At 36.5% G+C, this 576,716-nt stretch overlaps 1 protein-coding gene across 1 annotated transcript; it reads right to left on the bottom strand.

Annotated features, from left to right (window-relative positions):
• Nucleotides 1–128,886: 128,886 nt before the first annotated feature.
• Kcnh8 (potassium voltage-gated channel subfamily H member 8) lies at nt 128,887–475,089 on the bottom strand. Its single transcript, XM_027923181.2, has 16 exons — nt 475,014–475,089; nt 355,904–356,137; nt 321,764–321,895; nt 281,638–281,765; nt 274,758–274,998; nt 247,747–247,904; nt 240,871–241,078; nt 204,343–204,540; nt 190,508–190,707; nt 189,394–189,643; nt 186,509–186,723; nt 157,315–157,353; nt 149,769–150,127; nt 147,650–147,756; nt 145,915–145,991; nt 128,887–129,597 (listed from the first exon to the last, which is right to left on the bottom strand). Exons 1-16 carry the CDS (start codon nt 475,087–475,089, stop codon nt 128,887–128,889), a joined length of 3,333 nt encoding a protein of 1,110 aa, XP_027778982.1.
• Between the last annotated feature and the right edge of the window lie 101,627 nt (nt 475,090–576,716).

The raw sequence follows: 576,716 nt of genomic DNA, 5'->3' as shown, positions 1-576,716 counted from the left end.
ACACACAGTTTAGCCCATATTTATTTTTTCCATATGATTATCATTTTACTATACACTGTATCCTTTCATAATTATTGATGTGTATATCTCATTTTATCAGTTAGATTGTAAAATTTCCAAAGGCAAGCACCTTTGTTTTTATTTCTTTGCATTCCCCACAGCAATTATCCTACCCTGAAAATAGAGCAGTTATATAGCGAATCTTTGTTGAATCTTTCCATTGATAGAGTGAGTGTAGTCATCAAATGCTCCATATTCCTGTCTCCCCCTCAAATACCCCTGAAACAGAACAAAAGCAAATCAAGTCTAAGTGAAGAGTGTGATTGGAATCCATATCTGTGATATTCCACAGCAATTAAAAGAGGGCTTATCCATGCACATCTGAAAATGGTTACAGCTTGCTGCTGGCAATTAGTCATCCTCACTGAGAAAAAGGACCAAATATGTTGTAGACAACCAATAACTTGAGAGAAGTCAGCTTTTGAGTGAATGAGGTTTCTACTGTTTGAGGTCAGAACTTTGCAAAATGAAACAATGGCTTTTTGATTTCATAAGATCAAAATTTACTTATCTTTTTTTTTAAAGAGAGAGTGAGAGAGAGAGAGAGAGGGAGAGAGAGAGAGAGAATTTTAAATATTTATTTTTTAGTTTTCGGCGGACACAACATCTTTGTTTGTATGTGGTGCTAAGGATCCAACCCGGGCCACACGCATGCCAGGCAAGCACGCTACCGCTTGAGCCACATCCCCAGCCCAAAATTCACTTATCTTAGAGAAGATACTTAACATTCAAAATTTGACAGACACTGTTATCAGTTATGCTGACTTTATCCAAAATTATATATATATATATATATATATATATATATATATAGATAGATATAGATATATATAGATAGATAGATATAGATAAATCCTACAGTGTACCCCTGTTCCACTGAAGTATATGAGCATTTTTGGGGACATCACTTTGAAAGTTTTGAGTGAGCCCAAGATCTAATCACAGCTTGTCCGTTTTGTTTATGTGTAACCTTAGTTTCTTATCTCTTTATGCTTTGGTTTTCTTCTCCATCCAGGGAATAATAATGTTACCTACTATTAGAGTCTGAAGATGTTGACTAAATTCATTCCCCTCGTGGTGATGTCAGAGGGGGACCCTTTAGAGAAGTGTTTAGGTCATGAGGACAGTGGAGCCCTCATGAATGAACTAATGCTACTAGAAGGAGCTGTAGCAATGGGTTCACCCTCCTGGGCCTTCTACCTTGTGAGGACACAATGTTCTCTTGCTCTTCTACTTTCCACCATGTCATGATGCAATGAAAAAGCCCTCATCAGATGCCAGCACCTTGAACTTGGACTTCCCGGCCTCCAGAACTGTGACAGAATGAATTTCTGTCCTTTATAAGTCACCCAGTTTGCATTCTTCTGTTTTAGCAGCACAAAGTAGACTAAGACACCTGCTTACAAGATGGTTAAAAAGGAAGACTGGGGCTGAGGCTAGGGCTCAGCGGTAGTTCATTTGCCTGGCATGAGTGAGGCACTAGGTTCAATTCTCAGCACTGCATATAAATAAATTAACAAACAAATAAATAAATAAAGTCTATCAACAACTAAAATAAAAAATTAAACGAAGACTAAGGTAACTCATGTAAAAGACACAGTAAAATGCTAATCTGTCACCATCGTTCAATAAATATTATCTTTTATTATTTACATTACTTTTATTTCCCCAACTCTTAAAAAATAAAAAAAATTTGGCATTCATTAATATTCAGTTCAGTGTTTTTTCTTAATAGACTCAGGATGCATTTCTTTTTCTTTTCACTGTTTCTCTGTTTATGCCTTTGCAGTAGCACAGTAGCTATAGCCACTTTCTCAGGGGTTCGCAGAGTTGAAGAGGCGGCTGCCCCTCTTTGAAGACACTCTCTTTAAGTACGGAAGAAACTAATAATTGCCATTAGAAATAAAAGGTCTGTGAAGTAAATAAAAGTGCATATTCGGGAAGTCAGCAAGACTGAGTTCTTTCTTTTGAGAAAATTGAGCAAGTGACAGTCATCGCTGAATCATGAATCATTTGAATATGGACAGGCTCACAGGTCCTGTGCCTGTGGCTATTTGTCTTAAAAGGGGCAAAGCAGCTTGATTCAATAGTGCCGTGTACATATATTTGAAAGGTAAGTTTCATTAATAGTAAGTATGAATGATAAGAACAACTCAACCTCAAATTCATTTTCTATGAGAAAAGAGAACAAACTGTATAAAAATAAACTAATTTTTAGGTCTGCATGAACTTCCATTAAGTTAATAACAGTAAGGAGACAAGCTAATAAGTGAAGTATTATAAAGACAAGAGAATGCATACTGACTTTGATAAGAGAAAATGCTCAATTTAATACTAATGAATGCCAACTTTTCTTTTTCTGACAGTCTGAGAAACCCTTGTCTCTGTGCTGCAATGAAGCGCATTGATTCTCTCTTCAAAGGCTTTGGAAAAAATGTAAAAGTCTTTTCCCTTGTAAAGAAGACAATGCAGATGACTATCGGGGCTTTATTTATTTATTTATTTAACACCCCCTTGATTCAAGTTCTTTTTAAAAGAAGTACATGATAGCTCCTGCTTCCCACTCCCTTAACAAATAATTGGCTGACCCTATTTTTCTTCTCTTTAATCTGCTTACTTCTGCAGAACATTCCAGAATTTGTTCTGATGGGGACAATTCTTTCACCCAGGGGATTTAATTAGAGAAAGAACAATACTCACAGGCAGCAGTGGAGGAATAGGGGATATGTAGTGTAGCTTCAGTGTGAATAATACATCTCAGGAGCCCTCATCGTAGGACTTCTCACTGCTGTCTGCTGTGTGCAGATGTAGATAAGTAAAGTTGATGATCAAGTATTAGGCCTACACAGGGAGCCCAATAGGCTACTCTATCTCCTAATGTGTTTCCCAGGAAACAAGTCATGTGCCCAGGTAGATACACTTCACTCAGTTCTTCAAATGAAGAGCCACTTTTTATCATTCGTTTTGTAGAACTTTCTATCTTCATTCTTGCATGTTCTCTGGCCATGGCAGTTCCATGGCTCATAAAGGAGAGAGAGAGAGAGAGAGAGAGAGAGAGAGAGAGAGAGAGAGAGAGAGAGAGAACCTTTCCCATCTTGACTTTAGGTGACCTTGAGTATTTGCCAAAACTCGCTACTGTTTTTCTAAAGGCATGGTGCTCAAACCTCCAGCAGATTCTCATGGTGAGCTTTCTCAAAAGACACATGGTGGGGATCCTTTCCACTCCTACTGAGTCACAAGTTGCAATCAATCATATGGTTTATGGATAAAAACTTTCCAGGTGACTCCTAGGAGTACCAACAATGAAAATCTCCCATTGTAAGTCTTGAGTAATATTGATGCACAAAGTTAGGATTTTTCAGTTGTAGCTACACACAGGAACCACCTGGAGAATTAAAAAAAAAAAAAAAAGCTCATGGTGACTCTCACCCTTAGAAATTCTGATTTAATTGGGAATGGGGTTTTGAGAGTTTTAAAAGCTTCCCAAGTGATGCTGGTATTCAGTCAAAGTAGTGGACTTCTATTCTATCTAAATATCCAGCCCAGGGGAAAAGTATTCCAAGCATTCAAATTTCCATGTTTATCTAAATATGTACAAGCACCAACTGCTTCCAACTTTTCCCTTGAAAGAACTGCCGTACTGGGAATGCTACATATAAGCACTATATAAAAAGTACAAACTATAGTCATTTGTTCATTCATTCACTGAAACCATTCATTTAATATTGAGCCCACCATGTGCTATGCCTTGTTCTAGTGTATGGAGCAATGGGTAAGATATATATGGTCCTTGCCTCGGTGGTGAGTGATAAAGCCCAGTGTTTAAAGTTCTCTTTATCAACTGGTTTCAGATCTGTTTATATACTCCACTTTTTAAAAATTGATTTTTAAAAATTTTTTTATTGTTTTTTAGTTGTAGTTGGACCCAATACCTTTATTTCATTCATTTATTTTTATGTGGTGCTGAGGATCGAACCCAGGGCCCTGAGCATGCTAGGGGAGCGCTCTACCGCTGAGCCACAATCCCAGCCCCATAATTGATATTTTAATACAATAAATGACAGAAGAATGCATTACAATTCTTATTACACATATACAGCACAATTTTTCATGTCTCTGGTTGTATATAAAGTATGTTGACACCAATTTGTGTCTTCATACATGTACTTTGGATAATGATGTCCATCACATTCCACCATCCTTGCTGTTCCCCTGCCCCCTCCCTTTCCCTCCCACCCCTCTTCCCTATCTAGTATTACTCCACTTTTGATGTTCTCTCACATGTCCCAGATGCTCCATTTTTACAGAACACAGACTTCCCTGAAGGAACCATATTTTGTCACCCTCTGTGTCTTGTTCTATTGCTGTCTCTCCATGTGGATGTTCCTTCCTCTTCCTCTCTAGCTAGTATCTTCCTTTCTACATTCATCTTGGTTATCTTCTCTTTGGGGAATCTTCCTGAACCAGGGTGGATGCTTCTCCTTTATTCCCCACAATCCCTCACTTTGATTAGAATAGATACAAAAAGAAATCCATCATGCAAGAAGAGGAAAATGTATTTTATGTCAAATAGAATATGTTATGCCTTGGTGGTCATTTGAGGAAACCAAGATAATCAGGGTAAGTATGGCGTACTTACAGTTTTGTGAACAGGTGCATCAGATGAACCAAGGGCAGCACTGAGTTCAACCTAAGGAAGCAGAGATTCTAAAGGAGTCTGAAACATGTATGTTTCTTTCCTACTTGTTCTGGCCCTTTCTCGTTGTTTAAGAAAAGCCAAATGCAAACAACTCTAATAAGAGGCTGAGAAAGCACTGCTCTAACTCTATGCAATTAGGGGAAGTAGTTTTGGAGGGTTTTGCGCAGCGTACCAAGGATGAGTCAGAGAGGGATGTTCTTAGGTGTTAAGTAAATGGCTAAAGGAAGCATGTGAACTGAGAAATTTTAGGAATATTGAAGATCTCTGGTCCTTTCTGCCAATATTATTATAACCAGAGTAAATAAATTAAATGCTTGTGAATTTGTGTTGCTTTTGATGTTCTAGCTGGTGCCATTACTGGGGATGGAGAAAGCCCAAGAATAGGGAATGAATGGAGTCCATTGTCTGATCACATTCAGTACCCACTGCTGCTGCTAAGAGGGATTGGACCTCTCTCAAAGGAATAGGATAGAAAAAAGGGGTCACGACTACTTTTTGTTTTTCAAAAGTATTTTCATCCTCTATTACAATTGTTGGTTTATTTTTTTCTCTCTTCTACCCTAGATATACATTCTTTGAGAGCCATGAACTTAACCTTGCTCACCTGCTATGAGAACTGACATACAGGAGGCACTCAGAAATGTACATTGGCTGGTATGTGCCTACTTTTACTGTGCTCATTAAAAGTTTTGCCATTTTGAAATATCTTGAGCAAAGTAAGGAGAACATGAGAATTTAAAAACCTTAGCTTAGTTCCTTTATCACTACTTCTTAAAATCTTTATTTTTTAACCTCTGGAGACTAACCTCTAGAGGTCTTTATGATTTATACCTGACTATTACTCAGGGACTTTCTGGTTTTTTTAGGAAGACTATTCTTAGGTTGCTGTTCAGTGCCTGAGGGAGGTCCCTCAGGTTTTTCAAAAGACAAGTATAGGTGAATTTCTACCCTGGAGAGGAAGTAGATGGTGGTGTGATTGGAAAGCTGACATTTCCTTCTTTGAACATATTTATTCATTGGTAAGGGGGAGACAGAATCATAGCAGTAAGGTACCTCTCAAATGACTTAGGAATAAGGGAATAATATGTAGAACTGGGAGTGAAATAATGACTTGAGATTGTAGTATAGTTGATCCTTTCTGTAATCTGTGGAATCAATTTACTAGAATTGAATGGTCCCTGGGCTAGGGAGCCTTGACTGAAAGTATGCGCATATTTTGGAAGAGAAGATAACAAAGAGAAGTGGTTGAACACCTTGGTTAATGTGGGAAGAGAAGATCGGAGAAATAGTGCTCTACCCATAAAAACAATCTCCAGGGTAAACAATAACTACTACAACAACAAAACTCCTCATCTTGGCAAAAAACATAAGCACTTGACAACAAAAGCATGTACATTCCAATTGTGTGAAATGGGTATTTGGGGCTATCATGAGTTACCATGGTAATAGTCAACTCAAAAATCACACAGTTAATTTTTCTACTATGGTTCTATGGTTACTAAACAATTGTCCTTATTTATTTATTTACACACTGGAGATTGAACGTAGGGGTGCTTTAACACTGAGCTACATCCTCCAGTCTTTTAAATATTTTATTTTGAGACAGGGTCTCTGTAACTTTCTGAGGCTGGCCTCAAACTTTTGATCCTCCTGCCTCAGCTTCCCAAGTTGCTGGGATTCCGGGGATGCCACTATACTTGGCTTACATTTGTCCGTCTTTAACTTACCCTCCCACAGAACTCTGCATATTGGAAAAGAATGTGCTATCACAATAAGATGCATGAGTGAAAATAACATACCTTGATGTAAATCTACACTTGGTTTCCTGGTTGACTATCGCTTTCCTTGGCTAATGCAAGTGAGACTCTCAGTGGTCTCTCTACTTAGGTATTTACTTTACATTCTAGTTTCTATACCAGGTACCAATCATTTAACATGCTTATTCATAAAAAAATAAAATAAAAACTAATATTAAGCCATATAGGGGCACAAATCTTTAGAGTTGATCATCCCGTTCCTTTCAAGATCCCTTTCATGGATCTCCACATCTCAAAAAGTTTTTTAAAGGGCTGAAAAATCTGTCTTCCGGTGTTACAATTTGGATCTGGAATATCCCCCACAGTCTCTTGTTGAAAATATGGTCTCCAATGCAGCAAGTTTGAGAGGTGGGTCTTCTAGACACTTATTGGATCATGAAGGTCTGACTGCACTGATGGATTAATCCACTGATACCTGGATGGACCACTTGGAGGTAAAAAATAATTGGAAGATATAGGTCACTGGGAGGTGTGCCCTGGGATGGTTTATCTTCTTCTGGCCTCTTTTTCTCTCTCGTTCTGCTTCTTGGCTGCCAAGAACTGAGCAGCTTCCCTCTGCTACACCTTTCTGCCTTGATTATCTGCCTCACTTCCGGCACAAAGGAATGGAGTTGGTCAGTCACGACTGAAACTTCCCAAATCACCAGCCAAAATAAATCTTTCCTCCTGTACTTTGTTCTTGCCAAGTATTTTTGTCACAAGCAACAAAAAGCTGACAAATACACCTAGTTTATAAAACTCTTACACGTTTATTTTTTCATCTGTTCTTCCTAAGAGCCTATTAATGTAGCTGAAACTGATTTCTATTTTAACAGGAGATTCTGAGATTTTTGAGGGGCAGGGGATGGTACCAGGGATTGAAGTCAGGGGCACTTGATCACTGAGCCACATCCCTATCCCTATTTTTGTATTTTATTTAGAGACAGGGTCTCACTGAGTTGCCTTGTGCCCTGCTTTTGCTGAGGCTGGCTTTGAACTCCTGATCTTCCTGCCTCAGCCTCCTGAGCCACTGGGATTACAGGTGTTTGCTACTGGGTCCGGCTCTGAGATGTTTTCCGTTCAAGGTTGTATGACTATGTACTGATATATGTGGAAATTGAAGGCAAATTTATCAAAGACAGAAAAAATGGTCATGTATCGATTGACTTATCAAATTAGGGAAAAGGATAAATATTTCTCCATATTGGTCTCAATGAAGGATCTCACTTTACTTTTAACATTTGAAGAATCCTTCCTTCATTACAATATACTCTATTCTTGAATTTATTTGGTTTACTTACCATGTTCTTTTTCATATACTTGCCTAACAAGAAGACATCACTAGTTAAAATCAGAAATTTTTTGGGAAAGAAGATCCTGGTAAGAGAGACCTGAAGTTTCTAGTGTGTGTGTGTGTGTCTGTGTGTGTGTGTATTGTTAAGTGGATATGCTGGTCATTTGTTATGTTTAACACAGGATCAATTTGGGGTTTATCCAGCATAGACCAGGCACTAAATAAATTACAGCCAGATGGAATTGAAATGCACTAAATAAATAGTGAGAAAAGTTGTTGAATTTTAGGGATATTTCAAGAGGGCATGGGGGAAGAGAGGGGTTAAATTGGTTAGTCTGGCTAATGAACAGGAGGACTGCAGAGGGTGGACAAATTGTACTGGCAGTCAGCAAAATACATGAGGAAGATTTCTCAGAATCATGCTTCCCTCCACCCCCTCTGATTAATGCTTAAATACCTCCTTTCCTGCTCCTCTCTGCAGCCTTCAGTAAAGTCAGTTCTGTCAAAAATGCTACTGGTGAGGACTTTGTAGAAATCAAGAGGCCAAATTTCTAGATTGATTCAATACAATGTTAGAAGACAGTGACAAAAATGGGTGGCATTATTTATAAATTGAGTCACTCTTGAGAAGGCAACAACTGGAGACCTCAGTGACCATGAGGACCTAGGCTTCCAGATCATATGCAGAAATCTTGAAGAGAGAGTTTTGGAGTTACCACTGCCATGACATGACGTTTTACCAAATCTTACCTTGATTTAAGGGGCAGGTTAACCCTAGTTGGCTTCTGGATTATTTTCAAAAACTTCTCATGATTAACTTATTTCCCCCATAACCTTATGTGATTCACATTATATTACCTTCAGGCTGAAGGTTTGGAAAAGATGTTTATAACAAAATCATATATCATGTATACAGACTGTACCTTAACCTTTTATTTTTAGAATATATAAGATTAATTTGCATAGGGTAATAGCCCATTATGTAGCAAATCCAATGGGGGGGGGGCAGTGATTGATTGACTAAACGAAGCTGAGGGACTTTATAACAAGCATTTCATTCTAGCTTAAAAAGTCATCATCAATATAGTAAGTAGTTTTGGATTTCTTTAAGAAAAGAAAACATCAGTTAAATTATGTCCTTGAAAACTGCACCTAGTACCTTTTAATATTGACTATCACTCTTCCTACTTAAAAGGGAAAAATAGAAATGTATGAAAACAAAGAAGAAAAACAGTTGGTACTACATGTAACTATTACAATGGAGCATTTTCTCTGTGATAGCGACGGGTCAAAAATTTTAACATGTATCTCATTTGAGTCTCAAAACTCTATAGAGAAGAGCATTACCGCTGATGGTGAAATGAGAAAGCAAAGGGTTAGAGAGGTTAATAACTTGCCTAACTTCACACAGGTAGTAAGTGTTAGAGTTTAGACTTGAATTTAGGACTATCTCATTCTAAAATCTGTATATACTCTCTGGTGAATCCTGGTAAGAACATGGTCAAAATGGTTTCAACAGAACCATATCTGTGTTGGCATCTATCAAGAGATTATTGCAGGCTGCCAACTTCCAACATTTAAAGTATAAATCTATTCAGGAAATAGAATCACCACCATCAACTTCCCCTTAGGGAAACTGTTTATCTTATAAAAAAAGTGGATTTCCTCCTTTTATCTCTCATATTCCATACCGCTTAAGTTATATACCATTCTTCCTAAGGGATATCCCTTCACCTTTGATCAGAGTAGATAATCCTCTGCCCTCCTTACCTCCTAAACCAACTCTAGTCTTTCTCGTACTATGTTTGACTTCTTATTCTTATTAAACTTTTATCAGTCAACCAATAGATATTGAAAATTGACTACCGGCAAGGCACTGTTTTTTGAAGGGAATTCAGAAGTTTGAATGGAGTAAGAAAAAAAAAAGAAGATAGGAAAGGAGAGGATAGGATGGGAAATGTAGAGAATATTTCAACAGTGGTTTCAAACTAAATGGATAAATGAATAAGTGAATAATCACATAATGGATGGATGGATTGAAAAAAATGGATTTGACAAAGATGGGTTTGGAAAAGATGTTTATAACAGAATCATGTGTTATTTATACAGACTGGGTCCTTTCTTGGAGAATCTGCAAGAGCTTTTCCATGCTTCCAGTCATCTTAAAAGGACACAAAATGACAGACACTGATTCATGGTTCTCTCACTTGACCGGATTTAAACAAGTCAAAAGACACCTGGGGCCTAGATGTTAGAATAAACGCATGGTTCAGTGTTGCTCCCTGGCAGGAAGGATCACAGATGTAAGCGAATGAGACGAGTTTCCAATTTGATATAGAAAAACTGGGTTTTTAACTAAATCCTATCACCACGTATACTCAGATATGAAGAAAAATAGTGCTGGTTAGAAAGAAGAAAGACGTTTACACAAAAGCACTGTGACACCATATGAGAGAATGGAGAGAGAGAGAGAGATAAACAGCTTAGCAAGACACGAGCTTAGGGCTTTGGAACCAAAAAGCAGAACAAGCTGTGTCTTGCTTCTGCAGCACCAGCATTTCCCATCTCCATCAGGAGGAGGACATCATCCCTGAGGGCATTCTGCCCATCTCCAGGCCCAGATCAGAATTTTGCTTCTTTTTTTCTTTCAAAAATGTTACCATTCTGTTTCAGAAAGAACATTGCTTATAGCAAGACCTATGCAGATTTTTGGAGTGTGGTTGTTTTTTATGTCACTGTCCTACCTCTGACAACCATTGCTAATTTGAATATTGATTAAATACCCTGTGGTTCAGTGGGAAGAGATTTTCTTGACCTTGGGTAGGTTTATTAAGCCTCAGTTTCCTCATCTGTTATATCAAGATGATGATACATAACTCATAATGCTGGTTTATTTATTTTTTTCTTTTTTTGTACCAGGGATTGAGCTCAGGGGCACTCAACCACTGAGCCACATCACCAGCCTTATTTTGTGTTTTATTTAGAGACAAGGTCTCACTGAGTTGCTTAGCACCTCCCTGTTGCTGAGGCTGGCTTTGAACTTGTGATCCTCCTGCTTCAGCCTCCTGAGCTGCTGGGATTACAGGCATGAACAACCAAGTCCAGCTCATAATGCTGTTTTAAGGATTAAATCAAATAACCTTTGTGAAACAACTAATATTCTGGATTTACCCCTTATATGGTGTTCTGTAATCCTATAAGATTGTGTCCATGCTAAACCTGTGTCTTGAGGCTGAGATTATCAAATAGAATTGCCATAGGTGGAGATAGTAAGTCACTGAACACAATTTTTTTTAGAATTTTTAATTTATTTTACATTTTATTATGTAAGGATACTAACCTGAGATCAACAGATTTTTAAGTGTCATACAGCAAATCTTAAGAGCTTATTCATCTTGCTTGACTAAAACGTCATGCCCATTGATTAGTGACTCCAAATTGGACCCTCTCCCTGGCTCTGCAATCACCATTCCAGTCTTTGAGTCTGTGAACTTCACTTTTTTACATATCTCATATAAGATAAATTATACAATACTTTTCTTTCTGTGAATGACTTATTTCATTTAGTGTAATGTCTTGAAGATTAATTCATGCTGTCAAATACTGCATAGTTTTCATATTTTTCAAAACTGAATAGTATTCCATAAGTGTATTTACCATATTTTCTGTATCCATTCATATGCCAATAGACACTTAGCTTGTTCCCACAGCTTTATTATTATGAATAGTGTTGCTAATTCTTCTTTGAGATCCTGATTTCACATCTTTTGGAGAAATACCAAGAGGTAGAATTGGAGGATCAAATAATAGTTCTATTTTTACCTTTAGGGGGAAACTCCATACTGTTTTTTAAAACAGCTATACCATTTTTGCATTTTCCACTACCCAACACCAACACTTGCTGTCTTTTTTTTGCCTTGAATTTATGATCGTCTTGCCTCCGTTTCCTGAGTTGCTGGGATTACAGGCATGTGTCACCACACCTGGCTTGTTTTTTGATAGTAGTCATCATGACACATGTGAAATAACATCTCATTGTGGCTTTGATTGGCATATCTCTGACTACTTAGTGATGTTGAACATTTTTTATTTACCTGTTAATATGCATATGTTCTTTGGAGAATTGTTTACTTAAGTCCTTAGTTCAGTTTAAAAGTTGGGCTATTGGTTGTTTCACCCTGAAGATATGAGCTTCTTATGTGGAGATAAATCCAGCTGAGAACTGGATTGCCTCCCACTCCCCTTATGTCTGCTTGCTTTGTGTTAAGCAAAGGGAAGGATCAGTGGCAAGGCTGTTCCAGATCCATCAGAGCTCAAAGAATGGCAAGATAGAAGCCAGTCAGTCCTTCAGAAGCTTCCCAGGAAAAGCTGAGGTACTGGATGCACCCACTGCTCCTCCCCAGTGAGGCTGTGGGCCAGGGCACCTCTTCCTGATCATATGGCAGTTCCCTGACAGTAGCATCTCTGGCAAGAGGATATTCCAAATTCCCCTACTGACTTCGAGCAGTTTGATTTCAATTCTCCTAGGGTACAAGATCCTTTCAATTAGTTTCTGATTTATCACAAAGAAAATTTGTGCATGAATTGGAGTGTCTGTGGGGAGTGGAAGTGTCCCTGGTTTTCTACTCCAGCATCTTGCTCACATCAGTCCCCCAGAAAAATCTTTGTTGTGAATAGGTAGTGTTTACTCTTAGATGTGTAACTGAAGGAGCTTCAGCTCTACCTGGTAACAGATCAAAGGCCAGAGGAGGGTACAAGTGCTAGGGTCATGGAAACTCTGTGAGCAAAGTTCAAGGCGAAGAACATTTCTTTCAGGAGAACTTATCTAATCGATTGAGAAGATATTTACTGAACCCCTTTGCAGGAGCAAAATATACAGTAAGACAAGGGAGTCTGTAACCATGACCCAGTTTTAGTGCTGAGTTTGAGAGCTTGGGATTGGCATATGGTCAGCTGTCACACTGAAGTTAGAGTTTGGCTCAGAGCTTAGGACAGATGATCCTTTCTCATGGCAGGAGACATGAGCATGACAGCCAGAATGCGCCTGTCCTTCCCATGGTCTGCTGAAGTTTTAGGGTGGGACACACATTAAAAATAAGCAAAATGATTTCTGATAGTATGGCATGTGAATCCCAAATACTTCTCTGGATATTAAAAAAATTTAATTTTCCTAAAAAAAATCAAGTGAATCTGATCAAGACTCTAGATCTGTATTAGGAATATGTAGCTAATATATCTAAACATAATATATTATGTAATATACTATAGATATTTATTTCTACAATAATATTATAGATATCATATCTACATATTATATATAATATCTGTATATCTATATATTATATCTATCTATAGGTATACAGATATAGATATACCTATAGATTGATATAATATTATGAATATCCATATCTATATCTTGATATATAGATATCTATATGTTATGTATATCTATATATTATGTATGCCTGTATATCTATATCTATATCTATACATAATATATTGATACCTATTTCTATATTAATATATCTGTATTATACTAATTTCTATATTAATAATATATCATATTATATTAATATCTATATTAATATTAGAGTGGGTGGAGATGAGGAGGGAGAAAGAAAGAGGAAGCTGAATGATGGTGAGATATTTAATAAAATTAAGAAATTAAGATTAATTTTTATCAATTTCACCTTAGAATTGTGCTTATTAAAAGGAGTCCTTGTCATTCCATCCATAAATGTTTTAACTTAATTCTGAAATATGTATGAGTGGAATGAGATAGAGTTTAAGTGAGAGAGCGCATGCCTTGTTTGAACATGAGGCTGGGTGGCAGGTAAACTGTGTGACCCAGGGAAAGCACTAGAGACAAGTGTAGTGCCTTCCTCCAGGTGGACCAAGGGACATGCTCATGGATTCATTTCCTCAATACCTTGCTCTTCAGCAGAGTATTTATTCCCAATTTGTAGTTTTCTGTATTTCAGATATTGGAATTTTTTTCACTTGTACCTAAAAACGAGATGATCTAGAGTTGGTCAGGGTGAGAGAAACACATATTATTATGCAGGAGGCAGAAAATGTTAAATGCTAATGGTGTGCTTATGCTTATCAACACGAGTGTTTATTTGTGCTATACGAGCTTAGCAGTGGTTCCTTGATAAACAATTTCTCTAATAGCACGTGCAGGGCTGGTGGAATGCAGCTGAAATAACTGGATGTGACAAAGGCTCTGTCAAGGACTTTCATTCCTATCCAGTGTGGTTCAAGAGTTCTCATCTTCTGAACAGACCACCCTGGTAGTCTCCCCATTTTAGCTCTGAAACACAGAGGCAATGATAAGCTTTCAATCTCTCTCCAGATACTGCTCTCCTTATTAGCTTTATGTTGGTGTAATGAATTATTGGAAATAATCAAGTTACAAAGGGGAAAAGTTAATTTGGTCTCACAGCTTTAGACGTTTCAGTCCTGAGCATCGGCCCTATTGCCCTGGGCCTGTGGTGGTGCAGTACACCCACTTGTGGGGGTGTGAGGCTGAGGTCTCCAGTTCACTTCATAGCCAGGTGCAGGGGAGGGTCAGTGCAGAAAGAGGAAGGAGCGGGACTCCACTCTTCAAGACCTCCAATCAGGCCCCACCTTTTAAAGTTTAATTGCCTCCAAATAGTGTGGAGCTGAGGACTAAGCCTTCTACACAGTGTCTTTGTGGGATATTTCATTTACAGATTCTAATATTCTCTAATACAGACTTTGGCTATGTGCTCTAATCGAGGGAAAAAAAAAAACCCAGTGTGGCTCATTGAATCCATTCATTGATCCATCCATCAATTCATATCTATTACATATCTTTATCATTTGGTATGACAAATTGATTTCATGTGCTATTTGTCACAAATTTTGATTACCAACATCATTATGTTGGGGGACATCTACTTCATATTTAAGTGGAAAAAGTTAGGTGAGGAAGAGATAATCTTAAATATTAATTTTTATGACTTCAAAACATGAATTTTTCTGTGTTTAAGCTTCTATATCTAAAAATCCTTGATAAAATGCCTTTCTCTGAAAAATAAAAACAATGATGTCCCCCAGGAAAAGATCTTTAATGACTTTCTATCATGTTCCAAAGACTATTTAAGGGATTGATATATCACTATAATATGTTAATTGGAAAGAATGTAATATTCTTTTAGCATAATCATAAATTTGTCACATTTTGTGTAAAAATACTGACTGCAAATACATCAAAATTCGTGAGTTTATTTAATATTTTAACTTTCTGTAATTAAAATACATTTACTTGTAATCAGGAAAGAAAATAATACTAGGAATGGAATGCTGAAGATATAATAATGTTACAAGCATGAAAACTTAAAGAGCCAATATACCATGTAATTGTCTGTAAGTGCTGTTTTACTTAGCAAATTGTTGAAGATTACAGAAGGTTAATCCAGGGGGAGATAAAATAGGTAATATTGCTCTGTTGTAGTCTTTCTAACTATATTAAATCCTGCAACTACCTATTGAACATTTTTTTTATGCCTAAGACATGAGGCTAGGACCAATAAATGCAATTCAAATGAGGGAAAGTAAATTGAAAGAATGAATCTGACTTTCAGGTAGGTTATTTGATGTGAATTAAAAAGAGATTTATTGGAAGGTATACTTTGATAAGAAAACCCCACGTGTGGAATATTAGCCCCAGAAGGAGATTTGGAGAGTGTCTAGCACCCACAATTAACATAAAGGAATGTAAAGACAGTAGTATATTACCACTGCTTGCCTAAACACATACAGATTATATCAGAGTTAGGACTAAAATAAGGTTTAAAAGGCAAGATTGGATTCAGCGACATTTTTACAGAAACCAACAAGCACTTAAGAGTAAGGGATATAATTAAACCAAGTTTATTTGTTTCTGAAAATTATTTTAAAAATCCCAAGACAGAAGGTTTAGAACAGGAAGTGGGGCTCCCTGATGCCACCAAGCACCTTCCCCTTCAGTTCCATGCTTAATTTAGAGAAGGAGGAGGAGCAGCAGAGGCAGCAACTTCTGCTTACATCTACTGGGCCAAGGTGGAGTCAATATGGCCCCCTCACCATAAGAGACCACCATGATGAACTTTTAACCTCCCATCACGTGCAGTTGAGAATGGAATCTAAAATAGGGGTGGGATAGATGTTGAGTGAGCTGCCTAAAATACCAGCTTTCTTGGTTCTGAATCCAGGAAATCATTTAAATTTGGAATAAATCTATGAGCTATACACTATTATTCTCTCCCGTTGACAGATGAGGAAATTGAAGCACAAGAAGATTAAGTGACTTGCTGTAGTTATACAGCTAAATGATGAATAGAATCCAGGAATTTTGATGCCCCAACTTGCTCTTCTGACCTCTGTACTGTTTATGAGTGAGTGAATTTCACTTCCTGTTGCCTTCCCTGCTACCAACTTAGTCCAAGTCACTAATATCTCTTGCCTGTGCATTGTAGTCACCTCCTAATAAATCTTTCTCACTCCAAATCAATCCTCTTCATTCTATTCTCAAGTCAGCAGTCAGAGGGAGGCTGATAAAGTTTAAATCAGATCATGTTGTTCCTGGGCTTGAAAACTACCCAATCGCTTGTTATTTCTCACAAGAAAAGTCAAAGTCTTTACAGTGGTCAATAAGGACACCCCCCCCCCCCCCGCCCCGCCAATCACCTCTCCTTCACACTGACCATAGCTACAATTCCTCTCTCCCTTCTTTACCCTGTCCTGGTCACAGTGGCCTCCTGGCTGTCCCTTAAACAGACCAGGTATGCTCCTCACTCAGGGCCTTAGAGCATTCCACTCTATACTTGGAATGCTCCTCCATTCCCTTCATGTCTTTGTTCAGTATAATTCTTTTAATAAGATTTTTCTTGACCATTCTATTAAGTTGAAATTCATCTCCTGAGAGGGGCCTCCCATGAGCTATATTAAGCATCCTCTCTCAGCCTTGAGCCTAGTGGGTTTTGGTCTGGCATTGCACACTGTCTGGGCTGTCTGGGCTGCCTGAAGTGGGATGCCTCCAGGGGCTAGGGCAGCTCACCCCCCCTTCCTTATTTGGTGAAGAACATTCTATTGAAACTCCTTTGTTAATTTCCCTACAAATAAAAGATTCAGGTGCATGCTCTCTCTTTCCAGCGTGGAAGCTGACCCTTAAGGCCAAATAGCCAAACTGCCCTCGATTGTGTTGCGTGATTTTTTACCATTTTCTTAGTTTAATGTTACAATCAACTGTTTTATTTAGAGAGAGAGAGAGAGAGAGAGAGAGAGAGAGAGAGAGAGAGAGAGAGAATTTTTTAATATTTATTTTTTAGTTTTCGGTGGACACAACATCTTTATTTTATTTTTATATGGTGCTGAGGATCGAACCCAGCTCCGCGCACATGCCAGGCGAGCATGCTACCATTTGAGCCACATCCCCAGCCCAACAACCAACTCTTTTAAACCCAATTCGTCTTGTCTGCGTGGGTCGTGGGCGAGAATCTCCACCTCCTGGCTCTCTGTGACTGCACATAGCTTAATTTTTCTCCAGAGCAGTAATCAGTTGGGTTTACTGTGTTTCCTTTGACCAGAATGCCATGGTTGGTAGCAACAATTTCTGTCTCACCATTGTATTCTCAGTTCCTCAGCAAAAGAGCACTGGGAGAAAGGAATAGAATGAATAGAACGAAGAGGATTGATTTGGAGTGAGAAAGACTTATTAGGAGGTGACTGCAATGCACAGGCAAGAGATATTAGTGACTTGGACTAAGTTGGTAGCAGGGAAGGCATCAGGAAGTGAAATTCACTCACTCATAAACAGTACTTGGCTGCTGGCTCCCATCCCATGGGAGTGGCTTCAAGGTTTCTGTGCTTCTTAGAGTTACTTCTTCTACTGAGGTAGATGTTTATTACCATCTGTCCTATGACTACCTGTCCTTTTACTAAGGATCAATTGTCTCCCTCCAAAATTTGTATGTTAAGGAATTAACCCCCAATGTGATGATGGTATGGGCCTTTGGGAGGTAATCAGGTTTAGATGAGGTCATGAGGGTGAGGTTTGGAGGATGGGTATAGTGCTCTTATAAAAAGAGACACCACAGAGCATGCACATGGTCTCTTTCTTTCTATCAGATGAAGACACAGTAAGGTGGCAGCCATCTACAAGCCACAAAGAAAACCCTCTCCAGAACCCAACCATGATGGCACCATGATCTCAGACTTTCAGCCTTCAGAATTGTGAGATGGCCATATTTTGTTATGGCAACTTGAGCTGACTAATACAAATTTTGGTACTATAAGGTGGGAGTTGTGCTGTAGTAAATATCTAAACATGTGGAAGCAGGTTCTAACTGGGTAATGGGTAGAGGCTGGAATAATTTTGAGGTCCACACTAGATATATGAGCATTAAGAGTGATTATGGTGAAGTCTAAGATAGAAATGAAGAAAGTGATGCTTCTTGTTTTAAAGTGTCAAAGAACATTGGTGTTATGATTTGGATATGAGGTGTCCCCCAAAAGCTCATGTGTGAGACAATGCAAGAAGGTTTAGAAGAGAAATGATTGTGTTATGAGAGTCTTGTCCTAATCAGCAAATTAATTCCCATGGTGGGATTAACTGAGTTGTAACTGAAGGTGGGTAGGGTATGGCTGGAGGAAGTAGATCACTGTGGGTGTGACTCCAGGATATATATTTTGTATCTGGTGAGTGGAGTCTGTCTCTCTGCTTTCTGATTATCACGTGAGCCACTTGACTCCACTACATTCTTCCGCCATGACTTTCAGCCTCACCTCGAGCCCCGAGGAATGGAGCTGCCACGGATTGAAACCTCTGAAACTATGAATCCCCTCCCAAGAAGCTTTTCCTCCTAAAATTGTTCTTGGCAGATCTTTTAGTCACAGCAGTGAAAAAGCTGACTAACGCAAAGAGTGAACTGTGCCCTAGTGTTTTATGGAAGGTTGAAATTGTGAGTGATGAAATTAGAAATATAGCTGAGGAGATTTCAAAGCTAAGTGTTGAAGGAAAGGCTTAGATCCCCCTAGCAGCTTATAGTAAAACATAGAAAGAGTGAATTGGAACTGGTAAGTTAAAAAAAAAAAATCAGGATGTGAAGATTTGAAAGTGTCTTAGCCCATCTTTATTGCAAATACAAGAAAGCTTGATCTGAAGAGAAAACTGAAGGCATGGATGAATAACCATTTGATAAAAAGATCATGGGGTTTACTCATGGCCTTTATTAGCCCAGAATAAAGTTAGAATTACCTCTGCAAAGACATCATAAATTTGAATAAAAGGGTACAGAAGAGGTGGGACAATAAAAGAGCATTGTTAGTCCAAGCTGTCAAATACACTTCTATGAGGATATAAGGTGACTACAGATCTGCTGTTTTGGGTCCAGCATTACCATGTTACTCTTTGTATTTTCCCTTTACCTGTCCGTTATTTTGTAATGATTTCCTTCTTTGGTTATGCCATCTGTTTCCTGCAAAAGCCTGATTGAGGTATAGTTCAATAAATATTTTTGAAAGCATAAAACAATTAATGTTGAAAAGGCAGATTTTTAAGGGCAAAGGTGGTCTTTCACAAATTTATTATAAATTTTACACATTTTTTCAAGTTCAGTGAATGAAGCTAAGTTCAACTCTTAAAGAAGGATTTATTAAATGCTCACATTCATACAATTTAGAATGTTTTGGACAATTATTAAATGAAAGGTCCTTGTTATCAGATAAAAAGATTAATAATTTGATTTAATTTACATTAAAATATTTTATATTACTTGTTAGCATGACACCTATAGAATGATTTTATTACAGTCTAGACAAAGAAAAGGAAAGAACTAAAAATTAGCACTAATAAAGCTCTCTACTCATGAGATTGTAGGAAACTGGGATGTTCTTGCCTATTAACCCTAATGACTGGCTTATGGAAATGGTTTGAAGATGTGGAAGATAGATGTTGCCTCATTTTCTTCTGAATCTTTATTTGGTTACTGACTACATTAAGGTGATACCTCAGTAAGTTGCTAAAAGTTATTGTTCAGTTGCTGTCCCTATATCTGTGTTTTCTAAAACTTTTACTTTACACAATGTAGAGATGGGTGGTTCTATTCTGACTTGGTGTGCTGGGAAATTGTTGTCGAGGTGGGACAAAACTCTTCCTTTGAAAATTTATTGATGTGATCAGAGCCCTGGAAAGTTGGAAATCCATCAATTTGACTAGGGTGTAATTGCCCAGAGTTCCACCATAGAATAAAAAGACTGTCGTTATATCTTTTTATTTTTTTAAACTCTACATAATTTGGCCCAATATTCTTCTTTTAATTATTCTTTAAATTTTTTTTATATTAGTTATACATGACAGTAGAATGCATTTATGCACTTTGGTATACGTAGATGGGATATAGTTTCTCATTTTTTTGAGTGTACATGTTGTAGAATCACATTGGTCATGCAGTCATATACATAAAGTAATAATGTCTCTTTCATTTTACTATCCTTCCTATTCCCACATCCTCTCCTCTTCCCTCTCTTCACTTCTGTCTACTAATCTAAGGTAATTCTATTCTTCTCTAGTGCCCCCCACCTTATTGTGGATTAATATCCACATATTAAAGAAAACATATGGCCTTTGGTTTTTGGGGATTGACTTATTTTGCTTAGCATGATATCCTCCAACTCTATCCATTTACTCACAAATGCCATAATTTCATTCTTCCTTAAAGCTGAGTAATATTCCATTGAATATATCTACACCACATTGCTTTATCCATTCATCTATTGAGGGACACCTAGGTTGATTCCATAGTTCAGCTATTGTGAATTGAGCTGCTATAAACTTTGACATGCTGCATCACTGTAGAATGCTGTTTTTAAGTCCTTTGGATATAAACTGAGGTGTAGTATGCTGTTTTTAAGTCCTTTGGATATAAACTGAGGAGTGAGATGGTTGGGTCAAATGATGTTCCATTCTAAGCTATCTGAGGAATTTCCATACTGCTTTACATAGTGGTTGTGCCAATTTTCAGTTCCACCAGCAATGTAAGAGTGTACCTTTTCCCCCACATCCTCACCAACATGTATTGTTGCCTGTATTCTTGATGATTGCCTTTCTGACTGGAGTGAGAAGAAATCTTAGTGTAGTTTTAATTTGCATTTCTCTAATTGCTAGAGATGTTGAACACTTTTTCATATATTTGTTGATTTATTACCTTCCTTCTTCTGTGAAGTGTCTGTTCAGTTCCTTAGCCCATTTGTTGATAGGATTATTTACTTTTTTGGTGTTAAGTTTTTTCAGTTCTTTTATATCCCTGAGATTAATGCTTAATCAGAGGTGCATGTGGTAAAAATTTCTCCCAATCTGTAGTCTCTCTCCTTACATGATTGTTTCCTTTGCTGAGAAGAAGCTTTTAAATTTGAATCCATCCCATTTATTGGTTCTTGATTTTTACTTCTTGTGCTTTAGGGGTCTTGCTAAGGAAGTCAGATCCTAGGCTAAAATGGTGAAGATTTGGGCCTACTTTTTCTTCTATTAGGCATAGGGTCTCTGTTCTAGTGCCTAAGTCTTTGATCCACTTTGAGCTGATTTTTGTGCAGGGTGAGAGAGAGAAGTTTAATTTCATTTTACTACATATGGATTTCCAGCTTTGCCAGCACTACTTGTTGAATGGGCTATCTTTTCTCCAGTAAATATTTTTTTCTCCAGTGAATGTCTTTGTCTAGTATGAAATAACTATATTGTGAGGGTTTGTCTCTGTGTCTTCTATTCTGTGCCATTGGTCTCTGTGTCCAGTTTGGTGCCAACAGCATGCTGTTTATGTTACTATAGCTCTGTAGTATAGTTTAAGATCTGGTATTGTGATGCCTCCTGCTTTACTTTTTTTTGCTAAGAATTGCTTTAAATCCCTATACATTAACAATGAATCCACTGAAAGAGAAATTAGGAAAACTACCCTATTCACAATAGCCTGCAAAAAAAAAAAACAAAAAAACTTGGGAATCAATCTAACAAAATATATGAAAGACCTCTACCATGAAAACTACAGAACACTAAAGAAAGAAATTGGAGAAAACCTCAGAAGATGGAAAGATCTCCTATGCTACTGGACAGGCAGAATTAATATTGTCAAAATGGCCATACATTATACAGATTTAATGAAATTCCTATTAAAATCCCAATGACATTCTTCATAGAAATAGGAAAAGCAATCATGAAATTTATTTGGAAAAATAACAGATGCAGAATAGCCAAAGCAATCCTTCTAATTATTCTTAGTACAAATGTTATTGGTACATTATTACTATACATAATATCTTGATTTATTTCTCCTCATTTATGTCTAGCCCCTTAGATTTTTTAATGCTTCCTTACATCTCATCTGCCTTTCAAATATATAATAAAAAGTGTTATAATTACTTCATCACACATTGGTTTTAAAGTCTAATGTTTTGTTTCTATCTACAATTTTAATTTTAAGAGGAGTTAGAAGTTCGCTTTTCCAAAGAAGCAAAGTTCCCCAAGTATTACACTTACTTAGATTTAGAAATTCGATTGATCAGAACATAGAATGTATCAGTTAACTATTGTTGAACAAATGACCACAAGCTCTCACTGGCCTGGAATATTAAGCAACATTTTTTTTGTCATGTATCTGTAGACCAGCTGGGAGTCAGTTCATTTGGACTGGAATGGGCTGGTAGCTTTATTCATCTTGGCTTGACTCGCTGGTGAGTTTGTAGGTTGGCTGGGGTTGGGTGATATGCTGGCTGCTTGCAGCAGCTTGACTGGGTGGCTCTGTTCCACATGCTGTTCCATAGCTCTTGGGTTCAGTGGACAAGCTCAAGGTATGCGCTTCTCACAGAGATGGCAGAAACAATCTAGTGCAAACAGAAACACATAAGACCCTTTAGGGTTTAAGATGGCACTTGCACTATTTGATTCCCACCTCATTTGTCTGTTGGCCAAATCATGTCACATTTTTAGTGAGTAACTGAGAAATCACATGCCAGAAGGTGTGGATACAAGGAGTAAGTATAAAGAATTGGTGCTAATAAGGCAGTTTACCACAAAGACTAGCTGATCCAAGGCCATTTAATGTCATTAATATTCTCAGTTTTCTAGTTAAATCCAATGATGATATTTCCTTGCAAAGTATTTATCAGGGATAGTGTTCCGAACACAATGTCTATTTAGAACTTAATTTTCCCACTCTGTTTCAAAATTCTATCTCCATTATCCTGAGCAAATTATGGAAAAAGTCTCTTTAATTCTAGGATATTTTATTCCTTTACAAAGAATGCTAATCAAAATGCTTGCTGTATTTCATCTCACTTTTGTAAGTGCAATTAAGACCTTATAATTTCAGAAATATAAAAGTACAGAAATTATAGACAGAAGACAATATGCAAATATTGCAGTCCATGGGCAACATACCTAGTTCTTCACTCAGCTTCCCTAATTACATCATTAAAGCAAAAAACAAATAAAATTTTAAAAGTAACAGTCTAAAATTTAAGATTAGACTCCTGTAAGGCATCTTGCTAGCTGCCAGTTATGTGAACTCTGAGAATGACCCCAGATATATATAGATAGATAGATAGAAACAGAGAGAGGGAGGGAGAGGGGGAGGGAATGCCTATGGCAATATAAACAGTTTGGTAAGTTGAACAAAAAAGAAATATAGGCAAATAAAAAGTTTAGCACAATCTAGTTTATGATAGATCTAGATTTTAGAGCAGAGCCAATGTTGTGCTCACACTAAATGAAGATGATGATTGGGTTCTCTGGAGACTGGAATGGGGGATCACCTGGACTATCCGTATGGATGGTAAAAGCTCTCTTGGGAAAGAATCTTACATTGATGTGGTTGTGTCACTGTAGTATGCTGATTTTAAGTCCTTTAGGTATAAACCAAGGAGTAGGATAACTGGGTCAAATGGCAGTTCCATTCCAAGTTTTCTGAGGAATCTCCATATTGCTTCCCACAATGGTAGCACCAATTTGCAGTTCCACCAGCAATGTATGAGTGTACCTTTCCCCCACATCCTTGCTTCCTGGACACTTTAGATCTCCACGTATTTAGCTTGGGAAAGACCTACAGCCTACCTTCAGAAGGAAATTTTGTGAGCTAGACCAGAAACAAAAAGTAGGTCTAGATTAGGATTAGCAGGGATAATTACTTTGGTTGGTTCCCTGTTAGGATTACTTCGTTTTACTATGTCTCAGCAAGGAATGTAAAGAAATCACATGAGATTCTGGATACCTGGTAGTCCATATAGTGGAACCTCCCTAATACCTCCTTGATCCTCATGGACCTCCAGGACCTCAACATTGGAGATTTGTCTCAGCAGCCATGTGGAGTGAAGAATCCTTCACGTCAGAGCAGCACAAAGTAGGAGGGAGATGGCCAAATCAAACAACCTAAAATGAATGTCTCTATGTGCTGAACTTGCACACTTTCAGTTTATTTCTTGCTATATCTTTAGGTGAGGCCTCATGCAGCAGTTCTGGTGATGACAGCCCTAACCTCATCACTCTCCAAGCTCTCTCTCTTCTTCATGGAACTGGGGTGGAAGGCAGGTCTGCTTGTGTGACAGTGGTGTCAGGTTTGCAGACTGTGTTATGTCTCTGTGTGTCTGTCTGAGGCCTGAGTTTAGAATGCAAGGCAGAAGGCTCAGTTCTGGCCTCCTAATTATGCTGTCCAATATAATTATCAAAAGGCCCAGCATATTGGAGATTTATGTGCAAATAACTTTATTTTTATTTTTGCATGAGCTGCAGCTTTCTGAACTACTAATGTGGTATATTTTTGTAGAGAATAACATAGGTGAGGCTGTCTGTTTTATTCAGTGCAGCAGAGAACATAGAATGCCACTACTCTAGGGAGGGCACTGGGCTATCAGCAGGGGAAGGTACCAGCCATATTGGAGATTTGGCAGCTTCAGCAAAGCACAACATGAGCACAGCATGACTTCAGCAGACATTGACAAAAGATGTCATCAGAGGCAGCATCAGTGAAATTGCACATTCACCTGGCCTCACAGAGATGGGGGCTTGCAGACACTGCCTCTCAGAGCCCCGGTTGAGGACAGAGCACAAGAGAAGGAAATGGTTGTTGAGGGTGCCTAACTCATAAATATATACATATTAGTGGGAAATCAGAGGGCTTGCAGGAATATTTGAGAGAAGCTCTTAAGAGGATCTGGAAGGTGTGAGAAGAATTAGAAAATGGCTGTATTTCTATAAATGTGACTCCCTGTTGTTTCCAATCGGTTGGGCCTGGGGAAGCCCAGGTGCTAAGGAGTCTGAACAGGTGTTTTGCATACTTTTTTCTTAATTCTAGTCATACCTAATCTGAAAGCCAATTTGGGGATTTAAAATAAACTCTTTTGTTTGATAATTGCAAATCTTTGATTTTGTATTTGTAGTATTCTGTGAATGGGAGACTTAACATCTAATTTTAGTGTTTTGATAGTTTTTGCACTACTGATTCCCGAATCCATGGATTAAAATTATACTGGTTGTTATATCCCCGTCCTGTGTGTACATGTGACAGAAAAGGATGATGGGTGATAAATATGTATGCAGAGTAAAGTGATGAGGGACAGATGGAGGGAAGATTTAGCAATGACATAGGAATTTCAATTTTTGCCACATTAGGATATAAATTCCAAAAGACTATTTTTTAAAAACATTATATTTCCGATTCCTAGCACAGTGCATGGCATATGACAGAAACTCAGTTTTTTGTTTTGGGGTTTTTTATTGTTGTTTTTGGTGAATAAATGTTTACCACGTCTGTGTTATTATATATGTAGCATCTAAGAGAAGAGTTAGGTGCTAGAAGAATTTGTGCTTGGAAGGGATTGAAAGAGGAGGTAGAACGAGAAAAGATTGAAGCCCAAGGGGTTTGAAAAGGAAGAGTGACATGAATCTGTCACTTGAAACCCCAAACCTACCATTAATCAATTTAGCTACTTTTTTTTTCTTCAGGTGTTTCTCTTTGTACATCACTGTCTCTTCAACCAGGAAAGAACTGTGCATGTGTTTTATGGGAATATTTATTCAAAGAAGTAATTCAGAACATAAGACAGAACAGATTCTTGGCTGCGTCTGAACAATTTGTTTCAAAAAAGTCAGTTCTAAACATTACTGTCTGTGATAAAAGGAAGACATTGAGAAGATCTGCCTTATCAAGACCCAGACCTCTCACATCCATGTCCTTTGATGAGATCACCTGCACTATGGGGTGGGGAGGGATAAGAGATGCTGAAATGGCACCCACCCTTGGTCTTTCCTATGTAGTCACCTCAGAACAGCAGAGAACTGCCCACGGGTGCCTGGGTGTCATTGTGAGGATTTTAAATATCAAAAAGACATTTTTTTCTTTTTGAATGGAGAGCAGCTGTGCTAGGCCTCCAAAGGAACAGAGCAAGAGACAACCTGATATCCGTTTCTAATCTAGAAACTTAGGAGTGCTTTTACTTCCTTAAAAAATAAACCTTTGTCGTAATATAAAATACCACAATTGTGAGGTTTCACTATTATAATTTTGCTCAGTTCCTTGAAATTATAGTTCAAACCTGAAGCATAAAATTGACCATGACAAGAAAGAATCTCCTTGTCTTTCACACTCAACCATCTTGGAATGACAGTACATTTCTGAGAAATGTTGGGGTGTGTTTTGTTACCTTAATATGCTCAAAAGACATCTTCTCACATCTTGTTTTCTGTGATGTGCTTATTTCTCAGAAATTCTTGCTAGTGGATAGTTTTTTTGCTTCGAGAATATATTTTGAAACCATCACAATGAAAACATGCTTCATCTTCTACTAGAATTATTTCATTGATGTTTTCTTGTCTTCACTTTCTCTAATCTCTTTTCTTTTCCTGGGCCTGTTAAATGAATTTACCCTTTAATTTCTTCTTTTCTCTATTTTCTATTTCCAGTTCTTTTTTCTTTTTACATATGTACATTGCAGCTATTCTCTTGACTTTTAAAAATTTTCTGCTAACTTTTATAATCCCTAAGGCTTCTTTCTTATTACCTGAATGTTCTTTTTTTAATAGCATTCTGTTCTTATTTCATTCATTTGGAGATACTCGCTTTTAATGATTTATTTATTTTTTATTATTATTGAATTTTGAGAGTTCTTTATATATACCAGTTAAAAGATCTTCATCAATTGTTATTTGCAAATACTTATTTGCATGGCTTTCCTTTTCATTCTCTTACCATTATCTTTGATTGAGCAAAAGTTTTTCATTTTGATGAAGTCCAATTTATCAGTATTCCCTTCCTCCCTTCCTTTCTTTCTTGTCAGGGTCTTGCTATGTTGCCCAGGCTGGCCTTGAACTCACTATCCTCCAGCCTTAGCTTACTAAGTGGATAGGATTACATGCATGTACCACCATGGTGGTCAATTTATTGATATTTTCATTTACAAACTGTGCTTTTGGTGTCTTTTCAATGAATAATTATTTAATCTAAAATCACAAAGATTTCATCCTATTCTAAGAGTTTTAGAACTTTAAGTTTTATATCTAGGTCTTTGATCCATTTTGTGTTAACGATATATAGTACAAAGTGTGGATTATGATTCCATTTTTATATATGGATATTGAATTACTTTAGCACAAGATGTTAAAAAAAACATTCTTTCTCCATGAAATTGCCTCTCATATCTTTGTCAAAAACTAATTTTCTATGTTTTGAGAGTTTTTTTAGTCAGCTTTTCATCTCTGACCAAAAGAACCAGACAAGAATATTCTAGAGGAGGAAAAGTTTATTTGGGGGCTCATGGTTTCAGAGGTCTCAGTTCATAGATGGCTGACTCCCTTGTGTTTTGGGCACAAGGGAAGGCAGAGCATCATGGATGCAAGGTGTGGAGGAGGAAAGCAGCTCAGGAAAACTATTCAGTTCACGAGAGCAAGGAAACAAAGAGAGCTCTGCTAATCAGGGACAAAACATGAACCCCCCAAGCACACCCCCAGCGATTTACCTCCTATAGCCACACACTATCTGCCTACATTTACTGCCCAATTAATCCATAGGAGTGGATTAATCCACTGATTAAGTTACACCTTTCATAATCATTTCACCTCTGAAAATTCTTGCATCGTCTCACACGTGAACTTTTGGGGGACATGTCATATCTAAACCATAACAAGGGTCATTCAAGACTCTCTGCTCTGTTTCATTGCTCCATGCATTCTTGCCAATGCCTTAGCTTTATCGTGATTCAACAGACAGTGTGAATCTTCTCACTTCATATTTCCTTTCAAAAATTGTGGCTATTTTGGTTTCTTTATCTTTCCATAAACATTTTAGAATCAGCTTGTCAATATACAAAAAGGCCTGCTAAGATTTTGTTTAGAATTGCAATGAATCTGTAGGCCAATTGGGGTTTATATAGTTCTATTTATTTGTCTTCTATGATTTCCTTCAATAGTGTTTTATAGTTTTCAAGCATCCAGTTCTTGCACATTTTTGATAGGTTTGTATCTGTGTATTTTATATTTTTGATGCTATTATAAGTGTTTGTGCCAGTTATTAGTTTTTCCCCATATTCTAGGTGATATTTTTTAGCTCTTAATTCTCAAGGGCTAGGATATTGTTGAGCATAGACTAAACACTAGTAAATATTTGTTGATCATTGGCCTTCGGGAAATTTTGAGTTCTTTCTCCAATTCTATTTATTGTATTATCTTGAACAAGACACACAACCTTCCCAAGCCCCATTTTATCTATTTGAAAACAATATAATGGGTCTAAATACCAAGTTTATTTGATATCATTTAACTTACCTGATTTGGTGAGTCTAAGACTGGCCAACCTGAAATGAATTGCCAAAGCATATCTACATCCTCTTAGTCTAAATTAGGTGGAAGGATTAGCAGGTGTTTGTGGTAGGGCAGGGAGGAAACTTACCAAATTTTTATCAATTCACTCCATAGTCCAGCAAAATTATATATTCCTAGCATTAAATGTTTGAAACTTTAAACATGTATATTTATTGAAATTAGTGAACTGAGTTAGAGAGTCATGGTGACATCTGCTCATTTCCTCCTTCAACTCATATCTCTGAGAGATTAATCATGGGGGGAATATTCTCATGGTGTGGGCATTCTCTATGATATGACTGTTGCTAAGTGCTCTCATAATCACTCCTAGCTGGTAAGCTTGGTATGCATGGTAACCTTTACATTAAAGGGGATGTAGTGACTACCATTCCAAATGGTAACAATTCCAATTATCTTCTTACTTCCCCATTCCACCTGAGATTCTACCTGTTTCATTACTCCCTGGTCACTCTTTGTCTTAGAGTGCTACAAGAGAAGAAAAGAATTTTCATTGGCTGTTTATTCCTAAGATTAGTTCAGAGAAGTGGTAGTCTAATTATTATGGTCTTACATATTTAATCATACTTAAGGAGATTAAATATGTAATGACTCTTGTGGTCAGGTCTCTCTGACCAGTATGAAGTGTTCGTTATTGCCTTTCATTTACTCAAATTATTGCATTCTAAGTTAAAACTTTGAGTATTAATCTTACCCGTTTCCAAAGTCAAGATAATTACAGCTATATTCCTTTACAAAAGAATTCTGTCTTTAAAAACTTGTTACATTCACTATTATTCCTCTTTACCTCTTCAAATAAGATTGTGTATCTACTACTCAATGGAAACTGTTCTGGCAAAAGTCCACTGTAGCTCCATTTTATTCTTCCTTTACTCCAATATGTCTTCCAGTCACTTATAGCCATTTGCCACCATTTTCTTCTTCCTCAGATTCCATAACATGCCTGTGTGTGTGTGTGTGTGTGTGTGTGTTTCTGGGGATTGAATCAAGGACCCCAGGCATGCTAGGCAAGCAGTCTACTACTGAGCTAAATCTTCAACCCCCTGGCACTTCTTAATGTCAGTTTTAGTTTCCTCTTTCACTGCATTTGTTTTTTCCTTTGCAAGTTTACCAGAAATAGAGAGGCCTTGCAACTATAAAGGGGAAAATGTAGGATAGACCTGGAGAGGTTGACAACCAGGGACCAATTGGGAAGGATAGTCATGGTGGACAGATGACCTCTCCACTGCTCACACTATAGCTGTTCTGGATTATGGGCACGAATGCAATTGAAGAGGGGAAGAACTTGAATTAACTAAGATTAACTTTGCACATTTAGTGAAATGAAAGCTCAAAATAGAAATTACATTTAGTTGTAGAAACAAAGTTATATCTTGGCAAGTCTGTTACCTTAGGTTTATGTTTGCCACATATAGCACTTTTTAATAACTCTCCTTACATATCATTGAATTTGATAATATGAACAAGAGAAGTTTATTCCAGTTGCTCTCCAGTCAGAGTTAAAAGACTTTCCTAAGGTTCATGAAATTCAGTCACAATAAGGAAGGCAATGGATTTCAGGGTCTTTGCTCCACAATGGCTTCTTTTTTTCCATTAGACTACACAACCCTAGTGGCTGAATGGTTATTTATTTAATAATTGCACATAAATAAAGATCTATCATCACTGAGACAGAAACTTTGCCTATTTTAAATACTTTCAAGCCAAACCAGTTGATAAAGTTATCAACAGAACCTGTTGCACTTCAAAACATACTGAGTCATATACCTTTGTCCCTTTAATGTCTAAGAATGATGGATGTTGACTTCAAAATAGAGGAATAGCATTTCAGAGTTAGGTTCAACATCTTCTGCAGCCACTCTCATTTTACAGGTAGGAGAACAGAGGTCCATAAAGGTCATGACTTTGGCACGTTGCTATGGTTGGTTAGTGACAGAAGCAAAGCCCGGACCAGGGCTGACATTATATTGCATTTACTGAAACTGAGAGTGGTTTCTATTTTGGTTAAGTTGTAGAAGCTGAAGTACAAGCAAAGCAAGTCGGATTTACTGTGTCCCAAGCTTCCTGGGCTAGATGTTCCTCTAGGCCTTTTGTTGCCCATTATCAGAGTATTTTGGTAAGCCTATTATAGGTATTTGTGTTATTAAAGTAATAACTTTTCCTTGGGAAATAGGAATATTTTTAGCTTCTGAATGTAGAGATTGCCTCAAAGAGTATTTGCTTAGGGTGTGGTGGGTGGTAAATATGTCTTTGGTCCATTAGTAGCCAGCCTTCAGCATCATTTTCAATGGTTTTCTTTCTTTCTTGGAGGGGCTGGTACCGGGGATTGAACTCAGGGGCACTCAACCACTGAGCCACATCTGCAACCCTATTTTGTATTTTCTTTAGAGACAGGGTCTCACTGAATTGCTTAGTGCCCACTTTTGCTGAGGCTGGCTTTGAACTCGTGATCCTCCTGTCTCAGCCTCCTGAACCACTGGAATTACTGGTGTGCACCACCACACCAGGCTTAATGGTTTTCTTGAAAATATTTGAAGATTATACAATTTTCAGCAGTCTTACGAAGCATCCAGGTCTTAGATTCTTATTTTATTCCATTGTGGGATGATCATATAAGTTGCTGCACTTCCCAATTGCATATTATTATTCTTATTTTTTCCCCCCTTTTCTAGCACTTGGTTACTTTTAATCTCAAATTCAATTATGTCTCCGCAGTTTTCCTTCATCACAACCCCCCTCAACTTGGACAGCCAAGGTACATCCAAACAAGGATACTGTTTTAATTCATCAACCATGTGGTCAATTAATTAACCTAAATTCTTGAACACCTGTCAAGTCTTGCTGAGTTGGCAGGTTCTTCTTTCCCTACTTTCATTTTATGCTTTGTCTTTTTGACTAGTCATTTGGTAAAGTTCCAGTGATGAATAATGTGGGTTTGCTGCAGGTGAAGGATGTTTTAAAAGTGGAAATCTGAGCTCCAAGTCTCTTTCTGTGCCATACCAAAGCACATTGAAATCACATCTATTCTATCTTGACCCAGCTGTGTACACAATTTCCCAAGACTCAGTGTCAATGACTAAAGTGTTAGGAGACTGATAAAATTATGAGGCTCAAATTAGACTACCATGTTAATCTCTCCAGTCCTTCTGGTGTCTAAGGCTTAGCTCTTTTTCTAACCCTCCGAGTGTCTCATACTCTAGTAAATGAAGGCACCTGCTGGCCCTTGAGCTGCTTCAGGGCTTCCCTTGACCCATTCTCTCTACATGAAAGACTCCTGCCCCTTCTACCCATTCAATGTTAAACACTCACTGCTATGACAAGGACCAGCTGAAAGGTTACCGCCTCCATGGGGTCTTGCTAACCTCTGCTGTTTTATGCTGGGTGTCCTAGAGGTAGAGCCAGAGGCAGGAATTCAATTGGTTGCAATTTGTGTGGGTGCTCTAAGAAGAACCTGTAGGTGAGAGAGGGAAATAGGGTGGTAAAGGGGAAAAGTCACACCTTGATCGGATCCACTGGTGATGAGCTAGGTGCTTCTAGAATACAAGCCACATCAGAAAGCTTTCCCTTCGTAAGACAAGGGGCCCAGTCTTTCATACTCCCATGAGCTGTCTTGAGAGTTCGTGCATAGCTTTCCCTGTCAAGTGGCTCCTATAAATACAGGGTGTGGTTTTCTTGATGAAGAGACATCTTTTTTTTTTTTTTTTTTTTAACTTTTTTAAAGGTTTATTTATTTCTGCTATCAAAGAACAGAATTATGACGGTGTAATTTAACAATCCTAATTGGCTTCATTTTAAATTTTAAAATCAGGTAACACTTCATTCCATAAAGCAGAATCAGTTTTCCTATGAGCCAAGCACTCCTCAAAAATAATTTGATGAGTTAACACCAGATTATTTATTTTGCTTACACAAAATAAGGACAAGGGAACTTCACTATTTCGCCAGTTGAGAATGGCTGTTCTCTCCCCAATCTAGATTTCTCTGGGAGGACCAGATGTGTCAGCTTGGTTTGATTGACTCCATGTTGTTGTTTTTTTTTTTTCCCACACTGGAATATTGTCTCTGTTGAAAAACTGGCTTCACAAAGAAGGTGGCAGCAGGAAAATTTCAGAGTCAAAAACTTAAAAATAAGTCTTGGGCAGTGGGGTGTCTCTGGGAGGGATCATCCGGTGTCTGAGGCCTGGGGACAGAGGCAAAGTCCCCAGCTGCCCATCCAGGAGATGTCACTCTCAGTAGCGTCTGGTGTCCTGACCTTTGCTCGCCCAGGATGATGGTGGGTAAGGAGCAGCAGGTCACAGGGGCCCCATGACCCTCTGGGAGACAGAGCTCTCCCTGGGCAGAACCCGGGGCTGAGGGTCAATGGCCAGGGGAGAATCATGTCAACGACTCCCCGCCTGTGGTCCCTGAGGTCCTGAGGCAGGGATGCAGGAGGCAGCTAGTATCATAAGACGTCCCTATCCCCAGCCAGGCTGGGCGCTTGGCTAAGCGAGGAGAAAGACAGTGTCCCTCCTCAGGGCCTGGCCCCTGTGCCTGGTCTCATTTCCTCCCTGGCACTGCCTGGAAGGGGAGGAAGTGACACCCAGGGGAAGGCCAGGAAGTGAGGCCATCGTCACATTCAAGTTCAGGGTGCGACAGCTCAGTCTGCCCCCCAACAGGCCCCATACTCAGCTCCCCTTTATGGGCCATTTCCCTTCTGAGAGTCACGCCCTGCCCTTTATAGGCACAAGGACCCAGAAGTTCCAGGGACACGTCCATGTTTAGGCCCTCAGATCTGGAAGCTCCTCAGGCACACATCCATGTTTAGGCCCCCAGATATGGAAGTTCCTCAGACGTCCATGTTTATCCAAATCCATAAGTTTCAAAGGTGTATGTCCATGTTTAGGTGCCCGGATCTGGAAGTTCCTCAGGCATACATATTTAGGCCCATGGATCCGGAGGTTCCTCAGGTGCACGTCCATGTTTAAGCCCCCAGGTCTGGAAGTTCCTCAGCATCCATGTTTATGCTCTAGGATCCGGAAGTGCCTCAGGCGTCCATGTTTAGGCCGCAGCATCCGGAAGTTCCTCAGGCGCACGTCCATGTTTAAGCCCCTGGATCCAGAAGTTTGTTGGGTGCACGTCCATGTTTAAGCCCCTGGGTCCAGAAGTTCCTCTGCATCCATGTTTAGGCTCTAGGATCTGGAAGTGCCTCAGGCATCCATGTTTAGGCCCTTGGATCTGGAAGTTCCTCAGGCGCATGTCCATGTTTAAGCCCCTGGATCCAGAAGTTCATCAGTCCTCCATGTTTAGGCGGTAGCAACCGGAAGTTCCTCAGGCACACATCCATGTTTAGGCCCCCAGATACGGAAGTTCCTCAGACATCCACATTTAGGCCCCCAGATCCGGATCCAGAAGTTTCAAAGGTGCACGTCCATGTTTAGGTGCCTGTCTCCGGAAGTTCCTCGGGCGCACATCCATGTTTAGGCAGTAGCATCCCAAAGTGCCTCAGGTGCATGTCCATGTTTAGGCTCTAGGATCAGGAAGTTCCTCAGGTGTCTATGTTTAGGCCCCCGGATCCAAAAGTTCCTCAGGCATCCATATTTAAGCCTATGGATCCGGAGGTTCCTCAGGTGTACGTCCATGTTTAAGCCCCAGGATCCAGAAGTTTGTTGGGTGCACGTCCATGTTTAAGTCCCCGGGTCTGGAAGTGCCTCAGGCATCCATGTTTAGGCCCCAGGATCTGTGAAGAAACATCTTGATGAAGATGTTTGTAGCTAACACAGCAGCTGGACCCCCACCAAATAGGGAGATGCCCCTTAATACCAGAGCATCTACCAAATTAGAGCCTTTTCCATCACTTCCTCTGTGCTCACACATCAGGTGATTGTCGTTTGTGTATCTTAGGTCTCATCTACCCCATACCTCCTATATATCTGGAAAATTATAAGCATTCAAAAGCAACCAGAGAATTCTATTCTTATGCTAATAGAGCTTCCAAAAGTTTTAACACTAAAATTATAGCTCAGATTTTTTTTAAATGGGCTTCAATTGAGTGCTTGCAATGCAAATATAAATAAAAGTCTCAGTTTAATGTTTGTGATTCTTAAACTAAGGATAGGTGAACAAGTAATTTATAAAAAGTAACAGATATAATATATAAGCATATGAAAAAATTATTAGCTTCTTGGGCAATCAAAGTAATACAATTAAAATATGATATTATGTAACATCCATAAAATTGGTAAGTACTACAAATAATCTTAATACTTTATGTTTTATGAATGTGAAAAAAAAATATATATATATATATACTCATATGGCTTAGGAGAATTTAAATTGGTACAGTCCTTTTTTGGGGGGTTATCAATATAACAATGGGCACTCAAGTACATACCCTTTGTATAGTGATTTTATGTTTTGAATTCAAACTAAAGAAATGATTGAAAGATACCCAAGGAAAATTTTTATTCATTTGTTATAATGATAGTGAAAAGTTAAAGACAATAGATCTAAAAATCAGTGATAACTAATTTGATGTAATTATAGAATAATCTATTAAGCCTTTGAAATGATGTCAATGTGTTTATTGACAGATACTCCTAACGCATAAAGTTTTAAAGGCAAGTTATTAAATAATTATGGTTTAGATAGGACAGATGTGTCCCCAAAGCTCATGTGTGAGATAATGCAAGTGGGTTTAGAGATGAAATGATTGGGTTCTGGGAGCCTTAACCTAATCAGTGAATTAATACCTTCACAGGGATTAACTGGGAGGTAACTGTAGGCAGGTAGGGTGTGACTGGAAGAGTTGGGTCCCTGGGGGAGTGCCTTTGGAGTGTACATTTTGTCCTTGTTGAATGGAGCTCCTTCTGCTTCCTGGTGCCATGTCTTGAGCCACATTCCTCCACCACACCCTTCCTCCATGATGTTGTAGCTCACCTGGGCCCAGAGCAATGGAGTTGGCCGTCTATGGACTGAGACCTCTGAAACCACGAGCCCCCAACTTTTCCTCCTCTAAAATTGTGCCTGACAGGTCTTTTGGTCACTGCTGCAAAAAGATTTTCTAACATTTAATTGTGACTCCTGGACTGAATAAAGTAAAAAGATAATTTATAGCAACTCTGTCATGTTGGGCAATTACTCAGCTTCTCTGAGAGTCAATTTTCTCAATTGCAAAATTGAAATAATACCATTTACTCTGCAGAGATATAAGAATTGGAGAAAATATATTTAAAATTCATAGTGCAGAAAAGCCACGGGCGCTTTGCTCCCATCTGCTTCCTCTTTCGCTTCGCTCCCGGCAGAAAAGGTGAATGTGTAATCAGCAGTTGATTAGAACTGACGTCACGGGCGGAGGAGATAACTGCATTGAAACCAGCGCAACAGGGCTCCCAGGAGCAGCAGACATGGTGTGTAGCCAGTATTGTGGTGAGCGTCACAGGTGAGAGCGGCCTGGCTTGAGGAAACACAAGAGAAGGCCCTAGGCACTCAGGATTGGAGACCCGCCCAGTCTGTGAGGAAGAGCTGCTACACAGTGATTGGTTCCCACTTAGTGAGAGGAGAAGCTTGACCCAGTGGGCACAGCTCCACCTACTGGAAGAGAAATTAATCGAACTCTATGACTGTATTTATTATTATTATTATTATTATTATTATTATTATTATTATTGTTATCATTTTTTTTCTTTCATTTTCAATTTTTTATTGTTGTTGTTCTTTAACTTTTTTTAATGTTTCTAATTTTTTTTTTAAATTTTTTTTATTATTATTATAATTTTTTTAATTTTAATTTTCATTATTTTTATTATCATTATTATTTTTGTAAAAAAATTTTTTTTTCTTTTCTTTCTTTCTTTATTTTCTAACTTTTTTTGTGTGTTTTGTTTTTGTTTCTTTTGTCTTTTCATTTCTTTTCAATTTTCTTATTCCCCCTTCCTTGAATTCTACCTGCCTACTCTCATTCTCTTTAGTGACTTCTTCCCTTCCCTTCTAATATCTTTCCTCCCAAGCATCAAATAAATTTATAAGAGTAAACAGTAACTCAGCAGTCAAGCAGAACAAGAAGTAACATGAGCAGCATAAAAAAGCAAGGAAGAAAAGGGGTACAAACAATGAAGGACAGCCTAAATATTCAGGAGGACCTAGAGTCAGCAGAAAAATGGTCATATAAAGAACTCAAGGAACACCTTAGACAGATGGAATGGAACCTTAAAGAGGATACGAGACAGCAAATCCAAACAGTGAAAGAACACTTTGAAAATCAATTACATAAACTGATAAAAGAAGAAGTTAAGCATCTTTATCAGGAGATAGAGATTATAAAAAAAATCAAACAATAATTCTAGAAATGAAGGAAACGATAAACCAAATTAAAAACTCAATTGAGAGTATCACTAACAGAGTGGAGCAAGTAGAAGCCAGAACGTCAGATAATGAAGACAAAATATATCATCTTGAAAAGAGCCTAGCCAACTCAGAAAGGCTGGTTAAAAAATCACGAGAGAAACATCCAAGAGATATGGGATAACATAAAAAAACCAAACCTACGAGTCATCAGGACAGAAGAAGGTACAGAGATTCAAACCAAGGGAATGAGTAACCTGCTGAATGAAATAATTACAGAAAACTTTCCAGAAATAAAAAAGGGAACGGATATACAAATTTTAGATGCATACAGGACACCGAGCACACAAAATCACAGTACACCAATGCCAAGACACATTGTTATGAAGATATCCAATATACAGAACAAAGAGAAAATATTAAAAGCTACAAGAGAAAGGAGGCAGATTACATTCAGGGGTAAACCAATAAGGTTAACAACGGATTTTTCATCACAGACGCTGAAAGTGAGAAGATCCTGGAACAATGTATTTCAAACACTGAAAGACAATGGATGCCAACCAAGAATTCTGTATCCAGCAAAATTAAGCTTCAGGTACGACAACGAAATAAAAATCTTTCATGATAAACAAAAGCTAAAAGAATTTGCAGCCAGAAAACCAGCATTGCAAAGCATCTTGAGCAAAACACTACACGAGGAAGAAATGAAAAACAATAACCAAAACCATCAGTGGGAAGTGCCTCTATAAAAACAGAGGGCGGGGGGAAAGCTAACCATGGAGAAACAAACTAAATTAAATAAAAAAAAAGAAGATAAATAATCAAACATGGCTGGAAGTACAAACCATATATCAATAGTAACTCTAAACGTTAATGGCTTAAACTCTCCAATAAAGCGACATAGGCTGGTAACATGGATTAAAAAAACAAATCCAACAATATGCTGCCTCCAGGAGACACATCTGATTGCAAAAGACATACACAGGCTGAAGGTGAAAGGTTGGGAAAAAATATACCATGCACACGGGTCCTCGTAAGCAAGCAGGGGTGGCCATCCTCATATCGAATAAAATCAACTTCAAGACTAAGTTAATCAAAAGGGATAAGGAAGGACATTATATACTGTTAAAAGAAACCATTCACCAACAAGACATAACAATTATCAATATTTATGCACCAAATAATGGTGCTGCGACGTTCATAAAACAAATTCTCCTCAAGTTCAAGAATCAAATAGACCACAACACAATAATTATGGGTGACTTCAACACACCTCTCTCACCATTTGACAGATCCTCCAAACAAAAGTTGAATAAAGAAACTATAGAACTCAATATCACAATCAACAACCTAGACTTAACTGACATATATAGAATATATCAACCATCATCAAGTGGATATACTTTTTTCTCAGCAGCACATGGATCCTTCTCAAAAATAGACCATATATTATGCCATAGGGCAACCCTCAGTAAATATACAGGGGTGGAGATAATCCCATGCATTTTATCTGATCATAATGGAATGAAACTGGAAATCAATGATAAAAGAAGGAAGGAAAAATCCTACATCACATGGAAAATGAACAATATGTTACTGAATGATCAATGGGTTACAGAAGACATAAAGGAGGAAATCAAAAAATTCTTAGAGATAAATGAAAATACAGACACAACATATTGGAATCTATGGGACACAATGAAAGCAGTTTTAAGAGGGAAATTCATCGCCTGGAGGTCATTCCTCAAAAAAAGGAAAAACCAACAAATAAATGAGCTCACACTTCATCTCAAAGCCCTAGAAAAGGAAGAGCAAAACAACAGCAAATGTAGCAGAAGGCAAGAAATAATTAAAATCAGAGCGGAAATCAAAGAAATTGAAACAAAAGAAACTATTGAAAAAATTAACAAAACTAAAAGTTGGTTCTTCAAAAAAATAAATAAGATCGACAGACCCTTAGCCATGCTAACGAAGAGAAGAAGAGAGAGAACTCAAATTACTAACATACGGGATGAAAAAGGCAATATCACAACAGATGCTACAGAAATACAGAAGACAATTAGAAATTATTTTGAAAACCTATATTCCAATAAAATAGAAGATAGTGAAGACATCGATAAATTCCTTAAGTCATATGATTTGCCCAGACTGAGTCAGGAGGATATTCACAACTTAAACAGACCAATAACAATAGATGAAATAGAAGAAGCAATCAAAAGACTTCCAACCAAGAAAAGCCCAGGACCGGATGGGTATACAGCGGAGTTTTACAAAACCTTTAAGGAAGAATTAATACCAATACTTTTCAAGTTATTTCAGGAAATAGAAAAAGAAGGAGCTCTGCCAAATTCATTCTATGAGGCCAACATCACCCTGATTCCGAAACCAGACAAAGACACCTCAAAGAAAGAAAACTACAGACCAATATCTCTGATGAACCTAGATGCAAAAATCCTCAATAAAATTCTGGCGAATCGGATACAAAGGCACATCAAAAAAATTGTGCACCATGATCAAGTAGGATTCATCCCTGGGATGCAAGGATGGTTCAATATACGGAAATCAATAAATGTTATTCACCACATCAATAGACTTAAAAATAAGAACCATATGATCATCTCAATAGACGCAGAAAAAGCATTCGACAAAGTACAGCATCCCTTTATGTTCAAAACATTAGAAAACTAGGGATAACAGGAACTTACCTCGACATTGTAAAAGCTATCTATGCTAAGCCTCAGGCTAGCATCATTCTCAATGGAGAAAAATTGAAGGCATTCCCCCTAAAATCTGGAACAAAACAGGGATGCCCTCTATCACCACTTCTATTCAATATAGTTCTCGAAACACTGGTCAGAGCAATTAGACAGATGAAAGAAATTAAAGGCATAAAAATAGGAAAAGAAGAACTTAAATTATCACTATTTGCAGGTGACATGATTCTATACCTAGAAGACCAAAAAGGGTCTACAAAAAAACTACTAGAACTAATAAATGAATTCAGCAAAGTGGCAGGATATAAAATCAACACGCATAAATCAAAGGCATTTCTGTATATCAGCAACAAAACTTCTGAAACAGAAATGAGGAAAAACACTCCATTCACAATATCCTCAAAAAAAAAAATACTTGGGAATCAACCTAACAAAAGAGGTGAATGATTTATACAATGAAAACTACAAAACCCTAAAAAGAGAAGTAGAAGAAGATCTTAGAAGATGGAAAAATATACCCTGTTCATGGATAGGCAGAACTAACATCATCAAAATGGCGATATTACCAAAAGTTCTCTATAGGTTTAATGCAATGCCAATCAAAATCCCAATGGCATTTCTTGTAGAAATAGAGAAAGCAATCATGAAATTCATATGGAGAAATAAACGACCCAGAATAGCAAAAGCAATTCTAAGCAGGAAGTGTGAATCAGGTGGTATAGCGATACCGGATTTAAAACTATATTACAGAGCAATAGTAACAAAAACAGCATGGTACTGGTACCAAAACAGGCGGGTGGACCAATGGTACAGAATAGAGGACACAGAGACTAATCCACAAAGCTACAGCTATCTTATATTTGATAAAGGAGCTAAAAGCATGCAATGGAGGAAGGATAGCATCTTCAACAAATGGTGCTGGGAAAACTGGAAATCCATATGCAACAAAATGAAACTGAATCCCCTCCTCTCGCCATGCACAAAAGTTAACTCAAAGTGGATCAAGGAGCTAGATATCAAATCAGAGACACGCCGTCTGATAGAAGAAAAAGTTGGCTCCGATCTGCATATTGTGGGGTCGGGCTCCAAATTCCTTAATAGGACACCCATAGCACAAAAGTTAATAACAAGAATCAACAAATGGGACCTACTTAAACTGAAAAGTTTTTTCTCAGCAAGAGAAACAATAAGACAGGTAAATAGGGAGCCTACATCATGGGAACAAATTTTTACTCCTCACACTTCAGATAGAGCCCTAATATCCAGAGTATACAAAGAACTCAAAAATTTAAACAATAAGAAAACAAATAACCCAATCAACAAATGGGCCAAGGACCTGAACAGACACTTCTCAGAGGAGGACATACAATCAATCAACAAGTACATGAAAAAATGCTCATCATCACTAGCAGTCAGAGAAATGCAAATCAAAACCACCCTAAGATACCATCTCACTCCAGTAAGATTGGCAGCCATTATGAAGTCAAACAACAACAAGTGCTAGAGAAGATGTGGGGAAAAGGGTACTCTTGTACATTGCTGGTGGGACTGCAAACTGGTGCAGCCAATCTGGAAAGCAGTATGGAGATTCCTGGGAAAGCTGGGAATGGAACCACCATTTGACCCAGCTATTCCCCTTCTCGGACTATTCCCTGAAGACCTTAAAAGAGCGTACTACAGGGATACTGCTACATCGATGTTCATAGCAGCACAATTCACAATCGCTAGACTGTGGAACCAACCCAGATGCCCTTCAATAGATGAATGGATAAAAAAAATGTGGCATTTATACACAATGGAGTATTATACAGCACTAAAAAATGACAAAATCATGGAATTTGCAGGGAAATGGATGGCACTAGAGCAGATTATGCTTAGTGAAGGTAGCCAATCCCTAAAAAACAAATACCAAATGTCTTCTTTGATATAATGAGAGCAACTAAGAACAAAGCAGGGAGGAAGAGCAGGAAGAAAAGATTAACATTAAACAGATACATGAGGTGGGAGGGAAAGGGAGAGAAAAGGGAAATTGCATGGTAATGGAGGGAGATCCTCATTGTTATACAAAATTACATATAAGAGGTTGTGAGGGGAATGGGAAAATAAACAAGGAGAGAAATGAATTACAGTAGATGGGGTAGAGAGAGAAGATGGGAGGGGAGGGGAGGGGAGATAGTAGAGGATAGGAAAGGTAGCAGAATACAACAGTTACTAATAGGGTATTATGTAAAAATGTAGATGTGTAACCGACGTGATTCTGCAATCTGTATTTGGGGTAAAATTGGGAGTTCAAAACCCACCTGAATCAAATGTATGAAATATGATATGTCAAGAGCTTTGTAATGTTTTGAACAACTAATAAAAAAAATAAAATAAAATAAAATTCATAGTGCAAATGCCTGGTGCTTAGTAAACCTTTAGTAAATGCCACTGGGCATCACTACCACCACCACCTGCTTTATGCCCGTTTCCATCAGGAGGGAGCTACACCTATGGCCAGAGCTAGGTCAAGGAGACTGTAGGATGGGGATGCTCAGCACATGCATTTTTTAAATGCTGCAGATCAGGATAAATCATAGACTCATAGCATATTCCTGTTGGAAAAGATCTTAAGCATCATTTTTTTCTAACCCTCTCAAATTGTGAATGAGATCTGTCAGTGTCAGAGCCAGGGGTGAGCTCAGACATCATCCAGTACTCTCTCTACTTTTCAGGTGTCTCAGAAGGGAAAAGAATCCCCCCAAGATACATCTTGAGGGTTCTCAGGCCACTGGAACTCTTTCTCTGTCCAATCCCTGAACTCCTCTGTCCTATGAGCAATTGAACATCTACCGTTTGCCCTCGTCTAGAATCCCCTTCCTACCTATTCTCTTTGTTTTTTGATACACTGCTCCTTTCCCTCTTAGCATCCTGAGCCTCCTGACCACAAGGAGTCGGGGCTGTTCTAAGCCTGGCCCTGTGTAGCACCACTTTTCTCCTGTCACAGTTCTAAGGCTTAGGTACACAAACCAAACAGGAGCATTAAGAATCCTTGAGTTTTTAATCTTGGGGGAAGAGAGAAAAGTTCTGTCTTTCCTTTGAGGAAGTGAAGTTGGGATGTCATATGCCTGTATTCGTCTATAACCAGGTTCTCCTCTCACTCTACCAATAGGGGAGGGCCCAGATGTGGTAGAACAGAATGAATGAGGCACACAGACAAGCAGATCTAAGAAGTGGTGAGAGGAAATCTCAACCACAACCTGACCAAGTTCACTGAATGAATGGACTTCCTAGTTCTATAAACAAAGTTTCTCTCTGCTCTTATTTTGAGTTGAAGTGTTACAATTTTAAACCAATAATTCTGATCAATATAGCACATTGCTTTGGCTTTCATTAGCTGTTACTAATACTTCTAGTAGCGCACAGGATTCCTCTTCTGTGCTCTGGAGACAGTAGGCATCCGGAATACCAGGACTCCTTCCTACCCTTGGCTTTTGGCTGCTCATGCTGTGGGGAGGTGAGCTATTTTGTGGGGAAACTAGACACATTTTTGAGAGGCTATCTGATTTTCATGTTTTCCCCACCCACACTTCCTCTATTCACAGTGGTAGAGATTTTAGAAGTTAACTAACATATTAGCCCTGCCATTTTACAGATGAAAAATTGGTGTTTTTTTTTTTAATATTTAAAAAACCCAGCTGGGAAATTGGTGTTTTTGAAAGGTATTTTCTAAGATTAGAGAGAGACCTTGACTCAAGGGTCGCCTCCCAATTCCTTGACCTGTGGGATCTTTCCAATACAGCAGCCCTTCTTCTCCAGCCTCCCTGGAATCTTGTGAGAGATCACAACTGCCATGATTCTGGAGAGTGAGGAGGATTCAGACCATGTTTAGAAAACAGACCCATCCCACTTTCCTATGTTCATATATGAATACACCACCAGTGTAACTCCACGTCATGTACAACCACAAGAATGGGATTGTAATTAGAATAAGTTATATTCCATGTATGTATAATATGTCAAAATGCACTCTACTGTCATGTGTGTCTAAAAAGAACAAATGAAAATTAAAAAAAGAAAGAAAACAGACCCATCCCTCTACACTCACATTTTTTAAATTTTAAATATTGTCTTAGTTGTAGATGGACATAATACCTTTATCTGTTAATTTTTATGTGGTGCCGGGAATTGAACCCAGTGCCTCACACATGCTAGGCAAAAACGCTCTACCACGGAGCCGGAGCCACAACCCCAGCCCCTACATTCATATTTTTAACCTATTTACACAAACTCTATAAAATTAATGTAGAATGAGTATGGAATACAAAGTCTACATCACTTTCATTTGTCAGTTTATCTAAAAATACTCAAACAGTAGAATATTTTGTCTATATTTATGATACCAAGAGTAACAATTCATTGAGAACAATCTCTTTCAATTTCTGACTGGCTATTGTTTCCTGAATATTTCTCCCGTAAGTTTCAATGTGAACGTTAGTATTACAATGAATCCTTTTACCCACTGCAAAGGACCTGCTTGTCAACAAGAACCAATAGGACAGAAGGCAGAAATGAAAAATGTGTTGTGTTGTTCAAAGAACAAAGTTAATTTGTTCACAACATTGAAGTCTTTCAAATCCACCATGAAATCTTGGTTTAGGAGACAGATGGAGCTGGGCCTCATTCTTACGGTGCACTCTGTACAGATATTTGTTGACGTGGTAGAGAAACATCAAGAGCAGATGAATTTCCCATTCGCAGCTGAGAAGCAGTGTACAAGATCATTTATCCTTCCTGCTCAGCCTTGGATATAAACGGTCCCCTTGCTCACATTTTTTATGTACAGACTTTCCTAATCATCAACTCTGTTTAATCTCATTCTTTTTTATACTACCCTTTTGGTTCCTAGCTTCATGGAGGATGAATCCAATAAGAAGAATTTGGTGGGGAATTCAGGGAAGGTCAACTTAATGGCTTGTTTTGTTAGGGAGTTCATGTAAGCAAGGAAGCCAAATCTGAAGTGTCCGTGTGAGTTCCTGAGACAGACAGCTAATACCACATTGTGTTCTTTTCCTATAAGACACTTAATTGTTAATCCCTAGAAAGGAGAAGTATGATATCTTAGGTGTTTTGTTACAAAGAACTTAGATGACTGGACTTTCTACATTTTTTGGAAGATGTATATTCTTAGATGAGGAGAATATTTACTTAGGAATATGGAAACCTAGTTTTCTCTTGATGTAGGCTAGCTACATGACATAGGACAAACTAATACCCCAAGCCTCTATATTAGATTCCCACAAATTTCCCTTATCATTATAATATCCCATGAATATTCTAAGGAGTTGGGATTGTGGGTCCTTGGCAGACTTTTTTTTTTGTACCAAGGGATTGAACCCAGGGGGCTTAACCATTAAATCACATCTCCAGCCTCTTTTTGTATTTTACTTAGAGGCAGGGTTTCATTGAGTTGAATAGGGCCTCGCTAAGTTGCTGAGGCTGGCTGTGAACTCACAATATTCCTGCCTCAGCCTCCTGAGCAGCTGGGATCACAGGTGTGCACCACTGTACCTGGCCCAAGCAGACTCTTGTCCCTGTATATACACAATACAGACCAACTCAGCTCCATAGACTTTCCATGTGACTATCTCATTTCCACCTCCTCCATGTTTCCCATTAAAAGTAGGAAAGATAATAGAATGAAACAGACATTATTACTGTATGTCTATATGTGACTACATGAACAATATGATTCTGCAATATGTAGACTCAGAAAAATGATAAATTATATTCCATCTCTGTATGATATATCAAAGTGCATAAATGCATTCTACTGTCATGTATAACTAGTTAAAACAAATAAATAAATTTAAAAAAGGTAACAAGGGCCCAGCACAACCCTATCAGTGCCTGCCAAACAATTACTACATGTAACTAGAGACCATTCTGCATTATCTTGGTTTTTAATTGGAAAGATGACTCCTTTCTGAGTAATTCTTCCTGACTTCCAACAGTGGCATTTTTTTTTCAGTTTCTCTTCCTTGAAACCCTGTTAATAAATCTTACTCATAAAAATATTTCCATCATGAAATGGATTTGACAAGCTTTGTGTCCTGTCATTCCCTCAGAAATTCACATTTTTCTGTGAATTTTAAGAGTTCATTAAGTTTTTGTTAGAGATCTCTGATTTTATTGAACCCAGTATGGTAGGAAGAAACACGGTCTCCAGCTGGGTATTCTAATCCCCAGAACATGTGAATATATCACGTTGTGTGGCCAGAGGGAATTAAATTGGCAGATACAATTTAGGTTTGTTTGTCAACTGACCTTGAGATGGCGATCTGAGTGGGGCTGATGTCATCACGACTCTTTCAAAAGGGAAGGTGGAAGCAGAAGAGGCAATTTCAGAGTCAGACATGGAAAGATGAGTCCCTGGTGACTATGAAGGTAAAAGGAGGAGGTCTCTGGAAACTAGAACAGGCAAGAAAGTTTCCTCCCCAGGTCCTTCACAAAGAGATCTACATCGTGCCAACACCTTGCTTTTAACCCACTTTGTACTTCTGACTTCCAGAATTGTAAAAGAAAAGCTCACGTTGTTTTGAGTCACCAACTTTGTAATAATTTGTTATAGCAGCCGTAAGACATACTATACAATGTGTTTTTTAAGTTATGTGACCATAGTGCCACCTACTAATATCTCCTGAATCTAGTGTCCTAGAGGGCAAAATGGGAATGCTGACCTTGGCCCTTTGTCCTTCTCTAGATCACCACCGTAATTGTGGCACAAGATCCCACCTGGGGAGGAAAGAGACCAGTCTATAATGCTCAATGCTCCATGAATACTGAATTGGTAGTAAAATAGGTTTCCTTCAAAGATGGAAGAAACTTAACTATTTCAAAGGTTCCATCTCCCAAATCCCTGAAAATGAGTAGGACTTTTAAAGGAGAAGAGGCAGGAAAGTGACAAAAGACACACATTGATTTAGTTAGCCTGCCTTAGGCCTGCATGGGCAGTCTCTGTTCCCATCCTGTTTGGCACCTGTTGGAGTCAAGTTCACAGCCTCTACTTTTGGCATGGGGAATGTGTTCCCAATTCAGAGCGGAAGTTGGCCCCCCAATTCATCCTGCCTCACTATCCACTAGAACTTTCTCCAATAATCAAAGTGTTCTATATTTGTGCCATCCAATATGGTACCCACCAACCACAAGTGGCATTAAACACTTAAATGTGGCTAGTGCAACTGAGGACTGGAAATTTAAATTTCATTTTATTTAGATTAACGTAAATAGCCACATGAGGCTACTGTATTGGGTAGCACAACTTGAGATCAAAGTTTCCAAAATCATGTGCTTTCCAAATCCATGGGGCTGGTGGATCATGGCAATATAAGCAGTAGATCAAATAAGAACAAGGAAGATTCAGACAAAAATACAGCTCTGGGGCACATTGGCCCTTAGACTTCTAGTTCAGAGGCAACAAGAACAATGAACAAACTTTTCCTTTATTTTAATTCTGAAGCTCTGGCCTAAGGGAGAACATTCAGAGTAGGAATCTGAGTCCAGTAGTATAGACTGGGTACGGTACAAGAGCACACATATCACATGTCACCGCTGACATTATACACAAGGGATGCACATATATTCAGAGTTTTTTTTTTTCTTGCAAAGAGCAGTAAAAGTATTTTGTTCTAAGAAAAGCCAGATCATCATGACAATATTCCAGTGGATGGAAGTAAATTGTCTTGAAGAAAGGTCGGTATTCTTTTTGTTTGATCTTTAATTTGCACAGTTGCTGTATGGGTTAGTGGCAACTCTGCTAAGTAGTGATGAGTTCAAAGAAGAGTATCTAAGAAGGCTGAAAACCAGATAAAATTCAGATAAATGTGGGGCTTTCAGAGGAACCTTTGGTTTTAAAAATTGTTGAGCTGACTTCTTTTTCCTCCTTCCCTCCCTCCCTTCCTTCCTCTTTGTTTTTTTACATACTTTAAGGGGGAAAAAAAAGATCTGAATCCTTCCCTAAGGGCACCAGCTCACTTGTGTCATGTACTCTCGTTCTTTCCTCTTCTCGGAGGACTCCATCTAGCCTGACACTGTTCTTTCTTGCAGTGGTTAATTTCATTGATCTATTATTCTAGCCCCATGTCTGCAGCACAGAGACCTCCATGGAAATCTGATGGCTGGCTGGATTTTTTTTTTTCTTTTTTGGTACCAGGGATTGAATTTAAGCGTACTTAACCACTGAGCCACATCCCCAGCCCTTTTTATTGAGACAGGGTCTCAAAATAAGTTGTTAAGGGCCTTACTAAGTTGTTGAGGCTGGCCTTGTACTGGTGATCCTCCTGCCTCAGCCTCCAAGCTACAGGTATATTTTTCCTTTCCATTTTTTCTTTGTCTCCAAAACTCTTTATTTTTGTCTCTATCCCTGATCGCCTCTGACTTTTCCTCTTCTTTCTACCTTCATCTGCCATCTCTGGCCTCTTCTCCCACATTATCTCTTCATCATCCTATGAATTGCCTCCGCTTCTCCTCTTTCACTTTTCTTTTGCTTTTCTCTCTCACTTTCTACTCTTCTTACTAATTATAGTCCTCCCATCTGTCTTTGATTGTCTGTCCCCCTGTAGCCCCCAGACAGGATTTTTGAATTGACAAATCTGAGAGAGTAGGTTGAACATATCAACTTAATTTTCCAGTTGTTTTTTTATCGGTCAATTTCAGTTCTTTCCAAGGGGTGTATCCAGGTTGGAGAATGAGTAACAGGTGCTTTCCAAATATGAAAGTCTTTCTCAGAAGCATCTGGGTGAGGCTGTTGATAAAGCCATTGACCCTTGGCTATAGCAGCTTCCTGTTAGCAGCTGTCTTCTTTGCCTATTCTCTTCTTCTTCTTTTTTTTTTAATCTTAGAAAGTAAGCTGGTAGCATCAAAGTGGAATTCATTGCTACAAATGAGAGTAAAATGGTGCTTATTGTAGTTTATTTTAGGTCAGAAGAGGTGAGGAGCCAAGCACTAGGGGAAGGGAGTCTGGTTCTGCCACCACCCTCAGCATGACCTCGGGAGACAACTGGTCAACAAGGTGAAAATGAAGATGGAAAACTGACAAGGCTTTTTCAGATGCTCAGCTGTGAAGGAGCAGAGCCATTGTCCTACCTGATACCTCCTACTTTGCCTTAAATCATTCTGTGCCTGGTCAAGTGGGACCAATTGCATGGGCCAATGTGTGTCTTAGTGAATAGCTTGTTCAGTTTATCTAAGGGTTGTTGCAGAAACTCAGGATGTTTGCAAAGCAAATTTTCTTCAGTTTCAAGTTTGTTTGCAGAGGGTGGATTCACCGAAGTCTTTTGCTTTTCCATAAATACAAAAGGAGCCGTGAACCAACAATGGGAATCTCTCATTTAAATTGTGACTGAACTCAATGATACTCTTTCAGTTGGCTACTTCCTTAAATAAGTTCCAAAGACTTTCTTATAAACCAGCCAAAAGGACTTCTTTCTTTAGGTGGTGCACTTCTATTATGCTAGCCACTAGTTAGTTAATTAGTACTAAGTAGTTAATTAGTACTGTAACTAGTTAATTAGTACTGTTTTACATCTGATTGAGCAAACTGGTGATTAAGGAGGTAAAACACATGTGCTTTCCTTTGTCCTTACTGACCTATTTAATCCTTTCGATTTACTGCATTTCTTCTTGCCACTGGACCTTTGCACACGTTATTATTTCAACAATGGCCCTTCTTATTTAGTACTATTACTTCATCCATGTTTATCTCTCCATTCTATCAGATGTCACAGGTCCTCTAAGATTGGGGTTAAGGGTAACCTAGCCATGTCCAAATTCTCCTGCATTTAGTATGTAACTATAAACTTAGTGATTACAGTGGGGGATAAGACAAATCACAATGAAACTGAAAATATTTACAATTATTGCCTTGGGGGTGAAGGATCCAGAGGAAGCAAAAATGTTCAGAAATTGTGGCCCCAACAGTTGCATCCTACTCAGACTCTTCCATATGAGCCTGAAAGGGAATCTCCCTCTGTTGGTAATTGTTTTGTGAGTTTGATTTTTCATTCTTCCCACAGACTATGTGTTCTTCCTAAGCACCTGTCTGATAGCTTCCCGATAAATCATTCTTTTATTTACCTAGAATCAATTCCTATTGTTGGCAAGGAAGAAATCTTGGATTTCTATACGAAATACATATGTATGAAAAATGACAGGAGAAGCAGATAAAGGCTCTTTCTGGCATCCTCCTTGAATAAACACCAGTCAAACCAAGTGCAGAGTCCTGTGATGGCCAGAGGTGAGCAAGAATGGATGCTTGCTGGGTACGGTGGTGCACTCCTATTATCCTAGCCACTTGGGAGGCTAAAGCAGGAAGACTGCAAGTTCAAAGCCAGCCTCAGCAACTTAGCAAGGCCTTAAGCAACTTAGTGAGACTCTGTCTCTAAGTAAAATTTTTTAAAAAGGCTGGATGTGGCTCAGTGGTTAAGCACCCCTGGGTTCAATCCCTAGTATCAATAAACAACAACAACAACAACAAAAACGAAGTGGATGCTCTTGGCAGATCAGGAGGCCTCAGCAAACAGAAATTCTAGAACAAGCCCTCAGTGGTGCAGGATTTCCTCAGTGGCATAATAGTCCCCTCTCCCAGACCGCTGGAGTCCAAAGGCTCAGAGCTAGAAGAGATAATCAAATTCACTGGTTTTCCACTGGAACAATTATGTCCTCTTGGGAGGTTAGATGGCAATGTCTGGGGCCACTTGATGTCACAACTGGGGAAGGTGGTTGCCAGCTAGTGAGCAGAGGCCAAGGATGATGCTGAAAATCATACAATGCAGAATAGTCCCACAACAAGGAACTGTCCATCAAAATGTCAATAGTGTTGCAACTGAGAAACTCTTATCTAAATAATTGTATCTGAAACTCTTTTTTTTCTGGTAAGATCTTGGATTAGTAAAATGTACTTAGTGTCTTTTTTTTTCTTTTAGAAAAATGTAAACTTTTTTAACTTTACCTTTTGAGGTAATATCTAGAACTGTGTTGCCTGATAGAGTAGCATCTGGTTATTTAGCACTTGAACTGTGACTAGTCTGAATCAAGGTGTGATGCCTATGTAAAACACTGTTTTTCCTAGCATGAAAAAATGATGTGAAATATGCAGTAATTTTAAAGTGTTGATTGCATGTTGACATGATCATTTTGAAATATTAAAATAAATGAAACAGATTATCAAAATTAATTCCATCTGTTCATTTATTCTCTTTTCAGTGGGAGATTTAAAAATTACATATGTGGTTCAAATGATATTAGTGTTGGACAGCTCTGGCCTAGGAAAGGGTGAATCAGTGAGTTAGAGATTTTGGCCGTAAGACATTCTGCTCATATTGAAAGGAATAAAAGATAAAAGAAAGAGTCTCAGTTATCCTTTAATTACTTCACCAGAAGACGTTTGTGAACTCAGGCTATGTGCTAAGCATCGAGCATATTAAAGATAAGTACCTCTTCTTTTGTGAATAAGTCACAGTTTATTGAAGAAGTCAGACTTAATAAAAGGGATTGCAGAAAATGTGTGTATCAGTGTGTAGGGAGGAGAGGATGATTAGTTGTCTGGATGTATCAGTGGATCTGACTGCAGATGGAGGGGATGGATTGGAGTGGGGTCTCTTTCTCCACTATGAATCATGACCTGTCCATTCCCTACTCTGGGGCTTACTGTCTGTAATGTGGTCTTCTCTTCTCTCTGTAAACTAATGTCCTGCCTATCCTAGACTAAACGACTGATCCCTACCTGGACTACTGACTGATCCCTACCTGGACTACTGTAGCCCAGAGTGCTCCTTTGTAATTTTGAATTTCCAGGTTGTTGTTTCTCGATCTCAAGAGGTATTTGTGATGTAGTTCTTGTTATGCCACATCTGTTTACATGAAACACCAAAGAGAAGTACACAAATATATTTATTGCACACAAGAATGATCATTCTAGAAGGTGTCATTCAGTCAAGTCTGCTCACAATTTGTTCTTGGATTTTTAGGTGAATGAGGAATCCACAGGCTTTGTATAGATTTCTGCATTAAATGATCCAGCTGTGCACTTGCTCCCCTCTGCACATGATATATGTTGTCTTTGTACTTTTTTTTTGCACTGCCCTTTGCCTGTGTAATTCCTTCAGATCTCAGCTTCGATGCCCCTCTCTTTGGTAAGTTGCTCCTGACCACTGGCACCCTAAAAGATACCATGCTCCTTCTCCCAAGGCATTCTGTCTCCTGAGTGGTTGATGATTCAGTGCTTCATCTTCTTTTAGACTGTGTGCTCCCAACAACAGTGTTTTGTGTCTCATTTGTTCTTCATTATATTATTAGCATCCAGTTCCACGTCTGACTTGTGGTATATCTTAAGCTATGTTCCCCAGCAGTAGACACTGGGTGAAAGAGCTGTTTGCATATGATTTCATAAGAACATGACCTCAGGGGAAAGAGAGTTGGGGAGATAGGTGAAGTAAGGGGAAGAAGCCAAGCAAAGGTTCAATTTCAGATGATGTTCCAGCCTCAGCCTGGTTTCATGGAGAGCTTTGGAGTCAAGGCTCAAGGCAAGGGAGCTAGTGTAAGCATCTGGCTGATGTAAACGCCATGGCCCTTCCAATTCTTCATGCTTGCAGGAAAACCAGGCAAAGTAACTCTGGCAACCACGGAAGTTGTCTGAAGAGGGTAGCAACAGAAGGCTTTGAAAAGCAAAGCACAGATGTTGAGGAAGGAGCACACAGAAACTGTAAAGGGGATCTGAAGGATCTAAATGGAGCAGAGAAAGCATCCATCCAGAGTAAAGGGTAAATAAATATTTGTTGTATGAATAAAAAAAATCTCTTTTAGAGTGACTGGCAACAGATTAATTCAAATTGTTATGTGGGCATTCAGGTGTAACACAATGACAAAATTGGCAAATATGGTGTTGTGCCTTGGAAATTTTGTAATTGAAAGAAATTTCTATTATGTTTTAGAGAATGAGTGATCAGAAGTTGATTGATTCTACCAGAAGACAGGATTGAGAAAATTTTGGATTAACTAACTAATTAGGAATCCAAAGTACATTTTTCAGAGAGAAGTCAGGATCTTTCAAAAACATTTGTCTAATATTTTCAATTAATTTTAAAGAACAGTGTTATAATATCCACTTATAAAATGTCACTCATTACTATAATTATAGAAGTATTTTGTTAGGCTACTAGTTCTAGTAGCCTAACCTGTTATGACCTTGCTTGTAGAAACACCTGTTGTAGAAAATCCTATGTTATAATAATATTAATAATTATGATAATTGGAACACTAAGTGATGTGGAATCTTATTCTGACCTCGGGGCTGAGTAGAAAAATCTGCTGGATGAAATTTTTGATCACTATTTTCTAATCCTTTTGGCCATCAAGATGCTTCCCTTGAAACTATGTGTTTCCACTGCACCTGGTTGAAGAATCATTTTGCATTATGAAAACAGTGCAGTCTCACCAGGATGACTTCTGACAGAGGTTTACACTCTTCGAGTGCTCAGCAAAATAAAAATCATGTGGTGTTACTACAGAAAAGAGAAACGGTCATAAGGAAATGATCAATGTAATGGAGATTACAGAATGAATGGTTTAAGATCAAGTGCATAATCTTTCCTATAGCAGGGATCTTATTTTTTACTAGTTTCCACAGATGTCAGCACTGTACAAGATTCTTTACAGCTGCACTGACTTGCTTATCATTTCATTTGCTTTAGCAATGTAAACTCATTTAGGAAAAGAATTTAAAACAGGGATAAATTAAGGGAACTAGTCTTCTGTCTGGGAGGAGCTACTAATGTCACCTCAAGTTTTGCCTTTTTCCTACTGAATAAGAGCAGAACTGACTTCTCTGTTAATGAGTGAATGCTCTATTTTATCAGAAAAGTGATGGGAAAGACAGAGTAATAAGTAAATATCTATTTTCTTTTTCTTTCTCTTTGGTACCAGGAATTGAACTTGACCACTGAGCCACATTCTCAGCCCTATTTTGTATTTTATTTAGAGACAGGGTCTCACTGAATTGTTTTACGCTGTGTCTCGCCATTGCTGAGACTGGCTTTGAACTTGAGATTCTCCTGGCTCAGCTTCCTGAGCCACTAGGATTAAAGGCGTGCACCATCGTGCAGGCAGTAAATATCTATTTTCTAGAATTTACCACTAATTTTGCTATGGAGAGAAATTGCCAATACTAATAAAAAGGAACAATTCCTCACTGGAGGTAAAATTAATGTTTCAGAGATATGTAACAAAGACAATAAAATTTGTACATTTACAATGATGAAATTCTTCAATTACAAAGAGGGCATTATAAAATGTACAATATTAAAGAGAAATGCATACATGGTAAAATGAAATCAATAAATTTTAAAAATAATATCGATCAATGAAACAAACTTTATTCTGGACATGGGAAATAAGCCAGAGAAATGAAAAGGAGCTCTGAGTAATCACTCTGAATGCAGCAGAGAGAGATAGATATCAAATAAGAAAGAACAACTGATAGATATAAAAGATAAATTGGGAACTTTCAACATAGGCATACTGCATTCTTTGGAAGTTGTGAGAATGGAGAGAGTTTTAGAGAAATAAGATTTGAAGTACCAATGACAGACATTGGTACTCAGAAAGAAAAAAAAAACATTCTAAATGCTGGCCAGGATTTTAAAAAAATAACTCATACTCATACTTAGTACTGGAACTGAAGGTCATAAACAATTTTAAAGAAATTCTTAAAGACTACCACAGAGAAAGGACAAATTACCTAGGACACCATGAGACTACAAACTTTATATCATGAACAGAGATGCCAAAAATAAAGATGAGTATGTATTCCTCACTACTCTTCAAAGTAACTGAAAAATACTGATGGCTTACACTTTTATATCCAGCTAGACTATCATGAAAGAGAGAAAAGGGGCAAACAGAAAAACAAAAGACATTTCAGACATGCAACTACTAAGAGAGTTTATTAGCCATCATTGCTTACTGAAAGAGGTATTAAACAGTTTTCTCCATCAAGAAGAAAAATAAACACTGAGAGAAGTGAACTATAAGAAATAAAAAATATGATTTAAAAAAAGTAAATATAAAATTTTTATAGTTGTAACTAACTACTGGATGCAAAAATAATGTAGAACAAATACTGCATGTGAATAAAACTAAAAAGACTAATTTTAATTCACAACAGCAACATGGAAACATAGGGCTTTGGAGAATTACTTGGTGTCAAGATCATTGTCATTTTTCAGGAGGAAGAAAGGAATCTCAAATATCTCCAAACTTAAGAGAATGACTCAAATAGGCATGTCAGAAAATTTAAGAGTAAATTCTACTTTTCCCTAGGAAAAGGGTGGAAGAAAATAAGTATTTAAATATTTATTAATCTAAGAAAAGAGAGCAAAAGAGGAAATAAGTGAAAAATAAAATGGTCAGAAAAAAGCATAGCTCATAACATGATACCTCCTGATTTTTCTGGTGGCAGCTTCAGGCAGCTTCCGTAATTTCAGTTTTGTCTGCCAAAGCATAGAAATAAGATCATGTGACCTCACACAGCATCATGTTCCTAACTATCCTGCCAACTCTTCCTGATTCCAGTTCCTGGGCCAGAGAATGATCTGGTATCTCTCTACAGTCTTATTAAGAAATGAACTGTCTTTCTTCAGCTCTCTGTGGAATCTGAAATTAAGACCACTTAGGGGAAAATCTTATATTCCTCTTTGGCTTCTTTTCTTTTCCATCCTTCACCTTTCCACCTAGGGTATACAATCAGGTTTCCAAGAAAACGAATTCAATTAAGTCCCCGAAGGGCTATATTACTTGAACCCAGATTAAATCACATTATCTGGTAAGTGCTGGTTCTTATATAGGACTATGGGCTCATGTATTCCTAGGAGAGGGGAGCACAGGACAGACTTGGACATGTCATTGTTAGAGTCTGTAAACAAGTAAAAATAACACCTGGCATTTTGCCAGGGGAATGTTAGAGTTCGTAAACAAGTCTGGATGGTGCCTGGCAAAATGCCAGAGGGAGTGGTTTGAGAAGTAACAAAAGCGAGCCATTAAGTGTGGAGATTCCTTATTGGTTGACTGATGTATCTAGTTTATGCTAATTAGATAAGCTGTGTGGAATGTATAAATACTGCTCCTGTCCAATAATAAACGGCTCCTACTCCTGCTGTATCAACGTATACAAGTTGTTCTTCACCCCCTGGTTATTCTGCTGCAGCCGGACTGCGGCATGTCATCATGTACATTACAGGAAGAAAATAAAAGTATATTATGGGAACAAAAAAGACATTAAAAGAAGTAGCAGCAATAGTCAAAGGGAAAAAGAAAGACAAAATATTTGCAAGATGACCAATAAACTCATTGAACCAGTGTGCAGCCATCTATCTCTAGTCCCCTGTGCTGGGTGCTACAGAAATACATTTGCCCATGATTTTTGTCTCATCCTTCTATCTAATGTCATCTAACTTGATTGAAGAAATTAATCTCTTCCTTTTAAGCTAGCAAACTTTAATTCACTACATTTTTTTCTGGTTATAAAATTAAGCATGTTTTGGCAGAAAATATAGCTAGAACAGAAAAGTTGAACAAAAACACTACTCAAGAGCACCTCTATTAACATTCTAATGTATTTCTCTTTCAGTCTTTTATTTAAATATTTTTTAAAACATTTGCTCTCCCTTTTTTTGAAAACAAATATAATGCTTAGTGGGTTTCTGTGTTATTCTGGTGTCCCTGGTGACAAGCATATGGCAAGCACTCAGTGAATGAATGGTTAGATGCATAAGTGAATGGAGTCATGAATAAATGAATAGAGAGGAGAATGAAATTCATCAGAGGGAAAACCATGCCTTCAGATTCAGTTATGGGAGACCCTCCTGCACACCAGGATGAAAGAGACTAAATTATGAAGGTAGATTGTGGGTGGAGTCATCTAAACTACGAGAAAAAACTGAGCCTATTTTACTCTGAAAAGCCATCAATTCTAAATACAGAATTCATGCTCTGAGGAAAAAAAAATTGAATGATTTTCAAGTAAGTACTGGTGACATCTATGTCTTCATGAACCTCATCGGGTTAAGACAATAGACTCCAATAAGTGTAGCTATAATTAGGGAGTTTTCCCATCCTGGGCTATTACAGTTCATTTTATTTTAATAATGGCGTCAGGAATGGGAGTTAGGTTGGGATTTTCAGATCGTTTACCTACAGTATGAATGTGAGTATTCTAAGAGAGGTCTCCTATTATCTTACAAATCAGACATATCAAAGCTTGGCTTCTTGTGCTTGGGACCTTTTTTTTTTTTAGTGGTGCATTATGACTATACATAATAGTGGGATCCATATTTGTACACGCACATAACAATTGATCAATCTCATTCTCCTATACCTTTTCTCTCCTCTTCTCCCTCCTTCCCTCTCTTGCGGGAAGCCACCTGTGAAATGCATGAGGACCTTTTCAGCACTGAAGCCATTGAGGGGGTAGATCTGGTATTTGGGAACTAATAGCATCAATCCCGCTATTAAGATCGCCCTTTACAAGTGAGCTGCCCCTCAGCTCTGCCAAGAGTTCCCATGTAGCACCGGAGATGGGCATGACCCATTGGGAATGGAGCAGCCTACCTGCTCCCACTTCTATTCTGTTTTGGTGAAGAACTTTCTATTGAATTCCTTTGATCTATTTCAATATAAATAAAGTAAGCGGAATGGAGTGGGGGTAGGGGTCCCTTCTTTGTTAAAAGCTACACCCTCTGGTCAGCTTGGGCCGCTGCTGCCCCCACTCTAAAACTATATTTCTGAGTCCTGTGGTTATTTCCTAGCACTACTTTTTTTAGCTTTTATTTCTCAGCCAGCCCATCCCTCTGGAGGGGAACCCTTTCCCTCACCCAAGCGGGATTTGGGGGAAGACTCCATGATCCTCTTGTTCTATGTCACTGATCCCACTTCTATTTTTCTTATTATTTTAATCAGTGCATATAATTATACATAAAGCAGCATCCATTGTGGCATATTTGTACATAGATAAAGCATAATTTGGTAGATTTCATTCCCCAGTACTTCTCTAGTGATTAATTTTTTGTTACTCTTTTGCTTACTGATGAAGAATTAGTTTTGAAGAGGACACATGAGAAAAAAACATCACAAATGCTTTAGGTTTCAAACTTTAATTCTCTCTCTTTTTAAGTATTAAACTCTTTTGCTGGATAACATAGTTATTTAAATCTTCGTGTTAATTTCTTTCCTAGTTTTCAAATCCCTCTGTATAATAGAATGATAAATGGAGACATTTAGTAATAAGTATCATCATTTATTGTGTACCTACTAAGTGTTGGGCACTGTATCAGGCATTTTCAATACTCGATATTCAATTCTCATCGCAGTCTTGAATATCATGCAGGTTATGTGACTTGAAAGTTACCAGGGGTGCTAGGATTCAGGCACAATTCTGTCTGTATCTAAATCCTTGCTACAAGAAAGATGAAACAAACACACATCTTGATATTTGGCCTTAATTGATATCAATTCAGCATTCATAGAATATGAAAGAATTCTGAGAGAACTGATTAGCTTTTCTTCTCAAGTCATCATGTTATTATGAGAAAGGCATTGAAATAAGAGAGAAAAAAATTCCAGCACCAACTCTGCAGAACAAATATATAACAGTGAGCATAATAAAAAAAAACTGTAAGAACAACATTGCTAATCTTGCACTTAGTAAGAATAAATTAGTTGGAATTGTTGTTGCATGAGTACTTGAAGCCCAATGCACACAGATTAGTGTATTCATACTAGCTGAGGGTGTAGAGCCTCTGAAATCCTAACCTATGATGTTGAACAAATGAGCATCTCAATTATCATGACATGGCCCTCTGGCCATCTCCCTGTCGCTATGCCATGAGAAAAAAAATTAGATGAAGACATGTTGGATATCTAAACTAGAATTGCTGATGCTGTAAATTGGTAGGTAATATCAGTATTGAATACATCATTGACATTGGTCATAATAGATTAGACTGTTTTAGTCAGTTTTTTCACAGTTTTGACTAAAAGACCCAACCAGAACAATTGTAGAGGAGCAAAATTTATTTAGGGACTCACAGTTTCAGAGGTCTCAGTCCATAGAAGGCTGGCTCTATTCCTCAGGGATCAAGGTGAGGCAGGACATCATGGTGAAAGAGTGTGGTAGAAAGAAGCAGCTTACATGACCAACAGAAAGCAGAGGGAGAGACTCCACTCACCAGATACAAAATATGTACCCAAAACCATATCCCCAGGGACCCACCTTTTCCAGCCACACCCTACCAGCCTTCAGTTAACCACTCAGTTAATTCCTATTAGGGGATTAAAGCACTGATTGGGTTAAGACTCTCATAATCTAATCATTTCTCCTCTGAACCTTCTTTTTTAAATTTTATTATTTTTAGTTGTAGATGGACCTTTGTTTAATGAATTAATTTATTTTTATGTGGTGCTGAGGATTAAACCCAGGGCCTCACACATGCTAGGCAAGTGCTCCACCACTGAGCCACAACCCCAGTCCTTCCTGTGAACCTTCTTGCATTGTCTCACAGGTGATTTTTTGGGAGACAGCTTATATCCAAACCATAACATAGACAATGGACCAACTTTGTTGGACATACTTGGTATTACGTTTTGACTGTGGAAAAGCTAACCTGGTCTTAGAAAATGGAAATATTGTGTTACATCAGGAAGTGTATGTCAGACTTGCATTGTCTCAGTCAAAAGAGAAATGTCTGAATTGCTGATGGTGTCCAGTCTGGAACGTTCCAAAACTTCCTGAGGTGGAGAGCAATCTGGTTCTGGCAGAGTTCAAAGTAAGGCTGGAAGATCAGTAAGGACTGAACTTAGAAGAACAGACAAGTTCATCGAAGGTCAAATTAGGTGAAAGAAAAAACTTTTAATTGTAAAACTTGAAAATTCCTTGAGTTCAGTTTATGTTATCTGTGAAATGAGATGTTTTCAGAGCAATTATGGTATATCTACATTTTATTTTTTGCAAAAATACTGAACGTGCTTAGACATATTCAAAATGATAGAGCAAAACCCATGGCTTATCACATCTAAAAATTTTCTAAATAATACCATTTTAACTTTCTGGTTCTCATTTGATTATTTTACTGCATATAGGATTTTATACATAGTGACAAGGAATTTGTCAGAACACTAATGAGGCTGAAAAGGCTTAAATAAAGTAAGGGCTGACTGGGTTAGTTTGTTTTTAAAAATGAGGAAACTAATTTGTATTTTTTTCTCTTCATTTTGAAAATATTTGGATTTCTTCAAATTACCAGTCAACTTGCAAACCCTAGTTTCCAGTTCTCATCTAGATTCTGAAATTAAAGCTGAAGTCAAAGAGATCAAAATCCTTCTGAAAAGACTATATTCTCCACCTCCCTTCAGAATTGTTTCACTGAATAGGACTAAAATTCTCAGGAAGAGCAGTTCTCAAAATGTGGCTCATGGGCTCTGGGGATCCTTGAGACTCTTTCAGGAAGTCTGCAAGTCAGAACTATTTTTGTAAAAATTCTAAGATGATACTTACCAGTTGCATCGTGTTGACATTTCTATTGATGGTTCAAGAAGTTCATGTGTAAAGCCACTGGTTCGTGCAGCAAGGTAATTTCGCCAAATCTTATTAGTGGCCATACACTCTCAAGGATGTCAACTTCACTTAAGAAAGCTTTTTTATAGAAGCAGCAAAATTGTTAGTTCTATGAAATAACTCTGCAATGCACATTCTTAAATATTCAGAAGAACACAAGGGAAGTATGTCTAACGCACTTGTGTGTGCTTGAAAGCTAACAGTTGTTTTTACATGGAATTCAGTTTTATTGCAAAAGATCAACTGAGAAACTGTGGTTATTCATTCCTGGGTATTTGGCAGATATTTTCTCAAAAACAAATGAAGTGAGTTATCAAAATTTAGTCAAAATTAGAAGGGGTTTAGGAAATTTTTACCAGATACTGAATCTTGATCTTGACATTTCTCTAATACTCATAGTCTATTCTGATGACAACAGTGGTGGTGTTGACTAATATTATTTTTTATATCAATACAAATGTGCCAACATTTTGAAGATCCACATAACTCAGTGAACCAGTATTTTTCCAAATGACCATCACATGATGTTACAAAGTCATTCATGTATAAAAATCCATTCATAATGCAAGAAAGACCCAATGGATTTTAACATGACAGAGTATACAAAATTCATGGATGTGGTCTTAGATTCCTTATTGACACTTACCTTTATGAAACTACCCCTTGTTAAAGTTTTTTTTTTTTTTTTGGTATGATGATATTTAATTTGAAATCAACAATAGTAAGATATCAAGAAAAAAAATCCAAACATTTGGAAATGAAGCAATATATTCACTTGTTTTTTTTTCTTTAAAAAACAATTTTTTAAACTTGTTATGTTTTGATGTAGTGTCAAAGAAGAAAATCTACCAATATTGAAAAGATTACTAAAACACTCCTATATTTCCAACCATGTATTTATCTGAGGCCTTATTTTATTCATATATTTAAATACAAAAACATAGTTTTGATTAAAGCTAATATGAGAATACAGTTTTTTATTAAGTTAGACATTAGAAAGATTTGTGAAGATATGATATTGCTTTCTATTTTTTTGCAAAGTAGTTTTTTCATACAATAAGTTGTTTATGCTAACATGTAATAAATGCATCTTAAAATAAATTAATAAATATTATAACTATTTCTTAGTTATTTTGATTAATTTTTATGAACACATAATTGTACATATTTATGTGGCACAATATGATTATTCAATAATACATGCATACACTGTATAAGAACAAGTCAGAGCTGGGAGAGATGGAATATGCTTGTAATCCCAGTAGCTCCAGAGGCTGAATCAGGAAGATTTCAAGTTCAAAGCCAGCCTCAGCAACTTAGTGAGACCTTGTCTCTAAATAAAACATTTTAAAAAGGGGCTGAAGATATGGCTCAGTGGTAAAGTTACCCTGGGTTCAATTCCCAGTACAAAAAAAGAACAAATCAGGGTAATTAGCATCTTCATACCTGTTGCACATTTGTCATTTCTTTGTTGTGAACACATTTGTAAACCTTTCTTCTAGAGATTTTGTAACATATAATTCATTACTATTAACTATTATCACCCTACTGTGCAATTAGAATACAGGCATTTACTGTACCCATCTACTTGTAACTTTATACCCATTGATCAATCTCTCTGCCTTCTCCCCTCCCCTCTCCTTTTCCAGTCTCCGGTTACCTCTTTTTTACTCTCCACCTCTATGTGATCAACTGTTTTAGATTCAATACATCAGTGTGATCAGATAATGTTCATCTTTCTGAGTCTAGCTAATTTTGTTCAACATAATGTCCTCCAGAATCAACCATGTCATTGCAAATGACAAGAGTTCGTCTTTTTTAAGGCAAAGTAGTAGTAGTATATGTGTATGTGTGTGTGTGTGTGTGTGTATTCATCTGTTGAATATTTAGGTTTATTACACATCTGGAGTGTTGTGGATGGTACTGCAATAAACAGGAGAGATCAGACATCTCTTTGGCAGACTGATTTCATTTCTTTGGGGTGTATGCTCAGTAGTGGGTTACCTGGGTTGTATAGTAGTATATTTTTAATTTTTTGAAGAACTTCTATGCTGTTTTCCATAACTGTTCTAATTTATATTCCCACCAACAGTATGTGAGTTCCTTTTCTCCACAGTCTTGCCAGCATTTGTTATTTCTTATCTTTCTGGTAATATCCATTTTAACTGTGAGGACTGTGGTTTTTATTTGCATTTCCCTGATGATCGGGGATGTTGGACATCTTTTCATGTACATGCTGGCCATTCAAATTTTCTTTGGAGAAATATCTGTTCAAATCATCTGCCCAGTTTAAAAAATTATTGGTCTTCTTCATTTATTTTTAATTGGTGCATTAGAGTTATATATAAAAATGGAATGCAGTGTGATATATTTATGCATACACATTGCTCATTTAAAAAAATTGGATTATTTGTGGGGTTCTTTTTTATTTATATTTTTGTTATTGAGATTATTATGGTTTAGACCTGGAACATCCCCCCCCACCCCTGAAAAGCATGTGTGTTAAAAACAATGATCCCTAATTCAGCAAGGTTCAGAGGTGGGGCTTTAGGAAAGTGATTGAATCAGGAGGGCTCTTACTTCATCAGTGGGTTGATCCATTGATGGCTGGATGAACTAATGGGAGGTGGAGAAAGTATGTCACTGGGGGCATGGCCTCTAAGGATTTATATTTTCTCAGCCCCTTTCTCTTTCTCTTTCTGCTTTTCAGGTGCTGTAAGCCACAGTGCCCTTCCACCATGATGCTCTACCTCACCATGGATCTGAAGGAATGTAGTTGGCAAACCATGGACTAAATCCTCTAAAACTGTGATTCAAAATGCCGCAGTCTGGCTGGGCACAAATCACTAGCCACTCAAGCAGGAACAAACTTTATTTCCGAACTCCACCAGCACACTCCACACACACTCCCCAGGAACACTCTCACCCTCCATCTGGCTCCGCACGCACTCTCTCGGAACCCCGCGAGAACTCAAAGGGAACTCCAAAGTAGCGGGTGCCCGAGGCAGCAAGAGCCGCCCTATAGCGGGACAGTAAAGGTCTATATACAATTGAATACACAGCTTAACATAACCACCATCATCTCAATGGCTCGCTGGCATCACCTCTCAACCACTCCCTTCTGGCAAAATGCCATGGTCATCCTGACTTGGCTGTGGCCCTCAACATCAAAATAAATCTTGTTTTCTCTAAGTTTTTTTTTCTCCAGATATTTTGGTTACAGTGATGAAAAGTTGACGAACACAGAGATATTTGAGTTCTTTTTTCACTCCTGTTGTAAGGGTAAAAGAAATTGAAGTTAAAGTGTAAAAGACCGGGCATTGTAAAGTTCCTAAGCTGCAAGGCCTGAGTTAAAAAGTGAAGGACTAGGTATTGTTAAGTTCCTATGCTACATGCAAAACCTGAAATTCCTGAGGCAGTTAAGACAACATCCTACTGGCCATTTAGTTGATTAATAGCCTAGGGTCCTGTGCGATCTTGCACGTAGGCATCGCAGGGCCTGGACCAATCAGTTTGAATGTAACCCCCTCCTTAGGAATGACCTATCACTCCAGCCTGACCTGTTCCCGCCAGTGAATGTACTAATTATGTCTCAGAGTTGTTGTTTGATTTTCCCGAATGACCTATCACTCCAGCCTGACCTGTTCCGGCCAGTGAATGTACTAATTATGTCTCAGAGTTGTTGTTTGATTTTCCCCCGGTGTATGATGATTTGTTAAAGGAGACTATGATGTATGTAAAGTCCCGCCCTCCCCAAAAAGTGTACTTAAGTATTGCACAACCCCTGCTCTGGGCTCTGGGCTGCTCTCCTTTCTCGAGTGGGCACGGAGCCCCAGCATGCTGGAATCTCAATAAACCCCTTTTGCTGTTGCATGAGCTGTGGTCCCTTGGTGGTCTCTTCCTCTGACGTTCGCCGGACCCTTACACTGTTAGATGCACAGTTTGCAGATATTTTTTTTCCCATTCCATAGGTGGTACCTTCACTTTCTTGTCTGTTTGCTGGGCAGAACATTTTAATTTGACATAATACCATTTGTCTATTTTTGTGCTTCTAATGTCTTAACCCAAAACTCCTTGCTCAGACCAATGTCATAAAGCATTTCCCATAGGTCTTCCAGGAGCTTCATAATTTCTGATCTTACATTTGATCTTTAATGCTTAGTTTTAATTTCTAATACTGTAAATATTGACAGCTATAAACTATATAAACTTTTTTTTGTATTTTCTTAATAGTTTAGGTGTAAAGAGGCCTGAGACCAAAAAAGTTTGAGAACTGCTGTTCAAGAATATGGCTGGGGCTGCAAAATGACAATTCTATCAAGTTCTCCTTTTTCAAGTTGACTCTATCTGTCCTGACACAACCTTTTCTCAACTTTGTCCCAGCTTTGAAAGAGGATGCTAAAGTCCAGGGTCTTGATCAGTGTTAAAGCTTCATTGAGTTTTTCTTCAAATCCATGAACTTCACTGCCCTGACTAAATCCCTCTTGGGAAATTACAGCTAGTGCTGTTGAAAGTCCTTTTCTGCCTTCCTTGGACTTGAAATAGTTCACTTCAGTGGCTGTTTCTGAATGGTGTGAAATGATCCCTAGGGTGGATCCCTGCTGGGGAAGCCATTACCAACCTAGAAGGGAAAACAAAGTCAAACATAGGGTACCACCAAGAAATACTATTCTACTAAGAAAAAATTAACATGAAAACTCAAATTTGAATCATTAAAAGATGGCTGTGTTTAGAAATACCCCAGTTTAAAATGAACACACTCAGATTTCCCTTCATAGATTTCTTGGGTCAGGTAAATGTTTGGTTCCTGATCAATCACTGTAAGAGATATAAAAACTCTTTTAAGTATAATGAGTAGAAGTCAGATTCGATGAATGAGCCACTAGCAATGGTTTTGTTCCTAAACTTATCATATAAGTTGTTACTATCTTGTTATTTGAAAAATTATCATATATTCATTATTACTTGACGGGTAGTAATTAGGTTGACAGGCAACTTTCTTTGGAAATCTATTTAATAAGTCAAGCACTGGGTGTGTGGTAGTGCATGCTTGTAATCAAGGCAGCTTGGGAGGCTGAGGCAGGAGGATTAAATGTTCAAAGCCAGCCTCAGCAAAAGGAGGCACTAAGTAACTCAGTGAGACCCCGTCTCTAAATAAAATACAAAATAGGGCTGGGGATGGGGTTTAGTGGTCGAGTGCCCTGAGTTCAATCCCTGATACCCCTCTCCCCGCCTCAAAAAAAGTAAACCAAGCATTCTACATGTAAGAGGAAAGTGCAAACTATATTTAGTATCTTTAGCCATTTACCATGATTTTTAAATAAGATTACTCAGAATGACTAATCTGGCAATAGAATTTTTTTACATAAAAGTACAAAATATGGAGAAAATTTAATGTCTTTTTCTTGAGAAATTATTTGAATACTCACATATAGTATTGGAGCTATGAGTGACTGAAAGTCAAAGTAATGAACCAAGTTGTAGCAAAGTTCTATGCTTATGTTTAATTTTTTTCTAATTTATTTTGAATTAATTCAGGTACTTCACACTGTGATTTACTTACAAATTATAAGCCCCAACTTTCAGTTAAAGAGTTGTTTATAGAGTTACAAAATTAATAATGGTAGATGACATTGAAGTTGTCAGTATATAAGTTGCTTTATATGCATGCTATGGGTTGACTGGATGTCTTAGAATTCTCTTCTCTAATGTCTTTTTTACTACAAGTTGAAACTCACCCAACTTTTGGTACAATATGCCACAATCTCAGTGTGTGTGTGTGTGTGTGTGTGTGTGTGTTGCTGAGGATTGAACCCAGGGCCTTGTGCATGATAGGAAAGCTCTTTACCATTGAGCTGTACCACCAGCCAGATATGTTCAGGTTTTTTTTATTTTTAATTTAAATTTAAATTTCTTATTTGTTCTTTTTAGTAATACGTGAATGTAGAATGTATTTGACATATTATATGTACATAGAGTATGACTTCCCATTCTTGTGGTTGTACATGATGTGGAGTGACACTGGTCAGGTAATTGGATAACATAGGAAAGTTATGTCCAAATCATTCTACCGTCTTTCTTATTCCCATCCTCCTCGCCTTTCCTTCATTCCCTTTTCTCTCTAATCCAGTGAATTTCTATTCCCCCTTATTGTATATGTTCAGGTTTTAATGTTTTTTTTTCATTGTCTTTCTGTAATTACTTGTTATATTATTCAGCTTTCCATTACTATAAAAAATGCCAGAGATAACTAACTTTAAAAGATAAAAGGTTTATTTGGCTTACAGTTTTGAAAATGTTAGTCCATGGTCAGTTGGCTCTGTTGCTTTTGGGCCTGTGCACATAATCAGAGGTGCACACAGTGAAACAACTGTTCATCTTGGTAGGCCAGGATGCAAGAAAAGACCACTGACTCCAATTAAAATCAAATTAAAGTAAGCTTATTATTTCGACCAGCTGGGCTGCCTCTCCCACCAAAAACTGCAGGAACAAGACAGCCCTGCAGCTTTCCTGCAGGCCAGCTTTATAGCTCAGAAAGTTACACAAAGGGGGGTTACAGATAACAAAACTCTGACGAGCATAACACGAAGGCTAGTTTACATTTTTGCTGGCCCCGACATCAGAATTTATGAAGGTCATTAGAGCCTCAGAGAGGGTCATTAGCTAGCCAGGGAAGGCCAAGATTTATGAGGTGTCACTAAAGTTTCAGAGAGGGCTGCTATCTGGTCAGAGAGCCAGGCATGGGTGAGTTCAAGGCACGGGCAGGCATTCCAAGCAAGTTCAGAATTTGCAGTAATTTATAGTTAAGCCGAAATTATCTTTTCATGGCTTTGTGGCGAGATGGCTCCCAATTTTAAGAGAAAATCAGGCTGGGTTTATCAATCTCATGATGGCTAGGAAGAGAAAAAAAGAGGAAGAGACCAGTGTCTCACAATCATCTTCGAAGGAGTACTCTAGTGACCTAAAACCTTCCACTGGGACCCACATAATAAAGGTTTCCATGTCATTCTAATAGTGCTATATTGAAGACCAAACGTTTAACATACAGGCCTTTAGGGGGACATTCTAGCTGCAAAGGATAGCACTTGTTTTTATCTTTGTTATGCAAAATAAAATCTAGATGTGAATTTAATTTGTGTGCCACTCTGTTTTCCCTCTAGTCTAATTTTAAGTAAGTCTGAGGATATGTCTTTCCCAATGAACTCTCCATTTGACCTACCACTTCAAAATAGGAATCATGAACTATCACAACCTACAATTCATTCTGATATCTGTCACCCCTTTTTTAAAAAAATTTTTTATTGTTGGTTGTTCAAAACATTACATAGTTCTTGATATATCATATTTCACACTTTGATTCAAGTGGGTTATGAGCTCCCATTTTTACCCCATATACAGATTGCAGAATCACATCAGTTACACATCCATTGATTTACATATTGCCATACTAGTGTCTGTTGTGTTCTGCTGCCTTTCCTATCCTCTACTATCCCCCCTCCCCTCCCCTCCCCTCCCCTCTTCTCTCTCTGCCCCCTCTACTGACATTCATTTTTCCCCCTTGTATTATTTTTCCCTTTCCCGTCACTTCCTCTTGCATGTACTTTTGTATAACTCTGAGGGTCTCCTTCCATTTCCATGCAATTTCCCTTCTCTCTCCCTTTCCCTCCCACCTCTCATCCCTGTTAAATGTTAATCTTCTTCTCATGCTCTTCGTCCCTACTCTGTTCTTAGTTACTCTCCTTATATCAAAGAAGACATTTGGCATTTGTTTTTTAGGGATTGGCTAGCTTCACTTAGTATAATCTGCTCTAATGCCATCCATTTCCCTGTAAATTCTATGATTTTGTCATTTTTTAATGCAGAGTAATACTCCATTGTGTATAAATGCCACATTTTTTTTATCCATTCATCTATTGAAGGGCATCTAGGTTGGTTCCACAGTCTTGCTATTGTGAATTGTGCTGCTATGAACATCAATGTAGCAGTGTGCCTGTAGCATGCTATTTTTAGGTCTTTAGGGAATAGACCGAGAAGGGGAATAGCTGGGTCAAACGGTGGCTCCATTCCTAGCTTTCCAAGAAATCTCCATACTGCTTTCCAAATTGGCTGCACCAATTTGCAGTCCCACCAGCAATGTACAAGTGTACCCTTTTCCCCACATCCTCGCCAGCACTTGTTGTTGTTTGACTTCATAATGGCTGCCAATCTAACTGGAGTGAGATGGTATCTTAGGGTGGTTTTGATTTGCATTTCTCTGACTGCTAGAGATGGTGAGCATTTTTTCATGTACTTGTTGATTGATTGTATGTCCTCCTCTGAGAAGTGTCTGTTCAGGTCCTTGGCCCATTTGTTGATTGGGTTGTTTGTTCTCTTGTTGTCTAATTTTTGGAGTTCTTTGTATACTCTGGATATTAGGGCTCTATCTGAAGTGTGAGGAGTAAAGATTTGTTCCCAGGATGTAGGCTCTCTATTTACCTCTCTTATTGTTTCTTTTGCTGAGAAAAAACTTTTTAGTTTGAGTAAGTCCCATTTGTTGATTCTAGTTATTAACTTTTGTGCTATGGGTGTCCTATTGAGGAATTTGGAGCCCGACCCCACAGTATGTAGATCGTAGCCAACTTTTTCTTCTATCAGACGGCGTGTCTCTGATTTGATATCAAGCTCCTTGATCCATTTTGAATTCACTTTTGTGCATGGCGAGAGAAAGGGATTCAGTTTCATTTTGTTGCATATGGATTTCCAGTTTTCCCAGCACCATTTGTTGAAGATGCTATCCTTCCTCCATTGCATGCTTTTAGACCCTTTATCAAATATAAGATAGTTGTAGTTTTGTGGATTGGTTTCTGTGTCCTCTATTCTGTACCATTGGCCCACCCGCCTGTTTTGGTACCAGTACCATGCTGTTTTTGTTACTATTGCTCTGTAGTATAGTTTGAAGTCTGGTATCGCTATACTGCCTGATTCACACTTCCTGCTTAGCATTGTTTTTGCTATTCTGGGTCGTTTATTTTTCCATATGAATTTCATGTTTGCTTTCTCTATTTCTACAAGAAATGCCGTTGGGATTTTGATTGCCATTGCATTAAACCTATAGAGAACTTTTGGTAATATCGCCATTTTGATGATGTTAGTTCTGCCTATCCATGAACAGGGTATATTTTTCCATCTTCTAAGATCTTCTTCTATTTCTCTCTTTAGGGTTCTGTAGTTTTCATTGTATAAGTCTTTCACCTCTTTTGTTAGGTTGATTCCCAAGTATTTTATTTTTTTTGAAGATATTGTGAATGGAGTGGTTGTCCTCATTTCCATTTCAGAGGATTTGTCGCTGATATACAGGAATGCCTTTGATTTATGCGTGTTGATTTTATATCCTGCCACTTTGCTGAATTCATTTATTAGCTCTAATAGTTTCTTTGTAGAGCCTTTTGGGTCTGCTAGGTATAGAATCATGTCATCTGCAAATAGTGATAATTTAAGTTCTTCTTTTCCTATTTTGATGCCTTTAATTTCTTTCGTTTGTCTAATTGATCTGGCCAGCGTTTCGAGAACTATGTTGAACAGAAGTGGTGAGAGAGGGCATCCCTGTCTTGTTCCAGATTTTAGAGGGAATGCCTTCAATTTTTCTCCATTCAGAATGATGCTAGCCTGAGGCTTAGCATAGATTGCTTTTACAATATTGAGGTATGTTCCTGTTATCCCTAGTTTTTCTAGAGTTTTGAACATAAAGGGATGCTATACTTTGTCGAATGCTTTTTCCGCATCTATCGAGATGATCATATGGTTCTTATTTTTAAGTCTATTGATGTGGTGAATAACATTTATTGATTTCCGTGTATTGAACCAGCCTTGCATCCCAGGGATGAATCCTACTTGATCATGGTGCACAATTTTTTTGATATGTTTTTGTATCCGATTCGCCAGAATTTTATTGAGGATTTTTGCATCTAGGTTCATTAGAGATATTGGTCTGTAGTTTTCTTTCTTTGAAGTGTCTTTGTCTGGTTTAGGTATCAGGGTGATGTTGGCCTCGTAGAATGAATTTGGAAGTTCTCCCTCTTTTTCTATTTCCTGAAGTAGCTTGAAAAGTATTGGTATTAGTTCCTCTTTAAAGGTTTTGTAAAACTCTGCTGTATACCCATCCGGTCCTGGGCTTTTCTTAGTTGGTAGTCTTTTGATGGTTTCTTCAATTTCCTCAATCGATATTGGTCTGTTTAGGTTGTCTATATCCTCCTGACTCAATCTGGGCAGATCATATGACTTAAGAAATTTATCGATGCCTTCACTATCTTCTAATTTATTGGAGTATAAGGATTCAAAATAATTTTTGATTATCTTCTGTATATCTGAAGTGTCTGTTGTGATATTGCCTTTTTCATCCCGTATGCTAGTAATTTGAGTTCTCTCTCTTCTTCTCTTCGCTAGCATGGCTAAGGGTCTGTCGATTTTGTTTATTTTTTCAAAGAACCAACTTTTAGTTTTGTCAATTTTTTCAATTGTTTCTTTTGTTTCGATTTCATTAATTTCAGCTCTGATTTTAATTATTTCTTGCCTTCTACTTCTTTTGCTGTTGTTTTGCTCTTCTTTTTCTAGGATTTTGAGATGAAGTATGAGATCATTTATTTGTTGGTTTTTTCTTTTTTTAAGGAATGAACTCCACGCAATGAATTTTCCTCTTAGAACTGCATTCAATGTGTCCCATAGATTCCGATATGTTGTGTCTGTGTTTTCATTAATCTCTAACTAATTTTTAATTTCCTCCTTGATGTCTTCTATAACCCATTGATCATTCAGTAACCTATTGTTCATTCTCCAAGTGATGTATGCTTTTTCCTTCCTTCTTTTATCGTTGATTTTCAGTTCCATTCCATTATGATCAGATAGTATGCATGGTATTATCTCTACTCCTTTATATTGTCTAAGAGTTGCCCTGTGACATAATATATGATCTATTTTTGAGAAGGATCCATGTGCTGCTGAGAAATAAGTGTAACTGCTTGATGTTGGGTGGTATATTCTATATATGTCAATTAAGTCTAGGTTATTAATTGGGTTATTGAGTTCTATAGTTTCCTTATTCAACTTTTGTTTGGAAGATCTGTCCAGTGGCGAGAGAGGTGTGTTGAAGTGTCCCATGATTATTGTATGGTAGTCTATTAGACTCTTGAACTTGAGAAGAGTTTGTTTGATGAACATAGCTGCACCATTGTTTGGGGCATATATATTTATGATTGTTATGTCTTGTTGGTGTATGGTTCCCTTAAGCAGTATGTAGTGTCCCTCTTTATCCCTTTTGATTAACTTGGGCTTGAAATCTATTTTATTTGATATGAGTATGGACACCCCTGCTTGTTTCCGAAGTCCATATGAGTGATATGATTTTTCCCAACCTTTCACCTTCAGCCTATGTATGTCTTTTCCTATCAAATGCGTCTCCTATAGGCAGCATATTGTTGGGTCTTGTTTTGTGATCCATTCTACTAGCCTGTGTCTATTAATTGGTGAGTTTAAGCCATTAACATTTAGGGTTATTATTGAGATATGGGTTGTTCTTACAGCCATATTTGTTTATTTATGTTACTAAACATGGTTTGTTTTCCTCTTTGATTATTTTCCCCCCTTTACTGTCCTACTTCCCACTGTTGGTTTTCATTGTTATTTTCCATTTCCTCTTCCTGTAATGTTTTGCCAAGGATGTTTTGAAGAGATGGTTTTCTAGCTACAAATTCTTTTAACTTTTGTTTATCGTGGAAGGTTTTAATTTCATCTTCCATCCTGAAGCTTAATTTCGCTGGATACACAATTCTTGGTTGGAACCCATTTTCTTTCAGTGTTTCAAATATGTTATTCCAGGATCTTCTAGCTTTCAGAGTCTGTGTTGAAAGATCAGCTGTTATCCTGATTGGCTTACCCCTAAATGTGATCTGCTTCCTTTCTCTTGTAGCTTTTAAAATTCTCTCCTTATTCTGTATGTTGGGCATCTTCATTATAATGTGTCTAGGTGTGGATCTCTTATGATCTTGCACATTCGGCGTCCTGTAGGCTTCTAGGATTTGGGATTCTGTCTCATTCTTCAAGTCTGGGAAGTTTTCTCGTATTATTTCATTGAATAGATTGCTCATTCCTTTGGTTTGAAACTCTGTCCCTTCCTGTATCCCAGTGACTCTTAAATTTGGTCTCTTGATGTTATCCCATATTTCTTGGATGTTCTGCTCATGGTTTCTTAACAGTCTTGCTGAGCTGTCTATGTTCTTTTCAAGTTGAAATACTTTATCTTCATTGTCTGATGTTCTATCTTCTAAGTGTTCTACTCTGCTGGTAGTATTCTCAATTGAGTTTTTAAGTTGGTTTATTGCTTCCTGCATTTCCAGGATTTCTGTTTGTTTGTTTTTTATAACCTCTATCTCCCTGTATAGTTGATCTTTTGCTTCTTGGATTTGTTTATGTAATTCATTGTTGAAGTGATCTTTCATTGTCTGATTTTGCTGTCTGATGTCTTCCTTGAGACTCCAGATCATCTGAAGCATGTATATTCTGAATTCGTTATCTGACATTCCATCTGCTGCAGCTATTACCTCTTCTAACGTTGAGTTGACCTGCATTGCTTGTGGTCCTTTCTTTCCTTGTCTCTTCATACTGTTCGCATTCCTTTCTACTTGGTGAAACTGTTGCGCTATTGAATATTGAATTTTCCCCCTATGTATTTATATTGGTCTTGTATAGTTGCAAAGTCTCCCTCGCAGGCGCGGGCGGCGGCTCAGCCCCTCCTCCAATTGGGGCAATGTGCCTACCACGCCGGCAGGCCACTGGGCCTGCTCTGCCGGTCGGTAGCAGGTCCGCCTACCTTGCAGGCGCGGGCGGCGGCTCTGTCCCTCTGCAGGCCGCTAGGCTTGTTCTGTCGGTGGTCGCAGTTCTGCCTACTTTGCAGGCGCCGGCAGCGGCACTGCCCCTCTGCAGGCCTCTGGGGCTGTTCTGTCAGTGGGTCGCAGGTCCGCCTACCTTGCAGGCGTGGGGGGGGGGCGGCTCTACCCTTCCTCAGGCACTGGTCCTGTTCTGTCTGTCGGTTGCAGGTCTGGCCTGTTCTGTTGGTGGTCACAGTTCCGTTTACCTTGCAGGTGCGGGGGGAGGGGGCGGCTCTGCCTCTCAGCAGGCCACTGCTCCTGTTCTGCCGGTGGGTCGCAGGCCCGCCTACCTTGCAGGAGTGGTTGGCAGCTCTTCCCCTCCGCGGGCCACTGGGCCCTTTCTGTCGGTGGTCACAGTTCAGCCTACCTGGCAGGCACGGGGGGTGGGGGGTGGCTCTGCCCCTCAGCAGGCCGCTGGGCCTGCTCTGTGGGTGGTCACAGTTCCGTCTACCTTGCCGGCGCAGGGGGAGGGGGTGGCTCTGCCTCTCAGCAGGCCGCTGCTCCTCTTCTCATCTGTCACCCTTTAATGAATGTCAAATTATGGGGAATTGTTCTAAAATTTCATCATTAAGATGTTTGATGTAGATTTTTGACTGGATATACTCTTGGTTATTTGCTAAATATTGTAAATATTATATTTTATTAAATATAATTTCTATATACATTGAGATGATTAACATTTTTGGTTTACTTGTTAATGCTGTGAATTATATTTCCTAATTTTATCACTTCTCCACATGATTGCATGAAATCTTGTCAGAACTTGTCATAGTGAATTGTTATTATATTCTTACATATATCTTTCCTTCTCCTTATTTTGTTTTGTTGAATGTATATTTTATATATCTAGTAATACTAGAATTTTTTTTACTATGATGGTATTTTTAAAATTTAAAAATTTCTTACTGTGTTTTTATAATTTTTTGCTTTATGAGTTTTCAAGCTGAATTATTATGTACATAGAGGGTTCTGTATATTTTTCTGATATTAGTATTAACATAACTTCTTCCTTTTTATTGTTATTTCTTCATATATATTTCCCCATGTTTAAGTTTAATTTTTCTCTTTTTTTCTCTCTCTCAGGACTTGAGAATTGTTTTTTGTTAGTGTATTATAGCTATATACTACCTCTCTCTACTAATCAGTCTGTCTTTTGCAAAAATGCATATATTAATTAATTGAATACTTAATCCAATGTTGTTTTTATTTTAAATTCTAATTTTTTTCTTTCCTAACTTTTCTATCATTTTCTGGAATAATTGAAGCTTTTTTTTTTTGGTTACATTTCTCTCCCTCTAACTTGTTCAACATGATAAACCTATTTCAGTTCTTTGAGTGGGAACCCTTAAAACTTCTTATAAATAATACTGGCTCTTCCTTATGAAATATGTCTGCATCCTACTGTGAAAAATGGAATGCTCTCTGAATATACTATATTTAGCCAAGCTATTATCCACCTGTCAGGCTAAAAAATGATATTTTCAGATAATCAGGAATTCAGAGTATCCTCCCAAAAAATCTTTTGAAGAAAATAAGAAAAAAAGAAGGTTATAACTAAACATAAGAATCACAAAAAAAGACTGAATGTTGGGAGATGAGAAAGGGGGAAAACAGTAAAGAGCTGTACACTTTGCAATGTCCATCATTCTATTGCTCTAGCTAGTTATGAATTGCTTGAATTTATATCTCTAACAATATTATATGTCCATAAAATTGTCATGCACTTAGATGTAAAAAATCTTTACAATTTATTTATGAATAGAAATTTTAGTAGCCATATTTTCTGACCAGAATTTAGTAGAATTAGGAATGAATAACTTAAAAGTAACCAAATAATTTAACTATTTGGAAATGAAGAAGTATTTTCCTATGTAAGCTTTAGATCAAATGAAATAAAAATGGAATTACAAGCTATTTAGAATGGGGAAAAAGGAAAATTATTCATACCCCAATCTCAGGACGATACAAAAGGTATACTAGTGAAAAATTTCAGTCTTAAATTCCTGTATTTTTAAAAAAGCAAAATATTAGGAAATTAGCATTTACTTTAATAAATTAGTAAAAAAAAAAAACAAAGAAAAGACCCAAATGAATTTAGAGAAAAGGAAATAATAGACTTCAATGTCAAAATAAGATGAAAAAATTAAAAAAGAATCTTGTTAGCCTGATTAAGGAAAATATGTAAGAAATTATAGGCAATAGGAGTTCAGACATGAGTAGGAGAGTAATTTAAAAAAATGTTTTAACTGACCCTAAGGCATCAAATTAGAAACACTAGAAGAAAATGCATAGTATTTGGTTTAGATTAACAATAGCTTTAAATCTTGATCATATCACTTATCAACATAGAGATGGAAAAGGTGATTAAAGATTCACCACAAAAAATTCCTTAGAACTTGATGAGTTTTCAAATGGTTTTGCCTAATTTTAAAATCTCATTTTAATTCAAACATTCCAGGCCATTAGTGCAAAGTGATTTGATATAAAAGGGGAAAACTGAAATCTAATGGAACTATACAAAGTCTATATGATGATAAATGTAATTAAAGGGGATGGAGATCTGTTCAAGGCAGTTTGAAAGCCAGACATACACAAAAAAAGTTAAATCTTTAAAAATTGTATAAACAGTTAAAAATTATATGGCAAAATACCATCAATGGCAATAGACAAAAGAAAGTTAGAGGAAAAATCATAAAACAGAGAAGGTGGGGGTTATATCCATGATTTTTACCAACTGGGAAGGCATGTCTTAGTGCACTTGGGCCATTATAGAACAAAAATATCACAAAGCAGGTGGCTTATGGATAGCATAAATTTATTTCTCAGGCTGGGAAGTCTGAGATCAAGGCAGATTCAGGATCTGGTGAAAGCCTGCTCTCTTGTCATACAAGGTGCCTTCTTGCTGAGTCACGGTGGTGGAAGGAAAAACCAATCTCTTCGACTTCTTCAAGTCTCCATCCTCATGATCTGATCATTTGTCAAAGACCTCACCTCTCTTTTTAAAATTTCTTCTCTTTAGAGATACATCACAGTAGGGTGTATTTTGACATAATACACACACACACACACACACACACACACGGAGCATAACTAATTCTAATTAGGATCCCATTCTTGTGGTTGTACACGATGTGGAGTTTCGTTGGTCATGTGTTCATATATGAACATAGGAAAGTTATATCCAATTCATTCTACTGTTCTTTCGTATACCCATCCCTCCATCCCTCCTCCCTTCCCTTCATTTCCCTTTGTCTGATCCAATGAACTTCTATTCTTTCCACCTGCCCCCCCTTATTGTGTGTTAGCCTCCATACATCAGAGAGAACATTTAGCTTTTGGTTTTGGGGGGATTGGCTTATTTCACTTAGCATGATAGTCTCCAGTTCTATCCATTTACTGGCTATTGTTATAATTTTATTCTTCTTTATGGTTGAGTAATATTCTGTTATGGATATGTACCACATTTTCTTTATCCATTCATCTGTTGAAGGGCACTAGGTTGGTTCTATAGCTTAGCTATTGTGGACTGAGCTGCTATGAACATTAATGTGACTGCATCACTGTAGTATGCTGCTTTTAAGTGTGGGTATACACCAAGCAGTGGGATAACTGGGTCAAATGGTGCTTCCATTCCAAGCTTTCTAAGGAATCTCGATACTGCTTTCCAGAGTGGTTACACCAATTTGCTGTCATAGTAGCAATGTATGAGTGTACATTTTCCCCCACATCCTCACCAACATTTATTGTTACTTGTATTCTTGATAATTCCCATTCTGTCTAGAGTGAGGTGGATGGAATCTCAGTGAAGTTTTAATTTGCATTTATCTAATTTCTAGAGATGTTGACATTTTTTCATGTATTTGTTGGCCATTTGTATTTCTTCTGTGAAGTGCCAATTCAGTTCCTTTGCCCATTTATTGATTGGATTATTTGGGGTTTTTTTGGTGTTAATTGTTTTGAGTTCTTTCTATATCCTGGAGATTAATACTCTGTATGAGGTGCAGGTGGCAAAGATGCTCTCCCATTTGTAGGCTCTCTCTTCACGTTCTTGATTGTTTCTTATGAGGTGAAGAAGCTTTTTAGTTTGATAGTATCCCATTTATTGATTATTGATTTTACTTCTTGTATACTTGGGAATCAACCTAACAAAAGAGGTGAAAGACCTCAATAATGAAAACTACAGAACACTAAAGAAAGAAATTGAAAAATACCTAAGAAGACGGAAAGATCTCCCATCTTCTTGGATAGGCAGAATTAATATTGTCAAAATGGTCAGGCAACCAAAAACACTATACAGATTTAATGCAACTCCTCTTAAAATTCCAATGACATTCTTCATAGAAATAGAAAAAACAGTCATTAAATTGATTTGGAAAAATAAGAGTCTCAGAATACACAAAGCAATCCTTAGAGAGAAAAGTACATGGTATTGACACGAAAATGGAAATGAAAACCAATGGAACAGAATAGAAGACACAGAGACAAGCTCACATAAATACAGTTATCTCATCCTAGACAAAGGTACTACAAACATATATTGGAGAGAAGATAGCCACTTCAAAAAATGGTGCTGGAAAAACTTGAAATTCATGTGTAGCAGAATAAAATTGAACCCCATCTCTCACCCTTCACAAACTCAACTCAAAGTGGATCAAGGACCTAGGCATTAGACCAGAGACCCTGCACCTACTAAAAGAAAAAGTAAGCCCAACTCTCCACCATATTGACTTAGGAACCAACTTCCTCAACGAAGCCTCACCTGTTACTATCATAGCACTGGGGATTAGGTTTCAACGTAGGAATTCTGGGAAGACAAACATTCAGAGTACAGGAAAGGACTTTTTTTTTTTAGACATTGCAAGCCAGATGTATTTTCAATTAAAATCAACTGATTTTAATTGAAAATGAAAAAACAGGAAAAAAAATCTGCTGGGTAGAGAATGTTTCATTAAGGTATTACTGCATAATTTTGAAGCTCAATAAAGTAACTCATTCTTATGGTTTAGGAATTGATAGACTAGGGCTGGCTAATCTTGATTAGGCTTGATGGATCCTCTTTGAGACTGCCTGTGTTCTTCTACATTTTCCACCTTGTTTAGCTATCTTTGGGGAGGCTAGAGCCTCTGATTTTTATTTCTCCTTATTTTTTATTGGTGTGTATAGTTGTACATAATGGTGGGATTTGTTGTTGCATATTTGTACATGCACACAACATAACAATATAATTTGACAGATATCATTCCCCAGTATTTCCCTTTTCCCTCCCCTGATTCTTCCTCTGGTCCCTTTCCTCTATTTGACTGATCTCCCCTCAATTTTCAAAAGACTGCCCTCCTCCCCCTACCTTTCTTTTTCTTTTTCCACTCTTGCTTCCATACATGAAGGAAAACATGTGACCCTTGACCTTCTGAGTTTGGTTTACTTCACTTAACACAATGGTCTCTAGTTCTATCCATTTTCCTGCAAATGACATAATTTCATTTTTCTTGGTGGCTGAATCAATGGAGTCTCTGCTTTAGATTTAGTTTGACTAAACAGCTTAGATGGGTAGCCCTTGCCCTGTCTTTTTCTCAAGGAATAACTAGCCTGAGGCTGTTCTTATAGCAACGTGGGCATAAAATTAAAACATAAACCCCAAGTTTTCCGAGATGAAGCTAAACTTTTGTTATTTAAGAAATATTTATTATTTGGCACCTTTTATAGTAGCGGTAATTCTCAAACTTTTATGACCACAGGAGAATGGAATAAAATAAAGTTTCCTGGGCCTGTCTCCAAGGACACTAATGCCTTAGATCCACAGCCTTACTGAGACATGTTTATTTTAACAGAGGTTAGGCAATCCAATGCAAACCACACTTGAGAATAGTATCCCGATGTCAGCTGTAGTAAAACAATGCATTTTTATGGTGTTTTTCATGTAGTCACCTTTCTTCAGCAAGTTTTTCAGAAGAAGGACTTGTGTCCTTTGATTGTAGTGCACATAATAAAGGTAGCAGAGAGAAAGCACACAGGTGGGACAAATGACCCAGATTTTTTTCCCCCCTGAAAACAGTGGTTAAGTAGAGTGAGAGTCAGATTACTCCCTTGAAAAGTTCTTCCTTAATAGCAATTTTGGGTTCAGCTCTTGCACAGATTAACATATAATGCCAAAGGTGTGTTCTGTGTTCTTTGTTGCTCTCAGTAAACAAAGCTGAAGATCCTTATTTACCTGCTGAAACAGGTAGTATTTAAATGTGATGTGCAGATTTAAAGCACAGTCAATTCTCATTATGCATGGCTGTTATGCTCTATGAAGTTGCTGTCAACATTGAATTGGGAAACAGTAAATCATTGCTCCTAGGAGAAATACAGGGTTAGGTTTCCGTGAATCTTTGATCACAGCATTTTTGTCAACTAATCAATACACAAGCTTTTTTTTAAAAAATATGTTGCTGTTTTAAGAAACTTTATTTGATATGTATCTTTAATTCATTATTGAGCTCACGGCCAGCAGTACTGTAACTCATGCCTGCACTGAGCTTATCTGATGAGTTTATCTTCTCCATAAAGCACATCACAGCCTCCCTGTGTTGAGGAACAGTAGACAGCACTTCAGAATTGCACTTGGGGGCCATTCTGAATACCAAATTCACCAAAAATTGCAAATGATTAAAAACATGGCATTAAATAGAGAGCATGAAGAACACTGGTTTATAGGTATAGGAGCTGAAAGGAGAAGACAGAGCATCACCTTGCTTGACCTCAGCCTGGGACATAAGTGTCAGCAGCTCCATTTATTGATTGATTGATTGATTGTCATTCTTTGCATGTCCACAAATAACTGTGAAATCTCTGCATATAGGTTTGGGGATTACAAGCACATTTTATTGTGTAGGCAAGTTAACAAATACAGAATCCGTGAAGGATGAGAATTGACTACATTTGAGGACCAGAGCTGTACAAAGATGAGCTGCTAACACTAAGACTGCAAGAAAACAGAACAGGTGTCCTCAAACTTGGGTAAACGGACTTCAAGAACTTGTTCCGAGACTTGTGGAAATGTAAAAGCAATTGGCATTAATAATCCTGTCGTCAGGTCTTTAATGGTGACATGTTCTGGTGTAGTCATTCCAAAATACATTCACTAAAGCATCCTTTAAAATAGAAGCCTGAGTACATATGCTGATCTATATATACCCTCTTGTCTGCTGTGCTTCCTTTTACTTCCAGAATCATGTTTAATGACAAAGGTGACTGTTAACCTGGGTCTTCATGATTTCCCAGTCTCATCTCCAACTGGATCTTCCATTTACAGTAAGTTACAGTCAGTGATTCTGCCCTCAAGGAGTTTCCAGTCTGGTTAAAGAGAGAATTTGTTTAACCAACTAACTTAGTAGCAAAAGTTCTCCATTGTAAGACAGGTTCAGGTAAAAGGCTGGAAGTGGTCAGAGGAAGGGGTGATGACCACTAGCCAGAAGATGAACTAAGTAACTGCACTTTGGGCCAAAATAGAATTCCTAGGTGTGGAGTTGGTTGGAGGTTATGTGGAAGTGACTGATTGTTCTCAGTGAAGTGACATCGCCTGGAACGTATTCATTTGATTACTGTTGAGGAATGCCACCTTTGACGCTTTTACCAGAAGAATACATGGACAGTCAGATTCTGTTTTCTTTAAACATTATGGATCAGATTCTAAAGCAAAAATTCCTTGTATTAAAAGTGTCTTGTGGGAATGGGGTTGTGGCTCAGCGGTAGAGTGCTCCTGATACATGTGAGGCACCGGATTTGATCCTCAGCACCACATAAAAATAAATAATATAAAGGTATTGTTTCCACCTACAACCAAAAACATTAAAACAAAGTGTCTTGTGTTTTATAAATGACTAATTTCAACAAACACATATCGATAGCTTAGTATTTTCCAGGTACTTTCCATTCATCCTCTTTTTAAATTCACACAAACATACCTAAAAGGGAAACATCCCTTATTATTTTTAGCCAGGTGCAGTGGCACATGCCTATAATCCCAGCAGCTTGAGAGGCTGAGATAGGAGGATCACAAGTTCAAAGCCAGTCTCAGCAAAAGTGAGGCACTAGGCAACTCAGTGAGATCCTATCTCTAAATAAAAATACAAAATAGGGCTGGGATGTGGTTCAGTGATTGAGTGCCCCTGATTTAATCCCTAGTACCTCCCCCTAGCCCCGCAAATCAAGTTTTACAGAAGAGGCTTAGGAGTAGTAACTGATTGTGGAGGAATTGGATCCATTAGGCTTCCTTTCCCATAGTTCCTTCTTCCAAAACTTGTCCCTGTGACCTATAAACTGGGCAGAGATCATAGGATCAGGAGAGTACTTCACCAAATTTAATCTAATCTATAGAAACTTGGTGGGGCATTCTGTCCAACAAGTGTAATTATTAATAACTGAATCAATCAAATTGTTTCTTTAGAGGTGGTTTGAATATTGGATCTTGAGAAAGTGCAGGAGTTGAATGGAGAAGATTAAGAAAATATTCATGAGGAGGTAGGAAGTGGAAGACATGAGCAGGCCACACACAGGGAGATGTAGAGGGGAGCAACAGAGGCAAAGTCAGAGAAGGTTGACTCACACAATGACAAGGATTGTCCACTGCAGTCCAGGCATCAAGACAGACCTGACTGCAAGTCTTTCAGCTTGGGTTATGAGATAGTTTGAGTGAGATTTGGAAGACGGAAGTGGAACAGCAGGCATGTTTTTTTCCTGAGACTCAGACAGTTTGGTGCAGGATCATGAAGAGCTGCTGTGTAGCTCATGCACATTTCCACTAACCACCTGGCTTATCTGGCTGTAATGAGGCAGCAGCCAGGCCTTCTTCTATTCCAGCTCTGCTGGGTCCTCCCTAAGCTTCTCCACTTTGTGGGCCAGGTGTTGGTTTAGCTGCATGTGGAAGGTGCTGGCTTCTTCCCATGGCTTTGGTAGGGTGGGAGACTTGGTGTGGGTGTGAGAACTATGCAGCCTTCAGACCAACCAGTGGGTTCCAGTTCATCCCTCCGGACCCTCATGTGCCTTTGTTTCCCTCATTTTTAGTCTTTGTTGTGATAAAAACATACATAAGTAAAATCTATGATTCTATCAATTTTAAGTGTATAGTCGGTGGCAGCAGGGACATTCACATTGTTGTGCAGCCAGGACCACCATCTGTATGCATTTACCTTAACATCTTCCCAGAATGAAACTTCAAACTCATTGAACGATGATAGATCTCTACTCTTCCTTCCCTGAGCCCCTGGCAATTACCATTCTGTCCTCTGTTTCTATGACTACTCTAGGTATCTCATGTAAGTGGAATTGGACAACATTTGTTCTTTCGTGTCTGGCTTATTCGCTTAGCAGAATGTCTTCAGGGTTCTTCTCTCTGGTAGTGTTTGTCAGAGTTTCCTTTGCAAGGCTGCATAATTGTTTTATTATATTGATTAATTTTGTTTACCCCTTTATCAATTGATAGATATTTGGGGTTTTCCCACCGTTTGGCTGTTGTGAATAGAGCGGCTTTGAACGTGGGTGTACAAATATCTCTTCTAGACCCTGCTTTTAATTATTTTGAGTGTATATCCAGAAGTTGAATTTCAGATCAAAAAAAAAAAGGTCATTTTATGTTTAACTTTTTGGGGAACTACCATTCTGTTCTCCACAACAGCTAAATCATTTACATGCCTACTAGCATTCACAAAGCTTCCAATTTTTCTACATTTTTGCCAACACTTGTTTTTAATTTTTTTAAAATTGTTGGTGGTAGCTGTCATCCTAATAAGGGCGAGTGGTATCTCTTGTGGTTTTGGCTTACATTTTTAAAGATCCGTGGTGCTGAGCATCTTTTCACATGCTTATTGGCCACTTGTGTAAATTCTTTGGAGAAATGTCTTTCCAAGACTTATTCCCATCTTTTGTTGTTGTTATTGAGTTGTGGGAGTTCTTATACATTCTGGATTGCATCCCCTACTGTTAAGGCTTGGATATAAGGTGTTCCCCAAAAGCTCCCGTGTTAATGCTGGATGTAAGATGGTTAGATTATGAGAGCTGAAACATATTAATCCACTTGATGGATTATTAACTTGCATGGACTACTGGGTGGTGACTTTAGGCAGATAGGGTATAGCTGGAGAAGGTAGGTCTCTGGGGTGTGCCCTTGGGGATTATATCTTGTTCCTCTAGCTCCTCCTCATTTCTCTCTGTCTGCTTCCCTGCTGCCCTGAGCTGAGCATCTTTTCTCCACCAATCCTTTCTGCCATGATGTTCTGCCTCATCTCAGGGCAGAACAATGGAGCTGGCTGACCATGGGCTGAAACCTCTGAAATCCTGAGCCCAAATAAACTTTTCTTCCTCAAAGTTGTTTATGTTAGGTATTTTTGTCACAGTGATGAAAAACAGACCAATGTACCTACTTTTTTAAAAAAAATTTTATTAGTTGCTCAAAACATTACAATGATCTTGACATATCATACATTTGATTCAAATGGGGTATGTAATCTTAATCTTATTTTTTCACATGTACAGATTGCAGGATCACATTGGTTATACAGCCACGTTTATACACAGGGCCATACTAGTATCTATTGTATTGTGCTGCCCTTCCTATCCCCCCTCCCCTCCCCTCCCCTCTTTCTACCCAATATACTGTGACACGTTTCTCTCTCTTTTTCCTTCCCTCTCACACCATCTTATATGTAATTTTGCATAACAATGAGGGTCTCCTACCATCTTCCGTGCAATTCCCCTTCTCTCTCCCATCCCCACGCACCTCTAGTCCCTATTTAATGGTAATCTTCTTCTCATGCTCTTCCTCCCTGCTCTGTTTTGAGTCGCCCTCCTTATATCAAAGAAGACATTCTGCATTTGTTTTTTAGGGATTGGCTAGCTTCACTTTGCATAATCTGCTCTAATACCATCCATTTCCCTGCAAATGCCATGATTTTGTTGTTTTTTAGTGCTGAGTAATATTCCATTGTGTATAAATGCCACTTTTTTTAATCCATTCATCTATTGAAGGGCATCTGGGTTGGTTCCACAGTCTAGCTATTGTGAATTGTGCTGCTATGAACATTGATGTAGCTGTGTCCCTGTTGTATGCTCTTTTTAGGTCTTTTGGGTATAGTCCGAGAAGGGGAATAGCTGGGTCAAATGGTGGTTCCATTCCCAGCTTTCCAAGGAATCTCCATACTGCTTGCCAAATTGGCCGAACCAATTTGCAGTCCCACCAGCAGTGTACAAGTGTACCCTTTTCCCCACATCCTCACCAGCACTTGTTATTGTTTGACTTCATAATGGCTGCCATTCTTACTGGAGTGAGATGGTATCTTAGGGTGGTTTTGATTTGCATTTCTCTGACTGCTAGAGATGGTGAGCATTTTTTCGTGTATTTGTTGATTGATTGTATATCCTCCTCTGAGAAGTGTCTGTTCAGGTCCTTGGCCCATTTGTTGATTGGGTTATTTGTTTTCATGTTGTTTAATTTTTTGAGTTCTTTGTATACTCTGGAGATTAGAGCTCTATCTGAAGTGTGAGGAGTAAATATTTGTTCCCAGGATGTAGGCTCCATATTTACCTCTCTTATTGTTTCTCTTGCTGAGAAAAAACTTTTTAGTTTGAGTAAGTCCCATTTGTTGATTCTTGATTTTAACTCTTGTGCTATTGGTGTCCTATTGAGGAATTTGGAGCCTGACCCCACGAGGTGGAGATTAGGGCCAACTTTTTCGTCTATTAGACACAAAGTTTCTGGTTTGATTCCTAGCTCCTTGATCCATTTTGAGTTAACTTTTGTGCAAGGTGAGAGAAAGGGATTCAATTTCATTTTGTTGCATATGAATTTCCAGTTCTCCCAGCACCATTTGTTGAAGATGCTATCCTTTCTCCATTGCATGCTTTTGGCACCTTTGTCTAATATAAGGTCGTTGTAATTTTGTGGATTGGTCTCTGTGTCCTCTATTCTGTACCATTGGTCTACCTGCCTGTTTTAGTACCAGTAGCATGCTGTTTTTGTTACTATTGCTCTGTAGTATAGTTTAAAATCTGGTATCGCTATACCGCCAGTTTCACTCTTCCTGTTTAGAATTGCTTTTGCTATTCTGGGTCTTTTATTTTTCCAGATGAATTTCATGATTGCTTTTTCTATTTCTGCGAGGAATGCCATTGAGTTTTTGATTGGCATTGCATTAAACCTATGGAGTACTTTTGGTAATATGGCCATTTTAATGATATTCGTTCTGCCTATCCATGAACAAGGTATATCTTTCCACCTTCTAAGGTCTTCTTCTATTTCTCTCTTTAGGGTTCTGTAGTTTTCGTTGTATAGTTCTTTCACCTCTTTTGTTAGGTTGATTCCCAAGTATTTTATTTTTTTTGAGGATATTGTGAATGGGGTGGTTGTTCTCATTACCATTTCAGAGGATTTGTCACTGATGCACAGGAATGCCTTTGATTTCTGTGTGTTAATTTTATATCCTGCCACTTTGCTGAATTCATTTACTAGGTCTAGAAGTTTCTTGGTAGAACCTTTTGGGTCTTCTAGGTATAGGATCATGTCATCCGCAAATAGTGATAATTTAAGTTCTTCTTTTCCTATCTTTGTGCCTTTAATTTCTTTCGTCTGTCTAATTGCTCTTGCCAGTGTTTCGAGAACTATGTTGAATAGAAGTGGTGAGAGAGGGCATCCCTGTCATGTTCCAGATTTTAGAGGGAATGCCTTCAATTTTTCTCCATTGAGAATGATGCTAGCCTGAGGCTTCGCATAGATAGCTTTTAGAATGTTGAGGTATGTTCCTGTTATCCCTAGTTTTTCTAGTATTTTGAACATAAAGGGATGCTGTACTTTGTCGAATGCTTTTTCTGCATCTATCAAGATGATCATATGGTTCTTATCTTTAAGTCTACTGATGTGGTGAATAACATTTATTGATTTTCGTATATTGACCCACCCTTGCATCCCAGGGATGAATCCTACTTGATCATGATGCACGATCTTTTTGATATGTTTCTGTATCCGATTTGCCAGAATTTTATTGAGGACTTTTGCATCTAGGTTCATTAGAGATATTGGTCTGTAGTTTTCATTCTTTGAAGTGTCTTTGTCTGGTTTCAGGATCAGGGTGATGTTGGCCTCATAGAATGAATTTGGATGTTCTCCCTCTTTTTCTATTTCCTGAAATAGCTTGAAAAGTATTGGTATTAGTTCTTCTTTAAAGGTTTTGTTAAACTCTGCTGTATACCCATCTGGTCCTGGGCTTTTCTTAGTTGGTAGTCTTTTTATAGTTTCTTCTATTTCCTCAATTGATATTGGTCTGTTTAGGTTGTCTATATCCTCCTGACTCAATCTGGGCAGATCATATGACTTAAGAAATTGATCGATGCCTTCACTATCTTTTATTTTATTGGAGTATAAGGATTCAAAATAATTTCTAATTATCTTCTGTATTTCTGTAGTGTCTGTTGTGATATTGCCTTTTTCATCCTGTATGCTAGTAATTTGAGTTCTCTCTCTTCTTCTCTTCATTAGCATGGCTAAGGGTCTGTCAATCTTATTTATTTTTTCAAAGCACCAACTTTTAGTTTTGTTAATTTTTTCAATTGTTTTTTTTGTTTCAATTTCATTGATTTCAGCTCTGATTTTAATTATTTCTTGCCTTCTACTACTTTTGCTGTTGTTTTGCTCTTCTTTTTCTAGGGTTTTGAGATGAAGTGTGAGATTATTTATTTGTTGTTTTTTTTTCTTTTTTTAAGGAATGAACTCCAAGCAATGAATTTTCCTCTTAGAACTGCTTTCATTGTGTCTCATAGATTCTGATACGTGTCTGTGTTTTCATTTATCTCTAAGAATTTTTTAATTTCCTCCTTGATGTCTTCTGTAACCCATTGATCATTCAGTAACATATTGTTCATTCTTCAAGTGATATAGGATTTTTCCTTCCTTCTTTTATTGTTGATTTTCAGTTTCATTCCATTATGATCAGATAGGATGCATGGTATTATCTTTACTCCTTTATAATTTCTAAGAGTTGCCCTGTGACATAATATATGGTCTATATTTGAGAAGGATCCATGTGTTGCTGAGTAAAAAGTGTAACCGCTTGATGTTGGGTGGTATATTCTATATATGTCAATTAGTCTAGATTATTAATTGTATTATTGAGTTCTATAGTTTCTTTATTCAACTCTTGTTTGAAAGATCTGTCCAGTGGTGAGAGAGGTGTGTTGAAGTCTCCCATAATTATTGTATTGTGGTCTATTTATCTCTTGAACTTGAGAAGAGTTTGTTTGATGAACATAGCTGCACCATTGTTTGGGGCATATGTATTTATGATTGTTATGTCTTGTTGGTATATGGTTCCCTTGAGCAGTATGTATTGTCCTTCTTTATCCCTTTTGATTAACTTTGGCTTGAAGTCTATTTTATTTGATATGAATATGGACACTCCTGCTTGCTTCCGAGGTCCAATGAGTGATATGATTTTTCCCAACCTTTCACCTTCAGTCTATGTATGTCTTTTCCTATCAGATGCGTCTCCTGTAGGCAGCATATTGTTGGATCTTTTTTTTTTTTTTTTTTGATCCATTCTACTAGCCTGTGTCTCTTGATTGGTGAATTTAAGCCATTAACATTTAGGGTTACTATTGAGATATGGTTTGTACTTTCAGCCATATTTTTTATTTATATTACCTAACATGATTTGTTTTTCCTCTTTGATTATTTTTTCCTTTACTGTATTACCTCCCGCTGTTGGTTTTCATTGTTATTTTTCATTTCCTCTTCCTATAATGTTTTGCCAAGGATGTTTTGAAGAGCTGGTTTTCTACCTGCAAATTCTTTTAACTTTTGTTTATTGTGGAAGGTTTTAATTTCACCTTCCATCCTGAAGCTTAATTTCTCTGGATACACGATTCTTGGTTGGAAACCATTTTCTTTCAGCATTTGAAATATGTTGTTCCAGGATCTTCTAGCTTTCAGAGTCTGTGTTGAAAGATTAGCCGTTAACCTGATTGGTTTACCCCTAAATGTAATCTGCTTCCTTTCTCTTGTAGCTTTTAAAATTCTCTCCTTATTCTCTAAGTTGGGCATCTTCATTATAATGTGCCTTGGTGTGGATCTCTTGTGATTTTGCACATTCGGCATCCTGTAGGCTTCTAGGATTTGGAATTCTGTTTCATTCTTCAAGTCTGGGAAGTTTTCTTGTATTATTTCATTGAACAGATTGCTCATTCCTTTGGTTTGGACCTCTATACCTTCCTGTATCCCAATGACTCTTAAGTTTGGTCTCTTTATGTTATCCCATATTTCTTGGATGTTCTGCTCTTGGTTTCTTGCTGAGCTGTCTATGTTCTTTTCAAGTTGAAATACTTTGTCTTCATTGTCTGATGTTCTATCTTCTAAGTGTTCTACTTTGCTGGTAATACTCTCATTTGAGTTTTTAATTTGGTTTATTGCTTCCTGCATTTCCAGGATTTCTGTTTGTTTTTTTTATAACCTCTATCTCCCTGTATATTTGATCTTTTGCTTCTTGGATTTATTTATGTAATTCATTGTCAAAGTGATCTTTCATTGTCTGATTTTGCTGTCTAATGTCTTCCTTGAGACTCCAGATCATCTGAAGCATGTATATCCTGAACTCTTTATCTGACATTCCATCTGGTGCAGCTATACCTCTTCTAAAGTTGAGTGGACCTGGATTGCTTGTGGTCCTTTCTTTCCTTGTCTTTTCATACTGCTCACGTTTCTTTCCAGCTTTGTGAAACTGTTGTTATGGATTTCCCCCTATATATTCATATTGCTCTTGTACAGTTCCAAAGTCTCTCTTTCGTGGAGAAAGACAATGTTAACAGTTTCCAATATCAATAGTACATCATCTAAGCACACGTTTTCCTTTTCACTACATTTGTAGCTAGAGTCTATGTCTACAAATGTTGGTTTCAATTATCATTTACAAATATAGTCATTAGTTTCATGAAAGGCAAAGCATTTCTCGTAGCATGAAGAAACCTGAATTTTAGGTGTAGGATGTTATGTTTAGGGGGAAAGGAGTGAGGGTATGGGGTTAATCTAACTTAGTAACTTTGGCGAGCTCTAACGAATAGATGGGTAATTTATGGAAGAATGTATAGATTCAAACTCCTATGTGTATTTATAAGATTACCCTACTTATAAATAGTAAAATTTAGGGGGTTGCAAGTGGGATAGAGGGAGTAAGAAGGAGAAAAACAAATAACAAGGAAAGAAAGAGAAAAAAGAGAGCGGAAAAAGAAAATAAGAGAAAAAAGAAAAGAAATAAAAAGGGGGAGGAGGTGGGGCATATGCAATTCCTCTATATTATATTATTCTGGTGATTCATTTGTTAAAGACCTTTTTCATGCACAATTCTTGGTTTCACATATGTTGAGGTTGTGAGGACCAGAGGAGGAAGGGTAGAGGAGACTGGATGAATGGATGAAACAAGAGAGAGGAGAGAAAGAAAGAAAAAAAAGAAAAAAAATGTCTCTCAGAACTCTGTTTTCTTTTCTTCCAGTAGGTGGCGTTGTCTATTCCTAGCTTGAGTCTCTGGGTTCAGGGTGGTGGTGGTAGTCAGTGTGAGAGGACTTGAGCTTCCACCTGTGGCCTCTCTACTCTTATTCTCTGAGATGTAAACCAGGCACCAGATCAGCTGCAGAACCGAGCTGGTAGCCACGCCCACCGGTTGATGGGTTTTAAGGGTTGGTGGGATTTTCCAATATGAATTCCATCAGTTTTTCTCATAAGGTGTTTAATGAGGTGGGGGGTGTTGGGGAGACCTTATGTTTGTCCAGAGCTTGGTCTGATGACCGCGTGGGTGGGCGGCTGGGCCCCTCTTCCAGTTGGGGTGGTCTGCCTACCTCACGGGCGGGCGGCTGGGCCCCTTCTCCGGGTCGTGTGGTTGCCTACCATGCAGGCGGGCGGCTGGGCCCCTCCGCCAGTTGGGGTGGTCTGTCTACCGCGCAGGCGGGCAGCTGGACCCCTTCCTAATGTACCTACTTTATATCCATCTTTCTTTTCTGATTATTCTCCCTGTAGGCTTCAGTTCCTACCTCTGTACAGAAACAAGAACTTTAAATAGATTGCTTAACCAGCTCCAGGTTGTATAAGCTCAAATCCCTACAGTAAATCTCTTATTGTATATGTCTCCTAGGAGGTCTGCTTTTCTGATTGTACTCTGACTAATACAATTATTTTCCAGGTGTCTTTACACAGAAGCCCCATTAACAAAAGTAATGCAATGACTGAGTTCCATATCACCCATACTCCAGTGACTATGTCAGGGTCAAACTCCTGCTAATTTATGGAGCCAGGACTTAAGTCCACTGTCTCTGAGTCCATGTTTTCAGGAGGAATATGATGTATTCTTTAAACTGAGGGAAAACAGGCGTCCCAGCTCATTAAAATTCCTTCCCTATAAGGTTTCCTTCCATGAAGTGTTAACAGTAATAACCACTTTATCAATGACATGATTTCTGAGTCAGCCAAAAGGTATTTTCATTATCCTTCAGGTTACCCAGATGACCTAACTGTTGTCTAGTGTCATCAGAGCTGTGTCGATCATGGGCAGTGTGGAAGCAAAATGAACACTTTGTCCTGCCACCATTATGAATAAATATGCATAAGATGTCCCAGAATGAGATAAACCAAAAATAACAGGGTCACCCTGTCTAGTTCTGGTCCCTAAAATAAATGAAACTTTGAATATCTCCTCTGAATTACTCACTCCCCAGCAAAATAAGCAGAGCCCTGATATTTACAAAGCTGATTTTAAAGATATGTAACATCCTTTGTAGATATAACAATCATACGTGGAGATTATTGTTTTTCTACAGTGAATAGATTAATGTAAACTATGTGACCTTGGTAATTTTGCAATTTTTTGTCCTTACAATTATTTTGTGTTTTTATTTGGCAAGATACTTTTTCCTGAAGTCTGACTCCCTCTATTTTTTTGGTGGGGTGGGGTGGGGGGTGGGTAGCGGGTACCTGGGATTGAACTCAGGGGCACTCGACCACTGAACCACATCCCTAGTCCTATTTTGTATTTTATTTAGAGACAGGGTCTCACTGAGTTGCTTAGTGCCTCACTTTTACTGAGGCTGGCTTTGAACTTGCAATCCTCCCATCTCAGCCTCCCAAGCTGCTGGGATTGCAGGTGTGTGCCACCATGTCCAGCTCCTGCCAATATTTTTGTTAAAAAAACTCTTTTTTAAAAGGCTTTGATTTCTGAGTCTTTATCTCCTATCAACATGCTTTTATGTTTCCTAGTATGGAAATATGCTCAAAAGTTGGTGGAGGTATAAAAATAATAGAAATGTTTTCTTTTTAGGTTGAGTTTATATCTCACAAACCTACCTATCAATGATTTCATTCATATGAAGATCTAGCCTAAGGAATTCATATTCTAAAATAGATTTGGTGGGGGTCTGAGGAAGGAAGATGGGACCATCTTCCTTCTGATGTCTAAAGTATCTGATTCATTTTGTATCTTTTCACAGTAGTCAGAATGTAATCTGTCATGTTGTACTTTCTCAATTTAAATTTGAGCTCTATATCTTACTAGCTATAAGATCTTAAATTTTTTAGGTAGTAAAGTAATTTATATAATGTTCTATGGCTCAATTTCTTTGTCCAATATCCAGGGAAAATAAAAGTATCTACCTTAGAGTGTCGAAGTGAGTATTAAATGAAATAATGTGAATATATAGGTTAGTGAAGAAACTAGTATATAATAAGTGCTCAATAAATTCTAGTTAGAATTATTTTCTTGTAGTTTGGAGATGGTTTGAGGCTATGTGGAAAGCAGTCTGGTTATTAGAATAGAAGTGTTGACCACACATCTTTTACCAGGGGTTAAAATTCAAGGAGCCATATCAAGTAAATACTTAACCTCAGAGAAGGAGAGTTTGAGAGTGTGTCAAGTAAAACAAACATTCAGCAAGATTAAAAAATAAAATGCTGTGGGAAACAAGAGCAAAATCCTGGTGTAAGAGGTCAGAGGTGGGGTCAACATTGGCATGGAGAATAATATGATAAATCGGATGAGCTGGCTTTGAAATCAGAATTGGCTGGGGAAAAGAAAAGAGGTTTGTGGGAAATATCTGAGATCAGTCTGCTCTGCTTTTCTTGAATGATGGGGGTGTGGTTTATGGATTATACAACTTCTTTGTAAAGTCAGAGGAAAAGCACATTGATACTAGTTTGGAGAACTCTTTAAATGTATGATGGAAATCCCTACATTGATAAGCCTTGGTAATTAACCCTGAACACTTGTACCTTATATAAGAAATTTTATCTTTATCTCAAACTTCCAGATGAGAAAACCAAAGTATAGTGAGGGAAATGTATTTAGTTATGGTTCTTTTAATTACCAGTCATTAAAACCCAGTTCAACATAGCTTAAGCCAAATGGGGATTAGTTTCCATAAACACCCAAACCATAAAAAGGGTAGATAGGATTTTCTGGAAAAGGGAGAATGAAGGTGGTGGGCCCCTCCTCTTATTGATTTTTTCCTGCATTTTTCTGCACATCAGTTTAATTCCTTCCCGTTGGCTTTTGCATGTGACTGGGAACATGGCCCCTGGAAGCTCTTTCTCTCAGTTTCACTAGCCAAGAGACATGGGCAGTGACTCTGATTAGTCTGGGATTGGGTCTCATGGCCATTCCTGGACCAATAAAAGTGGCAGTGAATGAGGTATTAAAACTGGTTGCCTCAGCTATGGTAGCAAGTTTGGAATTCCAATTTGAAATGAGAGAAAGTCTAGAAGAACAAAACAAATAGTTGATTATCATGGGGAGCATGTTTAGTCTCATATCCTGTAAATGATGAAACTGGGATTAGAATTAGTTTTGTTTCAGTCTGCAAAGCTTTTCTCTTTTCTATCTGCCTCCTATGACTTATCTAGTTAATCTAGTTAATAATTCTCAATATATGCAGGGTGTTTCAGGACACTGGCCAGGGCATGGCCCGTGGGTGGGTATGAGGAGTAATGGAATATTCATTTTATAGTTTTTATCAACAAAACCAATCTTTCTCTTCTTGCAACTTCTGATGCTGTATCTGCATTGCTTCTATAATACATGTCATGTATGATTCCAATGCTGTTTACTTACATTGCAATGTGCATGAATTGGCGGATTCATGCACACTGCAATGTAAATAATGGTGGATCATTTCTATCTCTTTTATTGAATGAGAATCTCTTTAGGAGCAGGAAATGTCACATAGCATTTGGTGCAGTTCTCTGCTTTTATATGGTGATTCATAAATGCCTTTTGATAGATTAGTTTTCTTGAACAGATAGGGTAGAGCTTTGGCATAGCTATCATTGTTTTTTTTTGTTTGTTTGTTTGGGTTTAGTGGCACATTTATTGAAATGTAAATGCATGGAAGTGCACAAATCTTAAGTCTACAGGTCATTGTAATCTTACAAAATGAAAAACATCCATGCAACCAACCTAGATAAAAAAAGGAGAGTATCTCCAGGATCCCTGGAAAAAGTCAGTACTTTCTCCAAGAGTAAGCATTGTTAAGATACCGATTGTTATTAATGGTGTCTAACAAAAGTACCACATAATTTAAAATATGCTCCATAATAATATAAAATCCTTATGTCAATGTTCTCAGAAGATCCACCCCATCATGAAACCTTCTGATACTTTGCCTCATAAGAATCTAAGACTCAGTCACAGGGTAGAATCTAGCAAAGGATAAAAACCTAATGAGAAATTCAGATAAGGCTGCTCTTGTGGAAGCATCTTCAAGTCATACAGATCATTCAGCTCCTGGAATGGGCTTGCACATAGACCAAGTAGATTTCTGGCTTGTTACTGAAGACAGCAGGAGCTCAAAGGAAAGCATTGGCTTGTATTTTATCTCATTGGATGAAGGTTTCTTCATTTTTTTTTTTTTTATGTTTTCTTATGCCATCTGACTTTCATGGATTGAGCAAATACTCTTTACTTATTTTACAGCCTCTCTTTTAAAAGATATTGTAACACAGAAAAACACCGTTTATGGGATCTCTAGTATTTTCTGTGGGAATATAGCATCTGTATCCTCTTATCTTTAGCTTTTATCTCTGCAGCAAGTCACCCACACAACTCATTTTCTCACATAGCTGTCTCTACAAATCTTGATTCATGTTAATATATTATACTTGTTATTTCTGTCATTAGGTTGGGATTAGAAACTTCTGCTTCATCCATATTTCTAACACAACCTGAAAGGCAAATTATTATCTCATTTCTTTTTGCATTAATTTTGCCTTCAGGTTGGTATGACTTTAAGGTCTTCCTTAATGTTTGCCTGGTATATGGCTTAGAAATTCTTTTTATGGATAGTTTGAATATTTAAAAGTTAGTTTTACATTTATTTTGCTTGGGCATTTCGCCTCCTGCAAATTAAGTAGCAAGAATTCTAAAATGATGGGAACCATGAACCTTAGCGAATATGGCCCAGATTCTGATGACTTCAGAGATGGTGTCACACACTATGCCACATCCTTATTGTAGAAATAGAAACTTAGATATTGGATGTATTGAATTGGGATATGGTGCAAAATTTCCTTCCTGGAAAGTGGGTTTTATGCCACAGTCTTATAAAACATCTTGGATGGGATTCTTTAATTTTGGTGTCATATTTTTTAATATATCCCAAATTTTCTAGGTATATCTTTCACACTAACCATTTTAAAGCTTTTTCATTGATTCCACAGGTTTTTTTCCCCCTGAAATTAAAAACATGAAAGGATCAGAAGACAATGCAGAGTGGGGGGCAGTAGAACATATAATTAATGTGCTATTGTGCATATTTATCTTACTTAGGCTCTGGCCTTATAGAATATGTGTTCTCTCATCCTTAGCTCTTACTTAGGACCTGATCTTACTGATTCTGTGGTCCTGAAACAATATTTAATACTTACTTCTTATATCTACTGATAAAAAAATAATAGTAGCAAGTAGGATTTTACTCATTTGAATCTAAAGTCAAGAGGCTGAGGCATACCTACATCAATTTGGACTCCCTCTTTCTGCAATGAGGCATCCAATTTCGATGCAACTATCTATTTTGTCATTCTCCTGAGGGTAGCATGGTCAACTTCTCTTCATTAGCCCTCATTTACTCCACTAGAAATAGAATTCAGGTAGATCCTTGGGACTTCGATGAAGTCTAGGATATTTAGCTGCTCTTGGTTATAAACAGTGGTGTTCTGGAAAAAGCAATAACCCTGATTGGTGGCTTTTGCTAATTTTCTTGATATAATGCTCCCACCATAGCCAATTTCAAACTACCAACTTCACTACACTGAGAGCAAAGGTGAGGAGCAGTGCTCACAGTAAACTCTCCCAAGCCAGTTATAGCCAGCTACTGTCTGGACATCAAGCATGCTTCTCTGATTCTATAACCCAGGGTCCTGATGGAGAGCTCAGTACTGAAATTTATACATAGGAACCAAAGATGAAATATTTCTATTTTGTCTGCTTTGCCTGAATTCTCATTACCTGCAATTTTTTTTGAGGGGTACCATGGATTGAACTTGGGGGCACTCAACCAGCCCTAATTTGTATTTACAGATGGAATCTCACTGAATTGCTTAGCACCCCGCTGTTGCTGAGGCAATCTTTGAACCCGCAATCCTCCTGCCTTAGTCTCCCAAGCCACTGGTATTACAAGCATGTGGCATTGTGCCCGGTTTACCTGCGATTTTGTGGAATATTCTCTTTGGGGTAAAGAGACAACTTGCCAATGAAATGGAAGTTTTAGTGGGTAAACTTGAGTCTATGTAAGTTGGGGATCTGTATAGCCTTATCTTCTCTATAGCATTTCTTGGCCTCTGAGACTTTGAATTCATAACAACCATATTACTTATCTATTGCTGCATGACCACCTCCCTCAAAATATAGAAGTTTAAAGCAATATTTACTGGATCAGTTTCCATGGGCCAGAGATGGATATAGCTTAGCTGGGTACCCCCCACTCGGTATGCATCTTTGAGATGCAACCAAGTGTTAACCAAATTGCAGTCATGACAAAGTTCAATTGGGGAAGAATATGCTTCCAAACTTTCTCACGACTATGAGCAGGCCTCAGATCTCCCTTGGATTGGCTGGAGATCCTGACTCTTTAACAAATAGGCCTCACCCTAGAGCTGTTTACAGCATGACAGCTATCTTTCTACTGCATAATTGAGCAAAGAAATAAGAGAGACTTTCTAAGTTGAAAGCCATAGTCTTTTTGTATCTCAACTTCAAAAATAACATCACAATGCTTTTGCCATATTCTATTCACTAGAAAAGGAGTCATTAAATTCATCCCACTCTCAAGGGAAGAAAATTACACAAGGGCATGAAGAAATCAGAGATAACAGGGCTATTATTGTTATCTTCTAGCCATGCCCCGAGGTATTTTTCTCTAATTTCTGGTAGACACTAGGCTGGATTCACAGTTCGAAAGTCTTCTTAACTGCAAGTAGAAGCCAAATTCAAAATTTCAGCCCTTAGCATGCTCAGAGAGGTTAAAAGATTGATCCAAACTCAAGATATCTGCAGCTATTCCCTTAGTTCTTCCAGGAAGAAAAAAAAAAAACTTAAAATCATAATAAACCAAGAGATGATTAAGTCTAGGTTAAGTACCAGTTTCCTGAGGCAGTTTCATGAGCAAGATTCTAGACTTCTATAATTTAGAGAATTAATATGTTACTGTGTACATTCAGTTTTTTGCCTACAGCACAGCTTAAAATGGTGTTCTTCCCCAAGTTGTACCTGTAGATTTGCAATGATATTCCAAGAACTATCACAGTATGTGCTTGGAGCCTTGAGACTCTGACACCATTCAGTCTGCATTGAGTGGGCTGCGGGGTGGGACACTGCTGAGCTTAAACCTTCCTTAGTGCCTTCTTCATAGCAGAGCCCAGCCCAGTGCTGAGCCCAATGAATAGAACCTTCATGGAGGCCCCCAAATGACCAATAGAATCCAGTCATCTGGTGAGTCATGTGGCATTCACAAAATACCTGTCCACTACTATAAACTTCAGAGAAGAGTGTCCACACTACTGTATACTCTGTATTCTCTCTTTAGATCTGTCTTTGTCTTTGGTGGTGTTGTTTGTTTGTTTGTTTTTACTGTTTATGACAACTGTTAAAAACCTTTCCTCTTCTCTCTTACTTATGTTGTCCTGTTAATGTTCTCCTTCCCAATGACAGCACAGCCTTCTGCAATAGTTGTATGAAACTTTTGAGAAGATGGTCTGTCCTCTGTCCTGATGGCCTTTCTCGTGATAATCCGACATTGTCACCACCATGGAGCAGTAATGAACAAAATGCTCTATCACTCTACAAAGGTTGTCATCAAGAAACCAAAGTTTGGATTTTTGTTTCTTTCTCGTTTGGTTCCTTTCTCCAAATTCAGATAAGGAAGTAAAGAGGGTATCTTTTTATAGACACTTTTAGGAATTACAAAAGGGCTCTGGAAATGTGATATTTATTCTAAGAACCAACTTAAATTCTGTAGAAGCTCTGAGTTGTTCTTCCAACTCCCACCTTCCCTCCATTGAGTCATCAGATTTTTAAAAAATCAACAATACTATATGTAATGTCAACATTTCCTTCTTACTACCTCCTATTTTGAACGACTGTAGTTTTTGAGTAAAGGAATCAATAAATGTGGGCAAAATTTTTGATGTTAAATTAACTGGAAGTTCAGTTTGCTGAAAAAAAAAGAACAAAGATAAGAACACACCCATTGAGATAAAAAAATTCCATTCTGTATAAAGCAAGCAGTGAAAATAATAGAAAGCGACATGGAAACTATATGGATTGTTTTTCTTCTTGTCTGGGTTTGGGCACTTGTGGTAGCTTAAAGCTCAGTAACCAGGATTTATGAAGGTTATGATTTGGGGGCTGGGGATGCAGCTCAGTGGTGAAGCACTTGCCTGGCATGTGTGAGACCCTGGGTTCAATCCCCAGCACCACACACACACCCACACCCACACCCACACACACACACATATACACACACAGTATGAAGATTATAATTTGTGTTCCATATTTGGGGATATTGCACACTGACTTTTCATTTGATATGTTTTGTATTCTCACTTGTTCTTGCTTGTTTTCCTGCCTACATAGCAGCAGGTGTTGGGTGATGACAGAGTCTAAAATAATTCTAAGAAAGTATGCAAATTGACTGGAGAACAGCAGGAACTTTCCCAATATTCCCCCCTGTAATATAGTTTACAAGCTAATCAGGTTGCAATATTAATGGTGCTCTGTGCTTGGGACATAGCATTTTTGTGCATAATTGTCTGTTATAATTTAACCACAGTGGTACCTCTATTTCTATTGAACTTCAGGAAGGGTATTTCCATAGTCTAGAAATGCCCATTATCAAGAATGACCCTGATATGACAAAGATTAAGAAAGAAGAGTTTTCAATTCACAAAATGTGAACCATAACCTAAGTAGTTACTAGTGTTAGATTCCTAACTATCAGTTAGGAATGTACACAGCTGCAAACAGAAGAAAATCCATAAAACAAAGGCTCAAACAACTAAGGGTTCATTTCTTTGTTCCACACAAAGTCCGGTGAGACAGTGAAACTGTGGTGTCATTAGAGACTCAGGTTTCTTCCATCTTCCCACTCCACAAAATAAGATCAGGGAAGAGGAAGGAGCAGCGCTTATTTCAGGAGAGAAAAAAATGTTAAATGTTTGAGATGATGGATAATCTCTTAAGTATTCTAAGTGGATCAATACATAATATATAGACATGCTAAAATATCACAATGCAACCCATAAAGATGTACAATTACTGACTTTCAATGAAAAGAGAAAAACCAAATTTAGAAAAGAAATTCCCACCAGATTCCCAATTATGTTTCCTTGGTTAGAACTGGGTCACAGGAGTAACTGTAATTGCAAGAATGGCAGAGAAGCTAAGATTTTTAGTTGGATAAATTGACTCCCCATCAAAATCAGTGTTTGGTTAATAGGGAGAAGGGGAATTGATATTTAGTAGATAATTAAGGAGTCTTGCAAAACCTTTCTTCAGAGAATAATCTTTCATTTGTTTATGGGTGTATGTGTTGCATACATTATATATACACACATATGTATATATAGTACATGAATATATGCAAAAACGTATATACAGTATATATGTTTGTGTATTTCCTGTGCATGTTTAAGAGTGTGGGCTTTGGTATCTGACTAAAATGAATTTCAGTTTCTTTCTACTGCTTCCCACTACTTATCAGCTATGACACTTCAGGGAAGTTATTTCATCTTTCTAAATTTTATAGTCCTGAGATTTACTTCATGGAGTTTTAAAAAAATAATTAAGTCAGGGGGCTGGGGGTGTGGCTCAGTGGTAGAGGGCTCACCTAGCACTTGTGAGGTGCTGTGTTCTATCCTCAGCACTACATAAAAATAAATACATAAAATAAAGGTATTGTGTCTGACTACAACTAAAAAATTAATAAAAAATAACTAAGTCAGAATATATATATATCACTTAGCCCAGCACTTGGCACGTGGTAGCTTTCATTCTGGAGGCCAGGTACTGACCAAGATTCTGCACACCATTCTCTGCTCTGCATTCCTCATTTATAGGATGCACTTCCACCCTATTTTCACAGGACATTTATCTGTTTTGAATAACATGAGTTCCCATAAAGCACACAGGGAAAGTTTTGTCTCAAATTGGGCTGCAGCAGGGTACGCGTCCGTTCACCTCCGCAGCCTCCTTAGTACTGATTTCACATTGTCAGAATTCTCTTCAGTCCTGAAATTGCTTTCTTCTTTCATTCTTTGTCTCTGAATCTTTTCTTTCCTTTATTCTTTGTACTATTCCTGCCTAAGGAAAGTATCTCAAAGTTATATGATGCATATGAAATATTGAGTTCACATAACAGCTTGAGAAAAAAATAATAAAACAAATGAAACCTTTATTCAATGGCAGGACAATTTGGCATATGTAGAAAAAATTCTGGAAGAAAACTGCATTATGACTTTTCAGACATTACATCCAGTCATGCTCTGATTGCTCAGCCCTCAATCTTGCTACTGCATTGTCCTTCTTTATCCCTAGACTTTGTTTTCCTAGTTCTTTGAGCAATGACCATCATAAGGAAGGTAAAGAATGAAAAAAAAATTATGCTAAAGAGGTGACTATCTGTTTGAATGTCAATGACCATTTCCAATCACGGGGAAACACAGCTGCTTTAACTGAATTTGAAATTCTAGATTTGCTTTGCCTGTGGCTGATGGAATTGGGGACTGCCAAACCCTCTGCACCGTAGAGGAGGATCTTTGAAACCTAGACTGATCGTTCTTGCATTATCTGCTCAGTCCTATAACCTGTGGAAACAAGGTAAATGGCATGATACATTTTACTTAGTCGTGGTGAAGCACAGAGTACCTATGATTTCAGGCGTGGAGAAGTATTTTACTATTGAATTAAATTTAACGGCAGGATACAAATTTGATCACAGAATGTTCTATGTAATATAGTGTGTGTAAACCTAGTAAGATATTTATAAATTTGACTTACACCATAACGAGTATTTTGTAAGTATCAACTCAATTTATTTAAGCAGGAGTGTTTTAGTGATAAAAGGCTTAGAGAAGAATGAGATCAAAGGAAATAATGATAGCTAGTGAGTTTGTCTGAAAGCTTGCTCTTCAGAGAAGTTGATTGTGCGTCCATCCACTTATTCAGTTATTACTCTATAACCATTTCTTTGCATAACCACTAAAATTTCAGTGATTTTATATGTGCAGTCTAATGAAAACTGAAAATGCAGGCAGAAAAGAAAGTATTTAGGGGCAGGGAGTACAGCTCTATGGCACAGAGCATGCTCAGCCCGAACATGGTCCTGGGTTCCCTCCCTGGCACCTGGGGAAGAAAAGTATCTACTTAAAGAACCCATTCCAAAATAAAATTCCACAAAAGCAAACAGAGATGATGAATATCTTTGAGGGTTTCAAGGTTTCCATCATTATTCCTGTTTTTTGGTGGTACCAGGAATTGAACTCAGGGACACTCAACCACTGAGCCACTTCCCCAGTCCTATTTTGTATTTTAGAGACAGGGTCTCACAGAGTTGCTTAGTGCCTCACTTTTGCTGAGGCTGGCTTTGAACTTGTGATTCTCCCATCTCGGCTTCCCGAGCTGCTGAGATTACAGCTGTATGCCACCACACCTGGCTCCATTATTATTCCTTTTAATTGACACCATAAGTACAGCTGCATACAGACTTTTCCACTTAATTTTATTTGACTAATGTCAATTTGTGTGTGTGTGTGTGTGTGTGTATGTGTGTGTGCATGAATGAAGGTAGAGCATTACAAAATGTTGGCTCCATCATTGAAAATTATTATACTCTCATTACTGATGGCTGTCTTAAACTTTCCTATTGAATGTTTGAAAGTAGACATGGTATCTTTATGTTTGCTATTGCTTCCTTTTAATTTGCTTGAGGTTAATAAAATTGTTCTTGACAATAATCTCTAATGGTTGGTGTCTAAGAAGATACCAAATCAGGAAAGACACCAATCAGCCTTTTGTTTTAAGATCTCCAGAAAACACATAGATCATTTGATCTAGAAAGAAAATAAATTTTCACTGGTCTAATAAAAACATCAAATAATACTTAAAATTATAGTAGGAATTTCTATATAATCCATGTTGAAGGATAAGGATTAAAAAAAAAACATTAACAATAGTTAATTTGACCTCCAACCCTACTATAGTTTGGATCTGAAATGTCCCCCAGAGGCTCACAGGTTAAAGTCTTGTTCTCCAACTTGGTGGTATTGAGAGGTGGTGGAATCTTTAAGAGGTGGAGCCCAGTGGGAGGAAGTTAGGTCATTGGAGTGTGTCCTTGAAGGAGATAAAGGGACCCCAGCCCCTCCTCCTCCTCTCTGCTTTCCAACTGCCATCAGGTAAGCTGTTTCTTCGACCATACACTCCCTACCATGATGTACTGCCTCACAATGGACCAAAAAGTAGTGGGACTAACAGGCCCTGGACTGAAACCTCCAAAACATTGAGTAAAATAAACCTTTTATCCTTTTAAGTTGATTTATCTCAGGGATTGTTTAACATAATTGAAAGCTGGGAAGGTTGCTTCTTCTTCTTCTTCTTTTTTGTGGGGAGAGGTACAGGGATTGAAATCAGGGGCACTCGACCACTGAGCCACATCCCTAACCCTATTTTGTATTTTCTTTAGAGATAGGGTCTCACTGAGTTGCTTACTGCCTCACTTTTGCTGAGGCTGGCTTTGAACTTGTGATCCTCCTGCCTCAGCCTCCCCAGCCGCTGGGATTAGGAGCATGCACCACTGCACCCAGCAAAAGGTTGCTTCTGACCCATGCTGAAGTCCCTTATTTGCTCTTTGCTAATCTGATGTCCCTTTTTGTTGTGGGTTGAAGTGTATTCCTGAAAAGGACATTGAAATCTTAGCCTCTTGTATCTGTGAATCCGATGTTACTTAGAAAAGGTCTCTGCAGATGATCAAGGTAAAATTAGGTCATTAAAGTAGACTCTGATCTAATATGAGTTGTGTGTTAAATAAAAGGAAGTTTGGAAAGAATGTTAGACATGCACACAAGGAGAACACCATGAATACGAATATGAAAGCAGAAATCAAGGTGATGCATCTATAAGATAAGAAAGCCAAAGATTTCTAGCTGACCGTTAGCAGTGAGGGAAAGGACATGGAATAGGTCCCCCTCACAATCCTCAGAGGGAATCAGCATGCTCACAACTAATCTCAGGCTTTGAGTCTTCGGGACTGTGAGAGAACAGATTTCTGTTGTTTGAGCCACATAATTCCTGGTACTTTGTTATGTAAGCCCTAGAAAAACCAATGTAACCTCAAACCCAACAGTGTTAGTCAGGTTTGTTCCACAGTGAAAGTGTACCTATCTCTCACCAATTTACCCACTGAATTAAATTTAATTGAATTAAGGTAAGAATACAAACCCCACATTGGTGGATAAAAGGGGTAAAAAGAAAAAAATTGACTCTTTCATTTCCTCATATTTTTCTGAGATTATTTTTCTAATACTCGGATAATGAGACTTGAAATGGATTTTGTGCAGGAGATACATAATGGCTTCTAGAAAATAGTAGTTATCTATTTCCAGTGATAAAAGGATATGAGAGTTATGGAAGAAAAAGGTAGAATTCTGGGTCAACCAATTCACATGTCCTCTGCCAACAGTATTCAGCGGAAATAACGGTATAGGAAGTCCTACTAGTGGAGGATAACACGGTGGGACAGAAGAGATTCCCTGACAGATGGAGAGGAATAGGAAAGATGTCAGACCAGATGTGGGAAATCAAAAACCCTGGAGGAAAAGACAGAATTTTAAAAAATGTCCGTCCTAAATGGCATATATGAAAAAAGATGGTAAAAATAACTGATGTAGGAGACAGTAGTGTCTCTCTTTATCTCAGGCAAATAGAATAGGTAAACACACTCGATAGACGTAACTATGGTTATTTCATATTTTTCATAGTCTAAAATTTTTTCTTATGCTCTTCCCATCTCAAAATTAAAGATAATTACCAAAGACATTAAAATCTCGATAGCTCTAAATTCTGTATCCTATTAATAAAGTCAAAAGGCAGTAAAGTCATATATTGAATATTGAAAATTAAAATAGAAAAAGATGTGATGCAGGGATGTCATGCCCAGCTGAGATGAGATTACAGCATGAAGTACGTTCTAGTATAGTTCAGATAATTTGTCTTCCAAAAAAATTCATCTTTAATGTTCTCAGAATTAAATTATGATTAAAAAAGAATTAAATTATGATTATCAGATTTTCAAGGATTGAATACACTTTTCTTTTAAAGTATTTAGTGTTTAGTTGTAGTTGGACACAATATCTTTGTTTTATTTATTTATTTTTATGTGGTGCTGAGGATTGAACCTAGGGTCTCACATGTGCTCACTCTACCACTGAACCACAACCCCAGACCCTGCCCCATGCCCCGGGAATAAAGTATTTTAAAAAGATTAAATTTAGGAGTAACTGTGGAAAATACATGTAAATAATATTGAAACCAGTTACCCAATTTAGAGTTGAGTAAATAATCGCATGAATTAAAAGCAGAGTGGCATAAACTGGGTGTGGTGGCGCATGCCTGTAATCACAGTGGCTCAGGAGGCTGAGGCAAGAGACTTGCAAGTTCAAAGTCAGCCTCCGCAACTTAGCAAGGCCCTAAGCAATTTAGCAAGACCCTGTCTCTAAATAAAATATTAAAAGGGCTGGGGATGTGGCTCAGCAGTTAAGTACCCCTGGGTTCATTCCCTGATACCAAAAAAAAAAAAAGTTGATAACTTCTAATTAGCTGGAAGTGAGTGTATAAAAGAAAACATTTGCTTTTTCCAGCTATTATACTAAAAACAAAAAAAAAGAATATAATTACATACAAAATATTTCATAAAATAGGACAAAAAATGAACTTCTCTACAAAGACATAAAATAGGTATAACAAATAATAGACATATGTCATATTCATATTTAAAAAACACAAAATTTTACATTATTTTTACTTCAAGGCTCAGTGATTTGTTACTGTTAGAAATGCCCCCAAACAGACCAAAGAAATGTAACAGCTCAGAGTGTCCGAGTAAAGTGGAAGACCATGAGTGAAGAGGATTATGACAATATAATAAATGATTGTAAGATTTAATACTTATTAATACTACTCCTAGTAATTATTATTAATACTAATAATCCTATTTGCACAAAATATTTCTAAATTTTTCATTTATTTTTATATATAGTAGTATTTTTCTGTATGGTGTAATAATTTTCCCTATGATAGTTAATTTGTTTAAGTATTTTCAAATTAAATTTATTCTCACAAATTTTGTTACCTTAACTGTTGTTCATTTTCTGGTTTAGTGTTGGCTCAATATTTAAGTACTGTTATTATATTTTGTCCAGATATTCTGAATGTTTGATGCACAAAGATCAGTTTTATATAGTAATTCAATGTACCATATTCATTGTCAGTTCTTATTTATTTCTAAATGAATAAATATTTATTTAAATAAAATGTACATTTGATAACATTTCTATTTAGAATATTCACATTTTAATTTATTTCTAAAGTGATAAATAAAAACTATGTATTTGCATATGACAGGTTTTGAAATAGGTATACACTGTAGTTTAAAAATGAACTTATTTTTTAATTTACCAAAATTATAGCTGGGGGCAGTGGTGCATGCCTGTAATCTCAGCAGTTTGGAAGGCTGAGACAGAAGGATCTAGAATTCAAAGCCAGCCTCAGCAAAAGTGAGGCACTAAACAACTGAAAGAGACCATGTCTCTAAATAAAATACAAAATAGGGCTGGAGATGTGGCTCAGTGTTCGAGTGCCTCTGAGTTCAATCCCTGGTACCCCCCAAGTTATATATACAGTATTTACCATGTACAATGTGTTGCTTTGAAATATATTTATGATGTGGTATCCAAATGTACATTTGGTAACACTTCTATCAAAAATTTCAAAAGGAATTTTAAGGATTCTACAAAAATTTCTAAATAACTTGTAAAATAAATAGGGGAAATAAAAATCAAGACATACGCATTAAAGAATGCCAACAGGGAGATAAACACCTATCTGCTACTAAGACCTATAATAAACCAATAATATTCAGATCATTTGATATTTATGAAAAAATACTATGAAATAATAAAGTATATACATAATATATAATATATAGTATATAATAATAATGAAATATATATATATATATAAATATAAATAATCAAGTATATGAAAACAAACCTCACAAACATTAGTAAATTTGTTAAAAAATGGGTATGGAATGGAAACATTACTAAATATGTTAGCATTTTGAAATATAAAAATAATTACTTTATGCCTATCACCAGGTATACTTTGTTGAATAAGGACAGTGTCCTTTGGGAGTATGGGAGGGGGTGGTTGGAAGGTGTGAGGTAATAATTGTTGTTTATAGAAACACTCTGACTTCTTCACTGGGTGAATGAAAATTGAAAGTGGGAATGGTAATTTGTTTCTTCTTGTGTCTAAAGGGGAACGAAATGTCTAGAAACACCAGAATTAGTGTTTTAAATATAAAATATCAAATTATAGAACTGGCAGAAAATAGAAGAGTTTAATCTATGGATGAATAATAACTTTTTCAACTTCTAAGTAAGTTTAGGAAGAATAAAAGTCATGTTAAAACATATAAGCTTAAAATACCCTTATGATGAAAAATGGAAAAAAATAAGACAGATCCCAACCTATTTACATCAGATATGACACAATTTAATATCTGTAAAATATTAAGGATGCACTCAGTTATGAGAAAAATATCAAGACTACAAAAGATAAGCAGGCAAGTGACATGAGCTGACAATTCAAAAAGGGAAATACAATTGGAAAACAATAATATGTGAGATCGATCACACTATCTAACGATAATAATGCAAGCAGAGCAACATTAAACAGCAAATTTTTTAGAAAAAATTGATACTATCCTGTGTTGATAAAGTTGGGGTTTTTAAGCAGCTTAAGTTAAGAGAAGCTGGATTGACAATAGTTATTTCCTGCATCTCAAAAATATGATGACTTTTCTGAAAGTTGAATTAATGAAAAATAAATTTGTGAGTGGATGATAAATATGTGATAAATATATCAATAGTTTTTTTTTGGGGGGGGGAGTACCAGGGATTGAACCCAGGGGTGTTTAACCACTGAGCCACATCCATGGCTCTTTTTAAAGTATTTTATTTAGAGACAAGATCTTGCTGAGTTGCTTAGGGTCTTACGAAGTTGCTGAGGCTGGCTTTGAACTGGAGATCCTTCTGTTTTAGCCTCCCAAATCACTGGGATTACAGGTGTGCACCCACTGGGCTTGACAAAAATGGTGGTTTACATTTGCAATTTTTGCATCTTTATTGCTGTGTATTATCACTCAAATTTTAATTTCTTTGAAGATAGGGATTAAACTTTGCTGTTTTGTTACAGGAACCAGGATAATGATCAGAGTGAGATCTCACCAAATCCCAGAATCTGATGTCTCTTATTCATGGTTGGAAGTGTCCCTGCAGTCACCCGAGATTAAATCTTAAGGTTGTGCCGCCACCTATAAGGATATGTGCTTGAGTCTTTTTTTGTGCTTGATTCTTCACACACTTGATTGCTCTTCTATCAGCCTAAATTAGAATTCCTAGGCGATAAAGCCTTCCATCTCTGACAAGAGGTTCACGAGTGTGCCAAACTTTCAAGCCCTTGGTGGGAATTTTAACAAGATTTCCAGCTAGAGGGGGAGTAGAAGAGAGGCTTTATTCCCTGAATTACCAAAGGTTTAGATTACAGGTGAAAACCAATCAAGGATTTTTCCTTTTTCTCATGTAGTTCTCTGAAGCTACTCTGTAGGCTTAGAAAAAAATTGAGCTAGGCAGTCAAGCTTTTGAAGCTGCAGAAGCAGCCTCTTGTCTAGAAAGTATGTATTAATTAATTTTGAAAAATTCATAAAACTATTTCTTGAAGCAGCAAATTTTTGAGTCAGTTCTGAGAGGGTCTTTGTCTTAAGTAAGATTACTCTGATGAACCTCACCTTTAGCATCATTTGAGAAATACCCCTCACCTAAACAACTTCTGCCCATGACTTTTTCTCACTTTTTTGCTAGTGGAGTGAGAGACATTTCTAAAGTGATTAAATGGAGACCTTAGGAAACAAGGATTAGTGATTTCAATGAGGTTCAATATAGCTGTAAACCCTGGGAGATACCTGTACCCCACACTTCATATGTTTTGAAATTCTATCACTTTTCCCTTTGAAATAAAATGGCCCAAACTCTCTTTTGGACTCTAGGTTGCTTCTGCCTCTTAATATATTCTTGGTAACTTTTCTTCAATAAAAATCTTTTCAAGATACAGTAATAATAAAAGTTTTCAACAAACATACTGCTTGCTCTCCATCAAATGATGGTAATCCCTATCCATCATAGACAATTCAGACTTTCATTTAAAGGACAAATTTGATGAAGCAATTTTATATGCAATAGGATATATCATAGCATTGCCACCTATAAAATAAATTCTTACAATACTTGTAGGTACTTGGCTTAGAATACTTGTAGAATATTTTTTTTTAGAAGTAGAACTCTCTATCGAATAATACGTATATGCATATTAAAAGTTGACAGATGTTGCCAAATTGCCCTTTAAGAAGGTGATGTCAATTTTACATACCAACAGATGTTTATTAGCCTGGTGAACCACTTATCCTTGTTCTTTGGCAGTTGAACCACTCATCCTTGTTCTTTGGCAGTGTTTGCATAGGATAATCGATCTTTTATTGGAATGAATATCTATATTTTTTTCCTGGGTTAAGGTAATTAGCACTTTGTCCTTGACTGCACATATTCTTCAAGCTGTCAACTTTGTTGATAGCTGTATTTGTCACCTTTTTTTGCTGCTGTGACTAAAAGTCCTGATTGGAACAATTGTAGAGAAAGGTTTGTTTGGGAGCACATGGTTTCAGAGGTCTCTGTCCATAGGCAGCAGGCTCTGTTTCTCGGGGTTCAAGGTGAGTGAGGCAGGACATCGTGGTGGAGAGTGTGGTGGAGGGAAGCAGCTCACCTGATGATCAGTAATCAGAGAGAGACAGAGAGCTCTCCACTTGCTAAATACAAATATATACCCCACAGCCACAACCCCAATGATTCACCTCTTCCAGCCCCACCCCACCTCCCTTTAATTACCTCTCAATTAATCCCGAGTAATTCACTGATTGGGTTAAGACTCTCACAACCCAGTCATTTCTCCTCTAAACTTTCTTGCATTTTCTTACACATGTGCTTTTGGGGGACACCTCACATCCACACCATAACAATAGCACTTCTTTTTTTCTATTTTGAACGCTTTCATTTTTATGTAATCAGATGTACTAGTCTTTTTTCTTTATGATTTAATCACTTTTGTCTCTAATGTTCTTGGTCCTGGTTAGAAAGGAAAGCTTTTATGAGTATTTGTTTGCTATTTCTGACATGTATGTTTTAGTGCATTGAACCCAGTTTATGTTTTAAATAATGGTTGCCTTAGTATTTCTTCTTGCTCTTTGATATTAAATATAAGCTCTATAACATACCAAATTTCCATCCCTATTTGTGTGTAATTCTGGTTTCTTATTCTGAATCATGAAACTTCATATTCCATCTCCAGTACCTAGCTGCTTTAATCACTGTGATGTGCTTTCCTTCACACCTGTCAGGGCTCATTCCTGTTCATTATTTGCGATATGTACACATATGGGGGAGAAGTGGGGCCTTGGTGAAGAAGAATGGAAGTTTTATAGGAAGCTGACCTATAAATACCAGAACCCAGGTTTAATTTTAATTTCAATTTTTATTTTTTGGTACCAGGGATTGAACTCAGGGGCACTCATCCACTAAGCCATATTCCCAGTCCTTCTTTGTATTTTATTTAGAGACAGGGTCTCACTGAGTTGTTTAGTGCCTCGCCATTGCCTCGAAGTTGGCTTTGATCTTAAGATCCTCTTGCCTCATCCTCCTGAACCGCTGGGATTATAGGCATGTGCCACCACACCTGTCACCCAGGTTTTATTTTAAATAGAGCTGCTATTAGTCTCCAGTCCCTAAACATCTTTTATGATAGTACAATTCAGATGTTGTATTTCTTTATTTTTCCCCCCTTAAAACACAGTGTGCATGTTATTCCTTTTGGGAAAATGGATCTCTGAAATAATGGGATTGCTGTTGACCAAAAAAAAAAAGGAAAACCAAAATTCTCAGACCTCTGTTCAGGGCACAAATACAGAGGAGGGAACACTGAGGACTGACTGTATTCTGACTGTTGGGATATAGGAACAATAGCATATTGTGGGTTACCTATACTGAATTAGAGAGGCACTATGGTTTCATGAAGCAGTATATGAATCAAGCCTGCTGTATCCATGGTATTGAGTCCCCCCCCCAAAAAAAAACTAAAAATGAACTAACTTGCATAAGGGACCCTCAAAAACATCCAGATGCCTTGTCACTTTTTTGCCTAAGGAAGTCTTATCAGTTCTTTGAAGCCCAGTTTGAAAGCATCTGTTCTATCCAGCTACTCCTCTGTTCCCACCCTGGAATAGCCTCTCTATTACATTTTCACCTCTTCAGCCTTGTCTTTTAGCAGCTATTTCTTTCCTTTGTAAATGACTAAGGTAGGTTCTCCCTGAGGCCTTGTCCATAATATGCCTTAAATCCTTTTTTGATGGAATAGAATTGAATTAAAGTTTTTATCAGAACTATTGTGTTGGTTTCCTGTGGCTACTATAATAAATGAGCACATAAAACAAGACAGTTTTTATTTTCCCCCTTAAAATCAGTATCATTGGGCCCAAGTCATGCTGGGCTGCATTCTTTGCAGGTTTTAGGAGATATTTTTCCCTTGCCTCTTCCAGCCTCTGACGGCTGCCAACATTACTTGGCTTGTGGCTACATCACTTCAGTCTCTGCCTCTGTCTTCATGTGGCCTTCATTATGTGGATAATCTTCCTTTGCCTTTCTCTTATAAGGACTTGTATTGCATTTTTAGAACTCAGCTGAATAGTTTAGAATAAGACCCTTGACTTAATCAAAATCTTCAAAGACCCTTTTTCCATTGGAAGGTTCTGGGGATTAGCATGCATTATCTATGAGGATATTATCCAGTCTTACAGGTAAAACCCTCCTAATTCAAGAAATCATATACCAAGGAATCTAACATTTTGCGGGGGTGGGGGTTACTGGGGATTAAGCTCAGGTGCACTCAACCACTGAGCCACATCCTTAGCCCTATTTTTGTATTAGAGACAGGGTCTCACTGAGTTGCTTAGCTCCTTGCTAAATTGCTGAGGCTAGCTTTGAACTTGCAATTCTCCTGCCTTCATCTCCTGAGCTGCTGGAATTATAGGTATGCACCACCCTGTCCAGCCTAACATTGTCTTTTTTTTTTTTTTTAATTCTGAGTTTGTTTCTTCATTTGAAGTTAAGTCCAAGGTAAAAGGTAGTTTCCATAGATAAAAGTTTGATAGTAAGAAATGAATATATGTATACACACACACACATACACACACAATCATGTTTGTTGAGATATAATTTACATACAACAAATAGAATCATTTTAAGCATCTTGATGAATTTTGGTAAATTTGTGCACCCACATAACAATTACAATCAATATACAGGATATTTTTGGCACTCCACAAAGGGGCCTTGTCTCTCTTTTCAATAGTATCCTTTCCCTCTTTTGATTGCAAATAACTGACCTGATATTTGTCATCACAGATTAAATTTTCTTCCTGTAGAGTTGCATATACATGTAATCATACAGTGCCTTCCTTCCAGTCAGTAGAATCTTTCTGAGAGTTATCCACGTTGTTGCCTGTGTTCATAGATTATTCCTTTTTATTGCTGAGTAGACTTTTGTTCATCTGTTTCTCTGTTGATGGACTTTGGGGTGTTTCCTGTTTGAGACATTTATATGTATTTGTGTGTGTGTGTGTCTGGACATGTTTGTGTGGTTGTTTTTGCTTCCTTAGATCTATCTTCCCATTTGATTTCCCATGGTTTCCAGGAGCTATGCCTTAAATGAACAGACATGTGCAATTTTAGCAATAAATGTGGCAACAGTATCTGTAGAACTTCTTGCCTTTTTTGTTATAGAGGCAGAGAATCAGTTCGTTCAAAGAAGAATCCTACTTCTCTTTCAGTTAGGATTTAATCCTTCCAGCTACCAAGCACACGATAGTTCCACAGAGAAAACAAATGAAACAAAATTGGAAGGATGTAAGTACTTGGAAGTATAAGCAAGTAATTATCTGACTCAATCAGAAGAAGGGTCTATTTTAATGGGATATTGCTTGCTAAATTAAACAGTAAAGAGTCAAATATGTGAATCTAACTTGAGATGTAACCATTTTTCTAATCAGCACAGAATTCAGACTCAACTAGTGTACATTGTTCTCCCTTACCATAGAACTTTTAAAAGAAACCCTAGACAGACAATGTTAATATGGAATCATCAGTCAATCATATGATTGATGATTTTTTTATGCTATAAGATGATTTAAAATAACAACCATCAATGAATTTGCACATACTATGGAGACAATATCTGAGGCTAACCCTAGCCTAGATCCAAACTTACGTTTTAACCCTAAGAAAGGTATTGGATGCATGAGAGAAGGAAGAAAGGACTGAATATTTTAGCTGCTATGGCAACAAGTGCCACTTACATCTGACGGTTTTATTATTAAAGAAAATATTCCCAGTATCAAAAGTGTGTAGAGGATAGGAGGGGGAAGTGAAACATGAGGCTCCAAGACCTTTTGGCCCAAACTCTGTGAAGGGGATTTAAATAGCAATAAAGCCAGAATTCCCCATGTGGGGAATTTGTATTCCCATCACTAATTATATCTGCATACCAAGTAACAGCTAAGAAATTTTGAGATAGTCTAAACCACAGTGTCATTCAATTTTCCCTTAGTAGATAAAAGATACAAACTTATATTAAATATAAACACCAGGTATTTTACTATGCTCCCAATAGCAACATCATCAACTCAAAAGAGAGAATACCACTGTCTCAACAGTCTATTAATTAATTAAAAAAAACGTGGAGTTTGAGAAATGTACTATAATTTTTTGGTCACTCTGTAACTATGTAAGTAGTTAAAAAGGAAACATAATTATTATTTTTTCTTATGCCCAATGACTGTGTTTTAAAAAAATCAATATTCTCTTTGGTTGCCTTTCTCTTTATTCCTCCTTCTCTTTCTTCCTCTGTATTCAGATATGACTGAAGGCTGGGTCCAAATCTATTTTCAGGTTTGGGAAAACTCTGATTGTATGCATATCACTTCAAGCTCTTTAGAGGAAAAGACTAGAGGTTCTGGATTTTGATAATGGTCCTTTAGTCCAACCTGCTGAGTCAGAATCTGGAGAGTGTGAGGAAGCCAGTGTGCTTACCTAGCAGAACAGTCACATCTGCAGATTTCATGTAGACTTGCAGAATTCAAAGTTATCCCTGGGTTACAGGAATATCCATCATTCTCTGAAGTGGCAAACAATGAAGACACAATATGGAGATTGGTTTGGTACCAATAAGATTTCTTAAGAACATAGCTTCTATGATATAAAAAGTTGAATTTTAGCTTTTTATTCATTTATGCATTCATTCCCTCCTTCATTTGCTCAGCTAAGCACACAATTATTTGGTATCTTCTGTGTTCTCTGTGAATATAATGGTAAGCAAAGTAGTCATAGTGACTCTATTCAGTTTACAGTCTGTTGAGGTTAGAAACATTAATCAAATGTGTAGCATGCATTTTTAACTTAAATCCTATGCAAGAAAATCTCATAGTATTATAAGAATGTAAGCCTTAAAAAAGTGATATTTGATCTGAGACCTAAAGGTTGAATTGCCATATGTATCTTATTGAACTTTCCAGTTTCTTATTGAAATTTCCAGTTTCATATTAAAGTTGTGGTAGAATCTAGTCTCCACACAGGTGGAGGATAATAATTGTGGATTGAATAAAGAGAATAAAGGAGGAACATGGTGGCTTTTCACATATAAATTTATTAAGAGGGAATCCCAGCAGTTTGGGGCATCCCTTAAGAAAGGGCTAAACACTTGAGACTATGCATTGCATATAAGAAGGTGATCATTGAGACAGAAATAATTGGGTTGTGAAAGTCTTAACCCAATCAGCGAATTAATCCCCTGATAGGATCAACTTATGTGGTAGGGTGTGGGTGTGGCTGGAGGAGGTAAGAATTGGGTGTGGCTTTGGAGTGTATATTTGTACCTGGCAAGTGCAGACCTCTCTCTCTGCTTCCTGATCATCCTGTGAGCTGCTTCCTTCTGCCACATTCTTCCACCATGATGTTCTGCCTCGCCTCAAGCCCTGAGGAATGGAGCCTGCTGTCTGTGGATTGAGACCTCTGAAACTGTAAGCCTCCAAATAAACTTTTTCTTCCCTAAAATTGTTCTGGTCAAGTCTTTTAGTCACAGCAGAAAAAAAAACTGACTAAAACACTGTGTAAAGACAGGTGAGCTCATGGGATTACTTGTAGATTCACCTGGGAGCCACTGTCCATGCTAACTTGCATTTAATATCACCATCACCAATGTCCCACTGAACCTCCACTCCTCACAAAGACTAGGGAGAGATCATAGAGGTAAGGCAGCAGGTTAAAGAGAAGTAAGATGTTTTGACACATAGTGTGGCAGTCCTAGGCTGGTTCAGCATCTAATTTTACTTATCAAAGCACACATTATTGTTCTTTTTAATTTTTATAACTATCAGGAAACTGAAAAGTAGAGTTATTGGATAGTCTTCTCAAAAGTCACATAGTTAATAAATGATAGATTCAGAACTAGAACCTGGGAACATTAGGTTTTAAAATCTATGTTTTTCTCAGCCTTTCAAGTTGGCAAGAGGGGACATCTGAGAAAAATTCTAGGAAGATTTTGGTTTCTAAGATTCTCAGATGAGAGATGAGAGAACAAAATGAAGTTTTAGTAAGGCACAGAGCTGGCTCAGGAAACATAACCTGAGAAGATAAGAGGTTGGTCTCAAGTACAGGATGTGAGTGCAGAAACAGCTAAAAATGGGAGCTATGAACACTATTCAATGTACAAGTCTTGAAATTCATTTTATATTTACATCAAGCATCAAGAATGAATGACGTTGAGAAGCTGGAGACAAGCTTATGAGATGGAATTCTATTCCTGGCTCTTCTAACATGTCATGTGACCTCCCTCCGATTTCCTTATGCATAAAATGGAGCTAATAATACTAAAGTTATTGGGATAAGATTGAGATGGAAACTAGTAATAATCAGCATGAGATGGACAGTAGAACCATCTGCAGGAGGCTTGAAAACCTCGCATGCCAATCAGTGCGGTCACGGGGTTATGAATACTGAACAATAACTAGAGGAAACAGAAACCTAATCAACTGTATTGTAAATGGACAGTCTAAATGAAAGGGGAAAAATTATGAACGATTTCCAGTTCTGTCCAAAGGAGAGTTTTTTTTTTTTTTTTTTGGTCAGACTAGAGCTATTCAAGTCTAGATGACATAGCTTTTAGTGTCAATGAATTCCTTTTTACCTGATGTCCTGCTCACCAAGCAACCCTATGACCATGAAGCTTTTATTTAATTTATTTATTGAACTACTTTTATGCTGGGAAGGGGTATTTTGGCTTTTGCTCAATTTAAGAGCACACTCTCCCATTCTTACTATGTAAGTTATCTATTGCTGTGTAGCAACTTATCACAGAACTCTGTGGCATAAAACATTATTTCTCAGTTTGTGGGGGTCTGGAATTGGATCATCACGTGGCTGGGTCCTCTGTCAGGGTCTCACACAGGCTGCAATGAAGCCCTGAGCAGAAGTCTATTGTACAACACATTGACATAAGGGTCAACTCAAGTTGAGCAGGCTTGGCTTCTGAGCTCCCTCTGTGGTTGCAGGTAAGTTTTGGTTCACTGTTGTCTATTGGGCTGAAGACTTCATTTCCTTGCCAGTTACCGGCCAGAGGCTGCCCTCTGTTCTCTGTCTGTGGTGCTTTTTATTACAGTAAGAAGTGGGAAGAACCTGAAGGAACATACCAGGCAGAGATGATCCCACTCCTTTGTTACCTAAAATGGAGATGATGTCATATCAATTTGCTGTTTTCCATTTTTTGGAAGAAAGTCACTAGGTCCAGCCCATACTCAAGAGAAGGGGATTACTTTAAGGTTACAAGCATCATAACCTAGGGACCGCTGAGGCCATGTCAAGCCCATTACATGTATCTAGCTACAGATGGTTGTAGCAAAAAATGGGAGTCCATCATAATTACTGAAAAATGATACATTTGATTACTCAGAAAAAACTGAAACCCCCTTTACTCTGTCAAATATCTCTATCAACAAAAAAAATTTAGCTGTTTGGTTTTCAGGAGATGAATTATAGCCAGTGAACCAGTTTCTGATTTTATTTAGGGCAGTGCTAAAGCAGCCACAGGATGGCCTTGCTCTGTGGTGGGCTCTGACGTGGCCCTCTCTTAGAGCAGCCTACTGCTGAGCAGGCCCAAGTGAATAATGTAAGCCAAGGTCCCTTGACATATGGTTTTCAAAGTATATTTACACTCCATGTGGGTCAACAACCTTGATATTTGGCAGAGGTCTCTGAGCAGATGATGGAAATATTTTATCTCACATTTAAGCCAATTCTCTTGTGTTGACATTTCAACTTAGAGGGTAGGGATGTATTGAAGAGAGGGTGGAAGAGGGCAACCGGAAGGATGGGAATGAGAAAGGAAAGCAGGACATAGAAACTTTTATTAAGTCTCAGGCTTTATAAGGGCTTGGTTCTTTAAAAAAAAAAATTCCAGCAGCAAACCTAAGAATTTGGAACCTCAATAAAAAAATCATGTTTAACCCAGAATAGTTCAAGTGGGATAAGAAAAGTCACATTTAACTCATGCCTGCTTTAATGAGAGGCTGAAGAGAAGGGTGTCTGCTGATCTTAAATGTTTGTGTAAGAATGCTGTGCCATTTTGTTTGGGAAAGAGGAAGAGAACCCTTTGTGTGTCTTTGTGTCTTATTTACCTCCAGCAGCGTCAGAGCTACTGACTTCAAGCAATCCAGACCTTAAGCTTTAAGAAAAGATGTCATTTCCTTTGACCTCCATTTTTTTGAGACATAAGGATGGTAATGCTAGGAACTTGGGTTATTTATTTTGTGGATTATCAATATGCTAAGGCATACAAATCCTCGTGAGATCCCTCAATGAGGGGTGCATAAAGGAAAGGGATTAATAATGGTTAAATTAAATAATGGCATAAAGAGAATATAGGCCATGTGCCAAGTGGAGATCCTGCCTATCTCTGAGCACCAATTTGGAAGAAAGATATTGCACTATATCAAAATCCTGTTCTCATTCAGCTTTTGCTTGAGTTTGATGGGCGATCTAAAGGCACAAAAGTAGATAGTAGATCTTTTTTTTTTTTTTGGTACCAGGGATTGAACCAAGGGGCACTTAACCACTGAGCCACATCCCCAGCCCTTTTTATTTTTTTATTTTGAGACAGGGTCTTGCTAAGTTTCTCAGGGCCTCACTGAGTTGCTGAGGCTGGCTTTGAACTTGTGATCTCCCTGCCTCAGCCTCCTAAGCTATGAGGATTACAGGTGTGTACTACCGCATCTGTCAGAAAAAGTACAACTTTGTGACTGATTTGAATGCCACTTTATTGCTTTGGATGTTAATTGTGTTGTGAGAAGTTCCATACTCACCAGTCTTTTTATCAATCCCCATGGAAATAATGATCATTGACTGGAGCATGTGGCCTATTGGTGACATTTACAGCAGCCACTTTGTGCCAGGCTTTGTCCTGGTTGTTGTGTAGGGGATAGAATTTCAAGTGACAGATTTTGGCTATTTTGGACAGCCTTATTTCCTACAGAAGAATATGAGTGTAAACCAGCACAAAAACAGGATATAATGCAGAACTCAGAGTAAGGATTTGGGAACCAATACAGTTGGGTTTAAATTCTAGCTCAGCTACTTTAAGAGTATGGCTTTGGCTATATGATTTCACTTATTTTGCTCTTTGTTTCCTTAGCTATGCAATGAATCTAATAGCAGGAACTGTCTGATAGGATTATTGAGAGGACAGAATGAACTTGTATATAAAGCTTTGAGTGTAGTATCCTTACCCTGTAAGTGCTTATTAAATATTAACTATTTTCATTTCTTTCCAGTTTAGATTCCTTGTTCAATTTTGCCTCATATTATATGCTCTGACAATATTACAGGCATTGTAATGTTGCCTTTGATGGCCTTAAAATCTTCTTGAAGCAAGAAGAAGCAGGAAATAAGAATGTTCTGACTTATAAGCAGACCCTAAGACAAATTATTCTTCTATCTTTTAAGAGTTTTGAGGGACTATGAACATCAACGGAAGGAAACAATAAATTAATAGCCAAAAGCACACTGACGGGTCAAGAGATTAATTCATTTAGGGGAAAGGTTAATTAATTGGATGAATATATGACAAAGACATCTCAAGGAGATATTTTAATTGACAGACACATTGCTGGAGATGGAGATAAGAGAGCAAGTGTGTTAAATCACATTTCAGTTTGGAGCTTTGGTTGCACTGAACCTGGGCTCTGTGCTAACTAAGGTGAGAAAAAGTGACGTGGTTTCCTGAAGGACTCTGAGGGAGAAGCAATGACATTTCGTTGCTTAGCAACAGCTTCTCTACCATGTGCCCAGGCCATCTATACCTTCTTCCCCCCACTGCTGTTCAAAATTAGCTGTAAAAGAAATAAAGGTATGTTAGAGCCCCTCTCCTTTATGGATTAAGATGGACATATTGCTCACTTTACTAATTGTAGAAAAAAAAAAGAAACTTGGTCTCTATTAAGGTATTTTAGAAAAGATGTGTGTGGACAGGAAAGTCAATTCATAGTGTTTTTACACAGAAGACAAACACTGTTAGGAAGACCATGTGCTAAAGATAGTTCTCAAATACTAATAAATCAATAATGTCAGTGAAAAATATGGTTTTATCATAAGTGGTAATTCTAGTGTTTTTAAAAAATGAAAACACTTAAAACTGTGAAGGAAAAAAATTATAGTTTAGTTTTAATAAATTTAATAAATTTATAGTAGTTTTAATACATGATTCCAATTTATTTCACATAGAACCCTCTTAGATAAATAGTGCTACCATGGGTCAGTTGGCAGATTATTGCTTCTCACCTCTTTTGTCCTGCTTCATACTAGACTGGAGCCTGTAATATTTCCACATTGCCAGTAGAGGGTGCTGCAGAGACACTGTAAAAGAAAGGAATTTCTTTTCTAGGTTTCCTGTGTTGCTGCTTGGGTGGCTCTTGCTGTACACTGTGACCAGTAGGCACTGGACAGGTTTGCTCACTTTCTGCTTGCAATTTCTTGAACAGCCTTGGTTCACCTGCACCCCAGCAGCAGATTTGTGTTTGTTCCAGAATGCATTTCCCTTCCTTCCAGCTTTAGTTCAGTGACTATGAATCAATTCTGGCCCAGGCAACCCCGTGATCCTCTTAGTGGGCAGGGCAGCATCTATACCTTCTTCAACAAAGTACGGATCTTCACCATGGAGACCCTTCTTCCATTTGCTCCCTACCCTTACCACAGGATATTTCTTTTGGCCTTTTATTTTATTTTTTTCTTAGGAACAAATCTTCTACTAATAATTCTTTATAGTAAGTAAGTAATTTGAATTACTGTGATTTCTGTCTTTTGGCTGGACTTGATACATACCTCAGGGAGCAGGTGATTTTGGTTACCTACCCATATCCACTATGCATGCACCATTCGACTCCATGCCAAAGGCATACTATTGCAGGCACTTGGGACTCTGCTTAGTGTTTGCATTTGCACGGGGGCAGGGTAGGCATACTGAGGAGTTCACATCTCTAGGAGAAGCCTTCAGCCGTTGACTGGTGGGAGTTAGAGATGAATAATCCAGCTTCCACCTCATTAAGTGAGGAAACTCATCATTCTACAATGTTCTCCAGGAAATCCCTAGGATGATTGAGCCTTAGTGGCTCACAGTGACTAACTGCTCAACAATTTATTGCGCATTGGCTTTCTTGTCCTCCCTGTCTATTTCTCCATTCACCCACCAGGGTTTCCAAAAGTCATCCCGCAGATAAATTATTTCACTAAAATTCTTATTTTAGGAGATACTTCCAGGGCTATTGGAAGATAACCCAGTCTCAGAAATGAAGTGGGCCAGGCATTGAGAATTTATCCAAAGAGAAGCAGTGGAGTTAAAAACCTCAGTTGATCTCAGCCCAAGTCTCATTCTTTACATTTACTTCAGTAAATATATTTGGAAAGATATTTTAACTGTATAGTACATAAATGCAGACAAGTCTAAATATACAGACTCTAGAATATAGGTGCTCCATATACAAAAATAAAATTGCCTTGATTAAAAGTGAATGTCTGTAGGGCTGGGATGTAGCTCAGTGGTAGAGGGCTTGCCTAGCATGTGCAAAGCTATACATATGCACACACACACACACACACACACACACACACACACATATATATATATATAGTTTATATAGAGAGTGTATATATAAATTGTTTTAGTCAGCTGTTTTGCTGCTATGACTAAAGGACTTGACCAGAACAACTTTAGAGGAGGAAAAGTTTATTTGGAGGCTCATGGTTTTAAAGGTCTCAATCCATAGACAGCAGATTCCATTCTTCTGGGCTCAGGGTTAGGCTAAACATCATGGCAGAAGAGGGTGGCAGAGCAGCTCACTTGGTGATCAGAAAGGAGCCTCCAGTCTCCAGATACAAAATATTTACCTCCTAGCCACACCCCCAATGAACCACTTCCTTTAGCCACACCTCACCTGCTTCCAGTTACCACTCTGTTAATCCCATTAGGGATCAATTCACTGATTGGGTTAAGGCTGTAACCCAATAATTTCTCCTCCAAACCTTCTTGCCTTGTCTTACAAGGGAGGTTTTGGAGAACACCATAGCTCAACCATAACATATGCAAATCTTTGAAAAATGTTGCTACAATGGAGATTTAGGCAGCATTAAAATAAGAAATGTTTCCTGGTGACAGAAAAATTCACTTCTCATTATTTTGAGTACAATATTTTATTATTCGTAGGTTCTCCCTCTACACAGTCAGATTCTAGATTATTAGTTATTTTCTGTGAATGTGATTAAAATAGCACAGCTCTCTTCTTATGGCATATAAATGGAGATGGTTCTGTGTTGGAATCTAAAGCCCTGATTTTGGAACACAACTATCAACAAGACAAGCATTTGTTAGGCTTTCCTCAGGACTCACCATCTATAGGCCTGGAGACATGGTTCACAAGATCTACGATAGTGACCCCCTGTTACGTTCAATGGCCACCCATGAGTATGGTTTTAAAACAGAGGAGTATTTGAAAAAGAGAGTGATGAGTCTCCAGGAAGAAGCTGATACTGATACGTATCTTATGGTGCACCTTATTAGTATGTACGTGCTACTTCTGCTTAAGACCCAGGTCAACCCACACTGTTTCTTTTGTCATCTAGACTAGAGCAGTGGTCCTCAAACTGTAACTGGCATTGGAGTCAGCACAGTTGAGTGGACCTTCCTTGGAGTTTCTGATTCTAGGTTGGGAATAGAACCTGAGAATCTGTATGTCAAATGTGCACCAGATTCCTGGTACTGCTGCTGGCCAAGGGGACCACATTTGATAACTGTTCTATAGCAGTGTTTTTACAACCTTGGGTGGACACTGGAGTCACCTGGGGAGTTTTAAAATATTACCAATACTTGGGTCCCACCCAGACAAAATAAATTTGAATTTTGAGGTTGGGGCCATAAGTCTGTCTTTTAGAAACTGCACAGGTGATTCTAATGGGCACCTAGAATCAAGAGCCAATATCTCTGCCAGTGTATCGAAGACTGTATCATGTACACAAATTACCTAGGAATCTGGCTCAATTCAGATTCTGATTCCATAGCTCAGGGACAGGGTCCAAGATTTTGCATTTTTAGTGAGTATTCAGGTACAGCAGTTGCTGCTGCTTGGTGAATCACACTTTGAGAACCAAGAGTCAGAAACACAGTCTTCCTGATCCCTTTTCTGGAGATTTGGTTTTCACATAAATTAACCAGAGATATACTAAATGATTATCTGGGCTCAGGGGTCAAATATCTTTTGTATATTAAAATCCAGACACAACTATTTGATCTGATTCCACAGGCTGTCTGATTAGAGCAAGAAGAGCTCTCTTTGTCTCACTTTGGGCCACAGGTTACCATGGCAACTTTTAGAAAACCATGTTTCAACCTGGCGGCACCTAGACATCACTGCCAATCCTAGTGAGGATACCCAAAGACATTCAGAGCATGGGCCACGTGGCCGCAGCTCCTCAGAGGGCTCTGTGTTCCCTGAGATGTGCATCTGTGCCTCTTCCTTCACCACATTGATTGCTAACTCTCATGCTGATGTCGGAAATAATTCTCCCTCGGGACAAATAAACCACAGTGAAGAATAAAGATACAAGCTATGGTTCAGGAATCTTAGCATTGGTGATTTGTGTGTGTGTGTGTGTGTGTGTGTGTGTGTAAAACAAAAGCACCAAAGCACCAAAGAGATAAGGGACAATTTACTCTAGAGGAAATTCTTAAATAAAAATAGTTCCTTCAAATTAAAATACTGTTTTTTTAAATCTGTTTTACATAAATAAAAGGCACAGACACACTTTTAAGTCTCACTTCCTCCCATTTTATTCTTTGTTGAAGTCAAATATATCACATGTGTATGTTCTATTTTTATCAAGCCAACCATGAAAAAAAAGAAAAAAAGACCCAGAGACTTAGCTTCAGCATCTGATTCTATCCAGTTCCCAGATTCCTATCTCCTTAGGGGAAAACCCTAAACCAGAAGAAAAAAGTGTGAAAAGGCATAGTTTTGCCCTCAAGATACAGTTTGCCCACCCCGGCTGGTATGTTTGTTTATTTGCCTAATTCTAGAATGTGAAGCTTATTTAATTCCTTACAATGACAGGTGTGGATGGGATGGTCTCTAGCTTGCTGGGCTGTCCCCACATCTTTTATGAGTTTTGTTCAGGGATCTGATGAAGGACACCACCCAAGGAACAGATTTTTTCAGGACAAGAGCCGCAGGGAGTGACATTTAGCTTATTTCCTCTGGTGGGAGCTGCTTCCTCAACAGGGAACCAGAGGATGCTTTGAAGGTGTCCATGTGAAGTGGCAGATATTTCATCAGCTCTGCTTCTAACAGGAGGGGCTCTGGGCAAGGAGGCCCACATTATAGAGAAGGGTCTGAGGGTTTTGGTTGATAGTGTGGGCCTTCTGGGGCCTGGAGTGGTGGCTATGACATCAATGGTGTGTGTGTGTGTGTGTGTGTGTGTGTGTGTGTGTGTGTGTGTGTGTGTAGTTTCTGAAGCAGCCACAAATTTCCATAGAGAAACTATAGGTAATATAAGTAAATAAATAAAAAATAAAAAAAACAACAGTGTGTGTTTATGGAATATATTCATGTTAGCAAATAAATTCCTTGGATCTTTCTGTAATTGTAAAGCACTTCAAAAAAAGACATTAACTATAAAAACTAAGAGGCCAAGGGGCTGGGATCAAAGAAAGTATTTTTTTTTTTAACCTTGCTGCTGTCTCGACTCTTTTATTTTTAAAGGTAATCGTTGACTAGATTATTAACACTCTGATGAGTGGATGATAGGAGCTGTAGGATGGTAGCTGGGCTGGGACCTTTGTGGAGAAGAGTCAAGGGCTCTCATTTTTTTCAGTTTTCTTGGGACACTAAGGGAGGGGTAGAGGAGTAGGGAGAGGATAGGAGGAAGGCACAAGGGGGAGGGGAAGGACAAGGACAGCAGAGATGGAAGGCCAAGAGGAGAATGGAGGAAAAGGAAGAGCCAGTGAGAGGTTGCACAGGGGGAGGCTGGGGACAGGGAAAGGTGGAGGGATCAGGAGACTGGGAGACTGGGGAGGAGGGAGAAGCAGGAGAGGAGCCGGGGGGCTGGAGGGCCAGGGGAGATGAACTGACATTTGCTTAGCATTCATTTTATGTGAGACAGTGTGCTCTCACAGAAATCACTTCATTAAATCTCACAAAGAGTCCGCAAATTAGATGTATTTTAATCCTCAAATTTTAGATGAAGAAATCTAGGCTCCAAAGAGCTCTCTCACTGCTTGAGGTCACAGAGCAAGGAAAACATGGTTGGAAGCAAACACTCCTTTGAGTTCCTTCCTTGTTCCTTTCTCCATATCTTATTTATTTGGAACATTTGCCTATATATAAAGTGAAACAAGAAAGCCAAGGGAAGCTTTCTGGGACAGACTTTAATAGAGCCTATGCATGTACTGAGGCTCCAATTTCAGTGATGGAGGTGATCTGAGAGGTACATTATAGACTTTGGGAAAAGCAATGACCTTAGGAAACAAGCTGTACAATTCATGAGAAGAAACAGCCTTGGAAAGAACTGTCTGACGCAGGATGTTTCCACTGTCACGTTTAGAATCACCATCTTGACATTAGCAACTCCACACAGGGGCCACCGATAGCAGTTATCATCCTCTAATTAAATAGCTATCTTGCTTCAGATCCAAATATGATTCCTCCCTTTTTGGGAGGAACCGATCAGTTTACCAAACTTCAAAAGGCAATTTCACTTTTTTTTTCCCATTCTAAAAAACAAATCCATGTGTAACAAGAGATCAAAGAGCTACAATAAGCCACGAGGGATGGGTGACATGTGGCACATAGTAGGCATTCAACCTACTATTAGTTGAAGTAATGAATGCGTGTTTCAAGCTCTCTTGAAAAAAAGTGATTGATCACTTCATGAAAAAAAATCACTGATGTGTTAAGAACTGTGCAGAAATAGTATTGCAAAAATTTGCCCTCTAAATGGCTTTTATTCTAGTCTGTCTACCTTCCAATCCAGCAAGCTCATGATCTAGGGGATGAGTAAACTGCTTTAGTACAAGGTTTCTAGTTTTGTTCTCTGAATCATCCATATTAGGATGACTTGTGACTCAGCCCACATTTTAGGGGTCCTTTTAAATGAATCTCTTTTAATAAGATTCCCCAGAAATACATCATTTGAACTGAAGCTTGAGAACTACTGATTTAGATAGAGGTTAACTAAGCTTCTCTAATACACTTTTATAGACTCAGGGCTCTTTAACTGAGTTTCAGTTAGCTAGAATTTAAGTTTGTACTTTTGTGGATTCTAAGCCAGCATTTCTCAGTCTTCAGTGAAAGTTGACTAAATGGTAGATTCCCAGACCCCATTCAAAGAGACCAGGTTGAAGCCATATTTTCTGTATCTTCAATACACCCCATGTGATCTTGATGAACGCATTCTTCAGACCTCAAATCTAAAGAGGATCCTTTCAGAAAACTCTGTTCCTGTCAAACAGTCATATAATCTCTGAGAGGACACTTTGTCTATTGGGGATAAATAATAAACTCTATTTGTAAGTAGCTTTAACTATCAGAAATTTCCTCTTATATCAAATTAATATAAAACCCCATATATTGTGTCTGCCTGATTCTTTGAATTAGAGCTACATAGAAGACTTGAGTTTCTATTATTATTATTATTATTATTATTATTATTGTTATTATTATTATTATTTTAGTACTGGGGATTGAACCCAAGGGGGCTTAACCACAAGCCACATCCCCAGTCTCTTTCACTTTTTATGTATATTTTATTTAGAGACCTGATTGTGCTAAATTGCCTCTCTAAGTTGCTGAGGCTGGCCTCAAGCTTGAAATCTCCTGCCTCAGCCTCTGGAGCCCCAGGATTACAGGCATGCATTCAGCCTAATGTTATTTTAAGAAAATGTGCTTAATCAAGAAAATAATCGCTGGGGCTGAGGATGTGGCTCAAGTGGTAGCGCGCTTGCCTAGCATGCGTGAGGCACTGGGTTCGATTCTCAACATCCAATAAAAATAAAATAAAGATGTTGTGTCCACCTAAAACTAAAAAATAAATATTAAAAAAAAAGAAAAAAGAAAATAATTGCTTCTGTTCCCTTCGGATCCCAGTTTTGCTCTTTCTGCAAAGGGTAGGTGAGGAAATCTGAAAATGCATCCCTGATGAGAAGATGAGTGCTTCTGCTATATAAACAGCAACAATGCTTAGAAAATCTAACATCTAGGGACACCTCAGATCCTCTTGTCCTACAATAATGTCACAACATGCATAACCAAGATAAAACAAAATCTGAGTTCTTGGATGTGAGAGTCCCGTTTGTCAGATTGTTGAGGAGGAAAGGGATCAGAAAAGAATAAGGTGAGGTGGACTCAGGTGAGGAGGGCCCTCCTGTGAGTGGTCAGTGGGAACCTTGCCTTCTCCTGCCCACCCTTCCTTCTTGTCCCCCTGCAATGCCCTGAAGGTCAGGCAGCTGGTTCACAAGCTTAGGAGTAGAGGCAGAGAAGGTGACTGGATGGAAGCACACTGACATGTTTCCAGCTATTCACGGAGCCTTCCCCAGATCTTCAGAGCTGAACTAATCCATCCCATTCATTTGCCTACTTAAAAACAGGATTGTGAATTCAAAGCCAGCCTCAGTCACTTAGCAAGGCTGTAAGCAATACAGCGAGAACCTTTCTCTTTAAATTAAAAAAAAAAAAGGTTGGTAACTCAGCAAAAAGGGGCTGGGGATGTAGCTCAGTGGTTAAATGCCCCTGGGTGCAATCCCTGGTACCAACCAACCAAATAACCAAACAAACAAAAAACCCAACAAAAACAAATAAATATTTTACTCATTGATTCTGGGAAGAAATCAATTGCTAGCAAAGTTTTGAGGTGCAGTGCATATGATTTTGAACACAAAGGAAGGGATACCCACCTAGTGTGGCCATTATGGTATTGAATCATCATTTAGAACAATGTGACTGGGCAAATTAAAAAAAAAAATCGTGTCCCAATTTTTTATTTGTAAAATAAAAATAATAATAAGTAACTTAAGTAACTGTTAGCACTTTTTGATGACTAGATGAGAGAGCACAACTTGTATTAATTCCTAGATATCTGTTGATTCAGAGAACAGAATGCCAGTCATCATTGTCAGTATCAGTAATAGTGGTGCTAGTTTGCAGGTGGATATTCATGAACCAACATCAGTGAGCTCTTTTTTGTTGGTGCTTAAAATGATTACATAGGTAGGATGAGGAAAAAGGGGAATATGAATGAGTACTTGAAATCTAGAATTTGCCTCAATTTTCGCTTTAACCTAAGGAGAGACTGAATTTGGGGGGTTGAGAGTGCGAGGCATTAGGTCTTGAGTGAGCTGACTTAAAAAAAAAAATTGCGCTCTCCTATTCTGCAGACCAAATTTGGGTTCCTGAACTACAAAGTCATTTTTCTTAGAGAAGATTTCTTTCTGCCAGGTTTAGGGTGCATGACTCACACAGAATCAGAAAATCTTGGTTTGTTTAGATGTTTTTAATGATGCAATTCTCAGACTGTTTATTCTTTGTGGCAGGAAATAAAAACAGGAGGACTCCAGAACTCAATGTGTCTTTTATAAATGTGTGGGATGATCAAGGCTTAAATGTTCTTAAACATAAAATACAACTTAAGTGAATGTTTAAATCATTGCCAACTCCAGCATTTGAGCCTGCAGTAGGTGGGTCTGAGAGGTAGGGAGCATTCTGGGTTCTAGACCTACACAGGATGCTGGCTGTGTAATCTCTGGGACTTTTCTCTTCCCCAGCCAATTAGGACTGTCAACAAATGCTCTGCAGAGATAGGGCTTTGTTGGGAGCATTAAAGAAAAGAGGTCCGGCATTGACCCAAGGCAAGCTGGGATCACTCTTAGCAGTCATAGCTAGGAAGTCTTGGCTCCATTTGGAAATGTTTGCTAGATCACAGCCTCCCAGGAAAGAAAGCCACTAGGAAAGGACAAACGCAAGGCTTTTATCTCACTTTGAGCCCAAACTGGCTCAATGTAGATGGTGATCTCCTATTCTGCAAACCAAATTCGGGTTCCTGGATTACAAAGTCTGACACCTGGAGGAGAGGTGTTTCTGCTGGCGCTTGGGGGCTGCCTTAACTCAGGGCATTATCATGAGTCAGCAGACTAGATGGACCCCTCTCTACCACCAAGCCAAAGCTCATGGAGTGGACACTCGGTCTACATTTTTATTTCGTAAATAAAATATGGTCTCACTTTTCTTTTGTAACCCAGAGGTATGAGGATACATTTGTTGTAAATTGCATGCAGATAAAAGGGAGATTCCTCTTGAAGCTACATCCTCTTAATAATAAATAATTTTTGATCTACTATACATAACAGTAGTGCATTTCTTGTTAAAACAGCAAGCTTGTTTTTTTTTACCAAAATGAAAAGAAAACATCCATTTCTTTATAAATATTTTAAATAGTTTAAATACATATTTCATACCAAGGTTATAAAAATAGCTTCTTTTTTTTGATAAATAAAGACGTTTTCATTTACATGGCAAATAACGTGCGAATAGCTAACCACTGGCCACCAGCTCTATTTGACTGATTGTCTAGGAGATGACATGCAGTGATAATTGTCCCTTTGCCTTCACCAAAAGAAAAATAGATCAGCGGGAGCTGTGCGCTCCCGAGGCCAACAGCGCTATGGATATTGTTCAGGAATGACAAACAGGCACTCAGGAAAAACCTTTGCTGCACTTCACAAAAGCCACCTAGGACAAAACTAATCCACAAATTCTTTGTCTGGGACTTCTAGCTGCTCAGACCCTCGGGGTCTTTGGACTTTTACCAAAGTCTGTCAAACAGACCAGGAAGTTAATACCTGTACAGAAAAAATGTTTGTATTATGCTTCTAGGATCTAGAAATCATTTGCTACAGTATGGAGGTGGCTCTGCCTTTCACTGGCTCCTCACACACTCCTCTGCAGGATTCCCAACTTTGCCTGCAGAGGCAGAAAAGGCAAACTAAAGCTGTCATGCAGTGGTGGGTTTCAAAATGGCAGCTGCATCTCGTGTGCTGATATCATACGTTTATGGCTTTGTTATCTTTCACTTCCGCTGTGCTTGTGACAACTTCCAGTGGAAAGTTCTCCAAGGGTTTGGTAGAGGCTGATGCTGTTCCTTCTTGGTCCCAAGAGCCTGGTAAGTTTTCCAGACTGAAGGAACTAACAGGTCCCTGACTGAAATTGCCCTCCTCCGATCTGGATCTGCTTGGGAGAACCAAGTGCAAAGATGTTTCCGAGGAGGAGCAGACAGAGGAAGAGAGGGTAGCCGAAATAGACTGCAAAGGGGTTAGCGTGGTATCTGAATGTGGAGAGATGCACCTTAAAAATTGCAAATGACCTTCTTGGACGACCTGGTAGTGGGCAGGTGAATAATCGAGGTTTGGAGAATGATAACGGTCACTGTCTGCTGGATTTTGCTCATGAACTCCAGTTCGCTGGGGGCTGCTCCCCACAGAGGAGGGATCCACACTCCAAATATCAGAGGTTACATTCCCATGACAAAGTTGTGCTTGGGTATAAGCCGCTCCACCTGTTTGCAAGTGTAGGCAAGGTTGGTGCATGCTCCAGTTCATCCTGGTCTGCAAGCTCTCTCTGGATGGACACACAGAGGCGGTATGCAGAGAGCAAAGCCCTGACGGCTGCTGAGGTAACAGGATGTTTTCCAGAAGTTGCATCACATTCTTCATGTCTTTACCTAACTGGGAGACCTCCTGAGTCAGCGTTGTTACCTGTGCGAAGAAAGCAAACGAAACGGCAATAGTTAGAGCTAGATTTTAGAGCAGATTTCAGAGCAGAGGCAGAGAAGTGAGATTTTTTTAATAAGATGTGAAAGTATTTTTCAACTCCATGTCCAACCAAGTCCGAGTGAGGAATGAGAAGGTTGAGCATCTGGATGAACATACATCATGACCTAAGGCCATTCTTGTTCAGAAGGAAGCTAGAGAAACATACATTATCTAGGTATCTTAATCAACAATTCTGGAATTCTTGAAAAAATTAGAGAAGTAGAACTTGCATCTCTTAAACACTGATGGTGACTTTTCTTTTCTTTTTTTTTTTTTGAGAGAGTGGGATGCACAGTGGGGCACAGAAGTCATCAGATGCTTCAAAACAATGTGGAGGGGCAGATATAGTATGTAAAGCACTCAGCACACTGAGCACCACTTAGTGGTGGTGGTGTGGACACCAAGTGAATGGCAGCTTGCTATTTTCCTCTTGCAGTCCATGCTAAAAGAGGTTCCGGAGGCAAAGGGTCTTCAGTGGTGGTCAGCAAGAATTCACACCAGGTTTGTTAGGGAGAGAGTTCCTATAGAAAAAAAGGAAAGCTACAAAATGACAATTGGAAGGAAATAAAAAAAAATGCAAAGTGGGTTCTGCTGTGCTTGTGACAACTTCCAATGGAAAGATAAGCACTGTGGGCACCTTGGAGACCTGGAATCTATCAATGAACAGGGAACCCCATGAAGTTATAACCCAAATTGTGTGCTATATGCTTCTGTAGGCAAAACATTTAGCATTTATCAGAGACTTAAAAGGAGACATGGTCACTAAACACTTAAGAATCACTGAAGAATATTCTTTTTTTTTTCATTTTATACTTAAAACCAATAATTCAATTCATGACAGAAATCATTTTCCTACAACCACATTAGGTACATTAGGTGTTGGGTTTTGTTTTTAAATCAAGGAAAACCACCGACAGATTGAACTGGACTCAAATCTAGCTTTTTCAAAGTGTTTGTAGGAAGACCGACATTTCAGGAAGCAGGACAACACACACATATTTTCTAATCTTCGGTCAGATTCATAACACTAACACAATGTAATATTTTGTGTTTGCTGCAATTACAATTTGTAAAGGACTTTCTAATGACTTGATTTTACTGTCGTGAACCACAAAGCTCCAAGAGAAGCAGCTGGGCCCCCTGGCTGAGGACCATCAGGACAAAGAAAGGGCAGCTCCATCTCCCATGATGCTAAAACCCAGACTGCTGCTTCCAGCAGATTTTCTTCCACATTTAAGCACACGTTCCTGATCCACCCAGCAGCTTCACTCAGTCCACTTCCTCAGAGTGCATTCTGAAACTAACTCTCCCTGGCAGGCCCACCAGGAGGTAGCACTGCTTCGGGCAGGCATTAAAAAAAAAAAAAAAATGCCAGAAGGAGGTTTTTCACAGTTCAAGCAACCAACCGGTAACACCTGCCCTGAAATCGACAGGCCAAAACATTTCTGCCCTGCTGCTGGCCATGGAACTTGAGGAACCTGACCAAATACCTGCCCAATTTTTCCGCAGATCTAAAAAAAACTTCTGCAGACAACAAGCTACCTCTCAGCCTCACAGTTAAGAAGTGGAACAGTGAGTCTCAGGAAGGTTCAGCGAGCTTTGGAATTTGTGTTTCATTAATTCTGGAGTCCCAACCCCTTGGGAGGGTGAGGAAGGAGGAGGGCTTGGGCCCAGGAGTTTGAGGCCAGCCTGGGCAACACAGTGAGACCCCGTCTCTAAGTAAAAATACATAAATAAATAAGCAGATGGATCACACTTGAATCAGCATCACAGGATCTTTGCTCTGCAGACATTCACAGGTTCCATGTCAAGTAGTTAGCTCTCCTGCCACTAAATGAGATGGTTGAAGGATTGTATGACCATCCTTCCTTCTAGGTGGCCCAAACTTCATTTCTATGAAGCTCACCATTAGCTCAGCTCCCAATAAAAATGTTTCCAAATGGTGTAAAACAAAACAAAACAAAACAAAAAACCCTGAGGATTAAAGAAAGACAGTCTTTGAAGAACAGGTTTGAATTTTAGACAGATCAACAATCATGTGATTCAGTAAATGTCTGAGTAAATTTATAATGCAATGTGTTTCAGGTGTGTTTTCCTGAGTGGATTGACCATTAGCACTGAGGCAGGCATTCTTATTTCCCAATCTGTAGAATGGGAACACTAAGACCAAGAGATAAATGACATTTTTTTAGGCCATTTCTTTCATGAATGATGGTCTTTGGTCCAGAATTCACACTCTTTAAATTTGGTTCTCTCTCATTTTTTTTTTTAAATATATATTTTTTTTAGTTGTTGATGGACCTTTATTTATTTACTTAGATGCAGTGTTGAGAATTGAACCCAGTGCCTCACACATGCTAGGCAAGTGCTCTACCACTGAGCAATAACCCCAGTCCTTGGTTTTCTTTTGTTATAGTACATCATTATCACATGGGAAAGGGAATATTGCTTAAGAGAGACTTGAGAGATTTTTACTGATGTGGTCAGAATCTATGAGGGGCACAATGTCACAAAGAGGTAGTCTCATGGAAAAAAAGTGGTTTAACTGTTAATTCAACATCAAGTAAGTAAATTGTTATCATCTCTAAAAATAACGGGAGAGTGATCAAACACATTAAATTCTTTTCATAACAAATTATATGAATGCAAAAACAAGACTCACCACAGAATGAAAAACATTTCTGATGAACTTCTATCCTAGCTTCCAAAATAAACAGATATTTTCCCATGTGATCAAGAGCACATTCTTGACATGTAATGCCTTACTTTTACCACAACTTTGAGGCCATGAACTTTGAGTGGGTATCCAGGGTCTTGACTGGCTCCAGGAATGGTAAACAAGCATTAACATTTTTCAGAAAACAAATTACTATCCTAGCTGGAACTAAAAGGAGCAAAGAACTCAAGGAAATAGAGCTTTCTTTAGCTCCAGAGCATAATGATCAATTTATATTAGGGAAGATTTCTGTCATTGTGTCTCTGGGGACATACTCCTGTACCTTATTAAAGTGACATGAGGGAATTAATCCCTTTTAGGAAAGGGATCTCTCTTTATAAAGACAAAGCCAGCTGTCACCAAGAGAGACAGCATCTCCTGAAGGTGGAGACCAGGGTGACACTGAAGGTGACAACATACTACCATGGAAAATGCAGTAAGGTTTTTACTGAACCTTTGTTTACAGCTTCCTGCTGAGCTTGCTAACAGAATTCCTTCTAAAACAGGAAAGGCATTATTCTTAATCAAATGTAGAAACAAAGAATCCTGCTTTCTGAGCATCATAAGAAGTCTTCCAATTGCTAAAAAAGGTTGTTGGGGATACTCTGCAAACAAGACTCTGTCCAGTTAAGGCAATTTTGTCTTATAAAGATAATTTAAAACCAGAAGACCAGAAAGAGAGAGAGAGAGAGAGAGAGAGAGAGAGAGAGAGAGAAGCAAAAATAAATCATTCTGATCAAATGAACCAGTTTTTCTACTCATCTCAATAATAATCTAAATGGGATCCTAATTAGAATAAATTGTACTCCATGTATGTATAATATGTCAAAATACACCCTAAAAAAGAACAACAAAACAAAACAAAACCAAAAACAACCTAAATCTTTAACTGTTTCCGCCACTCATAATAGAAAATACATCTCTTTTTGAGCAGTTAACTACAAACTCTTTCACAAGCCCCCCCCCTCCCATTTTTTAGTGGCCCCATGACCTGATCCCCTCCCACCCCCCACCCCCTACACCCACTCCCTGTGCATACGCACACCATCAGACTGAACACAGTGAAGTTACCCCTCACTGCCTGATGCATGCTTTTCCCTCAGACTGGGGGGCTTTTTTTCCTTCTGCCTTTTCTCACTTTTTGGTTTCTTCACTCCCTTCAGACTTCTTCTGATACTTGATTTTTCTCATCAGAGCGTTTTTGCTTTCCCTTCTCGCTGATACTCATAGTACTTCTGACCCTTCCATCTCCCATCACACAAGACTGTTCCCAAGGAGGCTAAGCTTTCCTTCAGAGTACAAACTGTTACTTATCTCAGTATTTCCTGGACTCAGAGCAATGCCTAGAATACAACACACACTTGGTACATCTTGGGTGTAAAAATAAAGCAAATGCCTTCAACTATTTATTTACTTATTTATTTGGTTCTGAGGATTGGACTCAGGGGCACTCGACCACTGAGCCACATTCTCAGCCTAGTCTATATTTTATTTAGTAACAGGGTCTTTCTGAGTTGCTTAGCATCTCACTTTTGCTGAGGCTGGCTTTGAACTCGCCATCTTCCTGCCCCAGCCTCCCAAACCACTGGGATTACAGGCATACACCACTGCACCCAGCAATTTTTTTTTAATCTTATTTTATGATTTTTTACCCTAACTATCCTGAGGGAAAGCTGCCTGGTACAAAATTGTAATGAAAAAATGTGTATTTATCCCTCTTCATCCCTGTTTTATATTTTTATATTAAAATAGGTTTTTATATGACTGTTAATGTTTCTATATACAATTTTTCTAATATAAAGTCTTGAATATCCCCAAGTTTCTAAAAGTAGGTGACATGTCCACTGTAAGAATGTCTCTTCTCTTACTGTGTTCCCTTTATAATTATAGCAATAGGTCTCTATTGGTCAAGACGTCTATGAGACTTCAATAATCTTACTGTTTTGTCAATGTCCTAGCATAAACTTGATTTCCATGGGTAGTTGAATTCTCTGGGAAATTTCCTTCATTTAATTATCCCTAAATATCATAACTACATCGTGAATTCCAAGAAGTAAATTCAATTAAGTTATTCAGACTTATTTATCAATTGAAAGTTGGCAAACTTTTTGCATCCCTGGTTGCCTCTCTGGATGACTATTTTTGATGTGGCCTTTGAATTATTTCTACTTAGTGGATAAAGAAAACATAATACACATTTTGTCTCTTACTTGAGTATTGTTATATTTTCTTAATTCATTTTCTCTTCTTTTCTTCTTCCTCTCTTCTTCCTCATTCTTCTGTGGGTAAGAATCCATTGATATGGAATTTAAACTGTTGGCCAAACCAGTCCACCATCACCATCTGCATAGCCAATTGTTCACATGCAAGATTTTTCTACCCTTTCCAAAGTCCCAACTGTTAGGAAGAAGAAGTGATGAAAACACCATCTGTGCTTCCAAGTGGCTCCGTTTTCTATCCAAAACTTTGAGGCATCTAAAGATTCTTCCCTTCACTGCTCTCCCAGGATGATGTGTCAGCCATATAATCATCAGGTATTCATTAGGTTTGAGGGCAATGCAAAAATGAAAGCAATGCCTGCCATTTTGAAATTTTCTTTGGGTGTTCATATCACCTTCAATTTTTAAAACTTATTTCATGATTTTTACCCTAAATATCCTTAGGGAAAGCTGCCTTTTGATGAGCACCACCACCTGTCATGAGTAGAAACACCCATGTAACAATGGACTTGTCTAGTAGCCATAAAAATACACCCACTGGCACCTTTTCATTCACTTAAGAAGGAAATCACTAAATACCCCAAATTTTCTATTTCTGTCACATCCAGGATTCATCAGAACTTCTGTTGGTTTGAGAAACAGTCATTGATTATTCCCTACATTTCCAGAATATCCGGTTCACTCCTCTCATGTTGGATTAGTTCCACTGGTGTAATATTACTTCTCACTCTCGTCTGCATCCTATTTCCAGAAGAGCTTTGTTATGAGGATTAAATCTTATAATGGATGTTAAAAACTTTAGTTCCCATATAACTGGTATCATGTCGGAATTCCAGGAGGTAATATTTGATAATGCAATATAGTCACTGAACTTTGGTGAGAATTTCTGCATGGGAGGGAATACCAATATGGAAAATATTTAGTCCAAAGAAAATGAAAACTACAGCCATCTATATAACTCTTTCTCTGCCTCAGCATGGGAGATAATCCATTTCTATGAGCACTTCTACATAATAATACTGGAAGAATCTTTAATTTTCAGTATTGTCATGCATGGACCTTTGTAATGTCAAGTAGTGACAGCACTAACTGGAGCCATTGAAAAATGTTGCAAAAGATTTTCTATTTTCAATGCAAGTTTAGTAATTGCAGTCAGATAGACTGAGGATTCTCTAAAAAGGCTATGTGAGGATGTGCTTTCTGGTGTTGATCAAAACTAAATAAATATCATTGTGGGGGTTGGAGTGGGGAGGACAGGTAATGTTCTATATAGTAGCTCAAGCCCCTGCACAAACACTGCCACCTATTAAGTATTCAATACATTTTAGTTGATATACAAATATTATGATAAATAGTAAAAACTGCAAGGTGAATTTCTTATAAGAGTTTTTTTGTTATTTCAACCAAATTTCACCAATCTCTCCTAATAACACCGTATGCAGAAGTAAGTATCACTAAACCTCTAGCAGGTAAAAATGTCTCATATGATGCCAGTGTCTCATGGAAGTCCCAATCACTTAAACAGGACATTTAAAAACATTATGTTTTTACATGACTTAAGGAATTCATCTGTGGTACTGGTAACCTGTTTTCCCCAAAAAGAGCCATTTTTTCAGTTGTATTGTGTTTCTTGGTTCCAACACAGATTTATTGTTCTGTATCTTTAGATTGAACCTTTTGGGAACAGAGTTCCTAATTATGGGTTTCTGATGAGAACCAGAAAAACAAATCTTTTACAATACCTTTTGTTTCACATAAAAATAATTATTCTTATGTATGTTTTCTCTTTGCCGGTCTTGGCTATTAGTATGGTATGATCCATGGAATCTGAGTATATCTGGAACTTCAGTTGGTAGGCTGAGAAAAAAATGTGATTTCCATTTTTATGCATCCAGTGAGCAGATGGGAATGCATCTGTTGACATAATCTTCTTAGCTTGGAGAGTTCTTGACCTGTCACTCAATTTTTGCCAAACGTGTACACATTTTCCTGCTAGACACAATTTCCCTAAATTCAGGGGTGCTAATTACACCAATCCTGCTACAAACCCATATACATTTTTACAAGCTTTGATTCAGGTAATTAAATGGTCTTTCATTTAATCCTTTGTTATGCTGCATATTTATCATGAGATTCAGACAAGTTCAATCAAACTCCAGAAGCAGGCAAAACAAAAAAGATGATCGGCATAATTTCATCCTTGTGTCTTTTGCTTCACAAAGCATTCAAACACAAGTGACAGTCTTTATCTGTCAGCTAAAATAATAATCAAACTTGGCACTTGCATACATTTCCTCCAAATGAGGATCTCAATCTCGTTACTAACAAAAGTTGTAAATTTTTGCTACAGCTGAAGAGACTAGAATGTTGGGAGGTTGGAATAGCTAGTCCTAGGTCACTTAGGAATAGTCCCCAGGGTTTTACTATTGCAGGTGCAGCTGAAAGCTTTTAAATTATGATGATAGAAGAATGATAAGTCTGGCATTATCAATATAAAGTGACCAATTGTAGTCTTCAAAGTGATTGCTTCAATCATTTCCTGGAATTTCTGCAAGCTCAGGCCTTTGGACCGAACTTTATTATTTCAGCTGTACTATAGTAATCTATTATTTATCACTCTGACTGCTTTCCACATCTGTTTTTCTGGTTTCTATGGCAAAGTTTGACTAGTATCTGAATTGTTATCTGGCTAAGAGATCCTCACGGCTACCAAGAAACACCAAACAAATCTGTCTCCTTTCAGAATGTTTGATAGTATTTGTCAAACTTTAATTTACATAGAAATCACCTGGGGAATACTGACAATATATATATTCAGATTCAGTAAATTTGAGGTGAGGTCTGGGATTCTGCATTTCTTCCAATTAATGCCAACACTTCTGGACCATGTTCTGCAGGGTGAGATCATTAGTCCCTATTCCTTTTTCTGAATTTTTGAATTTTTATTTTTTTTAATTGACAAAAGCCATATATACTTATGATGCATTTAAAATGATGTTTTAATATATGTGTACATCATGGAATTATTACTTTAAGCCAATTAACGTATCAATTATTTCCCATTTTTTGTGGTGAATAAATTTAACATCTTCTCTTGGGAATTTTCAATATACAATGCACTTGTTATTAACTATAATCATCCTATTGTACAATGCATCTCCTAAGTTTGTCCTGTTTAACTGAAACTTTGTATCCTTTGATAACACCTCCTCAATCTTCACCCTTCTCCAGGCCTTGGAAACCACTGCTCTATCCTCTGCCTCTATGAGTTCAACAAATACTGTGCAAACGACTTCCCGATTCTCCTGGTACTAGGTCCTTTGGTTAACTCCCCATGTACTGTCTTTGAAGTTTCAAGTTTAGTCTGACCGGCTTCTTTTTCAATTCCTTTGGCAAGTCCATAGGTGGAGTTGAGTTCTTTTAGGAAGCACATAGATTCCGTTGCTTTTCTTACTGTTATGTTAGCAGGCAGTGATAGGCATTCCCTTGATCCATTAATTCATTAGGAACTGCTAAGTGGGATATTCTAATTCTATCTAATTTGATAATTTCATTTAGCTAAACTAATAGTATAAAGAGATGTTTTTCTCATAGATTTTCTGGCTTCCCCAGTTAATATAAGGAAAAGAAGGAGACAAAAATGCTTGACTTCCCCCCTTTCATAAAAAACAGTTGTAAATAAAATAGTTCCCTGTCCAATTCTCAAAAGTTGACCAATTAGTTGGTTTTTTAAAAAAAAATTATGACAAATTCATAAAACTCAGCATATTTTATGTGCTTTAGTCTATTGTATTCTCATTCTTACTTAAGCCTAAATTATTCAAGTGAGAGACTCTTTGTAGTAGCTCCTGAATTCTTACAACATCACGGTCATAGGGTTTGTGACAGCTTTCTTGCCGTCTGGAATACTGAGGTGTCCCAGACTCATCATGTATATTTCATGCCCCAGAAAAGGAGATGGCCATTTACCCAAGGAGTGCAGGCTTCTTTTAAAACCATAGGCTAGGCATTAGAAATATTTAGTTATTTGACTGCTCATTAATTTTATCCCTTTATGTTGAAGGAACATGGAGATACAGGCATGTATATGATACTGCCTTGGCTCATAGTGCTTCTATATTACATTTGTGTCTTCTTTCTTCCACAATGTGAATTCTGGTTATTGAGGTATAGAAGATGATGGAATTAGAATATCCCCTAGTGATTCATTTGATTTAGTCCCTATTATACATACAAAAAAATCTCAGTATATCAATAGTAGGAAATCATAACAAATTATGATTACAAAACATAGTTAAAATATTTTGATATATTCTCTCTGACTTTTTTAAAAAGGGTTCTGCTATATATTATCAGAATATTTGGCCCTTGACAAATTATGCTCTCTTCCCTTGAACTCCCATTTAGACTTGGTCCTATAAATGAGGACATATTCAAGGCAAATGATCTTATCCTTATGACAATGTCTTTCAAGTCATTTTGGTTTATGAAATCTTGTTCTTACTCTTTTGGAAATGCTTGTGGGAACAATATTCCCTGAATTCTTGCACGTTGGTAAAAGTTTGCTTCTTGATAGTCAATTTGTGCTGGCTATTAAGTCTTTAACATTTTCTTAAACATCTTATATATTTTACATGCTATTTCATCTACTTAGAAAGAATGGCTGCTTCAGTCTAATGATAGTATGATTTTCTCTTTGTAAGTCCTCCATAAAGACATTTCTTGACTTGATGACTAGATGATTTTTTTCTTTTACTAAGTCTAGTAATTGCACTAGAACATGTAATTCATTATATAGTTTTATATGGAATCATATGGAATTATATGGTATCATAATTTAAATATGTTCATTTGCTTCCCTTAATTTGAATTTCTTCTTCAGAGAAACTTCTATTGTTTTGTTTGTTAGAACTTCTTTTTTTTACCTTCAATATTTGTCACTGTTCCTCAAATTCTTAGAGGAAAAAAAAAACAACTCATTTAGACTAAATGCTTTAAATTTTCTTCCTTTCACTCTCTATTTTCCACCAGGCACTGTTATTTGTTCTTATGTTGCTTCTAATTTAGTCTGAATTTCTAGAAACCTTTTTATTTTTATTTTTTTGAAAATAATTATCTTCTTTCTTGAGTTCTGTCACTTCATGAAATAAGAAAGAAGAGCCTTTAAATATATTAAAATTTTAATTTTTAAAAAATGTAACATCTGAAGCAGGTGATATGTTATTATTTGCTAAATATGGATGATAGTTATTTGGGCTTTTGTTATTATATCAATTTCATATTTAAAATCACTCATGTCTAAAGAAAGAAAATGGAGGCTCTAGTATCTAGAATGTTCTATTTTAAGAGCAAATAGAGAATTGTTTGACTTTAAAGATATATGCATCATTTATTTTCATATTTAATTAACTGGAATTAAATTTGATGCCAAAATATGTGGACATTAATAACCACATTATTAAATAATCAGTAATTTAATGATGACATCACAGGGAAAATGAGAAAATAATTTGAGAGGAATAAAACTGAAGCACAACACAACAGAGTACTTAGAAGGAGATTTGTAGCTCTAAATGCCTTTATTGAATAAAAAGAAAGAAAGGCATAAAATTGACAACCTAGTTGTCAATTTAAAGCACCGGGAAAAGAAGAGCAAACTAAATTCAAAGGAAACAAAAGAAAGGAAATCATAGGACTAGAACAGAAAATCAAGATTAAAATTTGTTTTAGAAAATATCAATAAAATTGGCAAAGCTTTATCTAGAATGACCAAGACCAAAATAAAACTCAAATTATTGAAATGATTAAAAGTGTAGCTGTAACTACCAGCCTTTCAGAACTGACAAGGATAAGAAATGCTAGAAACACTGTATACTAAGAAGTTTGGTAATAAGATGAATAAGACATGAATTGGTGTGAATATACTTTGTATACAACCAGAGATATGAAAAATTGTGCTCTATATGTGTAAAGAATTGTAATGCATTCCTCTGTCACATTAAAAAAAAAGATGAATTAAGATAAATTCCAACAAAAGTACAAACTACCAAAACTCACATAAGAAGAAACTGAAAATCTAAATAGACCTATAAAAAGTAGCCAAATTAGTAATTAAAAAAAACTTTCCAAAAAGAAAGAGTCTAGGAACAGATGGTTTTGTAGGTGAATTATACCAAACATTTAAGAAGAATTAACAATGCTTCCAAAACTCTTTTAAAATATAGAAGAGGAGAAAATAATTTGTAATTCATTCTATGTGATTGGTTTTACTCTGATACCAAAACCAAACAGAAATCACAATAAAACTATACACAGATGTCTTTCATAAGCATACATGAAAAAATATTCAACAGAATACTAGTAGAATGCAGTCATATACAAAAGGATTATATGTAATATATAAAAAGATTATATATAATGACCAGTGGGATCTATCTCAGGCTGATCTATCCTTCAAAAGGCAATTAATGTGAATAAACCATATCTCTAAGGTACAAAAGCCACATTATCATCTCAACAGATACAGAAAGAGCACTTGACAAAGTTTCATGATAAGTCAATGAACTAGGAGTACAAGTGAAGTTTTTCAACTTGATGTCATTTATGAAAATCTAACAGCTAATATCATATTCAATGGTGAAAGATTGAAAGATTGCTATCTAAGATAAGGAACAAGAAAGAATGTCTCTTCATTTCTGTGCAGCATTGTACTGATAGTTTAGCCAAAGCAATTAGATAGGAAAAGGCAATAAAATTGGGAAGAAACTATTCTCTGTTTTCAGGTGACATCTTTTTATAAAGAAAAGTCCTAATGAAACCACTGGATAGAAGCTAATCATACCCTAATCAATTATATCTCTGTATGCCACCAATGAGCATTATCCAAAAATGAAATTAAGAATACATTTCCATTTACAATAACATCAACAATTCTAGAATATTAAGGAATAAATTTAAACAAAGAGCTGTAAAGTTGTGCACTAAAAATTACAAAATACTGCTGGAAGAAATTAAAAAAGATCTGAACAAATGAAAAAAAAAATCCCATGTTCATGAATCAGAAGACATTATTATTAAGATGATAATATTCCCCCAAATGTTCTAAGTTGCTAAGATTACAGGTGTGTGCCACCCCATCCACCCTACTGCAGGTTTTATTACCAGTTACCAGAAGAAAAATATAAACTTAGGAAAGGCAAACACCTGTCAAAGTCACAGAATAAAGATCTGCATATCTGTCTCCCTCCAAAACGATGTCTCTCTCCCCTCCCCACCCCCCCCACAAACTATGTTTTGAACCTTATGCCTGCTGTGCCAGAGCAGTTTCCCTTGGTAGATGTTGCCACAATGTCTTTCTGGGTCGGCCAGATTTCAGAAATGAGAGCACATTCTAACCCTTACCTACAAATCTTTTCAGAAATGGAGCATTTGATTTATACAACCCATCACTCCCACAGTGACTTTTTGTTGTTATTTTCAAAGAATTTCCTCCGAGTCACACTCTTACTCCACTGTAAAGCAAGAACAATGCTGTCCAAAGCATGCTAATGTTAGTTGCTGCCCTACATCTTTTAAACGCTCTTTACTGTTCTGTGAATGTAGGTTTTTGACCAATATTTTTCCTGCTCTACGTTTGCTATGCAATTATGATTATGAATTCTATACATCAATGAGAAACTTCTTTTTTATCTTAAATTGGAGAACAAACATCGGAATAGGAATTCTGCAGTGCTCTCAGACCTCACCCAATGCCCCACATACATTATATTGGGGTTGCCCAGTTGATGGTAGAGTTATTTTCATGCAGTACATCCCGTACATTTTCTTGCTTGATGCTAACCAATGAATAGAATAAACAATCAAATAGAGCAATCTACTTATCACACATATGAGTATTAGGAAATAGGCAAAATGGAAAATGAGGCTTGGACTTAAAAATTTTTTTCTACATAAACAAAATTGTAAGGAAAACACAAACAGCAGGTTAGAAGAGGGGTACTTTCATAGTTTGAAGCCAAGTTGTATTTTCATTTTGCCTGTCTTAGTGGGTTTTAAGGTACTACCCAAAGGATCAAGATTGTATACATTATGTGTAACGGATAAGATTTTTCTGCTTATGTTTCAATCATGAGGAAATTAGATATTTCACTTGAAAGAGAAATTAATTCTTTATGGAAGGATAACTGGACCATTGGTATTTTATCTTGACCTTTTTATTTCTGTGTATGACAGGATAAAAATATTCATGTCATCTCACTAGAAAAGCAATCATGATTACATAATCACATTGTGGAAATATTTTCAGTAGGTTATCTGTTTTATCAGATCTACCAATGATCTATGTTGTCAAAGGAAAATAATACAATGTGTAGATCTGTAGATCTAACTTAGAAAAATTATCTACATTAAGAGGTGAAGATATAAGCATTCCCCCCCTGAAGAATCACTAACTCTAATATCTGAGCTCAGAAATAGGTTAATTAACTGATAAAATCATAAAATGCTCTTATATGTGAGAGGAAAGAATTCAGATATTAATGGATGGTTTCAGCCGGGAACAATATCTGCGAGAAACTGTTCAATAGAAAGTTAATGTACAGTTCTTCAGCACGTTGGTCAGTTTGCTTTCTTTTGTTTTTGACGTGTTTCTAATGAGAAGTTGTTTGGGTGATACAGTGTCTGGCCAAGTCCTTATGCTTTAAGAACTTTCAATCCAGTTAGCGGATCTCCAAGTTTGCCTTTCTGTCTTGTTAGTCTGCCCTTTGGCTTTCTTATTTCTTGTTAGCAACAATCTCACTTCCAGAGACATTAAGTGTGGGAGCAGAGATGGCAGCTAAACATAAATCTTCATTATGCTGAAGAAATACAGGTTTTAAAAGAAAACTTAGGATTTTATGACAAGCTACCCAGTCTTCCATTAATACAGATAATTGGAAGTTAATTGTCATAATACGAATTTCATGTTTTTAAAAATCTCATCTAGACCATCACATGGTTCCATTTTCCCCCAAGATGTCTTCATACAGCTTTAGCCTTTGAAGGGGAATTCTATTACACTGTATGTACCCACATGTCCTTTCCAAGGTCTCCTTGAAGGTGCATCTTCCTCCTGAGGAATTTTTCTAGTCTCCTCTGCAGTGAGGACTACATAACTCTGCTTCTTTGTGGAACAATTTTGAGTTGTCCTACAGTCTCTCAGAGGTCCCCAGAAGGACTGGGTCCCCATCGTCCACAGTTTAACTATCTCATTAACACAATCTCATACTTTGCCTTCAAAATATTTTCTGTCTTCTGTTTTTCTACCACACTTCCTAGATCACCTCTCAAATAGTTGCTTGCATCCAAAGTGTCTCAGAATTTGTTTTAGTTTATCGGTTGGGGGAAGAAATTCAAATGAAGGCAATAATCAAGGAACATCCTTGTTTCTTTCTGTATATAAGATGGGCAGAAAAGGAAAAAAAATTAATCAAAATAGAAAGTATCTAAATGGCCATCTAGGGCTGGACATGGGAATAGGGATTAAATATAAATTTGTTTGAGAGAGATTATTGGAGAGAGATGACATATTCTACAACTGACTTAGAGTGATGGTTAAATCACTCAATGTAAGTTGCTAAAAATAATTGAATTATAACTGAAAATGGGTGAATCTTCTGATATATACATATACTTTAATAAAGGTGTTTAAACAATTACTTGATTTAACATGGATAGATAGTGATCCAGAGCATTAAAGTGCTCAAGGTTACACAGCAAATACCTGTCAGAGATAAGAACAGAATTTAGATCATGTGATTGATCTGCGAAGTAATGAAGCCAAAATTAAAGACAGAGGATTAATGTAGATAGGTGATTGGGTGGGATGGAGAAAATGAAGGCTGATTTGGGTCCAGGAAGTTGGAGACCGCCCTGGGAGACTGGAATGTTAATGTCTGCTAAGCACCTTGATTATTGAGGTTACCTGCCTATACTATCCCTCCCAAAAGATTGCAGACAGGGAGTTGTTAATTAATGCCTCCTGGGCTGCTTCCTGCCTGGATCACTCCATTTGGCTCTTCCCCCTGCCAATCTGCTTCTCACCTTTTGGCCATACCACTGGCATCTCTTGGGCCTAGTCAGGAAGGCAGGAAGGTTAAAGATAAGGGGGAAGAGGGCAGGAGAACAAAGAAAGTCTAAAATGTATAAAAGGGGCAGGATGCTGTCACTATTTGGGATATCAGAATACCAGCTATGGCTCCCTTCTCCCTCTGGGGAGAAGTCTGTGTTACTACCTGTGTTAAATAAAACCTGCTTTCTATGCTTGCCTTGGCACTTCTTTATGTTCGAACTTCAACATTTGAGGAAGCAGAACTCATCACCAATAATTGGTGGTATAAGCATTCTCCTGTGAGATAATGTGATATGAGTACCAGAAATATTATAAGATTATTGACTGTTGATTATATTAATTAGTGTGTGTGTGTATGTGTGTGTGTATATGTGTGTGTATGTGTGTATGTGTTGGATAAAAGACTATAAGCAATGCACCCATGATGTAATGTGAACTGCAAAACTTCAACTGCAGAACTTAGACTTAAGTTAGAGATGTAAGAGTTGTAAGAGTCTACACCTGGAGCATACATCCCAGACCTCAACCATTTATCAGCTGCAAGCACAACTGAACTAGGACTTAAAAGCCCAGACTTCTGGGGGGTGACAGGACTAACCAGACCCGAATAGAGAGACTGAGATCTCTATCGCTGTTGTCCCCCCTGCACCCGACTCCTCTGGACCCAATGAAGTTACAGTGACTGAGACTTAAGACATAGGTGAGCGTCTGGGACCCTTGGTTGTAGACTCAGGACTTAGAATTAAGATGTGTGTCTGAAGTATGATGAGCATTAATAAAACAGATTTGAATCTAACTGTACCTGAGACTGAGTCGATAATAACTGCTCATGACATAATGATCTTGCTTTAACTCATTAAAAATAAACACAAAAATTGCAAATGCAATTAAATGCTATATCTATAGCAATTATAATAGTTTTCATATATGCTTATTTTATGCTAAATGATTTATTTAGATTGTTTCATTTAATTTCACAATGGACCAAAAGGTAGCACTATTATTTTCCCCTTCTTATATATGAGAAAATGGAGCACGATAGAGGGTAAGGGACTTGTCAAAGGTCACAGAGCTCATATGGAACTAAGTAGAGATTCACCATGATGGGTTAACACAGGAGCACATATTTATAACTGCTATCTTATACTGCTTCTGCTGTTAACTAGGATTTATAGTTCCTCTTACTGCTCCAGCATGACCAACAAAGAGTTCCATACCTCACTGTTGAGTTTGTTTATCTGCTGTTTGGTCTCTTCTGCTTTGATGAAGAGAACAGCAGCTCCAATCTCTGGGTCTGAAAAGAGACACATACAGAATGAGTTCTTGAGATATCACTCAAAACAGTCTGAAGCAAAATAATAAAGAGTTTGTTTTGCAGAGATAATAAATGATTACAGGTCATATACAACAAGCCTACATGCCTTTATAGGAGATATCTATGAATAAAGAAAATATAATTGACTCTCATGGAGCTTAGAATCTAGCAGGGAAAAGAAACACTTAAAAATATGTATAGTAGGTTTGGATTTCATACTAAAGACAATAGGAAATCATTGCAGGGTGTTAAGCATCAGAGTAGAGTAATTATAAATAAATTTGTATTTTTAAGAACTTTAATCTGTATGAGAAACAGTGTGAGATGAGAAGAAGAGATTTGGTAGCAATATAGGCAAGAGGTGGATGTGACCAAGAAAAGATGGTGATGGTAGGGTAGAAAGTCCATACAGAATTAAAAGATATTTAGGGGTATAATAAAGAAAATGTGTTGCTTGAATGGATGCGTGTAGGCAAGGCTTATGGGGTAGATAGAAGGAATGTGGGAAATGAAGAGGTAGTGAAACCAGAAATAGGTGGATAAACATGATGAGGTTCTGGGCATTGTCTCCAGGTAAGCCAAAAAACAAAAAGAAGAAGGGGAAAAAAACAAAACAAAACAAAACAAAAACCTTGTAGTTGAGACCCATCATTGGCTTTCATAATAAGTACATCAGTTTCACATAAATAGTATTTCTTTGACCATTACCCCAAGAAGAGTAATAATCAACATATGAAATTAAATTGAATTAATGAATCAAGATTGTATTCCTTCTCCTGCACCTTTCCCCCCACTCCAAGAAGTCTTACGAAGACCTTTCTGTTTTCCCAGAAGGTGATGAGTGCTGAGGATTGTGGATAGAGATGAAATAACTGGTATTCTAGCAGAGGTATCTCCACTCCAAAAGGTATATTTAAATGTCTTTCTTGGGCTTGGCTTTGTCCATTAAAAGATTTGCTAATTAGTAGGAGATCCTAATATAAGCATCTAAAATTTGGTGGAAAGAGGAGAAGAGGATAGGCAGGGGATTGCTGTTTTTGCATCTGGTAGTTTGCTGGTCATTGTTTTGAGTTACCTATGTGAATTTACCATTGTTCATTGGTCTCTCTGTGTCAAATACAAGTGAATCTCTTTTAGATTTATTTGTCATTTCTGTCCTTCATTCATTCTGCCCATTCTTTTCTATGGGCAATGAACTCAAGATAGAGGGGGAGGTGGAGGGAGAGAGGGAGGGAGAAGAAGGAAGAAAGGAAGGAAGGAGGGGAAAGAAAGAAAAACAAAGAAAGAAAGGGGTTGGGTTGGGGTATGTTTACATTCAATCATCATCATTAGAGGTGTTTTCAAAATTTCTCTATCATTTCCAACTTGCTTACATCATTATGACAAATTGCAAGTACCTAACCTCTCGCCAGATAAATTGGCTAATATGCCAATGTACCTACAGTGTGCAACCAATATAGCATTTCTTCTAAATAATGTTTTTGCGAAATAGTTTGAATTAATAATAGGACATTATGGGTACCATCTGTTGAGCAGCAGAAATTTGAGACTAGTGATTTTACCCCAAAGCCAATGCCAAACATTGAAAGTTAAAAAGAACTATCACTCCTTCAGAGAAGAGTAAATAAAGAACTTACCCCCAAGAGGAGGAGAAATTCTGGACTCTGGCCTGATTCGTTCAGAACCAAAGTCAAAAGTCTGACTTTCTTCACTACTATTTCCATCTTCAATTCCATCAACAATTCTATTTAAAATAAAGAGAAATGTTATGCATTGATGTACATGAGTTCCAGTATTTTTAAAAGACTTAAAGGATTTTTATATTAAATTTCTAAATTCTAAATACTGTGAGTCTGTTCTAATATGGTAGCCATTTGCCTTATACAACTAGAATAACTGAAGTGCTTCTAGTACACACTTTATATTAAGTATAAAATGCACACTGGGTGTGAAGAATTAGTTTAAAAAAGGAATGCAAATTATTTTGTTAATAGTTTTTATATAGCACACATTTGAAATGATAATATTTGGGATATACTGTATCAATAGAATATTTAAAAATATAATCTCACTTGTGTGGTTTTTTTTCACTTTTAAAAATTCGGCCACAAAAAATTTAATATTACATATGTGGTTCAAGATTTTATCTCACATTTACTTACATTGGACATCAATATTGTGGAGTTTATCATTTTATTTACTCTCAGATTCAAAAGTCAGATTCAGAATTGAAACTCAGATTAAAAAATATGCACAAAAATTCTTTCATCTCAATTTATCTTAAATCAATACGCTATCCTGCAGAAAATATTCTAACCTAATAATTATAGCATCACAGAAAATAAGTTTGATGATGTATTCACTCTAACTTGAGCAAAACTCCTACTGAGAGTTAAAGAATTATATTAAATTACTATCAGAACTTGAGCTAGTCTTCTTTCCTTGATAAGTATCTAACTCACTCATTACTGTATCAATAAGTATAATATAGAAAATTTAGACATAAAGGTTACAAAAAATCAGAAAATAAAAATCACTTGTAATTTACCATGACTCTAAAAGTTTTGGCATAATGTCTCAAAACCTGTTCTTTATAGTAGAGCATACATTATTTTTATAAATATAGCCTCATATAATACATAAGTCTTTCTTTTCCAGGTCTGATACATTCTCCGTTTAAAATTTACTATTTTTCATTTCAGTAAAAATTTAGAAAGGAGAAGAATTGAGTAATGTTTTTAAATCACTACCTCCAATTGAATTCCAAAAACTTAATGTCCACTTACTTTTTACTAACCCTGCTTTGCTTATATTTTTCTTAATAGTCTCTCTTAATGGTTAAAATGTATTCCTTAAGTGAATCAATAAATGTATAGTATGTCAGAAAGGTCACTTGGTTTATAAGTAGTAAAACAGAATTTGAACCCAGTTTGTAAAACTGTGTATCTCTGAGATCTTGGGGAAAATATTTAAATTTTGAGTTGTAGTTCGTGCAATTTTACAGTAGAGATAATACATACTACTTTATAAGAGTTCAAAAAGACTAAGTGCAACAGTGAACGTGAAATTATCTAGCACAATACATCGAAAGCTCTCAATATTTTTTCCTTGCATCTCTGAATTATACAGCTCTTAGGAAGTTTTGATGATTGCTGTTCCTTTTATACATCATAGCCTGCCCCCTTTGACATTTTCCAAGTCAGGAATTTTCACCTTCTCAATCACCTTTGGATAATTCCAAAGTGATTTTATTTTTAACTAACAATGAAGCTATGTTACCCACTGAAGAGACTAGAAATAAAACTAAGCTCCAGCTATCCACAGTAATTTATTTGTAAATAGTATGAAAAATAAAAATTCATTTTCTTCATAATTTCAACTTGTTGTCCCATGAAACTTTTGGTAAAATCAGGCACTAAGGAGATAACATTGATGGACTTTTATTTTCATTATAAATTTATAATCATGAAATCACAACGTAGAAATATACGTTTAACCTCATAGAGTTCAATGAATCTAAAGGGAGTAGAGAGGAAGGCTGACATTCAATGGGTCCTTTTGAGAATATTCCTAAAACTAGTTCTTCTCACACCATACACCTGTCTGTGCTTACACTTCAAAAAGTCACACACAAAGCTCAGGGGTGCTTAAGAATTTCTATGTAGTAGAAAGGCCCCGAAGGCTGAGTAATTTACCAATCTTTACTAAAGGCAGCCATTTCTGCAGGGAAAAGAGTTATATGATATGAACTCTTACCTTGGACTGAGGTCTGGGGGTCCAGCACTATTCAAAGTGGAAAGCTGCAATTTCAAGTTCTTCTCTTTCCTTTTACCATGGTTAAGGGGGTCAGTCTCTTGCTTGGATTTGGGGGAATTTGAACTGGAGACTCTTATAGGGGAATGAAATGGCACAGTTCCTGAGGCCAGCTGCTTTAAGCTTAGGCCTAGATAGCTTTTATTGCTTCCCATCTTCTTGCTGCGTGAAGAGGAGGATCCCCTTGTGTAGATGGGAGAGAGGGAGGCTGTCTCCTCTTCCTCCCCCTCCTCTTCCTCTTCCTCATCTTCCACAATGGATGGGAGTCTCTTGTTGATGCTGCCATTTCCCTTGGGCTCTGACTGAATTAGAGGATAAACTAGATCAGTACAGATGGCAAAGACTTCTTAAGAGGCATATCATTCATGCTGTAGGCCTCATTGAACAAAGTCAAATCTCTTTGGGAGTGGGGTACTACTCATTAAAACTGAAGTCTTTGCAAAGTTTCCTAGAATTTATTTCAGGTGTTAAAAAGTCTCCCCATTTGTGAGCTCCAGGTTTGCCCCCTCTGCTTTCCTGGTTTTAGCTCCCCCCAAACTTTGCTTGGTCTCTTAAACTGAGAGATGTGTGAAAAGTGAATTTTATTTGCACCTAGTTTGCACCTAGATTTTAATCCTCTAGTCACTTGTAATAGTATGTGAGGACATGCTGTTAGGAATAAAGATTTTTTAATTTTATTTTAATGGAGGTTTTTGGCTTTGTTATTTCAAATTACAAGGTCTTTAGTGGAACTTTACATGGTGATCAACCATCAAATTTATATTTTCCTTGAGAATAAAAACCTTGGCTATTTGGGGTCACATGAGAGAAAAGAAATCAGAAGTGTCCTCAGCTATTCTATTTCCTGCTCTCTTTATTGTCGTAAGTTGTGAACAAGAAATGGAACAAACTGCCAGATCTGCTCCCTTGAAAGTCCTTGAGGAAAGAAGGAAGATTAGTCTTGCCAAAATCCATCCTAGGATCACTAGACTCTTGACTAGGGTCATTCAAACTTGTAGGCTAAGAAAATAATGAGAGAAGATGGGAAAAGACAACTGAGGTGCTGGTGGAGATGTAGGGCAGAGATGGCAGCGAAAACTAACCTAGTGGCTCTGAACAGAGTCATTATTATTACAGTGACGAGTTTTACATATATATATAATATGTATACATATATATATAATATGTATATAACAATATACATATTATATATATATATATATATATATATATATAAATGTATATTTATATTAGTCAATTAGGTTAGTAACTCTGAACAGAGCCACTAATTTATGTTTTTATACTAGTTTTTAGTATTAGTTTTTAGGTTTTTATATTAGTTTCTTGCTCTGACCCCAACATAGCTTAGTTTCTCTGGGCATGTTCAGAAGTCAGTTTATTCTAAAAGGTCAATTCATTTTTAGGTGTCTCAGTTTCTTTTGAAGATATCATCACTTACACATGCTTACAAATATTTCTAATGAAAATAAGATTAAAAGCTGAAAATCCCTAAGATTATTATTTAAATCTCATGAGCTGTTATAGTTATGACTTCAGTGGATAGTTTGTTCATTGGGGTGTTCGAATTTTTCTATATCTACAATAGTTGTTAATGACAGACACAGCAAACAATTGTGACTCACAGGTAGGTCATTCAGTTTAGGATATAGCGACAAATGATTGGTTTACTCGTGAATTTTTTTTTGTTATTTTAATCTAAATGGCTCAAAATTTCTCAATGAAATAGTATTCCTAGAGTCCCATTTCCAACTAGATATAATTATTTTAATTGATGGTAAAGGCGTATGTTCTTTCTTGGATAGTCTTGGTGTTGCTTTCATTTGTTTGTTTTTTCACAGTTTTTAAAACTCTGTTCTAACAAAAATTGGAACCACACAGAATTATAGGAGAACATTTGTGTACTAATATGGTAGAATCGAAAATTTAGCTTACACAGCTAAAGACACAACAGGGCAAACTTAACAAAGAAATGAAACACACTGAATACATTCTCTAATTAGACAACTATTTGTGTTTATACTGACAATTTCATCATTCCTTTGTTTCAAGTCTTCATGGCTCTAATACAATCATCTGACTAATGACCTGGCAAATGTCTGTACTTCTACAAATTTCCTTAAATTTCATACTTCCATGTTGTCAAAGAGAGTTGGTGCCTTGGAGAAGTTGCTCAGAAACTGAGTCTTGCAATCAAGGCACCAGACATTACTTATACCAAGAATGAATTATCCTACCTACATCCTTGTAGACAGGATTGAAGTTTATTAGATTAATAATAACTCGATTAGACACCCAGCTCTATATTTTTAGCCTCTATGCAGGAGAACCAGTTACTTTTTTTCAGGTAATCTATATAAAAATACTTGCTTCCCTTATGTAGCTGGATTCACCTGTTACATACTGCTTTAAAACTCAGCCATGGATCTCTTCCTCATTTGATTTATCCCTTATTCTCTTTCTAGCAAATGTTTTCATGCAGGCAATGAGATTTTTATACTCATTGTTAAAGGACTCTCAAATTTGGCTCATAACATTTCACTGGAATAGCCACTTTAAACTTAGAAATGACTAGACAAACCTTTCTTCCTTTTTAAATACTTTCATTTGTAGATGGTATAATACCTTTATTTTATTTATGTATATTGATATGGTGCTGAGGATTGAACCCAGTGCTTCACACATGCTAAGCAAGTGCTCTACCGCAGAGATACAATCCCAGCCCAGACAAACCTTTCTTGATTACAGAGGAAGCAGAACAAAGTCATGAGGTTGAATGCAGGGAGTTTTAGTCAAAGAGTTCTAGAAGTCCTTTCTAGTTATAAGTGAGTTCTTATTCTTGGGAAATATGATTACTAAAAATCTGTTTCTTCACTTGTAAATTAGGAATAGTGTAAGGAAAATATTAGATATCAAATAATAGAAATTAAGCACAGAGCAATGACAAAGAAAAAGCTGAATAAACACTAGCCCATGAAGAAGATGAAAAAAGTATATCAGGGCAGGTGCTGGTTATTTATTTCCATGAAAATTTCCCTCCTATCTATTAACATAACTGTTAGCAATGCACCCTACCCATAGATAACCTTTTCCCAGCTTCCCCAGCTAGTTGGTTTGGCCATAAGGTCACATTCAGGGATGATGGCATATAAGCAAATAGGTTCTGAGGAACTTTTAGAAAGACACTAGAATAGGGAGCTTCTATTCCATTCTTTCATATTTCTTTGATTTCCAGTCTCAAATATTGATAAAATAGATGGATATTCAGCAGCCATCTTGGAGAATAAGGATATCTTGAAAAAGACAGCCATATGTTGAGGCAGATGAAGCAGAAGGAAGAAATCTAGGGACCCTGTGGACACACTGGAATAGGTATATTTCTTTTCTGCACTTTCCAATAGACAGAAATAAACATCTATTGTCTTTAAACCTCTTCTGGTGATTTTTTTTTTTTTTTTTGGTACAGGAGATTGTACTCAAGGGTACTTGACCACTGAGCCACATCCCCAGCCCTATTTTGTATTTTATTTGGACACAGGGTCTCACTGAGTTGCTTAATGCCTCACTTTTGCTGAGGTCAGCTTTGAACTCCTGATCCTTCTGTCCTGGCTTTCCGAGCCGCTGGGATTACAGGCATGTACCACTGCGTCCGGCTCTTCTGGTGATTTTTAACATTGCAAATGAACATCAGCCTAAATTATCCAGAATTTACTTTTGAAAATTAAGTGTGTAGTATTACTGGAAGGGTTCCTGATCTTTACAGTTCTACAAAAGGGTGAGAAATCCACTTGATAAAAAAACCAAACAAAATGCCAAATTTCTCAACGTGCAGGAGAGAATTTAAAAGGTCTGGGTGAAAGTTTGTGCTATTGTGAGGAAAAGCTGTCTGGTGAGAAGAGTTGAAACTGAAAGACCATTTTGTTTTTTGATGAGGGATTTTGTAGAGATGAAAGAGAAAATTTAACTAGTTTCAAAGAGAAGTGTGGTTGAAAGCATTGAGAGGCTTCAAGAGCTTTTAAGAAGTTTTCTGATGTAATATTAAAAGTAAACTGTTTGTCCCCCACCCCACCATCATTAAATTATCAATGTCTTTGTCATATTGCTATAGTTTAGATACGAGTCCCTTGAAAACTCATGTGTGAGACAATGCAGAAATGTTAGGAGGTGAAAGGATCAGATTATGAAAGGTGTAACCTAATCAGTGGATTAATAATTTGAACGGATTAACAGATGATGACTGTAGGTACGTAGGGTATAGTAGGAAAAAGTAGGCCACTGGGGATGTTCCTTTGGGGTTTATATTTTGTCTCTGGTGAGCAAAACACTTTCTCCACTCTCTCTAATTTCTGGTTGTCATGAGTTGAGGATCTTTCCTCTGCCAAACCTTCTGCCATGATATTCTTCATCTTGGGTCCAGAGCTATGAAGTCAGCCAACCATGGCCTAACTTTTAAAACCTTGAGTCAAAATAAACTTTTCCTCCTCTAAGTTGGTTTTATTGGGCACGATGGTCATAGTGACACAAAGATGAGTAAAACAGAAATTGGTACCTGGAAGTGGGTTGTTTTTGAGACTAACCTAAGGGGTTTGGAAGCATTTAGAACTGGTTTGTGTAGGAATTTTTGAAAAGTTTGGAGATGCAGGCTGGGCAAGGCTAGAATGTTGTAATCAGAGCTTAATGGGTGATTCTGGTGGGACTCAAGAAGACCAATAGGACTGTAGACAGTAAAGACTGGGCTCATGAGGTTTCAGAGGAGAAGGAGGATTTATTTGAAATGGACTAGAGGCCATCTGTGTTATATTCTGAAAAAAAAAAAGTTGTCTACATTTTTCCAAGATCCTGAGATTTTCTGTGAGGCTGAATTTAAAGGTGATGGGCAAATTAATTTGGTGGGGGACATTTTTGAGGCAGCACAGCATTTACATAGTGGCATATTGCTGGTTTTAGCTGAGTTTATGTTGATAATCAGAAACAGAAAACAGAAAGGAAAGATTTTTAAAACTTTCAATTTGGCCAGAAAAGTGTGTGTGTCAAACTGGAGCCAAAAGAGGTGTTAAAGAGATTGTAGTCACAAAAGTACTTTACAAAGATGCAATAGAAAAGATGGGTTGAAGGTATCTCAGGAATTGGTAAAACCATATCCATAACAGGTTCAAGACTGTAAGAGTGAAAATTCCTTTGAGAAGAGATCATGGGAGCACCCTGCTTATACAGGGGGGCCTACAATGTTATTTCACTGTGCTCAGCTGCCCAGGTACTCAGGTTGCTGCAGCTGGAGGAGGCTTGGTTACTGCTTGATATGGCAGTAGATACTTTGTGTCATTTCTATGGTGCTGGTTCTACAGGAATGCAGGATTCTGGAGTTGGGGCTTCATGGAAGCTTTTACCAAGATTTCAAAGGAGGACTTGGTAGGCCAAAGTGCATCAGGGTCAGAATCCCTGTAGGCAGCCCCTGAGAGGGCAATACATGAAGATGTGAGAAGGAAATCAAAGCTGTGGTGGAGACACCCATAATTAAGAGATGCCAGAGATTTAGAACATCTGCAGAGGAAATCTGCAGAAAACAATCCAAGAGAGACGCCATATGGGTTACAACCAGCAAGGTCACAGGGCAGAGCTACACAAGCCTTTTAGAGGGAACAATCATGATGTAATGTGCCTCAGATGCTGGATGTGGAGCTATAGGACTTATTTGCCCAGCTGAATTCTGGTTTTCCTTTGGTTTCATCCCTTCTTTCCATGCCCCCATTTATCCCTTTTGGAATGGAAATGTTTACTCTGTGCCATTATTATTGTATATATGTAACTTGCTTTTGATCTTTATAGAGGCTCCCAGTCAGGAGTCTGCCTTGAGTCCCAGATGATATTTTGTACTCGAATTTTTGGGCAATGATGGAACTCTTGAAGACTATGGTAAAAATCTTGAAAATGGACTGAATATATTTTGCATTGTGAGATGGGCATGAGCTTTTGGGCTATTCAAAGGCCAAGGGCAGAATGTTATTGTTTGTAGATAAAGTGTCCCCTGAAAGATCATGTGTGAGACAATGGAGAATGTTCACAGGTAAAATAAATAGAATATGAGATCTGTAACCTCATCAGTAGATTACTAATGTTAGTGAATTAATGGGTGGCAACTCCAGGCAGGTAGGGTGTAACTGAGGGAAATAGAACACAGGGGGTGTGTCTTTGAGGTTTATATTTTGTCCATGGTGAGCAGAGCTCTCTGTGCTTCTTGGCGGTCATGAACTAAGCAGTTTTCTTCCACCAAGCCCTTCTGCTACAATACTCTTCCTTACCTTGGTCCCAGAGCAATGGGGTCAGCCAACCATAAGTTGAACTTCTGGGAAGCAAAATAAACTTTTCCTCCTTCTAAGTTGTTCTTATTGGGTATATTGGTCACAGTGACCAAAACTGACTAAAATACATGTGTAATTAGATATATTTGTGTGTTGTGTGTATGTGTGTGTGTGTTTGTATGTGTGTGTATTAAAGTTATTGATTTCTGCTTCAAGGAAGACACAAAGCAAGAAAAGTTGCTGTCTGTAGGCTTCCAATCTGTTATGGTTTAGATATGAGATGTCCCCCAAAAGCTCATGTGTGAGACAATGCAAGAAGGTTTAGAGGTGACATGGTTGGCTATGAGAACCTTTACCCAATCAGTGAATTAATCCCCTAGTAGGGATTAACTGAGTGATAACTGAAGGCAGGTAGGGTGTGGTTTGAGAAGGTAGGTCACTGGGGGCATGGCTTAGGGGTATATATTTTGTTCCTGAAGAGTCAATCCCTCTTTGTTTTTTTTTAAGGATGTGTCCTGACCTGCTTTCCTCTACCATACCCTTCTGCCATGATGCTCTGCCTCACCTTGGGTCCCAAGGAATGGAGCCAATTATTTATGGACTAAGACCTCTGAAACTGTGAGTCTCAAAATAAACTTTTCCTCCTTAAAATTATTCTTGTCAGGTCTTTTGGTCACAGTGGTTAAAAATCTGACAAAAACACTATCCTAAGGTTATTGGTAATGAACATCTAGCTAATAAATCAGACAAATTGCTGTTTCAAAAGTTTTCCATGCAAGTGGAGGGTATTTAAAATTGGGACTGTCTTAAGAGTTCACATATATTAAAAAAACCCTATTTCCAGACCATTTCTGAACCAGATTTTTAATATTATAAATACTTACAAGAAAAACTTGACTGCCAGTTTTAAATGAAAGGAAAGTACTTATAAAAATCAATACCTCAATATTCGTTATTCCTGTTAGATGTTGATAATAAACAACTTCATAACAGTATAAATCATTTCCACAGAGAGATGAGTTTAAATACTTCTTTACACTCTCTTCTCAAAAAAGTCAGTTACCACATCTCTTATTGGGAAGTAGATTAGGGAAAGTAAAAAGTAAATGTATAAAATCCTGAAGGGAAAGGAAGATATGTCTGACATCCTCCCAATTTTAGATAAATATTGCGCTCTTTAGCAAAAGCCATACCTGTGAGACTGTGGATTTGTTCGATAATCTTGATATCACCTGAAAGAACAAACACAAGTTTTAACAATCACTTCAGCCTCTCCTGGTGGTTTTGGATGGATAAAAGGTAGGAGATAGAGGAGAGAGGGAATCTTCAGGGAGTGTATGCGTGTGGTTGGCTGTACAGCTATTTGGGTAGGCTAAGGAGGAGAAAATGCCTTCCCCAAAGTGCTGAAAACATGTCTCCCACCTCACTCTCTAGGACCTGAACTGACCAGTGTTGCATAATGAAAAAAAGAATGTCAAGCTGAATGTCTACCACAGGATACACTGACCATCTCATCCTGCTTTTCCACTCCTTTAGTTTTCATTTCCCATTTCCCTTTCCTATTCTTATGTTAAGTTCTTTTCATATTGTGGATTCTTTTCTTATTTAATCTCATTACTTCCTATTTACCTACCTCCCCCTCTTGCTTGAATTCTGGTGGGAGGATGATATCTCCTCCTGCCCCACCTGTTTCCCTGCTATAATGTACCTTGTGGACGAGGATTAAGTTTACTAGGCATCCTAATCCCCTATTTAATTGAATCCAAGATCCCCTTGGTTGCAAGAATGAAAAAAATAAATGTTGCCCAGCAATTGTGACGTGTCATCGATTGGAAGATGAACACTTTTCAATTTCAGAGATGCTAAAATGTGTGAGGAGAAATTAAATATTAATAAGCATTTTAGAATACTTAAAACTTTGATCTTGGGACACATATTTTATAAAATTAAACTATGGTACTGGGGAAGGCTGTATGAAAAACCTGTACCTTCCATTATGTATACAGAAGCTCTGGAAATTTAACATGTCCTGGAAATATGCTTCTGGTATCATCCACATGATATTTTTTTGCCTAATTATACTACTTTCATTTTAACGTGGTTGTAGATGCTATAAATTATCATAATTTTATTCACATGCAAAAAATGCACTTGAAAATGATCCGCTTAGTAAGCCAGACATATTTGGTAATTCTGTCACTGTCTCATCATTTTTTTCTCCTAGATGATTAGGGTAATAGATCTGTTATTATTTATACAAATGCCGTCGTCATTATTGCTGTGCAAATATATGTTTCATCAATGTTTAATTTTATCAAAGCAGTCAACCCATTCTACATCTGTTTAGCTGCCTAAGTGTGCATTAATCAGAAGCATTTTAGACATAAGTTTTGTAATAATTCCCTTAATGGTGACAAATAAAACAGCTGAATAATTAAAAATGTGAAAAATTAAACAAAATTATGATGCTCTTGTTACTGTGGTAGACATGAAAATGTGTTTCACAAAGCATTTCAGTTACAGCTTAGACTAGAGAAAGAACATCACAGTGGATTTAGGAAGTCTGAATACTGCCAGGCCATAGAAGCCCAAAGACAGAGATGGTGACCTTAGGATTTTCTGATTTGGGTGTGCCCTCAGTACCCTGGCTTAGTAGTGGTATACATTCTGTCAAGTCACTGGGTCTCAAGTTGTTTTACTGTTTCAGTGCTACTCAAATATATATGTGCATATGAATCTCACAGGGATCTTGTAAAATGCAGCTTCTGATGTAGGTGTCTGGGGTAGGGTCCAAAATGATCAATTTCTCGTGAGCTGCCAGGTAGTACTGATGCTGCTGGCCACAGAGCAAACATTGAGTAGTAAGATCTCACAGCCAACATCACAGTTATTTATCATTCTATTACCTATTAATTATTTAAGTATTCATCATGTGATAAGCACCCTGATAAGTGTTTCCCAGGCATTGTGTCCATTAATTCTCACTGCAATTCCATGAGATAGGTATTTTTAATTTCCATTTTGCTGAAGAGGAAACAAAAGGCCTAGACAGAATTAAATGACTTGCTCATGGTTATAAGACTAGGAGAAAGAAAATGAACACAGGTTGTCTGCTACAAGGATTGAATGCAATCATGTATTTTAAAGTGGCATGCAATATACTTTTATTCCTCTTGCTTTTTGTTGCTTCAATGACCTGAAGTCACTCTCTCTCATCTTTTACCAAACTCACTGATGGTCAAGAATCAAGCAGAATCAAGTATAGTTCATACATGCATACACACATACACACAATATATGTGCTATACATATGTTATATATGTGATAGTAATTTCCTTGTGCTATGATAAATTCTCTAAATAAATATTTTTCATGTGGTTATCAATCACTTATGTTTTTAAAAGGGTACCATGATATATTCATTCTAATAACCATTCATGATGATCCAGATTTTCGAAATATTAGTTTTGAAATATTAGTATTAGTAGCTAATATTAATAGCAAATATTAATGGAAAGTTTACTGGAAATTCAAAAATTTAAAGCTAGATGTAACCCTAGAGTGTCTGCCATGATAGTTTTCACACCTAGGAGATAACAGAATGTCTAGAGAAGCTTTCTTGAAGAAGTCAGATTCTAAGCCAGGCATGGTGGATCATGCCTGTAGTCCTAGCTGCTTAGGAGAGTTGAGAGTTTGAGGCTAGCTGGGCAATTTAGCATGAGTCTGCCTCAAAATAAAAAGCAAAAAGGCTAAGGATATAGCTTAGTAGTAAAGTATCCCTGGACTTGATCTCCAGTACAAAAATAAGTAAATAAATGGATAAATAAATAAATAGTAGTCAAATTCCAGTGTTCTCACTCCAAGTGAGTCAATTGTTGGTGGCTGGGGCCCAGTGATCCCGAGTTTTACAAGGGATCACTGGTCAGGTGTGAAACCACAGATTTAGTGCAACTCCTTAACTTTTTTTGAGATGTGTAATCTGCAGCCCAGAGAGAGGAGGTGATTTGCAAACTTCAGCCATCAAGTTAGTAGTAGAACTTTTACTGGAATTCTTTCACTCTGACTCCCACGCCCTACACAGAACCCCAAGTTTTCTCAGGCATATCCTCCAGTAGTTAAGGCTGTTACTTGAGCTAAATGCCTACTGTACTGTGACATTTAATCTGCCACAGAGTTTGACGATGGCCATAAAGCAGATCCCCCAAATCCATGATAGTAGCAATGCTTTAACCTTTTGTGGGGGCACAGATATATGAAAATCTGAAGCGTTATAGACATTCTTTCTATAGGAAAAAAATATATAAGCAAATCTTTGGATGTAAAATGTTTACTGACCCCATTTTCTTTTTCTAAATTTTTATTGGTGCATTATAACTGTACATAATAGTGGGATTCATTGTTATACATTCATTCACGCATACAATACAACAATCTAAATATGGCCAATATCATTCTTAGGTATTTCTCCTTTCTCTCCTTTCTTCCCTCCCCCTGATTCCTTTACTCTGCTCTACTCTACTGATCTCCCTCACCTTTCATTTCCTTTTTCCTCTCTAGCTTCTTCATATGAGAGAAAACATAAAATCTTTGACTTTCTAGTGCTTAGCCTATTTTGTTTCACATGATGGTCTTAAGTTCCATCCATTTTCCTGCAAATGGCATAATTTCATTTTTCTTTGTGTATATGCCATATTTTCTTTATCCATTCATCCATTGACAGACACCTAGCCTAGTTCCATAGTTTGGCTATTGTGGATTGTGCTGTTATAAACTTGGGTATGCATGTATCACTATTGTGTGATGACTTTTATTCTTTATGCTAAACACCTAGGAGTGGGATAGCTGTGACCCCATTTTCTTGTTCCAGAGGGCTAGAAGGTTTTGAAAGTTTTGGGAGGACAATCTGTTAAATTTTGAATCAATTCAATTTAAATCCTTCTTACATGAAAGTTTTATGCCTTTTAGACAATAGGAAAGACTTTTTGTTATGTCTAATAAGGATTTTTTTTTAAAGCCTAGAATTATACAGACTGGGGAAATAAAAAGTAGCTAAGGGATAGAGGTCATTACAACAGTTTTGAGAAACCCAGAGAAAGTTTAGGAACCCTAGAATTGAGCCCTTGTCAAGATGGTGCAAGGTTAGCATGAACAGACAGTAAGGCTTTCTAACCTTGTAAACTGGGAAATAAATACATTCTCAGCCATGGTAAGTTGGTTTAGGCAGTTTCCACAATATGTTTTCTTCTTCTCTCCTTTTCCCCATCCTGATCACTTAAATTGCTTTATTACTCTATGAGTCCAATGGGAATTGAAAAGGACTATTAAATTAACATGCAAAATCAGAGGAAAAATATTATCTTGTATTCATACTATCTGCAACAAAAAAGCAAAACAAATTCACAAAACCTTCTTATTTTTCCAACTGTGAAGAGTTTGAAAAACCATGGAACTTTAATTGCAATTGGAAATAAAACACACTAAACTCATTAATGTAATTTCAGATATAAAGTGCCATAAAATCCTCGAATGCTGTCCTTATTTTACCGAATGAAGATATTTCTATAAGAGTTTTTAAAAATATGTTTTTAGTTGTAGATGGACACAATAACTTTATTTTGTTTTATTTGTCTTTATGTGGTGCTGAGGATTGAACCCAGTGCCTTACATGTGGGAGGCAAGTGCTCTACCACCGAGCCACAACCCCAGCCCTCCATAAGACTTTTTAAAAAATTTACTTCAGGTACTTTTTAAAATTAACTGTCCCTCTGTCTACCTGTGCTAATATGTTGTATTCCTCTCTGGCCACAAAGAAAATGAGAAGATTGGTTGCTATTGTTTTACTATCTCTAGAATAGAAAGATAATGCCTTTTTTTTTTTTAATGGTGGAAATGCTCCAAAAACTTGCTATATGAACTTCAGCGATAGTTTTTATGAAAATGAGAAGTCTTTGACTTTTGTGAGAGAATAATAGAGATTTTTTAAAAACTGTGCATATTGAACTATTTTCCTCTCCACAATTCATCTCTTTTGTGTGAGGTGTGAGATTAATGGTTCTTGTGCAGTTTCTTGACCCACCTGGCAGGCACCTGAGTTTCACCAGGCCAGCTCAGAGTTTGTGCTCATGGCACGCAGGTTGGTTAGTTTATTTTCACTCTTGTTATTTTGGATCAGAGAACAATCCCAGTTCCATGCCTGGTTATTTTTGGAATCTGGGAGGTTTTGAAAATGTTTGTACCAAGTGATCCATCGTTGTTCACTGAATACATACTATATGGCTACAGTTATGTGTAAAGCTGGTGTGTGTGTGTGTTGTGTGTTGTGTGTGTGTGCATGTGTACATACAGAACCTGCATGTTGGGTGGTGGGAATCTTTTGGGAGTCCAAAATATTTAAGAGTTTCCATAGGCTTATACCTAACCTTGGCCATTTAATTCATTTTTCCTGAAGTTCTTACATTCCTCAATAGTCAATTTCCCTGCAATTAGCCCAATTCTTTTAGTGAGGAAGACAGCTCTTTGGTTTCTCTATTTCCTTTATCGATGAAATGTCCCTGAATTCTGACAGATGGTACACCAATATGGGGCTCAGTCTTTCATGGAATGCTAATGCTTCACCTTTAGAAGCTACTTGAGTGGCTTTTCAGGAGTGGTGAGGCATTATCAGTAATCTCTCCTTACTTTCAAGTTCCTTTCAAGAGGCTGAGCCACAAATTTAACTATTATGAAGAAGGAAGGAAGCAAATCTTAAAGGAGGCCCCAGCATGGACCTATGAATTCTAAACTGTATGTTAATGGGCCAGTAGCCCAAGGAAGGTAAGAATCCATCTCCAGCTTACTTGGTAAATTTATAAGTTATTGTATGAATGTATAAATGTCTTTCAATTCTGGAATCTCATAAAACACTAAAGTGGTCTGGCAGGATTGTTATCTACAGCTGAATGATCAACTGGGAAACAACGTGTATTACATGGTTCTTCTTTCTAATTGATTCATTAATTTTTCTGCTTCATTAATAATGACACATGGATTAAGTCACAAAGCAGACTAAAGGAACATGCATCCTCATTCAGAAAAAGAGATCATTCCATATTTTATCGTATCCTTTGGATGTCAGCATAACTGGTACTGGTAGTTGTTTGGGATAAAGATAATATGAATGAAGCATACTCACAAATAATCCTATAACTCACATGGTTAAAATGTCCTGTTACAAAACCATAAATAATTGTCATATAATAGAGGCGAGTAGCAAATAGGACTCATTTTCATCTCTGATCCAGGTGGCAGGTGGCAGATGGGAAGAGAAATGGAAACTTCTGGAGAAAGAATAGGTCTGAATAGGAGAGTATTAATTTTCAATTAAACAAGTGTGGTATTTCACCACCAGCTACTTGGGAGAAGAGACTTTTGAGGCTGATCTGAAACCTAAATGCGTAACAGAGTTTCTTAGCCTGTTGTATAACTTAGAAAGAGAAATGAGATTTTAATGAAACAACTGATGATTTTGACATCTCCCAACTTCATCCTGAGCCTTCAGGTCAAGACAAACTATTAAAACTTAGAAAAGAATTCTCTTTCTCTAGGTAAATACTATCACTTTTGATGCAGAAAGTGTGAGCCAAGTAATTAAGCCCAGAATTTAGGGCTTTATTGATTACTCCAGCTTGAGAATCAGCTACTGAGCCCACACTGTATGAAGTGCCATAAACTCATCATCACTGTGTATCATGGTGAAACGTGTGCTGGGGGATGGGGACCATTTTGGAGGTAGGATGGCTTAGTAGTTAAGAGTTAGAATTTTCCCTGTCCTGTCAGTTATTAGCTGTGTAGACTTGGAGAACATGTAGGTAATGCTGAGGTAACAATGATGCTTTAAGTCTCAGTGGTTTAATGCAAAAAAAACTTTATTTCTCAGTCATTTGAAGTTAGATATATATGCTAAAAAATTCTCCTCCAAGAGGTGATTGGGACCTAGACTGTTTCTATTTTGTGGTTCTGCCACAGGGAGACCTTAGAATTGTCCTGGTGGAGCCAGAATTAAGACAGGAAGATAGGCAAGGGTCAGATCCAGAGAATAACGGGGGGATTGAAATGTTAATTCCTTCAGAGTCCTTCCTCTATCCTTATCAAGAACCTGCCCCTGCTCCAACCTATTGCTAAGATAACCTGTCCCAGGAATTGCCCCTCCCTACAGTGGGTTATAAAATTGTTAATTAATGTGTCCTGGGCTGCTCCATCTGACCCTGCCCCAGTCCATCTGCTTTTCACCTTTTGGCCATCCCACTGAGCATTTCCTGGGCTTAGTCACATACCCTTGTAGGAAGGGTATGCAGGAAGGAGAAAGATAAGGGGAAGAGAGCAAGAGAACAAAGGAAGCCTAGGACATATAAAAAGGCAAAACACCCTTGCTTCTTGTGATAACAGGACACCAGCTATGGCCCCCTTCTCCCTCCTGGGAGAAGTCTGTGTTACCCCATTTAAAATAAACCCTGCTTTATATGCTTGCCTCAGCTGCTTCTCTAATATTATACTTCAGCATGTGAGGGAGCATACAACTGGCAGCTCAGAACAGAGAGAATGGGCCAGGCATACTGGGTGCAAGCCCAGCCCAGAGTGACGCATCACTTCTTATTTTGCCATGGTAGCACCCCATAACAGTCATTGCCAACTGAAATTCTGTGAGTCTTCATTTCCACCTCTTAAAAATGATAAGAACCAGAGCTGGTTTCATGATTAAATGAGATGTAAACTGAACAAATCTTGGAGACCTAGTTGGCTGTATCTGGCACTGAGTCACATTAATAGAAATGCAGAACAGAAAACACAAACAACTTTTTCCTAAGTTTTCTTGTGTGTTTTTCAGGATCCTCAAGGAGATCAACTTCTGATATCAGTTATCAGCATCTGATAACTCACAAGTGAGACTCACCCCTCCCCTCACTGTTTACTCCCATTAGGAATAACAATGGTGTGTCTCATTTTTCTCCTAGAAACTCTCTAGGTTCTTCTGTTTGCTGCTTCTCTCTGGTCATAATGTCAACATTCCTTCCAGAAGTGACTGATGGATGCTGATCTGCCTTTCAGGTCTCTTGTTTCTCCATATAGAAAGCTTTTGGAATCTGATGTGAGCATAAGCCTCTTATCACTTCAACTTCATTATCCACATAGAATTTATGGTGGAAAAAAAAATTCCTCATATTGTTACATTTGTGAAGTAGTTGGCCCAGAGTCTGGCATGGAAAATAATTCATGTTAATAAATGTTAATTACATTTTATGGATATATTGATAATAAATAAAATAAGTTTTCTCTGAAAGGGATTAGTGTGGGGAATGGGACTTTAACATTTATACAGATGGATTTGTCCAAAAACTTGAAACTAATATATATGTAGAATTCCTTAACAAATGGGCCATATTCTTCTTCATCACCATTTTTATCCAAATTACTTTTCTGGTAAAAGATTGTCATCTCATGCCACAAAAATATACTTGTGTTTGCATAACACTTGGTGTAATACATGATATAAAGAATGGCTTGGTATTCTATTTTTCTCCTCAACGCTTCTTCATCTTAAATAAAGTAAGATATTTTCAAACCATCCATAGGTACAGATAAAGTCAATAAGACATTGACAATAGGCACACATTAACTCAAGCACAATTATCTCTGAATTCAAGTGCATAAAATACAAGGTTTTAGGATTGAAAGAAAAACCCAAACCCTTCCTTGCTATTTATTTAAAAGCTTGGAAAATGCAGGATGATTTTTTGGGGGGGAGGTATTTGTTAACATTTGTTTCATATCATTCTAGAAAGGAAGAGGAGAAAAATATACATTATAATGTGTAGAAAACTAACTAGAACTCTCTTAGAATTTTAAAAATTTCAACTTCAGAAGCTATTTCCCAGATCAATAATTTGGGAGTTCAGAGGGTAATCTGTGCTGAAAGTGTCAATGTTTATACTCATTATATTGAGCTGAATCCCATGCCCCCAAGTGACCTGCTTCTGATTAAGGTACAATGGCCCCTGGTTGGTCTGTAAAGCCAGCTATTGTGTGTTTGTAAGGAAACACAATAGCTGGTTTCATAAGATTTTCAGGATACCCACAGAGCATTTTGGTTCCAAATCAGGTCGGTTAAGAAATATGCTCAATTTGGTGTGAGAAGTTTGTGCATCCCAACTCCCAATGGCACTTTCAAAGTTAATTCGAAATGCCTAATCTGCTGCCTAGGAAGCCCATTGTTAATTATCCACTCCAACAGAAAAAATTAAACAGCCCTCTATGTCGAAGACAATGTTTGAACCGGCAAACTGAAATGAGCTACTTTTCTTATTTGTATGATAGTGCTCTGTACACGATCTACTCTGTACACTAGCTACTCAGCCACAGAAAATAAGAGGCCTGATAAAAGACCACAATGGAATGGGCAGGGGTCAGTGGGGAAAGTCTCGGGCATCCTCTATATGACTAAATATATACAGTTTCCATTTGAGGAAGTCTTTGAAACTTGAGGAATATTGCTTATCACAACATTATCACTTTTACCAAATATTCAAAAACTTCCAGGTAAGGAAGGAATTCTGCCAAGGCAAAGCTTCTTATATTAGAGTTCTGTTGTACTCAAAGTTGATATGTGGTACGTCACAAGGAAGATGTTAATGACTATACATTGATTAAAGGTAAGTCTTTGTGGGAATTCACAATGGTACTGCAAAACAATGAAATTTAGGTAGGAGAATGTCTGTTTTGGTATTTTTGCTCCCGTAGTGGGGTTCCCTGAGAACAAAAATTATGACATAAATAACATACATCTGATACTTTTTCAGTTTTCCCCTCTAGGTCTCCTTCCCCAAACATTTCCACTCCAAGCATTTTTTTCCCTATGGGAAGTGGAGAAATCATTCTCCACTTTACATAGCAGTGTATATTTTCTGTGTTTGTTATGTAAATTAATATTTTGTTTTTGAATTTTCATTCTAGGATAGACATTTCCTTAGTCTTTTAAAACAGTGAAGAATTCAGGGGAGAATGTATGGGAATGAAGGGTGAAGAAATGACCCTTTTTCTGCAACTGTACCATGTGGACAAACTTTTAGAGTTATATCACATGGCCGTCAGATTACAAAATCCCCATTTCCAAGTTTGGGCAAAATCACAATTACACCTACCAAGGAGTACCTATTCATGAAACTGTGAAAAATAAATAGGATGCATCCATTTTGAATGGGCAAAACTTTTTACAATGGTGTCATTCTTGAATTATACAGAAGTACCTAATTCAGACCCTTATAGGTTCATACAATGGACCTATTCTTTTAGCTGTACACAAGTGGATGTATACTTCTCTTCAGAAGAAGCTTTTCTCTCCAAAGTTTAAGGCTATTTCCATGTTAACAAAATATGAACCACTGGCTCTGTTGGAAGGAGGATTCTTCCCTGTTTATACAAATTTGTACAAACCAATTTCTGCTCTTAGACTTCCAATTTGTTGGTCCAAACTGTGCTTGTTCAGTTATTTCCTTGAGGATTGCAGGAAACCTGCAACATTAGACTCTTTGGGCAAATAATTCTGGCCTTAGTTGTGTGTATATGGAGTCTAAGACTTTTGGTTTATGGGTTCTCATTCGTTGCTCTTTTTAACAGAATCCTGTTTGGGTTTCCTCCATAAAAGGGGCTGACATTTTGTATTATCAACATGGAAGTGTGACTAATGGCTTTAAAGAAAAAATGTCAACTGTAATATCTGGAATACAAATATGCTTCATTAGCACTCATCAGATTTGGGACTCTGTGAATACTGGCAAAATGCAGTGACATAGATCAGTCCCCATATGCTCTTCTTTTAGAGACCCTAATCTCAACAGTAGAATCCCAATAAGTGGGATTACCACATTGCCAAAAGCTCAGCATCTTGCAGACGTTCATCTCAGAATTTTCCTTAATCATTTTCCTCAATGACATGGAACCCAAATCTTTTAAATCCTAATGCATTTGACAGAAATGCATCTTCCTAGTCCCTCCACCCTTATAGAGTTGTCACCACCACATGTGGCCTTCTGATTCACAATTTCGAGGTACTTCAGCTTTCCTCCCTAACTTGGCATCTAGTTTGCTTCATACTTCTGACTATTTGGCTGCTGTTTCTTCCACTCAAAGCTGCCGCTCTTTTGGTGTCCCAGAATGCTGGATTTCTATGGTAAGTAAATAGATCTGATCAAACTGGAGGCCTCAAGATCTGCCTGCTGAGCACAGTCTGTGCTACACTGTAAGCAGACTGTCTCCGCCATATGTCATCCTCTCGGCTGTCTACACCCTTTTAGGGGAATTTCATGGGAAATGCACTATTAAAGATGGTTATCCTGGGATTTTGTAACTTGCTTTTTAATTTTAATTTAGTTCCCACCAACTTAGCTGCTGTCATTTACAACAGCTTTAATCATTGAGTCTGGGTTTGGGATTAGAGGGTTAACTGAAGAAGCATCCCACACAACCTAGGATGACCTGTGACACATTATTAGCTGTGCATAGTCCCAAACAGTGAAATAATTACTGCAATAAAGCATTCCGGATTATTCTAACAAGTCCAAGGAGAACAAATTCTTAAACAAAAAGTAGAATGGAATCATACTTTTAAAAATGTCCTAATATTTGGAGAGGTGATATATATGCAAGTTGACTGAGAAATATGAACAAAATTCTAAATTAAAAACATTGTTTTGTTCCTTTATGGTCTCCACCCCTCTGCATAAATTGTGTGTGTGTGTGTGTGTGTGTGTGTGAGTTTGTGTATGTGGGTGTATACGAGAAGTACTGAGAATGTGTTATTTATTTTTTTTTGGCAAATATAATATGCTTATAGTCCAAAAACATTTTATTTATTTCTATTAATAAAAAACTTAAACTTTCATAATGATGAAGCTGAGGCTAAAAAGAAATTGAAATACTATTTTGTACATTTGAAATGAAATGACGGTTGAGTGAGGATTTCACTAATTTTTAAAAATGGAGCAAGGGAAGGATGAAGAACAATGATGTATATAGCAGACTTAAAAGCACATACTTGAATGGGAAGAAATTCTCCCAGAGCTGGTTCATGGTCACAGAGTTATTTAATAGATGAATCGATTTATGAGCAAATAACATAAATATTAGGGGAGAGAATAAGTCAAATTGTCAAAGTGTAGCAATTTTAGTGACTTGCTTGTTCTTTTTTAAAATGAGAGATGTTTCCTGAAATATTTAATTCTATTGGCTTTTTGATGAGATATCACAAATAATAGAATTAAGGTTAAAAAAATTAGAATGAATGTCATTCTGGAAAATCGGTATAAACTCTGTTTTCTTTAAGCATGCCTGAAGGGGACCAGTCCCTTGCTCTCTGGTTTGTGGCAGATTGGTTGGTGGACAAATGCATGAGGCTTGCATTCAGAAGATCACAGTTCAACTTGGTTATAGACTGCTTGATCCTTGTGCTGTTTCCATGATTTCAGCTGTGCCTCACTTAGACACCCAATTCCCTTATCTGTCAAATGAAAACATAATCCAAACTCCCAGGGATGATGCAAGGATTAAAAATTAAATTAAATGAGGTAATGTAAATAAAGTACCTTGCTCATAATACATACTTAATGAATATTGCCATCCTTTCCCCTCTATTGTCAGCAGATATGCTAATAAATGTTCAGTTGACAAGAGAAAATAAAACCTCATGAAATTCACTTTGATCTTTTGATGAGTCTTATTGGAAACACAGGCTTAGTGTGGTCCATGGGAGAGATAGTCCAAACAAGAAGGTCCTAGTTGACTGTACATAACCCACATAGGTGATACACCTAACCAATGACTGGATTTTCCAATTTTGTGAGTGAATACATTTTATTTTCCCCTTTCTTTAAGTCAGTTTGAGTTGGGCTTATGCCACCTATGATCAAAAGAAAACCCATTTTGTTGTATAGTTTCTAAGACCACTTCCAGTTCTAACACTCTATAATTCTGCAGACATGGAAACTTAATTTCCAGTAAGTTGTTCATAGAGTACATAGTATTTTGTATCAGTAACTCCACTAGGAACAGAATTGCAAAGATGAATAAAATATAGTCATTGCTCTCAAAGAACCTATATGTCTACAACTGAGTTCTTGTAACTAGGTTAAATTTTTATAATTCATTTAAAAAATCTTTCTTATTGAAGTATAGCATACAGAAAAAAAAGCACACAAATCAAAAGCATACAGCTTGATGAATTATCAGAGTGCTGTGGTTCGTTTATGTATGTATTTGGCTTGTGATACTTCTTTTTCTGTGAAAATGCTTCCTAAGACCACTCCATTAGCCTACTATAGAGCTGGCATACTGTGCTCATACGATTAAGAAATTGAACAAGAACTTGTAACTTTGTATTAATGGATTAAATCTACCCTAAGTTTCAATTGGGTTTTGGAGTCAGGTAGCTTGGAACTGAAATTCCAGTTCCTAACTTTCCCTGTTTATTGGCTGAAGGACTCTGGACCAGTTTTTAACTTCTCCCATCCTTGACTAATCTTTGTATCTGGAACATAAATGTATGCAAATTATTTCCAAAGTTATTGTAAGAATAAAGTAAGCTAAAGCTTATAAACTGCGCAGCATGTGGCCTGGCTCAGAGGAGCTACTTTATCTCAGCAGGATCAATGTGAAAGGACAAAGAAATTGAAATGTAAAGGATAAGGTTTGTCCTGAAAAGTTTTTAAGTTGCATTCAGAACCTGAAATTCATGTGGCAGTAAAACAGTTCCTGGAACTGCCCATTAGATGTGTGTCGAAATCTTCCCTGACTATCTGGTTGTTCAGTAAAAAGAACCCACCCTTCCAGAAAGAAACCGTGCAGTCCAGCACGTATACACCTTAGGGCTTACACCAATCAGTTTAAATATATACCCATCTTAGTACTGACCAATCACCCCCACCCGACCTGTTCCCGCCAGTGAATGTGCTAATCATGTTTTAGAGTTGTTATTTGATTTTCCCACGGTATGTGATGATTTGCTAAGGGATGCTATGATGTATGTAAAGTCCCTGCCCTCTCCAAAGAATGTATATAAACTCTGCTTAAGTTGTTCTCGGGGCTCTTTGTTCTTTTCTCCTCTGAAGTGAGCTCTGAGCCCCAGCATGCTGGACCCCCAATAAACCCTTTACTGTTGCATGAGACAGTCTCTTGGTGGTCTTTTCCTCCGACGTTCGCCCGACCTTTTCAAATGTCATCTTTTCACAGAGCCTTTGCCATGAGGTGAAGCTCTATTACCCCAGCCTACAGAAATCCAGAGAGGGCACACACTGCATTTCTAGAGCTAGACCACTATCCAGAATGTAATGTGGAATGAAGAACCCTCTCTCTCACACTCTGAGTCACACAGGGCAGGTCTGAGGATTCCTGGCAGATGAAGCAGTAGGTAGTTTTTCATGCTCAGGAGTACAGATAAGTGGAGCCAGGCCTGTTTGTGGGCATGTGTCTGCATATGCAAATTTGACACTTCTTATTTCAGGCTGAACATCTGCTGTTCCCTGCTGGATGGAAACAACCAGGGAAGGAAAGAAAGACTTTTTTTTTTTTTTTAAATCTTGTTTATGGGATGGCAGGTGGCCCTTTTTAACTCTGTCTTTCCCAGCCTGACTCGCCTCCTCATTCCCTCAAGAGTTTAAAAACCTAAGGACTCACTCTTTAAATTGCAAACATAAATTGGAATACTCAGGTGCCACCCAAATGTGGCTGGTCTCTTTGCAGGTATAGTGTCATTTTCTTCAACAGATAAGAGGCTGCACTGGAGACAATCCTGAGGTGATGAAATATGAGTCATTACAGGATGTTTTAAAGCTTTTTCTGTGTTCTCTATTTTATATGCTTTTATTTTTAATACATGTTTAAATGGGATTGGGGTTTTATGAAAATGTTGCTGAGAAAAGATTGTATGAGAACCTACTGTGATGGGATTACACTGAGGAGATCCACAATTCATGCAATCATTAGCTTTGCTTCCGTTGTCCGGCAACCACCTCTGCCCACTCATCCCTTTTCTGGATCCTGACTCTCAACTCTTCAGCCCACAGGTTGCTATGGAAACCACCAAGCTAGGACAGTGTGATCTCCCTCCATCTTAGACGCCCTCTACACATGCACACACACACACACAATAATTAATGAAACCTGGGTGGAAACTTAGGCTCAACTTCTTGAAGTTTTTCTACATTAATTTAAAATCAATGAAGAGTCCAGTTTAATCTGCTATCCATCTAAATTGAAGAGTTGCTGCCTGTGGACATTTTGTGCCATTTGGATAAAGAAAGAAAGATGATGAGTCTACTAGTGGAGAGAAGAATGGAGAAGATATGCAGAGAAAAAGAAAGTTTGAGAACCTGATTTAGTTCCTGAGGTCCATGGTAGTTGTATGTGGGTGTGTGTTATTTGATACCATTAGATACTTGGAATTCTTAAAATCCACCTTCCCACCCACATCTCAATGCTGTATTGAGTTGGATTTCTATTGCCTACCATCAATATCCTCATTCTTTTTTTTTTTTTTTAAAGAGAGAGTGAGAGAAGAGAGGGAGAGAGAGAGAGAGAATTTTAATATTTATTTTTTAGTTTTCTGTGGACACAACATCTTTGTTTGTATATGGTGCTGAGGAGCGAACCCGGGCCGCACGCATGCCAGGCGAGCGCGCTACCGCATGAGCCACATCCCCAGCCCAATATCCTCATTCTGAATAGCCCCCAAAACTTACCAGGATAGCCTTTTGGCTAATGCCCCCCACCACTAGCTTTACCCTAAAACAGAATTTTAAAAAGAATCAGTCTGTAGTGAGAAGGGGTAAGAGTAATGTTCCTTTGTTCTACAACTTTTAGCAATATAAAGCCTTTATCTCTCTGAAGTTGAGGTCTAGGCTGGAGAAACAGGACCTCAGAATAATAAGGGAACATGAATTTCAATGCCAGTGGAGCCGGCTGAGTCAGTCTTCACTGAGATCTTTGTTAAGAAGGAAAAGAAGATGAGGCCTATAGTGATGGAAGGAATGAAGCAATAAATTCAGGTCATCCCCAGGAAGAGAAGGTACACTGAGGATCATTGTGCTGCACTCAGAGGTAGGAGGATGTCAATGAGTGCAGGGTGTCTAATGGTGTCTGCGTTTACTGACCATTAGGAACGTAAACATAGCAGTAGGAGGTGCTAAGTGAAACATGATCTCTTCCATCCAGGTACTATGTTTGCCACAATCACTTTGGAATCCGCTAGTGGGAGAAAAGGTTCAGAACATAAAAATACACAGATCCAAGAAAAATTTCCAGGCCATTGCCCACTGAGCTTTCCTATCCAACACTGTCTTTAGCACCATAAAAGTATGAAGTAGGTAAAATTGTTTATATATATTTGCTTCCTAAAGGAGAGTATTTTAGAAGGGACCACTGACAGACAAAACACTTGTTGGGCCCAAGATGACAAGGAAATCTGACACAATGAAATGACACGTGAGCCCTTTGATATGCAATTTTTCCAAGAACAATTATTCAGAAAGGTGCAGTATTAATTATGTTCTCTTATTACACAAGACTGTGCTAGCAGAAGCACACCTACACAAAGACTACTCTTGTAGAGCTAAGAACCCAGGCTGTCAGATATGATTTTTAAAATTATTACTATTTGGCAAATCATCTTTGAGAAAATTGCTTCCCAGCAGACCGATTTCATTTCAGATTGAAATAGGGACTAAATTTAAACCCAGTCTTTTCTTTGCGAAAGCTCCCCTTCAGTATGTTCTTGAATCAAACTGTAATATGGTCAGAAAGGCTGCAAGAGGTATTGGCAAATCAAAGATTTTACTTGGAAGATCTCGTCAGTCTTGTCTGTAGCTGAGGGAGTGAGCACAGAGCTTAATCTCATAGATGCAGTCCAGCTTACTTACAGAAATTGCCCAGGGCCGAGCAGAGCAGTCCAAGTAGGCTCAGTAATTCATGGGATCTAGATGCTTTTTCCAATGAAATTTGCATTTGAGATAGGAATTCCTTTTATTAAACTTAAACATTAAACTTAAGATTTACCTTTTTGTATTAAAGACATGGGGTCCAGATGTAGGCAGAAACATACATTCAGATACCACTCAGGCTAATGCTGATTATGGAACATGAGAAATACTTCATTAGATTCCATTATATGTACATTACAGACATGTAATGTCAGTTTACCATTAAGGGCAACAGATCTATACCCCATACTCTGATGGGGTATCTTATAACCATACATATACTGATTTACTAGACCCTGGAATTTTCCACATTTAAATTCACCTCCACTCCCCCTTCCCACCCAAATTTGTAGCCTTGTGCTCTAGGTAATAAAAGTGAGGTGATTAAGTTGAAAATAATTCAATGGTTAATAGTACTGCTTCTTTACTTTCTGGGGGTATTTTTGTTGTAAAAGTTCATCTATTTGTACAGAAAATGGGTATGTTGGGTTTGAAGGCAGATCTTCATCTTAACCATCTAACCACTGACTATACCAAACCACCTGGGGGAATTCTATTACCTATATTGCAAGCTATTTTTTTTCTACTATTCAGCTTAAATTGCTCATATGGCTTTTGAAAACCTCTTGTCCTAAACCTAACGGAAGAGAAAAATAGCTGTTATTCAATTTAGCTGTTTTTTCAATTTTTGTTCTTTCAAATGCTACTTATTGATTGACACTCTCTTTGACTTCGTTACATCTGAGGGATATAATTCTAAATTCTCTTAGCTTTTCACTTTAGATTCTATTTACTGGTCATACAGGCTGCGGTCTTCAGGACTTTCCTCATTTCTTAAAATTTCACATAGTTTCCAGGTTCCAAAGTAAACTTTTTGACTTTCATTCAATTAAACATATGTTAATTATTGATTCTACACTAGACTCTGATCTAGGTACTGGGATAATCGGGTAGAATAAAACAAAGATTTCATAAAATAGAATGTTCTGTTAGGAGAAGCTGACTGGGAGCAAGAAAATATGCAAATTAAAATAATTTCAGATCCTGCTAAATGCCATGAAGAAGGCAAAAAAGGTGATGTGGTGGAGGATAACTGGAAGGGTCCAACTCCAGAGCAAGTGGCCAGGTAAGGCCTGAGAAGCAGCATGACTGGAGGAAATGCAAATGCAGAAGTCCTGAGGCCTCAGAGGCAGGCGGCAACCTGCCACACATGAGCAGGGAAAGCAGCCAGTTTGTTGGAGAGTACACAGATACAAGAGGGCATCAGACGGTTTTGTTTTGTTTTCTCATCAGATGGTTTTGAAAAGCAGGCAAGGTAAGAAGGCATAGAACTTTAAAAGTATGGTAAAACCTCTAATCCCAGCGGTTCGGGAGGCTGAGACAAGAGGATCACAAGTTTAAAGCCAGCCTCAGCAAAAAGCGAGGGCACTAAGCAACGCAGTGACACCCTGTCTCCAAATTATAAAATGCAAAGAATTAGAGCTGGGTATGTGGCTCAGTGGTCGAGTGTCCCTGAATTCAATCCCTGATAACCCCTGCCCCCCAGCAAAAAAAAAAAAAAGTTATGGTAAGAAGTCTGGATTTATTATCAGCTCATGGAAAGTCATTAAAAAACACATTTATCTATCTATCTATCTATCTATCTATCTATCTATCTATCTACCTACCTACCTACCAACCTACTGATATAGATATACCCAGGGTGTTTAACCACTAAGTCACATCCCCAGCCCTTTTTTTATATTTTATTTTGAGACAGGGTCTCCCTAAGTGGCTTAGGGCTTTACTAAATTGCTGAAGCTGGCTTTGATCTTGCAATCCTCCTGCCTCAGCCTCTAGAGCTACTGGGATTATAGGTATGGGCCACCATGCCTGGCTCATTGAAGTATTTTAAGCAACAGAATGACATGATCCAATTTATATTTTTCAAAGATCATTCCAATAGTCTTGAGGAGAGAGGATGTTAAATGTTTAAAACAGAGGTAGAGGGAATCATTAAATTTATTCTCATTTATTGTGGTCATCTAAATATGTTTCAGCACCTACCATCTCTCTCTCTCTCTCTCTCTCTCTCTCTCTCTCACACACACACACACACACACACACACACACACACACACTATACATGTCCATATCCCTTGCCATGGGCTACAGAGGGCAAGCTGATGCTTCCATTAGATGCTGAATTACTCCTGACAGAGGGTAAGCGCATACAGTACAGTTGGTATCCAAGTCTCAGGACTCTTGTAAAGATTTCACAAGATAATGTCTAAAAAGCATCTATTATAGAGTGAGTAATCAGAAATGGTCAGTGTTAATGATGCTTATCCTCTGTATCCTTTGCAGGTCTCTGGATAACGTATTTATCTGTGTGTGCCTGTGTGTATGTGCCTGTGTGTGTATGTGAGCACACACATATATCTACTTGTACATGAATCTGTAAAAAGAAAGAGGAAAGTAATTACAGTTCTATTAGAATTGTTTTAATGTGTATGTTCTTCATCTAAGTTTCCTGTCATCTGTATATGATAAGGTCAGTGAGCCCCCTGAAGGTGTGCTGCGATCTATGGTATATGGTATGTCATCAGGAGAGAAGTCCACAGATTTTACCAGGCGCACAAAGAGGCTCATGATATATATGGTGCTCCGGCAAAGTAACACCAGACACGCCAGTCACTAAAGAAAGCAGAGTGAGAGAGAAAGGGAGCGCCTAGGCACATTATGTGAAATTGAGGAACACCAAAGAAAAGATTTTATGAGCAGACAAAAAAGATGACTGGTCACTTGTAAAGGAATAACAATTAGACTAATAAAAAGATTTCTCAACATCACCAATGGATTCAGAATAATAGCTTCAAAGAACTATCAAACAAGTATCAAGTGCCCTTTTAGGTGGAGCTCATTATGTTCCTAGAAAGTAAGACCTGTTCTAAATCTAAACTAATAGATGAAGTGTGCTTGTGCAAAACTGGACACAAACCACAGGAGACAAAACAGAGATCCAAGAAACATGTACACTTGTGAGCTTTCAGTATATAACAGAGGTGGCACTGGAGAGTAGTGGGGAAAATGGTGCATCATTTAGTCAATGGTGCTGGGAAAATTAGTTAACTACATGAGGAAGAAACAAAGATTCTTTACCTCATACCGTTGACCCAAAATAATTGCAGATGGATAAAGATTCAAAGGTGAAAGGCAAAACTCTAACACATTTTGAAGGAAATAAGTACAAACATTTTTAAGGCTTTAAGCTATGGAATTTCTTGCTCTCCCTCCCTTCCTCCCTCCCTCCTTCCCTCCCTCCCTCGCTCCCTCCCTTCCTCCATTTCTTCTTTCCTCTTTTTGGTACCAGGAATTGAACCCAGGTGCTTAACCAATGAGCCATTATCCCCAGCCCTTTTAAATATTTTATTTAGAAACAGATCTCACTGAATTGCTTAGGGCCTTGCTAAATTGGTGGGGTTGGCTTTGAACTCGCAATCCTCCTGAGTCAGCCTCCTGAGCCTCTGAGACTACACACCTGGCTGGAATCACTTCTTAAATAAGACAGAAAGAAAGCTTTAAAGGAAAATATTTACAAAATTAACTCATTAAAATTAAATCATCTGTTTATCACGACACAGTAAACAAGAAGAACAGGCAAACTGCAGCTCAGAGAAGATATGGTCAATATGTAAAACTGATGAATGATTATCAAGAATATAGACAAATCACTTATATCAGTACATGAAATCTAAGCCCATTAAATGTGGGCAAAGACAAAAATATATACAATTTAAATTTTGACCAGGTAAACGAGTAACTAAGTTGTTGTATATTTACACAAACAACAGAATATTAGGTAGCAATGAAAGTGAGCAGTGACAACCATACACCACAACATGCATTAACCTTAGAAGCATATGGTGATTTCCATAGAGGGAGCATCATCAAACTACATGTGATATCTGAAATCATAGGAAACACATAAACCCAAACAGCATGTTTGGGATACATACACATGCTATGTAACTATTTATTTTGAAGATTAAAGGAGTAACACACGACTCCTGAATTCACATTTTTTGTTGACATCTCCCTCTTGGGGCTTCTGATGTGCATAGTCAGATGCAGAGAGCAGAACTTCCTCTCAAACAGCTCATGGACTTAAAACTTAATAAGTTCAAAATGGAATTCACCCTCTCCCCCTACAAACTTGCTTTATTCCTTCCCTTTTCTCTTTATGATCACTACTGCGTCACACACTCAATCTCATTTCACTTTGTGTAGGCGTGTACTCTCCCTCGTTTTCAGATTAAATTCATTATCAAGTCCGTTAATTTTACTTTCTTAATATATTACAATTCCTTATGTTTTTTTTATCACTATTGCTGTAAATTCTGTGAAAAAACTCATTACTTCTTACCTTTACTTGGTCTGTTTACTGTTGGCGTTATTCTTCCTAAACATAGACTGAGTGAAAAAAAAGTCCATATATGTGTATTTATATAGATTTTGTGTGTGTATTGTTTTGTTTTGTTTTCTCAAAGTGATAGGAAGTTGCTAAAGGGTTTTGAGAAAGGAGAAAGAATCCTTTAGTAACTTCCCATTGCTTTCAGAATAAATCCCATTAAGTTCGAACTGCATATGTGACACACAGCTCTTTCAAGACTTATCTCTAGTTTGTCACTTCAGCCTCATGCTTCAAAACACCTTGTCACTGACTGCTTCAAGCATGCTTCTTCTGTCGCTCCCGGTTGCCCACGATTTCTCCCTAACAGGATCTTATATCTCTTTTCTGCTATTACTTCTCCGTCAACCCATTCCTGATCTTACCGGTTCCTAGTCTTAGCAGGAGAGTCCTCCAGGAACAATTTGTATTATCAGAGACCCAGCGCCTGCTCTGAAACATCTCTTTACCTAGCCATCTTCTGCACTTGCCTGGACCTTGGAGAACAGAGTCAGCATTTCATTTATCTTCCCATTGTACAAGCCCAGATCAGTGGCTGGTATGTCAATTTTGAATAAAGTAAATTAACAAATATAATTTATTTTCTTTAGCCTTACTGGAATATAAAAAAAGCAAGAGCAAAAATACAAGAAAATCTGGGTAAAGCCTTCATACTTCTCTGAACTATCTATTTACATTTCCTTTTCATCACTCCAGCATCCTGGCTACTATTTTTTGCCAGTTCCTAGCACTTAGCCAATATGATCAATCTTGATATAATGATTCTTTTTCATTCTTATCACAAGGAAACCAGAAATGGGGTGGATGATGGTGCCATTTACTAACTTAGATAAAAGACTGGGGAAGAAGGAGATTCATAAGAAAGAAAGGATCAAAATTTATTGGCCATCTGGAAATATTTTGGTGTGAACTGCTTGTTCAAGTGTTTTGTCCAATTAAAAAATTGGGTTATCTTATCTTTTTCTTACTTATTTTTAGGAGTCCTGAATACATTCTGGATACCCTGTCTTTTTTAGACATATGTAAATTCAAATATTTTTCCAACTCTGTTGCTTGACTTTTGATTCTGTGAATGGTATCTTTTAAGTTCTTAATTTAACACATTTATCAATCATTTATTGTTATTGCTGTCATATGTTCTTCAAGAACCCTTAGCTTACTACAAGGTCATAATGATATTCTTCAATGTTTTCTTTGAGAAATGTTGTTTCTTCTCTTATATTTAGGTCTATGATTCATCTAGAATTGAGTTGCAATGTGGTTGAGGTAAAAGTCAAGATTTATTTTCTTCCATATGGATTTTAAATTGATCCAACACCACTTATGGATAGTCTAGATTATACTTTTCCTTGTAGTTATAACTTGTGATAAATAAAGGGCCATAAAGAGTAAACCTGTTTGTAGAGCCTGTTCCACTGATTGTATACCCTTGTATGAATACCCCATTGGCTTAGTTACTGTAAGGTTAAGATATCTTGATATCTGGTAGCATAATCCTCCAACTTTGTTCTTCTTCAAGATTGTTTAAATTATTCTCTTCCCTTGGCAGTTCAATTTATAGTTAACTTCTAAAATGCACCCTGACTTATTTGAGTTCATTTAAATTTATATAAATGTTATTGCTTCCTATCTCATTCTGTTTCTTGTCTTGTCAATAAATACTACAGTTTGCATACTGACTTATAATGCTATGTGTCTATCCACCCCACTTGTACTCACCACTGCATAGAAATCTATGGTGTGGAGGCACTACATTTTATGAACCTACTTTTTGAGTGATAGACTCCCAGGATGCTTCCAATTCCTGTCCACAACAAATACAGGTATATTGAATGGACCTCTACAGCTCCATTTATGGGCTTATATGAAAAAATTTTGGATGCATATCTACAATAGAACTAACAAGCTATAGGCTTATCTATATACTTAAAGGAACTAAGAAGTGCTGAATTTCTCTGCAAAGTGGGTGCACTGCACTATACATGTATATACCAATATTAGTTTAAGGGCTCCTATCCAGTTTTATTAACTTCCTTCCTAATATTTGTTACTAAACATTTAAAAATTATTTTGTGGTTGTTATAATTTTAATTTTCATATTTCTTCTGCTTTGAGCATGTTTTCATGGACTTTCGACCTTTTGGGCTTCCTCACTTATAATTGCTTGCTCATATCTTTTGCATATTTTTTTAACAGTGATGCTACTTTTTATTTGTTGATCAATCCCTGTAGATTTAGATATTATAGACATATTCTTCCCTTCTTTCATTAACTTTATGCATAACTTTGCCATTCGATTATGTTTATTTACATTTGTGTTAACTTGATGCATGTGACTACTCTGAAACTTTTATCATTATATATTATGGTTATATTATCATTATATATGTATTTATTGCATTTGAGGTCAGGACTATGAAGTATTCAGTTTTGTAACCATACTCCATAAACATGGTTCTTGAGATGGGGAGAGAGGGGAAGATTCAAATTCTACAATAAATGTTCAGGTTTCCAGCAGCTGTGAGACAGTACTGTGGGCCATCCACCAAATATATCACAAGAGAGAACCTGCTGAAAGTGGGTAACCCTCCCTTGTCTCTGCTTCAGAGACTCTGAACGTTGTTGTAACCTCTCGTATTTACTGGACACAGGAGTAAAGAGACCTTCACTGGAGGCCACTGAATCTCAGGACAATGGGTAAAATATCCCTTCCCTTTTTAAAGAAGAGGGGAACAAAATAAGGAGATTTTATTTTTTTATGCTTATAAGATTAAATGTCAATAGTACAAATTTGTAGAAAAGTGATCAACACATTACAAATTCTAATAAGTTTTGTTATTTAGAAACCTTTCAGTAAGGTAAAACTAGAGAATTTTTCATCTTTTTTCCCCAACAAAATTGACATTTATTGTTCCACAACCCCAACACTATCAATAACAAATCAGCACCTACAATAGCACCTAAGATATTTATATATAATCATATCAATTTCTAATATTCAATGCAAAAACATTACCCATTTTTTTAAAAAAAGCAGATATTTTGAACACTTTCCAATCACTTAAATTTGTTCATCAAAAAATTAAAGTTACTTATGTTAAAAAACTAGATTTCACAACAGATGAGTTTATGCCAAAATCAATTTTACAGAGTTCACCATAAGAAGCAGTGAAGCAAATTTCTCATAATCTGCGTAAAGAGAAATAGCTAAATTAATTGATGTCATTATTGGGGCCATCCAGGAGTTATAAATAAGGGCGAATATAGAAAACACACTGATTGCATAAAATGAATAATTAGCATGAGGTCAAAACAGTCCTAACTATCCTTTTCAACATACTTACAAAATATTTTATACATTTTCATTTGTTTTCCTATGAGAATGGAATACACTGTCAATCTAAAATCATACAATTTATCACAGTTCTAGGAGTAATAATCTTATTGCTACATACACAACCCTTCTAAATTTTGCCTACTTCTTAAACTGCTTTTTGGCCTTTATTTTATTCCAGAATGGGTTGACTGTTAGTCTTCTCTTTATCTAGATATTCTGGGAAGTATCTATGTCATCTGATAGTCTATAAGCTATTTGGGATAACAGGTGATATCTAGAGGGAAAAATTAGGCATAGAATATCCAAAGGGAGAGTTATTTTAATACATGTCAGAAGTAATAAGGATAAGAGGGGAGAATAGATTATACAAGAGGAGAGAATTGAAAGCAACAGTAAATTGGCTGAAGACCTGATTTGGTTACATGATCTTTAAGAATAAGGATATATAGATAAGTTACATTTATGTCGCTTGCATCTCCAATATGCAAATGCTCCTTCTTCTAACACCCATGATCAACTTTCCATCAATGCTTCAGTCTACCAGAAAATCTAGCATGACCGCAATTTTTGTTTGTGTACATGGAAGGGAGGGGGCTCGGTTTCACATTTGATCTGCTATATAAATGTTATTGCTTCCTATCTCATTCAAGAGATAGGAAGCAATAACATTTATATAGAGCCAAGGGCAGGAATCCATAATCACAGGTATACATCAGAACATATATGATACATAACTTCCCCTCAAACGATAAGTATGCTTAAGGAGAGCACAAGACTTTTCCTCAAATGTATTGAGTTATGAGGAAGAGTGGTTCAAACTTACTATGCCATCAGAAGGTAGTGTATCTCCAAGGATTTTGGAGAATAAAATACATAAATTTTGAGAAATAACAGATCAGAAATATAAAAGAATACTTTCCAAAAGTAAGCTTCAGTTCCCTTAAAAATGCAGCTTGTAAGGAGCCCCCTCTGTAAAAAGACACAATACTTTTGGTTCCAGCCATAATGAGTAGATTTTATTGAACTAACCCTTCAGTTAAAAGTAATTATAAAGCTGGACAAAATATGTGAAATAATTCCTTGAAGGCATTGAGAGCAATCAACTGAGGTAAGACTTGAATGGCTGTGATGCCTGAGGAAACAACACTAGTGTATTTCATAATTAGCTAGGCATTTTTCTGAGGGCATTTGCTATGTCATTGGTTGGGGAGAGTAGAGGAAACCGGGAAGGGACAGTCTTCCTGGCTAAGGAGCAAGAGGATGAAGTTCGGGTGAAATAAACCATATGGGATTTGAGGAGTACAATCCCAGAGAAGAGGTAACTGCATTTGTGTTCCCCTTGAGGCATTAGCCAATTCTGACCTGAGCACTCAGGGGGTGGTACTCCTTGAGGCATAGATGAAATAGCAGTTGGGAGGCTGAATGAATTGCAGAACAGCCAAGTGGTGCTAAGTAGACTGGAGTCTAAGCCCTGCCAAACAGGAGGGGCTTTGGTAAGCATACTAGAGTTTTAGGAGAAACCCCAGAAAAACTGCTCTAGGAATACAGGCCACACTTCAGGACTAAGGAAAACAAAAGAAAACAAGCTAACAACGCCTAAGATGAACAATGGACAAGATAAAAGTGATCTGCCTGCCCAGAGAAAATCGTATTCTATTTAGAGGAAAATTACATGAACCATTTTCCATAAGCAACATCTCTATTTAAACAAAATTATGATACTTGCTTTAAAAAAAGGATCAAATGGCAGGGAGAGCAAGGGGAAAGGGGAGGAGGAGGATGGGGAAGGAGAAAAAGAATGGTAGGGAGTGAGAGAGAACAGAATAAAAGAGTTACACAGGTGATTCATATATTGGAGTTACACTCACAAGCATTTAAAACTACTATGATGAATATTCTGGCAAATAGAAAACAGGACAAAATACTTATCAATGATAAAGCTCCCTTAACACATGTGAAGAATGAAATCAGGGTGGTGGGGATGTGGCTCAAGCAGTAGCGCGCTCGCCTGGCATGGTGCGGCCTGGGTTCGATCCTCAGCACCACATACAAACAAAGATGTTGTGCCCGCCGAAAACTAAAAAATAAATACTAAAAATTCTCTCTTTCTCTCTTAAAAAAAAAGAATGAAATTAGATCCTTATGTCACATCATATAAAACAAATCAACGCAAAATGGGTAAAAGACATGAAAGTGTAAAACTCTAAAAGAAAAATAAGAGAATAACTCCATGACTTTGATCTGGGAAATGATTGTTTTTTTAGGTGACTCCAAAAGTATAAGAAACAAAATCAAGAAAAGAAAAATTAGATTCCATCAAATTAATAAGTTCTTCAGAGCAAAACTATCATCAAAGTGAAGAGACAACATATAGAATATTTGTAAACCATACATCTGGTAAGGGTTAATATTAAAAGGACATAAGAGACTCAAAAAACTCAACAGGAAGAAAACATATAGCCTGATTTAAAAATGGGCAAAGGACCTGAGCATATATCCCGAGACATACTAAAGGAATTCAACATTTCTAATCATCAGGGAAATGCAAAATAAAACCACAATGAGATATCATCTCTCACCTATTTAGAATGGTCATTTTCAAAAAGAGAAAAGATAAGTATTAGCAAGGGTGTGAAACGAGGGAACCTACGCACATTGTTGGTGGGAATGTACTTTAGTAGAGCCACCATGGAAAAGAGATGGTGGTTCCTCAAAAAATTAAACACAGATCTATTATATGATACATCAATTCCACTACTGGTTATTGTATCCAAAGGAAATGAAATCATTATCTATAAGAGATATATGCACTTTCATGATCATAGTAGCATTATTCACAATAACCCAGATATGGAATCAACCTAAATGTTCATCAATGGATGAATTGAAAAAGAAAACAATCATGTATTCACACTGGAATATCATTTGCCCTTTAAAAAGAAGGAAATTCTATTATTTGTGACAACATAGATGAACTGGGAGGACAACTTAGTTAATAATGATGTACTGTACACTTGGAAATTGCTAAGACAGTATATTTTAAATGTTCTCACCATAAAACATTAAATATGTCAGGAAATGCCTATGTAAATTAGCTTGATTTATCCTTTCCATAGTGTATACATATTTTAAAACATCATGTTGTATACCATAAACAATAATAATAAAAGATAAGGATTATTAAAATATAACAGTCAAATGGAAAGAAAATAGAGGTTGGGACCCAATATTTTCCATTTTTCAATGCAGGAAATATTGGCTTTTTTCATTTCTTCCTCCTTAACTGATTGCTTCAACCCCCTAACTTACCTTCGATCTTCAAAAATTGTTGTCATTTTATGCTTTCATGAAGAGCACAAAAAACACATGTAGTTTTGAAATTCCCTCTATTGAATGAAATACATGAAAGTAGCTTCAAGAAGAGACACCATATTTAATAGGTTATGAATCTGATACCCATGCTCAAACTCTCCCACCCACCCAGTTTGTGTGATTATAGGCCAGTCTGAATCTCAGTTTTTTCCCTGCCATAGAAAAAGATTGAGACTTACCTTAAAGATTTGTTTTAAGCAACTAATAAGATTCTTTCTATAGGTAGAGAGCTAAAGTATCCTGGATGGCCAATGATACCTCCTCTGCTGTTTGCTATCACCAGCAGTAAGAAGCACATGCAAAACTGGTAATTATGGACTTCAGAATGAAATATCATCTTTCATCTATCTAATGTTATATCACCAACGCAGATGAAAAAATACACAACTTGGGATTTTCTTTATACCTTTCATAATGCAGAATGGTAATGATTAGTAAAAATGTCCATTCAATATAGGTTAGTGAAAACCACAGCTTTCTAACCCCCTAACTTGGGTATTGCAAATATCTGGGACAAGGCTCTGGTTGTTACATGATGCTCTGCATGCTCTGGCTTGCCTTTCAACAATCATTCCTATTAAATCCTTTGTGTCTGACACATCTAATGAAGTCATGTTCACGATCAGCTTAATCACAGGATGGAGTATAGTACATATTTTGACAGGAAAGCTGTTAGTATAAACTGAAACATGTAGCAAATATATAATTGCATAAAATGTTCATTATTCTTTCAATCTAACAATCTTCGGCTTGAATCCTTTTATGCATATTTAGTCTTTTTAAGATAGATTGTTTTGGGTACTGTTCTAACAAAAAAGATTAGTTTTAAGCAAAATCCATGCCAAACAATTGGTGTAGTGAGCAATTGTAAACACAGCAGACTCTGAGCCATATATTTTATCTGGAAATCTTTAAATTCTGGAGAAATTACACATCTCTAGATAAATGATATACATCATTGAAAATGATTCTAGTTTTATGCCATGAAAATATACAAGAACCAAACTAAGTTTAGAGAAGTCACCTATAAATAATATTTTCCTAGAGTGCTGGTAATGAACTCCAGTTTGGGCTTCTAGCTAATTGTTTAATTATTCAATGACTGACTGAGTACATTTTTATATCAAAGTCTTTTTAAAGTGAGGTTATAACCATTTGCCTTTGCAGTTATAAATGATTTCCAAGACCTGTGTTGTTAGAGCTCAGCACTAATTAAAAATGAGACTTACATCACTCTCATGCCCTTCTCGAAGGTTGTATGTGAGGTCATGCTGAATGTCTTCCACGAATTTGTGAGCGTATTCTGGGTAAAGGTCTAGCACTTCAAAGAGGCCTTTGAGGATGATACACTGAAGATCACAGTAGGTTAAAGCCTTCACATCTGCATTAGTTTTTATCACTTGGTCCTTAATTGATAGATTTGCTCCAATTAAGTCTCCTTTCCCTACAAATGGGAGGGGGGGGGGAGGAGGGGGAGGGAGGGAGGGAGGGAGGGAAAGAAATATCATTGTCAAGAAAAGCAAGCAAACTTGAGCTTAGGAATGAGAACTTCATTTGATTTACAGGCTTCATATATCTCAGATCACACTGAAGAAAGGAGAAGACTACTTCAGGCAGGGGTGAGATTGAGGCTCACCCTGAACTCTCATTTTGACAACCCAAAGTATTTTCAAATGTTGTACAATGGACTCTGGTGGGCAAAACTGTTTCTGGTATTGGACACTGGTCTAGGGATAATGGCTGAAGGATGGAGAGTTCAGAATTGCAGGTCATCGATGGTACCTGCAATTTAGTTTCTTGTAGAAGAGGTCTCTTGCAGGATTTGTCAAATGGCTTTAGACAAATCAGTTCACACACACACACACACACACACACACGCACCTATATCTTTTTCTTTTTCTTTCCTTCTTTTTTGTCACAGTCCACAGCCCCTCTAATGTTTCCAGGAAAATAATAATGGCTCAGATTTTTCTAAGTGGGAAAATGGCTCTGTGCTTCTAAGGTAAGACTATCAAGAGGTATGTGAATTATTTTGATTCTAGTACTTTGGACAATAATGGAAGCATGATCTTCAGCTTTTGAACATATTCAAGTTCTTTTAATCACTTCTGGTTATTTCTACAACACCAGAGGGTGATGTGGGAGAAAGAACTCTGCACCGGTTTTCTCACAATTGGGAAGAAGAAATAACTATTGAACATTATGAATGATAGATCTGTTACATAAAATATACAAAATAAAGCATACAATTCTAATATTTTTGACAGTATAAAAGCCTCATTTTCTTTATCAAAATATAAAGTGAATAAATAAAAACAAGTGACCTGTGCCCCACCCCACACCCAGCAGTACCTCTCTGCCTACCAGTGTCTAATAAGATCCCACTTTCTGATTCTTAGATGATGCCTTCTCATGTATCTTCACATGGCAGAAGGGCAAGGCAGCTCTTTGGGGCCTTTTTAATTAGGACACTAATTGCATTCATGAAGTCTCTGTCCTTGTGATCTAAACAACACTCAAAGGCCCTGCCTCCTAGAACCATAATATTAATGATGGCATCTTGACATGAATTTTAGGAGGACTCCTAACATTCAGACTATAACACCAACCCAATAAGCTTGCAAAATTTAAATTGGGTAATGGACATGAAAAATCCAGCTTATATTAGAGATTCAATAAATATTAGTTATCTTCTCTCTCCCAAATTGCAATTGTCTTGAAGTTTACTAGCTAGAATCCAGTGATAGCAGGTCTACAATTACATAGACTAGTAAGTATTGTTTACACAAAGAGGAAGCAGTGGTCATAGAGTCAAGATGCAGGTTAGCTTTGGTCTTAGAAAGATAGAGAAAAGGCCTCTGTGATCTTCCTCTCAGTGCTGTGGAGGCTTATGTGAGATCCCATGTGTGAAAATATTTTGCAAGTGATTGTTTGTAAATATTAGGCTGTTGGAAAACTAGAATAAACAGAAAGTACTGCATTAGTCCCTTTTTAGTAATGCAAATTCTAAGCCTTGGTTTATTATATTGGTGTTTAAAATATATTCTGAATTCACCTGCCACTCACCATCCCTGCTACCACCTCGGTCTATTCTATCATGTCCTTTGCTTGAGTTTAGTTTCTACAAGGGCAAGGATTTTGGCCATTTTCTTTTCTGCTATATTATCAGGGTTCAGAACAGTGTCTGATTCACTTATAGGCCCACGATAAGTAGAATAACTGAACAAACAAAGGAGAGTAGATTTTAAAGGAAGTTTGCATAAAATTGTGAAAGAAAATTTTCTACATTAACCCTACGTGCCACCCCCTTTTCAGCAGCCCTTTATATTTCAACAAAGACTAATTATGTCTTAATATTTGCAGTCAACTTCATGGGCACAAAATTTTCACAATTATCTTCTGAGTTTTAGTTTTATCTCTTTAGTTCTTTTTTAGTTCTGTGAGGAACTAAAAAGAGCCTATAGTCACCTTGACAGTATTAGGTTAATGACTGCAATGAGAGTTTATTCTTGAAGTGTAATCCCTTTTTGCTTTATTTCTAGCACAGATAAAACTTAATTTTTGTGCTCTCTGAATTGCTTCTCCACAAAAATATGGAAATGCCCTTTTAAAACTGAGCAGCTATTTTAGCTGGAGAGCATGTAACTCATGATCAATAATTTCTTTAGGAAGGGCTGTGGCTGTGGCTCAGTGACAGCACACTTGCCTGGCATGTGTGAGGCACTGGGTTCAATTCTCAGCACCGCATATAAATAAAAAAAGGTCTATTAAATATATATATATATATATATATATATATATATATATATATATATATATAATTTCTTTAGGAATCAGAAAGCACTGAATTTATTTTATTACTATATGATTTGGACAAGTTAACTAAGTTGTATTTATTTATCCATAAAATGAGGTTAATATTTTTACTACTGGAGTGTTTTATAAGAATTAACCAGTGTATATAATACTTAGCTAAATTAAACCCATATGAAGAATAATTCTGAGTCCATATATTCACCTGTGTTTTTTCTACTCTCACTAGCAGACTTTCCCCAGTTTCATCTTCTTAATTCATGCTGCAGAGTAAAACTGCAGATTTTCAGCTCAGACCTACCAAGAATAGCCAGCACCATGCTGTCTTTAAGAACCTCCATGGAGCCCGAGCACACAAAGTAGATGGCCTGCAATGCATCCCCTTGGCGCAGCAGATACTCCCCCGGAGCACAGAAGGAGGTCTTGATGTGTAGAGACAGAGACCTGAGGCAGCCCCGGCTGGCACATTCAAACAGGGACAGCTGCAAGATTTCCTTGTTCAAGTGCATAGTGATGTCAGAACGCAGCTCATCTGGAAAGTCTTTCAGAAGCTGTCAGAGAAGATGGAGGAGGAAATCAATTTGGCTAAGTGAAGTCTGACTGATGTACCTTAAGATACAAGAGAGATGTTCTTCTTACTGATTGGCTAGCCAGAGTACAGAAGAGGAAATCTATGCATGTATGATCCTGGAGAGATTTTTCAGTGGCCATGACCCTTCACGGTTGGCTACTGAATAATGAGTGCATAATAAGTCTGGAGAAATAGCACAAATTAATAAAAGACCCCGTTTAGGGAAACATATAACTAACATGTAAATCATTGTGACTTGTTTCTCCCAGAGATTCCTATTCATGGCAGAAAAAATGGAATTTGGATCTGTGGGTGTTTTCTCTGGTGTCATAATCACATCAAGAAAGGAGAAACCAAAGTATTACTCCTTAATGTGTTGGTTTGGTTGGTGGGTTGGTGAAATGGTTGCCTGTTTTATAATACCTTTTTCCCCAGTGGTAGTCTATGTTATTTCTGGAAGTCTACAGATAACAGCTATGTTGGATTTTGTTATTTTTTTTAATTCTAACAGTTGCTTTAGCTTGACTAATCTAATAGCCCAACATTACACCATTATGCTCTCATAAGAATTGGTTCCTTTAAAAAAGGAAAAATAAATCATTTGATCAACCAAAATGGCTTATTAATATAAAATACAGATCAGTCCAGAGTGGCACTGCGAATTTGTAAACCAAAGCAGATAGAAGAAGTGGATTGAGTTTCACGAGTGATGAACAAAATAAAGAGATAAAGAAGTTGCTAGGTGTGTTTGTCACTTCTGCTACGTACATTACAGCATCTTGCTTTTTTACCTTAGAATATGTGTTTTCTGCCTCAAAATGTCAACATGAGAGGTGAACATTACCTCATTTGAATCTATTCCGTTGTTGACTGACCAGGTGGTTTGAAAATACTCGAGCATTCTCTGCTTGAGCTGTTGGGGCAGGTGGTGAACGCGGATGAAGTCCTTCAGGTCCTTAGTTCTGGTGTGATAGAGAGACCATCGGGAATACATCCTCTGTATGATTGCTGTCACATTCCCAAACACCAAGGCGTGCATCAAGGCTGGAGAACAACATGGCATGTGAGGAGTGAGAAATGAGATAGAGGGCCCATCCTTGAAGCATAAATTTACAGTCTATGTATCTGGGATCAAAGTGAAGCATGCTTATGTGGCCATGTTGACACAACTATTTTGGTTCAGGCATTTTGGTGCAACCACTTTATCACAGAGTGCATCCTGAAGTGGCCATGATTTGATTAGAGTAAAAAAGTAAGAATATACAGCAATATACAAAATAGGCTCCTTTGACATACTCAATCTGTTAGCTGCCATTTTGGCTATGACAAATTTTTATTTTGAACTCTATTCACAGCAATATTATTTTAATAGTTATATATAGAGTTTTATGTAGTTTAGTACTTATAACAAATTAGCTTTAATAGTTTGATGCAATGTTATAAACTTATAGTTTAACAATTATTTTTAATACATAACATACATTTAAAAATCAATCTTTTTTTTAACCAACAAGACTTTGTGGAAATTTTAGTCTCACCTCCCAGAGGTCCATCATTTAAAAAATTAGTTTTAGAATATGATACATTTATATTTCTGCAAAGACTGAGGAAGCTATTAGAAACGTGAATGGGGATTTCTCGAATAGTCTGAAGCTTAGTGTGGCTCCAGTCCTCAACCACACCTCAGTTTTGCATTGACTTTGATTTTAAGTGAAATAGCAGAAAAATTTCAGACAATTCAAGACACAAATTTTATGGGTGGTGATGCAGAAGAAACAGCACAATACATAGTTGCAGGAGTCCTGTTCCCGCAAGGTTTGCCAGTCAGATACTATTTAACTCTACTTTCTCAAAACTACCACCAGAGTGAAATGAGAGGGAGGTCTTTGTTGTCCAGAGTTCAAGGGAGGATGGGGGCAGAATAGGAATTTCTTTTGGAGAAAGGTGGAATGAGAGGATGGACATCATTTTCCAGGAATTGCCTATTTGGGGAATAATGGGGAACGTGAAGCCCAGAAGAGAAGACAGGACTTTGCACTCGACAGTCATTAGCAGAATGGAACATGAATGACCTGTGCAATGCCAACAGATAACCCAAGCAGGCTTGGATTTACCTAGGCCTCTGAAACTAAAGGAATGTGGAGAGCCAGGTGTAGCTATATTTATGGGCACATCATTCTAAGTGATACTCAGATTTTAGCCTTGGAAAAGAATTAATAGCTAATCATCTATTTCAGCAGTTTTTGGTTAAAAAAAGAAAGGACTGAAATTCTAAAGTTTTATCCATTAGGATCTATCAAAATATCCCAGTGTATAAATATCAATGTCCAAGGAGCTATGTTAAAATTTTCTCAGTACCAAAGTAAATATATTAGTGCAAATGTGTCAATATGTTATTACATTGATCCTCCTGAATATTTCAATGCATCCCGGTTCAAGTTCTTTTTTCCTCTCTATATACCAGAAATTAACAATCACTAACATACTAATTTCATTTTAATCTAACACTGGAATTAAAGTCCTTCACCAAGTTAAAATTCTCTACCAGGTATATTATAGTTTCTCTGTGGAATATTTGTCACCATGTCTAGAAAATTAATCTTTAATAACAAGAACTCAGTATTTGGGAAAAGTTACTAAAATATTGTTAAGTTTTGGGTCTATACACAGGAGACAACATATTCTGGCAAAGTGAATATGGACTTCGGAATCAGACGGGCCTAGATTTGAATTCTGACTTTCCCTCTTCCTGTGTAAAATCGTTAAGTTTCATAATTTCTTTACATGGACTTATTTCCTTTATATGTTAAATGGGTACATGTTTCTCATATGGCTCTTTTAAGATATAAAGAGTACACAAACATGTGTGTATGTGTGTATACTCTTTAAATATGTGTGTATATACATATAGACACACAGTACGTGTGTGGAAAACAATGGTTGTTCAATTTATATTGATTTTTCCTCCTGAAAGTCTGAAAAGGTATCATGAATTTTCAGCATGCTCAATGGAATAAGATTCGGGGAAATGTACTTGGGTTTAAGATTTTCCTTAAATGTCTTACATAGTTAAGAGTGGCTCTTGGTGGAAATCTCTTCTTGATGAAAGGAATTCAAGAAATATTTGGCAGCTGTCTGCTACATGCAAATTCATGTAAGAATGTATTTTCCCTAAATGTTTAAAATTGAAATGTCTCCCAATGGGTCAAAAACATTCCAAGGAAAATGTGTATCTCTTAACAACTTAAGTCTGCATGGTTCTTTGTGGATTCTAAATAGAGTTTCATTCTTCTGTATGGTTTTACAGGCACAACAGTTCCGATGCTTAAATATTTTATTTGGAAGAGAAGATCTCTATTTATGATAAACCCTCACTAAAGAAAAGAACTGACTCTGCTCAAGACAAAGAAATTAAATACCGATTGCAGGCTCTGTTAAAATGCTTATGGGCTAAGTGTTTGGAAACCCTACCATTTTTAAGAGTATGTAATAGTCTTTTCATGGAGATTAAACTGAGTTCAGAGAACAATTTTATTTCATTTATTTTAACACTGGTTTCCTTAATTATGTGTATGATTTTAACTTTGCTTTGCTTAATTATAATGTATAAAGCACTAAAAGTAAGAGAAGTAATATGTTCAGATCATTTAGCATCCTAATTGTACATTATCAATAAAATGAATTACTGGATTAATTGTAGCATTCATAAGCATGGTTGGAAAGTACTCGTCTATGTCTGACTCACCATAATTTCAAAGTCTCATTTCAGCATAGGAAACTACTGCTGATTTAAGGAGTTTTTTAAAAAAAAGGAAGAAAGGAACCTTGGCTCTCATAATTTTTCATTTTCTGAAGCTATTATGGCCTTTCTGTCACTGATTTTCATGGCACCCTAGCAAAGAGTATGTGTAGCTGTCGAGACAAATTATTCCATCTGCTATGAAAGTTTGACTCAAGAACTTCTATATCCAGGTCAGTTTGGAAATGATCCCTCTTCTCCATTCCTAGCAAATTTGATGTATATAATTCTTGAGTGCTAGACCTGCTGAGAGTGTGTGGGAGGCTCTTTGTGGTGTGTGTGTGTGTGTGTGTGTGCGCGCGCGCGCGCGCGCGCTCATGTGTGTAGGAGTTTTGCATAAAATGCATTCTGTAAAATCTCATCTCAGAATCAGATCTTTGAAAGGAACTTAATTGAGATCTAGGAAGAAACTAAGCAGATTTCAAATACAAAGAAGCACCTCCACAGGACAGCTTGGCTTTCACTTTCTCGTTCCTCTTTCATTTCCCTTCCCCATTTCCTTCCCTGGAGTTTGGGCAATGCTGCTCTCTGAGGTATAACATCCTTGCTGATTCCTTTAGCCAACTGTTTGTCAGTGGCTTTGAAGTCTACATATGGGCTGTTTTCTCCGGAGACCGGAACTCAGAATTTGGTAAAACTTAACAGTCTTCCTCCTTTGTCCCATTTCCTCCTTGCCTTGGAATTTTCCATTCTTTGTTACAAGTATATGGGTTGTGGATAGCAGATGGCAGAGGAAACAAAGTGAGAAAGATTTCCTCGATGATGAATTTAAATGGCAGTGTAAGACATTTTAAGAATGGCCTGAATTTATGAACATAATAGCTCATATGGGCCCCAATAAAATTATGTCAAGATAGTATGAATAAGGTGGGTAGGTTCAAAAGAAGCCTTGACTGCTTCATGACAATAATGTTCATTTATTTGTATTTATATTTACTTACATATTTGTATTTTTTTCAGTACAGGGGATCAAACTCAAAGCCTCAGGCATGCTAGGCAAGCATTCCACCATTGAGCTACATACCCGGACAATAATGTCCATCTAAATTTAACATGTAGTACGGAGAACTGAATTAAGGCCAATTATATGCCATGCTTATACATTTAGGTCAAAATGAACCCAATATTATGTATAACTAAAATGAATAATAGAAAAAAGAAAAATGAACAAAAAGTACATATTATCAGTTGTGAGCCATCTGGACTAGAAAGCTTTATCAAAACTCCAAGGAAGAGTTGACGGTTCCATCAATTGGGACCAACTCATGAGATGACTATAGGCTGTCACTATTAAGTATGACAAAAAAACTTTTAGAGACATGGAAAAATATTCTCAATAGATTTTTGTTTGGCTTCAAAAAGGATATGTGTAGATATACAAAAATATTTTAGAAAAATAGGACTATATATGTATAAGAAGACTAGGAAGGTATCTTTTGGTGATGGGATTATGAAAGATTAATAATCTTCTGTCTTCAGTAGTCTTCTCAAAGTGCATTGTATAGGAAAAATTGAAAAGAAGAAAAAGAATGTTATCTGCTTAAATTCCTATTTCCACTTCTGATTGGGAACTCCCTGAAGGAAAGTATACTGTGTTAGTCATTTTGTGTCCCAAGCATCTAATACAGTCAGCGTAATTTAAGTGGACCATAAATATTTACGAAACTACAATAAACCTTTTGTAGCTTGATGCTATCTTTAAAAATTTTTGTCATCGTAAGCAAGTGGCTTAGAAAATTTATGTTGAACAGTTTAGCTTCGCATCCATCTCTCACCCTCTTCCTACTTCTTAAAGGAAATTTCTTTTTAAATGATTTCTCCTAGGTCCACTTGTGGTTATAGCTACATTTTAGGTAATATAATTTTACTTCTGTTGCTTGACTCATCCTTGTTAAGTTGATTCTAAAAACAACCTGATACGGAAGAAAAGAACTAAGCTCACGATTACTTAGCATCTCATCCCTCACTTAATGGTTGTATTATTTTTAGCTCATCTATTATAATTTTATAAGGTAAAACTAGTATCAAAGATACATGTAGAGAATGCTACACAAATACTTAATGTATACCACACTGAGATTTCTCAAAGTGAACATAGGTACAGAATCACCCCCTGGATGAGTAACCAGGTTATTAACAGCATCCTGAGGCCTTCCTTATGTCCCTTCATAGCCACTAACCACTCTCCTCACCAAAGGTAACTAGAGTTATGAATCATATTACAATCAATAATTTGAATTTTCCATCAATAGTTTGAACTTTCTGTAAACAGAATCATAGAGGATGTGCTTCTTTGTATGTCTGGTTTCTCTGTTGAGCATCGAGCTTGTAAGACTCATCTATGCAGTTGCATGATATCATAGTTCATTCATTCTCATTGCTACATAGTCCTCTACTGAATAATTATCTCACAATTTGCTCACTTATTCTCCTATCAATGGCATTCTTTTATTAACCAGGCATTTCCTGTTTGAGATTCTTAATGCTTTAAGGCATCTAATACTTTAATGCTTCCATAGGCATCTATGTATATGTCTTTTGATGTATATATTATGCATTTCCATTGACTATACCATCAAAAGTGGAATTGTTGAGTTTCAGAATAGAGGTATGTTTGGATTTGGTAGATGTTGATGAAATAATTGCACCAATTGAGAGTCCAATCAACAATATAGGACAGGTCAAAGTGTTCAGTATCTTCCCAAGCAGGTAGGCTTCCCAGTGTTTTAAAATACAAAATTCTGGGAAAGGTAAAATGGTGTCTAATTTTGGTTTCAATTTGCACGTCTATGAATGATGTTGAGCATCCTTTCTTGTTTATTTTCTCTTCATGTATTTGAAATATAATTAGTCAACAGATACATGAAAAAATGTTCAACATTTCTTGTAATTAGAGAAATGCAAATCAAAACCACTCTAAGATTTCAACTCACTCCTGTCAGAATGGCAATATTAGGAAATATGAAAATGCAGGCATCATTTCTCTTAGCCTAAATACAAATTTAGAGAGCTTTAACCAGTAAAGTCAAATCTCTTAAATGCTATGTAACATTCAAAAGCAAATATCAAGAATACAAGCAACAATAAGTATTGGTGAGGATGTCAGGAAAAAGTACACTCATACATTGCTGGTAGGACTGCAAATTGGTGCAACCAATCTGGAAAGCAGTATGGAGATTCCTTAGAAAACTTGGAATGGAGCCACCATTTGACCCAGATATCCCAATCCTTAGTCTATACCCTAAAGACTTAAAAACAGCATACTACAGTAACACAGCCACTTCAATGTTTATAGCAGCACAATTCACAATTGCTAAGCTGTGGAAGCAAACTAGATGCCCTTCAATAGAGGAATGGATAAAGAAACTGTGGTACATATACATGATGGAATATTACTCAGCATTAAAAGAGAATAAAATTATGGCATTTGCAGGTAAATGGAGGGAGTTGGAGAATATCATGCTAAGTGAAGTAAGCCAATGCCAAAAACCCAAAGGCCAAATGTTCTCTCTGTTAAGTGAATGTGGACCTATAATAGGGACGGGCATGAGGAGAATGGAGGGACTCTGATTGGGTAAAGGGGAAGGAGGAGTGGAAGGGGCATGGGAGTAGGAAAGATGGTGTAATGGGATGGATATCATTACCCTAGGCACATGTATGACGGCACATGTGGTGCAATGCTACATCATGTACAACCAGAGAAATGAAAATGTGTGCTCTGTTTGTGTACAATGAATCGAAATGCATTCTGCTATCATGGATAACTAATTAGAGCAAATAAAAAATATTCTAAAAAGTCTGAAAAAAAAACCCTTACTTTTGAAGTGATTTTTCAAGTTTCTGTGAACTTTTAAAGTTGTGTGTGTGAATTTATATAAGTTCTTTAAACATAATATATGAGTTCTTTGTCAGATAAATGTTTGTGACTATTTTCTCCTACCTTGTAGCTCAGCTCTTCTTGCTCTGTCTTTTGATAAAGAGAAGTTCTGCAGTTTGATTTATCATTCTTTTAGGGAACTCATTTCATGTTTAGAAAATTTTTGCTAAATCTAAGGTCATGACAACATGCTCTTGAATTCCCCTTTGGGCAGCTTTATTATTCTATTTTTCATGTTTATATCAGAATTCATTCAGAACTAATTTGTACAGTTGTAAGAGGCATCAAGATTGTTTTTCAACTCATGGATACATGTTTGACCCAGCAACATTTATTGAAACTGCTTCCAGTTTCAATAATTTAAAACTGCTACCAGTTCTCCCTTTGCACTGCAGTACCACCCATGTCATAAATAAAGTGGCTGTAAATGTGTGGGCGTTCCTGAACTCTAGTCCATTTTTTTGACCTATCCATCTATTCTGCAGCCAACACCACATTTCTGTAACTGCCATTACTTTCTAATACATCTTGATATTTGTAGTGCAAATCTTTTTTTCTTTGTTTTTCATGGTTATTTCTATTAGTTTTAGCTCTTTTCATTTGCACTAGCTTTTGCAAACAGCTCGTCAGTTTTCAAACACACATAACTCACGTGCACCCAAACACAAATCTATTGGGATTACATTGAATTTTTCATTAGTTTGGGCAAAACTTATATCATTACAATACCAAGTCCATCATCACCAACCATTACCATTGTATATCTTTCCATTATTTAAAAAACATTGTAAATTTTCTCCCTGTTTGTTTTTTTTTTTTTGCAGTTTTCTGTGTAGAAGTGTTGTACTGTACTAATTAAATTTATTTGTCCATATTGGATGCTTTTGCAATTGCTTTTTTACATTTCATTTTTTCTAATTAGTTGTCACCAGTCTACATGCATAAAATTGATTTTTACATATGGATCTTATATATATTAACTTACTGAATTTACTTATTAATTCTAATTGTTGTCTGAAGCTTTTAGAATTCTTTTTTGTTCTCAAAGTCCATATACAGTTTTCTAGGTAAGAATTTTAAAATTATTTTTGCTTAATCTCTTTTACAGTTTGAAATATTCATTCCACATATCAGTGGTTTCACAGTCCATAATTACAGATGCTTATATGGAAGCTTAAATAGTATCTTCAAGTGGAAGTTTAATATATATGAAGGATAAATAAAACTGTGGAACTCCTGAGGAAATTCTTCAGGCTCTCAGAGTCTTCCCAGATTGGTCCATTTTTTTTCCCTGCTCATTTTTCTTCACCCAGCTTCTATGTACCTTTGCCCTAATTAACTATCTGGGATTTTGACAGATAATATTGCTACTGCCTATTTGTAGTAGCTATTGCATTTTTACCATAAGCAACTTCATCAGCCTTGTGTGGGGATTCTTAATGCGATATCCTAGACTTAAGTCCATAGTAACATATGTTTAAATTTGTTTTCTTTTAAAAAATAAATTATTTGTGTATATTTATAAATATTAAATAAATAAAATTAATTTCTAGTATATAATGAAATGGATATTTTACAATAACTTTGCCAGGGAGTCCTGACATTTAAACTCACTAAACCTCTGGGGTCTTATGTCTAGGTTAGGGTATTAATAATTTCCATCTTATAATATTATGAGAATTAAATGAACAAAGTGGTTTTGATTTGCATTTCTCTGACTGCTAGAGATGGTGAGCATTTTTTCATGTACTTGTTGATTGATTGTATGTCCTCCTCTGAGAAGTGTCTGTTCAGGTCCTTGGCCCATTGTTGATTGGGTTGTTTATTCTCTTATTGTCTAATTTTTTGAGTTCTTTGTATACTCTGGATATTAGGGCTCTATCTGAAGTGTGAGGAGTAAAGATTTGTTCCCAGGATGTAGGCTCTCTATTTACCTCTCTTATTGTATCTTTTGCTGAGAAAAAACTTTTTAGTTTGAGTAAGTCCCATTTGTTGATTCTAGTTATTAACTTTTGTGCTATGGGTGTCCTATTGAGGAATTTGGAGCCCGACCCCACAGTATGTAGATCGTAGCCAACTTTTTCTTCTATCAGACGGCGTGTCTCTGATTTGATATCAAGCTCCTTGATCCATTTTGAATTCACTTTTGTGCATGGCGAGAGAAAGGGATTCAGTTTCATTTTGTTGCATATGGATTTCCAGTTTTCCCAGCACCATTTGTTGAAGATGCTATCCTTCCTCCATTGCATGCTTTTAGCCCCTTTATCAAATATAAGATAGTTGTAGTTTTGTGGATTGGTTTCTGTGTCCTCTATTCTGTACCATTGGTCCACCCGCCTGTTTTGGTACCAGTACCATGCTGTTTTTGTTACTATTGCTCTGTAATATAGTTTGAAGTCTGGTATCGCTATACCGCCTGATTCACACTTCCTGCTTAGCATTGTTTTTGCTATTCTGGGTCTTTTATTTTTCCATATGAATTTCATGATTGCTTTCTCTATTTCTACAAGAAATGCCGTTGGGATTTTGATTGGCATTGCATTAAACCTATAGAGAACTTTTGGTAATATCGCCATTTTGATGATGTTAGTTCTGCCTATCCATGAACAGGGTATATTTTTCCATCTTCTAAGATCTTCTTCTATTTCTCTCTTTAGGGTTCTGTAGTTTTCATTGTATAAGTCTTTCACCTCTTTTGTTAGGTTGATTCCCAAGTATTTTATTTTTTTTGAAGATATTGTGAATGGAGTGGTTGTCCTCATTTCCATTTCAGAGGATTTGTCGCTGATATACAGGAATGCCTTTGATTTATGCGTGTTGATTTTATATCCTGCCACTTTGCTGAATTCATTTATTAGCTCTAATAGTTTCTTTGTAGACCCTTTTGGGTCTGCTAGGTATAGAATCATGTCATCTGCAAATAGTGATAATTTAAGTTCTTCTTTTCCTATTTTGATGCCTTTAATTTCTTTCGTCTGTCTAATTGCTCTGGCCAGTGTTTCGAGAACTATGTTGAACAGAAGTGGTGAGAGAGGGCATCCCTGTCTTGTTCCAGATTTTAGAGGGAATGCCTTCAATTTTTCTCCATTCAGAATGATGCTAGCCTGAGGCTTAGCATAGATTGCTTTTACAATATTGAGGTATGTTCCTGTTCTAGCAGTCAGAGAAATGCAAATCAAAACCACCCTAAGATACCATCTCACTCCAGTTAGATTGGCAGCCATTATGAAGTCAAACAACAACAAGTGCTGGCGAGGATGTGGGGAAAAGGGTACACTTGTACATTGCTGGTGGGACTGCAAATTGGTGCAGCCAATTTGGAAAGCAGTATGGAGATTTCTTGGAAAGCTGGGAATGGAGCCACCATTTGACCCAGCTATTCCCCTTCTCGGTCTATTCCCTAAAGACCTAAAAAGAGCATGCTACAGGGACACTGCTACATCGATGTTCATAGCAGCACAATTCACAATAGCTAGACTGTGGAACCAACCTAGATGCCCTTCAATGGATGAATGGATAAAAAAATGTGGCATTTATACACAATGGAGTATTACTCTGCATTAAAAAATGACAAAATCATAGAATTTACAGGGAAATGGATGGCATTAGAGCAGATTATGCTAAGTGAAGCTAGCCAATCCCTAAAAAACAAATGCCAAATGTCTTCTTTGATATAAGGAGAGTAACTAAGAACAGAGTAGGGTCGAAGAGCATGAGAAGAAGATTAACATTAAACAGGGATGAGAGGTGCTAGGGAAAGGGAGAGAGAAGGGAAAATGCATGGAAACGGAAGGAGACCCTCAGAGTTATACAAAAGTACATACAAGAGGAAGTGAGGGGACGGGGAAAAATAATACAAGGGGGACAAACGAATGTCAGTAGAGGGGGCAGAGAGAGAAGAGGGGAGGGGAGGGGAGGGGAGGGGTGATAGTAGAGGATAGGAAAGGCAGCAGAATACAACAGACACTAGTATGGCAATATGTAAATCAATGGATGTGTAACTGATGTGATTCTGCAATCTGTATATGGGGTAAAAATGGGAGCTCATAACCCACTTGAATCAAATTGTGAAATATGATATATCAAGAACTATGTAATGTTTTGAACAGCCAACAATAAAAAATTAAAAAAAAAGAAAAAACTATATAAAGAAAAATTTTTCCTGAAAACAGCATCAGTTGTTTTTCAATATACTAGAAATAATAAGTAAACTATAAAGCATATAGAACATTATAGCATATATTTTTGAATGACATGTTGTAGAATTTTCCATTGCACATATTTCCTTTACAATTTGAAGATGTCATTATTTTATGGTCTGATTTCCATTGTCTCCTTGAAATCCTTTGTTGCTGTAAAGTGTTTTTACTCTGCTTCTTTTATAAGTTTCCCTTTGCTGTGAGTTTTCAGCCATTGTACTATGATGCTTCAGTGTGTGGTATTGGTGAGTGTGTATTTAGAGTTCATAAAGCATTTTGAGTTTTTGATTTGAAAAAAAAAATAAATGAACAAAGTGCTCAATATCATGTGCTTTTATGATTAGTTCTCCATGTTACACAAGTAATTAGTGAATGAGGAAATACTAAAATGCAGGCATCATTTGTCTTAGCCTAAATGCAAATTTAGAGAGTTTTAACCAGTAAAGTCAAGTCTCTTAGATGCCATGTAACATTCAAAAGCAGAGTGCTGGTGAAGTCACCTAAAGTTTTAATACCACTTATCCATGAGCACCGTACCAGGATTTTATCCCAGGGAATTTGCTCAATAAACATTTAACAAAGAACTGACAACGAGACATTATCAGATTATTTCCTGTGCCTTTGGGCCTTGTGACTGGTGGAGCTCCTACCTTGAGTGAACAGCAGGAAAAAGCTTATGCTTTAACAATTTCTGATTGAGGAGCACTCACAATGTAGTAGGCGGATCACTAGAGAATAAGCTCATCTATTTAACAGATTTTTCAAATATTAAATTAGGAGGCTTAAGCCTTGAGCCTTTGAGCCTTTTCCAACATTTCCATCAGGAGTAGAAGAAACATGGGCCAATATTAAATAAGTATAGATGGTGTTTATTTGCAAAATGCTTGTCATTTTGCTAGGCAGAAAGATGGGCCATCAAGGGAGAGTGGAAATTATATAAGTCATAACACTGGAGATGAAATAGCCACCACAGGGTCTGGCACAGTTAGCTCTTCAGAAAATAAGAATTCTTGTTCTCTGCTCCCTAGGCTGTGACTGCTTAGCATCAGCCAAGAGCCTGTTAGATTGCTGCAGTCCCAGCATGCTACTTCAGCAACTCTGCCGCGAACACTGCCTTTCCAAGAAATGCTCCCTATCCTGGCTCTCCTACTCACTGCTTCTGAACTTCCTGATTTGGCACTTATTATCTACTGTCCAGTATCCTCCAAATTCTTTCCCGATGTTTCATCCTATCTCCTCCAAACCGGCTTATCAGCTCCTTGAGGGCAGGTTTGGTTTTACACTTTGATTTCACTGTGTGCTAAATGATGAATCTCTTGAGTCCCCCATACTGCTCAATATCACATTTTCTACTATAAGGTTCAAAACTCTATCTGATATCTGGAATGAAAGCCAATTAGAGAATGTGGCACAGTCTTCTGAAGCAATAGTTTGGGTCAGAAAATACTAACAAAAATTCTGGCCTACAAGCCATGTTTAATCCAGGTAATTGTTCATGTTCACTCCTGTTCCTTAACAGCAGTCTTATTATTCAGCAAAATTTCCTTCTATGTTTTAAAGAGAGATGCATTCAACAGGGTTCAAATGTTTCCTCTTAATGGTTGTGTGGTGTTGGGGAAGTTACTTTAATTTCCAAAGCTTTAGACTAGTCATTTGAAAAAGGTGGATAATACTAGTATCTATCCTACATTGGTTAGGAGGTTCAGAAAAGAGAAATCATATTAAGTATTTCAGTAGAGGACATTTTTATAAAGAGTTGTTTCCCTGGCATTGGAGGGCTGAATGAGCCAAAAGGGAGCATAAAGGTACAGCAGACATAATAAATGAAGAGGTGCAACTAACCTAAGAGCTGGATCTAGAAAGGGAAGAAGTGACATAAGTGCTCAGAGGAGGAATTATGAAGAGCCTCAAGAAGCCATGACTCTAACTTTGGGGTGCTGGTACCCCCAGTTGATGCTGGGATTTCTGAGGAGGCCCAAGGAGGCTGGCTCTAGGAGTGCCTAAGAGTCTGAGAGCTAAAAGCCACTGAGGCGGGCTGCCTCCACAGTTGCAAAGCCTGGACAGCAGAAGCAGCCTGCCTTCTCCCCTCCTCCAGCCTGCCAGTCTCCCTCTGGTGCCATGTATTGGCAGAAGTCAATAAAGTTAGCTGGCAAAGAAGAGTACAAAAGAGTGGTCTGAGGCTTAGAGAAAACAGTAATACTTGTTTTTTATTAAATAGGATAATAATGTCAAACCCCAAAATTTACCTTAAGAATTGCTTATGATATTGCACTAAAGCATTTAGCTCAGAGAATGGAACATAGAAGTGATTAATAAATTTTAACTACTTATTATTACATTGGTGCAATAATATTATTATAATTGGTGAAAAATTGGTTTTTATTTTTAATCAAATGAGCTAGCAAACATTCTTAACTTACTACATTAGTATTAACAAAATTTGAAAACATTGATCTGTTTGGGACCACAGAATAAAGTTTCAAATATACCCCGGCAAATTCAGACTCATGTAACTCCCAAACACAGGAGGTAAACAGAATGTTAAGAAAACACTGTGCTTGACCTTTCAAAATCAACCATCAGGTGCTTATTCATCTGTCCAGAAAATGAAATTCATTAACATCACAGGCTTTCATTGTTAATTTATATGTGCATTATAAGGTTTGTCACTGATTTCCTAATTAGTGCTTTTAGAATCTTTCAAATTTGACCAATTTTTCTCCATTGTGTTTCAGGACAGCGCAAACAGAATGTTTGGCAGACACACATTCCTTTTCTTGGTCTAAAAGAAGGAGTTCCCTTACCACCAATCAGCATGGTGCAGATGGAGAAGATCTTCTCTGCATCTGTGTTAGCAGAGACGTTCCCAAACCCCACGCTGGTGAGGCTGCTAAGAGTGAAGTACAGAGCGGCAATATAGGCACTTCGGATGGACGGGCCCCCCAAGGTATTGTTGCCATAGTAGGGAGATTCCAGTCTCTTTCCCAACTCGTGGAGCCAACCTGCAATAAGGAAAAGAATAAAAAATTTCAGATTGAAAAGTAAATCTTGGCATTAGCCAATGTCTGTGTAATGATAAACAGGGACAGAATAATTTGCTCTAGGAAAACATGAAAGAAAGTTAAAAGGAAATTAAGGCAAGGTATCAGATTTTATTGCTATGAAAAACAAAGACATTATTTTTATGCACACTGTTCTGTATAATACACACTGCAGAGAAATACACATTTGAGAATGGACTGGTGGCCAAAGCAAAACGGGTTACCTTACAGCAAGAAACTACCTGCAGAGCTTGAATTAGGGACGGCTACTCTCTGCAATGGTACTGTGAATTTCACTAGCCCCATTAAGCTCCTCTCAATGGAAAATTTAAGAAAATAAAGGGGTTGCCTATTTAAAAATCTACATGGTGATAAATAACAGGAACCATGAGAGTCTAAAGTTCACAGGGTGAGGTGGGCTTTGTTTCTGTTCTCTAAGACCCTTCCCCATTTTCCCCATTCATTTGGACTGATATTTAGTGGCTTTATGAACCCCAGCTTATGTTTCCTCATTCGGGAAGAGTCTCTGCAACCTCATTTTGCATTTCTGGTTGGGAGGAAACTTGCCTAAGTAACGGATACCTGTAATGGAACTTGATGCCCACTTCAGTCGTTTTACACTTGTGTACATGTGTCAAATTTTACCAGGTTAAATGCTTTAAATGTCTATTGTATATCAATTATATTGTGATAATTTATTAAAATATATATTAACAAAGATGAGAGAATAGTCAATATAATATTAACAGCATTATCTAAAATGCTAACACAACACAATGACTTACATTAAAATCCTTTATTGAAAATATTTGCCTTTTAAGATTTTATATTTTATAATCATAATATTTTATACTTCTCTGTGTCTCTCTATGTAATATGGAAGTAAGGTTCATAACACTGGTTAATGGATATTATTCACAAACCACCACTTTCTTATAAACATTTCACTAAATGACTGTCAAGGAAGAGATGGAAAAACATAACATTTTTTAAGCAGTAATAATACTTTAAAGTTTTAGACTATGGAACTGTGCTGGGTAATTAAAATGCAAATTTGAAGCAGCTGAGTGTTCCCTGAGACCCAGGAGAAATGCTCAGTGGTGAGTACTGTGCCCAGTTCACCCTGTCTCTGGAGAAGCGTTTCCTAATCTTTTGTTTGCATCAGAAACATCTAGAGGGCTTGTTAAACAGATTGCCAGGTCCCATCCCTGGCATTTCTGGTATAGTAAGTGGGGAGGCTGGGGAAAAGGCTGAAAAAATTGCTTTTGTAACAAGTTCCCAAATGATGCTACTGCTGCTGCTGCTGCTAGACCACACTTTGAAGAAGTACCACTCCATAACAGTGGTTCTCAAGCTGGCTGCAGATGGAAATTTTAAAAATACAATGCCCAGGCTCCACCTCAATTAATTAAGTCAGAATTTCTGGTGCCATGTCCAGTTATTGGTATGGTTTAAAAGCTCCCCAGTAAAAGCCAATGTGAAAGGAGGACTTAAACTCACTATACTCTAGAACTAGCCCGACAATAATAGAATTTAATAAATGTTATTTTAAAAAGCAAATGCATTCATGAATAGATAAATGGTTCTTATCTTTATGATAGTGTGAGATTAGATGATAACACTTATGCAGATACAAAACACATGAACATTGTAAATTTGTATTGGATTTATACACAGAATATAATAAGAACATTTTTGATGATAGGAAATGATAATAAAATGTAAGAACTTTATGCTATAAAAGATGATCCCATTAATAGTTTGCAGCTATTCACCCTTTCTAGAAAAGTTTCATGGAAGGTATAAGGGCTAGATGCAAACCCAGATTTATGTCTATACTCTGCTATCTATATGTTGTAGGAATCACAAACCTCTTTAAGTTTGTTTTCTCATTTTTAAAAATAGAGATTCTAACTTGTAACGTTGCACCAGCATTAAATGAGATGCCATGTGAAGAAAATGCCAACCACTGCTACTGGCAGAGATTTGGGGTACACTATCATTGTTGTTGCCTTCTTTTGTTACTTAAATTGGAACATACCATCACAAAATTCAGACAGGTAAGAGAAAATATGAAGCCAGAAATGAACGGTAATGGAAAAAGAAAAGTGGTGACAAAATTTATTGGGTAGAACACTGTAGTAGAATGTGATATAATTAAGCATTGCCTAACTTATAGACACAGGAAGAAGATCCAGCAGACAATAGTTCTTAAATTTGGAGAGTTGTGAATCTAAAGAAAGCTGTGACTTCTTTTCTCAGAACAATGTGTGCCTGGGGAGACACACACACACACACACACACACACACAATTCTGGACAAATTTTCAAGTGGCCTGTGGCTTCCTAGAGCTCTTTCAAATATGCCTAGTCCAAGGACCTAGATTAAAAACTCTGTTCTAGAATTTTAAATGATGGGAAGGAGGAAGAGGTAATAAAGTATGACTTAGTAAAACTTAGCTTAATCTCTTAAGGAAAAAAATGATTTAGAAATAAAGACAACTTATTTAAAAAGAAAGAGATATCACAAAAGCAAAGCAGGTGGGCACTGGAACACTTTGTTAGACTTCTGTGCTCTGTGGGAAGGCAGTCAAGACACATTGGAAAAATAAGGAAGCAGGGATGGCATCTGTATTCTTCATCTTGTTCAGGAGGAAGACTGCTGCAGAACAGCGCTCTCATGGGCATCTGATTGATCATTGTTGAGTATGGACAACAATGAGATGTTGGGTAACTGATAGGCTGTCTGTTTTTCAGGAGTCATCCCAGTTGTGCTCTGAAAGGAATGTCATATCATCTCTGCATGACAAATAAGTGATTAAAGGGGCTTGTCCCTTTGTTCCACATTGGTCATTTCTGCTAATAATAGGGAAATCTAAGCAGCTGAAAAATGTCACTTTGCCCTGAGAGTAAATACTGCATGACCTAATTTTTATTTTAGTTGATGCACAGAGGGAAAAAAACCAAAAAACAAACAAAAAAATCCACCCTAAAGCTCCTGCTTCTTCTCAGCTGGCTCTGCTACACAGTCAGAACATGAATATACATACAACTGGACCCATTTGTTCATGTTTAGTTGAATTAAAGCACTTATTTACTTATGGAATTCCAAGTTATCTTATGAAAAAAGTAAAAAAGCTAGCTAGTACATTTGCTTAAGAGTCTTAATTTGAACAAAAAAATGAAACATGTAAGTATTCTCTGGACCAAATCAGTTTTCATATCAATTGATATTCTAAATAAAATAGGGTATAAATTTATGTTAGGATAAGAGATGATAACCTCACTCGATGCCAGTTCCTTGACATATGTGTGAGATTGCCTCTCAGAGTGGTCCAGGGAGCAACACACAGATGAACAACAGACCTACTTCTTGTTGATACTGTATCTCTTTTCTGTCTGGCCAACTGTTCCATCTATTTTGAGAAACATTTTGTTTTCTAAAAAGGGTTGCTACTAAACTGTGTTACAGCTGACAGAGCAGAAGTAATAATGATCATGAAAAAAACTGGTAACTTGGAAAGGAGGTAACACCCACAAATCCGGGGATTGGCTATGCGGGCTAAATAAAACTTCTTCACAGAACAGCTAGTCAGAAATGAGAGCACATGTTCCACTGTAGTCAGACAACATGTCCCTTCACTGTACAGAAGAAGCAATTTAACCAATTTGGAATCCAGTCTTTTTTTAAGCTGGAGGAACTCATGTCTCTAAAGGAAGGGATGTCCTGGAACAGTCTGTCTGCTTCTGCTCATTTTTTTTTTTTGAAAGAACATTTTGAAGGAAAAAGCACACAGAACATGCAGTAGAATCTAAATATGCTGCAAACACTGCCACATGATAAAAACAAGAGATCCCACAATAATGCTGTTGTTACTAAAATAGATTAAGATTACATGAACAGAGATTTGTGAAATAAATAAGTGATCAGTCAATCTCAAAGAGAGAATGACTCTGAATGAGCATACCTAGAAAAGTAGATAATTCTCCTGATAATTCATTATGTGTATTTATCAGTACATACTGACCATGGGCCTAGTGTTTTGCTCAAATATACACATTTAACACTAAAAAGGAATTTCTTATTATTTTATTCTCTAGGGCTTTGTACAAAAACATATACAGTTTTACTAATTATATTGTGCATTCACAATTTGTACAGGTGTGACCTGTTTTCTACAACAGATGCATTCCTGGAAAGTTTGATTTACATTAGCATTTGGTAAGTTAATAGGTATTTTAGGCTAGGAATAAAAATATGAAATTTAAGGAAAACCCAGACTAAATCTCTTTGGTTATATAATTCAGTAAAATGAAAAATGACTCAATAAAATACAAGCTTGTTAAATCAGATTTAGATGTGTGTTTAAATGTGTGCATATAGGGAGAGAAAGGGGAGAAGGAATTAGCAACTCATAATTCTTGTAATTCAAAGTCATGTTCTAGTTAGGAATAAACCATGTTGTAATGGGAGTTAGCAAGAACGGAGCCCAGGCGAGGGTTTTCCTGTTAGTAGGTTAGCATCTGATTACTATTTTACTGACAGCTATCTGTACTTCAAACTCTGCGGGGTGGCACATTTTTCTGTCTCATTTACATGCACCAATTTGTGGAACAGGTACAATGACCACGTGCATTCTGATTCATTATTTCATTAGTGATCATGACAACTTAGGAATTATTATATCTGTCCAAAAGATTAGAAAACTAAAGCTCAGAGATATTAAATGACTTGTTCAAAACAGCAGTGTTGGGATTCTAGCCCAAATCTGTCTTCTGTTTGGTCCAGCAAACATCTTTAGGGAAATAGCAGGAAAGGGACACAGAGAAGGAAAGGAAGACAACAAAGTAGGCATCATCAGGAAAATTAGCACTATAGTGAACTGGAACTTAATAACATTGGGAAATGTCTCAACCAATGTAGAAATCGTTGCCCTCTTAGCTTAGGGAAGGATAACATTATCCATCATTAGTTGAGGTCTGCTTTGGAGAGTTTTAGTTCTTCAGCAGTACCTTGCCTACTAACAGAGGAGCTTGGAAAATGCCTCGGGCAACTAGAACCTACGGAATCAAATCTCACAGGCTAAGGGGCCAAGGTGGAGCACCAAAATTTATGACAGCAGCCAACATTACTGGATACCAAATTCTTAGCTAAAATTTCACACGACATTATTTTTCCAGTTCCTACAACAATTCTACCTTAGGAAAGGGACAGACAAGTTGAGCAATTTTCTTTATTTTTCAAGTTAGTATCAGATCTGAAATACAGATTTCATAACTTTCTAACTTAAATATCCTTGTTCTTTCTGCTATACTAAATAAAGTGCTAATTTTATCTCACTTTTTCTCTAGTGGTCTTTGAAGTAGGTTCTGACTTATTTTACTTTATTTTCAGCTTTATTGGGTTATAATTGACAAATGAAATTGTGTATATTTATAATGTGCTACACACATATGTTTTGATACACACATATGTTGTAAAATGATCACCATAATCAAGCTAATTAAGATATCAATCAACTTACAGTCATTTTTTAGTGGTAAAAATATTTAAGATCTACTGTCTTAGCAATTTTCAAATTTGCAGTTTGTTTATATTATTTACATTTTTATGAAGTATATAGTTTATTACTGTGTAGAGTAGTACATAGTATAACTATGTAACTATGTAGAATCATCATGCCCTATAATAGGCTATTTTAAATTATTGTTTTAGAGTGTGCTGTGTTGAAATCATTATTAAGTAAGTTTGCATTTTCAGGACTTACTTTTTACTTTGAGTGGGAGAATGTCTCCCCAAAGCATGATGTAATGTTATAGAAAATAGATGAAATTATCTAAATATAATCCACAGTATAAACCCAGCCTAGCTTGGTATTTAAAATCGGAATGTTACTTTAACTGTGATCAAGAGAGTTCAAGTACAAATTTCAAGCACAGAAAATACTGTGCTAGAGTTGATGTTTGATTATACTCCCTCCTTACTTCTGAAGACCCACTTAATCCTCTTGGATGTCATTAGGATGAGAGGTGGAAAAACACTGTGCTTCTTGTGATTCATAAGACAGCAGGTGGCTGGCTGAGGGAGGCAGAGCATTGGGAGAAAATGAGTACAGTGGGGGCAAAACATGAGAGCTCCTTCTCTTCAGCTTTTATACCTAGGGCTGAAGCATGGGAATGCCGGGTTGCAGAGGTGATTGAGAAGTGTTAGAAGTCTGAGTGTGTGTATGGTTGGGTGTGTTTGTGTGTATCTGTATGGGGGGCTGTGGTGGTGGTAATCGACACCCACAGCATTTGTGAAGGCAAATGTATGTATGCCTTCTTAGTGGAATCAACAAATCAATGTCAAATGCTACCATAGTTTTCTGCCTTTCCGTCCTGAATTATCCTTGACCACATCTCATAAAATGGGGAGAGGGGAGATGGTGGGAGTGAGAAATACTTAGAGAAATGACAAATTCTGAACTAGTGATAGCATAAGTGGTACATTTTTCTTGACAGCACATAATGTTTCTTGCTCTGAAGGATCGATTACCAGTGGAACTAGGGCAGACATGGTACATGCATCAAAATGTACCAGCATTTACTGGTACCAACACTTAATAGGAGTAAATACAAGAGAAAAGTTTGATATTTTATTTGCATTGTCTCATAAATATCTGTACTCCACTGCATGGATAAGAAACATCATCACTAAGAAACATACTTGTCATGATTCTTGAAGGTTCACCTAGTGCCTGTCATTATAATATTTTTCCTTTTTGCTTTAACAATTTTTTTTTGTAAATACTTTTAGAAGTACACAAAAGTCGCAAAGAGTACAGAGAGTCCCTGTGTACGGTATATTTTCCCCCAATTTTAATATCTTACATCACAACTGTACATTTGTCAAAATTGTGAAATTAATATCAGTGCATTAATATTAACTAAACTATGGGCTTTTCACATTGTAATTTAAGAATCATAATCAAGGACATATTCTGCCTTGTTCTTCAAAACTCATTCCTACTATCTACTGCATCCCCATTTTATGAGATGTGATCAAGGATAATTCAGGACAAAAATGTGGTAGCATTTGACAGTGATTTGTTGATTCCACTAAGAAGGCATCCATATGTTTGAGGTTCCAATTTGACAGGAAAGTGGTCATTACTTTGGGCTTTGCTAATCTCACACTGTCATTCTCATAAACCAAGGAGTATTTCACATTGTCAATGTGGTCTACTTTTGAAGAAAAGGCAGAAACAATAATGATTGATCATAAAATAGTATGAAGTGGAATGAGTCAAGATATTTAGATCCCATGCTTGGTCTTATCACTAATTAAATAGCTGTGTGATCCTTTATGTATCAATGAATTGTTCTGATCTTCTATTTCTCATACTTGAATGTGAGGTGATAGAATTGAGTAATCTCTAGGTTCTCTTTCTGGTCCAAGATTTTATGAAGTAAGATTCTGTAATGTTTCTTCACAAATGGCCGACTGTTTCTTTTTAATACAAATGCTGTGTCGGAACTAGTGACAGCAAATTCCTTTTTCATTTGTTTTTAATTATTTGATTGAAGATTATCAGAAAATATTGATGGGATAAAGATGGAAGGGTTACAAACAAAGATGTTGTGTCCGCCGAGAACTAAAAAATAAATATTAAAAAAAAATTCTCTCTCTCTCTCTCTCTTTAAAAAAAAAAGATGGAAGGGTTTCACATTTTGATGCATGTACCATGTCTGCCCTAGTTCCACTGGTGATCGATCTTTCAGAGCAATAAACATTATGTGCTGTTAGTATTGTCAAGAAAAAAGTACCACTTATGTTAACACTAATCCAGAATTTGTCATTTCTCCACAGTTTACTTTAAATTTGAAAAGTGTGGACAAGAGAAGAGTCCTGGATATTGATGACTGAGATATAGCATTTTACTTCAGCAATGATTAAACTGCCAAAATAAACCATCATCACATGCGCGCACATACACACACATGCACAGAACCCTAGAAAGAATGAAAAATGTCAAACAATCTGAAACCACGGTTGAGCAGCTACTGGAGAGCTTTCTGATTGATCCTAGGAAGAAGCAGAATAGGCCATCTGTTTCCAGCTAAATAGGGCACTTCCAAATGCCTCTCAAATCTCAACGAAAAATAGAGAAAACTGTAACGAAGATGAGGCTCATGGTTAAATTGGAAGAACATAAACTATGAACTGTTTGCATGTAACCTTCTTACATAAAATATGTGTAATTTACGATGCTTTCAGATCTGTGCCCAATATAGGCATTTCTTCCACAGATAATTTCTGTAGTGTTTCTTGTGGCTTAAATGAGTTTCTGGGACTTACATTTATGCCTGAGCTCAAAGGATCATTCACAAAGATAACCTTTCACTCAGTTAGAAAACATTAATCCAAAGTTCTCATTACTTACACCTGTAGCAGGACATAAGCCTGTTTTAGGAAGACAATTTGGGATAAAAATAATTGAAACCAGCCATATCATTTTATTATATTATTAGTATGCTAAAGTTTATGTTCATTATCTGCTCCAAATTTCCTCCTTGACCTCTTTTTTCTCTTAAAGACTTAGGTACAAAATTAGAGGAGAAAAATACACTGTCATGCCTCAGATTTGCAAACCACTTCTGAACTGTCCTTAGCAGTTGCTTGGTAGCAATTTAACTTAAAAGGATAGGGCTTTATCATCCATTGAAAAAGAATCAAATCAACTTTTTTTTTAAAGCTTAAAAAAGTTCTAATTACATTTCTTCCAAGTGCAGAGAGGAAGATATGTTTTATAACATTTTGATTATAAAAGTAACTCTAAAGTAAATTAGACCACATAATATGCTTGAATGTTGTATACAACTATGGTGGAAAAGAGTCCTCAGGATTTTATGTGTCTTTTCTTAGTATTGATACTATTCTAAAGGCCTTTTCTTTAGGTTCCTAGGAAATGGCCCAGTCTCAAAATGAAATAGCAACTTTCAGGTTTCATTCTCCTTTAGAAAAGCAGATTCTGACTCATATGTCTGGTAATGCATTTAAAAACATATAACTAACTTTGTTTGATGTCTTGATGGGGTGTGAAATACAATATGTAGTAGGAGTATTCATGAATATTCAAAAAAAAGTTTTGAGCCAGTGGGTGGCTGAATGGCCTTGATATAAACATGGAAATGGAGTTATGTCAGAGGGACTTACAGAGTGGCAAGGAAATTTTTCAAAATGAGAAGATTGAGTGCAAAGAGACAACACAGAGAGACGAGACATAACAGGAAAATCTGGAGGCAGGTGTCAGAATCTGGTACTGTGGTAAACCTCGAGAGCCTAGAAGGTGAACAAGGCAGCCTATAAAATCACATAGAAAATCTTATCTTGAAATTATGTTGTCCAACGTTTTAATGTTTTAGTTCCACCACTTACTCGTTGTATTGTGTTGGGTAAGTTGTGTGTGTGTTTGTGTGTGTGTGTGTGTGTTAGCCTCTCTAAAGTGGAGAATATGATAGTAACTCCCTTCATGGGCTCTTGTGAGGTTCACTGACAAGATTCACACAAAGTGCTTAGCACAGTACAGTATTACACATAGTTGACACTCAATATAAAACTATTATTGTTGTTACTATTGTTTTAAAGAAAAGAGGCTTTCTATTTAACTGAATTATACTGACTTTAAAATATCTTCATTGGTTTGGGAATGTGGCTCAGCAGTTGAGCACTCTGGGTTAAATCCCCAGTAACCTCCCTAAAAATTAATTGAATAAATTAAATTAAGTAATTCCCAATTAGAAAATACCAACTGGTCCATGAACACTTACACAGTTTAGAAGGGAGAAGAGATGGGATAGATGCAAATCTGGGTCTGATGCCAAGCCCCTCGATTCCTGAGTGGGACCTTTAGGATTTTTTTGTTAGCAAAAAAATTATCTGTAGAATTACAAAGGATATGGGAGATTTAAAAAAGAAAGTCTAGTAAAAACCAAACCAAAACAAAACAAAAACCTCATTACCTCCATTATTAAAAACCTGGATAAAATATTATTCCAGCACTCTAATTTCATAAGTAGAAAATTATGCACACAAGTGTGTCATTCTTCAAATCAAGGATCTTCTATCATTCATATTTACTTTATGACACTTTCCATTATGAGGTAGTAAAGACATTGAATGGAAACTATACAGAATATTTTCTGGCATTAATTTGCTTTGCTGTTCCTCTACTTGATTTTTTATGATAAAAGTAGTATGTTGTAATGTTCTCATTTGTGCATTCATAGTTGGAGATTATGCACTGATCCCCTAAGATGATTATATGATATTTAATATAATCCTAAAGATGTTTGATTTCTTACAACTCTAAGAGCTGAGTATTACAACCTGAAATGTTAATATTAAATGTTGTTACTTAAGAAGGTTAAAACAAAATGTGACCAAAGTTTGTATCTGTTGGGGAGATGGACTGGGTTTTGAATCTGGGTTTGTCTGAACTGAAAATAGTTGTATTACTTAGAATATCTCCAGATCCTTCATCAGTTGAAGTTTTATGAGTGAATTCTTGATTGACTTCATCTCTTCCATAGAAATGGCTACTCCAGTGGATTTTTCTCTGCAACTAATCTTCTCATCCAACTAGTTTCTCTTGCTTTCTTCTTCCTGTTTGCTATCACCTCCATCTGAGACATGTGGTCTGTGGAACTTCTGTTACTTTTATTTTGAATATGGAAACTTTTGTGAGGTCTCTCTCCTTCACCCTGAAACTCTATCAGTGCAAAGGCTGTTGGCTAGAATTGCTGTAAGTGCTTTGTATGTGCAGACTTGAGTGAAAGAAGAGTTTTCTAGAACCACAGAATGAACTCCTAACAACTTCCCAATGCTTAATCTTCCAGGAATAGAATTCTTTGGTTACTCTTTTGTGGACTTTGCAAGAGACTTTATGTAGGTCACACCCATGCTGCAGAGAAATTAAAGACCTCATGATTTTTGTTTTTTATGTGAACCCACTTTCTTATATAATTTATTTGACCTTATTAAGAATATCAGATAAATTAAGCACATCAAATCACCTTTTAACCATTCTACCCATTGGCACCTGACTTCTAATTTCACTTACAGATTCCAACTGTCTGTTTACAAATCCATTATTTGGCAACCATAATGTCTTTTTAATGGATTTAAAACAGTGGCAAAAGGTGGTTTAGTTCCCAGCCTGGCATACAAAATTGGATTTAACTCACAATGGAACCACAGCACAATATATAGTTTAAAATGCATCCTAATCATGGTTGACAGTGGCTTTTGAAAAGTACTTCCAGAATGATGAGCCAGTGCCTTTTAAGAATATAAAGTACATGACTAGTTCATATCTAGCTCCAAACCCCTAAAATAACCTCTGTGGGCCCATCTTGCTTTGAAAATGATGACTTCATTCACTCTTTGCTGCAAGTTTTATATCTTTGTTACTAGCCATGTCCATTGGACTCTTGAGTCCTTTGCCTTTTGACACTCATGATCCTATAGAAAATGAAACCTTCCATTATTTCAAAACCATAGATGTTTCTGAGTCACCATCTCAAGACAAAAGGGAAATGGAAAGGCTTCTGGAGAAAGAAGAAAGAGACACTTTACCAAGGATCATGAAGGAGAAAGAAGGTCTATGAAAGTGGGTGGAGATGAAGAAAATATTCATTGGCTGAAGAACAAAAGCAAAGGTAAAAGTGACAAAAGCCAAAGGATCAAAAACAAAAACGTATTTGACTTAAAAGTAGGCAAGGAAGAGGATGGTATCAGAGGGGCTAGTTGTCAGGAAGCAAGGTCAGCTTTGTGTTCTCAACTTCCCCTTGTTTACCACCATTTCACTCAATCACGGGGTTCATGGGGAACCCGGAAGTCATCCACTCAGATGTCTAACTTACAACACTGAATTAAATGACACCTAGCCTCTGACCACCTATGGTAAGACCAAACATACTTCACAACTTACAGATGTTGCATCCATTTTGAGACAATTTTGATTTCAAAATGTTCGTTCTGATGTAGTGAACGTCTGGGATCCCAATAACTGCCCAGAGGACTGGAGACACAAAAACCACACAAGCCAACACAATTGTGTTTACTCCTTTGCTTAAGTCTTGCCCTACCAATCTGGAAGAATATTGCATGGTATCCTTCAGAACCTGTCCGTTCAATTTCTGGGAAACATACATCTCATTCAGCATTTCCAGTGATTAAGGATACAGTTGTCAACATCTCAGCCTAACCTCATCCCTTCTATAAGATCAGGTTTTTCAAGGTCAAATGACACTACCTCCTATGCTTGGCTTTCCTTTTCTGAGCATTCTCTGCAGGTTGGCAAAATCTATCTTTGATGTTTTGTCCCAGAACTGAACACAGTCAATTTTTTTTCCCTTAGCAATTTTCCCTTCACAACAAGACTTGATTTCTGATTCTGTGTTGTCACATTCAGTTCCCAGCCAAGTGTTCATTCAGATTAATTCCCTTTGCTTTTCCTTCCATCCGTCCTGAAGAGAGGCCTCTGTTGAACCAGGGGATTAAAATATGACCTTCCTTATTTTCAAGTGTCCAAAAGTCCCTAATTAATTCATTAACTAATTCACTCAAAACATACTTAGTGACCATAGATGATATGGTCATTAAAGATGCTATGTGAGGAATAAAGACAAGATTTTCAATACTTACTATCTGTTGAGGCAACTCCGCAAATGTAAATAAAAATATAAGGTTGATGGAACTAAGAGCTACTGGCTAGAGCAGTCTGGAAGGGTTTAAAAGGTGTAGGGACCTTTCTGTCTTGCTGTTGCCCAAGATGTCCTTCTGTCACCAAGTCCCCGACAAGCTGACCTTTGTGCAACCTTCCATTTGTCTTGAGTCTTTGGACTCTCAGCACCTTCTGCCTTTGGCAGCTGGTTCTCATGACTGTGTTTTCACAAGGCAGAATAGGGCAGGAAGCCAGGTCAAGTGTGTTTAGCTTACAAGTATAAATGTTTTCCTTTTCTTCTAAGATATCAAAATCAGAAATCAAAAGAAAACCAGGGTTTATACTTCTACATCAAGGACTAATATTTAAAATAGTGTCAACTTCCTGACAAAAATGTTAAGCCTTTGAATAAATTAACAGGAAATATTGTTAACTCATTCCCTCCTTGTGTGGGTGCATGGGTGTGCAGGGAAATCAAAAATACTATGGGGATAGACTTAGAATATTTCTCCCTACTGTCAGGGAGTTTGTTCAACTTTATCTTGAGAACAACTCACAATGCAAAGTGTAATTAACCTTTTTTTTAATTTTAGAAAGAATTTTAAAAGAAATAATAAGGCAAAAGTTACTGAGGCTTTGAGCAACTGCTGAAGAAACCTCTTGAGGTTTATCTAGGATCATTCAGTCTAACTATAAAGCCTAACAAATGTAGAGGCAGCAGAGACCCTTCAGTCTTCAATGAGGTTTGTACTGAAGATTTCAAGTTATTATCTTTCAACTCTTATGCTGGAATCTGGATAATAATTTCTAATTATTATTAATCATCACTATGGTGGAACAATTGTAAACATTTTTAAGACTCTTTCAATTGCAAAAATTCTCTCACCTGAAGAGATTTTATTTACAGGTATTTTCATTCCCTCTCACTTTTCAATAAGCAATTGATTTTTTATTTCCATTTCCTGAATCAATGAACACCTTGGTTTCTGACTGCCCCCATCACTGGGAGGTCTTACTTCACTTTAATCCTGGATTTTCTGCCTGTATAGCTAATTGGACTGACTGTTTCATAAGCATGGGGATTATGGATTATGATGTCTTTTGTCAATTTCATACCAAACCTAGCTTGGGGTTAGGCTCCAAGTATGCACTCAATATGTACTTATTGAATGATAAAGAATGTCTATCTAAATCATTAGGACAGAGAACAGATACTCCAGTTTTGTATATACTATAGGATTTGGGTTTGCAGAATGGCTTGGACTGCAGCTTCACCACTACTTGGTGATTTGAATTTAGGTAAATTAGCTCTGTAAGTTTCAGCTGCTTTAGCTAAGATATGGAACTGAAATGCCTCTTTATTGAGAGGATAGAAGAAGATACTTTTGTGAAACATCTGGCATGGTAGCTAGTATATGTACTGCTTCAATCCTAGTGGCTCAGGAGGCTGAGGTAGGAGGATGGGAGTTCAAAGCCAGCCTCAGCAGAAGCAGGGCACTAAGCAACTCAGTGATATCCTCAGTTGATTTTCACCTTTCCTGCAATCTTTGCACTTCATTACAAATAACTATTTTGTTAAAAAACAAGTTAGCATTCTGACTGGAAGGTGAGTTGACAATTTTTTTAAATCATATAATAGGTATATAAGCATAAATGGACAGATGCCAGTTAAGAACTTCAGGCAGTAAGGTGATTTGTGAATACAGATGGAGATGAGAAATTATGACATCTGGGAGGTGTAATTGTCATTTAGCCAAGTCGTATGCCTCCAAATTGATTCCACTGAGGTCTCTAAATATCTGCAGAAGATATTGTGACCCCATTATTTTGATAGCAATGACATATTGACCCCACTCAGATATCAGTTCTTTGTTCCTTGTTCCAAAGCATATTTTTGCTCTCAGAAATAAACACATATTTTAATTATGTTATCCAGCCAGCATGGATAGATAGGTAGAAATGAGACAAATACAATTAGACATGTTTAAAACAAGGTATGTCAAACCAAACCAAACCAAACCAAACCAAACCAAACAAAAAGACCTGATTGAAATTTTGTATTCCTTGGGAACGCTGAAGACAGCAAACCTTGATTGAGGAAAAATTAGACTCAGTAAAATGATCAATACAAAACAAATATCAACGACAGGTGCAGTGGTGCATGCCTATAATCCTAGTGGCTCGGGAGGCTGAGGCAGAAGGATGGGAATTCAAAGTCAGCCTCAGCAAAACAGGGCACTAAGCAACTCAGTGAGACCCTGTCTCTAATACAAAATAGGGCTGGGGATGTTGCTCAGTGGTTAAGCACCCCTGAGTTCAATCTCCAGTACCAAGGAAAAAGAAAAAAACAAACAAACAAACAGAAAAACAAAATTCACAATAGCTAAAACTACACAGAGAAAAATTTAATATTAATCAAAAATTGACAGAAGAAAAAATTTTTCTTGACAAAAATTTGCTTTTGCCAAATTGAATTGAGGAAATTCAACTTTATAGAAATGTTTGATCACAAAAGAAAACTCATTGTATCCAATGTGGAATTTTTTAAATTGATTGTTTAATTGATTAAAATTTTGGTGTGAAGTTTACATAGAACAGATTTCATAAACAATAATTTCAATAAAATTAAAGAGTATGTAAAAATCTGTATAAATATCTAATCCAAAATTAGATTAATTTACTGAAATTCTAAAACAGTACCCTTTAGATGAGAGTAGAAACATATTATTAATCTAATGAGAATGGCTGTATTACTAAACACACAATGGAAATATCCTTAGGGATTAAGAGAGTGGGGACAAAATATTCACAGTATTAAAACAGCAGCTTAAAAATGGCAGAATTGAAACACCTGATACTCATCAGAATCAAAGCAGTATTTGGACAAATAGGTTTTTAATTGTTCAATTGATATTCCCTAAAGTAATTAGTGACTCATAGAAAATAGAGTATATTGCTGAAATTGTTTTGTTAAAAGCTTTCCACCCCAAATGTAATATTTCCTTCTTAAAGAATAAAAAGTATTTATTTCACCAATTTAAAAGAATTTCACTTTCTACCAATTCTGTAAATCGACCGTGTCAATGAATTACTTGTTTTTCTCTCTTCTCTCTTTCTACGTACCCCCACTCTCTCTCACACACACAGTCAATATCTGTAAAGAATAAATACCAAAACAGGATTTATTTCCCATCATTCACCAAGCATGTTGTCAACAGAGATCCCATAGTCACATATTCTCAGTTGTCTTCCAAATAACACGGGATTACACAAATAGGTATCTCTAACTCTACTGAATCTTCATGTATCGCAGAGTTATTATTTTGAGATTTTAACAGATATATTTGTCTTTCTGTGCACAAACATTTTGTATCAAACATTAAAAAAACCACTGTATAGGAATCTGGAGTCAGAAGTCCACCCCTCCGCCCCCGTCCAATGACATGCTCTTGATATGAACCATGACCTAAATGACTCTTTGCAACTGTTTCCTGAGTTCTTCCCCAGTGGGTCACAGGGTCACCACATATCCCCAAATACACCATTTCAGCCACAGAGTAGTTTTGCAACCTGTAAGCCTAAACCAGTATATTTTAAAAATTAATGAAATTAGCTAGCTCTTAAAACATGATTTTCTGGGAAGATGATAAAATTGGAAACACCACCCTCCTCCTGTGTCAGACTCAAAAAAACCAACCTTGACAGAATTCCATTTCAGGCTAGAGAGATTGCTAAAAATAAGCCTGTAATCCCTGACCATCAGCAGCAGGCTTTCAGTAGAGACAGCAGGCAGTTGGGGTACTGGCTTCCATTCAGTAAAAATGTTACCTACAGTTTCTCAGGAACAAAATCAGCTGTCAGAGTCATGTTAATAAAATATTTCATGTCAATAATAAAGATTATATAGCTAAAACAATTAACAGTAGGAGTGGCAGCAGTAGCAACGAACATGTTCTAAGCATTTAGTAACCACTTTCCATTATTTAATCATGACAATCTGGCGAAGAAGCTAATCTTGTCTATTTTAAAAGTTTTAGCTTTCTTCATCAAGCAGCTCCCATAAATTTATATAGATAGTTAAGAAAGGGGGCTAGGCTTCAGAACACACGATCCTAAATACTGTCAGAATATTTTGTTTTATGAACAAACATAGATTCAAAGAGGACTGTCAAGCCAAAGGTTAATTTTAAATATCTCAATAGAAAATGAATGTAGATGTCAAAAGCTACATAAAACTAGATTCATGTTGGTTTTTACTTATGTCCCTAATGTTTCAATTGAGTGGATCATCTGGTATCTAATCTCTGTGTATTTGAGCATGGGTAGAGAACAAGGGTGTAGACAAATATAGTAGAATGTGAATCCACTAATTTTTGAAAGTGAAGGGCTCTTAAATAATTTCTTTAAAGTATTGAATGGGGGTTTTGGGTTCTGAGTTTCTGATGAATTAAAGAGAGATGCAAATCAAAACTACTCTAAGATATCATCTCACTCCAGTCAGAACGGCAGCTATTATGAAGACAAACAACAATAAGTGCTGGTGAGGATGTGAGGAAAAAAGGCACATTCATACATTGTTGGTGGGATGGCAAATTGGTGCAGCCATTAGGGAAAGCACTTTGGAGATTCCTTGGAAATCTGGGAATGGAGCCACCATTTGATCCAGCTATTCCTTTCCTCAGTTTATACCCAAAAGACTTAAAAACAGCATACTGCAGGGACACAGCCACATCAATGTTTATAGCAGCACAATTCACAATAGCTAAACTGTGGAGCCAACCTAGATGCCCTTCAGTGGATGAATGGATAAAAAAAATGTGGCATATATACACAATGGAATTTTACTCAGCAATAAAAGAGAATAAAATCATGGCATTTGCAGGTAAATTGGAGAAGATAATGCTAAGTGAAGTTAGCCAATCCCCAAAAAACAAATGCCAAATGTTTTCTCTGATAATAAGGAGGCTGACTCATAGTGGGGTAAGGAGGGGGAGCATGGGAGGAATAGATGAATTCTAGATAGGGCAGAGGGGTGGGAGGGAAAAGGAGGGGGCAGGGGATTAGCAATGATGGTGGAATGTGATGGACATCATCATCCAATGTACATGTATGAAGACACGAATTGGTGTCAACATACTTTATATACAACCAGAGATATGAAGAATTGTGCTGTATACATGTAATAAGAATTGTAATGCACTCCACGGTCACTTATTTTTTTAAAAAAATCAATAAAAAATCATCTTTTCTGACTAATTTCAATGGGAGACATAAAAACAAAAAATAGAAAAGAAAAAGAAAAAGACTATCCAGATAAAGGACATGTTATCAAAGAGATTTTGGCAATAACCTCCTTAGGATTGAAGACTATAAACACATTTTCATTATTTCTTCTCTTGGTGGCTAGTTGGAAAAATCCTGAATACAAAGCAAACACCCACACATACACACATGTCAAAAAAGGAGAAAAGAGGCATTGAAATTTTTATGCCAGATGTCTAATTAGTTTAGATAAAATGTTTAATTATCTTTTATTTCCTATCATGTATCTATGAGTTATGTTCATATTTGTTAAAATCTCACATGGGGAGAAGTGTTCCAGTGGAAATTCTTTGTAAATGCAAAACCCCTTTATAAAAACATTCACACAATTAGGATAACAAACAGAAGAAAACTTTTCATTAATGCAAGTGTATAGAATGTGAGACCAAATTACCCAAGAACAGCTTCCGTGTTCCTTTTCATCAGGATGTACAGCTGGAATGAGAACATACAGTTTGCAAAATATTGTGAAGATATTGTGCTTCTCCCTCTTGAGTCTAGATTAAGATTCCTGAAATACTGTATCAATCAACTGATAAAGTCACACCTTCTCTGGTTTCTGTTGTCTAAGGGGTCATATTTCACCTTGTAGCTACAACCTCAAACTGTCTTTTTCATTTCCTCTGTCTCTGGGATGGTAAATTAATGACATACAGGTGTGATCATGACCACCAATATTTTATTTTATGCTTACCACTATGCTTTTCAGTTACTGAATCATTTGCTACTGCTTAAATATTAGCAATTTGCTAAAATATTCTGATTCCATATCCTCTGGAAAAAGCAGATGTGGCCACACTTCTTTTCCATTGGTGCTGGAGTTAGATGGTGGAACCAGTCCCTTAGATGGAACTTGCACTCTCCAAGTCTTCCAGAGCTCAGTTTTATAAACCTTTCATTTAGTACTAGGTCTAATGCACCAGTGTACGTCAATCTCCTGTGCTCCATAAGTTTTTTTTTTTTTTTTTAATCTTCTAACCACAACTATTCTTCGATTTTCTAGCATGAAAAAAAAAAAAAATGGATCCATTCACCATCCTCAAAAACATGGTGAGATTTCCTACTTCCATGCGTTTATTCACACTGAGTTTCTCACCTAAAATGTTTTCTGGTGAAATCTCCAAAGTAACATCTTTTGAGGCGCCACTCAAATACCACTTTCAGAGAGATCCAGGAAGGATTACTTCCACCTCCTCAACTTTTCAAAAAGCTTTTACTTGTATAAACTTACACTAAACTTACTTCTCTTTTTAATTTTTTTAAAACTTTCTTTCTGTCCACTTTTGGCATTCTAACAAAAGATGGTACTTCTACAAGGTAGGTTCTATATTGCAATTCTTTTTTTTCTTTCTTATTCTTTTTTTGGTTCTTTTAGATATACATGACAGTAGAGTGTATTTTTATATATATATAACAGAGCACAACTTTTTCTAATTAGGATCCCATTCTTGTGATTATACATGATGTGCAGTTTCACTGTGGTGTAAACATATATGAATGTACAAAAGTTATGTCTGATTCATTCTACTGTCTTTCCTATTCCTATCCCCTCTCCATTCCCTTCATTCCCCTTTGTCCAATCCAATGAACTTCTAATGTTGTTCAGCATTCACAGAATTACAATCCTTTGAGAGACTCAGTGTCTATTTATTTTATAGTGAAAATTTTGTAGGGCTTAAATGCAATAATTTCAAAGGTGGATTTCCTCTATTTTATTTTTTCTCTACAAGTAAAGTCTCTTATGAATATATTCTGCAGTATATGAAATTGTCACACATTCCCAAAGAATCACCATGATTGATATAATAGCTAGAAAGAAATAATTATACATTAAACAGTTTAATGATCTCTTCTCAAAACAGTAGCATAATTTCTTTTTCTGGTACCTAACAATTCTGTTTGAAGGACTGTAAATTTGAAGTCTTAAGTTTAAATGATTTTCCCCCATTAAGGTGCTCCAAATAGAAACAAATTCTAGAGTAATTAAGACTTTTATGAATCAGATAATAACTATTCTTATATTTCACAAAAAAACAAGCAACAACAAAATTAAAAAAAAAACACTGGAATTTAAGTTATATTTTTGGGGCAGAAATGGATACTGTGGTTCTGGCAAGATTATGAAGTTGCATATGCATTTGCAAGCCCATTTTCTATAAACACTTAGAAATACTAAAAATGTATGTGTATGTGTGTGTGTGTATAGTTTATAGTAAATACTGAAAATTTTGTAGGATATATATATAACATATTTATGTAGACAGAGAGAAAGAGAGTGGGAGAGAGAGAGTAAGGGGGGTGGATTTTATCTTCATATGAGGAGGAGGAGGAAATGGAAGTTTATCAGCTGGCATTGTGGTGGTGGTGCCATTAGAGGAACAGCAATAAACAGCTATTCAGTGGCAATAATGTCTATAGACTTGAATTTCATGCCTGTGATTCTTCAATATTTGTTGGGTCTCAATTTTACGTATCTTCAGGTACTTGTGCAGAATGCACACATAATTTCTAGTTTTTTATATGTTCAAAGTTTTTTATATGTCTATAGACCAAATTCTGTAATAATCGATGAATATAATTAGAAATCTATAACACTGAGTTAACTTCAAAAGTCCAATATAATTTGAATAATAATCTTTAATGACTTCATATTAAAAGTACACAGCATTAAGTAAATTATTTGTAAAAGAATTTACAAACTAATAAGTGTTTAATTCATCAAAGAGAAACAGGACTAGCCAAAATAATGTATGAAAAGATATTCTACCTACTTAGGGAATTGGAAATTGGAAGAAGAACTAGGCACTATTTCAGGATTTCACATCTTGAAAAATAATGTTAACAATTGCGTTCTGGAGAAGATCTGGGAAGGAATACATACAAACACTAGCAACTAGTAAATTTTCAGAGAGAATTTTGCTAATAGATGGAAACTCCCCAGATGCACAAGCCCTTTGACCAAGCAAGTACTCCTGTACCTATCTCACCCAGATAAATTCTCTTGTATGTGCACAGTGAAATTTGTATTTGATGGCTCATGACTCACATCTTGTAATATTTAGAAGTGCGAAGCAACTTTCTTTCAGTGGAAATGTATACATCAAACAAAAGCCTAAGTAAATTGGCTTATTGTGCAATAGAATTCTTTTAAACAGTTAATAAATGTGTAAGACTTACAATCATTACCATGGATAAATATATTTTAAGAAATTTAGTCAGAAAGTAAGAGATAGAAATCCCATCTCCACATGGGAGGATTAGATGAACTCCAGATAGGGAAAAGGGGTGGGAGGGGAAGGGAGGAGGATGGGAGTAGAAAAGATGGTGGAATGAGATGGACATCATTATCCTATGTATGAAGACATAAATGGTGGGAATATACTTTGTATACAACCAGAGATATAAAAAATGTGCTCTATATGTGTGATATGAATTGTAATGCATTCTACTGTTATATGTAACAAATTAGAATAAAAAAATAAGTTAAAAAAAGAAATCCCAGCTCCAAGTCATACTATCTGTGTGATGCTGGACAAGTTATTTAATCTATTGTCTTAGTTTTCTCATCTGTAAAGAGATTATAAGATTTGGCTCACAGAAGTACTGCAGGATGAAATGAGTTAATTCAACTACAGTAGGGAGAATAGTGCCTGACTCTGAGAAAGTCCATTTGTGTCTGCTATTATTATGATCATTACTACTACTTCTTCCATTTGTGATGATTTACACAAAAGTTATGAGAAAAAAATAATACCGTATATTGGCTTACTAATACATTTGTGTAGTAAAAATAGCATCTAAGAAAATCTTATGCACCAAATTTAGAAAAGTAAGAAGACAAAGAGGGAATAAAAGAGAATTAAAGGATAGTAGGTGTCAGGCTTTATTTTACTGAATTTAAAAATAGAGATTAAGTAAAATGGAAAAATGTTAAAAAGATATGATTTCTGGGAGGTGTCTATTCTATTGGTTCTAAACTTATTTTGAATTTCCTAATTAAAATAATGTCTCTAGAAAAAAATTCTCAAACTTTTCAAGTTTATTTTTTTAAATAAAATGGTTGAAATGATCTGACACATGAGATTATAATAAATATCAGGTTAAATAATGAATATATTACTGCACTTAAACCATGCAAAGTTTATTTTCTACAAATGCACATAAAATATTATCTTTTTAATGTAAAAATATTTACAAATAATTCAACTACTTGCTAAATTTATTTCTAGTTCTTTTATCAAATTTGTTTTTAGTCCTTCATGTGTGTGTATGTGTATGTATTTCTTTTTTATCCCAAGAGTGAATCATATACTAAATTGAAATATGTCTCCTGAGTTGTGTACTTGAAATATTTTGAGCTTCTTCTGGTCATTAAATGTTCCTTAAAATCATGATGTTTAATGGTCCATTATTTCATGCATTGTGGTTTTGCTATTTCCTTTTTTTCCTGGCTTTTTTAAAAAAAATATATTCTGGGGTTTGTACAGTAGTTTATATGATGTTCTACAATTCATGTGTCCTATTTTAAATTCTATTTGGCAAAGCTTTGTAATTTTTCAAAATTCCTATTTCTTCATGGGTTTTTATTTATCAGTCAACATGGATGGCTTTTCATTTTAGTGCTTCCTTTGCTTGCCCCCAGGTCTATGATGGGACATGTTGTACCTGTTAATGTTTCTCTGATTACTGAACAGAATTAGGAAGGCTACTAGAACATTAGGGCAATGTTTAAAACAATGTCTAACCAAGATAGGGACTTTGTCCCATTTTCTTGGACATTGTGGCTCTGAATCAGAGGGGGCAGAGTGAGTATAGGATGAAGTATTTCCTATAGAGGTGCCTCAAAAAACTCAAGTTGTCTATTGATTGCATTTAAAAATCCAATCTTGCCAGGTGCTCATTCCTGTAATCCCAGCAGCTCAGGAGCCTGAGCTAGGAGGATCATGAGTTCAAAGCCAGTCTCAGCAATTTAGTGAGACTCTGAGCAATTTAGCAAGACCCTGTCTGTAAATAAAATATTTTTAAAAGCTGGAGATGGGGCTCAGTGGTTAAGTGCCTCTGGATTCAATCCCTGGTACAAAAAAAAAATCCAATCTTATATTTACTGGCTTTTATTAGAAATTCCTCTAGTTTTGAATATTAGGTTAATGGTTGACTCTAATTTCCTGCCATGGTTAAGATGTGACATTTTCTCTTTATCCTAGATTTTATATTTAGTGGGTAGATGGGAGAGGTCACATCAAGCATTGCTATTCAGTTGAACTCTTAGTTGGTGCCTATGTTTTTTTTTTTTTTTTTTAATTTAGTAAAGGAGGGAAATAGGCAAAGAAAGAAAGACACTAACTTAGTAAAACACTGATGTCCCAAAATTTTTCCATTGAAATCATTCATTATTTTCAATTACATCTTGTAAATATTATCTTTTCAGTGCTATAGACTTAAAAAATTTTACAATTGGACATGAATAAAAGAATATATAGACTAAAAAAGAAATTTAAAAGAGAGGTGTCAGGTCAAACACGCTTTGGTCTTCAGAACAATGGCCAGAAGTCATAAAGGTCATTTCATAGACTTTGAGAAATAGAAATATGTATTTCTATCATTATAAATATCTAAGAGTAGAATAATTCTATTAGAGTAAAATTAGAGTAGTTGATCTTGGAAGACGATTTGTCCTGACTACCTCATTTATTCATTTACATTTTTTTATTTTATTTTATTCTTATTGACGCAATAGTCACTTCATTTTTTTTAGAGACAGAGGTAGAATTTTAATATTTATTTTTTAGTTTTCGGCAGACACAACATCTTTGTTTGTATGTGGTACTGAGGATGGAACCCGGGCTGCATACATGCCAGGCGATCATGCTACCGCTTGAGCCACATCCCCAGCCCCAATAGTCGCCTCATTTTGCAGAGAAGAACTAGGAGGCCAGGATTAGACCTTTCACTTTATGACTCCTGGTTCACATTATACCCAACATTATGAGGATTTATCAAAAAGAAGCAGTAGCGTGAAATGAAAGATTTAGAATATATTATATCTAGGGTCCCTCCTTGCACTGGTATCCTGTGAATCTATGAGTTACACTTAAATAAAAATAAATCAAGTGAACACAGTTTCATAAATTATTGAGTAGAGGGGTCAAAATACAAGGAATTAAAGGCTACATTGTGCAGGGTCTCACAACTCGGCTGACTGGAACACTGTCCAAATGCCAGAAGTCTTAAAATATTACGTGTTCTGCTTTGTTATGTCTGTCCTTTAGATACTAAAACACAAAAATTCTGAACATTCTTTTCACAAGTTACCTCTACATGTAATCTAGAGAGTGGTAATGCTTTCCCTCAGTTTAAGAAATTACATTTTTGAAAAGTTGCCTGTAAAGTGAAATTGTTTACTTTTGCAGCCTTAGCTTGTTTGCATCATAAAATTGAAAGACACAGCTATATTTAAAATCTCCAAAGGTTCAGAACTTTAAGAATAAATGAATTATACAGACCAGATTTCACTATGACAAGAGGCATGTCTACAACATATATTCTATATGCCTAAGATTTAGGCACAAGACAGTTTTCTGAAAAGTAATGTAGTCAAACTTTCAAATTGTAAATGATCTCAGAGGTCAACCAGCTCTAGGATTTTTTTTTTTTTTGTTACTAGGATTGCATGAAAGAACACAATGGAATATACAAACTATCTGTAATTTCATGCAAAATATTATTTATGTATGTGTGATTAGAGAAAATCTAAAGCTTTCATATTTTTTTTTCCAAAAGGTTAATCACAAAGGAGTTGGACACAGTATCTCATTTTAAAAGAGATTACTGGGGAAAATGTAGGTTGCTAAAGTTGCCTAGTCCACACAACTAATTGGTGGCAGGACTTGGTTAGAATAATGGATTCCCCAGTCTCCAGAAAAAGAATTGTCCCCTATAGCTTCCCCTTTTATGAAATGTATCTTTGAGAATCATATGTTAAATTTCTGTGGATCATCAAGCATCAATAATGTTTGTTGGTGATTTATAAAACACCTTTTAAATAAAAATCTCTTAATAAAGTTAGAGTAGATATTTAATAAAATATTTTTCTCAAACCAATAGTCAAAAGAGTATGAATATTCAAAATCAAGGAGAAATTTATTAGTATTTGTAGATGATATGACTATCTTTCTAAACTATAAGGAATTAATTAAAATGTATTAAACATTACTAGATATATATTAAGATTTATGCAAAACATTTAAAAGTCACTAATCTTCTTATACAGAAGTGATTGGAACAAAATTAATGAAAATGGATTCCACTCACAGCAGCACAAAAATGAAATACTTAGAAAAAATGAATACTTAGAAATAAACTTAATAAAAAATATATGCAATTTGTGTTAAGGAAATTACATAATTTCACTTAATTCCATAGAGACATATTTTAAATAAATGGAGATTAGATACCATGACTTTGGAAAAAATATCTCAGTGTTATAAAAAGAATTAATTTAATTTCTAAAATTAATTCCAATTAAAATGCCATTTGGATTTTGAAGGTGGTAATTTTTTTTTTCTAATATTGATTTGCTAGTAAATAGGCTAGAATGGTCCCCTTTCTACTTGCTATACCAAAGTTTAAAGAACACAGTGATTAAAATTCTGAAGTATTGGTATAAAATTAGAATGTCAATGAAAGAAAAATGAAACCTAGAACAGTCATAGGTACACAGTCATAAGTCACAATTAAGTATAATTAAAGTGTCATATTTAATTAGTAGGAATAAATGGATTATTCAATGAATGATGCTGGGAAATTGGATGGATATTTAGAAAATCTATTAATTAATTAACTATATTAGATGCAAGACTCAACTCAGATCATACTCCCCTTGACTACCATTTTATTCATTGAATGGTCACATTATCTTTCAGATCACCCTAAATTTAGTGCTCTCCTATATCCTGTGTGATATACCTTTAACTTTGAACTCATTTAGAAATAGAAGCACACAGCACTCCCTGAGCCAAAAGCAGATCACCATCTATGATCTTAGCAGCCTTAGAAACAACCCAGGAAAAACCAATAGGTAGAAAGGAAGAGGCCAGAGGTGAGCAAAATTTCCAGTGATTGAAGTCATGGGATCCTCTGGAGGAGCATAGGAAGCCAATGAATGGTCAGCCAAGAAAACCTCAAAACCAAGACTCTTGAGTATGGTTTTTTTTTTTTTTTTTTAGATTATTGTGAATGGGATAGTTTTCCTGATATTTTCTCAGTAGAAAGCTACTGATTTATGTATGTTGATTTTGTCTGAAACAATCCAGACTCAGAAAGTGAAAGGTACACAGCGAATACCATAGTGAATTCCACCTTTATGTATATCTAAAAGCGCCAATTAAAAAAAAAAACTATAAATAAATAGAATAAAGACCAATAGTGTAGAGAAAAGGGAATAGGGGAAGGGAATGGGGGAATAAAGAGGAGCAAATTATTTTCCTTGTTCATGTCAAAATGAACCCCAATATTCATTTTGACCATAATGCACTAATAAAAATCATTAAAAAAATCCCCAAGACACTGGAGAAAACACTCAAAGGAGACTCTCTCTGCCAAAATCTAGGTCCAGGGCAGGGTCCCAGATGTTTAAGAAACAAGTATATTCCCCAAGGATCAAAAGATAAAAGTGAGACAAGGCAAAAGCTCCTTGGATGGATTCTGGATCTAGTAAGAATGGTAAGTAGCAGGAAGCCAAATTATCTACAGCTAGAAGATGGAAACATGTTTGAACCATTATTTAGTAGGGAAGCACAGAAAAGGAGAATGGGATAGGGGGTGAAGAGAGGGTAGATATGATTAGCTCTCTTATTCCAGGTGAAATTAAAATCCTACAAGGCTGACACTATTACATATAATTCTCTTTTATCAATGCTACCACATAGTAAGAAACTAAAAATGCTATAACAATTGCTGATTGACTGCAACATTGTACAAATCCCAAGACACTAAATTAGGAATAAGACCTGTAAAATCCACAATGTAATGTTGTAGGAGGCATAATATGACAGGTAGCATAAAGATTTTAGTAAAATATATACTAAATACTATAGCAAGGTTCAGATGAACAGACCATAATTAGAGAATAATAATTAGCCTTTGACATAAAGTATTAGCTGCTCCAAATCTTTTATCCTCAGAAAGATGACATGTGGCTCTTGCTTTGACTTCCATTATCAAAGTTTATCTAACTTTGTGTTTTGGTTAAAAAGTTTTTAGTGTGAGAGGTTCAAAAACTGTGCTCTCCTGTAACCAATTTGAATTTTCACACTTCACACTTAAATCAATGGCTTAGACTCAATCAATATTTAATATTATACCTGCAGTCAATGCCCATAGCCTTATTAATATAATAATTATTTTTCATAATAAAATTATAGACTAATGATTTATGAGTTTGTAGTGTATTCTTCCTTGATTGGGATAATAGCTAAAGTTTTTTAGTTAGTAATATCACAAACTAAAAAATGATATATATATACACATAAACATATGTAAATAAATTTACCACCAACAAATGAAAAACAAGAAATATTTAATTTAAGAAGGGAAAACCAGAAAGCAAGCAGTGTTTTTATGAAATTGTCAAAGATCTGAGGAATAAACAAACTACGGATTGTAAGTTGATTATTGCATAAAAGGCCAGAGCAGGAACCACTTAGGTAATGCTACACGTAGACAACATTATGTGAATCACAAAACAAACATGGTTTAGTTTATGGTGCTTATGATCATTTAGCAGCGCTTATATTAATGACTGCCAGGTATTACACAGTCTTTTATGAAAGAAAGAAAACAGTTCCACCTCAAGTGTGATCTAGATACTGAGGGAATTCTGTATTCAGACAGCAAAAATCTACCAAAGAAATAGACTGTTCAATAGAAATCCAACCCTGATTTTTGGTCTCCTATGACATTACTATCTGTACTTCATGGCAGTTCTCATTTTAACCAAATGAGTCTTGAGTATGTTATTCTTTAATAGTGTAAGTGATAAGATGCTATGAAGACATATAGAAACAGAACAACCTACTTCCAAACACTGAAGAATCATAGATTTCAGAACTTCTTTATTTTTTAATGTGGATGGAATGGACTATTGATATGATATTGAGGCCTCGCCCACCATTCATTGCTGAATTCATTCCCTCAAATGCATGCACTGTGTGTGGACTCTGTGCACACTATGCTCACTGTCATGGGGAGAACACAAAGACAGGAGCTTGGGGTACAGAGTATAGTAAATACACAGATGTCTTTCATCTGTCTCCAGAGGAAGAGAGAGTGATAAATGCACCTCACACACACATATATACATATGTGTACATGTTGTGTGTATATTACTGTTACACAACAAAACAAGTTATAATTCTATAGCACTTTTCAGCTTGCAAATTGCTTCCATGTACATTACTTATTTAAGTTCATCAATGACTCTCTAGCTGAGTATTTTTCATGATATCCATTTTATAGTTGAGAACATCCTCTTTTCCTATTCTTATAGATTTGCTGTGAGATAATACATATGGTGTCCTATATTTTAAAAACACTAAAATAATTATTATTCTCCCTATTATGATATTGAATTTAGCAACTTTCCCTAAAGTGTGCTTTTTAAAACTCCAAATTCATAAGATGTTAACATTCAAAATGTGTACAAAAAAGGGAAGGATTGTGAAGCAAAACATACTTATGCAACATCTGGGTTAAGAAAGCAAATTCAGTTTCTTCAGGATTTCTAGGGGCTCACTATGCTAACATACCTGTCAGTCCTTAAGTACAGGGATGGAGTGAGCTGCAGTTCTCAATGACAATAGATCCTTTATTGCTTGAATCGTTTGTTCTGAAGTGTGAGCACTTTCCAAAACTCTGAAGCAAAGATTCTGAGCATACTGTAGCTTCTGTGTTTCCTGCCTCCTCTCTAAGCAACCCTGGCAACTTGAAATCCTATGAACTCTGTCTCTGCTACCAGAAACCTAGATATTCCCTTTTAAAGGATGGAGAATATTATACAATTGTATTCCTCACTCTCTAAATGATCAAATAATTTTTAAACACAAGATCAGAATTGCAAACATAATTCAATTTCATAAAAGAAATTCATATATGTTTTATTTCCCCAACTTTTTACTATAAGAAAATTGTATTGTCATTTTCAAAACATAAAGCCAGTCTGAGCTTTCAAAATAAACATCTGCTCTCCATAGCAAAAGAGTAAAATCTTGCTCCTAAAACATGGAAATGTTGTCTGTTTTCTTGGAGTCTTTTCTCAAACTAGAATAGTGTATTGGTAACTCTTTTCAAATGGATAGTATTTGATTTTGGTTTGCCAGAAGCAACAATAACACAGATGATTTCTGAGGGAGACATTTAAAGGGCTGTACTGTATTGATTCAGCATTAAGGTTAATTACTCTTCAGTGGATCTTACTCGTCCATTAGGGGTAAGCTATGCCCAAATAAATTTGCAGACATGCCCTGGATCAAAAAAAGGATAAGGTGGTAAAAAAGGGCAGAAAGCACCAAACTGTTGCTGGTTAAGACTCTTTATCACTGGGAGTACAGCATTACCCTAAAGACCCAAGATTTTCTAAAATTTTGCCACTCACAGTGTGGTGAGAACACAGAGATCCCCCAAGAGATGGTAGAAAAGACAGGGTTTGGGCTTCATCTTGGACTTACTGAGTTAGAATTTGTTTTTACAGAGATCCTTGGGTGACTCCAGTACACATTAAAGTTCAAGGCCCTACTTTAAAAAAGTACAGTCCAGTAGTTCTTCAATAGTGACCATCTGAATGATTGGGAGCCTTACATTTTAGTAGGCCCCCTTTCTTTATCTCATGTATTTCCAAGAATGTGAATCTACAGGTAAGGGTTATCTCAAAAAGTTTTTATAATTCCTTATATAAAAGCTGAAAAGCAGAGTATTCATACATTCTATACTTTTTAGGAAAATTTGATTCAATTATTGAAGTAATCAGCTCACAATATCACAAGCCTGGTAAATTTTTCTTTCTTACACGAGTCTTATAAATACTACAGAGTTTTTCATATCAATCAACTTTTATGAACCAAGGAGGATCCGAAGATTTAGGGATAACATTTTCAATGAAAATTTTAAAATGCTGTCTGACTTAATCCTTCTTTTTTTACATTCTAGGTTCTTAACCTTTGTTGGTTGTTGTTTGGTCGTTGATATAGATGGACTTTTAGAAATCTACAATGTATAAGTCTACTCCAACCTAAGAATTAAGAGAAAAAAAGGGCTTCATTCAATTACCAGCATCTAACTTTTGAAATAGATCATTTATTTTAAAGTTCAGTGTGTCATGGCCTTAAAAACAGAGTTAGTTTTGAAAAAGAATATAAGGTAACATTTTAGTGCAAAATAGAGCTATTGATAAAGATACAGTTTATCTGAGAAAATACTCAGGCATGCTTACATAAGGAATAGACTGTGCTAGAGTGAGCAAGATGTAGTCGACAAGACTGCTTCCCTATATTTCAGCTAATTCCATTTGGCCTGATGTCTCTGAAGGACACCATGATTCATAGTAGTATTTTTAATAAGTGTTTTATGAACTTTACTCTAGTTTTAATTTTTTATCCTTTTAATGATGCTAAAGATTCTCAACCAGGGCTTTGTGCGTGCTAGGCAAGTGCTCTGCCCCCAGTTATACTCCCAGCCAGCATTTTTTGTGTAAGAGTAAAGATGTTATCATAGATATTGGCATTTTTGTCTTTTTGGTTGGTTGGCTAATCTCCTATTTGGAGAGGAGCTTCACACCGCACATAGTCATGAACTTAAGCTTGTGACTTAAGTTTGGTCAATTGCATTGTCCCTTCAGGGACTGTGAGTCAGAAGTGAAGGGGAGGTTAGTGTTCCTTCATAGGATCTACAAAGACCTAAAGGTGTTCAGGCCGTTCTTGGAAAATGTTAGCAACTGACCTTCTTGCACTAGATCTGCCTACAGCTCTTTTCCTGAGACTTGTTCTATAACCTAATCCTAAGTCTGCAGGTCCTGTTAATGAATTCCCCTTTTGTTTCTTATTGCAATCAAGAAAAATGACTGATAGAAATACCACCTCTTCATAAGACTTCAATAGTATTGCTATTTTCTTTCTACATTGCTCACTGACATCAGTTTGAGCAGGTGGTTGGAGTTTGAAAATGTCCTCAATAGTCGGTAGGAGCAGAGGTAGTATGCAGTAGTGGTCAGAAGGTAGTCACCAGTGGCAAGAACATACTGTCCACGAGACACTATGTGAGGGCAGTACCTGCATGGGTCTGTGCTACCACATCCATTTCACAGATGTAGAAGCTAAAGTTATTCTATGGAAAGCCACATACTGAGTTCATTTTGGCCAAAATGCCTAATAAATTACAGGAGCAATATTCAAATCTGAATTTTTCAAGTTAAGTTCTATTAGAATCCTAATGGAACTTTTAAAAGACCAATCCAATGTCATTCAGTGAACCGTACAAATGATAATAATTAAAAGTATCTATGTGGATACATACAAGGAAACATTTGAGGTCTTCTTACACTTTTTTCTTTTTTGGGTAGTAACAGAGATAGAACCCAGGGCTTTGAGCAAGCTAGGAAAGTGCCACACCACTGAGCTATATTCCAGTCCTTTGTACACATATATAATTTAATGTAAGTCTTCTTGTTGAAAACAAACAAGCCACCCTAAAATAGGTCATTCAAAACACTCCTTTGCAGTCAAATGAAAATTAAATTTAAAGAGAACTCTCAGATTCAATGGTGATATGTCTCTAATATGGTGTTAAATCTTACCCTTGAAGCATTACATCCAACTTCCATAAAAATTTGATGAACCCCAACAAGCCTATAAGGTGGATGTGGGGCCTGTCTCTTGTATTGGCCTTTTAAAAGAAATCTCCTATAAGTGTGCAATTGTGAGGCTATGTAAAAATCACTTTTTTTTTTGCAGGTTGCTTATCAAAAACAAAGTTTTAGGAAACATGAAAAAGTACATAATATGCACTCTGGCGCCACAACTAAACCCAGAAGGCAACATGTTTTAAGCAAGTTCTAAGTCACCGTCCTATATTAGCTCATGCTAATTTCTCTCATTAGAAGTAATTGTCATAATAAAATTATGATAGTTGTGATCGCTGATATTTATTAAGCAGTTACAAGGTGCCAAGTACAATGCCAAATGCTTCATACATGTTGTATAATTTAATATTGGCAACCCCAAAGAGGTTGGTACTATTATACTGTCATTTTACAGATATTGAAGATGGAGCACAGTGAACCATCTCCCTAGTTTTGGTGTTCTAGATTTGAAGGATTTCTGTTTGTAAGAGGACTTCATGTCTCACTGTGGCTTAGAATGAAGTACAAGCTCTAAAGGTTGACACAGTCTTTAAGGATTTGGTGCCTGCCTGCTTATCTATCTCTTTGAACTTATCACCTTATTTCCACCCACCATGCACCCTTCATGCCAGTTCTAGAGAACCGTTTCATACAGACATGTCCCTGCTATCATCACAAATGCCCTTTTCTCCTCATCTGTACAAACAAGACCTACTCATTCTTTAAAACTCAGGCTATCCCTGAAAAGTCTATGCTAATATAGTTAGCATCAGTTGTCACCTCTCTCCGCCTATTCCTCTTATGGACCGTATCACTGTAATACACCCTTTGAATCTCTGGTTTTCCCCATTAGACTTTAAGCTGCATGATATTAAATATGCTATTTGGTTAAATAGACTACTTGGTATCTCCAGTGCCTAGGACAGGGCCAAGCATATAATGGGCATAAATAAATATTTTTCAAAAAATAACCAAATTTTAAGTAATCACTCTGTTCTTAAATCTTCTCAATTTTCCTAGCCAGAAAGAGTTTGCTCAATAGCCATTCTCTGTAACTTCATAATATTCAAGATGATTAGATTTCTAGAGAAAAAGCAAGAGAATCTAGGTCCTTGTGCCATGACTCTCATTTAGTAATTGAATGCCATTGAACATTGATTCAGTCAACATTTTTGTGGGTATACTTGCCATGTGCCTGGAGCTGTACCCCACAGTGGAGAAACAGCAGTGGACACAATAAACCAACCCTTGCCATCACGGAACTTGTACAACATACTGTCAAATTTCTCCTCATCAAGTCAAAGAGCTGGCCTCGGGTCCTCCTAGATCTAAAATTACATAGAACAATAATCCAACCCTCAAATTTTCTTAAATTATAATATCAAAATACATTAAAAATGAAGTAAAAGACAACAGCAGGCCAATCACTTTATAGCCAGTTTCTGATATATAGCAAAAGTTCACAAATACAATTTTTTCCTTCCAATAATAGATACTTTAAGACACGACCCTGAACATCTTTTAAAGATTAACACTGATTTCATCTGCTATAAAATACTGAAACACTCTGTACCTGTAATTAGAGGGCCCGCCAAGAACAAAAGAACAAAATCATTTCAGGGCAGTTAACAATGATTAGAAAGGAATTTTACCTCCAGGAAGATGAATCGATTCTATATGTTAGCCACAAAGACAGAGAACAATGTATTCTCTAAGTGGATTTTATTTGTGTGATGAATATTTTGATTCATAGTAATTGGACCAAAAAAGATGAAATTCATCACCAGTGAAGAAATTACATAGTAAGAACTAAATCTACCTAGGCTTTCAACCACTTCATTATAAAACTAGACAGGGAAGGTCATAATTATTTAATTTGTATACAAATCTCGGTTGGAAAATGTTTTCAGTGAACAAATGATGTGAGTAATTTTTATAGGAAGGCACAGTCCTTGTCCAAGTCAATAAACACAATATTTACAGACATAAGAAGCACACTGCTTTCTTAATCATATCCTGAGAGTTATTTGGACCAGGAAATCTAACTCTCTAAAGATCAATGTTCAATTATTCTATGGTAACTGAATAGAATGTGTCAGTTCCTGACATGCTATAGTCTTAGGATATACTTATGGATGTACCCTCCGATGGATATTGGATGGCTGCAGTGGATGGCTTATGTAGATACTGAACTATAATAAGTTTATGCATATATTCTTATTATTTATATACACATGTACACATTATTTATATACACATATATGAAGCAAATAATATCAAGTTTGTTTTTCTCTGTCAGAGTCATACTTATGGAACCTAAAAACAGACTTTCTAGTTATGTGGTGAACTTTCTCTTGTTGTACATGAGGAAACTGAGGCACAGACTGGTGAACAAAATGATTGAAATCTAAGAGTTGGTTAGTGATAGAGCCATGATGACAGGAGAGGTCCATTGCTCCCAGCCCAATGCTCTTCCCCTCATCTCATCATGCCAATGCTATCTGGAGTTGCAGCTTACAACTTCTTATTCATCACATTAAACCATAACACCAGGCCCAAGGAAGTGGGTAACACAGGCGCAGTTTAGGTTATTGGTCCATTTTTTTCTTGAAAAATAAATACCTCTGCATGTTTGTGGGAAGAAAAACAGCTATACTGTACATCTGTGGCAGGATGGACATGTTGGAAATTAAACTAAAAGCTTTCCTCATGTAACTAAATTTGAGAGCGTGAATAAGCTAAATTTCCCCATCTGGAGACTCTCAGACTAGACAAGCCTTACAAATTAATATGAATGTATAGGTCTGGGGCCTGAAGGAAATTAGGTCACATCTAAAAAGGAATCAGGTGCTGACCACAAGTCAGAATGTTAATATGGACTCCAAACAGAGGGCAGAGAGCTAATGCTGTAGTTCACTGAATACCGTTAGGACAAGGCTACAGTATATGATGAAGGTAGTAAATGCTTTAATCAAATTACAGTGCAGGACTCGATACTCTTTTTAACCAACTCTCTCCTCTCATTGGGTCCCATTTGATTTAGGAAGTTTTTTTTTTCTTCACTCAGCTGCTTTATGTACCCCTTTCCTTGGTTTCTGAGAATTGAGATCCACAGCAAGGCATAGAAAACACGCTTTGACAAGGAAAATTAAAAAAAAAAAACATTCTGAGGATAAAATGATCAGAACATATCAGTTGCTTTGTGCAATTTAGAAATAAAGTTGGAATGTGTAGGAACATTTTGTTTAAGAAGCTGAGCAGGAGATCCACTTTCTTGAAGCTGCTTCCTTGAAAGCTCTGTCTCATTTGGCAGTGATGCCCTTTGAAGGCTTTGTGTATGTCCTATGGTGAGAGAGTGGCATTTAGGAGTCAACACAGGGGATGTTCCAAATGCATCCTGCCAAGTAAGTGCTGGCAGGAAAAGTTAGGACACTTTTCTTTCTTGGGAGTCCCCTGGGACTTCATCCCTTTGAAAAGGTCTGAGTTTCTTTCAAAAGTTCAAGATTGATTTTTGGTGGAGATGATGAGGGGCAGGATCTTCCAGTCAAGTAGGAAACAGATTCTTTTGATTAAATGTCAGATTAAGAAAAACAATTCCTACATAGGGACAGTTCTTTAAAGGGTATGACTGTGAGAAGAATGTAGATATTTTAGGATAGAAGGTTATGGTCTTGTGAATTTTTATTTTCTATAAATTTCCTGTGGTTACCATGAATTTAAAAATGTGTCCATGTGCTTAGTGTTTCAGATTCATTTATGCAGAATTATGTAACGCTTGGAGAATCCTCCATAAAATTTCAAGTATTATGGGAATACAAAATTTTTATAAATGACATTTGTAAATATCTAATCCTCTCTATAAGCACAGATTCTCAAAGAGTGCTAAATGGGATAGAGTATACCATTTATAAGAGTTCTCTCTTTTTAAAGGGAGTATCTCTCCATTAATTTAAGGGTTATCTTTCTATTGACACAGAACCTCATATATAAGTGATTATTATGATTTAAAGAATTGCAGAGATCATCCATAGACCAGTTGCCCAGTGATTTACTGTTCCTAACTCTACACTGGAACACGTCAAGATAAAATCACACATTATTTATTTGAACACATTTATAGCTGTTCTGATCTTTTAAAGTTACTTTAACTATAAAGTTTAACCAGTTAACTTTTGGGAAAAAAAACAAAAACCACAAGTTTGTTCCAGAAAATATTTTTTGAAAGGAATCACTTGTATTATGAATAATAGAGTGACAAAGAGAGAGAGAAACAATTGGCAGTAAGAAAAAAATATATCTTTCACCTCCTCCAAAATTCTAGAGAACCTTCATTTTCAACTTAAAAATGGAAAATGTGACAAATGTAAGCCCTTACCAACTTCCCACTTCAGAAGGCTGTTGTCTTCCCTCTCCATTTTTCCAATGACATACCAGATACACGCCATCCAGTGGGCAAGGAGCGCAAACATGGACATGAGCAGAGTCAGGACGATTGTGCTATGTTGGGAGTAACGGTCCAGCTTCTGCAGGAGACGCAAAAGACGAAGCAGCCGCACAGTCTTTAAGAGATGCACGAGAGACACCTGGGTAGAAGACAGAGCAGCACAACTTGGCTCATGCATTAAATTCATGCCATGACATTTACTTTAACTTACAGCCATGCTGGAAAGTTCTTGAAGTTAAATATAATCATGATTCAATTCTATGTTCATTAAATTTTTTTAATTGGTGCATCATAGTTTTATGTTCATTTTCTATAGTCATTTTTATGAATTGTTATTCTTCTGTGCTAAGGTTTACTTTCTCCCTACATTAGAGCCAGGTTCTCATCTGTCATTTTTCAAGCTGGTAGAAAGATAGATAGTCATATGCTAAGATTTTGTGATTTCTACTTTGTCACTTGGGCATTGCTGGGGTGGAGTTTATTTGATAGGCAGATACAGATGTGGACCATTTTTCATTGGTGAAATGAAAGCTAGAACAGAAGTCCAGGAAGGAAATCATCTAAACACATGACACTGACACAGTCTCCTCATTTTCTCTGACCAGAAAGAGAATGCTTAAGGGAAGAATGTGGTGCTCCCCTTACATGAGAATAATAGTTATTTGGAAAGACAAGGGACATGAGCTTGGGTGTTCAGATGAGGCAGCTGAGTTATTTTGCTGGTACATTTTAAAAAACAATTTTACTTGCTCCTATAAGAGTCCACAACTGGCTATAAATGTGAATTTTGGTTTATTGATGAATGACAGAAACAGATATAATTATTTTAAATGTAAATATGTAATCTGAAACAACATTCATTACTTTTGGGTGATATTCTGAATTTGTCAATGAGAATTATAAGTCACTTGTAGACAGCTGCATACCTCAAAACACCTTATAAATAGCAATTTCTCTTTTATCAAGTGTGTATGACACCTTCTTAATGTCAATTGGGGGTAAGGGAAAAGTGAAAGGAAAAAAAAAGTAGGGGGTGGAGGCCAACTAACATGTATTGAGGTCTTTCTAGATGTCAGACATTTAGCAAAGCATTTGATAAAATGCTACATTTTCAGGTTGCTCAAAAAATGTAGGACTTGTTAATACTTCATTTTAGTCCTAATTTGATGTTAACTTCCCCAAGGAAGGCACTCCACTGACAAGTGATAAAACTGGGATTCATACCTTTTCCACATCTAGTTCATAATTTTATCTCTCATTCTGTCTTTCATGGTGACATAAACACAGTAAGTTTCAATACACAAATGTGTGAGCTGTATTTAAAACAATTGCCATGAGCAATTAGGGGCAGAGCCAAAGCCAAAGCATATAAGACATTTTTTTTGATGGTAGCAATGCATTTTTTTGGTCCTATTTATTTATTTATTTTTAAAATTTTTTATTGTTGGTTGTTCAAAACATTACATAGTTCTTGATATATCATATTTCACACTTTGATTCAAGTGGGTTATGAACTCCCATTTTTACCCCGTATACAGGTTGCAGAATCACATCAGTTACACATCCATTGATTTACATGTTGCCATACTAGTGTCTGTTGTATTCTGCTGCCTTTCCTATCCTCTACTATCACCCCTCCCCTCCCCTCCCCTCCCCTCCCCTCTTCTCTCTCTACCCCCTCTACTGTCATTCATTTCTCCCCCTTGTATTATTTTTCCCTTTCCCCTCACTTCCTCTTGTATGTAATTTTGTATAACCCTGAGGGTCTCCTTCCATTTCCATGCAATTTCCCTTCTCTCTCCCTTTCCCTCCCACCTCTCATCCCTGTTTAATGTTAATCTTCTTCTCATGCTCTTCGTCCCTACTCTGTTCTTAGTTACTCTCCTTACATCAAAGAAGACATTTGGCATTTGTTTTTTAGGGATTGGCTAGCTTCACTTAGCATAATCTGCTCTAATGCCATCCATTTCCCTGTAAATTCTATGATTTTGTCATTTTTTAATGCAGAGTAATACTCCATTGTGTATAGATGCCACATTTTTTTAATCCATTCGTCTATTGAAGGGCATCTAGGTTGGTTTCAAAGTCTTGCTATTGTGAATTGTGCTGCTATGAACATCGATGTAGCAGTGTCCCTGTAGCATGCTCTTTTTAGGTCTTTAGGGAATAGACCGAGAAGGGGAATAGCTGGGTCAAATGGTGGTTCCGGTAGCAATGCATTTTGATTGACATCTATGGAGATGCACTAACTGAATATTTTTAAAATATGGAAGACACATTTTTTGGATGGTTATTTTTTTTTCTTTTTATAAGTCTTTGCAGTATAACAACATAATTTATAACATTTCTCACAACATGTTTTCTTGGGAAGAAATGTAATACCTTGAGCAAACTTTTCTGTTCAAATAAAAGAATTCATCATAATCTATTAGAAGAGGCTAACAAACATATGTATCAGGTTTTTAAATGATCATAGGTCCAGACTTGTGGAAAGCAGAAAAGAATCATTGATAAGGAGGATTTATTTTTTCCTCTTTGTCTTTCTTACTGACACAGATGTTGATCTACACTTTCATTCTTCATAAGGCAGTCATGCTAGGTTCACAGGACATGATGATGAAAAAAGCCAAGAAATTAAAGGAATACTAACTGGAAAAGAAGAAGTCAAACTATCACTGTTTGCTGATGGCATGATTCTATAGCGAGGAGACCCCAAACAATTCCATCAGAAGACTTCTAGGGCTGATAAAGTGAATTTAACAAAGTAGCAGTATACAAGATCAACATCCATAAATCAATAACTTTTCTATAATCTATCAGCAATTCAGCTGAGAAAGAAATCAGTAAAACCATCCCATTTACAATAACCTCAAAAAAAAAAAACCCTTGGAATTAATCAAACCAAGGAGGTAAAAGATCTACTAAAGAAGACTGAAGAAAATAATTGAAGAGGGCTTCAGAAAATGGAAAGATCTCCCATGCTCTTGAACAAGTGGAATTAATATGGTCAAAATAGCCATAGTACCAAAAGCAATATACATAGTCAATATAATCCCTATCAAAATACCAATGACATTATTCACAGAACTAGAAAAATCAGTCCATATATTTATTTGGAAAAATAAGAGGCCCTGAATATTCAAAGCATTCTGAACAAGAAAAACAATGCATTAGGCATCATAATACCTGATTTCAAATTATATTACAGAGCTATAATAGCAAAAATAGCATGGTACTGGCATCAAAATAGATGCAGACCAATGAAATAGAATAGAAGACACAGACCCACATTCTTACAAATGGGCCAGATATAAATATTGGAGAAAAGGTAACCTTTTAAACAAATGGTGCTGGGAAAACAGAATATCTATATATAGAAGAATGAATTTAGATCCCTATCTTTCACCCTGCATAAAACTCAAATTAAAATGGATCAAAGACTTAGGAATTAGACCAGAAACCTTGCACCTGCTTGAAGAATAAGTAAGGTCAACACTCCATCACATAGGTGCAGCTACCGACTTCCTTGGCAACATACCTGAAGCTCAAGAAATAAAATCAAGAATCAGTAAGTGGCATGCCATCAAACTGAAAGGGCTCTGTACAGCCAAGGAAATGAATAAGAAAGTGAAGAGAGAGCTTATGGAATGAGAGAAAATGTTTGCCAGCTACGCCTGACAGGGGGTTAATATCCAGAATACAAAAAGAAATAAAAACTCAACCCCAAAATAACAAATAGCCCAAGCAATAAATGGGCAAAAACATGAACAAATTTTCAAAAGAAGAAATACAAATGACCAAAAAATATATATTAAAAAATTTCAACATCTTTAGCAGTCAGGGAAATGCAAATCAAAACAACACTAAAATTTTACCTTACTCCATTCAGAATGGCAAGTTTCAAGAACATGAATAATAAACGCTGGTGGGGATGTGGGAGAAAAGGTACATTGTTGGTGGGACTGCAGGCTAATGCAACCACTTTGGAAAGCAGTATGAAGATCCCTTAAAAAACAAGGAATGGTCCCAGTCTTTAACCCCCTCCCCTCTCCAAGTGGGGTAGGGAGGGAGAGCATAGAAGGAAGATTACCTCTAGAAAGGGAATAGGGGTGGGAGGGAAAGGGAGGGAGAAGGGGAATAATAGCATGGATGGTGGAAGGAGACCCTCATCATTATACAAAATACATGTATGAAGATGTGAATTTGGTGTCAACATACCTTATATACAAACAGAGATATTGTGATATAAAGGTGTATTAAGAATTGTAATGCAAAAAAAAATCAGCAAGACAGATCATGTATAATGGCATAATTTGGTGTGAACATACTTTATATGCAGAGTTATAAAAATTGTGCTGTTAATGGATAATTATGAATGTAATGCATTCTACTATTGTCACGTATGAAAGAAATTTTTTAAAAAGGGAAGTATCAAAAAAAAAAAAAAACCAAGGAATGGGACCAGCATATGACCCAGCTATCCCACTCCTTGGTATAATCCAAAATATCTAAAATCAGTATACTATAGTAATAGTATGCTATTATATAGCAACACAATGTTTATAGCAACACAATTCACAATAGCCAAATGATGAAAGTAACTCAGATGCCTGCCAATAAATAAATGGATCAAGAAAATGTGGTACATAGATACACAATGGAGTTTTACTCAGCCATAAAGAACAATGAAATATGGCATTTGCTGGTAATGAATGGAAATGGAGAAAATCATGCTAAGTGAAAATAACCCAAACTCAGAAAATCAAGGATTGAATGTTTTCTTTCATGTGTGGAAATTAGAACCAAAAAAGGGAAAGGAAGCAGTGTGTGGGAGCGATCAGGTTTCATAAAGATATAGGAAAGATCAGTGGAATAGATATAGGAGAATGAAAGGGAGAAAGGAAGGGAGAGGGGAAGAAATATGGAATGAATTTAACAAAATCATATTATATTCACATATAAAGGTACCCAAGGGAATTTCACCTTCATGTATAAGTAGAAGAAAGGAAGTTGAGTAGTATTGAGGAGGAGAAATAGAGGCAGGGCAGAGGGTAGGAAAGTGGGGGATGAAAATCAAAATCAAAATCAAATTCCTTGCATGTATGATTTGTCAAAACGAACCCAATTAGTCTGTATAATTATAATGCTCTAATAAAAAAGGGAGCTGAGTACAGTGAAAAGCCCAGTGAAAGTGAAGTATTTAACATTCATCAAAATATGAGAATTTGACTTGTAGAAATCCTTTATCCACGTTAGTTTAAGTAATGTGTATGTTAATTATATAAAAACACATGCTATATATTCTATTCTATAAATTCTTAATAATTTATGAATAATTGCATACCATATACACACATTTAAGATTTTCCTATTTGTTCAGTATCCAAATAAAAATGGAACATGAAAAATCTATTAGTATTCAGTAGCAAAGCAGCAAAATAATTTTAAACAGAATTCTATTAAATAACATTTACTTAACAATTTGCCAGGAGAATTCAGAAAGTTTTTTTTTTTTAAAACATTTTGTGAATTATATACTTCTTTTGCAGCTTTCCAAAAAATCTGTTTTAAGTCATTACACTTTCATTATAGTACACTTATCTAGTCAAATTCAATCTTCAAAAGCACTTTAAAAAGCCCAGATAACAGTTTGATGTAGCACTGATTGATATTAATACACAAGATTTCTCCTGCCAACTTTCCTTTCAGTTATGTTATAAACCTTTTAACCATGTCGACACTCTCAACCCTCCAACTTGGGAAAAAAGAAAGGAGTAAAAACAATATTGTACAGGCAATTTAAAAAGGAAAAAAAAAGTATGCTAAATAGGATTACAGTTTCACATTCATTTTTGAAGTCAATAATGACTATATTTGAAACATCTATCTCTTTGTTTCATTTTGAAAGCTATACCTTTAAATTTTTAATGAAGGATATGTTTTCTATGAAAGACAGTTAACTGACTGGGAGATTTATTTACTTTGAATAATGTTAAAGAAAATTTTTACATGCTGAAGTTGTTAAGCAGAAAACTGCATTTATGATTCAAAATGACCTCCTTAAAAGTCTCTCCATTTATAAAGAAGTGTTTGAAAGTTTTAAGGATATCCATCATCAAATAGTAGAAGTAGCTACTATTGTATGTGGGCATACCTTCTTGTAAGGAGACATAAGGATAAGGGGGTTAGAGGAAGAAAGAGGAAAATTTATGAGTATTAATACAAATTCAAGAAAATTCTCAACTTTTTTGTCAATCATTGTGTCATTCAGGTTTCTACTCCATCCAACATTTTTATAAGAATTTATAAGAAATGACTGAATTAATTTAATTTTTTAATATCAACATTCCTCTCTGTATTAATTGGTCTTGCATTGGTTTTGCCAAGGAATAATGAAATCATAGGGAGTTAAAGATCATAAAAGGGGAAAGAATTCTTCAAACTTTCCACCAATTTTTTGGAAGAAAATATCTCTTTAGATAATATAAAGTAATGGTTATATCCCTACAGATGGTTTCCTTATCAAAGGATTTGTTTATTGAGTCCATATTTATGATAATTTTTCAAATATTCTGGGTTCTGGGTATTTGTATGAATAAAAACAGGTAATACAGATTTCCAAGGAAGTAACTTCCTCAAGTGGAGAATGTAGCCTGCATGGTATTGGGTACCCTGGCAGTTTTATTGAGGGCACAAATCCCGGGAAACACAAATCGCTGTAAACATTTTAAACCTGAACGTGTGAAAAAGTAAATATAGGGGTGAAAGCAAGCTTAAACGCTGTGTGGAATCAAGCTCTTGACTCACCACTGTGACGTTGAAAGCGTACAGGAGATCGAAGGGCAGGGCAGCAATTAAATCAATGATGAACCAGGTTGTGACGTAGTGGATGCAAATTGATCTTGCTTCGAAAATAACTTGGCCAGATTTGCTGACATAAGTTGTTCGGAAATTTAAAATAATATCTGCTTGGGGAAAAAAAAGACAGAAAGAAAAGAAAGATGGGGAGGGGTGATAAAATAAAATAAAAGGAAGGAGAAAGACAAGGAAAGAAGCAAGGAAGGAGGAAAGGAAGTCAGGCAGGCAACCAGGGAGGAAAAGAGGAAGAAAAAACATATAAAATTAAAATTAAACAGTAACCTTTTTAACCTGTTAATTACTAATGTTCAAAACACCCTCCTTGATGGATCCAGTTCAACTCAACAAACATGTTTAAGGAGAGTGAAGAAAGTAATATTTTCTGAGCATTTACTACATTCCAAACTTGGAGTCATGTGGTATGATGATTAAAATAAATGATCAAAGCAATAAGAACAAAGATCATAATTTGCTAAAAACTCACTGTGTAAAGACATTGTTCTAAGAGCTTAGCATGGGGTATTTCACTTAATCCTCAAACATCCCATGTTAAAGAGGCAGAAACTAAGTCCCGCTGAGGAAGAGTCATTCATCCAAGATCATGTAACCAACAAAATAAGAAATTATTTGAACACAGATATAATTTGTGCAATACTACCCAATTCCATGTATTAAAGTTTTACTAATCTCTGTGAGAATATGAAATTCATTCCTGTCCTGAAGGCACTCCTGTTAACAAAATACCAGAAATTTCTTGTTTGGATTTAGAGGTTAAATTTTCCCACTCTTTAAAAAAAATATAAACACTTTATGTAAGCATTTCAACTTTTCCATACAGACTCTTTTATTACTTTATTGAGATTTTTTAGAATACATGAGGTCCTCGTGAGTGCTGGTTAAATGACAAATCCATAACTAAGCGAGTCCTTTGAGCTCCCTCCTGTTGCTTTTGAATAAGCATCTCTAAGACTGTCCTCTTACTTCCTGGTTAATATCATTAAGATATTTTCCTTAGTTTGTCTTAAGATCAAGTAAAAGCAGACCTCAGGAAATTTATGTATTGGTACACATGAAAGGATAGTAATTGTTGAGCGTTTTATGGAATGGTGACAATAACAGAAAAAAAATTTCTCCATGGAACTTTATTTTGGGGAGAATTCCATGGTTTGTTAGTCAAGGAGCGGAGCAGGATATGTGGGAAATAAATATCTCAGCCAATGATCACAGGAATTTGAGGAGTTATAAAACCAATACTAAGCTCTGAGCTGCATAATAATCAGATGGATTGGGATAATCTTTACATCTAACTTAAACCACTGAAAATAAGAACAGTGTTGTATGAGATAGAATTTGTTCATATCATGATGATGACAACAGTAAAAATTACTCATGAAAATGCTCATTTTATATTTGTATGTTACTTTTAATTTTCACTTCATGTTCACATTTGTGGAAGGGAGAATTCTGAACAACTGTCAATGACCTGGTCCTCATTTGGTCTCTTCCCCTGTGAACATGATGAGGTATCATTCTGTGATCGGGTTATATTTTGTGACAAACTGGGAAATTATCCTAGGTGAACAGATCAGGCAAGCTCTCTAAAAGAAGGAAGTTTTCTTCATCTGGTGAAAAGATATTGGAAGTCAGTAAGAAGAGAGTGACTGACATATGATGGACAGGACCACATGCAAGGAACAGCAGGGGGCCTCTTATTGCTGAGAGGAATACCAGGCTGACACCTCGTTAGAGATGTGTACCTTAGTACGAATTCTTCCAACAGCCACATGGGGCTGGGAAAAGAATCTAAGGTCTAGGAAAGAAAACATAGACACACACACACACACACACACACACATACACACACACCTCAGATAACATGATGTCAGCCCTTTGAATCCCTGAGCGGAGAATCCAGCTAAGCCATTCCTAGATTTCCTGACATATAGAAACCGTGAGAAAATAAACAGGTGTTGTTTTAAGCTGCTAAATTGGTGGTAATTTGCTATATAGTGGTTAAAAAATAAATAAAATTTCATTATGTCATTTGGTTCTCAGTATAGCTTTGTAAAGGGAGATAATATAGGAATTACAAGACACATTCTTAGTATGAGCTGAGTATTGTTCTAAACCATTTATAATCATAATCTCTTTTAACTCTTTTCAATAATACTAAAATGCCAATACTTTTATTACTGTCTTTTCCAGATGAGGAAATTAGGGCATAACAGAGGTCAAGTAATTTGCCCAGTGTCACATAGATGATGATACTGAAACACAGCATTGAATTCCCCAGCTGTCAGTGAAAGAGCAAGATTCAGCTCCAAGTCTCCTGAGTTCCAGTTCAGTGCTTTAGGTTTTGTGGCTTTAACAAAATACAGATACTTCACAGGTCAGGAAGCAAGTTCTGAGTGAAGTAATTTCAAAGTGCTTCATATTCAAATTTGAATTTCCCAAGAATTACTTGAAGGCATAACATGTGATGTATTTTAGAGAAAGTTCCATGTGCTGATGAAAAAACTATTGTGTTTGGAGTGGTGTGATGGAATGTTCTTTAGGTGTCTACTAATTCCTAATCTATAGTCTAATTTTACTCTGATGTTTCTTTGTTAATTTTTGGGGGGAGTCTAGAGGGGGTCAGTGAGAGGGGTCAGTGAGAGTGGGGTATTGATGTTACCCACCATTATTGTATTAGGGCCTATCTCTTCCTTTATGTTCAGTAATGTTTGTTTTATAAAATTTGGTACTCTGATATTTAGTGCCTATTTATTTATAATCATATCTTCTTGATGGATTATTCCATTTATCATTATGTAGTAAGAATTTATGATGCTTCAGGATGGTTTTGGCTTGAAGTCTGTTTTGTCAGATATGAGCATAATTACCCCAGTTTGCTTTCAGGGTCCATTTACATAGAATATAATTTTCCATCCATTCACTTTCAGTCTGCATATGTCTTTGCTGGTCAGGTAAATTTGTTGCACACAGAATATTGTTGGGTCTTGCTTTTTAATCCAATCAGCCAGTCTTCATCTTTTAAGTTGGAGAATTAAGACCATTTACTTTCAGGGTTATTATTGAAAGGTATGTACTTGTTTTTGTCATTTTGTTGGTTTTCTTAAAATTCTTTTGAACATTCTGTTTGTTGCTTCTTGTCTTACTCATTTTAAATATTTGATTATTTTCTTTATTAATAATGTCTGAATCCTTCCTGTTTCTCATTTGTGTGTCTACTCCTGTAGTGTGATCATGCTTGTTATTATCTTTCTTCCTCTTCTGGTGTAGGATTCCCATAAATATCTTCTCTGATGCTGGCTTAGTAATGCATTCTCTTGGTTTATGCTTCCATTATCATGAAAGATCTTTATTTTTTCAATTCTGAGGGATAATTTTATTGAGTATAGTAATCTCAGTTGGCAGTTATCTTCTTTCAGGACACATGAAATACATCATTCTATGCTCTCCTGGCCTTTAGTTCTGCTGAAAAATCTGCTGTTATTCTGATGGATTTCCTTTAAATATGACTCGGTGCTTCTGTCGTGCATCTTTTTCCTCTCTTTGTTCTGTACTTTGGGCAATTAACTATAATATGTCATGAAGAGGTTCTCTTCCATTCATGCTATTTGGGGTTTAGAAGACTTTCTTTATATGGATGTCCACATCTTCTCCAAGATTTAGAAAACTTCTTCTTTTATTATTTCATTGAATAGATTTTCTGTGTCTTCAGCATGTAGTTCTTTTTCCTCATGTATTCCAATTAAGCATAATTCTGGTCTTTGACTGGTGACCCAGACATAAATTTGTGTGGTCTGCTCCTTCATATTTTTTCCCTTTATTACTATCTGAATGTTACTCAATCTTGTTTTCAAGTCCAACATACTTTCTTCAACTTGATCTGGTTTAGGAGGCTTTCAGCTGAGTTCTTAATCTGACTTATTGGACTTTTCATTTCCAAGATTCCTGTTTGATTCTTTTCAAAATCTCGTATTCCTTTACTATATTTCTCATTAACAATTGCATTGTGTTCCTTAATTCATTTATGTGCTCATTTGTATCCTCTTGGAATTCATTGAGATTTTAAATAATTTATTCTTTTGAATTCATTGACTTTTCAACCATTTTGATATATTTGGAATTATTTACTAAAGAATTATAAACTTCAGGAGGTGCACATTGCCTTGTTTATTTATTTATTTTTCTATGTTGATATTCGTGTATCTATTAGGATGGACATCTCTTTCACTTTTATGTGAGGATCTTCTTAGGAAGCAATAAAAATAAATAAGAAAATAAAGGGAAAACCAAATAAACACACCAACAGAAATGAAAGTGCAAAAACAATGTAGAATAAACAAAAAAGTTAAAAAATAAATTTAATTTGAAGTAAAACAAAGGAAGCAGTAACAACAATTATTAATAAAAAGTAACAATTTCTTTTCCATCAAAGTGCTTGATTATGAGGGCAAGAATGAATCATCAACCTATGCTAATTTGTGGTTCTTTCTATGTCATAGGCTGTGTGGCCCTTGAAGGCTGGGGGTTGTACCCTTTCTTCTCTTTGATGTGCTTGTCAGGTGACCAGTGTGGTGGTTTGTGACTAGAGCCAGTTGGGATACTTCTCAGATGCCCTGCATTGAGAGGTGAAATTCCGAACTCCCCAGGCAAAGATTTACAAAGATTTATTTCATAGTTCCGTGAGCATGGACTCTTGAGGGCAGGGAGAGGTGATGGAGTCACAACTATCTGTACAGGGGGTGGGGATGAGTGGTGGATTTAGGCCCCTTGCAATCATCACTCCTAACTCAGGTGTTACAAGATTTAGATCCCATGCAAAATCACATGTAGCTACTCCTTCCCTTGGATTTTTGTGGATGGCTCCCTGAACTTCAGTTTTAAAGGGGAAGTGTTTTCCATTCCCTTACATATTGCAGTCCAATTTCCCACCATATATAATTCTCAGTGGGTTAGTGTCAGAATCTCTACCCTGGGGCCAAATTGACTATCAAGGAAGTTTCCAATACAGCAATATTTTTGTGGGCATCTGGGGATGGGAAGATGCCTGGACATTTGATTCCCAGAACTTTAAGCCAGACCTTCTCAAGATGGCTCCATGTTATGGCACTGTGAGAATACTCTGGGAAGTGCCGGAAACTTCTCCAGAGCCAGTTTATTATTCAGATCCCATCTACTGTCTGTTTAGACTGTATTTCTTCAGGTTGCACAGCTGTGCCAGTGGCATTCATTGGGATTCTTCCTCTTTCACTTCTATCCCTACCCTCTGACCTGCTGCCATGGGACTGGTGCTGGGGTGCTCCGTTTTACCGTCTTTCACTATCTAAAGTCTCTGGGTTTCTCCAAGTCTCTGCATGTCTATTATTCTATTATTATACTTTTGTGTTACCTCACAGTCACCCACCTTGATATTCAGTTGCTTTCTAGTTCTTTTGATTCTACCTTGGAGAAAAAACAGGTGAGTGTTGGGTGACTCTAAGGCATCAATTTGAAGCCCTGTCCTTCTCTTTTACCTTCTGTTCTCCTGTAATTTTTCATTAACCAAACAGTTAAATGATCAGGTCACAGTTCTTGAAGTAAAGCAGACATTTAAATTTTAAAGTTTCTAAGAAGCTCACGTAAAAGATTTAGGTTCTCATCTTCTGAGAAATCCAGAGTTGTTTATCAGGCCCATCAGTGATATTTTGTTTCTGCAGCACAGACTGAGGTTAAGTCTATAAGTTCATTATAAAACTAAAGGGATAGTGTGGTTGGGTAGAAGAATAACCTCTAATGTTCTATAGCACAGTGGGATAACTATGATTGGCAGCAATTAATTGTACATTTCAAAATGTTTTAATATTCAGAGCATTTTGAATGTTACCAACAATTAAATTGTTACCAAATTTAACTTACCAAGTAAATGAAAATATAACAGTGTTCATGAGAGCCAAGTATTGCAAAGAAATGATAAATGTTTGAAGTAAGGAATATGCCAGTTATCCTGCTATGATCATTTTATATATATATATATATATATATATATATATATATATATATATATGTATCAGAATATGTACAATTATTGTTTGTCAATTAAAAATAGAAAATATATTTTAAAAGACTGAAATTGAAGGAACAAGTTCCTTGCATATTTATTAACTGACCACCAGGTCTACTACAAATTTCTCAGAAAACCCATTGTCGCAATCTGCATACATGGGGTACTCCCACGAATGGAAGCATGAAGAATGTGAGAGATGTTGGGTGGATCGGTACAGCAAACATTTTTAAAAACTATATGGTTAAATTATGTGGTTGACTAAGAACAAAACAGAGTTGCTTACTTCTAAGTAGAATAGATACTAGATGAATAACTACAGACTATCAATTTAGAAAGCTTTTAAGGAAAGAATTAGTTATTTAACTGAGTTAATTAGATAAAAAGATATGCTAATTTTAGGCAAAAAAGAAGTCATTATAAGACTTTTATACAAAAATAGTGTTCAAGTGTGCAAATCTGTTTGTGAAATATTTGAATACTTTATGTTTATTTTCAGGGGGAAAATCCCAGATAGATCATATCCTAAGATTTCCAGGCCTATATAAAATAGTTGCGTAGCGGTATATCCAATAATTAGTGTCAATTTTGAGTAGCTTAGTTCAAAACCAAATGAAACAAAACCACTTTTGTCATATTCATGAGAAAAGATATGAGATATTTATAAGACTTTTTTTTTGCATTTATCAGTTTGTGCGGTTTCCATGCTGCATCTCTCAGGTAGACTACTGTGACCTTAATTTTACCAAAGATTCAGAAGATTTAAATAAATTGACTTAATCACGCAGACAGTAATCAGCTAAGAGATAGGCTGTTGTTTGACACTTGATTCCATTGTCTTTCCATTATGTAAAAGACTGTTGCACTCCCAAATATATTTTAGAGCCAGTAACGACAGATCAGTGAAGGAAAATGCACTGTGGTCCTCAGATCAAATTCAACATCAGCACCAACCAAGTAAAAATAATATTAGGATAGAGTCTCAGAATCACACTTGGGAAGTGAACTTTCTTTGATTCTGGAAATACAAGAGTGAGGCTTTGTTCAGAAACAACGGAGCAAGGACATTCCTCCTGCTGGTGAGCATGTGGCAGTGTTCAGGAACCAGAAGAACTCCATGATTGTGAGTATCCTCTTGAGCAGAAGGCAGAGACGGCCAGTACAAGTTCTTTCAGAGTGAGGGAAACTCAGAACAAAATCAGATTATGATGAGGAAGAAAAAAGAGCTTTCTGGATCTGGCATCCCTCAGAGACTCAAGGGCAAAGTGGAGCTTCACAAATATTGGATGCAGCCACTCTTTCCCAGTCTGACGGTCTCACTTCCCATAAGAGTTTTGTATGTCTGGCTAATCAAATCAATGCGATTCAACTATTACAGTAAGAACATGGTCTCCTTCAGACAATCCATGATCCATCTGAAAGGCAGCAGCATAATTTCATTTTGAGACATCTAGAAAGGGTAAGTATAATATTTTTGTTTCATATTCATGTGGAAAAACATGGACCTGTACTCATTAATATCCAGATTTTTTATATGTAACCTTTCTTGTTGATCCTATGTATTGTTTTTTTAAAATATTTTTTTAGATGTAGTTGAACACAATACCTTTATTTTATTTATTTATTTTTATGTGGTGCTGAGAGGATTGAACCCAGTACCTGGCACATGCTGGGCGAGTTCTCTGCCACTGAGCCACAACCCCAGCCCCCTATGAATACATGAATAATAGTTAATGTGTACAATGATCTGTGGGTTCAAAACACTCACACATGTTGAATCAGGAAAAATATTCCAAATTCATAGCAAATTAATTCAAAAGAATTTGCCACCTCAAACCTTATGTTATGTTTTGGATATGAGGTGTCCCCCAAAAGCTCATGTGGGAGACAATTGCAAGAATTTTCACAGGTGAAATGATCACATTATGAAAGCTGTTAACTGATGATGACTATAGATAGGTAAAGTGTGGATGGAAGAATAGATCACTGACAGTGTGCCTTTGGAGTTTAGAATTTGTCCCTGGTGAGCAGAGCTCTTGTTTGGCTTCCTGGCTGCCATGAACGGAACAGTTTTCTTCCACCATGCCCTTCTGTCATGCTGTTCTGCCTCATCTTTCGCCCAGCGCATCGGAGTTGGCTGATGATGGAGTGAACTTCTGAAACTATGACCCAAAATAAAATTTTCTTCCTCTAAGTTTTTGTTGGACCTATTGGTCACAGTGATGCAAAGCTGACTAACCCACTTTAATATCTCCTTGGGCTTGCATATGTATAAACAATCCAATGTGGCACATGGTATAGTAATAAATGTAATGAGTAAATAAGTAAGAAAGAATTATGATGCATACTTTATGTGATTTACAATATATTTTGAAAAATTGATCATAATATACCCCACCAAAATGAAGAACATAAATGAATTCTCTGATAATTCAGATGACAGTTATTTTGCAAAATGATCAGTTTGCTTTGTTGTCATTCCAATTTCACATAGCATGATTACAATAAAGTCAAATAACAGAAGATAGAATTGTCATATACAGTTTTCATATTCCTAGGACTTCCAAAAATGAATGTTCCATTTCTAAATAGCTATGTATATGTACTAAAAAGCAGAGAGGTTAAATACATTTTTTTCTAGTTTGATTTTCTTGAGAACTATGTAATTAGAAAGTACAAAAAAAAGAGGCTAAATTTGATATGGCATAAATTAGTAGATTTCTTTATTAGCCTGCATGCCAGATGGGGAATCATTTTAAAATCACATTGGCTTACTCGTTAAAAAGTAAATTAAAATATAACACTGTGCATGAGAGCAAATGCACTACATACAAATAATTGATAACTTCATTTAGCCATTCCTTTAAAAATTAATCAATGTAGTAGAGCGTGGGTGGAGGGATCTTTAACTAAGCCAGCTGCCAAATAACATTCTAAAGATAATCTGTCTTTTTCCATTGCTTGTGAGGCACTCCTTCAAGCACAGTATGATGTCACTGCTGCACACTTTAACTAGAAGGTATGGGGAGAAGACAGAGCTGATTGACAGGCCCAAGGGTTTAACAATCCTAAGGATGTCTGCAACCAGTCACCAATATTAGTGAATAAGATCTTCCTATCTTTTGACCCTTGTCAGCATTTTTCCTTCTGGGCTTACTTGAAAGTAAAAGATTTATGGAAAACAGAGCAGCAGTCCCAGTGAGAAACAACATTTAAGTACAACTGCATTTGGAAGAAAAGGAGAGGATGAAAAAAAAAAAATTGCAAGCAGGTGGATTGAGGGATGATAGATCCCAGTAATTTTATTTATTAATTTGTTTTTGGTACTGAGGATTGAACCCAGGGTGCTTAACCACTGAGCGATATCTCCTTTTTAATATTTTATTTAGAGACAGGGTCTCCTTGAAATCCTGGTATTTTGGCTTCTGCTTTGTATTAATAGGGTCCCTGTCATCAGTCTATGGTGAACTCATAAGCTTTGACCTTTAACATTGACAACGTATGGACCCACATAGGAGGGAGGGGACCTAAGAATATTCTCTCCTAGTATCTCTTCTAATGCAGGAATCCCATCCATGACACCCTTGATAAGGACAAGGGTCAACGAGTCACTGAATGCTTCTGATAATGGTGAGCTTGCTGCTTTGGGGGAGCACCATATTAGTGGGACATGCCCATCACTAGGTAGTTCTTAACTTTTCTCAAATCAGAGGAAACACCTTCTTCCTAGTAAGCCTCTTTTCTTAGTTCTAGCTGTGTCCTCAGCAGCAACACAGAATATATTATCCCTTCCCACCCAAAAGCCCGTTCTATAAATATTCATCCTCAGTCATCATATTCATTTCTCTGTTTCCTGAGTAGCTTCATTTCTTTTAACTGTCCCTTACTGATATATTCGCCTCTTTACAGCCTGATCTTAGTCTTGAGTTTCATGTACATCACAACAAAGTTTCATGGGTCTCAGGGGAGAGTTTTGGGGCTTTAGCAACCTCCTTTTCCACTCATCCATCTTTTGGTCTTTTCAGGCTGTGTTTTTATTCATATTACATAAATGAGCCTCCTCATCAATTTTAATTTTGAAAAGAAATTTCCCAGTCTTTAACACAGTAAAGAAAAAGAAAATCACTCTGGTAGAAGATTACTGTCCTTTGAGAAGTAAAGTTCTTGGAATTAAATTTACCATCCTAATGTAGATGGTCCACTGTGAGACATTAGCAAAAATGTACTCTACCACTAGCAGTGTCTTCAGAATTCTTGTTAATCTGTAGCCTTATCAATACAATCCTTGATATTATTAGGATTCTTTTTCTAACCAATTTTTGCCAAATGTGAGGGAAATATAATTCTTCTAGTAATGCTTTTAGAATTGATTTTAATGCTTTTAGTAGTGCAGTTTTAGCAGTTGTTAGAAGGATTTAAAGAAAAGAAATTTTACAATACTATTTTCTAAAATAAACTTTTGCTAACTTAAAACTTTTTATGTTGATTTTCACATGCATTGCTCCCAAAACTACTCATGTTCTTCTTGAAAGAGCTAAGTATAGCTGTACTTTTCAGCTTTTCAATCTACTTAAGTATTATATAAATATTGCTATTGAGAACTTGTGTTTTTTGACCTGTGCCGAGCTCTTGGCACTCAAAGATGAAAAGGTATCTAAAACAAGCATGCTTTGTGTGATAGCCAAGGGTTTTCATGTTTGTATTATCTGATGTTATTCACCTTTAGATGCATAAGTAAGCATGACGGTGAATTTGCTGGCAGGTCAAAGGAGACAGTGCATACTCCCAGCAGATATCTATTAAAATTCTCCACTTACAGCCTATAACTAATTAGTTGTATTATATTGACCTTGTACATTGTTTTCATTTTATTACAGAAATCCAGCGTATCAAAAGACTTCCAGAAACCAGGCACACTGGTGTGCGTACAGACTACCTGTTTTGACTTTTGATAAATTATTCACTTTTTCAATGATGTATAACTCCAATGAGATATTAAACTGTGGAATTATTGGATTTTTTTAAAAAAAATAAAACAACTTAATGATTAAATGGAAACCTATTGGAGTCCTGATTTCAGCATATTCTTATTTGGTTTGTAGAAAGTCTTGATAACAGGATGTGGGGAAAAGGGTACACTTGTACATTGCTGGTGGGACTGCAAATTGGTGCAGCCAATTTGGAAAGCAGTATGGAGATTTCTTGGAAAGCTGGGAATGGAGCCACCATTTGACCCAGCTATTCCCCTTCTTGGTCTATTCCCTAAAGACCTAAAAAGAGCATGCTACAGGGACACTGCTACATTGATGTTCATAGCAGCACAATTCACAATAGCAAGACTGTGGAACCAACCTAGATGCCCTTCAATAGACGAATGGATAAAAAAAATGTGGCATTTATACACAATGGAGTATTACTCTGCATTAAAAAATGACAAAATCATAGAATTTACAGGGAAATGGATGGCATTAGAGCAGATTATGCTAAGTGAAGCTAGCCAATCCCTAAAAAACAAATGCCAAATGTCTTCTTTGATATAAGGAGAGTAACTAAGAACAGAGTAGGGACGAAGAGCATGAGAAGAAGATTAACATTTAACAGGGATGAGAGGTGGGAGGGAAAGGGAGAGAGAAGGGAAATTGCATGGAAATGGAAGGAGACCCTCAGGGTTATACAGTGGAGGGGGTAGAGAGAGAGGAGTTTTGACTTGCATTTTTCTAATTACTGGAGATGTTGAATATTTTTTTCATATATTCATAGCCACATCAATGTTTACAGCAGCTCAATTCACAATATCTCAACTGTGGAACCAAACTAGATGCCCTTCAATAGATGAATGGATAAAGAAACTGTGATATATCTATATATCTATATATTATATCTATCTATCTATCTATCTATATATATATATACACATACATACACACACAATGAAATATTACTCAGTATTAAAAGAGAATAAAATTATGGAATTTGCAGATAAATGGATGGAGTTGGAGAATATCATGCTAAGTTGAAGTAAGCCAATGCCAAAAAAATAAAGGCTGAATGTTCTCTCTGATAAGTGGATAATGGGAATAGTGCATATGGTGGAGAAATGGAGGAACTTTGGGCAAAGGGAGGGAGGCAGGGATGGGGAACAGGCATGGGGGCAGGAAAGATGGTGGAATGAGATGGACATCATTACCCTAGGTACATGTATGACTGCACATATGGTGTGATGCTACGTCATGTACAACTAGAGAAATGAAAAGTTGTGCTGCAATTATGCACAATGAATCAAAATGCATTCTGTCATATATACCTAATTAAAATAAATAAATTAATTAATTTAAAAAATAACGTTTCTTCATCTATTAAGAAGAACATGTGATTTTTATCCTTAATTTTGTTAAGTGGTGAATTGTATTTATTTTTTTACATATGTTGAACCAATCTTGTATTTCACTTGATCATGTTGCATGTGTTTTGAATGAAGTTTGCTAATATTTTATTAAAAATTTTAGCATTTATGCTCATCAGGGATATTTGACTGTAGTTTTATTTACTTGATGCTTCTTTATCTGCTTTTGGTATCAGGATTATGCTGGTTTCATAAAAAGCATTTGGAAACTTTCCCTCTCTTAACTTTATGAAATAATTTGAGAAAAACTGGTGTTGGTTCTTCTGTAAAGTTCTGGTAGAACTTAGCTAAGAATCCATCAGGTCCTGGGCTTTTCTTTTTTGGAAGGCTTTTAATTGCTGTTTCAATTTCATTACTTGATATTGGTCTGTTAAGGTTTTCATCTCTTCCTGATTCAATTTGGGCAGGTATACATGGCTGGAAATTTGTCAGTGTCTTCCAGATTTTCTAGTTTATTAAGAGTATACATTTTCAAAATAGGTTCTGATAATCCTCTGGATTTCAGAAGGGTCTGTGGTGCTATCTCCTTTTTCATTTCTGATATTGTTAATTTGTAGATTGTCATACTTTCTTTTGGTTAGTTTGGCCGAGGGCTTGTCAATCTTATTTATCTTTTTCAAAGAACCAACTTTTCATTGCATTGATCCTGGGTATTGTTTTCTTATCCTCATTTTCATTGATTCTGGCTCTGGTCTTAATTATTTCTGGTCTTCTACTTGTTTTGTGGTTAGTTTGTTCTTCTTTTTCTAAGGATTTGAGGTGGAACATAAGCTTATTTACTTGGGATATCTCTAAATTTTTTTTAGTGTAGGCATTCAGTGCTATAAATTTTCCTCTTGGAACTGCTCTCATACCATCCCAGAGATTTTGATAAGGTATCTCAGTCCTCATCCCTTTCCAAGAATTTCTTGATTTCAAATTTCATTTCTTCTTTGATCCACAGTGTTCAATTTCCCTGGATTTATGTGGTTTCTATTATTTGTCTTGCTGTTGATTTCTAGCTTCATTTCATTATGATATGATATCATACATGGGGTTATATCAGTTTCTTTGTATTTGCTAAGATTTGCTTTGTGTCCTAGAATATGATCTATTTTGGAAAAAGTTCTATATGCAGTGATAAGAAGGTAAATTCAGCTGTTTTAGGGTAGAATATTTTGTAGATGCTTGTTAGGTCCATTTTTATTTATAGTGCTGTTTATGTTACAGATATCTTTTTTTATTTTACATTTTGATGACCTGTCTATGGCAACAAGGGTGTATTGAAATTACCCAATATTATTGTGTTGGGGTCTATGTGAGATTTAATGTCATGAAGTAGTTTTTCCATGTAATTGGGTATGTTGCCCTTTACTAGTATGTAATCATCTTCTTTGTCTCTTCTGATTAATTTTTGCTTGAAATCTGCTTTGTCAGATATGAGAATAGCTACTCCTGCTTGTTTTCTTGAACCATGTACATTAAATATGTTTTGCCATCCTTCTACCTTCAGCCTGTGAATGTCTTTGCCTGAGAGATGAGTCTCCTGTAAACAGCATAGAGTTGGATTTTTTGATAATACCACTAATTTTTAATAATAGACTTAACATCTTGCATTTTTTTCTTGGTGAATACCCATGTGTTTTAGCTGTGTCTGATTCATTCCAAGTGAATCACAGTCTTATTTACTATTGCAATCCCCAGACATACCCACTTGAAAACATTGAACATAAATGTACTGAACAGATATCATACATGAAACATCAGGAATTCATTGTGATTTTGCTCAATTTTGCTTCTAAGAGTATATTTACCCAATAGCTTTATTTGTGGAAGTGCTCTTGAAATATTCTACTACTCTAGCAATGAGTTTCCTTTGGCTTAGAGGGCTAGGCTTAGGTGGAATTATGAAGGGGTAGATACTAACAAACACAGCTCCTTCCTTGTTGCCACCTTGATAAAATTCTTCTTACTCCAAGTGCTTAGCATTCATGGTCTCTTGTCCCATTTTCCATCAACATTTCTTCTCTGCTCACATTTAATGACTAATAAGGACCAGCTCTACCTCTATTTCAAAATATACCATAGATGTCTTCCCTGCAGTCTTGGAATCATACTACATGCTGTGGGACATGGGCTTCTACTGGTCTTTTGCTGTGTGATAAAGAGTTTTTCATACTTAAGACAAATTTCCCCAATCATTACATAAGCTTTTTGAGCAGAGGGAGAATGCTTTCAATTTCTTCAGGATCTTTTTCATCATCCAAAAGCATAGAGTCTGGTTTATATCAGGTCTGGTAGAACTTAGCTGAGAATTTAATGATTGAATTAAATTACCTAATAATAATTAAATAATTCTTTGGATTAATTTTTAAAAAGACTTCTAATTGCAAGGTGATCAGTGTGTCCAGCTGAGTTGAGGCTGTAATAGCTCCTTGATCCTCTGGAGTCTCCTTGCTAGGATCATCATCAGAGAAAGATGACATCCTAACATCCATCATTTGGAAAGGCTAGCTTATCCCTTGTTCAATCTATTGGGCTATTGGGGTGCCCGGACACCTGTTGTGTTTGCAAGGACTTTATCAGGGCACCTAAACCTGTGGGATTTCTCATGATACCTGCCATTCACTAAATGGTTCTTGATTTGTTAAGGATTAATAACTCTAAATGGGCTATGTTGTTTAAAAATAAAGAACAATCACCTGGTGGGTCACATTAAAAACCATGCAGGTCTATCTTTGGAAATAAGATGTTTTTCAACTCAGTGAAATACATTTCATATTTTGTTTATCACAATTGCATGAGCAGGTATACATTTGTTGAATGTATACTATATTAGTTGTTGGAACTGTGGAAATACATAAGCTGTCCAGTCCATGTCCTCTGGGAGTTCAGTTTATTTATGGTATATGATGTGTGTGGGGAGAGAACTAGAGAACCATGATATGGGGCTATAAAGATCAGGGAATGGGAAACACTTTAATAGTTCATAAGGGAAATCTAACCTCAATTCATGGTGATGGCTAAAGAATTAAAGATGATTTTATAGAAAGGCTCACAGATGATACTTCAAGGATGAGAATTTTATTAGGTAAAGACAAACTAAGGAAACATCCTTTGCTTTTATCTAGAAATGGAGAATACAAAGAATATGCAAGGGGGTGAAAGGAATGACAGTTGAAGATCTGAAAGTATTCTAGCATGGCTGAACCACAGAAAGGAGGAGCAAGTGGTGAGAGATGAAAGTGCAGAGATGCAGAGTACAGACTGTGGAGGGTCGGTGAGGCCATGTTCAGGGATTCCCATGTCCACCCACCTGGGTGATATCATGTTAGTTCTCAGTAAGTATCTCATGAATTTCATCTAGGCCTGGGTGACTATAATGTTTTCTGTCATCTAAAAACTCTTTTAACAACTTCTCCCTAATTTAAGACCTAATTCTTTTTAATGTTATTACTTATATTTATTTATTTAAATCATATTGGGGTGATTGGGAGAAAGGAGGTTATTGCAATGGCAAATGTGAACTCCGTAGACTGAATGGAAAATATGTCACACAAATGACACTATTTTTTACTTAGAGTAGGATTTTTAAAAAAAAGAACATACTTGAAAAAGCAGGAAGAGGAGAGAATGACATGGCAGAGTTCATGTTTGGTAAGAAGCAAATGGAAAAAAAAAAAAACCTAACTACTCTGCAGTAAGTTTCTAAATCAAGAACTCCTAATTTTCTTCTGGGTTTCTAAATTTAGCAACATTCCATTCTTAATGTCCCAGCCTTGCTCAAAGCAAGCAGCATTGTTTCATATTTTATGAGCACATGCTTCTTCTATTAGTCTATTTACAGTAATAGGTAAGTCACCTCATTCTGGGATGAACAATTTTTTTCCATATTAGCCATCTCGAAAATGTTCAGATTTAGATATTCATGTGCATTGTGAAATAAATTTGGCATTTGTCAGACAAATGCAACTCCATTTTTCATCTAATAGAATCTGGAATAAATGTTGATATTACCTGATCTGAATTACATCATTAAATGAAATGACTTTATGGTATTACATAAAAGTCAGAAAGCAAATGTGACCTAGAACTTCTCACAATGGTTATCACCATGAAAATTATTGGCATGAACAAAATGCATTTCAACTAAAGCTTTTTTGATCAATAAAATGCTTTAAGGATAATGTGATTTTAAATACTGAAAATGTTCTATAAACTGTATATATTAATATACTTTGCCCAATAGTTCCACGCTTTCTGAAATTGACTCCGTGTTGGAGAAGGTCCTTTCGCACTTGTTCCCTTTGCTTCCAATGTTCTTAATCAAGACAGCTGTTTCCTCATTTCCCTGTTGTGTTTGTTGAAACATCAGATTCTCAATTATACTTTCCCTTCTCTAGTTTATTCTTCAACATGAACTCACCACTATCTATCTAACATGCTATGTATTTTCTTTATTTGAGTCACTTACTGTTTGCTTCCTTTTAGAATATGAATCCTTTAAGGGCAAGGATCTGTGTCTACTTGCTTTACTGCTCCTTCATGAACATCCAGAACAGTACACAGCAAACAACAGGCACTCGGTATGTTTGCTTAGTTAGTGAATATTTTTTTTTCATAGAAATATTCATTATAATTTTTATATAAGTGGCAAAAAATCATCTTTAATGTGTGACAATTAAGACATGGTGAAATAAATGGTTCCTTTAGATGATGAAATATTATGCAACTATTAAATGTGTTTATAAGTATTTACAAAATAGGAAAAACATTCATATCAAAATGTTACAAGGATAAACGAGCTCTCCAAATTTGTATAGACTGTGATAACAAGAGAAGCACAGAAACAACAGCCAGGAAGTTTTAACATGGGAGTGCTGGTCATTTTGGAATGGGAACAACCAAGAATGATTTATTTTCTCTACTGTTTAGGTATTAAAGTTCACATAATTATCATAGAAAATGAACAGAAGAGAAATTAAACCAATCAAAAGAAAATACATTAGGATTTAATTTGTAGGTTTGTTGAGAACATTGTCATGGAGCATGCTTTTGCTCACAGCACAGAATGGTGGGAATGTTTTCAAACTTCCACAGGTCTGCTAATGGTGAACAAAGTACTCTTTAAAATCAAACAAAAGCCTGTTACATCTAGCCTGAGGAAAATATCAATGGCTATGTCTGAACCAATTAAATAAAAAACAGCTGCTTTGCAGTTTCATATAATAAAGGAAAATATAGTGGGTCACATATCTTGGGTATCAGCTCAATAGTTAATTTACCACAGTGCTTCATCTTCCCATAGGGAATTTTGAAAAGCCTAAAAAAGAAGCATTACCTGAACCGAGAGTTTATTTGCGAAATAAATGCAATTTTAGTCTTTGCTTAAGTAGGTACTTTTAAGCCACGAAAACAATATCTTACTTTTCAATGCCCTATTTCCCTCAAGTCATTCTACATATAAAATCTCTTCATTTTGAGATAAGACACTGACTATGTTACATTCCACTGGAAATCTGAAGTAGCAGGGTAGTTTTCCAGATATTGTTTAATTATTGCTCTATCCTCAGGCATAGATTTATTTAACAGAAAATAGTTGGTTAGTAGCCAACTGGGCACTGCTTCATTGCTAGATAATGGTTAATGTTCAATATAATCATTCCATTTGTTCAATACTCCATTATCTTATCTTGTAATACAGATACCAAATATTCTCATAGTTGGGTTATAGACAGTCACAGGGAACAAAGGTCAAATCTGAGCCATGAATAGGAGGCCACCTAAAGTTGTTAGTGAGAACCCCTATTACTCAATCCAAGATCAGTGTGAATGGCTAAATAAAATAACTGGAAAGACTCTCCTAACATGCTTAAGGTTTGGGATTATAGGAATACAGTTATTCAGATGTGGGGTATATGGGTGTGTGAATCTCTGCCATCATCCTATGTCTAAAAGGTGGAGTAAAAATGGGTGGGAGAATATTAAGAGACAGGAAGAAAGAAAAATGAGACCAAAAGAGGGAAACAGGAAGAGAAGGAGGCACTTTTCTTTTAGGTTTGGACCCTAAGAAATAAATTAATTTTAAGAAAACAGAATTTCCAACTATGTAGCCCAGGTATCCCACATCAGATGCTCAAAGCATTTGAGAATAGAATTTATTTAATTCTCTCTTCACCATGAAATCTTGACTTTATTGTTAGAGATATTTTCCCCCAGTAGCCAAATCTGTATCTTTAGATTTAGTCCTTTAACTGAGGGGAAAAAGAATAAATATATCTTTACACTTTCCAGTGCAAAATGATTATATTGCAAACTGGGGTTTGCCTGCATAATGAAATAACAATAAAATGCCTGTACTTTCTCAGTTTCCACTAAGATTTATATAAATCACCCTGATAGACAAGACACATAAGAATACTAACAGAATCAAAGTACCTCTCTGGGGGCTTGGTTTCTACTAGAGAGTAATGAGCATTGATAAGAAAGGAGTGGAAGAATATACAACATCACTCCTCCATTCCATATTAAGTGGGAAAAGGCATACTTGCAAGATTGCATACAGTGAAGAGATATATATGGAGGAAAGTTGTACGAAACACACATGTATTTGTGGATACTACTAGGACCAAACTCAGATCCAGCTCATATTGAAGTTGTTGAATAGAGCCATGTCCCAGAAAACTAAAGCTGATGATCAAACCTTCATCTAACAGCTTCCCTCCAGACTGTGCCACCAGAAGCCAGCACCCGCTCTCGTTGCACCTTTCTGACCTTCTCAGAGGAGGAGTTGAAATGCAGATCAGCTTTTTTCCTTGTTTGTAGGTGTGCTGATGGGAAACTGGAAGAAAGAACCCTGGACTACTTGCCTCTTGTACCATCAAGACTATTCCAAGTATACCAGTCCCTTGGTGCACAGCAGTTAAAAGAATTGAGACTTGGGTAGATGCAAAATGTAAGAGAGCATTTCCTGGCTTTTTCAAAAAGGATACTGAGCCAAGTTTGTATTAGTATCTGAAAAGGCCTCCGGTCCCCTATGTGGTAAATGAATCCCTGGGGCACTTATGTTCCTGAAAGCTATTAGATGTGGAATGCTCTGGTGTACCTTAGTCTCAAAATTAGCTGGTTAATTCAGTATGTATCACAGAATGCTTGTGTCTGAAAATAGCTTATATTAAAACAAATTGAGGAGATATGGGATTGATAACATTGAAGGGGTTTAGAATATGCCACCCCAAGTTGTACCATTTTGGCCTGTTGACAGTTTGGATCTGAAGGCACAAAAGAAAGAGAAGATATAGGAAAAGCTCTCTGATCTTTCTCTTTCTACCTAGAAGCAAGTCATATAATTTCTCACGAGAAAGGAAGAGAGGAACATCCTCATCACTGAAGATTGGGAGTCGATGCTGAAATGGATCTGAATTAACAACCTACTTAATAACTCTTATGGCTATTAGTTTCTGCCATTGTATTTCCTAGTCACTATCCCTCAATTTACTTTCCTTAGCCCAAGGTCTGTTGTCTTGCCACATTCTCACTATTTATTATTTTTTAAATCTTAAATAAGGTATTTAAGCTTTGGGGCCTGATGCCTTCTTCAGTTCTTAATATTCCTATCTGTGGACTCCTATCTATGAGTCCATAAAAATTTTTAAATAAAAACTTGTATACTTTTTCCTTGCTGATCTCTCTTTCACTAGTTGAATTCTCATTTCCAGCCACAGAGCCTAGAAGTAAATTTTTTCCTCTTCGGCAACATTATTGGGAATAATCATCACTATTGATTGAACAGTGAGTGAGCATATTTCTTGATTATAATTGCCTCAAGAAATCCTCATAATAATGCTACTGACTACTTTGCCCAATTTACAAATGAAACATTTAAGGTTTTCATCCTAGCTCAGATAGTAATTAGCCAGCTCTTGCATAAACTGCTTATCCCCCCTCTCCTATGTATAAACAAATGTATCTGCCTTAATTATATCACAAGGTTACAATAAGAATTAGATGATGTGTAGAAATAGAGATTATAAGACAGCAAAATTTGGAGACTTATCATTGAATAGAAATATTACCTAATGAAGCATTATAAAAAAGAGGGAAAAAATCAGGAAAAAATTAAAATATGGGTATATGTACATAAGAAATATGATACTTATAAGAATTCTGTTCACATGAGTTGGAGTAAAATCTTTGTAAATATGTAAATTGTAATTTGAAAACACTAAATCAAGCGATGGTAGTCCTGATTGGGGAATTAAGGCAAAACATACATATTTCTATCATGTGCCCTATAGTTGGTATTAGCCCCACTGAGAACCAGTGAACTAGAGGTGCTCAAGTCAACATAGGAAATAACTTTACAACATAACCCTGAGAAAACAAGGCTTTTCAAATAGTTCTGGGTTGCCCCAATGATCAGGGAGTACTACTAGATTAGGATGCTAAATGATTAGTCCTGGACAGGATCGTACACATGATGTATGACTGTCCTTATTCCACACAGAGTCCAATTGTCCTGGTAGAGAAATGTAGGATCTCTTTTATATTTTGTCATTACCTCATCATAAGTGGAAGCACAGGAATTGCTAGGGTACTACATGAAAGTATGAGACCCAACTGATTTGACAGAATACATGGTTTCCTCATTTTCTCTCTTTTTTATCATTTGAAATTTATCTTGGCAAGCTATCCCTGCTAGACTTAGCTATTTCTTTATTTCTATTGTTGTACCCAGATATGTCTGCTCTTCTTCCCATATATCCTGATACTAGTTTGCTTAAACCTCTATTCCTTTAATTGACATGTACTTCTTCCATGGAATTCTCATAAATCTGAATTAGCTTATTACAAGTAAGTGCAAGTGTTTATCTCCTTTTGTCTCTTAGTGTTGTCTTGCTACAGCACTTACAAATCAAAATACATAGGAGATTATGATTGATTTCCTTTGTATTCTCCCTGATATTACAGTTGAAGTGTTGTATTGACTTTTTTGAAAAGGTAAATCACTGAAGATTAAGAACATTACAACATATTTGTAATGAAAAGGGGAGTGTGGGGTTAGAAACCAGAGCTCTAGAATAGAGGTTGGCAATCTTTTTCTTTAAGGGACCAAACTGTAGACATTTTAGGCATTGTTGACAGACCATATAATCTCAGTCACAATTATTCAGTCTGTGGATATAATGTGAAAGCAGCAATAGAAAATATGGGAAAGAACATGACTATGTTAACAATAAATGTGCATTTACAAAGACAGGCAGCAGGGTTTGGTCTCGGGAAATTGACTTGCCCATCTTTGTGCCAGACTCTTTTTCTGGACACTTTTTCATTTTACACACCTACCACACTTGGTTTGTACCCTCTTCTTGTTGATGGGCATTAATTCGCCTCCATTGTTTTGCTTCTGCAAACAATTCCCCAGCATTTTACATGTCTTCCCAGAACATTTTACAAGTCCCTTTTACATGTGTCCCCAGGTGCATCCACAAGCACCTAAAAAAAAATCCATCAAGAAAAAGAATTGCCAGATCCTGATTTATATGCATTTCCAAATTGATCAGATCTTGCCCAATTGCTTTTGGTTTTATTTGTTTTTTTTTAAAGCACTCATTTCAGTTCTTATCTTTATCACTTCCTTTACTTTTTTGCTCAATAATTCAGTAATTTCAGTAATTACCTTATCTCTTATATTTAGGCTTTTTATTGTAATTGTATTCATTCATTTTTTTTACTTGGTAGTATCGTTACATTGCTCAAAACTCAAAAATAGTTACACTGCTCAAAACTCAAAACTTTACAGAGGGTAAACAGCAAAATCTTCCTGTCATTGTTCTCAGGATCTTGTACCCTTTAGAAGCAAGCAAGCTCAGAAATTTCTTGGGCAGTTCTCCAAAGACAGTGTAAGAATTATCCAGTACATATATACCTAAATATGCTCCCTCCACCTCTTTTTAATATAAAAGGTAGCATACTATCTGTACCACAGTGAATAATTAACATGTTTTAAATTTGCAGTTTCTCCTATAGCTTGCTTTTTTTTTCCCCTCTTGGGTCCCCCAAAAGACCCAATCCAAAATTTTTTCAGTCTTTTGACCTCTACTATTGCTGAGAAATCTGATTCCAATAATTATTTTTAAAAATTTTTTAGTTATAGGTGGACACAATATCTTTATTTCATTTTTATGTGGTGCTGAGGATCGAACATCATGCATGTTGGGCGAGTGCTCTTCATATGAGCCACAATCCCATCCCTGATTTCAATAATTATTTACCTTTATAAATAACTTTTCTTTCATTCTAGAAGCTTTGAAGATTTTCTTTTTGCCTTGTCTGGGTGTGGAAATATTTTTATTTATCCTACGTAGTACCTAGAATGCTCTTTTAATCTCAGGAGTCATATGTTCTTCCCATTCTGGAAAATTCTTGGCTATTTTCCCTTTACTTATATCATCACTCCCCCCTCCCCCCATTAGTTTCTCTATTTTGTTCTTTAGGAAGGTATATTAAATAACGTGGTGATCTATGACTGGGGTAAACAGAAAGCACACTTGTATACCATGTTTCCTTTGACATTTAGTTTTCTGAGGAGTTCTTGGAGGGAACAAGCCTATGAGTCTAAGCTTTGTGGTTATAATAGCAGATAATAAGCATAAGAAAATTATCTCCTAAATAGGCTCACAGTGGAAAGATTGTGAAGATAGAAAAAGGCATTTATTTCCCTTGAAAAGGAATAGCTTAGAGTCTCTGAAAGGGCCCATTGGAAGGACCTACAAATGATTAAGTGTTATTTTTTTTTATGTATGTGTGCGAGTATTTTTAGAACAATATAGTTATTAGCAACAATTATCCAGTTAAGAGAGGTTCCAATAAAAGGAAAAATTTAAATCTCCTAACAGAGTCTGGAGGTGCACATCCTTGCCATCTCTCTCCTAATGATTGTAAGATGCCTGCATAGTTATAAGCATCGTATCTTATCACCCCATTCATACATCACAGGAAAAAGGCAAAAATGGGGATGCAAATATTTTTACCATTGCTTGTCTCTTATTTGTTTGGGGAAAAACTTACTTCCAATCAGCCCCCTCCCACCTGCCAAAGATCTCTTTATGTCCTAGTGGAGAACATGATCACACACTTGCTGTTATACCAGATATGGGATAAGGGGAATAGAATTAGTACTGGTTTAATCAACTCATATTTTTTTCCCCCCGAGTCTGGTCATATTGCTGCCTGCACAAAATTAGGTTCTTTGTTTTTTTAGTAAGAAAGGGGAGAGATGACTCTTAAATCTATTGATATACAACAGATTCACTACCAAGATTGAATAGATTCAAGTTATTATTTTCTATATTCATGGAAGAAAGAAAAAGAAGTAGGATCTTTCTCTCCTTTTCTGTCTCATTGCTATAAATAAAGGAGAGCAGGTTGAGTGCAATGGAATCATATGGACTATAAATTCTTAAAAAAAGAAATTTGGTCTATCAATCTGCCATCAGTTAGTTCTGTGGCTTTGGGCATATTGCTAGGCCTCAGTTTTCCCACCTATGAAGTAAGAAGGATTGGATTAGATGACTATTAAGTGACTTTTCATCTCAAGTTTCCACAAGGTTTTGAATCAATGGATAGTTTAAACATGAAATTTTATAGCTCAGCCAAGCTTTGCACCATATTGATTCCAAAGAACTAATATGGATTACAGAGGAATCTAATTTAAGAGTAAGAGAATACCTAGGCGAGTTTTGGGCCCATCATCTAGATTTAAGTTTTGACTAACAAAATTATACTCAGACACTTTATGTTGAATTCATCTGGGAAGAATGTTTTTCAGTCAGTCATGCCAAAAGAGTATTACTAAGTGATCTGTGGAGGAATGAGTTTTGAGGTAAAAATAAATCCAGCATGATGCTGGATTAATCACATTTAAATAGATTTATTTTATCACAGGATTTCTTAGAGGATTTGCAATACTAAAGTGTACTGTGAATCTCCCAAAAAGATTTATCATCTCCCAACTTTAATTTTGACTACAAATTCTTTTTCCATGGAACATTGAATTATTTTCCATTTTAAAAAATGATGACATTGCCTAACATCTGTATGGAGTTGGTCTAATTAACAAAATATTTTTATAAACATTATCTTTTAGTTATAGGAAAACCCTTCTTTTTTTTACCCTTTTTTAAACTGACCATTTGATACATTACAAAATGCCAATTTAGTAATGCTATTCTAGAAATAGAAACAAATGGTATGCTAAATACACACATGAATCATACCACACATATTTAGTAAGTGTTAAGTGGTATAAACACTTAGTATTGTAAAGATACAACATTACAGGCAAAGCATTTTTTCCTCCTAGTATTTTAGCTTATTTATCAATAATCATTTTTTAGCCATCTTTGTGAAACATTTCACAGAACCAAAGTTGAGAAAAACATATTTGGAGCGATGACAGTTGGAACTATTTTTCCAGATATGCTATAATAAATTGCATATGTACTTAAATTCATTTAAAAAAAGAAAGAGCAGGAAGATAGTAAAAAAGAGTAAGTAAATTCCTAAGGCTTTTAAAAATAAGTCAGTCAACAAGGGATTCCCGGGCAGAAGCTTCATAAGATCTGCTGTCAGTCTAAAATCTAAAGTAATCTTTGTAGACACTGAACTGCATAAAAATAGTAATGGGTTTCCATTTCCTTTATGTGGCTAATAATGGAAAGGTATTGCCTATTGGGAGAGCCAACTTGCTTCCTGAGCTGACAGTAAGGGAGAATGCGGAGGAATTTAGGAGCAACTATCAGGGGAGCACACCAGTCTCAACTGGGTTAGTAGAGTAAGCAGCCTACACACAAACAAACAAAAATTTATAAAATATGTCATGGGTATGAGCTCTTGTGGGGGTAAACCAGTAGTCAATGAGCATGTAGTACCAGAAATCACTTCTAAGTATGTCAAATATCTAAACCTCAGGAAAAGTGGAAAAGAAAGTTCAAGATGCAACTTCTTCCAATAACAGAATTGTTAATAATAACTATAATAAAAATGATGAAAGATTTGTTAAACCATGACTTAATATCTATTATCGCATGAGATCCTATGAACCAGTTGAGTATAAGAAAACAGGCTCAGACATGTTGGAATACTGCCCAAGTTCTTGAGAACTGTGACTAGGTCATGGGAAGTGATTTTTAGGATGATAATGTATGTGTATATCATGGATGGGTAGGAGGAGACAACCAAGGTTGGCAGAGGAAGAGGATGTAAACCCACAATGGATTGGTGTTAGACACATCCAACGTATCCATGATTTTCATTTTAAATTATTGTTGAAACTTTAAGATATTATTTAATATACAATAGTGATTTCAGAGATCCCTTTATGGTTGTACTCTTCTAATAAAAAAATGTCATTAGTTGTTTTTTTTTAAATTAAATTTGTAGTCATTACAAGCTACCTAATTAGACAACATCGCCATCTAGTGGCTGAAACATACTATGTTTACTACTTTTGGGGTGGGAACTGGGGGCTTAAGGGCTCTGAGCCCAGTAGGTACAATACTAATAGTGTTGCCAAAGATGCACCAAGAGCACACAAACTCATTCAGAGCAAACAGGCATTAATATTGAGCTATAGAGCCCACTCTGGCCCCAAACCTTGAACAGCTCACTAAGAAAAAACTACCACTATTGAAAAAAGGTTTTGACCTGCTTCACTTATTTATTTTCTCTGAATTTTTAAGGTCCATTTCTCACTCCTTTGTTCACTACTTGCTTGAAATAATTTTCAAACATTCTCTCATCTTTGCATCTCATCTGGATGTTGTGCTATGCAACTATGACCAGGTAAAGAAGCAGTTGCCAATGGTGGCCAATAACACACAGGAAGTATTAAATAATATTCTTATTTAACCCTTAACAGAAACTTAGAATGTGTTCTAGATGGGCAAACAAGAGCTAGGATATGGTCTAAACAAAATGAAGGTGTAAGGAAAAATAAAAAAGGAAAACATTTACAAGATTGGAGCAGATGTGATATCAATGGATGTTCCCAATATTCTAGAGATAAAGGCCCTCTAGCAAACATCCCTGGGGCCTTTTCTTAAGTTAAAATAAGATATTCACAGCTTCTTCTGATTAATTTATGTAACCCTTTGCTTCTGTAACTAGGCCACTTATTGAAATCACCATCTACATGCTGAAAGGGCATAGAAAGATGAAGACAGAACCACATACTTGGGACAGGACCACTAGCAGAATACAACTGGTGTGTTCTTTCCAAGCCCCATTTTTGACAAAATAAATGTAGAATAAAAGAACATCAGTCTAGATCTGTGTGAATAAAGGAACAGTGGAAAAACTGGAAGAGGCAATTTTCAGAAATCCAAAAATGTGACTCTCCCAAATTTGCCTCACAGTCTGAATCATGCCCATGCAAATGGATCTTAGTTTAAGTTCACATCAGAAAAATCCGGAAAAGACTTACTTCCCATAGGCAAATCTCTGAAGAAACCCACTGCGGGTTCTTACCTATAATAAAAAGGATCTCCACTGCTATGTCGCTGACTGTCGTGCTGCGAGTGGTGGACAGGTCATCGTTGCCAATAAAGCAGACGTTGTAAGGTACAGTCACGGCAACATAAAACGTCGCCAATAAGATAAGCCAGTCCCAGCCAGCTTTAAAAGTGCTAAAATGCAAAAGTATGAATTTGGACTTTTTTGCATCGGAAACTTTATACTCCGGAAATGCTGGTTTATCTACAAAAACATTCTGTGGATAAAGACAAAAAGAAAAGAATGGGAAAAGAGACATTAGAGACAAGAATTACACTGCTTTAAACACATACCTGTGGGAGGAGAATCATGCATGACACATGTCAGCACATGTTATGAGTAAAACCTGACATGTACATAGAGTCATGCACCATGTAACTATGTTAATCCATGATGGACTTCACATACGGTGGTCCCATAAGATTACAACAGAACCAAAATATTCCTATTGCCTGGTGACATGGTTGCTTTTGTAATGTTGTAGCTCAACATAGTGTTCCCCTATTTGTGATGCTGCTGCTATAAACAAACCTACAGAGCTGCAAGTCACATAAAAGCATTTCCATACAATTATGTCCAGTGCATGACACTTGGTAGTGGTAATGAGCAACTGTGTTACTGATTTATGTTCATACTATCTGTACTTTTTCTTTGTAGATCAGAAAATCCACTTTCATAAGGCAATTTTTATATCTTGGCAAAGTAGGAAGTATTGGATTAGCATAGTAATCTAGAAATTGTCTCAAAGAAAAAGTAATGTGAGTCTATCTTAGGAGTATGTTGATAAAACATATGCAAGTTATTTTCACTATGATTCTCAAAATGGGAATAAAATGTTACAATTGTAAATAAAAGCAAGAATTAAAAAAGTGTCACTACTTTGGAAGTTCTCCTTTACTTCTTGTGATGGATTAGAATTGACACTTAGTCCTTTAATGTATTCATTTTTAAAGAAGTAAATTACTGGGGTGATTATATAGGAGTTTCAGTTGTGCATTTTTTAAAAAAGTTTCTTTTAAAAGAATAATTAGAAAAGAAAACTTAGTTGTTTTCCAGAAAATGAGAACTCTGGTGTAAAAGTGCAAATTTATATTGTAGGATGCTTCATGAATCTTTAAATATCAAATTTAAAACAGAATCAATAGTGCTATTTATTAACTTGGAAATTCCAGGAAACACAAAAGAATGGCCAGTGTGCAGTCAGTTGGAATTCCATATCATTCAAGGTTTAGTGGATAATTTAAAATAGAAAACTAATTATTGAAAAGATCAAATAAATAAGGCTCCAAACTTGTAGGGGGTAGTGGGTATATCTCTTTTTAAAGGAAGGGCCTTTTCCCACTACTTTTACTCGAGTTACTTGGAAGAGAAAATAATGACTGCTAACTGGACGGTGGAGTCAAGTGGCTTTCCATTTGAAATTCACTCGGAAAGGTGCCAGCATCCATTCCATCCCACATTCTGGTTTTCTCTTCCTGGTGACACTTACAGGCCAGCTTCCATGAATACCTCTTGCTTTATGTACTTTTTATTATTATTTTAGAGTGTGCTCCTAATAGTGAAAAAAAATGACTATAAAACAGCAGCCTCATACATCTCCTGTTTACATCATCTGTTGATGGCATTAAGGGGCCACACTCTATGACGTTTCCCTTGACGATGAGATCACCTAACACATTTTTCAGAATGTCTCCCTGCTGTTACGTGATGTATGACTGTACTAAAACTGAGCAGAGATCTTTGCTAAAGGTAATAACACTGCGTAGAATTTTGTCATGAAAGTAAGCAGTCCAGATTTTGTTCATTAAAAACAAAAAGACCATTATCTAAAATGTCATCTAAAAATATCTACAGTTGCAAGTATAATTCTACACACAGCACAAACACTGAGATGCATTTATATACTTATTGCCATGAGGACACTCTGTATTTTTAAAAGACAGTCATTATCTAGAGAATATATTTGACCTGAGATTCTGCTGATATCAGCAAATATGGCTTTTTTTTCTAGAAAGGAGATTACTAATAGTCTACTGTAAAAACCTATTTACACATTTTTCAAAATATAATCAGGTTGTGCATGCATTCTTTTTTCTTTTTTTTTTTTTTTTTTTTGCATTGTGGTTGATGGTGAAGTTTCTAGTTGGGACCCCAAATCTTGTTGCTTTAGTTAACATGGATACATTCTGAAACTGGGCAGCCATTGGTTAGATGGTAAAGAGAGGAACAGTTACTTAAGGGTTATTATTCAAGTCATGGGAGGAGAAAAGCAATGTTCACTGTGCAACTGATTAAATGCAGAAGAATAGCTCGAGTTTTTGATAACTGTAAAAGCATTTCACTTGAAAGCAGTCCAACTTGATGAACAGTTCCTTTATTGCTATGAGACAAAGGGAGGCCCAACAATAGCATGTGTGGAAATTTGACAAGTCTATGACCAGATACTTGCAGACCTTGCTTTGACCTCAATTAATGAGAAATACAAGATAGGTAATGAAAACTTAAATTTGAAAGTTAGGTTGAATTAACAGAGCAGTTAAAAGTTCCAGAATACATATTACTTGCAGGTCACAGTGTTATTTTTTTGTCTCAGTCACTGAGGGAAAGGCAGATTAATGTGGTGTGCTCAGAGAGCCCTGAATATCTGAGATTCAGGGAAAATTCAGAGAGATCTGGAACACTTAGCTCCTACTGGTGGTTATCGGTGAGTAAATGGTTCTCCTACCCTAATATGAATGCCCCCGTGTCTGGTGTGTCTCTGAGGCAGGCATTCTCAACATGTGTTTGTACTTCCTGTCAACACTCTCACTCAATCCACCCAGGCACTTCCTGGTCTGGGGCCTCATGGTAGGGAACTGCTCCACTACTTCCAGATGATTCTTTGGTGTCCACCTGCTTCCACTGCATCTTTCCACCCAATTTCCTCATATTGGACCTTTTGCCTCATTTTCTGGTTTTGAGGAATAAGTTCCAAAGGTGGACATTGGCTTAACACCGAGAAAAACAGATGAAATTCTCTGTTGAGCTTCTCATTAGAACTTCGGCAGGTGAAGTGAAGAGGGAGTTAGGGTCTGCAAGGATCCATCTCCTCCAAATCGATACGCACTTCTAGATATAACACTAAGGTAGGTTCTAATATAACTTTTCCCCTTAATACTTATTGTACCAAGAAATGTTCAGAAGCCCTGGGGAGCATCTCACTTTCCATCCAACAGGTTTTTTTACTGTCATGCTACAGAAATTGAAATTTTGCCTTATTAAAGGAAGAAAGCAAGTCTAGGATGAGGATTGGGAAAATAACAGAGTGAGTAAAGTGTTTTCTTTGTATAATGCTAATTTCAGGAAATATTAGTGAAGCTCATGCAAAAGTTCAGCAATACATTTGTTATATCTGCTAATCAGATTTCATTTTCATAGGCTACTTAAACATTATTTTAAATGATGTTAGATTATTGTTAAAGCATATTACTTTAAAATTATGCTGAGAATTCTGTACATCTTAGATTAGACTTAAGTTTTGAAATATTATTAACTCAAATCCTGCACACATCTCTACACCATCACCTAAGTGAAAACAAAAATAGATGCTCCTTTATTCCCACTACTATATTTATAAAATTTTATCAAAACCATTTAAATGGAAGAAAATTTCTTAGAATTGTTTTTAAAAAAGGAAACATTTGTAAAATTTTGCTTTTAGAAGGAAATAGGGTGAAAATTCCTATTATTTATGACCCTCAAACATATGGTGTTTGCCTAAGGTATGATACAACCAATTTGTCTAGACTTTATATATTACTGATTGATTTTGAAGCATATTGCTTTAGTGCAAATCATGCCTTTTTTTTCTTTTTATTTTTTTGGTACTGGAGATCAATCCCAGGGGCACTTAACCACTGAGCCACATCCCCAACCCTTTTTTAGTTTTACTGTGAGATATGGTCTCACTAAGTTGCTTAGGGCCTCAATAAATTGCTGAGGCTGGCTTTGAACTTACAATCTATCTGTCAGCCTCCTGAGTTGCTGGAATTACAGATATGCACCATCACACCTGGCTGCCAACCATGCTTTCGCAGTTTACCTCTACCCTATGAATCATTTAAATAATTGTTAACTCAATGCCTAATTAAGGTAACTGTTTCCTAAAATATTATTACAACACTTCTTTGAAATGGTCATCTGAATGAGCAAGAGGGTAGGAAAATGCTTCTAAAGTCACTGCAGCACAGCCAAGCCCAGTGTATGTCTTTGAGGAAGACTAGCACAGGACCCCGCTGGTAATACTGGGGCATTTATTTATAGCACTCTCCTTTCAAGCTTTGAAAATTCTCATGTGATCTTGTTTGAAACACTTTTATTATTCCATTCTCATTTAATGGACAGAGTAATAAATCAAGAAATGCGGAAATGAGGCACTAAAGCACAGGTGCCCCTAGAAAACCTTCATAATAAGTTCCAGGAAAAGGTAAGAGGCAGGACTACAGGTGTTAATAATGTCTCCATCCCCACCTTGCCAATAGCCTGATGAGTTCATTTGGCTATGGTTGGAGCACATATGCCTATTCCATAGAACTGTCTCAAGGAGGATGCTAGGTAGAGGCAAAATAGTGACTTTTGGGAAGAAGATTAGGGTCCAAATCCTGTAGCTGCTGCTTCTACTTTTGAGACTCAGAACCAATTGTTGTTTTTTTTTCTCCCATTTAAAAAATGCACTTATAAAAATAACACCTATGCCTTCTGGAGTAAAAGGAATTTTTAAATCAAATTGTTTTAAATAGTTTAGGGCTATCAATAATTAGGAATTCTTCTATGTGTATGCAAACATTGCAGCCAAAATTTCCCCAAAGATTTAGTTGAGAAATATCGAGATCATTTCCTTTTCTTCTCTCTTTCTGCTATCTGTCTTTTAGCCATTCTCCTCTGTTCTCCTTGAAAAGAGATGGTGAACACGACCTTCTGATTCCATACTCGGCTTCAGAGGTAACATTTACCTGTAATATCAGAGCCACTGTGTTGATCAGACATCCTTAATTACTATGTATTATTTTAATGCTCCACCCTGATGTTTATACTTCTGAAATGAACAGCAATTAAGCAATTAGCTAAGCAGTGGGAGTTATGATTTTTTTTTAAATCAGATTTTTAAGTAGTGTTTTGTACTTCATTGAATCTAAAGAGAAACATAGCAGGTTCAGCAAATGCATTTTAAAGTTTACTAATACTTGAAACATCCTTAAGTAATTCTCAACTAAGTGATTCCCAACTAAAAGCTAGAAGATACTGTCGGCTTTCAGAATAACAGAATCTGGGTAATATTTATTTAGGTGCTTTGCTGGTTAGGCTTGCACAATATTCAGCCCAGATGGGGGCACCTTTGTTTCTTCCTAGAATGTGTTTACTGTCACCAAGGCTGACTTGGTAATTTAAGGGAGATGGAAATACGGACCAGGGAGGGTTAGGATCCATAGATCCAGTGGTGTGCACTGTCTCTCCCTGGATTCTTAAGTCTCTCCCTGGATTCTTACTAAGTCAATGTGACACTAAGGCACAGGTGCCCCTAGAAAACCTTCATAATAAGTCAGGACCAAAAAAGAAAAAAAAAAAAAAGTGTGTAAAGTGTGACACTCCACAGTAGTGCATGGCAGACCAGTCACAGATACGGCAGGTGATCCTTGGAGTATAAAGGTATCAAAACATCTTATTCTAGCCTCCAGAAAGAAATCATACTGAAGAACCAGTTTTGCAGCACTTCTGTGCTATTCTTCTCACTCTGTGTTTATACATCTTTCTTTGTTTACGACAATTAGAGAAACAGATACTTTGAATGTCTTATGTAAGGGTATCAAAACATTTATATAGGGGATTAGATAGTCCCAGAGCTTACCATGTAAGATGTTGAAGGTTCCCCTGTACCCTTAAGTCCCACAACTTCTGAAACTTAAACCAGTTCCAAGATAACTCTGGTTGTTTCAAATGTCATTGGCAAGTTAGACTGCATATTTAATTTGTCACTCATAATCACAGCACCCCAGATATGTCCTGATGATTCCACAATGGAAATTAATGACATTAACATCATTTTAAAAATTACCTTTGAACATCTACAACTAAACAGGCATGGTTCTGGGTTTCTCCATGAAGAGGGAATCTTTTTGTGCTAAAATCCAACTGAGTACAAAATTCTGAAGATATGTGTCATGTGAAACTCTCCAAAGAAATACTTTTTTTACTGGCATAGTTATTTGCTGTGACTTCAGACAGAAAAACACCAGGTTTCAAGGTTTCAGTAAGTAGCACCATTGTAATTTACCAACAGTGGGACTTTTAGAGAACTATGACATATGGCATGTAATTTCAAATCTAATGTTCCACTCTGTGAAATTTCCAACTGTTTCGCATAAAATATAAATATTTAAATGGAGTAATGACTTTGACTTTTCCTTGATCCCCCTGGGTAAACACATTAACAGAAATTAGATAAAGTGCAAAACAGATGAAACTAAAATTAAATTTGAGCAATTTGACCAACAAACTATGAGTGTGTAGTTGACTTGCTGCATCATCCTGTTTCATAAAATGTAACCAGTATGTCCCTATTTGCAGCACCCCCAGCACCATTTAAAACTATGCTGCAATATTATTCTAATCTCTGTACTGCGATAACGCTCTGATTAAGCACTTTTATTATAGAAATTCCTTATGACTGCTGACCTTTCCCAGTTTGGTCTTTGCAGGCAAGCATAAGCCAAAGTGGGGAAAAAGTCAGTAAATGAGCAATTGGAGCCTTTCTTTAGTGAATCAAATATTGCCACCAGGGGAAATTCTAACATTCATAGTGTATACACATACCACCTACATTATTTATTTTCAATTTGTTCTTTTCTCTTCTTTGCAGGTGCCCAGAGATGTGATAAAGGACAGCTCGGCTCCGTCTCCGGGCTGAGTCAAAGTGGGTTCCTGCTCTTGATCTTCCCTTGGCTTTATCTGGGGGAAAACAAAATGCATTAGATATCAATGAATATATCAGTTCATCCAATCAAAGTCATTTTGTAAGTTCACTTTTAAAAGCAAATAATACATAAATGTTTTAGAGCACCTAAAATAGTCTGCTTGATCCTTATAATATTTAATTGAATTTAGCCCATTATAATTTATATATTTTATCATTACATTAACTGCATTAATTTTTAAAAATTATAGTAAAACTTATATGAGAATATAGGAACTTTCAAATGATGCAGAAAAGTCTTAAGTAGTATTATTGTCTTCTTTCTGCTATTCCATGTGCAAATCCCTACTTCTATGCAATATTTATAAAAGTTTCTTTCCAGAAAATTTCTAATCCACATATTATATGCATATATATAATTATTTTTCATGGTATAAATGGAAGTTTACTATAAAAACTGTTTGCACATTACCTTCTTCACACCAAAATAACTTGTAAATCATTTGAAATCTGTACTACTCTCTCCCCCTTTATTTTAATGGCTAATAGAATACCATGCTAAGGAAAAGACTATACTTATTAATTTTATTCCTTATCATGACATGTAGGTTTATCCTGGATTTACAAAAAAATTCTCTGTAGAAAATCCTACAATGAAAATTATTAAATGCATGGAGCTTCAAGTTTGTGGACTGTCTAGATATTCAGTAAATAAATTGCCAGCAATGGGTATGTGCACTTTAAATTTTTGTGTTGATATCCTAAATTTTATTCCAGCAATTTACAATTGAAGCAAGGGAATAAATATACTTGCTTCACTGCACACATGTCCAGATTGCAAAACATTACAGGTGTTGTTTAATATTTTGATGTTGAAAAATATCAAATTATTGTTTGAAGTTATATTTGAAAAAACATGAATGGGTAAGAGCACATCTTTAAATGGACATTGTTCCTTTGCATTTATTTTTCTGAAGTTAATTCCTATTACTTTTGCTATTTTAAAAATTGAATTAATACTTTTCACCTTATTTATAACAGTTCTTAGTATAAAAAAGTCATTTTTTGTTGTATATTCTGCCAAAAATATTCTCAACTTTTATTTCACTTTGTATTTTATCTATGCTTCCTAAACATTTTTAAATTTTTTGATGTTGGACATATTGATCTATTTGTGGTATCTAGACATTATGTCATGTGTAGCAAAAATTTTCATTAAAAATTATTTTAAAAATCTATCCATACTTCTGATACGTTTATACCTTTATTTTTGAAATTTTGAAATTTAAATCTTTAATCAAATTCTATTTTAGTAAAATCAGGTCAAGAGCCAGTTATATATTTTTTTCAAAGTGTTATTCTCCAAAATAAATAAATAACATCATTATATTACATTAAGAAAAAATTGTGTTTATTTGACCTATTGGTTAACGTAAATTTGTCCCAAATAAATTTTATCTATATTATAATGATTGAAATTATTTTTAAAATTAGTTACTATTGTTTGTCTAAATTTTACCATCAGATCTCTCTAGTCTTATGAATTCTCTCTTATTTTGCTCATTCACAAAAAATATTTGGTTTGGTGGCTATGTTGAGAAGGTATATAACTTATTGATGGCTACTGCGTGCCAGGCTTTGTTCTAGATCTTTCATATTTATCATTTCAAACAATCCTCATAATATTCATGATATAAGCATTACTACCCTCCATTCATAGATGAGAAAACTGAAGGGCCAATAGCATGCCATATGGTCATGCAGCTTGTAAGCAGCTGAGACAGACCTGGAGCCATGTTGGGCTAAAATCCCTATTACTTCCACAAGCAGCATCACATCCCTAAATGAAATCAGTCAATGTTCAGGCCTGTTGCGCTGTGATGAGTATCACCTACTGTGTTATTCCATTTATGTGACATTATCTAGACATTGGAGATAGGCATAGAGAAATGGGTATAACAGGTACTACATATCTGAGGTTAGACTCCATGTCTTTAAAAAATTTAATGTCCCCCACCCTGCATTTCCCACAGGGATATTTCAATGATCAACAAAGAAGATGTTTTACTCACTGCAAAAGTATAATATGACATTACAGTTTTTTTAAAGAGAGAGAGAGAATTTCTTAATATTTATTTTTTAGTTTTCAGTAGACACAACATCTTTATTTTTATGTGGTGCTAAGGATCGAACCTAGCGCCCCGCGCATGCCGGGCGAGCATGCTACCGCTTGAGCCACATCCCCAGCCCCACATTACAGTTTTTTTTAAAATTGTTCAACTTTGCTGAATATTTTGAAAAATTTTTGAATAAAATATATATTACTATGAACACAAATCACTAAAAGTTTATTAAAAACAAAAAATAGTATCAAATAGGACAGTATTCTTAAAAATTCTTATTGAAAAAGACTTCTTTTAGTGTGCTGTTAAAAGTTCTAATCATGTGTTTATGTGCTAAATTTTTTAGTTCACGTAGAACTATTATGAATTGCATTTGAAAATGTATTTTTTTTTCTTATGGCAGGGTCTAATTTTAAATGTATTTAAATTTGAAAATAGAGTTTTAAGACAATGTATATAGGATTTGGGTACAGCCAGCAGGCTGCTTATGCAATATCATTTGGTTTCAAAATGCCAAGTGGAATTACAACACTTGAAAATGGAGCAGAGTAGATATTTATGACAGAAAGCCAATTCCCTTCTCAGTAGAGAAATATAATTAACAACTGAGATTTTCCAAATAAAACAACAGCAATTTCATCATCTTAAAACAAGGACCCCTCAAAGACAAATGTCAAAGAAACATTTGTCCTGGTCTTAACTCTAAATAGAAGAAAAAAAAATGTTTCCTTGAAAACTTGAAAATCAAATGTTAAAACAAGAAACAACATCTAGTTAGAAAATAAGCAAATGACATGAATAGCATGAATAGCCATTTTATTAAAGAGCATATAAGAATGACAAATAATCATATCAAAAGATGTTAAAAAACCCTAGTCATCATGGCCATGAAAATTGAAACAGAAAATGAAATATCTATATGCACAACAGCTTAAATAAAAATAGTAACAATATCAAATTCTGCTGAGGATATAGAGAAACTGGATCTTCACACACTGCTGGTAGAAATGTAAAATAATACAGTCACTCTAGAACACAGTTTCACAATTTCTTGAAAAACAAAAAATCATAAACATTCTTCCCATATAAACCACCAAGTGCAATCTGGACAACTATTCCAGAGAAATAAAATATGTCCTCAAAACAAATCCCATGTACAATTGTCCATAGTAGCTTTCCTAGAAGTGGAACTAACCTAAATGTCCCTCAACATGTAAGTGGTTACACTGGTCTGTCCACACAGTGAGATACAACCTAGGAATAAAAAGGACAAATGACTGAGATAAGCAGCAATTTGGATGAGACTCCCTGGTATTATATTCACTGAAAAATAGCTGATTTCCAAAGGTTACATACTGTGTTGTTCCATTTATGTGACATTCTCTAGACATTGGAGATGTCAGTGGCAGATCAGTGGCAAGCAGGTATCAGGGAGGGTGGAGAACATGGCTATGGCGGAAGCAGAGGGAGATCATTGTAATGATGGGATAGCTGTGTGTCTTGATTGTGTTGGTGGCTACACAATTTACACGTGTGATTAAATGGTATAACACTACACACATACAGTATAACAAAGCCAGTTGGTTAGTGTTTGATATTGCACCATATTATGTAAGTTATAACCACAGGAAGAACTGGGTAAAGGGTTCGTGGGCCTCTCTGTACTGACCGTGTAGCTTCCTGAGAATCTATAGTCATTTCACAATAAAGAGTAAATTATTTTTAGGTTGTATCCAGGTGTTAGTGTGTTTTTATTGATTTTAAGTGAAACATATTGAGGCATTTTTAATAACTTGAAAATCAGGGGTGCTGGCCCATCCCAGGAGTATGTGTGAAGTTGAAAAAGGGTCATTCCTCAAAGTAATGAAGATGTTACTTTCACCTATTTTAAAATTGTTACAATGCATTGATTTTGTGAGAAGAAGACACTTGGCTATCTTGTGCCATAACATTTATCATTGAAAATGCACATTTACACACCCACAAGACCAGTGTGCATGTTTTTGTACTTATAGTTCATACATTTTGAGATACATACAGCTTATAACTGTATAACTAATATTTAAAGCAGAGTCTGGCTGATAACTGGTACTTTAATTTTCTTGATTGGTCTTATATTGGTCCTTTTATCAATTATTGTACTTCAGTTTGAATTTACAAATGCATATCCATATTTACTCATCTACTTCAAGCAAATCTAGATTAAACAAAAATACCTTTTTGCTTTCACAGCTATAGACTTGTCTTTGGAAGGAAAGCTTTAAAAAGGGGGGGAGTATAAATGTATAGTTAACAGTGTAAAATAATTTGACATCAGAGACTTCTTTAGAGGTAGACATTTCCCATTCCCACATATTCTAAAATATGCAGCAAACACTGGATTTGGATTTACATTATCCTTCTGGCCCCTACCAAATTTATTATTTTGGAACAACAGAAATATTACCTGAAAGTCTGAAACTTCAAGACCATTGTGAAACTGCTTTCGAAAATCATAACCTATTTGTGTAATTTTTTTTTACTATAGGAAAGTATAAATGTATATAAAAGATGAGAGAATGGCCCACCATAAGGGTGAGTTATATTGATATGTGTATGTCCATATATATCGGTCTCCTATTATTGTCAAAAGACCCTTGACTGATATACTCATCACCCAGCTTCAACAAGTATGAATACAAGTATAGTATATACTTTTTATTTTTACCTACTTCACTCCTTCAGATACTCTTGAAGTAAATACAAGGTATCATATTTATCTATGTGTTTATTCATCTATCTACATACATAGCTACGGCACACTTATGATAAAATGTTTTTAAAACCCAATCATGATATCTAACACATGAAAAATATAATAATGTTGCAATTCCATCAAACATCCAGTCATTGAAAAGCTGTGGCCAAAGCTGGGAACCTTGGATTCCCAGGGTTAGAGGAGATGTCAAAAGGACGAACACAGATGTATGGAATACGGGAAAAAGCCACCAGCTAATGCTTTAAGTCAGAAAGCCCCCTCTCAAAAGTAGTGTCATTCTGTTTACAAAATGAACTTCTGAACAAAATTTTACTCAATGAAATAATTCTGTCATGAAAAGAAAATGCAAATTACCAAGTGGGTAATCTTAAGTCAAACTGAAAGAGTAGTACTGGTTCTACTTATATCGAACTGAAAAGAAAAAGTACACTTAGTAGAGAGGTATATTGGGTGATGCAGTGGGCAGTGCAGTCTTACAGGAGACTTGGTGGGAGGATAAATTATCATATAGTTTGGAAATCTTGCCACTGATAACTCAGTGCAGAGCTAGAGATACACGAGTTACTACCTGGTCTTATAAGCACCTTAGTCAGGTGGTTGGTTTAGTAACTTCAATGGTCCTGTGAGAAGAATTTATGTAATTGATCAGATGAAGTTTGGAAGGAGTCTTTATACAAGAATTAGATAAAAAGAGAAAAGAAGAATGCTTCAGAATTTAGTGGCAAGATTTTCGCTTTCTTTTGAATTGAAGGCCTCTTATCGAGTTAAAAAAAAAGTTAGAAATATGCTAGAGGATTATTATAAGAACAGATGACTTTCCATCGAGAGTAAAACAGGAGTTCCTAAAATGAAATGAATGTGACATATAGAAACAGAAAATCAGCATGAAAAAAGGAAGAGATAAACTAATATTAAGAAGTTAGATATTCTTAAAGTATTAGCAATTATAATAGATTCTAGGTATGAAGATCAAGTCTCATTTAAATAGCCATACAAAGCAGTGAATTTTTTTGCATTACTTTAAAATACATATTTAATTACAAAGGACTCGATTAGAGTAAATTTATATTTATCCATTTTAAAGTGTTATTTATTGTACTAGCTACCTAATGAAAACATTGATATAATTGTATTTCTTATCTACTTCTTTGTTTAGTTTAAAATTTATATGATAAAAAATGTATAAACACTAAAAGACACAGAGTTTATGGCTGTAAATCAAATAGGTACAAACCACTAGCCATTTGGAGTTTTAAAATGATTTCTTCCCACATCCACAAATTTTTAAAATGCATAAAGTTTAAAATCAGAAAAGAGAAACAACCAAAAGCTAAAAGAGGAGAAGACACAAATGGAACATTAAGGTTTTCTATTTTTTAAGAATCTATGCTTCTTAATAATACTGATGGAAATAGACTGTCTAAAATTATCATAGAAATGAAGATCTTTTGATGAGTGATTCTCTGAATTATATGAATTCATTAAAGTGTCTTTCAATGAAAAATTTAAATAATTAGACCAAGGTTGAGGTAACTATCTTTTAATCATGACCAATAATCTAAGGGAGCTGTGTGTACACATATAAACAGACAACTGATAAAAGGCAAGGATGTCACAATGTTTTCCTATACTACATTAACCCATACCCACAGGACCAAGCATTTCCACTATTTAGTCCAATTCTTTTAGTTAAGATGAGTGTTGCCAGGTAAACAGAAAACACTTGGTAAAATGTGAGTACATATCAATGAGGAGAACCACCTCAAATATCATGCCCACCATCATGGTCATATCGTTTTACATAACAAGGGCTGAAGTCCCTTTAGCCACCTATAACTTCTTCTCCAACTGGAATCTTTTCCAAAGATTATTCTCCAGTATCACTAAGCCTTAGATGCATCAAAGACAGCTAATGATGTCAAAAGCCTCCAACCTTGGATTTCAATAAGAAATTCAGACAATTACAACTCTAGACCTATTAATATTTTTGTGGAGATATTTTGCCCGTTGACTAGTAGTTTTAGTATTTTCTACTGGTTTTTTTTTTTTAGCACAACTTTTCATTTCTCTGGCTGTAATGCTGCAGAATCACACCATTCGTGCAATCATACATGTACATAGGGTAATAATGTCCATCTCATTCCACCATCTTTCCCACCCCTACGTCTCCTCCCCTTCCCTCACTACTCTCTGCACAATCCAAAGTTCCTCCATTATTCCCTTCCCCACCGGCCTCCCCCATTGTGGATCAGTATCCACTTACAGAGAAAACAATTGACCTTTGTTTTTTGGGGGATTGTCTTACTTCATTTAGCATGATATTCTCTAACTCCATCTACCTGCAAATGCCATAATTTCATTCTTCTTTCAGTTCAAGTAATATTTCCTTTGTGTATATATAACACAGTTTCTTTATCCATTCATCCAATGAAGGGCATCTAGGTTGGTTCTACAGTTTAGTTATTGTGAATTGAGCTGCTATAAACATTGATGTGGCTGTGTCACTGTAGTATGCTGATTATAAGTCCTATGTGTATAAACCAAGGAGTGGGATAGCTGGGTCATCTTTAGCCTCTGCCCTCTGTTTCTAAATATTGTATTTAAATTAATCAAAATTTTGAAACAAAGTATTGTTCATTGCTGGACATCAAAGAGCCCAGTATAAGGAAAGAGGTCTGAAATCTTGTGTAAGAAATTTAAATAATTTACACAAGTGAAATGAATGTAAAAAAATAATTATTATTATAATTAATAATGGATGATCCAAACATTTAAAGTATAATAATTAAAACACATATTCTCTTAGCAAATAGTCTGATATGGTCAATGTGAACATGGACCTTCACAAGTAGAAGGGTTCAGAGCCTAAGCATTTCATTATATTTGAATTAGACTTGACAGTGTCATGATAGAAGTCCCATCTCAGAATCCAAACTCTTCCAAAAGTCAACATCTTGCTACTATTGTTGCCAATATCAGATAACCAGAAATCTGGACTATAAGAAAAACTTCAAACAAAATTTCCCTACATTACTAGAAAAAATGCAAGTATTAATTTTGACATTTTTAAAAAGTCATCTCACCACGTAAAAAATAGTGTTTCCCTTTAGTGACTTGATTATTATTTGGTATCATCAGTTTGGAGATTTCTGTCCTCCAGGGGGGTTGGCTAGTGCTGCTACTTTGAACTTTATATCTTCAGTAGAGAATACGATATTTTCAGAAATAATAGCAAAACATCTGATGTAATTGAGGCACTAAAATGTGGTTCAAAAATCCTTAGGCACTTCATAATAAACACATCATAAACCTTTACGTCCAGGTACTCCTCTTCAGCTGAACGAGTCATGAAAAAATGACAGCTTTTCTCTGGTAAAACTTCCACCAGCAATCCAGTCCACAGCTGACTCTTCTATGTTTGTACTAGACGACACTAAAACAAAACCTATTTTGGGAGGACCTTCCCATGTCCTGTTTTAACCTCTAGATATTACTCTAAATCTTGTGCTTCTAATATACCCAGAACGACACTAATCTTAGGATAATTGTGATGTTCTCCAAATTAAATTAACTTCAATTCAACTTAAATGTCCAAACAAAGGACTCACAAAAGGTGTTGGAAATTCATTCAGTCTTACCATGACCCAATCAGGTACAAGGAAGATGCCATGAGGCACCAGGCGGACACGTGCAAGTTTTGACTTTCTGAAGGTCATGTCTGGTTGGAAAGAAGGATGTGATTGAGGATAGAGTGGTGCCAGTGGGCACTAAACGGAAATTCTTGTGGAAGAGAAGGAAGGGATTTACAAGAGAGAATGGCAACAACAAAACCAGTGGAGAAATTGGCCTCTGATCTGAGCCTAAAAAAGACACGTTAAGCCAAATCCATGGGAGAAAGCAGTTTAAACTGAAAAACCTTGAAGAAAAACATGTCAGTATATTTTATGGCTTTCGGAGAAACATTATACTTAATGTGTAATGAAAGGTATGTAATTGGGGGTATGGGAGATGAAGCTGAGAGTGAATTTTTGGCTAAATTTATTAGTCATTTTTACATGATATAGTAAAGAATTTAATCTTAACTCTTAAAAGGACTGGCTTGTGGATTTAGACTGAAATATGTATTGAGGGAAGATTTTAGAAGCAGAAAGACTAAACAATGGGTGTTTTAGCTATAAAAACACTAATGGGAGTGATATTGGCTGAATTACATTGTTATATTGTGTGCATGTATGAATATGTAAGAACAAATCCCATCATTATGTATGACTATAATGCACCAATAAAAAATGTAGGAAAAAAAAAAACTAATGGATTGGTAAGAACCATCCTCTAGTTATTTAGTCTCTTTGGACACAGTTATGACAGTTATAATCAAGGGCATAAATAAGAAATTATCTGGCTATACACATTAAATTTAAAAAATGACCCCTGCATATTCTAGCTATAGTAATCCTTATAATATAATAGAAACAAAATTCTCATATTCACTATTTTATTTTAATGCTTAGTCACATATTGGTTAGGAGTTTCTTTTATGGTAATTCTAATCACACAAAATAATGCATGAATCAAGAAAGATAATGTGTTTTCTTCAATTTTGTCTTTTCAGAAACTGCAATCACTCAATTGTCCCTAATCATTTCTATTACATTCTATTTCTATTTTTTTTCCACAGAATTTATCAAGCATTGAGTAATGCTGTCTCTGGAATGTTTCATGGAGAATATGGCCCTAAAAGCAAACTTTTAATGTTTTTTGTGGGGGAATGAATTCAGTTCAATATTCTGGTACTGAAAAATTGGCAATGGCTTAGTTCTACCTACAGTCTGTGAAATTTGGAGTAGTTGGGAGTATACATGGGTTAAAGACCCCTAAAATCATCAAAGAGCCTAAAACTGATAGAAGCATTTAGGAACATAAAGGATAAAAGGACAAGTTTGTAAATATTAAGCATCAGAAGTATTAGGCAATGCTTCCAGAAGAGAAAAGATATTGTATGGATCTACTAGTAGATCATAAGGGATTACTTGCCAAGGGTGAAGTATAAGCCAAGATTAGGGGTGACAATTACACCGCAAACTCAGGAATAATTAGAGTGCATAAAAGAATAGTAATTGTCTGTACAGTCAATAAATCCTGAAGCAGTATCAGCAGGGTAAGGGAAAAATGTATTTGACTGCTATAAGAGTAGTTTAGAAAGTTTCAAAAAATATTTCTTCCAGAAAAAAGATAATGAAACAGAAAAAGATTGGAGTGGGGTGGGAGGGACAGGAAGAAATAAAAGAAGTAATGTTTACTGAGCACCTATAAGTTTAGTTGATTTCATTATGCATAAACTATATCAAAATCAACCTCATATTAAGTCAAGTTTTACCCTCTCTGTTTAGTTAGTAGATGAGAAGACTGAGGTAGGAAAGTTGATGACCCTGCTCATACATCTAGGAATAAGTATTTGTCATACATCTAGGAATAAGTATTTCTAGTCTTCAATAAATTGGCAGTCTGTATATTTTTAAAACTGCCTTTCCTGCAAAGAAAACATCATGCTAAGTAGAATAAGCCAATCCCGAAAAACCAAAGGCCAAGGTTCTCTCTGATATGCAGATGTTAACACACAATAAGGGGCAGGATGGGGGCGGAGAATAGAAGTTCATTGGATGAGACAAAGAGAAATAAAAGGAAGGGAGGGGAATGAGAATGGGAAAGACAGTAGAATGAATCAAACATAACTTTCTTGTGTTCATATATGAATACATAATCAATGTAACACCACATCATGTACAACAAGAAGAATGGGATCCATATTAGAATAAGTTATGCTCCATGTATGTCTAATACATCAAAATACACTCTACTGACATATATATCTGAGAGAGAGAGAGAGAGAGAGAGAGAGAGAACAACCTTTTGCTTCTCATAATCTGGTAAGCCACTGATCCTGACAGCAAAAATATGGGGAAAAAAAGATATAGGAAGAAAGTAAAAAGTAGGATAAAGAGACTGTAAGTACAGTCACCAATTCATTCTCACATTTGTATTATACATGTCTTTATTTTTTCAACAGGTATAAATTGTTTTCTCCCCCTGCCACCCCCCCCCCCCAAAATTTGGGCAGGTCCTGTGATTTGTTTTCCCTTTCTTTCTTTGAATTATAAAATAGTAGAAGGCATAATTTCTTTCACTATACAGCTTCCATATTTGACCTCTTGGGATCCAATCACTATGTAAAGCAGCAAGACTCAACTGAATAATGACAGAGAGATAGGGGGAAGAGGGAGAGAAAGAGAGAGAAATGACACTAGATATCATATACAATCTCTGGTCATTCTTTCCTACTCAGCTAAGGCACCTGACATTTGACAGAAATCCTTCAGGATGTTCCAGCCCGAGCCCAGCTCCAAGTGGATGGCAGCTACATGAACCCTTTCAGCTACATCCTCTGGAATGAAGAACCACATAGTCTACCCATAGAATTATGAGAAATAACAAACTGCTATTATTTTTCATTTTTCAAGTTTGGGGAAATCTGTTCAAATTTTGGGAAAAACTAATGGATATAACTAGTTCAGTGATCCTGGAGTGGAGAGAACAAATGATTAGGAAAATATAAACAGAGCAGTAAAGTAGTATTGCCTACTTTATTTCAAATCTATTTTCATTTCAAACCCTTAAGCCTCTATCTGACATAAAGAATACCTCTATTAAAATATTAATAGTTCCTGGAAGCAATAGTTAGCTGCTTAGCAGGGATTATCTCACAATAGAATGCCAACATTTGGCACAGGATGCATAGATTCTATTTAAGCCTGACTCAGAAAAGAGGGTTAGAAAAGTACCAGGAAGATGTGCTGATTTTGCAGAGTTTTGGCTCCGACCATGTTAACACCATCACCATCCCCTCCATTATTACCACCAAGTATCATACTTATTATGGGTATGGTTGACTTACAGCTACATCCTTTATGCAAATACCATGCTAGACAACACTTCATATTTTTCTCTGTTCTCTTAGTAACACTATGAGGTAGGCATTGGCCCACTTTGAAGATCAGCATATTTAAATAAACTGCCCAAATCTCTGTAGTTTACAAGGGTCAGCATGATAGTCCAGTTCTGTCAATTCCAAAGTCTTTACCCTTTGTTTTTATCATGCAGTTGCTCCTGATTTATTCTGCCCTTTCCTGTTTTTGATGACTGTCAATTAAAAAAATATTGTTAATTTTGAAAAATACTTAAGTTCTATAGGAAGTAGGTCTATGTTTTAGAGTTATGGAACACATTAAAAACTTCTTCAGATGAAAAGCAAACTTATAAGAATTCTAATGTAAAAATCAATTAAAAGTAATTATATTTTTTTCAAATCTGTCTTAATAATTTTGTAGCAGTAATAATTGTAATAATGGTGGGTCCTGAAATGATAGTGTTTTTCTGACTGGTATTTCCCAGTGTCTTACATTCGAAGTCCTGAGCTCTTTTTTAGGTTTATAATAGTCATAATGACAAAATCTTGGCCATAACTTGATCTAGTCATGGGATGGGAAAGGATACCTGTGAAGAAATCAAGCCATGAGGAAGCACCCAGGGATGAAATTGTAGGAAATAGGAGAGGAAGAAGGAAGAACAGAAGATGTTGAAAACACGTGCCAATTCCTTATCTATAACATCAACAAATAGATTCAAACCATTGTAAACCATCTATTTATTTTGTGCCAGACACTGAACAGTGATGAGTAACTCACATTTTTTGATATTAAGGAAAAACAAATAAACCGATTTATCCAGGTAAAAGGTATCATGGGAGATTTGAAGGTGACCCATGTGATGTATGAGGTTTCCAAGGTAATATTCAATTCATTTTCCATTCTGAGACGTAGCTCCACCATTGCTACTCAGCATACAATTTCTGGTTGAGGAACAGAGTGAATACTTCGATCCTTATTATAATCCTTATTAGCACATGATTGGTGACATGACAAATAAGAGTGAGTGCCCTCCATGCAGGATTGCTTCATTTCTCCACAATGAGTTTCCTTAGAAAGTCTTATGTAATAATGTACTACTAAAAAATACTGAATGACAAATCAATTCACTTTGATACCAAAATTCAATTATAAGCCATCCTATAATATATCCTACTACTATTCCTTAATATATATATATATATATATATATATATATATATATATATATATATATATATATATATTATAGGGTGGTGGCTGGTTCCTGTGACCAGTGCTTCTCCATGAAGGAGGATTTTGCCTCCTAGGAGTATTTGACAATGTCCAGAGACAATCTGGGTTGTTAAGATCAATGTGGTGGAATCTAATGGGGAAAGATCAGGGATGCTGGTAAAAATTTTACAATCATAATCATAAAATTCAACCAAAAAAGATGATGCAGTCAATCATATACGAGAGAAAAACTACTCCTAAAAAATGTTTAGGTTTGTTACTTTTTTGGCAGAACAAGGAAATGGAGTTGCACAGAAGTCAAATGACCTGAAATCAATGAATGACTTAATTTCTTTTAAATCTCTGGATCATGCATTAGTAATTGGACTTATATAAGCATTCATTTGGGGACAGTCAACTTTTAATTGATCCATGTTTTTTCAGTCATGCCCAGCAAGTCACAAAATAGTGATCTAAAACTCTGATATTAGAGATCTTCTTTTAAAGCAATTTTCACATACAGGGTCACAAAAATATTCTCCTGGTTTGTTCTTTCCTTCTTTTTTTTTTCCTTATTCATATATTTATTTGAGAGGTGCTCTGGATTGAATCTAGGGCTTCACTCAGGCTAAGCTTGTGACCCCAGCCTTTATTTTTTTCTTAAAAGAAAAATGATAGTTGCGCTGGGGATGTGGCTCAAGCGGTAGCGCAGTCGCCTGAGATGTGTGCGGCCCAGATTCGATCCTCAGTACCACATACAAACAAAGATGTTGTGTCCGCCGAAAACTAAAAAATAAATATTAAAAAAATTCTCTCCCTCTCTCTCTCTCTCTTTCTTTAAGAAAAAAAGAAAGAAAAATGATAGAGCCTTACTCACTTAAATCTAAAGTTTATATCTGTAATAACCTCAGTGAAATGTAAAATAAAATGTCCTGGCTTTCTAGCCTTGATTCTTGATTGGCTAATTAAAATAAAATCACATAATTCACATAGGTCAGAAGCACAAAAGACCTATTTTGAGACATACTAAAGCATTCTTGTCTGGCCAACATAGTGACAATCTATTAAGAGATTATTAACACAGATTGTTATGGTTTGAATTTTAAATGTGCCCCCAAAGCTCATGTGTTGAAGTTGGTTCTCAACTGGTGGCTCTACTGGGAGGTGGTGGAAATATTGGGAGGTGGTAGCTAGTGAAGACAGGTAGGTCATTGAGGGTGCACCTTTAAAAGGGCTGTTGGGACTCTGGTCTATCCTTCTTTCTCTGTACTTACTGATACCATGACATGAGTAGCTTTTTTCTACCACACACTTCCTACCATGATGTTCAGCCTCGCTTAAGGCCCAAAGTGATGAAGCCAAGTGAAACCTCTAAAATCATGAGCTAAATGAAACTTTTTCTCCTCTTAAGTTATTTATCTCAGGTATTTTGTCACAGCAACAAAAATCCATCTAAAACATTCTCTTTCCAGTCATCAAAATAGCCAGAGGCTCTCTGTAGGTCAATGTTCTATTTACCATGTGTTAGTTGCCATGAAGTACCTAGGCATCTTGAAATTTTATGGAACCAGAGCTAGCCAACACAACCTCAGCTTCATTAAATAAGAAAGAAGCTGTCCAGGGTTTGTATTGCTCTTACAGAGAGTTCAGGCAAGCTTTCACTCAACTTTTAAGCCATGTTTTTTTCAGCCATGCCCATCAAATTACCAAATAGTTACCTGGGCTCCTAATACTTTGTCTGACTCCAGGGTATGCTTGGATCCACTACATAAACCTAAATCCCCCTGATCAAACCTCTTGAATCAAAAGTTGAGCTATCATTTTCTTTACCATTTATATTACTAGCACCTCACTTCCTAATTTTAACTCTGTATAATCCTGTGCCCAGTCTGTTATGATTCTGGAACATGATCACTCCCAGGACCATGATGGGGAACATCTTGTCTCTTCTCTAGGCCAGAAATATGGCCCTATTGGTCCATTGCTAACCTGATTTACACTTCTGAAAGTGACAGAATTCCCTGTTACCTGATAGTTAACTTATTGCACAACATATGAAGTGCATCCTAAACAACACTCTTATTAGCTCTTCACCAATCCATGTTAAGTACTGAATATGATTATTAAAATAAGACCTGTATTAGTCTTTCCTAAGCATTATGCATAGGAATGTTTAGTCATTAGAAAATAAATCACTTGTTAATTATGTGAATCAAGGATCTGTAAACTTTGGCCCTCAACCAATCGCCTACTTTTGTAAATAAGATTTTATTGGTACACCACCCTACTTATTTGTTTATGTATGTCTATGGCGGCTTTCCTGCCATAGACAGAGGGAATTAAGTAGTTGTGATTGAGACTGTATGGCACACAAAGCCAAAATAATTACAATCAGATCTTTTGAAGAAGAAGTTTGCTGATCTTTAACCCAGATTCTGGAACAAATGATAAAGAAAATCTATTCCAAATATATTCCTGTTGGAGAACTTTCTAAAGAAGGAGAAAGTGTAATGACCCAGCTTTATTGAAACTTTTAAAAATTAAACGTCATATAATTGATCCTAGGTTTATGTATGTAGGTGGTTTAAAAGGAGGGAAGCACATCAGCAAGTACTTTTGAAGTTCAAATATTTCTTAATTCTATTCATTTCACCATTATGTAACATCAAATACTCCATAAGATGTAGGGTTTATGAAAACTGAACCATTTAAGGACTGCCATTGAAATGCAAATTCCCAATAGATTCAGCAAGAATACTAAAGTCTATTTCTATCTTTCTCCTCCTTGAATAAGACCATACATTAAGTAGGGACCCTTAGAAACTTCATATGACATCTGCATGACTCCCCTTAGGAAGTATTTCTTCACTTATTCACAGAGCTACATAACGAGTTTTTCCGATTGAATTGGTGAGTGCATTAAAATGAAGGAATATATGCTTCAGTTTTCAAGAACTGAGGCCAGAATTAGTGGCTGCTAATATTGCATGTGTCAACAGGGCAAATGTATTCTCTGGCTTTGGTGAGATCAGATGGAAGATTCAGAAAACAGCGCCTTTAGTTGATAATCATCAGGTCCTGTGACTTGGTATGCAAAGCTTTCCTGTCTTGTAGTGTGATTATGGAATTACAGATTCTTGTGATGACACAGTCTTCCTCCCAAATATATTACAGGGAGTAGGGCAAGTGAATTCAAGGTGACTCAGAGGCGGGGGGGGGGGAACACATATCATACGCATAGTAGTATAGGTTCAAATCCTCACTCTACCACTTGTTAGTTGTATGAGCTTAGGCAAGTTACTTAACCTCTCTGGGCTTGAATTTGCTCATCTCTAAAAATAGCAATACTACCTACTCAGAGGCATTTTGTGATAATTAGATACATCCATAAAGTGCTGAGAATGGTTCCTGACACACAGTAATCAATCAATGTTAGCTGTTGTTATTAATATTAGAAAGAGATAAATACGTAAAATATCAGAGGAAGGAAAGAGCACTTATAATGGGAGTAAGAACAAGGTAAAGTATGGATCTTCACAGTGAGGAGTGGGTGATTGGGATGGGCAGAGGGGTAAAGAAACAGCCTTGTGGCCCATGCTCCTTTACAGTAGACCAGCCAATCTGACTGGAATAGAGAAGACACTTTTAACAGGGTCTTAAATGTCAGCCTTTTCTCAAAAAAAAAAAAAAAAAAAGAATTTTTTTTTTTTTTGCAATGGGTAATTCTGCCAGGTTGTGATCCTAAAATATAATTGAAAAAATTATTTTTTTCAGCTTAGGTTTATAAATCTTTTATTATGAAATGATTATAAGTCCCCTGTTTCATTTAATCTATCCACTAAAAACAATTTTATATGAAGACATCACCATATGATTTTATGACATTCATTAAATTACTCTATTAAGAAATAGTTTTGGAACAACTGATCTCTTGGAACTCAAGAACACCAAGCAATCTCGCCAATATAAATGTGTTAATCTAAAGGTTATTCTTCTCATTTCAAGACTCTTACCCTCCTGATGGCCCTCATCCCTTCCAGATCTGCTAACTTCTTCCTCGTGTCTTTCCTCAGGGACTTCATAAAAAACAATGCTGTTATCATTCCCAGGTTATGAAAATCCATAAATAACACAAAAGGAAAACTGCATGCTTTATACTGACATTTCATGATATTTTACATCGATCCCTGAGGAGAGCAAAAGAATTCTTACTAGAAGTTAAAATTTCTACACCATATTGGTTCATTATTTTTATAAATTGTTTCATATGTAAAAAGGCATTATTTTTTTAACAAGTAGTCAACTATCTTCTCACATATGGAATAAAGTAATGCCATGAAAAATTTTTATTTTAATCCTTTATGTAGGGCAATACTGGAATTTCTCAGGTAAAAAAAATTAGAGGAAATTTTTCCCATCTCAAGTGCTTTGGGAATCAGTATGATCATTGTCCACATGTCCATGCATTTTAAAACATGTTTTGTTTTGTTTTCTACTTCCCTGAACTTTCAAACAGACATGCCTACCTTATGTAAGGCACTGTGGTAGAAACAAGAAAACAAAGGCATAGCCAAGCCTCACACATAGTTTAAGGTTTCTGGGGTTCATATTTTTTCTTCCTAAAAGCTTCCTGCATGTGGAAGATCCCAAAAGCTACTTATCTAGCAATTAGCAAGTCCCAAGAGAACAGAGAAATGGTGGGTGAGGGGGAATGCTTAACTTTACCCACCAGTGAGTTAAGTCCTGTGCCAAAGCAAATTGTGATATGCCACCTCTGCCTATCATGACTGTGGGTGGCAGATTTTCACTGTTTCTGGTAATTTTTAAGTTCAGTGGCTCTAGTAACAATATGACTGCTTGTTGCATGCGTCTTACTTTTGATTGATGTTCTACCTTTGTTCTATCCAAATATTTTTCTTGTGAAACTGTCAACTGCTTTGAGAAACCCTCCCTTCACTTCCCTCATGTGTCTCCATTCCTACTCAGAAATAATCAGTCTCTCAAAACAGTTTTCCCAGTTAGCCTTTACTATAAAGAAGAATGTATGTTAATGATTTGACTGTATCCTTCCCCCATTGACAAGTTTGTGGGGGTGTTCTGGAGAAGGGAAGATCCTTCAGAATTGTCCTAGGATGGAAGAGAGAATGAGTCTTTATATTCTTATACTCCCCTCTCCTCCTGTTGACAAATCATTGGATGAAAGTTGCCTGGAAGGGGATGTGACCATGGATAGGTCCTCTTTTCAGCCCAGGTAATCCCTATAGAAACTAACAGGTCAGAGCTGGTAGCCAGCACCACAGTTAATGCAAAGGTTAATCATTTTTTTTCATCTTCATATATTTAGATGTTTGATGAATTTTTACTGAATGGGTGAGTGCATCAATGAATCTATGGATGCAGCACTTCGGTTAAATCTTAAGCATTTAAGCAGTACACTGTGAAGTTGTATCATTGACCTTAGAAAATGCCATAACAAATTCAAGTAATTTTTCCTGAGTCAAGTTTGATATTTAATTCAGGCAGCTCTTACCCTTCCCTCAGTAACTGACTTAAAAATGGAAGTTCACTGCATTCTGAGTGAGCATCCTCCTCTCTTAGCAACGGGGAAACCCCACGTCTCTTACACAACAGCAGCACCTGCAGCTGGCCCTCTGAGCATGGAAACAGTGCAGCAGCAGACTGAAAATGGAAATCACTGGCCTCACGTTATGTAAGAATCAAACGGCACCTGAGCATGCCAAATCCAAAAGAAATATTAGAAAATAAGCTTTTGGCTAGTATCAAGTTTTAATCTGACTGTCACATTCTGATTCCCCTTGGATGCTAGAGAGCTGTGATTCGGTCTTATTTCCAGTTTGACACTACTGTGTACATTACTAATTTGCTCTTGTTAGTTAGCATCACTGGGATGTACATTAAAGCAGTCTGTCTTGCTCCCTTTCAAATTGATTTAATTGAATTCTGGTTTTCATTGTAGTAGAAATCTAATTTGCTGTGTGTGTGTGTGTGTGTGCACGCGCACACACACATATTTGAGAGAAAGAAAGAGAGTGAGAGAGCGTCCTATCAGTGGTACATGTTGTGTTTCCAAGGAAGTTAACTAAAGCAGAGACTTGCATGGAGGCAGATTTTGAGAGTGTGCTGACAGGCAACGTGTTGGGAGCAAAACAAGATTGGAGCTCGACTGGGCAGAGAAGAAAGTAGGGTCATGCTAAATCTCAACAAAGACCTCAGCCAATTTTGTGGGAAGTTTGGAGCCGGGAGGATCCTTCAGAATTGTCCCAAATTGGAGGAGAGAACTGAGTATTTATATTCTTATATTTTCCTTTCCCACAATTTAGAAATCACTGAATGAAAGTCACCTGGAAGAGGGTATGGCCAAGGATAAGTCATAGTTTCAGCCCAGGTAATCCCTATAGAGACTAACAATTTCAGACTGTCAGTCAGCAACAATTCCAGAAGTTCTCTCCTGAAAAGGACTCAACTGAATCACATGGAAAACATCTGCATCATCTTAAGTAATTATTTTTTCTCTTGAAGTCTTGTGTTTGAGAAATCGCAGTATGAAAGATTACAAGAACCAACAAATAAGTAACTTGAAACTTTCAAGTTTTTTTTCTCATCTATGAAATGGACTTGATATACTGTTATTCTATCTAGAAGTACTTAAAGTTATTATTTCTTTTTTATTATTTGAGTTGGTTTTGTATTTCATAAAGTATAACTGACCCTTTGAAGAAAAATGCCCACTCATGAAATTAAAAAGAGACATTTTTCATATGAAGCAATGGTGCAAGTTTGTTTGATGCCTAGTGTTATTCTTCTGAAATTGCTTTTCTGTCTCAGTTATCATAGAATTAAAATAACAAGAAACTTTAGAGCTAAATCTCCTTCTTTGTAAATAGTGACTAACTTCTGCCCAAAGTTGGAAGAGATTTGCTGAGGGAGGATATTAGTGCTTTGAGGCTAGCTGATAGCAGGTGCTCACAGATTCCATTGAAATGCAATACATCTGATCCCCCAAAGGCTCCTGCAGGACAACAGCTCCCTGTCCAAATGTAAAAGGAAAAGATTCATGACTCAGTTGTGGAAATACTGCACTGGCAAGCAGCGATGAAAAACCAATTCATTGAAACCTTGAGTTTGTAGAAACAAATGCTACACTCACAAAAATCTCTTCATGTGTGGGCACACTGGAATTTTTAGAAAAAAAAATTGGAATGTTTGAGCATTTAAAAATGTCTGTTGCAGTGGAACTGAATTTAATGTGGCATTCCAGATTCACTGAAATATAAAGATTGTGATGAAATCGGCAGTTTTATTCCAGTGAATTGACAAAACTTTGAAATATCTTTCTTCCCAAAACTAACTAACTGATTAAGAACATAGGTCAGGTCCAGGAGAAGCTGTCCTTACAAGGCTATTGTGCATAGATTAGTTTAAAGTCTACTGGAATGAGGCCTTATAAATTCTAATTACTAGTTGAGGAAAAAATGAGGAGAAATTCCCTGTTTCATGAAATCTATAAGCTTTACAGTACAAGTCTTAAAAGCTATGGGTTTGTTTGTTTTGTTTTTGTATGTCTGTGTCCCTTTAACTAATAATTGAAGGACATAGATCATCTACAATATTTAATCCTTACATGATGTGACCTCTTCTGATAGAGAAAAGAATCTATGCTTCATGTATTCAAATCATGCCTATTGCTTCATTTGATTCACAAGAAAGATGGGGCAATGATCCAGGCTGTGTAGCTCCTGCTTCTTTTGGTTTTGGAGTCAGCCTAGGGTGAAACTTTAGCAACTCAGCTACAGTATCTTAAATGAGATTGCTGGTGAAATTGCCCACCAGTGCACTGGCTACACCATAGACAATTCCCCTGCAGAGAACTCTGGGATCTCTTCAGACCTCTGAAACTTTTCCCCCATTAGTCTTCTTCATATAAGTACTGTTTTAAATGTTATTCTTCCTTTTGATTATTATGGTTTTTTCCCCTAATTTGAGATGCTGCTTCAGTAATTAAAGTATCTGATAAAAAGTATAAATGTTGTCATTTTGTTTCTTTAGTTTTATGTTTTTCATAAGATTTTAGGAAATTTATTATTACTAATGAGTTAATATAGGTTTGGATGAGTGGCAATTGAACTGAAGGTCAATAACATCTGAATGCATCTGGGGATGTTAATTTGATATGCATATGCATTAAAAGATCAATCAAAATTATAAATGCTTGTACCATAAATAGGCCAAGAATTCTTAGAAAACTCAAGTTCCAGATCCTCTTTCCCATTTCTCCTGCATCAGAAATGAAAACTTTCCAGTCTCTTGGTGATTTAAAATCATTTTTTTAGTAATTACTCTCTTACAAATAACAATCTAATTGCTGTTTTCTTAACTTTCTGATTGTAGGCATTATCAATTTGTTTCCTCTGTTTACATTCCATCCCTCCAACCACTCATGTCCTTTCTCCACCCCTCTTCCTCCCAGTGCGGCTATGTTGTTAGCAGTGGTCCCTCCTTATCCATGTAGGAGAGTTCCAACACCTCTGGAGCATGCTTGAAACCACAGATAGTAACAGCCCTACATGTGCAAGCTATTTCCTGTACATACATACCTATAGGCACAGCAAAAATTAACAATAATAATATATAACAATTATTACAATGCACTGTAATAAGTGTTAGGTGAATGTGATCTCTCTCCTGAAAGAGTCAAAATTAAAAATTAATATTTCCAGGCCATGGTTGACTATGAGTAAGTGAAACTATCTAGAGTGAGCCTGTGGATAAGAGGGACTATTGTACTTAACTTAGCTCAGTATTCAGTGTTCACAACATGAGTCATTTGATTTGTAATACTTTTTACCCGCTTGGTGTTAGAGATAGAACCAAGGGCCTCCCCTAGTTATACCTCCAGTCTTGATATACAATAAATATTTTTATTTTTTATAGAAGTTTTTGGGGTTTCTTTTGGCTTTAAGAATTGTGTAGATTGGGGGTTTGCTTAGTTTTCATATGTTTATCACTAATAAAATCCAAATTATTTATCAATTATGTGTAAACTTTCTCTCATTAGGTTTTGATACCTCAAGTAGAACTCATTTATTCTCAAAAATAATCTTGAAAACTTCTCCCAGATGCTTCTACCTGCTCCAATCTGATCAGGGTGGTTTGATAAACACAGGGCATGGTTTCCATCATGAGCTATCCTTTCCTGGTCATCCTGGTTACCATATACTCCCTTGAGTTTTATTTTCATTTCCTGAATCTCATGTCTTCCTCTCTCATAGTTTACTGCTTTATTTTGATGCACCAGGGCTTCTAGTAGAGTCCTGAGAATAGGTAAGTGAAAGAGACATCTTCAGAGATCTTTCATGTCTTAAGATTTTTTTTTTCTGCCTTTAGATTTGTTAGTAATTTGGCTGGACATGATTCTAGGTGGGATGTCATTCTCATTTAGAATTTTTAAAGCATTCCACTACTGTCTTCTAGCTCCCAGTATTCATCTTGAGAAATCCTAAGTCTTTCTGTTTCCTCATCCTTTATAAGTTACTGTGTTCTTTCCTCCCCATTTCTGGGAGCCAAAGAAATCATTGTTTTATTTGCAGGGTCATAATTTCATGAAATTTCAGTCTGGAAACTCATGTCCTTCACTTCTGGGAATCTGAACAACTTGATTTAATGGATTCCCCTCTCTTCCAACCAATTTCTCCTCTCTCTCTCTCTTTCCTCTTTTTAATTCAGTTGCTTAACCTCTTAGATTTGTGCTGTTCAGGCTGCTAGCCACACGTAGCTCTTCAATTTGGCATTTTATACTCAGTTTCTCAGTCACATTAGCCACATTTCAAGTGCTTCGTGGCCACACATAGCTAGCTGATACTGTACCGAACAGGACGAACATAAGATATGTTCATCATCACAGAAAGCTCTAGGTCAGGGCAGTCCTTGAGTCCTCCAATGATGAGTTCTTTTCATTTTCCATCTTTGTCACTGAAGAGTCCTTGATTTAATATTTCAATCTTCCTACTGATTAATATATTTATAAAAATCCATTTCAGCATGACTGTCAAAAGCCCTCTCTGCTACAGGGGGGACCATCTCTTTGAACAAGTCCTGATGTTGATATATTTGGAACTTTCTTCCTGGGCTTTCCAGATTATTTTGGAAAATTTTTTCCAAAGCCTTACTGGGAGAATATGAACTTCTTGGCTAGCACTCCAGGAACCAAGTAGAAGAAGAGAATGGGGGTCTTTAGGCAAACATTTGAGTATTTTCTCCTTTTCCCTCACAAAATAAATAAATAAGCAAATAAATAAGCCTTAAGATTTCTGCAGAATTCTGTATTAGACAATGTGCTGCTGTACCCTAAACATCCCCATTCACAACTAAGGGATCTATTTCCCCAGGTGCTTGGTTGGAAAGATCACCTTGTCCTGTTGCTGCACAAATTGTGAGGACAACTTGCCTACAGTAATTGGCCAATGTGAGTGCTCAGAAATGCGCCCTTTGACCAACTTAGGACAATTCTGAAAAGTCATTCCAGCTGGGAGGACTTTTTGTCACTATTTCAGAACTCCAAAGCTGCTCAGTTCCGCTTCTTTCTTTCCCACACAGATATCGATACTACTAATATTGTTTCCTAGGGAACCTGATAGTTTGGGAAGGGTAATTATCTTCTTGCATATATTAAAGGAGGAAACCTGTGGATCTAGATGCTTCTTAAAAATACTTTCAAATTACCTTTCTGTATTTAGTTTTGCCTCATTCTCTCTTCTGAGGAACCTCTTCTTGAGCTTTTGGAGGTTTCTGTGGTGGAATCTGGTTTCTCCTTGGTTCTTTCCACTGGTAGTTAAGATTTAAGTTTCTCACATCTATTAAGTTAGCTTACACTCATTCATTTGTTTCACAGCTTCTAACATTTTGTTGCTATGGTATTTTCTACTATCTTTGGTGTGTGGGTTTATGTTTTTTTTTTTAAGAATCTCTTCACTGTTTTATAAATGTGTGCATTTAATTTGCAAGTTTCCTGATGTAAGCTTTACATCTAGAACTTCTAACATTTTAATTCGCCAGCCATATTGCATAGTAAATGGAAACATTCACCATTAAAACCTTTTGCTTGCACTAATGCAGAAAAGGAGAGTGAATAAGAAAGGCATTATATCTCTTGAAATATGATGTGTTCTTGAGGTTTGGTATGGGTGGAGTTATGACAGGGCTTGCAATTACATGATGATATAAAAGACAGTATAGATTAAAAAATAGACATTATCTCAAGGATCACAATGGCTCATGACTTGAATGACAGTCATAATTATTTTTAACAGTCATTCTTGATGGGGTAGAAGATATAAAATGCAAGCACTTAAAAGCAATCCTTTCATTAAACTCAGTATTTATAAGATATAATACAAATTAATATGTCTGCTCTAGACTCAAGAGGAGTAGAATGTACTTTATGAAGCTCAAAGGAAAATAGAAATATGATTAGATGGGTGGGGTGGAGACAACCTAAGTAGATAGCAGAAAAACATGCTTTTTCAAAAGACAAAAAAACTAGTTTTCTACTGACCCTAAAACATACGAAGCAACATTTACACTTTTACACATTTCTAAGTGCTTTTTCTGAGAAAATTTAATGGGATATTTGGTAAGTCAAAGTACCTTCTTGAAGGTAGGCCTTTAATGTTAGATTTCTTCCTTCATAAAGGATTCAAGTATGATAAAAATCATCTTCAAAATCAATAAGAGGAAATGAAGTTTTCCAAAAGTATTTCCTTGAAGCCAGGCTTATTATAGAATTTCTTTAAAACTTCATATAGACAGGGGAAGTATGGCATTGTAACAAAGTAAGACATTTATTTGGTCTTACTCATTGGTCACTGGCAAAGAGCTTCTAAATCGGATAGAATTTCCTGAGGGATGGGGCAAGAGAATTGTCTTTTGTTTCTCTTTAAACTATGTCTGAGTTCATACTAATGAAGTGAGTCTTGGAAGATGGAGACTCAGCATCAGAGGAACTGACCACAGGATTAGAGAACTGAAACTTCAGCTGCTCCCTCCCAGGGGAGAGAGAATGGAGACTGAACTAATCACAATGGTCAGTGATTTAATCAATTATGTCTGTGTAATGGAACCTCCATAAAATCCTAACGTGGGTTTTGCATCCATGTGCGGGGAGGGTGGTGGACCCACTCCCCCACTCCAATTCCACTGACCACAGAAGCTCCCGTGCCCAGGACCCTTCTGGATTTGTTCATTTGTCTTTTCATCTGTATCCTTTATAATATCCTTTATAACAAACCAATAAATGTCAGTGAAGTGTTTCCCTGAGCATTGTGAGAAGTCACTGCAAAATGATGAGCATGAGGAAGGGGTCATGGGAGCCCCACATGTAGCTGAGTTAGAAAGAAAATTGAGTAACCTGAAGACTATAACTTGCGGTTGGTACCTGAGGAATGGGGCAGCCTTGGGAAACTGAACCCTAACCTATTGGATCTGGAATAGCTCCAGGTAGTTGGTGTCAGAGTTGAATTAAATCACTGGATACCCAATTGCAGCCCACGGAAAATTAGAGAATCACTTGATATGGAAACCCTACCCTTCTGATGTGAGAACTGTTCTACGAGTAGAGAAATAATTTTTCCTTTTAGTTGGAAACACATCAATGTATGAAAGATGCTTTTCCCTGGTACTTTCTCAGTTCTGCATTTTTTCTGTTTTCCAAATTTTCCCTAGTTTTACATGGGACCATGCTAAATGTTTTAGGTAGATACAAACTGTCACTCCCTGTATTTTTGATTGCAGTGTGATATTGTGTATATATTCTTTTATACTGCAATGTAGAGACCTTGTGATAGAGCAATTATAGGAGGTCAGACTCTGAAGCTAAATAAGGTTCAAGTCCTAGCCTTGCCAGTTCCTAACTTTGGGATCTTATGTTATTTAACTTTTGATAAAATTGATAATATTGCCATATTATAGGATTGTTTAGGGGATTAAATTGATAAATATTTGGAAATCATTTAGAAGACTAAATCATTCATGATAAAGACTAAATAAAAGTTAGACATTACTTTATCTAAAAAAACATGTAAGGTAGCTTTATATATGTAATGGTTTTAAGAAAATTAAAATTTAATTTTATTTGAAATTAATTTGAAAATTAAATTTCTAAATATTAATGAACTTCAGAGATCCAAGTTCCCTTATGGTAAGTTGGTAAGTAAGCATGTTTTTTCCCCCTAAACTACAGAAATCAATTACAGCTGTATGATAAATATACTACAAAGTATGTGTTTTTCCTACTGAGTTATAGGCAAACAGATCAATAGAAAGAGAAAGCTGTAATGCTTTTGAAATTAACCGTATTTCCCTGACTTACCCCATGGTGAGTCTTCCTATAATTGATGAATTCATCTCAAATTAGAATCATTCAAAAACCAGTTCCCTTATTTTGCCATACTTATATAATACTTAAATATAGTTAAAATAAACTAAGTTTAAAATAAAGCTTAAATACTCATTTATTTTTATTTAGATAATTTTAATAATATCTATGCATCGATTATATTTCCTTATATTAAAATAGCAATTTTTCTTTAAAAAGCTATTTGTGTATCATTGAAAGTCACAGTGTATATTAGTAGCAATATTCATGAAATTTATTACTCTTTTTTTTTAGTTGTTGATGGAGCTTTATATTATTTGCTTATTTATATGTGGAGCAAGGAATCGAAGGCAGTGCCTAACATGTACAAGGCAAGTGTTCTACCTCTGAGCTACAACTCCAGCCCGTATTTACTACTCTTTGGGAAACATTAGAGTAGAAAATTTTACTTTGACATATATTCACATTAAAGCATATTTTTAAATGTGACACTAATAATCTCTCTAATTTGGAAACAAAATTTGCATTTCCTTGTTGAAAACTGCAAGGAGCACACAACAATTAGAAGCAAGTCATTTCTACTCAGCTGGAATGGCTGCTTCTTTTCATTTTAATTTTTTAATAATTTTAATTAATGCACAAAAATCTCAAATTTGTATTGGATACTATGTATGTAACATTCCATATCATATATGCATGGTACAGCCATAGCCAATCCCAGGACATTGGGTCATATGGCAACTTATTTGCCATGCTTGCCTAGCAAATCAGATTTGTTGGATTTTTTTTTTACCTCACTACTATCATTGATTATTCTCACAAATTAAAACTGTGTCTTTCAACTCTAGAGAAGATGATTACATAAGGATAATAGTCACATGGAAAGACACCAACAAATACAAGAAAAATACACATCTCTTTCATGTAGATGGGGGATAAAATTCCTATTTACAAATGTTGTAATGGCTACCCAGAGTACAATGGCCAGCCAATAGTACTTTTGGAGAGTTTGATAAGCATCCTCAGCTTTCAAATTGGCCCATGGCTGCCAATGAGATCACCAGATCAAGGAGAAGATTCTACAAGACTCTTGAGAAACTCCCTTCACCATTTTCTGTTTTTGACTATTTGTGAAGTTTTAGATTCCCTCCACTGCCTTCCTACTCACCAGTAGCCAGAACATTCCTCAGAACTTTGCTGGAAAGTTGAAAGTCAATTTTTTAGGTACACCTCAATAGACACAGGTTTGGGTTTTTTTTTTTTTAAGTAATATTCCTCCAAAGAAGGTAATAGCAAATACTAGTAGAAATAGTTTTTGACATAACCCTAATTTAGTCAATCAGTTCCTTTGAACACGAAGCTAGCATACCTACTCAGAAGTCACTGTCTGAGGGCATGGCTTAGGTTTCTGTATTTATGTTGTAATGTATGTAAATAAGCTGTTAAATAACTTGTTAACTTGCAATATCATAAATGTATTATTAAGGTTTTACTAAAATCCTATTGCAAGATGAAATACAGTTGGAGTCCCAGTTGGGTTCCATGATTTCATTAGATCCTTGAGCTCACAATATGGTACCCTAAACATGTGGGAGAATGTGTACTTGAAAAATTAAACCAGGACTCTTAACCATTCTCATGGCTACTTCTCAGTAATGTGCTTTAGTGTGGCAAGGACTCCACTTAACTTCTTTTCTATGATAAGTGTGGTCAGTTTCTCGTCATTGCTATCGGGTTCACTTCCTAGTGGTCACATTATTCAGAACCATTTTCTTGAGAAATTGATACTCTGAGGTGTTTTTCTCATGTCACACTATAATTTGCTTTCATTTTCCATCTGGAATTTAAAAAAGTTTTTCTACCCTTGCACTAAGATTGCATTAAATAAAAAACCTATTTTGCATTTGATATTCTTATTCTATTTGTGATTTTTTATAAAAAAAAATCATCAATTTACTTCATTTGTTAATAGAGTTTCTCCTTTTCTTTTTAATACTTCACTTTCTGGCTCCTTTGCTATTTTATTTCATTGTATTATTTATGATTTCTTACATTCTTAAAAATTCCTCATAAACCCTCTACACTCCAGATTATGGCTGGGATTGCTATTTCAACATACTTTGTTTTTCCAAATTTAAAAAAAAATAGTCATTAGAGATTGATTCCAGATAGCCACAACACTCTGCATCTCTTAATGCTATTCAGTCATGTGTGTCATACCCTAGCTGAAATTCTTGTATCAAAGTAAATCAGATATAGCCTTTGCCTCCACAGAGTTCACAGTCTAGAATGGGAAAAAAACAACATTACTTAGAAAAACAAGAGTACAAACCAATATGCTCAGAAGCACCATTTATAATTTCTGAAGTTTTTCAACAATATCATCAGTCACTACAACAGCTTTCTAGTTAATATATATTCAGCTCACCTCCAATCTGCATAAACACTCTTAATGTGAATATTTGCTATGAAATGTTAATATCTGGGAAAAATTTTATTCTCTAAATTGGAAAGCAGTTTCCTAATTGTATGAATTTTCCCTAGCAACTGAAAGGTGTATTTTTAAAAATCAAATAAAATCAAGTTAATATATCTATATGATTCCAAGAGATTGAAGGAATTTCATGAACATTTCAGTAGATACCCCTAATACTTTTATATGGTCTATGAGCATACCTGGCTTTCAGTTTGATCCATTGCTGCCAAGGAGATCACCTGATCCAAGAGAGGATTCTGTAAGGCTCTCGAGATATTTACCCTTAATACTTTTGTATTGTCTATAAGTCAAATTGTTCCCTTCAATATGTATCAAATGGGTTTCTGAAAAGCCAGGTGGAATTCTGGAGATGCCCACTGTGGCAAAATGCAGGATTGGTCAATGACATTTTTCCTACTAGTATCTGAAAACAAGCTAGCTTGGGTGGAAAGTTCATTTTTACTAAAGCAAGAGGCAGAAACTAAACTCAAGGTTCCCTGAATCTGAGTATCCAATCTCTCCTGTTTAGGGCACTCAGATTTCCCAGCACTTATCCAAAGAGCTAACACCTATTCTCATAGGACACAATAGTCTGCCCCCACCAACACACACAATGGCAATGCCATTTCCACACTAACCCCATATAAAGAGACAAGCAAAAAGGGGAAATACCCCACCTCCTCACACACTTTGAAACAAACCCACAGTATATCCTGCTAGTCCCAAGCATACCTCTCTACAATATGTTGGAAAGTCAAAGATAACTGGTGCCTAAATATTTCTGACATGGTTTCCAATCTGTCATCCATGATGGTAGCACAACAGTTACAATCCCTGATTTTAAAATATTCCTTGATAACAATCCCTGGGTGACTTTTGCTGGGCATAGTGGATATCACCAAGTTTGTATATCCATACAGGAAATCAAGTTATATGGCTTTTTTTTACTCTCAGCATGAACTTGCCAATCTTACAATTCCACATTCACCTGGTATTTTAATGAATTGATCATTCAATTAAATTTTTTTAAATGTTAAATTCACCCCCCAAAATGGGACACTAAGACCATGTTCCCTTCTTGAAGTACTAAAATTAGAAATATATTTTATAAAAAAAATCAGACTGAAAAGATATTCATTTGATAAACTTTTTATCCAAGGATCACAAACTCTTGCAACAGAATAAATTCAGTGCACAGGTATACTTTGATGGGCTGCAGAATATTTTAAAATTTTCTTTAAAATTGAATGACCAGTGAAGCATGTCATGTCTTTTATGGTTTAGTCCCTATGATGGTCTGTGAAAACATTTTCTTCTCATCACTTCATCTCTAAAGGCAAAAATCCAAAGTGTTTTTTAAAAATATATGTAGTACAATAAAGTACTGTGAAATAAAATACTTCAAGCACCTTTGGGGGCTCTTCAGTTATAATTTCATCACATATTTGATAAAGAATTAGTTATAACTCTCTTGGAGGCAGAAATCTATCTCCTGGGATATAGTATCAATTTCTACCCTGGTGCTCTCCTCAGGCAGTCACTCTTTGTTAAGATTTTTGCAGGTGTTTTTTCTATTGTGAACAATAACAATAATGACAAAATCAGAATATTTTTGCAAGTGAAAGGAACATTATTACAATGTCCATATTGAAAATTAAAATATACAAAGTACATAAAAATCACCCTAGATTTAATTAATACCTGGCCAGTGGATTAATGCCTGTCCTTAAGAGTATTTTTTATCTTTTTCAACAAATGAATTCAATTATTTTTTAAAATGTGATCAAATTGAGATTTTCAGAAACTCAAAGACAAACAGGAGAGTCAATAAGAACCAAAAAAAAAAGGAACCAACCACAGAGATTTTATTTGAATTGAAAGGGCCATTCAATATCAGAGTAAGAACACATTCTAAGAGTGAGCGGACTTAGGTAAACACACATCAAATTATGCCAAACACAACCATATAATGTAAAATCCGATTGTACCCGAAACAGGCAGCTTTCATAATTATTATCTGATTATTTTGAAACAGCAAGAATACTGTGTTGTTTTTTATTTCTGAATAGTCAACTTTCCTAAATTGGATATCATTTATGCATTCATATAGACATCCATATATCTATCAAATATTTATTGAACACTTACTATGTGTCAGACGCTCACTCTGTAAGTGTTGGAGATATGATCCTGATCAAGAAAGGCAAAGACTGTTCCCTATTAAAGCTTACAATTTAATGAAGCAGAGAACAATGAACAGAAACCAACTTTTGAAAAAATTGTTTCAAATAGGTGTCACTGCTGGGAAAACAATGAATGAACAGGGTAATGTGAGAGTGTGCCCCGGGCGGGGGGGAGGGGTAGGTTATTTTAGTCTGTATGGCCAGGTATCAGATGTTTCTGGCTATGACCAAAATACCCAATAAGAACAACCTAGAGGAGGAAAAGTTTATTTGGGCTCCTGGATTCAGAGGTCTCTGTCCATAGTGGGCCGACTCCATTGCTCTGGGCTTGAGGTGAGACAGAAAATTAAGGGGAAAAAACATGGCAGAAGACAACTGCTCAGCTTATGTTTGAGAAAGAGGGAGGAGCCAGGTGGACAAGATATAATCCCAAAGGCACACCCCCATGACCCATCTCCTTCAGCCATATTCCACCTACTTACAGCTATCACCCAGTACAATAGTTCTTTCAAATTATCAATCCATTAAATGGATTAACCCATGGATTAGATTGTAGTTCTCATAATCTAATCAGTTCATCTCCAAAAATTCTGACATTAACACAGGATCTTTCGGTGGACACCTCATATCCAAGCCATAACATCAGAGAAGGTCTTTAAGGTGTGCATCTGGGTTACCTGGAGATCTTGTTGAAATGATTGAGCACTATGTGTCAGAGAATCTTTTATTTTATTAGAATTGACGCAGTCTTTGCCTTTGGGAGCAGTCTTTGCCTTTGTGTTGTGATTTGAAAGCTGGAGACTCTTCATTTCCAACAAACTCCCAGATGATGCAGATATGTAGGACCTATAGAACACACTTCACATAAAGAGGAGTTTAAGAAATATGGGAATGGCAAACAGGACTGGGGCAGGAGTTGTTTCATTGATAATCACATGTAGGTGTTCAGGGAGGAACTGAGAAAAGTTCAGCCTTCTGTTCATCTCATTTTCATTTTTCCCCCATCTGCTTCATAGGTAACCCTGGGACATAGTGGTGGAAAGATATGGACTCTGAGACCATACCATCTTGGGCTTCAGTTCTTCCTCCACTTCTTCACAACACTGAGGCTTTGAGTAGTGAACTTATTTGCCCTCACTCTTCTATATTGTAGGATACATAGATAATTAATCTGCCATATAGAAAATAGTAAATAATATATTGATAGATACTCTATATTGACTGATGCAACCTCATTTCTACATCTTTTTTCTCTTTTGACTGTTTAAGGGGTAAAAGTTTATAAAACAAACCAAAGAACTTTGATTTCCTAGAGTCTCTTGAAGCTAGAAATGACCATGGCCATGTGACAGAATCATGGTCAATAAAGTGCTAATGGGGGGGTAGGTGGCTGATATTTTTTTCTTTAAAAAATCATATTACATACCATCTGACTTAAATATATGATATGTCAAGGTCACTGTACTATCATGTGTAACTAATTAAAACAAATTAAAAAAAATCATATGAAGACTCCTTTGCTCTTGTAATTCACTTTTTTTTTTTTACTGTTTGCACCCAGAAGTGCCTTTTAGAGGGGCAACATATAGGTTACAACTCTTAGGTGAAAAGCATAAGCATGAAAAACTTCATGAGAAGGACAGCAGAGCAGAAAGCCCAGAAGACCCTGAACAACCACCAGTACGTAGAGGCACTGTTCCAACCTCCAGCTGCTCTGCTCCACACATTTTAAATCTGGAAAAAATCAGCTCTTACCATTCAAGCTTGCATTAGCAGGGTTTCAGGTTCTTGGAGCTAAATGCAATGCAGACCTAATTATTTTCTTCTGAAGTAGTAGGTAAAGGCAGATGCAATAGAAAACTTTTGTGAGTGTATTGAACAATGATATCTCGCTGCTGCTTGCCCAAAGTTAAAATACCAAGAAATCCCATTGCACTTGATTTGTATTACCACCAAAGATCATATGAAAAACTCTGCCAATCAACCCCTAAATTCTCAAGACAAATTTGAAGTATCCACTTTTGTAGAAATTATAATTAAGATTCCCCCATTCCTTGATAACTGATGATGCTATTGCCACATAATGAATAACCCAGTGTTAACCATCATCTCAAAAGCAGATCTGGAACACTCTATAAGAAATAAACAAAAATAACTGCATTGGGCCCCATGCCTGGAAAAACAAGGCACATATTATTATACTCAACTGGTTTAAATGGAAAACTAAATTAGCATAATGAGCAAACTGCTGTGAAAAAATTTTGGAAGTTGAAACACATACAATCAAGTAAAGAGGAAAGAAACTTTTAAAAGAAGTTAAGCACTGGTACATAGTACTGGTACATAAGCACTGATCCCTTACTTAGTACAATTAACAAGAAAGACTCTGTGTCTATTATTTGCACGGCACTAGAGGAGATGCAACAGGAAACCGTGAAAAAATAAAAAAGAGAAGTTTGGTACATCAGTACAAGAAGAATGAGATGGGAGAAGCAAGCAGCTTAGCACAGATGGTCTAAGAAGGATTCTATGGGCCTAGGTGGCTTCGGGGAAACCTGCCCATAAAGAAAACAGGCAGCGTTCTTATGATGAAGAGGGGTGATAGATTCCAAATGAGGCAAATTCTGAGGACCTGAGTGTGAGCTTTATTCCTGAAAGTAAACAGGTCAGTTTGGCTTGTCCAGAGGCTTCAATAAGATTAGAAGGTCAGAAAGTGGTCTTAGGGGGCCTTACCAGTTGATTGTTGAATAATTTGAAATTAAAATCTGCCTACCGTGAGCTAAGAGCTCATGACAAAGTGCTACAATCAGTTTTCCTTAATTTTAATAAAGTACTGGCACCAAAATGTCAGAAAGTTGGTAAAATTTTTATTATAGAAACTGCCTGGTTTTCATTCCCACCACTCTTAATACTGCTTTATAGTAGCGACCAATGACAAAATTCAGTGGGCACATCTGTCTTCATCTTACTTAACTTCTCCACAGCTTTTGGCTGTCTCTAACCCCTCACCATTATTTCTCTGTCTCTTTTTCTGATATTCTCTCCCTGGTTCCTCAGATATTCGTATGCTCTAAGGTCCTACCCTTGGTTCACCTCTGTCCTCCCTCCTCTTGATGCTACTGTTGGTAGCCCTCAAAATCCCATTCATACCACTTAGTGAATCACCATCAATACACTGTTGGCTTCCAAATTTATGTGTTCAACCCATTATTCTCTCTTGATCTCCTGATCCATACATCTCTAGAAGGTGCACAGACACCTCAAGAGGTGCATCCAATAGTCAATTCATGAATGTCTCTTGGATGCTTGTTTCTCTTTTGAATAAAAGTCATATTAATCACATATTTACTAAGGCTGCTATAACGGAACAGCACAGACTGGGTAACCTAAACAAAAGGAATTTATTTTCTCATGACTGTGGAAGATGGAAGGTCAAGATCCAGGAGTCAGCAGGGTTGGATTCTTGAGAACTCTCCCCATGGTTCATGAAAGGCTATGCTGTGCACATGGCCGGTCATCCCTCTCTGCTGCACACCCTGGTGTGGCTCTGTAAGTCTTGATTTCTTCTTTTAAGGACACAAGTCAGATTGGATGAGGACCCACCTGAATGATTTCCTTTTAACTTAATTAATTCTTTTAAAGCCCTATCTCCAAACCTATAGGCATAAACTAAATTACTGTGGGCTGGAGCTTCAATGAAAGCATTTGGGCTAGAGGGACACAATTCAGCTAATAAGAGCCCTTACACCATAAACCTGGAATTCACCAAGTCCTCCCCTCCCTTCATTTCCCACTGTCAAGGCAGGCTGTTCTAACTCTGAAGAACACTTACTTCCACATCACCCAGACTCCTCAGAATGGCATGAAAGATCTTGAAGATAGATGCCCAGCCTGTCTATCTTAAGGTTGAACTTCAATCCCCTTTCATATTTTTCTTCTGAAAAAGAATCCACTACTTGCTATTCTGTCACATGAAATTAACATTCCCTTCCCTGCAATCACACTCCACTTATCTTTCAAGATTTGCTTCAGTATTATTCTCCCTGTGAAGTTCTCCTTGACTCTGATCCACTTCAGACTGCCCCCAACCAATCCTGTTCCCTTGCCCAGGAAGAGTTTATCATTTTTGCTATTCTATAGTGTCATTTACTGAATATACTATTTTGCAAACTGCTGGATCTATGTCCTCATACCATTATACACATTTTGAGGCCAGGGGCTCTGGGGAAAAGAATGCAGGTTCTGCAGCTTGATCGTATGAGTATAAATCCTAGTGTTAGCATTTTTTACTATATCAACTTTGTCAAGTACTGAAATTGATGGGACTAGGAAAAATATTTCGTAAGATTATAATGAGGGGCTGGGGTTGTGGCTTAGTGGTAGAGTGCTTGCCTAGCACGTGCGAGGCCCTGGGTTCAATCCTCAGCACCACATAAAAATAAGTAAGTAAAATAAAGGCATTGTGTTCAACTACAACTAAAAAATAAATATTAAAAAAAGATTACAATGAGTAGTAAGTGAAGCAGTAAATGAACCCAAGTGAGACACTTAGCATGAAGCACAGGCTCAATAAAAGCTAGCTAGTTTTATAAAACATATAGAATATAGCAACAAAGATCGATTAAGCATATTCTATATGCCCTGTTCTCAAGATTTGCATGCATTATTTCTTATAAATCTACAAATTATTTTACTGATGAGAAAGCTTGGTTTCCAAGAAGGCAAGTACCTCTTGGATGCTTGTTTTATTAATCACATGTTTACTAAGGTTGCTATAACAGAACAGCATAGACTGGATAACCTAAACAATAGGAATTTATTTTCTCACAGTTGTGGAAGATGGAAGGTCAAAGCAAAACAGCAACATGTAGAAGAACCAGGATTTGGACTGAGATTTAGATGATCCAAAACAGACTGTTTCTGTTTTGACATCTCCAAATGCCAATACTGAAGGCAGGGTAGGGTGCTCAATTAATATTTGTTGGATTATTTAGTCATTATAATTATACTAAATTTTAAAAATAATTTTTAAAATTTTATCTATTTAATTTTATTTAATGACATTTTAATCAATCAAATTGCTTAATTTAGAATCGTCTACTTTTCAGGCCTAAGGAATTTTTTGCTAATTTTTTCCCCACTTTTGAGGACCTGTGATCACACAGACTGTGCCTGTTTCAGCTATTTATATTAAGAAGCTATCAGGTCTTTCTTTCTTCCTTTCTTTTTTTTTTTTTAAAGACATTTAACTGGCAGACAAGACTTCAGATCAGTGAGAAAAGAATCTCAGTTGCCAAGCTGATTGATACACTGACTCAAAATTTATGTCAAAATATATCTTATGGATATATGAATAGGGAAAAACACTAACAGTCTTATATTAAATTCATTCAGCAAGTAATGCCAGATGTGGACACATAAGTCAGTGGTTACCAGTGTACACATTTTTCTTCATTTTTTGGGAATGGAAGCATATATGTGTCAAAAAATGGAGAGTATTTTTATTTATTTATTTACTTAATTATTAGTATCTGGGATTGAACCCAGGGACTACTCTTAACCCCTGAGCAATTCCCAGCCCCATTTTTATTTTTTATTTTGAGACAGGGTTTTACTAAGTTGCTTAAGGCCTCCCTAAGGTGCTGAGGCTAGCTTAAAACTTGGGATTTTCCTTCCTCAGCCTCCCACACTGCTGGGATTACGGGCATCTGCAACCACACCTGGCAAAAAGCAGAGTATTTTAAAAGATGGTAAAACCCATCAGATTTCTCTCACTCACACATATGAATGTAAGAACACACATCAGATGCCCACTTGAAAGCTACTGCAGGTACAAAGAGTATTTGACATGATGTGCTAATCTTTCATCAGTTGTTTATTAATGGAAAGTCTTCACTGTATTGCATACGTTATTAGCCCTTCCTATAAAATGTTTTTCTTCATTTCAAATACAACCCCAAACTACATGGAGATTAGTGACTTAAAGTATTCTACCACTGAATTACATCCTCAATCCTTTTAATTTTATTCTGAGACAGGGTCTTGCTAAATTGTTGAGGCTGACCTCGGACTCGCGATTCTCCTGCCCCATCCTCCAGAGTAGCTGGGATTACAGGGTGTGTACCACCATGCTTGGCCAACTAAAGTATTTTTTTAAAAAAATAGAAGTTCACACCATTTGTATCTATCAAGCAAAGTCCATCATAACGGCTTCTGTAGGGAATTAATTTAATTAACACAAACCTTATTTATATTACTTAGATGAACTTCAATGATGCAGTATAGGGTCAAATCAGGCCACATGCTCATTTAGAGTTTTCTGGTACAATACTGCTCCATTTACATAAGAACTCTTAATGATTTTTAAATGTTTATTTAGTTCTAAAAATACCACATATTAAGGTATGTTTTTCCTGAAAGATATGCCATCAAATGATGTTTTCCTCCATTAAATAAAGTTTAAAACAAAAGAGAAAAAAATCTTTTTTTAAATAATAATTTTACAACAGTGATAACTTACCATAGTTACTTAGCCTTTCTAAAAATACTATATACTTTTCTGGGACATACATAGGCCACATTAGACAAAAGATGTTTTTGAACATTCAGAATATATTAGAAATAATGCTTACTTTCATTTAAGATAATAGTCATTTGAGGAACGAAGTTATAAACTAAAAAAAAAAAGATTTAGAAGTTTACTCGCAGATTTTTAAAATTATTAAGTCGCATTTTGCATAATATAATTTTTAAAGTTTGCCATTTTTTCTTTAAATCTTGCAGGAAATTGTTTTATAGTGTACATGTTTCTTCTGGAAAATGGTACTATTTATTGTTAAGCACATTTTAATATAAATGTAGAACTCATTTTTAAGATGAAATTAGGAATCGTTAACGATTGTCATTAGTTGAGCAGTGTTCTAATGCATACCCTTTGCTCCCAAATGGCAGGTGCAATCTTTCACATTCAGGCAGCTCTCTCGTAATATAATATGCTGCCCTCTCTGCTCCTTCCCTCAGTTCATTTCAGGGGAAGAGGGAGAATTTAATCCTCTGCATTTGAAAGAGGAGAAGGGCAGGAATAATGTGGTGCCTTCTTTCTCCTTTTTAGGGAGCAATTGCCTTGGCCCTCTCCTTACCCCTTGGGGAGCTGTTCTCCGCCCCTTTTCAGCTTTTGACTGAGGGGCACCTCTGCCTTATCCGGAGGAGGAGGAAACTCACTTGCAGTTAGAGATACGCCTCTTCCTGTTTTATTAGTTTAATCAGAAATAAGGGTGATATTTTGCACTCTAATCTGCCTTACTCTTTTTCCGTTCTCAGCTGATTCAGAACTTGGGTAGTGAAAAGGGTAGTTTTAACCAAGCTCTTTCAAATCTTAGTGAAAAGGCACACTTTACTCCTGTTATCCATTGCAGTCTGCCAAAACGGCGATTTCTCCCCTATCCATAGATGTGAGGGAAATAAGACAAAGGTGATTAAATAATTTGTGTAATTAAGCATGTCTTTCATGTTCAAAGCAAGTCAATTAAAGTTGGATTAAACTGTCCCCTTCAAAGCTGGGAGGGGGGAACAAGCCATATATTTCCTGCAGAGGAGAGTTTTAAATTTCTACTTGTCCACATATCTATGTAAATATACAAACATATATACTTATGTGTAGTGTGTGTATATAGAAGTACACATATGTGTATATATATATATATATATATATATATATATATATATATGAATAATTTTATTCAAAGAATCCTTACCTTTTGTATTCTTCTATTCAAAAGAAAATAGAAAAACCAAAACTGCATGCACTGATTTCCCATTATCTTTGTGGAACTGACATTGGACAAGTATTAACACTTGTTCTAATACCCAAATTATTTCCATATGATACTGTTCTTCTCTTATATATTTAAAATATGCCACAGTTTCATGCAAATATGCAGAAAAAGTCATATATTTGCAAAATTTTCAAATGACAGAAGTAGGGGCACCAAACTGTGACAGTTCTTCATTTGGGTTGTCATTTCAAGAGATATAATATTTTTTGAACACTCTCACACGTTTTTAAAAAGAGGTAAAGAATCCACTCCTAAAAAAAACACAGATGTTGCAATGTCAAGTAGCTGGTTCTAATAAAGAACTCACTACATAGGAAATCAATACAAGATAAACAGCTTTTTTCCTAGTTACTAGAACACCTACTCTACTGCTTTTTAAAACAAACAGTATCAGCACTTTTAGTGTTATTTTTGCTGGCTTATATTAAATGCAGGCAATTTCTTCATAAGCTATAAACAGAATATAAAGGTGAGCAACATGAACTCAGGATAAATAGTTCATGAGTTTAAAGATATTTGCAAAGCTTGTTTCTCAAACACAACTATTACACTGTTATGTATTAGAAGGCACAGGATAGACATTTGTTGGTAACATTCTTTGCTAACAGCAAAATAAATAAATAAAATAAATAAACTGGAGTTCTTAATGTCATACATAAAATAAAATTTTTTGCACTTCTACATTTTGAGCCGTGGCACTTTAGATGAAACAAGAGATATATTTTTAATCACATCATTTTAACTTCACTTATCCTATCAATTTCTTTTTCTTTTTCTTTTCTTTTCTTTTTGCATAATACCATGAAGTGGTGTGAATCTTTATGTAGAGATAAATTCTGTTCTCATCCTCATCCTAGTTACAGAGGAATATCAACTTCTGGTTTTTGTCAAATGAGCTTCTATTTACAAAAATGTAAATGCATGGGACTCTCTGTGATTTTGGAATATGCACCAAATACTGACTGCTAACAGTTATGAATATTTATCAGTTGGTGTTATTAAAAAGGCAATTTTTTCCCTTCTCAAGTTTTTGAGTAAACAATTTCAAAATGTTACTCCATCTGTCAATGTTTTCTGAAAACAGTACAAACCTTCTTTTTTATCTTCTGGAGTAATCTTCACTTTTGTATCTGTTATATCTTTGAATGAGGCCAGAAAAAGTACCACATCTCCTTTCTCATTCTTTATAGGAACGATATCCAGTAGGCACCAAAACGGAGACCCTGCAATGATAATGAGAATATAAATCAGCCACTGCCTCCTGTTTTTCCTGTTTAAAAAAAAATTAATAAAAATAAAGCCCTTACTGTTTTTTTCTATCCCATAACTCTCTCCCAACTTAAAATGTCAGTTTTCAGATTCTGTAACTATTTAGCCTAATGCATATCTCTTCATTCCCAAATGAAATGCTTTCCTGTATTCCAAACAAGAACATTCGTTTGAGCTGAGACATTTCTGCTTACAGCATTCAAGTTGTACTTCTTCTTGGAGCTCGATGATATTGAAGCATTCCCCAGTAGGAGAGGCTGCCCCCTCCAACCCCACTTGCACACAGCGGTTCTTAAATGAAGACCTTTGTTTGGTGAGTTTGCTAGAGGTTTCTTTGGTCAATTTAAAAATCAATGATCACCCACTACAATGACTAAATAAAAAAAAGATGAAAAATGCCAACTTTGGGAGGATGCAGAGCCACTTGAACTTTCATACATTGCTGGCTGGCTTCATATGAACATCTGTTTTAAACACCGTTTTGCAGTGCAAAGATTTATTATCATAATATAACATTATATGTCAATGTGAATGATTTATAATTATCCACAACTCAATGGATGAATATCACTAGCATAATGTGCAAAAGTAACAAACTCAAATGAGTAGAATGAAATATGAATTCATTTACATTAAGCACAAAAACAGACAAAACTAACCAATGGTGTTGAAAGTCAAGATTAGTGGTTATCTCTGAGGAAAGGTGATAGAAAAGCACATGGAGCAGAGTTCTGGGATGCTTAAGTTTTATATCATGATATTTATGTTGTTTACACAGGAGCATTTGATAATGAGTATTTTTCAATGTGTATGTTATATTTTGAGAATCTATTATAAAAATTAAAATCAGATCAATTTCACACTTGAAAAAAAAAACCATGAGGAATATCATTAAGACTTAAGTTCAATATATGACAGCCAAACGGTCTTGCCTAAGGCTTATATTTTTAAATATTTTATCTATTTTAAAATATGTATTTTAAAACTATGTAAAATTTCTTGAACTTTAAGTCCTAATGAAAAGGCTTTCGGCACAGAAATATCTGAAAATGATGGAATATTTGTTGCTTAATTAAAAATTAAACTGTATGCTGAGCATGGTAGCATACACCTGTAATCCCAGTGGCTCAGGAGGCTGAGACAGGAGGATCGCAAGTTCAAGACCAGTCTCAGTAACTTAACAAGGCTCTAAAAAATTTAGTGAGACCTTGTCTCAAAATAAAAAATCAAAAGGGGTTGGGGATGTGGCTCAGTTGTTAAGTGCCCCTGAGGTCAATCCTAAGTACAAAAAGTAAATAAATAAAATTTTATTTATTTATTTATTTTTATTTATTTTTTTTAAAGAGAGAGAGAGAGAGAGAGAATTTTTTTTTTTTAATATTTATTTTCTAGTTTTCGGCGGACACATCTTTGTTTGTATGTGGTGCTGAGGATCAAACCCGGGCCGCACGCATGCCTGGCGAGCGCGCTACTGCTTGAGCCACATCCCCAGCCCCAAATTTTATTTTTTTATTTTATTTTATTTTTTAATTTGTTTTAATTAGTTACAAATGACAGTACAATGACCTTGACATATCATACATTTGAATCACATGGGATACAATATCTCATTTTTCTGAGTATACAGGTTGCAGAATCACATTGGTCATGCATTCACATATATACACACAGTAATAATAATGTCTGTTTCATTCTACTATCCTTACTATCTCCCCTCCCTCCCCTCCCCTCCCATCACTTCTTTCTACCTAATCTAAGGTAGCGCTATTCTTTTTTTTTTCCTCACATCTTCATACATGTATTTTGTATAACAATGAGGGTCTCCTTCCACCATCCATGAAATTCCCTTTCTCCCCAAATTTTAAACTGTGGATCTCTATTCATCTATTCACACATAATTTTCCTTCATTTCTATGATGGAAAAATAAATACTTCAATACAGTGAATTTCCACTTATTTGGGAGTTGACTTCAAAGTCAAGGCAGAAGTTAAAAAATAAGAGTCAGAAATAGTTTTGATATTTTTGACTTATTTTGTATATAGTGTATTAGATTTCATGACTTTCACCATAGCCAATATACCCATCCAGCCATGGGGTCTTTTTTTTTTCTTTAGTTGAGCACTATATGAATTCATTGACATATTTAGAGGTCATTTGATATAAAAATCATATTTTTATTGCAGCTGCCATTGTATTTCTTTAAAAGCATGGATGACTTCATATGCAATAAATGTGTATAGGATATGTTGCTATCATTAAGTATGCATGGAATATACCAAATATCATGAGGTGTGCATGGAATGTAATAAGGTATGTCTGCCTCCCCACACCTTCCTTATAGTTTCAGAGTCATTAGTTCTTCCTTACTCTTTTGACTCAAACCTGTGGTTTCCCTTTTCATTCATCTGCCCTCATATCTATGCCTGGGTGATCTCATTTCAACATTTCATCACCAGGCTCCACGAAACTTTGGATCTAAGCGTGGCTCCAACACTAACAAGCCATGTGACTATGAGGAAGTCAATTAACCTTTCTGGAAATTGGTTCCCTCCATTGTAACATTCCCACATCCACATCTATTGTGGATAAAGTAACCCTAAAAATGTGGAGATGATAAATCAATTCTACTGTCTGTGACTAATGGAGAAACCTCATAAATGAGCCATATCCCTGAGCAAATGCTGTTCTCTCCATCATTCCAGAATAGCACTTGTTTAAAATTCTATCTGTAGCTACCATTTAAAGCTGGGAGCCTTTTTTGCTAATGCTATAGCTATAGTAAGAAAAAATAAAATAGAAAATAAAAAGAGCCATCAGGTCAAACTAACAAGCAGATCCTAGAGAAAATAATAGTGGGATGCAGAAAGTGGTATGAATCTGATATTTGGTTCCCATTTTAAGGGCATCTCTCTGTCAATTACCTTGCAAGAATATGACCAACTCATAACAGAAGCTATTAATTTTCCTGAAAGTCTCTTTTATGGGTGCACTTAGTCAAGCTTCACTATTGTCTCCGCAGAGCCTTTGCCCGGATGCACCAATGTACTTTGGAAAGAAGCTAAAGCCCAAAATGAGGTGAAAAGCTGAGGAAATAGCTGCCAACGTAGCAATATTTTCTAATCATCTCTCTATGCACACAGATCACTTCCTGTCATGTGCTGGGAGAGCAGAAAGTTTACTTTGAAATTTGTCTTTTAAATTACTAGATGTGATCCTTGACATTTGATGAATTCAATGAGTATGTTGATCTGAATCTCTTTGAATTTAAATTTTATAATGATTTGTCATGAACTAGGATGATGTCTGCATTTTCTGTGCCTATATAACCAAAAAAGTTTATTAGAAAAATAATATAAGGGATTTCCTTCCCTTGCTTCCCGGCTCCTGATCAGCTGCTCCAGATTTATCCACACAAACTCCTTTAACATTTTGGCTTGTGGTACCTCTAAAGATAGAAAGCAAAGCATATGCCAGTTGCTTCTTTTCCCAGAAAGACAGGATAGATGCCCAAAGCTACCAATCAGGTTTAAAGCAAGACCCTTCACACTTAGCTTTCTCACTTGTCCTCTCTCTGCTTTCCTCAATCTCTCTGCCAAGCCTTCCTCCCTGGCTCCCTGCCGTTCTTCAACCTTGTGTGATTGTAATAATTCAAGGCTATTCCCCAGGGTTGGCTTTTCCCTGCCCTACCCATGAGCACAATGATGACCAACTTCTTTCAGTCAAGAGCAATTCAGTCCCAATGTAATAAATCTCTCACAGGGTTATGGTGGCAGTTAGCAAGTCCCTCAGCCTTGAATTCAGAGATGTGAATGATTCTTAAGAGCAGGGTTAGAGGGCATAAATCTTGTGTCAATTTTAACTCCTTCTGTATATAGCAGCAGTAATTACCACGTGGGCCCCCTGAGTGCTAAAACAAACGAGGATCTGCCAGGATTTAAGTTAATAACACCTCTAATTTCCATGAATAAATACAATTGATGTAGAATAAAACAGGGTTCATACCTTATATGGTAGAGTGTACTTTGGGAATTGAATAAATAGTTACACAAGAGCTTAAATCTAGTGGAATATTCTACAGCTCCATTTTGGTACTTTTTGTTTTTGCTGATGGGGAAACAAGGATACAAGAGATTTTTATTTGCTAATACCTACAATTGCAAGAGGACTCAACTCACTTGCTTTCTGTATACACCCCCCATAAGATTATATTTGGCAGAAAATGGAAATGAATAGTAAGATTTCCAGTATAAGTCCATGGTTTAATAACTCAATACAAGGAGTTACATATATTGAAAGTTGAAGATACAAAAAAAGGTATAGAAAGTTGAATCAAGAGGGATCCTACTCTCTTTAATGACAGTGCTGTCATGATGGGAAAGAGTTTTGTCTCCCAAAAAGTGGGAATGGAAGTAATGGTTCTTCAGTGCAATATCAGGTAAACCCCCCCCCTTCACCAACACCTCTCCAGGGACCATTTCTAGTGCAGTCTATACAGTTTGCAAGTCTTTGCTCAGTGCCCACTGAGTTTACTTTGAGTGAATATCCCAGGGTACCAGTGAACCAAAGTAAATGGGGCCCTGTCACCTGTGCAGCAAGGGAGGACAGAGGGGGATATACAAGAAATGAACTGAACCCATTGGAGACCTCCTTGAACTTGGCAGTCAGTGTTTAATGAAAAATGAGGGGTTCATAAAGAAACGTGTTACATTTGTTTTTGTATTTTAAAAAATGGGGCTGCGGTGTAGCTAAGTGGTGGAGCATTTGCTTGGCATGAGGCCCTATTGATAGTGGTGGATTGTGAGATTGTGGTTTTCTTCTCAGAATATTTATTTTCAGATTTTCTAGAATGGTACCAGAACAGAATTCTGGTATCTCTAGAGATTGGGGTAAAGACATAAAATTAAAATTAAAAATTAGAGTAGCAACAAGAGAGACAAGGTGTTGTTTCTGGGGAGATCCCTTTTAAAACATATTCTCCATGATTTGAAGGACAAGTTGAAACAGATATTGAAAGGAAGGAAAGAAGGAAGGCAGGAAGGCAGGAAGGAAGGAAGGAAGGATCCAATGATGCTCAACTGAATTTAATATGCCAAGTTTTTTTTTTCTTTTCCTCTTTTCCATTTTGCTTCAAGTTTCCTCTTTCTTTAAATAAAACATACCCTTTTTCTCCCCAGGAGTTTTATATCCACCCCTTAGATTTCTCTATTAATTAGGAACAAAGGACCTTGGGAACTTGAAATCCCAAAAAATACCCACACAACATGCTTTAGTCAATAGTTTAAACATCCTTGCTCAACAAGTTATTTACTGTATTATTGATCCGTGAAGCTATTACTTGCTTTGGGGGAAAAAAAAAGCAAATTGGTTCACATGATAAACAGATAATTCTTGCCTACACTTAAAAGGATTTTCCAAGTACAGTTAAATACAAATTCAGTTGGGATAGTTTTAGAGGAGGAATTAGGACAATTGAGTTGACATCAATAATCAATACATATAAAAAGGTCCCGAGAATATAATGCACATGGCAAGGACCTAGTGATAGCTGTCATTTATTGACCATCTATCATGTGCCTTGCATGCATTATACTTAAACTTCTCACTGATCAGCTGTAGCCATTGTTTTGCCACATTGAACTGTATTTCACAGTTGTGGAAGTTGAGATGTGTAGTATTTTCTTCTGGGTCACAAGCTAATAAATGTCAAAGACCAGAATTTACACACAAGTCTGAGCCTGATTTTCTAATTTTGCTTTACGATAATATTCTGGAAGCGATCCTATTCTATGAACAACATTTTAGTCTATGAATTTCATTTTCATTGAATGCTCCTTTCTACACATGCTACAAGACAGGATGAAACATGTGTTTTTAAAATGTCCTATTATTTAAAAGGGGGAAAAAGTGAAATAAGACCTTTGGATAATAAATAAAACCCCACTCTTAACCCCACAATAAGAGTAGAACCTCTTTTTGAAATAAGATTCAGGGCTATTTTGGTTTAGAATTAGACTCCATCCTTCACTGAGGTACACATGGTTTTAATCCTTGAATTGTCCTGAGTATCTGATGAGACAGTGGGATCAGAAACCTACCTCTGGAGTTCCTTTTAGTCCCCAGGTAGAAATAGAAGAGATGTACTCACACAAGCTTTGCAATTATGATTTCTCTGTGCTATTACCTAGGTTGTTCACATATTCAGAACTGTATTCTGGTCTCATTCTCGAAGCCTTTGTCTAATCCCAACCCCTGGTGTCCTGGGACACCTTCTGGCTGTCCTAGAAAGCTTCCAGGATGGTGGTTTGTATGCCATGACAGCTCCCTGTAGGATATACAGCAATGTCCCTCAAACTCATCTCTTCTAAGACCAGAAAGCACTAAGAGAAGTGACCTCCAGTCAGTCAACATTTGGGACATCCATGGGCTCTCTCTTCTTAATGAGTCCTTGGACAAAAGGTGGCCAGATGAGATTGATAATTGTTAGGGATCAGAAAAATTTCTAATCGAACAGGTTTGGTTTCATGATTGCTACTTGTGAGCTGCTATTCTGAGAACAAAACACTGAAGTAAACTCATTCTCTTGATACTTGACTTTAAGAAAACAATTTAAGATTTCATCAAACTAGCAGTTGTTCATCGAGAAAGAACTTGATTTAAATGAGAATCTGAGGATTAAGTTAACCTTCTTTAATTGCACAAGGCTTTAGTTGGAGGAATCTATGGTCTTTTCCGGGCAATGGAAATAATTGTTGGTACCAATACATAAACATAATGCCTACATGGATGCAGCATGGTAGAGACAGACTTATGATTCTCAGATTATCTATAGGACCCTAAAGAGAATATTTAGAGATTACATATTGCAAGCAATTGGACATAAAGTTATTCATTTATTCAATAGACACTTATTGATTGTCTCCTATAGCTGGCACAGTTCTAGGTGTTTGACTGCACCAGCAAAAAAAAAAAAAACAGAAGAGATCTGTCATATGCCCTGAGAGTACATTTATTCTAACTTGGAGAGAAAAACAATAAATTATAGCTATGGTATGTAAGTAAATTACATAGCTCATTAGAAGGTCTTAAATGCTATAGCAAAAAGAAAAAGAGCGGGGTGAAGGGAGAGGTATGGGAGAATGTGCAAGAGGGAGTAGGACTGTGTAATAATTCTTAAGGAATAAACCACAAAGTGCTTCTTCACATTGTTTTTGAATATTAGTGACCTATTAGTGTATCATCTGAGGTCCTCTTAGAAGCATACCATGAGAAGACTGATGTAGGTTTGAAGTCAAGTGAAGGACAACAGGAAGGAAGAAAAACTGGATGAAGGTGTCTTACACTGCAGTGTAGTTCTAAGAAGTTCAGAAAGGCTATAAAGTGGTGGGGGTCATCTGAGTGAGGAACAGGCCTGTCTTAGCATCCTTGCTTAGTTCTTTCCTTGCCTGGGAGATGCCCATGGAATATTTGACTTCTGTGTCAACACAGTGATGTTTCAGAGCATAGCAGCTGGGGCTGTCAATCAGTTACTCTCCTGTAATCTGAGCCATGAGAGCACATTCTCATGATTGTCACAGTTAGTAGAGTCAACATTTCATACCTTTGTCAGAATAGCATCTGTGCTTCCTTCCTCCTGTACTGCACCCCCAAATTCCACTAGGAAGCACACTTCTTAGCATGCAGTCTTTGTAGAATTATCCAACCTGGTGCCCTGGCTAACCCTTCCTGAGGAGTGGACTATCATCCATGCTGAACCGGTGTTTCCTCTTCTCAAGATCAAAAGTGAAGAAGATATGAGGTTCATTCAACAATAAAGCCTGAGGAACCTTGTTATTCTTGCTGCCTAGGCCTCACAGAATACTACTGCTTCCTGGCTTTTTCACCCCTTTCTTCAGTTTTTTTAAGTTACATCAATGCTTTCAATAAATTACCACTTTTGCTTAAGATAATCAGAATCAATTTATGTTGCTTGCAAAGAACTGTAATTAAAAGTGGGGTATTTAAAGGAGAGTTGAGATACACTGGGAGAAAATCAAGCTAAGATGACATTGCATGTCATCAGGTTTTGGGTTCTCCATTTAATTACTGAGATTCCTGTCCATACCAAACCTGCATAAGGAATATAAAGCTACTTCTCCTGGTTAAGAGCTCTGAAAAGATTAGGGTTAATAGCTTTGAGGTATTGAGTACATTTTGAATAGTTGCATGAAGTGAAGGCTAGTGCACATGTAACACCAATACTTTAGCCACAGTGAAACACAGCTGTGGCTCAGTATTAGTATTTGCTAGCATTTGCTGACGTCAGTGGTGGTAGATCGTGTTGTAATAGTCTCTGTCTTTTGTGGATCTATGACACATACTAAATTTTTTTTTAAGTGAAGGAAACATATCACACATATACTTTGGAAAAATGGATAATGCTATTTCAAATACCTAATCTAATATCAAGTTGAAATATACAAAGTCATCTCAGATTGCTGGAATTAGAAAAGATCTTAGAGATGATGAGATGGAACTCTCTATAGTAAAGATGAAAATCCTGCAGAGGGGTTAATGAAACTGTCTAAGGTCAAAATGTTAAATTGTGAAAAGAACTGGAACTAGGTCTCAATCATATAACTCTCAGCTTCGTGGGCTTTCTATTAAAACACAATGCATTTCTTCATACCTTAAAAATAAATAAACTAACCAAAGGAATAATGATGAAAGGAATAAAAATCTAGTTTTGACATCTAAAAGGGAAAACTTTGACTTGCATATATTATTGATAAAAGAAGCTAAGACATAACAAATCCAGCACTGATGAAGTCCTTTTTTTTAAGCAGTTAGGTTCAGAATTAGAACCTGTGCTTTAGGCGGTTGGGAAAATAAAGTAAATGAGATGGAAAAGAAAGCAGAAGTGTTGAGATGAAAATTGAAAATAAAGAAGAATCGAAAAGAAATGGTTAAGCAGAGCATGACAATTCTTCAGTGTATAAATATGTGATTACAGTTTTAGGTTACAATTCAGCACTTTCTAAGAATATGCAGACAACAAACATACTGAACATTTCTTCCATTGTGCAAACTCAACTCTCAACGAAGACTCGCAAACGCTGCGCCAGATTGCTCTGAGTCACAACTTGGCAGGCATGTGAGGAAAACAGTTAGACGTTTTCCACAACTTACTGCTTCTCTCCAAAAATAGAGAAGACACCTCACCGACCCCAGTGCCTGTGGGAGCATGGTGGTGCCTAGGTTACCAAGGTGAGGGATCAGCTCTGGCAAATTCATCTTTACATTACTAATCAGGTACCTAGCCCAAGAAAGTCATCATTTCATGAAAAATAAATTTATGCACACAACATTTTCTTACTAGCTTCCATATGATTATAGGCCAGGAAAAAAAAGCACATTTAAGCCTATATGTATAATTAAGATGTGAAAATTCAGAATTCTAAATTGAGGAATCCATTTGGATATTCAGTCTAACAGATCTGGGTGTTCATCTTCAGAGGTCAGCAAACTTATTCTACCAAAGGCCAGATAGTACACACTTTCTGGCTGGGTAGTTCATGTGGTCTCTGTCTCAAGTACTTCCCTCTGCCAATGTAGTGCTAAAATAGTGATAGATGATATGTAAACTAATGAGCATGGTTGTTTTGCAATAAATCTTCATTTACAAAAACAATCATCCTGCCAAACAGAGGCCATGATCTGCCAACTCTTCAAGAGGAAGCCTATAGATTGCTGAACACCAGGAGTTCATTCTAAACTCTTGGGAATTTTTTTTTTTTTAATTTTTTTTAATTTTTTATTGTTGGCTGTTCAAAACATTACATAGTTCTTGATATATCATATTTCACAATTTGATTCAAGTGGGTTATGAGCTCCCATTTTTACCCCATATACAGATTGCAGAATCACATCAGTTACACATCCATTGATTTACATATTGCCATACTAGTGTCTGTTGTATTCTGCTGCCTTTCCTATCCTCTACTATCACCCCTCCCCTCCCCTCCCCTCCCCTCTTCTCTCTCTGCCCCCTCTACTGACATTCGTTTGTCCCCCTTGTATTATTTTTCCCCTTCCCCTCACTTCCTCTTGTATGTACTTTTGTATAACTCTGAGGGTCTCCTTCCGTTTCCATGCATTTTCCCTTCTCTCTCCCTTTCCCTCCCACCTCTCATCCCTGTTTAATGTTAATCTTCTTCTCATGCTCTTCGACCCTACTCTGTTCTTAGTTACTCTCCTTATATCAAAGAAGACATTTGGCATTTGTTTTTTAGGGATTGGCTAGCTTCACTTAGCATAATCTGCTCTAATGCCATCCATTTCCCTGTAAATTCTATGATTTTGTCATTTTTTAATGCAGAGTAATACTCCATTGTGTATAAATGCCACATTTTTTTTATCCATTCATCCATTGAAGGGCATCTAGGTTGGTTCCACAGTCTAGCTATTGTGAATTGTGCTGCTATGAACATCGATGTAGCAGTGTCCCTGTAGCATGCTCTTTTTAGGTCTTTAGGGAATAGACCGAGAAGGGGAATAGCTGGGTCAACTGTCTTTTTACTATCAAAGTATTTACAAAGCACTATTTGTTAGTGCAAGAACCAGAAGTATTTCTTTAGACAGAATTAACAGTGCCTTGTAAAAGGAGATTATCCAATCAGACAAAAACCGATTTTCCTAAATAAAGGCTAAGGCTAATTATTTCCTTTCCTGATTGATAAGAATATATATAATTTTACTTCATCTGAAAAATAAGCATGGCCATAAGTGATCTAGAAGGATCTCTGACAAGGTTTTTAACTTCCAAATTCATGAACAGAAGCTACTTTGGGAACTAAAGCATTAAGTAAGAACTTTGTAAACTGCATCACAAAATAAAGGCAGATGAATCAGGCATCTAAAGGAGTATAATGGAAGACTGTGGCCAAGGAGTCTAAGTAGTTAGGCCAAAGCATTAGAATACCATGCAGAGAGACTTTCACTCTGACAATCACTTTTAAGCATGGAGCGGGACGAATACATTCTAAATCATTATAGCTATTATGCACAACGAAACAATCTTAGATAGTCGGGTTTTTCTTTTTAACCTCAAAACACATCCTGAGTTTAACATTTTCCCTTTTAGTAGTATCTTTTCTTAGTAGCATTGTTAACAAGATTTCTTTGCTGTTCCAGTTCTAGTGTATTTCTGAAACAAAGCGCTTTTCTTTTTTCTTTTTAAATAGTGGGACATGATGTTTCAAAAGATAATTTAGTGAACTCTAAAGTGAAGAATTCTGGGAAAGTAAAGATTTCAAGAAAAATTGCTTTCCTTATCATAGAGGAAATCAGTTCTCTAGTGATAACTTGGTTATATTACCAATTCGTAGAGATGTTCCAAGATATATATATATATATATATATATATATATATATATATATATATATATATATATATTCACTCATAGTAATTTTTTAAAATATGCTTCTCAGCTCCTATCAGCAATGATCTTTGGATGCTAAAACACACACACACACACACACACACACGAAAATCGAAAGCCATGCTAAAGCCATTCCTCCCCCTCTAACCCCCAAAACGTATATTCTTACACATCCAAGAAAGTATAAAAGCTAGGTAGGGTGTTTCCTGTGGATGATGCACATTTTAAAGTCATTCCTGATACTTCTTTCTTTTCCCTCAAACCAAAGAAGATCATTGAATATTGTCAAATGCAGTGGCTAACCCTTTAAAATTGCTTTTGAATCCACTCTTGAGTTTTCCTTGACCAAGTCCTAGACTAAGCCCAGGTCTCTCAACCTTTCTGGTTCATTAGCATTGCTTGGAGGCTTGTGAAAGCACAGGTGGCTGGGCCCCGGACCTAGATTTGATTCAGAAGGTCTGGGTAGGTCTGGATAAATTGCAATCCTCACAAGTCCCAGATGATGCTGTCACTGCTGGTCTTCGAGTCACACTCAAAAAACTTGTCTGAGTCACCATTATTGCTTATGTGAAATTAGCTGTCTCACGTGGCAGCAAAATGATCTTTTGTAAAATGAAATGTTCATCATATGACTCCCATATTAAAACACATGGACTCTTTTAATTAATTTTTGATTGTCTGAGCCTGGTCTACAGAGCCTCACTCCATCTGCTCTAGCTCCCTGGCTGCCAGCCTTCCAGTGTAACCTGGCCTTCTTTACATTTCTCAGATGAGAACTTTTACCTCAGGACCTTTGCATATGTGGCTCCTTTGCCTAGAATGCTTTCATCCTCTCCTCCATGTAGTCATCTGCTATTTGTTCTTTCAAATACAACTACAATATTATTTCCATAATGAAGCCTTTTGTATATTCCATACTTGATCAGAAGCCCTTGATATTACCTCCCATAGAACCTTGCATGTTGCCTTCAAGTTACTTACTTTAGTCAGCTTTTTCACTGCTATGACTAAAAGACCTAATAAGAACGATTTATGGAGGAAAAGTTTATTTGAGAGCTCATAGTTTCAAAGGTCTCAGTCAATCCCTAGATGTCTGACTCCCCTACTTTGAGCTGGAGTGTTAGGCAGAACATCATGGCAGAGGGTGTGGTAGAGGAAAGCAGTTGGGAACCCTGCCACCAGAGACAGAAAGAAAGCTCTGCTCAAAAAGAATAAAATATATACACCCCAAAGGCACACCCCCAATGATCTACCTCCTCCAGCCACACCCTAACTGCCTACAGTCACTACTAAGTTAATCCCTATCAGAGGATTAATGCACTGATAGGTTAAAACTCTCATAACCCGATCATTTAATCTCTAAGCTTTCTTGCATTGTCTCACACATGAGTTTTTGGGAGATCCCTCATGTCTAAACCATAACACTATCTAATAGTTTGGTATAATTATATGATCAGAAATTCCTTCTCTGTGGACTTTTAGGTGCAGGAGGGTAAGAGCAATGTCTTCCCTTTCCTTGTACTCTCTCTTGTACAAAGCAGAGCACCTGGTCCAAACATAGCAAGTCCTATAAAAATTTGTGTTCAAAAGAATGAAACTAATTATAGGAAGATAAACTGAAACTTTGAAATCATAATGCTGTTGTTTGCAAGAGTGATTAATGTTTACTGATCACCCATCATGTATCAGACAGTATGGAAAGCTCTTGGCAAGCAGTATCTTGTACAAGTCTCTGAAGCAGATGCTAGTACTGTTCTTGCCATTTTTTCAGAAGAGAAAGCCAGGAAGGCTCCGGAAGTTAAAGTACACTGCCCCAAAGGAATGGAAGCTTTTTTTTTTTTCCTTGCTTGGTAGATTTAAATCTAGTCTAAGACTCATTACAATGAGCATCTATGTGATTCTTTACATTTTCTATAGCTTACTTTCTTCATCTGATTCTCTCACCAACTTTAAGAGATAAATATCTGTGTTTGCCTTTTACAGGAAAGATTAGGTATTGAAGGGTTAAACTGCTTGGCTAAAATCACATTCAGCACATTAGTGACTACATGAGGACTGGAACTCAATTCTTCACACACAAAGGCCATCTTTTTTTTTTTTTTTTCATTGTAGCACACTGGAAATTGAAAAAAAAAGTGCTTTCTATTAAGGGTTTTAAAAATTCTATTAAGGAATTTTACAATATTTTTGTTTTCAAATATGCATCTAAAAATGTGAATTCATTAGAACAGCCTGCCAAGTTGCTAAAGGCCAGCAACTGAACTGCTTCTTGGACAGCTCTTTCAGCCTTGAGAGACAATCACGTGTCAGAGCTTCTAAGCAGAGCAAAATACTCCTTTTCACATTCCGAGTGGCTCCATTGTCCACATTCTCCAACAACAAGCATAAGAGTTCCTGAGGTGTAGCAAGTGGCTGGCACCTTGCTTTATCCTCGGGTGTGCTCTGGGGAGACACTGGCCTTTCTTGGCTGCTGCCTTGCTTGCTTACCTCCTTTGTGTTTGCATTGACCCACCCTCCCAGAGGCATCTGCGATACACAAGACCAGAGCAGAGAGATGTCAATGACTGACCCTTTAGGCTTTAGTCACACATTCATGAATTAGATGCCTCAGAACTGCCTGGCTTTTTCCCATGCAAACCAACATTGACTTCTCAGCCCATCAGAGAACTCCAGTATGCCACAATGCTCCTCCTTCTATGTGTGTAAAGGTTGAAAACTGAAAGGATGTTGTCAAGAAGAAAATATCTTAGTCATGCAACCCATGTATTGAAGGAGAAATAAAAGGAGACGAAGGGGTTGGAAGACTAAGGAAATGTGCCTATGAAGTTGAAATATGCTTGAATCAAGCCTCAGTGTTTATTAGATTAATGTAATGGTGAAGGGGGGGGATATAGCATTCATGGCAGGGACAGATATCTAGTTCAAAGGCATCTAGCATGTCAAAATGAGAAGCATTAAGCAACAATAACAACAACATAAAACAATAAGACAGGCTGAGGTATGGGTTGCATGGAACTAGGAATGATGAGGAATAAAGGGAGACAGGAAGGTGCAAAAGGGAAAGAGTGAGTTTAAAGAGATGGACCACAAGCTGGGACTGGCTTATGAGTGGCTTTAGGCCAGACTGAAGAGTTTTCGTTCACCCTGAAAGGGAAGAAGTATGCCCCACAGGAAGCTTTGCCAGAGGAGCACACCATGATCAGATCTGCATTATGGGAAGATGGTTTTGGAGGCAGGGAGGAAAAAGGTCTTGAAGGGTGTAGGTCTGGAGACTGGTCAATGATTTATGATGAATTGTTGCAACTCAGGCTCCAAAATGAGAAGGATCTGAACTAACGTGGAGACAGGGAGAGTGAGCCACCAATGCCTGTAACTGCATAAATTTGATGATGTTATGGAGCTTTTTGCTGAGAAATAAAGCACAGATGTTCTTATATAATAATAGTCAGTATTACATAATTGTTCATGTTGTAGGTAGACTCAAGCATGTCTAAAGTGATGTGATTTTTCAATGTGTTGATTCTGTGATTCTTGTCCAACTCTTAGCTGAGACATCATAGAACCCATTAGCATCTCTTTGAAGATGGTTCGACATCTCTGGCTTCCTACTCAGGTAAGGGGGTCCTAGCAAGTAACCCACAGGCCAGGGAATGAGTGACCCAAGAGCCCGATGTGAGGCTCCAGGCATCTAAAGGCAAGGTTCTGAAGGCCTGGTACTTTGGGAATGGATAGGTTTTTCTGGTGAGGGAACATGTCAAGGACAGAAGAAATATTCAATTAATGACTCCATATTCAGGGTCACCATAATGGGTGTTCGACTTGTGATGTCACAAAGGACCCATGGTCAGAAGGGCCCCAAGATTTCCTGTAATGTTCTGCCACTGCTATCTTAAAATATTTCATGTTCTTTTAACCAAAGGGATGCATTTAACTTGTGAATTGTACTGTACAGATTATGTAGCTGGTCCTGATCATGTGTGCTGAAGAAAGGTTCTCTTAGTTTGGTTCTTCATCAGATATCTATGAGGATGATGTTGAGCCTCTACTTGAGAAAAGATGAGGCACAAATAAGCCAAGTTGCTTAACCAGGCAGCGTAGTTATTGAGTTGGTTGTCAGCTGAGATTCTACTCCAAATCTTCCTGGTTTTAATGATTGCTCTCGTAATGTAGCCCTTCACAGTTAGTCTTTAGCTTAGACCCAGAAAATGAAGAATGAAGACCATTGTCAGGGCTTGATCCTCAAAGTTCAACATCATTTCTTTTCACCAAAGAGAACCTTTAAAATAACAAGTGTCATTTGTTTCAAAGGCAACTTCTTTACCTTCAGATATTCTCAAACATTGATTGTGATTATATTTCCTTTCTGGCTTATACTGATAGAATTACAAATGGCCACATTACAAGAATGATTAATGGGTTCTTTCCTTGATAGTTTGCTGGTCATACATACCTCAGGGGTATGTGGTCATACATAGCCCATCTATCTACTCTTATAGACCAGGGAAGGTGAGGGAACCACGGGCTTCCTGGGTAGGAAGCTTGGGTTTATCATTATGTGAGCCTGACTTTCTGATTAACAGTACAAGCTAGGTGTGGTAGCACATGTCTGTAATTCTGGTAACTTTGGAAGCTGAGGAAGGAGGATCACAAGTTCAAAGTTAGCCTCAGCAACTTAGTGAGGCTCTAAGCAAACGTAGTGAGACATGTCTAAAAATTAAAAATAAAAAGGACTGGAGATGTGCCTCAGTGGTAAGTGCCCTTCAGTTCAATCCCAATACTAAAGAAACAAAGTAAAAGGGCCTCCTAGGAGTAAGTCTGCCAGCAACTGTATCCAACTCTTCCACCTAACTTCTATGTGAATCAATATCTTTAACTGTAAAATGGGATATTAGTAAGATCTGCCTCAAAGGCTGATGAAAGGATCAATGAAACAAAAGTAGAGCATAGGGCTTAGCCCACAGTGATTGCATAATAAATGTGAGCCATTACGGTTTTATGAAGTTTTCTGTGCTGAGTCAGGAAAGTGTTAAGGCTGGCTTTAAAGAAGTGAAAACGTGGAAGAATCTAGTTAGGCAGTAATAGAGAATGCTCAAGCTTGGCAGGACAAGCCAAGCTAAGCAGTTCCTGATGAATGCTTTGCAGCCTGATCTACCCGAATGTCTCCCTTTGTTCTGATCCTCCTCTGCACTGGAGAGCTTGAGTCAGCACAGGGCACTTCAATAACAAAACTGACGTAAAACACCAGCCCATTGATTAAACAATGCAACCCTAACTATGGCCACCAGGAAAGAACAGCCTCTCATCTCTGAGTGGCTTGTTCAGATATCTGAGAAGTAGATCAGGGATGGTGCCTATGTTTACAACTATGAGGCTTGGAGATCCACAGCAGAAGGAGAGACAGAAAGGCAGGCTCCTTCTACACCTGGTGCATGCTGCTTTTGGTGCATATTCTTTCGGAGCCCATCTCCCTGCTACAATAATTTTGAAGTTGTTTACTGTATTAGCATTTGTGAGATTCACCTCTGGAATGTAAAAGTCCCATGAGAGATATATAAAAATATTAATCTCCTACCAAGACTGAGAAGATATACTGGAAATAATTTTAAAAATCTTCAACTAAAACATAAAGATCAACGCATGTTTTTGTTTTTTTTTTTTTTTGAGGATATACAGAGTCTCAGGAAAGGCCTCAGGGGAATCAGTCAGGAGAAAGCAATGGAGAGAAAGAAAAAGAAAATCTGACCTATGGTTGTCTACTACATTTAGTTGTAGTAAGCATGGAATCTATTCGTTGGCTCTATGGACTACATGAAATCTACAGATTTTACACACATCAGAATGAAATGCTGTTTTGCCTTTTGGTACATGGACGTACATGCACACATACATGTACATGCAGAGTGTGCTTCTCTAAAAGGTAAAGAAACACATTCTTTGGTATCCTTATCAAGAAGAGGAATTGTAAAGGGAAGGCACCAGGGAGTGATATTGATCAAATTATGTGCATGTATAAATATGGCATGATGAATCCTGCTATTATGAATAATAATATTGCACAAATGAAAAAATAAAATAAAAAGAGGTGGGGTCAAGGTCTCCTTCCCATGAATCAGTGGATTTGTGGCTGCTCAAGCTAAAATAATATAACAGAAATTAGCTATAGAGCTCCCTAGATTAGATCATAAAAGGTCTTGTAGCTTCTGCATAGACCACTCAGATTTCCACGCCAAGGAGTGCACATCTAAGCATTTTGATTGATCCCATCCTTTCAAGATGCTAGAAATGAGGGAAGCCATCTGAGACCCTCCTAACCTGTGCATCCCCCATCTGAATAGCCAACTCCTACTAATTCCACATGGAAAAAAATAACATCGAATAACCAACCCCTACTAATTCCACATGGAAAAAAAAATCATCAACCTAACCTCATCCTGAATTGAAAGATACAATAACACATATTTTAAGCAACCGGGTCAGAAGGTAGCATAGATAACACAACAACAGATAACTGCGACACCAGGTGAACCATGTTCTGCTTCCATGACTCCATTAGGCTGTAAGAACACAATCAAGTCCATTTCACAGAAAAATGTTTTCAAGGTCTCACTTTCACAGCTTTCCGGGAAACCAAGTCCCCTTGAAGATCTTCACAAGTACTTCTAAGATTCAGCAGAGATTTCCTCACAAACTAGCCACCTTGGATTCCAGTGATGCAAGAATCTAAATTTGGCATCATCCTCCAGACTCACTTGGATGCTCTCAGCTGCTGCCAATGTCACGGTCCCTTGTGAGCTAAATGCCCATAGTGCTGATGACTTTGATGTCCTCGATAGTCTGAGGAGATTTTTATGGAAAGCCCTGCATTTGTCACTATGCTGCCCCTCTTACTTGGCGTGGATTCTGGTTTGGATCTATAGAAAGGCTGGATGGGAAAATAAGCTTGTTTTGTTTAGGGGGATTTTTCTTCTTCTTCATGTCTCACTCAAACTCAAGATTAAAAAAAAAATTTAAAAAGCAGTTTATTTTCTATAATCTCAAGGTTTGTTTCTCCAGTTCTTGTTAAAATATATTTTTATTAATTTTTAAATTTTTTTTAATTAGTTATAAACAACAGTAGAATGCACTTATGCACTTTGATATATCATACATAGATGGGATATAGTTTCTCATTTTTCTGAGTGTACATATTGTAGAATCAGATTAGTCATGTAGTCACATATACACATAAAGTCATAATGACTGTTTCATTCTACTATCCTTCCTAACCCCACCTCCCCTCCCGTCTCCTCCCATCACTTCCCTCTACCTAGTCTAGGGTAACACTATTCTTCTCTAGTGCCCCCTGCCTGATTGTGAATTAGCTTCTGCATATTAGAGAAAACACTCGGCCTTTGGTTTTGTGAGATTGGCTTACTTTGCTCAGCATGATATTCTGCAACTCCATCTATTTACTGGTGAATGCCATAATTTCACTCTTCTTTAAAGCTGAGTAATATTCCATTCAATATATATACCACATTTTCTTTATCCATTCATCTTTTGAGGGACACCTAAACCAACTAGGTTGGTTCCATAATTTAGCTATTGTGAATTGAGCTGCTATAAACATTGACTTGGCTGCATTACTGTAATATGATGATTTTAAGTCCTCTGGGTATAAATCAAGGAGTGGGATAGCTGGGTCAAATGGTGGTTCCATTCTCACTTTTCTGAGGAATCTCCATACTGCTTTCCATAGTAGTTGCACTAATCTGCAGTCCTTCCAGCAATGTGTAAGTGTGCCTTTTCCCCCATATTCTCACTAACATTTATTATTTCCTGTATTCTTGATGATTGACAATCTGACTGGAGTAAGGTGAAATCTTAGTGTAGTTTTTATTTGCATTTCTCTAATTGCTAAAATAGATTCTTAGCTAGCTTGCCTCATCACTCTCTAGATGTAGTGAAATTCTAAAGCAACTACAAGTGATGCCCATGCTGGGAACTCTTGTATCCATATAAAATACACATTTAGACACTATGCTTCCATTAAAACCATGTTCTTGCTATTCATTTATTACATGAATGGGCACAGCACCCTTTTCTCTGAAATTTGGATCTTACACAAAACCATTCTGTATGCAATTCCATAAGCCATCTCCTAACAGTCAACTTGGGGAAGTCACATATGCTGCACATTTAAAATGCTAATTTTGAGAATAATCTGACATTCTACAACCCCAAGCCTTTATTTCCTTTCCTATATTGTGCTCCAATTCTAAAACACCTAGAGGGTTTAATCAAATATTCTAAAAATCTGCCACAGAGTCATATTGAATGAGCATGAAAGAACTTACTAAGAATATCTTATATGTAAACTTAAAAGGAAAGTAACAGAGCTGGAAGACCGGGCACTGAGGAACTGAAGAGGACACACATAAATGAAAAATTGTCCATGCTTATGGATCAAAAGAATTAATATTGTTAAAAGTGTCCAGACTACCAAATGTGACATACAGGTTCAATACAATCTCTAACAAAATCCCAATGACGTTTTTCATAGAGATTGAAAAAAATAATAATCTTAAAAATTATAGGGCACCAAAAAACAGCTCAAATTGTCAAAATAATTATAAGGAAAAAAATAGAATAACTAAGTTGGAGGCATCACATGTGATTCAAAATTACATTACAATGCTAGAGTAATAAAAACAATATCATACTGTCATGAAAAGAGTGGATAAAATTGAGAGCCAAGAAATAAATCCAAACATAGATGGTCAACTAATTTTTTGACGATGGCACCAAGAAGATACAATAGGTAGGGAAAGAGCAGTCTCTTCAATAAACAGTGCTGGGAAAACTGTATTTCCATATGAAAAAGATGAAATTGACCCTTATCTTACACCATCTGAAAAAAACCCACTCAGAGTGGATAAAAATCTAAATGTAAGACTTGAAAATATAGAAGACAACAGGGGAAAACTCTTTGACATTCACCTTGGCGATGACTTTTTGTATATTGCAACAAAACTTCAGGATACAAAAGCAGAAATTAATAAAGAGGACTACATCAAACTAAAATGTTTCAGTACAGTATCATAAATCATCAACCGCATGAACAGGCAAGCTATGAATTGGGAAACAATGTTTATAAATCATATACCAAATGAAGGGTTAATATCTAAGATTTATAAATAACTTACATAATCCAAAATCAAGAAGATATATAATCCCATTTAAAAAGGAGTGGGCTGGGGTTGTAACTCAGTGGTAGAGTGCTTGCCTTGCACTTGTGGAGATACTGGGTTCTATCCTCAGCCCTATGTCAAAATAAATTATTTTTTAAAAATGAGCAAAAAATGGTCTTGAATAAACATTTCTCCAATGATGACATAAAAATCACCAGAAGGTAAATGAAAAGGTGATTGACATCTCTAATCATCAAGAAAACACAAATCAAAATCACCATGAGAGGCCATCTCATAGCTGGTAGGGTGGTTTTTATTAAAAGGATACAAGATGACAAGTCTAGAGAGTAAAGGAAAGGGAGTCCTAATATACTGGAAAGGTAGTGGAAATGAATACTGGGGTAGAAGTGAGAATGGTGCAGCCATCATGGAAAAGATTACAGAAGTTCCTATGGAAATTAAAAATAGAACTTCCTTATGACCCAGCAATCTATCTTCTGGGTATATATCCAAAGCAAATGGAATCACCACCTAGTTAAGATATTTGCACTCCCATGCTCACAGAAGCATTAGTCACAATAGCCAATATATGGAAGAATCTAGGTGTTCATCAAAGGATGAGTGAATAAAATAAATTATGGTATGTATAGAAACATACAGTGAGATACTTTTCAGCCTTAAAAAAGGAGACCCTGGAATATGCCATAATCTGGATGGATTTAGAGGAATAAGTAAAATAACCCACATACTTAAAAAATACTGCATGATCTTACTTATTTGTAAAATCTTTAAAAAAAAAAAAACGTCAAATACATAAAGACAGAGAATAAAACAATAATTAGTTGGTTCAGAGTAGAGGAGAGAATATGGAAACAAATAGATCAAATGATACAAAGTAGTAAACATGTAAGATGAACAGGAGAAAAGAAGCAATGTACAACAATAAGACTATAGTTTGTAGCAGAATATTATATTCAGGATATTTTCTAATTTAGTCAGTTATAGTTGTTCTTGTCACAGGAGGAAGGATGGTGATTATGTGAGATGATGGAAAAGTTAATTTGTTCCATTATGTAATCATTTTACTATATGTGTGCCTTATAACATCATGTTGCATATCTTCAGTATAGAAATTTGCAAATTATTCTTTTATTTATTTATAGTTCATGTTGATATATTCATAAATGCATAGAATATAGTTTTATCCTTTTCAGTCCCTAATCCTACCCGTTCTCACTTCTCTTCTATCCCACGATCACCTTCTTCTGCTAGTTTAACTTTTAAAAAGAAGGAAAGTAATAATATCTCTTACTATAATATCTGCTATGATCAGCTCATTGTAAAACAGGAACTCATGAAGAAATTTGCTCTCTTTTGTCATTTATCATGGACTATCTTGTAAGACTGTATATGAATATACCTGGTTCAGACAGTTTATGTGTACATTTGAACAAAGACAGTATCTTGACCAATTAGTAATGTGAATGCTCTTTGTAGTTCACAAGATTATTTTACATGGTACACATAAATATCTTGCATTTTAATATGTATGTGTTACGTGTATTTGAAGTAATAAAGCATGCATCTAGCACACAAGCCTGCATCAAGCCTACCTGTACATATTTTGATGGAAATGCATATGAGATCAGCAGATTTTTCCCCATTTCTCCCTCTACCTTTCACCCCTTTTGTCCCCTTTTCTTCCTGTGTCTACCAATCTCATCTTTTCCTCCTTCCATTTCAACCCTAAAGAAGGCTCTTCACCTTCCTGGTATCAGCAATTTCTGTCCTCTCTCACACTTTTTTTAAAGGACTGGGGGTATAGCTCAGTTGGTAGAATGCTTGCCTCACATGCACAAGGCCCTGGGTTCAATTCCCAGCACCAAACACACACACACACACACACACACACACACACACAGATAAACAGCAAGCAAGGATTATCCTTGTGGAAGCATATTACCTTAAAAAATTAATAAAAGAAGGAAAAAGAGAGGGAGGGAGGAAATAAACAGATTCAAATTTATTTTTTTCTGAATATTTAACATAATTCAATTTCATGTGAAAATACAGAAAGGTGAACACAATAGTAAGGAAAACAAGGAAATGAGATGGATAGGAAAATAAGTTGGACACTTTTTAAGATACAACATATAGACCTATGCTTAAATCATATTTTTGCCTCACAACTTCCCGAACTGTAAACAGGAGACAACTCATCTTTATTTGAAGGGTTATTTGGACAGTTAAATAACATAGCACATGCTACCTGGCATAATATAATCATTTAGGTTTGTTATTACTTCTATTTCAGGACATAATCTTTACTTTTTAAGATTAAAGTTTAAGAACAATGTTTTTATCATCTATTTATTTATTATTGCCTTCTATTTGAAGCTAGTTATCCTGGTTTTCTGCACACAGTAGTGATTTAATTTTCTTTTGCTTTCAATTTATTGAAGTTTACAAAAAGTGAATCCACATAAAGAAAAATATTAAATAAGCAATATTTCAGGAAGTTATGAGGAAATGGCAAACCTCAAAGGTGACTTGGGAGTGAGTGAGTTTGTGAGAGTCACTCACGATTCTATCGGACCTCAGCTTTCCTTTTTAAACAAATATTTGTAATTCTCTTTACTATTTAGAAATGAAAACTACCATAATCAAAATTGCCTATATATACATTATTTTCATTAAAAATATATTATTACCCTCAACAACTTAGTGAGACCCTGTGTCAAAAAATAAAAAGTGGTTGGGGATATAGTTCAGTCGTTAATTAGTACTAGATTAATTCCCCAGTATTAAACACACACACATTATTATTATTATTATTATTATTATTATTATTAGCAGTAACCAAGCAAAGTAAAAGTGATCTCTGAAAAAAATTAGGTATGACCAACTAGAGTAGAGGATATAATAATGTAACTGGGTAACTGCACCAATGTGGAGAATCACTGAGAATATACCAAGTCCAAGTGCAGAATTCATACAGATGTGCTGTGTCAGGGACAAGAATTATGAGTCTCTGATAAGGTGTTCTGAAATGGTGAAACTCTGAGCAGGACCAAGTTCAATCTTCCTCACACTGGTTTGGTTCTTGGAAACTTAGTGGGAAATTAAAACCTTCTTTAAAAAACAAACAAATAAACAAACAAAACACTTTGTACATTAAGTTCTGGGTCAAGGCAATTAGGAACCAATGTTTTACTTCTTGTAAAGTCTGACAGGGTGTAAGAAGGTCATGCCAGACTCTAAACAATTTTTCAACTGCAGGATCAGCCAACACACTACAGGACAGTTGGCATCTCTTGACTTTTGTCCATTAAATGAAAAAACAACAACTCTCTAATTTTTGAGTTGAATGCCTCTAGAGATTTGTAAAGTGCCCTTGGGAAGTGGTACCATCTCCATTTCCACAGAGAATGCAGAGGTTTAAGAGCAAAGACCTTAGAGGAAGCAAGAATGTTTGTGCATAAAGGTTTATTGGCCAGTTTATATTCTTGGGTGAATGACTTAAATATTAGAATATTTCATGTGACTGTAACTAGGTGTATATGGTTGAATTTTGTCTATCTAAAAATGCATGTTTGAGTCCAATACTCAGTAACTCATAATGAGATCATATTTGGAGATATGATCTTTAAGAAAGGTAGTCATGTTAAAAGGAGATCATTAGGTTAAGATCTAATCCAATATGAAAAGATTCCACATAAAAGGGGACACTCACAGTGAGAACATCACATTACGATGAAGACAGAGTTTGGGGTGATGTTTCTACAAGCCAAGGAAACCCCTAAATTAGCACCAAACCACCAAAGTCAAGGTGAGATAAGGAACACATTCTCTCAAACACATAGCCCTCAAAAGGAACCAACTCAGTAGACAGCTGGATCTTGAACTTCCAGTCTCCAGAACTGTGAGACAATGTATTTCTGTTTAAGAAACTTACTTAATGGTACTTGATAACAGTAGCCCTAAAATATATATATCAGGAAAATATTTTTACAAAATCACATCATTTTAATTTCCTCCTTTAATCTTTATTCCTTAGTAGCCTTTCTATTCCTGGATACAGGTTCTCCCTAAGGAAGGAGAGTAATGTTATTGGACATATTTAATATGAAAGTAGGCTTGTAAGATAAGCTCTCTGTAGAGAGGATATGTTAAGGTGAATACACAAGGGCTGGTACTAGGAGATCCAATAATGATGGTCTTCCATGACATAGAGAAGACATATTTCAGTGCCATTAAAGTTAAAGACCAGGAAGAAAACAAATATGGCACGATATCCCAGTTTGTAGAGTCTCAGCTTGATAGATTCTGAGGAAGAACAAGAGAAGCCAGAGATAGACCCTGCAGCACGGTGAAGCTGCACTGGATGGTTTTTTTTTGGAAACCCTGAAGGTAGAAGTGACCTTTTTATCCTTCCTCATTTGGGACTCTTCAGAGAAGCTGCATAGCAGGCCAACTCTGTACCAATGTGGAGGTGGCTTCCTACTCTTGAGGAAATGTGATAGCATAAAGGGATGCACAAGTTTATTTCCTCAAAGGATCCCTTTGCTTCTGTGTGTGAGGGGTGAGTTTGCTTACCTCTTACTCTCCAAAGAGAAAGAATGAAGATGAGAAAAAAATTGAGAAAGATCTACAGTGATGGCAAGAGATATGAAGACGCCATTTGTGGAGCACCCCCAGCTACAAAACTCAGTTTTAAATGCCTAAGGGGTACATCAGAGATTGTGCCAGAAATGAATCAATGGACCAACAGGATAGGTGTAGGGCTTTCTAAAGCATTTTAAATGAAAATAATCCTTGAAGGAGAGAAATAAGCCTGTTGGGGTCATATGCATGGTTTTAAAAATCAGAAATGCAGACATGCTCTCAAGTATACATAGGTCCCTCTAGTAATTTAATTTCCTTCAGCAAGCATTACAACAAACTACCACCTGATGAAGGTTCCATGCACTAGGAATATGCATATAAATAAGCATTTATATAAATAGCTATAATACAGCAAGATTAGCATAGAGTAGATGGCAATTTTCAATCCTTTGTACCTGGATCAATTACTTTGCTCAGAATATCAGACAACTCCTCAAGGTGTCGGCTCAGAGCTGGGTGGTGCCTTCAAATAATTTCCACCGACCAGAATGCGGCGGAGGAGATAACTCCATTGAAACCGGCGGCAACAGCATCAAATAAATTTATAGGAGTAAACAGTAACTCAGCAGTCAAACAGAACAAGAAGTAACATGAGCAGCATGAAAAAGCAAGGAAGAAAAGGAGTACAAACAATGCAGGACAGCCTAAATATTCAGGAGGACCTAGAGGCATCAGAAAAGTGGTCAAATAAAGAACTCAAGGAATACCTTAGACACATGGAATGGAACCTTAAAGAGGATATGAGACAGCAAATTCAAACAGTGAAAGAACACATTAAAAATGAATTACATAAACAGATAAAAGAAGAAATTAAGCATCTTTATCAGGAGATAGAGATTATAAAAAAAATCAAACAATAATTCTAGAAATGAAGGAAACTATAAACCAAATTAAAAACTCAAATGAGAGTATCACTAACAGAGTGGAGCAAGTAGAAGCCAGAACGTCAGATAATGAAGACAAAATATATCATCTTGAAAAGAGACTAGCCAACTCAGAAAGGCTGGCAAAAAATTACGAGAAAAACATCCAAGAGATATGGGATAACATAAAAAAACCAAACTTAAGAGTCATCGGGATAGAGGAAGGTATAGAGGTTCAAACCAAGGGAATGAGCAACCTGCTGAATGAAATAATTATAGAAAACTTTCCAGAAATAAAAAAGGAAACGGATATACAAATTGTAGATGCATACAGGACACCGAGCACACAAAATCACAGTAGACCAACGCCAAGACACATTGTTATGAAGATATCCAATATACAGAACAAAGAGAAAATATTAAAAGCTACAACAGAAAGGAGGCAGATTACATTCAGGGGTAAATCAATAAGGTTAACAACGGATTTTTCATCACAGACGCTGAAAGCGAGAAGATCCTGGAACAACGTATTTCAAACTCTGAAAGACAATGGATGCCAACCAAGAATTTTGTATACAGCAAAATTAAGCTTCAGGTATGACAACGAAATAAAAATCTTTCATGATAAACAAAAGTTAAAAGAATATGCAGCCAGAAAACCAGCATTGCAAAGCATCTTGAGCAAAACACTACACGAGGAAGAAATGAAAAACAATAACCAAAACCATCAGTGGGAAGTACCTCAGTAAAGACAGAGGGCGGGGGGGAAGCTAATCATGGAGAAACAAACTAAATAAAAAAAAAAGACAAATAATCAACATGGCTGGAAGTACAAACCATATATCAATAGTAACTCTAAACTTTAATGGCTTAAACTCTCCAATAAAGAGACATAGGCTGGTAACATGGATTAAAAAAACAAATCCAACAATATGCTGCCTCCAGGAGACACATCTGAATCGAAAAGACATACACAGGCTGAAGGTGAAAGGTTGAGAAAAAATATACCACGCACACGGTCCTCGTAAGCAAGCAGGGGTGGCCATCCTCGTATCGAATAAAATCGAATTCAAGACTAAGTTAATCAAAAGGGATAAGGAAGGACATTATATACTGTTAAAAGGAACCATACACCAACAAGACATAACAATTATCAATATTTATGCACCAAATAATGGTGCTGCGACGTTCATGAAACAAATTCTCCTCAAGTTCAACAATCAAATAGACCACAACACAATAATTATGGGTGACTTCAACACACGTCTCTCACCATTGGACAGATCCTCCAAACAAAAGTTGAATAAAGAAACTATAGAACTCAATAACACAATCAATAACCTACACTTAACTGACATATATAGAGTATATCAACCATCATCAAGAGGATATACTTTTTTCTCAGCAGCACATGGATTCTTCTCAAAAATAGACCATATCTTATGCCATAGGGCAACCCTCAGTAAATATAAAGGGGTGGAGATAATACCATGCATTTTATCTGATCATAATGGAATGAAACTGGAAATCAATGATAAAAGAAGGAAGGAAAAATCCTACATCACATGGAAAATGAACAATGTGTTACTGAATGATCAATGGGTTACAGAAGACATCAAGGAGGAAATCAAAAGTCTTAGAGATAAATGAAAATACAGACACAACATATCGGAATCTATGGGACACAATGAAAGCAGTTTTAAGAGGGAAATTCATCGCCTGGAGGTCATTCCTCAAAAAAAGAAAAAACCAACAAATAAATGAGCTCACACTTCATCTCAAAGCCCTAGAAAAGGAAGAGCAAAACAACAGCAAATGTAGCAGAAGACAAGACATAATTAAAATCAGAGCGGAAATCAACGAAATGGAAACAAAAGAAACTATTGAAAAAATTGACAAAACTAAAAGTTGGTTGTTCGAAAAAATAAATAAGATCAACAGACCCTTAGCCATGCTAACGAAGAGAAGAAGAGAGAGAACTCAAATTACTAACACACGGGATGAAAAAGGCAACATCACAACAGATACTACAGAAATATAGAAGATAATTAGGAATTATTTTGAAAACCTATATTCCAATAAAATAGAAGACAGTGAAGACATCGATAAATTTCTTAAGTCACATGAATTGCCCAGACTGAGTCAGGAGGATACACACAATTTGAACAGACCAATATCAATGGATGAAATAGAAGAAGCAATCAAAAGACTACCAACCAAGAAAAGCCCAGGACTGGATGGGTATACAGCAGAGTTTTACAAAACCTTTAAAGAAGAATTAATACCAATACTTTCAAAGTTATTTCAGGAAATAGAAAAAGAGGGAGCTCTTCCAAATTCATTCTATGAGGCCAACATCACTCTGATTCTGAAATCAGACAAAGACACCTCAAAGAAAGAAAACTACAGACCAATATCTCTAATGAATCTAGATGCAAAAATCCTCAATAAAATTCTGGCGAATCGGATACAAAAACACATCAAAAAAATTGTGCACCATGATCAAGTAGGATTCATCCCTGGGATGCAAGGATGGTTCAATATATGGAAATCAATAAATGTTATTCACCACATCAATAGACTTAACCATAAGAACCACATGATCATCTCGATAGATGCAGAAAAAGCATTCGACAAAGTACAGCATCCCTTTATGTTCAAAACATTAGAAAAACTAGGGATGACAGGAACTTACCTCAACATTGTAAAAGCAATCTATGCTAAGCCTCAGGCTAGCATCATTCTGAATGGAGAAAAATTGAAGGCATTCCCTCTAAAATCTGGAACAAGACAGGGACGCCCTCTCTCACCACTTCTATTCAATATAGTTCTCGAAACACTGGCCAGAGCAATTAGACAGATGAAAGAAATTAAAGGCATAAAAATAGGAAAAGAAGAACTTAAATTATCACTATTTGCAAACGACATGATTCTATACCTAGAAGACCCAAAAGGGTCTAAAAAAACTACTAGAACTAATAAATGAATTCAGCAAAGTGGCAGGATATAAAATCAACACGCATAAATCAAAGGCATTTCTGTATATCAGCGACAAAACTTCTGAAACGGAAATGAGGAAAAACACCCCATTCACAATATCCTCAAAAAATAAAATAAAATACTTGGGAATCAACCTAACAAAAGAGGTGAAAGACTTATACAATGAAAACTACAGAACCCTAAAGAGAGAGATAGAAGAAGATCTTAGAAGATGGAAAAATATACCCTGTTCATGGATACGCAGAACTAACATCATCAAAATGGCGATATTACCAAAAGTTCTCTATAGGTTTAATGCAATGCCAATCAAAATCCCAACGGCATTTCTTGTAGAAATAGAGAAAGCAATCATAAAATTCATATGGAAAAATAAAAGACCCAGAATAGCAAAAACAATGCTAAGCAGGAAGTGTGAATCAGGCGGTATAGCGATACCAGACTTCAAACTATACTACAGAGCAATAGTAACAAAAACAGCATGGTACTGGTACCAAAACAGGCGGGTGGACCAATGGTACAGAATAGAGGACACAGAGACTAATCCACAAAGTTACAACTATCTTATATTTGATAAAGGGGCTAAAAGCATGCAATGGAGGAAGGATAGCATCTTCAACAAATGGTGCTGGGAAAACTGGAAATCCATATGCAACAAAATGAAACTGAATCCCCTCCTCTCGCCATGCACAAAAGTTAACTCAAAATGGGTCAAGGAGCTTGATATCAAATCAGAGACTCTGCGTCTGATAGAAGAAAAAGTTGGCTCCGATCTACATATTGTGGGGTCGGGCTCCAAATTCCTTAATAGGACACCCATAGCACAAGAGTTAATAACAAGAATCAACAAATGGGACTTACTTAAACTAAAAAGTTTTTTCTCAGCAAGAGAAACAATAAGAGAGGTAAATAGGGAGCCTACATCATGGGAACAAATTTTTACTCCTCACACTTCAGATAGAGCCCTAATATCCAGAGTATACAAAGAACTCAAAAAATTAAACAGTAAGAAAAAAAATAACCCAATCAACAAATGGGCCAAGGACCTGAACAGACACTTCTCAGAGGAGGACATACAATCAATCAACAAGTACATGAAAAAATGCTCACCATCTCTAGCTGTCAGAGAAATGCAAATTAAAACCACCCTAAGATACCATCTCACTCCAGTAAGATTGGCAGCCATTATGAAGTCAAACAACAACAAGTGCTGGAGAAGATGTGGGGAAAAGGGTACTCTTGTACATTGCTGGTGGGACTGCAAATTGGTGCAGCCAATTTGGAAAGCAGTATGGAGATTCCTGGGAAAGCTGGGAATGGAACCACCATTTGACCCAGCTATTGCCCTTCTCAGACTATTCCCTGAAGACCTTAAAAGAGCGTACTACAGGGACACTGCCACATCGATGTTCATAGCAGCACAATTCACAATAGCTAGACTGTGGAACCAACCCAGATGCCCTTCAATAGATGAATGGATAAAAAAAATGTGTCATTTATACACAATGGAATATTATGCAGCACTAAAAAATGACAAAATCATGAAATTTGCAGGGAAATGGATGGCACTAGAGCAGATTATGCTAAGTAAAGCTAGCCAATCCCTAAAAAACAAACGCCAAATGTCTTATTTGATATAATGAGAGCAACTAAGAACAGAGCAGGGAGGAAGAGCAGGAGGAAAAGATTAACATTAAACAGAGACATGAGGTGGGAGGGAAAGGTAGAGAAAAGGGAAATTGCATGGAAATGGAAGGAGACCCCCATTGTTATACAAAATTACATATAAGAGGTTGTGAGGGGAATGGGGGAAAAAACAAGAGAGAAATGAATTACAGTAGATGGGGTAGAGAGAGAAGATGGGAGGGGAGGGGGGATAGTAGAGGATAGGAAAGGTAGTAGAATACAACAGTTACTAATATGGCATTATGTAAAAATGTGGATGTGTAACTGATGTGTTCTGCAATCTCTATTTGGGATAAAAATGGGAGTTCATAATCCACCTGAATCTAATGTATGAAATATGATATGTCAAGAGCTTTGTAATGTTTTGAACAACCAATAAAAAAATAAATAAATAAATAAAAGTTACAGAAAAAAAAAATTTCCACCCACATTCTTCCAGGACTGCAAGGTATCTTATAAGAAATTAGGCTGTGGAAAGTCTTTCTATGGTTGAGCGTCCAAAGGCTCCATCATTTGTTCTTCATCTCTGAGTCTCCTTTTTGGCCTGACCCTTTCTCAGTGGTGGCACATTTCGGTATTTCAAAAAGGCTTAAGAAGGAAGACAATCAAATGGGTGTGGAGTGACCTACACAAGTCACCTATCTTAAGAAGGATGAGTCTGAGTCAGTGGATATTGCAGACAAAGGATATTCTTCTCCTTTGTTCCACCAGATGGAGGTTTTATTGCTCCCTGCCAGTCCACACTCCCAGAAACAACCTCCTTTTTTTTTTTCTTTTTTAACACCTCAGGCCTTCTTTTTAATGGTTATGGTATAATTAGTAGAGCTAGAATCCTTTTATTTTATTATATTTGCTATGCTGGCCTCATCTACTGACATTGAGAAGAATACAATGGTCTGAATCATGTGCCTTGTGCCAAAGAACTGGGGTATAACCTTGTTCCAGAGGGGTGCTCTCCACTACTTCAAGACTCCTGCATATCCCAAATCCACACAATTAAGGAATGTCCTCCAAGGACAAATAAACTATAAAAAGGGATGAAGATGCAGGTTTCTTTTTTTCTACTTGGCATTGACTTTAATATCCCCAGCTTATTGGGTATGAGATCCAGAGGCCAGGGGTGCAGTTGATCATCTTCAGTGTACAATACCCCACAAGAAAGAATCACTACAAAATGTTAACAGTGATAAGGATGAGAGATTCTGAGATAGAGTACAATTTAAAAGTTGTTACATAAAGACCCCCCCAAAGAGTAACTCAAACAAGATAGAAATATGTTTGGTTTTGTCTGAGGTGGAAAGGTAGCTCTGTCACATCCCACTACTCTATTGCCCTTGTCAAGTGGTTGAAAGCTGCCTTTCCAGCTTTGCTTAACATTCTGATCGACATGTATTCGTTTACTCGGGCTGCCATCACAAAATGCAGTGGTTGAAACAAGAGAATTTTATGTTCTCACAGCTGAAACCTAAGATTGAGGTGGCTGGTGGATTTGATTTCTCCTGAGGCCTCTCTCCTTGGCTTACAGAGAGCTGACTTCCTGTATTCTCACATGGCCTTTTCCCTGTGTGTGCACACCTCTGGTGGCTCTTCCACTTCTCATAAGGACATAAGTCACAATGGATTAAAGCCCCACTCTCATGACCTCATTAAACCTTAATTATATCTTTAAGAGCCATGTCTTCAAATATAATCGTATGGGGGGTTATGGCCTCAATATAAAAATATTTGACAAGACCACATTTTATCTGTAATACCATGTGAAAGGAGAAAGAGAATAATCAGAAGGAAAACAATTTCACTTTCAGGGATATTACCTTGAATTTGTATAGATGATTCCTTTCCACCTATCCTTGTCCCCAAACTTAGCTGCAATGCACAACCGAACTACAAAGAACTCTGGGAATATATTTTTAGCTTGGTATCTGTGCAAGGAAAGGGTTATGGATATGAGGTGTCCCCCAAAAGCTTATGAGGGAGACAATGCAAGAATGTTCAGAGGCAAAGTGATGAGATTATGAGACATACTCCAATCTGTAGATTAACGCACTTGAATGGATTGGGGTGGAAACTATAGGCAGGTAGGTGAAGGAAGTAGGTCACTGGGGGCATGCCTTTGGGGGTTATGTTTTGTCCTTGGTAAGTGGAGCTCTCTCTGTTTCCTTGCTGCCATGTTCTGAGCTGCTTTTCTCTGCCATGTTCTTCTGCCATGATATTCTGCCTCATCTCAGGATCAGAGCTATAAAGTCGGCTGACCGTGGACTGTACCCCTGAAACTGTGAGTCAAAATAAACTTCTCTTCCTCTAAATTGTTCTTGTCAGGGATATAGGTCCCAGCAATGCAAAGCAGACTAAAACAGAAAGCTTTTAAAGGAAGAGGGATAATTATAGACTCTCGGAAATGATAGTTTGGTCTAAATTTTTTATTTAGCATTTTCCCCATACATTGCCTCTTGGACTTCCTCCAACTCTCCAGGCCCATGTGGTAGTGCTACTTGTTAATGCACAGGACCTAAGTACTACAGACACCATACCCATCTCTAGGTCTTTCATTACAGAAGAATCATAAAACTTCAGCCATAAGAAAATACTTTGTATTTTTGAGAACTGTTGTTTTGAGTCCAGGCAAACTTATTCCAACGTGAAATAACAAGTGTCTCTTGTTTTGTCCTTAAAATTTCAGAGAATAGTGAGAAAAGCTCTACACCAGAGAAGAGAAACTGCAAATGCTGATATCCTTTAAATTAACTTCCTTTTCTGCCAGTGAACCCTTGGAACTCCATCTTTTATGACTGGGATCGAGATGTGGTCCCTAAAAGCATAAACCTTGAAAAACCATCCCTGAATAAAAGATCACCTGTTAAGTATATTAATAACTGCTACATATAATATATATTTTAAAAATGACTATAATAGCAATACACTTTGTTTCAACATATATTAACTCAGTTAGTATATATTGACATTGAACAGTTATAATTTCCAGTCAGTTTATGCGGCTAATGGCTAAAACAAGGCCATCATCCAAGTCATTTGTGGAACTTCTCTAGCAGACCATATTTATGTGAAATATCATTAAGCCTTAATGGGATTTATGGAACAATCACTGAGTTGGAAAAGGGCGACCTCTAACACTCTCCCTGAGCACGAAAGAAAGCCAGCTCACCGTTCTTCTTGTAGAACATAATTTCTCCTTTGAATTCTGTTTTTTCCTCCAGTGATTTTTCTATTTGAAGCATCAGCTGCTCATTGGTTTCAGCACCAAATAAGAACTTGCAGCTACAACTCTTCTGCATGACTTCAGTTCGGGCAAATCCAGCAAGCTCACAGAAGCCATCGGAACAGTAGACTATGGGGAAACCTTTAGCCACCTGGGCGTTGGCGAGGATAAAGTTGCTATCTGCAGAAAAGTAAGGAGAAGATATTCAGCAACTTAAGAGTCTTCTTTAAATGACAATTCCAGCAACAAATTCCAAGCGCATGTGTTTAACTAATGGTGCATAAAATGCAATCCTAACGTGCTGTGGTGATAAAGAGACACTCCAGAACAGAGAATGGCACCCAGCAGCAGACAAGAGGACTAAACTCTGACTTTGGCTTACAGTTCACAGGCCTGTATGAGGTGCTTACATCTAGCTGGCAGTAAGGGATGGTGCTTTTGAGGATGGCTTCTGGTTCATATCCTAACTGCCATGTGATGTACAGGTGAACTTGAGCCAGATACTCAAAACACTCTAAACCTGCTTCCTGATATCTTATTTTCCCAAAAGCAGATCCCAAAACTAGGATTTAAGTACAAGTAGTTTATTTAGGAGGCGATCAAGGAAGGAGTCCAGGAGGGAAATGAGATAGGGAAGGGAGGAAAGGTAATAGAGGATGAGTTGAAAGGGGGCTTAGTGCCATGGGTAACTGTGGCTCAACCATTCAGGATCCTAGAAGTGACTGTGAAAAAACAGAACTCAAGATTTTCCCAGAGAGTAGAATATTGATACACCAACATTCACTCCTCTTGGTTAAAGATCACTCCTGGGAGGTGGTCATTGTGTTGGTAATTCTGACCCACTCATACTCTAGAGATATCTTGAGTAGCCAGAGGCCAAAAGTCATTGATATTTAAGGAAATGATCTACACATGACCCCAAGATAAGTCAAGATGATTCTTGCAAGGCAGTGATAGGTATATTATAAGGATTATGAAATTACTTTATGTATGTGTTGTAGGGATTGTGTGGAGGGGAGCGGAGGGGGGGTTGCAGGGGAGCAAACCCAGGGCCTTGCACATGCTAAGCATGTGGTCTACCACTGAAGTACATCCTCAGATCTACTGTAGGGATGAATGAGATTACTCATTTAAAGTGCCTAACAAAGTATCTGACACAAAGACACAATAAAGATTATTGTTAAGAGTACTATTCACATTTATTATTATTATTATTATTATTATTATTATATTAACAAATAAGAATTTAGGGGTCAATCAAAACTAGTAGACTATTATTAAGTGTTTAAAGACAACCCCTAAAGGAGAAACTGAAAGTCAATATTAAAAGAAAGGTTCTTGCAGGATGAATTTTGGGTGATTTACTTTGAAGGGTGGATATGATATTTATCCAGAAAAAGCACTGCATGTTGGAGGTGGACTTTAAAATGACGTATTTCTAAAACCTGTTAGTGGTTTTAGTTTTAGAATGAATTAGTTTTAGGGTGAATTAGATACTATTATCAAACCATTCATTAATTTCCACAAGGAACAAATGTTGAACACTGTCAATATACCAATAGTGTTACAGGCTGAGATTTCATTGATAATAAAATTAAAAGTACAAAGGACTATGGGATAAGTTGTTAAATGAAAAAAAGATAAGATTTAATTAGTATGTTATATGAACTATCTGAAAAAATACATATACATAAATGTGTACATATATATCAAAGACATCTACCTAAACATGAATGTAATAACTGGTAAGTGTGGTTGTCTCTATACAATGAGCAACTATGGGAAGAGGTGGGATGAAGCCACATTTTTATGACATATCCTACTGTGTACTCTTTGAATTTTATGCCAGATGCTTTATATATTGCCTATTCAAAAACTAATATGTTTCAAAGAGGTTTACAGAGCAGACAACTTTTGGCACATGCCATGAGGAAGAAGGAGCTCCAGCCACTTCTCGATGGCCAGCAAGACAAGCACTGAACATCTCTATCCATGGGTTTCCTCATTTCCTTTAAGACTTCTGTTGTCCATTTCCAAACATAGTCCAGTACTCAGATTTGTTCCAACCAACCCCTAACCTCAGAGTTCCAATTGTGGTGATACCACCTGTATCCCACCTTGGCCACACTGGCTTTTCCACCATTTTAGCCACTTTCTCCCTCTGAGATCCAGAGCTCAAGATGCATATTTGTAAACTAAATTGTATGCTCTTTTGAAGTTATGGGACTGAATTAAATTATCCCAGATAAATAATTCTCTCACGTTTTGCAGGATCATTTATTGACTATATATTAAATGTTGGACTTTGTCCCAGGTGTGGATGCAAAAATGTTGATGTGATCCCTGACCTTAAAGATCAGTTATGACCCTGTGGGAATTTCCAGCTTGGTCCTGTGGGGGGCACTCTCCTACTGGGGCTGTGGTCTCTCTCAGTCTCACCAACTACAAACAGCTTCAAATCACTCTAACCATAGTGTGTGTCTCTTCTTCCCTTATTTAAAAATGTGGTGGAGAGGTTACTTAGAAAATGTGAATGCATAGCATTGTCAAAGTCCTCACACATCCTGAAGGAATTCTTAATATGCTTTCACAAGCCATTTTCAATAGATCATCAACATGTTTACTAACTTTCTATGATAATGTCAGGAGACATGGTTCTACCATATGGCAGGTCCTAGGGTGAAGGACAGGGGATGTTTAAAGAATAAAGCATGGTGTATAGCTGTAGGATACTATAATCTAATTAAAGAAATGCATGAATACAGAAAAACAATAAAACACACCATCTAAGTACCAATTCAGTGGAACACAGATAATAATTACTATAAGAATTCAGAGATTAAACATCTCACAGCTTGGAATAAGACAAAATAGGTGGAGATGACTTATCGAAAGTCCTGGACTGTTAGGAACAGTTGCTTGGATGTAGTGGGGTTGTTGGATGAAAAGAGAGAACAAAGACTGCATCTTGACCCCAAGTCTAGTTTTCTCATCACTTATATAGCTACAATAGCTTTCTTTTGTTATTATTTGTCTGATACATTTTTTTCACATCTTTCTATTTTCAGATCTCTTAGGTACCCATATTTCAGTTGTGTCTTATGTGTGGTCTCCATTTAAATTTTCTAAGGTAAAATGTGAAAGCATATCCTTCCACCTAAGATTAATAAAATTACTTTTATTATAGCCCCAGTACATTATCTTTAGCTATCTTAATTTTGTTCTCTCTTTACTATGTTTTTGTTATTTTGCCTTTCCCATTTTCAAAATTTGAGCTATATTTTAAAATGTACATTTTCAAACAATAAACACCTGTAGACCATTTATCCAGAGAAGACCTTTGTGTGCACCAGGTATACTTGTATGTCCTTTCCTCTCCAAAGAAGAAACTTAAACATTTGTGATAATTACTCCCATTTACATAGGTATTTTTTTTACCCCTTATTTATTCTCATGCAATGTATTATCTTTTTTCTGATATTTAAGGCATATAACATAGTATTTCTTTCTGTATGTTTCTTAGTGACATGCTTTTTGAATTAATTTCCTTAGCATTTTTATAATTGTTTGCAGACATAAGAGAAAAGGACAAGTCCTTTAAAGCTATAACAAGCTTCTGGGAAAAAAAAAAAGATGCTAAAGGATTCATCAAGTTTCCTGGTCTGTGTGTTTTAATTAAGGATTATAGTGTGTGTGAGGTAGCTAATTCTTCTTGCAAACATACTACAAAAACAAAGCAATAAATAAATAAATAAAGGCATGCACTTTGTCTATTCTGTTTATATTTAGCATTTGTCCTCAATATGTAATTGCATTTAAATTCCAAAGAGAATTGAGTGGCAGCCTGTGCTTTATAAAGCTTAGCGTACTAGCTACATGAATGGTCCTTCTGTTTGGGAAAGTGTAGCTCCTCTGCCCAGCTATCTACTTGGAAACATATGCTTTCCTGAATACAGCCCTGGAATTCCCAAAGAAGAAACATGACATTTACTTTAGAATTATGTAAAACAAAGCCACTGCCATAATGATTAGGCACTCATCATGGGCCTATCCCTATCCATACATATGCTAAGGGTATTTAACCTTTTAAAGAATCAATTATGCATATGTGATATGCATCTAAATGCCACACAGCTTTTCTCTGCTTGTTTCTAGGTCATCTTTTTTTTTTTTTTTTTTTGTATTTGCAGTTTGAAAGTGACAGCAAACAGAGAGATCTAAACACATTTACATATCAGGCAGTTGATTATTTCTCTAAATGCTTCCTTAGCCAAAAGCTTTCATGGATCTTCAGAGGGAATCTCTTTATGAGTAGAGACCCAGGTCATTCTGTCTGACCTCCTAATCTGAAGCACCACTTTCCCATTGAGAGATGCTTTGTTGACTTTCCAAGCACAAAAGGAATGGAGAGGTATAGAAGATACCACCACCACTAATAATAATAATAATAATAATAATAATAATAATAATAATGGTGGGGCTAGGCAAACTCTGATCTATTAACTGTAATCTTTGTACTTGCCTCATTAAAGATGAGAACATTGAAACCTGGAGAGCTTTAGTTTCCTATTGGAAATCCAAAATTAAGAATTTAAACACAGTCTACATCACATACTGTTTTACTCTATCATGTATTCCTTCTTTAAAGAAGTGGCTTGCCCTCTACTACTAAGAAAAATGGGCAAGTTGCTAAAAAATATTTTATATCTTTCTAGTCTCCAAAGTGCCCAAATTTACAGATTCTTCTTTATAGAGATCATTTATTAAGAGTTTAGTTATGGCACCTCTTAAAGCAGTCCAGATCTCTCAACAACCTCTGTCATTTCCTCGTTTCCTCCAGAAAGTCATATTTAAAAAATCTGACAGTAACTTCCTTGGTTCTGAAATATTTTGCATAGGTCCACTCCAGACTCTCATAAGAGGCATAGAAATGTAGTTGCTATTCAAACGAACTGGTCTCCAATCTCCTCAGAGGGTGTTGGGGTGTATCATAGTGCTTCTAAAATTTTCCCATTGAAGTATCCTTCCACTGGACAAAGCCAGTTAGTACATATTCCAAGGGATCTGGAGTCATCACCTTATGTCTGATTGATATTGTTTTGAAATCTCATATTTAATTTAACTATGCAACAGAATTTCGCATTCCACTCTTTAAAAATTCATTCTCATTTTAGTGTTTTTGATTTTTTTTTCTTGTGGGCTGGACAATTTTTAATTCAGGAAGATGTGTTATTTGTTATTTTTTTTTCTGTGATTATGTGCATATTGTCGGTTATACCACAATATGACCTGGGCTTGAGGATCACAACTTTAGGTAGAACAGTCCGTGTTCAGAAGGCTAGGCAGATTCAAATCACTCTCTCAGCATCAAATATTTAAAGGCAACCATCTTCAGAACCCAGTCCAATACCGCTCCAAATGGCAGACCTCAGAGCCATTCAGAGCAATGGGATTATTGATAGAGATTGACTTCACATCAAAGAAAAAACTTTGTGCCCTTGACTCTATGCCAATCATGCAGAATTCAGACTTTGATGATCAAATCTTTATTTCTGAAGCATGCCTTCAATATTGATTCTTTTAAAAAAGCAAACCTTGTGTTGTGTTAGCAAGTACTCATATTAAAATATATACCCTGCAGATAAGGCAAAAGGGCAACCCCAAGTCTACTAGCCCTTATTTTTCTGCAAAGAGTAAGAAACAAACGTGAACATTTAACTTTGTTTATGAGTTGATCTCATGCTTTAAGAATTACCTTTGCATATAAGTTCAATGAAGATAACATTTCTATCTCTTCTGATATTGAACATAGTCATCTTTGGAGACTACTTTATTCAGATGGATAGAATATTAATGCCTATGATTTTAAAATATTTAATTGATCTTTGCACTTTATATTGATTTTAGGGAGCTTAATTGTATCATTTCCAAGTATGATGGCATCTTTATTAGATTAATGATACTGGATACAAACTAGAGACCTCAACATGTTCTCAGCCAAAATTTAGAAAGCTATTTGGATTTGAGTACTTCTGTAATCTTATTTGAAAAAAAAAATGAGAAAATTTTAGAGATTCTCATAGTCCTTGTGTTTTTTGTTTTTTAGGTTTTTTTAAAATTGTCATTTTATTTATTTATTTATTTAGTGGTGCTGAGGATCAAACCCAGTGCCTTGCGTGTGCTAGGCAAGCACTCTACTGCTCAGCCACAACTCCAGCCCCAGTCCTTGTGTCAAGCTTCAAATGTCACGTTGCTGGCTTTTATCCTTCATTCATAGATTGATTTTTAAAATACTGTGTAAATTAACACTCCAAATAGACAAAGATTAATTTTTAACAAAGCAAAACTCAAAGCTGAAACTCTAGGGCTGAAGTAGTAAGAAAGCAGTATGTTGTACATGTTTATAAGAATATCTTGCTCCCTTTAGTCCAATAAACAAATACACATACACATACACACCACGAACAAGTGTCCTTCACAACCTGACCATTGAGATAATCCTGAGTCAGCAACATCAGTTTTAACTGAAACTTCTTGGCAACTCAAAATTTAAGCCTCACCCCAGATCAACTGAATTAGAATCTAACATTAGAAAAAGCTCCAAGAACTTACTGACAATAAATCACTAAAGGAGAGGAACTAAGGATAACAAAAGGAAACTTAAGTTTGCCAGTGGGATGACACAAGTCTGTAATCCCAGTGACTTGGCAGGTTATGGCAAGAGGATCACAAGTTCAAGGCCAGTCTCAGCCATTTGGAAAGACCCTGTCTCAAAATAACAAATAAAAAGGACTGGGGACATAGCTCAGTGGTAGAGCACCCCTAGGTCCAATCTCGTGTGTGTGTGTGTGTGTGTGTGTGTGTGTGTGTGTCTTTCTCTCTCTCTCTCTGACACACCCACACACAAAAAGACTTGTCTATTTTCATTGTACACCCTTTTTTATACCATATGCATGTAATACCTATACAAAAATATCTTCTTAAAGTTTATTTAACCAGGGCTGGGGATGTGGCTCAAGCGGTAGCTCGCTCGCCTGGCATGTGTGCAGCCCAGGTTCGATCCTCAGCACCACATACAAAACAAAGATGTTGTGTCCGCTGAAAACTAAAAAATAAATATTAAAAAAATTCTCTCTCTCTCTCTCAAAAAAAAAAAAGTTTACTTAACCATTAATTTGAATGGCTAAGTAAAAATAACTTGATTAAGGCTGGGGTTGTGGCTCTGTGGTAGAGCACTTGATCGAACACTTGCCTAGCACAAGTGAGGCACTGGGTTTGATCCTCTGTACCACATTAAAAACAAAACAAAAAAAAACTTTTTTTGATTAAAAATAAACAGTAATCTTGATGAAGAAAAAAAGACTTTATACTGGGCATTGAAACCAGGACCTCACACATGTTAGGCAAGTGAGCTACCACTAAGCTACATCCCTAACCCTAAAATACTCTTTATTATAATTTAAAACTAGCAAAAATCATCAGTAAGTTTTGGAAATTGCATTTTCTTCATCTGAATGTTGAGTTGTACTAATTTCTGTCAGGCTTATTGTCAGGAAATGAGCTTCAACTTGAAAAAAATGTTTTTTTCATGAAAACACAGTAAGATGACTCATAAAGAAAAATGAAGAAGAAAGTTCATAAAATCTTAAAGGTGATGACAAAATATATTGATGTTTTTTCCACAATTGATTATACACACACACACACACACACACATACATACACATGGATAAAGATAATAAAGTGTTTTCAACTTTTCTCTGGTTCCAAGCACAATAACATTGCCTGGCATACAGGAGCTGTTCCACAAATATTTGTGAAACAAACAAATATGTGAAATAAATGTATAGCCTATTATTCTTCAAAGCACCCAAAACCAGAACATCCTATGCAGTTGATCTCAAGTCCTTCGGGCTGATGTGCTACTTTCAGGAAAATCTTTGTAAGTAGAAATAAAAAGTTTTATTTTCTATTCCAAAACAGATTGAACATAATCAGTAAGCTAACTAATGCTAAACAAAGGCCACTCTCCAGTATACAGCAGGAAGAAATGATAAGGCTTGGCTCCTTGGTCAAGAAAACAGTGTGGGTATGAATCAAGTATTTGGGATCATTATGGATTCTTCTGGGTCATTAAGGGGCTACTGTGGAATTTTCTAATCCAAGATCTTCATTTTGGCCACTTTCCTAGTGAGGGGAGGCTAACCTGTTCCAAATATTTTATAGAAAGAACTAGGTCTGGTGTAAATACCCCTGAATTTCTATGATTCATACATTTTTATATTTGTAATTCCTAGCCTTCTCTACCCCTCCTCCAAATCAAATAGGAATCATAGGTGCGTTTCTCCTGCTTTTGCAAAGAGCAGAGGAAGACAAAGCTCCAGCTTGGTCATAGTTGTCCCCTTCTCAACTCACACAATAAACTGGATGATATAAAATGCCAACTCCCTCAACCCAGAGGGAAGGGAAGGTAGAGAATTAGGAGGCAAGTGGCAGGGCATGGATCTTCTGGGACAGTAGTCATTTAATGTAATTTTATTCTCTCACATAAAGTATAAATGACCAACCATGTAGCTAATACCTTCATAAAATGTAGCTAATACCTTCATAAAACTTTTCTGCAGAGTTGCTTAAACAACCAGTACTAACTTTGACCTATTGAAAGACAGACTAAATGCAATATAGCAAATGAAAACAGCCATATACTCTGAATACACAATTTCCCCAAATATCTAATTTAACCTGTTCCTCCTGTAGCACAATCTAGACGTTGCTTACAATTAGGTTTAATCCAATGAGTATTTCCTTTTGATTTTACGTAGGCTGGAATGGGCTTCTTCTTTAAACACAGGAAGACTTACAGTAGAAAAAGGGATTAATTCAGCCATGTTTTAGGGTTTACTTCAAGGCCTGTTAAATTTAAAATTTGAAAGACCACATATATGAATTAGTAAATTCAAATCACCAAAGTGGACTGAGCTTTCTTGCTCTGTTGAAGCTTTGTTTATGGACTGCAGAAGCTAATGAGATTCAAATGTTCTTCATAATTTGGTAGCATTTTCCAGAACCTCATCTGCCCACTGCGCGGTCTTCTCTGCTTCACAGTACTTATGTTAGATTAGACAGGGAAGATAAGCAGCTTTACAAGAGATAATTGTAAGTTAATTGTAGCAGGAAACATAAGTCTAAACTAATTTGATAGTTACAGATATTCCATGGCTGTAATATCAATATTTTTATTCTACTGTCTTTAGAATAATGCAGGGCGTTTGGGCAAAACTTTTAATAAAGGTGACAACTGCTAAGGGCAGAGGGTCTGGGAATTTGTAAAAGGTGGAGGGAAGAAGACAGTCATTAAGAAACAAACCAAGAAAGGTGAGTGCTGACTGTGCGTTATGAAATGGAGAGCAGCAGGAAGGAGGCAGCCAGACAAATGAGACAGACTGAGAAACAGCAGATAATAGCTGCTGGTTGTTAAATGATATGCCAGGCTCTCAGGCCTGCATTTTGTATTTTGAATTTCTGGACCTCATACCAACATCTTAAGGTCAGCATCACTATCGATGAAGGCTCAGAAAGGTTGAGTAGCCTAACGATGCTGAACATCAAGTGTATCTCTCTCTCTTTTTAAAAATATGTTTTTAGTTATTGATGGACGCTCATTTAATTTATTTATTTGTATGTGGTGCTGAGAATTGAACCCAGGGCCTCACACACGCCAGGCAAGAGCTCTGCCACTGAGCCACAACCCCAGCCCACATTGAGTGTATCTTTAGAGCTACCATATCCCCAAGTGAAGCAAATGACAACTGGATATGAATTACAGCTGATCCGAGTAGGAGCTCCTTGCACCAAGCCCACTGTTTCTCCAAGTATGGCCCTCGTCCTCCTGGTCCACCTCATCCAAAGGAACCTCCTGGGTTGCTTATCCCATTCGCAGCTTCCCAGACCTCGCCTCACGTCTACTAAATTAGAACCTCCAAGACATACGTCCTGGAGACCTTCATTTTAAGCAAGAGAATTTAGGTGATCCATATCACACACAAAAATTCAGACCTTCTGCCCTAGTGGAAGGAGTCGCAGACGGTGTTCATATTCCTCAGCCCCAAATGGAGAGGTGATACCACCCCTGTAGATAAGTATGTGTGAGATTTCTAAACTTTGGTTGAATTTCTTTCTGTATAATAAAACCTCTGACTTTACGGTTTTCTTTCATTCTTAGAGATTTTCAAAAATTAGCTCAGTTCATAGAACTAAAGAAGCTCAGTGTTCATGAGGATCATAAAGGCTGATATGTAATCTCAGACCCAATCTGTAATCCTTGAATCCCTCTCTACAGTATTATCGTTCTGTGATTGTCCAGTCTCTGCACAGACCCTCGTGCTGGGAACTTTTCTCTTTCATGAGTCAGTAATGTCAACGCTGTGACTGTGAAGGATGCTTACCTAACCTACATGTGGATTTAGTACCTGCTCTTGGTCTTATTACCTAGAATAATCTCTATAAAGAAAACTATGTCTACCACTTTCCTGTTTAGATTCTTTAAAGGTTTTCCACTGCATTTAGAATGAGATCCAAACTCCCTCCATCATGCTCTGTAATATCCTAATTTTTTTTCTTACTCCTCACCTGGTATCTTAACCTGAGAATGTTCTTCCCAGCTCCATCCAGTCTCCATACTTGTGCCCACATAAGTTCCTTTTCTCTGATTTTCATACTTTGGGCCTCAAATTTAATGTCCACTGCTTAGATAGTCCTTTCCTAATTATCTCATCAAAGTGGTGTCTCCTTCCATTATTCTCTAACATTATAGCCTGTTTTTATATACCTTGAATATTAAAATTCTTAATGATATTTCAATATTTTAGTTATATATGATTTTTTTAGCCTTTCATACCTAAGCCCACATAATATGAAACTATAAATACATAATTGGGTAATCTATATAGAAACAGTCCCCCTTGTTGTATATCTTATCATCAAACACATTATGTGTGTACAGGTACATCTTTTTCCTAAATGCACATTATCTGAGGCACACATGTTTTTCCTAAAGGAGTGTGTCTGTACACCTGAGTGATGTTGGTGTCGTGGAAGCAATCTAACTTGCAACATGGAAGACTATCTTCTCATGAGAAAGTTCATTTCTGTTGATGATGAGATTTTATGTTGAGTACCTTTTAGACCAAAGTAATGAGGAGCCTTAAATATGAAACATAGTCCATCTGGTGGATATTTTCTGTTTTGGAAAAATGGTGATCCACATTAGAAATTCTTAGAATAGGATTCCAGTTCAACAAATAATGAGCTGTACAATCAGGCTCAAGTCACCTTCTCTCTCTGGGTCTTACTTATCTCATGTCTAAAGAGAGGGAGTTGAATCACATGATATCCAAGATCTTTTCCATCTCAGACCTGCTAGGACTCAATAAATTATGGACACCGAGGTATGTGTCAACAGTGACTATAATCTGACAACTGTAATCAATGATATAAAAAATATTGTAAACAATTTTAATCTTATGAATAAAAGAAAAGGAAGGGAGAAAATAGGAAAGAAAGCAGATATGTAAAAAGGGAGGCAGGTAGGTAGGAAAGAAGGAAGGAGGGAAGGAGTGGAGAAAGGTAAATTACAGACAGACAAAAACAAACAGCAGCTTGAATATTAGAATCCAGCAGAAGAAATATCTTAAAACAGCATGGAATGTGTCAAATTTCTTTCACTGTGTGAGTAAAGGGTTTCTATGACATCCTCTAGTATGTAGTTTGGGCCACAGACAGATGTTGACCCTTTTAAGCTATGAGATGTTGGCAAACTATGTACCTTTTCTGAACTTTAGTATCCTCATCCTATAAAATAGGGGGTGGTTATTCTTGCACATAAAATAACCTAAAGGCAATGCTCAATAAATCGTAACTTTATTTTTTTTTTCCAAATTGTTGTTTCAGTAATTTTCTCTCTGGGAGTAGACATTCAGATCAGTCAAAAAGTATACAAAGGTTTTTGAATTAGGAACCATTTGCACTGAAATCTAATTCTACAGACATATTTATTATTCACTCAGCAAATATTTATCAAACATGTATGTGCCAGGCATTGTGTCAAGTGCTGTGAAAGTGAAGAAAGAAAAATCATATGGTGACACGCTCTGAAAGCAATGTAGAGCAAGAAGAATTAGGAATGATTCCCGGAGATTTCTAAATTACTATAACAAAGGAGTGTAATCAGGAAAATCTTTTCTGATAAACTAACACTTGAGGGGAGAGCCCAGGGAAGCGATGGGGTGACCCCTGTAGACAGAAAGGAAGGATTCTCAGGCAGAGAGGAGATCAAGTACAAAGGCACTGAAGTGGAAGCACATGTGACATGTTTGTGGAATAGCCAGGAAAGGAGTGTGACTGGAACCCAGTGGTCAAAGGGAACTCCAGTGGAGGTGAGGTCACAGAGTTCATGTGGGAGACACCTCTAGATCATTCAAAAATAGGAAGTCTTGAAAAGGTCTCTGAGTGTTCCTTGTTGTGTAATGGGGAGTCCTGGAGTGTTCTGAGTCAAGGAGTGACAGCTCTGCTTCTAGTATGAAAGGGCCACTCCAGCTGTTTTGTTGAGAATAAACTCTAGAAGAACCAGCCTGGGATGCCCAGTTAGAAGTTATCATAATAGTTCATTATTAAAAATGTGGTAATGTTGGACTAGGGTGGCAGCAGTGAATGTGGTGAAAAGTGGTAGGTATGAGACATTTTAAGAAGAAAAGTGGAAGAGATTTGCGTATGGCTTTGACTGCAGTGGGAGAGATTAAAAGAAATGTAAGGATGATGTCTGTTTTTACTTTAAATGCTAGAGAGGTAGAGGTACATTTATGAAATTTTAAAAAATAAGCCTTCAAGTTTGGGAGATTTCAAGAGTTTGGTCTTGGATATGTTGTTAAAGTAACTTGTTAAGTATCCAAGAGGAGAGATAAAGTAGGCAGCTGAATAAGTGAGTCTGAAGTTTAATGGTGAGAGTTAAGCTCACAAGATAGATTTAGAGTTAGCAGGAGTTAAATAATATATGGAATGAGTACAAACAAAACAAAGATGAAGTTGGAATACTGACTCCAAGGGACTCCAGTGGTTATAGGTTGGAAAACTGAGGAGAAGCCATCAAATGAGACTGAGAAAGAATGGCAGAGGAAGTAGAAGAGAATCAAGAAGGAGATTATGAAACCAAATTTTACAGGTCAATACTAAGTGTATTTCACGCTTAAATATGGTTTGTCTTATAGATTTTGAATAAATCAATAGAATCTTGCTTTGAGTCCAGAGACTGGAGAAGGCTTTCCCGAAGACAGTGTGCATGATCTAGTTGAAAGAATGACCCTATAGGTACCGGCTCAGCTGCCCTCCTTTGCTCAAGTATGCATGCACATGGGAGATGAGAAATCGGATGAGATACTACACAAATCAATAAGTCTTCCCAATAAAAAGTTTGGTTACTTGGAGTTCATATGATTTATTTTTATTATAAATTCACACTTTAATTTCCAACCAATATAAAGAATTAGGAAAGTAGATAGATAGATAGATAGGTCTCTCACTCCCACCATTCTACTTTCCTCTGTTAATAATAATAATAATAATAATATGTCTTTTAAACACTTTCCAACCTATATTTTAGATCATTGTAATCACAAAGTAGCTACAGTTGTGAAAACTAACTTTCTTTTTGCTATTATGTGACCAGGTTCTGTCCAGGGAGCCATGGGGTAAGTCAGTTTGCATATATCTCGTGAGGTCTTTTCATTTCTACTAACAGGTATGAGAAGATAAATGCTCTTACCATCCAGGACACAGTGCCCTTCTACCTTTTCTGACCACTCATCACTGCCTTGGAGTATTGTGGTATCCAGATCTGTGGCTATCATCTTGTGACCTTGAGGGGACATGCCTGGATGTGGCAGGTCTAACGGATGGGAAAATGCCTGGATTTTTTTATTACACAGAATAGCAAAGCAAACCAAAAAGAGAAGGGATGTTAAGATATATGATGTTAAGATTATTATCACTGAACTTCATCCTTGGATTCCCCTATGTAATTTACATATATTCTATAATTTTATAATGAGAAATTTAGCAATTAGGCTTGTAGTACATTAAGAAATAAAAATCTCCAGAATTTAGGGCTTGTTTGGAGGAGTCCATTTAAAAAAGCATGGAGATATTATTTCTTAGATTTTTCAAGAGATCTTAGAAGTCTCCTGTTTCTGCCCCTCAGGGTCACCCCCTTTCTACTGGATTATGCCTATTTGCCATCTTACTGTAAATTATCATAGTAACAAGAAGCTCACTGTGTTTAAGGAAGATTATGAGTTCTGAGCATCTTTCACCACTAGACAGAATTATTTTTATGGTTTAGAGTTTAGACATGAGGTATCCCCCTAAAGTTCATATGTTAAACAATGAAAAAATTTTCTTATTTGAAATGATTGGGTTATGAGAGCTTTAATGTAATCAGTGGATTAATCCACCAATCTGGATTACCTGGGTGGTAACTGTAGGCAGGTAGGGTGTGGCTAGAGGAGGTATGTCACTGGGGACATGACTAAGGGGTACATTTTTATCCCTGATGAGCAGAGCTCTCTGTTTCCTGTTTGTCATGTTCTGAGCTGTTTTTCTCTACCATGCCCTTCTGCTTTGATATTCTGCCTCATCTTGGGCCCAGAGCAATGGAGTTGATTGACCATGGACTGAGACCTCTGAAACCATAAGACAAAGTAAACTCCACCTCTGCATTGTTCTTGTCAGTTCTTTTGGGCACAAAGGAAAAAAAAAACTGACTAAAACAATTAAGCTCATGTAGAAACTAAATATTTTCCATCGTAATGTTCATCCATGGGCCATGCTTCTGCTTTCTGAACAGACCTAGAACATGACAGCTCTCTCCTCTATGTGCCAATGCTGCACATATATTAAATGGTGCAATTTCCCCCTCTCTCTAGACTGAGAAAATAGCAGACTACACAATGACAACACAAACTGAAAAGAAAGGGATCAAACATGAAGTAGAGATCATGACAAGTCTTTGTTTTGGCAGATACTTGTACCCCTTTCTGAAAATTTCTTATTTGTATAGAATAATAACTCTCTTTTGTGATTTAATAACCATGTGCTGAACACATACATCTTGCTTTCCAATTCTAGACAAATAACAGTTCCAGGAGAGACTTAACAAGGGCAAGGGAACCAATTACCTAACTTCCCTGTCTCTAATATTGTAGTCCAGTGTAAAACAGAGGGGGAAAAAAAAACAGAGCGTGGGATGATGCTGTTTCTTAGCATGTTTACATCCATAAAATATATTTCTGGGGTTTTTCTCTTGATGAACTTTGGCTGGAAATTATAGAACTTGATTAAGTTGTTAAGGTCATTTGATATCAGCAGGTCTAGCAGTAGTGGGAGGACACTATCTTAGTCTTTTTGTTTTTTTTTCCTTTGGTTCTGGGGGTTGGAGTCCATATATGTAATCAATGCAGTAAATTGATAGAAGTAAAAATATGTGGAGCCATTTATGAACTATTTAAAAATCCACATATTGTCAGGAGGTCTGGGACTATGCCATTAAACTGTTTGTTGCCTTCCTCCCACCGAGTTCTCTGTCTGGGCACATTAAACTATCATTTATTCACTGACTTTTATTTTTTAAGTATCTCTAACTGTAAAATCCTATTGGGATGTTTTATCAAATGAATGTGCAGTATATATTTTCCAAGTGAGCATAATAAAATCTGTGCCCACTCAGGTTTTTGGTTTCCATATTGACTGTTTTCCTAAAATTAATTATTAAAAAAATCAACTCATTTATGGCTGGGGATATGGCTCAGTTGTAAAATACTTGCCTGGCATGTATGAAGCCCTGGGTCCCATGCCCAGCAAAAAAATAATGATGATGATGATGATGATGATGATGATGATGATAATGGTAACTCATTACAACTTGCATAACTTTTGCCCAGCATGTTAGATTACCATAGCTCTGTAAATCTGAAATACTTGAGATGGTATAAGGGCATTAAAACGATTAGCATTTAATTGTGTGTTTAAGAAAAATCCATTTATTTGAAAATATTTATCTTTTCCAGGTAAAATGGGCTTTCACCTATGATGGTTACCACACTTTCATTCTCAAATATTCATACATAAAAATTAAAGAGGGTAATGTGGGCAACATCTAGAAATTTATCATTCATATTTAGCAAATATTAATATTTTTTCATATTTGTTCCTAATATGATGATATTAAGATGCCATTGACATCACTCTCCCAGTGTAGGCCTCTCTCATCTCTCCCTAGATGCATATGTGTGCTCCAGAGACATATCAAACACAGGAGTGAGGCTTCATCCCACTCACCTTTATTTTTATATTTTCATCATATTTATTGTATGTATAAATGTTCTGTGTTTGCAAATTTTCCATAAATTGTGTAATTCTTTATGCATCATTCTAATGTATGCTCCCCTCTGCCAGATTTTTTTTTCAGTTCTCATTGATAATTATATATTCACTTGTTTCATTTTAACTACTTAACTATAGATACAAAACACTTTATGCATTCTTCTATGAATGAATAGTCTTCTCCCTCTCTCCCTCCTTCCCTTCCTTTCTCAATGCAATAATAAACAAAGCAACAGAGCCATGAAGCATGAGTGCCAGCATTTCTTAAAGTTCACTGTAAGCTTTATACCTATAAAAATGTATATTTTGTGAAATATTTGTCTAGTAATTGATAGTCACTTTCATTTTCCTAGGATTATTTTACGAATGATGCTGGTGATTCTTCTGCTACAAACTTTCTACTGATAAAATATCCTTTCCTGACTGCTGTGTCCTGAAATTGGCACCTATTCAGTGTGCTGACAGTAACAATAATATCAAATCAAAGCTGTTTTCAACAACATTACAAGTTAGTGTCAGACAGAGATGGCAGCCACTTAAGATACTAGCTTGGTTTTCATAAAGGAAAGGGATATCAAGGCATGAGCTATGAGGATATGAGATAAACAGTTTTCAAAATTAAAACATCAGAAAATTGCCAAGGCAATATTGATAGGGAAACTATTTAAGTTGGACCATAGAAAACTGTCGTTTATAGGTCAGATATCAGCAACATATTCAAATTGGATGTTCTTCATGCTTTCTGGATTTGGCATCAGATAGAATGGTTTTCTCTGCAGTAGTCAAGGACTATCTTCTGAAACACGTGTGGCCTGCCTCTCAAATGCTTCATACAATTCTCTCTCACACACACTTTATCCAGGGCTGCCATCCAGGGTTGAGGATTTGTGCATCACACAAGGGACCCCAGGCAAAGGGGTGATAAGAAGCTGATGACTAACCTTATACCCTATACAAAGAGGAGTCTTTTTCTAATTGATCTACCCAATGTATGTCCTTCTTCTAAGTTTCACAACCAGCACCCTACAGGCAACTTTAGATCTTTTCTAAATTCCACAGCAACCTGGACAACTGAGACATAAGATGAATTGGATAGAGAAATTGAGGCCCAGACCTTTATAATGCATGCAAATGGTAACTGAAACTGCTGTTACACTGGACCTTTGGTTTTTTTCATAACTCAAATCTTTCTATATCAAATACCCCTTTGATGAGCCGTTGACAGATTTTCAGCTACAGATTCTGAGTGAAGGATATAGTTAGGGAAATGAAACCAGGAGAAAGATTATCTTCTTGGCAACCAAATAGGGATGACATATTCAAGTTACATTAGAGCATTTGCAGTCTATTGATTGAAGTAAATAAACCTGTAAGGTGTGTTCTGTTTGCTGATCATGCAGGTGCCTTCCATTTGACCATGTATTTTTCTTTAAAAAAACAAAACAAAACACTATAGTCCTAATTCCTCTCTGGTATTCTCTTGCTAAAAATAAATTCCAACCCAGATACAGCAGCAATCATCTCCACTGTATAGTTCAAAGGTTTTAAAAGCAGTTCAGCATAAGCACCTCTGACTGGGGCTGGGTGTCATGTACTCTCTTTTGGTGTCATGTCTCAACTCGTTGCAATTAATTTGATGTATTGATTTAATATTTCAAGCAGAGATGTATTTACCTGCAAGGGCACTGTGGGAGATGTTTCTGGGAAAAAGGAATATTTGCGAATGAAGATGAGATCCTTTGATGAAAAGAAAACTGAAAGTGGGTAGCAATCATAGAATCAGTCCCCACACAATCATTACTTCAAGGCTCAGTGCCCCAAATCAGAGTTAATAATGAATCAGCATTGCATTGTTGGAGACTTCCATTCTGTAAAAGAACACCATGTGGTAGAAAGGAAGCCAAGCGCAGATATGCTCTTGTAGGCTGGTCCATTAAGAAAGGGTTATTTAAACTAGAGCCAAATTACAAAGACCCATTTCGACACTGTACATTAAAGCTACCAGCAGATCTGGTAAAAAGAAAAATTGCCATTTCTTTTTTCTAATATGTAAATTGTAAACTTCCTTTTACTTTACAAATTATCTGTCTTGATCATACAAGTAATAAATTACTAATTAAAGCATAAAATGCAAAAAAATGCTAATTATATAAAGGCAGCTAAATTTTTTTCACCTTTATTATTTATTCAAAAGAAAATTACAGATTATCTAAAGCATCATTGTTTTAGATAGTTGCGATTAAAGTTTACAGGAAAAATATACATATAGTATCCTTGGTTATGTGATACCCAAACTGTGTCTTTTTTTGCTTTAAAAAAATTTTTTTAAGTTTGAAATATATTATGTATACCAGGGAGAGTACACTGGTGATTAAAACACAATCCCTGTCCCCAAATTTGTGTGGCTTAATGAGGAATATGCATAGGGAGAAAAATGTCATAAATTTTGAACTGTGTTATCATAGAGGTATGTATGAGTATTTTATATTGATATTACCATATTTTAAAAATGCATATTCTTCATTTTCAGTTAATACAAGTTTGTCCATGATCACAGGTACACATTTTTCACATATGTTACTTACAGCAAAATAGTCTAAGTTTGGGCCTGGTATAGTTTGTTAACCATTTTCTTATACTTATTTGTTCAGGTTATTCTAAAAACTTTTCACATTATGCCTATTATAATGATGAACATCTTTTACAATTGATTTATTTATTTACTTATTGGTACCAGGGATGTATAACCCAGGAGTGTATAACCTCTGAGCAATATCCATAGCCCTTTTTTCTATATTTTTATTGAGAGACAGGGTCTTGCTAAGTTGCTTAGGGCCTCACTAAGTTGCTGAGGTTGGCTTTGAACTCAAGTGATGTTCCTCCCTCAGCCTCTTGAGGCTGGTATTATAGTCATGCACCACTGCACCTGGCTTTCACATTTCTTTTAAAACAAATTCCTAGAAGATAAAAGTTTTGGTTCAGAGGGTAAGAACATTTCTAAAGCTCTAGGCACATATTGCAAAATTGCTTTCTCAAGTACAAAAGCATTGTGCCAAATTACATGCCCCCTAGGAGTTGAGACTTTTGGAAGAGGCACAAATGCACATATAAATTTTCATATTGCACTTGATTTTTGCAAAGTTTGTAGTGTTCTAAGTGCAAATAATCTCTTCATTCTTGAGTAGAAGTAAATACACGTTTCCATTACATAAAGGTACAGCAATGGTTGTTGGCCTTCTCTTAATATAAAAGTCAGGCATTTCAAATTAAAAAAAAATGTAAGGCAAAAGAAGGCACAGATTTTAGGTATCATGTAACCAAGGAGAGGTTACGCATGTTTTCCTGTGACTTTTGTTAAAAACTGTCTAAAACTACAATGTTTCAAGACAGTACACGAGCAGGCCTCTCTTTCCACTCATTGAATATGGCTATTAAGCTCCCTAATTCTGAGTAACGTGAAATGGTCCACTGCTTATTTAGACTTTATTAAACATCTATGTTTATGCTCAGCAACTGTGAAATTAAGATAAACACAAAGCACACATAAAAATTAGTCACATCCTTAGAAATCAAGTCATCTCTCCAACTTTTATACAAGCTGGAAATAAATTAATTAAAGCCTTCAAATGATGGAAACACATTCTTTCTGATTGACATCTCCGACAATTTTTGTAAGATATGAATCGGTAATAATATTAGTTACTTCCTCAACTACTGTCCTACTTTTAAATAACTGACAACAGACACAATCAGATAATAGATGATATTGGGGAAAAGAATCCATTGTCCAACTGGATGAGGAATTCCAGGTTAGTTTACAAATTGCAATAATAAATGTCTTTTTCGTTTTTTTTTTTAAATATAAAAAGATCTAAGTTGGGATCAGTTCAAAGGCTTTTATCATTTACTAGCTGCAAGACTTGCAGTGGTGACTCCACCTCTAAGCCTTGGTTGAGAAAATGAGTTATTGCCCATCACCATGCTCAGAACACAGCAGGTGTCTTTAATGTGATTCTTTATTCACAGCTGGGCTCCTTTGGCCTCTCTCATGGGCATGACTAGCTGAACCATTAATGTCTTTATTCATAACTTTCCAGCTAATGTTCTACTTTTTATCTATTTTGGAAAATAACCTGATGAATACAAATGAACACAAATTAGCTGAATATATTGGCGATGTAGCCCATAAACAACCTCCATTTTCTTGTCAATGGGGATCCTTTTTTCCTAATGAATGACAGAGCTAGCAATGGTGTAAGTAAAACATTTATCTTGCTTTCCCACAATACTATGCAAGATTTATTTTATGGCTGTATTGAGCTGCTCCTGAAATTTCACATCTGTGCCACTACCATCTGAAGGCTTCCAGATGCTTGTTATTTTCATTTTAAAACTCACACAACTAAGCTGGGAGTTCTAAGAGTACTGAATAGAAGCCTAACATGACCTAGTATGGCTAATGCATTAAGAATGTAGAATTTAGAAGAGAGGTTAGCAAATTCTTCTGTACAAGGCCAAGAGAATAAATATTTTAGACTTTGAGGGTCTTTTGGTCTCAAATGGTCAACTCTCACTGTACCATGAAAGCAACCACAGAAAATATGCCAAATGTATGAAAACAAATATTGCCATGTTTTCTTTCTATTCTTTTCAACCATTTATGAACTCTTCTTCTTGGCTCATTTGTTCAAAAAAATAGGTAATGAGCCAGATACTGCCCGTGGATACAAGGTACTGTTTTAGAATCATACTGTCTGGATTCAAATTTTGGCTCTCCCCTTTGTGGTTGTGTGATCTTGAACAAATGAAACTCCTCTCTCAGGTTTCTAAGAAGGAATGACCATCTATCCCTCACTTACATGGAGGTCTATCTAATATGTGGTCTCCATGAGGAATACATGGAAGTACATGGCATTTTTCATGGTGGTTCTCTTTCCATCTGTTATAATTTAGATATGAGGTGTCCCCCCAAAACTCACAATACAAGAAAGTTCAGATAATATGGATTAACTGATTAACAACTATAAATAAGTAAGATGTGGCTGAAGGAGGGAGGTCACCGGGGGCATGACTTTGAGGTATATATTTTTGCCCCTGATGAGTGGAACACTCTTTCTCTCTGCTTCCTCGTTGCCATGTCCTGAGCTGTTTTCCTCTGTCAAGCTCTTGTGCCATGATGTTCTGCTTCAGGCCCAAAGCAATGGAGTTAGCCATCCAGGGACTGAGACCTTTGAATTCAAGAGCCAAAATAAAACTTTTCCTCCTTTAAGTTGTTTTTGTTGTGTCTTTTGGTCACAGCAACACAAAAGTTGACTAAAACATCATCTAAGCATCTTTATTTTCAGATATAGTGGAAGCACAACATTCTTGAAGCTAGACTTGCTTCTCACTTACAAGGTCATTGGGCATACAATGTTATCTGCCTTTCAGGATGGTGAAGGGAGTCTGGTACAGAGTGGATACTACCTGTTTCCCTGAATCTATGGCATAAATGAGACATTTAAAAAAAATTTTGCTTTTTGTGGTTTTATAATAATCTCTTTTTCCTAATATTTACAGGTAGTTAATATGCCTTCTATCTTTGTACCAGTTACAACCCATGTGTGCCTCTGTGTTTCCATATTTCTTGTCCAACTCTAATTGGTAGTGCAATGGAGAATAGTAACTGCCTGAGTTGGAAAGAAATGAGTAAAATGAGATATTAAGGACAAGAGAGACTATAGAAAAAAAGCACACAGAAGTAAATGTTTTGTCTGGTCTCACAATTAGAGAAGGTCGGGCACAGGACACATGCCTATAATCCCAGCAGCTCAGGAGGGTAAGACAAGAGGATGGCAAGTTCAAAGCCAGCCTTAGCGAGGCCCTGAACAATTCAGTGAGACCCTGTCTCTAAATAAAATACAAAAAAGGGGAGGGGATGTGGCTCAGTGGCCGAGTGCCCCTAAGTTCAGTCCCTGGTACCCGTTCCCCCCAAAAAAAGATTAGAGAGAAAAGCAGACTGAGGTGCCTAAAGAATGAGTTTGGCTCTAGAATGAAACAATGATATTTTCTATATTAGACCTAACCACAAACTACAAATTCCAGGCAGTAAGTGGAAGGAGTCACTCAATCAATTCAGGCAGAAGCATTCCAACGAAGCATCCCAGTGTAGACTTGGAAATCGACCTTAAATCTTGTGGTCTAATGGAGAGGTCAGGAATGACAGAGAGAAATTGTAGACCTCCAGAAGAGTACACAAACCTTTAAATCCAATGTGTGCTGGTGTTGTTTTCTGTTATTGAGAATCTTGTGGAGACATTTTTAAATGAGTTCTGCTCTCGCAGAGTACTGCAGACCTCCAGGAGGAACCATTCAGATGACAGGCTGGTGGCCTCTTAGGAATGGAACCCACCTGAGCTTTGCAAAGTGCAGACTGCATAGCTTGAGCATCAGCTAGTGGACAGCTGCCTCTCTCCTGCAGGATGAATTTTGCTGTGTGTGTGGGGGAAGGACAGAGATAGACAAAGATGGTGGGACAGGTATCTTGATGCCAAAGGAAGCAAAATGCTTCCAAACTATAACTTGGCCTCTTGGTGTCAACATGACATCAAGACAAGAAATATACAAACTATACTTTGTTTTGAGGGCTTGTTTTTCACAAAATACCCAAATATTATCCTTGTAACATTTGAAACAGGAAAGTCTCTTGGTGGTTGATCCACTACCTTTTGTAGGTCGTAGAATAGAAAATTTTTTACATATACCTACACACAAGCATATGTGTGGGGAGGGTAAAAGATTTTAGAAGTGGGGCTCATTATCTAAATTCATGTATTTATTTTATATACATACACACATATATATATAAACAAATATATGCAGACATCTTATAAGACAGCTAAATATAGTAGGCACTGCCTTTTCTCAAAGAAATGTTGCCAATACTGTTGGCAGTTGCAGCACTGCTCAATAAAACCCGTTTCCCCAACATGAAGGCCTTAAACATTTTTCAAATTATACCATCTGAGATAAGCATTTGATATTTACATCATTGGATCATCTAAGACTAAGGGAAGCTTCACATGGTCAAGAAGAATTTCATATGAAAATTGTTATTTAAAAATGGACAACTGCTGTTCTTGACCATGCTCTTTACTCATGGTGTTACTTTTCTCAAGTCTTGAATTCATAATAAGTACTGTGGATGCACAGATAATGAGCCTCACTTCTGTAATCACTGCCATGTATGTCTAACTGCCCTAGTGCATCAGCCAAAATATCTTATGAGGGACAAGAGTATTCATAAATATTTTAAATGTATACACATATAATTTAGTGATAAATTTAGGTCCATATCTGTAAAACAATAGATTGAATGTTTATGGGTCCTCCCTGACTTTTAACATTCTGTGATATCTCCACAAAGTCTCTGATGTCTCTACAAATCTTCCTTCAGCCTAGCAATCAATTTCAGGGTCTGAAAATTATATCTAAACTCTTCAGGTGAGCATGCAACCTTCTCCATATTCTGACTATGGCCTTCATCTCCATCTTTATATTGTTCTATTCCCCAAACCACACCAATATCCCATTCAGATCCTTTCTTTGGCTGCTTATCATGATCACCTCTGGTTTTTCTTTCTCTTTGTCAGCTGAACTATCTGTTATTGCACCCTAGCATTTGCTGAAACTACCCCTGTGTTAGAGTCTGTGGGAATGTCATAAATTTGGAAGCTATAAGCTCTTACTTGTCAGAGGCTAGACCTGATGTAAGGTGGCATACATTTGTATAGTACCAACCTAGCCCAAAATATACCCATGGGAATGACTGGGGTTTCCAGTCTTTGTAATGAAAAACAAAGTATCTGTTTTATTTTAATCAATGATATATTTTGTCAAAAATCAAAACAAAGTAAGTCCTTCTTAATTCCTCTCACCCTTGTGGGAATACATGTTTTTGGAAAAGACAGTGAAATAAATGATATTTCAGATCATTTTAAATGGTCAAATTCTCTTTAAACATAGACTAGCTAGGATTCATCATTTTCAAAGCAAGCATGGTTCAGGTAAACAAAATAACCATTACTAAATGAACTTCTCACAGGCTCCACAGCAACTTTTCATAAATTATGTTGTCAAGTGTTCTAGAAATCCAATGTTGGAATAAGGTTAAATATTTTCTAAGTTGGAACATACAGTATATTCACCATTGAACATGTCAGAATTTGTTTTTATTTAATGTCCAAGAAAAATTGGTCTCCTGTTTTAGTTAGGCTGTTTTATTTCCTGTGCAGAAAATAAAAAGCCTCATTTTGGAACCACAAAGATGAAAAACACTTCAATTAATTTAAACAGAAATCATGGCATTATGTTTTAAGGTACACATATATTCTCTGACAGGGAAGCAAAACAACAAAAGATGTGTCCTCTGTCTTTATTTGTTCTTCTGTTCGTTACCAAGTGATTTCAAGTAATTTCTTTTACATATTTTCCATGCCAGACTTTTCATACTTCTTTATCTCAGATTTTGTGTGTGTGTGTGTGGTGCTGAGGATTACCCAAGCAAGGCCTTGTGCATGCGAGGCTACTGAGCTATATTCCCAGCCCTTCAGAAAATATTTTAAATGTTAAAATATTTGATATAAAATTAGAAAGTGAGTGAGCAATACCTTTAAAAAGGCAAAAAATGGCTGGGTGTAGTGGCTCAGGAGGCAGAGGCAGGAGGAGGACAAGGTCAAAGCCAGCCTCAACAACTTGGCAAGGCTCTGAGCAATTTCGCAAGACCCTGTCTTGTCTCAAAAAATAATAAAGGCCAGGGATGTAACTCAGTGCTTAAGCACCCCTCGGTTCAATCCTCAGTACCAAAAGAAAAAGGCAAAATTTGTTTTTTTTTTTAAATTTTCAAGATAAACAGGGAAGTCATAGGTGGTCTTAAGTGGTGAACCACTGAGGAACTGAGTTTCACAGTCTCAAATGGTAAAGGAAGAATATGAAGCAAAGATTATGAATCACAAAAATGGCTTGCTCTGGCAGTGTGATTTAGAAATGAATACTGAGACAAACCCTTGTTATCAGAAGCCAATTTTGAGACCTCAAATGAAAAGTGTGTGTTTGTATATAAGTGTGTATGTGTACATAACTTTTGAGTGTGTGTTTGTATGGGATATGATCCCCAAACATAAGGAAACTATCTCATCTAAAGCTCAACTCAAGAAATAATTACTTGTTTAATGCAGGGAGTGGTGGGGAGTGGGTTGTGTAGAATCGAACCATATTATTAGAATAGAGAATCCACAATAGATTTAAATCAGAAGGGGCAGTGACAAGTAATTTTGACGGCAAGAAAATATAACCTTATGTAGAGACCTTAGTTCAGAACTGTTGGATAATGTTTGACTCTGTTCTAATGCTCTATATTTGGAGTTGTTGATCTCAAGCCAGAATCATCCCTTTCAATAACTATTGCCCAAGTATTAAGCAATAATTCAGTGGACTCCTAAGGGCTTAAGTGGTTAACTTTATCTCCCCATGTGCTCTGATATACCTGAAGTGCTAATTACTCTTCTTCCTGTATAGACCTGACCTATTTAAAATAGAAATAAAGACCACAAAATATGCGTGTAAGAGCCAAAACTATGATGAGAGATGTGGATCCAAACTTTCATAAGATGAGGAGACACACACAATGAAGTTAAGGGATGGAGACAAGGGCTACATCAGCCCAGGGATGTGCACTCTGAAGTCACTTAGTCAGACTCAGAGGACAGGAAATGCAGATGCTCCTTCATGATGCAGAAGCTCTCTTTAATTGTCCCTATAGGCTTTATCCTGAAAGTGTCCTGGAACAAGCTGAACTACAGGTTTATCTGTGATCAAAGCAGAAGTTTCAAAAAGATTCTACAATTGGCTAACACTTGAGCTGGTAAGTTCTTTCTAACCACTTTCATCAGCTCTTGAAATCACTATTTTTCATAGAGATGCAGTTTATTAAAAGGGTGAGCTTATATTTGTCATACCACAGGCAGTTTTAAAAGGCATCCATTGATACCTTGTGAAACCTTTACCACAGGAGGTTGATGACTGCTATTTCCAAACAGAATTATCCTCTGTACACAACTGCACATGCCTTGACCTATACTAGTTAGTCAACTCTAGTTGAAGGAGAAATGCTTAAGTAGTTCACCAGACCACTTTTGCACCAGAATATTGAATAATATTTTCGCTATATAAAAACATTCATTTTTTAGTTGAAGTATCATTGTATATAGACAAAATAAGTGCATTCAGGAAAAAAATTAGTAATCCTCTCATAATATCTACAAATCATTAGAAAAAAATGTTTTAGGTGGAATAAGATAGTCCCCTTTGGAAGGATGGGATAAATAGGGACCCTGAGTAATTTTAGAGAATTTGAGGCTGTGAAAATCCACTCAAATTGTCTGACTCCACTTATCCTATAAAAATGAAATGCTAGTGTAATTTTTTCTCTCTCTTACAGACTTGATAAAGACTAATTGTTTAGTATTTACATATTTTTAGAAGTTGCAGAGGGTAGTAAAATTATTTATATTAACTGCAAAATTACATTAAACTTTATCTGCCATTTTTACCCACTGGACCTCAGAGGATTTGTTAAATTTTAACAAATTAAAGAGAATCAACGAGGCAGAGGCAGGGAGGATCCATGTTTTGAAAGTCCTAATGCTTTTCAAGAATTATGAAAGAATTATGCAAGAAAATATAAATAAATTAGGACTAAAGATGAACATTCATTTAGGATGAGAAAAATTCACAAAAATCAGTAAAAAAGACTTCGAAACACAAACATCATAAAACCCAGAAAAAATAACCTACTGGCTTGATTCATCCACTGCCTGATACACCCCTTATGACATTTTATCACAGACAGCTTCTGGCTGTGTTTCAAGCCTTGTTTCTCTGATCCGTTCACGTGATTCTGGAGCAGTGCACCAGATGAGCTACCCATCCATTGGCAAGAACTCAAGTCCTACACCTTAGTGTCCCAACACCCACTGAGTCAGAGTGGGTGGCCTGAATAACCCAGCAAGCCATTCATTCCTGCACACCAGGACAACAAATAATGGCTACACTTAGAAATTACTGCAAACTACACAAATATATTCTGTTCAAGCTAACCTAAACAAATGCATTCCCAATTCAACTCTCCCTTTTACCTGTTCCCCAAAATTGCCTGAAGCCACATGCAGAAGGGAAATCAGAATGGAAGGAGACACTACAATGAACCTACAAGGTTAAAAAATACACATATTAGTTTTGAAAACACCAACGATTGCAGGACATGGTAAGGTCCCTGCCAAGGCAAGTGAAAGACCCTGGAGCTGAGACATCATCCAAGCCCTGATAGATTTCCATCTGCAAAAGAATTCGTCCCCATTAAAAGAAACCAGCTCTGGATTCAGACACACCTGGCATTTTCTTCTAAACAAATCTATGTGAATAGCACTGTCAGGACCAGAAAGTAAAAGGAGCCATTGTTCAGGAAGCATATGATGGGTTGCCAAACAAGGAATGAGATAAGTTTATTACCAGTCCATTGAGGGATCAAATGTGCTGCCTCAGTTAACTGATGCCTCCTGATTCCCCTCTTGTTTTATGATCAGTTGTGGATAATGTTGCCACCCTCAATAAGCATGGCTGGAAAAAAAAATCAATGTCACATTTCCCACATCTGTTTGGCCAGTCCTTCGCTAAAAGCCCCATTCATTTTGGATGTATTTTTGAGATGTTTCACTACCTGGGTCCGACGAACCCTTCCAAGCCCTTCTACAATCCACCAAGCTTCCCCTGAGAAGAACTGCTTAGATCAGTGTTTCAGCATTTATTTTTGTAAGTCAGTCATGAGTTCAAGCATCACTGCTATCTAGCTCAGGAAGCTGGACGGCAAAGCAGCCTACGTGAGATTATTGGGGCTGCACTCTGAGACAGCTTCAGCCAGAGTTTACGAAGCATTTCTCAAACATCTACCTGTGCCTATTCTAGGAATCAGAATAAGAAACAATGGGAAGGCATGTTTGCCCTCATTAGGCCCCATGAGGACAGAGGCTGATAAGAAATAGATCACTTAACTCTTAAATGGTGGGTTTTGAGACCAAGAAATGCACAGCAGCTTGGCTGCCTTAGTGGTTCTGCTGGGAATCTCTCCTGTCATGGGTTACCAGGGGCCCATAAGAGGCTCTGATGTGATTATTAAGTCAATTGGATGTGACATCTGAGGGTTGTTTTAACCTCATTCTCTCCAATGTAACTATAGAGAAATGTCTCCTGAAGCACTTTGTGGTCACTTTAGGAGCTTTTTACTTTTGATGCTAGTAGAAAATCACTGCGTGTCATGATGCCTGGATTCTCAACTTGAATCTCAGCTCCTTCTAGGAGGCTCAGTGGCTATGTCACTGTGTGCCAAGAGAGGATGAAAGCAAATCAAATGAGGCCTGTTTCTATCATGCCAGAAGGATCTGGTTTCATTTTGTACATGGAAAATGCTTTGTGCTCTCAGCAGGCAGGTATGAGAAAACCCTCCTGCGATATGAAGTCAGGATCAACATTGATGAACAGCGCCAGGTGTAGGGTATAGGTAAGCCAAGTCCCGGTAAAGTTGTTTAAGATATACTCGTCCTCCTTCTGCCCACCTTACTCCAATGTGTTAAAAGTCTGCATCTCTAAAGTTAAACCAGTGAAGAAAAATTGGAAATCCACTTTTTTTTTAAGCTGCAATTAAGTCTTGAGTACTGTTTTAGTGTTTGGAATACATTAAAAAAAATGGACAAACAGCCCCTCATTTGGGCTTATATCCCAGTGTCATAGTAGGGTATAATCATGACTCGCAGTGATTTTCTACTAGCATCAAAAGTAGGGGCAAGACAAACAATAAACAACAGAACTAATAAGTAAGCAAATTAAGAAGTATATAAGGAGATGATAAGTATTGTGAGAAAGAAGAAAAAAAGATAAAGAAGGGAATTTGGGAAGGAATAGAGGGATTAATTTCAATAGGTTGGTTGGGGTAGGTACCTCAGAGGAGGGGAGCTCAGGAAACTGGCTTCCAGAGGGAGGTGATGAGCCACGTGGACAGAGAGGGTAGGCAGTGTTCAGACAGAGGAAATACAATGCAAAGGCCTTTAGGTAAGAGCATCTAAGCATCCAAGGATCAGTGCAGAGGGTGGTGTGGCTGTCCATAGTGAGCAAGGACAAGAATGGTAGGTTTAAAGAACTGAATTGTGTCCTCCTGCTTCAAATTCATATGTTGAAGTTCTTACCTCTTGTGACTCAGAATGTGACCTTATTTGGAAATGGGGCCCTTGATGATATAATTAGTTAAGCTGAGGTTATACTGGAAGAGGGAGGGCATCTAATCCAATAAGACTCTCATCCTTATCAAAACGATAAATCTGAACACAGAGAGAGTCATACCCCCAGGAAGAATGCCATGTGAAGATTGGAGTTTTGCTGCCACAGCCAGGGAACTACCAGAAGCTGAGAGAGAAACCTGGGGCAGATCCTTCCCTGACCCTCAGAGGGTGTTGTCCGGCTGACATCCTAACTTGGAACTTCTGGCCTCTGAGACTGTGAGACAATAAATACATTTGTTGTTTAAGCCACTTATCTTGTGGTACTTTGTTACAGCAGCCCTAGCAAATGCATGTTGTAGGTGATCAATCCAGAAAGAGACAGGGAAGAGTAAAGACTTTGGACAAAGAGTCATTGCAGCATTTTGAGCAGAGGAGTGATAGGCTCTGACTAAAAGCTGAGTTCTGTTGCCCTTCAGCTTTATGAGGTTTCAGAAAATAGGAGGAAGTAGCAACAGAGCCAAACGGAGTCATCGGTAACATAGGAAGGAAATTGGGAGATGGTACAGCTGGGAAAGCTCCTGGTGTTTTTCAAACTAAACACATGGTAAGTTGGTGTTTTAAGAGCGGGCCACTATTAGGGATCAGGGACAATGGCCAAAAAGGGAAAACAAGTCCATAAGCAACTTTCAAAGTATAAAGTTTTTAAGAAGCACAAAACAATCTCTATTAAATTTATATGGATCATTGTGGTTCATGAAGTTTTAAAATTAAGAATATCTTTTTCATAAAAAAAGAAGATAAATGATAAAATCCTGGCCTCTGTGTATAGGTCTTCTATTTATGCTAAACAGAATTTGAATCTCTAAGCAGGGATACTCTGAAGGTAATTCAGAATGCCAAAGGTCCCACTATCACTATCTAATACACATTTATTGATCAAGCAGTTTAATTCAGTCAACTCCATGGCTCCTAATTTATGACACCGGTTCTTAAGAGGTAGTCTGAACACCACTTCCCTCCTTTCTAGGGCTTCCCTAAACTGCTTCCCTATCTCTCAGTCCCAATAGCCTCAGGCAAAAGGGAAATCCTGATCATGCCCCAGTCCTAAAGAACTAAATAAAATGACTGCATGCCAACCGAGAAAGTCTAGATTGACTAAACACTGAACAATTTAAACAATCCCAATTTCAATTATTCCAAAGGCCTCACAATACAAATGTCCTGATACCCCTAAGCACAAACTGACATCAGCCTGCTTGGATTAGAATCTGGCTCATGCTCTACCTACTGAATTTTGAGATTTACTCCTACATTGTGCCTCAATGTAAAATGGGGATAATAATACAGGCAATTTCATAAAGTTGTAACAAGGATGATAAATGAATTAATATTTACAATAGGCTTAAAAATGCCTGGAACTAAGTAAATGCTACATAAGTATTTGTTAAGTACATAAACAAATAAGTATGAATTGTTCCTACAAAAGGTTTTTGATAAAAAAAGTACATACAAATTAATGCAGGGTTAAGGTGTACTCAGTGTCATAGAGCAGGCGCTTAGCATGTATGAGGCTCTAGGTTCAATCTCCAGCACCAAAAATAAGTAAAATCAAAGAAAATAATAAAAATGAATTAAAAAACAATATAAAGGAAAAGCCTTAAAATATTAAATTAAAATTAACTTTTCAAACCCTTAAAATGTGTGCTAATTACAACTCTGCACATCTATGCCTGTATGCCCACCTGCTCACAAAACAGTCACCTGCCTTGAAAGTTTGGATATGACAGATTTTTATAAACTATATAGAAATATCAGGTGAAATTTCTTAAGCCATGTATAAATAAACCGAAATAGAACCCTTTCCAACAAAAGCAAATGGTTTTCCCTTCCACCTAAATTAGCAGTGAGGATAACTACACACAACCCAAAACATTAGCCTGGTAGAAGGCACTGAGCTAAGACTTTTCATGCATCTCTCATTTAATTCTTAAAATAACCTTGTGAGGTACATCATGTTATCATTCTCTAATGAAAGATGAGAAAAGTATCTCAGAGATATCAAATAGCACCTCTAACCCCACACCAGCCAGGAAGTAATGGAAACTTGGGGTTTGAGCTCTCCCCTGTACTACTTCACTTGCTCCAAAGCCATCCTGTCCATCAGATTGCTCAACCTGCCCTCTCAGATCACAGACTCCTTCTTCAGCCACAGTGCCTCAGCACCTGGAGCTGGGCTGTTGCCACACTACTGCAATCCCAGGGGCCAAATGGAAAAATCAATCCTGTTGATGGCAGTGTCCCTGAGAACAGCACTCTAACAGCTGTGAAACTGCAGAGAACACAAAAGGGGCTCCTGATGTGTTTGTGAGTGGACAGCACTTTGTATCTCATGGAGGGACATGTATTTCCACTGGGGAAAGGAAAGTGACCCAGAAAAGGTTAAGATCACACAAATAAAGGTGACAATATGAAGAATTATTACGATCGTTAAAATTTTGAAGCTGCTGGGATCACTAGCTCATTCTCCAAAAGGCAAAAATCTACTGTGTTCAGAGGGGTAGGAATCATGACAGCCGGAAATTTACTAGATGAAGTACACATTGATAGTAATTGGGAAATTCTATTAAGAATATCTTCATTTAAAATAAACGTGGCACCACATGGATTTCATCCAAAGTTACTTGTATAAAACAACCTGCATCCCTGGTGGAGAAGAAGGCCAGCCTGTTCTAGCTAGTGCTAAAAATTGTTCCTGTTTTTTTTTTTTTTTTTTTAATCCTTCCATCACCTACCCATAGTGGAGAAAATCAGTTCCACCAGCCTGCAAGCTAAGTGAAAGGGAAAAATTTGATGGGAAAGTTATAATTCAAGTTGTTTGTGAATGACAAGTAGATGCAGCAGGTTCACTAAACACAGACAAACTTTATTAGCAAAACTGCTCATTCAAATTACCAAAGGAACTAAGTTTCTGAACCCATGAAGGGTTCATTGCAAGCATGCCCATTATTCTAAATTCTTATTAATTTCCCAATTCCCAGTTGGAGCTGGCTGCCTTCAAAGGCACATTTCTATTTGCAGTTGCTGACACTCTGTAGGAATGGCTAATAATTCCATCTAACTGTGGGACAACTAAAACTGTGACTGAATTAGCTACATCTGTACTTCATCCAGTCACAAAGAAAATGTAGCAGTGCCAAAGAAAGTTAGAACCACCTTTCTGAAGTGGAATAGTTTGTCTCTCTGAAGAAAGGAGAGCTGATCAACAAGAACATCGGTCTTTATTTATTGCTTTGTTTATTTGTTGGGAAGGGAGACAGAAGTTGTGTAACTGTCAAGTAATTATTAGCAAATGGGAAAACAGGAGTCACTTGGAGTCTACTAGGTGGCACAGACCAGGCTGAGAAATCCTCAAAGGAATCTGCACGTGATGGTCAAAGAACAAGCCAAAAAACCCAAATGCAAGCTGGGATCATGGGAAAGAGACAATTAAATCTGAGACCTGTTGACTTGTTTGCTGAAGCTTTCACTGTGTGTTAAAGCATCTGAAAAGGGAATGGGCTGAAAGATGCTGTTCTCACGCAGTGTTGGCCCAATTATCTTCTAAGATTGACACAAACAATCTCTGGTAAATCTAGGTCTTCCTGGTTCTCCTGGGTCCCTAAGCAGCCCTTCAACTGCTTCCTTCCAGTACCCCCTAAATGATAGTATGTGGTGGCAGGAACTATAAATAAATCTGCTGCTGTGGCCTCTCAATAATAACTATTATTTACCTAAAAGGCATTCAAGTGTCAAGCTGTCATCATAGTTTCTGCACCTTAGTGAACGCTAGTGCACAATTTTCAGGGCATGGGTAACCAGCCTACCTCAAATAAACATGATTAGAGAATCGCAGCATGATTTAGCTAGACAAGCAGACTCTCTCTTCAGGGAATGGGAAATGTATAGCTCCACTCAGAATACTGGCCTACCCTCTGCAAAAGAGGGAGAAGAGAGGGAGACAGGCCCTCAGCAGGAACAAGTGGGATTGTGTAACCCTCCATGGAACAGAAAAGGGATATGCAGTTTGAAATTGTGGGCTCAGGTCTTGGACTACTAATCACATACTTCACTCTGATCCAATGTCAGACCATTCTCCAGGCCACGATGGCTCAACATGGAAAATATATTGGATTAGGGAGAACATGTTGGAGGTGGAAGATTACCTCAACCAGGAAAAGGTATGAATGAGAGCACAGGACAGACCTCGTATAATTATCACCTTCATTATCTTCTAGCTCTGCTTGTTTATGTCCTAGGTTAGCTTCCTGAGACTCAGAGCCTGAGGCAAAGATGAGGATATATACCCCATTTATTGAGGAAGGTTTTGTTTTGTTTTTAAGGAAAGTGTATAAGGAATAAAGGAAGAATTGAGAAGGGGAAAGAGAGCTGAGAGAAGATACAGTCTCTGGTAACGGTCAATCTTGGTTTGATCCATAAGAGAGCTCGGGAAAGCAGACTGTACCACAGAGATGTCCCTGCTTTGAGTCAAAGGAGCTGACTTTTGCAAGAAAGTTATTGACTTGGACCCACATGGAGGGACAGAGAGGACGGTGCTGACCTCATGGTTAAGGCAGTTCCCATGGGCTGAGGGCAATTTCTGGGGGAAGGGGCAGCAATGGTTTAGCAGTCAATGGCCCTATGAAATGGGCCTGCAGCAGTCTCAATTCGATCTGGATGTAGAAATCACACAGTTAAGTTAAACAGAGAAATTTTAATATGAAGGATTGTTAGCCATGATAAAAGAGGAATTATATAGTACTCTAGGGCTGAGGGAGGGAATCCAGAAAGGTCAAACTTCAAGGGAAGTGTAGGTCAGCCCACCAGGCAGTAGAGGAATGTGAAGGTATGGCCAGGTGGGAGATGGACTGGAGTTGCTGGGACAGCAACAGGCCACCACTGTCCAGAACTCTGAGAGCCAGACTGAAGCAGGTGAACAGCAATCAATGCTGTGTGTAGGCATGGGTAGTGGAAGTCCAGGTGCTAGTAGGAGTAGGAGCACTTCAGGGAGCACTAGTCATGCTGGGGCTCTAGGTCAAGAACACTACAGAAGGGTTATGGTCAGGCCTTGTAAATTTGATGCTGGTGTAGATATCTCTGGATATCTTCATACCTCTACTGCCAACCTCAGAACCACTCCAATAATGACAGGACAGCTTCTTCCTCCAGCAGTGTCCCTCTCGAGCTCATTTTAAAGGAGAACTCTTAAAGAAATTCCACTGTCACAGAGCACGTACTGAAGAGTGCATGTGGAGCTGGGAGGCAATAAACTGATACCCGACACCATGTGCGCCAGGCCAGTAAAGAGACTCAGGTGGAACACTAACTGCATTCACTAATACCCACACTGCACTGATAAAAATAGGGCTAACTAAACTCTAGATGACCCAATGCTATAAACTTCAGAATCTTCTTAGATCTTCTAATAAGTCATGTAGCTCAAGTAGGATCCCTAGATGAGGAAAATAAATCAGTGTGATCTTTTAGCAGATGAACAAATCAGCCTGGTAAAACTAAGCCATGTTCCTAAAAGGTACCATACTAACTGAAACCTTGTTCAGACTAGCAAAGCTTAGGTTATTTCCAGTGGGAGCCTCTGGTTTTATAATAAAGATCCATCTTTACATTGATATTCTTCAGTACTTTTAGTCAGTGGTTTATATTAAAATGATATTATCAAAATTTCAGATTATACAGATGGAAGCAAGAACTAATACAGATTGAGGTGAACAGAATGACGTTAAAAGTATGTGCATTGCCCCAAATTATATTACTATGATGATAACACTTATTGAGCTTTTATTTTGTGCCAAGATGACACTAAGTATGTAGCCAATGTTATCTCATCTGATCATCCTAACAGTGAGATCAGTATTACTCCTATTCTCATTGATGTGATGGCAAACCAAAGCTTGGAGAAGAAAATGGCTTGATTCACAGCATACAGCTAAGGCTGAGGAGTAATAGTCCAGATCTGACATCATAGACCTTGCTCCTGATAACCCAGTGTGACTCTGTCCTGTCCACTTATTGGTGTATGAGTTGGAGCAAATTGCTTTATCTCCTGAGGGCTCAGTTTCCTCATCTGTAATGTAGGATCATTGTTACTCAAGAGCAACCCACTGAGTCATTTTAAGGGTTAAGTGAAATAAAATTGTAAAATATTTGGCCAAGTAATTACCACATAAGTGTTCAATAAATGAAACTGCAACTAATAGTGCTGTCATAAATTAGCATTGGAATGCAAAAAATCCAGAATCAGAAAAATTTACCAACTTGGCCTAACGGTCCCAAACTAAAGCTATATTAATGGGAATAAAGGCAAATTCTCACACATGGTTTCCTAAGTACTACAGTGCAAGACCTGGATACATGGCAAAGTTGAAGGAGAAATTCATTTAACAAAAACACTAACAAACACTAATAGTGTCTACATTTTGCACTTACTATTCTAGATACTATACAAACTACATAAAATAACAAAAATAAAATAAGATTCTGGGTCTTATTGAAGTCACACTTTGTGGAATATGAAAAGGATTTAAAAAATGAACATGTGAATGCAGTTTGTCAGATAATGATAAATGCTTTGAATACAAATTAATAAGGACACTGGGATAATATACTGGGGAAGCCTCCTGATAAGGTAAGTAGAGGCCTGAAGGCAGCTGAGGAAGTGCACTGTGGGAATATTAGAGGCAGGAGTGTTTGAAGCAGAGGGAACTGCAAATGTAAAGGGCTGGAGTTGGGACTTTATGTGGCATGTTTAAAAGGGACAATAGGAGGCCGACTACATAGAGGACACTGAAAGAGGAAAGGGAACAAAAGATAAAGTCAGAAAGAAGTCAGGGGTCTGCTCAGGAGCTTGTAGACCCTTGTGAAGAGTTTTGTTTTACTGTGAGTGTGATAAGAAGCCACTGGAGGTTTTAAACTGTGGAATGACATGAGCTGATTTAGGCTCCAGTTGCTCCAAGAAGAACAGAGCTCATGAATTGGGGGTGAGATGACTGTCAGTGCAAGAGGGAGTGATAACCTGGAGTAGAATGAGAACGGTGGAGTTGGTAGGAATTTGTTGTTTTGTGGAAGAAATTTTAAATCATGAGTGAATAGGGTTAGCATGGGGAGTTTAGATGTGAAATGAAAGAGCTTAAGATACATGGGCATGACTTCTGATTTTTGACCCATGCAACTAGAAAAATAAAGTCTGATTTCATGAAATGAAGAACACTGCAAGAGAGGGAAGATATAATCGAGATTTTGATTTTTTGATATTAAATCTGATGCCTACTAGGCATGCAAGGGAAAATATCCAGTAAGAAGTTGTTCGTGTGTCAGGGGGGCAGATGTTCTAGAGATACAAATTTGAAGGTATTTAAAATCTTGAGACGGATAAGATCACAGAAAAAATGTTTATGGATGAAAAAGAGAAAATGTTCACAAAAAGAGCTGTTTTCAGCAATGGACAGGATTACAATTCTATTGGATTTAGTATAGAACAATACTTAATTTAAAAGGGAATAAATTGCTTACAAAGAGATCAAGTTCCTGTTCCATGTGCACAAGCAACACGTGTGGACATCAGTTTGGGGAAGAGAGAACTCACGACCTTCAAGCTCAATGCCATCACTACAGAAGAGAGGTGACTAGGAATTCACAGAACTCAGTTAAAGGCCTACCTTTCACTTGCTCTGTGGCCTTAAACAACTCATGAAACCCCCTCAATCTTTGGATGTCTCCTGGATAAAATAGAGAACTTGAATGAGATATTCCTTAAGATTTCTCACAAGGCCTAAAAGTCTACAATTATGAGGCATTCATTTTTGTGCTATTTAACCCAAATATTACAAAACCTAGCTATAGAAAAAATCAAAAATGATTTAACAAATCTGAAGAATTGCTGATTTGCTCAAAATTAATTAATGAGATTCTTGGCAAAGCCTTTTCAGGTTGTTCCTGAGTTATCTTCACCAGAACTCCTGTTCCCACTTCTACTCTGATGCAGTACAGGTGTACTTCTGTGATAAGAGAAGGCAGAGGAAGAAAATTTAGCTCAGTTCAAACAATGTGAACCCAACCATGAGAAACAGACCATGCTGGATGCCTTGGGACAGGTGAACAGGAATTCTTGGGATTTATAACCTAGTTGGGAAATGGCCAGATAATTCTAACAAAGGGGAGAAGAAAATCACTACTCAGAAATATGTATTGCCAGCGGCATGAAGGCCGAAGAGAAGATCAACATCAGTTGTAAAGTGTGGCTCAGAAAAAAAAAAAAGGCAGTGTTCTCATTGGGGCTTGAAGATGAGTAGTTTTTCTAGGCATGATGACTAGGAGCTTTGAGATCAGGTAGGTATGGGTTCCACAGCTATTTGCTGTATGACCCTTAGGAATATTATTCAGTCCTAAACTAAGGCTAATACCTTCCTCTTAGGATAGTTGTGATGAAAAATGTAATCATTACATTCAAGATGCCTAATAATACCTTGTATCTAAGAAGCAATCCATAAACCATAGCTATTAATATCTGGATAAAGGAGGGGGGAATGGAATTTCTCATGTCCACGAGACTAGCATTCTCCAGACATTATTGAAATAAAAATGCTCGGATACTGATAGTAGAGAAAGATTTTCCTGACACAGTTTCTTTTCATATGGTTGTGAAGAAGGGAACTCTCAGTACAAATGTCAGATGGTCACCACATTTCCAGGGTCCAGTATGAACAGGGTTCCACCCAGGTAGTGCCATCAGAAGAAATCCACCATTATATTCTTGCCAACATCCTTTATTTTGACCTCTCATTTGACTCACTAGAAAATGTGAATGACGCCAATTTGGACATATGTCACCACCTAGTTTTCTTCTTCCATTTTTTTTTAACTGATAGGTTTATGAAACTTCACCTATGACGATGCTCAAGTGGCCAATTCACAACATGTCAGAACTCATCACAGTGGAACTTCAAAAGTAAAAAGACAACCTTGAAGAAAGCAAAGTCAAAAATATATATTCAAAAAGTTTCAAAAAGTAAAATATGAAATAAATTATCTCACATCTTATGCTTTAAATAAAATGGGAACATAAATAGAAGGCTTTACCGAACTGGCAGTAGGGTTCTTGCATTACTTTCTTCCTAAGGCTTGTGTAATAATCAGAGTGTTAATCATAACACAGCTAGGCATACAGTCTCACAGGATATAATTTCAATTTATGCATTTGGGCAATATCACTTTGGAGAAAATCAGATAATGGGGGGAAAAAAAGCAAGTAGAAGTGAAAAAGGAACCACAGTGGAGAGCCTCCTGTTGCTGTCCAGCCCTCGTCTTTCTCTCTTCATTTTAAAGTTTGATGGCAAATTGCTCCACTTACAAAATGTTAAAGGCTTTCCTGAGGGGGGGAGGGAGAAATGGAAAATTCTTAAAGTGTGCTTTATTAGAAGCTGGAGAGATCCTAGAGACTGCTTACTTCAAATCCCACACTGTACAAAGAAAGACAAGACCAGAAAAGAGTAAATTGTCTGATCACTTTGTCACACTTGGCAAAGAGAAGTCTGGAATGGATGGATACCCCTTGAACTAGACCTGCAGCCTCAGCCTATACAGCACCTTTCCCTAGGTTCTCTTCTTGAAGTTGGAACCTTGAGGTCTTCCCTCCTCCTCAGCCCAGGTTGTAGTAATGGCAAAAGGAGCAGACCTCACGCAGATGGTGGGTAACTTATCTGGTACCTGCAACTCTTCTACAAATGGTTCTGCCTTGTTGTCAGCAAGCATATGGCTCACATCTATGACTTCAGTCCTTGGCAACTGGAAGGAACAGGTAGTACCTCTCAGGTTTCATGCTACTATTGACAACACATCCCCCTCTATGCAAAGCTGCTTTAGGTTCAGAATCCAATAGACGGAGCTGTACTATGTACTCAGAGCAGATGTGAAGGCACAGTCATTTGCTTATTTGTGCAAGGAAATTCAAATCTCTTGGATAATTTGAAACAGTCCACATGACTGGTTTGAATGCTTTAAAATGTAATAGCCAATCTCTGGGTAAGTGTTAAATAACCCTCCAGACTCCCAAAGATTAAATTAGCTTTGCTTACAAGAGCCTACTCTATTTTAAAATGGTCCAAGTATTTTCTTAAATTTATCAGCATTAATTTCTAGATAAATATACTTCCTTAGCCTCATAAGGAGCAATAACATCATGCCCCCAAAATACAAATTATTCTCCTAAGTGAAAAAAAGCATGTTTTTGAGATTTATTTTCATTATTAAATCAACCTCTAAGCACACAAGAAATTATTGGTTGGCTTGTAGAGGCGATCACAATGAATCTTTTAAAGTAAAAGAATGCATACTGCTTTAAATACCAAAGAAAACTCTATTGCCAAAGAAACTAAGGGAAAGGAGAAGGTGTAAACACACACACACACACACACACACACACAACCTCTTAAAAGCTTCATTTTAAGGAGTCACTTCCCTACTACTTCAAGTCTCAAAAGATTGAGTGAAAATTAGCTCTGTCCAAAGCAGTTCTTGGTGATTCTGTTTCCTCAACAGCAACCCCAGTCCAAAGTATTAAAGACCTGACATCTCCCGATTCCTTGCTTTGTCTCTGAGTTCTTCCCAAGAGCCAATGCAATTCCTCTCTCCCCATCTTTCCTACCAGAAAGAAGATTCTAGCACAACATGAGAAAAATCAATTTCTTTTGAGGACCATTGTCAATATCAGGGAAAACAGGAAGAAGACCACCTGGTTCATGCAGCCCCTTTGACTTCCTCAGCTCCCATGGCCCTCCCTATTCCTAAGAGCCTTCTGCACTCCCAGCAACCTCGAAAGAGCTCAGCGTTGAATTGTTTCCTTACTGACCTTTATATATGCTTCCCCCTCGTCATCAGGTTTGCTAATATCTGAGAATAAGGACTACATTTGTGTTTATTATTGTACCTCATGGTAACCAGAGATTTATCAATTCACAGAAGCATTTCATTTACACTAGCTTGATTGAGAATCACATACTACTCTTTTCACTCTTTCAAGTTCTTGAAAACATATCCACATAGAGCGAGGGGGTTAATTTAGCTACAAAAAAAGAGAGGGGTGAATTTATTCCTTAATAACATCCAGACTACTTCAGATCACTCACAGTATTTTATGATACATGGAAGATACACAATAGGAATACAAATATTGCCATTTAAAACATTCAATGTGTGCTTTCTGATAGGAAATACAAAGAATGAAACGCCCCCTTATAAATAAAAGATAATGTAGTTATCATTCAAATAAACAATCATTTAGCATTGACAAGAGGTAATGACTAATTTCCTTAAATCGATCTTGAATCCTGGGAAATTAATTTCAATCGTATGTAGCATTTGACACTCTCAGCTGTGGTATAAGCAGATAAACAGGCAAAGATTATATGTGCTACACTTTTATTAACTCAACTGTCACTAATTTCTTATTTTAAAAAATCTTAGTAGAATTGCAAATTGATATTAAGCACAATGGATACCCTGAACTACATTAAAAAAAAAAAAAACTTGAAATCTTTAACAATAACATTAAACACAAGGAAATGCTTTCCCTCTCTTTGGTATCCAGAACACATCCTATTGGTGATGAGTATTATATCTATATTTTTACATTTTGGGTGAGAAAAGTCATTAGCTGTATGAGACAGCTGTTCACAGCCTTCTACACACAAGTTGGCATATTTCAGGACACATAAATGATCATTTATAGAGTAGATGAGTCCAATTACTCATTGAACTGATTTTCTCACTGGCAAAATTCAGCTGTATGTTTGTGCACACTGGTATGGAAAGGGACATAATACAAATATGTTCCTGCAATGCCTATATCTGAGAGTCTAAAAATACTTCATAAATATTATTTTGTGTTGTTGTAAAGTTGCTACAGGAGAAGCATGAATTAATCTCAATTTCTTAGATGTGGCATTAATATTATGGACAAAGACCATTTTTAATAATGTTACAGCTATAGACCAATTCTCAAAAATCGTTCTTTATTGAGAGCAATTTCATTGTGATTTATTTATACATTCTTCCATTCATCTGACACTTTCTGATCATCTACCATGTGCCAGCCACCAAGCCCACACAGCAGACTGGCACTGTATTTAATGTTGTATTCTTCCCTCAAACTAACAGTATGTGCAAAGAACATTTCTCATTCCTTATTTTAATGTGCCTTCTGTACCAACATTACTAAGACACTTCTTTCTTGAAAGTCTCAATGTCAGTCTTCTGGCTCTTCTCCGGTTCCCGGCAATTCCTTATACTCGATAGTTTTCTCTCCTTCCATCCACACTTCTACTTCTGTCCTTGAAGGTTCAATGATGGGCCCACTTATTTTGTTTTTCTGTACACCTTCTTCCTCACTTTATCAACAACGTTTAAATCTCTCCTTGAGGATCAAATGTTTTCCTGGGGTTTCAGGTTTGCATGTCCCACTGTCTTCTAGATCCATCTGTCTAATGTAGCTCAAGCACCTTAAATTCTCCATCTGAAAAACCAAACTCATCATTTCTCCCAGCTTTTCCTGTCAACTCCTCTGTCCCACCATCTTTCTTCTGATATTTGCCACCCAGTGTCTCCCATGTTATCTATTGTAACTGTTTTTCATTTTAACCTCGTCCACCACATTCAGTTCTGATTTTACTACATGCCTTCATCTTCGAATTCATCCTCCAGGTGATTCACCCCAAATAGTGATGGCCAACTTAGGGTGATTTTGCTCCTCAGGGGACATTTGAAAAGTGTGAAGACATTTTGTCACAAATGGGTACTCATACTGGTTTCTAGACGATATGAGCTATAGATGTTCTCAGAATCCTACAATGCACAGGACAGTACCCTACCCCTCCCTCTGATTGCAAATAATTATCTGGCCCAAATGTTTAGAGTGCTGAGGTTAAAAACCCAGTCTAGAATAAAAACTGGCCATTTCATTGCTACCTCCACCACTTAAAGCCATTTCAGTGGTGTCTCAAAGCTTCTTTAGTGTTCATAAAAGCACTGTCTTCTATCTCATCTCCTGCCTGTGATATAATTTCTTTAATGCTTTTATTGAGCCAGTTTGTCTATAATCCACAATACTTTTTGACTTTGTTGTGCCTCTCTCATTATTTTCCTCCTTCTTGGAATGCTTTTCTTTCCTTCTTTTCTTTTCTTCCCTTCTTTTTCTTTTCACATTCCTTTAAGTCATTTTCTGAAGGTCTTCCTTGATATAACTCCCACTCCCCAACACTTCAGCTCAGGGGGTATACCCTTTTTCTGTATTCCACATTATATGGAGCATGCCTTTGTCAGAGAATCAGTGGGTGGTTTTCAGATTTTTCCATGTGCTTGTACCCCTTGTGTGAGTGCAGGGATGATGTTTTGTTTATCTTGTCCACATGCTTGTGCCTGGCTTATAAGTCATCAGTGAACATTTGTTGAAACCATCTAGAATACTTCTTCAGTGGAGACTGACGGATTTTATTCACCTGAAGATCAGAACTTTATTATCATAAAAAGTAACTCTAAGATATTATTTTTCCAAATTCTCAGAAAAGAACTCATCTCCGCCCTAACAAAGTAGTGGAAAAAAAGCAGAACTCTCCTTGCTATATAGATATATATTAGTTGGCATTATTTATGTGCATTAGACTATAAACATCCTAAGAGTGAGGTCAGGTCTGCATATTTTTTTGCCATTTAAATATATGAAAAACATGCAGTTATTAAGTAATAGTTGGACATATAATTGAGTGAGTGGATGGATAAGTGGATGGGTACTGGGTGGTGGATAAGTGGATGAATGGATAGTTAGGTGGATGTACAAATGGTTGGACGGATAGGTGAGTGAATGGACAATGTAAAAACTGTATTCTTGTGATCTCTCTTTACAACCATTTACTTCCTAATAGGTCTAGAAAACACACCCTGTACTTCATTATTTGGCCTCTTTGTACATGTATTTGTTCTACATGTTGACAAACATTTGCATGAGCAGTTCAATAGTTTTAGACTTTATTAACAGGCATATTGTTTCTACTTATAATGAATGGAACAAAGTGTTCTCATTTACAACAGGTTATAGTTCTCTTCCCCAACTCCATATTTCTCCTTATTTGTTTAAAATATTTCTTTGGTCAGCATGCATAAAGCTGTTCACTCTCCAGCATCAAAAAGTAAAATAAGGGGGGATCCAACATGGCGGCGAGAGGGGAGGCAGCGCTTTCAGTACCTCCTCAACAACGGGGTCAGAGAGACGCATGGATACGCTTAGATTCGACCTGCTGAGAAACTCCTAGCAAAATTCCACTAAAGAGAGACCGGCCGGGAATCGGTAGGATTTTTGGAGGTGACAGTCTGCGCTAGACGAGTGAATCTCCGCCACGCAGCACAGAGGTCCAGACCCGCCAGCCGCTGCCCGCGCGACTCAGAGACTGTCGGCTGCCTGCACACGGCCCCCGAGTCAGGGCAGATAGCCTCTGAGGCGCAGCGCAGCAGGAGCGGTGCAGGGACTCTAGGAAGAGGTCTCTCGCCAAGCCTTCATGAAATAGCGAACCGGGAGCTGAAACCAACCAGAGACAGACCAGTCCCACCCCTCCCTTCGGACACTCCGGCAAGGAGCCTGGGGCCCGCCATAGCAGAGTGGTGACATCACCAGAGTTCCGCCGACAGAATTCCTTCCCAGCGGAATCCACGTTAGCAGGTGTGTGACTCACACCCCCTCCAGATACAAGCAGCCAGGAAACCTCGGGAATCTCTCCGGGGGCGTGTCTGTAGGGAAGCAGAGGGGATTCCAGATCCCCACCTCCCCTTAACACCAGTGGCGACACCCAAGATCTTAGCCGCCAGTTTCTGGGGGCGTGCCCACCAAAGGGGTCCAGAAAAATTAAACTGTTGGTTCCCAGATCACCCCACCACAGCACTGGGGCTTAGATGAATGACAGAGAGGGTGTTCATCATTCGGGATATAGGACACGCGGTGGGGCTGCAAGTGTAATCAGATCCTTGGGGAACCGCCTCTGGTGAACAGGACCTGGCTGGCTGGCTGGGAGGAGGAACGGGGGAGGGGCCGGATAAGTGAAAGGGCTCTGGACTAACAGGATTGAGAGACTCCCAGGAGCCACCATACAGGGATTTCTGTCAGCACATAGAGGGCAGAAGCTCGGCTCAGAGGGCACAGCTCCGCCTATTGGAAGAGAAGAAAATGGGATTCAGCCATAGAACAGGGGATGCCAGCATGGCAGAGATCTGATGTCATCGGAGAGCGGCCGAGGAGAGAACTTCATCGGTGCCAGCGGCGACGGAAAGAGTTGGTCCCCTGGTAGGGAGGGTGAGTCACAGATACCCGAGTCTCTCTTGCTTTGTCGTCGAGCCAGAGGGGAGGAGCGGGGCCGCCGCCCGCGCCCGCAAGGTAGGCAGACCTGCGACCAACCTGCACATCAGGCCCAGCGGTCTGCAGGCGTGGTAGGAGGGGCAGGGCAGAGCCGCCGCCCACGACGGCAAGGTAAGCAGACCTGCGACAGACCGGCGGATCAGGCCCAGCGGCCTGCCAGCGTGGTACACACTTCACCCCAACTGGAGTAGGGGCAGAGCAGAGCCTTCGCCCGCGCCCAGATCAGGCCCAGCGGCCCACCTGTGTGGTGGTCAAGTGACCCCAATTGGAGTGGGGGCGGAGCGGAACTGACACCCGTGCCTGCAAGGTGGGCAGACCGGAGACCAACCTGCAGATCAGGCCTAGCGGTCCCCGGGCGTGGTAGGAGGGGCAGGGCAGAGCCTTCGCCCCCACCTGCAAGGTAGGCAGACCTGCGACAGAACGGTGGATCAGGCCCAGGGGTCCGCGGGCGTGGCAGACACCTCACACCAATTGGAGGAGGGGCAGAGCAGAGCCCCCGCCCGCACCTGCAAGGGAGACTTTTCAACTATACAAGAGCAATATAAATATATAGAGGGGGAAAAAATTTCAAAAACACAACAGTTTCACCAAGAAGAAAGAAACGCAAGCAGTATGAAAAGACAAGTAAAGAAAGGACTAAAGGCAATGCAGGTCAACTCAACTTTAGAAGAGGTAACAGCTACAGCAGATGGAATGTCAGATAAACAATTCAGGATATATATGCTTCAGATGATCTGGAGTATCAAGGAAGACATTAGACAGCAAAATCAGACAATGAAAGATCACTTCGACAAGGAATTACACAAACAAATCCAGGAAGCAAAGGATCAACTATACAGGGAGATATAGGTTATAAAAAACAAACAAACAGAAATCCTAGAAATGCAGGAAGCAATAAACCAACTTAAAAACTCAATGGAGAATACTACCAGCAGAGTAGAACACTTAGAAGATAGAACATCAGACAATGAAGACAAAGTATTTCAACTGGAAAAGAACATAGACAGCTCAGCAAGACTGTTAAGAAACCATGAGCAGAACATCAAAGAAATATGGGATAACATTAAGAGACCAAACTTAAGAGTCATTGGGATACAGGAAGGTACAGAACTCCATACGAAAGGAATGAGAAATTTATTCAATGAAATAATACAAGAAAACTTCCCAGACTTGAAGAATGAGACAGAATCCCAAATTCTAGAAGCCTACAGGACGCCGAATGTGCAAAATTATAAGAGATCCACACCTAGACACATTATAATGAAGATGCCCAACATACAGAATAAGGAGAGAATTTTAAAAGCTACAAGAGAAAGGAAGCAGATTATATTTAGGGGCAAGCCAATAAGGATAACAGCTTATCTTTCAACACAGACTCTGAAAGCTAGAAGATCCTGGAATAACATATTTCAAACACTGAAAGAAAATGGGTTCCAACCAAGAATTGTGTATCCAGCGAAATTAAGCTTCAGGATGGAAGATGAAATTAAAACCTTCCACGACAAACAAAAGTTAAAAGAATTTGCAGCTAGAAAACCATCTCTTCAAAACATCCTCGGCAAAACATTACAGGAAGAGGAAACGGAAAATAACAATGAAAACCAACAGTGGGAGGTAGGACAGTAAAGGGGGGGGAATAATCAAAGAGGAAAACAAACCATGTTTAGTAACATAAATAAACAAATATGGCTGGAACAACAACCCATATCTCAATAATAACCCTAAATGTTAATGGCTTAAACTCACCAATTAAGAGACACAGGCTAGTAGAATGGATCTCAAAAGAAGACCCAACAATATGCTGCCTACAGGAGATGCATTTGATAGGAAAAGACATACATAGGCTGAAGGTGAAAGGTGAAAAATCATATCACTCATATGGACTTCGGAAACAAGCAGCAGTGTCCATACTCATATCAAATAAAATAGATTTCAAGCCAAAGTTAATCAAAAGGGATAAAGAGGGACACTACATACTGCTTAAGGGAACCATACACCAACAAGACATAACAATCATAAATATATATGCCCCAAACAATGGTGCAGCTATGTTCATCAAACAAACTCTTCTCAAGTTCAAGAGTCTAATAGACCACCATACAATAATCATGGGAGACTTCAACACACCTCTATCACCACTGGACAGATCTTCCAAACAAAAGTTGAATAAGGAAACTATAGAACTCAATAACACAATTAATAACCTAGACTTAATTGACATATATAGCATATACCACCCAACATCAAGCAGTTACACTTTTTTCTCAGCAGCACATGGATCCTTCTCAAAAACAGATCATATATTATGTCACAGGGCAACTCTTAGACAATATAAAGGAGTAGAGATAATACCATGCATCCTATCTGATCATAATCGAATGAAACTGAAAATCAACGATAAAAGAAGGAAGGAAAAAGCATACATCACTTGGAGAATGAACAATAGGTTACTGAATGATCAATAGGTTATAGCAGACATCAAGGAGGAAATTAAAAAATTCTTAGAGATTAATGAAAACACAGACACAACATATCGGAATCTATGGGACACTTTGAAAGCAGTTCTAAGAGGAAAATTCATTGCTTGGAGTTCATTCCTTAAAAAAAGAAAAAACCAACAAATAAATGATCTCATACTTCATCTCAAAATCCTAGAAAAAGAAGAGCAAAACAACAGCAAAAGAAGTAGAAGGCAAGAAATAATTAAAATCAGAGCTGAAATTAATGAAATCGAAACAAAAGAAACAATTGAAAAAATTGACAAAACTAAAAGTTGGTTCTTTGAAAAAATAAACAAAATCGACAGACCCTTAGCCATGCTAGCGAAGAGAAGAAGAGAGAGAACTCAAATTACTAGCATACGGGATGAAAAAGGCAATATCACAACAGACACTTCAGAAATACAGAAGATAATCAAAAATTATTTTGAATCCTTATACTCCAATAAATTAGAAGATAGTGAAGGCATACATAAATTTCTTAAGTCATATGATCTGCCCAGATTGAGTCAGGAGGATATAGACAACATAAACAGACCAATATCAATCGAGGAAATAGAAGAAACCATCAAAAGACTACCAACTAAGAAAAGCCCAGGACCGGATGGGTATACAGCAGAATTTTACAAAACCTTTAAAGAGGAACTAATACCAATACTTTTCAAGCTACTTCAGGAAATAGAAAAAGAGGGAGAACTTCCAAATTCATTCTACGAGGCCAACATCACCCTGATACCTAAACCAGACAAAGACACTTCAAAGAAAGAAAACTTCAGACCAATATCTCTAATGAACCTAGATGCAAAAATCCTCAATAAAATTCTGGCGAATCGGATACAAAAACATATCAAAAAAATTGTGCACCATTATCAAGTAGGATTCATCCCTGGGATGCAAGGCTGGTTCAATATACGGAAATCAATAAATGTTATTCACCACATCAATAGACTTAAAAATAAGAACCATATGATCATCTCGATAGATGCGGAAAAAGCATTCGACAAAGTACAGCATCCCTTTATGTTCAAAACTCTAGAAAAACTAGGGATAACAGGAACATACCTCAATGTTGTAAAAGCAATCTATGCTAAGCCTCAGGCTAGCATCATTCTGAATGGAGAAAAATTGAAGGCATTCCCTCTAAAATCTGGAACAAGACAGGGATGCCCTCTTTCACCACTTCTGTTCAACATAGTTCTCGAAACGCTGGCCAGAGCAATTAGACAGACAAAAGAAATTAAAGGCATAAAAATAGGAAAAGAAGAACTTAAATTATCACTATATGCAGATGATATGATTCTATACCTAGCAGACCCAAAAGGCTCTACAAAGAAACTATTAGAGCTAATAAATGAATTCAGCAAAGTGGCAGGATATAAAATCAACACGCATAAATCAAAGGCATTCCTGTATATCAGCGACAAATCCTCTGAAATGGAAATGAGGACAACCACTCCATTCACAATATCTTCAAAAAAAATAAAATACTTGGGAATCAACCTAACAAAAGAGGTGAAAGACTTATACAATGAAAACTACAGAACCCTAAAGAGAGAGATAGAAGAAGATCTTAGAAGATGGAAAAATATACCCTGTTCATGGATAGGCAGAACTAACATCATCAAAATGGCGATATTACCAAAAGTTCTCTATAGGTTTAATGCAATACCAATCAAAATCCCAACGGCATTTCTTGTAGAAATAGAGAAAGCAATCATGAAATTCATATGGAAAAATAAAAGACCCAGAATAGCAAAAACAATGCTAAGCAGGAAGTGTGAATCAGGCAGTATAGCGATACCAGACTTCAAACTATACTACAGAGCAATAGTAACAAAAACAGCATGGTACTGGTACCAAAACAGGCGGGTGGACCAATGGTACAGAATAGAGGACACAGAAACCAATCCACAAAACTACAACTATCTTATATTTGATAAAGGGGCTAAAAGCATGCAATGGAGGAAGGATAGCATCTTCAACAAATGGTGCTGGGAAAACTGGAAATCCATATGCAACAAAATGAAACTGAATCCCTTTCTCTTGCCATGCACAAAAGTTAATTCAAAATGGATCAAGGAGCTTGATATCAAATCAGAGACGCGCCGTCTGATAGAAGAAAAAGTTGGCTACGATCTACATACTGTGGGGTCGGGCTCCAAATTCCTCAATAGGACACCCATAGCACAAAAGTTAATAACTAGAATCAACAAATGGGACTTACTCAAACTAAAAAGTTTTTTCTCAGCTAAAGAAACAATAAGAGAGGTAAATAGAGAGCCTACATCCTGGGAACAAATCTTTACTCCTCACACTTCAGATAGAGCCCTAATATCCAGAGTATACAAAGAACTCCAAAAATTAGACAATAAGATAACAAACAACCCAATCAACAAATGGGCCAAGGACCTGAACAGACACTTCTCAGAGGAGGACATACAATCAATCAACAAGTACATGAAAAAATGCTCACCATCTCTAGCAGTCAGAGAAATGCAAATCAAAACCACCCTAAGATACCATCTCACTCCAGTAAGATTGGCAGCCATTATGAAGTCAAACAACAAGTGCTGGCGAGGATGTGGGGAAAAGGGTACACTTGTACATTGCTGGTGGGACTGCAAATTGGTGCAGCCAATTTGGAAAGCAGTATGGAGATTTCTTGGAAAGCTGGGAATGGAGCCACCATTTGACCCAGCTATTCCCCTTCTTGGTCTATTCCCTAAAGACCTAAAAAGAGTATGCTACAGGGACACTGCTACATCGATGTTCATAGCAGCTCAATACACAATAGCAAGACTGTGGAACTAACCCAGATGCCCTTCAATAGACGAATGGATTAAAAAAATGTGGCATTTATACACAATGGAGTATTACTCTGCATTAAAAAATGACAAAATCATAGAATTTGCAGGGAAATGGATGGCACTAGAGCAGATGCCAAATGTCTTCTTTGATATAAGGAGAGTAACTAAGAACAGAGTAGGGACGAAGAGCATGAGAAGAAGATTAACATTAAACAGAGATGAGAGGTGGGAGGGAAAGGGAGAGAAAAGGGAAATTGCATGGAAATGGAAGGAGACCCTCAGGGTTATACAAAAGAACATACATTAGGAAATGAGGGGAAAGGGAAAAATAATACAAGGGGGAGAAATGAAGGTCAGTAGAGGGGGTAGAGAGAGAAGAGGGGAGGGGAGGGGAGGGGAGGGGGGATAGTAGAGGATAGGCAAGGTAGCAGAACACGACAGTCACTAGTATGGCAATATGTAAATCAATGGATGTGTAATTGATGTGATTCTGCAATCTGTATATGGGCTAAAAATGGGAGTTCATAACCCACTTGAAGCAAAGTGTGAAAGATGATATGTCAAGAACTATGTAATGTTTTGAACAACCAACAATAAAAAAAATAAAAAATAAAAAAAAATAAATAAAAAATAAAGGCAAACTCCTCTCACCAAAAAAAAAAAAAAGTAAAATAAAATGGTTTTATTAAATGTACCTTATAAATTATTTTGGCAAAAATATGAATTAAAAAAGGAAAGAAAAACTGAATATCATTTATATGATAACACATATTTTTATTCCCCTTCAGAACATTCTCTATATGCAGTGTAGAGAATTCCATCAGAACAATCTAAATGCCATCAGAACATTCTCTAAATGCAGTTTAAAAATACAATTTGTAAAATTGGATTCATGGTAATAGCTTTAGGGGCTTCTATCCAATCACTTCCAAAAACTGGACTACTATGAGGACATGGGCTCCTACAGCCATATTAGCCCATGTAATCCATTCCCAAGACCACACATGAATATGTCAAAGAGGAAAAAAAGAAACAGCGTGTAGCAGCCTTAGTTCATAATGTATTCAAGTGCTTGGTTCTAGCCATCAAGTACAGGGAGGCCACGTAGCTTATCATCCAAAGAATAACATACGTAATACTGAAGAGGAACAATACAAATAATTAAATTATATAATTCTTGAAACAAAAACTGGCAATTCAGTTTTTAAATTTTATTTACTTATTCTAATTAGGTATATATAGCAGCAGAATACATTTTGATTCATTGTACAGAACTGCTGCACAGCTCTTCATTTCTCTGTACACAAAGTAGCATCCCACCATATGTGCAGTCATACATGTACCTAGGATAATGATGCCCATCTCATTCCACCATCTTTCCTGCCCCCATGCCCCCTCCCCTTCCTCCCCTTTGCCCAATCAAAGCTCCTCAATTTGTCCCATCCCCTCTCCCCCAATTATGGATCAGCATCCACTCATCTGAGAGAAATTCAGCCTTTGGTTTTTGGGGATTGGCTTACTTTGCTTAGCATGATATTCTCCAACTCTATATGTTTATCTGCAAATGCCATAATTCTATTCTCTTTTAATGCTGAGTAATATTCCATTGTGTATATATACCACAATTTCTTTATCCATTCATATATTAAAGGGCATCTAGTTTGGTTCCACAGTTTAGCTATTGAATGGAGCTGCTAGAAACATTGATATGGCTGAATTACTATAGTATGCTAATTTTAAGTCCTCTGGGTATAGACCAAGAAATGGGATAGCTAGGTCAAATGTTGGGTCCATTCCAAGTTACCTTATTTGAACATTAAATGCAACATAAGCAATATTCACTTTCAATTTGTTATAATATACTGATTTTAATAAAGAAAAGATTTAGAAAATCTTTAGTTTAGAAGGTATATACTAAAACATTTAGGAATCTTAAGTAGAACATGAAGACCCTTTAAAATTTCCTGCAAGAAATTAATTCAGAATCAACATAAATAGGAAAAGCATTTTGTAGATATGTATGCATTTTATACACTTTCTTATCTATTTCTGTATCTACTGCATGTCAATTGTATCACATTATTTCAATAAGTTTATAATTTTTAATTCTCATTGCAAAATTACCTGCACAGTTCTTCAAAGACATTTTATGTTTAATATATTAGAAATGTGTACATTTCCAATGAACTTTTTTTCATACTATACAACATTTTTAAATGAAAAATCTTTTCTCCAGAAATGCTGAGGTATCTGGCAAACCAAAATCAAATTATGCTATATGGAGTGTGTTCTCAATTTAAATATTTTTATGTTGAGACATGTAAATGTTCTCACAGATGGTGCTTTTTAACTTTTATTTAGAATAATTTCCTTTGATGAACATGCTATAGCAAAAAATGCATCAGTGATTTCTATTATGATTATTTTGAAAGTTTAACTAAATGAAAACACTCAAATATATAAACTTATTCAAGTAAAGAGCATAATTCTAACATTGTTCCCATCATGCAAGATAGTCCAAAGTGTAATTATAAAATTTCAAATTCAGTCTTTCATGCTAGAGGAGCTATTCTTATTAATTTACTTAGTTTCTCCTTTTGTAAGGATTTATTCCAATATGTTCTTGCTTGCAAGAATCGTTTGCAATGATCATGGTTTGTTACATACTTAAAACATGAATATTTCAATATGGTTTATAATTTTTAATATTCTTTGTAAAATTACCTGCACAGTTCTTCAAAGATATTTTATGTTTAATACATTAGAAATGTGTACATTTTCCAATGAACTTTTTTCATATCATACAACATTTTTAAATGAAAAATATTTTCTCCAGAAATATGTTTTGGCAACTCCATTCTTTGATACTAAATTTCAGCTCATTTTTGAAACAGATACTGATGTTTCTTTAGCAAATTTGTATCTTCTGATGGTGATTGCTTAGGGCCATGTCTGTGGTCCCCATAATGGGTGGTAAATGCTAACTAACTTTTCCAAGTTACATGTTTATCACTAATTTTTAAACCCTTTTTACATAATAATTCATTGAATAATGGTTTCTCTTTTATCCTGTTATTGCTAATAAGAGGATTTACTCCAAAACAAAAGCTTTCCACATGATGCAATATCATTGTAGTGTTAAATTATACAATTAATGACAAAAAGACTATAGACTACTCTCTATAGAACAGAACTACTGATTCTCTGTTTTCCATACATATTTCTCATACCTCAGGCATGATTTTCAACATTTCCTTCTCATTCCAATTACTAGTGGTCTGGCAGCTTTGTGCATCTGGCACAGAAGGAAATAGCTATTGTTAGCCTTGAAGGTCTGAGAGCTCTTTGTTTTATCATCAAACACAATACATGCAGTCTTTGAAGAGAGATTGGAGCTGGAAAGGGTTGGGATTAGAGAGATAGGCTGGTCATTGTTCTTCAGATTCAACCCCATGTTAAAATGAGCAATCTCTTCATTGCACATGGGTCTCACAAACTACTCATCCAGGCTGGCAGAAGCTGCAAGCAAAGTAGAAATTGATCAAACCCAACTCAGCTCATTTTAGTAAAATGAATAATAAGAACTTGTCCTTAAAAGCTGCAAAAATTTGAATAAATGCTAAACCAGATGGGATGCCAGGACAATAGGTATAAGCCAGGAAAGACCCAAACAAACCAAGACATATGGTTGCCCTTCTCATGAGGCCTCTTTGCACTCCAGCCATAATTCAAAAAGGGCCTTATTTTTATCCAACTCACTAATTTGGTGTAGAAAATATGTTTACAAAGTTAATATCGTCAGTTTTTATCTTTAACATTAGTGGTGAATCTGTCAAAAAATAAATTGGCCTTTTATTTTGTTAATGTTTTGTTTTTAGAATGAAAAATTTAATAATTTTTTTTTGGGGGGGAATAGAAATTAACATCCAATGATTTTGATCTCAAATGTGAAAGCAATCAACTTGTTTTCCCTTGTGTAATAATATAAATGAAACATTTAAAGAGAAATTATAGTGGAACTTAGTAAAGAGAAAACTCATGTTTTGATGTTGCAGAATTGGGATATCGTGTACTTATTCTGTCTTGGACTGTGGATCTAATGGATAATATCAGTGTGAACCGTACTTTGAAGCATCAAGAAATTGCTGAGTTAAGATATGGGCCTGGGTTAGTGACATAAAACTTAAGAATAGTCCAGTCATTGAGGGTATAGCTGAGGGAAATTGCACTGTATAGCAGCTGGTGGAATATTGTATAAAAAATTAAAAATTTATGTTCAAGTATCTCACCTCTGTCACTCATTATGATCCTTTACCATTGCCAAACCAGTTTTTATATCTGTAAAGGAACATGTTAACATCCTTGAAGGAGAGGATGTTGTGAGATTAAAAAACACAATGACACATAATTGGCCCTTAAAAATACATTTTTTGAATTTTGAATGTTGAAAATAATTAGAAAGAAACAAAAAACTAAAGAGAAACAAAATAAACATGTTGTGAAAAAAATAATAAAATTTTTAAAATAATTGTTGATATTTCTTACAGACTTGAAAATATATTAGTAATTTATTATTGCCTAATTTGAGAATACATTTAAAAATAATTCAAAAGTACAATGCTAAGGTCAGAACTTCATCAATGGAGTCTCACTGTACAAGTAATGATTTGGGGACACTTCCTGTCTCAAAATTGTTTCTGGGAAATTTATAGGCCCAAATTACTGTTGTTATATATTGACATTGGTATATTCTGCAGGACAAAATTACATCTATAATAAAAATTAGTCTATAAAGATGAAGCTGAAATAATATTAATTTTAGCTTTTTAAGAAATATATAAAATTCAAAAATATAGGTAGCTAAAGAACACACTGATCAGCTCTGATGAAGCATTTTTATAGAGGAAAATGTATGTCTCCTAACTGTCTATATAGCAGCGGCTTCGCAACTTTGGATGGGTGCCATATTATTGAGGGTTTCTAATAAATTCTAACAAAACATCAATGTTGCTTAGAATGTAAAATTTTAGTAAAGCATAATTATTCATTTAAGAGTCTATTAATTAATTTTTAATCATCTTTAAAACACAAATACCTAAAAATGAATAAGCTACAAGTTATTTGTGCTTATATTTTGAATGGGATATATTTTGGAACCATGTTTATCTTATTTTCTAGCTTTATTTTTTTTAATCACTCTATTCTTCACCCAGTTTTTGCTTTTATTTTTTACCAGTTTGTATCTCTGGAAGATGCATAATATTCATTTATGAAATGATATGGGGAATAAAGTGATAAATTGGCTTTTTTTACCCTCATTACCCGGCTCAGAAATTCATTGAACAAGATGTCATGTTCTTTAGTTTTGTACCAAGACATTCATATCACAAGATAATTTATAGTATAACAGTTTAAAAATGAATCCTATTATGAACTCCATTACTAACTGTGGCATTAGGTCAGGATATTGGCAGAACAGAACCCAGTTCATCCAGACAGACAAGATTTCCAAAATTGAAACAGTAGTATCATGTCACATACTCTTTTGCTTTAGTAACACATCTATCACAAAACTTTCAGTGATTTATGTATTTTACTGAATTTATCTTAAAGAAGTCATCTCATTTATGAGGACAAAAGATAGTTTCTTACAATTAGAAACTTTTGGTATCCATTGCAAGAGATTTTTTTAATAGGTTTTGAAATGCATATAATATATATTTGTAAGACTCTACAGTTAATATGTGAATTGTTCCTATCAATTGGTGACTTAAGTCCATTCCTTGCTACATAAATTTCACAAACAGGAGATTTTGTCCAGCACCTACAACAACTTTTAATATTACAAGCTGAGAATACTTATTTACAAATTTGGGGCTGTATTCTCTTGTTACATGATTGAAAAGTTTGCCTCTCAGGACGTGGTGTCCTTTGTTTCTCATTATGATTGATGTAATATTGGTGAATTGCTTTTATAATGAAAGTTTGCTTGTGCTCTGACATTTGGGGAACTTATTGTTCTAAAAGCACCCTGTCAGATGAAAAACACAGGGCAGAATGAAGCTCAGCTTAACACATGACATGATTTATTTCAACCTGATTAGTGATGAGTTAACTACCAGACTTCAAGTGTGAGTAGGGGACCCTAAGCAGTGAATGCAGGGACAGCAGCAAGGTAGAAGTGAAAACATGTAGGGGAGGATCAGAACAGCTTAGAAAATGTTGAGCTAGTTCTGCCTTTCAACACATTTCCTATTTTATAATTTTATGCTGTAAACATAAGGCTGACAGTTGACAGATCTCCGTCAGCAAACAAGTTCTCTTTGACTGTTCACCTGCCACCAGCCACTGTCTGAGGTTCTGACTTCGTTATGGCTCTCCCCAGAAGTGCTGAACTTGCTTGGAATATGGCCCCACCTCTACCTCCCAGCTCCTCTGGTTTAGTGCTTAAGAATTACTTCATTTAAGAAAGCATTTCTCTTTTTGCTCGTTTCCCTCTGTATCCTACACCTATATATAATTCTATTATATTTCTCAGCAATGGATTGCTTCTGCTCATTTAATTATTAATTATCCAGCACTGGATGTTAAGTGCTTTGAAGATTGGAATGGTAATTTGTTCATTTCAAATCCCAATGATTTATCTCTGTCAGGCACTATAAATGTTAGTTGCTTTGAAATGAGTTTAAAAAAAAAACTGTACATATTGTACATATTGGAATTACTGCAATTGTTCATGATCAAGCTTTTCCAAAAATCTTTCCAATACCTTGCTGGACAGAGCTTTAACACATAATACCCTGCTCAAAAGCCTTCCTTCAATAACTCCCCTTTACCAAGTGATTAAGCACCATATTTGTGGCATATACTGTATCAAACTTTTTAAAAATCATTTCTTTCCTCAACTAATTTAAAATTTAGTTAGGGAAGTAAGCCAATAATGAAAAAAACAGATACAGTATGGACGATAATGTAAACCTTTATACAACATGTTTTGAGTGAAATAACATTTGTAAGCATTTAAAATAAATTTACCTACATAATCCTCACACTTAGGTAGAAACTCTCATTATCCTATTAGAAACAAAGAAATCAAACATTGAGAAGTTATGCATCTTGTCCAAGGTTGTAGAGAGAGGAAGTGGCAAGACTATAATTTGAATCCAAGCAGCTTGACTCCAAAACCTGTTTATAACTACTGTGTTATATTGCCTCTAAGAGCATGGAACATAAATGCCTATGTGTCCCCAAAACAGTGCTAAGATTAACTACTGAATGGCTGAATAGAGAAGTGCTATGGCCATAGTGGGGGGGCTATGATGGCTCCATGCCAGACACATTTGGGAAAACATTATGGAAGATGTGAAAATAGATTGGAATTGACTTTTCAGGGCTTATTGGATTTGTCAATTCAGAGGGAAAGAAGGCCTCATAACAGAGAAAACCCAAATTGAGAAACCAAAGATGAGGAAGAACTTCACATGCTCTAGGTGAGACAGTATTGGATGGTACACAGGGCAAGACTGTGCAGGGTGAGCAAGCGGGGTAAATTCTAGAGTCAGTAGTCCAAATTATGTATAGCTGACTGTGGAAGTCATTGGGGCCAATGGCCAAAGAGGAATGAATAAAACATTGTTTCAGACTAATAATCTGTCAGTAATTTGTAAAGCAAAAATCAAGAGGAAACCGAGTCTAGAAATAAGAAGCCCATTAGGACACTAATGTACAGATCAGGACAGAAGGGATAGAATTATTGTTTTACTTATCATTTCTTTCTTGTGTGAAGTTGAATTTGAAAAAATCTTGAATTCGAAGTTGGGAAACTGGAGTTTAAATTCTATCTCTGCCAAGTCCCTGAAAGCTAAAACTGTAATATTTTCTATTTGATTAAATGATATTGTTAAAGTATAATTTTTTAAAAAAGATAAAATTTCTCACACAAATGTAAAGCGCTCATGTGCCAAAGATTTTTTAACCTACTAACGAATAAGATAACCGGTCAGATGTTGCAACAAGTTCAAAGGGCAGTTCAAAGAACCACACAGGCCGTAGGAAATGCTGAAAGAATTTACACCACATACAGACTGAAAACTCTTCCGTTGTGAGGAGAAGAAGTCAATTTAGCCTCCACCAGACAAACTGTATTTGCACATCTGTGAACAAGAAATATTTGCATTTCTATCATTTGTCCCTGATCGATAAGTGTTTTAAGTAGCTCAAAGACAATGAACAGTCCTGTTCCAGTCCTGTGATCTGATTATGAGACTTCCACATAATCAGATAACCAGGAAGGTGAGTGACTTAAAAATACCTATTTTTCCACTAAAGACATGAAGCAGTTTTTTTTTTTTTTGGTTCCCATTTAAGTCTTTCTCTAAGTTAAAAGTACCCATCTCAGAATAATGACCTGAGCATTAAGTGATAATGTCTATGGTATGGGATCAGAGCAGAGATTGGAAGCTTCTTAACATGGGATTACATCTTTCCCTCTCCTAACTCCTTAAATTGTCCTAATCACTTTCTCAAAACACAGGAGCACTAGGAAATTCAGGAAAAGTGTTATCTTTCTTGAGATCTAAGTCGATGCAAGTATACCTGGCTACTTGTAAGGTGGTAGAGGAAGACAATAGCTGAAGACAGGAGAGGCGTAGAGTCTATCAGAGAAAAATTTAGCACAAGCAAAAAAGTGTCAGCCTGGCCCAATAAACCAGACGAGGCAAGGTCTTTTGTTTGAGAGCACCTTGTTGTAAGGAAAACTAGTGTGAGTTATCTTAATTTTAAAAAAAAAAGAAAGCAAATGAACAAAACATGCCCAGGAATTGGATAGGAGGTTATCAAACATGCAGAATCCACAAGAAAGCCAGGGGAAGATGCAAACTGATGAAAGAGCAAGACACAGAGGAGACCTAACTGAAGGAATCAGGTGCAGCCAGTCAAAAGATTGATGTTTCTGAAATAAATGACAAGATGGAAACCACGGTCATCAACCCTTCTTCCTTGGAGAGCTTGTTTTAGAGTCAAAGTCACAGACTGCCCCACTGGATAGGCTGAGCTTGGGTCACAGGCCATGACCTGGCTATTGGGGAATGACCCACTAGCCGATCTTCCCCTCCACTGTTATAGTCAGTGAGAGGGAGAGCACTGCAGCACACCACTCCTACACACACAGTGGTAAATTCTGCTAAAATCTAAAGGCAATAATGGATATTTCACTGTCAAGTGACCAAACAGATGTCTAGGACTATGATGTTGAGACCCAAGAGGTTCTCTGTTGGGTTTGAAGAATAAGTGAGAAATGAACCCATCTGATTTTTATGCTCTGTCATCATGAATACACTTGTGAGGAAGAGGACAATGGAAACCAAGGCTCTTCTGTAGAAGCCCTTCTTAAAAGAATGACTAGAGTGGGGGAAAGAAACATTTCGTAATCTGCAGGAAGAACAAACACATTATATCTTGGAGCTCCAGGAGGCTCCAGCTCCTGAATGGAATAGAGATCAGGGGCTCAGCAGATGTAGATGAAGACAGCAGGAAAAATGAATGTGAGGGTCTCAGGAGGATTTAAGTGTTCCTGTGACCACTGCTGCTTAGGCTCAGGGGAAACACTAGATTGTAGAAGTCATTGGTATTTCTCCCCTAAAACATGTCTTATCAGTCATTTTTACCATCACTTTCAGTTACAATGGCCCTTCTCAGAAATGCTTTTTCCACCTGCCCTGAAAGGGTCTTCTACTACATTTTATCTAACTAAGCATTTTATAGTTTAAAAATATTTGAACAGGGCTGGGGGGGTGGGGTTGGGGGTAGCTCAGTGATACAGCACATACCTACCATGGGCAAGGCCCTTCTTTCAACCCCCAACTCAAAAAAAAGTGTTAAGGGGACAATTCCACTTCTTAACCTTGGCCTAAACCCATCCATATTGTTTTCTCCACTGTCTATACTGATAAAGCTCTTACTACACAATTCAGTACTTTACATGAAGCCCTGTCCTATGATCTCTAATTATTAGTTTCTAACCTATAAGACACATCTCCCAACTAATTTGTGAAACCTGTGGAGAAACTGTATTGATTTGGAAATTCCTTAGCTTTTTAATAGGTGCTTAATGAGCATTTCATTCATTGGGAGTTTAATCATGATAGATTGGAAAGAAACGAGAAGTGAGATAGACTGGCTAATGCCCATCATACACTGGCTGTGATAAATAATTCCACCCAACTATTGATCCTCTCTTGCCCATCAAGAAAAAAGGAACAATAATGATGATTAAAATGAAAATACCACCACCAACATGTAGTTCAAACTGTTGAGCCAATAAAAACACTGCAAAATACTTCCAACTTAAACCACTGAGTTATAAAAATGCTATTTTTGAATGCATACTATTACCTACTATTAGCATCAAATAAAAGCAATTTCTGTAGCAGAATTTCAAATGCCATAGGAAGTAATAGACAGAGGTATTTTGGGAAATGAAGTGCTTTATAGCATGCTTCACAATATATCATTCACACAGTTCTAAATTTGCTCAAAACTTACTCTACTGTCTTCAAACAGTTTTAATTTTACTTAAAACTTACTCTATTGTCTCTTCCTTTAAAGTTACCCTGTAATATGTCCCATTCTGCATCTTATACAAATTGCTCCCTGTTCACTTCACCTCCCGTCACAATAATATCACTTTGTGTTTACATAGTGCTTTACAGTTTACAGAAAACTTTCAGTTACCATACCATTGAATTTTTGCTCACACAGAAAAACTACAAAAAACTATGTGTTTAATACCTCCTAAGCTTCCCCAAATATTTGAAGCTTTAAAGAAAAATTTCTTTAGTGAAATGATCCTTTTAGCAGTCACCTTTTGCAATACTATAATTATCTCCATTTTAATACTCAATACTTAAGACAATATTCTGAAAGCTACCCAAATTTTAAATTGAAAATGTTCTGCATTGACCTGTATTTTTGATAATAACTTTTATTATACCATATTTTCCAAAGCATTTTCATCCTTACCATCTCTATTGATCTTTGTACACAAAGGTCCAAAAATCAGGTAAAAATTATGTCCTACTTATTTTTGTATATATTAGGACTAATGCAGGGCTTGGCACCCAAGAAATACTGCAGAAATGATTGTCAAACTAAATATAAACGCACAGAGTGAAGAAAAATATGGAGGAAAAGGAGACCGTCACAGGACTCAAAAACAAGGAAAGACTACTGTCTATGGAGATAAATAAGATTGTACATATTTGTCTCTATGCAGAAGCTTCACTAATTTACCTTAATATTAAATTCTTACACATATTCTTTGTGTTGAGCTCTAAATTACAGGTTTTTCAAAGAAGGGAGTATTAAATATTGGAATTAGAAAAAGTTTGCTTTACTATTTTTAAAAATGGCATATATTTGGGAATCTAAAACTTTTAATCAGTAAGGGAATGAAAATAATCTGTGCATGGGATCAGCCTGAAGCTTTCAAAGCAAAACTGTCTCATTACTGATGCTTTAAAATGAGAAAGTTTCAGTATCTCTATAAATGAATCTTTCTAAAAGGTTATGTGGAAATGTTAAATCTATTATGACAATCATAGGCAATCCTGCATTTAAAGCAGTAAAAGAAATAAAGAATAATGCTTCAAATAATATTTAACTGGTTTAAATTTCTGGCAAGTTTGTAGACCATTTCTAAATATACTGCTACCAGTATTTCAAACAGAAACAAGATAAGAAGTCATCTCTTTCATTGAAATCAGACTGAGTGAAAATAAATATAAAGGGATCAAATTCAAACCCAAATCCAAGCTAACCCCACAGAGACCTGAAAAGGAATGCCTTGGGGAAAAAAATCAATTACTCCAAATGAATGATTTGTCTACTAGAGACATTTTATGTCAATAACAGAAGACATGTGGTCTTATCATATCAGTGGATGGAGCAAATCTCCCCACTTCCCAAATACTTTTGAAAAGGATAAATGAAAAAATAAATGTAAATACAAGAGTGCTGGAGATTTGGGACAATTGTAGGTTTCCTGAGAGACATAAAGTAGATGAAAATGGACTACTACGAAAACTCAACAGAGTTAAAATGATCTCAACCAGGGAAGATCTTAATCTGCACAAATACAAAGGCATTCTATTGAGAAAAACTGGATCACAGAGAGAAAAAATGTCAGTGTATTTAACCACCAATCAGAGTTATTACGTTTGTGACTTTGAAAACCAAAACATCAAGACATTGCATAAAAGCAGAAATTCTGACATGGGAGACTTGAAGAGCTTTGAGATCATCACACTGAATGGACAAGAACTGGACAGTAAAGGGGCAAAAAGTTGAACCCTATCGGAAAAAGTTAAAAGGAAGAATGATTAGATAGAGTCTAACACTCATCTAATAGGAATTCTAGAAAGAAGAAACTGAGAAGAAGGAAGGGATCATCAAAGAGAAGAAAATTTCCCTAGCCTTAGAAAGACTATAAATTAAATTTGAAAGATTGCATTAAAAAAAGCAATTGTATGCAAAGAAATAAAATCTGCCCATTAGTTAAAGATATAGAAAGGTAAAAAAGAACTATGCTAGTGGATAATTAACATGTAAAAGAGTTTCAACTTTATTACTAATGAGATACACATCAAAATCATAATAATATGACATTATTGTTCATTATATTAATAAATATCATAAGGCTGATAAAATACAATGCTGGCAAGCTTATTATAAAATGAATATTCTCACACAGCTTCAGTGGGATCACAATTAATTTAGCTAGAAAATTGTAGAGAGTATTAAAATATTGTGATTCTATTTGGACCCAGCAATTCCATTGCTAGCCTGTCTTATGGAGGTGTCTAAGCATACCAGAATATATAAACTTAGGTTTATGGCAGCATTTATTAATAGTAAAAATTGAAACAACCTTAATATATACAAAAAAATCAAAATTTTATGAGTTATATAGCTATTCTTTGGGATATATTATAATGTAGCAATACTTTGAAACAAACTATGGTAATTTCCTTATTATTATAAATTATTCATGTCATAAAATGCAATGTTAACATTAAATGAAGTAGATATATACATTAGCATAAAAGATTCCATAGTTATATAAAGTAGGGGGGGTTGTAACATGCCAAAACACGAACTCATTTATATTATGTATATGAATGCAAATGCACAATAAAGGTCTGTGATGATGCTTATTAAACTTTTTGCAGAAGGTCATAGGATTAGCAGATAAATGTGTGTGTGTGTGTGTGTGTGTGTGTGTGTGTATAAGATGGAATTGGAAGAAGGATTGCATTTTTTAGTTTCATGTGTATGCACTATTTGAATTGTACAGTCATACATTCATTTTACAATTTAAAACTATCGTTCAGTGTACCATATATTTCTTTTATAAACAGGAGTTTCTTTGAAAATTTTAAGATACAATCACACTAATTCCTCAGAATAATCTAGTTTATAGCATCAATTAATTCTATAAAATTAGGAACAACTAAAGTATGTGACAAGCATTGTTAACACACATCAAAAGTATGTATGATTACATGCATCTATTTTCTTAAAAATGAAATGAGCAACCAGGCACCATGATGCACACCTGTAATGTCAGCAACATGGGAGGCTGAGGCAGAAGGTTCATAAGTTCAAGGTCAGCCTGGGCAAGTCAGTGAAGCCCTATTTCAATATTTTGAAAATAAAAATAATACAGGGCCAAGGATGTAGTCTAGATATACAGTGCTCCTGGATTCAATCCCCACTGCCACACAAAAGAATAAGAATAGGATAACAAACATAAAATACGAGCATACAAGCTTGTAAAACTACCCTCCCGTCATGAGATTCATGTTTGAGAGAGATTTTAAATGAAGGTTTGAAATAGGAGAATACAATGAATATTTCTTTGTGGACTCAATCCTAAATTCTGCTATCCATTACATATTGTAAATGTTAAATGATTGCCACATTGTCATTTCTACTAGTTGCTTTAAGAAACTAGCTCAATTCCAACAGCATCCTGTTTTTTTCACATTAAACACATTAAAGCCATTAGACTGCTTGTCCTTACAGATGATTTTTTTTTTTTGGCTATCAATAAATTAGACACATATCCCCCACACAGCTCTTTATAGCTGCCAGATTTGTATATTATATTCCTTACACTTCATCAATAGTTTGATTATTTCACTCAAACTATTTACATATTTATGTCTTTTAAAATACTTCAACTGAGCTTAAAAAGAAAAAAAAAAAAAACTGGATGTACTGGGGACAAGCAGCCTTAGTTAGCCAATAGCTAACTGCATTTAGTGAGGCATCTGTTCAACTTCTGCTCTTGGCAAGACCAGAGGTCTCCTTTGAGAACTCCAAGGAAAGGAGACAGCTGCTGATACAATACAGAGGATAGTGAATACATTTTCTTTTTCTTAGAGTTTCTGCAAGGAAAACAGGGGAAGAAAGTATTTATTAGTTCCTAGAGTAACCTGAATCAGTGGAAAACTTGCAAATACCAGATTTGAGATGTTTACTTGACCGCCAGACTTTAGAGACCTGTTGATTCTGATGCTCCAACATGTTCCATTCAATACAAGCACAGTGTTTCTTGTCCCTTAACTAGGCCAATTCTGCTAAATCAATTCTGACAAAAATCAGTCTATCAAACGATCTCCAAAGTTTGCCAAACATTTCAACTATTATGAGTAATATACTATTCATTAACGTTTTTAAAATTTGAGTCAATACCTATATATTCTTTTAAGAATCTGTTGTGAATATCAGCTTTAATTTTTGTATTTGTAGCAACTAAAGTGTAAATATTCAGCAGTTCATAAGTGATGAAATTGTTTAGGCTTTTTGTTTTCAGTTTTTTCACATTTTAATTTGTTTTTATTTTTTTAAATATTACTTAGGCTTTAAGTAAGTTTCACATTATTTCATCAAATAGCACACAGCCATAATTTTGTAATTAATAACAAAGCTATTAATGCTCGATATTGATGTGTTATCTTTGGAACAGTCCTAGGTAAATTTACATTTCTGAAGATGACTTTATAATTAGGAGTAATAATTTCATTATGAATTTTGGTTTCTACATATGAATCACAAATTTTTGAAGATAAGAAGAAATTTCATCCTAAAAAACTAAGTCATACTATGAGCTTCTAAGAAATTACCTTTCAACAAAATAATTCTTCAAATATTGCTATAAAATCAAAAACAAGCCAACAAGTTGAAATTTACAGAACTATTAAAATAAATGTAGTACCTCAATATTGGTATAAAATTTATAAGTAATTAGAATAAACCAAATCAATGTTGAGAATTCTAAAAATTCTTCAAAAAAGAAAAATTAAATTTTAAAAGAATTTGAAATTAATTCTCTATGAAACATTTGTTAGAGCCATTAAAATTAATAGACAATACAGTCATAAATTTATTCACTAAATTAATCAACTTAGTATTAAACATTCATTGAATATGTTCAAGAAGACAGGTAATTTTTATAAATTATGCAAATCAGTAACTCAGCAAATAGAATTTTTTGGAACAGACCAACTTGCAAACTTTCTTTTTGGTCTGTTAAAGAATGATCTATCATTTATCTTAACTATTGAAGGTTTTTCAAAAAAGCACCTCTGGTTTGGCTGACAAGTAAAATTCCTGCAATTGGAGAATGAGCATGAAAAGATTGATGTCACATCTAGGGATGTGGTTAGCATTTTATTTAGTTTCTCAAATATATATGTATCATGACTATGAGTGAAAAGAAAAAGAAAGCTACCTATGAATGTGTTTGCTATTAAAAAAATATACAAAACATTTTAAAACTTAGAATTTTTTAGAATACAATATTAATAAATTAAAATTTATTTTTAATTTAAAATACATAAATAATCACATTGAAATCAAATAATGGGTTCCTAATTTATTTTTGCAAATGTGACGTTTTATACAACAATTTTGTTAAAGTAGTGCATAGTTGTAGATTGTTTTTCCCTCAGACTTTTGAGAATCATCAGAAGCCCTAGAATAAACATTAGCAAAGTAAGGCCATTGGGTCATAATCAGCCCACCACTTGTTTGATAAAGTTTTATTTAAATATAGCCACATTCATACATTTGCATCTTGTCTCTTGATTATTTTCATGCTACAATTGCCAAGTTGCATAATTATGATGGAGACCTTATGATCCACAAATACCTAAATACTTATGAACTGGCACTTGGCAGAAAGATTGTCAACCCCTGGTCTAGAATATATTTGCAAACTCTATAACAAGGGGCCAAGGATCGCAACTGAACATCACTTAAAACCCATTAAAAAAATAAACAAGCCAGGCACAGTGGCACATGCCTTTAATTCCAGAGGCTTAGGAGGCTGAGGCAGGAGGATCACGAGTTCAAAAGCAGCCTCAGTAACAGCTAAGCACTAAGCAACTCAGTGAGACCCTGTCTCTAAATAAAATATGAAATAGAGCTGGCAGTGTAGCTCAGTGGTCGAGTGCCCTTGAGTTCAATCCCTGGTAACCACCTCCCAAAAAAGGAAAAAAAGAGATAAATACAATTATAGAAACTAAAGTTGTTTAGCAATACTTGCTCATTAAATGGGAACATGTATAATAGAAAATATGCTAATATATTTGTTAGCTCATTTGTAAAACTAAAACGTATTTTAAAACTTATTAGAATGCTCATGAACCCCAAGAATATATCTGATGACTCCCATGCCTGCATAGCACTTCTTTTTTTTAAAATTGGATCTTCTTAGCTATACATGATAGTAGAGTCCATTTTGATATGATTATACAAGCATGTAATGTCTCTTATTATAATTAGGACCCTAGTCTTGTGGATATACATGATGCTTATAGGAAATAGGTACATAGAAAATAACATTTCTAAAATATACAAGAGATAATATAAAGACAAATAGATGAGATTATTTAATATTTATGCCCAATGTATGAACTCATACCCTTTACTCAGTTGATGAAGGCTGACAAAGGCATGTTCTGGAAAGCTGTTCTGAGACTATCCAGAAAATTGTTACACCATATGTGCAATTTAAAGAATATTTAATAAAAGAAAAATACTCATGTCTATAATTCAACTTCTATAAAGAGGATTTCACCCACTGATTAATAACTGTGTTCTAAGTTTTGCTCTGTTTCTCATGAACCCATGAAAAGCAATCTGCTCCAAATATACTTGGTGCTCCATGAGAGTTTGATATAGGCAGTTCTGAGAATCACTTCTGGATAATTCATCTTCACCATCAAAGGTTTTTTTGACTCCATCATGTGGGGTTGAGCCTTAAGACTAAAGTGGATGATGGACTGGGGTGATATAACTAGTAAACACGGTACAGTTATCTTTACTTAACTGTTAACTGTGATTTCCCTACTGTTTTATAATAAGGCTCTGATTGTTCTTCCATCATTATTATTACTATTCATATATTCACATAAATTTACCTGTACATTCATTATATGTAAATATATTGCATTTAAACTATTATGTGTGATAATTTATTGCCAAAATCTTGTACTTTGGAGATCTGTGCCAATTTTATGAGTTTTTCAGTTTAATCCCTATAGATTAGATGTTAACCAAATTTGATCTGCAGGCTGTTTTTCTATGAGTCACAAGCAAGGAATGGTTTTTTCCTAGATTTTTTAAAAGGTTAGAAAACATAAAAAGTATAATATTTCATTTCACAAAACATAAAACGTATAGTATTTCATGACACAGGAAAATAAAATAAAGTTCAAATTTTAGTGTGCACAAATAAAGTTTTATTCAAAATAAGCATGCCCATTTGTTCATGCATTGTCTACGGCTACTTTCATGTTGCAACGGCAGAGTTGAAGGAGAGCCAGTAAGGCACACAAAATATAAAATATCATCTATCTGGCATGTTATAGGAAAAGTTTGATAAACCCTAAGACTGTATGGAGATGTAAAATAAGCAGAAAAGGTGACTGGGTATCTCCAGTGAGAACCTGTACATGGTCCTTCTTGTCCTTATCTCCTATAGGAAAACCAATTTCATCTCTTTTTGTGCAATCTTTTCAACATTACTTTGCTCCATATATATTTTGGATTTGTTGATTTCTCCTTTGAACCTTACACCATCTACCCTTTTTAATAATGAGTTAAGCAAAAATTTTACTTAACTTACATTTGTTTTATATTTGTAAGAAAGTCATACATTTCCCTTCTTTAAAAAATTTACCTTGGGCCGGGCACAGTGGTACATGCCTGTAATTCCAGCAGTTCTGGAGGCTGAGGCCGGAAGATCTGAAATTCAAAGCCATCCTCAGTAATTTAGCCAGATCATTAAGCAAATCAGTGAGACCCTGTCTCAAAATAAATAAATAGGGATGGGGATTTGGCTCAGTGCTTAAGCACTTCTGGGTTCAATTCCTGATACCAAAGAAAAAATATCCTGGGTAGGGATGTAGGGTGTAGCTGATTGGTAAAGCACTTGCCTAGCATGTGTAAGGCCCTGGGTTCAGTCCCTTCACCAGGAAGAAAAAAAAAAAGACAAAAGCTGGATGCAGTGGTGCACGCCTGTAATCCCAGCTCATCGGAAGTTTGAGGTAGAAGGATCAAAAGTTCAAGGCCAGTTCAAGAAATTTAGTGAGGGCAAAGGAAACAAGATGGCGGCGAATAGAGTGCATCACCCCCATGTACCACGTCCCTGCGCAGGTGAATAACGAGTTAGAACTACCAAAAGCTATCTTGATAGGAATTTCCAGCAAAATTAGGGTGCACCGAAACCTAGAGGAAGGATTTCCATCACCGAGGACCGGTTACTGGGTCTCAACCGCGAGTAAACTGTGCGCCCGGAGATCCAAGCTGATTGATCCATGGCCCGCCCCGTGGCTAGAGACGGAGGAGCAGCGAGAAGCGGCCAGCAACGCAGAGAAATGGCGCTGCGGATTCTGAGGAGTCCTGCCAGCTGTGCCCTCACTGAGCTCCGAGCTGAGTTTGGGGTTTGAGACGGGGGAAGGAAGCGGTCCAGTTCTGTGCCCCACACTGGACAGTCCACCAAGGAAGCCAGGACCACCATCTTGGAGAGCTGACGTAACCATCGCCAGTTTCCGACAGATCACCGCAACAGAACAGGTGTGTGTTATTCAGCCCATCTCCCATACAGCAGGGAATTCGCATAAAATATCTCCCTGGCTTTCCGGGGGAGGGATTATCAGAGTGAGCATGGATAGAGGCATGGGGAAAGGTAAAGGCACCTGACCTCTGACTCCCCCTCCCATCAGTGGCGAAAACGAAACCTGTCTTGCCAGCTCTGGGGGAGGGGCAAGCGGAAGGAATCAAACAATAAGGTGCCAGTTCCCAATAGCCACGCTCCACACCCAGCTAACTGCAGGCCCAAGGTATAGTTTGAACTCCCAAGTGGCATCACACTGGGGAAGGCCTGGCTAGCAGGAGAAGCCAGGGGAATAGAGGCCAGGAATAAACCTGCGCTAACAGGTTTTTGAGAGACACCGGGGGTGGGGGGAGGAGGGAGCGGCCTCACACAGGATTGTATCCTACAGCCAGAGGGCAAAATCTTGGCCTGGAAGGCACAGCACCACCTACTGGAAGCGAAGAAAATAGAAGCCTAACAGTACCTTTTTTTTTTCCCTTGTTTCATTTTTTTAATTCATTAATTTTTTAATTTTAATTTTTTTTCTTTTAATTATTTTTTTCAATTGTAATTTTTATTTTACTGCATTTTATTATTACTATTATTATTATTTTATCATTTCTTTTCATTTCTATTCTTTTGTCTTTCTTCTCTCCCTCTCTCTTTCTTGGTTTGTGTCCTTACCTTTTCCCCATCTTTCCTCTTAAGCATGAACACCCAGATTACATATAACTTACTAAATGCAAATAGATGAATACTATGAATAGGTCTATAGTCCGCCTAAGCCCTTAACTACCCCCAAGTACTCCTGTCTATTCTCTTGTTAATATGTGCCTGCATTTGAGCAACGCCTCAAAGAAGCTAACATATACTAACCTCCATACCATCAAATCACCTGACCTTAATATAAAATCCTAAGTCCAAACCTCAATTCTCTATATGCCATCAAAATCTGAAGGCCTTTAATGAAACTAATGAATTTACCGTAAATCACAATTAAATCCAACATCTCTAAACATTGTCCCCTAACACAAAGGAGAGATAGCGGAACTAGAAAAACCAAAACAAATTTAAAGGAGAAAACAGAAACACAGCAGTCAAACAGAGTTGGAAAGTAACTTGAGAACCATGAAAAAACAAGGGAAAAAAGGATTACAAACAATGCAAGACAACTTAAATACACAGGAGAACCTAGAGGTATCAGAAAAATGGACAGAGAAAGAACTCAAGGCATACCTAACTCAGATGGAATGGAATATTAGAGAAGACATTAGACAGCAAGTCCAAGCAATGAAAGTATATTTTGAAAATGAATTAAATAAACAAATTCAAATGGCAAAGAATGAGCTCTACAAGGAGATAGAGATTTAAAAAAAAAAATCAAACAGTAATCCTAGAAATGCAGGAAACCATAAACCAAATTAAAAACTCAAACGAGAATATTACAAATAGACTATATCAAGTAGAAGTCAGAACATCAGATAATGAAGACAAAGTTTATCAACTTGAAAAGAATATAGTCAACACAGAAAGGATACTTAAAACTCACGAGCAATCTATCCAAGAGATATGGGATGTCATAAAAAAACCAAACGTGAGAGTCATTGGGATAGAAGAAGGTATAGAGGTTCAAACCAAAGGAACTGACAACCTATTGAATGAAATAATCCTAGAAAATTCCCAGAGATGAAAGATGGAATGGATTGTCAAATCCTGGAAGCCTACAGGACCCCAAACATTCAAAACCATAATAGACCAACTCTAAGACACATAATTATGAAGATATCCAACATGCAGAACAAGGAGAGAATATTAAAAGCTACGAGAGAAAGGAGGCAGATTACATTCAGGGGTAAATCAATTAGGTTAACGGCTGATTTTTCATCACAGACGTTGAAAGCGAGAAGATCCTGGAACAACGTATTTCAAACACTGAAAAATAATGGATTCCAACCAAGAATACTGTATCCAGCAAAATTAAACTTCAGATTTGAAAATGAAATTAAAATATTTCACGATAAACAAAAGTTAAAAGAATTCGAAGCCAGAAAACCAGCACTGCAAGGCATTTTGAGCAAAACACTACAAGAAGAGGAATTGAAAACAAAACCCAAAACTAACAGTGGGAGGTAACTCAGTAAGGGGAAGGAAAAAAAATAACCAAAAAGGAAAAACTAGCCATATTAAAATAAATAAATAAACAAACAAGACGGGAAGTACAAACCATATATCACTAGTAACCTTAAGCGTTAATGGCTTAAATTCACCAATCAAGAGACATAGGCTAGTAACCTGGATTAAAAAAACAAATCCAACAATATGCTGCCTTCAGGAGACTCATATGGTAGGAAAAGACATACACAGGCTGAAGGTGAAAGGTTGGGAAAGATCATACCACTCACATGGTTCTCAGAAGCAAGCAAGAGTGGCCATACTCATATTGAATAAAATAAACTTCAACCCTAAGTTAATCAAAAGGGATAAAGAAGGACACTATATACTGTTAAAAGGAACCATCCACCAACAAGACATCACAATTATCAATATGTATGCACCAAACAATGGTGCTGCAACGTTCATAAAACAAACTATCCTCAAGTTCAAGAGTCAAATAGACCACAACACAATCATTATGGGTGACTTCAACACACCGCTCTCTCCATTGGACAGATCCTCCAGATAAAAGCTGAATAAAGAAACTATAGAACTCAATAACACAATCAATAACCTAGACTTAACTGACATATATAGAATATATCAACCATCATCAAGTGGATACACGTTCTTCTCAGCAGCACATGGATCCTTCTCAAAGATCGACCATATATTATGCCATAGGGCAACTCTTAGTAAATATAAAGGTGTGGAGATAATATCATGCATCTTATCTGATCATAATGGAATGAAACTGGAAATCAATGATAAAAGAAGGAAGGAAAAATCCTGCATCACCTGGAAAATGAACAATATGTTACTGAATGATCAATGGGTTACAGAAGACATCAAGGAGGAAATTAAAAAATTCTTGGAGATAAATGAAAATACAGACACAACATATCGGAATCTATGGGACACAATGAAAGCAGTTTTAACGGGAAATTCATGTCCTGGAGTTCATTCCTCAAAAAAAGAAAAAAACAACAAATAAATGAACTCACACTTCATCTCAAAACCCTAGAAAAGGAAGAGCAAAACAACAGCAAATGTAGTAGAAGGCAAGAAATAATTAAAATCAGAGCGGAAATCAATGAAATTGAAACAAAAAAAAAACCATTGAAAAAATTGATAAAACTAAATGTTGGTTCTTTGAAAAAATAAATAAGATCGACAGACCCTTAGCCATGCTAACGAAGAGAAGAAGAGAGAGAGCTCAAATTACTAACATACGGGATGAAAAAGGCAACATCACAACAGACGCTACAGAAATACAGAAGATAATTAGAAATTATTTTGAAACCCTATATTCCAATAAAATAGAAGATAGCGAAGATATCGATAAATTTATTAAGTCATATGATTTGCCCAGATTGAGTCAGGAAGATACACACAATTTAAACAGACCGATAACAAAGGAGGAAATAGAATTTGCAGGGAAATGGATGGCATTAGAGCAGATTATGCTAAGTGAAGCTAGCCAATCCCTAAAAAACAAATGCCAAATGTCTTCTTTGATATAATGAGAGCAACTAAGAACAGAGCAGGGAGGAAGAGCAGGAGGAAAAGATTAACATTAAACAGAGACACGAGGTGGGAGGGAAAGGGAAAGAAAAAGGAAATTGCATGGAAATGGAAGGAGACCCTCATTGTTATACAAAATTACGTATAAGAGGTTGTGAGGGGGAAGGGGAAGAAAAAACAAGGGAAAAAATTAAATTACAACAGATGGGATAGAGAGAGAAGATGGGAGGGGAGGGGAGGGGGGATAGTAGAGGATAGGAAAGGTAGCAGAATACAACAGTTGCTAATATGGCATAATGTAAAAATGTGGATGTGTAATCAATGTGATTCTACAATCTGTATTTGGGGTAAAAAAGGGAGTTCATAACCCACTTGAATCGAATGTATGAAATATGATATGTCAAGAGTTTTGAAATGTTTTGAATAACCAATAAAAAAAATAAAGAAAGAAAAAAATTAATAAAAAAAAAGAAATTTATTGAGTCCATGTATCAGAATAAAAAAATTAAAAAGTGCTGGGAATGCAGCTCACTGGTATAGCACTCCTGGTGTCAATCCCCAAGACTGGGAAAAAAAAATTATCCTTCCACAGAACAAAAGAACACATCCAAGAATATGTACTACTCTCCCTGCCCCCGCCTCTCACATCACGTGGAGGCAGAGCACAGACAAGTGATCTGTTTATGCTCTGCCCTTTCAATATCTGAATAAAAGATAGGGCCCAGGAAAAGTGCCCTTAAGCAACACAATAATTTGTGAAATGCCAGGTGTTCATATAAGGTTTTGTTTCTTTTTTTTTTATAGAAAGACTTTGGAAAATGAAACAAAGGCATATTCAAGTGCAAAGGACATCCATTTCAAGCCAGTAAGGGCAGCATGCATGCAAAACTTTTTTTCTTCCTCTTAAAAGAGGAGCATGTGCAACCAATGAAGCTGTGGGAGAATGCACAGCAGTGGATTGTGTGCCTGCAGCAGTCTCCTGGACAATCTGAGCAGGTGACTCAGGAGAAGAGCTCCCCCCTCCCATCAAGCTTCAGTCCTGAAATGCTGATTAATGTAGTTTCTTCAGAGGCACTGGACTCCTAAAACTATTACTTACTGTTGTTTTGTAAAGCATAATTAGTGATTATTTTTATTGTTTTTTCACTAAATCCCTATTTCACATGTAACACTAACATTTTTTCATGTACTTGACAACTGGAGTTTGTCCAACAACTGTAAGGGTAACATTGGCAATTGGCAAAAGTAGTGATGCTTACCTTTTAAAGCAAAGAAAATGCACACATATACACGTGTGTGTGTGTGTGTGTGTATTTTATGTGCAAAAATTTAAACTGGCTCAATGCAAATCAAGAGAAAACTTCAAAGAATATTTTCAACAGGGGTTATGTTTTCAGAGTATATGTAAAGAATAAATACAAGGCATTCACTTTGGCAAAACCACCATTCACTGGAAGACAGGAGCACTAACAGATTTGAATCTGTATTTTTCATAAAATTTAAGTTTACTTTAAAGAGAAAGGGCAAATAAATCACAGGAACATAAACATGCTCACTAAAATATCAGGTACAGTGACATTGATCCTTTTTTTTAAATTGTCTTTATAGCAGTACTTTCTGCCCAAATTGAGATCATGTGAGAGATATGATACAGATGAAAATTGGTTTTCTTACAGAAAGAAAATACTTGCAAATCTTTTGTCCAGTAAAGAAACTGTATCCAGACTAGCATAGTTATAACTCAGAAAAATAATAATGATAATTATTGTTATTATCATCATCCAGTTTAAAATACGGCAAAAGACCTAGAAATTTCACCAGAGAAGATATCTAATGACTAGTAAGTACACCAAAAAAGTGTTCAACATCATTCATCATCAGGTAAACGCATATTAAAACCACTTAGATATCATAACACGCCCACTCAAATAACCAAAATCCTGACAACAAAAAAGTTTTGGCAAAGGTGTAGACAAACTGGAACCTTCATACATTAGTAGCGAAAAATGTAAAATTGTGCAGCTATTCTAGCAAATAGTTTGGTAGCATGTTAAAAAGTTAAACATAAATTTACAATGACACAACAATTCCAGTCCTTTTAATCTACCTAAAAGAAATGGAAGCATGTGTCACAAAAGACTTGGATATGAATGTTCATAGCAGCATAATAGCCTCAAATTTGAAACAACCCAACTGACCAGTAACTGGTGTACTGATAAATCAAACATAGTGTCCATGCATTTAACTACCCATCCGCAATCTAAAGGAACAAAGTATTGGTACATCCTACAACATGGAGGAACCTCAAAAACATGTTAAAGCAAATAGATGCAAAAGACTAAATATTGTATCATTTCATTTGTGTGAAATTCTGGAAAAAGTAAGCCAATAGAGAAAGAAAGCAAATCAGTGGTTTGCTAGGGGTGGCAATATGGATTGATGACTCATAGGCTGACAGGAATTTTGTGAACAGAAATGCTTTAAAATTGGATTGTGGAGTTGGTTTTATAGTTCCATGGTAGAGCACTTGACAAGCACATATGAGGCACTGGGTTCGATCCTCAGCACCATATAAAAGTAAATAAAATAAAGTTATTGTGCCTATCTACAACTAAAATTTTTTTTAATTGGGCTGTGGTGATGGTGACACAATTCTATACATGAAGTAAAAAAATCATTAATTGTACACTCACGAAGAAATTGATGGAATATGAGTTATTAAAGCTCGACAAAGCCATAAAAAAAATCAATTGAAAATTTCAAGTACCATGGTTATTTTGGGGCACAAATTTGAATGACTTCTAGATTAAATCCCCCTGTAAACCACATATAATGAAGTCTGACCCATTTTGGCTAAATATTTGACCATAAGGCAGATGGTGGTCCTAACCCCAGGGACTTGCATTAATAAAGCATTCTACCACATTGTTCATCTGTAGATTTGCATTCCTCTGGTATGTTAGGCAATAATCTAGTCTCTCCATATACGTGCTCAAAATTCACTCCCTGGTCAAAGGTATAAGAGAGTCACAGTTTATCCTAGCAAAATAAAGGTCCTGAGAAGTTTCACACCAGCAATAACACAACTTAACTTTATTTAACACTATTTTTAAATGAAATATCACCATCACCCAGAAAATTACAGAGAATGATATGTTCTTTATTCTTCAAACAGCTTTATTTAATATTAAAATTTTCCAATTCTGCTTTAAAATAAAAAAATATTACATATACAATTGAAGTGCGTAGGTATCTGAATTCTGTCCTCCTCCAATCCTTCAGCTGTATTCCCTAAAGTGATGTTTATCATTCCATGCCTATTTTTACACTGTAACCACACAGATAGAGGCCTATAAATAATATGTGGCATTTCTATATTTTTAAAACTTTACATAAATAATGACATACTTGGCATTTTTTTCTATCAAAATTATGTTTTTGAGATTCTTTCATATTACAGGGGTTTAGTATTTCAATATGTGATTATATCCAGAATTTAGTTATCCCATTTGTAGTAAAATTTGCTAATACAATAGATGCTTAAATCCACATTCTGAACTTATCTCCTTGTGGACTTGTAGTAGATTACTTTCTAGAATGTAATTCTAAAAGCATAATTCCTAAAAATTCTGTCAAAGAGCAGTCACATTTTCAAGGTTACCATAGTTGCCCAATTGCTTTCCTTGGGTGATTGTTTCAGTTCAAACCAATATAACCATGTTTAAAACCTGTTCAAATTCTTGCCAAAACATGATGTGTCCGTTTTAAAAGAAAATACATGCATCATGCAGAAATGAAGTGTCTTAATTTTCATATTCCTTGGCTACTGGTGAAGTTGAGCATCTTTCCATTTTTCTTTCTTATTTGATTTACCATGAGAATTTCCTTCGCTGTGCTATGCTTCCCTCCACTTATTTAGACTAGCAGGAAACTTGTTTGCAATCATTTGTCTGCTCTATGTGTGGCAAATATCTACTTCCAATCTGCGGCTTACAATTCAACTATGTCTATGGCAGATTTTATTGTGGTTGCTAAATGGTTTTTAGGTTGCAATTTAATAATATTTGTCAATCCTTTCTTTATAGTTTGTACTGTTTTGTGTATTTCTCCCTCCCCATGATCCCAAAGAGATTTTTCTATATTTCATTTTAAAGGCTGTATTTACATTTTCATTCATTTATTGAAATATTTAGTTCACTCAGAATAGCCATTTTATCCTTAGTAATGTTAACTCTGCCTGATGTCTGGTTTTATAATTATCTAGTCCTGTTTCTTGGCTCTATGTTCAGTTCTACTGTTCACTTTTCTTTTCCTGCACAATGCCTTATTTACATACTATACTTTAAAAAATAAATAAATAAATCTTGCCACCTGGTAAAACAGTTTTCCACACATTCTTATTCTTCAACATTATCTTCAGTGGTTTTTGTTCTAACAGTATTTATATCCTCCAGGGCTTCCCACATAGACACTCATATCATCAAATAAAGACATGGTTTTCTTTTCTAATTTGTATATCTCATCTTTTTCATTATTATATTGCATGGACTAAAACTTCCAGTGCAATATTAAATAGAAGAGGTATGAGCAGGATCCTTGACTGGCTCCAAATTTTAATGAGGATGTTTCTAAAGTTTCATTACTAAATATCCTAAGTATATTCACTATAAGTTTCAGCTAAATATCTTTAATCAGGTTAGGAAAGTTCTATTTTACTGCTATTTTGTTATGGTATTTCATAATAAGGAAACATTGTAAACTATTTAAAATTTTTTCTGCATGTAGAATCATGCATTTGTTATATCATTTAGGCTTTGCTGAGTCACAAGGTGCCCCGCAACTTAGTGACTAAAAACAACAGTTCTTATTCTTTTTTTTCTGATGACTTCGTGTGTTGATAGAGCAGTTCTGCTCTGCCTTGGGCTCCTCAAGGACAGGCTGTATACAGTAAGCCCACCTAGGAGGATTCAGCAGGGACTGCTGGGGCCTCTTTCTCCTTTTTCTCTTTCATAGTCTAGGAGGCCAGCACAGGTTTCTTCATTTTTGAGTTGATCAATTTTTTTTTTAATTCTGTTTAATTTTTCTATTTTATTAGTCAATTTTGGAAATATATAATTTTACAGACATTCATGCATTACATGTAAGTTTTTATACTGGCTTCAATTTGCTCATGGTAATCATAAAGATTTTAAATAATATCTATGTGTCTCTTTTTACTTCAAATTCATTTCTTCATGCCTTTTCTCTTTTTTTATGGATCAATCTTGATATATTTATATACATCACTAATTTCTTCAAAATTACAAATTGATTTTTTTGATCACGTCTTTCTTTACCCTCTGCAGATCTTTCTTTTTCTTTGTTTCTTCCTCCTACTATCTTTAATTTTATTCTGTTTTTTCTAATTTTGGAGTCAAATGAATTACTAGACAAAGCAGGAGAATGGAAGGAATAGATGTAATAGGAAAGAGAGCAGAGGCCAACACCAAGTCTTTCTGGGTTTAGTTTTCCTGTTGACAAAGTATGCCTTTTATAAGTTATTTTCTGAGCATTTGTTAGGTGTAAACTCTTAGAGTCTTAACAGTACTAAAAAGGCCTTTCTACAATAATAGGCCTTAAACAATAAAATCGTGTTATTGGAAAGAAATACCAATTATAGAGATGTTAATCCTTCCAAAATTAAATATTTAAGATAATATTCAGGTTACCCTAAAATTGTCTAATCTTTTATAGTAGTATGCCATACTTTTCTCTCTATTCAACTAAAACAATTTAATTTCTATTTTATTCCATTTCCCCTAACCAGTGTCTTTTTTTCCTGTGATCACTCTATGAAATTATATATAGCAATCATCAGAAGTATTAGGTGGAATATGCATTTTAAACTTGGCATAGCTTTCTAAAACTAAGCCCTTGCAAAACATTTTGCAGAGTATATCCTCAGAACCTATCTTTTGTGGCAGGGAGTGAGGGGGGAGCCTTAAAAGACAAAACAAAACCCCAAGCAAACAATTTGGTACCAACTTGCTTTAGAAGTATAGTGAACCAAATTTTAAAGCTGTAAATAGAAATTTTGCATGTTTGAAGTCAAATCTAAAGACACATGGATCTGTCAAAAATGAGACCACTTTTAAAAGGGTCAGCCTTGAGGAAACTGGTAATTGCTGATTCTTGTAATAACACTGGCAATTACTAATTTCAAATAGTACAATGTTCTTAAGGCCAAAATGAACCTTCCATTTTGACAGCCTCTGGTTTATCCAGTGATGATTACCAGGCAGTTCAATTGTGGTTTTCATAGTTATTCAATTAGGAGCACAGCTTTGTGAATACTTTAAAATAAAGACTTCAAGATTCCCTTCGCTCTGATTGGAAAAGCCCTTCCTTGGCTCTGGAGGTCATACCAGATCACTTTTACAAAGCTCTGGAAGTAGGTAGATACTAGGACAGTCAATTATACAGTATTTTATTCTGCCCTGTCCTAACATATATTCTCCAAATATTTGAGTAGAAAATATTCTGAAGCAGAGCCATCATTTTAACTTTTAAATATTTGGAGGATTTAATATTAAGCTGTTGGTATAAACTTAAAACAAATTTTCTTGGTGCAAAGTCTCTCTGATTTACCCATGTACTCTCACTGTGGCCATGTCCAAAAGCATCAATATCCTATCAGAAAACCAGCCCTCTTCTAAGCTTTGTTAAATAATTGTTTTTTTTTTTTCTAATAGAGTGTCTATTGCTAGGAGTTTTTCCTTTTCCTACTCATCAATCCACTGCAGAACCTCCATGAATGCCATTTGCATTATGTTCATAATTCTGATCTTCTCTCTGTGATTAGAGTTGAGAATATAGTTTACTGTGTATAGATAGAGAGATAAATGTATGTAGTATTTTGGTATCTGTGAATAAACATTAATACTTTTGTTTATCCATAGTTTTGCTAAAAATATCTATTATTTTATGTTTTCTGGGACTTATAAAGATAATGATTTTATTGTTGCTGCTACTATCATTTTGCTTTATCAAATTCAAGAAAGATTTTATGCAAAGATATTATATATTTTGGGTTTTTTATCAAATTTGCTCACAATATACCCATCCAATCTCTCAAAGTCCTTGAGATGAAAACAATATTTCTACTTTTAAATAAAACGTATAACAGTATTTGTGCAAGCTAATCTTCTTCTTGAAGTGCAAGAATTACAACCAAAACAGGCAACAAAGTTGAATCCAAAAATTATTCGTATGCAGGAGAACTGAAGCAGATTACTGTAAACAACTAATTGTGTGAAGTATAAAACTGTAAGTTCTTTGGAATTCCATCACCCAGCTTTGTTACAGAAAATACAGTAGCATGACAACTGACATTCATAACATTGATGAAAGGACCCGTGATATTAAAGGCTCTTCTAAATGATCAGTAAAGATTAAATTAACATCAGAGCTTTAAAATAATGTGAAATATTTTGTCCCTATTATTCAAACATGGGTAATTCATACAGGATATTTGACTGCCACCATAGATGAGTACATTTGGCGAATTTTCAGGGAAACAGATAATAAACATTCTCCCATCCCAAATAAAAAACAGAACAACAAAACCAACAATTTGCTAGTAGTAAAGTCTCTGTGAAAACCCAACATTGGGGGCTAAGCCTCTCTCAGCCAAGTGAAAAGTTCCACACTGAATACATATTCTTTCTCAACAATACCTCTTATGTCCATCTCCATTATCTAGCTCAAATTCATATCTCTGGTTCAGGTCCCTTGATACCATAAACACAATAGGATGGTGTCCTATCTCTACTAATCCATCTAAAGTCCATTGCTAGAAGACATTTCTTAAAGCAGGGCTCTCAATTTACCAGCTCAATATGCTACAATAGCTCTCTCTTGCCTGTCCTTGAAAGTGCAGCCACATCATCTCACATGTAACACCTGCACCATAGATCCAAATCATCGTTCCATACTGCCTGCAGTTTGCCTGTGATGGTGGAATGTGATGTTCATTATTATCCCAGGTACATGTATAAAGACATGAATTGGTGTGAATATACTATGTATACAACCAGAGATATGAAAAATTGTGCTCTATGTGTATAATAAGAATTGTAATGGGGCTGGGGATGTGGCTCAAGTGGTAGCGCGCTCGCCTGGCATGCGTGCGGCGCGGGTTTGATCCTCAGCACCACATACAAAGAAAGATGTTGTGTCTGCTGAAAACTGAAAAAATAAATAAATAAAAAAAGAATTGTAATGTATTCTGCTGTCATATATACATAAAAAAATTAAAAATTGTTAAAAATAAATACCTGGCTCCAGTTAAACCTACTGGGGGCCCATACTCCCTTCCTACCTAAGGAATTCTACTCAGAATTCCAACCTCAGTTTAAAGGAGGTCTCTCTATTCTCCCTAAGCAGCAGCCTTCCCCTGGTTCGTCCACTCACCAGTCCTTGTTGCTAGTTTTTGAGTTCCCTTTCCATTCTCTGCTCTTTGTCCTACTCATGCTAATTGTACCTCTCTTGTGCAATGTGCATGTCTTGAAAACAGGGAAGATTTGTCCTTCTACTTCAGCCATCCCCTCAATAATATGCAAACATACTTTGCAAAAGTAGTTCCCAAACTGAGGGCTGAGGCACTGAATCTTAGCCTAAGGATTAGGAGACCTAAAGAGGGCACCAGCTCATTATTCCCTAGTCCCAGTAATTTTTTTTAATGAATGCTCAAAATGACCACAGATTTCTGTTCTCCAGAGATATGGCAATGAAAAATCTCCAAGTATGAAATCCAATACAAGCAGTGAATTAATTTATTTCAAAGAAGTATCAATTCTAAGCCTCATTAATAAACAACTACAGAATATCCTGGAATAAGCTACCCAATTACTGTATTTCTTTTCCTGAGCAATTGTTATTAGATGACATAAATTAATTTTGAAAAGTGGACAAAGAATTGAGTTGGTAATGTACTAAGCAAACCTTTCACTGACTTTAATAGTTTGAAGAAAAAAAGTGAAATAAAGCATTACCTTCTAATATATAATGACATGTTCAGATTCAGTAGCTAGCAGTGTGGCAAAAACTGAATTAACTGTGTCAGAAGATGGATGACTTCCCATTAACTGCATTTTAAAATAATGTTAAGATCATATTAATTATGAAGGGTTTTTGTTTTAATTGTCTATAAACAGAAGAGGTTAAGTCAATTTTATGTACTTCAAAGAATTTTTAAGCAGCCCGCTGCACTAATATATGAATAATTAGGACATTCATTACTTTTAAAAATGACTTTCTTCAGCACACCATGTCCTCTCTCCCTCTCTCTCTCTTTCAGTGTTGATTTCTCACTGGCTCTGTCTCTGTATGAGTTTTTAAGTAATATGCATGTACATAAATATTTATGCATTTGTATATTTAAGTATTTAATAAATATAAATATTACACCCAGAGGTACTTGGCTAAAACTGACCATAAATAGAAACACATAAAGGAAGTATTATGATTTATCCACCAAGTATTATGATTTAGAAGACATTATATAATCGAAGATAATTCCCACCTTCCAGTAACTAAGACATGCCATAGATGACTTATTATACAATCAATACTCATTGTTCCTGATTCCATAGTTGCAAATTTGCCTACTTATTAAAAGGCATTTGTAACCTCAAAATCAGTATTTGTAGAGAGGGTGTGGTCATTTGCTGACGTGCCCAGAAAATCTGAGTCACCTGACATGCCCCAACCTGAGGCTAATGGAGACATGCTCTGCCTTCCAGTTTCAGCTCTCACTGTAAACAAGTATGCTTCTCAGGGTCTGTGTAATGCTGTGTTTTTCACATATTTCTGCATTTTGTTGGTGGCCGTGCTATTTAAATTGGCTCCCAAGTGTAGTGCTGAAGCATTGCCTTTATTTCCAAGCACAAGACTATGATGCGCCTCATGGAGAAAACAGGTGTCTTAGGTAAGCTTTGTTCAGGCATGCATGAGCTTCAGTGCTGTTGGTTTTAAGTTCAATGCTACTGAATCAACAATAAACATTAAAGATTCTTTAACTAGAAACACATAATACCTGTGACATGTGGTCTGTTAACAAAAATGTGGCAACTAGATACTCACAAGAACCTCGCCCAGTGTCTCCCCTAGGAGAAACGGTTCAATGTTGGCTGATTCAGTGTCCCCCTAAGTGCAAATGAGAAGAGACTACACTTCATACACAAACACTTAGAAGAGTCTGAAATAAAGTCATGAAGTTTAAACAATTAAAAGACAGATAATGGAGAGGCTATGGTCATTTGCTGACCTGCCCAGAGCATCAGAAAATCAGAGTCACCTAAAGAAAAATTTTCTTTAAAATATTTATTGTCCAAAATTAGTATGTTCCAGTCAAGCTAAGTATGTATTAAGTTTTAGTAAACAGAGAATATTTTTCTATTAATTTCTCTGATAGCCTTAAAGGTAGAAAATAGTCCTAAGGGAATTTTAGCAAAGCAAGAAAGAATCTGTTTTCCACATGAAAAGTAACTACCAACCAGGATCTCAGCATTTTCAGGTCTATCAACACCTTCCATTCCTGCATCATTCTTCCTTAAGCTGTATGAGAATACTCTTCTTATTCTCTGATGTATGAGAATACTCTTCCTCCATGCTTGCTGGGCCCCATGCTGCTTAGCTGGGTATTTCCAGTAGAGTAAGTGCACAGTACAGAAAATGCCTCCAGCCTAAACAACTCCTTAAATCTATGTTCTAAAGTTTTGTTAAAATAAATGAGGTTACTTTCATCTATCATTTATGAAAAACATTCTCTGTTAATCAATAGAATAATAGAGGAAATGTAGTCCTTAAATTTTAACATGATTTAAGTCATTTATCATAATTGAGCAAGTTAATTAAGTCATTAATTAAATGGCCTCTTCTAATCATCAGAACTTGTTTCACACCACACTCATCTAGTCTCACTCACTTCTGCCTTTGATGTCCCCTCAATATTTCCATTGCTGGCTTGTTCTCATTATTTGAGAATTAACTTAAAGGTCACGTTTTTTGAAAGCTTTTACCTGACCATCATATTCAAGGAAAACTTCCCTCAATTATGCTCCATGTTTTTTTTATCTTATAATTCCTTACACTCTCTGGACTGATGTTATGTGTTTTGGATTTCTTCCCAGTTCCCACCCACTATGACCAAATAAGTTTCAGAAAGGCAGGGCTTTATCTGAATTACTCACTCCTATACCCCTGGTACCTAAAATAGTGCCTGGTCTATAGTAAGTGCTTAAATAAATGTTTATTGAATGTATCGTTGTTCTGATTTGACAACAGGAAAACAAATATCCGAATTTAAAAAAAAAAATTATTAAAACATCCCCCTAAAAAAGGCTTCTAGTGTTGCATCATGACAAAATAAGTTATACATATTTTGGTGCAGCATGATGCATAATGAAGTGTTATAGGGGCCGAAGGAAACAGGAGAAGTGTTTGCGGACTAAAGTCCTCAGGAAAAGTATCTTTCAAGAATAGTTTTCTATCCACATACATAGACCTGGCCCCAGAGGAAGGCACTGGAATGTTGCTGGATAAATATGTATAAGCTAGTAGGGAAAAAGATCACTCTGTGGCCAGGATGTGACTATTCACACAGACAACAATAGATTCATCCCATATGGAGCACACTTAGCTTAATATAAATTTTCATTAGTTATGGATATTGGAAACTGGATAACTGCAAACTCAACCCAAATCCCAGAATAATGATTTAGTGAGGCACTTTTCACTTGCCAAAATGAAAATTTTGAAAAACATTCTACTTTCCCTGACTTCCAGGATGGGTAATAAAGTCACTTTTGCTTCAGAGAGTCAAAAGAAAAAAAAAAAAGATTCAAATGAAAGGAAAGGAGGTGTCCAATGGAACCCACATACTATACAGCAGAGGCCTTATACTCAACCAGCAATCAAAGATGTTTGCATCTACTGAAGAAACTGATAGAAAGTTCACTTAGGACAATATCTGCTAAAGTAGACACTGTTTATGATGAGAAATTTGGAGGAATCAGGATTGTATTTTAAACCTTAGTACATCTTCTGGGTTTTTTATTGTTGTTGTTGAGCCCTCATATGTTTTCATTTTTCTACCTTTGCATAACTTCAATTTTACAATGTCCATAAAAAAATTATTTCCTCCACACACACACACACAAAAAAAGATACTAAAGAAAGAGCTAGCATTATAGTCACTGTTGTTCAAGCAAATCATATAACTTCCAGTATATCTATTATCCTACAGGGCAATTCCCATGGAGTAGAAGTCTATGTATAAAAGACATGAATTACGAAGTCAAATATTCTTTCCAGTTTCATATATTCTTCTATAGAATGAGCATGACAATGGATAGAAAGCATGGGTTCTGACCCACTGTGACTCTCTAAGCCTTAGCTTCCTTATACTTAAGAAAATAAGAAGCTGAGATAAAATAATTCTTCAGGCTTTTTTTTCAAGGATTTATCAAAATAAGGCATTCTGAATTTACTCGAGGGTGAAAACAGAATAAAATATTAAAGGACAAGAGGTGAATAAATATTTCACCCCAAACTTAGCTGCACACATTTTCTGAGAAAATTCTAATAACAGGAAACAAAGTCAGAGAAAGTACTGACATCATAATTTGAAGTTTTATCATTTTAAGTAACATTATTTCTAATAAGCTAATGTACCCAAATTTATCCAGAACTCCCACACAGCTGCTGGAAATTCAGTAGTTGAGGAAAATGTCTAATGTGAAGTCTGAGAACCTTAGGAGAACTTGGACTTGAATTCAAATGCAAATATAAATAGTTCACAGATTTATTTCCCCACCTCTGAAATGTCATACGGGAGTATTAGGAAAACCAGTTTACACTCAGCCTCTATACTTAATTGCATAAATATAAGATCAACAGAGGAGTGGAGATGACAAACTAAATTTCATTTTAGAAGCTGTGAAAAGAAAGTGATTTGACAGAATTTCCAGAAGGAACGCACTAGAAAGTGTGTAATAATCTGTCTTTATGTTCTTCATAGAGTTTATAGAAAATATAATCATAAAGTAACATCTTAACTAAAGTATGACATATTCATTGCCTTTTTTTAAATTTTATTTTCTTTCTTTTCAGGGTCAAGAACCAAACTCAGGGCTTTGCTTGTACTAGGCAAGCGCCCTACCACCGAGCTAAATCTCCAACCCCTATTCATTGCCATTTTATGGACTAATTTGAAATAAAACAATGAGTATGGAAACATCTCACCAATAAAATCACAAGATGTGTTGTAAACCAATGACTTAGAGCTATGTAGAAATGCGAACAGGGTATTTGTAAATTTCTCTAGGTAGATCAAGCTGTTATACAAAGTCTGAACAAAGACAGTGTTTGTCCTAATGTAATAATGTCTTTTAAAACTGATGACAGGGCTGGGGATGTGGCTCAAGCAGTAGCACGCTCGCCTGGCGTGCGTGGGGCACTGTGTTCGATCCTTAACACCACATAAAAATAAAGATGTTGTGTCCACCAAAAACTAAAAAAATTTTATTAAAAGAAAATTCTCTCTCTCTCTTAAAAAAAAAAAAACTGATAACACTTCACCCCAGAGTAAAGAGTCCAAGTTTATCATTTAAAAGACAAAAAATAGAGTTACCCCGTGTTTTGTGTTTGGACTAATTGGTTAAAGACTCTACACAATAAACTATAAAATGATTGGTGTTCACTTCAAAGGTATATATTGCTTTCTTTCATTTGCAGTGTTTCTCATTAATGAAAACAATTACAGATGGACTCAAATATTCCTTTTCCAAAAGAAAGTAGGACAAACATTGCAATACAGAAATCAAAATAACTTAAATTTATGTGTATTTATATTATAAAATCTTCCAGATTTTATTATTGAAGACAGCATCTCTCATGCAAGACATCACCTCTTTGAAAAGAGCTAATAAGAAATCACAAAAAAATTCTTGAAAAGAACAGTTTCTCTCTGGAGCTAATGCCAGATATCAGATGTCAAAACACTAATGCACAAAGGGGAAAAAAAATAACAATTTCATATAATGTGGGGCTTAGTAGTGAGCTGCAGCAAGAGTAAGGGGGGAATGTTACCTGCCAGAGAGTTTCTTTATTTTTTAACCCAGAAGGGAGAATGAGGAGGTATGGCAGAGATGCTGGGGATGGGGAGTTGAAGAGGAGGGGATCACAAAGGTGACAGGAGGGAAAGAAGGAATGTGAGTGCAGAGGTGCATCATAATGTCAGGGATAATGCATCATGAAGAGCAATACATCGTGAAGTGGCTCTATTACTGTGCATGCTTCATAGGGTGTACTTACACAGTTGGGGGGTACAGCCTACACTCCTAGGCTGTATGCATAGCCTGTTACTCTGGGCTACAAACCTGTACAGCAATTTACTACATTGCACACTGACAACTGCAGCACAATAAATGCTTGTGAATCTAGACACATTTAAACATAGAGTTGGTGCAGTGGTAAACCCATGCCTGTAATCCCAGATGCTCTGAAGATGCAGGCAGAAGATCAAAAGTTCAAGGCCAGCCTCAAAAACTTAGTGAGGCCCTAGGCCATAATCAACTTAGTGAGAACCTGTCTCAAAAATAAAAAAGAGCTCAGGATGTTGCTCAGTGGTCAAGTACCCTTGAGTTCAATCCCTGGTACCAAATAAATAAATAAATATAGAGAATTCACAGTAAAAATAATAAGCAATAATAAATAAGCAAAAATAATAAGCAATTTTTCAGCTCCACTATAATCTTATGGCACTACCATCATATATATATATATATATATATATATATATATATATATATATATATATATTCTACCATTGACCAAAATGTAGTTTTATGGTACATGACTATATAACACACAGGTACTAGATATTAGAACAGATTAGAACAGATCAAAAATCAATAAAGATACCTGAGGGATGACCAGATGACCAGTTACTGAGAATTGGCACTTAGGTAAATTCCAGGGAAGCAAAGATAATTATTTTCTTTGAGGATGAATATGAAGATGCACAATATTCGATAGTTAAAAGAAGCATAGTCATAAATATAATTCCTTGGTCCATAGGTAAATTTATTTAAATATAGAAAATATCTAAATTTTCTATCACTTTCTCATGTCATAAGTTGTGACTAGTTTGAATGGATGATTTAGTGTGTTCTGCCATGCTGTGTGTATCCATATGGCTTGTGACTTTCTCTCCTGCTCTCTTTTCTCTAAATCCCTAACCTTTATGTAACAGTTATAAGCTGAGCCAAGAAAAACTACCACATAAATAGTTGAGTATGCTGTAGACAAAGTCACTCTGCCTTGTAAGTTTACTTAAAAAGAAAAATAAAATAGTCCAACTGGCTGAACTATGTCCTTCCTTCTACATTTGGGGAAGTATAAGCTTGTGCACGATGTAAGCACATAGAAGACAAGAATTATTGAATAGAAGAACTTGGGAAAACCTAGGAGGTGTGCAGTGTCCATTATTCACACATGCTAGGCAAACACTCTACCACTGAGCCACAACCCTGGCCCCAATCTTATCTTTTTAATGGTTGCTTTTCCTAATGTCATGCTGAATACCATCACCACTGCCCAAGGCACTCCTAGTGATGTGCCAGTGCTTGGGGAGAAATAACTTTATGCCACCACTTCACCCAGACCCAGGCCATGGTTTTCCAACCACTTTGCACCTAAAAAACACATTTGTTTCTTTAAGCAGATGCCTGGGTCTCTCCTAGACTGTGAATCAACAGTTCTAAGATAAAATCTGAGAGTCTCCAGTTTTTAAGCAACTCACTAGGCAATTGAGCTATGCAGCCACAGTTGAGAACCACCTAGAAGGAAATGGCTCCCCATACCTAGATTTGTATATATAAATATATATATAAAATATTAAAATTAATACATAATTCTGTATTTTATATGGCATATATATAATCTGTATTCTTTCAGTTAACCTAATCAGATAACCTTTTTTTTTCCTTTTAAATATAGTACAATACATCCAAGGAGGCAAAAAGCTAAGCAATTAATAGAAGATGGAATTCGAGGAATTAAAAAACAAAGAAAGAAAAGCCTTCTGCTGGGGGTAAAGCTCAGTGATAAAGCATGTGCTTAGCATTAGGAAGGCCCTGGGTGTAATCCCTGGACCCTCTTCTTCCCAAGAAAGGTTTATTATACAGCCATGAAGATGATTGTATAGAAGGGCACCTTCTACCACAATCACAATAAAAACTTAGACGTGAAATAAGACCAATCTGAGTCTGAGCTATGACTCTGCTACTCTTTCAGATGTGACAAATTGCTTATCTTCACCCTTCTTGGGTTTAATCATTTGTAAAATGGAAATGAGGCCAATACCTCATAAGACTGTTTTGTGGATTAAATGAGGTTATGCAAAACACACTTAGCAAAGAGACTGGTATTTCACAAGAGACCAGTAAGTGGGAGGTGAGATGACAGTGATGAGGACAGGGATGACAATGATAAAGATGACAATGACTTCTGAACATAAGCTGATGGAGTGATTTTGAAAGACTCTGGGTAGTTATGAACAGAGAAACACTTTCTGTAACTCTTGTTTGGGTTAATAACTTTCAATAAATTTATCTACTGTGTTTGGGGCATTCAGCATGACATTAGGAAAAGTAACCATTAAAAAGATAAGATTGGGGCCGGGGTTGTGGCTCAGTGGTAGAGTGTTTGCCTAGCATGTGTGAAGCACTGGGTTCGATCTCCAGCACCACATAAAAATAAAACAAATGAAATAAAGGTATTATGTCCATCTACAACTGAAAAAAAATTATTAAAAAAGACAAGATGATCTTCAAGGAATATATGTTTTGATGAGAGAGACCAATATGTAAGTAAAATAATAATATTAATAATGTAATTCCATCACGAGTGCTAACAAGGCCCATTCTTACTCTGAACTATAATATGTTTCCAGTACAATTTTTACAAAGATAATTTAAGTACTAAACAGCAGCAAAATTTATAATAAGTTTGTTCTTCAATTCGCTCTACTAAGCAAGGTAGTCGAAGTGTTCCCGTGACTGTTAAAGAATGGATATGGGGTGGGGGTGGGGGGGAAAGAAAGACATTTTCACTGAAAAAATCCACTGACAGACAGCAACGATCTACAAAAATCAAAAGCCTTTCCCGCCCCCTCCTACGTGACAGAGAGGGAATTAGTACACGCAGATGAGATTACCCCATTGTCACACTGAGTGCAAACACGTCAAGTTCTTGCACACACGTTCAAGGTGAAGATCCTTGACAACTGACTGAGCAGAGAAAACCCAACCAGTGAACCAACATCAACTTAGTAAAAATCACATGAGGTGTTTTTTTCTAGTTTTCGAAACCAATCTCAGTTTCTCATTTATAGGTAAACCAGAGATCAATATTCCACTGTTAGTTAATGGGCTATTTCTCATTTTATCTGTAAACTCGGCACTGGAAGTAATTAGCTTATTTCCTTGCACCCTTCAAAAATTTCGCAGGCACTAATTTAAAAATATACATGAAATCATTTAAGTGAATGTAGTAATCAGAGGAGCAGAGCTGTCATTCATGGCATCTTAACTCCTGATAGGCTCATTTATTTATAGATTCAAGCTACTGAAAATCTACTTGAATATTAAAGAAGAATTGAAGAGGAGCAATGTATCTCACATTTGCATCACCCTTAACAGATGACAAGTTAAAAAATAGATTGCAAGCAAGGAGCATTCATTTTTTTCCTGAAACTTAGTTTTTACCCCTTCAGTCACTGAGAAATAGTTACATAGAGATGAATGAACAGGAGCAAAACATGAGCAATATTCTCCAAGGGGCCAAATTTAACCTAGAAAACTCTAAGACGGTGAGGAAGTTGCTCAGAAAGTTAAAAAAAAAACTGATTTTCTTAAAACTTATTTTTATTCATATAATTAACTGTTCCCTGGAGGATGTAAGGTTGGAATACATACATGTGGATCTTTTTCATGGATTTCAAATGGGGACATATTGGATTCTTTCTCCAACTAGTAATCATGAAAAATAAATGAGATAATACATGTGTATTTTTTGTAACAAAGCATTGTATATAAAATCATATGTATACACAAGCCCTCAGTCATAAAGAGAATGCTTATTAATTCCCAATAGGCTTTGTAAGATCCACTTTATTTAGACACATCCATTTACTGAGGGACAATTATGTGCTATGTATCTTTGTTTACATAACAGGATAATAAAATGTATGTATCTATTCCAGTTGCCATTTCTATGGAGAGCTTAAAACATTAGGTTCTAAACATTAGGTCCAAAGGGTGGTGAGAGTCTACATGTAAAATTTTTAAATAAGCTAAATGAAAACCAGTTTTCACACTCTTACTCCTTCATCCACACTGGTGCCACAAAAGGCTAAAACTGGGAGATTTCAGAGAGAGTTTCTAAGAAACAGAAAGGATATGGCTCTTAACCTCAAGTTCAGAAAATGACTCTTCAGTAAAATACTGGAAGTGGGTCCTTTGGAAACTTGGAGAAACAAGTTGAAAAGCCAGAGACTATGGCTGGCCAAATGCCCATGAAATATATCCTGCTGGTGGAGTGAAGACAGATTGCTGTCCTGAACATGGTCTGAAAAGAACATGGAGGTATTCCCTGTGATTTTGAAGTAATCCAGGCTCACAAGAGATCCAGCATGAATTTGTCTAAGACTCTGACCAAGAGGGATCCCTTGTATGGTGAAGTGATCCCTTTAGAACAAGTTGGAGGTATATCACTGGATATCCTGAGGAGGTAGAAAGAATCATAAACTAGAGGTAAATGAGATCATCCAAGTCAAGGGAACATTAGGTGTGTGTGTGTGTGTGTGTGTAGGAGAAGGTTTTTAAAAACCCAACAAAATGCCCCAAAAGGGAATCACCTTCATCATGACCCCAATACATGAGCCTTTTTCCAAAAAATGTAGCAATCAGATGGCACAACAACCACTAATCAGAACTGGGCAACGATCGATCAGAATGGCTTCTACCAGTTTTCTGAGAGCAGTCTGTGTCAAACAAGTATCAGTTTTATTCATGATAATATTAGTCAGCTTTTCTGAACTTTTCTGCTGCATTCCCTCTTCCAAGTTTAACCCAGATGAGCCTCAAGCAGGGTAACAGATGGGAACAATTTGAAAAGCCAGAGGCTATGGCTGGCTTTTGGTTTCTTACTATGTAAGGAACCTTCCCACTGCAGGTTACCAGGCCACACTGGATCTCTGCTGGGAGAGGAAAGAAGGCATCATTTTAACGGAAGGTGGAAATTGGGAATACTACATTGAACTGGATATTTATTACCTGAACTTCTGAGCACTACAGAAATTAAAATATCCTCATTACCTAACACTGACCAAAAATGTCATAGCACTTGACCTAGATATCATCTAAGTAGAGGAAAGAACTGGTTCCACAGAAAGGATTTGAACAAGCATTGGGTTGGGGGTGCTTATTCAGTGAAACAGTTACAGTTATATAATGTTTAGGTGACAGATCTGATGTTTTCAAATTTCTTTTCAACCACAGAAGTCATTCTTCAAAGAAAAGCTGATGCAAAACTCAATGTGTAAAATAGATTATCTCAGATTTGCTCTTGTTGGGAGAGAATGGAGAGGAGAAGAAGGAAGTTGCAGGTATTTGCTAGACCCCTAAGGGTGCTGAAGGATAGTTTCAAAGCAGCTGAGATAATGACTACAACAGATAAGGCTTTGAATTTATAATTATATTGTTTTTTTTCTCATTTGAGAGATGAGAATTCAATAGTTTCAAAACTTTTTCTAAAGAAACTTGTTAATGAGCTACCTCCTTAAATCACTTCTTGAAAGCTGTTACTCTTCATCTTTCATATATGAAAATAATTGTTATGATATTGGGGCAATGCTCAAATACCTGGAGGCAGCACATGCCATCTCTCTAAGATTAATGGTTGCACATATTAACCCAAGTCTGTTGGCTGTTTGGGGGTGCTTGAGCATTCAAACAACCCCCTTTTTATTTTTGCCCTGTACAATTTTAAGTCTTCAGAGATCATTCTATACAACCAAGATAGGAGGGAATCAGATCAAAGCCAAAATATAAGGCTAGAATACTATTCAGCAATAGAATATAGCAATCTATCGACTGATAGAGACATACATCAACCTAGATGATCTTGAGGGAATGATGCTAGGTGAAAAATTCAACTTCTAAAATTGTGTGATCCCATTTATGTAGTGTTTTTGAAATCATAAAACTGTAGAGATGAAGAACAAGTTAGTGGTTGTCAAGGTTAAGAAGGGAGGTGACTAGGACTATAAGGGAACAGCATGAAGGAGTCTTATGATGAAATTGTTCTGTATCTTGGCTCTAGTGGTTATTCTACAAATCTACATGTATGATAATATTGCATAGAACTAGGCATACATGCACACAAATGATTACATGTAACACTAGTGAAATCAGAATATGGCTGGTGGATGAATTGTTTCAATGTCAACTTCCTGCTTATGAGTTTTACTGGAGTTAAACAAGATGCTACTATTGGGGGAAACTGGATGAACCGTACATGGGGATGTCTTGATTATTTCTTATAACTGTATGCTGTATGTGAATATACATATTCCACAAAATTAGAATAGAAAAATATTAGAATGTGGCTACAGTAACTAGATCACCATTTACTTTTGTATCCCTCATGCCTTGAATATTTTCATTAATAGAGGATATTGACTTATAAAAATAAGACATAGCAGCAATAATAAAGGAATACCTTATATTGAGGGGGAGAGTGGAATCACATTCCCTGGTCTCAGATTTAAAAGAGAAAATAAGAAAGAAAATTCAATAGATAATGTTACCTGTTGAAAGAGAAGTCTTCAATTTAGGAAATGACTCACAATAATCTGAAAAATCTTACAGATTTTGGGGTTCACAAAAAAATAAAAATAAAATATTTCAAATAGTTATGAAATGTCCTCAACATTAGCAGAAGCAACAATTCTTCAATTCTTATGAGATTTCTGTTATGCAAATATTTTTCAATTCCCCTCATTCAGTCAGTTCTTTCTGCTAACAATATGATACAATTTAAAAACACAGACCTGACAATTAGGACAATTGGTCCTAATTCTGCTTCCATCACTTATCTGCTCAGTAACTATAAACCAGTTAATATTCAATTTCCTCATTTGTAGAACAGACAGATAAAATTGTTTCCATGTCTATTCCATGTTGTGGTTAAAAAAAAAAAAAACAATAAGACACTTGTAATAGGACATAGGGAAATAGGGAATGATTATGCAAACATATCACAATATCTAGTGGGATGTAATCTCTCTGGTCACTTACAGCTGACATTGCAGCCCCACAACTGAGCTGCTTTAAGCAGAGCTTCAACTGTAGTATGCTAGGTTTTATGATCAGTGGTATTGTCACCTTGTGTCCAGTAGCTCACATGGGAAAACAATTGAGGGCCTACATTTATAACCCTTCTTTTAATCGTACTAGATACTCCTGTTGCTTTTCATTCAGTGTAGAGCTTCAGATTACACGCCATCACCATATTTGATTTGACTTGCAAATAAATTATTCATTTTCTTAGTGTTGTCTACAATGTACTGGTGTGTCTATTACTGGACAGCACTCCACCAAGGTAATTTAACCAAACTTGGTTCCACTTCATGAAAGCATTTAAAAAGACTGGCAACTTATTCTTTTTAAAAAATTTTCAACACATATTTGAAGTTCTAACCATGTACTAGGAACTGTGCTAAGGGGTAGGCATACACCAGGAGCAGGATTGAGGTGACTACCATCCTCTTCTAACTTACATTCTTGCAAAAACAGGCTAAATGCAAAGAAATATGAAGAACTCTATTTTTTTGCATGCGCAGTTTTCCATCATATTAAAGTATTAAGAACACTTTTTATAACATTTTTTTTGTATCTCACAAGTAGCACCATAAATGTTCTGTTCTATTATACTCATTTTAAATAGTAACTGCATGTGAGGAAACAAAACATCATTTTTGAAGTATAAAATTATCATTTTACAAAGAAAATAAACATGGCTAATATTTTTTCAAAATTTAAATTTTTTGAAATATGTCATTTCTTCCCCCACCAAAAGATAAGAACTGTATGGCAAATGTGATAGATTCGTTATCAGTTTCAGTTCTCCTTTGACATAGAACTTTAATAATAGGGTATTAGCAAGCATGAAACAAGATGTCTTGAATATCATGTGTCATTATTGGGCTGGCACTGTTCTACCTTTGCCATCCCTATAGGGGTCATGCTCAGGCCAAAATAAAAGGAGAGATAATCTGGAACAGGAATGCCCCAGCTAAGTTTCTCCAGCCACACCGACCTGGGAGGGATAGCCCTAGACAATCTGCATATGCATGAGTGAGCTCAGTCAGCATCCCAGGCAACCCAACCAAACCCAACCTGGCTCAGGTGAATCCCTAGTCAACCCACAAACATGTGAACGATAATAACCAGCAAATAACTAATATATCAAGGAAATATGTATTCTTTTTTAATATTTATTTTTAGTTGTAGGTAGATGCAATACCTTTATTTTATTTTTATGTGGTGCTGAGGATCAAACCCAGTGCCTCATGCATGCTAGCTGAGAGTTCTACCACTGAGTCACAACCCCAGCCCAAGTCTGTATGCTTGACAAAAAAGATCAGCAATAACTTTAATCCAGTTTTACTGTAAAAATTATTGAGTTATTAAATCTGATATCTTTACTGTTAATTTCATTAGTTCCTGAAGTCTCATATGCTCAATAATTTGGATCTACACAACTAATAATAGACCAAATAATGTTGCTTATCAAGAAGCTGAAAGGCATATAGATTGAATGCAGAGTATATGTCATTCCTAGTGGTGGTGTTAAATCTGCCCTTCTCTCTGCCAGCCCAGAAAGTATTTTTCCCAGCTTTATTGAAGTACAATTGACATAGAATAAACTGTACATATTTGTGGTATACCAATTGATAAGTTTAACAGGTGTATACACCCAAAGCATCACCACCACAATCAAAACAGCAGCCATATCCAACATCTTCAGAATTTCCTTCTGCCTACTAGCCAAGGAACTACCTTATCATCCAGCTAGGCCACCCCTCAGTATTTATTCTCAATAATTAAAGTCCATACCAAGAGTGGTGGCACACACCAGTAATCCAGCAACTCAGGAGTTGACACAGGACAATTGCAAGTTCAAGACCAGCCTCATCAACCTATCAAGGCCCTTAGCAATTTAGCAAGCCCTGTCTCAACGTTAAGTTAAAAAAAAAGAAAAAAACTAGGCTGGAGGGTGCTGGGGATGTAGCTCAGAAACAAAGTCACTTTAGGTTCAATACCCAGTGCCAAAAAAAAAACAGAAAGAAAGAAATAATTAAAGTCAGCATACGACTATAGTAATATATGCATATCTATGGTTATAGCAGCATAATTCACAATAGCCAAACTACAAAACCAACCTGGGTATTGATGATAGATGAATGGATAAAGAAATGGATAAAGAAAATGTGGTGTGTATATACAATGGAGTTTTATTCATCTATAAAAAGAATGAAATTATATCATTTACAGAAAAATAAATGGAATTTGAGATCTTTATATTATATAAAATAAGCCAAACTCAGAAGATCAAGGCTCATATGTTATCTCTCATATGTGGAAGCTAGAGAGTAAAAAGGAAAAAAAGATGAGTGGGAATGGGGTAGGTGAAGGTAAATCTCACAAAAATAAAAAAGAGATCAGCAGAACAGAGGAAAGGGACCTGAGGGTGGAAGGAGGGGAAGGGGGATCAGGGGAGTGATATTAACCAAATTATAGTGTTATAGTGTATGCATGTATGAATATATAACAAATACCACCATTGTGTATAATTATAATGCACCAATAAAAAAAGTGGGAACAAAGAGTTTCCTCATGTCCCTATGTAATTCCAGCCCCCTGGACCTTACCACACCACTAAAGCAACCACTCATGCATTTTAATATTATTCTAATATTACTTTAATATTGTTAACTCTGAATCAATTCTAATATTATCAAGCCTCTGGGCTTGTGGCATAGCTCTCAAGTCTCCAATACTAGTGGGTCATGACTCTTCAGTTAAAAAGAATCATTTTGGGTGCTTTATTCTAACAAGAGAGGTCAATTTCTGGGTACTCCACTAAGTCTGTTTATTAAACATTGCCAGTTTGCAACTTCCAGGGTTGAATTTCTCCAATGGTGTTTTTATTAAAAGCATAAAATAGTTTGTAAGTGTCTTTTAGTGAAGTTAAGCATGACTATCGAGATCTTAATCATAAATTTAGTGCCTTACAATTTAGATCCAATTTTTTGCCTTTTATTAAACACAGTTTGCTATTATCAAAAACGTGTATAAATTCCAGCTTCAGTAATTACAAAGTATGTGACTTTAACAATTTATTCTGTCTTTATAAGCTTCAATTTCCATAGATTAGGAATAAAAACATCTGGGGTTGGGGTTGTAGCTCAGCGGTAGAGTGCCTGCCTCACATGCATGAGGCACTGGGTTCGATCCTCAGCACCACATAAATAAATAAAATAAAGGTATTGTGTCCATCTACAACTAAAAAAAAAATATTTAAAAACACCATCTGATTGCAGTATAGAGATTAAATAAATCCCTTTATTTAGTGGAGTACTTCCCTTTTCCCATTCAAGTGTAGTTAACGGGTTCCTTGTTGCTTGCTAAATGTCAATTCTTTTCCATTTCCCTTTTTGTGTGATGTCTTTTACTGAAGTTCATCATTCTACCTCAGAAGATAATATAAAAACTAAATTATTTTAAAAGTCTCATTTAGGGGAACTGGGGCTTGTCAACCTGGGTGGGGCCAAAAGTTGTGTCTAGCTTAAAACTGAAAATCTTTTTATAAAGTGAGCATAAAACACGATGACTAGGGAGTCATTTCAGAGTGAAAGTAGGAATTAAAGAATAAAATGATATTACAAATATTTGTATTTTATTTTTGACTGATTTTATTATGATGATGAACTCATAAAATTTATTTTTCCAAAACTATTTTGAAACTTAGAATTACTTCTTTAAAATAATATATATTGTGTCTATATGCTATTGAAAAATAAAATCATTTTACTGGAAAGTTGAAATAATGATATCTCATTATATTTTCACATATTTAAGTCATGTGTATAGTCATATGTATCTCTTATACAAAGTTGCTGGTATTATTCAGAAGATAGTCTCTTTTTCTATGTAGTATTTTTTAAACATTGATGTCTACATTTTCTATTATTAATTTTAGGTTTTTTCATTAAATTGCCTATAATTTTCCTCAGTGGTACATTTTATGGTTAATAAATGTGAAATTGCTAATATCTTCAATTAACTCCTCACTGTAAGCCATAAAAATTTTAGTGAATAAAAACTCTCATGGTTGCTGAAATAATTGTAAACATAAAGCAAATTCTGCTAAACAAAACATACTCTCAATCCCCTTCTCTAATTTTGCTGTGTTGAAAATATTCTTAATTCTATTTATTGGTATGGGAAAATGTAACTATTTCAGTCTAAATACTTCATAGATCTCTCATTTTGCCCTATTGAGTGTAACTATTTTCAAAAATATTTTCACAATACAATAATTTATCACAAAAGGCATCTGTAGGATTTTTAAGTAGTATGCCAAAGTTAGATGCTGCAAAAATCAGTACTGAATATAAATTTATCTAATTAAAAACAGAAATTCCATAGAAATATTCTTTCAAGTTCAAACATTCCAAATTTTAAAAAAAATTTAAAATTAAGCCTAGTACACAAATTAAGCTCTCATTATTTAACACTTTTTTTAATTAGAGCTTTATAGTTAGACATAGCTGTTGGAGTCATCCCTATAAAATCATATACACATGGAATTCAATTTCAGTTCACAACCCCCTGCCTTTTCCCGCTCTCTTTTCCCTCATGTCCTCCCTCTCCTCCCCATTCTCCTTTATCTATTCTGCTAGACTTCTTTTCGCTCATCTATTTATTTATATTTGATTGGTTCTTTTTACTTATACATAAAGGTGAAATTCCCTGTGGAATATATGCACATAACATGATTTTTTAAAAGAATTCATTCTGCACTGCCTCCCTTTTCCTATTCCTCCACTTTGCCTCTTGACCTCCTTCTTCTATACTACTGATCTTCCCTATGTCTTTATGATATCCTATCCTTCCTTCCTCCACTCCTATATTCTACTCCAGCTTCCCACATTTGAGAGAAAACACTCAACTTATGAGTTTTTCAACGTATTTCCCTTAGCACGATGTTCTCCATTTCCACTCATTTATCAGCAAATGCTATAAATTCGTTTTTCTTTATGATTGAGTAGAACTCCATTGTTTATGGATACTGCAATTTCTTAATTCATCTAATGATGGGCACCTGGATTGATTCCATAACTTAGTGGTTGTGACTTGTGTTGCTATAAACATTGAGGTGGATTATCACTGTAGTATGCTGATTTTAATTATTTGGGGAAAATACCAACAGGTAGGAAACTGGGTCATATGATAGGTTTCATCCCTAGTCTTTTTGAGGACTCTCCATACTGCTTTCCAGAGTAGTTGTACTAGTCTGCAGTCATGCTAACAATTTACAAGTGTACCTTTCTCCCCTCACCAGTAATTATTATTGTTTGTATTCTTGATTATTGCCATGGTGACAGGGGTAAGATGACATTTTAGTGTGGTTTTAATTTGTATTTCCCTGACTGCTAGAGATGATGAACAGGGTTTTTTTTGTTGTTGTTTTTTTTTTCAAAATATTTGTTGGGCATTTGTGTTTCTTCTTTAGAGAAATATCTGTTTAGTTCTTTTGCCCACTTATTGATTGGGTTGTTTGTTTTGGTGTTTTTTGAGTTCTTTACGTATTCTGGATATTAATCCCCTATTGGAGGAGTAGCTAGCAACAATTTTCTCCCATTGTGTAAGCTCTCTCTTCATATTCGTAATCCTTTCCTTTGCTGTGCAAAACTTTTTAATTTGATGGCACTGCACTTATTGATTCTTGGTTTTATTTCTTGAGTTTCTGGGGTCATGTTAAGGAAGTCAGTGCCAGCACCTAAATGATGGAGTGTTAACCCGATGTTTTCTTTTAGCACTTGCAAAGTTTCTGGTCTAATTTCTAAATTTTGATCCATTTAAATTTGACTTTTGTGTGGGGTGAGAGATAGGGGTCTAGATTCATTTTTCTACAGATAGTTACCCACTTTTACCAGTACCAGTTTTTTAAAAGGTTGTTTTTTCTCCAAAATATATATTTTGGTAACTCTGTCAGATGGCTGTAATAATGTGGATTTTTGTCTCTGTGTTTTCCATTCTGTTTTATTGGTCTTCATGTCTACTTTTATGCCAATACCATGCCACTTTTTGTTACTAGGCTCTGTAGTATAATTTCAGATTGGGTATTGTGATGCCTCCTGCATCACTTTTCTTGCTCAGTATTGCTTTGGCTATTCTAGGTCTCTTATTCATTCAAATGAATTTAAGGATTATTTTTTCTAATTCTGTTAGAATGTCAGAAGTATTTTGATGGGGACTGCATTGAATATGTATATTGCCTTTTGTAGTATGGCCTATCCAAGAACATGGGGCTCCATCTTCTAAGGTTTCTTCAATTTCTTTCTTCAGTGTTCTATAATTTTTATTGTAGAGCTCTTTTGCCTCCTTGGTTAGGTTAATTCTCAAGTATCTTATTTTTTTAAGGTTGTTGTGAATGAGATGGTTTTCCATAATCCTTCATCAGCTGAATCACACTATTGGAATCACTATTGGAAAGCTATTGATTTATGGGTGTTGATCTTGTATCCTGCTGCTTTGATAAACTCATTTATAAGCTTTAGAAGCCTTCTGATGTAGTTTTTTGGATCTTCTAAATATACGATCATATTGTTGGCAAACAGAGAGTTTGACTTCTTCTTTTCCTATTTGTATCCCTTTGATTTCTTTCTCTTGCCTGATCATCCTAATGTTTCAAGGACTATATTGAATAGGAGTGGAAAGAGTGAATAGCCTTGTCTTGTTCCTAATTTTAGAGGAAATACTTTCAGTTTTTCTCCTGTCAGTATGATGTTGGCTTTGAGTTTGCCAGAAACAGCCTTTATGATGTTGAGGTAAGTTTCATTCCTACCTTCTCCAGCTAGGTATGTTTTTAACATGAATGGGTGCTAGATGGATTTTCAGTCTTTATATTTATTTTAGGCTGTGACTTTTTGGCCACCATCCTTGTGTTCCTGACCTAGCTGCCAGATAGGTGTAGTAGCTCTGAGCTTCCAATCTTCCAGTATTGAGTGGTACAGACTTTGGAGTGCTGATGAATTGTGTAATCCTCTAACAGGGATTGCAGAGTTCTAGGCTGGAGTTTCCAATTGTTGGGGTTTGGGCTTTTGTCGGTTTTGGAAGTTGTCGGTGGGTACTTGAGATTTGGTCCATACCCCTTATTGGTGTGGAGTTTCCTGTCTCTGCTGGGCTTCTGGGTCTCTGGGCTTCCAAAAAAAATCCACTTTTAAGGCACAGGGACTACACCCCCATATGTTTCCCCTTCACTATTAGGAATGGAAATCACTATACATCTGCCCTGGAGTTCAGATGCGCTTGGGTGGCCACCATTAGCATCTTCACCATAGCTCCTAGGAGGCAGGTAAGATGGGGTTTTCCTCTCTTGGGACCCAATGGCAGAATGGTCCAGGTAAAATGTTCTTTGTGCCTGTATTCAGTGTCTCTGGTTAGAGCAACCTCTGGGAATTTTTTTTTTTTTTTTTTTTTTTTTTTTTGGACTGTAGGTAACTTCCCTTATTTTTCTCCATTGGCAACTGGGAACTTCCTTTAGGAGTTCCCAGTTGCCCACCCTCTCGGACAACATTCAGCACCTAGGGACATTTTCCTCACCCGCTAGCAGGTTCCACGTTTGCACGGGGGTTTTGGCGCCTTTCAGCTATGGATTTACCACCCCCACAGAAGGCTTCACCCAGAGACCAGTTAGGATTTGTTTCCACTGAGATGCTTTCCACTCTGTGTCCTTTAAAACCAGCCTTCCTCTGTAAACCAGTGGCCTTGGTCAATTTTTCTTTATTTTTTGATTTCTTTATCCACCGACCCTGGGTCCCTTATCTGCACTCTCTGCTCTGCTCTACTGGCGGCAGGAGCTGGCTCAAATCTGAAGTATTACTTATTGTGATCAAGTTACCAACTTTCTGTAGCTCTATGAATTTTTTTTTTACACATCACTATTAAGTTTCCGAGGTTCCTTTGTTACTCACCTCTAGAGGTGCTGAGGGGCTGCTGTGTCCCTTCCTCTCTCCCTGCCTCCGCCTTCTTTCTCACTGGGTAACTTTCCTTCCCTTTATCTAGTGGCACCTGTCAATGTCTTTTGTCTGCAAGTTTCCTATAAAGTAATTGCTACACTAAATGTTTAAAAGTTGAATTTTGTAGTATTTTTGCTTATTAAATAATTTGATTAAATATTTTAAGTGACTTTAAACAAAATGAAAGGAAAACAGGCTCACTTAGAAAATATTTATATATTTGACACTTCAATGGTTTACAACATATTAATTCAGAGGCTAAAATATTTCAAAATTCTAAATGATGACTGTTGGGAGTCGCCCTGGCTCCAAAGACTAACTTCCCCATCACCCAGAGAAGAGAGGTCCAATGGTGAGCCCTGCTGGCTCACATGATCCTTACCCACCAATCAGACTACTAACTTCCCCATCCCCCACCCCCCAGAAGAGCCACCCAATGGTGAGCCCTGCTGACTCTCATGATCCTTACCCACCAATCAGAAAGCACCCCATGCCAACTGTCAAACCGTTGTTAAACTGTCATAACTGTCAAACCACCCCGGGATCTATAAATATGCAGAGCTGTTCCTCAATAAATAGGCATTTTCTCTGTCAACAAGCCTTGTTCGTTCTTTCAATGACAGTCGGTAAAAAGAAGAACTATGTACTGCCATGACAAACTTTTTTGTTTTTGCATTTAACATCATGAATCATACATATAGTGTAATAACTATTTCTTTACATATAAAAATATTTGGTAATTATGCTACTATAGTTCTTATAGTGATTGATAGAATATCACCATTTGAGGAGGAACAAAAAGGAATTATACATTCAACTTACCAATTACAAGAATATTTCCACTTTGTAGATTTGAAAAGTTTCATCATTTCTTTTTCTTTTCTTTTCCCCCAGTACTGGAGATTGAACCCAGGGAGGATCTACCACTGAGCTACATTCTCAGCCAATTTTATTTTTATTTTTTATTTTATTTTTGGTACTAGGAATTGAACTCAGGGGCATTCAACCACTGAGCTACATCCCCAGCCCTATTTTGTATTTTATTTAGAGACAGGGTCTCACTGAGTTGCTTAGCAACTCATGGTTGCTGAGGCTGGCTTTGAATGTGCCCTCCCGAAATCCTGGGATTACAGGCATACACCCACCATGGTGGGCCCCTTTTAATCTTTTTAAATTTTGAAAATGGGTCTCACTTATTGCCCAGGCTGGCCTTGAATTTGTGATCCTCTTGCCTCAGCCTCCTGAGTTACTGAGATTATAGATGTGCTCCACTGTACCTAGCTAATTTTTTTAAATTAATATCATTATCTTTACCATGATACTGTGTTCTACTAAAAAGTATATTTGTCTTGTCGCCACAAAATCAATAAAGTTATCTTTAATGATCTATTAAACTGAATTTACAATAACATTTACAATGACATATAAAACATATAAAATGAACATGGAAACACTTCACCTTAAACCTATGAATTAGATGCAAAAATCCAAGCATTATTAAAATAAACTAATTTCCCCTGGAAATTTTGATAGCATTAGTACTTTCTCAGTCCTTCTACTTATGAAACAAAATTTTGCTTCATTTTTCCTACATGACAGAAAAACTTGGAATCAAAACTAAACAAAATTTTTGACAATAAAGTAGAATTACTGATTCCTCAGGGGAATAAATTGTGAAATGATTTATCTAAATGAAAGAAGACAGACAAAAAGCTATACATTGTATGATTTCATTAATATCACATCAAAATACAGCAAATCTCTAGGGACAGAAAACAGAGTATTAGTTGCTAGGTACTAGAAGGGGGTACTGATATTGACCTTGGGGGTAAGGATATTATTCTATATCTTGATTGTGGTAGTGGTGATATAATTGTATATACTTTAGAAAATTCATTGAATGGTACACTTAAAAGGAGTAATATTTATTGCATATAAATTATATAATGATAAGCCTTACCCAAAAAATGAATCAAACTTATTTAGAAAAGTAGTTCTTTGATGTAAATGAAGTCACTCTTCACAGAACATGTCCAAGACATCTTCTGCAGAATGAATTATCTTCTCATATACTCTTCTTCAGGAACTTGTTTTTTAAGAGCATGATGATGCTTAGGCAGCAGATTTGTATATTCTGGAGGTTTTGAGGGGAACTGGAGTGGGAGTACCAGGGATTGAACCCAGAGGCACTTAACATCTGAGTCATACCCCCGACAATTTTATTTTTTATATGGTCTCACTAAGTTGCTTAGGGCCTCACTAAGTTTCTGAGGCTGGCTTTGAACTTGCAATCCTCCTGCCTCAGCCCCCAAACTGCTGGGATTACAAACCTATTCCACCACATCTAGTCTGTATATTCTGATTTTAATGTGGTAGGGATATTGCCTCAGGGTGGACACCCATGATGTATGTAAATGTAAACACTTTCTTCCAGTTATATATTCATCATTAATCTTTCTTAAGAAATGGAAATTCAATACTTCATTAACAAATTTTTCATTGTTGTAAAGTCATTAATGCCAGGAGTTTTTTGTAAAACTTTTTTTAAATGACAGAAATACAAATATATTCTACATACATTTCTTGTTAAGCTATAATACCCTATATTTCCTATTGCCTGCACTAACCTATGGCCTGGTGGCTTCATACAGTCTCTGGTATTATTGGTTGGTAGACAATATACATGCTGTTCTAGGAAAGTAGGTATAGACATTTTGTATCTGAAAAGAGGATAAAAAATGCATGCTATTACTGCTCATCTTTCAGATTTAAGCACACATTAAAGAAGTATATTCACCACACAAGCATCTGAGACACCAATAAATAAGCCCCTATCCAAAGCTATAACAACTAACTGGAGATCCACCAACCCATCTGTGTTCTATTTTAATGCAACAATTAACAATACTTTATTAAAATATGAAAAATCTGGCACAAATTCCAAACTAGATGGGATTACATGGTAATCAGAACGAATATGAAGATATGATTCCCTCACCAAAATCCAATGATTCACATATACAATAAGAGAAAAAAAGCAAATATTACATATTAAATATGCTTTATACCTATGTTAAAATTCTAAACATGGGTGGAAGAAATCCAGCAACTTGAACATGTGCATTTTGCTGAAAGAATGCAAAGATAGTTCAATATTATGAAATATATTGAATCTGTTGAACTTATTATATTAATTGGTTCAGAAAGAAGCAAATAATTGCTTTGATAGATGATGAAAAGGCAACTAAAATGCTTAATAAAAAATACATTACATGGACTGGGGTTGTGACTCAGAGATAGAGTGCTCACCTAATGAATGAGAGGCCCTGGGTTCTATCCTCAGCACTACATATAAAAAAATAAAATAAATGTATTATGTCCACCTACAACCAAAAAAAATTTTAACTACATTATAAAGTCTCTTATAAGGCAGAAATACATAATAAAATATCTCTCAACTAAAAGCCAGAAAATGCTAATTAGAAGAGCAGTGAATTTCTTCACATTAAAATTAAGAAGAGGAAGGATTTTCTTTATGACTACCATTTCAAAAATCTTTTTTAATTGGTGCATTATAATATACATAATAGTGGGATTCATTGTGGTATATTCATATATGCACACAGCACTTCGGTCAATTTCATTCCTCAGGACCTCTCTATTCCCTTCCCTCCTCCCTCCCTCATCCCCTTCTGCTATTCTACTGATGCCCACCATTGTTTAACATCTGTCTTAAAACAGCAAAGCAATTAGACAAAAGGAAAATAAATAGGAATAAAGGTTAAGAGTTGTACAAATTGGAAACATGAATATAAATTTTTCATTATTTGAGACAAGTATTTTTTTTTCTAAAAACCCCAAGAATCAAACTGTGAATTTGTTACCAAAAACACAGCAGAAAGTCAGTAAGCTTGGTTAAAAAAAAATAATAACATATAGGAGTCAATAGCCTTCCAAGAACCTAATGTGATTAAAGTAGAAAAAGAAATGAAAAAAACAATTAGAAAGATAAAGTTTCCAGGAATAAAATAAACAATGTATAAGAATACTGAGAATGTTCCAAAAAGAAATAAACAAAAGAAATACCTAGCAATTTATTATATATGAATAGTGATTGTCATAAAAATATCATTTTTCCTGTAGGGTATTTTATTAAAAATTACCATCACTATTTTTCAACTAGATAATCTGATTCTAAAGTTATTATAGGCTTTTAAATAAATATAATTAGCCAATTAAAATTCTGCAAAAAGATAATGAAATGAGAATTTTAAGACTGATCATTTAAAGACATGTCCTAAAATTGAAATTATGGTACTGACATATAAAGGAAAAGATGGATAAGTATAATAGGATAGATAAATTTCAAAAATATAATTACAGAAAATATGATACATAGATATTTTAAATTATCATAGAAAAAATGAATTGTTAGAAAAAGTTGGATAAGAATCTATAAAGACTATAGTTTGATACATCAAACTCAATAGATCAGATTATAAAACTTATTAATGGAGGGGAAAAGGAGAATACACAAATATACAAAATGAAATTATAATAGAACACACAAGGTATATTTGAAAAATAGTTTCAGAATAATAAATGCATCTCTAAGTATGACACAAATTCTAGAAATTATAACAAGAAAATTGATGCATTCATCTACATAAATGTCAAAGGCCCAACCAAAATTGGGGGGGGGAAAATCAGCAATTCACATTACCAAGAAAGTGGTAGGGTTTTTTGTTGTAGTTGTTTGTTTATTTACAATGTGAAGATCTCAAAAACATCAAATATGGAAATGGCAACAATGCAATTAATAAAAGACAATGTGAACACATAATGCTAAAAAAAAGAAAAATCTCTAAATATATTAAATAATGTTCAGCCTCACTTACAGGAAGACTGAAATGCTATGCAAATATTTACCATTAATATATTTCAAATAATATTAGGGAAGATAATAATATATTAATAATGATATCAATCAACTACAGATAGAAAAGAGCCACAGGTGTTAAATTCAGTATCCTAAAATCAGAAACCACAGACTTGTTAAGAGAGAATGACAGGGTCATTTTCAGATGATTGAGATGTAGCCCAACACAGGTTATTCCAGAATTAATACAACACCAAAGCTCTTTCTCAGAGACCCTTCTTTTCCATCATTCATGGAATCACAGCAGAAACATTTACTTAGACGTTAAGGTTAAAAGTTTGCCCATTTTTGTCTCGTACATTATTCTCACCATTGAATGAATAGCCAGAAACAACATATTTAAGGACAGTCTACTTCTTATCAAACTGGGAATTTGATATTTTGATAACATCTAAATTTCTTATGTGGATCCTTCCTTCTAGGAAATCAAACAGAACATGGTAAGGCTGATAAATGCTCTGGTCTTAACTCTCTTTAGTTCAATAACTAGAATAAAAAACTCATTTGAAGTGACAAATACAATAAGGATATCTGTCTAAAAGCCTTAATAGAACAAAAGAAAACCTGAAAAAAAAGAGCTCTGGATTAGATTTGAGAGTTAGAGAGCTAAGTACACTTATTTCTTCCTGTAAACTCATTGTAGGGAAAAGATAAGTGAATTCTGTTAAGAGACGTTAACTGTACCTGACACTGGACAATATACTTTTCCCTGTGAAAGCAAACTGAAAATAGCTAGAAGAATTTCCCCTATAAGACCCTGACAAGGTAAAAATAAAAAATGATGTCACTATAATAGCTATGAGAATTAGAATTTCTCCACAGAGAGATTGGCTTCACACACACACACACACACACACAAAAAAAAAAAAAAAAAAAAAAAATCACAAGGAAGTACTAAAGTCAGCAAATTCTAAGCATCAAAATCTCAGAATATGGATTTCTTTATTTAAAAAAATGGACAGTAGATTTTCTTTGATGAGAAAAACTGCTTTGCAGAGTGAATGCATTTAGTATTCCAGATTTGAGTCTTAAATACTATTTTAAAACACTCCTTCAATGACAAGTACTTAAAGCATAATATATGAGCAGGAGGAAAAAACAGCATATTAACTAGAAGTAGCTAAAAACATTAAGGAACAATCCCTTTTGAAATAGTTAGAAACTAGAAATGATACCACAGATTACCCCCGAATGTTTATATTTAGTATACTAACATATTTTAGAGGCTGTGTTATATAGTAAGAAAATCACAGGTTATAGTACAAAAATCACAGGCTAGTGTGATGTAGTAAAATTCTGAGCTAGAGTTTTGTCAACTTTAACTTAAAAAGAAGGTGCTTTCTACATACATTTGGAGCTGGGTAGAAACAGATAAAGCATCAGCCAATACAGACTACCCAAGTAGACATATCCAAGATAGTAGTCACTATGATTATTAGAGTTGAATAAAACAAATCAGTTTTGGAACCATATGAAAATGAGAGGTGGAAGCTAGTCTACAATTATTCTTCAAAATAAAATCTAACAGCATACTTTTTAATAATAGAAAGACTAGTGGCCACTGGAGGGAAATAAAGGTGTTTAGTCAATATCCCTGGCCTTCAAGGAACTTGAAAATCCTATGTTTAAGCAAATATTTATTGCATGAAGACTTTGTTCCAAATACACCCTTGAGAGATCAGAATACAAAATGAACTAAAAATGGGGGGGGGAGCATGGAAGGAAGGGAGGAACTTGAGATAGGGCGAAGGGAAGGGGCATGGGCATGGGAAAGATAGTGGAATGAGGTGGGCATCATTACCCTAGGTACATGTATGTTTGCATGCATGGTGTGACTCAACTTTATGTACAACCAGAGACATGAAAAATTGTGCTCTACTTGTGTACTATGAATTAAAATGCATTCTGCTGTCATATATAACAAATTAGAATAAATAAATTGATTAAAATTTAAAAAGGAAAAAAACACACACACACAAAAGGAGTTTCAAAGAGCTCCTCATTGGAAGAAGGAAGACTATAACGGTAGCACATGTAAGAGCTAATGCTTGGGATGAACAAGTTCGTATGAAAACACAGAGGAAATGTCACCCAACTTTACTTGGAGCCTCATAGAAGGGAACTTTCTAGAACAAAAGGCATCTGAAGAACAAAAGCCATCTTTCTCTCAAGGTAACATGGAGTCCCAGAGGCATGAATTCGCGGGGGATTTAGAATGAATATGTCCGCCACCTTGGAATCTTCTTGGGGTCAGATGACAGTAAGAACTGTGGGCTTTATCCAACAGGCAGCAGGGAGTCAATGCATAACTTTAAGCAGGAAAGTTACATGACTCACTTTTCATATTGCTTCTAACAAGAAATCACTCTCCAGACAATGGAAACTGATGGTGTGGGAGTGTCAGAAAGGACCAATGGCTCTCGAGGTCTAGTTAGAGTTGGCTTGCATTTGTGCAGATAAGAAAGAAAGGATCCAAATTAAAGTAGAAGCAATGAAGATCCAAATTAGGGCATTTCTGCCTCAAAATACCAAGGATTTGATAACCAATAGGAAGTGTGGGCAGTCAAAGACGGTTTCATATTTCTAGCTTGAAGAATTGGGTGGGTGCTGATGCCACGGGCCAGAAAGAAAAAAAAAAAGACAAATAGGTTTGATACACTAGAAGAGATTATTTGTTCATCTGGATACATGTGAATTTTGAAGGGTTAAGAGTGATAGATAGCTGTGTTAATAACTATGAAAGAAAGCAAAATACATCTTCCAGAGAATTTATAAACCAAGAACTATATTTGACTGTTTAAATTACTGAGAAAGCTCTTCATTTGCTTCAGTTGCTAAATTTGGACTATGCCGTAGGTAAAGTTGAAGAATCATCTATTTTGTTTGTAGGCTTCGCTAAACCAAAAATGGATTAAAACTTAGTATTTAGATGATATCAGCAAACACACATTGCCAGGGTGAACTTTATTTTCTTTGCAGCAGTTGTAATTCCATGCCTTTTGCTGGTGGCATTTCTCCTATCAACTTGTAGGACAGCCTCAATTCTAGGACAGCCTCAATTCTTTTTCTTCACCACAGAACCCAATTCTATGGTAAAATGCAAGGGGTGAAAAGCCCTGGAGAAGAAGGGCAGTCAGCTATGTGATGAGAAATCAATATTTTCCTAAGAGAAAATTAACTCCCCAGCAAAAAATAGACATTCCTAAGAAAATGAACACAACAATTCCACTGCATTGTATGGGACTCATGTCCATGTATAAGTATAATTAGAGGAGTTGGTAAGCATAAACAACCTAACTCTCAAGGTCAACATTTCTTCTGTATTATGTTTAAAAGTATAGAACATGGGAATGTTGAGAGTTTTGACAGTTTTTAAACCAGGCCTAAGTGGCATAATACTTACCATGACAAGGTTGTCTGATGGCTTAATATGACAAATCACTCTGGATTTAAAGACCATCTACAAAAGACCCAGAATTGCCAAAGCTATCCTAAGCAAGAACAATACTGGAGGGATTACAATACCAATTTCAAATTATACTATAGAGCCACAGTAATGAAAACAGCGTGGGACTGGCCTAAAAAACAGACATGAAGATCAATGGAATAGAATAGACGATGCAGAGACAAATCCACACATCTGATTGTTGAAAAAGTGCCTAAAACATACATTGGAAAAAAGACAGCCTCTTTAACAAATGGTGCTGGGAAAACTGGACATCCATAGATAGAAGAATGAAATTAGATCCCTGTCTCTCATTTTGCACAAAAGTCAATTCAAAATGGATGGAAAACTTAGTTATAAAACCAGAAACTATGCAACAACTCACTGAATAGGACTCTAATGGCTCAGGAAGAAAAACCAAGAATGATAAACTTAGTGATATCAAATTAAAAAGCTTCTGCATGGCAAAGAAAACAATTAACAACATGAAGAAACATGGGGAGAAAAATCATGGGAGAAAACGTTTTCCAGCTACTATTCCCACAGAGAATTAAAATCCAGAATATATAAAGAACTCAAAAAAGCTCAACAACCTAACAAACAAGTCGCCTATTTAAAAAATAGGTGGATAGGCTAAACAAACACTTCTCGAAAGAGGAAGTACAAATAGTGGCCAACATTTACATGAGAAAATATTCAACCCCTTTAAACCTCAGGAAAATGCAAATCAAAATTATCTTGAGATTCTGTCTCACTCCAGCCATAATGGCAATCATCAAGAATACAAATAACAGCCAGGTATGGTGGTGCAAGCCTGTAATCCCAGCAGTTCAGGAGGCTTAGTCAGGAGGATCTGGAGTTCAAAGCCAGCCTCAGCAACAGCATGGCACTAAGCAACTCAGTGAGACCCTGTCTCTACATAAAATACAAACTAGGTCTGGGGATGTGGTTCAGTGGTTGAGTGCCCCTGAGTTTGATCCCCGGTACCAAAACACACACACACACACACACACACACACACACACACACACCCCAATAACAATAAATACTGTGAGAACATGGGACATGGGGAGAAGGAAGCCCCATACACTGTTGCTGTGAATGTAAATTAGCACAGCCACTGTGGAAATCAGTATGGATGTTCCTCATAACACTAAAAATGGAGCTACCATATGATCCAGGTATTCTACTCCTCAGTATTTATCCAAAAGAGTTCAAGTCAGCATACTTTATAGATACATGCAAACACATGTTTATCACAGCACAAGCCAAGTCATGGAATCAGCCTAGGGGTTTCTCAACAGATGATACAATGGAGTTTTATTCAGCCATAAAAAAGAGAAAAATTATGCCATTTGCAGGAAAGTGGATAGAAAAAGAGAGCATCATGTTAAGCAAAATAAGCCAGACTCAGAAAGACAGGGACTGTGTGTTTTCTCTCATCTGTAGAAGCTACAGGGCAAAAAAGAAGAAAGTGCTCTCATGAAAGTAGAAGGGTAACCACTGGGGTTAAGAAAGGGGATAAGTGGAAGGGAGGTGGGAAGGACAAGGGGGAGGTAATAGGGCATAAAATTGATTAAATTGTTAGGTAAATGTATGAATATGCCATAATAATACCCACCACTCTGAATAATTAACATGCACCATTTTTTTTTTCAAAAAGACCTCTTACATCTACCCTGACAAGTTTCCATTGTCCTTTTGCCTTTACCTTGTTCCCTTCATACACTCTAAAATATGTATTTTCCTTGAAGGTCCTTTTAAGCCTCAATGCCAAGTGCTGCAGAAACTGGAACAGGAAATTGTTGTTCTTGATCCTATAATATATAAAACAACTCAAAATTCATTTTCTATATGAAGATCTCCCAGATCATTCCCCCACAGAAATTATTCCTCCCTTACTGCAATGTACACAGCCCTCTGTTGGACCTCCTGAATTGCTCTTACTGGAAATCTAAATTATATTTCATTGTCCCCTTTGAGAAAAAGTTAAGCCTGACATATCCCCAAATCCTAATATACTGGCTTTGTATATGGTCAGTGTTCATTAAATAGAGTTGAGGGAATGATAGAATGAAGAAGAATACTTTTCTCCAAAGAAAATGTCCCCCCTCCCAGAAATATGTTGAGTTCCAGATATATCAGACACATGTAACTCTGGGCCGGCCCTCAACATACTTATGCAAAGGGCTTGTGTTCTTTGATGGTTTAATTGGCAAGAGGAGGTCTTATGCCTTTGGTCTGAAGGTAATGCCAAATTCTAATGCCTAGAATTTTGGGCATGATTTCTATTCTTAACATATTAGATATCCATTTTATCTATATGATGATGTCAAAACAAAATTATCTGGTGTTATTTTTTAAAGACTAAACAATTTTTTAGTATTTGCATATCATCAAAGGAACACACTAATTAAGGCATAAATCCAGTTCTTATAAATCAAATACTTTGTTCATTGCAGTAAAGTTATGACAGCCCCTATGATAAGTCCTTTGTAGGGTAAGAATTCATCTACAAAGTCAAGAGAGTAATAGTAAAATAATAGTATACCTACTTGGAGCAAAGTTTAAATTTAAAAAAACAAACATAATTTAGTTTAACACAGCCAACCTTAAAGCAGGAGTGCATAGTGGGAAGTTTCTTAAATCTGAAACATTGTCAAAAGCATGCGAAACAGGAAAAAGTAGTTTCAGATGCATCCACATGGTTGGCTCAGAAACAATCCTGATTAATACAATTAAGGAGGCAGACACAGTCACCTTGAAGTGCAGGGACCTGCCTTGGGTGCATTTCTTCACAGGTACCACCATCCTTGGACTCCTCATCCAGTGGAATCCAAAGTATCTGTACATAGACCAACAGACCTCCCCAACCTTCCTTAACTGAAAACAGGCTGAGATTAATATTCCCAAAATATTCCTGTATCTACCATATTTCATCTAGATCAGAGAAAGAAGAATGAATGACAGCACAGCAGACTGAAAATATCCTAGGCTAGGTTTACACATATGCCATCACCAGATGTGAAGGAAAACCCTGCAGTAAGTGGGGCCTTATGTTCCCAAAGATTTCAGACGTAAACTCAGCAGAGCATTCTGCATACTGATTATAGAATGTGCTCAAAAATCTGCTTCATAGAAGAACAAGTGTGAGAGCATTAGGCTTTCCATGATAGTACAACAATGCTAGGAGACAGCAACGGTGGCAGAAAGAAGTCTATGACAGCTCCCTAGATTTCCACCTCCTTGTGTGTACACCCTGTGCAATCTCTTCCCTCACTGAGTGTGCAGAGAACATGTAGATATGATGGATATAACAGAGGTTAAAGATGTAATTAAGATTTGTAATGAATTGACTTTGAGTTCATCAAAAGGGAGATTAACTTGAGTAGGGATGACTTAGGTGAACTTCTAAAAGAGAGACACCCCCTCTCTTACACACTTCCCACTGGTCTCAAAGAAGTAAGCTGTTCTGTTCTATGAGTGTAGGGGGGATGCCATATAGCAAAAATCTGGGGGAAGGCTCTAATGGCTGAGAAATTCCCTGGCAGACAGCTGGCAAGAAAACAGGGACATTAATCAAAAACCTGCAACTCCGCCAATAACCACACAGGGTTGGAAGAAGACCTTGGGCCTCAGATGAGACCACAGTCCCATCTGACAATTTTTATACAGTCTCATGGAAGTCTATAGATAATACCCATCTGATCCAGGCTTGGCTATGTGACCTACAGAGAAGGTGAGATAATAAACCATGAAGTTTATGAAATTTATTATACAGAAATAAAATACTAATATTGGAACGTAATTCCTAAACATAAAAAAAATAGGAATAATATAGCCTGTAAACAACAAAAAGTCTTCACAAACTTTCACTGGTGGGTGATACCAATGCAGTGCTAGGTAGTTCCCTGAATATACTCATGCAATAGCCTTTTACACACAGACCCATAGAGCTCATTATTTTCACTGGCCAAACATCTTGGATGACATACTTCAAACCACAACTAGCTAAGACATAGAAAGAACTCTACTGTCCCACCTTATTCTTTGTTCCTCTTCCCGCATTGGGTACATAATCCGTCCTAATATTAAGAGATTTATCTACCTTAATAAAAGTACAAAGATGAAAAGAAAAATTATCATGGCTTCTGTAAATGTGCATTTTAACTTTAACAAATTTCCTCAGACCCTTTTGAAAAAGTTATGCAAGAGTACATAATATATATGCAAAGAGTTTCTAAACTACTATCACTTTGAATATTTTAACTGGCATTTCCTTGATGTAGTACATTGGGTTACAAACTTTCTTTAAAACTTAAATCTTGTCTTAGTAACCCCAAAGGAGAAGAAGGCTAAATTCTGATATGGCCAGGAAATGTAGGCTAATGCACCATTATGCTTGAAAATGGAAACTTTCTTCTGAAAGTTTAATATCCTCCAAAAAAGAAAAATGTGGGTTTTTTTCTCAAAAAAGTATCCTAGGACAAATGTTTGTACAAAAGAACTATTTTTTTCAAATATGTACTTATGTGTTTTATTATTATACTTTCCCTTCATATAGATTAATACTTACAAAAGTGTACTCTTTAAAAAAATTTTTTTATGTGTCAAACATGTTTTTTAAAAAGCTATGTAGGAGTGACCTGTGTGTGTGTGTGTGTGTGTGTTTTAGAGTGTTTCAAGTGAGAAGTGTTGTTTCACGTAATATATTGGAGAAATTCATTGGGTTTACTTTCTCCCCCCTACAAGGGGAAATATTCAACATTTAAAAGATTCTTAGTTTTTCTGTGACATTATACTTCAATTAAACACAAACTAGAAGAACATATTTTAGTGGCAATGTTACATATAAAATATTTATGTTTTCCAATAATATTAACAAATTGTATTATATATCAGGGAAAAATAGTTTTATGTAATGTTTCACAATTGTCTTTCAATCCTAAAAGCTTACTTCATAAATATTAAAAGGAAAGAATATCCTATTATGTAAATCCACAAAGTGTCACTAGGTGATAAGATATATTAACTTCTTTTATGTTGCTCTCTGATACTATCTCAACTGATAAATTAGAAAGATTATATTACAGGCTTTAATATAATCATATGTTTATTTTTCCTGGGAGGATTTTTAGATGATGTCTTAAATTGTTTTATTATTTTCCATTTGATAGTAAATCAATAAAGCTAATAATAATACTACACTCTGGATAGGTTAGCCAGGAATATTGTTTGTTCTCTTAAATTTTTCATTAAAAGTGTACAAAATAATATTTTAAAAAGAAGTAAGCATGACTATAAAATGTACCTCATAAATAAAGCAGGAAGTAGACCAAGTCAACACAATCTATGTTGAGCATGGAGAGAGTTTAAAATTTGCAAATAGTTTTATCTCACAAAAACAAAAGAACTGCTACTTAAAAATCAAGAGAAAAAGAATAATCATAGTAAAAGAGCTTCAGAGATAGTAACCATACATAATAAAATCATGTCAATAAGAAAAGATGTCATAATTAGATAAACTAAATATCTAGCTGCAGAAATGATATGCCCATGATTCTAGATATAGCAAAATGTGTGGCTAAAAATTTGCTTAAGTTCTTTTCTCTAAGTTTCAGATTATTCAAGTCATCCTGCAATTAAAAAAATACAAATGAGAAAATACTATTATTTTGAGTAGGCTTCTTGGAAGGAGAGATATTCATTAAATGTTGTAAACAAAATCTTGCCAAAATCAACCTTTATTTTTCTCATTACTTTGAAATCTACTTCACTGATTGTTGGATTTCATACAAACTGTGTCCCTCTAGGAATTCTCCAGATTCTATGGAGCACAAACCAAGCCTGGTCTTGGTCTTCCCATAGGGTTTTAGTTTTTTGTTGTTGTTGTTATGTTAAAGATTGATATGTGATGATGGTCTTGTTAAATAAGGATTTGAAATGCCTGAATTCCTATATATTAACATTAATGCATAGCTGAAATAGAAAAAAGAGTGATTCACACATACATCCCTCTCTCCCTACATGCCTCCTGTTATCATGTTATAGTGAGAGTCAGAAAGAGGACAAGATATCCACACACTGATGATCTAAAGCCTCTTTCATTAGCAATTGATATCTAAATGTATCTCAGCAGTAATTCCCAGGGCTCTGCTGGGATGATTCAATACACATTGTACTCCATTCAACTTTAAGTGACAATGAGATAAGCAATTATCTTTTTCTAATTACCTCATTTTCTTGAGATGCATTCAGGATCAATGTTCAGAGCCTCTTATTTTTACAAGTTCAATTTTAAGAACCAATATCCACATAAAATTGATATTTTCTCAGGTTTTAAATAGTAATACTTGTAACTGGGCATGGTTAAGGACAGCAGTGATAATATTGGTGGTGCTTGGGTGATGATGGTAGTGGTAGTGGCAAGGTATGTGAACTTTTTTACAATTCTTTTTATTATTATTAACTGAAGAAGCAATACATCTAACAGTTTTGCTAACTTCACTCTTACTGTCTGACACAAGTAGAATATAAAAAGAAATGCAATGCATAAATAAACATAAAGATAAAAACACTGGAGGAATTAACCAAATATCCACACCAACCATGATTAGACTGAATGTCAAAAATAAAAACTGAACAAAATCAAAGTGTTTCATTTTTCTCTCATATAAATTTGTCCAACAATTCCAAAAGCACAGAAATCCAAGACTTGCTTCACAACCCAAAGGAGAACGTATCTAGACTACTGGAGTGGAAATGGAATTAGATGCATTCTCTCATATCAGCTCTAAGAAATGCACAGTCCTAGTAAAAACAATGGAACTTGAACCACTAAAAAAAAGCTATTAGAATAAGTGAGTTTAAATGAGTCTTGTATAACAGACCAAAAAAAAAGTGTGTGTGTGGTGGGGGGAGAGAAGCATACAGAAGCTGTACAAGCTAGGAGAAAGGTAGATATAATCGTAGAAGCAACTCAGGGCATTTTTAGGAGTGGTAGTACAGACTCCTGTTTGGGGGCTAAAGCCTACTGGGAAGATTCCCCAGGCTCAAGCTCACAGTTTCAGAAGCCTGGGAACGAGAGAGGGGACCTGACCGTGGTCCTGAAAGAGAACCACTTGCAGATTCCGAACAGTTTCCAAACATCCACCCAGCATCAGGTCTATTTTTTTTTTCTTTTTTTTTCCCACTCCAATCTAAACAAGACAAATATCCAGTAATATTTATCCTCAATAAAATGTTGAAACTTTCTCTTATAATCAGATCAGGCTTTATAATATCCAGCTACTCCTTCCTGATTAGTCTCACTCAGTTAAGCCAATTTCAGGATCAAGAGGTATGCTACTCTAGCTAAAAATCAGGAATGAAGATTCTGACAAACTCACAACACTTAGAAGTCTACCGAAAGCTCACACTTGGCAATCTTGATTCTAGTCTGCACTTCTTAAAACTCAGATGGGAAATCATGTCAAGCTCATAAACCTCTCGGAATGAAGCTCCAGGAAAGAACACTCCAGACTCTCCAACCTCAGGAGCCGTGAAACTCTAGAAAGATAAATTGCACAATATCCCAATTTTCACCTCGTAGAATTATAACCAATTCCCTAACATTGCATCAAAAATGCAGGTCCCACAGGGAATACGGGCGTCGGTGTTTCTTTAGGCTGTTTTACAGCCTTACAAACCCAGGAAGTCAAGAGAACCCACTACACCAATCCAAACTGTTAATACTATACTGAATCACCGGAGAGGGAAAAAAAAAAAAAAAAAAAATCTGCTCACAAAAGACACCTTGCCAAGAACAGAAGGAAATTCATTGTTCTGGTGCAAAAAGAAAGGTGGTAGCGAAAGTATGTAGAAGGAAAAAAAAAAAAATCATTCTCCGGAAAATATCATACAACTCATTGAAGAGTAAGACTTACGTGTTCCGTCAAAACGGGTGGCGATGGTGTCGAGGAAGGTGTTCTGGGGCGCCAGTAATCCTTTCATAACCGGCATTTTTCCAGCGTGGTGTGAAATTCTCCATCAAAGTTTGTCCAGAAGGATGGTAGGGATGGAAAGTGCCAAGAAGGGAGAAGGGGGACGTGATGACGGCAAGGGAGGGGGGCCTGGCTTGGTGATGGGGCCGATCAAGGGAAGAAGGAGGATGGAAGGAGAGAGAGAGCGAGTTCCAGCCGCTGCTGCCCTCGCAAGAGCAGCCCCGCGAGCGCTCTCCGAGCCCGCCCCGCACCTTCAGGCTCAGCCTGGCGCAGGCTCCCTCTCCCGCCCCCTCCACCTCCGCCAGCTGCCGAAACCCCCCCACCGTCCCTCCGCGGGCTACTGTGCCCGCCAGGCGCCGCCGCGCGGTGCCTGTCCCCCACCTCGCCTTCCCGGAAAAAGCACGCGACGGTCCAGGGCGCCGCGCCCTGACCTAAGGTTGTAGGGTCGTGGAGGACTGCGCCTGATCTGGGGGAAGCTGTGTCGTTGAGCCTCCGGGTCTCCAAGGGGCGTTAGGAAGCGTGCGCGACTCTCACCCCCCAGGAGCCAGGAAACAAAGACCCCTTTGTTCCCGCTCTGGCCCTCTCCCTGGGAGACGAGTCCCGTGGGTGTACTATTGTTGAAGGGGAGGAGACAGGTCCGGGCAGGTAACAGGCCTCCGCCTAGAACTTGGGAGGGGGAGGCCCCCCAGTGGTGTCCAAGGGAGCAGAGGCAGCCAAGGACACCCGGGGGGAGGGGGAGGAGGTGGCCCCCTTCCGGTGCACCTGCCATTTCGAGTTCCCGCGACAGGAGTAGGGCAGCTCCAAGTTAGTCGCGCGCCCCATTTCCTAGTCACAAGGGTCTTTTTAACCCTGGGAATTGGCCCAAAACTCAGGGGGTTTTCAGTCTCTCCTTGAGCTTCAAAAAGTGGTGTTTCAATCACCTTCCTCCGAATACCATTGGCCTCCCCCACCCCATCCCACAGTAAAGGGGGCGGGGGCTTAAATGGACAATGGATGGTTTTTCCCTCTTCAGTGAAATGTGAATAAAGCATTTCTAGAAAAGTTTGCTATTTTATTGATTTGCAAAATAAGTTAAAAAAGTAAGGTTCCCTTGCAAACAGCTTCAATACAAATCCCCTAACCGTTTTCCTCCCCGCCCCTCTCCAATAACAAAGCTGCCCGCCAGACTAACACCTCCAAGAAGAAAGCCTGGCCTAGCTCCAGGAACCGCAGGTGTCTTAGAAAACGAAAGTGGTCTCTCGGCCATTCTCCCTCTTGCTGACGCGGGGACTCCCTCTTTACTAATGTTACTCCTAGAAAAGCCGCCCAAATCTGCGGCTCGGCCCTGCGGGAAGTGGAGGGGAATACCCAGAACTGGATTCTACGGAAAATCTTAAAAAGGAAAAGAGGTGTGAAAGGAAAGTTGAGAACCCACGGATAGAAAAATGAATGTTAGCCCAGGTGCTCGTGCACCCGGAAGGAAAGAAGGGGAAAAGCGAACAGGTGTTTGAGCCTTTGCAAGTAGCAGCTCACATCCCCGCCGCCCGAGACTCCGGCAAGGTGCGGGGTGGGAGGTGGGGAGGGCGCTCTTTCTTTGAATTCTTCGGGTTCCTGGGGCGGGGATGGAGGGACCCTGCAGGTTTCGTCACCACTGCCCGGGGCTCCCGGAGGGCGGGGGTGGAGAGAGAAAGAGGCATCCCCCTCTCCCCGCCTCTGGTCCCCCTTTCTGGTGATGCACTTCCTGCGGCCGAGGATTCCCTTTGTGTTGAAATTCAAGATCCGGCAGTGGCGCGCTGCGCGTGGGGCGGGGGCGCGCCCGGGAGGGGCCGGGATTCCTGAGTGGGCGGTCATACTGTGGTGACGCCCTTGACGTGGGGTCTCTTTCCCAGTAAGCCGCTGCTCCTGGCAGCGGGTCAGTCCCCATTCTCACGGCAATTTATTTTGTGTGTCCTGTGCCAGCTGTGCTTTGTGGAAACCCGAGCTCCTACGGGTGTCCCCCACTCGGCGAGCTGAGCGCAACTGCGGTGTCTCTTTTGGCTCCCTCTTGGGCGGAGCCGAGCAAAGAAAGATGAGGGAGTCCCTGCTTCTGCTTGGGTGGCGCATCGCGTGCAAGAAAACCCAGCTGCCTCTGTCGATGTAAAAGCGATAAGTGGCTTGAAGTTCAGCATGAAATTTATTAGTTGTAAGCCACGGCTTGGGCTCATAAAATTTGGACTATAGGGCTGAGTGTGTGTGTATGTAAAAACTATCCTCGTGGGTCTGATCTATGGTTGCCTAATGCAGAAAACCGCTTTCTATTAACAAGCTACAGAGGGGCTTGAGAATGGAAAAACAAAAGAAAACCTCGTTTTCATGGCAAAAGAAGCCTGGCATTTGTCATTCACTGTCTTAGTCTGTCCTTCAGCCCTCACTATAAGACAGGGACTGTGTTAGGCATGACAAGAGTCCTGCCCTAAATTGAGATTCCAGTCGTGGATCCTCATGTTCCTCCTAAATGCTCGCACCCTGTGTGAGGCCAAACTACTCCATTAAAATACGACGCCCATGGGAGTTTAAGCATACTAAATCCTGTTTGTCACCTTGAAATCAAAGACCAAGAAAGAGTCACCAGGAGAGGCAGGATTTTTCCCTATCAGCAGCCCCAAATCTCATGTCCTTAAAGGAAATCTCCACCGATTAACTAAAAGAATCCGGACTCATTTTATTACAGATAAAAATCTATTCTCTCAGTGGAAGATGTATCAAAGAATTGGGGGTAATATTTTAAAATCTACACATACTTTTTTTTTTAGTATTTTGAGTTTCAAAAGGCATTGCCTTGCAATAGTATTCCAAAATTTGATTAAAAATCAATTTTCACTTACTCTGTATGTTTCCACAAACAGATTTATGAGTACAAGGTATAGGTTCAATTCTATAATTCCTTATAGAGATACAAGGCACAAGAGAGACAAATATACATTAAAGTCACTTAAGAAATATAAGCCATGGATAAAGCAATTATTATTTTCATTATTTTCTTTAATGTTGACTGTCTCCCCAACACTTGATGCTGGGACTGAAAAGGGCTTCAGGACTCCCTGTGACTGCTTGAAAGTTTCTGGTCTGTGGGTCCACTTCCTGCCTACAGTATTCAGCCAATATGTGATACAGCTGCAAATACCTTATTGATGTACATGTATTTGACTGTAGGCCTTGAAAATATTCGTAAATTTATTCTAGCAACAAGAATTCTAGCCCTCATAATCATTAAGAATACAAATAAATGAGGGCTGGGGTTGTGGCTCAGAGGTAGAGTGCTTGCCTACCATGCATGAGGCACTGGGTTCAAACCTCAGCATCACATAAAAAATAAAATAAGTATATTATGCTCACCTATAACTAAAAAATAAATATTAAAAAATATTTTTTAAAAAAGAATACAAACAAATGATACAACTGATTGTTACATTGTGTGGGTTCTATTTATGTATTAATACCCTGTTAGGAACTATGGTTTGCCAGCTTTCCTTTCTAAATGTAAATGGCTCTAGAAGCTCAAGTTTATTAATATATTTGACTAATGCTTTTGAATTGTCCTGCTCTAATGTCCAAGGTGGATTTCAGGGGTATGGTCACTACACCTGTTATCCACTGTGTATCAAAACTAGAATTACTGCAATGGCAAAACCTCCAAAGCTACAATCTCAAGATAATCCAGGTTATTCTTCACTAAAAATGGTATTCCATGGCTTATTACAATGATGCTATTTCTCTGCTCATTATTGGGAACCAGATTGGTGGAAATTCTGCTCAAAATGTGTTTTCCTTAGTGGGATAACAATTATCTGGAATTTAAACTTGAAAACTAATGGCCAAATAAGTCACATAGCCATACTAGTTTTAAAGACATAGTAAAATACAATCTAACCATGCGGATCAGGGAAAAATAGTTCTGGAACATTCAAAAACTGACATGTTGTGATGGTGGAAGCATACCACTCAAATCTCATTTCAAGAGAACTTCCTAAGAAGTGTGTTGCTGGTGGCAGCCTACAGCTGCCACAAACTTGAATCTGGAGCACAGTCATGCTGAGCCATGTTCTTCCGAGATTGCTCCCCATCAATGACTAAACATGATGCCAATATTAAAGCTTGGTCATGCCTATCCAATGGGGGAATTCTACTAACAGTTGATCTTTGCTCAGGGATTCCCCATTAGGTTAACAAAGATTTTGTCAATTTTCTCGGTCTACTGCTCATCCTACCCACTGTTCCTTGTCTCCCCTTCCCAGGTGTCAGCCTGGCATCACAGTCTGAAGACCCTGCCTACTCTGTAGCCCATTCCTTATCCTTCACACACTCTTTCCTTGACATCTAGTTCTCTCTTGTCTGCTTTGAAGAAGATCCAACTTGAACCTTGCATTATCAGGGAGATCTCTTGAGAGGAGAGAACCTTGAGCCCATTTGCCAGATTCTATAGTTGATGGTACAACTTGAATAATAATTGTAAAAACCAACAAAGAACAGCTCACATCATTCTTTGTTGCCTTCACTCCAGCATCTATTTCTCACTTTCCCCCAATTTGTCATTCATGATTTACAATGAGCTGTAATCAAACTGTAATCTGGGAAACCATCTGGATATCCTCTCTTTAAATTCTAATAAATAATCTCTTACTAATATCTGTCACCTCTGGCGTCTTCAAATATGTAGGACCTGACTGTGCTTTCTCCATTTTCTCCTGTCATCCTTTTAGTTGATGCACTCATTATTTCTTACTATGAGTATTTTTCTTAGCTGATCTTCCTGTTACAAAACCATTCTTCTTCAGTTCATCCTTCCTGTTGTAGCCACTATGAGGTTTTTTTTTATATATATAATATAATTATGTAACTCTTTCTTTGAACTCTGTATATCTTTGAGGGAAAAGCACAACTACACTACCTGTCAGTTAAAGCAATTCAAGGCCTATCTCCTACATGGCCCTCTAGCCTCATCTGGTACTCAGGTAGCAATCTAACTCCTACAACACCTTGCACTTGATATATGTTGCATTAGAGGAAGTTCCCATAATGTGTTATCTTCTCTTTCTGGTCTCCATTTGTTTTGAGCACACTGTTAGTCTATCTCAAATGACCATCTCACACTTGCTAACTTTCCTCACCAGTTAAACTCATGACACAAAACAATTTTCAGTGTCAGTCCCACTGAAACCTTTCCTTGAGTTCCTTTATCCAATTTAGGTACTCCTTCTTTGTGATCCTGCAGTAGCTCACATATGCTCTTTGCCAATAGGTACAGGCATAAGCTTTAATAGCTACCACACAATATAATAAAAATGTCCTATATTTACTAGGATTTCATTTGTCTGCTGGTAAGAGAACAACAACTTAGAATGGCTAATAATGGCTTAAACAAACAGGATTATTATTTGTGCCAACCAATTTACACATTCTACCACATATTTTAAAGATAATTATAAACAAAAAGTGACATAAACAAATGTGATAACAAAAGCCTCTAACATGGATAACCTTTGGTTCACATGGATAACCTTTGGCCTTTGTTATCACATTTGAATTCTGAAAAAAAAATGATAGTAGCTACCTGACTTCCTATATTTAAAATAATTTTTAGATCATTCTTGGGCTTAGTGAGATAGTTGAAGTTCATCTAAAGTTGCCTACCATGAACATGGGAATAACCTTAGGGATTTAGATACCTGCAATATGACCTGGAGCTGTTTGTTGGGTAGCCAATCCCTAAGAGACACATTTGTCCCCATTTTGCCATTACAGAAGAAAGTGAAGAAGTTCATACCAGATCTATGATCTAGTGCTCTCTCTTATTTTGCTAGCTTGTTAGAAAGGATGGGTTAGATTATGTTATGGCAGCAAATGAATACCCACCTCAAATTTAAGTGACCTAACCATCAAAATTTAATTATTGATTTTAAAGCAATAGAAGCGGCTTTTCTCTATGCAATTACTTGGGTACCCAGGATGATGGATTCTCAGCTACATTGTGGTTGCACATTCAGAGACTCAAATTTTCATATCATTATTCCAAAGTAATATTCATTTTATTATCACTGAACAGAAGAGTCACCTGGAAGGTCACATATCTGCTATTCTGTGTTTCTGGTCAGCAATTATACAAGAGCTCTTTGATCAGATTTACTCACCTATAAGAGATAGAGAACACTTGGAAAGTACATCAACCTCATGTATAAAAAAGAAAGAATAATAATCCCACCTTCTCAGATTTTTTGTGATAATTGAATTTATAATATAAAACAATATAGCACAGTAACTGAATTATAATAAGAACTTGATGAATATAGGTATTATTATTATTATTATTATTATTATTATTATTGAGTATTCTGAACATATTTTCATCTTAAAAAGTTAGGTCACTACAGTGAACAATAGTTGGGTAATAGATTCCTAGAGGTACATGAATTCATCCAATAGCATCTTCTACTCTTAGTTAATCTTCAGAGCAGGTAAGTCCCATGATGGAGAATGCATTTCATATCCTATTGCCATTCAGAGAACCTGAGCCTCTTCAGAAAGGTGAATATTTCTTTGTTCATTACATCTCATCATCTTTCCCTTGTTTTGAAGATACGCTGTCACAGGACACTTAATATTATATTCCTCAGTGGCTCTCCAACTTTCAAGACTCTGCTAAGTCCTCTTACACAAAAGCTGGAACCCCAATCTCATTGGACCTTATTGGCAAACACCTGCAATGGCCTGCTCTTTCAGCTACCAGTAGATTTGGAGCTACATTTTTCAGATCTTTTTTCCTTCTCTCCCAGAAGATAAGGAGAAAGGTTCTCCTTCAAAAAGATCACAATCAACCGGGCTTCATAGTCTACTTTCAGAGTTGTCTGTCTGTCACGGCCTTCTCTCCTGTATGTTTACTTCTCCCTCTACTGCTAAGTTCTTCCCTCAACCAACTAATATTCCAGACCCTGTGGTCCTGATCAATACCCTTCCTTGATCTACCTAATCTTTTATATTTCTTTCATAGGCAAATTTCCTGAAAATTTGTCAACAATAATCATGTCACTTTCATTCCTTCTCTTTTCTCATCAGCCCTCGATAATCTGGTTCTTCCTTCAAACATTCCACCAAGATAGCTCTTATTGAAGTCATTAGTGATTTGTCTCATCTAATAGACATTTTTCAGTTCATATATTCATTTTTTTCTGTATTTGACTCTGTTAATGAATTCATTCTTCAAACTTTCTACTCTATAAATTTCTAAGATTGCAAACTTTGTTTAGGACAGGAAGACTCTTTCCTGTTGAATGTTCAGGTTTCTTAAAAAACAAAAACAAAAATTCTCATCATTCAACCTCTACTTATATTCTAGTGTTCCTCAAGATTCTATAAACTGTATCACTGATTGTGTCCATCTCAACTCTTTCATATTTTAAATATCTCCTCTATGAAAATGATTTCCACACCTTTACCTGAACCTCAGCCTTCTCTACTAAGCTTCTGATGGACAGCACTCAACTGTGGCCTTTATATTTCCACTCGGGCCTAATTTGGATACCCCTTGAAATGAAGGCATTTCTTGTCATAGTAGTTACATATTATCTGACATGGTTTTGCCTGTGAAGTTTCAGGCAAATTACTTGTCTTTTCTGGGTTTCATGGGGATTATAAAAACCACCCATTTCACTGAGCAGCTGTGAGTGATTAATGAGACAACATGGACAAAGTGATTTGCACTGTAGTCACCACTTGCTTACCATGGTACTTTCAGGAGCAAACATAGTTTCTGGCGTATTGGAAGCACATATTTTTTTTTTTTTTTTTTAAAAAGCATGTTAGTTAAAATTATTATTGCTATCATTTAAATAATCATTTTCTGTCTGTCTCTTGTGCTACATTCTAAGCTACATTTGTTTTATTGTCCAGTCCAAACTTTTATTTAAGGTTATCTAGTACATAGGATGTACTAAATAGCATTTGGTGAATGAGAAAGAAGGAATGGATGAATGAAATTAGTGTATAGCAGGTCTTCCTCTAGAGCAAATGTCAACATTGACTTTGTGGCTCTTTCATTACAATTCCCTTTGTTATCCAATCTCTTCTTTTCATGTTTGATTGATCTCCTGAAGGTAGATGTGGGGATGAAGGGGAGGAATACAATATATTTTAGATTTTTAAGTCACCCAAATCTGAACTTAAAAGAAATTCTGAGGATGTTTCCCCACACTGTTGGATTGATCATTTGCATGCAGAAAGTGAGGGAAGGCATTGCATGAGATCCAAATGTGCCCATTCAAATTATTGAATGCACAGATACTTCCTATTAATGAAATTAAATCACAGAACTTCTGGGTTAGAGCATCTTTCTTAAACCTGTAAGTATTCACTATGAGTTCAAGATCCTACACCCCTGTTCCATACTAGCTTTTCCATCTCTTTATGATGTAAATATTTTTATAAAGTTCCCATTTTTATTGGATGCCTGTTAAGCTAAATGACTAAGCATATCAATAGCTGAGTGGATATTTGTGAAAAGTGAGTTGATGCAAGTTCTGGTTGATAAAATACATTTATTCATAGGATTTTTTTCTTTCTACTTTTTAAACTATTTCTAGGTTGCTGAAAATTAAAACTTACATACAGAAACGGAGTTCAAGTAAATTAACAGGAGTGGTGGGATGATGAGAACATAGACTGACATGTTTTTGAATTGTTTAACAATGAATATGTATTTTTTAAATAATGAAATCCAAAATTACAATGAAAAAATGGGACGAATCAGAAACTGTATGAAGGTAGGGGAAATGTATGGCGCAAAGAATATGGTTTACTGGTCCAAATATTTAAATTAAGCTCTGTCTTAAGAGAGGCCAAAATACATCCTGGTAAGAAATAGACATGTCATTGATCAATATCTTTAATGGTACTGGATTCTAAGATGCTGAGAACCATAGCCAAGTAGGAATGACGCATGGCATTTTGGGTTGAAATGTGACCCTGCTCAGGAATTAGGGTGGCTCCAGGTTTAGGGTGGATCCTGCTGGGAATAGGGCGGCTCCAGGATTAGGGCGTATCCTGCTGCCTCAGGCGCCCGCTCCTTTGGAGTTCCCGTTGAGTTCTAAGAGTATTGGTACGCAGAGCCCGGTGGAGGGAGTGTATTTTCCCAGAAAGTGTGTGTAGAGTGTTGGTGAGAGTTCGGGAATAAAGAGTTGCTGTTTGAATCTACAAGGCTTTGTGGTGACTCGGTTATTTTGTGCCCAGCCAGACTGCAGCACTAGAGGAACTCATCCATTGGTTTATCAAAAGAGCCAAATACTACACATCAAAAACTCAAGTTCCACTCCAAGTTTATTCTCAACCAATTCCAGGACCTGGAGCAAATCACTTACTGTCTCTGGGATTCGAATAGGGGAAAAAAGGAAGGAAGAGTAGCTTCACATTTTTAAGGTGTCTTTGATTTTAATAGAAAATGATCCATATTCAGGAAGAAAATTTCAAAAAAAGCTTTGGAGCTATTTCTTTACATGTGAAATTTGATCCCAGCAACAATCTTTGCTACCCATTGAAGACTTGAAAAAAACCCTGTATCCTCCTGCTCACACACATAGAGACAATTCAGAAAGTTTCCTAGAACATTCAAGAGGAAAAAAGTGACTCTTAGACTCTCCTTCTCTTCCCTAGACTCTATCCGGGTTTCTGTTTTTAGATGTTCACAGAAGGAAAAAAAAAAAAACAACATACATATAAAGTCAGTCTTTTCCAAGTCTCCTGCTGCTCCTTTGTATGTATTTAAACCCAATGTTTTAGCAGAAGATGAGAATAGATACTCGGTGCTGATGTAAATGGCAATGCCGTCATCACTCGGCTAGCAGAAAACAGAAATAAAGGGAAGGGAGGTTGAACAGTTCTGAGTGTTGATGAAGGAGCTGTTTAGAAAATGTAAGTTCCTGGTGGTCAGACATCATGCTATCCACTTCTTTTCACTTATCCCAGAGTACTAGCTCTGTGATCTCTCTCTTTTCTGAATTCCAGTAGCACTATGCAAACTGTATTTGGTAATATCTCATGCAATATAAAGACATGGTTCCTTTGATGTCTTGAGTTCTTTCTGTAAAATGTAGGATTCATTATCTTTCACTGTCACATATCCTGGCTTTTCTAAGAGATCAGAGCTGCCTTAGAGGCAGGGTTTGTATTTTAGATGCTTTGTATCTTTCACAGTACCCAACCTAGACCTCTGATCTTTGTGGATTTTCAATATAGATTTGTCTTCTGTATCTGGTGGCAGAAGGCTGTGTAGGTTGTCAGGAGAACTTAGCTAGGGCCTCTGCGTTCCAGCATCTTCAATGTAATACTTCACTCAAAATCTTTGAATGACAGGTCCACTTCAGCTATGTTATTCATTATATCTGGCTTTCTCTTTCTTCTTTCTATCATTTAACTACCATCTTCTCCCAGATTCTGTTCAAAATTCACCTTCTCTAAAAAATCTTACACTTTTAATTCTTTTCCACCTCTGGCCATTACTATAACTTGAAGTGACTTAAATCTTGAAGATTAACGTTTTCCTTTGTAGCTGCTCAGTTTGGGAATGTTTCTTACACATTTCCACTCTACAAACTTTATTTCCAAATAGATTGGAAGGACTGGTATTGGGTCATTTCTCTTTTTATTGGTGAATATGCAGGGGCCTGCACATTGTAATAGGTCAATAAATGCTAGTTCCTTCCCTTTGCAGCAATCTCAAAATAGCAGGCAGTGAAAATCCATTTTTAAATTATACTGCTGTTAAGTATTTGTGGAGGTGAGCTTGGCACTAAGGGACCACTGTCACTCTACTGTGTTCATTTATTCAAATTGGAGTGCAGTAAAGTGACAAGAAATTCAGTATATTTTAGAATTATAAAAAGGCAAAACTAGAGAAGACCGCAAAGACTGCACAGTCATTCTAGCAGAGGAAGGGTAATACACTGAGAAAGAAAGTGACTTTTATAAGGTCAAACAGCCAATTTAAGAGAGGGCACTTAAACCTTAATTGTCTTACCTAAATACCCTGATGACTCTGCCTTTGTACCAGCTGCTCCTTCCTGGATCAATATTTTTCAAATTATTAACATAGTGCACTTGATACTCAGTTCCTAATGTAGTCTTGCAAGATTAACTCCCTTCTTTTCTTTTGAGGTGTTAACGCTTATGATAAAATATTCATGGCAGTTCATCTTTTGTAGACCACCTTCAAAGCTTCTCAAACCGAAGTGTCTGTGGGATTCATGGAGTGTGGGAAAGTTATTTCTAAAGTCACAAGATAAACAAGACACATCTTCCAGAACTTTTATTTTCATGTTTAAGTATACTGATGTATTTCTTCTGTAATAAAGGTATTTTTAAATTTTTCAAAATTTTGGTGGCTACTTTGGGTTATTCTCCCCGGAAAGGGGGCACTCAGGCTGCCTTGAGGTTAGCAAAATTTGAGAAGTAAGATGAAATAGAGAATGTGACATTTTTTTAGTGAGTTGCAGAACACCTACAGTGTCAGTTTATAAAACCATCTGAAATTATTGTATAACTTGTGGTTTACTTTTGACTTTCTACTTATGTTTGTGTTCTTGACCATTTCACAAGGTACTGATTGCAATACCTACTAAATGACTAGTAAATATGGATTGTACATTAAGGATGGCAACCAGATTTTAAAGGCAGTGTGCATAGCAAATCTGCCTGAAATAATATGAAAACCCAGATAAGCCATAGTATGTATTACAGAAATTTAGAAGCTCCAACACTGGAGTATTTTTAAATACTGGGGCAAATTAGAAAAGAATGACCTGTGTTTACTTTAAGAAATATTTCCATTGTGAATTGCTGATGTAAGAGAAAACAGATGGAAAGTTCTGTGAACTCTAATTTTTGCACATAGATTATAATTAGAACAAGAATATAAAGCTTGTAACTTTTTGTCTTGGTACTAGTTATTGAATTTAGGGTCTCATGTATGCTGGGCAAGTGCTCTACCCCTAAACTATATCCCTAGCCCATAGCTCAGAATATTTTATGTGTACATTAATTGATTACCTTATGACACAACTACCTGATTCTATATGCAACTTTATTTTATTCTTTCTAAGAGATACACATAACAAAAATCTCTCTTGGGAACATTAAAGAAAAATGAATTTACATGTGAGTTTTAATCAAAAAGAAAAAATGAAATACTTAAAAGTAATGAAGTTTCTGAAATAATGAAGTCATTCTAATTTCATACCTTAAAACCTGTGGATTTTTTTTTAACTAAAAAAGTCAACATTTTCACACTACAAGGGAGAGGCTACGGAGAGGTTGTTTCCCAAGAACATAAATTATCAGTTTAAATGATATAATTTGTAGTTAGCTTTTCAGTAGTCTTTTGCTTCTTTTCAACTATTTAATGTCATGTTTAGTCACAGTGTTTGGAGGTAGGCAATTAGAGGTGAAGAAATAAGGCATAAAATGCTAAGATTCCTTAGAATAGGGTGAAGCCCAAATGGCTTATTATTTTCATTAAAAATACTTAATACTGGGCTGGAGTTGTAGCTCAGTGGTAGAGCACTTGCCTGGAATGTGTGAGGCAATGGGTTCAATCCTCATATGAGAAGTATTAATTATATTATCATGACTTGCTTAATGTACAAAAGAATTCTAAATTAAAATATTTCACAAAATGAGTTCCATACCACACAAATGTGATTGGTCCTATGAAGAATGACTGAATGAGCGAGCGAGCGAGTGAGTGAGTGAATGGATGGATGGATGGGTGGATGGATCCAAGTACTTTGTGATCTAGCAGCAGGTGCTGTGGTTCAGTGTGGTATTTGCTTCTGTCAAGTGTGGTGCAGAAGTGTGGGTTTACTTCAGTTTGGGAAATGGAGAGTATTTTTGCTGCTTGACAAGCTCACACTGCCTCTTCTTTATATTAAGTTCAAATTTCAACAGTTAAACACTTCCCTAGATAGCATTTTGTAAGCTTACTCATTCTTCCCTGCCAAAGGCAACAAAACAGGAACATCTAGGGATTTTATTTTAATTGCTGTTAAATGCTTATTTAAGCACATGTGGAAGAATTTTGTGGAGAAGAATAGTTAAAATCTCGTCTCTTCCCTTTCTTATTTTTTAAAGATCAGGTTCTTTTTAAAAAGCATTTGAATAGCTTACTTTTAAAAAATGTATAATTGTATAATGTGTTATTATATTCAGAGAATAAATAGTACTTATATTAATTGTACTCAGGAAAAAACAGAAATTCTATTATAATCTAAATTATTAAAAGCTAATAATCACATTGAAAATTTATTTTCTCATTTGCAGCATTTTAAGTGTTATTTAATTACTTTCTGAGGCAGAAATTAATCCCAAAACTTACTGCTTTCTATGTATTATAAATTCACCAAACTCAAAAGCATAGTCTGACTTGCTAATTGGGCTCTTCCTTCACTATTATATTAATGTGAATAATGGCTCCATTTTTATAGAAACTATGTGAAATTATTTGTACACACGTTTTAGAAAGTAACAGAGAAAAGAGGCTCCTGAACGCAAGAATAATTAAAAAATCACTGGCCTTAGAATCAGGAGACTACAGAGTCCTAGTCTTGAGCACTTAGAACAAATAGGTCATGTTATAAATATTCAAAATCTTTGTCACTAAAAATGAAACTTAACTGACTCAATTCAACACCATTTCTTTTGTTGAGGAAATTCCCCTAAAGATACAGAGCACAGTTTTACAGGCCTCTAGGGAAGCATGTCTCAGACTGCAATGCTATGCATTGCCTATGGGATGATTTTACTTTGTTACCAAGATGACATTGTTTCATTTTAATAATCACCTATTATGAAAACACATACTAGAAAAAATATCTCCCCATTTCAGTAGTGATTAAAATATACTTTAATTTTTGCATTATATAAATTATTTATGTTATAAAAGAGATTATATGAAATAGTAATATTGCAAGTGGAAATAAAGCTAAAAATGTGTAAGCAGTGGAAGATGCCTGATTATTGGGAACTATATACTTTCCTAGTCTATGCATATTGCAGTTCGAGAAATGCTGAACTACATGGTATTTGAGATTCCTTCCAGTTTTTAAATATACATTCCTAAAACAGTGAACTATAATAGATTTTCACTAAGTAGAAAAAAAAAATCTTGCAGCCACCATTTTGCATCCTAAATATACATTTTGGGGATCCTAAATTAACTTTTGTTTAAAATGCAATTCTTTACATATTGGGGATTCCTTCACATTAGTTATTCAGGTTCTTTTAAATTTTACTTATCCATATATGGATAGATTAACCCATCACTCTGATCTTCCTAAAATTATATGGTTCCAATAGTTAATTCTGTATGATATTAGTACACAACAAACATATAAGTGAAGGAGATAAAATAAAGACAACTGAAATAGTTCTACTTATATAAGGTTAATTGAATTTTAATAAATACATATAAGTATTAACTGGGAAAATTATAACTTTTTTAACTAACAATGCTGAAATAACTGGAAATCAGTTTGTGGGGGGAAAAATGAGTCTTGACCCTTATCTAACACCATATATAAAAGTTAATGTAATATGGACCATAGATCTAAACATAAAAGCTAAATCTACAAAATTCTAGAAGGTGACAAGAAGACATATTTGTTAATATGGAATAAAAAAAAAAGATTCCCAAAGATTTATTAGGTAGGTTACAAAAAGCACCAACCATGTAAGTAAAACTTGTAAACTGGTGTTTAGTCAGCTTTTGCATTTGTATCACTGTGGACAAAATACCTGACAAGTACAATGTAGATGAGGAAAAGTTTACCTGGGGCTCATAGTTTCAGAGGTCTCTGTCCACAGAAGGCCTGCTCCATTGTTCTGTGCTGGAGGGAAGGTAGAATGTCATGGTGGAAGGATGTGAAGGAGGAAAGCAGCTCAGGACATGGCAATCAGGAAGCAGAGAGAGTTCCAAAATATAAATTCCAAAGGCACACCCTCAGTGACCCACTTCCTCCAGCCACAGCTTACCTGCCTACAGTTATAGCTGAGTTAATCTAGCTGGGTCAAGACTCTCATAACCTAATGCTTTTACTTCTAAACTTACTCACATTGTCTCACACATGTACTATTTGGGTGCACCTCATATTCTAACCATAACAACTGGACATAATCAAAGTAAAAAAGAAGCTGCTCTTTGAAAGACATTACTATGAAAAGAAAATTGGAAAACACCAACTGGAAAAAAAGAATGCAACACACTGTCAGAGAAAAGTATCCAACAAAGATAAAAAAGAACTTTTATGAATCAATAATAAGACAACCCAACTTACAATCAGGAGAGAGAGAGAGAGAGAGAGAGAGAGAGAGAGAGAGGCACTAGAATGGCTAGAACTTTTAAAAGGAACACCACATATTGGCAAGGAAGTAGAGTGACCAACAGTCTCATACATTTTAGTGAGAATGTGGAATCTCTTTGGAAGCCAGTTTTGCAGTAATGTTCAAGTTAAGGATATGATTATTACATGAAATGTCTATTCTAATCCAAAGTGTTTATCTAACAGAAATAAAAGGTATGTATTATGGTTTGGATATGAGGTGTTCCCCAAAGCTCCTGTGCTAATGCAGTCATATTTAGAAGGAGAATGATTAGATTGTGAGAGCTGTAACCTAATTGGTACATCATAGTTTGGACAGACTAACTGGTAACAGTAGGCAGGTGGGGCTGGATGGAGGAGGTAGACCACTGGAGACATTCCTTGAAAGGGTACATCTTCCCTGTGATCTCTTCCTTCACACACCCCCTCCCGGGCTTCTGGACAGCCATGAGGTGAGCAGCACTTCTCTACCACACCCTTCCACCATGATGTTCTGCCTCACCTCAGGCCAGGAGCAATGGAGTCAATGCACCCTGGATTAAACCTCAGAAACCTGATCCAAAATTAACTTTTCCTCCTGTATATTGTTCTTGTCAGGTATTTGGGCCACAGAATTGTCAAGCTGACTAACACAGTATGTCTACATAAAATCTCATACTCAATTCTCATAGCAACTGTAATCATAAAAATTCCAAACTGGAAAACAACCTAAAGTTCATCAACAAGGAAATAGGTAGAATATAATACTCATGTAGTATCAATCTACCTAGCAATGATAAAGAATGAACTGCTAAATATGACAATATGAATAAGCCTCAGAAATATTTTACATAAAGAAGACAGAAACAAAATAATACACATAATAGTGTGTGTGTGTGTGTGTGTATATATATATATATATATATATATATATATATATATATATATATGATATTCTGTTTATGCAAAATTCTAGAAATAAAATAGATTGGTATTTGTCTAAGGCTGATATGGAGGGGATTAATAACATAGGGAAGGAAATTTTGATGTGATAGAAATGCTTTTTTATCTTGATTGGGATGTTTGACATAATTTATTAAAGCTCATTTGTCTATGTACTTAAAATAGTCATATTTTACTTTATGTAAATTATACTTTGATAAACTTGATTTTTTCAAAATTATGAAATCAAAATCCTATTTAGTTATAGAGAAGGATTAATTTCAAGTGAGCAGAACTTTGTGTAATGATTAAAATATTTTGTATCTTCACTGGGGTAGCAGTTGCTCGGTCATACATGAATTTGTCTAAAGTTACCAAATGTAACCTTAAATTCTACTTGTTTTATTTTATGAAAATCACTTTCCATTAAATGAAAATAATTACTTCAAAAAATAATATGCTTCATGCTGGAGTTGTGGCTTAGCAGTAGAGCGCTTGCCTGGCATATGTGAGGCACTGAATTAGATTCTCAGCACCACATATAAATAAGTAAATAAAGGTCTATCAACAACTAAAATAATAATAATAATAATAACATGCTTAGAGTAGAGCAAAAAGGTAATATTTTCACTTCTTTGAAATTAACAAAGATATACTATATATATACTTATAAAGTATATATATATATATATATGTATATATATATCATGTATGTGTGTGTATGTATACACATATATATGTGTGTATATATATATGTGTGTGTGTGTGTGTATGTGTGTGTGTGTATATATATTAGTTCTAATAAAAGTTTGGTAATATGGACCTATTTATACACTAATAGTAGGAGTACAAATTAGTACATTTCTGGAAGTAAATTTGCCAATATTTACTAAACTTCTGAATATGTATATTCTTTGATCAAGTAATTGCACTCCTTCAAATTTATACTAATGAAACACTTGGAAGTACAAAGATTTATGTGCAAATATATTCATTTCCTATAACTTATAATTTAGAAAATTGGAAAGAAACCTGGCTGTCCAAAAAATAGAATATAATTATATAAATTATGGCACATACCATATGGTTGATTGATAGCTATTAAATGATGTTTACATATAATTTTGAATGGTATGAGAAAATACTATGTTAAATATTTAGCAAAAGAAAATATATCAAATAATATTTACAATATCCTATAACATGAAATGTGAGTGTGAAGACTTAAAGAAAATATATGTAAATGTTAACAATAGGTATCAATAGGAGGCAGGATTATGATTATTTTTTATAGTTTTCTTGTTTTTTTTATTTACATAATTTCCAAGTATTTTGTGATAATACTAGGATAAAGTTGATATCATAATTTAAAATAATTCTCTTGTTAAGATTTGCAAATATGGGGCTGGGATTGTGGCTCAGCGGTGGAGCACTCGCCTAGCACGGGTGGGACCCGGGTTCGATCCTCAGCACCACATAAAAAAATAAATAAAGGTATTGTGTTGTGTCCATCTACACTAAAAAAAAAAAAAAAGATTTGCGATAATGTTTATAATGTCACTGATACAAAAATTTATAAGGTAAAGATAACTAAATATATTTCCAATATAATTATCAACTGAATATAATGTTTCTGACATAGGAAAACCATCTGAATACAAAGAAGATATGATATTATATTATTTTTATTGGTTTGGAATACATTTTTTAAACTTTCTCCTTAATTGTTATGATTGCTGAAAAAAATATTCCTATGTATTTCTTGGGAGGGGAGTTAATAGCCTACATGAAGTGCATTTAATTATTTTTCAATGCAGTATTAAATATTCATAATATCTTGTGACAGAGACAATTAATCTCACCATATACTTATGTGCATTCTTCACAATTCCTAGTTCCGTTTTAGTTGACATGGCTATGTCATAGGCTAATGGTGGTACCCTTCTTCCCCTTCTTCTGTAAACCAGAATCCTCATCATAAGATTAAAACTATCAGATGATCTGCACAGAGATCTGCTAAGCAAAGGAGTCACTAGCTAGCAACAGGAAAAAAGGATGTACATACTTGTGAATAATGAATCTTCGTTGAGTGAAGCCACTGACATTTAGGATTTATTTCTTAGTTTAGCTTTAACTAATTATAAACACCAAAAAAAATAATGATACTCTAACTTAGAGCTGCTATAAAAACAAGAAAGAAAGAGAAAACCATAACATATGTAGTGTTAGCTTAACAGGTGTGCAACAGCAAGTGAAAAGGTAAATACAGAAGCTGGAAGGATGAGGATCCACCTCACACTGTAGTAAAACTTGGTAGCATGAGGTAGTGCCATGGGCTACCTTTGGCAATAAGAGAAGAAAATAAGATTTTGAAAAACAGTCTCAAGTGTAAATAAAAATTAGAAGAAATAAAGAGGGTCCAGAAATTCAAGGCTTTATAAGTTTGGAAGAAAAGAACTGATTCTATATGCTAGCCTAAAAAAGAGGAATTAAGAAGGCTCTTTTCAATAAATGCAAATTGGGCAGCTGTTAAAATAATCAGGACAAAGATCAGATTAAGCATATGCTTTATGACTATTGTCCTAACAACCTAAGATATCTAGCAGCAAGTGAAACAAGAAAGATATAGGACAAGAAAATAAAGAAATATACCAAATCTGGGTGGTGGTACAACATACTCATAAAACTGCAAGCAAATAAAGGCAAAGATTCTTGCATTTTAAAAATCAAGTTTTACCTTTATAAAACATGAGTTTGATCCACAAATAATCATGATTGCACAAAACAATAATCCTTAGGTCTCCAAAATTTCATTTCCACAAGCAAGAAGCAGGCTGAGAAGGGAAAGCTATAAAACCCCAAAGAGCACTTTCTTTAGTTAAAATGGGGGGGGGGGGGGGGGGAAGCAAGCAATGCCAGAGAAACAAACTCCTAGAAGGCTGCAGGAGTCATGAGAAGTAGTAGCCCAGGGACCTCTCCCTGAGAGCTGAGAGCTGAGTCAGTGCCTGACAAGGTACTCGCAAGGGAGAGTGTTAAGCAGAATTTCAGAATTGCTGCCAGCTGGTGCAGGCCATGTGTCTCCGTTCCTTCTCTTTCTGCTGGGAAGCTTCATTGAGGTCATCCTGTTCTTTCTCCACCACTGTATACTGAGTGAGGGAGAAGGCAATTGCTTCCTAATTCATAGATACTTGGGCCAAAGGAACTACAACTCAATCTGAGGGAGCAACTGCAGCACAGCTTGGATTTTGAGCTGGATGCAGTCAGTGACTGCCTGTGACATCAGGTTATCACTTTTAGGGAAGACTGATGGCCTGCTGGATGGAGAGAAGTTAACAAAGAATGTTTATTTCCCAGAAGGACACGTGGTAGCAGAGACTTTCATTGTTCCTAGAATAAATATGGTCTTCCTTTCATCTCAGGGGAACTACAGAGGCCCATTTAGCTGGTTGAGAACCAAAAAACAAAAAGCAGAAATCATAGGTGCACTTTAATGTGTACAGCTACTGAAAATTTGGGGCCAGTTTGTGTTAAAGTATGACATAACTTATCCTGACAAATAAATATAAGCAAATCTGGAAAACAAAGAAAAGTTCAAAGAAGAAAAATTAACACCCATAGTACATTTAGGAAACTTTTAGTTTGGGTAACAGTTGATGGTTTGTTTTTTGTTAGATATCCAGAAAATACTGCTCATTAAAGAAGAGAAAATAAAATCACTCTATTCACATTTCCCTGATACAACCAGTGCTACCACTGATATATATGATTAAAATACATACAATTTTCAATAGCAGACTCACAATTTGCATATTGTGTAATCTACATCTGTGTATACACACACGTACACACACACAGATATATGTATTTATGACCTGATCATCCCAAGTTAAATAAATCTATTTTATTCTTGGTATGAAAGCATAATGTGTTTCATTTTTCGAATGCATTCTTAATCACAAAATTTCATCATGCAAAATTAAATTGTTTTCTTATTGTACTGCAGACATACTTTTTATACTTTGGCTATATTTGGAATATTAGTTGTTACATTGTTATACAAACATGCCTATATTTTCTTCCAATATGTCACTTAACCAGGAACTTTCTTTATAAAGGTTTCTCTGCACATATATTTTTAAAATACCCATCATGGTTTTTAAATATGCATTCTTAATTTCTTCTGGGTTTCATGCATTTTATAAATGGAGTTTACCCACCAAATTATAACAAAACTTTAAATCCTCCAAATATCTACATGATGTTATCCATGTATTGTTTTATTTATAATTCTTAAATTTTGAGTCACACAGGCCACAAATTGATAATCATTTGCTTCAATGTCATTTTGCAAAACTCACTCCCCAAACCAATTTCAAAGCCATTTTAAATCTGCATTAATTTTCTGCATAAGTTTATGGATTTGCACCTTCTAAGCTACTCCATTTGTTTTGTCATACCAGTGCCAACCTACACTGCCCTCATTAAAATTTTCTTGCAGACTGAGAAGAAGATCACCATTAAGCAGGGACGGGAGGTGGGAGGGAATAGGAGAGAGAAGGGGAATTGCATGGAAGATGGAAGGAGACCCTCATTGTTATACAAAATTACATAGAAGAGGATGTGAGGGGGAAAGGGGGAAGAAAAAAAAGAAAAAGAGAGAAATGAATTACAGTAGGTGGGGTAGAGAGAGATGATGGGTGGGGAGGGGAGGGGGGATAGGAAGGGGATAGGAAAGGCAGCAGAATACAACAGACACTAGTATGGCAATATGTATAAACGTGGATGTATGACCAATGTGATCCTGCAATCTGTACACGTGGTAAAAATAAGAATTCATACCCCACTTGAATCAAATGTATGAAATATGATATGTCAAGATCATTGTAATGTTTTGAGCAACCAATAAAAAAATTCTTGCAGAACATTTTAAATCTTTAAGAGAAATTTATCCTTTTTTAAAAATTTTGCTTAAAAGGGGGAGAAAAGTTACTTTTGCATTGTCCTTCCAGAAGAATTACATAATTAACTGATTCATATCCATGGAAAATATTTTTGGATACTCAAATTTATCTAGTGAATATTTACTTTGGTATATTATTAATTCTTCCAACCCAGCAATTGAGTGTTCATTTCCATTTATTCAGATCTTATTTTATACTATTTTTAAAAATAACTGGATCATACAGTATCTATCAAACTCTTCTGTTTCAAAGAATCAAAAGAAATATAACAAAGTATACAAACAATAAAAATTCTGAAAAGAATCCTAACTATAACAATGAAATGGAAGAAGACAAACTATTGAAATTAAGCATACAGTGTATTAAAAGACTAGATTAGTAGAGAGGACTTGATACTGTATTACTGAATATGTAATAACATATTTCATCTTTTTAAAAATGTAAATATTTCCAGATAGTTCTGAAGTTGTCATGTGTGAAACGCTCATCTTCTTACAATGACTTTCAGCCAATTAACAATGACTTAGTTATCATTACCTGTGTGTGACTAAAACTTGATCATAGCTGATTGTTATGACATCACTTGAGTTTTAAACATTATTAAAATATATAATGCATATTGAATACCATTGCTGCTTTTTTGCAGATTGCAGTTTGATTTAAAGATGAAAAGTTATTATGTACCAAGAAAGGCAATGGAAGAAGGCAGTGGGTTATAAATTTGCTCTTTGTAAGTCAAATATTTCCATAGGAAGAACAAACCCCTTTCACATTTTCTTCCAAACCTGCAACCAAATGCTCTATGAGACTCAAGAAAGAAATCCACAGTAGATGAGGTCATGTTAGGTTGAATTACTAATAATATATGCTAAAGGATTTCCTATCACATACAAAAAATTGTAAGCTTCAAAACTGGCAGGTGTGAAAGCCTAGAAGATTGCAGAGATAACTCAGCCATTTAAGAAAAGCTGTGTTCAAAAGGAGCATATCTGGTGAGAATGGGTAATGATGATGGTTGAGATGATCTGAGAATAAGTGGGTTCTAAATGAGAACGTGGTGAAGGATTATCTTAACTAGTTTATTTTATTCTCATTCATGTTCCCTTTTTAATGAATGCTATTAAAAGTTAAATATAAAAAAATCTACAATAAAAAAGTCTAACAGTTATCTTTCAGAAACTATAAAATTTTAAAAACCTAAGACATTATAAAGCATTGATGCTGTTGAAAGCATTTTTTTTCTCAGTAGTATATAAAATAATGTTGATGATTGCAATGGAAGATGTTTTATATTAGATATATATATTTCACATCAGACTCTTTGTTGTAAGTAAATAACTCACATAACTAAATACAAAAAAAAAAAAAATCATTTTACTTAAAGTCCAAGTTTTCAGATTGATTCAACTAAGCCTAGAGCTAGGGAATTATACTACCATTTATGAAGTGCTTTCTGTGTTTACACCCTTTGACTGACCTTGTCGGCTTTATCTTCAAGTTAGTTCTCTATAATACCAAGGAGACTCCCAGCAGCTGCTAGGACTACAAGCTTCTTTTTCCAATTTATCAGGATAAAGCGATAAATTTCCACCCAGGAATCCAGAAAAAGCACATAATTCTCATTGGACCCGTTCAAGTCACATGCTTCCCCTTTGGTCCCCACAGTAATGGGGAGCTCTTGCACAAGAAGAAAGAATCAGGGAATAAATGCAGGGAAGTCTAACACAAATGACAAGAAGATAACACTCACTAATCAAGTGGAGCTAGCAGACTTGTTAATCCCCTGCACATTATCATCACACTACAGTGCTCTTGGGCCTAACTTCCAATTGCTAGACCCTTGCATCTTTTTAATTGAGGATGCTTTTGGTCTTCAAAATCTTTGTCCATCAAACAAGTCATAAGTGAAAGGAAGTTAATGGCCTCTGTGTGAGTGAATATATACCCCAGCTCTGAGCTCCTTTGCTCTGTGGGTGGGATAATTCTTAGATGTATGTATAACTTTGGTTTCCACAGAAGGATTAAATTCCAGTAGCCCACAGTGGAAATTTTTGATAATATACCCTTTTGTTGATTGCTTTTCCCTTCCTTGTCTCACTTCTCCCTTCCTTTTCTGGTACTTTCTTCTCCCAAAGAAATTCCTTGCACTTGAATCTTTGGCTTAGACTCTGCCTCTGAGAAAATCCAAACTCAGACAGTGATATTAAAGTTCACCTTCCTCTATTCATCTGAAATAAAGTGATTATTTTGCAAGATGTCTCTGGAACTCAGTTTCCTCCTGAATATAATGGAGATAATAATGTCTGCCCCACTTTCCTTGAAAGGACTATTATGAAGAACAAATGAGATAATGCATATAAAAATGTTTTGTAAGATGCTGTGCTATTTGAGCACTACCGTGATTAAAATTACCATATACTTTAGAAAAGTCAAACCCCTCCATTATTGGCAAGTAAACAGCAAAAAGTATTCATCACTGGTAGGATCTCAGGCAGTGCCCTCTGCCTTCCCTTGAAATCAAAAGGACAAGAATTAATAAAAAATCAGATGATTCATCACAAAGGGATTACCTAAGGCATCCCTTTGTGTAGGCTACAGCTGCAGTTTATTTGTTGTTAATACCAGAGACCTCTCTGCAGGAAGGGAGCATAAAGTAAACAGGTAAAAGATGCTAGGAAAGGGCAAAGGGAAGCTGCCTGCTGGGAGCTGCTCCCTCAAAGGCTAATGGAACCTGAACTGATTCACAGTTCAGGCTCCACAGGGCTGTCGACCAAGAAGGTCATCTATGCCACAGACACTCATCCAATGCAGAGTGCCTGTTTCCCAGGGAAACTTCAGGTCAAATGGACAAGAAGTCATTGCCAATTTTGTGACTTTAAAATTTACTCAAGTTTGGAACATAATATGCCCTGCACTTTGCTATTTTTTTAAATTATTTTTAAAATATCTGTTATTGAGATCTTAATACATGCAATAAAGTTAATAAATCTTAAGTATGCTCTTCAAGGAATTATGACAATATGAATACAATGACAAATCAAGAAATAGTACATTCTCAGCATATCTCCTGGCCCCTCCCAGATGCTACCTCTCTGCTATAATGTTTTCTTGTATCTACACTTTACCACTGGAGATTAATTTTGCCTCATGTTGAATTTCATATGAATGGAAACATAGACTAAATATTCTTTATGTCTGGCTTCTATCACTAAAATTGTGGTTGTGAGACTCACCTGTGGTGTCACATGTAGCCCTATTTATTCCTTTCATTGCTGTAAAGTATTGCATTGTATAAATTTATCATTAATTTCTTTCCAGTTGTACTGTTGATAAACATTGAGGTTGCCTCCTCTCTTGGGCTATGATGATTAAATCTGCAATGATATTCTTATAAAAAGTTATTTTTTTATATAGAAAGATGGACTCTTTTCTTTTGGACATGTACTTCAGAATTATCAGATCAAAGAGTGGGTATATTTAATTTATTGAAAATTACATCCTTCCAAAATAATTATACCATTTATAATCCTCTAACAGTTGAAGAGAATTCCCATTGTTATACATCCTTATAAGCACTTTGTACTGCCAGTTCCTTTACATTCACACATTGTGGTGGTGTCCCATTTGCTTTTAAGCTGCATCTTACTGATAGCTAAAGAACTGAGCATGTTTTAAAATATTTCTTGGCCATTTGGATACCTTCTTTTGTGAAGTAACCAAGCCTGCTGTTCATTTTTCTACTGGCTTATCTGCTTTTTCTTACTGATTTGAAGATATTTGTAAGATTTCATACCAGCTTGAAGATAACTCCTCAGCTAAATGTACTGTGGCTTACTTCTCCCATTTGATGGCTTTCACTTACTTTATATATTTTAGAGAATAGAAGTGTTTGAATTCAAAGTAGTCTAACATATCAATCTAAGAAATTTAATAAGTTAAGAAAATATTCTTCTACATTATGCTTTAAAAGACATTTTTGCTTGACTTTTATATATATATATATATATATATATATATATATATATATATATATATATATGCCTAGGGATCATGAGTAACTTTTTTCTTCATGAATATCCAATCATTTGACTCATGCTTGAAAATTTTCTTTTAATATTTTTTTTTTTTGTACTGCATGTGTGGTAGTAATGAAGTTCTCAATTTATGTTTGTCTGGAAATTTTTCCTTCCTTCATTTTAAAAAGATTTTTAAAATTGGAAATTGAATATTCTGGATTAACAAATCTTTCTTTCTTTCTTTCCTTCCTTCCTTCTTTCTTTCTTTTTATCTTTCTCCAAAAATCTTACTCCATTGTTTTCTGGCTGGCATAGTTTCAGACAAGATGTCTGCTGTTTTTTATTTTTATTTTCTTTTTAATTAACATTTAATAATTATACATAGTTATGAGGCATGATATGATATTTCAAAACATCTATACAATGTGTAATGATGAGATCAAGTAATAAGTATTTTTATCTTATCATTTCTTTATTTTGAAGGCATGGAGCCTCTCTCTATTAGTTCTTCATAAACTACATAATAGGTCACTGTAAACTATAATTACCCTCCATACTATAGAATACAAAAAAACCCTATTTCTCCTATCTATATTTTTGTGCTCATTATCCAAGTTATCTTTATTCCTCCTCTCCCTTTACCCTTCCTCCCTCTCTCTTGTAATCACTATTTTAGTCTTTTTTTGAGATAACTATTTTTTTTTTCAGCTTCTACAAATGAAAGAGAACATATGATAGTTGTCTGTTTGTACCTGGATCATTTTACTTTACACACTTTCCTATAGTTCATCCATATTGCAATGATGGGATTCTATTCTTTTTTATGGTTGAATAATATTCTCATGCACACATCCCATTTTCTTCATTCATTCATTTGTCAATGGACATATCAGTTGACTGCATATCTTGGTTATTGTGAAGAATGCTGCCATAAACATGGAAGTGCAGGTATCTCTTCAATATGCTGATTTCATTTATTTGTATATAATAACCAGAAGTGGGAGAGCTGTATCTTATGATATATTTATTTTTAGGTTTTTAGGCACCTCCATAGTGTTCTTTATAATGGCTGTACTAATTTACCTTCTCAATATAATGTATAAATCTACTCTTCTCTGAATTCTCACCTGCATCTTTCTTTTTTTTTTTTTTAATGATGATGGAGATTAAACTCAGGGCTTTGCACAAGCTAGACCAAAGTATTGTTTTTTTCTTTCTTTTTGGTAATAGTCATTTTGACTGTGGTGAGTTGGTCTCATTGTATTTTGATATGTATTACCTTAATAAGTAATGTTGAAATTTTTCATATATTTGTTAATCATTCTGCACATGAATATCCATATACCAGCACTAATTATTGAAGAGGTTGACATTATTCTAATGTATGTTTTTGTTGAGAATCAGTTTGCTTTAGAAGCATAGATTTCTTTCTGGGATTTTTGTCCAGTTCCACTGGTCTGTGTGAATGTTTTTATGTTAGTACTACACTGTTTTATATATTCTAGCCCTGTAGAAAATCTTCAGATCAGGTATTGAGATACCTCCAGATTTGTTCTTTTTGCTCAAGATTACTTTGGCTATTCAGGGTCTTTTATTATTAATCCATCACACTGATAAGGGCCTAGCTAATACAGCATGTGTCTTCTTCAGTTTCTTTCATCAGTGATTTGTAATTTTCCTACATTTTAGAGGTCATTCCTTTTCTTGATTAAATTTATTTCTAGATATTTTATTTCTTACTAGAAACTATTTTGAGTGGGATTGCTTTCTTGATTTCTTTCTCAGCAATTTTATTATTGGTGCATAAATAAAACTACAGGTTTTGTATGTTGATTTTGTATCCTATAACTTTACTAAATTTATTTGTCAGTTCTAATCATTGTTTGATGTAATCTTCAGGTTCTCCTATTTAAGCCAGGCCATATGTAAACAGGGATAATTTGACTCCCTTTCTTCTTGTTTGCATACCTTTTATTTCTTTCTCTTGCCTAATTTCCCTGGCTAAGACTTTTACCTCTGTTGAATAAGGAGGATGAACATGGACATCTGTATCTTCCTAGATGTTAAAGGAAACACTTTCAGCTTTTCCTTATTCAATATGACATTTCTTGTGAATTTGTCATATCTAGCCTTTACTATGTTGAGGTATATTTTTTTTCTTTATTCAATATGTGGAGATTTTTTAGAAAGGAATGTTGAGTTTTATTTAATGCCTTTTCTGCATCTATTGAGATGATCATATGGGTTTAGATCTTTATTCTATTGAGATGTCTTACATGTAATGATTTGAACATGTTGAGCCATCCTTGCATCCCTAGGATAAGTCCCATTTGATCATTGTGCATGATATTTTTGATGTGTGGTTGGATTCAGTTTGCTAAAATTTTGATGACAATTTTCCCATCTATATTCATCAAGGATATTGATCTAGTTTTATATTTTTATTTGTCCTTGTCTGATTTTGGTATCAAAGTATGCTGGGTCTCAGAATGAGTTTGAAAAGGATTCCTCCCTTTGACTTTATAGACAATTTTGAGAAAAATTCACGTTAATTAATTTATGGAAGCCACTCTACTAGAAGCTGTAAAGCATAATAATTAAGGATGTGCCTCTGGAATCAGTGAAATCTGGATTCTACTCACATAATTGCCATTTATTAATGTTTCAACCTAATCTCTCTGAAACCCAATTCCTCATATGAAAAATGAGAACACTCATAACAGCTAGTCTCCTAAATGAGCAGCAATCATTTTCTATTCTCTGTATATACTCATGTTGCTCCATCAATCAAGAGGGAGATCCCAGATCCCATCCCCCTAAGTGTAAACCAGCCTCATAAATTCTCTTTCCCACAAGACTGTAGAGGGAATAACTCTGTGCCAGTCTGAGAAATAAACTTGAAGAAGTCTGAAAACCCAGATGTCATGCTATCAAGAAGCTCAGGTGACACCATGAGACCGGGGAAACTTCATGTGATGAGGAGTACTGAAGTACCAGACTTCTAAGTGGAGGTTTCTTGGATCGCTGAGCTCAGCCTAGCCACCAGCTGATGCCAGATGAATGAGTGATCCCTATGTAGCAGAACTATCTAGCTGAGACATGCCTGTATCCTGACCCACTGAATAGTGAGAAATGATAAATTGTTGTGTATCAATCCACTCAATTTTGGGGCGATTTGTTACTCAGCAATAGATAGCTGTGACAAACATACAATATACCTCAGGTGATTGCTGTTAGTATTAAATGAGAAGGCAATAGTAAAACAATTAGTTCTGAATAGGGAAAACACTTTAATTCAATTGTTGTGACTACTGCAAAAGTAAATTGAAATTTAAACATTTTATGACAATTGAATTATCTATATAATAATTATGAAAACATAACTAATAAAAATGAGTTAATTGTTGAGAGGGAATGGGGATTTTTCTCCATGCATATGGGGTTTTACTTATGTTTTTAAAAACATGAGATTTAGCATTGTTTTTATTCCTATATTTTTCTTAATAAAAGTGCTAGGAAATCATGTTTGCCTGCATCTGTTGGCAAAGGAAGAGTTACATTACTGCAAGGATGTCACAATTCTTTGATAAATCCTCCAAGTTTTACAACAAGAATTTAATAATGGCCTATTGTCAAATTATTTTTAATAGTCTGTAACTGATAACTTGCTCAGGTGAATTGTGAAAAACAAAGACTTGGGAAGCATCTGAACCTATTATGGTTTGCTATCATTTTCTTACATTTACTTATTTGTTTTCTCAGCATGGGCACCAACATTTAGAAATGTTCTTTGTTGCACACACTGGAGACTTTTCCACTTGTTCAAGGCACACAGCAAAACAAGGCCTGAAGAAAAATTACACTGACAAATATTATTTTAAAGGGAGATAAGAAAAGAGAATTTGTGTGAAACATTCTCAAGCAGGTTAATTTTAGATGAAAATACATATGGAAGTTGAGCATTTGAAATTTGATTCTCTTAACAGTGTCCATATGCCCATGTAGCCTTTGGGAACTCTGATTCCCAGACCCCAGTTTAAGGCTGCTTCCTAAGAGGACTGTTTACAAACGTGCCCAGTGTAGGAAGAAGACAAACAAAAATAGTAACCAAAAATACAGTCAGGAAGCACCACCTCAAAGAAATCAGCAGGCATAGAGACAAAGGCATTTCTTCAGAGCAAGGGCACAGAGGGGTTGACCTGACACCTCAGGATGGAAGTTCTAGAACTGAACTGTAGGCTTCTGGGAATTGAGGTGAGTGTGGAAATTGCAGGGATGAAGCAACAGAGTAGGGGGGGCTTTGAGGAGATTGCACCTCTAGATTACTGGGAATTCTGGATTATTGAGATTATCTTTGAATCTCATAGGGAAGCATGATGTGAGGGAAAAATTATAGAAGAGTAACGTACAGAAAATCACATTCTTCAGTATTCTGGTTTTAATATGCTGTTCACTGTCTTCTATAATAAAATAGAAAAACAAAAGAAAACAGTGTGATTGAGACAATATAGAACTACACTGTCCTATAGGGCAGCTGCGGGTCAGATCAAGCAACTGACATGTGACTTGTCAGCTTTAAGATGTGCTGTATATGTACGGTATGCACTATATATCAAAGATTTAAAATATAAAAAGAATGTGAAATATCTCAATAATACTTTGTATCAATTACATTTAATATGTCATTTTTGGGATATGTTAGGTTAAATAAAATATATTATTAAAATTAATTTCAGCTTTCTTTTGATTTTAAGAAAATTTTAAATTATGTGTGTGGTTCACATTTTCTCTTGGACATCTTTGAGCTAGGTGTGTTATCTATCTAAGTTTTCTTGAATCAAAATCTTTTTAAAAAGTAAACATAAATACTGAAGATATAATAACTAAATAAAAGAATATTAAAGCTGTGTAGAGCATTATGACCCCAAATTTGAAAATTAATTAAATGAATACATAGATAAATGACTTGAAAATTCTTCACAAAAATACCAATAATGGGTTTTCCCTTAAAGGTGGGATTAGGTATGATTATCTTTTTATTACATGCTTACACTTCCTAATTATCCAAAGTGGAAAGGCATTATTTTTATTAATAATTGTTAAAACAGCATAATGAGAATATGTCCTATAATTATTTATTTATAATATAATGAAAATCATAAGTAGAAAAAATGAAAAGGTAATGAAAAAAATTTATTTCTACTGTATGCTTCATATAAAAGCATAACTAAAATTATGTGATGACTTATAAAAATTTGGGGGATATCTTATAGCTCCTTTTCTTTATTTTCCATCATCAATTAAGAGTTGTTGCTCTCTTTCAATATCAATTAACTTCAAAGTAATGAGTTTCAATACCAACAAGACATTATATTTTATCGAAAATATCAGGAGATGAGCCATGAAAAGTATTTGCTCAACATTTCAAAAACAATGTCTGCAAGGAAAATCTGTCTAGTTGGCCTCTACACAAAAGACCGAGCATATGAAAAGAATTTCATGGAGCTGTTCCCAAGTCAAAGCAAAAAATAGGCATTATGTGATTTGCAGCAATCTCTGATAGGGCTACAAATATCCAACTCCGATTTTCCAACACAGATAATGGAAAATGAGGGGAATCCTCACTGAATTTGCATCCTTAGCCTTTACTTTTAAAAACTGTGTTTAGATCACTAGAGCACTAATTTTGTAATTACACTCAGTTAACTGAAAGAAAATTCTGCAGTACCCAAAAGTATCTAACTATAATCAGGAGCCATTGCCACTGGGACAATGTGAATCTGCTTGCAAGTATATCTCAAACATCCATATCTGGCTCATAAACTGTTAACCACATGATTCTTTCTAGGGTGAAGATTTACATCCCAATGTATGTCTGACCTGATGTCTGAAACTTGTGAACGGCTACAACACAAAAATTGGTCAGTTAAGAAATGGCAAAATAGTCTAAGCTTAGGAAAAAGCAACAACTCAATGTTCATACCAATCACTGATCTTATTTTTAATCTTTTCTGCCTCATCAGTTTCTTCCTACTCTTAATAATAACCTTATTGGTTTTTGTTTATCTTGAAGTTGTGAGAACAGCAGAAAAGACTTGCATGAAAATTTCAAGATAGTGTTTGTGTTGTCTTTCTCCAATGATTGATTTCCACCTGCATGACTTCCTCGTAAAATATTGTCAGCAAAAGAAGCCTCCTCTATGACACCTTTGTATTGCAACTGGCATCATGAAATCCAAGCAATTTGATGCATGATATGTGGGTAGAAAACTTACTATTTTAGAAAATGTGATATGTGTTATAATGAAAATCGGTAAGAACACCATGGACAGAGCAATTCAGAGCAATTCTATTTTACTTAGTGAACAGACCTGTGGGTTTGGAAAAGACTTCACAAATGGGTGTGAAATTGGAGTGCATTCTTCTGGGAAGAGTTGAAAATAAGTGGGAGAAGAATGTTTTAGACCAATGGTGGTCAGGCTTTAACATAGATCTCTGGTCCCTACTCTAGAGTTTCTAATTGAGTAGATCTGTAGTGGTCCTAATGAGTCTCCAGGTCATACCTACCTTGCTGTTTTGGAAATCATACTTTGAGATCCATTTTTCTAGGCAAGGGGAACAACAAATATATAGTCAATTCTAGGACTGAGCCTCCCTTTCCCATTATCACTAGTTTGTAGCACATTCACACAATGACCAAGGAAAGACAGTGTGGTGTCAGTTAATTGGGTCCTTCAAGGTGTCGTTTTGATATTTCAGCTCAGTCCTTACAGGAGCAGTGGAACAATAGCTCACTCAGTAACTGGCAGTTTCTTAGTCCCTAGCAGGCCTGGTGGACCACAGGTTGAAAGCCGGAGTAGGTCAAAGATGAAAAGCCTGAACACACAGTGTTCTCTGTGGTATGAATGCAAACTCTTTTGTGGACTGAAGTGGCTTCATGGGTGATGGAGCAGCTGGGAAATCGTCTTCTTTCTGAGTTTGGACTTTATTGATTAAGAGACTTGGAGAGGTAATCTTTGTTCTAGGGAGGTATAGGCTTTCAGCGTGTGTGCAAGTCTATGTGTGTATGATCACTCATCCCCTGAAAACTTGAAAAAATAATAAAAAAAAAAGCATAGCTGTAACTCCCAGTAGCTGGGCTACTTTCAAAAGTAGCTGAATTGGGTGAGCCTGCATTGTGCTGGGGGCCCTAGAGTACAAAGAAAACCTGAACTGTTCTTCAGGAGTCTCTAGGGAAGTATCCTAAATTGAATCACTCAGAATGGAATAAGTCAACTGTAGAGGAAAGGAATTGAAGATCTGAGTAATTCTTAACAATCTATGGGTAAGGGATGAGGTCTCCCAAAGATGGATCAAGATTTTTGTACCTGACATTAGGTGACCTGACTCTGAAAAGAAAGTAAACCCAGAACAAAGAGAGCAAGGCTGGGACATGGGATGTACCGACAAGCATATTCTCTGTGAAGGGTTTTTTAATTTGGGGCTATTTTCCCTTTGACTAGGGGATATGCAACATTTAGCTCACAGTTTTAAGTTCTCTCCCTCACATTATTTTGCTTCAGTTTTGGCCTAAGCCTTCAATAAGCCCTGATATGTTTACATAACTATGTGATAATCTTTTCAAGGGAAAAAAAAAGGAACCATAAGGGGGAAAGAATCTCATCTTCTCCAAACAAACAGAGCCCTTTGAGGGCTCTTACAGCAGCTTCTGCCTCCTTTGAGTCCCTGTGAAGGAGGCGGAGGATCCTGTGCTCCAACCCATGGCAAAGTCAACTTGGCGCAAAGTGGCACGGTCTGTGCTGGGGCCAGGAGGAGCACTCAGTATAGGAAGCCTAAGGATGGAGGCTGTCACAAGGAGTGGGTCTGAAGGTAATTTGCATGCACACGTTTTTCTACTACATATGAGAAGGTGATGATTTAAAATGGAGTGAAAAGCTAATTGGTTGCTCAGTCCCCTACCTGGCACCTTGGGAATGACTCCTGGGACTGAGAGCCCCTGGAGTTCTATTCCCTTCACAGAAAATCTGCCTGTCACATTGCAGCTACTAGTGCCTCACTCCTGTTGTCTCAGGTGAGCAAGTTCCCACCTGGGTGAATTATAAGGTCATCATAGGATGGAACTTGTTTTAAAAATCAAAATATAGTATGTATATATAATGATGTACTTTTTCAAATTGTACAGTTTGGTGGCGGTTTACAAACTAAGCACATCCATTAGAGGCTGGGGGTATAACAGAAAACTTGCCTAGCATGGGGACAGCCCTGAGTTTCATCCCTGGCATGGAAAAAAAAAAAGCAAAACAAAAACAAACCAACAAAATCACCCCAAACTGAGCGCATCATATGCCAACATCATAAAAGGCTCTGTATGTAAACTTGTCTCTTTATGTCTTCATAAGACCTTTTGATGGAAAAGTGTTTCATTGTAATGTCAAATTTCTACAATGTTCTGGACGTGTTCATGAGTTGTATTTTTTAAAAGGAACCATTTCTTTGTCCTGATATCATGCCTTTTACCCTACCGACTCCTGTAAGCACTAAAAGTGTTCAGTTTGACACTTAAGCCCTGAACACACTTCAAATTAATTTTATTTTCTTCCACGTAAATAACCAATTGTTCCAGTGAAAGTTTTAGTTAATTTAACTGATGCGAAATGCCAGCTCTATCATAAAACATTATTTTATTTGTATATTATTTTTTTCCATGTTCCCTGTTTATTTATATTTCCAAAATTGTCAGGATGCATTAACCCCTAGGATTTCTCATGCTGTTCTTCATCGTTAGTAATGTCTTGTCTCTCCTTGTTCTTTTCTTTTTTCATCTATATTAAAGAATGGTTTAGATCGATAAAATACCATTGCAAGTTTTATTAGAATAACATCAAACTGAAGATCAAATTAAGAATCATCTTCATAGCATTATGCCTTCTTATCTCTGTAGATGATAAGATGCTTCATTAGTTACAATTTCTATTATGTCCTTCAATAAGAGTTTCTAATTTTCCCCAGAAACTTTTCTGAAACTTTTTAGATTGATTTATAGGTTCCTTATACTTTTATGCTATTTTTTTTCTAATTTTCCAACTTTGCCCTAGTATATAGAAGTTTCATTGACTTATCTTGCTTGACTTTAGATTCAGCAATGTTACTAAGATTTTTCTTAATTCTAACAACTTATTTGTAGAATATTTACTTTTCCACATAGGAAATCATCTCATCTCCAAATATCAGTTTTGTTCTCCTTTTTAAAAATCTCACATTTTTATTTCTACTTTCTTACTAGCTGCCTATAATTCCCAGTATAACATTAATTAGAAGTTCAAATAATGGACATTCTTATTTGATTCCTACTTTAAATATTTAAAATGAATAATTTTGGTATTCAACTGTTAAGTATGATGCTCACTCCAGAGATGTGTGCTCTCTCTCTCTCTCTCTCTCTCTCTCTCTCTCTCTCTCTGAATTCTATATTAGAATTGTATTAGGTCAAATTAATCACAAATTTTATTTTAGGAAATTCAAAAATGAAAGTAGTTTTTCTCGTTGAGGTTCTACTAGGTAAGTAATCAAAGAAAAACATAGCAGCTACATAAAATCACCAGAAATGTAACTCTTTATTCTTTTTTCTCTAACATTCCTTATGTGAATTGTCCTTTTAAGATCATTTCATGACCCAAGATGGCTACTGGGTTTCAGCTGTCACAACAACTGTTTAGGGAGTCAGAAGGAGGCAAGGAAGCTGGAGAAAGTAAAGGAATCAGTTGCTCTTAAGAGGCTTCCTTGGAGGTCTGACAAGATATTTTCCCTTGATTTCATGAACAATCAGCCACAAGTACAGCTAAGAAATGTGGGTTTTTGTTATTGTTGTCTGTAGACCACACTGATATCCTCCCCCACTAATGAGATTATATAACAAAGAACAGAGAGTTAGTAATAATAGTTAGTAAATCCTCAAATCATAGTTTTTTTCCTTCATCAGACTAAGGAAATTCCAACCTATTTTTGGCTAGATAATAATGTGCTTTTTAAAAAATCATGAATATACATTAACTTTATTGACTACTTTTCTGAATCTATTTAGATGATCACATTTTTTTCTTTTATTTTGTTAATGTTGTGAATCACACTAATTGATTTTCTAATTTAAATGTACTTTGCATTTCCTAGGTAAACTCAAATTGGGTGTGATGTATATTTGCTGCACATTGTTGGAATTATTTGCTAATATTTCATTTATGTTTTATTCATACATATTAATGATTGAGATCAATTTGCAACTTTCCTTTTTCATTATGTCCTTGTTGATTTGGGCATCAAGTTTACATTTTCTCATACAATTGACTAGGGGAGTTACCTATTGTGTAAGATTGAAGACATTAATACTGTGAAGATTTGCAAGAATTTTCTGGTAAAACTAATTTTTCCTAGGATTTCCTTTGTAAAAATATTGTTATTGATTAGTATTTTTCATTTTTTTGAAATTATTAAAATTTTATTTTTTCCCTGAGTCCTTTAATATTAACACAAGGACTTCTCAAATAATTTTTAACTCATAAACTATTTGCTTACAAGCATCAAGAAAAACTATACAAAAAGGTAAGAAAAACTATACACCTCAAAACTCTTCCATTGGGGGCTATGGTAGTCAGTCTTTTCTTCCTAAAGAAAAAAAAATTTAAATGTCATTAGGATCAGGTCCTACTTTGTTCTGAAATCAAGGAGAACAGGGCTTGAAAGTAGACAATAAGCTCTGCTTCAGCAGCAGATAGAGACCATTCCAAAGCCCCATGCCTAGAGTTCCTGGATTCCCCAGCTCAGTGAACTGCAGACCTCCCCTTTTATTATGTGCAACCCAGCTCTGTGATTGACTTCTGGTTTCTACTTGCACTTGATGCTTGTAGCTGAAATCAGGCACTGAGCTCTCAGCCACTTTATAATGATATTTTCTCTTCCTAGAATATGTGCTCTCCACTGGACTCTTCCATCCCCACTACCTGGACCACTTTCACTCTTTTCTATTCTTTCTTTTAAATCCCAACTCTTGCACTAATAATTAATGTAAATATTTGTCAGAACATCATGTGGCACAGAGTAAGGGCACATTATTGTTAGAATAGTCTAAGAATTTAAAATCAAGTGGCTTCCTAAGATCATAGTACCTTGCTCTAAAAAATATTTGAAATTGATTTCAGCTGACCAACTTCTCTTTTTAATAAGACAGTTCTTCCTGAACACATGCAGGGCTATTTGTTTTTCCATTGGCCTCACTGCCTTTTAAAATAAATCTATATTTAAATCTAAAGCAAAACCAAACACATTTAGCAATGGTGAATATTTTCTGGCTAAAAATAAGACTTACCTCACTCTTAGAGTCAAGCTGGAGTTTCCTGTGGAGGCCAGATGCTGAAAGCCTGCTGAGAGAACAGCATGTGATGAAATCAAAAGAAAAGACTAAAATGATCATTCTCTGGAAATGCATTTTGTAAACACAAAGCCCACCCAGTCTCCTCTCCCTGCAGCCTCTGACTGTCAACACTTCCATCTCAGGACAGTACAGCAAGGCAGCAATGATGATAAACTCTAGGCTCCATGGTGAGAGGTCAGAAGGGAGGCAGCCCGATTAAAGACATTTTAATAATAGTCCCCTCTGAGTTTTATTACATATTTGTTTTTATTTTATGACATTCATCTAGGTCTGGTATAAGGAACATGTGAACAGCATGGGTACATGCTTAGAGCATGTTCTTAGACCAGTGGTCCTCAGCATGTGGTTCCCAGACCACCAGCAGCAACAGCACCTAGAAATATAAATGATTGGCTCCTGCCACTTCCAGACCTTCTGAATCAGAAACCCTTGAACCTTAGGGTTCTAAATTTCACAATCACCATCCCCCTAGTCGATTCTAACGCATTTGAGAACCAGTTTGAGAACAAAAATCTGGATGATGGTCTCTTGGGCTGGCTCTGCATTTTGTTTCCTGTGTGACCTTGAGATAAACCTTATTGCATCTCAGACCCCGGGTCCTCCTGTGCAAAAGATAAATGTAGATAATGGGCCCCTGGTTGGGAGACACGTGGGGTACTTCATAAGCTATAATCCCAGGACCATACAGAGGCGGGGAAAGGAACGATGATTTTCCCTCCTCTCTTTACATGTAGTTGTATTTCTTTTTCTGCACTAGCCTTTTCTCTTTGAGGATGGAGGAGGCCAAGAGGTGGGTGTAGTTACCCTTAAAAGCAAGGAACCACAGTCAAGTAAAGTGAGCTTGAGGAAAATGCCTTCATAAAATCGCAGTTGAAAAAGGGAAGGGAAACCCAATCGTTTAGACCCCAGGAAAATATATTCTTTCTGTGCTTAAGAGAATACATTAGCATCTTCCTGAATCCAGACTGAAAAAAACTCAAGCTCATTTTCTAGTCATTCAAAAGGAAGCAATTTCCCAGTGACAATAAGGGCTATTAAATGTGCCAATTGAAAATGAGAATAATGTGTGGCTTACCCAGCCAAATCCAAATCAGGATTCCTAGTATAACTCAAATTGGTGATGCTATCTATTTCTATAAGTTACTTGGAAATTATATACACATATATATGTGTGTATGTATACATACATATACATATATACATATATATATATATATATATATATATATCATGAGATTTGTAGAAATGCTTAAAATATAATTTCTGCATATGAAGTACCTTTGCTCTAAAATGGTGTCTTCAAAGTCATAAATTAAAGTGAACACATGAACCTAAAGCTTTTTCACACACTAAAAATATTGTATATAAGAATTACTAGTAGCTGAGCCCATCTGTGCATGCCTGTAATCCCAGTCACTTGGGAGGCTAAAGCAGGAGGATAGCAAGTCAACTTAGTGAGGCTCTGTCAAAAACAAACAAACAAACAAACAAACAAAAAGACTGGCGATATAGATCAGTGATTAAAGTGCCTGTGGGTTCAACTCCTTCAAAAACGTATTTTCTGTATGTAGGTGATTATGTTGCAGGTCTTTCTTCCTAGATGCAGATAGTACTTTTTCAGGTCAGTGGAAGACTGGATTTCTAATGCCCAATATTGAGCTAAACTTACCTTACTTACTGATTAATTTATGCATGCCCCTTGCAATTCAAGGGGAATAAAATATGACTAGGAAGGATGTTGGTGTTGATTCTGAGTATTTTTCATTTTATGGCTTATCTCCTTTCAAATGATAGGAGCATCCGGCATAAGTCATTTACCAAGTCAATACTAACCATAGGAATAGCCCAGCGAATTGGGTCTGTGTGACATACTAGTAAATTATGACATACAGAATGCTGCTACAGTCTCCCAAGTTTTTCATGGGTTGTTCTTTTTCTTATTGTTGAGTATTAAGAGTTCTGTGTGTATAAGAGTCCTTTATAAAATATAGTTTTTCCAAATATTTATTCCCAAGCTGTTGCTTATCTTCTCATTCTTTATATGTTGTCTACTCTGGGTCTTTTTGTTCACAACTGTAGAATCATGTTTTTAATACTCACAATATAAATCTAGGATTATTATTTGTATAACTTTGAATCTCTAGATAAAGTTGTAAAGAAGTAACATCTTCATAATATTAAGTCTTCCTATCCATGAACATGGAATATCTCTATGCTTGTTTAGTTCTTTGATTTCTTTCATCAGAGGTTTATAGTGTTTCTAACATAGATTTTAAATATTTTCTTAGATTTATACCTACATATTTCATTTTTAAGATGCTATATATATGACAATGTTTTTTAAAAATATTTATTTCTTAGTTTTTTTAGGTGGACACAATATCTTTACTTTACATTTATGTGGTTCTGAGAACCAAATCCAGTGCCTCACACATGCTAGGCAAGCGTGCTACCACTTGAGCCACATCCCCAGCCCCAAACAATGTTTCTAATATAAAACTTCACTTGCCCATTGCTGGTATATAGGAAAGTGATTAACATTTGTACTTTAACCTTATATCTTGCAATCTTGTTATAAGCACTTATTAGTTCCAAAATGTTTATATTGTTGTTATTAATTCTCTTGAATTTTCTACATAGATGATTAAGAAAATTTTATTTGTGAACAAAGACAATACTATTTCTTCCTTCCACATCTGTAGACATTTTCTTTTCTTTTCATGTTTTAGTACATTAACCAGGACTTCCAATATGATGTTGAAAAGGAATAGTATGAGGGGACATCTCTTCCCTTTTCCTAATCTTAGCTGAAAACTTCTAGTTTCTCACCATTAAGTATTATTAGCTGTAGGTTTTTTGGAGATATTCTTTATGAAATTGAGAAAGCTAACTACTATTTCTAGTTTACTGACAGTTTTTATCTTGAATGGGTATTTGATTTTTTTTCAAATGTTTCTTGCATCTGTTGATGTAATCGTGTGAATTTTCTTCCTTAATCTGTAAAAAAATGTGATGGATAGCATTAGTTGACTTTTGAGTGTTGAACCACCCTTGCATAACTAGGATAATTCTACTTAAAAGTCATGGCTTATAATTCTATTTATATCTGGTTGCATGTCACTTGATCATACCTTGTTGAGAATTTTTGCACCTTTGTTAATGAAAGAACAAGAACTTTGTTCATGTAGTATTTGTTCATGTTGTATTTTCTCATGATATTTCTGTTTGGTTTGTATATTAGTATAATGCTGTTCTCCTACAATGAGTTAGAAAACATTCCCTCTGCTTGTATCTTCTGGAAGAGATTGGAGAGAATTGGTTAATTTTTTACTTAAATGTTTAATAAAATTTGAGCCCACCTGGGATTGGAACTTGCTACTTTGGAAGGTTATTAATTGTTATTTCAATGTCTTTAGTAGGTATAGACCAATTCTGGTAGTCTATTCTCTTCTTTATTTTGATGGAATATTTTATAATTAGTTATTTACAACAAATACATATCAAGGTCTTCTTCTCATGAAAGCATTTCTATTTCATGGCTAGGATAGCCAAACACTGGATTAAATTTGTTTATATAATTTGTTTACCAGTTTATTATGATTCTACGACATTGCCCTTAATTTGTCTAAATGTTTTTATTGGGCCTTGGTTATCTCTCAGCTCTGATCACTGAGTTGTTCTCCCTCAGAAGAGATCTGTTATTTACTGATGTAAAGTAAGGCAATGTAGAGTGTTCACTCTGCTCATATTTTGATATTTTGAGCCATGTCTTTAACAGGATTTAATTCTATCCCAAGAGGGATTCCTTTTTCTTCAAAACAGAACTGTGCATGGAACAAGTAATAAGTCACACTGAGAGATATGGAATACATCCAGTTTATTACTTGAATTTCCTGTAATTCAATTAGACTTCACCACTATGTAATTATGTGTTTAATCTTGGATTTCATGGGTAAACACAAAAATTCTATTTTCTTATCCCACTATTTAACAAAAAGTACCAAATTTAACAGAATTTCTCAAATGTGTATCCCTATATGACAAAACCAAAAATTGGCTCTAATCTAATTTTTAAATGTGTGAATAGACTAATTATAGTTAAATTTTCTTCTAGAGGTGTTAGTACACCAAAATGATGGAAGGCAGGTCAGGATCTATAATTGCATTATAACAATCAGTTAATAAGTATCACATTCACTTTAAAAAAAAAAGGGTTTTGTTACATGTTCCAACATTGCTTGTTGGGACAGCTAAGTAAATAGTACCCAGAGGATACAGTCAAACCGAATATATTGGTACTATATTAACTCAAAATTTATTTTTAAAGCATATGAGTTATATAGTCACTGATGCTAAGAGTGAGATAGGGAATTCTATTGAATGGGTGAGGTAGACTTCATTTTCCAATGTTAGCCACATTCTCTCTTATTGCTCATGTTCTTCGTACAATGTGATTTTAATATTCTTTTCATGGAGAGGTAGGGTTTATATTCTCTTTCCTTGAATCTGGGTGAACTTGTTATGGTAGTAGAATTGATACTATGGGAAATCTGAGGCTGGTTTATAAAAATTGACAGCTTCCACCTGGTTCTCTTTTGAGACATTTGCTCTTGGAATCTAGCCATTGTTCTCTGCAAGAGCACAGACTACATAAAGATGCTACTTATACAGGTGTTGTGGTTCATAGCCCCAGCCAAGATTTCTGTCAACAGCCTGACACCTGGATGAGTGAGCAGATGATTCTAGCCCCAGTTATCAATTTACCCCTCAAAGCCTTCCCAACTGATACTACAGATGTCATGGAGCAGGTACAAGCTGTGCCCTCATGTTCATTGTGAATTTCCAACTCAATTTTCTATGGGATGCCAGGAATATGTCTCTTTCTGGACTCTATGAGATTTTGTGTTACTCAAGTAAGTTTGAGGTAGTTTGCCAGGCATTAGTAGTAATTAGGACAATTGGTTGGTGCTGGTGAGGCAGATGTCTCCCATCTGCCCTTCATCCCCAGCTGTTTCCTACCTCCCCTCAGCATGCTGTCTTCCTTATGGATGCTGAACTACATCAACAGGCTCCTGTGCCCTGTTGTCCAGTTCTGTTAGCCAACTGGGGACCCCAGGAGTTGTTTCAGAATGAATGTTGCCCTCAGCTCCAGCTACTGCTTTCAAGATAGTCCACTTTACATGAGTCTCTCCACGGTCAGCTCATTCCTTGTAGTCCTGTAGTGATTATTGCTGCCACCTCAAGTCTCCTGCATTATCCTTGCTGTCCCCCAATTTCTTGCACATGACATTTTAGTAGTCTTTTGTGAAAACGTGTTTAAAATTATCTTTCCTCTTGAGAAAAACTGGTGCAGCTAATGGTTGGTTGACCTAATCTTGAATTTTAACCATGCTATTAATGCAAATGCCCCTTACCTGAACTCCTTTAATGACACTTAGCACTCTGTAATCATTGTTCAAATTCCTTTAATTCTTATTGATTTAGATTTATATTCCCTTCCTTTTAAATGTTTTACACATAGTAGGCACCCAATAAATATCTGATGAATATAAATATAGATTCTTGCCAATCACAAGGCATCCAAAACTGTAAAGGTAAAGTTAACTAAATGTATTTCCCTGGGTACATTCTCTCATTGTGAGATATAACAGGCATGGGCTTAGAGTGAAGATCTGTTCAAAATGGGAATGACCTAGAAAGCATTTCCCACAGACTGAGAAAAACTAACCTAAAGGTATGGTCGACAGTGAGAAGGACCAGATAATTTTTAGTATCATGTGCAAAGAACATGGCATGAACAGAAGTGAGTCAGGTATCCCCTTGCTAGATGCCCAGTAGGAGAAGTATATATTAGCCATGGATCCACAGTCTCATTCTCAAACCATGTTGGCTGTGGTAGTTAGTTATGTAATCTGGTTGACCCAGACCTGGTTTATACTGGTTTTCCTAGAAAATTATGAATACTGTTGATTTCAGTCTGAAATATTTAAGGGCTGAGATAATAAATATAGAGTCTTATGAGCTCTAGTGCTGGGTCTGTGGGCTATTCATTATGGAGGGAGTCCCAAGTCTTTTGGAAAGATGACAGGCTGACTGTAGTCCTAGGGAGGTAGAAGGCTTGATGGAAACAGAAAGACCAGAGTACAGGTTCAAACAAAGTTGTTATATTTATTTATTTATGATAGCAGAATGCATTACAATTCTTATTACACATATAGAGCACAATTTTTCATATCTCTGGTAGTATACAAAGTATATTCACACCAATTCGTGTCTTCCTACCTGTACTTTGGATAGTAATGATCATCACATTCCACCATCATTAATTACCCTATGCCTCCTCCCTTTCCCTCCCACCCCTCTGCCCTATCTAGAGTTTATATATTCCTCCCATGCTTCCTCTCCCTATACCACTATGAATCAGCCTCCTTATATCAAAGAAAACATTCAGCATTTGTTTTTTGGGGGATGGCTAACTTCACTTAGCATTATCTCCTCTAACTCTATCCATTTATCTGCAAATGCCATGATTTTATTCTCTTTTATTGCTGAGTAATATTCCATTGGGTATATATGCCACATTTTTTAATCCATTCATCTATTGAAGGGCATCTAGGTTGGTTCCACAGTACAGCTATTGTAAATTGTGCTGCTATAAACATTGATGTGGCTGTGTCCCTGTAGTATGCTGTTTTTAAGTCCTTTGGGTACAGTCTGAGGAGAAGGATAGCTGGATCAAATGGTGGTTCCATTTCCAATTTTCCAAGAAATTTCCATACTGCTTTCCATATTGGCTACACCAATTTGCAGCCCCACCAGCAGTGTATGAGTATACATTTTCCCCCACATCCTTGTCAACACTTATTGTTATTTGTATTCATAAAATGTACCAATCTGGCTGGAGTGAGATGAAATCTTAGAGTAGTTTTGATTTGCATTTCTCTAATTGCTAGTGATGATGAACAGAATTAATATTATCAAAATGACCATGCTACCAAAAGCACTATACAGATTTAATGCAATTCCAATCAAAATCCCAATGACATTCCTCATAGAAATAGGAAAAGCAATCATGAAATTCATCTGGAAAAATAAGAGACCCAGAATAGCTAAAGCAATCCTTAGCAGGAAAGAGTGAAGTAGGTGGCATCACTGTACCAGAACTTAAACTATACTACAGAGCAATAGTAACAAAAACAGCATGGTATTGGCACCAAAACAGACTGGTAGACCAATGGTACAGAATAGAGGACACAGAGACTAACCCACAAAATTACAATTATATTAGACAAAGGCACCAAAAACCTGCACTGGAGAAAAGATAGCTCCTTCAACAAATGGTGCTTGAAAAACTGAAAATCCATATGCAACAAAATGAAACTAAACCCCTATCTCTCACCATGCACAAAACTCAACTCAAAATGGATCAAGGACTGTATATAAAATCAACACCCATAAATGTCCGTGGGTTCTGTTATTATAGTGTCCTGGTTTATTTGGGGCACTTTCCTCCCTTGTTTTCTCATGTTGTCTGTGGGTCTTCCTATCTTGTGGTGTGGAGCTGAGCTATCACAGTTTCTTCATAGGAATAAAACCAGAGACCCTGTGTCTAATTGAAGTAAGTGTAGGCCTTAATCTCCATCCTGTGGGATTAGGCCCCAGCTTCCTTAATAAGACTCCTTTGGCTCAAGAATTAAAATCAAGAATCAATAAATGGGATGGACTCAAACTAAAAAGTTTCTTCTCATCAAAAGAAACAAACTGTGAGGTGAACAGAGAGCCTACATCTTGGGAGCAAATCTTTACTCCTTACACATCAGATAGAGCACTAATTACAAGGGTATCTAAAGAACTCAAAAAGCTAACCACCAAAAAAACCAAATAACCCAATCAATAAATGGACCAAGGACCTGAACAGACTCTTCTCAGAAGATGATATACAATCAATCAACAGATATATGAAAAAATGTTATTTTCTATAGATTGGTTATCTTGGTGCACATTGAGATAGCCATGAGTGCCAGGACACTTTACTGTTACATTTGGATCACAACCTGAGTACCGACAAAGAAAGAATAGGAGAGGGCATGTGACATGGTGCTGCTAGTGCTGGGGAATTTTATGAAGTTTCCAAATAATTGACATCATATGCATCACTAATCTTCCTCTGGGGAGATGGCTCCCACTGTACACGGCTATTCCCCAAACACTGTGGAGGTAGTTAGCATTTATGAAGTGGAATTTGTCAGAATGGCCTGCTCTCAGCCTCTGTTACTGACTTTGGTATCTGGAGATCCCTATCTTATCTTCACCTATAGAACAGAAATTTTTTTCACTTCATCACATTTTACCCCTTTCAAGGTTATAGGCAAAGCTTGACTTCAAAACACAGTGATGTTAAAATTTCACAGACCTAAAATCCATTCTTGTTAAGTTAGGTTATAACTTATGGGGTTTTGACATAGATCCTGAAGAACAGACCTTTCTTCCAAATATCTCCCCATAATAGAGCAAACTCAGTTTCAGTGTCTTGGGAATAATAGTTGACCTTAGTCCATAACTTAGTTCATTTGTAGGTGGCTTTAGGGATCAAGAAATTAATTCAAAGACAAATATGAGAAGGTAGGACCTAAGAGGATCACCTTTGGTTAACAATTTTGTCCTGGTTGTTGATGGACCTTTATTTACTTATTTAATTATATGCAGTTCTGAGAATCAAACCCAGTGCCTCACACATGGTAGGCAAGTGGTCTACCACTGAGCCACAACCCCAGCCTGAGCTTTTTGTTTCTATTTTTATTTATTTATTATTATTTTTTTGTACAATCAAGAGCAAATACAAACAATTCTATGGACTTGTTTATTCCTTTCCTTACAACCACATAGGCAAAAACCTAAATTCTTTTCTTTTAAAAGATTAGAGAAACTTCATGTAAACTACATATAGCAGAGAGGGCCACAGTTATAGGGAGCTAATAATCCTGAATGGAACAGTTTTTACCATGATTTGCCAAGTTTCCTGGTTTAGGGACCTAGCAGGTACCTAGGTGAGGCTTAACTTTAAAACAGAGACAGTACACAGGTATTCATTTACAATTAGGCATCAGTGTAAGGCAACTTGCTCTAGAGTTCCCCATGATCGTGAACAAGACCCTCCACTTCTTTGCATCTCACTTTTCTCTATTTAAGAATTGTTCTGACAGTTGAGTGTTGTATCATACATGAAGGTAGATAGCAAAGACCGGGAAATGTTGCAATTCTTCAAATGATACTTTAACCAATATATAATGTTTTCTGTAATTTCAAGTTATTTGCTGGATAATAGGTAAGAAGTTTTTCCCTTTTTTGACATGTACCCTTACTGTGGTCCTTATACAGTAACTTACATTGAGGAACTTTTTGCTGAAGGACTGTGGGAAGAAAGGCAGATAGATATAATCTTAAAATGAAGGTAAAAAAAAAACCCTATAATCAGAAAGTTGTTTAAAGGCTAGTAGAATAAGTTGGAAATATGTCATTATGTGTATTAAGGCTTTGTTAATCTGTACTTCTTCGAAGTAGAGTTTGACGATAATATTTCATAATCAATTGTCTTTGTTAAACATTGCACAAAACACTCTCACCTAGATTTTGTCCAGAAAAATGCAGGGTTTTACAGAAACTTTTTGTCTCTATCTCCAGGGAAATAATCATAAAGCAGGATTGTCCTACTGAGTCTCTGTCATGTCATAATTATTACTTTGTTAATAAATAGTTGTAGCAAGATAAATTAGATTGTCAGCAGCCATATAACCAAGGATATCTTATTAAAACTGTAGGAGGTCAAAGGGAAATGAAAGAGATAAACATTATTTTTAGTCCCCAGTCTAGGAGTTGGTTGTAGCCCAGTCATTTGAACAGCATGTCATGCTTGACAAATCTATTTGTCACAAGCACACTATTGTATATAGATGGTAGTTGGTTCCAAAGCCAGCCCACAAAAGCCTGTTTAATGGCTAGTATAACTGAAGTACTCTTTGTGTTTACAGGGCAATGGGTTTGGGTTTCCCTAGGTGAAACAGGGCTAGGTCTATCTTTCTAGATACTGTGAGATAGGGAATTCCTTCCTTCCTTCCAACCCTTTCCACTCCCATTTAGCCTGTTTGGCAGAGAGGGAGACCGTCACTGGAGACATTCGTATGGAACATTTGGTCTTGGACTGAGTTCAGCAAGGATAAAGAGAATGCGTTTCTGGGGCAAGGAAAAAAAATGCGGAGATGTTCAGTAACTCAAAAGGACCACACATTATAATATTGAGACTATTAACTTTTTATTCAACCCTCAAATCTCATGTTTTGGAGGGAAAAAAAATCCTGTCTATTTTGAAGGAACAATATGCAATGTCTAGCATATATTTCATTTGTAGTTGTATAATTATTTATGGTTATAAATTTATCATATAACCAAAAATCTATAAGAAGTCAACTATTTTAGTATAGAATGGCAAGGAAACTATTTTTGTTTTTCTAATGGGCCCCTAAAGGAGCTTTCTACATTATGCAAATTACCTAAGGATCATAATGTGACTTTACTAACTTCACAGGGGAAAATCTCTCAAGGATAACTCCTATTGACACGACTGAGCTAGGAGCTGAAAACAATTCTCTCAACTCTATATTAGTTCTTCCACAGGTCTTTTAACTGTAATCAGAGTAGGCCCATTTACGTCTCCGTAAATGCTCTACTTTGAAATGGGCACCTTTCTCATTTTAGTTCTCAAAGACTGGGATCTTGGTCTGGGAGCTCATGTGGCAAGGCTACCATCTAGTGTACCAAAGACTTCATTACATCTAGAAGCCAGGAAAAAAATAAAATAAAATCAGAGTTGCAGTAAACAGGCACACCAGTTCCCTACTATGATTGCTATCTTAAGGGAGGATTTCTGTGATTTTAGGTAGATAGGTCAAAACTCACTAAAAGACTTCTTATTTTTATCAAACTTTATTTACTATAATTAGAAATATCTCCAAACTGCAGTCCTTATATTTGTGGTATTTTGAGGTATCACAGGAAAGTATACAAGTATATCCTGGGGCTCCTATTTGTGGGAGAAATCAAGATTCTTGAAATTAGATTTTTCATACAAAAACTATAATCAGGAATTTTATTGCTTTACTACTGATTTTCAAACAAATTTAAACATTTTACATGAACAATGCTGATATCCTCAATTCCATTACAGCCTAATACGGTATCGTTAAGTTCACACCACAGACATACAGAGATGGCTTTAAATAAGAGGAAGCAAAGGATGTTGAGCAAAGTGACTGGGTTTTTAAAGCTAGATTGCCCGAGTTTCTGCCCTGGCTCTTCTGATTAATTGCTGCATGTACTATGAGAGTGCTGTCCAATGCCTATATGCCTCAGTTTTGTCATCTGCAGAGGAGAGTAATAGTAGCAGTTTCAAAGAGAATGCTGTGAAAATAAAGAGAGTTCTGATATACAAATAAATATGGTTCACTGTTTAAAAGAATGAAATTTTGTGTCCTGTATTGTATAACCAGGGATAGGCGGCATTTATGTTTCAGAGTTCTGAACTACTTTATTTAGACTCACACTTTTGTTAATTAAAAGGAAGGAAGGCTAAAGCCTACCCTCATGTTTTTTTGTTTCGTTCTTTCTTTTTTTTTTTGTCTGTAGATATCAGCCAAAGAAGGCGGCCTTTTTCTCTGTGCTGAAAAATTGCATTTCAAGGTTCAATGCAGAGAAATAGCCCAAAAATACAGGGAGGGGGAGAAATCTGGAAGCATGAATGTTATCAGAATTTTTCAACAGGTAGGAGAAAAAAACAACTGGTTTGCGATGAAAAGCATCTACTCAAAGAGTTTAGCTCTCTCGCTTTCCTTTGCTGAATTATATTCAGTGAAACAAAATGAAGTGAATTGTCCTATTTAAACTGCCTGAGTAATTGAAAAAAAAATATGAAACAGAAGCCCATTGCATCATATAATGAAATCATAGAAATTGCAGATGAGACACAACGTAGTAACAAAGTTAGTGGTAAAGTCTAGCTTCAGGGGTGGAGCTCAGCAGACAAAATGAAAGGCCACTAATATGACATTTACAATGATCACTGGCTCTTATGCTAAGCACTGATCAGGTCAATTAATGCAAATACGTATAACTAGGAGAAACCACCCCAGCTTTACAACACTGTAGTCATGTAATCTCCTGACCACTGCTGCTCTTAGATGTAGACCCAGAAATTTACTGAGGTTAAAAGACACCTGGCTTGGGTACATCACTCCTGTACTCCTGAGCCAGACCTAAAAGCAGGAAGCCCATAAATGCTCTTGAAAAACAATTCCAGAGAGCAAAAATATTTTCTGATGTGCATAGGAGAAGATTTTATGAGTATCACAGAGCAGAAACATTGAAGAGCTGAGTGGACAATCCAAGTGACCGTTTCTCCACTCTTGATTCTATGAGACATTAGTAGCAGTTTCACAAGAGAATGCTGTGAAAATAAAGAGAGTTCTGATAAAAACCATTTGGATACTGACTGGGATAATCATGGGCTGTAGTCAGCCCTCTTGGAGTCCTATGCCTTACCCCCACAGCCCCTGTCTAATTTCAGCAGTGGGTGTGGAATGGTTCCTATGCAGGCTGACAGTGTCCTGCATAGACTCTCCACTGCTCTTTAATACTCCTTCTAAAACCTAGGGAGTTTGCTCAGGCAGAGTGAGAGAATTAATATCCCCTGTAAAAACCATTACACATTAAGAAATTACAGTCACTAGAAAAATCTCTCAGGTGCCCATCTTCATAGGATGATGTTTAGGCACATTCTGCAAAGTTTCTTAAAAGATTCTTAGAGGAATTGAGCCCCAACTGCCAACAGCAATAACCAGTCCACATAACAGATACTCTTGAAATCTATTTCTGTGTTATTCTGTATTCTCTGTTATGATTTAGATATGAGGTGTCACCAAAAGCTCACGTATGAGATAATGCAAGAATTTTTAGAGGGGAAATGATTAAATTACAAGAGTTATAACCTAATCACTGGATTAATCCACTTATATGGATTAACCAGGTGGTAACTGTAGGCAGGTAGGGTGTGAATGGAGGGGGTGTGTCACCGGAGGCAGGCTTGTGGGGTTTATATTTTGTCCCTGGTAAGTGGAGTTCTTTCTGCTTCCTGGTTGCCCTGTCCTGAGCTGGTTCCTTCCACCAGGCTCTTCTGCCATGGTGTTCTGCCTCACCTTGGGCCTGGAGCTATGGAGTCAGCTGATCATTGACTGAACTTCTGAAATCATGAGCCACAATAAAATTCCTCCTCTATGCTCTTGTCAGGTGTTTTGTTCACAGTAGCCAAAAAAAAAGAAGAAAATGAAAAACCTGAACACTTTCCATCATACTTTCTGGAATTACCTATCTCCCCCAAATATCTACCTGTATTTGAGTCATTTTCTCAGGCTGTATTGTAAAAGAACCCAAACTAAGACTCTTATATTATGGTTTGGGAAACATCTGGCTCCTCCCTATCAGCTCAATCCTCATTGGCAGGAGAAGCCTTCAAAAATCACTCTTAACTTAGCTTGGCTTACCTAGTTTACCTGTAGTGGTCTTGGCCACTTGCCATTCTGTGTGGGAAAACAAAAGCCAATGTCCAACAGCACTGACCAAGTTCAAATGCACAGCTACAGATAACTTCCTTCAAGATAGAAATCAAGGTCTTGAAGGAGTTAACTGGGCACCCGACTCTCATCCTTTAGAGCACTTCTCAGGGATTAGGAAACGTTTCAGGACTACCTACCTACAACAAAGCCGTGGTGTGTAACTCGATGTGCCTGCTTCTTGGGATGGTTTCTCTTGAGTCATTTGGCTAGAGACAGTGGAGGGTGAGGAGACTCTCATGCCCCTTCACATATGAGTTCACACTCATTGCAGCTGAACCAAACACTTCCTAAGCATCCAGGTGCACATGTTCTGTTCTTTAAGATACTGTGAAGCTTGGTTAGAGGTGTCACGATTTCAGTAATAGTCATAAACTGTGTTTCCTGTGCATTCAGACAGGTGCAATAATATAAAGGACAGAGCACATGCTTAGAACCAGACAGGTCTGAATTTGAAGACTGGCCTACCCATTAATTAGGTAGGTGTAGTAGTGGTGATCCACCCTGCACTACTTTTAGGAATGCCAAAGATTTTTTTCTACTGAATGAGAGTCTGTCAGATGATTGTCTGGAGCGGTCAGCTATCTCCTGGAATTACTCTTGGTAATTCTTTGCCCAAGGCCACGCCCCTCCACAAAGCAGCTGATCCATATTATATAATGACTGGTTGAGACAGGCCAAGGTCCTTTAAAACTAGCAATGCAAGCTTATTTTAAAAATAATTCTTAGCCAGGCGCGGTGGAGCATGCCTATAATCCCAGCGGCTCGAGAAACTAAGGCAGGATGATCAAAAATTAAAAGCCAGCCTCAGCAAAAGCAGGTGCTAAACAATTCAGAGAGACCCTATCTCAATGGCCAAGTGCCTCTGAGTTCAATCCCTGGTATCTCCCCCTCCCAAAATAATTCTTTAATGTTTGGTGAATATTTACTCCATAAGAATAAGATTAACACCAAGATGGAGTATTATATTCTTATTTTGACTTTCGTTAAACCTTAGAGGACATATCCCAAGTGATGCATGTATTCCCAATAATGGTTAGGAATGTAATATGAATTCTTGGTTTAATTATCAAGAAATTTTCTAAGCACTTGGATAATGTCCTGGTGCCATTCGCAAACAGACAATGCTCAGGTATCCCTCCCCATAATCGATTCTGCATTTATTATATGATCCTGAGGAAGTTATCTAACTTTTATGCAACTAGTCTTCTCAGCCATAGAATATAAATAATTGTGCCTTCCTCATAGAATTATGGAAAGAATGCTCCTGAAGTTATATGAGGTTATGTCCAGAAAACTCATTGTAAGTTGAAAATATCAGAAGTAAAAAGTAGATTTTATACACCTAAGCTACTGAACATCAGAGGTTAGAAACACAATATATTTTGTACAGTACCCACTGTTCATCCTTTTGATCAGCATCACAAGGGTATTGTACCACACACCATGAGTGTGAAAAAAGATCAAAATTCAACATTGGAATTATGATTTCTATTGAATGCATATCACTTTTACACCATTATAAAGTTGACAAATTGTAAGTAAAACCCTCATGAGCCAGGGACCATCTCTATAATGTTCTTGGCCCAGAATAGCTATTCTACTCCAGATTATTTTCCCCACCTTCAATAAAATGAAGTAGGGAAAGCTGTTACAAATTATTATAGTATCAAAACTATGGTTATCAAACTACCATGCTATATACCTTAAATTTATATAATAAAAAAGTCTATGGTTATCATTGGTAAGATCCCATTGTTTTGTGAGCCTTCAGTGGACAAGGCTATCCATTTGTTGGGAAAGTAAGGAGTCCTCAAAGGAAAGAGTGAGAAATAGCTCTAAATAGTGTTTGGGGATTTTCATCATGTCAATATCTATAGTTCATGCTGGCATCTTCTTTTCCTCAACTAAGATTTTCTTTTTGGGGAATTACTATGTTTTAACAAGACAGTATATTTATTTCAAGGCTACTTGACCAGGTCTGTATAGTGGTTTCTGCTACTGCTGATAACCAAAAATCTTTCTAGAAGGCAATATTTCCCTTTAATAACAAAGGAAGACAAAGGAATAGGAAGAGTGATGATGTGAGATAAGAGCACACAAAAATATAGAAAGTAGTTTTCTTGAATTATTGGTTCTATGGAGATACTGCTCCACATTTTTATTAATCCTAGCATTATCTTCTGTATGCTTGTCTAAACTCCAGTTTAGGCAATTGTCTCTTTGCCTAGATCTTTCTAATCTATAAACAGATAGATAGATAATAGATCAATAAAAGCTTAGCATCATTCTCACAATTATTTCTGTATTGCAGAAACTATAAACTAGAAGATTCAAGACTTCTAAATTCTGATGGCCTATCTGCATAGGTCTGTGGGACCAAGAAATCCAGACATTCAATAAAAATATCCAGGGTCATCTTAATCAGTTTGGGGATATTTGGAAAAAAAATATAAGGATGGTCTATGAATTTAAATAATGTTTTCATAAACTCAGGAAACTATTCAAATAAACATGGGTACTGGGAAGAAAACATGGAAAAATGAAGTTACCACTCAACCTACAGAGAATGACAAAATAGAAACAAAGTCAAGAAAAAAGGGTGTCCCAGTGAAATCGCTCCTCTTTCTCTCCATCTGCCAATGCAATTTCATTTTTCAGTTCTTTCTTCCCATTTCCTCTCCTAGTTTCTTCCAAATGTGAAATATTAGGAATTTTCTTCCTTGTCATCATCAAACTTATCACGGTATTATTTTTTTTTTTAAAAAAGCTAACTTAAATCAAATTGAAAATGAGTTCTTCTTATTCACAGTAGCAGTTAGACAATAATAAACCATTTGAGGAACTTTCATTTGCTGTCATTACAGGTTGGCACTTCATGTTGATCTTCTCTTCTTGCTGAGACTCATTGCCCTCATGGCATACTGGAATGGGTTTCTCAGGATAGTGACTCATAAGGGGTGGAGTGGAGAGTGTAGGCTTATCAAAACTTACCCACCTTTTCTAGGGAACTCTAAACTGTTTGCCCCACCTCATCTCGTGTCCTCTCAGCTCAAAGCAGCCAGAGCGATCATGGTTGCTCCTTCTCCTTACAGTAGTAAGGAGTTCCTAAAATTAGAGGCGGGGGAATGAAGCCAGAATTAGACAGGCAAGTTGGCAAGGGTGGAATCCAGAGAATGGAGGAAGTGAAATGTTAATTCCTTCAAAGCCCTTCCTCCACTCTTATCAAGATAACCCGCTCTTGTTCCAACCTGTTGCTAAGGTAACCTGTTGCAGGGTTTGTCCCTCCCTACAGGGAGTTGTTAATTACACTACTTACCTGCTGGATCACTCCTCCCTGGACCCTTCAACCCACCTGTTTCCCACCTTTTGGGCATCCCACCAGCATTTCCTGGGCCTAGTCACACACCCAGGAAGGAGAAAGATAAGGGGAAGAGAGCAGGAGAACAAAAGAAGCCTAGGACAAACAAAAAGGCAAAATACCCTCACTTCTTGGATACCAGGATACCAGCTCTGGCCCCCTTCTCCCTTCTGGGAGCAGTCTATGTTACCCCTTTTAAAATAAATAAAATATGCTTAAAACAAACAAACAAACAAAAAACCCAGAAAACAACAACAACAACAACAAAAACGTAACCTACCTTTTCTCTCATTCCTCAGGAACCTGGTTTTTTACTTAGTTCTCAGCTGAGAAACAATCTAAATAGATCTACAATTAAGGGTCAATATTTTCAATTATGTCATTGGATAGTCCTTCATTTTCAAGGTGTTTTATATTTTCTTTAATCTGTGTGTCTCCTTGCCTGCCCTTTTGTTCCAATAATCTTTTTCAACTTTTGTTAGTTATGTCTCTTCATCCTACTCAGATTTCCTTCAGTCTATATTGCCACTTGCCTATTTAGTTCCTATGTGACCATTTCCTAGCCATTGGAATAAGTTCCTAAAGTATCTTTGTTTCTAGTCTTCCTCCCACCCTTTGATTCCAGTGAAATAAACAAACTATCCAACACAGAATTATTTGCTCCCTCTGTCATATATCTTTATATTATAAGCTCCACAGTAACTTTATAAATTTTATTCAATTGTCTTTTAAATCAATTAAGAGAAAACATATTTTATATTTACATATATGCTTATATGCAAGTGTAGCTTTACTCCCTCTTTTATATTTACTTACGTAGATTTACTGATACCTTGATTTCTGTGTGGATTCTAGTTACCATGTGTCACCATTTTCTTTCAGTCTGAAGTGCTTCCTTAGTATTTCTTTTCTTTTTTTTTCTGTACCCAGAATTGAACCCAAGAGCCTGGAGGTGCTCAACCACTGAGTCACATCCCCAGATTTTTTTATTTTTCATTTTGAAACAGGGTCTTGCTGAGTAGCTTAGGGCCTCACTAAATTGCTGAGGCTGACTTTGGACTCTCAGAAACCCTCCTGCCTCAGCCCCCGAGCTGCTGGGATTACAGGAGTGCCCTGATATGCCCCCTCCCTAGTATTTCTTCATATAAAAGGTGAGTGATGAATTTTCTCAATCTTTATATTTGAAATGTCTTAATTTTGCCTTCATTTCTGAGCTATAATTTTGATTGATATGGAATTATTAGTAGAAAGTATTATTGTTTCGACATTTTAAATATATTGTCCCATTGCCTCTGATCTCAATTTTTTCCTGTCATCTGTTAATTTTAATGAGATTTCCTTGTTTGTGATGAATTGGAATCTTTTGGTTTTTACTTTTAAGATTTTCGCTGGTTTCCTCTGTGATGTGTCTAGGTGGGACCCCTTTGTTTTTGGTCCTATTTGAAGTTTGTTAACCTTCTTGGATATGTAGATTAACACTTCTATTTTTGGAAAGTGGGTGATCAAATTTTGGAAATGTTTTGCCATGATTTCTTCCTATATTTTTTCTTCTTCTTTCTCTCTTCTTCTGACACACTGTCTGCACATATGTTTAGGCTAGATGAGGTCCTAGGTTTGTCTTAAGGCTCTATTCATTATTTCCTCCTTTCCTTTTCTCCCTATTTTTTATTGGATTGTCTTTATTGATCCATTTCATATGCTGATTCATTCTTCTGCCAGGTCAAATCTTTTGTTGAACTACATGAATGAATTTTTTGATTTAATGGTTTTGTTTTTTAATTCTTAAAATTCTATTCGGTTCATTTTTATACTTTCTATTCCTTTACTGATACTCTCTACTTGATGAGCCCCGGCCATCATGCTGTGCTTAAATTCTTTGAACAATTTCTTTATGCCTTTGAATATGTTTACTATATACATGTATGCTTCTTTTTGTCTGCTAAATCCAACACCTGTGCCTCCTCAGAGAAGCTTTAACAAAGCAGAGACAATTTTTCCTGCATATTGTTGCTTTACCCTTTTGGTTAAAACTATACTTAGATAATGTTGTATATCCTAGATTGTGATACCCAGTTCTCTCAGGGGTTGTGGATGTTGCTGGGATTTGTTCCACTTGTTTGTTTGTGTAGTGATATTTAAAAAACTAATTCTGTAGAGCCCTCTAATGTTCCTGATAAGTGTTGTTCCCCCACCCCACCCCATTAGTTCTTGCTTTTATTTTTAAGCCTAGCTTGCTATGGGTAATCCGTGAGTCAGCATAGCTTGCTGGTTAGTCAAAGATTGGTTTAAGAAGTGGTGGGAAATTTTTATCTTAACATAGTGCTACTGAAGGGTGGGCAAAAGGACTGTCAGTGTAGGTAATGGATAGGTAATTGGGTTAGGAAGATGGGGCTGATTCAAAAGGAAATAAAATGATAATACCTCCAGAGCACTTTCCCTCCCTCCAACCTGTTGCCAAGGTTATCTACATCCAGGGAATTCTTCCTCCCATCAAGGAGTTGTTAATGAAGTGCCTCCTGGGGGACTCCCTTCCTGCCCTTCTGGAAATCTCCCATGGAAATCTCCTTTCCCACTTTTGGCCAAGTAGGCAAGATAGGGGAGGAGGGGACATGAGAAGAAAGGATAAAAGGGGTGGGACACCCCCACTCCCTCAGGAACCAGTTTTGGACCCTTTCCTCTGCAGAGGACTCTCTCTCTCTCTCTCTCTCTCTCTCTCTCTCTCTCTCTCTCTCTTTCTTTCTTTCTTCATCTCCCCACCCCCTTCTATCCTTTCAATAAAACTTTTGAACTTGTCCTGGCATTTCTGGGATGTTCAATCTTTACTACCAGAGGAATGGGACTTGGATTCTGGTTTTCAACAATGGTATCACTACTATTTGGTCTCACTACTGTTTGACTATGATTTGTGTCCCCACAAAGTTTCATGTGTTAAAGGCATGGTCCCCTGGGTGGTACTATTCGAAGTGTTGTAACCTTTAAGAGGTAGGACTTAGTGGGAGGTCCTTAGATCATTGGAAGTATGTTCTAAGAAGGGATTGTGGGTCCCAGATCTCTCTGTGTCCTGGCTCAAAGTGTAGTCTTATTGTTCCTGCACACACTCTTACATATAGTCTTGCCATTGCTATTGACTATAAGATGATATAGCCAAAGGGCCAACCCTCCTACCTCATACTCTGTGCTATGCTATTTGGACACTGAACTTTCAGACTGAGAGCTAAATAAACCTATTTTCTTTATAAAGTGACCCTATTTCAGGTATATATTTCATTATAATGGAAATGAATTAATATTCTAGAAATAATAATTTTAAATGATCAACAGACCCAAGTTAAAAGAAGAAAAAAACACATTATTCCTTCTTCATATCTTTCCCAGTCCCTGAATATGTTTTTTTTTTCCCCTTTTTGGTGCTGCGGATTGAACCCAGAGACTGTGTATACAAGGCACAGAGCTGTATCCCAGCCTGCTTTTTCCCTTCCTTTGCCATACCCAAGAGGTTGCAGTTTCCATAGAGTTGGAAATGCTGACTTTCTTTTTCATGGTATGCTACCACTTTAACAGAATGCCTGATACAAGGTAGGTGCCTTGATCTGAATCTAGGTCGTGTCCCCCAGATTTCCATATGGTAAGGGGGCTTTGTCACCAAGGGGAAGCTATTGATAAATGATAGAATTTTAAGGAGGTGGGCCTAGTGGGATTTCCTTAGGTCATTTGGGTGTGCCTTTAAAAGGTATTATGAGATCCTTCTCCTCTCTTTCCCTGCTCCAATAAACAATGTGACTGTTTGCCCTTCATTCTTCTCCCACCATGGTGTGCCACTCCACACCACCCTCACCAATGCCCCAATCAAAGGAGCCCACTCAGTCTTGGACTTAGAGCCTCTAAAACTCTGGACTAAATAAACATTTTCAAGACATGGCACTGACATCGGTTCAGCTCTGATGAGGATCTCATGGCAGATGACACCACATGCAAGAGGAAGAAATTATGTTCCCAGACAGGAAGCCAGAGAGAGTTTCAAGGATCTGGATCAGGCTTTTATAAGACTTGCTTTCATGACAAATAACTCAGTGTTCCTATGAGAACTACCCTAATCCCTTCTGAGACCTGTACAACCAATGCCCTCAGGCTCTCCCACTACACGCATCTATTAAAGGTCCCGCCATCTCTTTTATATCTCCAAGCTTAGGACCAAGTTTCTGATACATGAACCCTTGGAGGACAAATGCATCCAAACCATAGCACCTAGATGCAGGACAGAACATCTAGAGAGATTCGGAAATACCCAAGTCTGAAGAAGTTATCGTGGCTTTTAGGATGTCTTTGGTTTTCATTCATTTACATTTTTTTTTTTTGTCAATGACTCACTGATGGATTATCACACACTCATTCTTATCTGCTCATGAGAGGAAAAGAAAACAAAGAAGAGAAAGGAATCATTCCTGTTTCTTTTGACTTCACAATAAGCCTTCTCCGTCTTTGATATGCTATCTACTACAGTGCTTATGTACTTATGCAAGGATTCTGATCAAAGAACTGGTTTTATTTATTTGAAATCAGATAAGTTATTTTACTATAATGGTTAAAACCAAATAGCTTGTCTCTGATTATTGACATTCAGTTGGGTTTAGAAAATAATCAAAAACTTAGAAATCTCTAATCTATAAGGATGGAAACTACGGGTATATGCAGAGTAGTAGCTCTGACCTGTGTGTGGTGGAATTTTCACAAGTATAATGAATGGGCTTGATTGAGGCATCAAATGTGGTTTTTATACTGCAATTCATTTCTGTATGGTTGCTTTCAGGGACACACATTACAAATCACTATACAAATCATTGGAGTCTACCCAGCAAATACGAGTCATAGCCATAAATAAGGTATTGCATATATCAAGAAACTCCAGTGCCAAAGAGCCCCCCAAAAAACATGTTGAACAGAAATGTCACAAAGTGCGGGACAGTTGAGACACACTGAGTTGATTTCACTGTTTTATTGTGGAGGCCATGAAGAATTACAGATCAGAGAGAAAGATTTAGATTCTGAAGTGATGAATTATACAGTTATTCACAAAAAGAAACCCAGATAGCAATATTATTTCCCCATTTTATAAGCAATGTAAGTTAAAGATACTCTTAGAAATGAACTGAAAGGGAGACATCTTTTGCTTTCAAATACTAATTTCTCCCTTTGTATGGGATTTATCAATTTTCCCCATGTGTGCAAGAATAGCTCAGCTTTAGGAGAAGCATTCTCACTTCTGGCTGACCCTGGAATTACATGTACTTAAACACTTAAGTATCCCAGTCTTCAGTTATGATGATTCTTGGCCTTTGTTATAGAAGGAATCTTCAGCTTATAGAAAGTCACATTTTTTTGGTCCTATGTAAAGTGATTTGTCCATAAAATATAATAAGGGGTAATGTTTAAGAGGATATGGCTTTTAAAACAAGCGTCACAATACCACATACAAGAGGTTTCTTTTTATTTTGATTAATAAAATAACTTCCCCAGGTAGTCCAAGAAAAATATTGTTGTATCTCAGGATTCAGAGAAAAGCCATAATGGGTATTCTGTATGTGTAGAAGAGTGCAGGATGGGAGGAGTCTGGGTGGGAAATTTGATCCAGTTGTTTAAAGAGCAGAAGAGATGTTAGCAGTTTACCTTGGAGGAGTTGCTATTTCTCTATCTTTCACCCCCACCCCATGTGTGTCGGGGGTATAGTTGCTAAGATAATCACTGGCCAACCCTGGATTATGTGTACTTAAGTATTTAAGTATCCCAGTCTTCAGTTATGTTTCTGGTAAGAGCAATATCCTGGAAACATTAATCTTCCATTGCTGTGTAACACACAGTTACAAACTTAGCAACTTTAAACAGCATTCATTGGTTATCTCACAGTTTCTGAAGGAGAGGGATCTAAGCATGTCACAAATGAGCCCTCTGCTCAGCATCTTATAAGGCTGCAATTTAGGTGTTGACAGGGCTGCATGTCTTTCTAGAGCTTAGGTTCTTCTTCAAAGATCGCAGAATTTAATTCCTTGTGGTACAAAGACTAAGGTCCCAAGTTCTTAGAGGTCACCCAGCATTATCTGCCGCACACCTTTCTCAGTAACATGGCAGTTTATTTTTCCAGAGCCAATAGGAAGTGTCTTTACACTTTATTTTCTCATACCTCTAGGCCCCCTTTTAATAAGTCAAACTTACCCAGGAACATCACACTTGATTTTTTCTCAATATCAACTGACACTTGTAAAATCCCATAACTTTTGTCATACAATACAAACTACTATAGAGTGACATCCATCTTATTCCCTAACCTTACCACACTTAAGGGAGGGGATTATACAGATACAGGGTGTAGGCATCTGGATCATTCATCTTGGGGAATACCTGATAATTCTGCCTTTGAGAAAACTCACGATGAGTTGGTTAGGTAAATCACCCAAACTGAGGTGGGGTCAAGGAGATAAATCTACACAGAGGAAACTCTTTATTGGATAGTAAGGGTTTGGCTTGCATAGAGAGGATTCCAAAACAATAATTCAGAAGGACACCAAGTTTCAAAATAAGAGTGATGCGGGGATAACACCAATTTATCACATGCATGTGAGGTGAAAATAAAAGGGAAGTCCCCATTTGAAGCACTCTTATGGGTTAAGATTGAGATTTTAATTCTATTAAACAATATATGCTTGAACCAGAACAAGAAATTCAGGAATGTCTGGATCCTGCCCTGCCAATTACTTTAAATCCCTTTGGCTTCCTAAAGGAACTGTATTTAAAATAAACAATAGCAAAATGTGGACTCAAAGTAGCCCTTCATTGATAGTTGGAAGAATATTCCATACCACATGGTGGGCCATCTCCTAAGAGCTGAAGAGGAGAAAAGGGCTAAAGCTTGGGGCCTGAGTGGAATCTCCTAACTGCCAACTCTCTCTTCTTCACTCCCAAATTCAAATCTAAAATTTGGGGCCAAAGTGATCAAACAAATTTGAAGAGAGAGACTCTGTCCAAACTCTGCTAAATACTAGGTTGTTTTCATTGTACTATCTACCATAGAACCTTTGGAATATGTCATAAATAGGTAAATAATGACAATATGCAGTCTTAACACTTGTTTCCTTTTTTAAAATTAAAAGCTCAATTTATTAGTGATTCAAAAATAATTGGCTTAAACTTGCCAAGTGAGCAGGCTTTCTGGGTTAGACTATATGTGCCCAGGGTTAGTGCAACAGAGATTTGGTTCATGATAAGTCATGGAGTGAGCTACTAATATGTATAAAAATTTGCACACACCTATTCATATTTTCAGACTTCAGGAATTAGAATCCTGTTCCAATGGTATGAAGCTATCTAAGTTCCTTGATAATATTGCTGTGATGGTCAGTTTTATATGTTAAGTTATTCAATTAAACATTAATCCAGATGTTACTGTGGAGGAATTTTATAGCTGTCATTAATACCATAATTAGTTGGTATCAAAGAAGAGAGATTTTCCTTGAAACTCTGGATAGATCTGATCTAATCAATTAAAAGACTCTAAGAGTGCGTTTTAGTCAGTTTTTACATGGCTGTGTCCAGAATTCCCAATAAGAACAACTTGGAGGAGGGAAATTTTATTTGGAGCTCCTGGTTTCAGAGATCTGAATCCATAGATGGTCAACTCCTTTGTTCTGGGTCCAAGACAAGGCAGTCCATTGCGGGGGAAGGGTCCAGTGGAGGGAAGCTGCTCAGATCATGGCAGGGTCAGGAAGCAGAGAGCCAGAGAGAGAAAAGGGGACAGTGGGAAAACCCAGGACAGCCACCACCCTCCAGTTTCCTAACTCCTCCAGCCACACCCCACCTACCTACCATTACCAAACCATCATTCAAACTAGAATGGATGGATTAGGTTATAGCCCTTGTGAGCCAATAATTTTACCTCTGAATATTCCTTCATTAAGAGAAGATTTTGGGGAACACACCTCATAAGCAACCATAATAGAGCAGAAATGAGGCTTCCTTGATGAAGAAAAACGACTCTGTGGACTGAAGTCCAAACTCATGCCCTAAAATTTTCAGCTTCCCCTTATAATGGTTTGCCCTATGGATTTTTAGATCTGTCCAGTCAGTCCCCTCAATCATTTATATATACACACATCATTTATATTTACACAGACACACACATAATATGCATAGGTGCAATGCACATGTATTCATATGCCATACATACACACATAACATATATATAAATACAGGCATGAAATATCTACATAGGTACATACATGCCATAGGTATTTTGACACACACCCCCACATACATATTGGTTCTGTTTTTCTGGTGAAACTGGCTGATTCAGTAGTCAAATTCCTTCTAGAATGAGCACATGAATGCTGTGGTTTCCCCTTTATTCATGGTTTCACTTTCTTCAGTTTAGGTTATGATCAACTGTGATCCAAACTATTTCATGAGAAGTTTCAGAAATAAACAACTCATAAGTTTGAGATTCTGTCATTCTGACTTTATGACATTTGCCAGCAAATTGATGGATTTGGAGAGTATCATGCTAATTGAAGTAATCCAGTTCCAAAAAACCAAAGATCAAACGTTTTCTCTGATAGGTGGAAACTAACCTAGAGAATAAGAAGTGCAGTAGATTAGACCATGGGGAATGGTGGGGAAAGGAGGCAAGACTAGCAATGCCGCAGTCTGGCTGGGCACAATTCAGGAGCCACTTGTCAAAAGAAACGAACTTTATTTTTAGAACCACACACGCCAAACAAAAAAGCTCCTCAGGAAAAGCCCTCAGAGCCCAACTGCCACCACCGGCTTCCCACAAGCCTCTCAACCTCCCCCACTCCTCCTGCTCTTGAGGCCGATTGGCTGGGTCACATGGGCGGAGCCAAAAAAGTCCCCCAATGAGCAGCTCCGTGGTCTGAAAGGGCAGGGAAACAGCCCAATGAGCATCACTGCAAAGGAGCCAATCAGCTAGAAGTTGCTGGGGCAGCTGTGAGCCAATCATCAGCTGGCAGTCTGAAAGTTTGCTGGGGCCCCTTCAGCTGTGGCTCTCAACATCCCCCCCTCTCTGTTTAAACAAGCATGTGGCTTAGGGACCGTGCCTGCCTTAGATTGTCCAATAGTACATATGGTCCTTACCCGTTATCGGATGAGCTGACCTCAAGGCGTCAGCCTCCTGTCTTAGGTTGGTACCATTGCAATTGGATCTTACCCGTCACTGACTACCGGTCCAGTATACAGCCACACCTGTAGATAGGTCTTTGTATCAGCGGGGGGGGGGGGTGAGGTTCTTTGCCTCACCTCTGTTGGTCCCCAAATTTTAGTTAAACGACCATGACAAGCAGAAGGGAGGAAGATACACCAAGCCAATTGACGGTTCCTTTTGGAAAAATTGTACCACTGATGACATCATCAGCAAAAATACCCCAACACTACCACAAGTCGCTGCACCAACAGATAGTTCACAATGCATACAGGTGAGTTCACAATGCATACAAGTGATTCATAGTCCAGGCAAGTTTTGCAAGCAGTTCAGTGATGGCTATTGCAGAAGCTGTAGATTGGTTTTATTTTTGTCTTCACCAGCACTGGGATGAAGATAGGAATTCTGGCAATAATGGCTAAAGAAAAAATTATGTAACATTCCAGAAGGCACTAAAAGAAATCAATTTTCTTAACAATTTACATTGTCTTGAAGAGAATTATTAAATATAATGAAAAGGAAAGGTGAAAGTAAACAAACAGATCTGTTAACCTCCTTTTTTGTTCACATTTTAAAACAATCCTCAACAGCTATTTACCCAATTTAAATTAAGCCATTTAAATCACGTGAATAAAAAAAATTATTTGGATCCATTTTTTCATGAGCACTCATCATATATGATATATGGACATACGTACATTCAAACATATAACACATAACACAAGTGTGCACACATAATATAATACATACAACACATAACATAATAGTAAAGGCCTTATAACTTTTTACAGGTGAAATCTCCATTGCAATGTTTAAAAACTCTATAGTCAAAAAATAGAACTGATCAGCAAAACATTAACCTAGGTCTGTATGAGCTCAAAAAACAAAATAGAACTTCATGATGTGGGAAAGGGCAATAATAAAATAGATATTGAAAAAAGCATCCTGGTTCTGTCACAGATGTAAGAGTAACCAAACTGGAGTTTTGGATATCAGTTGTTATGGATTTGAGCCAAATCATCTTCTTTTTGGTCTGTAGAAATTGCTTTAGTTAATCTCTCTGGAACTCCAAATCGGCTGCTGTTCTCCCTGTGGAAACACACAAACAGACCCCCGACTCCAGACAATCACTGGGTCAGGACCTTTCCATTGTCCTGTTAGAATATACTTCCAAAGTACCTTGGGCTTATGTACATTTTTTGGACACATATGCCTTTCCGCAGCACTAAGCCCTGATGAATCCAAATTTAAAAAGTTTAGAGTAAAAAGGGTTATTTTAAGTTTATCTTTGGGGAATATACACCCCTTCCCAATTCCTTCTTTTTGCTTTAATAAGTACATTTTAATAGTTTGATGAGCTCTTTCAACTATGCCTTGTCCCTGTGGATTGTATGGGATTCCTGTTATATGAGTAATGCCAAATGATGAGCAAAATTGTTTAAAAGAGGTAGAAGTATAACCAGGGGCATTATCTGTTTTTAACTGTTTTGGAACGCCCACAGTGGCAAAATTTTGTAAGCAATGAGCTATAACATCTTTAGTTTTTTCTCCGGCATGAAGGGAGCCCATCAAAAATCCAGAAGAAGTATCAACTGTAACATGCAAATATTTTAATTTTCCAAATTCTGGCAAGTGTGTGACATCTATCTGCCAAATATGGTTAGGTATCAATCCTCTAGGATTGACTCCAAGATTAACTTGTGGTAAAAAGGTCACACAATTTTGACATTGTTTTATTATTTGTCTAGCTTGTTCCTTAGTTATTTTAAAATGCTTTTGTAAAGTATTAGCATTGACATGGAACTTTTTATGAAAATTTGTAGCTTCTTCTAGTGTAGAGAAAATATGTATGTCATGTGTAGTTTTATCTGCTAAATCATTGCCCAACCTAAGGGCTCCAGGCAATCCTGTATGTGCCCTGATATAAACTAACCCAGAGAATAAGAAGTGCAGTAGATTAGACCATGTGGAATGGTGGGGAAAGGAGGCAAGACTAGCAAAGGAAAGACAGTGGAATGAATCTGTTAGAGTTTTCCCATGTCTATGTATGTAAACAGCACAGTGAATCCCACCACCATGTATATCCATAAGAATGGGACTGTAACTAAAATAAGATATATTTCATTCTTATATAATTATATCAAAATAGATTCTGCTGTCATATATAACTGAAAAGAACTCCCCCCCCCCAAAAAAAGAGATAGACTGTGTTGTTCTGAGAGCATGATACATGATACTACAGCATGCTATCTTGCTTCATCTCAGCCTGTATGTGAATCATTCCTTATCCCAGTGTGTTCAGGTAATATAGTATATTCTCCCATTAGTCACATGGTAGTCACCTTGGTTATTAGATGGATTGTCAGGGTTTTAACAGTGTTTGTGTTAGAGTAACTTTACTTAATAATGGGCTCCAATACACAAAGAAGTTATGCTGGTAATTCAGACATGTAAAAAAGAAGGGTAAAATGCTGTTCTTAACAATTAGGAAAAAAAATCTTATGCTGAGGTTGCTACAAAATGAATATTCTATCTGAATCAATTGCATTGTCTTAAACAAATATACAGCCATTGGTCTTGATGGCCATCTACCCATATTAGGAAACATAAATTAACCTTTTATGACAGAATTACTGGAAAATATATGCCCCTAATAACTGAACCTCATGTATCTCCTGCTCTTGTAAGCTCTTACACCACTATATATTTTAAGACTTTAATGCATCATACCAAAGTATATTTTCAACAGGTAAAATGAGGCTTTCATGATTTACTGACTGAGGACAACCGATCTTTTCAAGATTAAGAACCCAGAGATTAGATCTTTTAGGATCAACATCAGAGAAAGACTGCCCTTGAATCCCAGGGGAAGGAATACTAAGTTCTTACCACCTAAGCTGTTGCAAAACTTCAAGGCTTTGTCTGGGGTCTATATCTCTTAATTGAGGAGAGCCCCAGCAGACCTTATGAGACCATATACACATTGGAGACCTCAACAAGGAGGATTCTCTCCAGAACTGGCAACAGCCTAGACAAGGACATCATCAAAATCACGGATCAAGAATTTCCTGTCATCATTTAACTTGATCCTTTTTAATCTTTTAACCATCCTGTCTTTCTGTTTATGAATGGCAAGAAGAAGATATCATTTGGAAGTCATAACTGATAATTTCTGCAGAAAACTTAACTGAATTCTAAACATGTCATGTTAAACCTGAATCCCTATGTGATCTTGGAGATGCTGTAGTTCACTCGATAACAAATCTCAGTGATATTTCAAGTGCGACTACATGCTCAATTTGCACATCTGAGCCTTTCTATAAAGTTAAGCTTTTACATTCATGTATTCAGATTCCTCCTTTAAATCAACAGTAGACAAAACCTATGGTGAGTATTTTGCAGTTAAATTATGCCAGAAACTACATAGGAAAACCAAAGGGAAAGATAATTCAACAGTTTGTAGGCAAATTTGTAACCATAATTGCTGGTAGCCTCCGACCAATCAATAATTCAATAGTGCAGTCTTTTATAAATACTACTAGTGATTCCCTACCAGTCACCCCTAAAACCAAAGGTATCTCATGAGGTATTGTATGTTTGTCCCTTCAGGATGCATTTTTACAGTCATGGAGGATTTAGCAATCAATTATACATGTGAGCAGTTCCATATTTTAACAAGGGAGAATTAAGCGGTCAAATAGATAAGGAACTCTGATGATATCCCCCTTTTTCTAGAACTAAATTGAAACTGAACATTGGTCTAGACTTTTTAATTTGCAATATAGAGGAAGAAGAATTTTCCAGCGGGCATAAATCTCTCAAAATAGGCATCTTGTGGTAGAATTCTCCTTATCTGGTTTTGCATAAACATAAATGAGGTTGTTATTCCATAGCTGTCTCAAGCATTACCCACTGTGGTTGACTCTACTTCAAAGGCTGTAGTTGTCCAAGAGACTTCTCTAAATCCCCTTGCTGAAGTTGTTTTAGATAAAGATTGCTTTGTTCTATCTCTTGGCTGAATGGGAGGGGTGTGTGCAATAGCTAACAACTCCTGCTGCACTTGAATTAACATGTCTGGTATTGTAGAAACTCAGGTACAAGAAATCAATAAACAAGTTTCTTGGTGAAAACAAGTAATTTCTTTTTTAGATCATTCTTAGATTTTTATTTGATTTTAATTGGTTTGATTTGTAGAGGCCTTTCTTAAGGAGCATATTTCAGTCTCTTTGGATTATCCTCCTGATAGACATCACAGCCATCTCCCTGGTGTGCAGTATCCTCTCAAGAGTCTTAAATGCTTGTATGCCATCATCCATTGTGCATCAGATGATCTCAGTCTGGTTAAAATAAGAAAAACACAAAGAGGACATAAAGAGTCTTTCAAATGACCCCATTTATGTCTTGTGACTTCCACACTGAGACTAAACAAGTCCATTATAATGGTAAGGGAGAGTGGCTGTTCATATCCAAGGTTCTGGTCAACCTTTCAAGGTGGAGGTTGAAAGGGGGGAAAATGTCAAATTAAATAAGCAGGAAGCTATCAGCCTGAGGCTATCTGTGCTTTCAGTTCCTATGTCACAAACTATAACCTAACTTAGTTTGTAAATAAAATCTAATTTAGGGGAATATTTTGGGGTAACAAATATCCAAATTTCAGCCAATCACCAACCAGTTGAACTTCAGCCAGTCATAGGCAGCCAGCTGATCACACCACACCCAAAGTGGGGAAATGCCCAGTGGTTGTCAGTCAGATGATGGTCTCTGCTTTCTCATTGGATTTATAAAAGCTAAATGCTGCACCAAATTCTCTGAAACTCTTCTGGTTCTGAGTGCTGCCGGATTCATGAATCATTCTGTACTTGAACTGTTAAATTTAGTGAGTCTAATTTTTTTCCTTTAAAATTTGCTTCTGACCTTTTCAGTGTTGGAGCGAGGGTGGAAGATATACTAAGGAGAAAACATTCCCATTTAGCCAGTAGTCTTCTGTTTCTTTAGGTTCAGTGCTGTGAAAATGTGGGAGGAACTTAGAAATGAAATTTCTGAAGTCACTTCAATGGGTTGCTGGAGATATCTTATCTCCTCATTCTTGTACAAATCATCCACTTCTCATGGCCTTGGTGAAAGAAATGACCTCATATCTTTCTTCCCAGTCCCTACACATCCAGCAATACCCTCTGCCTTTTCTGCTGAGATCCCTTTGGTCCCTACAGCCTCTTATTGTGGACAGAATTTAAAATTACCCCATGTTGGGACCTTTGCCCAGGCCATGTGTGATCTAAAGGTGGGAAATTCTTCCTATCTCTTTTCCTGACAAACTCCAATAATGTGGATTAATTCCACCACACTAGCCACTTCACATTTGCCCTGCCACTGTTCAGCTGGTCAACCATTCTCTCTTTTAAATGGCATCCACAAATCAGACTACAAAAACTGGAGGTAGAACTCAGGGTCTGCAGATTCTAGGCACAGGTTCTATCACTCAGCTACACCTTCAGCCTAAAGGACATCTCTTTATTTATTGCCTTTTGTCATAACCTCTCAAGTCCTTTTGTTGGTGTAAATTAAAGTTTCTTAGCCTTGTTCTATGGCATTTTGGGACAGTTGATTCTTTGTCGCAGGGAGCTGTCCTATACAAGCAGCATTTTCTGAATTTCTCACATTTCTCATGTGACAGTGATGATTGAGTTTACTCTGTGTTGCAAACTACAATGAATCTACTCTGTGTTGTGACACTTGTAGTTTGATCTCCATGTGGTCGAACTAAAGTTTTTTCCTCTAGTCTTGATGAAAGCTGTCTGCACCCTCCAGACCCATCTATGGGAGGGTAGGAGTAAAGAGCATAAATTTTACTTCCCTTATATTTGCATCTCTATCTGCTTATGTCTTTGTTGGGGGTGGAGAGCTTTTCATTCATCTCTTCTAAACATTTGCATCATAGTTGTCCTGTGCTTCATTTTTGGATGCAGTATCCATTGAATTATGCAATGATTTTCCAAGACTGACCACAGACCACCATCATCAGCATCACTTGGACACTTATTAAAGGTGCAAATTCTCAGAACCACCCTAGATATATTTTATCAAAAATTAGAGAGGTATAGCCTATAAGTGGTGTTCTTAAAAAAAAAAAAAAACTTCCAGTTGATTCTGATTCATGGTATTACTTGAGAATCACTATTTTAAGGCATTTACCAGAATTCTACTTTAATATGCTTTCATATGTATACTTGGCTGAAATTATCAACCCACTTAACCTATTTCTCATAATAACTCACAAGTTTGCAGATTTAAGAAATAACTACAAAATCATAAACCATAATTATACTTTACTACAGTTAGAGCCTGCTGATTATTTGACGTTCATCAGACTTAAATCACCATGAGCGGAGCTTTTGGCCAGTAAGTTCAACTGGAGTCATGTATCATCCTCTCTCTTCCATCTCCGCATCTTAAACTTGCTCTCTAAACTGTAAAATATATTATTGTTTTGTAATATGCTGCATTACATTTTTAGCTTTGGTCAGGCTTATCATGATCTTTTTGTTATTAAAAAACATTTCTTGGGGCTGGGGTTGTGGCTCAGTGGTAGAGAGCTTGCCTAGCAGGTGTGAGGCCGTGGGTTTGATTCTCAGCACCACATATAAATAAATAAAAATAAAGGTATTGTGTCCAACTACAACTAAAAGTAAATAAATATTTAAAAAAAAAGAAAAGACAAAACATTTTGGCCAGGCTTGGTGGCAAACACCTGTAATCCCAGCAACTCGGGAGGCTGAAGTAGAAGGATCACAAATTTCAGGCTAGCATCCACAATTTAATGAGGCCCTAAGCAACTTAGCAAGACTGTTTCTCAAAATAAAAATTAAAAAGGGCTGGGGATACGAGTTAATGGTTAAGCACCCCTGGGTTCAATCTCTAGTACACAAAAGAAAGAAATATTATTAGTATTTATTTTTTGCTGTGCTGGAGGTAGGACTCAGAGCCTGCAGATTCTAGGCACAGGTTCTATTACTAAGCTACACCTCCAATCTAAAGGACATCTTTTTATTTATTGCCTTTTGCCATAACCTCTCAAGTCCTTTCGTTGGTGTAAATTAAAGTTTCTTAGCCTTGTTCTATGGCATTTTGGGACAGTTGATTCTTCGTCGCAGGGAGCTGTCCTATACCAGCAGCATTTTCTGAGTTGTGACTACTGAAGATTTCTTCAGGCATTCTTCTGTGTTCCCTGAGAGCCAAAATCAATTCCAGTTGAGAAGCACCAGTTAAAATGGATAACCATAGAATCCTCAAGTAGAGCAAACATTTCCTTGAGAGATTCTACATCTTTTCAAGGACCAAAAGCAGAAACATTTTCTTTTGGCCACTCTTTTTATTGTCCTAGAGTTGATTTTGAAAATATTTTCATTGATTTTATTTTGCAATTTGCTATAAAAATGCATTTTTAGACTGCTGAACAAATATTCTTAAGTTTATTTGATTCATGCCATCAATTAAACCCATAGAATCATTCCAAGAATTCACTGTCTGAGAAGCCTCATTTATAAACACAACAGACTCCAAGAAACACAATTACTATACATTTTCTCAAGGAAGGGAGTGGTGGCAGCATCGTAGACTGTTGATTTAAATTGTCTTCTTTTTTTTTCTTCTTTCATTAAGTGGTAATTCAACTCTTCATCTTTTGCGATTTTCTTTACTCACTTCTGGCAATTATTGCTGGCGATTATGATGTTAATGAGTTATGCAGAGCAGACTGAAAAATTGAAATATATTTTTAGGAAGTTAAGTTAATGGGAGCAACAACTTGAATGCATACAAAAAGCAAGCATCTTTCTTTTTGTACCCTGATTGATTTTATAAGTCAGGTGTTCCTGTGAATAGATAACCTTTACTTAGCACAGGGAGTATTTTGACAGGAAATTTACTCTGATGAGCCACAAAGGAAGTCTTTTGTGAGACTGCCTGTTAAGCATTGTGTCTGATTTTTTTTTTTTTATACTGTTTGAGTTAATTTTAAGGCCTCCAAATCTAAGGAGCCGATGCTGATCGACATGAAAACCAGAACTCTTTTCTTAGCTCCTTTATAGTTGAATGCTAAGTGGTCTTAACATTTGTGGTATTGTTCACCAAGGTGACATAAAATACAATCAAATTCACACACAGATGACTACAGAAAAGCAAACCCAAGTGACAACACATATCAATAGAATGTTTTCTTTTACCTTTTTCTTATTCTCCAGTGACAGAGCAATTGAAATAACCCTTCTTTTTGAATGCCTTTGATTCAATCAAGGGCATGTTTTTATCCTCAGATGAGGTTGAAATATTAGCACTTCACTGTCAAAACCACCTTTGTTTTTACATTAATACTCAATATTTACATACCGATCTGATGCATCTTAATATGCCAAGACTCTCATTTTTCTCTACTTTCACTCTTATAAACTACTTTTTTTCTGCATAAATTTGCAAACTGAGGTACTACTGAAAATATTATACTTCAATGATCCCAGACTTTTTCATAAGGAGATTGGAAATGGGAGTGAGAGCTAATGTGGATTAACAATCATTTTTTTCGCCAAGGTCAAAAAAGTTATTAACAAATAACATCCATTATTAGAAAAAAAATAACTTTAAACCACCCAGGACAAAAAACTCAAAATAAGAAATTGTTATTAAGCGATAAAAATTTGGCAAATGTGTGATGTATAAGATTATACAGAGATGATGGATGTGTGCCAGATAGATACACCCTATTTAGTGGGTAGCCGCATGTGGGTATTGAAAACATGAAATGTGATAGTGTGATTGTGTAATCCAATTTTTAATTATGTGTAATATTAACTACTTAAAATTTAAGTTTAGATAAGCATATGTGGCTAGTAGCTACTACATTGAACATAAAATCTATATGATTTATACACTCATATATTTGTTCCTACTTTCCTTATTTAACAGAAACCTATTTTAAACTGCTTTATTGGTACCGTGGTACACAATTCACACACTTAAAGTGTCCAGTTCAATGATTTTTAGCATTTTTTACTGTAGAGCATCATCACCATAATCAACTTTAGAATATTTTCATCACCCCCCAAAAGAAATTCTGCACCCTTTGCCATCATCCATCATGCCCAATACTCCCGACACCAACTCTCCAGCCCCCGGAAACCATGTGTCTACTTTCTGTCTCTATAGGTTTGCCTATTCTGAACATTGCACATATACAGGGTCATAAAACTTGTCATAAAACTTGTCATCCTTTTTGTCTGCTTTCTTCACTTAACATAGCATTTCAAGTTTTGCCCTTATTCATTGCTTTGTATTGCCACATAATATTCCTTTGTATGAATAGAACACATTTATTAAGTCATAATAAAAATACCACGGACATTGGGCTGTTTCTACCTTTCGACTATTGTGAATAGTGTGGTACAACATGCATGCACAAGTTTTTATGTGAACATATGTTTTTCTTTTTCTTGGGTAAACTCCTAGGACTGCAATTGCTAAAATCATATGCTAACTCTGTCTTTACTGTCTTTACCCATTTGAGATCTAGCCAGATTGATTTTCAAAGAGATTGCCCTATTTTATATTCATTGCATTATAGTGTATGAGGGGTTTAATTTTTGCATATCTTTTCCAACTGATAAATTATCTTCTTTATTAAAGCCATTGTAGTGGTATGAAGTAGTATCTCCTTGTTATTGTGAGGTATATTATTTGCAAAACTTACTCTTATTTTGTAGGTTGCCTTTTTTACTTTTTTGATAGAATATTTTTGAAGCACAGGAGTTTTTCATTTTGATGATGCAGAGTTCATTTATTTTCTCTTAAACCTTTTGAGTAAATTTGTATGATTTTCTATATACAAGAGTATGTCTTCTACACATAAAGGTAGTATTGCATCTTCCTTTCAATTACATCTTCCTTTTAATCATGTTCTTGCCTAAACTTGCCTTTGCTATTCTGATCATGAAGTTTCATTCTTTATTAATTGGTTTTCAATATTCAATCAACCTTGCATTCCTGAGATAAATCCCACTTTCTCATGGCATATAATGTTTTATATATTCCTGGGTGTGATTGATTAGTATTATGTTCATAATTTTTAAATCAGTATTTAAGAGCTGTTCCTTATTCATTTTCTTTTTTGGGGATGTGTTTGCCTTGGGGTCCTATTGGCCTCATAAGATAAGTTGGGAAATTTCTCTCCTCTTATATTTTTGAGAATAGTTTTGAAGAACTGGTGTTAAGTTTTTGGCATAAACCACAAGTAAAGTCCTCTAGTCCTGGGATCCTTTCTTGTAGAATTTGTTTTTTAAAGCACTAATTGAATTTCTTTACAAGTTACAGCTCTATTTGAATTGCACAGTTATTCTTGTTTCTTTCTGTTTTATCTTTCTAGGAATTTTTCTATTTCATCTTAACAATATAAGTCATTGATATATAGTTGTTCATAGTTTTCCTTTCATAATTCTGTTTTTTAATTTTTCTAAGGTCAGTAATAATGTTCCCTCTTTCATCTTTGATTTGGATAATCTGAGACTTCTGTGGTTCTCCCCACTGATACCCCACCATTCTTGCCCTTGATTATGAATTTTTTGAACTTTTAAAATAACCAAATTTTGGGTTTTGTTTATTTTGTTTATTTTTATTCTACTCTATTTCATTGATTTTTCACCCTAATCCATATGATTAGCTTCCCTTGCTTGCTGTGAATCTAATTTACTCTTGTTTCTAATACATTAACAGAAAATTTAGTTTGTTGATATGAGGTCTTTCTTCTCATTTTATGTAGGTGTTTATAGCTCTTGTTTTTTTTCTAAGTAGTGCTTTATCTGTATTTCATGAGTTTTATTATATCTTTATTTTACCTATCATTTTATCTTTGACCTGTAATTTCTTTTTTTTCTCACTAGCTAATTTCCTGAGTGTTATTAAATTTTCACGTTTTTGAAACCCCAAATTTGTTATTAATTCCTAATTTCACTCAATTATAATAGGAGAAACTAATTTGTGTGAATTCTGCTCTTGTTGGATGGAATATTCTGTAGATAATTACTGGGTCTAATTTGTTTATAGAGTTTTTCAAGCCTTCTAGCATCTCATTGATCTTCTACCTGGTTGTTATATCCATTCTTGAAAGTAGGATTTGGAATTCTCAAACTTCAGTCTATTGTTCAGTTGTCTATTTCTCCTTTCCATTATGTGAGCCTTTGCTGTGTGTATTTTAAATCTTTTTTGTCAATTATATATATATTTACAATTGTTATAAATGCCTGATGGATTTTTCTTTTTGTCATTATAAAATGCTCTTCTTTATCTCTAGCATTTTTTAAAGTCTACTTTATCTAGTATTAGTATACCCATGCCAGCTGTCATGTGTATTAAGTGTTTTTCTATTGTAACATTTTGGTGCCTTTAATATTTTTCACTATGTTTTTAAATTAAAATCTCTGTGGCTGCTCTCAAGCTTACCATACACATTTTATGTATAAAGATATATTTACAGATTTATATTAACTTAATTCCATCAAGATAGAAACATTGTTACTATATAGCTTTACTCTTACTTCTCTTTTTTGTGCTATTATTGTTATGTATATTATATCTATATATGTTGCAAACTCAGCAACACATTGTTATAATTATTACTTTATATAATTGTCTATTAAATACTCTAAGAAAACAAGTATGTATTTTTAGAATTTTATATATTTGCCTTATTATTGAATTCATTTCTATTCTTTTTAGTTTGTTCTCATGATGTAACATATGGTGTCATTTCTTTACTTCAGTAGAACTCTGCTCTCACCTCCTTCCTTTTTCTGTTATTATAAAATGTTAAATTTCTTTATGTTGTAGGCTACACAATATAATTCTTTACATTTTGTTTTATACAACTGAATAAAGAAGAAATAGACACTTATATTGTATTTCATAATTGTATAATAGTCTGGTTTTTCATGTGAATTTAAATTTGCATCTTGATTAACTTGCTTAAGGCATGAAGAATTTTCTTGAGTATTTCTTGTTAAGTAGGTCTTCTAACATTGAATCTCTGAGCTTTTGATTTTTAGAAAGTAGTCTTTATTTTGTTTAATTTTTTGAAGGATAGTTTGGCTGGATATAAGATCCTTGGATGGTCATTTTGGTGTGCTGTTTTATCTTTTTGTCCTTTTAGTACTTTTAATATCCCACTAACTCTCCATTGTTTATGATGTGATATCACACATTAACATTATCAGGGCTCCCTCGTATGTGAAAACTCATTTGTCTCTTTCTGCTTTCAAGATTCTCTCTTGGTTTTGGTTTTCAGCATTTTTACTATGATGTGTCTGGGTGTTGAATTTATCTTGGAGTTTGTTGAAATTCTTGGGTGTATATGTTAATATTTTTCAGGAAATTTGACAGGCTTTTGTTGTTATTTCTTATACTGCTCCCCCACGCACTGTCTGGTTTTCCCATTGCATGCATATTGGTGCTAAAGTTATCTCACATTTTTGATGTTTTGTCTACTTTCCTACTTTATATTACTTATTTCTTGTAGGTATCAGCTTTCTTTTTAATTCTCACAAAAAATTTGAAATCTCTTTTTTTTTAGAGAGAGACAGAGAGAATTTTAATATTTATTTTTTTTTTAGTTTTCGGTGGACACAACATCTTTGTTTGTATGTGGTGCCGAGGATCGAACCGGGGCCACATGAATGCCAGGCGAGCGGGCTACTGCTTGAACCACATCCCCAGCCCCTTGAAATCTCTTTTCAAAATAAATTTTCATTTGTTCACAGCACAGAGTCAGAACCTATGACTCTTTCTCAATTTAAATATTAACATTAAAGGACAGTGAATATTATGAATTAGACATGAGGTATCTCCCAAAACTTACGGATGAGATGATGCAAAACAGTTTAAAGTGAAATGATTGCTTTATGAGAGTCTTAATCTAATTGATTTTATTAATCTAATTGAATAGATTAAGTCGGTGGTAACTGGGCAGGTAGCATGTGGCTGGAGGAGGAAAGTCATTGAGGGTGTGCTTCTGGGGTTTATATTTTATCCCTGGTGAGCAGAGAATCTCTCTCTGCTTACTGATTGTCATACCCTGATCTTCTTTCCTCCTCAACACACTTCCACTTTATCTGCTTTATCTTAGGCCCAGAGCAATAGAATCTGCTCATCTCTGGACTGAGACCTCTGAAACTGTGAATGCCAAATAAACTTTTCCTCCTCTACAATTGTTTTTGTCAGATCTTTTGATCACAGCAAGAAAAAAATCTGTCTAAAAATGTGAGAAATCTAAGTCAATAGGAAAATATGATCTCTTGTGGCAACATAATGCAGTGACTTTGGAGATAAATAATGCAGGTTTATTTTCCAGACTCACAACTACTGACTGTATAACTTTGGAAAATTCATAAAATTATGTTAATCTATATTTATTCATTTTTTTGTTTATATCACAAAATACTTGAGGATGAGTAATATATAGAGAAAAGAACTCACAGTTTTGGAGTCTAAAATTCTAAGGTCAGGCATCCCCATTTGTTTGGCCTCTGGGGAGGGCCTCATGGTGGCTGGCATCATGGTAGGAATGCCAGTGAGAGGCATCACTTGACAAAACAAGAAGCTAGGGAGATCTTCATGCTCAGATTTGCTCTTTGATAACAACTTACTCTTGAAAGAATGACTAACTCACTTCATGAAACCAATATCAATCTCTTCTGAGGGCAGTGCCCACACTGATCTACTTCCCTCACAGTCAGTTTCTTCTTAAAGTTTCCGCCAAATCTCAGCATCAGCACACTGAGGACTAAGCTTCCAATATATGAGTCCATGAGGGACAAAAACCATAGCAATACCTTCACATATTTTATTCACATAGATTAGTCTCTGTGATATTGTTGGTGCTGGTAAAATTAGAATCTGTTTCAGAAAGTCATTGTGAGAAATAACTATAAAGAACTGGCAGTAATGTCATGGATAAAAAAGTAATAGCCAATAAATATGTGGTTGCAGAGAACTCAAAAATGTGACTGCTGTGACTGAGGAATTGGTTTTTAACTTTGGTTTAATCTTAATTCATTTAAATTTAAAATACCAGATAGATTTATTGGCTACTATACTAGGGTGTGCAAAATTCAGAACAATAAATTAGGCAATAAAAGTAGGAAAGGATTCATCTCTTTCTTCTTGGAACACATATTATTGGTTCTCTGTACTTGACCCCTTGGTTCTCACCACTCTCGAGTTGAGATATTTCCTTGGGACTAGAAATAATGGCAGTAAGTGAGGTAAAGATATGAGACAACTATAGTAGATTTGAATAAGGATTTAAATGCATTAAAATAGATTCGTTAAGATACATAAGAGCAGAGAATCCACTGGCAACTATATTCCCAAGGAGGGTCTAGAGGGCACTCCCATCAGAAAAATGGTAACAGTTGCACTTAGGACAGAGACTCTGGCATCTTTGAGAAACTCATTGGCTACTTCCTGCTAGTTACAGAAGTGGGCGTGTTTGTGTTAATGAAAATAATAGGGAACCAGAAACCTTCAGCCATCTTTATTGGTTAAGGTTACATCTATGGCCATACATAGCTGCAATAGACTATTTTTAGCTAGGCACATTGCCATCCTGAACAAGGGAGGTGGGATTGAAGAATTAATATTAGGTTGACAATTATCACCATCTTCCTCATAAGGTGAGTACAAGTGAAAAACAAGTGATCTCACAGCAGGGTTCATATCTCCCTGGAAGGTCATTTTGTAAAATCAATTTCTGAAGAATGGGCCCTAGAGATGTGACTATTCTAGTATCTTCACACAATTAGTAGCCAACCTCCCTTGTGTGGGCTTAGGTATGCTGTGGAAAGTACTGTCTATCTAACACATGCTAGTGTGTGGCTAATACAAAAACAAGATAGATTAAAAATCTATGGAAAAATTATGAAGAAGAGAAGGAGAGCCAGAAACAGAGATAAACAGAAGTTGTAGAGCTCACTCAACAAGTCAAGTCCTGGAACACTTGGTATTTTTCACTCAAATGCATAGCAGCAAAACAAACAAAAGAGCTTTCTTGGGAGCCTCCTGAGCAAAAGTTCCCATCAATAATTGAAGTATGAGGTTGAATGTCTTTATGAACTGAAAACGAAAGTTTCTAACTGAAGACCTTATATCTTGACCACAGAAAGACCATTTTAGCCACCACCTTCTATTTGTTCATATATTATGTTTCTGTGTGCTTATTCACATGTGTGTGCCTGTCAAAACAAACATGTTTTCTTATAAATAGAATTTTCCAGGCAAAGCATTCTAAAGTTAACCTTCAGAAAAATTTTTAATTTCTAAAGCATTTGAAGAATGCTGAGAAACCATTTCTTTGTACTCACCTGCAAATTCACTTGTAACTAATGGAATCCCCATGAAGATACAACATCATCATGTTTCTGTTCTTTTTTTTTTTTTTTTACTTTCTAAAATATGTGCAGTGACATTTTTGATCTCTCTAGAGACACCAGAAAATACTTATGGGTGAAAGATAATTCTTCCAAGAGTCTTAATTTTTCTTTATGTGTCTCTATCTCTTTGTACACGTACAGCACACACAAGACAACATAGACAATCTACACAGTTTTTTCACTTAGAATTAAAAGTCTTCAGAAATTTCACTGGAATGGCAATAAGAAATGCATGCTCATGCATTATTAATCTCTGCTGTAAAAAATGGAATTTACAGTAGTGTGATGTTTACAGCTTGTGCTTTTGAGATGCAGAGACATACCTTTTTTTTTTTTTTTTTTGCCAGGCACTTTAAAGCAGAACTGTTCCACTTCATGCTGATGGCACTGCAGTATCGAACAGCACTGATGAAATTGCTCAGGGTCTTCCAAACAAATTTCTAGATTTCATTATATAAAAAAAAGTGGTCTGCCCATTTGTACTGCTTGTCTCAGTCCAAACTGACAGCAGGAACTGGAGTCACTCCAAATCTGTTTTTCTAGGGTTATCTCACAGACTACAATGGTAGTTGTAGAAGTATATTACAGAGTTCCATTACATTACCTCACTGTCTTTCAAAAAAAAAAATCCTAGGAAGATAATTTATTATTGTTTTATTTTGTTGTTTTGCAAGAGGATTTCTAGAAAATTTGCATTTAAAATTTCCTGCCCAGAAAGGTTGAACATAGCTGCATCACATTTTCTGGAATACTGAGCATGAGGACTGAAATTCTATGCTTCCAGGTGTATCACCTGTGCTAACTGGGATCTCATAAAATAACTCAAATTTCCATGGAAATAATTACATTTTGCATCCATCTCTTCATTATATATTTAAGGTCATTGTAGATCTGATAGAGGTTAGTTGTTTTAGGCTAGATATTTCAGCCTAGACTTGTTGCAGATTTACCTTTTAATCAAACATGTTTTTTTCCCATCACTCCTCATAAAATAAGTTTTATGCTTGCTTGACCTATAATAAATTGTCATTTTAAAAGTCAAAAGTTGTTGAATATGAACAATTTCATTTGTCTTATTGTAATATTCAGCCAGAACTGAAAAATAGCTCAGAATAAATTATGACTTCCTCTCTTCCTTAAAAGTTTACCCTAGAATGGTTCCAGAGAAAGTACTCTTTACTTAACAAGTCCTCTTGTAAGAGATATCATACCATTCTGGATCAAATTGTGTTACTTCCATTTTCATAATTGTGGGTTACTTATTAACAGTGATTCTGCTATTATTTATAAGAATTGTCATGGATTTTCATGTTTGTAAACATATTTTCAGGTACTCAGGGAGAAAGCTGAGCATAAGTTCATCTTATAGACAGGGAAACTGAGGCTAACTGTGATTATAATGACCGATATTTATCACTTGACAGTAATGTCAGAGGTCTCCACTGTCAAAGTCCTTCCTGGCACCTCCTCGCTCTGACAGGGTTATCTGGTCTGTAAAGGATCACAATCAAACAGTGCTTCAGTCTCCCCACCCAACATTATTTCATTTTACTCTCACTTCTGAAATGGACTCATAATAGTATTTGCCTCATAGGTTGTTCTGAAGATTGAGGTAGTCAACATTTTTGAAATGTTTGGAATTGTGCTTCTATTGGAAAGGTACTCAGTGTGTTCATTTATTATTAGATTTTTAAATTCAAGAGCTTCCTATCTGGGAAGCTAAAACTTGACGAAAGAACTTACACTTGAATTTTATGACAATGAGTTTTCATATGCGTGAAAATAACAATATGAAAGATACAAGCAAAGATTGATGACGAGCATGTGTATTTCATTCTGCTATAATAGAGGTCTTATTTTCACCATCCAGGGAGTTCATCCATATTCCCTTTTGTTTATGGTCTTATGTTGGGCTGAAGAATAATAAAAAGCCAAGGTTTTTATCATAGCACCTGGAAGCAAGCATGCTGTGGGCAGGTGCTGAGAAGCCGTTCTCCATCGCTGGTGCCAAAACACCTCAGCCCTTTCACCGCCACAGCCCTGGACTTGGACATCACTGAGGAAGCTCCTGCCAACTCAGCATGGCTTTCGATGCTGTAGTGTTCTAGGAATTGAGATTTTGAGATGAGAGGTCTGGCTGCATCCCACAACCAGTGCTTTCTATGAGGCCTTTGGGATCAGAGCTGATGGTCTCTGGGCTTAACACATGATGGCCAGGTATTAAATGCTCAAATTGGTAGCTTCTGGATTATAGTCTATTACTAACAGACTACTTCCTTTAAAGACCAAATCAGTACCTAAGTAAGACTGTGTTGTCAGTCTGCTGATAGAAAAGTCTTATCTTCTTTAACAGGTACTTGTGTAAGTGTTTCACCAGCCATGTAAAAACCACTGCCATCCTATATATCTATTATCAAAAATACTTGGTTCCCTGGTAATTAACAGTTTGCTTCCAGGTTATTCAAAATATCTAGATTAAACATTTGGGGGGCTATAGGAAGCAGAGGCATCATGGACTCTCAGATCCAGGATGGGGGCAGGGACAGTGGTGACTTGGTTCTTTGACATTTTGTACAGTTATTTGTAGACAATCATTTATGGACAGTTGGGGAAGATATAAAATTTTCAGGCAAAATAAATGACACGGTGGATTGTATTATGTAGGGATGCTCACCATTATTATTCTAGTTGGAGATAGCAGTGAGAACAGAAGCCAATGGTATATGAGAGAATGAGATGAGAAAGAAGGCTCAGAGTATAAATTGAGGCAGTCTAGGATCTTTATCCATAGAAACTAGGAATGTAGGCTTGTTTCATTCATAAAGCAAAGAGGTCTTAGAAATTCTCTTTTAGTGTATTTTCTTTGTTGTAGATGTATTATTTCCTTAAAGAAATGAATCAATTCAGATAAAAAAATTTTGAAACTTTGAGCATAAGTCCCTTGGACAAAACATGCATTAGTATAATTTTAATAAATAACATTTCTTCCACATTTCATAAACTTGGGATTTAAAAATATCAGTGAAAAATAACTGAAACAATGTTGAAATCAATATAAGTGGGAAGTATTTCCTCAGCTGAACTATCAGAAATGAATTATTTTTTTCAATACTGGGAACAAAGTTGGCTCAAAGCTAGAATTTCTGTAGCTGTCAGCTATGGTTTAAATGTGTCCCCGAAATTTATGTGTTGGAAACTTAATTCCAGGTGTGACAGTATTAAGACATTGGGCTGCTGGGCATGACAGCACATGCTTGTAATCTCAGTGGTTTAGGAGACTGAGTCAGGAGGATCATGAGTTCAAAGCCAGCCTCAGCTACTTAGAGAGGCCCTAAGCAACTCAGTGAGACCCTGTCTCTAAAAAAAAAAAGACAAGATGTGGCCTTTTTTAGAGGGGATTGACCCCCCCCAATGCCATTACCACGGGAATGGCCTCCTGATATAAGGATGAGTTCAGCATGATTATTTCTCTCAGTCTCTTATGTGCCCCCTGCTCTGCCACCATCTTGTGATACAGTTTAAAGGCCCTCACCAGATCATGGCTCAAACTAGCCCTTTACAGCCTCTAGAACTGAAAGCCAAATAAACTACTCTTTATCATTTACTTGTCTCTCTATTCTCTTACAGTTGCAGAAAATAGACTAAAACACTGAATCAAAGATTGCAGCGTTCCAAAGTCTAGAAATCTCAGCGTTACACCCAAGCAGATTTTTAGGGTGTAGGGCTTCTTGTGGTCTTTAACAAATAGACCCATCTGTAGAGACTGAGGTATCCCCAACACATTTTGAGAAATGTTACCCAAGAGGTCTTAGCAACACTCTTTTTTGAGATTTGGAGTATAGTAATAGGCCTCATTAAATGGTAGGTATTATTATATATGAAGCACTTAACAAATATTATTTTAAATTTTTAACTGTCTTGTATGTAAGGCATTGCTATAGCATGTTATGGTTAAGGGAAGAAACTCAGAGAGGTTAATGCTCCATCCAAAGCCATACAAAGTAAATGATAGTAAATTATTGTGATGAGTTTCAAACAGATCTGCTTCAATCTACTTGCTTCTTTCTTTCTTTCTCTTTGGTTTTTCCTTCTGTCTTTTTAAAAATAAACACCATTTCTTTCTGCATAAATCCTACTGAATGACAGAGGTCCTCACTCTGTGTTTGCTTGAGAAGCTAGTACTCTTCTTTGGAATTAATTATAAGAAGGAATTTTTTGATAAATTTAATGCCTGACTTCAATGGCTGTTGTAAAAGGCAGACTTATTAAAAAAACAAAAGAATGAAATCATTCCTTATGAAGCAAGGATATAACCAAATTTTGTTGCTGAGTAAGACTTGAAAATTATTTTCAAGACTGCATTAATGCATCATCTACTGGCTTTCCCCTGTCTCGTGCTGTTACTTTGCCAGATTCAGATTTGATTTAATAAGCAACAGCTTAAGAAAAACCACTTATGAAATATCCTTGCAATGCAGAAAAATGTTCAACTTGAAAGCATCCTGGAGACTTGGTTGTACCCGAAGGCCCATATTCTACGCATTTCTTGTTTTGCCTTGAAATAAACACCTCTGTTTTCCCATTCTTACACTCAACTTTTAGGTCCTGATCTGCAAGTTTACTTCCATTTCTAGCAGGAACAATCATTGCTCCTTCACCTTTGCTTCAACCACATGTATGATTGACCCAACCACCATCTTCAGAGACCTCCACTTCCCCAGCCTCCCCTCTCTGGATCAAGGGTTTTCATAGTTCAGATCAAAGATTTCTAGAGAGAACTGTTTGATGATAAACTTATCTTCCTAACTCTAGTGCTATCAAGTTTTAAAAAAGAAAAAAGTAAAACAACCTTTCTTTCTATTTCAATTGCAGCGTGGATTTTCCATTTTATTTCATGAATTCGGAACGCCTGGTTATTATAAACTCTTTGTGTTTTCTTTTTTACATAACTCAAATTGTCTTCTAATTTAAACTCTAACTCTTTGTCTTGAATCTTTATTTCAACCGTAAATATGGAATCCTGAGACTGTTAGATTTTGACTTCTGAGGTCAGTTTCCTGTTTCTAAGAGAGCTTAGGTCATGGGAGCACTGGTTGAGAAATTCATCAGAGATATTGAGATATTCAACCAAAGTGCCTCTTCTCTGAAGTTTCCTTCACAATTTACTATAATGGCTTTTCTTCTTTAAATTTTATTTTATTGTAGTAAGAGCACTTAACATGATATATGGCTCTCTTAACCAATTTTTAATTGCGTGATATGTTATTGTATCAACTATAGGGACAATGTGGTACGGTACCTCTCTAGAGCTTATTTGTCTTGCTTTGTTTGAAACTTTGTGCTCATGGATTAGTAACATGGAGCAATTCTCTGTGACAGGACCTGGAATAGGTTAGAGAAAAAAATAGGAGAAAGTGACTTGGGTTATTAATGGAGTTGCCAGTTAAAGTACAAAATTCCCAGTTATCACTGACATTCATATAAACCATGAAGGTTTTTTTTCTTTTGTATGACTATTGTATTAGTTAGCTTTCCATTACTGTAAGAAATACTTGAGATACTCGACTTATACAAAGAAAAGGCTTTTTTGTTTGTTGGTTTTTGACTCACAGTTTTAGAAGTTCCAGTTTTGGGGCAATTGACCCCATTGTTTTGGGCCTGTGACAAGGCAGTACATCATAAGGGGAGCACATGGCCAAGCTAAACCATCTACCTCAGGACCAGGAAGCAATGAAAGCAAGGAGGAAAGAACTGGGATCCCATTGTCCCCTTTAAAGACATGTCCCCCGCCCCCGCCAATATCCTAAGGACCTTCCGCAAAGTTCTTACTCTTGAAGATTTTACCACCTTCTAATAGCATCATGTGGAGACTCATCCTTTAACACATGGGCCTCTGGGGGATATTTGACATCCAAACTATAGCAAGTATGTTCCGTGCACTAAAATTACTAAAATAGTAAAACTTTCTGTATTGTTTTTCTGAAATTCAGAGATAACCAGTTGTTCCGTAATTCTTTGCTAAATCTGTAGCCATAGATGTAGAAGAAACGTAGACACAAAGGGCAAGAGGTAGTCATGAATGGGATAAACTGCCTATGAAATTGGGTACATTTTGAAGGGTTGGTTCCGAGAGAAAAGGCAAGATGAAAAAATGATGTGGGTGTGCATATAAAGGGAGGAAAGAAAATATGCTTCTTAATTTCAGAAATTACACTACATTGAAATATGTGAGAAGCAAAATGAAAATAATCTAGTCATTTCATATACAAATATAATTAGATAAAATATCAAATATTAATGTTGTATCATTTTTATCATCTAGAACATCAAATTTGGGCCTTTGTAAAATCTGAACGCAAGCTAGTTTAGTTTTTACTAATCATTTCCCTTTTTCCTTCCTTCAGCCTGCAGTATTGGAGCTCTACCCCTCACCCCTGTGGTCACCTATCATTTCCCTTTTTATATGAAATAATGACCACAGAACTTATTTTGCAAAGTTTAATTTAAAAAAAAATAAGATTGCATGGCTTTGTAAAATAGTTTATGTTCCAGAATCTATTACCAAGATGATTTCTGTGTCCCCCCACTCCCCACCCCAACATATTTATTCTTTTCACCTTTACTGGAAGCACAGAACTAGTTCTTTTGAATAAATTGCTGAGATGTTTTGGCCTGGTAGACATCTTCAATCCCTTGGAACTTGTATTTCTGACCAGGAAAAGCCTAAAAAAGATAAATGCTCAAGTTGTTTCTGTGGGCAACTAGAGATAGAGAGTAAATGGCTATCAGAATAATAGGAGTGAAGAAGGGAAATATTTCCTAGGAATGAGAAAACAGATGGAAGGGCACTGACTTATTTCCTGGTGGCAGTGCTTCATCTGTAGACTGATTAGGATTGCTTCCTTAGAGATAGGCTGGGAGGCTCATCCTCAGAGATCCTCAGCTTTCCAATGTATGCAAATTGCTGAGGCACAAATGCATCAAAGTCAGACCTGAAGGGACTCTGAGTACTAAGGCACAGATGCCTCCGTGGTAACCATGGTAGACCCATGGTGGATGTCCTAGGAGCTTCCTCATTTCTAGAAGTTACCAAAGACCTCAAAGCCTGTTTAACACCAGGAGAGAGGAGTGGTCCATGTAATAATGATGATTAAAGTTCTTACTAGCACAGCAGGATGAGTCAAAATTAAGTTGATTTGAAAAAATAAAGAAAGTGAAATTTCCTGCACACCTGTGGCCTAAGAATTTGTACCCACACCACATATTTGCTTCATTTGAATTCCGCATTTACCAATTACTAGGAGGAAACCTTTTACTTTTTTTCTTATAATTATGCCTAAAGTAACATGATATGGAATACCAATGTCATAAATTTGTTGCTAAGTTATTGTGGCTTCTAGAAAAAAATCCCAACTTGCTTGATTTTGCTTCAAGTAGGGCAGACTAATTGTGTTGCCTCTAAGAGTTTGAAATAATTGAATCTCTGTTTTTGTCTTTTGATCCAAGTCCTAGAGAGTGGTTCTCAATATAATAATATTTTCTTAGTGTTACTTCAGCAGTCAAACAAGAATATAATCCAAAAAGCCCCCTGTATTCACAGAGACAATGCTCTTATGATGAAACCACAGAAAGAAGTTGTAATTAATGCAAGAAATAATGTGAACAATCTATTAACATAATCTGAATGAAATCCTTGCACTGTTAAATGCAGACACTAAGTGCTCATATAATACTTTATTAATTAACAAAGTATTTATCCACAGGGAAATGAGGATAAGAGACCATACACTTTGTCAGACTACAGGAAAATGTATTAGTGCTTCATAAGAAATGCATACAATTCAAACAATAGCATGATTATCTTTTTAAAGCAATTACATTTAATCTCAGAAGAAAGAATAAATACATTAATTCTTCCATGTTCCCTGATAAGCCACTAAGATACATAAGCGATCATTTTCTTTTCTTACAGCTCTGGAGGCTGGTGGCAATCCAATGTGTGCTGCTAAGACAACTTCTACAGTAAAATGCCACTTAGCACACAAAAACACATTATGAGCTTAACTGACTGTGGCTGAATAGAATTCTCTTCCCTGGGAATGTATGGTTTATACTTAACTTTGCACATTCCTTTCAGCTTTGGAGACTCAGATGATGAGAAGGTGGATTGACCATAAGAAAGGTGTTTGGTGCCGAATTCCAAATCTGTTTTCTTATCCTGGTGTGCCTGGCGGAACTGTATTATCATTATTGAGAATGTCGTTTATCTTTAAAGCTCCAAGGAATGAAGTCAAAGCATGCTTTCTTTCTCTTGATGTGTTCCATTATTTTCTTGCCTTCTGGAACAGGGAGCTGATAATCAGAAAGCACACTCCTCATTGACCGTAGCTGATGCTACAACTCTGTGATGACCTATCCATAGGCTATGTAACCTCCAAGGAACATATGAGAACTTTGACCCACAGGATTCTTGTTTATCCCAACTAGGCAATTACCTGGTTTTCTGAGTTCCAGTTTCTAATCCAACGCCAGTCCCTTGTCTATCAATATCAAAAGGGCGGCTCCAATTTCTATAGAGTTGCTTCATAGACACTTCCTCAATTGGCTGCTGCTCCTCAGAAGCAGGACTACTTCTGGACCCAAAACGCAAGGTTCTGTGTGTCCTCAGATGTTATAACCCCCACCAGGGTTCCAGCAAATAGATGGGAGTGGGTAGAAGGAGGTTGTATGGCCAAGGGTCCAATTATTACCTGAATAAGAGGAAGTTAAAGAACAAAAAACATGAAATCAGGGGGCCTAAGTCTAACATGTCACATGGTATGATATAAAGAAAGTAATTGAACCCTCAAAGGCATCTTATTTCTAAGTCTATACTTATTTTCCTGTTGTTTCCCAGGGAACCAATGCAATGAAGAATTATTACTTTATATATGACAGTATATTAGAAAAGTATAGAATGCAAAACAAATGCATTGCTTCATTGTTTATTCTCCAAAGAAAGAAAGAGTGCTTAAGTCAAGCCTTTGTGATGTTTTCCCTAAAACGTACCCATAATTCCCAATTCCCCATGGAGAAAAATGCTGTAACTATCATGTGTGCCTATGGTGTCTCCTCCTAGTAGATAGAAAATGCTCATTGGCATATTAAAGGTTCTGAAAAGTTGCATCAAGAAGATATTTGTTAAATTTTGATTCACTCAATGTTTACCTTACTTCTTTGACCATTGAACTTAAGAAAATTTTGCTGGGTGTGGTAGCACATGCCTATAATCCTAGCCACTCAGGAGGTTGAGGAAGGAGGACTGTAAATTTGAGGCCAGCCTCAGCAATTTAGCAAGATACTAAGCAACTTAGTGAGACCCTGTCTCAAAATAAAAAATAAAAAAGGCTGGAAATGTGGCTCAGTGGTTAAACATCTCTGGGTTCAATCTCCAGTACCAAAAACCAAAATAAAACATGAGCTATTAAATCCTCACAGAAATATGTGAAAATATAAACAAAAACAATTATCAATACTACATGCAACCATAAACAGAAAGAGCAGGTCCATGATCCCAATCCATTAGTGAGGATATGAAGCCAGTAACACTGAACTTTGACAAACTGAAAAAAAAAGTTTTATTCTGTATAATTAAAAAAGTTGCATGGCTTATTTTCACACATGGGCAACAAACTGCCCAGGTATGCTAGTCACTTTCTGTCACTGTGGCAAAATATCTGAGGTATACAACTTAAAGAGGTCAGATTTATTGGGGCTCACTGTTTCAGGTTTCAGCCCATGATTGGCTGGCTCCTGTGCTTTGGGTCTGAGGTGAGAGACAATATCATGGTGGCAGGAACATGTGGCAGAGGAGACTATTCTGTGCATGGTGCTAGGAAGTTGGGGTGGGAGGTGGGTGAGGATACAAGAGAGTAGGGCTCACAGCAACACATGGTCTCCTAGGGCACACTTTGAAGGACCCACTCCCTTCAACTAGGTACCACTTCCTACAGTTTCTACAATCCCCCAGTTGTCCATTCAGCTGTGAATTCAACAATGAATTAATTCACTGATAAAGTTAGAGCCCTTATAATCCAAAAGCCACTTTCAAATATTGCTGCATGGGGGACCAAACCTTCAACACATGAGTCTCTCGAGGACATTCCAAATGCAAACCGAAACACTTGGCAACAAAATGAATGGCATTCTGATGAACATGTTGCAAGGTACACATAAGAATTTTCTTGTTCATTCTGGAAACTGGCTAGGAAAACATCTTGGGATTCTCATGGTCAACATCGCATGTCCCCACACTACGAACACTGGGGGCTGATGTGATGCAGCATTATCATCACTCTCTCATTTTGAAAGTCTGTATCTGGGAGAATCAACCTTCTGATGAGTTATCAAGTTAATCAGAATTGGGAAAATTTTACCCTTAGTCAGATCCAGGTAAAAATGAAGTGAAGAGTTTCCAAAACACTCCATTTTGAAGATGGGATAGTCTTACAGGAGATGAGATCTATAAAAAAATCATTTGAAGTAACTAAAATAAGAATTATTATAATTCTCATACTAGTTTCCAAGTTTCATTTTTTGCAGTCACTAAAAGTTACTATTAATTGTAGTCATTAGAAAAGTGCTATTTTATGTCAGTGACACTGGAGAATTCATCTGCCGGGAAGACTTCAAATTCAAAATTGCCAGGATGGTCCTCTGCAGCTCTTTCTAGATGCTGCCTAATAACTAAATCTAGGAAGATTAGGTGCTCTCAGCAAGTTATATGTTTCTTTGCAGCACTTACCAGAGTTATATAAATTAGTTAAAGTCAGGAACATCGGGATTCCTGTGCTCCCCAATTGTCTGATGTTGCTCTTCTTTACATTCAAAGAGTCAATTTGACGTCTCCTGTCCCAGGGGTGAATGCAATGACCTGTCCTGTGTCACTCAAAATTCCCAAGAAAATATGTTTATTCTCTCAGTACCTGTCAGAGCATTGCCTCTGGCTCAATTTTGATTGGCTCTCACACTTGAATTACCACTGTCATCCAGTGATTGATTCCTCTTTCCCTCATTCTTAAGTAGGATACCCATCCATTTGGGTTTGTGTGGGATGTGGAACTTTCTGGGCTAAGACTGAAGAAGTTATGAGCAAACTTGAATGAGTTGTTCACCTTATTGTCTAAGACACGGATGTATAACTGTTATGCTGAACAACTTTCTGAAATATTTGGAATAACAAAAGTGAAATAAAAGTAGAAAGAGAGGAGCTGGAGTTGTGGCTCAGTGGTAGAGCACTTGCCTGGCATGTGTGAGGCACCGGGTTCGATTCTCAGCACCATATATAAATAAAGGAATAAAATAAAGATCCACCAACAACTAAAAAATACATATTAAAAAAAAGTAGAAAGAGAAAAACAGCAGAAGCTTAGAGATCTGACATCAATGTGACAAAGATATCCATTTCCTTTTTTTTCTCTCTGAGTCCCAAATCACTTTTCTGTTGATCTACCATAGAGACATCCTGAAAATTGCTGTTACTTTGTAATGAAGAACAATTTGACTTCCCCCTTTGCGTCTCTTCACTAGAGACAATGCCAAGCCTTGTCTTTCACCATAGGTCTAGCAACATCTGAGTGTCTGGCTGAAGTAATAAAGCAAATCTGGCACAGAAATGGCCTTTTATGGTCACCTCTCCACTTTGTGTTAATAAGGTACTCAATACATACCTGTTGAATACAGGCTTAACTACCCTAAAACACGTAAATACACTGAAATAGGCTTGATTATTAAAAAAATTATTATCTCAAATATTAAGGGGCCAATGGTAGAAGGTTCTGGAGTTAATTCAGTGATTTTTTTCTGTCATCAGACTCATGTGACTTCCATCTTATGGGCCTGCCACCTCTGTACCTTTGCAATGTCTCTCCTCATTGTCACAAGGTGATGGAACTAATTTCAGGAATCACAGAGCACATGCCCACATCAACAAAGGAAAATGGGGGAACTTAATTTCTCTTCTCTTTTTGTTTGGGGAGGAAAATCTTCCCCAGCAACTTCCATCAGATATATACTTCAGATTTATATGGTCAATCAAGGGAGGCTAGGCAAACCAGATTCTAGGAGAGGGGAACAGGCTCTCCTAGCTAGGATTGGGAAAGGATACCTGGCTAGTGGTTGGACAGCAAACAGACTTTTTTTTCTACTCACAGGACAAGTGGATGGTTGTCAATAATTTTTGGTAGTAGATTTCCCATGAAATGAGTTTGTGTGCAGAATCCCTTGAGAATTTTAGCCACATTTTAGCAGAGACTGACTAGATACTCCTCAGAATAATTTCTCCTTCCTTAACCCACTGGAAGACTACCTCTCTTAGCTTCTTACAATTAGAATGGAGTGGTCTGTCTGTCTTTCAAGTACAAATGTGTTGGAGGAGCCCTACCTAAGTTATCCATATGTCTCAAAAAACAACAAAAACAACAAAAAACCCAAAACTAAGATGCATAGGAAAAAGTAGTTTTATTGATTTCTATCACTAAACTTTCTAGATTTAGTTATTAGGCAGCATAAACTTTGCTGCCTCACCTAAGATGTTCGTCTAAAGAGAAAATTATTACTCAGACTTCAATAACTCATCTTTAATGAAACAAATGGCATGTAAATCAAAACTCAAGTTTTACTCATTTTTCATCATATATTCCTGTGGTTCTAGAAGTCAATTTATATTTAAAAATTGACTAGAATTTATATCTTGGTATAAAATAGGGTAAGGGGAATTTGAGATCTTATGGAAACCCTTACCCTTAGTAAAGTTTATTTGTGCAAAGAAAAATGGACTCACTCCATTGTGTTATTATTGCCATCTCCATGAGGTGACTGCCAATTCCACAAGACTGCTGTAGACAAATTTTGTTAGTCTTTGGGGATTATAAAGATGAACAGTATCTTGTCCTCACAGAGCTAACTTACAATATATTAATGTTGGTTTTAAAGTTTCAGATTTTCCACATGTCATATGTGGAAAGCAACACTAAAAATGTATACATCATGCAATACAGCACAGAAGAAAATGTTACCAAAGCTGCCTGGGGAGGGGTTATTCTACCCTATCACATGGAAAGCCCAACTGGGTGACAAGGTTGATATCAATGTTGAGTAATGTTCCTCTTTAACCTTAGTCCAAAGTTACATTCCAGTCAATCAGAATGCAGTTTGGTTTGCACCAGATTCTTGGCTGTCATCAGGGGAGTGTTGGAAAGCTGGGTTTCGAAAATAAAAATCTTGATTTATAGCATTTGCTAATTTCCATGGTGTAAATCCTTCTATCATATCCCATTTAAAGCTACAACACTTCAGTGGATGGAAAAAAAAATCCCTGAATGTTTAACAGTTGACTCTTCTGAGTATTTATAAGCCATCTTCAGCACACCACTGGCTTAATCTGATAAAAAAAAATCCCCTAATCAATATATTTTAGCATAAGAACTCTTAAAAGGGATTTTTAATTTAGGATCTTGTAAATATTCATTCATTCACTTAATAAATATTATTTTCATTCTGTATGTGCTTATCCTTGTTATCAGTACTGGTGGGTGATACAGCAGGAAATAAAACAAGACACGGCTCCTGCCATCATGGAACTTCTATCCCAGGGAACAGTAGTGAGTATAATGAAGAAAAATAAAATAGGGTAAGGGGAATTTGAGATCTTATGGAAACTCTTATGGGTCAGATCGTGTTTGAGCAAGCTGAAGAGAAGTGATGGAAAAAGCCCGGCAGGTATCAGGAAAAGGACACTGTGAAGACTGTAGCAGGGGTGTGCTTTGATGTATCTGAGGGAGAAGAAGAAGAACTCTGTGTCTTGATCAGAAGGAGTAAGGGAGAAAGCTGTGGCGAATTAGGGAATGAAGGGAGAGGGGCAAGGTGAGGGGTACATGGTATGGTCATTGTAATTCACTGAAAGCCTACTTGGTGGCAGTAATGACTTATAGATTGTGCTTCATTGACTCTTTACAAGGATATCAAGGAGTTAGCATATCCTTCCTTTTATCAATGATGGACTGGAAACTTAGGGTAGTTTTAGTTTGAATGACCCCTGAAGCAAATTATGAAACAAAGACTTGAGTGCCAATAGTTTCAGAGGTGATCCCAGGAGACTCTAGTTGGAAACATGGGAAATGAGGCAAGGAAAGAAAGAGGACAGAAAAATGACGTGTTATCAAGTCAGCTATCACCCTGGGCAACTAGAAGTTAACATCATCAGAGGACACTGGAAGTTAGTGAAGGACATGCCCCTGAGAATTTTGCCATCTGAAGGGTGATGGAACTGGAGCATGCTGACTCCAAATTCCTAAGAGTCATAGGTTGGGGCTGTCCCCCAAAGCATGCTAAACAGCTGTACTCTCATCCTTTTGTAAATTTAGGGGTGCATGTGTCCACTAATGGAAGCCTTTTGGCTAACTATTGGAAATTGGCCCTAGGTGCTCTCAAATCATAATACCCAAGAAGATATGGGTGGAGTACTGGTGACATCTACTACTAGGAGTTGAGGAACTAGTGTTTTGCAAAATCAGGATTTACATTCAAATTCATAATATGCTGTATAAAAAACTTAAAAGATCAGTAGGACCTCAGTTATATCCATCTCTGTGTTATATGGAAGGAAAATATTTTTTACTTCACAGGGGTCAATATAGACCCTCTGTCCCGAACATATGTAAAGGTTCAAAATGAATATTCCAGACATTTTTTTCTTCTACATTGTTAAAATGTGACAAAAAATCATCATGAATTTTATTTCAACATGATTGCCAATATAAGAAGGAATGGGCAAGACAGTTTTCACGAAGTCTGAAAACCACGGTCATTTAAATAGGTCAGAAATTTCTACCAGCGATGGTGCCAAAGAGACAGGAGTGACTTGATAGCACCAAAGAGTCAATTTGGTTCTTCTTTCTCTGCTACATGATGGCACAGTTTGGACAACTGAGGAGCTGAGGGATGGTGCAAAGTGAGGCATTGCTCAGGGTGGGAAGAGAAAAGGGAGAGCTGGCATATTGTGTTAAAGAGAAGTTTGAGGTGCTTGCAATGAAGAACTGCTGTATCTGTCCAGGGGGGTTCACACCATGTCGACATATAAATGGATACAAAGCAGCTTTGGCTTTCAGGGAACAGCCTGTGTGTGTCTGTGGTCTCTCTGCTCATCCATCCATGACACTTAGAAAAAAGAGATGGAAAGTGGAAGTGATGGGAAAGAGCCCTTTGGGTTATACCGTTCCTCACTGTGTGTGCCACAGAACTCCACTATCCTGAAAGGTAGTGAGTGGTCAGGCTTCCAAGGGAAATCCTACAGGGAGTGTGATACGGAAAGCTTTGCATAAATTAAATGTAACACAACCATTCCTAGACCTGAGAGATCACATTGTTTTCCTCTCCAATCTCCACTTAGATTATTTATTTGAAATGGTATCAAACATGCCTTGTCCCTAGGCTAGGAGTAAAATAGCAATTTTGATGCTGAACATAAGGAGAAGAGAACAGAAAGATTAAAGCAATCAAAACAAAATTGGGCATGTTTTAGAAAAAAGCTAAAACGTGGCAAAGAGAATGCCATTCTTTGCTAATACACAAAGAGCCAAAAATAAAATAAATAAATGTTAAGGCCATGTTCAAGATAAGCACAGTTGTTTGGTCTAGAAAAATGAATATTATAGCAGAGAAAGACATGATCAAAACCAATGGTTTCCAACCATTTTTTTTCAACAGCAGAATGCTTTTATTTCGATGTAATTGTACATGGACTTCAATTGATAAAGCAGATAAAAATGCAGCTGCTCCGGTAGAATAAGGGGAGGCCAAGGGCACTGTACCTCTGCCTCTCTTTTTTCTCTTGCAGCTGCTCCTGTAGCCCTGCCAGGGAATCCTTGCTCTCTGCAAAATGGAATTTGAAGAGCAAATATTGGAATGTTGCAGCTTTTATGCATTTCATAGTTTCACTGATACAAAATAGTGTTAGCTCCTTTTAAACCAGTGGATATCTACTAAGAACCATTGCAAATCTTTTCTCTTTTCTCATATTTGTAATTCTGCAGAGTAAATAGAGTTGAAAGTTATAACTGCCAGCAAAAGTACAAAATTTGTACCAGCCCGTTTTATCCTTCCTGGTGTTCCCTACTGATATTGGCAGGAGACAACAGAATGGGAACAATGTAATATTCACACCAATAATAAAATTCCTGCCTGCCCTTATGGTCTGATTCATTTGAACTTCTTATCACCTCTTAAATCCTTGACCTGGGGACTGCTGGTAATTTGCATTGCTTCTACTGAGTAAGTCCAATATGTTTAATATTTATCTTGAGGAGGTCAGAGACCTTAGGTGAACTCTGTATCTAGTTAGCTGGAATGATTAATTCATACATCCAAAAGCTAAAGGGCGCTTTCTGTGAATTGCCTGCATCATTTTTTGAAATGCAGCAGGATGGTTTAATGGTTTAAATGCACTGGTGATGAAGGTTTGAGGAGGGCGCAGGGCTTTTTGGTCCCATGGGGAACTGTAGGCAGGGAATCAAAAAGGGCTATTTAGCCCCCGCTTAAGCCATAACCGGGAGAGAGAGGTCCCTGGCCCTGTAATTTAAATCATCATCAGATTCCAGTGAAGAGGAGGAGGTGGGTATATGTCACTTCTGAGTGGACGATCTCGGGAACAAGAAAACAGCCTATAATACCCTTGGTGAAACAGCGCTGGGAGCAGGGATTGGTAGAAATATGGAAGTTCAAATTACCAATTCTTCCCTGCCTTCTGCCTGCTTTCTCATCTATAAAATGGGGACAAGAATACCTACAATGGCTTATGTTTGATTATCATTAAAAATACTCACCGTTTTTCCACTAATTTCATGGGCAGAATAAACTTTTCTACCTCCTAGATGCTGGGTTTCGCCATGCAAACTCACTGGCCTCATACGGGGCCATATTCTTTACTACATTGGCTTTGGGCTGGCCACATAACTTGCATGCTCAATGAGATTGCTGTAGATGTGATATGGTGACAGTTGAAAATCTCCTGGCCATGAGAAAAATATGTTCCAGCTACCCTGCTGTCTAAGAGGAGGAGAGACTGATGGAGTAGACCTGGATCCAATTGGTAGCTAAGAGCCAAGCCCCAATGTGTTAGCTAATCGGCTTTCCATTATTGAGACCAAAATACTTGATGAGAACAACCTAGAGGAGAAAAGTTACGTTGGTTCATTTTTTCAAAGGATTCAGTCCATAGTTGGCCAGCTGCATTGCTCTGGGCCTGAAGTGTGGCAGAAAATGATGGTAGAAAGTCATGGTGGAGGAAAGCTCCTCAGCTCATGGCAGCTGAGAAGCAGAGAGAGAAAGAGAGAGGGTAGGGGAAGCGACCAGAGAGAAGACAAACCCTTCTAGGGAACACCCGCAGGAACCTACTTCTTCCAAAGTCACACCTCCCAGTAGTCCATTCAGCCATCAATGGATTAGGTTATCCACTGTTGAGGTCAGAGCCCTAATATCTAATAACTTACCCTAAACCACACCTCTGATCAAATGAGACTTTGGGGGACATTCCACATCCAAACCATAATACCCATCCACATCACCAATCCCTATCTGACTCAGATATGTAAGCAAGAATAAATGTATTTTTTAAGTCACTATGTCTTGAGGCACTTTGTTACGAAGCAATGGCTGACTAATACACCAATGTATCAGGTTATTATATAGATTAAAGGAGATAACATATAAAATATCCGGGATCCTGCACATCTACCAAAAAGCTCTGCATAAAGACTCTCTGCTATTGTAAACAATGTTTGCATTAGTATTTATATTAATACTTTTCCTTCAATTGTTGCTGGTGCAAAAAGGAGTATCACATGGCCTTCTGACTGGAGTCTTGCCTAGTGAGGAAATGCATGAGAATAGTGGCATTCTTCTTCATATTACAAGGCAGGTTCCCCAGAGCCCTGTTCTAACCCTCCCATTCTTTTATAACCTGTGTGCAACACCATAAAGGTGGCAAAATTGGGCATGTCTTTGTCTTTCTTTTGAAACGAGATCTTTCATGAAAACCAACCCCAATATTAGGTTTTCCCAGAAGTTCTTGGAGTGTGCAGTTCTAAGCATATGAAAACTCCTAGTTTGATGCTGGCTCTGCCACTGGTTTTCCTGTTGCCTGAGGAACTTAACCTTCCTGTATTACACTTCCCTGATTTACATAATGGGGCTGATTATAATTGCCAACCTCACAGGATTGTTGTGCGAATTAACTAATGTTTGTAAAGTGCTTAGAGGTCCATAGATGAAAGGTGCTATATAAGCCTATTATTATGTCATCAAAGTTGAAATTCCAATAAGATTACACTTCCATTTAAATTTTCATTAATTTTGTCATCATTCTAGATTAATTCTCACTGGCTTTTTCTAGAGCAAATAAATAAATAAATAGGAGAAAAGGGTGATATATTAAAATCTGAAGCATTCACATGGAAAGGAAATTAGCTAGAAAATGCTAACACTTAGAAGTGATTTTTAAATTATTATCCTTTAATGAGCCCTGATCATGTAATCAATATTATGTAAAACCTAGATATGGTCTCTGAGTTTACAAACTAAATTACGAACCTGACTGATTAAATAGCTAACATTTCCTATTTCAAGTGTGTAGAAATGAATGCTATAGAAAGGCCTATAACTTGACTCATTTTTAAATTAGACCTCTTGTTATAGGAAATAACCTAAGAAGTTTTTTTAAGATTATAAATGTATAAAGAGTACATTTAATGAGGTCACCATGTGGTCTGCTTAATTCTATATTGGGTGCGTGTGAAATGGCATTGATGGCAGAGCTACTAAAGTGACCTGTAGGTAATTAGTACCATAAGGCTTGATTATAAATCCCCTCATAAAATCGTGAGATGTTAGATCATGAACATCTGGTTTACTCTTTTTATTTTACAGATAAGAAAACAGAGGCCCTGGGTTTTAAAATCATTTACACAGTCACATATCTAGAGGCTGGCAGGACTGGGCCTCGGAAGCCTCCATTCGGTGTCGATTCCAGTAGAGCTGTTCACATCCATGAATAAGAGGATTAGTTACTTATCTGTGTTGTGATATCAATTGTCTCTTGCATGCTCTTGGCATCAGTGACACAGTAGATGGACATTGACAGTGCTCATTGCTCAGTGAAGTTAAATTTCTTGTGTTATTTATAGTAAAATATTTGTATTTGTTTGAGTTCCATACCAGTTTAAGAAAATAAGGCATTATCCTGCATGTCCTAAATACATAGAAATGAGTCCTTGTCCCAAGGCTGTTGACAAGAGATGCCAGATGGGGCAGTGGAATCTATTTTCTTCTTTGAAAATCCAGGCAGTAGATTAAATATCATCCAGCTCTCTGACTCTCTGAACATCTATGCCTCTGAGACTAGAAGTAGAGAACAGGGCTCGATTCTGTGCTTGTTGCAAGGAGAGTGAGGTTCCACTGAACTGTAATGCCAGCAGAAAGAGATGGATGCTGTTGTTTCGTTTTCTATTAGAGAGGTGCTACATACAGATAATAAAGGAAAAGTCTATTCTGAGGCCTAATGCATACTTGTTTCTTAGATTGCCTCATGCTGCTGATGTCTGAAGATGCATTTTGTTTTTTTTTTAAATTGTTACTGGTACCAAGTCCAACTAAACTTCACTGGGTTATGGATGGGGGAAATTATGTTTCATTTGATGGCTGCAGTGATGCCAAAAGAAACCTGAAAGACAAATGCCTGCCTTAAATATTGAGACAGAGATAGATGGACTCAGAGAAGCACTATGGGAAAACAGTAGCAAAGGCTTTAGTCGCTGGGAATCTTATTCTTTTGCTAGTCTTGATTGGTCCTTACGCCGGTGCCAATTTGATCCATGCATTCATTTTCTGTCTCTAAGAAATTAAAAACGTTGGTTTCTTAACATTAAGGTTCATTGTCATGAAATCTCTCTCACTCACTCCTGCATTCATTCATGAAGTGCTATTAAAGCATCTCCTATTTGGGAGGCATTATGAGAGGTATCAGTGACCAATGCTATGGCTCATTTTCATATCATATCTCTTCCATGTCACATACTGCTCTATTTTGTTGTTGTTACTAGAGATTGAACTCAGAGGTGCTTAACCACTGAGCCACATCCCTAGCCCTTTTTAAATATTTTATTTAGAGACAGGTTTCTCACTGAGTTACTTAGGGCCTCTTCAAATTGCTGAGGCTGGCTTTGAACTTGCGATCCTCCTACCTCAGCCTCCTGTGCCCCCTAGGACTACTCTTTTTTTATGTATATTATTTAATTTAATCCTCATCACAACCCCATGATGTTGTGATTATTATTATCCCCATTTTACACATGAGGAAAATCACACAGAGGTTAAGCAACTTGTTCAAGGTCATTGTGCTAATATGCTTCTTATTTCCTGTTTTCTTTTATTTTAAAAGTATTATCTGACATTAGCCTTTCTTCCTTTTTATTTTTCTTATTTTCTATATTGTATGATGTTTTACATCCTAAAAATCTTGCTGGCCACAGAGAAACTGCCTTTTCCAGGGTTAGTCAATCCTGAGCGATAAAAAAGGACTGAGAGTGTACCTTTCTTATGCAAACCAAGTGATCCCTCCTATGTACCCCCACACACCTTCTCACAAGTCAAGCAAGGTTTCTCCTACCTCAAATCATTCCAGGAGGAGGATAGGCCTTAGGGAGCATGCCTATAGGTGAGAGTTTACTGTAATCATTCAAACCAGTGAATAATTTTATATTATATATATGTGTATACATGTATATATAGACACATAAATATAAATAAGTAAATATATATATATATATAAATATATATATATATATATATAAATATATATATATATATATATATATATTTATATTTATATTTATATTTATATTTATATATATACCCTGTTTGCCTTTCCTGCAGAAAAAAAGCTCTGGCTTAGCCTTTTCACTGAATTTTGCTGCTTCTGCCTCCTGCTCCATCCCCCTATGGTCCCATGTGATATGCCCTGTCTCTCGTTTCGAAGGCAGCTGTGAATGACATTCAATTTTTCTTTCAAGGGCAGTGATCTCTGTGTAGTCTGCCAATTTTATAAACAAAAATATGAGCTCTATTCAGTGGGGTGGTCTTTGGGACTTGAATGGAGCAGTCTGGCCCTCAAAGTTTGTGGGCAAGTTTCCGTGGGAAAACAGATTCAGAGCAAATAACTCTACAGTTGTAGGAGAGAGTTGGTTGCAAAGAGAGCATTATTTGGCTAGCTCACTCACTCAGTAGTACTGTCAATGCAGAAGGGATGCATGTCTTGGGTTAATTAGTAGTTTGTACAACTCAGTAAACTGGTTCTGTGGTTTCATTTAGTTCAGTCCAATCCTACAAATGCTTATGGACCCACTGTGTTCAGGCACTTTGTCAGTGCCTGAAGATTCAAAAAGAAGGGGATAAAATGCACCTGCAAGGGTTGGGATGAAGGACAGACACCTAAACAAAGACCCTTGAGATGGAAGAACAGGTGTAAATGCTGTGGAAGGACATGATGGGTTGAGGGAGGGGTAATTAGTTCAGCTCCTAAGTTGAGCCAGGATAACATTAAAATTACTGTGAAGAATTATGAATTAGGAAAGTTTGGTGGGAGATGGCACAAAGCTGGGCTAGGGACAGAGTGTGGAGTTCAGTTGAAAAGAAGAGAATCGGGAAGGATTTTGAGACACGTTGTCCTGCAAGTCTGAACTGGTTTGTGTCTTTGAAGCTTTGTGTTAAACATCAAAAATGAGACTCTACTTAGACTCTATTCAGAACTTCAAGCCTGGATCACAGACATTACTACATAGCAGTGGGAGGCAGGTCAGAGCAGTAACACAGTGTCACTTTTCAGAATTTAATAATAGAGCTGAGTACAAATTTTGACTTCCTAACTGACTAGCTGTGTGTCTTTGGGAAAGTTACTAAACATTTCTGAAGTCCAGTAGGAATAACTTAACCTACCTAATATATGTAATGTGACAAATACACAGTTTGGGCAAAATGAAAGAAAAATTTCTTCTACCTTCTGGACCCTTCCTCAATTCTATTCAAAATATATGTGTATGCTTACACAGAAGATCACATGCGTACTGCAGAAGACCACATGAATTCTCAGAATATACCAAAGGCTAGAGCTACAAGACTGAAACAGGTTTCTGTTAGCACACACTGTGACAGGAGTGTGATAAATATTTGCCTTCTTAATTTCCTTGACCAATGCCTTTAGTACCACTCCTGTTTATGGATGGACCTTCAGCATGAGCAGGTTTGTGGACTCTCAAAGCAATGGAAGCTGTGATATATGGAGTATATAGGTGAAGAATCCCTGATAGCTCAAGGATGATAAATACAAAGCAGAATTATGTATCAAGCCCTCAGTAACTTTTCGCTGCCCAATTTGTGATTTTCCTTTTTTCCTTGTCACCAGTCAGGCCCAACCTATGTTTCCATGTTTCCTGCTTGGCTTCTGTATCCAATTTCCCTGGAGGGGGAAGATGCACTATCTTACGAGTGCTCATTGTGGGGCAGGCTGTTGGGGGTACTTGATGTTCATGGTTCTAAGCCTGCTAGACACTGGCGTACTTGGACTCAGCTCCTTGAGGCTCCGGCTTGTCCATCCATGTCAAGAACTGGACTGATCACTGGGTGACCTTGACCTTCTACACAACATATTTTCACATCACTTATTTATCACTTGCTCTCATTTATACAACTATAGGAGTTGACTCATTGTGGATAAATAGAGCAGATTCGATAGCATATTTCTTGATGCCACCTTAACAAGATTCATAAGGAGAAAGCTTGAGTTGGACAGTCTAGAATATATCCTGACTCCATAAGCCAGTATGGTGACATCAAGACACATAATTTAATAATTATGAACTCAGTACCCTCAACCGAAAAGTACCTAACTCAGAGTTATTCTGATAATTTAAATGAAATAATGTTTATCCCAGTACCTGGTATATAATAAGTACTTAAAAGGTATTATTTACTACTGTTTTTATTAACAGAGGCAACTCAATGAAGTAGCCACTACTCACTTGTGGTTATTTAGATGAAAATTAATTAAAATTAAACTGTAAAAAAATCAGGTTCTCAGCTGCACATTTCAAGGTCTCAACAGCCACATCTGGCTAATGGTTACTATATTGGACTGTGCAGATACAGAACATTTCCATCATCATAGAAAATTCTGT

Source organism: Marmota flaviventris, chromosome 1, assembly GCF_047511675.1.
Source record: "Marmota flaviventris isolate mMarFla1 chromosome 1, mMarFla1.hap1, whole genome shotgun sequence".
Taxonomy (NCBI): domain Eukaryota; kingdom Metazoa; phylum Chordata; class Mammalia; order Rodentia; family Sciuridae; genus Marmota; species Marmota flaviventris.
The sequence above is the reverse complement of the archived record's forward strand: the minus strand, read 5'-3'. Positions and strand labels throughout refer to the sequence as shown.

What these genes read in the sequence shown, in the direction of transcription:
- Kcnh8 (XM_027923181.2), bottom strand. Translation starts at nt 475,089, where the DNA reads ATGCCGGTTATGAAAGGATTACTGGCGCCCCAGAACACCTTCCTCGAC. An exon ending in CTGCACCATGCTGATTGGTG is followed by an intron (nt 190,708 to 204,342) that starts GTAAGGGAACTC and finishes GTTGTTCTCCAG; the next exon opens with CCTTGATGCACGCCTTGGTG. An exon ending in TAAACAAACTCAACAGTGAG is followed by an intron (nt 129,598 to 145,914) that starts GTATGGAACTCT and finishes TTCTTCGCACAG; the next exon opens with GTAACAACGCTGACTCAGGA.